The 576,716-nt window shown below is 42.8% G+C and overlaps 5 protein-coding genes across 17 annotated transcripts in view; 3 read left to right on the forward strand and 2 right to left on the reverse strand.

Annotated features, from left to right (window-relative positions):
* Positions 1 to 42,729: 42,729 nt before the first annotated feature.
* Positions 42,730 to 192,356, reverse strand: EOMES (eomesodermin). Of its 4 annotated transcripts, XM_053410578.1 has the most exons (7): positions 187,944 to 188,843; positions 160,769 to 160,831; positions 46,770 to 46,924; positions 45,950 to 46,071; positions 45,515 to 45,673; positions 45,003 to 45,064; positions 42,730 to 44,412 (listed from the first exon to the last, which is right to left on the reverse strand). In XM_053410578.1, exons 3-7 carry the CDS (start codon positions 46,918 to 46,920, stop codon positions 43,677 to 43,679), a joined length of 1,230 nt encoding a protein of 409 aa, XP_053266553.1. In that variant the 5' UTR covers positions 46,921 to 46,924; positions 160,769 to 160,831; positions 187,944 to 188,843; the 3' UTR covers positions 42,730 to 43,676. The 4 variants fall into 4 exon arrangements, with proteins under 4 accessions (XP_053266553.1, XP_053266552.1, XP_053266551.1 ...); XM_053410577.1 differs by lacking the exons at positions 160,769 to 160,831; positions 187,944 to 188,843 and adding an exon at positions 191,977 to 192,356; XM_053410576.1 differs by lacking the exon at positions 160,769 to 160,831.
* Positions 192,357 to 194,830: 2,474 nt separating this feature from the next.
* On the forward strand, positions 194,831 to 235,014 carry CMC1 (C-X9-C motif containing 1). Of its 2 annotated transcripts, XM_053409873.1 has the most exons (4): positions 194,831 to 195,017; positions 203,568 to 203,660; positions 232,416 to 232,506; positions 234,268 to 235,014. In XM_053409873.1, exons 1-4 carry the CDS (start codon positions 194,993 to 194,995, stop codon positions 234,380 to 234,382), a joined length of 324 nt encoding a protein of 107 aa, XP_053265848.1. In that variant the 5' UTR covers positions 194,831 to 194,992; the 3' UTR covers positions 234,383 to 235,014. The 2 variants fall into 2 exon arrangements, with proteins under 2 accessions (XP_053265848.1, XP_053265849.1); XM_053409874.1 differs by lacking the exons at positions 194,831 to 195,017; positions 203,568 to 203,660 and adding an exon at positions 216,540 to 216,653.
* A 3,541-nt stretch (positions 235,015 to 238,555) lies between these two features.
* AZI2 (5-azacytidine induced 2) lies at positions 238,556 to 259,846 on the reverse strand. Of its 2 annotated transcripts, none has more exons than XM_053409877.1 (8): positions 259,585 to 259,846; positions 256,256 to 256,485; positions 255,075 to 255,200; positions 253,624 to 253,723; positions 250,661 to 250,809; positions 247,663 to 247,727; positions 240,730 to 240,851; positions 238,556 to 239,221 (listed from the first exon to the last, which is right to left on the reverse strand). In XM_053409877.1, exons 1-8 carry the CDS (start codon positions 259,601 to 259,603, stop codon positions 238,860 to 238,862), a joined length of 1,173 nt encoding a protein of 390 aa, XP_053265852.1. In that variant the 5' UTR covers positions 259,604 to 259,846; the 3' UTR covers positions 238,556 to 238,859. The 2 variants fall into 2 exon arrangements, with proteins under 2 accessions (XP_053265852.1, XP_053265850.1); XM_053409875.1 differs by having other exon boundaries at positions 259,564 to 259,845.
* A 359-nt stretch (positions 259,847 to 260,205) lies between these two features.
* ZCWPW2 (zinc finger CW-type and PWWP domain containing 2) lies at positions 260,206 to 294,451 on the forward strand. 3 transcript variants are annotated; one of them, XM_053409870.1, is made up of 10 exons: positions 260,206 to 260,249; positions 261,303 to 261,439; positions 263,463 to 263,803; positions 265,006 to 265,165; positions 279,934 to 280,048; positions 281,521 to 281,579; positions 282,885 to 282,946; positions 284,076 to 284,143; positions 291,250 to 291,371; positions 293,973 to 294,451. In XM_053409870.1, the coding sequence occupies exons 3-10, from the start codon at positions 263,517 to 263,519 to the stop codon at positions 294,144 to 294,146; spliced, it is 1,047 nt and encodes a 348-aa protein (XP_053265845.1). In that variant the 5' UTR covers positions 260,206 to 260,249; positions 261,303 to 261,439; positions 263,463 to 263,516; the 3' UTR covers positions 294,147 to 294,451. The 3 variants fall into 3 exon arrangements, with proteins under 3 accessions (XP_053265845.1, XP_053265846.1, XP_053265847.1); XM_053409871.1 differs by lacking the exon at positions 261,303 to 261,439; XM_053409872.1 differs by lacking the exons at positions 260,206 to 260,249; positions 261,303 to 261,439 and adding an exon at positions 260,778 to 260,915.
* Positions 294,452 to 314,957: 20,506 nt separating this feature from the next.
* RBMS3 (RNA binding motif single stranded interacting protein 3) overlaps positions 314,958 to 576,716 on the forward strand; it is a 752,431-nt gene continuing 490,672 nt past the window's right edge. The window contains exons 1-5 of one of the 6 annotated variants that reach the window (XM_053409865.1): positions 315,838 to 315,940; positions 356,044 to 356,081; positions 365,163 to 365,443; positions 424,111 to 424,179; positions 513,128 to 513,301. In XM_053409865.1, coding sequence (XP_053265840.1) covers positions 513,176 to 513,301 — 126 coding nt within the window. In that variant the 5' untranslated portion in view covers positions 315,838 to 315,940; positions 356,044 to 356,081; positions 365,163 to 365,443; positions 424,111 to 424,179; positions 513,128 to 513,175. Of the gene's footprint in view, positions 315,941 to 356,043; positions 356,082 to 365,162; positions 365,444 to 424,110; positions 424,180 to 513,127; positions 513,302 to 576,716 lie in introns of all 6 variants that reach the window. The other 5 variants (XM_053409866.1, XM_053409861.1, XM_053409862.1 and 2 more) reach the window with 5 other exon arrangements.

The following is a 576,716-nucleotide window of genomic DNA, read 5'->3' on the forward strand; positions in this document are numbered from 1 at the left end:
GAAGCACTGCACTAGGCATAGGAGCCAACTCCTAGGGGCCAAAATATTTGAGGGGACTGCCCCCCCAAAGTTGGTGGGCATTGCCATTCAAATGGTGCAGGTGCACCCCATTATATGATTGATAATGGAGGACAGGGCTTACCTGACACCCCCCAAAAATATTTTATTCAAGTTGGCACCCCTGGCACTAGGAGCACAGTTACTACCAAACTTATTTTGAATAAAGCAATCTAATAGAAAACAAATCCATTTCACTGCTGTGTTTATGGAAATTTGGTCTGTTTGATTACTTGCTGTCCAAATCTCAAACTCTACAAAGTAGCAGAGCCATCTGCACACTTAATCTCTACACTTATCCTCGGCATTGACTTCAAAACAGAGTCAGAACATTCTGCCTTCTGAAAATTAGACCCATGGGCTCCATTTATCCTTATCAGGCACTTTTGAACTCAAGTATAATCAGGCTTTCCCCTCAAGTGGTTAGAAGCTTTAATTGTAGAAACACCGTGCCAAACTACATTGCGGCAAGGGGGGAAAGCCTTTGTTTTCACAAGAAACAAAGCAGTCCAAAGCTTTAAATTCCACTTTGGAATTTGGAGATGGCAGAAAACATTTTCTTCACCATCAGGTTCTTCAGCCTGACAACATAACAGAAATAACTCGCTGGCTAGGACAGAGTTGCATCGCTCGACTCAGCTATGCGTCCAAAGTCATTGTCCAACCCTCCAAACAGGCTTAGAAAGGCCTCAGCAGAGCTACTTCTTTTTACAATGAGCCATAGAAGGAGTCAACAGATTAATTAGGCTATGTGCACATTAATGTTTTAAAACGCAGCTTTTTCCTCAATTCAGACCGAAGCTGGTTGCAGGGGCAGGGATGCATCAAAACACAGTATTTCCTAATAAACGACAGAATAGTGATGGATTGCGACCATCATTATGTCTGCACATGATGGGAGAGTGCACCGGTTGCAGAGTCAACAGGAGCGTCTACACATTTCCCAGGTTTTTCTTAGCCCACCTCCAACCCATCACCAACCCCAGTCACCGGGTTAGGCCCTCTGTTACATCCCTTGAAGTTGATAGAAACTGTTCAATGTGATCCTGTTTAATTAATAAAGCAATTCCCAACTTAAAACACTGCACAGGCAACGACCGATTTTGCATGCATCTGATGGGACAAGTGATTGCAGGGCACCAAAGGGACCTGAAAAAGATCACTAAATAGGGCGGAATGAGGGGTGGAACGAGGGGCAGAGAGGGGTGGGGGTGGGGTGAAACGCCCAATCGCCTTCTAAATCCTTCTAAATCCAGCCTGCGGACGGACTGGGAATCAGTGTGTTTTTACATGAATAGAATGTGTCCTTTTATTTAAAATGCATCTCTGGGTTATTTGTGGGGCATAGGAATTCGTTCACATTTTTTTTCAAAATATAGTCCGGCCCCCCACAAGGTCTGAGGGACAGTGGACCAGCCCCCTGCTGAAAAAGTCTGCTGATCCCTGCTCTTTGCCAATTTAGACATTTCTATCCTGCTTCGTTTTCAGCTACATAACTTGTGGTTAACAACAGAAATATAAATATAAAACAGGGATAGGCCCATTCAGGCTGCAGCCTCTCCTGCTTGCCCCATTCAGGCAGACAGAATCATAGAGTTGGAAGGGACCACTCGGATAATCTAGTCTAACCCCCTGCAATGCAGGAATATTTTGCGCAACACTGGCTCGAACCCACAACCTTGCGATTAAGAGTCTTGTGCTCTACCAACCGAGCTGCAATCAGTTTTGAAGCCAGCCTCCCATCAGAGCCAGTCTAAGGCTCTTTTCCAGCCCAATGGAGGAGGCCATTTGCATGGTTTGGGGGGGTGCAGCAATGTGACCCCAGCCCTATGCAGTGTGACCACCATCAACCCCCCCCCCTGGATTGTTGGAAATGCTCCATTGCCTCCAACAATTGTTGTGTGAGGAGCAATCCACATAGAAACTGCAGTTGGGGAGGGAATGGTTAGCCGTCCTCAGTTGTAGTCTCCACTGATATCACATTGCCCCTCCAGCAATCAGGCTTTTAAGAAGCTAAAATGATTTCACCAACCCCCCGCCCCAAGTCTAGCCACCAGTAGGGGTAGTGAATTAAGCACGAGAGATTGAATGAATAGGTAGGGTGTACATGTGAGACAGAGAATGAATAAATGCATGCATTCATGTGTTAGGTGTGAGAAAAGGCGTGTGTGTTTTGTGTGGGTATGTATGAATGCATGCATTATTTGAGCATGAATGCATATCAGCAGAAAACACACGATAAAAGCAGCTTAAATATCCTCGAAAAGCTCAGGAGTTTAAAATGGCCTTAACTTGGTAACTCTAAACTATTACCTTAAACTAGGTTCTGAACATTTTGAGGATACTTTAAAGCAGTTTTAAAGTTGGTGGCAGGTCAGTGGCCTTGGGGAGAACATTCCACAGTTGCATTGCCAACAACGAGAAGGCTCTATTTTGGATCACAACCAACCTTGCTTCTCTTGAAGAGCTTCATGAACAAGCAAGCTCATATACGAGCAGGTAATTCAACATATACTCTGGTCCTAAGACTTCATAAGTCAAAAGCAGTATTTTGTGTTGTTCCAAGAAATCATTTTCTCCCTCCTGATAAGAATTACGTCTAATAATGGGTGTACTCAGGATTTTTTTTGGGGGGGGAAGGACTTGGTTGGGGAGGTAGGACTTTAGTTGGGGGGCAGAACTGATGTGATTGGTCATTTAAGTAAGTAATTCTATTGTTTTACTTAATGGGGTACAGGTACCCCCCCCCCCGGCTACACCCATGCTTCTAATTTTGGAGCCCCACCAGGAAGAAAACTGCTGGAGATTGTGAAAGGAAAGAGAGGAATTGGCGCTGCCTCCCATCCACTTTAGATCAACTCTTCAATCTTTGCTGCATAGTTCCAGATGTTTTGGACAACAACTTCAATCATCCCAGATGGAAGCTGTAGTCCAAAAATTTTTACACATCACTTGGGAAGACAGGTGAACTAATGTCAGTGTACTGGAACAAGCAAAGATCATCAGTGTCGAAGCGATGATTCTTCAACATCAACTTCGTTGATGCGGATGCCCGATGATTGTCTTCCAAAGCAACTACTCTATTCCTAACTTAAAAATGGAAAGCGTAATGCTGGTGGTCAACAAAAGAGGTTTAAAGACTGTCTCAAGGCAAATCTTAAAAAATGTAGTATAAACACCAACAACTGGTAAACACTGGCCTGCAAGCGCTCCAGTTGGAGAACAGCCTTTACCAAAGGTGTCATGGGCTTTGAAGATGCTCAAACTCAGGACGAAAGGGAGAAACGTGCTAAGAGGAAGGCACACTTGGCAAATCCACACCGTGATCAACTCCTGCCAGGAAACCTATGTCCCCACTGTGGAAGGAGGCGTGGATCCAGAATTGGCCTCCACAGTCACTTACGGAATCACTTGTAAAACCATGTTTATGGAAGATGATCTTACTTGGCTACAAGAAGACTTAGTCCCTGAGACTGATCATCAACACCACATTTGCAAACATGGTGACGAAACTGTTCCATCCCTGAAAGGCTGCTAATTAAAGCATGGGTTGAGCTGCAGAGATAAGGGCAAGCAAGCTCAGTTCAAAGTTGACTGTGATACAGTATACTAGATCAATCTACATTAGCAAAATAATGGTACTTAACCTTTTGTGCTAAATTAACCTTTCGTGCCAAATGCAAACTGAGCATTATCCACATAATAACTACTACTCCCTATGAGGCTCCTACTTTGTTATGTGGCAGCCTCCTGAATTCTCCCTTAGGCAACAGATTTAGACTTGTGTTTTGTTACCACTCAGGAAAGGTAGCAGTATTATGAAAGTTATAAATCGTGTTAATTAAAACATGATGTAGCTAATATAATACCCCACCTACTTTTTTTTTTAAAAAAATCAAACAATAAAAGGTGTTTCCACACTGACACTACTTCAATCACATACTAGCAAAATATGGGAACTGTAGTTTGTCAAAGAGCTACAATTCCCAGCACCCTTAACGATCTACAGCGTCTAGGACTCCTTGGGGGAAAGCCTGATCTCATGAGGTGTGAAATTCCATCTTCTGTGTCTCTTTGTTGCAGCCTGCCATCCCCAGCTCACCAAGGTCATCCCCCCCCCCCGCCAGCTTGCTGTCATTCAAAGTCGAAACCCTAAACCTGGCCCTTGCCTCTGCCCGTGATCACCCAGAAAAGGGGGGCGGGTTCTCCCTTGCCTGGCCATCTTGTCCTCTGATGGTTTCCTGCTAATGGCCCATCCAGCTAAATTTGCCCAGCTGGCTTAACTAAATCGAGGGGGCTTCCATGATTGGCAAACCATGCCTAATTTTAAATTTCACTACATCATAACACATTTTGGGGGGACGCAAGTGGCACTGTGGTGTAAACCACAGAGCCTTGGGCTTGCCATTCGGAAGGTCAGCGGTTCGAATCCCCGCAACAGGGTGAGCTCCCATTGCTCGGTTCCTGCTCCTGCCAACCTAGCAGTTCGAAAGCACAAAGTGCAAGTAGATAAATAGGTACCACTCCAGCAGGAAGGTAAATGGCACTTCTGTGCACTGCTCTCGTTCACCAGAAGCAGCTTAGTCATGCTGGCCACATGACCCGGAAGCTGTCTTGAGACAAACGTCGGCTCCCTCGGCCAGTAAAGCGAGATGAGCACCACAACCCCAGAGTTGTTCGCGACTGGACTTAACTGTCAGGAGTCCTTTACCTTTAAATAATAATAATAATAACACATTTTGGGGGATCTAGTCGCTGCCCCCGCCACAAAAAATACATAACACTACAGTGCTTGGAACTCCTTGGGGGAATTAAAGTGGTAAATTAAAAGTGTTTTAGATTTATGGTGTAGATGTGACTGACCACAGGTTCTCAAAATGAACTCACCACAGGTAAGGTAATTGTAAGCAGGGCCCCTGGAGAAGGTATGGATGGCAATTATAGAACTGCAGAGTTGGATGGGGTCCTGAGGGTCATCTAGTTCAACCCCCTGCAACGCAGAAATCTCTTTGTCTAACGTGGGGCTCAAACCCACGACCCTGAGATTAAGAGCCTCATGCTATAGTGACTGAGCTGTCCTGCAGGATCTAATGAAAGTAGGCAATCTTTCAAGTACCCTGGGCCCAAGACACTTAGACTTTTAAAGGCCATGACCTGCACTTTGAATCGATCCTAGAAACAAATTGGCAGCCAACGTAGCACCACCTTTCAGCAGTCGGGGATGATGGGAGTTGTAGTCCAATGACTGGATCACACAAGTCCACCTGAACCCCCGTCCTTTCTGGGCTCACAAAAAAAGCTCCACATTTCTCTTCACTTTTGTTGCTCCCTTTTATGTGCCTTCTGCGGTTGGTTTTGGGCAGGGGCAATGCATTAATAGAGAAGTTGTCCCTGGGAAAAACAGGCCTATCTCACCTCTGTATTCACAGGGGCAGAGCAATTAAAATTATCTGTCCTGTGGAAAGTGGCAGGGAGAGATCGCTACCGAAAATGTTGTCAAGGGAACCATGGGTACTCAGGCAGCCAAGGAAAACAAGTCATTTGATGATAACAAACCACAACGGCCCAAGTAAACCACAAGCTCTAGTATAGAGAAGCCTGAAAGCCTTCTGGCCTTTTCAAGGCAAAAGCACTCGGCCAGCGACGTAAAGGAGGACCATATGGAACTGGTTACATGGTTCAGTGGACTTTTCCCACGTGGGAAAGTCGATGCACCAGAGATCTGCTATTACCCTCACAACACTTGGGTGCCTGCAGCCTAGATACAGAGAGTAGACTTCACCTTCCTCTTGCTGTTTACAGGCCAGGCTGGAAGCGAGTGAGGCTGTGCACACCCTTAGAAGCACATTCTTCTCCTCAAAGAATGGCGGGCACTGTCGTTGTTTAATGGATGCTGGGTACTGCAACTCTGTAAGGGCTTAATTCTGTTGGGAGCCATCAGAGTGGCTGGGGAAACCCAGCCAGATGGGTGCGGTATAAATATATTATTATTATTATTATTATTATTATTATTATTATTATTATTAGTTAAAGGACCCGACAGTTACGTAAGTCCAGTCGCAAATGACTCTGGGGTTGTGGCACTCAGTTCGCTTTACTGGCCGAGGAAGCCGATGTTTGTCCGCAGACAGTTTTTCCGGGTCATCTGGCCAGCATGACTAAGCTGCTTCTGGTGAAACCAGAGCAGCGCACAGAAACGCCGTTAACCTTCTCGCCGGAGCGGTACCTATTTATTTACTTGCACTTTGATGTGCTTTCGAACTGCTAGGTTGGCAGGAGCAGGGACTGAGCAACGGGAGCTCACCCTGTCACAGGGATTCGAACCACCAACCTTCTGATCAGCAAGCCCAAGGCTCTGTGGTTTAACCCACAGCGCCACCCGCGTCTATTATTATTATTATTATTATTATTATTATTATTATTATTATGAACTACAACTCCCAGGATTCTTTGAGGGAAAGCCATTGTTTAAAGTGGTGTGATACTTCTTTAAATATATAGTACAGGTGGGATCCCAGAGATCTTCAAGTATTAATGGGGGTAACAGGGAATGTCTTGTACTGCAACCCTTTGCATGTTTGTCCAGAAGTATGTTGCACACAGTTCAATGGGTCTTACACCCAAGTAAGCATGTATAGGCTTGCAACCTCAATCAATGAATCATCATTAATTGCCTTACATAATTCCTGCATGTCTACTCAAAAGTAACTCTTATTTTATTGAACAAAGCTTACTCCCAATAAATCAGTACTGGATCAACGCATCAACAGAGCCATTAGCCAGTTACAAAGTACTCTTGGAGACTTCTCAAATACTAAGGAATACTAATCTTGCCGGGCTTTCCTTAGCTTGCTGTAACTTTAATGGGATCAAATGTTTCGACCTCTGTGATATCCTGCCTTACATTGGCTAATTGCTCTGATATAAAGATTGAGAAAGCAATTTAATGGCGCAGTCGAAAGGTAGTGACCTAAGAGCTTAAAAAAAAATTGCACACAGGGATTCAGAACAGCATGTCTCCGTTAGTAACTATACACTGCTGCCATAAACAACCACCTGGCTATTGCTTGATGTCCAAGGCAAAAATCTTTAAACTTCCTCCTTCTGGCATAATCCCACAGAGCCACAGCAGAGGCAGAATGAAGGCTGCAACTTGACACTGCTCAAGAACAGCCTGAAAAAAGCATGGTAGAAAAATCAATCCCTGCTACCATAAAAGCCACGAAGCAATCAACACACCGCTTTGCGATCACATGCAGGAGGGAAAGACATACCTAGTGATCTTGTTACATTCGTTTGTAGGACCAGCTTTTATTATTACCATTTTGCCACTGACGCATAAGGGCATATTTCCATGGAGAGTTCAGAACAGGCGCAGCTGGAGCAGCGCTTTATGAGCTAAACCAGACGCAGAAAACTCTAGCTTCTGTAACATCCGAAGTGACATCAATAGAGTAAAATCCTGGCTCAAAGACACACACCACTCCCATCAAATCCTCATCACCGTTAGCCTGTGCTCTTTAACTGAGACAGACAGGTCCCTTCATGGTAGTCACAACCCAACACCTTCTAAGACAGGGGTCAGCAAACTTTTTCAGCAGGGGGCCGGTCCACTGTCCCTCAGACCTTGTGGGGGGCTGGACTATATATTGGGGGGGAAGGAACGAATTCCTATGCCCTACAAACAACCCAGAGATGCATTTTAAATAAAAGCACACACATTCTACTCATGTAAAAACACCAGGCAGGCCCCACAAATAATCCAGAGATGCAATTTAAATAAAAGGACACATTCTACTCATGTAAAAACACACTGATTCCCAGACCGTCCGCGGGCCAGATTTAGAAGGCAATTGGGCCGGATCCGGCCCCCGGGCCTCAGTTTGCCTACCCATGTTCTAAGATTATATAATAAGAATAATAAGAATGATACTCAGCCATGTCCACAGAATGGAAGATGGCAGGATCCCCAAAGACGTACTCTAGGGGGAGCTGGTTTCAGGCGCCAGGTCCATTGGCAGACCAATTCTGAATTTCAAAGATGGCTGCAAACGAGGCATGAAGGCTGGCAAGATCAACCCTGCGGCGTAGGAATCCCTTGCAAAAGATCACAGTGCCTGGAGACAGATAGACAGGTCATGTATCTATAGCAGTGACCAGAGACCACTGGAAGGAGTGCAGAGAGAAGTAATGCCATAGTGCATCGGCAGCAGCACAACCAGATCCCTTCATCTGCCCAGGCTGCAAGAAAACATGTCTCTCCCATACTGTGCAGGTGTTATAACTCTCCAGCAGTTTTACTTCACCTCTAAAGGTGTGCTCCTCCACTGTCTCCCAAGCAGACGGATGCCTAACAATTGCAACAATCAATGCAGTTCTCCATGTGCTACCTTTCATCTACATCTATAATAATAATAATAATTCATTATTTATACCCCACCCATCTGGTTGGGTTTCCCCAGCCACTCTGACGGCTCCCAACATAATATTAAAACCACAATAAAACATCAGACATTAAGAACTTCCCGAAACAGGGTTGCCTTCAGATGTCTTCTAAAAGTCAGATAGTTGTTTATTTCCTTGACATCTGATGGGAGGGCATTCCACAGGGTGGGCGCCACTACTGAAAAGGCCCTCTGCCTGATTCCCTGTAACCTCACTTCTCGCAATGAGGGAACCGCCAGAAGGTCCTCGGAGCTGGACCTCAGTGTCTAAAGTGAACGATGAGGGTGGAGACGCTCCTTCAGGTATACTGGGCCGAGGCCGTTTAGGGCTTTAAAGGTCAGCACCAACACTTTGAATTGTGTTCGGAAACGTACTGGGAGCCAATGTAGGTCTTTTAGGACCGGTGTTATACGGTCTCGGCGGCTACTCCCAGTCACCAGTCTAGCTGCCGCATTCTGGATTAGTTGTAGTTTCCGGGTCACCTTCAAAGGTAGCCCCATGTACTTTTTTTAAAAAAAACATTGTTATTAAAGATTTTCTTGGTTTACAAAAGTAGGTGCATTGTCTCTTTTTTCAAGCTGTGTTTTCTACAGATCAATTTCTGCCCACATACTTGAGAAATGATTCGGAGCGCTCTGATATCTTCTACTGGAGTCGCCGAAGTGGTGGTTTTTCCATGAAGTTCTATTATTGCACGTAACAGAATTTGCAAACCATTCTCTTGAAACTGAAACACCTTGTGTTTTCTGCATTCCAAAATGCTCCGCTTTCGTGCCTGTGGTGGCTCAAAAGCTTCCCTTCCACGCTTTTAAGATGCTGGAGACAGGGGGACTCTGCTGCAGAAATAGTAACTGGCCTTTGACCCCCTGCAAAGCTAGACCATAATACAGCAGAGCCACAGTGTTATGGCAAAGTGTCTAGAAGCAGCAACACGGGAGAGAACAAGGCTGTATTTACCCAGTTTAGACAGCAGCGCTTAGCTTCCCGCACAGGAACACACACCTGCATGTTCTGACTGTTCTTGTGTGGTAAAGCACCACTGAAAGCCATTCAGATCTTTTCATGAGTTTCGCTGGGCTTTGAGTCAACTGGTGAGAGGCCATTTAAGGTCACTCAGGCCTAATATGAGAAGGGCAGGTGGGGGGGGGGGAGAAATGAGGCTGCCAGAATTTATCCCCCTTTTAAGTTGCTGCCTTGAAACAATTCCCTAGGTTTTGTTTCTGCTTTGTGTAAGGGTTCCTATGCATTAGCCTGAACTCCTTTCCCGGCTTTGATAAAGGAATGGGACGTCATTGCTCCTGAAACCTTGTATGCTCACTGTTCATTCTTGGGTCAACTCCAGGAGAATGCTTTGTGGGCAGCATGCCTGATGGCAGCTACATTCTCCATGAAGAGTCTCACTGGGTCACAGAGAGCCACGTCTCATCAGCAGCATTTGCATCACATCTCTGGGGTATGTGGACGAAGGAAGGAGGGGGAAACCTGCCTTGGCCATAAAACCATTCCGCAGTTGTTGTTTTTAGTATCCTTTTCAAAACCATGTGCAAAATATTGTGCAAAATATTGCCGGGAACCTCCGGACTGGCAGCTTTTCAAGACGCTTTCCCAATATAATAGGTGGCATTGTCTATTATCAGAGGCCCGATCCAAACCTGATTTAATTTCCCAATTAATTTCAGTGGATACGCTGTTAGTCTTGTGAGCGGATTAACTTCAATGGTTTCCATTGGAATCATAATTGCTCAAAGTGGCCAGAATCACATGCGCACTTGGGGGAAAGTAAGAACCAATTCGCATAGCTGCACTGTCATTTTGTCAGCACAGATCATTATTAATCAATTAATCAGGTAATCAATTACATTTTTATAGAGGAGATTCAGTATGGATCACAGCAGAGATGTGACTGTTTCGGCATGTACCCATTGGCTGTGTACACCACACACTATATTTTTAAAGCATATTTTTGAAGTGTGGGGAACTGTAGTTTACCCCTCACAGAGCTATAATTCCCAGCACCCTTAAACTACAGTTCCCAAGATTCTTTGGGGTGGAGAATGTGCTTTGAATATACGGCATGTACACCCATGTTTCAGATACATAGCTTGTTGACTGGACTGAGTTCATGTCCCTACTAAGCAATGAAGATCACTAAATGTTCAATGCAATAATACCATGAGAAAGATGCTTAGCATTAGGGCAGTTTGGGGCAGTGATACAGATGAGGAAATTCTTCTTTGTCAATGGGACAGCATCTGTATGGTGAAGCTCCTGCCATTTGTTTCTGTGTATATCTGTGTATACATCAAAAAACAATCCACAGATAGCATGATATCCCAGTGAGATCAGTGTGGGGAAACAGCTACAGAGGTGCTGGAGGTCCTCATGTGATTAAAGGTAAAGGTAAAGGGACCCCTGACCATTAGGTCCATTCATGGCCAACACTGGGGTTGTGGCGCTCATCTCGCTTTATTGGCCGAGTGAGCTGGCGTACAGCTTCCGAGTCATGTGGCCAGCATGACTAAGCCGCTTCTGGAGAACCAGAGCAGCACACGGAAACGCCATTTACCTTCCTGCCGGAGCAGTACCTATTTATCTACTTGCACTGGCGTGCTTTCGAACTGCTAGGTTGACAGGAGCAGGGACTGAGCAATGGGAGCTCACTCCGTCACGGGGATTTGAACCGCCAACCTTCCAATTGGCAAGTCCTAGGCTCAGTGGTTTAACCCACAGTGCCACCCCCGTCCCGCCTCATGTGATTACTTTGTGTTAAAACTGGAAGTTGCTGTGCATCACATTGAAAATTATCATTGGATATTAGCAGTGTAATTGCTAGAAGATGAAAGCACATCAAAAAGACTTTCTTGGGGCTGTAACTAAAATCTGTCACATACCAGCTCTGATCGTGTTCTTCAGCTGTTTAAATAAATCCCACTAGTTGCTCATTTCCATTCTGAAAGCTTCTGGTCTGTCAGTAAAGCCCCAATATGTCTGCTGAGTGTCATATGATACAATTCATCATGCTATGTCTGGAGGCCTCTGTGCAAGATGAAAACTGGTTTCTTTTGGAATTGGGTGCTTTCTTTTTTGACAGTAAAAATAAATGCATATAACCAATTCATGGCTGCAACAGGAATAGAAAGGTCAAGTTTGTTACAACAATTGCCACCAACAAGTCTTAGGTATACAATAAAGTCTGTATCACACTACGTACTGGTCTGCCAAGAGCATTTTAGGAATATAGTGGGTCTCAGGGTCAAGAAATATGGGATGTCTTTTAAACTGTAAGATGGCTTTAACTGTTCTATCTAAAGGGACTTTCAGAACACCAAAGGAACAATATAACAATATAACAACAATATGAAGATGACAATGTGTGTACGTGAAATATACTCGGAGTCGAGAGTGGATTTCATGCTCTTTATTCAGCTCATAGTGGTGAGGAGGAATGGAGGTTCACCCACAATGTCTGCCTTATATACATTACATACACAATGGGCCCCAAGTGATTGGTTAATTTCAGGATTCTCCTGTAGGCCAATCAGGTTGTGGATTCCCTTCCACCTGGAGCTGGACTGGGTGGGTCCTGTGGACCAATCAGACTGCTGCATTCTGGATCCTATTGTTCTAGGACCAATCAGACTGCTGCATTTTGGATCCTATTCAACTCAGTACATAACAGTACACGAACCCAAAAATGCATCTGCAGAAGGCACGAAATACACTTTATGGATGTGTGTACACAGGCCTGGGGTTAGGAATGGCATGGTTCATGACAGCTGAATCAGGAGTTTATCACATAACAAAAACAATCAAATAAGGATGTCACCAAATTTTGCACTTAGCGAATACAGTGGTACCTCGGGTTACATACGCTTCAGGTTACATACACTTCAGGTTACACACTCCGCTAACCCAGAAATAGTACCTCGGGTTAAGAACTTTGCTTCAGGATGAGAACAGAAATCGTGCTCCGGCGGCGCGGCGGCAGCAGCAGGAGACCCCATTAGCTAAAGTGGTGCTTCAGGTTAAGAACAGTTTCAGGTTAAGTATGAACCTCTGGAACAAATTAAGTACTTAACCTGAGTACCACTGTACTCAAAATCCCCACACTGATTTGCACAAACGGTTCTCAGTTTCAAACTGTGCCTCCTGTTTCTTTTTAATGCATCAACTCTCCTCAAAACAAGAGTGCCAACTTGAATAAAGTATTTGGGGGGGAGTCAAGCCCCGCCACGCATAATCAATCATATGAAGGGGTGCATGCACACCATTTGAATGGCAATGCCCATCAACTTTGGGGGGCCCCGGCACCCTCAAATATTTTATTGGGGGGTGCAGACCCTAGGAGTTGGCTCCTATGCCTCAAAATAAATACTCTTGTTTGGAACAGAAACCACAAGTGCAAGATTATAGTTCTATTACCTTTCAAAAAGACAGCTGGGAAAATACACATTTAAAAGGAGTTCCTTGTCATATATGCAAATTTGGTCAGGTTCTAGAAGGGGCCCAATCCACACATCCACCTTATAAGAGTTCTACTGTCCCTGGATTACCAAAACTGATCAAACAGAAGGAAGGGAATGCCCTCTTTCCTCCATAACACACCTTCTCTTTCGCCAGCCCTAGGTCAGTCACAATCTTGCCCACAGCAAATGGTAAACAGGCACTATCGCTAATCACACAAAGTAACTTTTTGCACCGTTCATTGATCAAACATAGGTTTGCCCTCAGCACACCAGCTGCTGTTGCTGCATTATTTTCTGAATTGCGGACCTTCTATCATATCATGAATGCAATAAAAGGTTTTGATGACTAAGGTGTATTTCTGGAATGCTTATCTATTGCTCTAACGCTCCAGATTTTCTCCTGTAATCGTTTAAGGTGTATGGAGGGAGGCTGGCTTACGAACAAAGATGAACCAAGGCAATATGTGGTTCCAAAAGAAAGGCCCAGCTTTTCTCCATATCATCGGCTTGAACTAGAGAATATAAATTTAACATCTGCAGTGTTCTGAACAGAGTTCTTGGGCTGCTCTGAATTCTGTGAGCTGGGCACCATTTAAAATTTCCCACAAGGCCTCGATGTAGCATCTCATAATAAACTACAGTGCCCAGAATTATCTGAGGGGGGAAACTGTGCTTGGAAACCAAGAAGAGATGAGAACCATCTTCAAATATCTCAAGGGCTGCCACATAGAAGATGGAGCAAGCCTGTTTGCTCTTGCTCTGGAGGGTAGGACTCAAACCAACGGCTTCAAGTTACAAGAAAGGAGATTCCAACTAAACATCAGGAAAAACTTTATGACAATAAGAGCTGTTCAACAGTGGAACGGTCTCCCTTGGAAGGTGATGGGCTCTCCTTCCTTGGAGGTTTTCTAAGCTGAGTTTTGATGGCCATCTATCATGGATGCTTTAGCTGAGATTCTGCATTGCAGGGGGCTGGACTAAATGATCCTTGGGGTCCCTTCCAACTTTACAATTTTCTATGTGCTTTAAAGGTTTAAAGCCCTTTATCCTCTGGATTGGCCAAGCATAATACAGTGGTACCTCGGGTTAAGAACTTAATTCGTTCTGGAGGTCTGTTCTTAACCTGAAACTGTTCTTAACCTGAAGCACCACTTTAACTAATGGGGCCTCCTGCTGCCACTGCACCGCTGCTGCACGATTTCTGTTCTCATCCTGAAGCAAAGTTCTTAACCTGAGGTAATATTTCTGGGTTAGTGGAATCTGTAATGCAAAGCGTTGCTAAAAGATCTCTTAAAAGTGAATGACCAAACCACCTAACGGCATTTGATTTTATACCCTGAAGGGGAAAGTATTTATTTATTTCCATCTCACCCCAACTGCAGCAGCATTCACTTTTCATGAACAAGCATGGAAAAGTAGGACAGGCTCCTGCTCAAACACCATTCATTCCATTCTATGAGAGCCCAGTTGCGCCCGAGGGCTTGATTTTATAAGCTATTGATATTCACAATAACTTCCTCCAGAGTGCAAATGTCACCCAGTAACCATCAGGGAAGAATCTAATGATCATATTGTAACCGATGCAGAATAAAGGTTCGTGACCTTTTGCACTATTCCCTATAGTGCAAATGCCACCATGCTTACTAGGATATTTATGTTTCACTTTAAGGGTACAAACAGGGAGAGAAAGAGAGAGATTTTACGTTTTTTAGAGTGACCTTTACAAAGGAAGATTGCACTGGAGTAATGGAAAACCCCAAAGGTCAAGAAGCATTCTTCTGCCCTAGTAAATATCATATAGTGATAATGCTTTTAAAAATGCTTTGGGGTAAATAATAATGATGATGCTCTAGTAATTTAGTGCTAATGTGTGTGTTTTTTTAATGTGTCATTTATTTAAAATATTTATTTCCTGCCTCTCATAATTTCTCAACTGTCCTAACTTTTCTGATATTAGGTTTTTTATTGTTTTGTGTATTTGAAAGTTTATATTATAGCTAGGTTTTTTAGGCCAAAATTCAAGAGTAATTGTTCAACTTTGTTCTTGAGGATTACAGACTTCACTTTAAAAAAATTCTGTAAACTATTCAGAAATAACAGACTGGCTGTAATATGCAGTGGTATAAGTAATACTGAATCAATTTAATGCTGTGTGTATATTACTGGCTTAAATGAAGCTATGTCATTCTTTTTCTGACTGTGGATTGAATCTAGTTTGCGGAGAAACACGTCAAAATTCAGGATTTCTTAAGAAACTATAGGATAGATACAGGAGAGGTGTGAGTTTCGGCTATTGCCATGTGTATACCACTTCCCAATCCAGAAAGACTGCTGTTCCTTCTTGGTAGAATGAGACAATCTAGCCTTTTCCTCTAAAGCACTTTTCATTTTTAACAGTATGATACACTGTACTGTACTCCGTGGGAAAGTGTTACAATGTAGGCTTAATAAACGAAGCCGTCGGAAAGTTGATGAAACCAACATGCCCTCTGCTGGAAATAATGGAGAAATTAAAAAGGAGAGGATTTAAAATGAATGGCTTTTGCTGATATATATATGTATTTTAAAAACAATTCCCTTCAAGGAAATCTGAAACAAAATATAAAAGGAATGAGGTAAGAAGAGCCTTGCTAGATCAGACCAAAGGCTCATTTAATCCTGCAACCGTTTTGCACAAGGCCTGCAGCTAATTCTCCACAGAATCTCAGATATGCGAGACACACTTTCTCCCTTCAGCATCATATAAATTGGGGAAGTAGCAGGAACCAGGAAAGCAGCATAAATGTAGAAGGAAATATTTAGAAAGGTAAGCGCTGCCCCTGTGTGGGAGATGCAGCAGGAACCAACAGGGAATTTTGTTCCGGGTGACATCCCACGGCTAGTTCAGCCATTGAGGGAAGGCAAAAGGAAATGTGCCCATCAAGCCAATGGCTAAATTAAAATAACAGCAATTTTATTTGATTTTTTTTGAAACTGTTTTTATTTGATTTTACAAATACAGCCGTACCTTGGATCCCTGGGACTCGGACGTTTTGGCTCCCGAGCGCCGCAAACCCAGAAGTGATTGTTCCGGTTTGCGAATGTTCTTTTGGAACCCGAATGTCCAACAGGGCTTCTGCAGCTTCTGATTGGCCGCAGGAGCTTCCTGCAGCCAATCAGAAGCCACGATTTGGTTTTCGAACGTTTTGGAAGTCAAACGGACTTCCAGAACGGATTCTGTTCAACTTCCAAGGTACAACTGTATAGAGTTATAACAATACCAAAATACATATCCATATATAGAGATTCCTCTGAATCTTGAGACTTCCCACCATCCCCCCCCCCCGGGTCCTATTGTCAACATTTTCAACTGCATATAATTTTGTAATCTGTATTTTTAATCTGTCCATATTGTCCATGGTGTTTGTTACATTACAAGTGTTGCTAAAATCCTGCTAATGTTTTCATTTGCTTACAACAGTCTCCTAAATAAGTTATAAAAAAATTCCCATTCTTGAAGTTTTTGTATTCTTGATTCCTGAGCTTTCCGGTCAATTTTGCCATTTTGGCATAATCCAACATTGCCATTCCTCTCTGGTAGGGACCTATTTTATTATTTGCACCCCGCCCATCTGACTGGGTTGCCCCATCCACTCTGGGCGGCTTCCGACAGATATAAGAACACAATAAAACTCCTCTATGCTACAGGAGTGGCAAGGATCCTAATTGCTAAAAACTGGAAAAAAGAAACTGTGCCAACAAAAAAGGAATGGCAAGATAAACTGTTAGAGTATATTGAACTGGCTAGATTAACAGAGACAACTAGAGATCACACTAGACAAGAGTTTCAAAAAGCATGGGGGAAATGCGGAGAATGCTTCACAAAACGGTGCCCTAAAATACATACCTGGACTTGTTTCGATTAATGTCTGCAGGAGACTTTGTGGATATTTAAGTTATAATTAGAAAAATCTTAATAATTATTCATAAAGGAAACAGTTTATACGAAGTAAATAAGGAGGCCAGATACAGGATAAAGGAAGTCTTTTATCTGGTTGTTTGTATTGTTGTATGTTATGCTCATTGTATGTTATGTTCATGTTTAATGAGGGGGGATTTATGTATTGGGGGGATTTGTATTATGTTGTAAATAAAATTCCAATAAAAATGGAAAAATGGGGGGGGGGGAGAACACAATAAAACATCAGGGCAGCATCATGTGCAGGGTCTAAACTCAGGGATTCGTCAAGACCTACTTTGCAGAAGCCATGCTGACTCTGTTTCAGGAAGACTTGTTTTACTATATTCTGAGTAATTGTATCAATGTTTTCCACCAGTTCCCCCAGGACAGACATTATAAGCTAGCTGGCCTGCAATTTCCACAACCCCTCCCATTCCTTTTTAAAAGTTAGTATTATACTGGCCACCTTCCAGTCCACTTTGTCAATTAACGCCTGGAGCTTTTGTCTCTTGTCACTAACGTTTGCCTCGGTTCCTCAGCTTCCCCTTTCTGAGAAAGTTAGTTCACGTACAGGGATCTGCCCTGCGTCTTCCACAGCAAAGGCAGATGGAAAGAATTCATTCCACTTCTCTGCCTAAAACCTCACTTATCAGATCAGCTTAGAGGGCAGCAAAGGCATTCGGATCAGGAGATAGTCCATGAATCCTTTGGGCTTACCTCTTTAGGCGCTCAACCCTGCACAGCCCCATTAAATATAGCAGGACTTACTTCTAAGTAAACATTCGTGGAATTATACTACATATCTTCAACCTCAGCTGTAGCCAACTAAAGCACATATATCGTATATTTTGCTCTCGTTTATCTCCAGTGAAACTGTAAGTTTCCTTGCGCTGTACTGATTAATACTCAGAAACACTGAGCTAAGTGGCTGTACACGCAACACTGGTGGAACAGAAACATGAGACTGAACAGCAGCTCAAAATGACAACCATTATGTATCATTGCATGCCACTCCAATCTCTGAGTGATGCAAGATTCCATGGGTTCCAGGAACTTACCCAGGGCCTTTGGGGAGCGAGGCACAGCAGGGATTGTGGTGTCTTTCTGATATATGGTTTATTTACACATATATACAACCTGAGTCTGTGATAGAGGGGCTCGCAGCATCAGCACTCCAAGAGGGTCTTGCTTCTCCCATAGCTGCAGCTTAGGATTCAAGCAGACACCAGCCATCGTACTCTGACCCTCTCTCCAGCTTGCTGCCTTTAACAGAGTGCAACCTTCCCCTGCTGGATCACATCACAGTCAGCCCTAAAAGTCTACTTCAAACTATGCTTTGTCTTCAAAGCTAACTCTAAGTACTGTAGGAAGGGCCCCACCCACCTGCCACCTGGCACAGAACCACTCTCCATAGCTTTCTTAATGGTCATTACCTTCCTTTTGTTTTCTTAATGGTTCATCTCCCAGGCGATTACCTCATCAGGAGACTGGCCTGGCTTAAATTTTAATCCTTGCTGGACCCAGGGGTTCAGGAGGCTTGATTAAATCTAACAGTTGGAAAACTGTGTATGAGGAAGACATTGATGTACTTGGACTGACCTGATGAAGGGTGACGAAACAGAGATTTTACCCGGATGTCTTGTTGTCAGAGTCCTCCTCATACACAGTTTTCAACTAGAAAATTTAACACAGAGAATTGACACTCTGGACTTCAGTACAATATAGTTGAACTTTTAGAAGTGGAGACATTGAATAGTAATATGTAGGATTGTATATATCACTTCAAGATTGACCAGAGACTGCACTGCAGAGACTCTCTCTCTAAGCTCATACCAATTGGAGTAATACTACATGTTATATTGTGATATTTTGTGAACAATGTATTTAAAATACTCTTATTTTCCATTTACAGAGTTGTGCTTTATAAGTTTTTTCTCTCTGCATTCCTTTGTTGTTTGATAAATTCTAACACCAACTGGACCCAGGAATTTAGGGTGTCTAGCACCAACAAACACATAACAGCATTCAAGATCCCATGCCTTCGAAGACATGGTACAGTGGTACCTCGGTTTACAAACTTAATCCGTTCTGGAAGTCCGTTCATTAACCAAAACTGTCTTAAACTGAGGCGCGCTTTCCTAATGAGGCCTCCTGCTGCCAGTGCCCTTCCACCATTCGAATTCTGTTCTTAGACTGAGACAAAGTTCTCAAACCAGGATACTATTTCCGGTTTTGCGGAGTTTGTAAACTGAATCGTTCAGGGCAGGTCGGAGATTGGAGGGAGGAAGCAGAGGCTTTTAATGTCCCCCCATCATTGGGAAGATGTTCAGGAGTTGAAGAAATGAATGAGAAGATTTTGAGCATGAGAAGAATTGTGAAGCGGGTTGATTGGCGGTGCCTTTTTCACCCTCTTCCCCATGTGGGGAAGATAATTTATTAGGCTGCCACTGCAACCTAGCAAATATTTTCAATTCAGTATTATTGACCTAGCAATATGTCCCGTCCCCCCCAACACACCCCATTTTCTTTCCTTCTGTCTTCCAACAAGGGCTACCTTTTGACAACAAACCTATTGCTGATGCAAAAAGATAATGATTCCAAATTAGACTCCAAAGGATATTGTTTATTTGAAAGGCAGAGTGTGTTGGATAAATAGTAAAGGACACAGAACAGATAAGGACAGGATGATACGTTACTTCCTCAAAGCACTGACTAGAGAGCCCCCGTAAAATAACTTCTGATTTAAGCTCAACCTGCAATGCTCAAAAGAACTTTCCTAGGATCCAATGTTCCTAGTTAAAGGACAATACGAGGCATACACTTCTAAAAACTGCTCCAAAGTGGGGATGGGAGAAGATGTCAGTTTCAGTTTTTCTCTTTTACAGTCTTCAGTTCAATTCTCCGGATTTTTTTAAGGCCTCATGAAAATTCATCATCATTTTTGGTATGAATTTATCCCAGGATACACATTTTTATATGCAATTTTGCCCAATGAACACATTTTTGCAAAGCAATTTCCCTTAATATAATGCATTTGTATGTTATTTTCACACACAAAATGCCTTTATATTCACATTTTACCCTAGCATATGCATTTTGGTTACATGCTAATTGGCTGCAGAATTTGGATATGTGCAAATTTCGAATAATGGCTGTGTTTTAGAAAATGCAGATTTGTTAAGTTCACCTTTAAGTGTGAACTGAAACAAATTTATCCCCCATCTTAGCTCCAAATAGCAATTGGGATCCTCAAAGGTTTTTGTCTCATGCACAAGTCATCTTGAAGAAACAACCAGTAAAAATAAATCTAGTCTGGAGAAAACTCTTTTTTAAAAAAATGGAAAGGATACAGTAGGAACAGAAAAGAATGGAATCTTGAGAGGGTTTGAGGGAAAGAGGTCAGGCGGTGGGGGGGGGGCTGTGCTATTTTAAGACTTCAGAGATGATGTGTGAAAGATGAAGCAATTGTATGTTTGCTGAAGGAACCTATCCAGAAACAGAAAATGTATTTCCCTGTAATCTGTGTGAGGTAATTTCTAAGTTTCGCAGACAATTGATTCCAAAACAAGCATTTTCACTGACCTTTCCTGCCCACTAGATGGCAGCAAAGCATTGCAACTAGCGAGGGAGGTAAAACTAATAATAATAACAAAAATATTTCGAAAATGCATTATGTAGAGTTTTCGTATACTGTACACATACAAATATACACATTTTCCCCTGCTCTCTCTTTTCTCTCTCTCCTCTTTCCCCCTTCATTTCTCATTCTTTCCCCCTCTTCTATGGTGTCCTCTATTTCTCTTTTTTTACACTATTCGTATGACAGTGGTACCTCATGTTACAGACGCTTCAGGTTACAGACTCCACTAACCCAGAAATAGTACCTTGGGTTAAGAACTTTGCTTCAGGATGAGAACAGAAATCGTGTGGCGGCAGCAGGAGGCCCCATTAGCTAAAGTGGTACCTCAGGTTAAGAACAGTTTCAGGTTAAGAACGGACCTCCAGAATGAATTAAGTTCTTAACCCGAGGTACCACTGTATTATTAGCTTTCTTTTTATACATCTCTTTTTACCAACTTTCCATTTTTGTACATGTCTTTTGAATTTGCTGATGCTAACATCATTTCTAATGGATCGGATAAGGTAATTATGTATGTAACCACATCTAATGAAATGCGTGGTTCTTCAGCTTTTCATTATATAAGCATTGCCACCCCCCCAAAAAAAATGATCAGGCAATGCTAAGATATCTGAGCCACATGATGAAAGCATTTATCCAAACTCTTAGGAGAAGATCCTTCCAGTTGTGTGACTAAGGCAGGAGCCTGGGCTTAGCATGTAAGTTGTGTCACACAGCTATAAAACAGGAGGTGGGTGATTTTTTTAAAGTGGTGGGCTGCAAAAGGGTGCTGAGGGTCCTTTCCTGTGGCTACCTGAGCAACAACACCAACCTTTTAAGCTTCTCTAAGCAGGAGGCCGAGCAGAGGAAACCGCCTGGAACTTCTTCCATCGCCCTAAGAAGTTCAGTGGAGCTGGGGCTCATGAGAGGATCTTCTCAACGGTGGCTCAAAGAATATAGAGTCAGAGGATTTAGGGGAGCACGGCTAGTTCACCTGCACTCAACGCTGCAATAGTGACAAATAGTGGAAGGTGAGAGGCGCAGGGCACCAAATTTTGGCATCACACAAGGCAGCACTGAAAATTTAAACCACAAGTCTGCCACTGGTAGAACTCCCTACCCACAGAGGTGCATCTAAGTATCATTCCTTTACAGCTTATGTCCATCTCTTGGGAAATTGAATAACTGATTTGGGTGCCCTCCCTATAATGCATTTTATAAACTGATTTTTTGAACTGTTTTATATGTGTAATACACCTTGTGATCTTCTGCTGAAGGACAGGTAAGAAATGCTACTAATAATATGAATACTACTAATACTATGGGATGCGGGTGGCGCTGTGGTCTAAACCACTGAGCCGCTTGGGCTTGCCGATCAGAAGGTCAGTGGTTTGAATCGCCGTGACAGGGTGAGCTCCCGTTGCTCTGCCCCAGCTCCTGTCAACCTAGCAGTTCGAAAGCATGCCAGTGCAAGTAGATAAATAGGTACCGCTGCGGCGGGAAGGTAAACGGCGTTTCTGTGCACTCTGGCTTCTGTCACAGTATTCTGTTGCACCAGAAGTGGTTTAGACATGCTGGCCACATGACCCGGAATGCTGTCTGTGGACAAACGCCGGTTCCTTCAGCCTGAAATTGAGATGAGCGCCGCAACCCCATAGTCGCCTTTGATTGGACTTAACCGTCCAGGGGTCTTTTACCTTTATCTTTACTATTAATACTACCAAGACTACTACTAATAACAATATGAACACTACTACTACTAACTAATAATACAAGTAACTCAAAAGAGTCAATGTTATCCCTAGTGTTCTTGACCCCCGGGCTTCAGTTTCATACAGTGAATCCCCAGTAAGCTCCTTAGGTACGCTGGGGTACTCTGAAGTTACACAATCCTATATTGTTTACCAAGAGTCCACTCATTTTCCAACTGTCAGTCCTTAAGTAGCCAAAGCAGCACGACCCACACACAAAAAAGGAAGATATCAGCAGACCAAGGTTTTCAGATGAACAATGAATTTCTGAGGAGGGAAACGAATCCCCCTAAACAGCCCGATGCTGACTGACTGTTGCAGGGCAGAATTTAAAATTATGGAGGGATGGAATGGAATATCCTGGAAAAGATCATGGCTGGCTGGCATCCTGAATAAGAGCACTCCAGACTGCACCATTTTGTTGCAGGTCACACTTATATGACCAAAACCGGAATCCTTCCAGTTTCTAAACATGCATTATTAGATAAGTCATAAAACAATTCAACTGATGGATGCCACCCTGTAGATTGGTCTATAGATTATGAATTTCTCCAGTTTAGGTAGCTTGCGCACATATTGAGCAGCAAGCCAGACCAGGACAAAACCATAAAAACAGTGCTTTTTTCTGGGTATGCAAAGGGTATGCAGAAGAAAAGCATTGCATAAAAGCACCATAAAAGCCCAACAACGTTAAACAACCAAAGGCTCCATAATCCTGAATCACAACAAGCCTTTCCCAATCTCCTGAAGTTTCCACGTGATCCCCAGAAAGCAAAACAACTCCAGCAAGTCCATTTTAACCCAGGCCCTCCTCACTAACCTCTGGAGCACTGACAGGAACATCTGTAAAGCCAAAGGGCATAAACACTAAAATGGTGTGATCCCCTGCGACATACAAAGGCAGTGTCTGATTTGCTTCCATCTTCCAAAGATGCACGCTTGTTGCCGGGTGGTACCTAAATCTAAGGTGTTAATGTACCTTCAGAAATCTCCGGAGTTGTTAACCCCAGGCAAAAGATCTGTATCTTTTAGGGCTGCCACTCTTAAATGTAACCTATAAAACCTCTTTTTTCTGCTAGAAGAAATGGACATTACCTCTTGGGCTGCAGTCAAGTCAAACAGCATGCTAAGGACATTGGACAAAAGAGGATTGGCTCCAGGGAAGTAGGGATTTATCAGAAAGAAACCTTTTCTTCCTCATTTCATTATATGTGGCTGGGCTAGCACTAAGGGTTAGGACCACTGGTATACTCAGAAGTAAACTCTACTGAGTTCCATGGGAGTTGCTCCCAGGTTAACTGCACATAGCAGGAGCACAGGAAACATTTTTCAACCACAGGGCCACATTGTGTTGTGCTGAAAGCTTCTCAGATCTCGATGCTAAGCACCACAGAGTGGAGATTGGAGATAATCCCCAAGATCATAGAGTTGGAAGGGACCCTGAGGATCATCTAGCCCAACCCCCCGCAATGCAGGAATATGCAGCTGTCCCATAGGGGGGTCGAACCTGCAACCTTGGCATTATCAGCACCATGCTGATACACACAAGGGTGGTGCTGTGGTCTAAAACACTGAGCCTCTTGGGCTTGCTGATCAGAAGACGGGCAGTTCAAATCCCCGCAATGGGGTAAGCTCCCATTGCTCTGTCCCAGCTCCTGCCAACCTAGCAGTTCGAAAGCACACCAGTGCAAGTAAATAAGTACGTACCGCTGTGGCGGGAAGGTAAACGGCATTTCCGTGTGCTCTGGTTTCCGTCACGGTGTCCCGTTGCACCAGAAGCGGTTTAGTTATGCTGCCCACATGACCCGGAAAGCTGTCTGTGGACAAACGCCGGCTCCCTCGGCCTGAAAGCGAGATGAGCATCACAACCCCATAATCGCCTTTAACCATATAGGGGTCCTTACCTCTAACCCAGGGGTCAGCAAACTAAGGTCTGCAGGCTGGATCAGGCCCAATTGCCTTCAGGATCTGGCCAGCGGACTGTCCATGGATTGGTGTGGGGATTCTGTTCATTCAGGCTGCACCATTCCATTCCCACACGCACACGCACACACACCGCGGTGGTGCCTCCTCCCTCCCTCCTCCTGACTTCTCCTCGCCCTGCCTAGAGGAGGAAGAGGGCTGGGCTGAGCTGGCTGAGCGCCATTTTAAGCAGCCCCTCTCCAGAGCCAGCCCTTCTTCCCTCTGCCACTCATCTTCCCTCTTCCGCTGCTGCCACCGCCGCCCTGGTGCTCCTGTGGGCCAGAGAGCAGAGCGGATGAGCTCGTTCTGCCTACCCACGAGAAGCAGCAGCAGCGGTGGTGATGGCAGCGGCGGCAGCCCCTGGGAAGGTAAGCGCAGCGGCTGAGGCTGGGGCTGGGGGGTAGGACTACATGCCCCCCTCACCTCTTCTTCCAGCTCCCCCCCCCTTGGTGCCACTTCTCTGGCCCGCCACAAGGTCTGAGGGACAGTGGACCAGGCCGCAGCTAATACATTTTGATGACCCCTGCTCTAACCAGCTGAGCTCAGATAGAAAAGATCTCTCTCGCTGTTCTTTAGAGAGGATCTCAAAAGGTGCCATTTGCCGGCTGTAGCGCCCTTAGCGGGCAACAGAGCAGAAGGCGGTAGTAACCTGGTGCAGATTTATTTAGGGCTTTGTATGTAAGCAGCAGAATCCCAAAAAAACGGCTTGGTGTCTGATTGGCAGCCAGTGCAGCACGCTCAGCGCTGGCAGGATATGTGCCCGATAAGGAGCACCAGCCCTCATCTGGGCTGTGGGGTTCTGCCCCAGCTGCAGCCTTGAGACCAGCAGCAAGGGAATTTCCATACAAGATTCCAGGCGGGGCTTCCCCCGCAGCCGTATGAAAGCAAAAATAGGCAGGTTAACCAGGTTGATCAGCCAGGTAAACAGGCACAATTCTAGGAAGACAAGCAGGCCAGGTGCCAAGAGGGATCAACAATAGATGAGGTGGAGGATTAAACCAGCAGCACCCGCTACCTGAAGAACTTGAACTTCAGGTGCATGCCTGGATTACCATGGATCAGGGCTTTCCTCAGCCAGAACTTGCCGGAATTCAGTTCCTGCACCTTTCAAGTCAGCGCCGTTGTCATTCAAGAGAATGAGGGAGGTGTTCGTGACGAGTTCCGGTACCTCTTTTTCTAGAAAAATAGCACTGATTCCTGGGTAAGCTTCTTTGTGGACCCTGGGAAATGCTCTTCAAAGCAAAGTCCAGCTTTGTTTAAGCAGCTTTAGCGCAAACAGATCTGCTCGCTGAGGCCTACCTGAGTCTGGCTGACCAAGGCTAGAGTGAGAAGGAAGTGAGCCCTGAGGAAAACCTAAAATGGCTCCCGATTCTGGTCTGCTAGGCCTAGTAGAAAACATGGAGTGGACTTTTAAGCATTATAGTGGACTGGGTTTGGTGGGCCGCTGCCTTCTTGATGGAGGTCCAAGGGACGATACCAGAAAGCCGAACATCACCTCACCTAGTTTCCCCCTTCTTATTGTCATTGTTTTCCTGCCATCGTCTCTTCAGAGGATTTCTCCTGCCCAGATTAGGATTTAATTGTATTCCTAGTGAGTCCCTTCTGGTTGTACTCATTCTTTCAGATGAATGTTTCATCAATATGATTAGGATCACATCTCCAGTCTAGTTTATTCAGGCAATCCGTTGTGACAGCTCAGAGCATAATACTCCCTCAAGGAACTATTTGATACCATGCCTATCATTTTATTCAAATCGTAGTTTGCATTCCACACTGGCAGTATAATGTTCTTCTCCCCGGATTATATTTCACGAAATCCAGCAAGCACTAAAATCCTTCCCAAAAGGGATGAGATTAATATTTATATTAGCCGACATCATCATATTATTAGCATACGGGGATATTCTGCCAGGCAAGGAGGGGAAGAAAAGGCTGTGCGTGGTCATCATCAACATAATCATAAATCTCTCTGAAGAATCAGGCGCAAAAGAAGAAAGGAAAAAAGGAATTGAAAACATGGCAATGTGCAAGGCTGCCTTGTGAAAAATGAACTTCTGCCCACAAAGATTTACCTCAGTAACCAATAACTACACAGAATGTGAATTTTATCAATGCTTCTTCTTCCAGTTACATGAAATCCTAAAACATCAAGTTGATTGTCCCTGTCCAGCTCCTTTCCCCCATTGTTACAGATGTTTAGTATTCTACAGTATCTCTGGAAACCAGTGGGTATTGTCCTATTCTGGGTAAAATCCAAAATGTTGGTCACCATCTTTAAAGACCTGAATGACTTGGACCCACAATAACTGAAGGGCTGTCTCCTCCATGTCGTCCTTTGCGAACCTGGTACCTTCCAGATGTTTCGGACTACAACTCCCACCAGCACCAGCCAGTAGCGCACTGCTTGTAGTCCAAAACATTTGGAGGACATGAGGTTGGTGAAGACTGCCCTATAGGAACGTGCCTATTCCCTTAGGCCAAGAATGGAGAACTTGTAGCCTGACAGACGTTGGACTTCAGCTCCCAACTGGCAAGGTCAATTGTCAGGGATTATGGAAATTATAGTTCAACAAACACCTGGAGAGCCAGAGGTTCTCCACGGGTTTAAGAAGTGATCCCTCTCTGGCCTTTTGTGTTTTGATCCACTACTAATTCGTTTCACTGTTTTTTATTATAGTCTTCGCTTGTATTTTTAAAATTGATTTTTGGTAATTAATGAACTTCTGCTGATGCAAACCACTTTGTGGATTTGCTTCTGGAATCAGAAAGCAAGATATAAATCCTCTGATAATCAGAGAGTTCTTAACTGCACATGGACAAATCCTTGTAGGCCCAACATATCTGAGGTATTGTCCTTCCTACTCTCTGCCATTGTGCTATCTACTAAAAATTCTCTCTGATCCATGGCCTGGCTCTCCCAGAGGAGGAAAACCAGTATCTAGGCTGCAACGCTTCAAACTGCAGGTGTGGGCTCACACAATTAAGTGATCTTTCACACCGAAATAAATACATCCTAGTGCGTAGAGAATTAGCATATCAGCCTGTAATCTGGTAATCTAATTTGTCCACCTGAAATCTAGGAGGAGTATTGTTCCCCACACAAAGATTTACCACAAGGATGGGAACCTGTGGCCATCTATAAGTTGTTTTGACTCCAACTCCAATCAACCCAAGTGTCAGGGAACTGCCATCTGAGACGCAGGAGGTGAAAGGGCTCACAGAGGGTGAGAGAGAACATTCAGCTGAGGAGGGGACCAGCAGGGGGAGAAGTGGAGTTCCAAGGGAAAGTGAGTCGGAGGGAGGGCTCAGAGACACTTCAAGCGAAAATAGTGGGGAGGTTTCAAGACCTCCTGTAGGGACACCCACTCCTCGCCGGAAACTGTCACGCCGAGAGTCCAGAAGACGCGTTTCCGTTAAGGAGCTTTTATGCTGGAAGAAGTTCCGTAAACGCCCACTGTCCGATTCAATGAGCGACTGATGGAGCCATGCTTAAGGAGCTCCGTCAGAGACAGAGGTTTGTGGACTTAGCCAAACTCTGAGGGACTAGGATTTTACGCACAAGCAGCTCACCATCCCATCACAGCAATCGGACAGTCCCTGAAAGCAGCTTGTGCAAAGAGGCATCATGAGCAACCCAGCCGGAGCCGGGGGAGCAGGAGGAGCTGGAGAGAGTCCAAGCCTGGAAGAAAGGTACAGGGTGTTGGAGCTCCAGCTAGCGCTGCAAACGGCGAGGCTAGAGGAAAGGAGGGCACAGGATGCAGATAAGACAAAAGGCGCCCCACTAGCAAGAAAGATGCCAGGATTGGTGCAGAAGTTTGGGGGGGACCCCAGGAACTATCAAGCCTTTAGGACAGAGATGCAGTATGCTCTCGAGCTGCAGTTTAACGACTTTCCCGACGAGGCATCGCGAGTGGCGTTTGTGATTGGCCATCTCGAAGGAGGGGCGAGAGACTGGGTTAGACCCCTGATGGCAGGGAATAGTGAAATGCTGAAGGACACAAGGAAGTTTTTTCGCGCCATGGATTTGATGTTTTCCAGCGAGATTGAACAGGGACTGGTGCGCAGACAATTGATGGCTTGCAAACAGGGGAGCCGATCGGTTCGTGAGTACTGGACTGAGTTTACCATGTTGATACATAAATTGGGATGGGACCTATCGGCGGAACCCATTCAAATGCTCTTTGAAGAAGGGCTTTCTTCGGCGGTGAAAGACGAACTTTCCCGGGCGCCCAGGGCGGAGTCTATGGACCAGCTGACCAAATCAGCGCTGACCATTGGAGCGCGCCAGGAGGCAAGAGCCTTGGAGAAGCGGGAGGGGAAAGGAGAGCGTTGGAGGGATTTCCGCATTCCAGAGATTCCAGAGCCAAGTTTCCCGCCAGGAGAGCCGATGGAAGTTGGAACAGCGCGCGCGCGCGCAGTTTCAAATCCCAGTGAAGGGAGGAAGAAGGAGGGAAAGAGCGCCAAGAAATGTTATCTCTGCCAGCAGCCAGGTCACTTTGCCAGAGTCTGCCCGCAAAGAAAGGAATGGCAAGGGATGGCGGGAGCTGTTGGGGGGAAGGAGGAGGGAGTCCAGGAGCCAGTAAAAGCCAACGCCTGGCTGCCACCGTCGGGGCACTGCAGCCAGGCCAAGGAGCAGTAAAAGTGCCCACTCCGGAACCTCCAAGACCAGCCCTAGTAATAGAGGTGTTGCTAGAGCTGGCAAACGGATACCCACTAAAAACAAAGGCGCTGTTGGACTCAGGCAGCTCCTGTAATTTTATGAGTAAGGAGTTTGCAGCTGGACACCAGATACAGACACTCCCTTTAAGCAACCCCCTGCAGGTGACCACGATCGATGGGAGGGAGCTGTTGGGAGGAGAAGTTAGTCTACAGACCGTCCCAATGGTTATGAGGGTGGCCAGGCACACCGAAAGGATAGCGTTCAATGTGGCCACCCTGGGAGGGGCTCCCGTCATTTTGGGAATGAGCTGGCTAGCGTTGCATGACCCGCTAGTGGGCTGGCATCAGAGAGTGGTCTCCTTTGGGTCAGCACATTGCCTGGAACATTGCAGAGAGGGAAAGGTGCCAGAAGGGGCAAAAGCCTTTCTAGCAGGGACGGAAGTGGCAGACAAAGGGAAGGTGCCCAAACAATACGCTGATCTGAGCAAGGTCTTCAGCGAAAGGGAAGCAGATAAACTACCACCGCATAGAGACTTTGACTGCCAAATTAACCTGGTCCCTGGGGCCCAGCTCCCCGTGGGCAAGCTGTACACCATGTCAGACAGGGAAATGCAGGAGTTAAGGGAGTTTATTGATAAAAACCTGAAGAGGGGCTTCATCAGAGAGTCCAGAGCGGTAGGGGGGAGCCCAGTGTTTTTTGTGGACAAAAAAAACACGGATAAACCCCGGCTTGTAGTGGATTACAGGCGGCTAAATGCCGTGTCAGAACCAGTGACTTTCCCCATGCCCAGGATTGATGACATTTTGACCAGGGTGAGGAAGGGAAAGATATTCACGAAATTGGACCTGAGAGGGGCATACAACCTGATACGAATAAAGAAAGGGGATGAATGGAAAACCACCATGTTCACCCCTTTGGGGGCTTTTGAATATCTCGTTATGCCATTCGGATTACAATCAGGCTCCGCCTGTTTTCAATCGCTCATGAACCATGTCCTGGGACCTTTGCTCTACAAGAATTGCGTGGCCTTCCTCGATGACGTGCTGATATATTCAGAGAATGAGGAGCAGCATGTAAAGGATGTCAGGGAAGTGCTGAGCCAGCTGCAAGCAAACCAGCTGTGGGTGAAATTGGAGAAGTGTCAGTTTCACACCAAGGAGGTGGAATTCCTGGGGTACCGCTTATCAGACAAGGGATTAGCCATGGATCCAGGCAAGGTCCAGGCGGTGCTGGAATGGAAGACACCGAAAACGAAAAAGGATGTGCAAAGGTTCTTAGGGTTTGGGAACTTTTACCGTAAATTCATCAAGAACTTTGCCCACTTAACGGCTCCCATCACGGACTGTCTAAGCAGCAAGAAGAAATTCGTTTGGACGGCGGAGGCGGAGCAAGCATTTGAGGAATTGAAAAGGGCATTCGCTTCGGAAGAACAGCTCCTGCATGTGGATTTACAAAAACCCATGAGAGTGGAAACTGATGCCTCAGACCGGGCGGTGGGGGCGGTGCTGCTTCAGCCAGGGAGCAATAAGTCGGAATGGAGACCTTGTGCCTTCTTTTCGCGTAAGCTGAACAAATCCGAGAGGAACTACACCGTATATGACCGAGAACTACTCGCCATTCACGAAGCGTTCCGGAGATGGAGACACTTACTAATTGGCGCACAGCATAAGGTGCAAGTGTGTACGGACCACAAGAATTTGGAGTATTGGAGAACGGCACGAGTGCTCAACCAACGACAAGTGAGATGGGCCCAGGAGTTCTCCAAATTCCATTTTGAAATCTGCTATGTGCCAGGTCCAGAAAACATCAGAGCGGACGCTCTCTCTCGCAAACCTGAATATTTGGAGGGGGAGGGAGCGCCTGAAGAGAGACATATTATCCCAGAGGACCACTGGGTGTGTGGGGCGGCCTGGGTGGGGCAAAGGGAACTGGTAGAGGGAACGGTAAATGATGAATACGCCCAGGATAAGCTCAGAGGTTTAAGGAGAGAGGGAGAAGACCCCGGAGGTTTTGAAGAAAGAAACGGGGCATTGTATTACAAAGGGGCTCTATATATACCCGAAGGGGAATTGAGGGGGAGAGTACTCAAACAGCTGCACGACAATCCCACAGCGGGGCATTTTGGGCAACACAAGACCATGTGGTTGGTGACCAGGGAGTTTTGGTGGCCCAAGGTGAGGGAGGATGTACGGGAGTATGTGAGAAGGTGTGACCAATGCCAGAGAGCCAAAGGAGAAAGGCGGGCACCAGCGGGGTTATTAGAACCGTTACCCACACCAGAACGACCGTGGGAGGCGGTATCGATAGATTTTATGACGGATCTGCCTAAATCCCAGGGGAAAACCGCCATACTAGTCGTAGTAGACCTGTTAACTAAGATGGGTCACTTTGTAGCTTGCTCACATGCAGTCACGGCGGAAGAGACAGCGAAATTGTTTGTAGAACATATTTTTAGGCTGCATGGCGCCCCCTTGAGGGTGGTCTCCGACAGAGGGAAACAGTTCACGTCCAGATTCTGGAGGAAACTTATGAGCTTGTTGCACGTAGAGGTCAACTTTTCGACTGCCAGGCACCCTGAGACCAATGGGCAGGCGGAGAGGGCAAACGGTATCCTCCAACAATACCTGAGGTGTTATGTCAATGACAGAGAGAACGATTGGGTCGAAAAGTTGGCGCTAGCGGAATTTGCTTACAATAATGCAGAGAATGTGTCCACCGGGATGAGTCCCTTTTTGGCTAATTATGGGTGCCACCCCAGGGCGTTTCCAGGGGGAGGAGGGGAGAGATGGAGTGTCCCGGCCGCTGAACATTTTGTAGAAGAAATGGAAGCGATCCATCGTCAACTCCAACTCAACTTAGAAAGGGCCAAAGAAGAATATAAGAGGCAGGCAGACAAGAGCAGAAGGGAAGGTGAAACCATTAGGGTGGGGAGTCAGGTCTGGCTATCAACCCAAGGGTTGCCGTTCAAGGGGGGTTGCAAGAAATTGAGACCCAAAAGATTGGGACCATTTGAGGTCATCCAACAGGTCAACCCAGTGGCTTTCAGACTCCGGTTACCGAACCACATGAAACTGCACCCAGTATTCCACAGGTCATTACTGTCACCATATAGGGGGGAAGGTGAAGGGGTATCCACACAGGGGCCAGCCATAGAAGAAAGGGAAAGCAGCAACCATGTGGCGGAAATCATCGACTCCAGGTGGAAGGGTAATCAGGTGGAGTATTTGGTCGCGTGGGAAGGGGAACCGGAGTCGGAAAACACCTGGGTGACGGCAGAGGAGGTCCGTGACGAGATCTTGGTCGAAACGTTCCACCAAAGGTTCCCCAGGAAACCTCAGCCAATAGCGAGGTTCCGGAGGGAGTACTTTGGCACCACCGACGATGAGGAGGAACTGGAAGGATTCAGGGAATCGGAGTTGGAAGGAGGAACAGACTCCGATGAGGAGGAGTACTTGGAAACCGGTAACAGCAAGAGGTGGAGGGAAGTGTTCGAAACTTCGGAAGATGAGGGAGGTTCATTCAGGGGTTTTGCTCCCTCGCCTCCCGCAGAGGAGGGGAGGGAAGGGGGTGAAGGGGGCCCTGGAGGGGAGGTGGATGTCAGGGAACTGCCATCTGAGACGCAGGAGGTGAAAGGGCTCACAGAGGGTGAGAGAGACCAGTCAGCTGAGGAGGGGACCAGCAGGGGGAGAAGTGGAGTTCCAAGGGAAAGTGAATCGGAGGGAGGGCTCAGAGACACTTCGAGCGAAAATAGTGGGGAGGTTTCAAGACCTCCTGTAGGGACACCCACTCCTCGCCGGAAACTGTCACGCCGAGAGTCCAGAAGACGCGTTTCCGTTAAGGAGCTTTTATGCTGGAAGAAGTTCCGTAAACGCCCACTGTCCGATTCAACGAGCGACTGATGGAGCCATGCTTAAGGAGCTCCGTCAGAGACAGAGGTTTGTGGACTTAGCCAAACTCTGAGGGACTAGGATTTTACGCACAAGCAGCTCACCATCCCATCACACCAAGTCAACTTAACCAATGGTCAGGGACGATAGGAATTGTAGTCCAGCAATATCTGGAAGGTCACGGGTTCCCCACTCTTGGTTGAACACCTCAGTAAAAGTTTGGCCTATATTGTCCTTGTTGCCTTCAAACCCCCTCCTCAATTAAATGCTGTCAGTCTTTGGCATAAACTATAGTTTCAGCTGACTTGTATTCTCTCTGTAATGTTTCTCCCCCAGGAAGGAAGTCACCATACCGCACCAGCTAGTAGAAGAGAGGACATGCTTAGTTCAGAAATTCTTACTGGTGAGTGGATTGTCACTGGGGGAGCGTAGGCTGGTCTTTCTCTTTCACCCTGACCTGCCTCGCAGGGTTGTTGTAGATATAAAACGGGGAGGGGGAAGAGAACTGTGTTCACCACTTTGAACTTCTTGGGAACAAGTGCAGGATAAAAACTAAATTTTGCAGAAAATGTCCTTCCATCCATATAAAGCTGGATTTAGAATTGCACCATAGTCTTTCACACATGCCCAAAATTAGCACAAGAGAGGCATGCTTACTCACATCTAGGTATTTTGAGAATTGCTTCATCTGAATGAGGTGCAAGATTAAACCTTGGGCATACAGAGAGAAAGCTGTATGGGTGTTAGCCTCATAGTCATTATACTGTGTTAGGGAGTGGGTGGCACTGTGGTCTAAACCACTGAGCCTCTTGGGCTTGCCAATCGGAAGGTTGGCGGTTTAAATCCCCACGACGGAGTGAACTCCTGTTGCTATGTCCCAACTCCTGGCAGGCTAGCAGTTTGAAAGCATACCAGTGCGAGTGGATAAATAGGTACCGCTGTGGCAGGAAGGTAAACAGTGTTCCTGTGCACTCTGGTTTCCGTCACAGTGTCCTGTTGTGCCAGAAGCGGTTTAGTCATGCTGGCCGCATGACCCAGAAAGCTGCCTGTGGACAAACACCGGCTCCCTTGGCCTGAAAGCGAGATGAGCACAGCAACCCCATAGTCTCCTTTGACTGGACTTAACCATCCAGGGGTCCTTTACCTTTTTTTTTTTTTACCATTATACTGTATTTTCTTGTGACTGCAAGCGATAGAAGAAAATACCGCAGCAAATAGCAATGTGTTAATGGTAACTACTGAGCAAAGGTCCTGCTTGTTTGATACACCCACTTTTACATTTCAGTTGTGTGTACATTATGCTACTAGTTTATTATTGTTTCTAAGCTATCGTGTGGCTATTTATTTATTTCATTTATATCCCACCTTTTCTTCCAAGGAGCTCAATGATAGCATACGTGGTTCTCCCTCCCTCTTCATTTAATCCCCATAAGAACTCTGCGAAGTGAGTTGGGCTGAGAGGCAGGGAATAGTCTAAGGTCACCCAGGTAACTTCATGGCCAAGTGGGGTTAAATCCAGGTCTCTTGGTCCTAGTCCGACACTCTAACCACAGCACTACACTGGCATATTTCCTCCAACATGTCATAAACTTCTGTGCTTTTAATTTGATGGATAAGGAACGGTGAAGTTGCTCAAACTTATGAAACCATCTGCCTTCACAGCCTTCTTACCTATCTGGGGGTGGGGAAACAATATTGTTAGGAGGGGTAAAGGTAAAGGACCCCTGACAGTTATGTCCAGTCGTGAACGACTCTGGTGTTGCGGCGCTCATCTCGCTTTATTGGCCAAGGGAGCCGGCGTACAGCTTCCGGGTCATGTGGCCAGCATGACTAAGCCGCTTCTGGCAAACCAGAGCAACGCATGGAAACACCGTTTACCTTCCCGCCAGAGCGGTACCTATTTATCTACTTGTACTTTGATATGCTTTCGAACTGCTAGGTTGGCAGGAGCAGGGACTGAGCAATAGGAGCTCACCTCGTCGCTGGGATTCGAACTGCCAACCTTCTGATCGACAAGCCCTAGGCTCTGTGGTTTAGACCACAGTGCCACCCGCATAAGCTTAGTTGGTGGGGTTGCATAAGGAAAACCTGGTGGGTCAGGTCAGCGGCTCATCCACTCTCCAGCATCCTGTTCTCATAGTGGCCAACCAGTTGCTTATGGGAAATCCGCAAGCAGGACCTGAGCTTAAGCACACTCTCCCCTCCTGCTGTTCCCAGCGACTGCCATTCAGAAGCACACGCCCTCCAGCAGTGGAGGTAAAACATAATACATCAGGGTTGACAGAAGCCATTGTAGCAGAAAGCTGTGCTTGCTGTGTATGCTCTTGGGCACTAGATGGCGTTGCATTTGTTTTCTTTGAGGTTCTTGGGAAGCTCCGATGCCCAGTTACCAGAGCTTTCATACTGTATCTAAAAAGAAAAACTCCAGAGCAGCATTTCTGCTTTCTTCCACACACAAAAAGGCAGAGGAAATAAGATCTGCTCCAATCCTGGCAATACCGTTTGGCCCTTGACCCATTTGAGGTGCTTTTTGTTTGTTCGTTTTTCAATAAAGCAATGCATAAAATGTATGAAATAAACAAATGACTGTGTTCTACCATTGCTTCCTACTACTAGGAAAAGGTCTCTGGACACAGAGCTCTTCCCAGACTCACCCTAAGCTCCTTGCAGTCATTAGAATCAGGGTGCTTAAAAATTGGTGCTTATCCTTGGACCGGAATTTCTCATGCATGCAAGTTTTTCTCAGTGCCTGCATGACATCATTTGTATGCATTGGAGCATGGGGAGGGCACACACTCCTCAGGGTTCTTTCTTTCTTGTACACTTTCTCCAGAGTTTCCCCAGAAGCCAATGGCTGACTCATCTCCTTTCACTCTGATTGACTCCAGTCGGCAGGAAGGATATGAAGACCTTGGCTAAAAGGCTCCTCCATCCCAATTGGAAGCCTCTAGGATCCTGGAGACAGAGACCCTGCTGCAGAAATAGTAGTGTATCTTTGACCCCCCCCCCCACAACCCTAGGCCGCTACACCTGTGTGAATGCAATGCCCAAACATCTCTAAGCATTGGCGATGTTGGCTGGGGCTGATGGGAGGGCAACAAGTTCACCTTAAAAGCTAACTAAGAGTTACTAGTGAGTGATTCTCTTCCATTGGGCTAGATTTGGACTTACATGTGGCTGAGTACACATGCATAGGATTGCACTGAGGCTGTAGTTCTGCGAAAGGAAATAATTCTGGGAGCAAGTCCCATTGAACACAACTGTACTCTCTTCCAAGGTGATGTGCACTGGGTGGTGCTATTTATTGTGGCATTTGTGGCCAGAGAGCTTATGCCAAAACCAGTCTGTTCCTCCTCCAAGTAATGGTAAAAAAGTAAAGGAGCCCTGGACAGCTAAGTCCAGTAAAAGGCAACTATAGGGTTGTGGCGCTCATAGGGCGCCACGTTCTGGAGGGCGCCAGGGAAGAGGCGGAGGCTGGGCGCAGCGCCTCCCAGCATCAGCTCGCCACCCTCACCCGCCTTGCTGAAGCAGCGCCATGTCCGGAGCCTCCGCCTCTTCCCCGCCAGAGGAGCCACTGACTGCCTCCTCCAGCCCCACAAAGCTTGCCATAAAAAAGTGGGCAACTCTGGGAAATGGGGGGGCGCCAGAGGGATCTTTGCACCACGGCGCCGGATATACTTAAGATGGCCCTGTTCGAACCACCAACCTTCTGATCAGCAAGCCAAAGAGAGAGGCTCAGTGGTTTAGACCACAGCGCCACCCGCATCAGTTGCTCCAAGTACTGTAAAATAACATGCTGTGTCAACTTAACGGGAGGAAGCCCCAATGAACATGACGGGATTTACCTTTGAGTGACTGTCCAGATGATTGATTTACAGCACACCTCTTTGTGGGCAGAAGTTCATTTTTCACAAGTATTAGTATTTAACCACATTTATATACCACTTATTTTTTGTTTATTGGTTTTATTTATATACCTGCAGGTCTCAGAGAGAAACCCCACAAACTTGGGGTCTCCACCTGTTGTTGGACTACCACTCCCATCATCCCTGACCACTGGTCCTGCTAAGCTAGGGATAATGATGGGAATTGTAGCCCAAAAACAGCTGGAGACCCAAGTTTAAGGAACGCAGCATCTCCAGGTCAGGTATGGACCCTTTGGCGGTCCCTCTGGTTCCGGTGGGGTGGGGCATTTTAAAGATTTGGGGGAGAACAAACCTTTTTGTCTGATCAAAGAAGCTGAAAACTTAAGGGGTAAAAAAACTAGCCAGCCACCTTTCAGAGAGAACAGAAGGATGAACCAGTCAGACAGACAAACCTGGAACTAGGCCGGCCAGAAGTCCCTGGTGCGCCGGCCCTGCTATTCCAGGCAAGCAGCCTTTACTGCTGCCGTGGATAAGGCTTATTGTGCGCGGTCTACTCGGGAGCAGGTGCTCAATGGCACTCCAGGGCGCGCCCGGTTCATAGCTGTCAAGTGTCCCTTATTTGAAGGGACAGTCCCTTATTCCAGCGCCATGTCCCGCTGCTGTCCCTTATTGATGGATGTCCCTTAAATGATGTCCCTTAAATTTCAAAGGAAGCAGCTCCTCTCCCTCCCTCCCTGCCGGCCACGGAGGAGGGAGGCTCCAACTGTGTTGCTTGGCTGACTGGGGGGTGGAGCTTGCATGCCTTGTGTGTGGCTAGTTAATGCAAGCTGAGGGGTTTTTTGAATGTTGGACGCCGTTTTGTTGCACGTGCTGCTGCAAACTTTGCAGTGCAAAGCCAGGCCAGGGAGCCATCTTAAGTTGACGCTGCATAGGCCTTGTGGTGCATGTGATTCAGATTCTATTCAGTTGAACCTCTGGTTACAAAGCTGGTTGGACAGTGTTCTGGAAGCTACCAGCATGAGTTTGACCAGACTGCAGGGGGACAGGAAGACTGGAGTGCCTGGAACAGGTGAGGCTGCAGGTCCCTTATTTTGGCTGCTGGTCCCTTATTTTCAAGGCTGCTGGTCCCTTATTTTCAAATCTGTAAATTGACAGCTATGGCCCGGTTTGCGAAGGAAGCTGAGAGGGAGGAAGCGGCGGTCAGCCTCGGGCAGCAGCATGGACGCCTCGGCCTGGGAGACCCACGATGCGCTCGTGACTTTTCGCACAAAGTCGCAGGAGTCCCAAAGGGCACGTTTCCCAGGGCCGGAAGTTCTCCTTTAAATGCGCTTGGGGAGAAAGAGATCGGAGGAGAAGGAAGGACGGGCGGAGCAATCGCCTCTGAAAGGAAGCCTCCCAAGGCTGATTCCACCAAGGGCCGAGGGGCCTGATAAGGGGGATGCCTCTTAGCCGCCTCCCCTGCGGAAATGGAAAGCGTAATGCCGGTGGTCAGCAAAACAGATTTAAAGACTCCCTCAAGGCAAATATATAAAAAAGTAGCATAAATACCAACAGCTGGGAAACACTGGCCTGCGAGCGCTCCAACTGGAGAACAGCCTTTACCAAAGGTGTCCTGGACTTTGAAGACACGAACTCAGGACGCAAGGGAGAAACGCGCTATGAGCAAGGGACGCTTGGCAAATTCCTCACCATGATCAACTCCTGCCCGGAAACCAATGTCCCCACTGTGGAAGGACGTGTGGATCCAGAATTGGCCTCCACAGTCACTTAAGGACCCACTGTTAAAACCGTGTTTATAGAAGACAATCTTACTCGGCTACGAGTGATCGCCCAAGAAGAAAAAGAATTTTATTATTTGTCTTCTGATGGGGTTGTTCCAGCCACTCTGGGCGGCTTCTAACCTATACAAAAACAAAAATAAAAGATTAAACTTTTAAAAGCTTCCCCAGGGCCCAGGGGGGTGAGGAGCCGAGATCCGCTGCTCCCTTCGCGAACTGACGCCTGGCCGGCCCCCTGTACAAGGCAGCGGATCCTGCGCGGAAAGGGGCGCAAGGAAGCGCACGTCCCTAGACGCGCTCCTCAGGGGGGAAATTCTGGGACTGGGCACCAGGCGGGGAGGGGACCGGGTCAGGGGCTTTCCCGCAAATGGGTTTAAGATGGGATTAAATGGTCCTCTTTGACGACACGATTAAAAAAAGCGCGTGATTTTCTCCATCCCTGGCAACTGGAAACCTGGACGGTTTGGAGAGGGAGGGTGTACCCGTGTCCTCGTCGCTTGTTTCCTGTTGGCACGTTTAAAGCGTACGGCTTCCCACCTCAAAGAATACAGGGAACTGTAGTTTACCCCCTCACCGAAATACAATTCCCAGCACGCTTAACGTACTACGTTTCCCAGCATTTTATTTTTATTTATTTTTTTGGCGGGGGACTCGTGCGCTTGGCTGGCCTCAGTTAACGCTTTAAATGTATGGTGCGTATACAGCCTGTAAAGAACGATTTCCGACGGGGACCCCGGAGACGTCCAGTTTCTGGACGCCCCAATGGCGGGGTCCCTCTCGCTTGAGAGAGACGCGCGCCTGAGAATCAACTCGCGCGCGCTCCGCGCTCTCCAAAATCCGGATGCGAAAGGACGATTAAAAATAATAATCACCAGAAAGGCTGTGTATGTGTGTGGGCGCATTTGCGTGCGAGTCAGGCCATACATAATCGCTCTTGCACCTTTTCTGTCTCAAGCGTTGCCTTTGATCGTTCAGATTAGAACCAGTAATTCAACGAAAAAGCCAAAGATTTCATTTGCACAGCGCCCAGCGGGCAACTAACAAAAGAAACAAAAACTAATTCGGGCTGCAATCCTAACCCGACAGACCTGGGAGGAGGAAGCCCCATTGAGTTCAATAGGACTTCCATCCGAGCAGTCACGGCTAGGACTGCGCTGTCAATAGGTTGAAAAAAACATCATCTGAAAACATCGGCTGATCACTTTCGTCCTCAGCCTTCCTGGAGAGTTTACGCGCAGACTTTAGCGAGGCTTGCTCTTAAGTAAAGAGGCGGGGAGGAGTGCGTTTGCGCGTACTTTGCGCATCCCCACAATACCGACCCCGCGGGTTTGCTGTGTGGCAGCCCCGGGTCGATCGTCGTCAAAGGACTGCCGTGCCTTAAGTCCATTGCTTTCAATGGGTCTATGCTAACGTCGACTATTTACCCACTGTTATTATATACTGCCTCATTTCATGGTCTCCACACACACAAAAGAAATACACAAAAATCTTTAGAGCGTAATTAAGGAGGAAAACACAATGCATTGGAGGTGGGTCTTCCCTTTGGCTGTAACCAATGAGCACGGCTTCCGCTACACCGTTCAGCTTAATGTACGCGCCCTCGGGGCAGGGAACAGTACTGCCGCCCGCCCGCCCCAGAAAACCCCCTTGCATGCACCAAGTTCGGTGGTGGTGCAATGTAAAAGTCAGTAAGGAGTGCAGCTCTGCAGTGGAGGTTGCAGCCTGGAAACGGCGGGAGACCAGGCCCGTCCGCCCCCCCACCCAGGCGTCTGTCGCTCGATCGGTGCGCCCCGCTGCCCAGGCGCAGCCTGCAAGGTCGCGCCGAGGCTCCTACAACTCGCTGCCCGCGTCACCTTCGCGGAAAGCCGCCGGGGCTCTCTTAACTTTCCTCCGCGGTTATTGTAAACAAATAAGGCGCGATCCTCCAGGCCCTGCGATCTCGGTTTAAATATAGGCTTGTTTGTCAGTGTCATCCTTGGCGGATTAATTAGATACATTTATTCGCAATTTGGTGTCTGGCACCCCCATTTTAGGAATGCCTTATCACAAGGTGTTAATTGGGGCCAGCCAGGCACTTATGTTTCCATTAAACAGTGTGAGGACTTTTCGCAAGTTGTTTTTCCCCCTTCTCTCTCCCCCCCTCTACCTTCTCTAACCCCACCCCCCTAACCACCACCTTTCTTCTTTTTTTGTTTGTTAACTGTGCAGTGCAAAAATATACAGGCTGCTGCGCGAAAACACTGCGGCGGAAAGGAAAGGAGGGAGTTACAGAACAACGGGAAACGAGGGAAAGGGACCTTGGGAAGAGGGAGAGAGAGGAGGGGCAGGCAGGGGGAAAAATGGTTTGGCAGAAGGGCAGAACCACGATCTTGGGAAATGATGGGGGCGCTGGGTAGCTTGGTGACCACCAGTTGGATCGTGGAAAATGGCAAGCCTTCGGCACGCACAGAACTCTTCATGCGGAGGGAGATGGGCAAAGGGCAAGGACTCTGTGGGCTCAAAAAGCTGCCTATAATCGGAGCAGCGCTGGTGCAGCGACCCGACGCAGCTTCTCGATGCCTTGGCAAGGAGTCCCAGTCCATAATGGTCACTTTCCCGTTTGCCGCCCATGAAAAAGGATAGGTTGCCAAGGTTTGTAACGCTCAAAGCGTAGCACAAGTAAAATCTCGCCCCACCAACGCCAGCTTTATAATGATTCCCAAGCCTACTTCTATCGAACGAGGCAGGCAAATAGGACTGGAGCTTTTACCAGATCTTTGCCTGCATATTCTGTTCCGGCGACCTTGCATGGTTCCGTTTGCAAGGGGAGGGGGAATCAGATGACCTAGCAATCGCAGTGCACATGATCTACGTTTGGAAGCTTTGCCTTACGCATTCCCGCCCCGCGCCCCATCCATAGTGACAAGACGACCAGCTAGTTCTCTGACCCAAGGATGTACATTTCACCGGGGCCGTCTAAAGTCCCCTTTTAAATCAATGCGCTCCGTAGCGAGAGCGCTGTGGATCAGGTCGCGCTTAGATTTGTTTCATTTTAAAGCCGGGCTCTTTCAAAAGTTTTTGTTATTTAAACGTCCCCGTTATTGGGAAAATTAAAAGAGGCCCCGCGCAGTTGCCCGCGGTAGATGCGAAGAGCACAGCCCAGTTTTTAAAACTGGGAGTAGCGCGTTTCCATCAGGTTTTCCAAGTGGGAAGAGGAGAGAGGATACATAACGCGCGAGGATGGGCTCCCGTTGCACCAGCCCCTCTCTAGGCAAGGTGGAGAGCTGCCGCTTTGATTTACATGGGAACAAAAGCTCAAGAAAAAGGGATAGGAAGGGCTCCCCTCCTCCCTCGATTGCTTCACTTTCCTAGCAGGGAAACTCCCCGGCAGAAGGGCTTGTTTTGGCACTGCTGAGCGCCAAGCCCCGGTTCGTGATCTCCTTCGCGCGGCTGGAAGAGAGGGAGCGCTCTCTGTATTTTCGGGGAAGAGAAGGTGCAGAAGGCTTCTTGTCCACCGGCTCCCGGACGGCCAAGGCAAAAATACGCCTCGCTTCCCAGTCCATGGCGCGTCGACCTGGAGCGCAAGTTCAAGTAAAACATTCATAATGAATTTAAAGCACGCGGAAAAAGAAAGGGCTCAGCCGACAGAAGACAAAATGCACACAGAGACGCGCTAGCCTGCATAGGACTAGATTGCTAATCTGACGCGCAACAGGAGTTTTAGACCCTGTTCTTCCTTGCTCTCATCCCAGTCTAGACGTCTTTCTTTTTGAGTGATGCTAGGGAGAGGCAACCAGCTTCAGCAAATATCCACCTGGCAGGACTGGCCAACAGACCCACCTGCACAATATCTGGGTAGGTAATGTTGAAGCTTGCCAAACTCCCCAGCCCTGGTGTCTGGAGCAGGAGAAAGTGGGCAGCTCTTTCCTTTTAGCCCTGCAGCTGTTAGGAAGAGGAGCTGGGCTCCTGGCTTGGCCCCCCCTGACTTTGAAAGAGCCCCTTCCCCATTATTGAAGGCCATCACGCATGTACCAAGCCACTGAAGATCTGGATTCCTGCGTTTTGCTTTGGGTCCTCAGATTTCCCACTTTGGGATGGAGCACAGGAGGCCTTTTAAGTAGCTTTAGACTTACACATTTTTACATTTAATTATTATTATTTTAAATTTGCTTCTAAGGTCCTGCTGCAAACTTATTACTAACAAGGGATAGAGGGCACACCGACTCTCAATTCTCCTTTGCAGAATTCAGCACCTATCATTGCAACACATTTATTAAAAATCATTATATACAGACAAAAGTCTCAGCTTCACCCCCCGCCCCCGCCATAAAACTAATGCTTTGTTTTAAAGTCTTTTGCCACCTCGGCATTGTCTCATAATATTTATAGATTGAGCAAGAGGAGTTACAACACTCAGTTCAGAACGGCTGAAAAATACATTCACCACCTACCAATAAATATATATTTTGATGTACTCTCAGCATCAGAATCCACTTTGAAGTTGTTTTAAATAAAGAACTCCCAACACGCACCGGCTTCAGACACTCAACTGCACTGCCATGACTAGAACTACACAGAATGTTTTGTCATAGTCCACAATATATCTAGACAACACAGAGCTGTACATTTAATACTGGGTTTTTGCTACCTGTGTAGGATTCCTTCACTGCCATAACTTTCTGCCAAGTCATTTAAAATCTCCCCAGAAAAAAGCAAGGCTTATTCATTGAGCCAAAAGTTTGGTTTTTGCATACATCATGAAGAAATACTCTATTGATAAAGCCTCCACTTTGAATATTTCCACTATTCAGCTACAACAATAGATCCAATAGGGTAGTAATTTGTTCAATAAGCACCTAACTCTTCCCTCAAACTGTTTGTTAGTGCACAGCACTTACGCACTGGCCTGATTGTACAACCTTTGCTTTATTACCCCCTCCTTTCCTGGCCCTTTCTGAAAGCCACACTTAAAATCAGAATGATGCTTAGAGATTCTCCCTCGCTGTCTCCTTAGCTGGGGGTGGGGAGCAGGAGGGGTGGGGGGTAAAGAGGCCAAGTCATTTTGGAGTGCTACCCAGTTTCTTCCCTTTTTTACCTGCAGAAGTCAGTCAAAAAGCTTTGGCACCTTCTATGGAATTGCACAAGAACATTTTTTTTCAAAAAGGTGGGAAGGTAAAGAGTTCCTTTGGCAACATTTGTGCAAAAGACCTCCGCAACACCACTGAAAGATTATAGCCAAGTCAAGTTCTAACACAGAGACTAGGGCTTAAGAACTGGTATAGAAAGCATAGTAGCCCATGCCTTTGGAAGTGTCTTTGCCATAGTCCTCGGCATTAATGTCCTCACACTTCATCGTGGGGGAGTTTTCGTTGCTGGACGTGCTTGGGGAGAGTCGCCGCCTTTTGCAAGCGCCTGTGTAGACTCCAGAATCGTTTGAATCTAGAGATTTTATGGATGGCGGCGTCTCTATCCAGGATGACCCCATTTCTTCTTTCACTTTCTCCTTAGAAAGCAGGTCTTCGGAGAAACCTGGGGGGCTTGTCCTGGAGGCCCAAGGTAAGCCAGCGGACATTTTCCTCTGGTAAGAGCCTCTGCTCCCCCATCCAGCCATGGAGGAGAACGTAGGGTCAGGGTAATAGCCCAAGGCATGGGATGTCTGCAGGGGGAGGGACTTGATCCCATAAGGAAGTAAGGTACTAGGAGAGTAGTCTGTTTCGTAAGAGTTCATGTCCAGTTTGTTGGCCCCAGACTGCTGGACTGGAGTGACAAACCATCTCTGTGGAGGATTGGCCACCTCTTCGTTCTGCTGAGGCGAGAGGAGCCCGTTTGTCTGAGGCACAGTTCTTTCCCCGTTATAAAATCTAGTCGGTGGCAGGTTGTTGACAAATTGTTCCTGGAAGAATGGTTGCACGCTGTACCGGGCTCCTGGGACAATCTGGTGGGATCTAGGAGAATCCGTGGGAGATGGAGTTAATCTGTCATTTTCTGAAGCTGTGTACATGCTACAAACACAAGAGAAAAACGCCTAAGATATTGTTCTTTACCATTTAGGATGTTGGCATTAGCATGCAAGGAGGGATGGCTCAGACCCAAGGAGATCATGCTGGACTGGCCATTTATTATATAGTCAATATTAAAGTCAACAAATATAAAAGTCCATTTTAATGTATACTTTCTGCAAATTCTCCCAGTTAAGTTCACTTTGAAACGCAATGTAAAAAGTCTAGTTAAGTGAGGAAAATTAAAAAAACACAAATGAATATTTATTTATTTATTTGCAGTGGTGTGTGTGCAAATTTAGACCTTATTCCAGAATAAAATTTTGTGCTACTTTTACTTTCTGCAAACCCAGCTGCCTCTGCTGCAATTTAGGTAAGTGAAGAGCTGAAATAGTTTGCAATCTAACATTCATTTTCACCTAGATGGGAGACTATTTCTGCTTAGAAGAAAGTTCCATCGCTCTCAAGTAAGACACTTTGAAGATTGTTGCTAGCTACCAATACAAAAGCTCTTAAATTAATATACTTTTAAAAATCTGCACTTTTATAGAATAGAATTATTTGTACCACATAGAGATGAGAATACTACTTACGAATCATAGTTGTCCCGAAAGCCTTTTGCAAAAGGATTATGGTCAATTTTAAGCTGTGTGATCTGAAAAGTAAAGACAAAATAGTGGTGTCTACTTAGATACCTCAAAATCTGTAAAAAGACGATGATAATTTCCTTTGTACATGCAAAAAGGAGAGGTACTTATTTAGAAAGCTTTTGTGTATTTCTTTAGGAAATCAAGTTAACAATTATATCTACAGCAGTGGTAAAACAGACAGATGTGGAGCTGCTTGAGTGGTATTCAACTATGTTTTACTCTGAGTATACCCACTGAAATGAACACAACTAAGCTAGGTGCATTAATTTCAATGGGTTTACTTGGAGTAAAACTCAGTTGAATACCACCCCTTGCTTCCAGTTAACAAAAGTATTTAAAGCTCCGTTTATCACTCTCTTTTTTGTGTTCCTATTTTACCTCTTAATTTATGAAGGGTAATCATAGCACACCCCAGATAAAAGCTATTTAGCATACCAAGCATATTTTATCCTTACATCAGTGTTCTGATATGCAGTCACAGCAATGAATTGCGTTTCAGGGAAGTTAAATGTCTGTGTCTTAGAGGAGTCATTCATGTCCTCAACACCATCTTCTGTCACTTCCACAATGTGGAGACGAGGCTGATATTTATGCAGAGATTGAAGTACTATCATCTGGAAAAGATGAACGCTGAGTTAGTGCACAATACTTTTTTTTAAATCCACCTGACATAGGGAAGGAGACTTTCAAATTTTGCAAGCCTTTAATATGGCACTAATTCCCATGTCCACATGCCAATTTATAACTTTTAAAAAGGGATGTACTGTCGAGATGACTCCAGCAAATTCAGAATTTACTGGAGACCTGTTTCAAAAACCTACTGAATCTTCCTTCAGGTTCCAGGAACCACAGATCAACTAAGCAAACCAAATTTAAGTGTGTTGTTTTACCTGAGTATTATTATTATTGGCCCCTTTGTTATTAGTTAGTTTTAGTTTTCCAAAAGAGATCTCTTGTCGCATCCAGTGGGCTCCAGTGTTGGGAGATTCAGGATGAACATAAACCTTGTTACCTGTAAGATGGAAAGAAGACGAGAGTCAGGGAAAGGTGCATTTCATCTCTCCTACGTGTACTTGTGTAAATTAGACATTTCCCCAAATCAGACATAACATCAAGATGAAATGCACTCTCTCTTGTGTGCCACGACAAAGGAAATACTTGCACACAAGAATGCACATCTAATAGGATGCTGGGTTGCAGCCATTGGCTTTCAGTGGCAGGGAGTCTGCAGGGTCCATAATAAAACCATGAGCATGAAAGGGAAAGAAGGAAAAATGCTGAGCCAGTGGCGTAGCGTGGGGGGTGCAGAGGGGCCGGTCGCACCAGGCGCAACATCTGGGGGTTAGGGTTAGGGGGCGCAAATCCACGGGTTAGGGGGCGCAAATTACTTGCCTTGCCCCGGGTGCTGACAACCCACGCTACGCCACTGTGCTGAGCCTTCCTTTAATTTCCTAGCAAGCTGGAGTAAAGGAGTCCTCCAAACCCCCTTTTTTAAAAAGCACAGTCGCTTTCTGGAGAGGATTCATCTCCTTTAGATTCAGAGAAGTCACATTTCAAAAGGCTGTATGACAAGGCAATTAATTTCCCTGCCTTCCTTGTCTATAAAGAGCTTTGCATCTGGATTCTGGATGAAGCAATGAAGGCATGGAAGGAAGCTGAAGGCATGAGAGAAAAAAAGTCTCCTTGCCTGCCCGTTCCCCAACCGCTTACCTTGCATGTTGTTATCGGCTTTGCCACACGTCACCCACTTTCCCCCTTGGAAGCGCCAGTGGTTGGGATCCGCCAAGATCACTTCCACGAAGACGTTGTAGTGGGCGGTGGGGTTGAGGCCGGTGATGTTGAAGCTCAGGAAGGGGAACATCCGCCTGGTATTGGAAAGAGAAAGGAAGGGGGGAAGGCGCGCATTTAGAAAAAGGGAATCGAGGCCGCCTGCATCCCTGAGCCAGGAGCCCCCGCCGATGCTCTTTGGCAGCGCGCTCCGGCCTCGGCTAGCGCCTGGACCGAGAGCGGGAGGCAGATGGCGGCTCCCCTCGCGGGGTTTATATTTAGAGAGAGCCGCCACGAGAGGCTTTGGCTCCAAGTCTCGCTCTCTTCTGCGAACATCCAGAGCGACGGCCTCGGAAGGAAAGATCGGAGAGGGCAGCCTTTCAAATGCAGCACCTCGAAGAAAGAGAGACACCACCAATCCCATCCCAAGTAGACCCGGATCCGAAGGCTGGAATAGTTCCAAACCCTCGCTTGCCCTAGGTTATAATTTATATATCACATGCACAGAATTCCCAGGCTCTTCGGACAGAAACTAATGGCACATTCTGTTTCCCACCCCGTCCCCAATTCTTTTATCTCAATCAACAATTATGATGGAAGGACTGATAGTGCCGGTTTAGGGAACACAAGAAACCATATATGTTTAAATTTGGGGGGGGGGGGGAGAGATAGAAAGAAACCCTACAAGTATGTCTTTCCTACTTAGAATCAAGCACAAGGATGATTTCGGTGGGGAAGGTTTCGATCGACCAGTCATATGTTATAATTGCACTCCAGAACCCCAAATCCCTCAAATCCTGAAATTTGGTTGGCCTCGCTAGTGCCATAAATCCAGGGCGTTGCCTTCCTCCTCCAGTTTAACGTCCCGATCGTAAACTAACGAAAAAGAACCTTATTACGATCGGATTTTATTTCCAAGCAAAAGCAAGTTCGGTTTTCTGATGTTTAAAAAGACCGGCACTACACAGCTCGATTTAAGAAATTTCTTCTTTAAAAAAATAAAAGTTTTTTTTATTTCTTTTAAATCAAATCCCGCCCCCCCCCATTAGCGTATACTTTTAAGTACGTGAACTGGAAAAAAAACGAGTTTCAGAGGGCAAACCTGCGCATGTTAGTTTCCTATTGAAGCCCCCCTGTGTCCAATGGCAATTACTCTCGGGTAAATGTGCACAGGGAAACCTTTGAGGCGGGGGAGAGAACAACTGTTGACAATCCGGGGAGAGCTGGGACACACCTGATGACAGGCACGCAAATACAGAGAGCAAATGCAAACCAATTCAGCTCCGGATCCCTTAAGACTAAATCAGTTTTCCCAGCTCTTTCTTAATTTGATGAGATCCCGCGCCGAAAGCTCCTCGAGCCGCTCTCCCCAACGGATTAACTCTGCGCCATTTCCTCGCAAATCCGATCTGCCCCAGGTCCCGCAGTCCCGTCCCCCCCCCCCGACTCCCCAGGAAAGAGACAAGCAGCGGCGTTACCTGCCCTGCTTGGTGATGATCATCTCGGTCTGGTGCCGGTGGAACTTGAGCCAGAGCGGCCGGTTGCACAGGAAGACTTGGGCTCGGAGCGCGCCCGCCCCGCCGGGCATCGCCAGCGCGCCCAGCCCGCCGCACGAGCCCGCCGCCGCCGCCGGGTAGGGGCTGTAGAGGCTGCCGGGCGGCGCCCCCTGGCCGTACTGGTAGGCGCCGGCCGCCGCCGCGAAGGGCGTCCTGCCTGCCGCGCTGGGAAAGCCCCCCGGCGGAGACAGGACCGAGCCGTACGGGTAGCGCGCGCCGCCCGACGCCGGGTACATGGAGCCTGGCTGCGCGCCGCCCGCCGCCCCGGCGTAAGGGAACAGGGCGCACGGGCCGCCCAGCTCGCCGCCGCCACCGCCGCCCTGCGGGCCGGGCGACTGCAGGTAGTAGCGCTCGGGGCTCAGGCCGTCCAGAGTGTAGCGCGCCGGCGCCGGAGCCGGAGGCAGAGGCTCTTCCTCCGCCGGGCAAGGCGAGCTTTTGCGCCCGCCGTCGGCCCCCGAGGTCGCTTTGGCGGGAACCTGGCCGGCGGCGGCGGCGAAGGGAGGCGTGTCGGCCGCCGCCTCGGCCTCGCCCAGCAGGCCGGCCGCCGGAGGCCCCGAGGCGCCGCCAAACTTCTTCGCGCCCTTGTCCAAGTCCAGGCGCGGCGGAGACCCCGAGCTGAGGTGGCGCGTCGAGCTGCCGCCGCCGCGGCCGCCCGCGCTCTCCAGCGGGTAGAAGGGGGCGCCGGGCAGGTTGGCCGGGCTGCCCAAGAGCTGCTCCCCCAGCTGCATCGCCTCAGAGGAGCCGCCCCGCTCGCCACCCGCCCCCAGAAGTCCCCTCACAACTCCGAGAGAGCGGCTCTGCCGGGAGGCGCAAAACTAGGCGCTTACTTCGCCTCAGCCGGCGACACAACAACGTCCTCGGTTCCCCTCAAAGGCACCGAACAAGGGCTTGGGCCGCCTTCTGTGGTAACCTCATTTACAAAAAGAAGAAGCCGCCCCCACCCACCTGACCTTCCCGCCTTTAAATGCCACACAATTGACTGCGATTGACCAAGCCGAGGAGCGTTTTTATAGGCGCGCGCGCGCGCGCTCCTCTCCCGCAGCCGGGGAGGGGCTTGGAGGCGGCTCCATTCGCCGGCGAACCTCTCCTTCCCTCGCCCACCTATTGGCTGGTCTCGGTGACACTAATTTAATTAGACAGCTACTAATTGGAACAAGTCACCTGCGACTCTTAAGTGCTTTTTAAAATAATTTTTAAAAGATCCCACACACCAGCCCCCTCAATTCTTTACATGGAACTTTACACGGACTTTATGAGGCGGGGTGTGGGCAGAAGCTGCTGGGTATTTAGAGTAGCCCCTACTTGACATTGGCTAACAAAAAACACTACGATTAAAGCTTCCCTTAAAATGTAAAAGCGAGGCCTGTTTTTTTTTGGCGACGTCCTTTGAAGGCCGCAAGTCAACTTTCTGAGGGGAGGAGATGAAAAGGGTGCCGACGCCTCAGAGCTCAGCGGGGCCGTCTGCGTCCTAAGCGGCCATTTCCCTCGTCGACGAGGGGGGCCTCGCCTTCCCGGGCTGGCCGGCCTCGGAAAACTCCCTCAGCAGCGGCGTTGGAAGGCTCCCCTCAGCCCTGTCAGCGCGGGAGGAGGGAAGAGGCGACGGGGCCCATTCCACACCTCCCCTCGAAAAGGCGACGGGCCCCATTAACGCGTCTCGGGCCGGAGTCCGGCCTCTTCCCTTCTCCCCGCGTCGAAGCCGTCGCGCCCGCCCCCCTTCCCCGCTTTATACGCCGCGGCAGTTGCGTCGGGATGTGTTTGTGCAAGACCTGCCGAGCACTTCACACCTTCGCCGGGATTTCCTTTAAACCAGGCGGGGGAGGGAAAGGACGAGTCGCGCTCTCGCTTCAGAACACCCTCGCCTCCTTCTTCCCCCTCGCTTTGAAAGGGGGAGGGAGAGAGAGGAAGAAAGAGAAGCCCGGGAGGGGGGGGGGAGAGGACAGGGGAAGGGGAAAGGCTTTGCCAAGGCAATTGGCTGCTGCTGAAAACAAACAGATCTGGCTTCCCTCGTCTGAAGGAAGCAGGGCGATACACAGATATTCCACAGCAGCCCGACGACTCCTTTCTAGGCCCGAGCGAATCGGACGGCTAACATAACTCGCTTCTTTCAAGTTCCTTCCCCGCGAAAGCGCTTTCCCTTAAGAAAATACGCGCAAGGATGGAATCTGGTCTGGATCTGGATCGTCTGCTGCTTCGGTTTCGTTCGTCCTGAACGAAGCAAGCAAGGAGGGAGGCGAAATGGCCCGTCCCACGAACAAGAAAAAAGCGAGGAAAGCTTTCCAGATTTCGCTGGCGATTCAGCTGAGCCTGATGCGTTTCAGAGCCCAAGCGGGGGAGAAGCAGGCTCAGGCGGGCAAGCGAGGCTCGCGCTTCTCTTGCGCAGTGCTCGTCTCAGCGAGGCTTGCGCAAGAGAAAGACCCGTGGAACCGGCTCCTGAGTTTCCGGGATCTGAGAGAGGACCCGGGATGGGGCGGTTTGGGGGAGATGTTTCCAGTGGTACACTGTCACCTAAAAAAGCAACACACAAAACAAACACCTCTCTTGCACAAAGGCATCTGGAGTGGCACAAACATTGCATTTGAGAAAGATGCGAAGGGACGGTGGCGGAGCAAGAAGTGGAGCTGCCGAGCTGGTCCGGCGGCCTATTCTTGAAACTGCTTCTAGCTGAGTCTCTTATTTCATTCCGTCGCGCAAAAGCTTGATATTTGCAAATGGAAACAGGGACAGGAACGAGGAGCTCCAGTACGGAGAGCAACAACAACAAAATCCCACTTCGAATTTGCAGTTTCTTTCTCTCTTCCCCAAGTCTTTATTTCTTGCAAACCAGGGCATATTAGGCGTCCGGGCGTCAGCGCTTTGCGGATATTAGGCCGATGCAAGTTGTTATAAAATATTTAATTTGCATAGGAAGAGATTAAACCTGTTGGTCTGAAGACCTACCGATATTCGTATAATATAGGTTTAATTCCCTAGGTTTCTGACAGAAGGGAATAAACGTTTTGTTTTAGTTCTTTCTTTTTTTAAAATCAGTTTTCAAAGAGACTTCAAAAGCTACCCTTTGCTCATCTTCAAACGTGGTTACATTTCTTTAATGCCTGAAATTTTAACATCGCAATTGCTAAACCTTGAAAAAAATACCTTAGCATTAATAAATAGTAAATAATAGCAAAAGAAGTTCCTTCCCCGTTCCGTTTTATAAAACATTGATTACAGACGGATCCTGACCATGCTTAGATAGAAACTCTTTCTACGGACTGCCGTGGAATTTACTCTCAAGTAAGCCCTTGAAGTTAGTTCCTCCTTTCACTGCGAAAGCAGCTTATCTGGTCTGCAGAGAATTCGTCTCTTTTCCTTTAAGCCACAACATTTGGCTTGTAACACACGATTGTTGGTTGTTCTTAAATATATGTGCACCGATTTCTTCGAAAAAGAAGCAAAAGGAGTACATACTCTGTCCTTCCAACCAACAAATAGCAGGACACAATGTTTTGGATTGGGGCGATCAACAAGGAACAGAAGTTTTGTCTTGCTGTTTACTCTGGCATTGACTTTAGTTGCCAAATCAGATACTTCTCCGACTGAAAGCGATGCCCTTTGGGAATATGTTGAAAAAAGCTCAAGACGAAGGTTGCATTCTTAAACAGTCTCATCTGGGTGTTAAAGGGGGACTTACTTTGGAGTAAACATGTATAAGACTGGGCAGCACAGGAAATAATTTCAGACGATATCATTGGATTTATCGCTCCCCTTCTTCCCAGCTTGTAGCTACTACAAACGTACATACACTACTCTTGTTAAAACTTCCAGTTATTTGGAGTTACATAGTTTAAAAAGTACACATTAAAATAAAAGGCAATGTTATTCTGGTTTCTTTCTTTCTTTCTTTCTTTCTTTCTTTCTTTCTTTCGGGACCCTAAATCCACAAACCTGCTCCTACAGTCTAGAGTCTCCACCCGGGATTTACAGCAAATTTGTTCAGAACTCAAAACTAATGGTCAGTGAAGCAATCATACATAGCTGTTAGAATGCGAAGGTCATTAGCGTCTGTTTGTAACCTACTCGCTCTTTGCAGCCCGATCTATAGGAGAACCGCCCCATATATTCCAACAGAAGCTACTTTCAACTACTGTATGAGGTTGCATTTAAAAGCTGCATTTTCCGGCACACTCCGTTGCAAGGACACTCTGTTGCGTTGTAGGCTGAACTGCTGGGATGAAATTTCCTTAGACCCAGTCGCAGCTGAAGCGGCTCTAGTCATAAATTTATAACCAAAGTCACAAGGAGGGAACAGAATGGTTTGCTTACAATGCTCAGTCAATCAGCACCTTGGAGAGAGGCAAGAGCAAGCCAAGTCAGGAAGGACTCGGCGTTTCTGGTTTCTACGCTCACCTTTTAAACTTATTTCGTACATCCTTTCGCTGTTTATGAAGCAGAGCGATTTGTCTAACTGCGTCATGTGTTCCTTTCCTTTTTGCTTGCATTTTGGTTAAACTCACCTTTCTTTGGTTAGCATCCTCCCCATGCTTGTTTGACAAAGGTACAACGGGGGTGGGGTATTTAACCTGACATTCATTTGAACTAGAAAGAGCCCTCCGTAATGCAACCTTGAGGGCCAAGTTCCTCCACGGATTTTTTTTTGTCCTGAGGGCTAGGAAAATCCTAACCCATTTTATGGAATTTAAATCGGGACAGGAAGCTGACTTACTCTTTTTTGGATGCTCTAAACTGACCCAGATTTAGGGTGTAATCCAGACCCATTATTAGCTACAGAGATCTGGCTGCTGGCTGGAGGCAGTCTGCAGACTTTTGCAGATCCAGACCTGTACACAATGGCTTTGCCTTTTTACTAAATTCTCACCGAATCCTGACACATCAGATACTATACACTGGGTAAGGTGAACTCTAGTCCATGAAAGCTGATGCAGTAATTAATCTATTAGTCTTTAAACTGCCTCAATGACTCTCTCTCTCTATGGGTATGTTATGTAGACCACCAAGCTGTTCTAGGAGGAAAACTAAGCAAGTAGTGTGAGGAATGCTACAAGATCAAATCACGACAAACCACCACCGTAAACAAAAATAGTGAACTTCCAAAATCTACAGTAGAGCGACATATTGATTAGGCCAACCAAAATGACACCAAGCAGTGTGCAAGCTTTTGAGTTCTCCACAACTCTTCTTCAGGCCAGAGGGAAAGCAAAGGAAGGTGGGTGGGGAGAAGAGAAAAATACATATATTGGCTGATGTTGAAGCCATGGAGTCTGCATCTGGTCACAGTGCACTTTCAAGATGAAGTGCTGTAGGCATGCCTAGTACATGAGGCTCTGTAGGTGCTCTGCAGGTTTCAGGTTGCACCTAAGGGTGTTGGAGAGAAGGAACATGCCATGGCTGACCTGTCCCATCTTTGGGAATATAATCTGAAATCATATATCTGCTGGGAAGTCTTAATTGCTATTTCAAACCCAGTAACTTGTGCAGACCACATTTAATTCAGTTCAGGTTTCCATAATAATGCTACCATCACACCCTGTCTATGAACTGTCTAAAGCAGTGGTTGCCAATTGGTGGTCCATGGATACCAGGAAGTCTGCATAACCCAACCGGGGGTCTGGGGCACCATTCACAGAACAAAAACTACCATAGAGGTTTCGTTCCCCCCCAAAAAAGTAGGGGGTCCATGACTTGGCTTTTGAAAGACAGGAGGTCCTCAGTACTTAGCTAATTGGGAACCACTGGTCCAAAGCACCTGCCTATCTAGTGTTAAGGAAATGGATTCTTATTATGTGCCATATAGTACTAATGTCTGAGACACAGCAGTAAAGGTGATGGCAGCTACAAGCATTCCACATCACCCAATGCCACAGTTCCTTTTAGTTAAACCTGAGTACAGTGGTACCTCCAGTTACGAACTTCATTCGTACCTCCGGTTATGAACTTAATTCGTTCCAGAGGTCCGTTCTTAAGCTGAAACTGTTCTTAACATGAGGCGTGCTTTTGCTAATGGTGCCTCCCGCTGCCGCTGCACGACTTCCACTCACATCGCAGGGCAAAGTTCGCAACTGGGAGCATCTACTTCTGGGTTAGCGGAGCTCATAACCCGAAGTGTTCACTAGGAGGACGATACATAACATGAGGTTCCACTGTATTACTAAGTTCAGAAGCCATTCCTGTCTTCCTCTTCACTTAACAAAAGGTTCTTAGCAAACAAATTCAAAAAGTGAAATGTTTTCCCAGACTCATCTCCACCCACCTTTGAGTTTCTGCCTGGGACACAGCTGTTAATGTCATGTCAGGACCCCTGGATGGTGACTCTTATGTTCATTCCTCCCTTAGGATTATTTTTTCAAGAGGCTCAGAGTGCAAAGCACCTTCTAATGGGACACACTCAAGGCTCTGAACAGGTCAATTATCTAATCCACACTTCCTAATTTTAAACATAATGTTTACTTGGACGCAAGTCTGAAGCCTAATAGGGCTCAGGATTGCAGATCTAATATCTTAATGGCACCCAAGGCACCAGCTCTTTTTCAGTAATTTGTTGTTGTTTTGTTTTTTGAAATCATTTTTATTTGATTTTACAAGTGTAGAGTTATTAAAATACCAAGTACATATCCATATATAGAGATTTCTCTGAATCTCCAGACTTCCCGCCCTCCCCTCCATGGATCCTATTGTTGACATTTTTAACTGCATATTATTTCATAATCTATATTTTATATCTCTCCATATTGTCTATAATATTTGTTACATTACAAGTGTTATTAGAATCCTGATAATGTTTTCATCTGCTTACAGTGGTCTCCTAAATAAATTATAAATTTTTCTCATTCTTTCTTGAAGTTTTTGTCTTCTTGGTTTCTGAGCTTTCAGGTCAGTTTTGCCATTTCGGCAGTCTATCAGCTTGGTTTGACATTCCTCTCTGGTAGGGACTTTGTCTTCTTTCCATCCCTGGGCTAGTAACATCCATACGGCTATTGTTACATACATAAAAAGTATTTTCTGCTCTTTTGGGATGTCGGTACCTACAATTCCTAATAAAAATGCTTCTGGTTGTGGTTTTTTTTTTACAAAAGTTATTTTGAACATTTAAAAAAAAAATCATTATATATCATTTCCCAGAATGCTTTTATTACCTTACACGACTACCACATATGGTAAAAGGTACCTTCTTCTTCTTTACATTTCAAGCACGTATTTGCACTTGTCTTATACAGTTTTGCTAACTTAAGGTAAAGGGACCCCTGCCCGTGAGGTCCAGTCGCGAATGACTCTGGGGTTGCGGTGCTCATCTCGCTTTATTGGCCAAGGAAGCTGGTGTACAGCTTACGTGTCACGTGGCCAGCATGACTAAGCTGCTTCTGGCGAACAAAAGCAGCACACGGAAATGCTGTTCACCTTCCTGCCAGAGTGGTACCTATTTATCTACTTGCACTTGATGTGCTTTCAAACTGCTAAGTTGGCAGGAGTAGGGACTGAGCAATGGGAGCTCACCTCATTGCAGGGATTTGAACCGCCAACCTTCTGATCGGCAAGCCCTAGGCTTTGTGGTTTAGACCACAGTGCCACCCGTGTCCCTTCCACCGGTGCATCATTTTCATCTGATTTTCTTTCAGCGTACAACATCAGTAATTTATAGTTTTGATGAAATGTAAATAATAGGAAAAGAAGATGCAATAAATAAAACCACTTTGTAAAATTTCAACAGAACTCTTTTCTCATATATGTATTTTCTCAAGCACTGAGGGTTTGAAGGAGAAGCTTGGAGGGGGGTATTTGAAGGTGTGCTGCCACCCCATCAGCGAACGGGTGGCAGGATTGCACCTTTCTCAAGATCTGCAAACCCTATTTTTCGAACCTCTGGGGAGGTTTGAAGGAGAAGCGTGGAGAGGATTGTTTAAAGGCCTGATCCCACTTACCCATCAGCTACAGGGGCAGATGGGCACTCGCTGCCAGCCCCAGTATCAAACCCCATGGAGGTTTGAAAGTTCCATGGCTCACTTTGAAGTCCTAACAGTCACAGCATCATAAGGAAGCGTACCTGACATCACTAGGACATCAGGTGATTGACAGGTGGGCAGCCATAAGCATCTGTTACCTTTGGCCTGCCCAGCCTGGGGGAAATAAAGATCTGGCTGTCCTGTCAGAAAAGATTCCACACCACTTTTGTAAGAGATAGTGAAGTTGAGTTTGGAGCAAGCTGTAATGACAGGGGTGGTGGCGGTGAGGTCTAATGGGGGGCAGGCTGGGTTGGTGAGCAATGCAAACAAGGGTGGCAGCCCCTAGAACTCCATATTTTTTCAATTTCTTCCATCATAGTAAACTCATTTCTTGTTTCATAAAACATCTGTGGTCTCAGTTTATTCTAAATACTCTCATGATTAGAAATTTGATAATCACGCCACCTAAGGAAGTTTTCAGAGAAACTCCAGGAAAATTTTGGAGGCTATTTGAGAATGGCCAGCTTGGCAAATAAGTAATTTCTTATCTGGTGGTGGCAAGTACCTCAAATAGGGAAAGTGAGGGCACAAGAGATGGGTATACTCTTGTACGCACAACAAGAGATGTTGTGGCCAAGTTGCTCTTCCCCAGAGGGACCAGGCTGGAATATGACTGTTACAGAGCTACATGACAATTCTACAATATCTGCAATTCTGCACCAACAAGGAAGAAATATTAATTCAGTTGTTCTTTAATTACAAGGAAAAGAATACATGGCAGCCACTAATAGCTTGATTATATTATTAATTATCACATAGTTCTGTCTCAAATGATGTGTCTTAAAGCAAAACTCTTTAAGAAGTTGAAAATTAAATGACCCTGATCCTGTAAAATATTTGATTAACACTCTTTATTTTATGCATTATGAATCATTGCACTGAAGCAAAAGGCAATTTAAAATGGACATATGCTTTTGCAGGATTGGTTCCATAGGGTTTAAAACGTCAACTAGGATGAAATATATTTCAAAGTTGCAATTGTCAATTAAATCTGTTTCGGATTTAAAATCAGAGACAATGACCCTATTCCCCATATATTCTCCTCTATAATTCTCCTCTAAATCTGGTTAGTTTTATTGTTTTTCTCTTTAATTTTTATTATTTACCTTCTCTATCTGTTTACATCACATATTTTAGAGCTATATGTTTTGATTTAGCTGTACTATTTTGTACAGTCTTCTAGAAATATTTACATTTTGTAAACTTCTGAACTGACTTTTCCCTAACTTTCTTTTTTCTTTTCTCCTCCTGTGATGAGGCTGCATTTTAATGTTTCAATGTTTTAATGTTGTATTTTAATCTTGTTTTTAAGTTGTACTCATTCAACTTGTTTTTATTATTGCTTGTTAGCCACCCTGAGCCCGGCCTTGGCTGGCGAGGGCGGGGTATAAATAAAATTTATTATTATTAACTAGACATGACAAAAGAAACTATAAATATAAGCACCATTAAGAAAGAAAATGTAATGGGTATTAGCCGTGCTAAAATAACAGCTAACCTTTTTCCTAGTGTGGCAACTCCTCCGCACCCCTGGAGGGTTCCTAGATTTTTAAATAGCTGAACAACAGACAGGTGAAATTAGACAGGTAAAATAACCCCCTCCTGCATGCGTGCGCATGCACACGCGCGCACACACACACACAGATGCAATGCAGCTTGCAAAGTCACAGAAGTCCACAAAAGTTCTCTCCTTCTCACACATAGATACAAACGATTAACATAGCTACTCCTTTGCACCATGGAAGGTACCAGATTTCACTATATGAAGTAGATATTTTTCATCTATATACCTGCCAATTAAGAACTGCGCTTCATGTGGCTGATAAAGCGGTTGATTCTAGTTCATGAAAACTTATGCCACAATAACTGTGTTAGTCCCTAACAGTGCTTTGTTGCTGGTTTTGCTTCAATAGACCAACAGAGAGACCTGCACCCTGCCTTGCTGGCCCTTTCCCATCTGGCCTGGGAGAGTGGAGTGCTGATTGACTCCAGCTACAAAAGCTGAGGCTGTTGAACAGATTCTTAGGCTGCAGTACAGTGGTGCCTCGCAAGACGAAAAGAATCCGTTCCGCGATGAATATTCAGGAATTTGCAACAACAGTGATGTAGCCAAAGATAAAGGAAAACCATCAATACCCGTATCATACACTGCCTGGCACAACTAGCCTGCTCAAGTAATCTGGACTTGTTTGGACTCATCCAATCCCTTGTCCTACAACCACTGCAGGCAAAAATTCACCTTTGTTGCTCATTTATGGCGCTTTGTATAATCAGGTTGATAAAAGGTTATTTCCCTCATTATCTAGGTAGGGAAGTGGGAGCAGGGGATGCTGCCATTGCACAGGCAGTGAAATGGCATGACCTTCATTTCCCCCTGAGGAGGCTTTTACATGCACAACCTTTAGACACCAAGTTATCAAGTGTGAATTTTGGCACTGTCCTGATCTTATGACCACATGACAGAGAGATCCACATATACACACTTTTTAGAAATCTCATTTTTAACCAAGGTTGGTGTTTGACTAGTGCTGGTGGTCATTTCCCCCCTCTATCTCATTGGGCCGCGATTCTCCTTCGTTACACTCTCTTCATTCAATGTCTCCAATGGTTCCTTAATTGGATCCATTTTACCTTGTATTTTTAGATCTCTGCACACCTGGACTCCTCCTCCTTTAGCTTCTCTTCTTCTCTCTTTATTGTCATTCTTGCATTGCTAGTCCTTCTTGTGTCTAACTCTCAAGTTTCGTATGTGTCTGTCATCTCTCTGTTCTGGAACTCACTGCTTCTTGAATTTCACACCTCTCCTTCCTTCCTTCCTTCCTTCCTTCCTTCCTTCCTTCCTTCCTTCCTTGTGTTGAAGCAGCATCAGAAAACCAGAGCCTTTAACCTCAGATCACTCCCTCTCGGCCTTCATTTCTATCCCTTTTGTTTCTTTTGAAATTGTCAGAGGAGCTCTGGAAGTTTTTTTATACCAAGTCTGATCAATGGTTCTTCTAGCTCAATAGTGTTTGCATGGATTGGTTCTCTAGGTGTTTGTCCTAGCTCTGGAAAATAGGAGACCTTCTGCAGGCAAAGCCAATGGCCTTCCCCTGAACAAACTGGGCAAGATTTGCTGTGGTGTAGTGGCTGTGTGCGTACATCTCAACTCATGTGCCATGAAAAGATTACCGCATGGGGATGGGAAACCCACAATCTATTTGTCCAGTCTGTTCCTGAGACAACAAATTCAAAGTAGAGCAGAAATACTGGTTTCTCATCATGTTCAAAGTTCTTCCCATACATGGGTGAAGTCCTTTTTACAACTACAGTCGTACCTCCGTTTTCGAACAGCTTAGTTCTCGAACATTTTGGCTCCTGAAGGCCACAAACCCAGAAGTGACTGTTCCGGTTTGAGAACTATTTTTGGAAGCCGAACATCCGATGGGGCTTCTGATTGGCTGCAGGAGCTTCCAGCAGCCAATCAGAAGCTGCATTTTGGTTTCCGAATGTTTTGGAAGTCTAACAGACTTCTGGAATGGATTCTGTTCAACTTCCAAGGTACGACTGTACTCTGTATTATTATCATCCCCATTTTAGGGATGGGTAATTGAGCAAGAGGGAATTGCCTGCTCCCAGCTTATGAATCCACAGCAGACGTAAAAGTTGAATTAGGACCTTCTTGGGTTATAGCCTAGCTTCTTAAGCAACTAAACTATATCACATTTTTGTTCACTTTCGCAGCTTTGAAGTCAGACTTGAACCGGTAGCAGAAAACACACACCATCTCCTTTGTTTGAAAGGAAATTCTATAGCAGGCTAGAATGGTTAAACTTTGAAGTCAGTTGTTTCATGTTGCCATATTAGTGTTCTGTGGAGAGTCAATTCATTTGTTAATTGGAGTAATCTGCAGCCATTTAGAGGCCACAACCGTTCATGCACATTTCAGAAACTCTAACAGTTTGAAGGAACAGAACAAATGACCTGGCTGAGACAAAATTCCCCTTCCCAATCAGAATTAACATTTTCAGACATTGCAAATTGAGGAAGCTGTACTAGTTAAATTCAAATTCTTTATAAATTGGTTCACTTTAAGGCAATGCCAATCTTTTGTGGTTGCTAATATTTTAGCCTAAGGGCAGGTAACTATAGTTCAGTCAAATTTTATCTAAGCATCTATAATCTGCTTTTCAACACAAAGGGAAGAACAATATTTAATCTCAAAAAAATCAAATGATAGAAGACATTTATAGAGTCTAGGCATACAATAAATTCAATGCATGGGAATATCAACTGGATCTGTCACTGTGTCTTAAACCTCACTTTGACATTAAGCTGGTGAAATATTGCAAATCATTTGCTCCCCATGCCAGGATAAGGTGCCTTCACTTACAGACTTTCAGAGTTTGTCCTCATCAAATAATAGCAACGACTCACTGACTAGTACAAAATAGTATAGACTGCTTTATGGGGCTTTCTTTGGCTCATAAGCCTTTCTGCACACTGGATGACAAAACATGCAAATCTTTAAGAGAAAGTTGAACAAAGTTACAGCACAGAAGCACTAGTGGGCACCATTATGATTTGTTCGTGTTCTTCTAAAATGTGCAGCTCTTTTAAGATTTTCTGTCTCCTAGCTCAGAGAAAACGAACTGTTCTTTTTCTGTTTGAATGGTCTCATGGGAAAGAGAATGACAGCACAGAGAAGGAAAGTACTTAGATCGAGCTGGCAGAGCCTAAAAATGGAAGAAAAGAGGAAAATAAATCCAGCCTGTATGCACTGTGTGTAGAATTTAATAGCTCTAAGAGATGTACATAGTGACGTACATTTTATGTGCAGTTGTATACTATGTTTGGTCCTACACGGCTGGATTAACCAGTAATCTAAACCAAGTATAATAAGGCATCAAAACTAAACTAATCCTTAATTTGCAGATCCACAGAACAACCCATGAATACAGATAACTGAGCGCAAATAGGGTGGGCAGTGTGAATGTGATCGTTGTGTGATCATTGTAAGGCTGTGTTGACTCAATAATACAAATTTCCTAGGTTTTGTAGGGAATGTCCACAGCTCTGTAATAGACCATGCACTTTTCCATGCAAAGGTTCCAGGTTCAATCCATGGAATTGGTGTAGAATTTGATACTTGGGGGTGGTTTTTTTGGAGGAAGGGTATCTGAAGACAGAAGTTTGGAAAGAGAAAAATCTGCAGTGGATATAGACTCCAGAAGCTCAATTCAGGGATGGATAATAATAATAATAATAATAATAATAATAATAATAATAATAATATATTATTTATACCCCACCCACCCATCTGGCTGGGTTTCCCCAGCCACTCTGGACGGCTTCCAACAAAATATTAAAAATACAATAAAACATCAGACATTAAAAACTTCCCTAAACAGCCTTCAGATGTCTTCTAAAAGTCAGATAGTTGTTTATTTCCTTGACATCTGAGGCTGTTTAGGAAAGTGTGCTGAGGAATACAGATATTTACTTGGAAGCAGTGAACAGGACCAAAAGAGGAGCAGCTGGGTCAGGTGGCTTGCACCCCTTTCTCTCACAGTATAGGCTTCAGTGTGTGATTAATGTAGGCTTGCAGGCCTACATTAATTATTATAATTAGGGTGCTTCTTTCTCTAAAGTTTCCAAATCAGTTTTGGTGCCCTTTAACGGTTTTCTTTCTTTGAATGCCATTAGGTGGACTGACTTAAGGGAATTTGTGTTTTTTTTTTAAAAAAAACAACCCACTTATTGTTGCTATGTTTGCTAATATTGAGCAGAGAGACTGGTATTTCAGGGGAAATCCCGTAAATCTTGGGGGGGACCCCTTCACTAAAGCCTAATCATTCTGAGACACAAATATAGAAAACCTGGGGGGAAATCCCCAGACAGATGATTTTTTGCTAGCTAGGGGGCAGCACTTGTATGTGTGGAGAGGTCACCAAAGCTTGCTATTTTTCCTTCCTGTGTTTCTTCCTGTCTGTGTGAGTGGGGAGGAAGACAGCTGTTAGAGGAAAGGGTTTCTGGGTCCAGGTCATACTGTCTTAGGACCTTACTTAAATCTGCTTTTCTGGTTTATGAGTGTACACCTGTGAAACAGGCACAGAGCAGAGTTGGGTTTGGTCTGTGCATCTGTAGTTGGTGTTTAAGAGTTAACCGTCCGCCTGGTTGGCTTTTCTGCATGTGGAATAAGGGGGCATCACCCCCTTTTGCCCCTTGCTTTAGGCAGCAAAATGCCTTGGGATGGCCCTGTTGCAGACAAGGAACTGCTCTGCCTTCAGGAAGGGGACACCCACTGTGGATGGAGTTAAAAGGCAAAGTGGAGAGTCAGGAAGGATCACATTTGTGTTGGAAGCAAAAGCCATCTAAATCATCAAGAGACCAGCTTGGATGGCCACCGAGAGATTTTGTCAAGGGTTTTAGACAACTAAAATCAATTCATCCACTTTATCTGTTTTGAACATACTGGAGAGGCAGCTAAAGATGTCACAAATGGTTAGAGTTGCCTGGAAACCTTCAAGGTGTCAATTGACTGTATTTTTAGGTACAGGAATGTTACATGGACATGCCAGTTTCACCAGTGATTTGGAAGGAAAAAAAGACTAAAAACAAAACAAATGGACTTGGCAATATGCAAGGGAATAAAAATATCATGAGAGTGAAGCTGAGTTGAAGCAGGGTAACTCAAAATCAATATTTTGCTTTTAAACTCTTAAGGGGAGGCCCAGGAGGGCTGCACTCATTTTGTCCTCCTTACTTATTATCCTCAGAGGATTGGCTGAAAAGTGTCAAGATGACTCCATACTTACAGCTAGGACATTCCTCGCTGACAAGCCACTTGTTAGACTATTTGGCTGCTGCTTCACCCCCCTAGCATGGGGTTTGTGCAGAGGATAAAATAAACAAAACAAAGCCCCAAACTTGGAACAGGTGGAATGTGCCCAATACAGTGGTATCTCTGGTTACGAACTTAATTCCTTCCGGAGGTCCGTTCTTAACCTGAAACTGTTCTTAACCTGAGGTACCACTTTAGCTAATGGGGCCTCCCACTGCCGCCACGCCGCTAGCACACGATTTCTGTTCTCATCCTGACGTAAAGTTCTTAACCTGAGGTACTACTTCCAGGTTAGCGGAGTGTGTAACCCGAAGTGTCTGTAACCCGAGTTGTTTGTAACCTGAGGTACCACTGTATGACATTTCAAGTATACTTCTCCCTTCCTTCCTGCCCATGCTTGCATCAAACAAATCTCTTAGTTATTGTGGCCACTCGGACTTAAGTTGGATGGTTGCCCATGGCCTATCCATGTACTATGAATGACTGTTTTTTGGCGCGTTTTACATGCTACGCAAACAGTTTCTTACACAAGGAGTATAATGTGGCAGAGGGACATTATGCAACAACATGGCCACCATTTCTGTAATTTTTTTAAAAAAAACCAAAGCAAATGACTGTGGTACTACCAGGAACATTCATCCACTGAATGTCTGGGCAAACAGGAATGTTTCCAAATTTCTACTGAAAGTTAATAATGAGAAAGAGAGGTTCACCTCACTGTGGGGGGGGCATTCCACAACAGGGGGACCACAACTAAAAAGACCCTGTCATGGGACAGTGCCAACCTTTTTGGCTTCACTGGCCAGATCTTTTTCAGGCCAAATTGCAGCCCGGCCAAATTTTAGTGTCGGACACATGATGCCAAATGACTGGCTTGTGGATGGTCCTGTCCACCTCTTGAAATCCCTAGTGCAGTGTTTAAAGGTAAAGGTAAAGGACCCCTGGACAGTTAAGTCCAGTCTAAGGTGACTAAGGGGTTGCAGCGCTCATCTTGTTTTCAGGCCTTGGGAGCCGGCCTTTGTCCACAGACAGCTTTCTGGGTCATGTGGCCAGCATGACTAAACTGCTTCTGGCGCAACAGAATACCATGACGGAAGCCAGAGCGCACGGAAATGCCATTTATCTTCCCGCCGCAGTGGTACCTATTTATCTACTAGCACTGGTATGCTTTCAAACTGCTAGGTTGGCAGGAGCTGGGACAGAGCAACGGGAGCTCACTCTGTCTTGGGGATTCGAACCGCCAACCTTCCGATCGGCAAGCTCAAGAGGCTCAGTGGTTTAGACCACAGCGCCACCTTCTAGTGTTTAAAGGAGGATGCTTCAAACAGTGATTTTGCACTTTAACCAGCCTTAGATGGAGGCATCAGAGTGGAATGTGGGGCCTGGCTTAAAGCCCCTGGAAAAAGTGTTCTCTGAAGCACTTCTATTGGTGGCGAGCAGTGGTGTGGGAGAAGAGAAAGACATATGCATTGGGGATAACAAGCCAGTGAGGTTGGCTAGGCTGAGAGGCTGTGATGGGCTCAAGGTCACCTCAATGGCTGAATAGGGATTTCAACCCTGGTCTCAAAGGTCTTAGTCCAACATTCTAACCACTACAATACACTCATACTTAAAGTGACCACCAACAATTTGAAAGGCATGTGCATTGACAGCTACAGAATAAAATCTTTTAATTTCCCAGGAGACAATGTGTGTTCCGGATGTTATCCTTCATGAGGTCTATTATTATTATTATTATTATTATTATTATTATTATTATTATTATTATTATTATTATACCATCCTATACTCGGGGGTCTCAGGGCAGTTCACAGAATAAAATCAAGATCTAAAACTACAAAATACCTTATAAAAATAAAAAGAACAACCCAATACCCCCCCAAAACCACGTTTTAAAAGGGCATCGTATCAACCAAAGGCCTGGTTAAAAAGGAACATTTTTGCCTGGCTCCTAAAGATGTATAATAAAGGTGCCAAGCGAACTTCCCTTGGGAGAGCATTCCACAGACAGGGGGCCACTGCAGAGAAGTCCCATTCTCATGTTGCCACCCTCCGAGCCTCTCGAGGAGGGGGCACATGAAGGAGGGCCTCAGAAGATGATCTCAGGATCCGGGTAGGTTCATATGAAAAGAGGTGGTCCTTGGGGTATTGCGGTCTTGAGCCATTTAACGCTTTATAGGTCAAAACCAGCATTATCATTATCATTATCATTTCACTGCTGGATCTGTATCTAAGTGTTTCTTTTTGTGGCTGTGATCCTACAAGCAGCAATGAGAAGACCATCACAGGAGATTTTTGATAGGCATGTGTGGCAGTTTGAACCAGTTTCAGACCTCTAGTTATAACTCAATCTATTCTTTATTCCACCCCAACGGTATTTGTTTCTGAGAGCAAAAAACAAACAAACAAAAAACACCTCCCCAAATACAATCTTCAATATTTTTAGTAGAATCAGAGAGGATCAAACAAGAAAAATACTACATCAGCCACCCATTCCCTTTCTTACTCATTTCCCCCTACCTAACATATATGGTATGTAAAGAAAAAAGCAATTCGCCACAGCACTGCAACTTTAAATTACTGCTTTAAGTCCCTGCAAAGAGTAATAATTTCACAAGTGGAATCATGTCAATTGAACAGCCATCAGCAAAGATTGGGTGTGCCAGGACCTGTCTATGAGTTTGTCAACCCCTAGTACCGGTAATTGAACCTCATTAACTTCAATTGATTGACTCATATATGGGATTTCAGAAATGTGTTAGTTCAGTTTTTAATCTCACATTGGAAACTGCTTTCCCCCCTCCTTGAATTTGTGTGTGTACTGGGTGGGTGAGTGTTATAGTCAGTAAAATAGATATATTTATCATCTTTACTGTTCACATCATGTGTCTGATAGCATAAATTTTTGTGTATGAAAGCTCACCCCAAGATAATTTAGTCTTTTAAGGTGTTGTTTTAACAGTACAGTAATAGAACAGGTGTTGCTCTAACAGTGCAGCAATAGACTGAACCATGCAAACCTTTAATAAGGTTAGATAAGTGAGAACGTACACATGATGGAGCTTCTATGTTCAGGGACGATAAGGGTGTTCACATGTTACATTCAATGAATGTACAATCTGTGAACATAAATGGTTGAGCAGCACAAATCAATGTATACTCTTTCACACAAACACACGGCTGTCTACCTGTGTAGAAACAGCTTGTGCCTGTATTAACTGCAGCTCGTGTACAACCTAATATGTCCCTGAAAACCAGTGGCTATGGAACAACAGAGAGGGAAGCCTGGGTCTTTCATACCCTACTTGTGGGCTTTGGGGAGGCATCTGGTTGGTGTCTGTGAGAAGGAAGATAGAATAGATTAGGGTTTCCCAAATTTGGGTCTCCAGCTGGTTTTGGAATACAGTTCCCATCATCCCTGACCACTGGTCTTCTGGTTAGATAGGGATGATGGGAGCTGTAGTCCAAAAACAGCTAGAGACCCAAGTTTGGAAAATCCTGGAATAGATGGACCTTTGATCTTACCTCGCAGGGCTCTTCATATGTTCTTGCTTATCTACTGTATATTTTGGAAAGTGATTTGTCTGTCTGTCCATCTGTTCTCTATGGTTTTGGCCGCGTCTTGAGATATGATTGCCAAACTTGGCATGAAGGTTTCTGAATCAAGATGCTGGACCGAAACATGACTTTGGTGTGACTTCACCCAATTTTTGGCACGAGGGGTCCAAACTACATTGATATGGACACCTCTGAAGATATTGTTGCCCCATCTGGTGGCACTTCACCCGTTTTTGTGTGAGAGTGCCAACCTGCATCAATTTGGATGCCTCTGAAGATCCTGTTGCCCAACTCAGGTTGAGAGTCTTAAGCTGCAGGAGGTGGTCTTGGGCTATGCTTGGACAACGGACACCATGTTGAATCCAGATGGTGGACCAAAATAACCCTAATGAAATATGAACTCCTCCCCCACACCAAAAAATAATAATATTAAAATGGATTTGAGGTCAGGCCAGGTGTTCCCTGGACCAGATCGAAGCCCTGGGTGGGTGTGAACATGTGCAGGCCTGAAACTCATAAATCACACTATTCATATACAAATCATTTTTTTTTTTTGTTTCTTTAAATTCACTGGTGGCATCAGGGCTTTCTACTAGTCCACTATACTATATATTTTGGAAAGATATTTGTCTGTCTGTTTGCTACATGTTAGGACATTTCTTAAGATACTGAAACCAAATTTTGTACAGTGGTACCTTGGGTTACATACGCTTGAGGTTACATACGTTTCAGGTTACAGACTCTGCTAACCCAGAAATAGTACCTTGGGTTAAGAACTTTGCTTCAGGATGAGAACAGAAATCGGCAGCAGCGGCACGGCCAGGATTTCAGCCATGTTTGGATGCATCTGGGTGCCATTTTGAATCAAGACTACAAAACTGCACAGATTTTTGTTTGTTTGTTTAGAATTCTTGAGCAATACTGGGCACAAGGTTACTATAAAAGATGAGATTATTTGTAGAGCTATTCATATTTTGTAAGAAAACTGGCTCCAGATCATATGTTTGCCTCTTTAACATAGAAGAGTGGCTACAGTGGCTGTTGTTCCCCCAAGCAAGTGCAAAACTATACTATAGCAGGATGTTTCATCTCATCTCTCAAAGAAATCTGTTCATTTGATGATAATTCAATAGTTTTCTCTTTCATTTTTGGTCTGACTGTGTGCATGAGGATCTCAGTGCAAGAAGATGGGCTGGGTTGAACTTCGAGACACCTTCTGTTTACAGGGGTGGCGCTGTGGTTAAACCACAGAGGCTAGGGCTTGCTGATCAGAAGGTCGGCGGTTCAAATCCCTGCAACGGGGTGAGCTCCCGTTGCTCGGTCCCTGCTCCTGCCAACCTAGCAGTTCAAAAGCACGGCAAAGTGCAAGTAGATAAATAGGTACCACTCTGGCGGGAAAGTGAACAGCGTTTCCGTGCGCTGTTCTGGTTCGCCAGAAGTGGCTTAGTCATGCTGGCCACATGACCTGGAAGCTGTATGCCGGCTCCCTCGGCCAGTAAAGCGAGATAAGCGCCGCAACCCTAGAGTCGTCTGCGACTGGACCTAATGGTCAGGGGTCCCTTTACCTTTATAAAGTCATAGAGCTGGGTTGCTGCCAGACTGCCTCTGTCTTGCGGGAATGATTCAAGTGCGTGCTGGAACTGAAGTGGATGGCTTCTGTTGGGCAATTGGCAGGGAAATGCACTAAAAGTATGGGATGAAAGAATGATTAGTAGTAGGAAGATATGTAAAACCCCCACAAGGAAATCAGGGTGAATGCAGGACATATGCTCCTTGTCATATAACTGTCCCATAAATGAATTTGAATGAATGCTCCATAAAGACTGGACATAGTCTGACCAGTGCAGTAGCTTTGTGCAAGTAAACCAGAATGAATGCTGTTTAAACAGGTCATCTGGAAATGCCCTCAGAAAGGCCCGAAGTCTACTCCTCATCTGTTTAACTGTGCTGTATGGGATATTGCTATGCAGACACTGTATCACGGCCTGCTCTAAAAATAAACTGTGGCTGGCAAACAGTTTTTTAATAGTTTGTGTGGAATGTCATCAGCTGAAAGATATCCAAAAACATTTGCTGTACTTAAAATTTTACAAAGGGTCACACAGGTGATTGCAAAAACATTTTCTTTCTAGATCTGTTTCCCTGACAAAGCTTTTAAGCCTACAGGTATTAAAAAACTCTAAAAAAGAATACAGTGCGTGTGTTTGTTTGTTTGTGTGTGTGTGTGTGTGTGTGTGTGTGTGTGTGTGTGTGTGTATATATATATATATATATATATATATATATATATATATATCACAGTTTATATAGTTAACCATATTCCTAATCTCCCACTATTCGTTTTCATGCTCTCCTATACTAGAATACTAGCTTTTACATCTATTCAATTTAGCATGTAAGGTAAAATTGTATAGAAAGTAAGTTTTTGCATAAGGGAATTAATCTAGAGATTCTTAAAAAACACAAGTAACCTGAAGAAGAAGAAGAAATGGTAGGCAAACAGTCTACGTGCAGTAAGTTGTGGTAGAATTGATATCTTCTCTGAAGGGTTTTATAAATAAAATAAATATAAAAAGACAAGTAACTTTCTCACCTAATTTGCTTGCAGAACTGATAATTAAGTGTTGCTGGCTGCATCACATTTGTGATACTTGATATTGTGTCTCTGCATATTTAGAGGCTAAAATCGTTTTGCTTTTTTGCTGAGTAAAACATCCATTTCATGGATGCTTTCCGCCCACGGATAACGTCTAGCTCCTGTCTTATAATTTACCCTCCAATGGAGAAACCTCCCATTTGGGTTAACATTCTCCCATGTCCCAAATTTAAAGGGAATTCTGACATCCTCATACAACACTTGGGAGTAAAATCAGAGGTCACTGATCTGCAGGTGCACATGTGCCAGCAGACACCTTTGCTGGAACCCACAGAGTCTCCCCTACTTGGATGAAATTAGGCTTAAAAGAAGCATTCCCTTGTAGGTTGTGGTGAGTGCTTTGTTGCAGTGTGTGTGTGTGTGTGTGTGTGTGTGTGTACGTATATACACACACACACACACACACACTGTTATGAGCACCGTGTGTGTGTGTGTGTACGTACATACACAAACACACACGGTGCTCATAACAGTCTTACCTGTTTGCAAATCTGTTGTGGGCCAAAAAGAAGATTGGCACTTCCCAAACTTAAGGCTACAAACTGTCTCTGTTAATAATAGAAATCATAATAAACGTAGGATGGTGGTCAAAAGGAAGTTTCCAACTATTTGTAGATTGTTTTGTGGGCAGCTGGTTCCAAGATGCAAGCTACAATAGATGAAAGATAATGACAGGAAGGGGATTCAGACCAATAAATCACTTTTTGAGGGGCCAACAAAAGCGTTAGGATGGCTTCTTTCTATTAAGACAAACTTTCGAAAGATTTCTATTTAGCCCACTGCGATTCAGTGCTTGGCAGTGTAGGATTGTTTCTCTCCACGCCCCCCGCCCCAGTTGTGTATATGTAAGGAGGTTCAGAGGGGAAACATCTATTTTGCGAAGACATTTTTTTCTCAGAATCTATGGCTCTGATTTGACTGAGCGACACAGAAGCATTAGAGGCCTCTAGTTCTCCTGCCGCACACTTTTGATGCCAACCCAACACTGAGAATTGTGCAGTGCACTCTGCCCTCCTTTTGAGCAGGTGCTTATTCTTTTCCATCAAAGAGCTTTCCAGCAACTATCTGGACGATAGCTGCTCAAATCCAGAGACGCAAGGCAGTTCTCTGAACATTCTGCAAAACGTTGTGCAACCGGATCTGCTTCCCTCCTTACTGCTGGTAAGTCCAACATCACCGCTTGTTCAGTAAACATCTCCTCTTCTCCGTTCCTAGAGTGCCCTCGGGTTTTCCTTCACACGCTTCTTCCTGAGTTCACCATTTCCGGTTTGTGACACATCTTTGCTCCAGTTCAGCTCCTTATCTTTCGCCTCATCTTTAGACATGGATTTCAGTCACTCTCTTCTTGAAATGCCTCATCAATGCCAACAGCATTCTAGAATTGAAACATGCTGGTTGTTGCACCGTCCATGATTAGTTAGTCCATTTTTAGTACCACTGATTGGTTGGTTGTATTTACACACCGTCATTTTCTCCAAGGGGCTCAAGGTGGAGTCTGAGTGGGCACTTGAACCCTGATCTCCAAACAACAGTCGGATCATTCCCAGAAATAAAATCTAGCTCAAAATGTCAGTGTGACCACATCCTCAAGTTACTGCCTACAAGGAACCCTTCAGCAAAGGTCAGAGGTAATGTTACATAATATCACATGAGCTAACAGCTATTCTTGCTTAATATTATTATCCCACATTACCTTATCTTGTTGTGAGTCAGCAAGAGTACAAAGGCATTATCATTGCACAATCTGGCATGATGTGCTAAAGAATGAAGTTCTGTCACAGCATCTTGGTTGAGCATAATTATATCTGGCCCTGATCACTTTTTTATTTTTGCCGATAAATGGCTTAGACATTTCCCATTTAGTACAGTATTGGCTGAATTGGTCATACTATTTTTTTCCTTTTTTAAAAAATGTGGGCAATTCATTTAACCCAACACCAATTATGTGTGCAAAAATAAATAAAAAGAATGCTCACATTGAACAACTTATTTTAGCAGGTCAGTAAATTTGGCCCATAAATAAAAACAGAGGCAACAGTGATTTGCACAACATTTTCAAAAAAAATTGGGTGAGAGAGAAACTTTGTGCTGCATGTGGTTTAATGTGACATCCTTTGTGATTTTGACATCATTGATATAAAAGCTATATGTTAAAGGGAAAGGGTTGAACAAATTTGACAGGTGATATTTGAGTACAATAAAACAATAACATTAAGTTCTGCTCTGCTGTGAGACCCTAAACCAGCTGCATGGCTACCTCACTTTGCCTAATGTTAGGGCCGGCCCTGCAACAATCAGCACTCTGGTTCCTCTAGGGTGAAGAGTATCTTCTAGGCTTCAGTACCAATTTAAGTGCTGTCAATCAGGCTTTTCTTATGCTCTTAATCCACAGTACCTCCAGGAAAATCTGGAAAGATGCACTATCTGAAACCATGGTGGCAGTCAGTGAAGGCAGTACGAAGCAAGATGGACTGTTGGCCTGACTCTGTATAAGGCAGCTTCCTATGCTATTTGTTCCTAAGCCCTCACATCCAAGTCAGTTACTCTGCCTGAATGCCCCATTGTGGGAGGGGGAGATGCCACTGGCCCTTCAGGAGGTGGCAGTGCATCCTACTTTCAAGACAATCTCTCTGGACCCAGAATTATTGTTCATGGGACAATATTCCCCTTTGGGACAAAGGGTTCAAGAGGGTGGTGGTGTGCTTAGAAGAAGTGGGTTATCTGGGCCCATTACGATCCGGCTTCAGGCCTGGATACAGCACTGAAAGTACTTCGGTCACCCTAGGTGGTAACTTTTGTCAGGAGAGAGACAGGAGGACTGCAACCTTTTCGGTTCTCCTTGGCCTCTCAGCAGCTTTTGATACTGCTTGTGGGATGTGGATCTGATGAACGGATTATTAAAAATGCGTGAGGTAAACGGTGGAAGTCTTTTTTAAAAAAAACACTTTATTTAAGGTAGATAAGGACAAGATGAAATTATTCAATTGAATATAAATGTAGATGGGAAACGGCTATGTATTGTGAGTACTTATCTACTTTAAAAATTTTTCACCTATGATCTTTTTCTTTTACTTCTTTATTTTTTCTTTTTTTTCTTTTTTCTGATATCTTATCTTTCATTTCACTCCTTTATTGTGAATAGCATTTTACAGAGGTATAAATAACTGTAAATATGAAAAGAGACAACATATTCTCTAATTTTTTCCCCCTTGGTTATATGTATTTTCTTTTTCTTTTGTATTTTCTTTTGTTGCAAATATGTATGTTTTCTAATTTGTACTTAATAAAAATATTAAGAAAAAAACCACACATAAGCAGTCAAGTACAACACTTCCTGTTAGCCCAGAGTGGACACACAGGGGGATGTTACTCCAGCCAGGAGGACTTCCTGTCACACCTGGTCTGGAGCATCCTCCCCCTGCATGTGACCAGGTAGATGGTCATGACCCTGTGAGACCTTGTAAAAGGGCCAGTCATGCAGCCATCTTCCTCTTTTGCTGCGTTCTTCTGATACTGATGTATTTTGCTGTCTGCTGGTTCTCAGCCAGCAGCCCATGGGCTCAAATCTCTATATGGGATGAACCCACTCTCTTTTCTGTAACTCCAAGCTAAAAGCCTGCCTTCAGGGAACCTACTGTGAACTGAATGTAAGTAAACTTCTTATCAGTACTTTTAAAGAAGACTGTTGTGTCTTTATTCAAGAGGGATACAAGGGGAATTTACCAGGATCAAGCCCAATCTGGACAAGTCAGATTGGATTGCTTAAGTAAAGAGATTCAAATGAATCTACCAACTAGCTTCCTGCTATATATTGGGGGATGTACTCTGTTACTGACTCACAAGCGTAAGTGAGGAGTCAGTGAGGAGTACTATCCACAACATTCCCACACTGCTGACCACTGTATCCTCTTGGAGCAGCTCTAGGCATTGGAAGTTGGGGTACCATGTTGACAGTTGTTCTCCTCCAACCTACAAGGCTGATTTCACAGAGTAAAGCTGGGGGGCAATTGCAGGTTGCTTTGGGAGCTAACCTGTGGGTTTTGCCAGGTGGCAATCTTGTTCCCCATGCCTTTTAACATATATATGAAGCAATTGAGAATGATTAACAGGGGATTTGGAGTGAAGTGTCATCAGTATGTTGACGGCACTTAGCTCTATTGGACTGTTCTCTCTGAATCAGAGGAATCATTCTAAGGTGCTATATTAGATCAGCGCTTGGAAGAGGTAACGTGCTGGATGCTGACCAATTAGCTGAAACTGAATCTAGACAAGATGGAGGTACTGTATGTTGCAGCTTTTCAAATCTGGTTCATAGGGAGAAGGCCAGTTCTGGGCAGGGGTGCATTCTGCTGGAAGGAACATGTGTATAGCTAGGAGGTACTCCTTGATCCATACAGCCTTGGAGGCTAGGTTCGTCAGCTACATCCCTTTTGGAATAGCGATAGCTTGGCAACAGTGATAAACTCTCTGATAATTTCCAGATTGAGCAATTCTACATGGGGCTGCCCTTGAAGATAGTTCAGGACCTGCAACTAGTGCAGAATGCAGAAGTAAGGCTTCTTGTGGGTGTCTCTGGCAAAACACAGATTACGTAGGTCTGGAAAGATCCGCACTGGATGCCAGTTCACTACTGATGTATTTTATATACATCACTTATATGTAAGTGTTAATACTTATTACTTGGGCTGCAAATATCTGAAGCAGTGCCTCCCCCCCACCTGTTGACCTGTCCAGGTGTTAAGCTCAACAGAAAGGCCCTACTCATACTGCCTCCACCTTCTTTGGCTGGAAGGGCAGCAAAGCACAAGAGGGCCTTCACTGTGGTGGCCCCAAGGTTGTGGAATAACCTGCTCTCTGAGGTGCACCATCATTGTATGCTTTTAGACAAGTGGTCAAGAGACACTTTTTTTACCCAGGCCTTTGGTTGATTGGATACCTTCAACCGCCTGCACTGTTGCTGTGCACCGCTGCTCTGTTATTTGGATATTGGCTGTTTCTGTGCCATTATTTTGTGATTTAAATGTACATTGTACTTATTTTAATTGTGATTTTCTTTTGGTAGCACATCCTGGACTTTTTGATGAAGGATACTTATATTTGCTATAAGTACAAAAAATATGTTAATAAACACAACACTTTTTTTAAAACTCAGAAAGTGCTGAATTCAAGCCTTTATTTAAAAGGAAGACTCTTTTGCTGCATTTCAAGGTGGGGTTGCACAGGAAATCCTCCTCTGCAGTTCAAGGTGGGGCTGCGAAGGATGACTTCCTGTGCAGCCCCGGAGTCCGTTTACAATGGCATAATGTCATAGGACATAAGGTGATTGACAGATGGGTGGCCTGGCTACCTTACAAAGTGGCCTGTGGTGGGTTAGAAGGTCAGCAAATAGCAGCAGTGTTTCGGTCACTTCCAGGAAGGCTGGGTCACTAAGGTACAAGTGGCTGCCAAGGCCTGTTTTGTTGACCTGTGAGCTTCCCATTTCCACCCAAGTGGTCATTAGAAGAACCTTGTAATGATAATAATTTGGTGCCTGAATTTGCTTGTTTTCCTCTCCCATCCCCAGCCCTTTTCCATTTTGTGTTCAATCTTTTTAGATTGTAAGCCCAAGGGCAATGACTGTGTTATTTTTTACTGATTTGTAAGCTGCTCGGGGAGCCTTTCTGGCTGAAGAGCAGGACATAAATGCTTTGAATTAGTAAATGAATTTAGGATTTTGGTTTTGCTATTCTTATGCTCTTAGTCTGCTGCTTTAGTATTCAAATTCAAAAGATACTAGGCTATTTACATCAAACTACTCCTGCTAACAAAAACTGAACGAGAAGTGCAGCAAACATTTTGTTGCAGTCAATTCTGCATAGCAAGTGTTCACATTATGTACAACCAAAGATTTTAATGGGAGATCAGTTAGCTCTCTCATAACGCTTGGAGTGAGCTGGCATGTATACTCTCACCTCTTTTTCTTCTTTACTATCTTGTAAAAAAAAAAAGAAAAAGTCCACGGAATACATGACATTTATCATAACAGGTTTGATCCATGCAGTTGACAATTAGAAATCGCCTACGGCTGGCATTGGGGCATGGTATTTGTTTGTGTTTTTAAGGTTCTGTGTTTCTGTAACCCTTTGTTTCCATTGGTGGAAGCCAAAGGTCAACACCTATACGTACTTCAAATATACTTAACTCAATATTGGTATCTCTGCAACAGATCAAGAAGGACTGTTGTTGCTATGCATCACCTATGTGAGAGTGTTAAAAGCTGGTGAAAGTAATATACTTTTGCTCAGTAGGCATGTTTGCAAATAACAGTTGTGCCTCATGCTATCACTGAGAAGCTGGTATTTGGGGTGTGGGACAGGGAATCTTAAGCCCACACCCAGAATATATGTGTACACATACAGAATTGATGCCACAATTTGCCATGAGCCAGATTCCACTCTCAGTTCCAGCAGTGTAATGCTCTAGGACTTCTATTAGTGTAACTGAAATGAAAAGCTCCTTCCTTATTTGCATGTGAAACATGTTATGGTAAAGTAAAGGTAAAGGGACCCCTGACCATTTGGTCCAGTCGTGGCCGACTCTGGGGTTGCGGCACTCATCTCGCTTTATTGGCCGAGGGAGCCGGCGTACAGCTTCTGGGTCATGTGGCCAGCATGACTAAGCCGCTTCTGGCGAACCAGAGCAGCGCACGGAAACGCCGTTTACCTTCCCGCCAGAGCGGTACCTATTTATCTACTTGTACTTTGATGTGCTTTCGAACTGCTAGGTGGGCAGGAGCTGGGACCAAGCAACGGGAGCTCATCCCGTCGCAGGGATCGAACCGCCAACCTTCTGATCGGCAGGTCCTAGGCTCTGTGGTTTAACCCACAGCTTAAAACTCCACAATACTTACTCCAAATATTGAAAAGGAACAGGTAAGTTTCTAGAACTCAGAACAATTTGTGATCCATCTGTCAAAGAATCAGCGAAGACTATAGGCTTGGGCACACACCAACAGTCCCTATTTGCCAGGAAGAATCTCTGTTTCTGGTAACCTATCCTTAGCAAATGATCGTCCCTATTTTGGTTTGCCAGGTGGGACAGAGTGCATGCTAAAGGTTTGTTGATGGTCTTTTGAGGTCCAGCCCCTTCTTGCCTTTCCCTGTACAGTCATAACTTGGTTCTCGAATGCCTTGGTACTCGTACGTTTTGGCTCCTGAACAGCGAAAACCCGGAAGTAAGTGTTCCGGTTTTTGAACGTTCTTTGGAAGCTGAATGTCCAACGCGGCTTCCAACTGAGTGCAGGAAGCTCCACTATACAGTGGTACCTTGGTGGTCGAACTTAATCCATTCCAAGAGTCCATTCGACTCCCGGAACCATTTGAAAACCAAGGTGCGGCTTCTAATTGGCTGCAGGAGCTTCCTGCACTCAATCGGAAGCTGTGGCAGCCATTTGACTTCCAAAGAATGTTCAAAAACTGGAACACTTACTTCTGGGTTTCCGGCGTTTGGGAGCCAAAACGTATGAGTACTAAGTTGTTCAAGAACCAAGGTACGACTGTAGTTAATATCTGTCCTTCTTACTTCAGGCATTTGTCTCCACCATACCTGCAGCTAAGGTGAACTAAGGTGCTGGTCATGCACAGTCTGCATTTCAATACATCGCAACTGCTGAGATAAAAGGCTGCAGGACAGTTGTGCATTGTGGTTGTCTTAGGCTGAAACCACTTATCTAGGATTATTTCCCACTGAATTCAGTACGACATCAACATTATTATTTGGCTTTCTTACCTGCCCTTCACCATAAGATCCCAGGGATGGTTGCATTAATATTATATCTAAGATAATACATAAGGGTGGGTCCTAGGTATATCTATAGCTATGGTGTTAAAGGCCAGGACAAACCAGTACAGTGGTACCTCGGGTTACATACGCTTCAGGTTACAGACTCCGCTAACCAGCAATAATACCTCGGGTTAAGAACTTTGCTTCAGGATGAGAACAGAAATCGTGTGGCAGCAGCGGGAGGCCCTATTAGCTAAAGTAAAGTGGTACTTCAGGTTAAGAACAGTTTCAGGTTAAGAACGGACCTCCGGAATGAATTAAGTACGTAACCAGAGGTACCACTGTACTGTATTATATTGAACTCCTGAAAGGAAGCTATATGTTTACAGTGAAAAGGTTCCCTGCTTCTGAAGTTATCCCTCCAACTTGCGAAGGGTGACATAGATGACAACAGGGAGCAGAGCAAGTGTCCTGCCCTCATTCTCCCTCATTTTGTGAGGGACTGAAAATACCTGAATAGGGTGAGCATGTAATAAAGGTGCCGAGAGGCCTTGCAAACTGATGCACCTTGGGCAGTGATGTACAAGAAAAAAAGTGTGAAAGAAGTATACCTTTATTTTCATTTCAAGGTCCTGGCTTGGCATGCTTCCTATGACTTGCTTATGTCTTCTTACAACTATTCATTGCACGCACACCCCACACCGTACTGTCCCCACTCCCCGAACTCTCTTCAAGAGAGAAATTCTTCAAAATAGCCACCATCTTGCATTTTTTAAAACATATTTTTTGTTAAAGATTTCTTGGTTTACAAAAGTAAGCGCAATGTCTCTTTTTTTCAAGTTACATTTTCTACATATCAGTTTCATTTGTTGAGACATTATAGTGTTACATTAGGAAGAAAAGGGGGAAAGAGGTGGAGTGGGGGATTGGTGAGTGTGGGTGGGCATACGAATCAGTATGGCTAACCTGATACAAAAACACCATCTTGCATTTTGAGCTATGTCTGGGATGGGGAAACTGTGTCCCTCCAAATGTTGTTGGACTCCAATTCCCAGCAGCTCCACCCAGCATGCCCAATGGTCAATGAGGATGGGAGCTATAGTCCAGCAACATCTGGAGGTCCAGAGGTACCTCATCGCCTGATCTGTTCATGCTCAACACAGCCTTACAATCTTTCTCTATTTGCATAATAGACTCTCAGCCCAGGACTATTGTTTTTATGGCCCAGGATTTAGAACTGGAGCAATTACTTACAGTGGTCGCCACTTCTTTTTTGATCGCTCCTGTTAACATATCTATGCCTGTAAAGCAGGCAAAATAAAATTGTCCTACTTAAAGTGAATATGGCAGGGCTAAATTCTCCAGACAGAGGAAGGGATAAACCACAAAGTGCCTTAGACAAAGGCTGAGTTCTAGCCAACTATGTGGAAGTGGTGGGAGACTTCTTGATGTGGATTCCAAAGAGTGCCTTCAGATGACTGTTTATTGTGGGATGGGCATTCCTCACACAAACACTTTTTTTGCAGTATAAACCAACCAACACAACCATCTTTAACATTAAAATGCCAGCCCCTATTCCCCCCTCCCAATTTAATCCATATTTACCCTTTCTGCAGAAAAATCCAAGAGGTTAAGAAGAATCATGTTGCCAAAGACCCATTAACTATATATGACCACCCTTTGTGATACTGTGTTGCCCCTGCCATTGGAAATACACTTACTGAGTAAGTGAAAGGAAAATTGGGAGCTGGCTTGTTCACACATAGGTAATTTTAATTCTGAACAAAATCATGTCAATTTTTAGCTGTGCAGAAAAACCTGCTTCTTTCCTTAATGTGGACCCTTGGAATGCCAGGCTTTGCTTCCGGGCCATCCATCCTATGGATTCCATTCTACCAGAATTGCTATGACCACAGGTTGCAATGGGTGCAACTTCACAGTCAGTAAAATCTCCCTCCGATGGCTGCAACCCTGCACTGCCTGGAGATATGGAATGTTGACTGAAGCATGGCTTCTATGCTTTATGTGTCAAGGGGAATATGTCACTCAATCACCCTTGAACCTCTGGTTTCCATTACTCCCCTGGAATAATGGCTTGACGACGAGTTCTTCTTGTATATATGCACCAAATGAAATAGTTACCGGTATTTTATTTACAACTTACACTTTCTCTAAGGATCCAGGGGGTCAGATCAACATTTTACAGTGCAATCCTATACATTTCTACTAAAAATAAGCCCAAGAGTCCGATGAAGCTAACTCTTCAGTTAAGCGGGCACTGGAGTGTAACTGTTAGTTGTCTTTATGACAACATTGTCACAATCATTTCTGAGATAAAATGAACTTGTCTAAGATAGCACACGACTAGACCCTAGCAAGCCATGATTAAAATCTCTCCCCCATCCCTGGCCCCAACAATCATTGAAATTATCCCCTCTGAATGATCATTGGCCATCAATCTTTTGTCTTTTCCACATAGTAATGCCATAGGTAGAGGATCTGGGTTGTAATTTCCAGAACAGCAACAACTCAGAACATGGGATGGGATGGGACAGGGCTCGGAAATGTGTGGCCCTCCAGATGTTCTTGGACTACAGCTGCCATCACCCTGGGCTGTCCATGGTGGGACTTGGAGGCTAGCAGCACCTGGCAGGCCACAGGGTCTCCATCCCTAAGAAAGGGGGATGCAGCTGCTAAAATTGTTTCCTCCTTCCACTCCTCTCTGTAATGTTTGTTGGATTACTGTTTGGTCCCCTATTGTGCTACAGGCTGGTGTTTATGTTAGGCCTCACCAAGATCATCTCTTTTTCTTTGATGGGATTCTAGAAAAACTTTGTATGGATCTCTCGCTCACTTCACACCTATTTAAGGAGTCTAGTATCTCTCCTGGGTAGGTCCTCAAATCTCAGTCACAACCACCTTTTTCAAATCTTGTTTGGATTGAAAAAATATAGGGAGGTTTTTGTTTTTCCATAGAGTGCAATTACTCTTGATTTGTGAGCTGCTTTAGAAAAAAATGTCTTAAAACCCACATATGAATAATTTGTTTTTTATTTTAGTGGGTTGGATCCAACCTAAATTTCAGACTTGGGTCACACTCACTTAAATGTAAAAGGTTAGTCAGTATTTCAGTGTGACATAATGTGTGGCCGACTTATATGACCTCCAGCTAACTGTATTGATTAAAAAAACAACCCCAGCTTTGTTGATCGGTTATCACAATTGATCCTATATACAAACCGACTGCATCAGTCTGTTCCTTACTGCAATCCACAGACATCAGCTTATAGTGCAACCCTAGCAATGTCTACTAAGAAGTAAGTTCCACTGAGTTTAATGGAACTTACTTGCAGGTAAGTGGGTATATGTTGCAGCTTTACTATCACATCCTTGCAAGTAGATTGAAAGCACAATACTTTATCACTACTTCAAACCATACCCAAACATTCCTGTCAGCATTAAGTAGACTGTAGGAGGATACTTTGAGATGTGAGCTACCCCTGGTGCTTGGAATTGTCGCTGACATTCTCCCCGCTCACCAAATGTCTCTAGATTTTATTCAGATAGAGTTAATTTGCCAATTGTGGATTAAGACTGTTTGAAGTGGCTGATGCCCTTATGAACATACTCAAGAATTTAGCAAGTGAGAAATACCAGCAAAGCAGACATGCACAGGTGACAAATTGCCAGTTTAGAACAAATGAGCAAATTCTAAGCATATGAATGCCAAAGGAAGCCCAAATCAAACTCTAATTGGTACCTTTTGCAGCCATTAATTTTTGTAAATGCAGCTGAGTGTCATTTGGACAGGATCTCAGCAGTTTTGCTGACTTAGGAAGGCAACAAAGCAAAACAGCCCCAAGAAATCAAGAGAGTCCTTTCTAAGCCAATACACATAGTTGTTTGCATTGCTGCTTAACATGTCACCAGTGGAATCTAACTGTGGAAAACGAGCTGTGCATCGGAATGATCACTACAAGATTCAAACAGTAAAAACATATTGAAAATGACAGCTTGTCCAAAATATTATTTCTCCCCTTTAAGATTCTTCTTTTTTTTCAGAGGTATGAAAATTCCTTTTAATAGCACCTGATCAGACTCCAGGTACACATAACCAGAGGCTACGTTCTCCCTGCCTCTCCTCCTCCCATTTCTTCTTTGCCATTATTCTTGGAGAGGTCACCCACTCAGAGAATGGCCAGCATTTTTCTTCCGGCATAGCTAACCACAGTGCTCTTAAAAGGCTGCCCAGAATCCAAAGCACATAAAAACTTTCTTTCCTCCCTCTTTCCCCATTTTAATTTCCTTCAGCAATTTAGCACCTCTTTGCAGCTCACACATATGGAACAACCAGGGAGATTTCTTAACACCCCTTTTGGCAAGTCACATGGAGAGAACCACCACCACATTATTTTTTTCTTCCATACTCAAGAGCCCCGGGGCAAGACAGAATAAAGAGCACCCAAACCAAAACCAAAGTACACTAATATATATATAAATTTATTTTAGCAACTGACAACCCCAGGGAAAAGGCAGGCAAAGAGCATGAAAACGTATGGTCCCTTTAAAATAAATAAAGGGGGGGAAACCCTGGTAGAAGCAGTGTCAATTCAAAACAATGTGTTTGCCTAACTTAGTTTCAGTCTGAATGTAGATACAAACTTATATATAAAGGCAAGCAATAAATAAGTGAATACAAAACTGGGGGGTTGAAGAACACACTAGCATAGTAAATAGAGAAAAAGGATAATGAAAGGGAACACAACAATTATTTGCAACTGACATATTAGGAGAAGGCACAACCTAATGTTTTCACAAATCAATAAAATTCTCTTTTTGTCATTATACAGGTTCTTACAAGAGGCACATAGTCCATAGTCTATAGTTTTCCAATCTTATTTAAGGGGTGTCAAATACTGGCTGACTTGGTTGAGACATTTATGTACAAAATACAGCTTTATCAAACACCTGAGAAACTATCTTTTAAGATTTGTCCTACTCAACTGCACTTTGCCTGTTAATTAAGAGAAACCACCCCATCTGCACCTCTTTGCTACTCTTCTCTGTGTATTTCTAATTTCCAGCTATAAGCATATGTGCTGCAGCAAACATTGTGGGAAGAGAGATATATATGGTAGTTTGGCCAGGGTGGCTTCCTGAATACCAGCTGAAATTGAACACACAGAGGCTCTTGACCAGCTTGCCAAGCTAAGTGTAGCACTCAGTTCTTCCTCCCAATGAAACCCCCTGTATCTAGTACTATTAAAATTGTGTATATCTCTGATGCCTCAGTTGCTCAAAGGCAGCCATGTCCCTACTAGCCTGGTGTCCTCAGCCCCATCAGGTGCTCCAACCTTCCAACAGTTTAACTTCACCTCCAAAGGTGTACTCCTCCACTGTCTTCAGTGACAGGCAGATGCCAACCAACCAATTGTATTTTGGGGAAAGCATTGTGTTGTTGAAGTTGTAACCAGCTACACTCCAGCCCTGCACAGAATCTGTCAATAACTACTGTATATTAAATTCAGTTTAGGCAAGATAAAAGCCCACTCTCTGCCCCCACCCACATCTACTCATCATCCAAATTCAAATTCGCTCTATTCTAGGATAGGGGAATGTGTGGTCCTTCAGATCTTGCTGCTTTGCATCTTCCTCCATTGTCTTTGCCTGGCTGAAATATGTCATGAAATATGAAAATGCTTCTGGTCCCATTATGGCATCTTTGTGTCAGCAGGGAAATGCAACATTTGGACTGAAAATAGTTTCCCATGCCTAATTGAGGCCTTATGTTCTTCAAGCAAAGCATGGGCCAGAGCTAAAGAGGGGTCAGCTGGAGGCAGAGGCTCATAAGACTTGCATTGCCTTCAACCCTTGTAAGAGCAAGTTGTTCGCTTGGATGTAATCTTACTGCCTTGCCCCACCATTCCAGATATGTTCCTTGTCAAGACGACAGGACAACCAGGCTGTTGGAAGTCATTGCAAATCCTAGATATTTCAAGCCCAGAAACCAAACCAAGTTAGAGCAATAATACCACCAAAGTTATCACCAGCACTAGCCTTGGCACTGACTTCATACATTTGTGAGTATGAGCAAATGCACTCAGTGAGAATTTGTGATTACAAAAGAAGCCGTTCCAGAATCACTTATAGACTTCTGGGCTGAGACACATCATGCTGTATGAAGGTGTACAGTTCACTCCTTCAGGTTTTTTTTCATTTGGCAAGTCTGTATGAATTCTTTAGTTTAAAGAAATGCCTACTTCCATGGAAAATATTGTAATTGTTTTGTTGTCTCCTGCTGGACCTTATTTTATATTTGATTTTGGTGCTTTGTGTTATATTCTTTTGTTTGTATGTAATAATTTCCCTTTCTTGTCATAATTTACAATTTTTAATAGAAACATTTTTAAAAAACCCCAAAGGTATACAGTTAGTGAATGAGGATAGATTATATCAGGGGTCAGCAAACTTTTTCAACAGGGGGCCGGTCCACTGTCCCTCAGAACTTGTGGAGGGCCAGACTATATTTGGGGGGGGGGGAATGAACAAATTCCTATGCCCCACAAATAACCCAGAGATGCATTTTAAATAAAAGGACACATTCTACTCATGTAAAAACACGCTGATTCCCGGACCGTCTGCGGGCCGGATTTAGAAGGTGATTGGGCTGGATCCAGCCCCCGGGCCTTATTTTGCCTACCCATGGATTATATGATCTAGTACAAAGATCAACATCATCAGGTATGAAGAGAACGGATATATAAAAATGGAAACTAGCTTTCCTTGTTGTTTTAACAGACTGCTGGTGTGTCAACTTCAATTTTCAGAACCTATGAAGTATGCAAGTGAAATCACTGGACACTCATAGGTCAGGTATCATGAGAGACTTTCACCAAACCCTACTTTGATTTCCTTTTAGCAGCTCATCCATCTCTAGATGTTTGATGTACATGTAGGGAAGCAGAGAATTAGGTGACAATTTGCGGTGCTCTAAAATCATGTGTAATTTTTTTTATAAAAAAAAAAGATTTAGTTCTACACACCTGCAATAAAATGCAACCAAATGGAATCTCTCTCACAATTAAATATGGCTTCCAGGTGTCTAGACATTTGATTTGCATGCCCAGTTCATTTGTGTGCATGCAGTAACTGTAAGCATGTGGATATGTCTCATTCTGTTTAAGTGAATGACACACACCAAATACTTACCGGTACATAAAAATGTAGCTCTGCCTGCCTGCAAAACTTGAAAGCCCTGAACTTCTAAAGGTTGATTCACATGCTTCTTAGAAATAGCACTTCTGCGACAGAACATGGACATATTAAATTCATTTTAGGCAAGATAAAAGCCCACTTTTCAAAATCTACTCATAATCCAAATTCAAATTGGCTCTATTCTAGGGATGGGAGCGTGTGGTCCCTCAGATCTTGCTAGACTACAATTCCCATCATCCCGGAACTGTTGACCATGTTGGTTGGGGCCGATGGGAGCTGGAGTCCAACAGCATCTAGAGGTCCACAGGTTCCCCATCTCTACCCCATGCCCTACCTTGCGCAACATGACAACACTCCGTCTGATCCAAATTCCATGCTCTTGCTCTAAAAGAAACATTTCCCTACCTTAGGAGCTCAGTTTTGAAGCTCAGTTCTCTTTCAAAAGCAGTTTGCCATGCATGCAACTTCTGTTCCAGGAAGAATGAGATGAAAACCTATTGGGTGGGTGGGGATATGTTCCACAGTTCTTTGGGTTCTAGCTCATACTTGACCCTCACAATCCAATATATAATCTATGGCAAATACATATTGTTCATTTAAAACGTTTTTACTAGGGACATGCCCTGAACAAAAGATTCAGTTTGGACTCTTGATTCAGCACCACCTTGGACTCTGGAGGTGGGGTGTCACATAGCAGAAGCAAGCACTTAATGCTTATATTGTTTTCACAGGACTGAAGTCAGAGGCTGAATAAAGAGTTTTTTGAACAGTATATCTGAAGGCAGGCTGAAAACAAAATACCTGCCATCACTCACAGTAATAGCAACTGCTTTACTATAGAGCCGGCCCTAATTTTAGGGAGAGGTGGAACTCTAAGGCAGCAGATTTGGGGTGTCATGAAAGAGCTATACTGGAAAGGCTGTGTATGGTTGCTTTGCCCCTTTCTTATTGGCTGTCTTTTGAACCACTGCAAGCCAAAACCATTTTTAAACAGCTAATGACAGATATAGATGTGAAAGAGCTGCATGAATCAGCAAATAGGCCATGTTCATCATGCTCAGTGGCCCTTACTTTGTGGGCTATACCTCTAACTATATCTTCTAACAATACCTAAGTACAAAAGAGCAGGTTTGTTGATATGTTTTTTATCATTGGGTGATGGATTGCTGAGGCAGTTTCCTGGTTGATCCTTAGAAACCCTTCTGAGTATCTTCCTTGAGGTGTTAATAAATCCATTACTGAACAGGTGGTAATAAATCTGAATACTGTGATATCTCATTGACCTGCCATGATTGTTAGCTCTTAAATTATCACCTTTGTTCTTCTGAGGTTGACATTGGATACTTTTTTTTTACAGTTTGTACTTTTTTCAGTGGTTGGTTGACCATAATAAATATTTGATTGATTGAGTGGAATGGATTTGTAATTTATTCTTAATATATTTTTTACTCCAAAGGAGATATGCTTGTGGGATTTTGTGCCTCGGGTATCAAAATACCTTGGCTAGCCATACCTTGGCTAACAATTACATTTTCAATTCTACACCAGGCAGCAAAATGTCTTGGGTTAGCTTTAAGAGGAGGTTCAAGCAAGTTCTCTTAACAATACCAGATTATCTGAATGTTTAAATGTTTAATTCCACCAACAGAGAAATCACTATCTGTTTTACCTAGGTAGGATAGGCCCAATCCTTTAAGTAAACAATATATCTTCAGATAGCTTAATGACATCTCACCAGCTTGGTTGAACAGGAGATGAGATCAGATAAAAACCAAACCTGATTAGGTCAGAATTCATGCAAAATAAATATTTGCTCTCCCTCCCTCACCCCAACACATCATTCCACATATATCAGCATTTCAGTACCTGTTATTATTTTATTGGCTATTGTTTGTGGATGGATTGTATAAGTCAAAAGGCAGTTGTCAGAAGAGCATTTTTAGAATAGGAAAATGAACATTTAATACTTATTGCTTATTTATTGTTACATCTTTAGCTGAGATGGGATAGATGACCCTTGGATCCCTTCCAACTCAATGGTTCTATGATCATCATACTGAGAAATGCTACTGTATTAAAAAGAATTTTCTCCTAGCTGAATTCCCTAACAGTAGCACTGTGTTCTTTGCTCACCAAAACAGCTGCATTTTTATACATGAGTCTTGCAGATCCTAAAAGTCGGAACACACTAGTGAACAATTATTAACACCTTGCGCTATACTTAGCATTGTGTGGGCTGAGTGCTGCATTGTTACATATTAAATAGGCTATCACAGTTTCATTTGCCCCTTTTCAGATTCTCCTATATTCCTTACACTCAAGTTCCACACCATCAACACCTGAAAAATCCAAATGCATTTATTCCCTTTTGTACCCATTCATTCCCCCTCAATAAATTCAATAAATACATTTAAAAAAGAGAACCATGTAACCATAGAATTGGAAGGTACCCCAAGGGCCATCTAGTTCAACCCTCTGCAATGTATAAATCACAGCTAAAGAATCCCTAACAGACGGCCATCCAACCTCTCTTTAGAAATTTCCAGTGAAGGAGAGTCCATCAGCTTCCAAGCTTATCAACAGAAAGTTTTTCTTAATGTTTAGTTGGACTTTTCCATCTTGTAAACTGAATCCATTGGTTCAGACCTTACCCTCTGGAGCAGCAGAATACAAGCTTGCTCCATCTTCCACGTGACAATCCTTTAGATACTTGAAGATGGCTATCATATCCAGGGTTGGCCCAATACATTTTGACACCTGAAGCAAAATGGCGTCCTCTCCTGCCAGGGAAGGAGGGGTGAGTGAAGATCTACATCAGGAACAAGGGGGATATTTTAATCAATCTTACTCGATGGTTGAGGTGGGAATCAAAAACCATTCCAGGGGAGGGAGAAGGAGCCCACTCTGAATTATGCCAGGCAGTTGCAGACCCCAGAGCGCAGACCCCACCATTTCCTGCCTAGGAATGAGAGGAGATCAGCAGCACCTCCTATTTGCCAAGAGGCCTTTGCAGAGGCAACATTGGGCAGGTGCTGCTGAGCTCTAGCCTCTAAGGAGTTCACCACAGCCATTGCTGCCACTGCAGCAGTGGCAGCAGTGGCAGGCAATGCAATTCTTGGAGACCAGATCTGCAGCCCCTGTGGATCTTGCCACCTGAGGCGGTCGTCTCACCTTGCCTCATGGGTGGGCCTGCCCTGAATATATTACCCCTCAGTCTTCCACCCAACTCTCTCAACCATTTCTCATAAGGTTCCAGACGCTTTATCATCTTGGTTGCCCTTTTCTGCACATGTACCAGTCACAGTACAGTGAGAGTGCCCTCTAGACTGTAGTTCTAATCTGAGACCACTCAGATTACCACAACATGCCAATATTAGGAAGTGTCTCATTCTGAGTAACTTGCCTCTTCCAATAGCCAAACAGACTCCTGAGCGTCATCTGCTTAGATTTGTGGATGCCTGCAAGGGGCAGCTTCCCACTGATGTACCCTGACTGCTTCCGCTTTCCAGATTGGTCACCAGATTCCCCCTGGGCAGGAAAGAGTAGATGGCAGCCTTCCTGAACCTGATGCCCATTAATTGTTTTGGGCTAGAACTCCTATCAGCTCCAACTGGCACAGCCAAAACATCTGGAGGTGACCAGGTACGTCCTGCCCCACATAATCGATCACATGACACGGTGCATGCACTCCGCTTGAATGGTAATGCCTATCAACTTTAGGGACCCCGGGCCCCTCAAATATTTTATGGGGGGAGGTGAGGGCCCCTTGATCACTAGGGGTTGGCTCCTATGACTGAAAGGCAACCTCTGATACTGGAAATGATATCGCCATCATGACGAGCTGACAGCCTGATCCCTCCATGAATGTATCTAAATCCACACTGACAGCCTTATCCTTCATGAGTATGTCTAAACCATTAAAAACAATTAAATACTTCCATGTCTAATCTCATTTTAAAGACAGTTAAGCAGGTGACCTTCACCATATCTTGTGGTGACAAATCCCAATTCACATCCTAAATCAACTTCTAATCTGTTTCATTGGAGTTTCAGTTTTGGAGGGAATGGGAGGGGAAATCCGCCTGCCCACTTTCCCACAATAATCTTGATTTGCCTCTGTCCCCCTTGTCCTCTTTCCTAATTAAACCTTAAACACTTTAGCATTTCCTCACACGGAAAGAGTTCCAACAGTACAGGCATGTGAGTTGGTCTTTTCTGCACCTTCCCAGTCAGAGATGTTGCTATCAGAACTGCATTCTTCTTCTTCTTCTTCTTCTTCTTCGTCTTCTTCTTCTTCTTCTTCTTCCTCTTCTTCAACTTCCCTCGGGTCAAAGACCCAGTTTGGCACCATCCCTGCACACACATTTGCATAAACACGTATACAGGCTGGGAGTTTCAATGGCGCCCCTCTGGAGGCTTTACATAGGACAAAAATATCACTCTAGTTGCTACTACTAACAAAAACAAAAATAATATGCTGCCCATCTGATTTGGTTGCCCTAGCCACTCTGGGCAGTTTCCAACAGAATATTAGAAACCCAATAAAACATCAAACATTAAAAACTTCCCTATACAGGGCTGCCTTCAGATGTCTTCTAAAAGTCAGATAGTTGTTTATTTATTGGACATCTGATGGGAGGGCAATGAAGTGCTTCAGACATGGCCAGGCTATAATGGCATTATGGTACTGGCAGATTTACTTTCCTAATTATTCCTTACATGGAATTTGTGTGTCATGACAGCTGCCTTAATATCTCCATTAAGTGATCCACCCATAATCACTTTTTTGGTTAGTCACCATCAGTTAGACGCCCCTACGTCTATGTGAAGCTGGGATTTTTGGGCCTAATGTGCATCAATTTACACTTAACATTTTACTGAACATCCCATTGTCAATTTTGTTCTCCAATCTCAGTTTGGTGTTGTTGTTGTTTAGTCGTTTGGTCGTGTCTGACTCTTTGTGGTCCCATGGACCAGAGCACGCCAGGCACTTCTGTCTTCCACTGCCTCCCGCAGTTTAGTCAAACTCATGCTGGTAGCTTCGAGAACACTATCCAACCATCTCGTCCTCTGTCATCCCCTTCTCCTTGTGCCCTCCATCTTTCCCAACATCAGGGTCTTTTCCAGGGAGTCTTCTCTTCTCATGAGGTGGCCAAAGTATTGGAGCCTCAGCTTCAGGATCTGTCCTTCCAGTGAGCACTCAGGGCTGATTTCCTTAAAAATGGATAGGTTTGATCTTCTTGCAGTCCATGGGACTCTCAAAAGTCTCCTCCAGCACCATAATTCAAAAGCATCAATTCTTCGGCGATCAGCCTTCTTTATGGTCCAGCTCTCACTTCCATACATCACTACTGGGAAAACCATAGCTTTAACTATACGGACCTTTGTTGGTACCTTTGGACATTTTCACAGCTTGCTCTGCAAACGTGGTCACCTCACTGCCTCACTTTGGGCTCCAGATCAATTTTAACATTGCAGCACTCATGGAATTAGATAGCTTTAGACTCTGGATTTAATGGACTTACACTGGCACTTCTTTAGATGACAATGTATAATCCTGCTGCACTTGGGGGTCATCTTGCACATTCTATTGAGTGGGGACCTGGGCATTTATCCCAAAGTCCAACCCTGATGGGCTAAATTCAAACATAAAATATAACCCTTGTAGATCTTGCTAAGTGGGTGTGAATTTAAGTTTCCACCCAGGCCCAGGACACTACCAGGTTTGGAGGCCCCTCTGAATAAAAATAAATGATGACACATGAAAGCAGAAAAAGGTGCCCCCAAAGAGCAAGTGGTTTGTATATATAGGGTTGTACCCAAAGCAGAGCTGAGTGATGTGTCCTGTCAGAGCAAGGATTTCCACTTGTGCAAGGGGAATCCCCACAGCTTGCCCAGGCACCCACTAAATCTGTACTGCAGGTTCCACCAACCCTCCACAGCAGATTAGGGGAGAACATGGGGTGCGCGAAGGGAGAGGAGGGAGGGGGGAGTCCCATTGCGCAAGTGGAAATCCTTGTGCTGATGGGATATGTTAGTCTGATACCACCCAGAATCAGCTGACATGAGAGAACACATTACTCATCATGTTACCTTGCACCATCAGAATTGATATATTTCTACAGTGGTACCTCAGGTTACATACGCTTCAGGTTACATACACTTCAGGTTACAGACTCCGCTAACCCAGAAATAGTACCTCGGGTTAAGAACTTTGCTTCAGAATGAGAACAGAAATAGTGCTTCAGCGGCGCAGCAGCAGCAGGAGGCCCCATTAGCTAAAGTGGTACCTCAGGTTAAGAACAGTTTCAGGTTAAGTATGGACCTCCGGAACGAATTAAGTACTTAACCTGAGGTACCACTGTATTAATGTTTATGAACATTTTAAACTCTTCAACATGACCAAATGCATTATCAGGTAATAACAACAAAAGTCTTCAAATCTGCAGCTGTAAGCTGAGAACGTGGGTCACATTTTTGATCAAAGAATAAAATTAGGCACTTGTCAATTTCCCCAAATTGACAAATGTCCAAATGTGAGGCCCCCTTTGCAACTGGCTCTCATGAGCCCCTCCCTTCTAATGAGCCCTGCTTGTGCCTTCAAAAAAAAAGGGAAGTTTATTTCCAAGCGGAAGCTCTCAAACGTTCATTTAGTTTCATTTTTGAATTTGATGTTTCTGCTATACAGACAGAAATTTGACACAAAAGCCATTGTGGTGGGAAATTGGGGTGGTGGGGGGAATGCCCTGCCGAAACGAGAGAGGCAGAGCAAGTGGGAGAATTTATGAGGGTGGTGAGGTGAGGCCTGCACCTGTTTGGTGTTTTTTCCTCTCTCACAAGTTCTCTCGCTGCGGTATTTTAAAGGTTAGAAGCAGGGAAAATGTTGACATCAAAGAACGCTGGTTGGGAAACTTGTTTTAGAAAACAGATGTTTAAAACCAAAGTCCACATAAACGAAATAAGCTAAGGAAAAACCCAGAAAGGCATATAGCGGACAAAACCACAAAGGGCAAGGATCTGAAGTTCTGAAGAGATTTTATATACACACATATAATGTATGTATGTATGTATGTATGTATGTATGTATGTATGTATGTATAATGCTTCCAGCTGTGTTTCTCTTCAGACCTATTTCTGGAAATAGATTTCAGTTATTGTAGTATTATAAGACGGTCAGGTGAATTAAGAAGGCAAAAGACTCCTGCATCTTTAATCATTTATTTACTTAATGTATTTAGTGTTCAACCCAGATGACCTGTTCAATAATCCTGATTTGCTTGCACCAAGCTTACGCGAAGGTTATATCTTTATTGACCATTCTTTGCAATTTATTTATTTTTATTTAAGGAATCTACATCCTGCTTTTCACCATGTCTAAAAGCAACTTGCTGGGAGCTGGGGGTAGGGGAGGAAATAAAGCATACAATATGCAAACACACAAAAATAGTTTAAAACATCATAAAATAGAAATATTCACAGCACAAAGGGCTATGTTTTAACTTAGCAGGTGCCCATTTCTAACGGTATTTCCATAGAATTAGGCCTATTACACTGAAGGATCAAACCTGTCCATTCTTAAGGAAATCAGCCCTGAATGCTCACTGGAAGGACAGATCCTGAAGCTGAGGCTCCAATACTTTGGCCACCTTATGAGAAGAGACGACTCCCTGGAAAAGACCCTGATTTTGGGAAAGATTGAGGGCACAAGGAGAAGGGGATGACAGAGGACGAGATGGTTGGACAGTGTTCTCGAAGCTGCGAACATGAGTTTGGCCGAACTGCGGGAGGCAGTGGAAGACAGGAGTGCCTGGCGTGCTCTGGTCCATGGGATCACAAAGAGTCGGACACAACAACAACAACAGGCCTATTACACTGAAGGAACAACTCCACGTAACATGAATTGTGTTCCTGGTCCATGAGGATACATTAATAGTGCTCCCCAGATTATCTCAGTGATCAGCTTGCTCCCCTGAAAACTTCCAACCTAAAGTGCTAGACCTGCGGTGCTTCTCCTTTCTCTTACATATTTGCAGAGCTCTTTAAAATAATAGTAATTTAATCATTGCAGGAAAACGCTGGTGTAAAATTAAGTTATGAAAACAGATTGAAAACAAGCTACTCATTAGAGGCATTAGAAAAACAGCACACATGTGACTGGATCGACACCCCCACACACATCGCCCCTCAAGCCCCAAGAAACTCAGGTGATAAAACATCGCTTGTCACCGCAAAAGAGGTCTACACCTCTTCATAATAATTGTTGTGGGTTTTGGGTGCTGAAATATAGACCTAGTATGACTGGAGCAGCCTCTATGAAGGCTGTAGTGTTAAAAACCAACAACCCACGTATACACCAACAACCTGTTTCACAGAGTCCACATACATTCAGTTTCACGATTTCAATTTAAAAACCAATCACAGCCATCATTTTAAGGTGTTAAAAAAAAAAGGTAAGAAGGGTCCCCATTGTTTTGTGCATTTAAACTTGGGGTCATGTATTTTTCTTCTTGAAGTAGATTTGAAGCTAACAGCCACTTCATATCTTTTCAAACATGTAGATGCAGCCATTGTTATTCCCAGCATGCCATAGTTCAACCTGAGTACCCAAAAGGGCCTTATTTGAATGCTTGTTTCTTCTTCCCAATTCTATGTTAAGACTGAACAGATGCAGACTTCATGGCTTTGACATCAGCCCAAAATTGTTTTCTCTCCTCTCCCATTGCTCTGTTTACCATCTAGCCTGATGAAGAGTTCTGGAATACTCAAAGGTTTGCACACTGTTTGGGGATATTTTGGTTGGTCTAATAAAGGGATTACTCTTATATTGGTTTTGGAATCTTTCTTAAAGGCCAACGCTGTTACCTTTACTTCTTATTTAACGTCATATGCATAAAATAAAAGAGAAAAAAGTTAACATTACTGCATGGCCACACACACACACACTGCATTTCAATTAAGAATGACATCGAAGTCATCATCGTACATTAAAGGGAAAACAAAAAGAGTTGGGCCTGGTGCTTGAAACTAGCCAAAGTAGAACTAGGTGAGGAACCACAGGAGAGGAGGTAAAGATGTGACTGGGCCAAAGTGAGTTTGCCAGCATCAGCACTTAGCTGACTGGGGCACCTGCAAAGTCCTGTGCCCAACACTTTGCAAGCGCTGACAATCATTGTTTATTGGGGCTTGTAAAATCCTGTGTATGGAGCTCTGCAAGCTCTGATGATTTGTTTATAGTCAGGGCTTGTGTAAATCCAGGCACAAAGCACCCAAGCCCCAGCAATCAGCTGATCATTGCAGCTTGCTCAGCCCAGTACAGAGAGCTATGGTTGTGCCAACAATCAGCTGATTGGTGCATGCATAACTTCATGCTGAAGACAAAAACTGGGCCTCCCCATACCTGGAAGAAGAAGAAGAAGAAGAAGAGGAAGAAGAAGAGGAAGAAGCAGCAGCAGCAGCACCCAGCATAACGTATAGTTTGGTCTTGAATGAAAAATAATGCACTCAAAGGCAAACCATATAATTAACATCACCTGTTGTTTGGCCCTTAGGCTTTTTGATAAACCCAAGAAGGCCTTTTGGGGTGGTCTCTATTGTTCCTCTACCAAATTTGCGTAAGGTAGTCTGCTGAAAGAAGTGTGTGCCTGTTTTTGCTCTCTCATTATGCAGCTTTGTGCTATATAAAAGATCAGCCGAGAGAGATGTCATTTCAGGTTTGTGCAGCAAATGTGCAATACCAGACCAGCTGTCTATATGATTTCTTCTCTGACAGAGGTGATAAGATGTTGCGGGCTCATGTTCGGAGGCGTCTCCTAACAAGCTGTGTATAGAAATCTCACCCCCTTAAATATCACAGAATGCACTTGGAGTGCATGGTTAATGGTGTGCTGAGATAATGATAAAGAAGAACCTCTGCTCAGAGCTTGCAGCTTTAGCAAAAAGTGGGGGGGGGGGGAGAAAGAAAAATGCCCTTCTTTCTACAAAGCATTATGACAATGAAAACAGCAAGCAGGCCATTCAGCCTCTCCTCCCTGCCCAACATCTTCAGGCCTAACAACTCCAAATATATTTCAGGAGGTAATTGGGCTAGGGTGGGGGGAAGGGCCCCTGTCCACTAAATGTGCACCTTTTCCAAATCGCTCACCTCGTGCCACGCCCAATACCCCCAATCCAAATAATGCAAATTAAAAATTATATACGGAACCCTTCTTTCTCTCTCTACTGCCCAGCAAATATTATCCATCATTGTAACTTTTGTTCATGGAGGGCATAGGTGTGTAATGTGGCTGGCTCAATCCGTACCTCAGACACCTGAGATGCACACCAACCCTGGCCTGTTGGTATGGTAAATATGTCTGTGTAGATCTGATCTGCCTTGGACCTGGATACAAGGAGAGTGGACACACATTGTGCAGAAAATTGTACCCATTCCAACAAAGAATGCTGGGGAATTATAAAAAGGCAGCAATTCTGCATCCCATCCTGCAGGGCAGCCTCAGGCCAACTCAGCATATGCAACCACTGAACATGCTTGGAACACAGGTAAGCCACAGCTCATTGGCAGAACATATGTTTTGGATAGGCAAAGGTAAAGGTAAAGAACCCCTGGACAGTTAAGTCCAATCAAAGGCAACAATGGGGTTGCAGCGTTCATCTCACTTTCAAGCCAAGGGAGCTGGCGTTTATCCACAGACAGCTTTCTGGTCATGTGTCCAACATAACTAAACCGCTTCTGGCACAACAGGACACCGTGACAGAAACTAGAATGCATGGAAACGCCGTTTACTTTCCCACCGCAGTGGTACCTATTTATCTACTTGCACTGGTGTGCTTTCGAACTGCTATGTTGGCAGGAGCTGGGACAGAGAAACGGGAGCACACCCCATTGTGGGGATTCAAATCACCAAACTTCTGATCAGCAAGCCCAAGAGGCTCAATGGTTCAGACCACAGTGCCACCCATGTCCCTCCCCATTTGCTTTGGATGCAAACGGTCCCAGATTCAGTTCCTGGCATCTCCAGCTGCACCAAGCTTAAGTAGGAGGTGATGAAAAATTAGTTCTCCATGCTTGAATCCAGGTAGACCTGCTCTCTGCCTTGCCAGCCTTTTCCCACCTGGCCTCAGAGGGTGGGGCCCTGACTGACTGCAGCTCTAAAAGAGGTCAGAGACCATTCTTGGCTGTCTCTTAGAGCAAACCCAGTACACTGAGCTTGAGCTTCCACAGCCGCTGCCCACCATGAACCACCACTGGCAGGATTGGCAACAACAGCAGCATATACTGTGGGACCTCGGGTTACATACGCTTCAGGTTACATACGCTTCAGGTTACAGACTCCGCTAACCCAGAAATAGTGCTTCAGGTTAAGAACTTTGCTTCAGGATAAGAACAGAAATCATGCTCTGGCAGCGCAGCAGCAGCAGCGGGAGGCCCCATTAGCTAAAGTGGTGCTTCAGGTTAAGAACAGTTTCAGGTTAAGAACGGACCTCCGGAACGAATTAAGTACTTAACCCGAGGTACCACTGTATGTTCTATGCTTATGATAATATTTTGTTCTTTTGCTAACTGTGATGTTTTAAATGTGCATTGTATGTTTGACTTCCTTTTAGTAATGTTTCATTTTGAAATGTAATGTTTTATTCTAGATTGTTTTATTTGTTTTATTTGACAGTTTAATGTGTTGTAAACCACTGAGATTTTTTAAAATATAAAGTGGTATAGAATTGAAATGAATCATCATCATCATGTCTCCAGGGAGTTGTTACTTCAGAGTATACAATGCTGAGCAAAATGGACAAATCCTCTGATCTGGAAGTATCAGAGGATGGACACAATTGTGTTGTCAGGGATGTGAGTCAACATCATGCTTCAAATGCAGACAAGTTAACAACAACATTCACATAGCCCTCATCCTAGAAACAGATAGCTTAAACTGCTCAATCTCAATTGCAAGGGCTTTCCTGATTGAGAAAGTTGATAGTCTTTGGTGTATATGCATTGTAGATGAGAATACGCAAAAGGACTGGCTTGCTTAGTGAGGAAGGCTTAAAGTCACATTAGCCTGAATTTCTTTAATTTACCCTGGTGGACCCCAATCTCACTTAGGGCAAAGGTTGCCTTCCTTTCTTAATTAACGGCCAATACAGCTTGCCCATTACAATATCATATTGCATATAGTTCAGAACATGCACATTTTCATGTAATGAGTTTATGGGTAAATGGTCTGACTGTATGATTCATGTACCACATGACTGTCTTATCAGTGTTATTCTTCTATGGCTCCAAATTCACAGCTGAACTGTAGACTCATTGATTCAGCATTTTCCACAGAAGAGAGTGGGAAGTATCCTGAAGATGGCTCACAGTGTTATAGTATTCTAAACACATGACAACTTTAAGAGTGACAGCAAACAAACAGCACGAATCACCGTAGCATAACTACAAGCTATCACATACTAGGTTAAGGTAGAAACTTTGAGTTGACTGCCAGTCACTTTTTAAAAAGTCTTTAGCTATAGCATCAGACATGAATTTTAACTAATGCACTCCTGAACTGATGGGAATTATTCTTATCAGAAACATGGCATTATCAAATCATAAAATTGTGGAGTTGGAAGAGACCTGAGGGTCATCTAGTCCAACCCCCTGCAATGCTCACAGCCATCCCTGGGTGGGCTTGAACCACCAACCTTCTGGTTAACAGCCAGATGTACTGCCCATTGCGCCACTGGGAACAAACGAAACAATTTTTATTTTTAATTTTTTAAGTAAAGCAGAAAGCGGTATAATCTGAATACAGCAAAGAATGATGTATGAAATGGATGCATCCCTGGACTTAGGCCTGTCTGTCACAAAGCTGGGAAGGGATAACAACAAAAGGCAATGCTCCCATAACCTTGAGTAATTTAGGTGAAGGAGGGATGGCAAAACCCATAGTTGGTTAATTTCTAACATCAAAAAGAGGAGAGGTATCAAGTCTATCTGCAAGCCACAGTGTCCAACCAGAAGGTCTGTCCTCCTCGTCCCAGATGGGCATAGCTACTCAAGGGAGAAAGGTACCCTTGCACATGCTCAAAGAAAGCTCAGTATTATTACTTCACATGTCTAGGGTTCAGCCCTAGTATTAAAAACGGCTTTTGAGGATAAGTCCAGGTGACCATTTTCTTTATTAGTCTATGGAAGACACTGCTCCAACTTTCCAATCAGAGCTTCAAATTGCCTTGTGCACATAAGCAGCTGCAATTTACTAACACCACCACTTTTCTAATTCCAAACCATCACCCTGTTCTACTTCATAAAGCACTTATGGCTTCTCAATATGATTCTTCAAAACTTTACTCTCTTTTCAACTCCTAATCTTTGTAAAAGAAATGCTTTAGGAGAAGGGTTATCTAGGTCAATATTTGTTTATTGGATTCTTTTATAGACCACCCTTTCATCCAGATAGGATCACAGGACAGTTCACAATACAATATAATAATTATTATTATTATTATTTATTAAATTTATATACTGCCCTATACCCGGAAGTCTCAGCGCGGTTCACAGAAAAGATTGACATAAAAAGATCAATATTAAAACAATGAAAAAATAAATAAACATTGATAAAACCAAGAGTTTGCAACTTTTCTTGTCAGTACAGTACAATAATTACTCAAGGTTAAATTGCAGGGGGGGAAAGGAATAAGGAAAATAAAAATGTATTAATTACGTTTTTAAAAACCATTTTCTTTTGCTGCTTAAATTTTTCCCACATCCCAAGTCACAGAATTCATGCTATTGGCATGGTATCCATTATACAAACCCATTTAATAGTTTATAAGAATCTTCGTCCATTGTGCAAAACCTGTGCATTGGCAAAAATACCACCACCAAACTCCTGGGAAACAATCACATCTGACCTAAAAAAAAAGGAACTGGGAAGACGCTCCCTTTCAGTGGCAGCTGGATAGAAAGGATTGGTGGTTTGTGTGCACAAGAGGCAACAATCTGTATGTTTGCTTACCGTTCTAATAATTTACACGGAAGTCATTTGAACTCAATGACATCCATATTGGTGCTTTGCGATTTGAAGTTTTGTTGCGTTGCCATCATGCAGCAGAAACTATCTGTGTGCTCTCTTTGATCCTCAGCTTACCTTTGCTTCTCACATTCTGTCTCTCTGTAAATCTGCTTATTAACACTTATTCTATATTGCCCTATCTTCAACACTGTCTCAGTCACACTTCTGCTGAAAGTCTTATTTGCACTTTTGTCTTCTCCAGACTTGATTATTGTAATTTTCTATCTCTACTACAACCCTTCTTAGGAGCTTGTTCTTGTAAAAACCCAGGGATGTGATCCTACAATAGCAAATGTTCACATCAATATCTCACCTTCAAGGCAAAGGATCACAAAGTGAGCTACAGAAAATGTACAGATAACACATTGGGGACCAAAAGCTATAAAGGAACATGACAGGTGACCAATCATTCTAAAGCAGTGGAGTTACTCCTGCAACAGCAGGGATGGGAGCTTGAGGATTCAAACATTTTGGGGGGTGGGGGGAGAGAATGCAGTGAATTGCTTTGCAAATAGGGTTGCCAACCTTTTCTCCTGGCAGGGCTCCCATGCCTTGAGAGTAAATATAACAAAATGGCTAAAACTAGGTGTGAGATTTCTGGTTCACAGTCATACCAATTAACTCACTGTGTGGCCTCAGGCACATCGCTATCTAAGGTCCCTTCCAACTCTGCAGTTCTATGATTCTATATACAGTGGTAACTTGGTTCTCGAACTTAATCCGTTCCGGGAGTCTGGTTGACTCCCAAAACCGTTTGAAAACCAAGGTGCAGCTTCCTACTGGCTGCAGGAGGTTCGGCTTCTGAAAAACATTCGCAAACCGGAACACTTACTTCCGGGTTTGCGGCGTTCGGGAGCCAATTTGTTCGGCAACTAAGCCATTCAGGAACCAAGGTTCCACTGTGTAATGTTTCAACAATCAAAATGTAGTCCACCAGTCATGTGCTGTGGCCAATCAGGTGTTTGATCACACTCTTGTTTTTGCAGTAACATACTTTAGAGAGGTGCCATTTATTTGAAGGGCTCTCTGCTCCAAGTCCACAGAAGGGACTTTATTTCGAAGGTGCCATTTATTTGAAGGGCTCTCTGCTCCAAGTCCACAGAAGGGTAAGAAACGGGCCTTGATGTTACTCATCAACAGCACCTGGAGAGCCAACTGAGCAACCAAATTAGCATATGCAAATTCACGTCCTATTTCCCCGCTTCTTGGGAGATCAATTTCCTCTTTTGTGGCACTGCATGTAACTCCTGGTCAAAAGGTGTACAGGCCTACAATGGGAAACTGAATCAAATCATTGTTCTTTATTTATCTTTAGAATACTTATATCCTACTATATAGCCCCCAAAGGCTCTCAAAGCATCTTACTAAAGTTTATCAAAATAGTACCATGCTTAAAATAGTATCAGCACAGGAGCAGCATAATCTTGCTCTCATCCTTGTCCATGCTTGATGGCAAGGTAGACAGCAGTTACTAAAAAAAGTCCTCTCAGGCAAGGGAATGTGGTTGAGCAGCTGGAGCTTGCTCAGCCCATAACAGAAGCAATATTTTCCTTGCTCCATTTGTGAATCTATACAGATACATCTATGCAGATATATGAATTTATTCAGCATCACCAGTGCTGTAATTAGTTTTAACTGATAATATTTAACTGAAGACTGACCTGCCTTGTTTTTGTTTCTTACTGGTTTTGTTGTTGTTGTTGTTTGCATTTTTGTGATTGCTGTTAGCTGTCTTGAGTACCATTTGGTGGCAAGGCAGGATGCCAATGTAACAAATTTAATACACTGTGAATTGCTGGAAATGGATTTATTTATTTTTTTGGTGCTGTGGAGGAAGGCAGGAATGTGTATTTTAAGTAGTTTGTTTGGATAGAGAGAAGTTATGGTTTCAATGCTTATACCATGCCGCTGAGAAGAGCATCCCATTCCATGTAATCATTATCTACACAATTGATAGCCTTGAGTGACAGTTCATATTATTCTCAGCAATTAAACACACAATCCAGTGGGCATTGTTAAGTGAATGACAGGATGCTGACACTGTCTGTGGTTGCATTTGCTGCAGATGGCCATCAAAAACCACCACCGGACACACTTGAGGGATCCTTCATCGATGGTGGTTCAGTGTTAAATCAGAATTAATTACCTCTGCAAGATCAGGCAGTTCTATACATCCCACAGGAAGCATTAATTAAGAACAGCACAAAGTAAGGTGCTTTCATGCTCATATTTTCAAATAGTTGTTGTCAACTCCCACAACCAAATGCAGCACTAATGTACTTCTACTGCCCTAACTAATTGTACCATTAACATACTTCTGCATCATTAATGCTCCCAAAACAATGGAGAATTACATTGTTTCTTTCAAATGCTTTTCCATTCTCAGTAGTAGTAGCTTGGGGACACAGGTGGAACTGTGGTTGAAACCACTGAGCCTCTTGGGTTTGCCGATCAGAAGGTCGGTGGTTCGAATCTCCGCAATGGAGTGAGCTCCCATTGCTCTGTCCCAGCTCCTGCCCACCTAGCAGTTTGAAAGCACACCAGTGCAAGTAGATAAATAGGTACCACTGCAGTGGGAAGGTACATGGAGTTTCCATGTGCTCTGGTTTCCGTCACGGTGTTCCGTTGCGCCAGAAGCAGTTTAGTCATGCTGGCCACATGACCCAGAAAGCTGTCTGTGGACAAATGCCACAAATGTGGCTTCCTCGGCGAGATGAGGGCTGCAACCCCATAGTCGCCTTTGACTGGACTTAACCATCCAAGGGTCCTTTACCTTAGTAGTGGCTATTATATCATCCTTTGCATTGAGCAACTGGACTGTATGAAAACAACAACAACAACAAATGCCACCTATTTCTATCCTGGGTGGTAGAAATAACTACTCTGAAATACTGACAACATGCCAGTATGGCAAGAGTTTGTCAACAAACCATGGCATAAAGAAATTGTGAGTTTGCAACATGGCTATGTTCTGCCCAGAAAGCTTAACCGTCCAGGGGCCCTTTACCTTTTACCTTTCTTAAATGCCAAGGAACAGGGATCAGAAAAAGTCACACAACATGCAAAGGCAGCAAAAAGTAAAGGTGACCCGAGATCCATATTAGGGCAATCTCTTCATTAGCCCTACCAATATATCACAAAAAAGTGTGAAAGCTTTTGAGTTCTTCAGAACTAAAGCAAAGTGAGATGAGAAGAGAAGAGGGGGGGAAAGTTTGCTGCAGGCAGCGGTTAAGTCATGAGTCTGCAACTTGTGTTTTTCGGCAGAAGGTGGAAGGTGGCAGCAGACATGCAAATGAGGCTCTCTCAGGTGCCATTCAGGATGCACCAAGGCCCACTGTTAAATGCATAACAAAGGCCAATTCCTCATAGCTGAAATTACAAAGAAGAACAACACAGCTGTTACCCAGATCAGTGGGAGAACTACATTTTGGGGGCCTGAAGGTTGAACTGTTATGGGGGGCCGTTTGCAACCAGCAATGAGGTTTGGGTTACCACTGTTATCTTCTTCAATGAGGTTTAACAACTTTGGGAGATCAGCAAAAAATTAATCAATTTGAGTCACACGACTCAAAATGCATCTACTAGACCCATTCTCATTTAAACAACCTTAAAATATCAAAAAACTTCCCTTCTTTTCTTTCCATGGTTCATTTTGCATAACCTAAGTCCCTGCATATTTTATATAAACTAAACCATTCACTATTCCATTCTTACATCCATCAAAACTTATTTACGCAGTTGAATTTACCTTAATGCTGCCAACGTTTTCAAGTGTACACAATTTCCCTCCGTATATTCAATAAACATTTTCCAATCTTCTTCAAACCTATGTTCTTCTTGTTCTCTTATTCTGTACATTAGATCCGCAAGTTGCACATATTCCATCAATTTAAGCTGCCATTCTTCTTTAGCTGGGACCTCGCTTGTTTTCCATTTTGGGGCTCACAAAACATGGGCCGCAGTAGAGTGGCATACATAAATAACCTTTTTTGACACCTGGGAATTTCCATCTGAATTATCCCCAACAAAAAGGACTCTGGTTTTTGTTTTGTTTTTTGGAAAAGTGCTTTTAAACTACAAGGATACAGCAGGATGAAATTGGTGGAACCATTTCGCCAAATACTTTCCAGGGTCAGTAGCAGCTCACCAACAATTTATTGAGCGGCAGGTATCACCATTGCAACAACAGAGCTGCTCCTTTCCTAATGTTCTTTTTGCTACCATTGCATCCCTACCAGCCTTCTCAGGTATTCAAATTTGTAGAAGGGGAGATGGGCCTTCGCCCTAAAAGATGACAGCCCCACACGGGGCTTTCTCTGTGGAAGACCCTCAACTGTGACTCTCCCTCCCCAAAAAGGGGTGTCTAGCATGTACATTGCACAGCTTTTGCTGAATGGTGAAGACGTACTTCTTTACCTTGGTCTTTTGACAGTTAATGTATTTTGTTTTGTGAGACTCATGTCTTCTGCTGAATTTATCCTGTTCTGTTCTATTTGGCTTTTTGGCTCTAACAGTTTTATATGTTTTTTATAATGGTATATTGGATTGTTGTAACCTACCCTGAGACCTTAAGGTGAAGGCAGGGAAACAAACTATATAACAAAATAAGTGATGGCAGCAAGCAACTGCTGGCAGCCTGGCAGGCATTTTGCAGCCACCAGGGGAAAGAGTGGAGAATATTTGGACCAATAGCTCTTTTTCAGCATGGGTGAAACATCTTAAGAAATTTTCTCAGACATACACTCTGATTTTAAAAAAAAGTTAGCAATCCTAAATGAGAAGCCATAAGATTGCACTGGAATACTGCCTACGGAACCAGCCCTGGAAAAGGAAACTATTAACGTTGAACATGCCAATGGAGCAGAAGAGGGCATGCAGGAATGCAGGGCTGTGTCGAAGAGACAAATGAGTAAACAACTTTCAACTTTAAATAAGCTCTCAAAAATCGAAAGGTTTCGACAGCCAGCCTGAGCCTGTGAGCCACAGGTAGGTGGAAGAAAGGAGAGGCTGAATCGGTTTTCACAGGGGTGGGCTCAAGTTGCCCTGGAAAGTGTGACTCAAACCTTCTTCTGTGGGCACAGTTCACTTTACTCCCAGGAAGTTCTCTGAAGTTGAAGCTGCAGCTTGGTTAAGTTGATGACTCAGAAGTGTGAAGATTCATATTTTAGCACTCGGCAATCAGAGCGGCAGCATTAAAACCTTTAAAAATGAACACTGATGAAGACGAAGAACTTTGCAAGTGCCCCTAGGCCACAATGTGCTTTTGGAAGCTAATTAAATGCCATTATTTTAATGTCTGAATGATGTTAAAAATAAAATAATAAAGGGGGCATGCTCCTTAAAGGCCACTGTTTTGGCTCTTTTTTAACCCTTTGGAGGTCAAATTATCTTACGGGCAAAGTCATCCTGTCCTGAGGTCAAGCCTGCTTCATCAGCATGCAGCAGAACCTCTGAAAGAAATATCTCCCATATCTGCAAGCTGACTGAGGGTTGCTACTAAATTTCAGTAATAACAGAATTTGCACTGAACTGTGATTTCACTTATTCATATTTTTTTTCTTCCCAAAATCTATGGGCGATTTCAGATCATTGATATTTTGGGTGGAATTCAATCACATACCGGCAAATTCGGGCTGCACAACTAAAGGCCTTTGGAGCCCTTGTGCAACAAATCCACTTCCCAAAAGTTTCAACGCCTTGCAATAACAAAAGTGATGGGGAGATGCACTTGACTCAACATCATCTAATTTCCCTGCAACAAAAATTAAGAATAAATGCTAATAGCTGCAGTTGTCTAATCTCTTTGCAAATAAAACAGGGTGAATGTTCAACAAAGAGGTCACATGGAAGTGACCTAAAACAGTTCGGTCAAACCTACTGCATGTAAAATGTTAAGTGTTGCCACAGTAAAAAACATGGTGTATTCTCAGACTCACCTTTTCTCTCTCAATATAAACATGTTAACCCTTTTTACACTGGACCACGTTGTGCAATTTCATCCAGCTCTGTAATAGTGTCCTTTCATAACACGAGCCATTTACAATTGTGAACATTGCATCCCTATTTGACTTCCCTTCCTTTCTGCAGTAGAAGAACACAAATGTCTTAACAACTCTCTCCATCAGCTGTCATGCAGCCGCTGCCATTGTAGCAGGCTACAGCAGAGGGAGGAAGAGAAGAGCTGAAAGACCAGCAGCTTTTGGCTCCTCCTCTCCAAGAACTGTTTCCATCCCAGTTGGTCATTAGAAGAATTGCAGATAAGAACTGATACCTGAGTTTGCTTATTTCCTCCTTCCACACAATCCATTTTCCTTTTATGTCATGCCTTCTATTTTATAAGCCTTAAAGCAGGCAATGTCTAGTTTCAGTGTGGTATAGTGGTTAAGAGCGGTAGTCTCGTAATCTGGTGAACCGGGTTCGCGTCTCCGCTCCTCCACATGCAGCTGCTGGGTGACCTTGGGCTAGTCACACTTCTCTGAAGTCTCTCAGCCCCACTCACCTCACAGAGTGTTTGTTGTGGGGGAGGAAGGGAAAGGAGAATGTTAGCCGCTTTGAGACTCCTTCGGGTAGTGATAAAGCGGGATATCAAATCCAAACTCCTCCTCCTCCTCCTCCTCCTCCTCCTCCTCCTCCTCTTCTTCTTCTTCTTCTTCTTCTTCTTCTTCTTCTTCTTCTCCTCCTCCTCCTCCTCCTCCTCCTCCTCCTCCTCCTCCTCCTTATTCTTCTTCTTTTTACAGAAGGCCAACACCAATACAGTTGTACCTTGGTTTCCAAACATTTTAGTTCTCAAACGTTTTGGCTTCCGAACGCCGCAAACCCGGAAGTGACTGTTCCTGTTTGCGAACTATTTTTGTAAATTGACCTTGGGCTAGTCACACTTCTCTGAAGTCTCTCAGCCCCACTCACCTCACAGAGTGTTTGTTGTGGGGGAGGAAGGGAAAGGAGAATGTTAGCCGCTTTGAGACTCCTTAGGGTAGTGATAAAGTGAGATATCAAATCCAAACTCTTCTTCTTCTTCTTCTCTTTAAGCAGTTCTGGGAGCCTTTTTGGGCTGAAGGGTGCGGCAAAATGTATTTAAATAAGCAAATGTTTCACAATAAAAAGACTAATAATAGTAACCAACTTTAACATGGATTTCTACTGAAGTTGGCGGGAAAGAATCTTTCGTCTACTATAGCGCACTGGGCATTTCTTTCCTATTATAGTTATTTTTCTTTCTCCTACACCAGAGGCATGTCAATATGGTTGGACTACAACTCCAATCATCCCTGACCACTGGGTATGCTGTCTGAGGCTGATGGGATTTAAGAGTCCAACCGTATCCACAAAGCACATCACAAGTTCTCCATCCCTGCCCTACAGAAAGGAAAGAACAATGAGAAGGATGGTGGAATCCACACTGACACAAGTGCAGATTAACTCGGAGGAGATAAAGCTTTGTGTGCTATAAATGCTGCTCAGGGACTGGTGTTTGCACTGAAAACGTACATCTGTAAACACTGCAAATTATGGGAACAAGGCCTACAAGTGGGAAGTAGTTAATTTATGTGCATTGCACGAGAGCTACCTTTGTGGGTGTATAACAGCATAGTTTATCCCGAGAGCACAGGCGCAAACGTTTCAAAATAAACTCCTACTTGTTAATGCCTCTTGGTACTTGCATAAACATGGGAGGAAGAGACAAAATAGCACCCTGACGGGGACTTTAGATGCACAAGATCATGTTCCAAAAGAGTTAGAATGTGCTGCGCACCTGAGAAAATGTTGGGCACAGCCTAGCACATGGAGGTGGAGGGTGCATGGGTGCGAATAGGCCCTCTTCAAAAATCCATGCATATTTTAATCAGAAAATACATATAGGTGGATGATCTGCTCTAAAGAAGACCTTTACCTAACAGAAGAAGAGTTTACCTAACAGCAAGTCGGAGACATTCTAGTACTGTACTTCTCAGATAGGTACAACTGAGCTCAAGTGCCAAGGCAAGTCAGGCAGTCCCTTTGGAAAGGTCTGTGTTTATCGAGGAAGTTCCCTTGCTTAGAAAGCTGAGGGAAGGCCCAGGCAGTAGACCTCATTATCAGCTACTTAACTTGCTAAATGCTGGAGAAGCTGCCAGGTCAAAATGTCGGGAAATGTGTGTAAACAAATCTCTCACCTAATCAAACAAGGGCAATTAGGATGGCTGAACTGCAAGAAGAACAAAGTTGCGTGGGACAAAGAAAAGGATACAGGTCTTTTAATTAGAAAAAAAATATGTGTGGTCAGTTACAGCTGCACTCCTTACTCAAAAGAAAGGCAAGTCTTACTGATGGGAAGTCTTACTGATGGGCTTAAGATTACGCTCTTTAGGGTCCTTGAAACTAGTGCTGTCTTAATGCTGCACATTACATGAAGCCTGAGGGTACTCAGCAATCATATCCTCCTTATCACATCTCAGTGTCAGCCCTGGTCTACATGTTAACAGTGGTGACTCCCTTCTCTCCCCCCCCCCCGAAGCCCACCCCCCAGTACATCAGAGTAAAAAGAGCTTTGTTTGTGTTAGGCTGCTGCTGCAGCGTGCCAACGTTCAGGGTCTAGGCTGGAGCAACTACAACATTTTCCTGACACAGGCAAGCCCGATTTATTTTACGGGTGATAATGAGATCCCTCCACTGAAACCTCATGTGCCACTTTGGAGGCACTCCACTAAAGAATAAAAGCTCTTGATTTGATTAGCAAAGCAGGATTGAAACTGGTTTGCAGTCTCTTGCATCCAAGTCCCAACCATCTACTGTCAGAAGTGATCGCCTCACTTATGCCCCATAGCCACTGCCAACAGTCTCAGAAATGCTACTTTTAATTAAAAACATTATTTCTAAATGTGCTTCACAGTTTGCGTTCTGGGTGAGAAGTGCTCCAAACGTCGTGAACTTTCAGACTGCTGCGCTGCCAATTGAAAGTGCCACGCTCTTTCCTTTTGTGACATAGAAAAAGGTAACATGTTGACTTAGCAGTTGGTTCAAGGAGGATTTTGCTTCTGCAACCAGCTGGACAGGGTATCTTATTTTATTTTTTTGGATAAGGGCTGGTAATGCCCTACTCTTAAAAGGACAGGAACTGGTTAAAGTGCAAGAGACAACAGTCTGCTTTGGTTAGAGAAATGCTTATGGAACTATCTCCCTTACAAGTACATGCATGGAGAAGCTATAAAAAAAACAGAAATGTCACACAATTTTGCATGAGATATCCCTCAAGCTAGTGGCTAGATCAGGGGTAGGCAACCTAAGGCCTGTGGGCCGGATCCAGCCCAATCGCCTTCTCAATCTGGCCTGCGGACGTTCCGGGAATCAGAGTGTTTTTACATGAGTAGAATGTGTGCTTTTATTTAAAATACATCTCTGGGTTATTTGTGGGGCATAGGAATTCGTTCATATTGTTTTTCAAAACATAATCCGGCCCACCACATGGTTTGAGGGATGGTGGACCAGCCCATGGATGAAAAGTTTGCTGACCCCTGGGCTAGATTCGGAGATCTGTCTTATAAAATCCACATGGATCTAAAATTGCATGACATGATACACCTGCTGGAATTCCACCTCCTACACAATTATTAAACATTCAGGAATCCTTTCCTCTTTTTCTATCCGGCTGCCTGGATAGAAAAGACTCACCAGTGTGGCACAATGGTACCTCTGAGGACTCCCCCTGGTGCCTACACAGTCTCTGAACTCCCCTCAACTCATTGCCCCATTTGTCACTCATTTCTGTGTGCTTTTCAAGGTTCAGATCAGCATGAGAACAGATGTTGGAGAGATGAAAATAAGAGTTAGGACCACTGACTTGAGGCACTTCCAGACTGTCACTATGTTTGAGTGGGATTCAATCACATACTGGCAAATACAGGTTACGCAATTGCATCTGATAGGGAGAGATCTGGTGTAACAAACCCACTTCCCCAAAATATCGGACTTCTTGTGATAAGGAAAGTGACAGGTGAGATAGCACTTGCTTTGAGGCAATGCTGTTTAGCCTTCCTGCAAACAAATCTGAATGAAGGCTCAATAAACACATCATCTGGAAGCAAAGCCAGGAAGCTATAGGCTCCAACCTCACCTTAAGTCACAAGCGAACTGCTTGCTGCTTACTTGGGGCTAATAATGAGAGCCAACCCCAGAACTGTGATAGCCAGTCCATACACCCCCCAAAAAAGTGTAGAAAAGAAAATTTCAGGAACTGCATGACAAGTTACACTTGTAAGAATTCACTCTTCTACACAACTATCAAAGATACAGGAGCCCTGTCCTCTCTTGCATTTTCCACCTACCTGTCAAACTTGTCCCACAAGTGCTAGTGGAGGAGATAATTAACTGGATCACCAGCCAAATACAACCACTTACCCCTGCATAAGAGGGCCCATTCTCTTATGCTAGGTTGCCTAGGAGCCTTATTTTGAAGTCCAGGTACACAGTGGCTGGGGGTAAAGGTAAAGGTACCCCTTGCCATTAGGTCCAGTCGTGACTGACTCTGGGGTTGCGGCGCTCATTTCGCTTTATTGGCTGAGGGAGCTGGAGTACAGCTTCCGGGTCATGTGGCCAGCATGACTAAGCCGCTTCTGGCGAACCAGAGCAGTGCACGGAAACGCCGTTTACCTTCCCGCCGGAGCGGTACCTATTTATCTACTTGCACTTTGACGTGCTTTCAAACTGCTAGGTTGGCAGGAGCAGGGACCGAGCAACAGGAGCTCATGCCGTCACAGGGATTCGAACCGCCGACCTTCTGATCAGCAAGCCCTAGGCTCTGTGGTTTAACCCACAGCGCCACGCGTGGCTGGGGGTAGTATTCAACAAAGTTTTACTAAGAGTAGACCTATTGAAATGAATGGACCTAACTTACATCATGTTCCTTAATTTCATTGGGTGTATGAGTAAAATTTAGCTGTATGCTTTTCCTGATCAATATGTCACAGTAAGCCAAAATGTGGCTTAGTGCAAATGCATGAGCATGCAGGCGCTGGAGAACAAGCTTGTTGCTGCAATGAATCGTAGAATCGTAGAATTGTAGAGTTGAAAGGTACCTTGAGGGTCATATAGTCCAACCCCTCCCCAATGCTAAACCCCCTGCAATATCAGCTAAAGCATCCATGACAGATGGCCATCCAACCTCTGCTTAAAAACCTCCAAGAAGGGGAGTCCACAACCTCCCAGGGCCTGAGACCATTCCACTGTTGAATTAAGCCATTAAGGTTGCTTATTCCTGGTTAAGCTCTCTCCAAACTAAACATGACCTACAACCAAGGTTTGTTCTTTTTTCTATATAACCTTCAGTTACCTTTATAAAGAAAGCTTTTGAAATTAAACCAATCTACAAACTGGGCTTTCCCTGAGGTTGGACACACAACAGCAAGAAAATGGAAGAAACTGTCAGATTGTAAAAGCATCTATGCAGATTTTTTAAAAAGAAAAAGAAAATGAAAAAATCATTTCTTTTAATTTCCTTTCCTTTTATTTTTCATGAAGATGTTCCCTAAAGCCTCAGCTCTTGCTCGTTCTTCATCTGCTGTTGTGTTTCTCATGTAGGCTCTGTGGACTACAAGGCCCCAGTTCTTTTGGAGACTGTCTGACATTAGCAAAAAAGAGAGAGAGGAGATACAAATGCATTACAAATAATGTTGCATTATTTCTCTCTTTGTCCTGTGCATGATAACTTTTTTGTTTTTGTGTTTTTTTAAAAACAGATGGTCAGAAGAAACGTTGTAACCTCTTGGGTATTCAAAACTCACCTGGTTTTGTGTTTAGATTTTGGGAGATTTGGAATAGCCACATTGCCAAAAAGCAGAGGCATTGCTAGGTACTCAAGAGATCTGGGCACTGGACCTGGAGGGAGACCATGAGGCCTTTACAGGCCTTCCTGAAACTTACTGCCATGAAGACTTTGCTCTCCCTTCCTCAACTCCTAAGGATGAGACAAAGCCTTTTCTTTCTTTGCCCCATCACCAGCCATGAAAGCTTTCTTCTCTCCTCTGCAAGCTTCACAGGGACCAAATGTCTTCCATAGGCTTTGTCCTCCCTATTCTTCACCCTCTCTGCTACTGAGACAGTCCTCTCCCTTCCCCCACAGAGGGAATCCTTATCCTTAATTTTTGCCCCACCAGCCACAAAGGCTTTTTTACTCCTAAGTCCTGCAGAGACCACAAGGCCTTTTACAAGCCTTCTATTCTATTCTATACTATTCTTTACTATCCCCTCCTACGGAGGTCTTCCTCTCCCTTCCGTAAGACACCAAGGTCTCCTCCTTGTGGGATTTCCAGTCAAAATCACAAGTGCATGATTGCATGATTGCTAGACAAGGAGGGGCTGACACTCATACAGTTCCTGAACCAATATAGAAGGGACTGTATTAGGTCTCCACCCCCATTGCTCAGCCTGGACACTGAGGTCCAGCTCTGAGGGCCTTCTGGAGGTTCCCTCACTGCAAGAAGTGAGATTACAGGGAACCAGGCAGAGGGCCTTCTCAGCAGTGGCACCCGCCCTGTGGAACGCCCTCCCCTCAGATGTCAGGGAAATAAACAACCATCTGACTTTTAGAAGACATTTGAAGGCAGTCCTGTTTAGATAAGTTTCTAATGTTTGATGTTTTATTATGTTTTTAATATTCTGTTGGGAAACCCAGCCAGATGGGCGGGGTATAAATAATAAATTATTATTATTACTGTTTTGGTGGGAATTTTTAACAAAGGAGATAAACTGATGTACTTCCTGACTGAGCTCAAGCTTCAGGACAGCCATGCTGACAGGCTCCTTGCTGGTGTCCTAAACGGAATGGGACCCATGAAATTGGGGATGGGGAATTGTGGCACTCTAATGTTGTTGGAATCCAACTTCCTTTTGCTCCAGCCAGCATGGCCAATGTTCAGGGAGGATGGGAGTTGTAGTTCAATGGCATCTGGAGGGCCACAAGTTCGAAATCCCTGGATTACATTATTCTCTTTTCCCCACCCACACTTGCTGGGAGGGTACATTCACCATGGGGCATTTTCAGCCATTCAATTAGATCGTGAAGACGAGCAGACATTCTGCCCACCACAGTCGCATAGTGTCCCCTTCCTCAGTTCAAGAAGGCTTTGCACTGGAGCTTCTCCCTCCAAGGGACCCATTGCTTCAGGGACGATTCAGCTCAGACTGAGAGTTTACACAGGAGCTGGAGGAGCCACTCCTCACTGGTTCTCAGCCAGGCACTGATCTGTTTTAAAGTTGTTGGTTTCTGGTTTGTGCTGTTGTGTTTTGACATCTACATTATCTTTTTATTTTTAATTGTACTTAAAAAAAATATTCAGTGGTACCTCGGGTTAAGTACTTAATTCGTTCCAGAGGTCCGTTCTTAACCTGAAACTGTTCTTAACCTGAAGCACCACTTTAGCTAATGGGGCCTCCTGCTGCCGCCGCGCTGCCAGAGGATGATTTCTGTTCTCATCCTGAAGCAAAGTTCTTAACCTGAAGCACTATTTCTGGGTTAGCAGAGTCTGTAACCTGAAGCGTATGTAACCTGAGGTACCACTGTATTGTTATGTTTTGCAAGCCACTTTGAAAATTAATGAAATGCAGCCAGGCTATAAGGGAGGCAATTCTTGGAGCAGTTTGCAAGCACATCATTTGTGCAGAAAATGCATATGCGGTAACTGTTCATTCTGCCCACTTTCTCTGGTCCATGAACTGAAGGACATGCAACTCACTCTCAGTTACTGATCCCTGTAACATGCTTGAGTTTCTGTTTCTTCACTTGAAATTGCCAAGCGATTTGCTGATCTGTTCAACAGAGTTGCTGGTTGCCTTCCAATCTGAGCTGCTGCAGAGGGGAGGCCAAAGCAGGTCTGACCCCGGCTAACAACGAACCCCAGGAGCACTCTGTGCCATAATAAATAATGCAGGGCAAATAGAGAGGAAAAAGGCATGAGATGTGGGAAATGTGATATCTCAGTTTGGAGGCCCAGGTGGACCAACTTGGCAGCCTCCGATGGAAACGGAATAAGTGTGAGAAATCACTCATCCTTAATAAAGACTAGTTTCATAGACCTTGCTGGTTGTGAGAAGCAGTCAGCTTCAACGAGTCACTGAAAATAAAAATAAAAAGTGCATTTTTTTCACTTCAGAGGATTCGACAGTTGATTAAATACCGAAAGAAGGAGCTTGGCAGTAAAAGGACTAGACGTCCGCTTCAGGGAATACAGGGCTGGCCTCTTGTGACTTGGGTTCATTTCTCAGCTTGGTGTCTCTAATGGATACTAGCCCACATCACTGCCTTGACTCTTTTTGAGTAAAGGGTTCAGCACACTGCAGCAGGGTTGATCATCCTTGGTCAGAAAGGAAGAAAGGGAGCGGAAGCCTTTGACAAGGTTGTGACAAAACTGTAGAACAGACTTCCTCAGCCTGGTTCCCTCCAGAAGTTTCAGACTACAACCCCCATCAGCCCCAGCCAGTGTTGTGGCCCAAAACCTCTGGAGGGAACCAGGATGGTGAATTCTACTGTGGAAACTCATAGAATCATAGAGTTGGAAGGTACCCCCAAGGTAGTCCAATCTCTTGCAATTCAGGAATCTCAACTTGATCATACATGGCAGGTGGTCATCCAACCTCTGCTTAAAAATCTCCAAAGAAGAAGAAGCCACCACCTCTTGTGGGAGTCTGTTCCACTGTTGAACAGTCAGAAGGTTCTTCTTCATGTTTAGCTGGAATCTCCCTTCTTGTAACTTGAATCCATTGGTTCAGGTCCTAACCGAAGAAAGCAAGCTGGTTCCATCCTCCATGTGACATCCCTTTAAATATTGGAATATGGATATCATATCTCCTCTCAGTTTCCTCTTCACAAGGCTCAACATACCCAATTGCCTCTACCATTCCTCATAAGGCTTGGCTTCCAGACCCTTGATCAAAGGCACAAGGCCTCAACATAAATGCAAGTGATACCATCTGTTTAAATACATTTGACTGTGGCCCTTTCTTTTTGAGCAGTTGAACAAAATACTGTCTAAGTGCTTTTACTTATATCTCCACACACAAGACAGGGACTAAAAAGAGAGAGAGCTAAAAATTGAGGGAGAATTCTGCCATGTTCTTATGGAATAAATGCTACCCACCCCAGCCCGGGCTATGGATCCGAAGGGTGCTTGGAAATTGACAGCTAGGTTTAGAATGAATGACACACTTTTCATAAAGAAAAGTACAGTACTCAAAGTCTTCCTGGAAATGATACCCGAGGTAGGGTGTGTGTTTTTTTAATTAAAAAAAAGTTGTGGGTAAATTCCCACCCCCAACTTTGATGAATTCCCCACCCATGAATGCAAACTTCCCCATCAGCAAAGTGCCCTATTGCATTCACTTAATCACTTTCTGCTGAGAGCTGTGTTCCAAGGGATAGAGAAATCTGTCAGTTCTTACCAAGTGGTTTATTCAGTATTCACAGAGAGAAAGACAGGAATGCGGTCTCTCTTAGATAATGGCGTTGCTCCAAGTAAAATGCCACCCCCTCAATCCCTCCTATCCTATGTCATCCCTGAGCCAGCTGATCAGTGCTTTCTGCCTCTGAGCTTTCTGTTCTACTACTCTCAATGCACACCTGGTCCTGGGAAGGGGGGGGGGTCAGGAATGCTTTCTAAAGACACCGAGTGTCAGTTGTCTCTCCACTGGTGGTGCTTCTTCCTGCTGCTCTCCCAATATTTCCCAGCTTCTCCCCTCTGCAGCCTCTGAACTATGACCCTCTGCAAACCACTGTTCTAAATCTATACTGTCCTCTTCTCGGGAAGGTTCAGGAAGAGGAGGGGTGGTCCCCACCATTCCTCCTCAGTCCAGTCCCTGACATCACCCTACTCCTTGAATTACTAGGTCCATTTCTGGTCTTCCTTGCTCTTCCTCTGATGAGCATTTGTTTTCTGGGTTCACAGTGTAGCAGCCCCCTCTCCTCCCCCCCCTTACACACACAAAATGTGGAAGAGGAACTGGTTCTCAGAGGGGTAGGCAACAGAGCAAGTTTTACAGAGCGTCACATTAGATTAGGTTCCCTACCGCAGGCCTTGAGAGTAGAACCAATAGCCAATGAACTGTTGAAAAGAACAGTGTATGTTCATACTTAGGCCAAACCCTATTTCAGTTGCACAATGGTCAGCACGACGTGTACCACAGTATTCGTGGGCTAACAATCATGACCCACACTAGAAGTTACTGGGTTTGACTATGTCAGAACTAGATTTGATATAATAAAGTAGTTCCACTGCAAAAAAAGAAGGTACATTTATGTTTACAGTGAAGGCTGTCCAAATGTTTGCCTTCCCAAGTTATGTATGTTATGTTTCAATTTGCTTAAAGCATTCCAAATGAAGGCGATTATACACTGTGGGAGGGAGAGGGAGGTGAGATGGATTTTTGAGTCTCTAAAATTTCCTTCAGTAAGGGAATATTTGCTGATGACCAACAGAATGTCATATGATATACTTGGACAGGGCCCCTGAGGTTGTCAGATACTCAAGTAACAGTGTTATGAAAGCAGACATCTTATAAATAATTATAAAAAAATCTGTTCCATTCCTTTGCACTGACCCCAGATGGGCCAGCAAGGCCCTCAAAGATGCTGCTTTTTATGTCCACTCAAATTTGTTAAGAAGATCAACACTTGACAAAGAAACTTGCAGCTTTCTAATCAAAAGATCTGTGTGTCTTCATGGTGGACATAAGTAATTGCTAGTTATTACTACCGAAAAGTAATTAATCCATTGCCCTGCTTCAGTTTTGACATCAGAGAGCAGATAAAAATGGCACGTTGTTATTGATCAAACTTTTGTTTTGTTCACTGCAAAAATAACATAAAATCAGATGTAGTAAGTTCTTACATGTTGAGGTATGGTCACCTGGTTGCTTTGAGAGATAAAGAGCACAGGGAAAGCAGTCATAAGAATGCAAGAGGAGCCCTTCTGGATTCAGCCAAGGATTCATCTAATCTGATATCCTGTTTACAGCAGCGGCCAACCAGAAGGCATAAAAAGCTGCAGCCTTTCACTGCCATTTGCCTCTTCGCCAGCAGGTGGTACTCTGGTGACTACCACCTCTGAATCTTAAACGGTTCCATTTAGCAGTCATGGCAAACAGTCATTGGTAGACTTCTCATGGAATGTCAGGAATTGCTGACCACAGTGCTATGTGGTGCATTGCATCACCACAGCATCTTGGGGAAGAAAATTCCAGACTGACTTTGACCAGGCTAGCGATTGGCTCATTCTAGACAGGAAGGGGTATACAAAGACTTCCTGTCTCTGCAACAACAGCCACATGGATGTTACTAGCCCAGAGATGGACAAATAAGACAAAGTCCCTACCAGAGAGGAATGGCAAACCAAGCTGTTGGACTATGCCGAAATGGCAAAATTGATCAGAAAGCTCAGGAACCAAGAAGATCAAAACTTCAACAAAGAATGATAAAAATTTATAGTTTACCTAGGAGACCACAGTAAGTAAATGAAAACATTAGCAGGATTCTAATAACATTTGTAATGTAGAGAATACTATGGACAATATGGAAAGATATAAAATAAGGATTATGAAATAATATGCAGTTGAAAGGGTGTACAATAGGACCCATGGACGGGAAGGTGGGAAGTCCAGAGATTTGGAGAAATCTCTAAATATGGATATGTAATTTGGACTGTTATAATTTTATATTTGTAAAATCAAATAAAAATTATTATTATTATTATTATTATTATTATTATTATTATTATTATTATTATATATAAAAAGGCTTCCTGTCTCAATAGCTAGAACAACAAGGTCTACCTAAACTCTGTTTCTGCTCTTATTCTTGGTGGATAGGTGAAGGTTTACATTTATCTTTCAGAGGAACCATCCCTTATTAGAATAAATCCTGCTACTGTATTTCGACATCTGCCAGGAGACTGCAGTACAGTGGTACCTTGGTTCTCAAACTTAATCTGTTCCGGAAGTCTGTTCCAAAACCAAAGTGTTCCAAAACCAAGGCGCACTTTCCCATAGAAAGTAATGCAAAACAGATTAATCCTTTCCAGACTTTTAAAAACAACCCCTAAAACAGCAATTTAACATGAATTTTACTATCTAATGAGACCATTGATCCATAAGATGAAAGCAATAATCAATGTACAGTACTGTACTATAAAATAAATAAGACAGTATTGTAGATGATAAAAATTAAAATTAATTTTTTTCTTACCTTCACAGATGATATACATTGTTTGGATGGGGGGACTTTTATCCATTTCTGCAGTCCCATAATCCAGAGTGGCTGGGGAGGCCCAGCCAGTAGGCGGGGTATAAATAATAAATTATTATTATTATTATTATTATTATTATTATTATTATTATTATTATTATTATCCAACAGTAGCTGAACTGGGTTCCACAGTGTCGCAAAAACAAATGAACCAAAAACCAAAATCAAAAATGCAAAATAAAGAGCAAAAACGAAAGCGCCAAAGTTAATCCATTCCGGAAGTCCATGTGACTTCCAAAATGTTCGAAAACCTAAGGCTGATTGGTGCAGGTGGCCCAGAAACAATAGCCAACAGCAGCATTGGACATTTGGCTTCTGAAAAGAGTTCGAAAACCAGAAAACTTACTTCCGGGTTTTCGGCGTTTGGGAACCAAGGCGTTTGAGAACCAAGGTACCACGGTAGTAAACTCTAGCTGGAATGAGCAGAGCTTAATGCAATCTTCAAGAGAAAGTTATTTTATGGGTGCTTCATAGTGCACATGCAAAATGCCCTACTTCTCAAGTTGTGTTTTCCTAATGGCATCTTCTCCTGAAGTAGGATCCCTCAACCAGAATGGTGAAGTGGAGACACCTTCCCATCACCAGCACCGCTGTAGCTTATGAGGGTGTGGCAAGGCAGCATTGAGATTAGGGCTGCACAGGTGTACTGATGGAGCCCGACTGATGTTTCTGTTGTTGGTGTGTCTATCCAGTCCCAAATTTGCCACTGCCTTGCCCCATCCCTATCCAGGTAAGTGTCAAGTGTCAGGGGGGTGGCTCCACCCCACTTCAAAGGCCACTACTGCCCTCTATTGGGTACAACATGGTTTCCATTCTACTCCAACCCCTGAATCCATTGCTAATCAATTTCATCAGGTGGCCCTGAGTACTTGTATTAGGAGAAAGTTCAGAAAGTTTCCAGCCTCTGTGTAACTTGAATAATTTCACATACCTCTATATTATATGTCTAGTTGTCTTTTTGGGGGTGGGGAGCGGAATTTCTCTCCCTGTCTCTAAAGTTACTATGCACCCAGATTCTGAGTTTTCAATATGGGAAACATTTTGCCTTGCCAACATAAAAGGCTTCCAAAGGTTTAGAAGTACTAGATTGTTTGGGAAATGATTATGGACTTCCCTACCTATTATTATATTTGTATACAGCCCTTCATATGAGGATCTCAAAGTGGTTCATGGCCTACTGAAGCCCAATTGCCCCCTCTCCCAATGATGTTTTTAGCCACCATCCAAATATCTTTTTATTCCAGCAGGCATTTATCTTTCTAGGTTGCTAATGTTTTTAGGCCATTATATAACTGTACTTTAAAGATCTGCTGACTCTTTTTTATTTAATTCTGGACAGCATCTTAAAAAGCAGAGACATCACCTTGCCAACAAAGGTCTGTATAGTTAAAGCTATGGTTTTCCCAGTAGTGATGTATGGAAGTGAGAGCTGGACCATAAAGAAGGCTGATCGCTGAAGAATTGATGCTTTTGAATTATGGTCCTGGAGGAGACTCTTGAGAGTCCCATGGACTGCAAGAAGATCAAACCTATCCATTCTTAAGGAAATCAGCCCTGAGTGCTCACTGGAAGGGCAGGTCCTGAAGCTGAGGCTCCAATACTTTGGCAACCTCATGAGAAGAGAAATCTCCCTGGAAAAGACCCTGATGCTGGGAAAGATGGAGGTCACAAGGAGAAGGGGACGACAGAGGACGAGATGGTTGGACAGTGTTCTCGAAGCTACCAGCATGAGTTTGACCAAACTGCGGGAGGCAGTGGAAGACAGGAGTGCCTGGCGTGCTCTGGTCCATGGGGTCACGAAGAGTTGGACATGACTAAAAGACTAAACAGCAACAACAAATTATTTCAGTGTTTTGTTGTATCATTTTGCACTTGATGGATTGCTTTACTGAAGGACCTAAGCTGCCTTGACAATGCGGGGTATAAATTGTCTAAAGAATATAGTAGTTGGTGCAATAAAAAGCCCAGGTCGACAAATCAGCACCAACTGCCTTAACCAGCTTTACTGAGGTTAGCTACAGACAGCCCACAAACCACAACTCACAATTAGTCCATGTTTAAGACTATATGCAACAGGAGTAGGAAGTGGTCTTTTCAGAGGCCTCTTGCTAACACAAACTGCAGCAAACATTTAGAAGCCCAGCAAAAATAGTCCTATGTCACACTCTTGTTGCATTCTGTAAAAAGAAGCTGGGCCCGCCATTCTGGGTCCTGGTGACACTATTATTAATAAATTGGCTTGTGGTGCCAATTCACACAATTCGTTTGTCTGTGTATGCATATGTGGGAAAAGTCTCCCATGTTTACAAGGCCCAATGAACAGATTGTCCTCAAACATTGTGGTATTAAATTTTGCTGCACTGGTGTGCTGAAATCAGGGTGTGGGGGAAGTATAGGAAGACTGCAAAGTGCATTATGAAGTCAGACTTACATAGATTGAAAGGTATGTCACAATAAGGCAGAAGTCCAAGGGGCTCAAGGGTCACAGAGCCTATCAAGTGACTAACTGAACCACATGTCAGAGCCAGAGGCAACTCCATGACCCCCATCACAGCCAGCTGCCACTGGACTTGTACATGGAGCCAGATGCTGTGTCTTGGAATTCTTCTTCCACAGGTTAGCATTTGGATCCCAGGACTGTCATCCTGAGAGGAGGAAGGCTGGTTGCAATGTGGAGTGATAAAAACCAAAAAGGCAGCACTGGGCTACATCTGGGACTTTCAAAACCACTGGGTTATAAATTAAACAAATATTGTCCAAATGCTTCGCATAGATTGGAAACAAAGGAAATGCAAAAGCACAGAGTGTTTTCTTTAGGAAAACCGAAAACAACAACATTGCTTCCAGTTACAGCAGCCAGTTGTCAACTATTGCCTACCTTCTTCCAATGAAAAGTTGGTTCAGCAAAGCAAACATAACCCTCCTATGTTCAGAATGGTTTACTTGTACTATCAAAGAGGAACTGATTATTTATATGGTATTATATTAATTTACATTTCCACCTACAATTTTAGGGACCATTTAATATTGTAGTATATATTAATAAAACATTACAATGAAAAAAGTTACTTAAACTTACTTTTAATGTAAAATTATTAGTATTAATTTTAAATTAATTAAAAAACTCAGGTCCGCTACGTGAGTACATTCCTTAATAAGCATATCTACATGGTACAGTATTTTCAGTGATTAATAAAATCAATATAAAGTTTAAAATAAATGCTATTATTTCCAGAAAATAAAACACAAATAATCAGTAATGACAAGTTACATAACATCAGAAATGCATATTACTATCTGCTTAGACAAGTAAGGCAACACACAACATATTTAAATATAACTGATAAATTGTCACAAGAAAGAAATTTATTTAAAAAATAGGTTTTAAGTAACAAGTCTCATCATTAATTACTTACACTGGCAATATCCCAGCTTGACTTATTATTTACTAGATTTTTTAAATGTGGGTTGTAAAACTGGTTCTTACATTAGAATTTTCTAGCAGAGAATATTCTCCGGAGAATATATTCTCACCTCACATCACTTTTCACTCCCAAGTAAATGTGTATAGGATTGCAGCCAGAGTCATTAAAAAAAACCCAGAAGAAATTTTTATAGGATGCATAGGACTTCTGTATTTTTCTACACGGGTACCTAAAGAGAAGGCTACAATGAATGCAATGGGACTATGAGCACTGCTGGCACCCCATCTTTTTCTGGATGAAGGGTCTTGCTGTTTGCCCAGAGTGTCATCTGACATGGAATGGGACAGCCCAGCAATAGCTGGGTCTGAACTCACTGGTGCCATTTTAGGCTATGTACATACTCTGGTTTACTCTGGACTTGTTATACGGCTTTGGGTAGTTCCATCTGTAAAATGGGAATAGTTGCAACACGCCTCACTCGGCTCTTGTGAATGCAATGAAGACCATGACAACACTTTTGCAGATTAAAAGATGCCAGGTAATTAAACTGGCCAACAGTTGTGAGATCCGTGACACATCTGCAAAACACTGAACATAACAATATCCTCTCACCAGAATATGACACTGGAAGCAATCCAACTATAGGTTAAGCCTTTTTATTCTTTACAGTGGCAGAATGTTAAGCACGTGCTTACATTTCCTACTCAACTCAATGACCCTTAAATGTGCTAAGCATGCTTATTTCTGGAAGTATTACAGCTCCAACTGAAGTCTCCCTTGCTTGCGAACTCTGAACGCATGCAGCTATTAGTGCTTTTATTTCATACAAAATCAGACATATTCACACTCATTTATTGCCCTACTGTGCCGGAAAACCCCCCTACTTACGTCTTTCACAACATTTAATCTGGAGAAGGTGGGAGGTTTCCTATAATTGCTGCCCCTAATTATATTACTGGTGTGCTACATCTTTAATGTGCCATAGCTGTAATATCAGAGGTGCCGGTAGGGTGTGGGTATGTGTGTGTGTGTTTTAAATCAAGGCAAGGAAAACAAAAACAGAAGAAAGGACAAGGAAAAGACAAGTGTTTTGTAGGGAAACTGAAATGCTTAAAAATCACGGACTGGTGTTAAATCCTGAACTTTAGTGAGCAGGAGATGAGCTGGGTTCATCTAACACCAACAAACATGATATAGCCAAGGGGTATTTCACCCTGGTTAAATACCAGATGAATTAAAGGCCGTTGCCAGCAGCTACACTGAATGTCACTGGGATGCAGCCTGATTGCTTGCTGAGTGCTATGAGTGAAGTATGTCGGCTCCTTCTTTGTTAAGGTCAGCCTAGATTTGGAATGGTTCATCTGCGGGGCTTTGCTGGAGGCACCGTTGAGAACACAGGTGTTGGGAAATGTCTCTTTTGTGCAGCACTGAATAGTGTCAGAGGACATTCGGCATCCGTCAATGTGTTGGCAGTTTACAAGATGGACTCACCAATCAGGGTGCAGAACAGAGTGGCATTTTTAGTAAGGTGAAAAGAAACTTTTAAAACGAAGAAGCCGCAGCTCATATCTTGCTTGACAGAGGCACGAGTGGCATCACAACCGGACAGATCTTGAATGAAGCCTAGTCCTTTCCCACAGCTCAGCAATACTGTGTGCATCTCTGGATTACTGATAAGATCACAGAGTATCAAGAGACATATCTAGTTTACCACACAGTGGATGTTTGTGCTTTGAACACAAATTGCAATGGTTGGCGGCTAAAGCAAATAAATATCTACTACCATCACATTCTGTCTATTAATCAAAGCATGTTGAATCCTTTTCAAGTTCACTTGTAGACTTTCATTTGAGCAAACTGCACAATTTGCTTATTGACTTGCCCCATTGTGCCTCATGGGCTCTTTGTCAAAACCAGCACAGGGCATTGATGATTAGAAGGTAACCTGGTAGACTTCCTGAATCAGTGGGTGTTCTCTAAGTCTTCCAAGAGGCCTTTGCACCATGAATGTTGTCCCAATGTTCCACATCCTGATATTTTAATCTGTTCTAAAGTTTGTATATTTTATGTTTTATATTTTGTAACCTGGTGTTGCTCCGGAATTCTAAGAAAACAAAATATCAGTGCAGTTTTGAAAGATTGAGTCTGCCATCTTGAGTCAATGTGGCATCCAATTATACCTAAGCATAGACAAAAATCTGCTCCTTGATCTGAGGAACCATCATGCAAAATTTGGTTATGATATCATAAGAAGTCTCCAGAAGCATAGTGAATAGACAACTTACCAAAATATGTAGTAGATGCATTGTTTAACTGAATAATAATGTCTGTTGATTAATTTAAAAATCAGAATAAATCAGTCTGGGGATTTACTGCTGGGCTAAGTGGTGATTCTTAGTATATATCAGATTAGACAAGGATCTGTAGTAGTAATGGTTTACTTGTACTATCAAAGAGGACCCGATTATTTATATGGTATTATATTAATTTACATTTCCACCTACAATTTTAGGGACCATTTAATATTGAAGTATATATTAATAAAACACTACAATGAAAAAAGTTACTTAAATAAACTTATTTTTAATATAAAATTATTAGTATTAATTTTAAATTAATTAAAAGAAAGGAACAGATGAATAATAGATTTATGCAATGCATTTATTCTCATACTTAGGTACTTTCAGCATTATTTTCAACATAGTATTAAATCTCTCCAGTACTACTTATATGACATTTTATATATACCTTTGAATTATCTATACCACTGTAAATTATCTGTATCATTGTATATGATATTGCTACTCCTACTCCTACTATATTTTTAAAGATAAGAAAAAAGTTACAGCCTCAAGCTCTTAAACTGGAAGGGTACAAGGTCAGTCTCCCTGGGCAAAAACAGAACAACACCTTAAGAACTTTTAGCACAAATTAAGTTATATTGTCTGCCTAAATCCACTGGGCTGGGGTAGGGATAGTTCTCAGAGGATGGATTAAAAGCAAGGTTCTAAGCATTCTTTCCCCATTCACTATTATAACCTTTGGACTTCAGTCTGGAAACCCTCTCTACTGAGCTCTGTCCAGGGTCCTGATACTTTGTCTGCCTTCCCAAATTCCTGATTTGCCTTATGCTCTGAACCACGGCTGCCTGAAAACCCAGTCTAAAACCCTGGGTAGCAGAAGCTTCTCCTGCTAGATCATGAAATGTTTAAAATAGCAGCCATATTTCAAGCCGATACCTGTTTTCATCTTTAGGGCCACTTTAGATAATGCTTGATTCATCCTGCACTATGCTGGGGTAAAGGGATTTCATGGAGAAGTATACTCTATAGACCACATTCCAAAAAGTGTTACCACAATCCTGGAAATCGGAGGAGTATATTCATGGATTTCTTTATTTCTCCTTGCACGCTGTATATCCAAGAATGATACAGAGTTTTCATAAAGGGGTCACAACTCCAAGTAGTCTGGTTCATTACCTTTGTGAATGAAGGGCAGTAGAGGACAATGGAAAGCCTTAAAAAAACCCACATCTATTGGCTACATAAATATGGTTTCTGGTGACTAAGTCCAGCCACTACAAGTGTGAACACTTTGTCCCAAACATTTTATGTTGATCCTTAGAAGAAGAAACAGAAAAGGACTGTGGATGAACCCTATTTTCTTTCTTTCTTTTTTTAAAAAACCCCCGAGATCCTTGACTTTGTAAGTGTGAAGGAAAGCTACCAACCTACCACTTCGCATAAATGTCACATTAAACCCTATTGCTGTCAGGCCTAATTGAAATTTACAGGCCCAATAGTCCTTGTATTAACTGAAGAACTGTCAGACTTCATTACTTCCAGTGGACTCTGACAATTTTGTCTTAACATTATAGCACGTCAGTCTGTTTTCCCTTGATAGCAGGAAAGTAACATAACATCTGCATTTCTCCACTCCAGCAGTGGAGTTATTGCAACTACTATGATAAGTAAGCTGTTGTCCAAAATAAGGAGGACTAATCATTCCAATGTGAGAAGTATTTAAATGGGGGGGGGGGGACGAGGCTCATGTAACAAAGATTTATCCTTGTGAAGCAGATAAAGGTATAGTGTTTCCTTAGGTCCTTTAACCCAGGGAACCTGTGGCCCTCCAGATACTGTTGATCTCCAGCTCCCATCAGCCCCAGCCAATACGGTCCTTGGTCTTGCAGTGGTTGAAAGACTGATCAAGGTGGCTCCCACAAACCATCTCTGGATCAGATATCAGATATCACTGGTAGAATTTATGCAACATGGTTTCTTCTGCTCCACCCTTCCTCTTTGTCACTAAATCAGTCAGTGAGCTCAGTTGTCCCTTGAAGCAGGAATGGAATAGTAATAAGTGCCCACAAGTGATATACTGAAATTGCACAAGCACTAAAATGTTTTGCCTTACTACTCAGCCCCCAAGTGTCCACTGGTAAAATGGTGGCTACCATCTTAGGAATAGGTAAAGTGCCAAACAGCTGGCATGGACAAGTTCAAAAGTAGTGCTGATTTCTATACCAAGATACTTTCTATTTTACAATATTGTGACTTACGTCACAATAAGATGGCAAAACAGTAGAATATTGAAAGCACTTTTAACAAAAAATAAAAATAAAAAGTAGAACTTCTATTTCAGTTGTCACTCAAGTTATTGTCTGGTGGATAAGCACAAACAGAGCTTAGTGAAGAAGACATCCTCAGGACTATTTCTTATGCTGTAGATTTTCTGACTCCAAACTGTAAGGTAGCTTAATGGTAGCATTCCATAATGGAAATCCACCATACAACTATTAGGTAAAGGTAAAAGGCAAAGGACCTCAGGACAATTAAGTCCAGCCAAAAGTTACTATGGGGTTGCGGCGCTCATCTCGCTTTCAGGCCAAGGGAGGCGGTGTTTGTCCACAGACAGCTTTCCGGGTCATGTGGCCAGCATGACTAAACCACTTCTGGCGCAACAGAACACTGTGATGGAAACCAGAGTGCATGGCAACGCCATTTATCTTCCCATTGCAGTGATACCTATTTGTCTACTTGCACTGGCATGCTTTCGAATTGCTAGGTTGGCAGGAGCTGGGACAGAACAACGGGAGCTCACCCCATTGCAGGGATTTGAACCGCTGACCTTCTGATTGGCAAGCCCAAGAGGCTCAGTGGTTTAGACCACAGCGCCACCCGCGTCCCTTGCCACATATTTCTCAGTAAAGATGGTTTCCCATATGATGTTTCTTTGTCATGGACCCAAGATCCATGCAGCATGGGGCCAGACTTACTTCAGGGAAAGTTCATTAGGCAGATTCTTGGCAAGATGGATCCCATTAAACAGTACAGCAGCAGGATCTTGTCTGATATAGTTAGTCAGTCAGTTACAGTGCGCAAAGTCACAGCAAGTTACATCAGGTAAGGTCACATCAGATAATGATCTCTTTCAGGGAACTGCAGCAAAGGGCATTCAGCTTAAGACAAACAGGATCAGAACCCCTAGATGAACTGGCTGGAGTTGAAAGGAATAGAAAAATGTTGCCACAGTACAGAGTCAAAGTCATCTGATGTCTTCTGAGAGCTTATAAGAACAGTCACAACCTTTTTCTACATCAAGTCCTGCCTCTGTGAATGAACCTGCTGTGTTCTTTAAGGAGATCTGGCATGGCCGTGTAGTGTAGTCTTTTGATTCCTGCAAGGAGAGACTGAGTAGCTAGAGATTCATGTTGAACAAGGAATGGTTTTAGAGAAATTATGCAGTCATGCATGAAAACAGACTGCCAGTGTGCACTTCTTCACATAAAAAGAAAAAGAAAAATGTGTGCAGGTATGCACAGGTATTATCTGCACCTGTACATAACCAGAAAGGAAGAAGTTTGCAATGGGTAGAAAGAGGGGCAGGGATGGTCAAGATAAAGCCTGGCTGCATCCCATAAGCCTTCACCCACTGATGTGCAGGAGATAAGTGTAAGATGCAAGCAGCCGGGGGAAGGGGCAGGGCTGAGAAAAGGTCCATATTGCCTGCTGCAATGTGGAAGGGGTGCTGCAATTCCGCATGTGGGGAAGATGTGTCTGGAGACCAATAGGAGGCTCCTGCCTAGAAACTCTCCAGGGCTGAAGTGAAATCAATGGGATCCATTTCCAGGCAAGTGCATGTTTAGACAGAGGTGCTGAGCTAGCACCTTTATGTATCACTTCAGCCATTTAGCTACCTTTGGAGTCTCTAGTACATTTATTCCTTTGTCACACTTCCACATTCTCAGTTTTCCACTCACCGAAGTGCCCTTTCTTGCTTCTTTCTCCACACAGATGTTCTCTGACACTTGTTTTGGATTTTACACCTGATACTGTTTGTAGTTTTCCTTCAGCAGTTAACCTGATGTGTGACCTCGGCTTTTCCAATCTCAACTTCCTATGAATTTATAATGTGTTCACAAATATACTACAATTTCCAAGTGATGGTAAAACTCCTTGTCATAACTATTTTACCCACAACTATTCTGCCAGCAGAGCAGCAGCATTAGTTCTGTATTTACAGAAGATTGGTGAAATCCTGACTTTAAGAGAAGCCAACCAGTGTTTCAAAACTGGGGTGCAGAAGGTTGGGCTTCTTATCTCTAATCTAACTTCATGAGACCAGATCTTCACACAGTTACAGAAGAGTGCTACTTACTATTCATAAACGTGTCTGTCAGACCACTTGGTCTCATTTCTGCACATGCTACGTTAAGTTTATAATTATAACAATACCTAAATGGTTTAGATTAGTAAGTTTAATAATATTACTCTCTTGTTACTTCTTCTCTCTTATACTGCAATCATATACATATGTGCGAGTAAGCTCAATGAAAACAGAGGTACTTACTTTCAAGTAAACATTCACAAACTTGCATACTAGAATAAATAATAATAATAATAATAATGTTATTATTTATACCCTCACCATGTGGCTGGGTTTCCCCAGCCACTCTGGGCGGCTTACAACACATAAAAAATTGTAAAACATTAGACATAAAAAAATTCCTGATACTGTTTATTTCCTTGACATCTGATGGGAGGGCGTTCCACAGGGAGGGCGCCACTACCGAGAAGGCCCTCTGCCTAGTTCCCTGTAACCTCACTTCTCGCAGTGAAGGAACCGCATGTGATATCCATCTAGTCAAACTGAGGGCCTCCTTTTCAAAGGGAAGAACAGCAATGGAAGAAAAATGATTTCATTTGAAGGACGATTTGATTGCCATTATGTATTATTTATTTCCCAGCTCTCCTGAGGACTTTTCAGTGTGGCTTACAAAAGTGCAACAATACCAAAAAACAACAACCATTAAATACAAAAAGCAGCAGCAATAAATTATATGGAAAAGCAGCATTTAGAAGCCATACTTATAAAAACAACAATGAAGAAACAAGTTTTTAAAAAATCTAACAGTAACCAACAGAGGTCATCATACATGGCAACCAAGACAAGTTTCTGTGCCAAAACCAGGCCCAGACCCTGATTGAAATGAATCTAGAAAATCAGTTTCCTCCCAGAGCGCTTGGATCTGGTCTGCGACAACCCACTCAATAAGGGGAAGGGGAGATTAGTCACTGGCCAGTAGTTACTGTACTTAGATTTTCTAAGAGCAGGGAGGATTTATTAAGGAGTGGCTTTACCACTGCCCCCTTCAAGCAGGCAGGGCCCACCCCCTCTAGCAGGGAGGCATTATTCACCTCTCTGGCCCAGCCTGCTGTCCCCTCCCTGATAGTTTTTTTTCAGCCAAATGGGCCAAGTGTCCAGAGTTCAAGTGGTCATCCTGACCAATTCAAGCACCTTGCCCACATACTTGAGCCTTACCAACTGAAACTCATCCAACACAACAGGACTAGACAGTGTTCTGGGCACCCATTGAGCTTCACCTGCTGTAACAGCAGAAGCCAAGATCCCAGTGGATGCATGCAATTTTATCTTCAAAATGCTTTGCAAACAAGTCACAAGTGAGCTGCGGTCAGTTCCACCATCTCCTTTGGGCTACAGAGTTGTGCCTTAATGCCAGCAATGGCCAAATCTGTCCATTTCAGTTTCTCTCAATTTCTAATTTTTCCAATTTTAATTCAATTCTCCATATTTCCATAGAGGTTTGCATTTATTTATTTATTTATTTATTTATTTATTTATTTATTTAAAAAGTAGTCCTCATGAAAATTCAGCAGTACTTTAGTGCAAATTACCCTAAGTAAACACACTTGGGATGCCATTTTGCCTCATATACATTTTTGCTGAGCAACGTACCTTACTGTAATGCATTATTATTATTTTTGCTAACATGTATATTTATATTCAAACTTTACCCTAGGATATACATCTCCATACACATAAACTTGACTGGAAAACGTGGTAATGGAGCATATTGGTTTTTTTTTAAAAAAGCATGTTGCCATGGTCTTTTTCAGCGATTGTAAGAAAAGTATTTTCTTTTTAAGTTTTTTTAATATGATTTTGTCTCTGTATGACCTTTCTGGTGAAACAGGTTTCACTTACAAAAGCTCATGTAAAAAAGGGCGGTATATAAATTAAATAAATAATAATGAGGAGGAGGAGGAGGAGGAATGTGGAAGTTTTATACAGTCTGAAACCAAATAGAGCCGGTAGCAACCTCACCAGAGCAGAGGGTGTTCTATAGATCACAAATTAAGATGGCCTATTTTGTTTCATAGAGATTGGGGGGCGGGTTAATCCACATTTCAAAGATGATCAGTCATACAAAGTCAATCTGTACAGTAGACACTGGCGAAGAAGTTGCCAGGAAGACAAAAACAGAAGATGAGCCTGTATCAGGGACTGGAGGAATGGGAAATGAGCCCTCGGTCTGATGGGCTCCTCTCGGAAGAGTGGGAAGTTTTGCCCTCCCTGTCTCCAGCAGTTTCAGGGGGGAGGGAGACAGGGATGAATGAAGAAATCCTGAGTTATGGGACAGTGGAGGATGAGGAGGGGGAAGTTAGAGAGCAGACGACGGAGAGTGAGGGAGACCCTCCTAGTCCAAAGAATCACAGGTCCCTCTGCATTCAAGAACAGAGAATGCGGAGGGGTGTGACTCCTGTGAATTCCCATAGGTTTCCAGGATGTTGTGGGAGACGGAAGAGGAGGGACTCAGAGTAGCCAACGTCTCCTATGGGTGGAGACATGGATCTTTCATCTTGCAACCAGATGACTGAATAAAAAGCCATAAAATATGAACTGTTTGTACTTCTTCACTCTGAGGCTACCAGGGAAGGAGAGGATACTCCACGCCTGACAGCCTGCTACATCCGGCCAATGGTCCTTCTAGTCACATCCTCTTCTCACGGTGGCTAGTCTGTGGGAAGCCTGCAACCAGGACAACAGCACAACAACTCTCTGCCCACCTGCTATCTCCATCAACTGGTATGCAGAGGCATTATGCTGAGCGGAAGTAGAACATAGTCATTGCGGCTAGTAGCCTTGCCCTCCATAGACTAAAGGTAACTGTAGACTGGTGAATCCTTATACAAAAGTTTCCATAACTGCTCTATGAGGCTTCATGGACAGATCATTTCCTTCCCCTGTTCCTGCTTCCCCCTTGTGTCTTAAAAATGCAAGCAAGAGAAACAAATCAAAGCCCAGCCCAGCCTTCAACATGCCTAAAACTATACACACACTTTCCCGAAGACGGCACCAGCCAGTTGCCTCTTTTGTTGACTCCTTCCCCATTCATTTTGGATGACAGCTTTCAGTAAACACCATACAATGCCACAGTGCGACATTAGCTTTAGCAACATGTTGATGGAGGGCCAGCAACATCTTTATGCCCAGGAGATATCCAACAGGAAATTGTTTAAACCTCACACATATCCTGAAAGGCCTTTTCATACCGAGTGCCCCAAGACTGCCCGGGCGTCACCACCTTTCTGCACCGAACCCTCTCCGGCACGGTTACAATACTTGAATGCCGAAGTGCAGGAGGCTCTGGGGTGACCGTTGAGTGCACTCGGATTTTACAGACTGTCATATGGCGAGATAGTGGTGGGTTTTGATGCTGTCACCTATTCAGTCAGCCCAGATGAACTAGAATCACCATTTCAGTTATATCATAGCTCGGGGCGAGAACATGTCACCCTCTTTATTTCCAGCTCAGAACAAGCTGCTTAGGCAGATGCTAACTGTGGTCCTCCCTGCCATGTTCTGTAGAGTGGCCTTTGTCTGGGTTAATTGAGCCCCCACTCCATTTAATAGGCTGTTGAAGCCTTATTGAAACAGAGCTAGTGCCGCAGGTTAAATACATTGCCGTGCTCTTGTTAATCCCCTCATTAACAGAGCTGTAAAGCTTGTTGAGAGCTGTGAGTTTGCATATATTAACAGAGAGTTCTTCACTCAAGAGCTATCAATAAAATAACAAAGCCAGTTTGCAAATAGTGAAACCAACAGTGACACAAAGCTAGATACCTTAAAAGAAATAAACAGCTTAATAACTGATAAATCTTATTTTTCATACGAGTGGGATTAAAGCAAAGGCACCTGACAGATTTGGCGTTTTTTTATTGGCTGAAGATACAGTATAGATTCTTAAATGGGTTGAGCTGGTTGAAACGAAAGAGAGAGAGCAAAGGAGAAATCTATTATTTCTCCATCACTGCATACTGGTCAATGAGCCATTTGGGTAGAGCCAGACTTACAAGAAGCCACCAAAAGCAAATGCATGTTCCAAATAAAACTTGAGAGAATCTGAAACGCAAGAATCCTCTGAGATTTGAAGAAGCAGCAAAAAAAAAGGACGTGCAGGCTTAAGGAAGGAGTTGAGTTGCAATAATTACAGCAGGCTGCCAATTCACCAGTAGGCGGAGCAGAAGGGGCTCCACAAACATGTGTCGGGGAGGGGGCAGCTTCTGGCAATCGTGGAGCAGGTGTGCAGAGAACTAATTTGCCAAACTTAAACAAAGAAACCCCATAAAGTTCCAATTCCCACGAGCTGCTTCTCTGTGATATGCTTCCCATGCTGACCTGGGAACATGTGTCTGAAGGAATCACATTGGTAGAAAGGGGAAGCTCTGATGTGGTTCATTTTCCACATGAGTATCACCTGGCTAGAAAGGAGAGAGAGAGTTTTGAAATGGGAAGGAACCACAGCGTCATCCTGGATCATGACACTACTTCATTTTCTTACTCCTAAGGAAAGCTGCTGCACAACTGAGCATGAAGAAGAGGAGGAGGAGGAGGAGGAGGAGGAGTTTGGACTTGAAATCCCGCCTTTCACTCCCCTTAAGGAGTCTCAAAGCTGCTCACAATCTCCTTTCCCTTCCTCCCCCACAACAAACACTCTGTGAGGTGAGCGAGGCTGAGAGACTTCAGAGAAGTGTGACTAGCCCAAGGTCACCCAGCAGCTGCAGGTGGAGGAGCTTGGAAGCAAACCCGGTTCACCAGATTACGAGTCCACCGCTCTTAACCACCACACCATCCCTGGCTCCCTATTCATGTGCATGAATTGGTTGATAAAACAAACAGGTGACCATCTGTGGAGCAGTTAAAACAAGATGGGAGCATTTAATTTGAATTTGGGTGGAAACGCCATAAAAAACCACTCACTGTATGATGCTAAGTACCATTGTAGAATCAGTGAGATCATTTATTTATTTAAATAATTTACATACCGCTTAATTGCAGCCGTATCTAAGTGGTGCATTAAGAAATGCAATACAGAAAAGGTAAAAATCACTTAAAAGTATAAAATCAGATATCAATTAAAACGCCTGCTAGAATATAACAATTCTACAGTAGGTGCCTGATGTTCAAGGGGGAGAGGGCCTGTCTGACTTTAACTGGAAGGGCATTCCATAAATTTGGGCCCACAATACTGAATATATGGCTTCTGGTGGATATGCGTCAGGGATCTGAGCCATGGGGGACCATTAATTGATCAGATAGTGAATATAAGGGGTTAGGCGGTCCTTGAGGTATCCTGGATCCAAGTTGTTAAGGCCCTTGTAAATTAATGCAATAACCTTGAACCTGGCCCCATAGTGTACGGGTAACTAGTGCAAGCTTTTGTGCACGGGAGTTTTGTGCTGGCAATAGGCCATCTGCATCAGTGTTTTACAGCAGCTAAAACTCCTCTGAGGCACAAGAGTAGCTCTACACAGAACACATTGCAATAATCGAGTCTTGAGATTAGAGGAATACAAACATTGTCCACTGTGGCTGTCAAGGCAGTTTTAGTTTAAAAGAACAGAGGAAATAATTATGCAATTACTATCCAAAATCATGACACTGTAGTAATATTTTGGTGAGTTCCTTTGATATTAGATAATATGAATTAGAGGTGCATGCTGTGATGCAAATTCATTTCTGTGTCTGATAGACTGCTATCTGTCCGATGGCATAACTCCACAATTAAATTTTTGTGGGCTTTTTAAAACCCAAACTGGCACTTACTGTGAGATATTATACATGTGACCTTTTGAAGGTATGCCCTGAGTTAAACCCATTGCCCGTTGATATGTCCCAGCCATGCTTGTAAAATTTATATTACTAAACAGTCAGGTGAAAATTCAGGAAGCCTTACAAATAAAGATTCAGGAAACTCAGAAGTTCTAAAAACACAGTACGACTTCAGCATAGAAAATAAGTGGCTGGTACACTGAGCCATCTAAAATACGGGCAATGCAATACTATATACTGTAGTCAGCAAATTGGATGCCACAGGGAAGTGTAGAAATGACAGAATTCAACAAAATACAGTCTACTGGAGAAAGGCTATGCCAACATCAAATTTCACATAGCATAGTTAAATCTTGGAACTTGCTCCCACAGTGATGGCCACCAGCTTTGAGCATGGCGTGTGTGTGTGTGTGTGTGTGTGTGCGCGCGCGCATGCACGCGTAAAAAAAGTAGCATACAAATAAAAGGAATGAATGTATGAACTTGGATGGCTATGAGGAAGAAGAAGAAGAAGAAGAAGAAGAAGAAGAGGAGGAGGAGGAGTAGTTTGGATTTGATATCCCGCCTTTCACTCCTTTTAAGGAGTCTCAAAGCGGCTAACATTCTCCTTTCCCTTCCTCCCCCACAACAAACACTCTGTGAGGTGAGTGGGGCTGAGAGACTTCAGAGAAGTGTGACTAGCCCAAGGTCACCCAGCAGCTCCATGTGGAGGAGCGGAGACGCGAACCCGGTTCCCCAGATTACGAGACTACCGCTCTTAACCACTACACCACACTGAGTAAGACAAATCCATGGAGGAGGATGTTATGAATGGCTGCTACTCATGTTGTTGGCTATGAACTACCTCCAGCATTGGGAGAAGTATGCCTCTGAAAACTAGTTGCTGGAAATCACTTGGTGTTGCACTTGGGTCTTGCTTATGGGCTTCCCATAGGCACCTAGTCGCCTACTGCGAGAAAAGGAAGGTGGTCTAATCTAGCAGGGCTCTTTTTATGTTTGTCTTTAAACTATCAACATGGTAGCTTATAAAATAGAAGCAGCAAGATGTGCCCGATTATTTCCAAGCGACTGAAACGGATTCTTCTATAAGCTCAACTTTTTGTTGACCTTCATCTGATTTGTATGAAATAAGCAGCCACACAGCAAACACATGACACAGGCCATAGAAATACAAGGTTACTATGTAAATGAACATACATTGCACCAAGGGTGCCAACCTGATTAAAATGGGGGGGAGCCCCACCCCACATAATTGAACACAAGATGCAGCACACACACAATTTGAATGAAAATGTCCATTGACTTTGGGGGGGGGGCAGACCCCTCAAATATTTATTGGGCGCCCCGAATAAAACGATTGGCTCCTGTGCATGTCACGTGAGAGATAATTTCTAGTCTTACTAGGTAACTGTGCTATTATTTTATCACCCTTTTACCCCCATCTCCTCATGCTATTTTCTGTTTATACCCATGACAAATTATTCCAGTGTTTTGCTAAATTTGGATCTTGTCTGCACCAATAATGTGTACTTGACACATTTAGCCAGTGCTGGACTTCTGGTGCTATGAACTAATAGTAATACTTGTTTTGGAACTGGCAGAGTACGCCTCAGCTTGAAATCCCCTCAGCCTAAACTTACATAACTCTGTTATAAAAACTGCAACTAGAAGAATTTGTCCTTGAGCTTGTTCTTCCCTTCTTCCCTCTCATTCTTTTTTCCTTGGGTGCCATGTATTTTTACATTGTGAGCCTGAGGGCAGAGACCATCTCTTCGAACTGATTTTTGTAAGGCTGCTCTGAGAGCCTTTTTCTTTTCTGCTTAAATATTTCTGTTTAGGCAAATCTATCCTGACATATAGAAGTTACATGTGTTTCAGCTCTTTTTGGCTGATGTTGATTTTAATAATCTTTTTAGTAATGTTTTTAGATAGCTTTCATTGATAATGTTTTATTTTTGTAAACCACTTAGAGGTGTTTTTTGTTTTGTTTACACTCAAGCAGTGTATAAATGTTAAACAAACAAACAAATAACTGGTGAGGTATAAATGTCGTAATTAAAAAAAATAACCAAATGCATAACCTTTTGTGGTACATTTTCATACATCACTGAGTTTTGCCTTTTCAAAGTCAATAGCCAGATCCAAAGGTGGGTGTCCATAATTTGAGGCAGTGGAATAATAAATTGGTACAAAACGTATCAGTATGAAGCGCAGGGTTCTTGTCAGCCAGCCTGCTAGTGTTGTTCTAAAGAACATCAACATCCAGGAAGAAGATGTAGAAACACAAGAGGAAATGGACTTTAGCTCAGTGGTGGAGCATCAAACTGCAAGCAGATTGTCCCAGGTTCAGTTCTTGGCATCACTACGTAGGGCTGGGAAAGACCTCTGTCTGAAAACTTAGAGCTACTTCCAGTTTGTGGAGACAATATTAAGCTGGATAGACAAATAGTCTGAGTTCATATAAGGCATCTTCCGTTGTTCTTAAGAGGAATCAAACAACAGATCCACTACCCCACATCGGATTCCCAATGTATGCTTCCTTCTCATACTGTAAATATGTTTAAAATGCAGTTTGCAATTTAAAAGCATAGTTTCCTAAATGGGATGAAACTTTCATTGAGTCAGGGCTTCAAACACATTATGCAGCCAGCATGATGTTTATTTCCTGGCCATCAGGTTTTAAAGATGCCAGGAAGATTCTTTTGGTTAAATATCGGAAAAGGACAGTTGTAAGAAGGACCATAAAAGCCTTAGGTTTTCATTTCCAGTTGCCAGATTTGATACGAAATCCATGTTGACCACACATGCAGGATGAGGTCACTACAGGTTATTTTCTTTGTCACTTGCCGCGAAAGCTATACAATGATCCATATTGATTGCAGGGCTCCCTCAAAAGAGAGAATAAAGTTGGAATTCTAGCCGACAAGCCCAAACTTCTCCCACTGAGTCGAGAGCGGCTGCCGACTTTGTGGCTTGATGGTTCTAATTGCCCACGGCCGGGTTCCGCTCCAAAAGCCCAAGGCCCCAACAGACCCTGTTGCATCAGTTTGATGCAAAACATGACAAGGCCTTGACTCCCCGTCTCTCCATTTCACTTGAGCAAATGTGTTAATAGAGCTAACGCCATCTTATTTTCTCACCTTGGTTCAATAGGAGGTGACCAGGCAGTGAATGTGAGGCTACATTGGAATGAGGAGGACTGGCAAAGTGAGGGTCATAGAGGAGGCAAGGTGCAGAAGTTCAGCAGCCTGCCTGCTGGGAGCACCGACACACTCCAGGTTGTTTTCCCTCCTCGCCACCCCCAGCCATGGATATCTTATAGTGTATTCTGCCTCAGTTTTGCAGACCCATTCCATCTTACCTCCTAGCTTTTCTACTTCCTTGCTTCGATAGCGTTTTCCTGGATATGTCGAGTAAGTATATATCGTTAATCATGCCAAATCAAAAGCTGGCAGTGGTGCCGCTTTTATTTATTTTTAATTTTATTTACTGTATAATTTTAATTACAGTTGTACCTTGGATCTCAAACGCCTTGGCTCCTGAACAAATCAGCTCCCAAACGATCGAAACCCAGAAGTGAGTGTTCTGGTTTTCCAACGAGTTTCGGAAGCTGAACATCCGGTGCGGCTTCCATGGCTTCCAATTGGCTGCAGGACACTCCTGCAGCCAATCAGAAGCCATGCCTTGGTTTTCGAATGGTTCCAGGAGTCGAACGGACTCCCGGAACACATTCTGTTTGAGAACCAAGGCATGACTGTATTACCATTTCCAAAATCACATTCACATTCAAATACACATTTCCACTGTTAATATCTTTTTTTATAATAAAAACATTCAACTGTTTCCCTTCTTCTCCTTCCCTAGTTCCAGTGGTGCAGCTTTTAGAACATGGACTTAATGGTCTTATGTAGGGCACCTTTAGATGGGCAGGTGTATTACTTCATTTGCGAGATGTGCCACTGACATTTCTCTTCCGCCCCCTGCCCCTCCCACTCCAACATTCTATACAACTGCTTCTACATTCCTCTTTTTTAAGCTAATAAGAATAATGTTTGCCAACCCTGATTTTTAAAAAGTATGTGCAGCTTTGCAAAGCATGTGCAGCTTTGCATTGTGAATTCACTGAAATAATAGCAGCTACAGGAATAACATGGAGTTTAAATCTTTTGCCTTGATACTTAAACATACTTTGGAAATAAAAACACTACTTTTACCCTAGAAAATGACAGTGCAAAAGTTGCCACCAATGTTGAAGTAAAAATAATCAAATGAGGATCTTGAACCGTGTGCTTGCTTAGTCACCTACCCCAGAGAATTCTTTTTTTAATAAGGAGAAAAATATGATAACGGCTGTCCTGCAGTTTTCAAAGGGTTGTGATCCCTCATTAGGAAAAGGATTGTGCAAATGTAAAATTATATTCCAACTTAAAAACTAAGATCTTGGTATCTAGGAATCAGATCAATGAGAATAGGCTGTAAAGATAACACACCCACAAGAAAAAAATTCAGAGATATAGGCCCAGATCTCAACAAGTAGAAGGGCTTCTCAAACCCCCCCCCCCCCCCATTTCCATATGCAGTGCATCAAGTTTCTGGATGAGTAGGGGGAATTTTCAGAAATGGCACAGTGCAAAGAATTGCTGGAGGGAAACTGAAAGAGTGCTATTTCAGGTTATCAGTAGGGATGTGGGTGGCGCTGTGGTCTAAACTGCTGAGCCTCTTGGGCTTGCTGATCAGAAGGTTGACAATTAGAATCCTCGCGACGGGGTGAGCTCCCGTTGCTCTGTCTCAGCTCCTGACAACCTAGCAGTTCGAAAGCACACCAGTGCAAGTAGATAAATAGGTACCGCTGTGGCGGGAAGGTAAAAGGCATTTCCATGCACTCTGGTTTCCATCATGGTGTTTTGTTTCGCCAGAAGTGGTTTAGTCATGCTGGCCACACGACCCAGAAAGCTGTCTGTGGACAAATGCCGGTTCCCTCGGCCTGAAAGCGAGATGGGGGTCGCAACTCCACAGTCGCCTTTGACTGGACTTAACTGTCCAGGGGTCCTTTACCTTTTTACCTATACCATGACCAAAGGCTGCACAGCTCTGAATATTAGTTGCGGGGAAACAACAATGGCAGAAGACTCTTGCACCCATGTCCTGCCTGTGGGTTTTCCCAATAGGTATCTGGTTAATTGTATACTAGACTCAATAGGTCTGATCTAGCAGGGTTTTACTTATGTTCAGCTTTGGTTGGAGGGCAGACCACAATGCAGAGGGAAGAGTTAACTTCCCTCTCTGTGTGCAAGAGCCCTGATACTGATTGCTCTCCCTTACTGCTGTTTTTTTTAAAAAATAAATAAATTATTGACTACAACACTTTTTACATCATATGTAATTTGGGGCCCTTTGACTCACAGCTACATGCAATGCATTCCTGAAAATATTTGACTTATTTGACCATTTAATTCAATGCTTCACATTTTCATTTGGACAATGTACTGTAAACTGTTCAACGTATATGAGGTCCCTTTTAGAAACCCTTGGCATACCATGTGCTGAATCCAGCTGTCCTTATTCAGTGTTAGGAAGTCAAAACTCTGCAAACTTCACTTTGGCTGTGTTTCAAGGGAAGTTGGGGGTGGGGGAAGAAACATGCTTATCTGAGTCACTTACAATCATCAAGTTTCCCAGAGATCCAGGTTAGAAAACTAAAATGCTTTTAACAGCTGTGTCGTATGCCCAGACTGCCAGTCTCTACATACCATGCCTGCCCTGTGGAGGGAAGCAGGGACTTCAACTTTTTGGCTCTGTCTTCCATTGTTTGCCTTTTGCTGTCACTTGGCGCCTGCCACAGCTGTTACTAAAGATGGCATCTAATGTTGACATCAGGCATAGGGGAGATAGAAAAGACTTCGACTGTATGTGCTCAGTCAGCGGGAGGGAAAAAGCACCGACACAAGCCACCTATGCCCTCTGTCCCAAACAATGGGCACTTTTTAGCAGTGGGCAATGGTGCACAGATGTTGAAAGGTGCTAAAATGAAATATTCCCCCTTTCCTTCTTGTTTTATTCTAGGTCCAGCTCTCCTGCTAAATGAAAAGGTTATGTAACGAAAACATTTCAGCTTTGCAAAGGGGAGCAGATAGTGGTTCTTTCTTGACCTCTTAAAGCATGTCATAAGAGATAACCCCTTTGCAAAGGCTTTTTTTCTTCTGGGGGAGGTAGTAGTGCTGGTGGGTTGTGTATTTTTCACTACAGATCAGGGGCTGAAAAGGACCAGGAGGGCTAAGAGGTCACAATGCAGAGCTTCCCATCCATTCTTCACGCATTCCAGTAGCTCTCAAACTTTCCACGTAGAATCATAGAATTGGAAAGGATCTCAAAGGAACCTGGTCGACCTCCCTGCCAATTCAACAAACATTCACCATTCCTGATAGGTAGGTATCTAGCCTCTGCTTAAAAACCTCTGCAAAAAAAGGACTGTCCGCCACTTTCAAAGGCAGCCTGTTCCACTGTCAAACAACTCAAACTGTCAGCAAGTTCTTCTCCAATTCTTGTAATTGGAACACGTTGGTGTGGGTTTTGAAAAAGGGGAAATAAATTTGGTCCACCAGCTACATGACAGCACTTCAAGTATGTGAAGATGACTTTCTTATAACCTCTTAATTGCTTCTTCTCCAACTAACCATTATCCGATTCTTTCAACCTTTCTTCATAGGACTTGAGTCTCCGGCCCATTGACTTTGTCAACATCCTCTGAACACGCTCCAGTTTATCCACATCCCTCTTAGATGGTAGTGCCCAGAACTAGATGATCAGGGTGAGGTCTGACCAAAGCAGAATACAATGGTACCATGATTTCTTGTGATGTGGACACTATACTTCTGTTCACATAAACTACAGTTGTATTATATACTTTTGGCTGTTGCATCTCACTGTTGACTCATTTTTTAGGTTATTGTCTGGTCTTCCTTCTGCCAAGATAATATTGGATCCCTTTTCTGTCTCTCACCAGCTAAACATTGTGATATACAGATATATCACAATGTTTGAAATAAGGATGGATCTATGTAGAGACCTTGGCTGACTTCACATTTTTTTCCTGCATCATAATGTTGGCATAGCGCACATGCACAAACCGTCATTCATGATATATTGCCAGGTCAAAAATTATGAAACCGGTATCATGACATGGACTTCAAAGTGGTTTGGGACAATTTATCGATATATCACCCAGCCACACATGACACTATATTGGTTTTTCTGTGCTCATGTCCACATTACATGGCACCATGCTGTCTTCAAGGATTTTATCATCTTCCATCACAGAACTTAGCTTGAAGTCCTCCTGATCAAGTTTGCAAGGCTCTTGCCAAACACATTCTCCCCAATCCTTGTGAGGAGCAACCTATCTCTCACCAGAAGTTCTTCATCACTGCAGAACAGATCATGATCCAATAATCCAAACCTTTCCTGATACGTCTTCTGCATAGTTAGTTGTTCACTTCCATTATTCGCCTCTCCATTCCTAGGTCACAGCCTTCAGTAGGAAAAAGTGATGAAAAAATTACCTGTGCCCCATGGCCCTTCAGCTTCTTTTGCAGAGCTTCATAGTCACTTCCAATACACTCAGAGCTGTGTCTGGGAGTGTCGTTTATTCCTGCAATGATTAGCAGGAAGGGATAATAGTCACTAGGCTTTATGAGCCTGGCCACATTTCCCATCATATCCTGGATACATGCATCAGGGAAATGACATGTCTTCTGTGAAAACATGTCAGAACAACACACCGCTGTCTCTACTTCTCTCAAGAGGTAGCCCCCAGCTACCACCACATGCCCCCTATTCAGGGCAAGCACAGGATTCTTTCTGTACACCAATAAATCCAAGTCCTCCTTCATACTCTGTGGAACCTGGGGTACTTATTCTCAGCTACATGCCTATCCTGTGGCCATAACCTATGACCACAATTTGAAAGCCACAGCTCTCTGTACTATCATATTTTATTTGTTTTTATTCATGCAATTTCTATACTGCTTAATACTTCAGTTAAGAATCAAAGCTACAGCATTATAAAAACCACAATCACCACAATTAAAATTCCACATTTTAAAACAGCACAAAACTATTGGGTAAGATCTTATTAGGCATTTGTATAGACTAAAACAATAGCATATTTTAGTATGAACAAAAATAACAATACATGGGGAACATCATAACTAGTGGCAAACTGAAATACAGCAGAAGCAGACAGATATCACCGAATCATATATGTGAGTATCCATTTTATAGGCAGTCATGGCTATCTCACTATCTCTCGAATTTAAGCTCATAACAAAAATTGGGCAAAACGACACGCTCTCTGCCCCATTCAATGTCATGAACAAACCATATTTTGTTTTTGTTTTCTAATATCACTGCTATTTTTCAAATATATTTGGAAAAACGTTACGCCAGTTGTCCTTTTAAGGAGTTCACACTTTGTTTCTTAGATAATTACTGAACTGATGCCAATTATTGCTTATGCTTCTTGGGGGTTTTGTATAGTATTTATTACCGAGACAAAATCCTGAAATGCCATATCTCAAATCGTGCATTCCCAGACACATTACCTGAAACCAAATCCCACAACGATCAGTGGGACTTACTTCCATGTAACATGCTGTAAGTTGAGAGTTTGCTTTCTCCAGCATCAGTTGAAAGAAAATGCAACAATTGTAATCCATGTCATTATCACCAAGGCTTTTCTAAACTGCTAGCGAGTACCTTTGTTCTGTCCCCTTTTTTGCATCTAATTAATGCTAATACATAATGTCCTACCAAGATTTTCAAAGCTGTGCCGTGAAATAATGCAGCGTTACTTTTGTAATTCAGGGTACAGAGCACATTGACGCAAAAGCTTAGTAAAACGGGCACATGGTCAAAAGGAGCAATTAGCACATTGTTATTATGCAATGATATTATAATCTGCCTCGTCCCCCAAAAGAAATTGCTTATTTCATTTTGCTTCGTGAGCATTCCGCCTCCCCTTTTAGCATGTACGGTGCTATACAGTTACAAGCCAGTCATGATACAGTCCCAAAAAGGATTCCCTACAATTATTGTTTACAAAGCAATTAGAATCTATTTGTTAGAGGAACTCCCATTTGCTGTTAGCTTCCCCGGCTGTCTCTAAAGTTCCCTGAAGCACAAGTTCTCTGTCAGATAATTTGGGCAATAATTCTGATGAAGCCCTAAAAAAGGAAGCAGACTGAACTGCTTTTCTAATTTGGGGGGATAAGATTAAACTGCTGATACTATTATGTCACAGGAATTTAGGCTGCAATCTTGTACACACTTACCTAGAAGCAAGTCCCATTGAATTCAAAAGGGCTTTATTTATTATATTGTATTTAAATTACTTTTTATGCCACTTTTCAGGGTTATAGAGCCTCCCAAAGGAGCTTACAATAAAAGATCACACCAAAACAATAAAGCATTATTAACTACACAATTAAAATCTGTACACAATTTAACTCATTGAATATGAAACAGATAAGCAGCAGATACTTTATAAAACCTCATTTCCGGCACAGGATCCAATTCAATATTCCACTACCAGCCATCCCAGTTCACCTTAACCAACAGCTATTGTCTGGTTTAACAAACACCAAACAATGTATGCATATCTCTGCATACATTGAGGCTGCTTTTGCTGTGGCTGGGCAGAGACCAATGGTGATAACTGGTCGTTCTCTGGTTTCAGCCTGGTGTTCAAATTGTAGCTGATGTACTCATTGGTTCTATCAGGTCTCAATCACCCTGCAGACTAATCAGACTATACAGTAGGGTGGCTTTTAGGGTTTTACTTGGGTTGCTTCACTCAGCTCCTCACTTGGAAACTACTGTCAGTATGGAATGCAGCAGGCCACATTCTATTACATCTATAGGAGAAGGGATGTGGGTGGCGCTGTGGTCTAAACCACTGAGCCCCTTGGGGTTGCTGATCGGCAGTTCGAATCCCCGCGACGGGGTGAGCTCCCATTGCTCTGTCCCAGCTCCTGCCAGCCTAGCAGTTTGGAAGCACACCAGTGCAAGTACAGTGGTACCTCGGGTTACATACGCTTCAGGTTACATACGCTTCAGGTAACAGACTCCGCTAACCCAGAAATAGTGCTTTAGGTTAAGAACTTTGCTTCAGGATGAGAACAGAAATCATGCTCTGGCGGCGTGGCAGCAGCAGGAGGCCCCATTAGCTAAAGTGGTGCTTCAGGTTAAGAACAGTTTCAGGTTAAGAACGGACCTCCAGAACGAATTAAGTACTTAACCTGAGGTACCACTGTGGATAAATAGGTACCACTATGGTGGGAAGGTAAACAGTGTTTCTGTGCGCTCTGGTTTCCTTCTGGTTTCCGTCCCGTTGCGCCTGAAGTGGTTTAGTCCTGCTGGCCACATGACCTGGAAAGCTGCCTGTGGACAAACGCCGGCTCCCAAGGCCTGAAAGCGAGATGAACGCTGCAAGTCCATAGCTGCCTTTGACTGGACGTAACCGTCTAGAGGTCCTATACCTTTACCTCACATCTATAGGCTGGTGGGATCATATAAGACCCTTGATTAGATAATCACACTGATAGCCTAACTGGATGCAATTCAAGGTATAATGTTAACTAATAAAGTTTTTGCTAGCCTGTGTGAATCATATCACTGGACTGAGAACACCATACATTACATGAACCTGCTCCTCTCCTAATATCGCCCAAGGAAGCCATGTTTCAGGTGGCATTTATTTGGGTTGTTTCACTAGCAGCACTTCGAGCAGGGCTGTCTGTGTGCTGTCTCTGTAGCTCAACAATTTGGAAATTAATTCCTGTATATGTATTTTATTTATAAGAGGATTTCTAAACTGCCAACTCATAAGGAACTATCACGGTGGTGCACGATAAAAGTATTAAAATATCATAAAATACAGAATGAATGGCCAACTCTCAATCAAATGAATTCTATGAAACGCTTTGGTGAAACAGAAATAAGTTCAGTACATGCTTAAATATTAATTTGGTAGGCACCTTTATGAGTGCAGTAGGAACAGTGTTGCGGTTGAATGAGACCCACCAGAAACTTCTAGGAAGGCTTTAAAAAAAAAGTATATTACAATATTGATGAGAATTTCAAATATCATATTTTATATGTAACAATAATTTGTATATATTCAGAAGAATATAAGAATCCTGCTGGATCAGATCCCAAGTTCTTTGTTCTTATATATCATCTCATTACTTTATTGTAGTGGTAAATGATTGTCAGTCTGCCTTCTGCCATTTCAAGGGCAGAAGTAAAAGTGATTTTTTAATATTAGCCACTCCTCTCAATGGATCTAATCAAACTTCTCACTCTTATGAAGACTGACAGGGCCAGAAAGTAGACTGCTGAACTGCAGCCTGCCAGGTTTCAGCTATTCCGACAGTAAGAGGGTGGATTTTTAAGGCTGGATTTTGTACTGATCTCAATTTGATATACTGTACAATGCTTGTTGAGCTGTGCTCTACATCAGTGTCTTGATCAAAACAGTCAAGTATACATTAAATTGGAAACACATTAAATTTATATTTGAGTTAATTTAAATAAGGAGCTTTTTAATATATTGGCAAACAACCAGGTATGTACACAAGCAGAGCATGCAGACTGCTCATGGATTTCCCTTCCTTGCCTACTGATTTGCCTATTTCATTTCCAGATTATTAAAACATTAAAGTTGGGTTGTGCCTTGGTTCAGGATTTTTGGCAAAACGTTTTTGCTCAGTTCAGCTGCACTCAGCACTGGACTTGCTCTCTATCTTTTAAGGTCTAAATAAATCAGTCCTGCATAAAGAGCTAGTAATGCACTTGTTAACTGTGGCTCATGTAGAGATAACATACTGCAAGAATAACAAAAAATGACTTGCTTTGTGAAGGCAGTATGGTAAGATTTGGCAAATGACATTAGCCAATTTTTTAAAACAAAAAAACCAAACTGGACAGAGACAAATTAAAACAGGATACATTTCTGAGCACATGGTTGTATTTCATCTTTTATGTTAACTCTGCTCATAGCAAGGTACAGGCTCCAATCTTTCATAAATCTTTTTGGAGAATGTCTTCTACTTAGAGCTTTATGCCTTGTTTTCATACCCTGATGATTGTGTCCCAGCATATGTAGGTAAGTATGGTATTCTAAAACGTGTAAAGCATTAAGACTCACAAGGTTCAATTTATTGTATAATTGCTTTGTATAATGTACAAAAAAATCATTTCATTTCAATAAAAATGTTTCTAAAAGGTTTGGTTTCTTTAAGCACATGGTGCTATATGTTCTACAGTCCAGCATGGGCATTGCACCAGCAGTCATGCTGATCCCTCTTAGTTGCACCTAGAGCGCAAGGGATCCTTAAAAATGAATAGCAGTGGGGGGTGGGTGTCACTCAGAAGGAAGAAAGAGCACTAACTGAGGAGGGGGAGTCTTTCAAGCAATTCTCTGACTGCTGGAAAACATTGCATTTTTTTTTGTTGTTGTTAAAGGAAGGAAGCCACTTAATCTTTTACACCAATAGCGAATTTTACATCTCTCATCACATTTGGACTTTTAAATAAATATATTTTTTAGCTGTTTCCAATATTACAAATCCGTAACCTAATACATAGGTGGAAATAATCATCACATCTCAGGCAAACATCTAGCTATAGCAAAAGTAGTCTCTGAAGGACAATATCAAAGACCTAATTAAAAGCATAAGAATGATACAAAAGACTATTGCCCAAATATAAGAGGCGAAGGAAAACTACTGTGCTGCCAGATGAAAATCGCACACAAACACACCAAAAGTAGAATAATTTACAAAGAGCTTCGCCTGAATAAATCCAGATCATCACTAACCCATACAGATAATTGCAATAGAGTTAAACCTCTAAATAGGCTTTCCCCAATGTGGTTTGCTGCAGATGTTGCTGGACTTCCCAGCCAGCATGGCCAATGGTCAGGGAAGATGGAGTCCAGCAATACCTGGAGAACTGCAGGTTAGCCACCCTGGTTTACAATTGTCCCTCCTTCAAGAAGGATCTTAACCAATGTAAATAAAGCTTTGCCTTTTTCTGAGTGCCTAGGGGTGATCTAATTTTAGGGCCCTTTAAAATATAAGGGTCTGAACCAACCTAAAGCTGGAGGTTCTAAATCTGCCGAGGGCTTGAAACACACACACACACACACACACACACACACACACACAACCTGCTTCCTTTTCTTTCTTTCTCCATCCCCCTCCTCCTCCCCAACTCCTCAGCTGTGGTGCAGCACCTGCCATTAGCTGTGGTGGCTCCTAATTTCATATTGTCTGACAGTAGCAGTTGGACCGAGGTAGAGCCAGCCAGACCGAGAGGCAGACTCCCTGCTTCCACAAAGCTGAATTTAATAAGATGAGAACAGTATGCCAAGATGGTGAGCTCCCTTCTTAGCACTTATCATGACACTAGTCACTCAGCAGGGCCCTTATTGCAGCAGTAATCTGGGTGAAGCTGGCAGAGCGTCCCGCTTACAAGTTCAATATAATAGAACAGCAGGGCACTGGGAGGGGGGCTGGCAGCGCAGCTTAACAAACTTAAAGCCTATTACGCCATGCTTGAGGAGGGAAAAGAAAATGGCTCGCAAAAATGTTATGCGCCAAGTGGAAAACCTGGAACTGCCAAGTGCGGCACCATGCAAAAGCCCTGTCCACTCTGGTGCATTTGGGAAGTGTGCAAGCAATTAGCAATACTGACTGAAACGCCTATAATGTGGACTGGAAATGCAAATTTCTCCCATTCTTTTCTTGGCTTTTGAATGTTAAGGCACACCTTAAAACAGCCGTTGAAAAAGCAGCTTGTTGCTCATCTGCAGCTAGGAATTGCCGAGCCCTCACAAATAAAAAGATGGGTTTATGGCGCTTTCCCATTCCTGCTCTGTCTGCATCATGCCCAACGTAGCAAGCAGGGGTCCCCTTTTGGCTTTGCTGTGAGTAGGAAAGCAACATATGTCCACAGACAGTGCTGCAAAAAACCCCAGTGCTGTTGTATTTTTGCTCTCCCATTCTTCCCTCCAATGGCAATGGCTAGGGCCAGCCTTACCATCAGGCACAGCGAGACAAGACGCCTGCTTCTTGGGAGAAAAGCATCTTAAAAAGCAGAGACATCACCTTGCCAACAAAGGTCCGTATAGTAAAAGCAATGGTTTTCCCAGTAGTGATGTATGGAAATGAGAGCTGGACCTTCAAGAAGGCTTATCACCGAAGAATTGATGCTTTTGAATTCTGGTGTTGGAGGAGACTCTTGAGAGTCCCATGGACTGCAAGAAGATCAAACCTGTCCATTCTTAAGGAAATCAGACCTGAGTGCTCACTGGAAGGACAGATCGTGAAGCTGAGGCTCCAATACTTTGGCCACCTCATGAGAAGAGAAGACTCCCTGGAAAAGACCCTGATGTTGGGAAAGATGGAGGGCACAAGGAGAAGGGGACGACAGAGGACGAGATGGTTGGACAGTGTTCTCGAAGCTACCAGCATGAGTTTGACCGAACTGCGGGAGGCAGTAGAAGACAGGAGTGCCTGGCGTGCTCTGGTCCATGGAGTCACGAAGAGTTGGACACGACTAAACAACTAAACAACAACAACAACAAAGCTGAAGTGGTGAAGCAGGGAGCAGGGATGAGCAGCAAAATGTTAAGAGTTCAAACTTGAGTGTGCTATAAAGCCAGCCTGCCTGCCCTGCCTCCTAAGTAAACCTTCTGCCCTCCAATGCCCTTCGGCTTCTTTTTGGTTTCTTCTGTGCCTTCCCCTCACCTGACATCACATATGACATCACTAATGGGTTTTAATAACCATATTTCATTCCGTTACAGACCCATGTATGTTGGTTCACAGACAAAAGGATCAGCTTACCAGTTGCATTTAAAAGCACAGAGCTAAACAGTTTAAATCCCATCTTAGGCAGTTTAATTGAAAGTATAGGAATTAGCTGTTAGGCTGATCTCCCCCTTCGTTACCACATCTTTCAAAGTAACAGGCTACAGATTGAAAAGTAAGTTTAAAATATACATTTTACTCACAGTCAAGCATTCGTCCTTAGCAGCAACAGCCTTAAATTAAATGAAGGTAAAATACTTGTGCTTACAGAAAAACAGTTTCAGGTCGGTGCCTGTTGCTAACTTTGAGACATGTCTGCCCCCACGGTTGGTTGAAGAGAGGGGGAGAAGGAACAGGAAGTACTCATTTTGCTTCTTCCTTCCCAGGAGAGGAGGGGAAATGACACCACACGGAGCCTTCTCTACCAATTACTTTTCTATGGTCTGCATGGTCTTAACCCCTCCACATGCTAAATAGAAAGAATATGCATTGTTAGATCTGACTGCATATTTCCCACAACCATATGTGGGGCAAGTGGGCATGAAAGTCTCATCAGAGCAGCGTCTCCAAAAAGAAAGGATAAAAGAAGAATCAGGTGTAGCGCAACCTCAATTTCACTGGCATGAAAAGTCTGGAAAGGGATAATACGGCCATTTCTTCGGATATGTTACCAGGAAGAAGAAAATAACAGGAGAAGGGTAGGCATTAATCTCAAGTGAAGATAAATGGAAATAATTCATTCTGTTCTGATTTAAAACTTTCTTCAGCAGATCTTACACTTTTGTCATGGAATATTCCCATCCCATTTTTTTCTATGGGTTTGTAGAGCAAGAGGAACAGAGAAGAAATGCCCAATGCATTTTACAAGGCAGTGCATTGTACAGGCAAACAGCCTACTATATGGAGACAGATGATCTGGTAACCTCCATGTGCAAGTGCTCCATTTGTAGACACTGGCCTAGATGCTATCCCTCCCCTTAAACTCATCACACTTTGTCACAGGTAGGATGGATGCTCTCAAGCTATTCATGGCAATCTTAGCTAGCCAAAGTAAGATGTTTTGGTCAATATTTCAGAAGGCAACAGAAGTGAAACAAGGAAGTTGGATATTTTAATTATATTAACTAAATATAAAGGACCAAAGGCTTTTAAAAAAGTAGTGGGAAATAAACTAATTAAACGCAGAATAAATTATCGCTGGATCAGACCAAAGGTCCATCTAGATCTTGCAGCTTAATTTCATGAAGGAGGGGAAATCTGGGGGCTGAGTGACATGAGAAGGAAAGGGGGGGGGGTAAAGCTATCAGTTCAGACCTTTGACAAGATTGATTTACCCTTTCCACAGCAGTGTACTGGACAAGGAGAAGGAGAGAGAAAGGGTGTGTCGGAAAGAAAGGAAGGAAGGAAGGAAAGAAGGATTGCAGAAAGGGAGAGGGGGGGGGTGGCCTGACCTATCAAGTAACCTCTTTGAGATTTCTTCCAAGGAAATACAGCCCTAATAGGGAATGTGTGTGTGTGTACCTTGGTCGTCGAACGGAATCCGTTCCAGAAGTCTGCTCGACTTCCAAAAACGTTTGAAAACCAAGGCACGGCTTCCAATTGGCTGCAGGAGCTTCCTGCACTCAGTTGGAAGTCGCGGAAGCCACGTCAGACATTCAGGTTCCAAAGAACGTTCGCAAACTGAAACACTCACTTCCGGGTTTGCAGTGTTTTGGAGCCAAAGCGTTCGAGTCGCAAGACGTTTGTCAACCAAGGTACGACTGTATGTGTATTCTCTATTAGACCAGCATTCTATTAGGAATGAAGACCAACTATGTGCTAATGAGAGCTTACAGCATGCATGATATGATGGCGGTAGTCTTCCTTACTCTCACGTATCTGGTAAATATTACTTTGAATATGGTGGTTCCATTCCTATCAGTTATAGCCAAAATTTTATATATGTACTATGTAGAGCATATGTCAATTCATTCAAACAATGGGAGTGGGGAATAAGCCTAATTTTTTCCATTCTACATTAACTGTATTTGAACTTGAAAACATACCTCTAACTGCTGACAAAGAAATGGAAAGTGTATGCTTTCATTATCAATCAGGCAGTAACTTGAAAGCCAAACACCAACAAACAAATTGGCAGCTGGCACCGCAATGTGAAGTGTTAGCCATATGGTGCTCACAAACTAAAATATTTATTTGATTTGTCTTCAAGTGCCTAAGATGGCAGCAAGTGTTTAAAGATGAGGGCATTTTAGGATTCATGCTTCTCTGAGTAGAGGCATGCGTCTCTTCCTCAGAAATCCATTTTGCACAACCTAGGGAATGAGCTCTCCTTTCTGATGTGTTATCTTCGCTGAAGACAAGATTCTCAGAAGGTTTGGAGTCATTTGCATGTCTTGCTGCAACATCAGCCAAATGGCATGCTCAGTTTGGTGTACACCATTTAAATTATCTGGCATAGAACTGTGCTCTCTTTTCTTCTTTTCTGCCATTGTTTACAGTCCTGCTACCAAAAGAAACAAGGTGATTCTAAAGGAATTTAATTTGTTGTTGAAGGATTCAATCAATCAATCAATCAATCTTTATTGCGGTCAAAGACCGGACAGCAAATTAACAACAGCAACATACGCTTCTTCAGCATCAAGAGGAGAACGTAACTAGAAATTCCCTATAAACTCATGTATATCAAAAAATACCACTCCTTCAACTAAAATCTGTGTTCCAAAGTTTAAAATCAGTGCTCATTCATCGGCCATCACTGTCACTGTTGTTGAAGGATATGAACTATATTAGTAAGGGTTCTAGCAGCTCTCTCATGGCCTTGCGTGAACCCCTTTCTTTTATGCACATAGGAGCATAGGAAGCTGCCTTATAAACTGAGTCATACCACTGGTCCACCTACCTTAGTGTTGTCTACAGCATCTCTCTGGGGTTGAAGACAGAGGCGACTCCCAGACCTACTAATTTTGAGCAATGAAGTTATTTGGCAGATCCAGTTTGTCTCCCATTTGTACCCCTGATGCACTGTGATGCTGCCACTGAATGGCTGCACAGAATGGGGTGGCAATTCTCCAGTCCAGAGCATTCCATTAAGAAAACCTGCTGCTCTGCTTTATGGCATCCAACGTCTAAAACCACTGGCTTCAAACCATTAATTAGCCAATCCAGTTTGAGAAACTGAAGATTTCATTTGTTTTACTGTAAGCACTAGTGGAATTATTATTATTATTATTATTATTATTGAGAGGTTGTAATAGAGCACAGGTTTGAATTAGAGTCCGTTTGAATTCCGAAACGTTCGAAAACTGAAAACTGAAAGTGGAAGCCTCAAAACGGAAAACTCAAAACGGAAGCCGCGTTTCCTGTTTGACTTCCAAGGTGCGTTCAAAAACAGAGGCACTTGCTTCCATGTTTTCGCCGTTTGAGTTCTGAAACGTTCGACTATGGAGGCGTTCGAAAACCACTGTAATACTAGGCTAGATGGACCAACGTTCCTAACTGGAGGTGGGCTGAGGGCTCCATTTTCAGTGCAACTCTACTGACACCACCAGAACAATTCTGGGAAACAGCTAGACACATTTGAGGAAACAGCTAGACTATCTCAATCATTCCTTACTGCCCAGTATTGGTCTGATTGTTCCACAAAGACTAACACCAAGTGCTCACCAACTCCTAAATGCCCTGGCTGTCAAGGACAGATTGCTGGCTAGTAGTTTTCCTTTCGTTATTTTCTGCAACATGTCTTTCCTCCTTTGTGTGCCAAAGTGGCCAACTTTCTTAATACTTCTGCACAATGTTCTTTAGTGACTGGCCCTTCAATAAGGGTACCGTAATTAAAAAACCAAACATGTGATGTCCTATCACATACGTAAAACAGAAATGCAGAACCTGTATTCTTCCACTTTCTATCATATATATAACAACATTCATGCACAACAAAAATGTCATAAGAAAAGTTCAAAGTTGTTTTCTACAATGTTACATGTAAAATTAGGTTAAGAATGTAATGCATAGAGGACCCAACATTTCACATCTAAATCTACTTAATTTTTCACTTGCATGCAAGACTGATGAATATTAAAAGTCTAGTGTTCACAGTGTGGAAAAAGAAAAAGGTCAAAATAGGCTTAGGTCAAAATTGAGACCTGAATATGACTTAGCTTTAGCACAGTTGAAAAACTGCTTTTATGAGAGAGAAAATACTGCATATTTTATACTGCATATTAATAGTTATGTAGAATTATGCCTGAGGGTTCTCCTGCTATGTGGAAGGGCTTTAATTCATTTCTAAAAGGGTTTCTGAAATTATATGCAAAATTCAATCTTTCTCACAGATTTTCTGCTGCTTCTGCTTCTAGTATGAACCGCAATTGGACACATAAACCCACAGAGGAAGTATGTGAACTAACATTGAAAGAAAGGGGAAGAATGAAGCATAACACACTTGCCATTTGTTAGACCCCACCCATACATCTTAGAACAGCCATCTCCAGCCTGGTTCTCTCCAAATATTCGGAACTTCATTCCCATCATCCCCATGCTGGCTGGGGCTGATAAAGGTTGGTCCAACAACATCAGGAGGGCATTAGGTTGGGAATACTGTTTTAGACTATTACTAGCTTTTGGCTGCTCTTCAAGCTAGAACCTAAACCAGACGCATTGGGCACAAATTGTAAGGAAATGTCATTACGTTTTGTGCTTTACTCTTACAAATAGAATATTAGGCGGCATGTTTGTGGCTGGGCTATGATTTCTTTCCCACGGCAAGTGGGAGTAATGCATGAATTAATGCTTTCACACACACACTTTCACACAAAGGTTGCACTATAGAGAAAACAAACCTATCCAGGAGGAGAGTTCTAGCCTAGGCTTCTACTTTACCTTTGCAGCTCGGTCCTATGTGTCAGGAGTCATGACACTATGGACGTCTACTCAGAAATAAGTTCTATTAAATTCAATTTCAGCCCCAATTTTCTAGGTACAGGGATTGTTTTGTGTATGGGTTTTTTGTATGGGTTCAGGCATGTAAATCCTCAACAGCAAACTGAAATTGTGGCCCTGTAGATGCTGTTGGAATCCACCTCTACCATCCCTGACTATTGACCATGCTGATATGAGATGATGGAAGTTATACTTACTAGAGGGTACCAATGTTGGCTATTGCTGGTGAAAGGTGACAAGATGCAAAGGAGAACAGGAGAGAGGAGGGAGTTTTGGCAAGTGAATCCAAAGTCCTATGAAAAGCTACACTGCCAGAAATTCTCTCTTCTGCACAAGTATTAAAGAAAAAGGAGGCCAACTTCCTTTGTGTCTGGTTTTTTCCTTTTACGCTTCTTTCTGCCCCTTCTGTTAACTCTCTTCCCATAAAAAAATATGCATTCTTCTTTAGGTTAAGAAACACATGAGCCATGTAGATCCCAATGTGTCAGTTGCAGAATAGTAATATAAAAGGCAACAGTGATATTTCACACATTGGCCAAAGGCTCAAATTAATGAAATACACAAGCCCTACCACCTGACTTCTCCCAAATTTAGCCAAATCCTGCCCCCAGAGCCTTCTGTGAACAGTAGCAAAAGGGAATGCAGGCCCCTTCTGGAACCCTCTGCAATATGAGCACTGCACCAGCATGAGTCAATCATCTTTTTAGCAACCAAGCATGAAACAAATCCAATGCAGCACAAGAAAATGATTGTGTCTGGGAACAAAATTGCAAATGTTTTCCCACAATTTTGGGGGGGTTTCATTTCATTAATTGCATAAATCATCACACCCTCTCTAGGTGTTTTGGCACTATGCAGGAGGTGCAAACCAAGGAAGGGCAGTGCTAACCACTTCCCCACAGATGTATGCAGAAGACATCTACTGCAGACAGCAAGGCTGCATGGTCAGCATTAATCACTTTCAATTAGAGGCAAACCACATCATTTATGATGCTTTAATTCAACTCAGTGTACTAACTGACATGAGCACACCTATTTTCAGGGTTATTTTAAAAGCTTCCAATTAATCTCTCGCAGACAATTGTTCATTTGGAGAGTGGGTTTAATGTGAGCTACCTGCTGCACAGGTATCTGAAGGATAATTGGTTTATATAACACTTGCACTGTCAAGTCTTCTTAAGACTGTGTAAGCCTCCCAGACTGTGAGCCAAAGGAAAGGAGAATTTGCTGCTGTTGCCATTCATTTTAACTGTCAACTCTGGAAACTTGGGGTATCACCAGTGGTTCAATAGAGTGCTGACAGTCTTGTCTCTAAAGGCCTTCAAAATGGTGAGTCTTGGCATCTGATAATGACCAAAACTTTGCTTTTTTATTCCCAAAGGGACTGATCATCTAGGTGAGACAAGAAGAATTGCCAGGTGTGTATGGATTTACAACAACAGAAACTGAGGTCACCTCTAGGTTGTGAGTATTTAGCGAGAGGAAATCAAGCACGTACCCGAAAATTAGATTAAAGTGCTCTGTTAACCTAGTGTGGCAAATCAACTTTTTTCTTTCAATGACTTTTTGTGGTGAAATGCACTGAGAAGTGTGGGATGAACAAATGGCTAACAGGTAAATATATAAACATTGCACAAGCAAATTGGGGTGAATGCTGATTGTCATATAACTTCCATGCAAAATATCCAGAATGAGGGCTCAATAAAGAGCGGACATCATATAACCTCTGCATATGCTTTGTACAAACAAATCAGGGTGAATGCTCAATGTACAGGCCACCTGAAGCAGCCCTGAGTGGGTTCAGCCAGCCAGCAAAGCTAACCAGGCCAGAAAGCCAGCTATAATGACCAGAAGTAGCATGGCAGCTAATCTTCATGCACAGCCAATGGTTCTGCAGCACAGTAGGGCAACCCACAGAAAGACGCATCAAGAAAAAAGGAGCCAGTCAGCCAAGTGCTCTATGGAAGATCACCAAGTGATCGAGGGTTGCCAGCATCTCTCTTTTGTTAGGAGAATCAAGCATCCCTCCTACCTGGGTAACCCCACTATATTCAAGGACATTACAGTGGTACCTCGGGTTACAGATGCTTCAGGTTACAGACACTTCAGGTTACAGACTCCGCTAACCCAGAAATAGTATCTCGGATTAAGAACTTTGCTTCAGGATGAGAACAGAAATCGTGCGGTGGCGGCACGAGGCCCCATTAGCTAAAGTGGTACCTCAGGTTAAGAACAGTTTCAGGTTAAGAATGGACCTCCAGAACACATTAAGTTCTTAACCCGAGGTACCACTGTACTCAAGTTTGCCACCTGGCGGTGCTGCCGAGAAAAACACCCTAACAACCTTACTAACCATGGACTCCTCCAGATTGGTTTTTTTACAGGTGTATTCTGCAACACGTCATGACACAATAATAGCACATTAGTAGGGAATTTATAATAGACTGTCCAGTGCAGCGCTTTATTAGTTCTTCTGTGGTGTCCCCCCAAATTACCACATTATTGCTATCCAGAGGGGGAATCTTGCACCATAGTGCAACAAAAGTGGGACAAAAAGCCCAGTAAGATTTGTGGTATAAAACATTATAGGATTTCAGCAGGAAGCAGTTTGGAAATGAAGCAGTATGTCCTTCCTGAAACTTTTGCAGGCACAAACTATTGAAAGCAGTGTTGTGAATAATAATAATAATAATAATAATAATAATAATAATAGTAATTCATTTATACCCCGCCCATCTGGCTGGGTTTCCCCAGCCACTCTGGGCGGCTTCCAACAAAATATTAAAATACAATAGTCCTTCAGATATTAAAAGCTTCCCTAAACAGTGCTGCCTTCAGATGTCTGCTAAAAGTCTGGTAGTTGTTTTTTCCTTTGACATCTGGTGGGAGGGTTTCCACAGGGCGGGCGCCACTACCAAAAAGGCCCTCTGCCTGGTTCCCTGTAACTTCGCTTCTTGCAGTGAGGGAACCGCCAGAAGGCCCTCGGAGCTGGACCTCAGTGTCTGGATTGGACAATGGTGGTGGAGACGCTCCTTCAGGTATACTGGGCCGAGGCTGTTTAGGGCTTTAAAGTTCAGCACCAACATTTTGAAATGAGCTCAGAAACGTAACCACCCCAATACCATCATGAACACAAATCATCATGAATGCACAATATGAGTCCCCCATATTTAAAATTCAGAACAGTCCTCAGTTTCAGATGAAATTCCAAAAACAAAAAAACAATTAAATTCATCAGGATCTGAAATTATAGTTGTTCAAGTGTTAAAATTTGTATTCAGGTGATTTTTATTTATGAAATCAGACTTGCTGCATTCGGTGTTATACACGGCAACTCTACCAAAAATAAATGGCTCTGTAAACAGATGCCCTTTTATTGCCTTTTACATTTCATATGATTTGAACCTTTTTAATGCAGCCTACTTTCATATTCTTAAATAATTTCTTCTCAGTCTAAAAAGCAGTGCTTTATTTCATGCAATTAGATATCTTCGTTGTTACGGATAAACACCTACGGCTTGATTCATAAAGGAAAGGCTTACATGCGTGCAGTAAAATGCTGTACACACACCACATTGTTGTGAGGAATAGACCCTTGGGCATTTCCCTCCAGATTCACAATGAAACTTGGTTATGGAAGGGAATTGCATATGTGAGTCAAATGGGCTTGAGGCAGCAGCTCAGCTTTATCCAGGAAACATGAAAAGGCTTCAGGGAAACATCATCCCTTGGTGATCATAAAAGCAGCACTTGCCTGCTTCCATGTGGAATATCCTTAGAACCTTGTTCACAAGCTCAGAAAGAATGGAGAGGCAAAGCTGAGTGGTTCTGGTACCCAAAGGGATTTCAAATACAGGGCTGCCAAACACAGGGGCCCAGATTCTTCAGCTAGATAAAAATGGGCATAAATCCAGGGGTTTACAATCACATCCCTCAGAGGCCAGTTTCAGCGGCCAGATTCAGCCTTTCAGAATAATCCACTCAAGTTACAACCCACAACTTATTGAAATCACTGGAAAATGGCCGAGCACATTAAGGCGCAGCTACGAAATTCCAAAGCATTGGATACTTTTCATATGAATAGTTTAATTTTACATACCGTATTTTTTGCACCATAACACTCACTTTTTTCTTCCTAAAACATAAGGGGAAATGTCTGTGCGTGTTATAGAGGGAATGCCTACGGGTGGCATGCCTACGGATTTTCCTCCTCTAAAAACTACGTGCGTGTTATGGTCGGGTGCGTGTTATAGAGCGAAAAATACGGTAGGTTCATGAAGCACCGGCTGATCAAATCACACTGTTTAACCAGTCACATTCATTAGTTACAGATGAAACAAACATGGATTTTCAGCCATCTTTAAACCAGGGAGTTGTCTTCTGTTCACACAAGACATTCCTCATTTTCTATTTTAGTGTTTATTATTTTAACTTAGATACTTAAAGTAAGGTGAAGCAGTGCATGTTCTTACTTTTTATGAAACTTATTTAGGTTCTGTAGGAGAAGCTTTTTATTCCACAAAATATTCTCTGTCTTTAAGCCTGCAGCTGTATTTTTTGCTTTCCACCCAGTTGGAGACAAGGGGAGGAAGGGGCTGCCCGCTAATTAGTTTTTAACACAGTTTCAGTATGCACTGTAAAAAAAAGGCCCACATTAGAAAAAGTCTTATAATCACCTTGCTTTAGATCTTTTTTTATTATGGTGATGATCACCTTGTTTTAGCTTTGTTATGATTATTTATATTTTATATTGATTTTGAACTGTGAAGATTTCTAAACGCATCAGAAACATGAACTCTTCTCAACAAACTTATAATGAGTCATCAGCCCTATATCAAAGGTGATGTGAACTGAAGGTAACAGGACCTCACCAGGAACCAGTGAGGTGAAGTGGGGACTCAAGCTCAACCATGCAGCACACTAGGTAAACATGGGGCAGAATTAAGAACTGCTAGATGTGTGTGAAACATCTGCATGTGATGAACTGTAGGTTCTCAGTGAAGTAACTTCAGGCGCTGAATTGACCTTGCCTACCCAGGATGGCCATTTTGTTCTGCTGGATAGGAAAAAGTATCAGGGAGCTTCCTGCACCAGTTGACACTTGCTCGAGCAATGAAGGCTTTCTGAGCTTTGGTATGCTCCTGTATTCTTTATTACACTTCAGTTTCTGATTTCTGGCTTGTTCTTAGATCCTTCCTCCTGGTTCATCTTCCAGTTCTGACCTACAGTACAGTCCTCATTGTGTCTATTCAGAAGTAAGTCCTACTAAATCAAATAGGGTTTACTTTCAGGTAAGCTGTGTTAGGACTGCAGCCTTATTCTTTGATGCTGATTATGGGTTTAACTCAAACTGCTGTCTATGACCCAGGCCAATACCCACTACTATTTCTTAATATATGCCACCTTGAACTCATTGAACAAACATAAATAGTTGTTTGCCTAAGCCTTCAGCTACCTAGTGAGTTTGCAGCTGAAACATTATTTAAGCCAAGACTCACAGATCACACTTAAGAGCCTCCACACTACAATAACACAAGTACTATAACTGCTTGGGATCCTACTGAACAAATCTTACCAGGTCACATTCGAAAGGGATACCTTTGTTTTGTACTTTTGAGAAAAATGAAACCAATCCAAAGATGTGGTTCTGCTTGCACAACCTCTTTCAGAAGTGGAAGCATGACCACTGTGATATAATTTATGTGTAATAGCACAATGTGGACTTTTTGAACAAGTTCCTGCACAAGTGTTTATGGTGGTGGTAGCCAATCTAGTGCCCTCCAGATACTTGGGACTACAATTCCCATTGGCCCAGCCAGAATGGCCAACGGTGAGGGATGATGCAAAGGAAGAGAGGGGCAAGCATGTGAGCCCAAGGCTTCTTTAGCCTTGTTCTAGGTCATGCTCATAATGCTAAACCATGGTTTAGTGTTGTATACAAATCAGCCTAATATAATGGGAAGTGCACACAATATTGCTTTTACTTTTTTATTGGCCATGCATCTTACATTGGCACTTTTAAAATATTCCGAACATCATTTTTTATCTCCATGTTTATGCTATTAGGTCATTCTTCTCCATTATGTCTGATTATGAAAGGTGTATTCCATATTTCAGAATTCATTATTATCTCCCTGCTATCTATCCATCTGCTTATTTTAGCAACCTCTTCCTCACTGTTGGGTTTGGTATAGACTTCCCATCCCTTTGCCTACTGCTTTAAACTCTCCCCCATAGTTCTGTCTATCCTCTCAGTAAGTACATTTGTGACCCTTCTGTTCACATGGAAACTTTCCCACCTGTACAGCCACCATCTGTTCGAAAATGCCCCAGCAATCTGAAGGGGATGGAGAAAATTCTCCTCTACTGAACAAGAAAAGCTGATTGAAATCTTCCTGGGCTCCAAATATTTCATAACTATTCTCAGAAAATAAAATATTTTGATTACTGCAAGCATTTTCTACAAATATTTATCAGAACATCTACCAACTTAGATTCCTTAATTGTTATATTTTCACAACCTGGGTATTTTTTACTTATGCTACATTATCTGCAGCTTGTTTTGCCTACTTTTTTCAGTTGCATGGATTCTTGTACTATGCCTGCATGAATGATAAGGAGTAGCTATGGTTTAGCCTACAAAGAAAAGACAACAAGGCAGATTTCACAACGCCACTGATTATCTTATGCCTGGAGTATGCAAATCAGCTGTTTACTCCATTATCATTTCAAGGGTTTTATTAGTCACTGTCAAGTCATATGCTTTCTGAATGCTACTGCAACCCTAACAGTCTACTTCAGGAGTAGGTGCTCCTCTAGGTGCTGTTGGACTCTAATTCCTATCAGCCCCAGCCAGCATGGCCAGTGGTCAGGGATGATTGGTACAGTACTGGAGTCTAGCAACACCTCGAGGATGTATGTTAGCTACTGGTCTACTTGCTCAGAGGAAAGCAGCGAATAACACTGCAATTCCTTTTCCTTTACCTCTATCTATATCAGGGGTCAGCAACCTTTTTCAGCCGTGGGCCAGTCCACCGTCCCTCAGACCATGTGGACAGACTATATTTTGAAAAAAATATGAACGAATTCCTATGCCCCACAAATAACCCAGAGATGCATTTTAAATAAAAGCACACAATCTACTCATGTAGAAACATCAGGCAGGCCCCACAAATAACACAGAGATGCATTTTAAATAAAAGGACACATTCTACTCATGTAAAAACAGGCTGATTCCCGGACTGTCCGCGGGCCAGATTGAGAAGGCGATTAGGCTGCATCCGGCCCCTGGGCCTTAGGTTGCCTACCCCTGATCTATATCCACCTAGAGGTAAGCAGAACTGAGTTCAATGTGCTTACGCCCAGGTAAATAAGTATAGGATTTCCTATTTTTAAAAAAACCTCCAAAAATGTATAACAAATCTGGCATGCACTGACCTCGATGGGTTCTAAAAACAGTTTCTGTTCACTCAACCCTTCCCAAACCAGGAATATCAGTCAGACGCATGACAGAATCACCACAGCTATTATTTTCATATAACTTTTGTAATACCGTATATTTTAAATATCTTAAATTTATATTGAATACATGTGGTCTTCAATTTGTACAAAGCTTAGGGTAAGTGTGATATAAAGCGGCAGAGAAATGTTTTTATTCAAATTGAAATAAAAAATAAAATTGTGCAGAAAAGTACTTGAAATTCATACAATTTGATGACTTCTCAGATCTCAGAACTGAAACTGATAAGCAAGAAGGAACTGCCCTACTGACAAAGCAGAGCGATGCCACCTTCTGCAGTTGCATAAAGGTAAAGGGTAAAGGGACCCCTGACCATTAGGTCCAGTCGTGGCTGACTCTGGGGTTGCGGCGCTCATCTCGCTTTATTGGCCGAGGGAGCCGGCATACACCTGTACATGTGGCCAGCATGACTAAGCCGCTTCTGGCGAACCAGAGCAGCGCACGAAAACGCCGTTTACCTTCCCGCCGGAGTGGTACCTATTTATCTACTTGCACTTTGACGTGCTTTCGAACTGCTAGGTTGGCAGGAGCTGGGACCGAGCAACGGGAGCTCACCCTGTCGTGGGGATTCGAACCACCGACCTTCTGATCGGCAAGTCCTAGGCTCTGTGGTTTAACCCACAGCGCCACCCACGTCCCTGCAGTTGCATGGACCTATACAAATGGGATAAAAGTCATTTCTGCACTATGAAATAAAGGTGTATTAAAGATATGAAGATAGTAAAGTACCATATATAACTGTCTATTGTTTAGTAGTTTCTGAATGCAGTGAAATAAATTATAATCTAATTCAGTTTCTCTAACAATAAAAGAAGGGTCTCAAGTGCTTCAAGTGACATGAAGAGCTAGCAGCAAAGAAAATTGAAACATCACATGTATAGAACTTACTTTCAGATGTGAATGGAGAAGGATGATGTATCTGTTTCCCCCCTTCTTCTTCTTCTTCATAACCTAAGGTAGGGGGGAATGGGAGTTGTTATTTTATACCACGAAGAAAAAGCTCAGCAATTCAAAACAAACAAGAATTGCTACACATATATCTATTAATTCTCCTTAAATACGTAATGTCAAAGAAAAAGGCTGTGAGGTTGTTGTTGTTTTTTCATTTTACTTTATAATATTTGAAACTGTGCATTGGAGATTGTAGAACATCAAACATCTGAAATGTGAGATCGGCAAAGGGATCTATGTGATTTTTGTAAGTGGTCCTTGCTATTGTGATGTGCGAGGTAAGAGAGCTGCAGCTTTGTTTATCTGGCCCCCGCACAATATTGTCAGGATGCATTTCCATTTTCCAAGTGACTGCTGCCACTGTGCCACAATCTGTGCTTATTTCTCAAGCAGCTAAACCCTTTGACACTGTGGTTTTTAATTAAAATTACATTAAAGTTAATCAGCCAGAAAGAGGTTTCTGTAGAAGGCAGGTTTGATTGCAACCTGCAAAGGGCATCGAGGCTGCCAACTCGCTAAAGATGTGGCGGCAGATGCCAAGCTGTTTGTGCAAGCCCAACCCTAGTTACTGAGATGCTGGAAGAGGTCACTTCTGTTTTCACCTTTATGAACAACTGTCACACAACGGGTTCTGCCTAAGAAATGTTGACCATGCCATGTGAACCGAAACAGAGGCCAAGAGACTAGTAGTCATCTTTCTTTGTTAAATGGGTTGTTTTTCCTTTGTTAATGGGCTGACTAGAAGAATAAAAACATTAAAACTAATGCTTAAGCAGAGGTGAAAAACCTGAAGCCTTCCAGATGCTATTGTACTATAGTTCCCATCATCCCTGACCATTGGCCATGATTTGGAGTGGAAGGAACGGGAGTCCATCTGGAGAGCCATGGCTTCCCTATCTCTGATCTGTGAAAAATATCTAGTGTGATTGAAGGGTTAGAGTGCTAGACTAGGTTCATGGAAATGTAGGTTCAAATCCTCACTCAGCCATAAAATACACTGGGGTCCCATCTATGCACTATATATTTAAAGCACTACCATACTACTTTAAACAGGATGACTTCCCCTAAAGAAGTGTAGTGTTACGAATGCTGTGAGTTCTTATCCCCCCCCACAAAACTTCAGTTCCCAGTGTAGCTTAACAATCAGTCCCTCTTCCCAAATAACTCTGGAAATTCTGTGACGGGAATAGGGGTCTCTTAACAACTCAGAGCATCCTTAGCAAACTACAGTTCACAGGATTATTTTGAGGAAAGCCATGACTGAGTAAAGTGCTTATGATACTACTTTAAATGTATAGTGCAGACTGGGCCTAAGAGACCTTGAAGTGGCTACTTTTTCTCCATCTAACCTCCCTCACTGGATAGATGTGAGTATAAAAGGGGAGATCATGTATGCTACTTCCTTGCAGAAGAGCAAGAGAGAAGATAAATGTGTAAATAAAGTACATTGTATAGTAGCAAGAGACTTGATATTATGCATCTGTTTATGCCACATTTTCTGTGTTTGTGTGTGTGCGCGTATGAGCACCATAAAGTATTCATGAAATTTCCAGTAGAGTAACATTAAATCATGCAAAGGTAACATCACTCCACAATAGCAGAGGCATTTTATTTGTAATTAAAGAGGTATGTGGCATGGGTTTGGCTGCCTCTTGAGTTATCATCATCAACTTTGGCGTGAGGACTCCCAATGTGCAGGTGGTGGACTTGGTCATCGTTTGGATACCAGCCACTATTTTGAATCAAGATGGTGGACTGAAACATCATTTTGGCATGACCCATTTTGGTGTGATGGGTCCAAGCTCAGAAATGACAGCATTCGCTTAAAAAACACAGCATTTTTGGGTCTCTAAAAATTCCCAAGCAGCTCTGGGTACTCCCCACTAGCATCAGATAAAAAAAGTCTTCAGTAACAAATCCTTATCAGATTATGGGCTTATTATTGATTTATTTTACTGTCTAGACTAGTCTAACTGGATTCCAATCAAGGTGTAATCACTGGTCCCTTTTTTTGAATACCAGTTCATGGAACTGGGCTCTCAGTGGTTTACTGACAATTCAGGGATGTTGGGAAATGCATGGTAAAAAAAGTTTAAATATTAACTTGGTGACTTCTGGTATTTTCTACCATGTTTTCGCACCAAATGTTGCTTTAAATTCTCCTCCCTACCCACCTGATGTGAAAGATCAGTGTTCTAAGCAGCTGTCCTGCTGCCCTTGAAAAATATTGTGGTTAGCCTTTCCAATGCCCCCTGAATTTGTGCATGAAACAAAGAAGCACTTGGATTGGCTTATCTATTGTACTTCCTACATCACGATTGATTAGGTAACATGTAAGTCTATGGTACCAGATGTGACTGTCAAAACACTTGGCCACTGTACTCAATGGGTTAACTGATGACATGCAATGTACTTAATCTGGCGAAAGCATTTCAAGGTTGGATAATACTTCCCCTCAGATTACCACTTGGTCAATTAGCAACCTTTAAGATAGAGCCGTGTCCGTGTATCCTTTTCTTATCCTGTCAGCTTTCCTTAGCCATTCACCAGTAAAATGGGCCTGCAACTAAAACCGTTTCCCCCCCCCTTCCCCCAGCTAGGGTAGCTGAAAGACCAGTTCCTTATCCCTCACAGAAACTTTCCTGTCGGCAATGAAACAGCAGTTATGTCACACCAGCTCAAAAGGCAAATGCGAAGGGACTGCTCAAGTATAAGATGCTGTCTGGTGAAAAAAAAGAGAGATGGGGGTAGCTCATTTGACAGAGCTGTTCACACTTTTCCTGCACAGCTGGGAGACATTAGCTTGATTTCCCAAGATTGGTGTGTATTCTAGCACGGTGAACTAAAAGCAAAAATAAAATTAGAAAAAACAGCACTTATATATACAGAGAGAGAGAGAGAGAGAGAGAGAGAGAGAGAGAGGCGGACAGAGAAAGAGAAGTGAGTATTTTGTGAGATATATTTACCTTATGAAGTTTTAAAAATCCTGTTTACAGTATAGTGGTACCTTGGGTTACAGATGCTTCAGGTTACAGACTCCGCTAACCCAGAAATAGTACCTCATGTTATGAACTTTGTTTTAGGATGAGAACAGGAACTGTGTGGCGGCGGCATGGCGGCGGGAGGCCCCATTAGCTAAAGTGGTACCTCAGGTTAAGAACAGTTTCAGGTTAAGAACGGACCTCCGGAATGAATTAAGTTCTTAACCCGAGGTACCACTGTATATTCCAGCAACCAACCACTTCTGCCTTTAGATTAAGGATTGCATTCAACTAACTTTGGCTCAAAGCAAAGCCAGAAGACCCAATGGAAATAATGGCCAGGACTAACATAGGTCCATTGTCTCCAATAAAGTTGGAATTTCATATCACAGTGAGCAGTGGATAAGCAAGTAACAGCGTTGAGGTGTGGCAGCATGACTCTGGATTGCAAGGACCAAGCTGGTTTTGATCAATGCATATGGCTAATTTCCTGTATACAGTATATATTTTTAGCAATGTTGTTAAGCTATTGAATTTTCAAAATTAGGCACACTCAGCGTCACTATTCCTGAACTGCGTATCATTTGAGAGCACTGATGAGGGAAATCACATGATTCAATATTTTGCCATATAAAAATATTCCTTACACGTAGAAAATGAAATGTCAAGGGAGAGTGATTCAATTTTGACCTTCTCCCTGACCATGTTTTTATAAAACACATTCAAAAAGTATTAAAGCTCTTTCAAGTTTTATTTGACGGATGCCCTCCTCCAAATCTGAAATACCGTATTTTTTGCTCTATAAGACTCACCATTTCCCTCCTAAAAAGTAAGGGGAAATGTGTGTGCGTCTTATGGAGTGAATGCAGGCTGCGCAGCTATCCCAGAAGCCAGAACAGCAAGATGGATTGCTGCTTTCACTGCGCAGCGATCCCTCTTGCTGTTCTGGCTTCTGAGATTCAGAATATTTTTTTTTCTTGTTTTCCTCCTCCAAAAACTTGTGGTCTGGTGCGTCTTATAGAGCGAAAAATACGAGTAACACATTTATGATGTGATGAAATTTTTGTACATATCAGGCCTAATCATCTTCTGCAAGGCAGAACAATCTGTCCATCAGTATGTAGCCCCATGAAAGAGGACAAGGAGACCTAGAGTGGAGTTTAAATGATGTTCACCAGTCTGTCCCTGCCTTTTCTCCAGCAGTGAATTTTTGACACAAGGAATCAGAGGATGGTAATATGAGCCATTAAAAACAATGGGAATATGGTCACACCCAAGTGGCACAGTTTCATAAAACCTTCTCCTATTATTTATATAATAAAAGATGAGTGAAAATAAGATTAACTGTAGTTTCCTTCTTTATGACATGATATATTTTCTAGCCTTACGAGCAAACACCTAAACACATTTTTGTTTAATCCAAACCTATGCAGGTAAAGAAATGAACAAATGAGGTCATCATGCATCAGCAGTTTCTGACATATTTTCAGTTCTTTCCTTGAAAATTCAACTGCTCATTAATTTCGCCATTCTGCAGTATTATATGATGATGACTCAATGTGTGATTATAGGTGCAAAATGCTCTACAAGGGCGTGGGGAGTCTTGTTGACTTGATATATTTAACCGTGATACTCATTTTAAGTCTAAATAGTCAAATAGTCTCCTAATTCAGGCTGTGTTCTGAGGGACTGCTATTTCTCTCTCTGCTTTTGAGTTTCCTTTTCTTTATGGTCATCTTTCAACAGTTCCTAGAAATATAGATATATAAGAGAAGTGAAGATTATCACCAGAATATATTAAAAGCATGGTAGATATGGCAATCAGTCTATCTGCTAGCCATGGTGACTCTGCTCTGCCTTCACGGTCACAGGCGGCAATGCTTCTGAATACCAGTTGCTGGAAACCACAGGAAGGGAGAGTGTTATTGTCTCTGGGTCCTCCTTGAGGGTTTCCTACAAGAATCTAGTTAGTCACTGTGACAACAGGATGCTGGTCTAGATGGGACACTAGCTGATCCAGCAAGTAATTACCAATCAGTGAGCTTGACCTCAAGACCAGGAAAGACCCTAGAGCACTTAGAAAATGCTGTTATATCTAAGACCCAGCATGGGCTTGTCAAAATAAGTCATGCTAGGGGAATCTCATTTGTTTTGTTTTCTTGATAGAGCCTGGTGGATCAAGGGAATGGTGCAGACGTAGTTTATCTTGATTTCAGGAAGGCTTGTGACAAAGTTCCCCATTACATTCTTGCAGAGAAGCTGGTAAAATGTGGGCTGGATGAGGTAACTGTTAGGGGCATTTGTAGCTGGTTGACTGACCAAACTCAAAGAGTGCTCACTAATGGTTCCTTGTCATCCTGGGAAAATGTGATAAGTGGGGTGCTGAAGGGTTCTGTCCTGGGCTGGTTGTTTTTCAATGACTTGGATGAAGGTATTGAGGGGATGCTCATCAAATTTGCTGATGACACCATGCTGCAGAAGACAGAATCAGGATTCAAGATGACCTTAACAGATTGGAGAACTGGGCATGGGTGTAGCCAAGTGGGGGGTGGGGAGACAGCTGCCCCCATCAAATAAAGCAATAGAAATACTTAACTAATTGATCTATCACATCGGTTCTGCCCCCTAACAAAGTCCTGCCCCCCCCAACAAAAATCCTGGCTACACCCATGGAACTGGGCCCCAACTAACAAAATGAATTTCAAATAGGGACAAATGTAATGTGTAGTGATAAAGCGGGATATGAAATCCAAACTCTTCTAAGGTTCTACATTTAGGCAGGTCCCACCTGTGAAATAATGCCCCCCCCAAACCACACTTTTGATTATGAGCAGAATGGATGGTATCACCATCACAGGGCAAAAGAAGCCCGGTCCCATATATTTCTGGTCTAAGGTCACGGCTTCTGGGTTAGGCAGCCTATCTTTCATGAAGGGTTAAGCCTATAAGCATTCCTTTTACAAATGATGTCTGAGGGGAGGTATCAGGAGGCCAAACATGCAAAAAAACTGTTATAACAATAATAAAAAGTATACAGAACCTGCCCATTAGTCTTATGGGTGTATTTCAAAAGACATACATATGTGAACAAAGACATATATAATACATCAACGATACATTCCTGCTTTTTCAGGGGTCAGCAAACTTTTTCAGCAGGGGGCTGGTCCACTGTCCCTCAGACCTTGTGGGGGCGAGACTATATTTTTTTCGGGGGGGGGGATGAATGAATGCCCCACAAATAACCCAGAGATGCATTTTAAATAAAAGGACACATTTTACTCATGTAAAAACACGCTGATTCCTGGACCGTCCGCGGGCTGGATTTAGAAGGCGATTGGGCCGGATCCGGCCCCCGGACCTTAGTTTGCCTACCCTACTTCATGCTGTTTGTTGGAAACTGGCATTTGTTATATTAAAAGTAAGTACAGAACAGAGCGCTCTTGCCACATTAATGACAATGGTGATCATAGCACAGGAAATAGACTTAAATTAAAGGACAATGAAAGTCTCTCTGTCTCTGAATCAATACAGACAGTAATCCAGGTCTATATCTTTCATATTAGCTGAGAGCTCTGCGTGTGATGACCCAGACCTGAACCCTGTTCTCTGCAATCCATACGTATCATTTACTCCACACACAAATTGCTTCATGGACTAGCACATAGAGGCGTGACTCATCTCATAATGCTCAATCACAGCAGGAGAAGAGATAGGAGAAGAGAACAGAGGGATTGGGGGACGGAGAGTGAGCGTGAGAGTGAGTGAGTGAGAGAGAGAGAGAGAGAGAGAGAGAGAGAGAGATATCCCTTGTGGCATAGCCACTTTGATGGCCAAGTAGAGACATCTTCACTTCTCCTTCACAGAACAGTAGACACATTGCAACTGACTATGCTTCAGGGTTGCAATTAAAATGGTTTGGTAGGACTGTTATCCTTGCACTGATCCCAGGAAACAAAAGCTACAAAAAGGTAGTAGGGTTGTTGTTGTTTTAAGGCCTTACAGGTAAAGTGCACTGGCTATCTTTTCCAGGATTAACTTGTTAAGGCGCCAGTGTAATGTCCTATTGATGTTCCCATTGATCCTAGCCAGCATGGCCAACGGACTGGGATGATGGGAATTGGAGCCAACAACATCTGGAAAACACCACACTGGCTACCCCTCTGTTAATGTATACAATATTTCTACTTCAGAAAGGCAGTCAAAGGTTGGTCATGTGTCTTACCTTTGGGACAGTCCTCTGTTTGAAGGATTATCAGCAAACTATCTGAAAGAGCCCTGTATTTTAAGTGCTGCACAGTAGAAGTCTTTTTAAAAAATAATAATAATTAAGAATTGTAAGAAGGGTGAGCAGGTGCCTGGAATAAACAGTTAGCAGGCAACATGCTCCAAGTATTGTACTGTATTATATGCAGTTTTTCAGCTTAATTGCTTCTTATGTCAACTGTATTTACGGTATTATTTTGTAAACTGCTTTGAGACTTGTATAAAGCCGTATGTGTGTGTGTGTTAAGCTAGCTAGCTAGCTAGACATAAAAGTCTTCCTCCCTATCATGAGATGCTGTGAGTTTCTATTTTAAAATTACATCTAAATTTGCATCTATTCACATAAATTGGTTTACGCAATTTAAATATGAAATTTTGTCCTCTTTTCATTTGGTGATGCATAATTTAAGGCCTTAGACAGAAGTCTTCAACATGAAAACCTATAGCTGTTTCCGAAATCATCTTTACGTTTTTTACTGTGACTTTCTTGAAAGTGCAAATGTTAGGATGCAAAAGAAATTCAAATGGTCAATTTTGATTATAGCTAGATGTGACAAAATAATTTTAAAAGAAGAAAAAAAGCTATGTTTTCCTTTGTTGAGGAACTCTAGTCTTATAACCACACACTCCATTACAAAATAGAAAGGCAATCAATATACAGAAAACTAGTTTCAAGCCCTTATTTACACACTACCTTAGTACACACCCACCCTGCACCTTAGTCAACTAATTAAGTAAATTATCAGGACTGAGTACAGTAGCCTTATTGTTTCATATTGCAATCACTAAATATGCAATTTTTGCATGTTAAGGTATCAAAATAAGGTTATAGATCAGTTTTATGTTTCTTTAAAAAGGGAAAAGCTAGAAAGGAGGGAAATAATTGATTTTATCTGTCCTCATACTTAACGTCCCCAAGGAATGGATTTGGTGATATCAATATAAATTCGCAGCACTTGGCTTCCCCTGTATTGACTCTTAATTTCATGTCTGAACATGGCTTTCCCCAAGTGATTGCTTGATTAAAGTGCTGTGGCTTATAATTATAATTTATAACTCATTTAACAGACAATATTAGTTAATCCCTAAGAATGTGATGGGAATCTATGAAGACCGCGTCCACAATGTACCATCCATCCAGCACTGCTGCATTTCTCAGGCAGCCTTGCTGAAATGAATCAGATGTTTATGATGTTTAGTGGATTATTCCCATGCTATACCATCACCACAGAGATATAGGAAGCTTCTTTATCTCGAGTCAGACCATTGATTCATCTAGCCCAGTAATGTCTATACTAGCAGGCAAGCAGCCCTTCAAGGTTTCGGATGGAAGTCTTTCCCAGCCCTGCCTGGAGATGTCACAAACTGAACCTGGGACTTTTTGCATTTTCTACCCTTGCGGACAGCCCCAGGCACTCTTAGGCCTTAACCAGACAGATAGGTTTCGGAGAGTTAGGCCTGCATTAAAAGTGTTTCAATACTTATCTATCATCATCACCATTATTGAATTTTATGAACACCACATACAAATCAGATATAGTGGTACCTTGGTTTATGAACTTAATTCGTTCCGGAAGTCCATTCTTAAACCAAAACCATTATTAAACTGAGGCGCACTTTCCCTAATGAGGCCTCCAACCACCAGTGCCCTTCCACCGTTCGGATTCGAGGTAAAGTTCTCAAACTCACACACTATTTCCTGTTTTGCAGAGTGTGTAAACCGAATCATTCTTAAACCGGACTGTTCTTAAACGAGGTACCATTGTACTCCCAATGGTCTACAGTAGCGGATCATTAACCTTTTTAAGACTGGTGTTTTCCAATTTTAATTTGTAGGGAAGATACACATTAGCTAACGGATGTTTGGGGAACATTGGCTTAAAGACACTAGTACGTAACAAAGATTGTCATTAACTTTAAGCCGGGTTATTGTTCTTTTTATTTATGTCCATTAATTTATTTCAAAAGTTCTGAAACATCACATTGTTTTAATTAGCTAATGAGAGACAACAAAATTTGTATTTCTGACAAGGAAGACACCTTAGGGGCACTGGAAAGAAACCACATTTGTTTTCTGAGAGTCTTGTGCAATTGACGTCACACTGTCATTTTAAGCTATCTCAGCCTCCTACTGCGAAGCAAGCAAACAGATTTGATTTTGGTCCATTTTAAAGTGCATTGTTTTATGACAAATTTCGAAGCCGAAGTGGTAAAATAATGTGTAATTTATATGAGACACTGTTTTTTTAATTAATGTTTTATTTTAAAAGGTAAAGGTAAAGGACCTCGACAGTTAAGTCCAGTTGTGAACAACTCTGGGGTTGTGGTGCTCATTTCGCTTTTCTGGCTGAGGGAACCGACGTTTGTCCACAGACGGTTTTTCCGAGTCATATGACCAGCATGACTAAGCCGCTTCTGGCGAAACCAGAAACGTGCAGTGCACGGAAACACAGTTTACCTTCCTGCTGGAGTGGTACCTATTTATCTACTTGCACTTTGATGTGCTTTTGAACTGCTAGGTGAGCAGGAACCGAGCAACGGGAGCTCACCCTGTCACAGGGATTGGAACCGCCTACCTTCTGATCGGCAAGCCCTAGGCTCAGTGGTTTAGACCACAGCGCCACCTGCGTCCCCACAGATTATTAAAGTTATTAGCAAATGCTCCCACATGATGGCATTGCATATGGAATTGTAATGATAAATAATGGTTAGATCTGAGTAGGTAAGCAAGTGTCAAAGGCAAACTTCCCTTCTTCCTTTGGTTTTGCCCCCGTTTTTCTTTCTCTCAGTTTACTCCTCCCCTTAGTGTTCTTTGTCCGGGACCTGCCATCTTTCATTCCATTGGCTTTCTATCTGTTACTTCCTCTGCCCTCTCCCTTCAGGCCTCTGCCACCTCGACTCCCCTTGGATTTTTTTTGTTTTAAGATCTGTGTTATCAAAGTGGTGCCTGATGACTCCCTAAGAACAGAAAGCCACAAATTAATGCTACTGTGCTCAACCCACTTCTCTGAGAAGTTTGAGGGTTCAGAACTTAGCCAGGTTTGCTTTTCTTTTGACGGAATCACTGGAGGCTTATTGTTTTGTAAGATTTGCCTTCATTCACAAATACTTTGGTTGAACATTAGGTGGAAAACACTTCAAAGCCCACTGCCCCTAAACCAGGTCTGTAGGGAGACAGCCGGCACCCCAAATTGCTGATATCTCATAGAGTCCAAAAGTCAGCTCTCTGTGACTTTATCGCGCTCTCTCAAATTGCTGTTTGTCTTCACACATGGCAACTAGATCACAGCAGGTGTGAGGTATCTCTCTTTCAGGCATTTCCCTAGGCACCTAAGCCCTGTGTGCATATTATAGCTCCTGTGTTGATGGACATGGGACAGGGAGTGGGACTTTACCCAGCAGTTCGGCCCTCTAACACCCACCCTGTCTGTAAGGAGGTGCCTTTGCTCATATAGTTATGCACACAAAGGTTTCCATGGGAACTGGAGCCCAGTTCCGGATCCCATGAAAGCCTTCATGCAAAGGCTCCTTCCCTACAAATATTTTTACACTATACATGCAGACATCAGGGGAGGTGGGCTTATTATTATTATTATTATTATTATTATTATTATTATTAATTGGATTTATATACGGCCCTATACCCAGGGGTCTCAGGGTGGTTCACAGAATAAAATCAAAATATTAAACCACAAAATATGGTACCTAATAAGAATAAAAACAACAACCCAATAGCCCCCCCCCACACACAAAAAAACACCACATTTTAAAAGGGCATAGGATGTTAATTGGATCAATCAAAGGCCTGGTTAAAAAGGAACGTTTTTGCCTGGTGCCTAAAGGTGTGTAATGAAGGCGCCAGGCAAACTTCCCTGAGGAGAGTGTTCCACAGACAGAGTCACTGCAGAGAAGGCCCGTTCTCATGTTGCCACGCTCTGGACCTCTCAAGGAGGGGGCACACAAAGGAGGGCCTCAGAAGATGATCTCAGGGTCTGGTTAGGTTCATATGGAAAGAGGCGGTCCTTGAGGTATTGTGGTCCTGAGCCGTTTAAGGCTTTATAGGTCAAAACCAGCACTTTGAATTGGGCCTGGAAACTAATTGGTAGCCAGTGCAGGCGGACCAGGATCTGTGTAATATGCTCGAACCGTCTTGCTCCGGTGAGCAACCTGGCCGCTGAATTCTGCACTAGCTGAAGTTTCTGAACAGTCTTCAGAGGCAGCCCTACGTATAACGCATTGCAGTAATCTAACCTTGAGGTTAACAGAGCATAGACAACAGCAGAGGTAGAGCACACCATCTCAGAGAGCGGGGCTACTCACTACCTCCATGCTCCTTGCCTCACTGTTCATCAGCACAGGAGCACTCTGGGCTCTGTTAACCCTCTCCTGTCCAAACAATATCAATCCCTGTCCTGAGAACGCTGAGGCATGCTGAATCAAACAGAAGTTTCATTTCTATCCTTGGCTCTCCTTGTACTACTTACCTGGCAGCCAAATTTGAGAAAAAGTACAAGGAACCATAGCTCACTAAAAGATTCACAATAGCAGGATTGAGAAAAGGCTTGCCTAAGAAATATCTACCACAACCCTGGAAGGAAGATCAGTATCGTTAATCTAGGGTCTTTTTTGTTGTTGTTAAAAGCAGCCATGGGGGTGGAATGGGATCATAGTGCTTGGGAAGGCTTAACCCCTTTTCCTGGACTATTTCCCACCCAATTAAAACTGCCTGCAAACTGCTGTTTGCCATGCAGGACACCTATATGCCATGCAGGGCACCTATATGTTTTGCCCCCTGGGAAAACAGATTTAAATTTGGAAAATTGTACAGGAATTTATAACAGCCCTTCCAGAACTGCAGTACCAATCCCAATTGCCCTCTGCCTTCCGTGGCTACTATTAACAAGGAAAAAAGAAAACCCAGAAAGATCCCATTCATGAATTTCTTATACTGTACCCTATCTAAAGGTAAAGGTAAAGGGACCCCTGACCATTAGGTCCAGTCGTGACCGACTCTGGGGTTGCGGCACTCATCTCGCTTTATTGGCCAAGGGAGCCGGTGTACAGCTTCCGGGTCATGTGGCCAGCATGACTATGCCGCTTCTGGTGAACCAGAGCAGCGCACGGAAACGTCGTTTACCTTCCCGCCGGAGCGGTACCTATTTATCTACTTGCACTTCGTGCTTTCAAACTGCTAGGTTGGCAGGAGCAGGGACCGAGTAACGGGAGCTCACCCCGTCGCGGGGATTTGAACCACCGACGTTCTGATCAGCAAGTCCTAGGCTCTGTGGTTTAACCCACAGAGCCACCTGCGTCCCTGTACCCTATCTACTTTGGTCTTAATATAACATCCTGCTTAAAGGCACCTGATGTGATGATATACCAAGTGAGTTTTTAATCAGGCACTTCCCAGCCCATACTTTTGCGCATTAAGTACTTTAAAAAAAATAAATGTTTATATTTATATCTTGCAGTAGTGCCATTCCTTTGAAATGCAGCCAGCAGTTTTGGGTGGGGGGATAATTTTATCAGGACTGTGGGTAAAAGGCAAATAATTAAACTTTATCCTTCCCCTTCCCATCCCCAAGGCTGCTCAAGATCTCCCTCATCTATGCCCCACCAAACAGAGCTATAAAGATGCATACAGGGAAAAATGAATATTGATTGCATTCACACAATTAACATAATGTCTAGTTTGGTTGTTAGTTGTTGACCAAGTAGATTATAGCATCTAGCCTGCCCAAGCCAGTCAAATAGTTTGCAAGGTACATGTGGTTTCACATACAAGGGGGGGGGGGCGGGGGACATGGTCAGGGCAGCTGGGTGCTTAGCATGCAGGTAGGTCACTACAACTAATTCTATCCATCCTTCAACCAAGCATCCTTCCTGCTCAATAGCAGCAGAGCTCACAATGGATGGCAGACATCAAAATAGCACAGAGCTATAAAAGATCCCCCCCTTCTTCCTCCTTTTATCTCGTTTCCCTTTCAGATTTGTTTTTCCCCTTTTCTTTCATGCCCTACAAGAGCAGCATTAAATGCTGAATCAGACAATGCGTGAGGACAAAGTCCTTCTTGGATAATTAGACTGAGCCTCAAATATCTGGCCTGTACACATCTTTGTATACCAAGTGGATCCGAGCCCCCAGTGATTCAGGGCCAAGGGTGGGAGCAGCAGCCTGTAAGAGGAGACTGTGTGTGACTCTTCTTGCTAAAACTGTACATCTCTAGTGCATATTTCATCCATGTTTCAAGGTCGCCAAAGAGATCAGAGGTCCAAACCACTTAGAACTTCTCCATGCATAGAGTGATAGGAGCCGGCCAGCTGTCATAATTATAAATTTAAGCAGACCTACTGATGGTGTCTGCCTCTATAATGGATTCAAAGACATGAATAAAACTCCTTAATTTTCAAGTATTTCTTTTTTTAAAATTAATATTTGAAAAGGGGAGAAAGTAGCTTGTTAAGAAATAAGATTTCTAAGGTTGCAGCTCTTGCATTGAGGGATACAGCTTGGTGGCCTCTCTTATTATAAATGTTCTAGTACCCATCTGATGCCCACTTATTTATGGATTTTAGACTAAAAGCTCTTTTTTTGCCAGTTTTCTTCACAAGCACTTATCTCAACATCCTCATTAGATGGTTTTTCTCTTTTCTTTTTTTCCAGGGCCTATCCATGCCCCCGGTACTTCTTTTTGTTCCATTCTGCAAAAGAAATGGCTTTAAATGATCACTCTCCACCAGTTCCAACTTTTCCCCCCTTTGTAATTAGCTTTATTTGAAGGCCAGGAAAGTAAAAGGACCAGAAGGATTTTTTCTCTCTTTTCTAAAACCCTCAGCGTTGAACAAAAGAGATGATGTTCTTTACTTCAGCCATATGCTGTATGAAGCATGTGCAGAGTGGGTCAGCGTGTCTCCGTTTTGAAAATTAGTTTTTAAAAAGTCTGGTCCTAATAAAGTCTGCATAAGATGTAAATGGCAATGTGAGAAACTTCCCTTGGATCAGAAATGAGAATTTGAACCACTATAAGTCATCATCCTCGCCACCATCTATGGAAAGCTACCTAAGTTAATGAATTCGAAGAGAAGGATATGCCTCAAAGAAGAGCAAAATACAGGAATAGATTACCAGTATCTTATAAACTATCTTCATTAAATCATTAAACGCTGTGCTTGTTTATCCTCCCTTTCTTGGAGATGGAAAAAACAAGTGCCTGGACTGACAAAAGGGGGACAAGTCACAGGGACGTGCTTCCTAAGCACTTTTCTAAGCAATAGTGCCTTATGAATGTGGTGGGTGGGAGCAAGCCACAAGTGGGAATCGGTTTCATAGAGGGTCTATATCAGGAGTGGCAGTGCTGACTATGGCTGATGGGATTTGCAATCCAACAAGATCTGGAGGGCCACAGGTCCCTATGGCCATGGAATACACATAAATGGAAAAATAAATAGAGGAATTGAGGGCCCTTATGAAGTTCAGCTCCTTTGGAACGGATGTCCATTTACTTACCCATGACATGTTCTTTGCTATCACTTGTGGGTATGCTAGCTTAATTCCCCTCTCCCTGATAACATTTGTGGAACTCCTCCTAATAAAGTGTCATCATGTACAATCTTTGTCCTCATAATATGTAAACGTACTCGTTGTACACAGTCTACAAGTCTTTTCTTCAAGTGGGCATAATATTCTACACCTTATTTTGTTGTTGTTGTTTACTCGTTTAGCTGTGTCTGACTGTTCGTGACCCCATGGACCAGAGAACACCAGGCACTCCTGTCTTCCACTGCCTCCTGCAGTTTGGTCAAACTCATGCTGGTAGCTTCGAGAACACTATCCAACCATCTCATCCTCTGTCGTCCCCTTCTCCTTGTGCCCTCCATCTTTCCCAACATCAGGGTCTTTTCCAGGGAGTCTTCTCTTCTCATGAGGTGGCCAAAGTATTGGAGCCTCAACTTCAGGACCTGCCCTTCCAGTGAGCACTCAGGGCTGGTTTCCTTCAGAATGGATAGGTTTGATCTTCTTGCAGTCCATGGGACTTTCAAGAGTTTCCTCCAGCACCATAATTCAAAAGCATCAATTATTCAGCGATCAGCCTTCTTTATGGTCCAGCTCTCACTTCCATACATTACTACTGGGAAAACCATAGCTTTAATAATACGGACCTTTGTTGGCAAGGTGATGTCTCTGCTTTTTAAGATGCTGTCTAGGTTTGTCATTGCTTTTCTCCCAAGAAGCAGGCATCTTTTAATTTCGTGTCTGCTGTCTACACCTTATAGAATACTTCTAATTTCTTATAGAACATTATCTCATTTCTTTGCTTAGTAGAGTTATAAGCCTGGTGGGTCAAGGGAATGCTGTGGACATAGCGTATCTTGATCTTTTGACAAAGTCCCCATGATATTCTTGCAGAGAATATCTTGGTAAAATGTGGGCTGGACAAGGTAACTGTTAGGTGGATTTGTAGTTGGTTGACTGACTGAAGCCAAAGAGTGCTCACTAATGTTTCCTTGTTATCCTGGAAAAAACATGACAAGTGGGGTGCTGCAGGGTTCTGTCCAGGGCTTGTTGTTTTTCAGTGTCTTTATAAATGGCTTGGATGAAGGTATTGAGGGGATGCTCATCAAATTTGGGAGGGGCAGCTAATGCAACAGAAGACAGAATCAGTATTCAATATGACCTTCACAAATTGGAGAAGTGGCCAAAAACTAACAAAATGGATTTCAAGAGGGACAAATGTCAGGTTCTTCACTTAGGCAGGAATAACTAGCTGCACAAATATAAGATGGGGTACACCTGGCTTACATGTGGAAATAATCTAGGGTCTTAGTAGACCACAGCTCAAAATGAGTTAACAGGGTGATGCAGCAGCAAAAAAAAGCTAATGCTATTCCAAGCTGCGTCAACAGAAATAGTGTCTAGATCAAGAGGGGTTGTACTGCTCTATTCTGCCTTGGTCAGATCACACCTGGATTACAATGTGTAGAGGAGGGTGGACAAGATGATAAAGAGTCTTGAAAGCAAGCCCCTTGAGGAATGGTTGAGGAAACTGGGTGTGTTTAGCTTCGGAAAGAGGAGACCGAGTGGAGATACGATAGCCATCTTCAAATATCTAAAGGGCTGTCACATGGAAGGTGGAGCAAATTTGTTTTTTCCTGCTCCAGAGGCTAGGACTAGAACCAATGGCTTCAAGTTATAAGAAAGGAGATTCCAACTAAACATCAGGAAAAACTTTATGATGGTAAGAGCTGTTGGACAGTGTAACATACTGCCTCAGAAGGTGGTGGACTCTCATTCCTTGAAGGTTTTTAAGCAGAGGGTGGATGGCCATCTGTTATGGATGCTTTAGTTGAGATTCTTGCATTTGGGGGGGGGTTGGACTAGGTGACCCTTGGGGTCCCTTCCAACTCTATGATTCTATTATTATTATTATGTGGGAAAATGTGAGAACCACGGCTGGAGAAGAAGAGAAGTCAGTGGAAAGGAAGGGCAGCAAATTTGGAACATGTGACTGACCTTCACCACTTCAGTTTGGACTGTGCAATTGCCAAGGACATCAACGAAGAGCAGCAATGCAAAGCTGGTTAGAGAGTCTTGCCTGTGATAGATGTCTTTCAGCATTGAAGCTTCCTTGCTGATAAGGCTTTTCAAGGCAGGGCCAATGAAGGCTGACTCTAAAGGGACACAACCAAAGGAGATCACCCCTTTAGGAAGCCACAAGGGGACAGAGGCACAATCCTCTGGATTATTTTGGAAGTTGATCGCAAGATACCTGAGTGAGACAGGAATCAGGGGTGGAGAACTCCTTGAGTTAGAGGCTAGGGGGCCTGGAAATATTAAAGTGGGGAGTTTACTGTCCTGTGTGGAGGGCCCAGCTAAACATCTACCTGGCACTTTAAAGCAGCATTTTATAGTGCCTTTTGTTCAGGTCAGTACTTCATCATAGCACTGGTGCATTATTTGGTGGCTATATCATAGCACCTGAACTAATTAAATATATTCTGCTCTTCATCATCAAATTTCAGAATGGTTTACGTATCTTAAAACAGCAATAAATTAAAGTAACAAATACAACAATCCAGAGTAGAAAAAAACATGTTATTAAAAGCTAGATACACTCAGTTTAAGAACGGCCCTGTTTATGAACAATTCGGTTTACAAACTCCGCAAAACCAGAAGTAGTGTCCCGGTTTGCGAACTTTACCTCAGTCTAAGAACGGAAGCTGAATGGTGGAAGGGCACCGGCGGCAGGAAGCCTCATTAGGGAAAGTGCACCTCGGTTTAAGAACCATTTCGGTTTAAGAACGGACTTCCGGAACGGATTAAGTTCGTAAACCAAGGTACCACTGTATTAAGATCAGTAATGCAAGTCTTTAACAGGCACTGAAACACAACTAAGGTTATCAAGAAAACCTTGGGGTACTCTTACAACCAGCATTGGATTTTCTATTTACATTATATGAATTATATTTATAAGAATATTTATAAACTGTCAACAGATAAAAACATGGCAGTGGACAAATGAATTAAAACATCAAAAAATTATAAAAAGCATAAAATGCAGAACAAATGCCCAGCACTCATTTTGATTTGAATGTTTAGTGGAGAGAATGTGGAGGGAATAATATGTTGGGTGATGCCAGAGGGGAGGCTGGCAGGGGCACCCCTATTGCAGCCACCATGACCAGGGGGGAAATACTGGAAGTGCTGGAGGTGTTGATCCTGGCTGCTCTAACAGTGCTATCTGGGCTGGTGCTACTGCTCTTTACTGCCAGTGTAATCCTTAATACGAGCTACTGCCTATATGCCATCCACTAGAAGTCATCAAGGCTGTGCCATGTCTGAGAAGGCACTATGCTTTATAAAATAAATATCAAGAACAATAAAAAAAACCCACAGCAGTCCCTTGCCATTTTATGACCTTAGCTTTCTTTAACTTTTATCGTATTTTTCGTCCTATAGGGCGCACCGGCCCATAGGACGCACCTCGTTTTTTGGGGGGGAAATGAATAAAAAAATTTATTTCCCCCCCAGCCGTGGCTGCCGCCCCAAGCCTTGCGCACACCCGCTGCTTCAAAAGGACCTCCCGCCGGGCGCGCAAGGCTTGCGGACACCCGCCCGAAGCACGGGGAGCCCTCCGAAGGGCTCCCCGTGCTTCAGGCTGCAGGCTGCTGCCCGCAAGCCTTGTGAGCCCGCGGGAACTCCCCCCAGGCTTGCAAGGCTTGCGGATAGCTTCCTGAAGCCTGGAGAGCAAGAGGGGTCAGTGCGCACCGATGCCTCTCGCTCTCCAGGCTTCAGCGAAAGCCTGCATTCGCCCCATAGGACGCACACACATTTCCCCTTCATTTTTGGGGGGGAAATAGTGCGTCCTATGGGGTGAAAAATACGGTACTTACGATGGAACGTACATCTAGCCAGGTTTTTATAGCACTGTTGTTGTCCACCCCTCAGAAACAGTGTTTTTGTTCCCAACTTGGGTCTTGCAGGAGCATCACAAATATAGATAGAGGGTGAGTCTTTTAAAAAAGGCCCCGTGGAACATGTGTACTATGTATCCACGGGGCCTCTTTTAAAGGACTCACCCTGTATATAAATTGCATTTGGGTAATGTATGAATGGAGTTAAAATGGCTTAGTGCACATAATCACACACAAAATACATAGCTTCAGCTTAAGGTGGGTGATTATAAAAACAGAAAGAAAGAAAGAAAGAAAGAAAGAAAGAAAGAAAGAAAGAAAGAGGAAGGAAGGAAGGAAGGAAGGAAGGAAGGAAGGAAGGAAGGAAGGAAAAGACTGAAAAGTTTTGGATTAAATCACAGCCACTATTCACTCTCACTTTATACACAGTGCAGACACCTAAAAGGTTTACCTCCAGCCTTTCTCGCAGTGCATAAAATATAATTTAAAATGCTGCCGGGGATCCTAAGGGCATTCCAGCACTGCTGGCAAGATATTTCCTCCTACCCTAGTAGAGAAATACATAACAATGTTCTTAAAAAATTAAAAATTTAAAGGAATCTGAATATATGCCCCACTGTCAATTCTCTGGGTTGGCATCATGTTATTCTCCAGTGCTCCATCAGCATGGATTCATTGTGAAATGTCTGCATAGCCTGTGGAAAAGCTGTTTGTGCATGCAAGGCACAGCATATAAATTAAGATTACACTTGCTTTGGGTTTGTTCTGGGAAAGATACGCTCTCAAAGAGCGCCTCTCAGCATGGATAGTGAGGGAAGGGCATAGCAAAATGTATGTATCTCTTGATGTATATTTTATCTCAAGCAACAGTGCGATTCAAAAGGACAGTAATGCCCTCCATAGTAGGCCCAGGTTGTACAGGTATGTGTAAATAAACCTTATATCATAAAGAACCTGGGTAAAGAACCTCACACTAGGAATCTCACACTACTGTGGAGACTGGGATGGCGTATAACAAAATCCTATGCTAAACCATGGTTTAGCTTTACAAAACCTGAATCTCTCATGCTCTCCCTCTCCTTCTCTTCTGACAAAGTCATGAGGCAGAGATTCAAAGCTTCAACTTCAGTTTTAGATCAACTGTAGTTAAATACTGTTCATACACCCTAGAGTGTGGTTAAACTGAATTATGGCTAGTTGAAAGAAGTCAGCTTCTTCTATGATTTGAAGTTGGCTTGTTTCCACTAACCATAGTTATGATAAACCACAGTTTCTTTAAGCCCAGACTACATGGCAAAGTGTGTTTAATCTAAAATGGAAGAAAAAGCTTTCTAATAACTCACAGCCATGTCAGAGAAGGGGAGAGCATGTAAGCCTGATATGCAAACCAGCCAAATGTGGTGCTAATCCACAGAATTTCCTTGTTCATGGGATTAAAAAGTAACATACAGAAGACTAGAAATCCTGTTTCTTAAATTTCTCTATGAACAGACATTCAGGGATTAAAGCATTGGACATTGTGAAGACATGTTCTTACTAACCAGCCCAACAGCTGACATAGAAGCACGGGTCACTCTTTTTTTTAGTTTGCATTACAAAATTACTTACTTACATAGGTATCAAATGGATCATCTTCTGCTTTCCCACATAGCATATCTGTCTGAGAGTATATCTAGCAAAACAGCTTCAGACTGCGTGGGGGAAAGCATGCATGCACACACACATTTTTTTGGAAGGCAAATTACGTCTAAGCAAAATACGGCGATCTCATTTTAGACATATCTACAAATGTCCCCAACACTTTTTGCTGATATAAGAACAGGGCTTGACAATCTAGTGTATTTATCCAAACTAAAATAGCCACTCGTCTGTGCTTTAGTGCCATTTTCTGTCACGCCAGCATGACAGCACTAAGTGTTTAGTTGGAATAAGTGGTTCCATGTCCTTTGATAATACAACATGGTTCCAGCATTCTGTTCACTACAATTTCAGCTCCATCAGGGGTGGCACAAGGCCCCTTAGTATTCCCAGAGATTTTCAAACTCATGGCACATGTGCTCTTTTATGCACTCAAGTCGTCTGGTCCATTTGGACTGGGATCATGAGGGAATACAATTAGCCAGCCACTTTCTTTACACCGGCTAGCCTGCCAGTCTGTTTTGAGCCTTAGTTATTTTGATTCCCCTCCCCTCTTTTTTGATATCTGAATTCTCTAAGACAGAAGATTTCAGCAATCTCATATTCCTCACTGCACCAGAACAGAGTAGCCAGATTTGTTATGCTACTGGTAGAACTATTCTCAACTCAAATAAAACATATTCCGATTACATAAGTGTCATAAAAGCACTCTCTATTCTGTTTGTAAATAAGACTCAAATATGAAATCCTGCCAGTAAAGAAGAAAGGCGTGGAGTGAATTTTGCTCTCAGTTCTACTAATTCAAACTCTCATGGAAACGTCTCAAAGGACAGAGCACTTCCCTCTACAGTGGGTAGAGAAAGCTGATCACATAGAACCTAAGTTTAGACAACACAACAACACACACCGAGGCGTTGACATGTAAGTGCTGTTGCTTTCAGTAGAACTTTCAAGGCTGAAGCTGTGCATAGGATTGCAGTTGTACGCCCTATAGTATGTTTTGCAAACGAATAACATTTCGATTTCTCTTTGGGTGACCTTGAAAAAGGGGTACATCTTCATATATGAGGCTGGTAAACTAACTTATTGTTGCTCTTACAGGAATCACTCATATATTAGGAAAACCTAAATACAATGGATTTAAAGAATGGGACTACTGTAGTGCTTTAGATTAGACAAGGGATGTTAAAATAACTCATCTAGGAAGATCACATGCACCATGCCGGTCTAATAGGATTTAACTTTGATTGGCATTACTTTAGATTCCAAGGTAACATTGTCATTTGAGTCAGGGTGGAGAAAGTTTCGGCTTCAAATCAGGAAAGCGAGTGGGGCCATCTGCTTGTCAATCACATGATGTCATTGTGATACCACATGACTGACAGGTGGGCAGGCCACCCACCTGTCAAAATCTCCTCTGTGATTTTGCAAAGTGCCCTTTGAACCAGCCTCTACCTGCCAGTGACTCACAATGTTTTCATCATTAAGAGAACAGAACAGTGCCAGAGAGGGATAGGCATTAATTCAGCTGACTATCCAGATTACAGGCGACGAGTATGACCTGAAGCCAGACCACAATTCTGGATTGTGTCCTAAAGCAGAAGAATTATTCTAAGGATACTTAATCCCTACAATTGTTAAAGGAAAAATGCTATGTAAGAAAAATATTCCCATTCAGTAGCTTCAAAATTCAAAACCTGCCCACTGTTCACCCCAGGCATTGAAATGCATTAAAAGTTCCTGATCTTGCTGAGTTTCTGTGGATAAATCAAAGCCATATCAACTAGCAATAATGCAGCAGGATTCAAGTACATGCTGAAGTGTTTGGCAGATGGAGAATTAATATAGCAAAATGAAATGACAGAAGCCACAAATCTGGATGAAACAGAGAAGACTGGCTGAAGAGGAGGCATTCTCAGAGGATGTGCAGAGTGCCTTAGCTTCAGTTTGTGCAATTTTTTGTTGTTTTTTTTTATGCTTTGTTGTAAACACCAACAAAAATAGAAAAAAACCATACAATACGACACTTGTTACACCAAATACAAAATAAACAAAAGAATAAAATCTGTTTTGACAGTAAATCTTCTTAAGGTACATCTAACTTCCCGTCTTCTCCATGCTTCTTTTAATATTTACAAATTTATTGCATAAATTTATCTCTTCATTTTATAGTTAAGTATTATTCTCTTATATCCTTGTTTCTTACTTAGTACAACTACAGAAGTTATTCGAAGGCTGCAACCAAGTTCATACTACCACAATTGATCTTAAGATATGATTTGAAAACCTCCCATTTTGCAATACTTGTTTTGACTTATCTTTCATTTTTTTCAGCTACTTGGGCTAGCTCTGCATATTTGGCTAGTTTTTGTAACCATTCTGACCTGGAAGGGATTTTATCACTTCTCCATTTAGTCGCTATTAAGATTCTCGCTGCGATTGTGGCGTATTAAAAAAACTTCTTTTACATTCTTAGGAATGTCTGATCCTGTAATTCCAAGTAGAAATGCTTCTGGTCTTTTTATAAATGAAACTCTAAACATTTTTTAAAGTTCTACAGTGGTGCCTCGCAAGACGAACGCCTCGCAAAACGAAAAACTCGCAAGACGAAAGAGTTTTCCGTTTTTGAGTCGTTCCGCAAGACGAATTTCCCTATGGGCTTGCTTCGCAAGAAGAAAGCCCATAGGGAAATCTCCGGGGACCTCTTTTAAATGCTGGCGGTGGGGAGCAAAGCCTTTCGCCCCCCTCCGGCCTTCAGAAGAGGTCCAGGAAGGCCGGCGGGGGCCGAAAGGCTTTGTTCCCCACTGCCAGCATTTTAAAAGCGGCCCGGGATAGCTTTCCCGCTATCCCGGACCGCTTTTAAAATGCTGGCCATCGGGAGCAAAGACTTTCGCCCACCGCCGGCCTTCACAAGAGGTCCTGGACCTCTTCTGAAGGCCGGCGGGGGGCAAAAGTCTTTGCTCCCCCCCGCCTGCCTTCCCGGGATAGCGGAGAAGCACAGCGCGTTTCTCCGCTATCCCGACGGCTTTTGAAGGCAGGCGGGGGGGGGAGCAAAGACTTTCGCTCCAGGCGATCTTAAAATGCTGGCGGGCGGCAGCGAAGGCTTCGCTGCTGCCCGCCAGCATTTTAAGATCGCCCCGGGACAGCGGAGAAGTCTCTGCTGTCCCGGGAAGGCAGGCGGGGGGGGGGGGAGCAAAGACTTTTGCCCCCCGCCGGCCTTCAGAAGAGGTCCAGGACCTCTTCTGAAGGCCGGCGGGGGGCAAAAGTCTTTGCTCCCCCCCCGCCTGCCTTCAAAAGCCGTCGGGATAGCGGAGAAACGCGCTGTGCTTCTCCGCTATCCCGGGAAGGCAGGCGGGGGGGAGCAAAGACTTTTCGCTGTCCTGGGGCTTTTAAAATGCTGGCAGTCGGGAGGAAAGCCCTCCTGTCCCCGGAGCTTGCGGGGTGGGAGGTGGGGAGAAGGGCTTTTCTTCCCACCGCCAGCCTTCAGAACAGCCTTCTGAAGGCTGGCGGTGGGAAGAAAAGCCCTTGTCCCCCCCCCCAGCCTTCAGAAGAGGTCGGGGGACAGACTGTCCCCGGACCTGGTCTGAAGGCGGTTTCCATAGGAACGCATTGATTGATTTTCAATGCATTCCTATGGGAAAGCGTGCTTCGCAAGACGAAAAACTCGCAAGAAGAAAAAACTTGCAGAACGAATTAATTTCGTCTTGCGAGGCACCACTGTATATAGATGTCATCCCAGAAGATCTTAATTTTTTTACATAGCCGCCACATGTGCAACATAGTACCAGTTTCTACTCCACATCTCCAACAAGTACTAGATACATTTTTGTACATTTTTGAAAGCTTCCATGGCATCAAATACCAACGGTATTGCATTTTTTGAAGGTTTTCCCTCAAAGTATAACACGCAGTAAATTTCCAATTTACTTTCCATAATTTTCCCCACTTTTCATTTCTATATTATACCTGAAATCCTGGGCCCATTTGATCATGGCAGTTTTCATCTCTTCCTCTTTGACTTCCCAGTCAAGGAGGAGTTAGTACACCTTTGAAAGAGTTTTCGTTTTTGAGTTGACCAAATCCGTTTTTAATCTAGATATTTCTGGTGCAAATCCCTTTTCCTTATCTGTTTTAAATGTTTCAAATAATTAATTTCATTATTTGGTTTCATTATTATCAATTTGTGCATTTCTTGGCTTCAAAGCAGATGTGTGTTTCTATGAGCACACCTGTTTTACCCAGAATTAAGTGCTATGAAATATGCTGTTCTATGGCAACAGTTTTTAAAGGGTTTGTTTTTTTTTTACAATAAAAGTTTTGTGGCAGTGATGATCTTTGTGAATTTTATTATAGTGGATTGGAATTACTTGACTTTAAAATGTATGGGTTAAAATCTAGACGTTGCTCCATAATCTGATGTTACATTTCAGACAATGATGAAACTCAGGCATCCACAAGCTTATGCCTCATCATGGGAATTGATTCATCACACTGTAATCAGTCTTTTGGTTCTTATCTGAATACAGATTAAGATGCTGGAAAAGATTTACATCTTTGTGCTGTAGACGGAATGCACAAGAAAAATAGATTTGACTAGTGATAGGGTTTAGCCTCAGTACCAATTACTCAGAAAGGTGACCTGTAAAAGATTATTTCTAAACTGGATTGATGCCATTTCCCTTTCTTTTTTAATAACGGAAAAGAAGACTAGAAATAGTGCAAACCTTTCCTTTCCCTTCCCATTATTTACCACAGCAATGTCAAGTCATGGCCTCTCCATAGCTGTCAACTTACAGATTTGAAAATAAGGGACCAGCAGCCTCGAAAATAAGGGATCAGCAGCCAAATTTTGGCTTAGCTTATACAGAAATCCGCCACTGATGAAACCATGCTGCTTCTGCTGCCACTGACTGTGTTTTGCAGGGGGTTGGACTAGATGATCCTAAGGGTCTACAACTCCGACCAAAGAAGAGGGGCAGACAAAACTGATGAACGACGTTGAGATGGCAAAGCTTACAGGCAGAAACCAGGAAGAGGACCTCTTTAATAAAGAATGAGGAAAGTTTATAATTTAGTTGAAAAGCTATTGTAAAGAGTTACATACATTGGTAGGATTGACAGAAAACTTGTAGTAAAAATTTGAACTATGGATGGACAAATGATTTATAAAAATAAAGTTATGAAAGGGATGCAGAGGGGGAAATCACTACATTAAGATGCTGCACTAGTTGGAGGGTATGCAAAGCAGCACGCCGGGGCTGCCGTCGTCCTGGCGTGAGGAGTTCCATCAGCCCTTCTCCGCCTGAGATAGACTCTCGCCCATGCCATCCGCGAGCCCGGCATGAGGTGGTTGTGGCACCGTGGCGGCCGCTGAAGCGTCGACCTTCTGCGTCCCTCCCCATCCCCTCCTCTTCCTCCTCCCTCAGGCCACCTCCTCAGCCGCTGCCTCCGGCTTCCCCTGGCAGCGCAGCGGAAGTCTCGCAAGAGAGGGGCTGCCTGCCCGCTCGCTGCCGCCCGTCTCCTCACGACGCGCCCCTAAGGGGGCTAATGGGAGAGATGGAGACACGGCAGCTCGTGCATGCGTTCTCTCTCGCGTCGGAGGACCCCGAGCTGCTGCTTCCCTCCCGAGCCGGGCAAGCATGAAACTCAAGAAATTTAGGGGACATCACCAAATTTAAGGGACACGGCGCTGGGATAAGGGAGTTTCCCGCCAAATAAGGGACGGTTGACAGCTGTGGGCCTCTCTTAATTTTGTTATAGACCCCCAAATAGCTAAAACGTTTTCCACAAGTATAGACCTCAGTATCCATATACCCTGAATGCAACCATCACTGTTTTATTGTTTGAATGCACTATAAACCACTCTGGCATCTTATTTTTTAATAAATGTTTATGACCTGATCAAAGAAAAGATTCACAAATATGGCCTTTTGCCTGTTATCGTGGTTTATGAAAAGGTTAAGCGAGGACAGTGTTTAGGTAACTAGAAAAGAATGTGATGCAAGAGACATACTGTGAGGTAAGATGTCATGGCAACAGAAAAAGAAACAAGAGAAGAATATGGCCCACAAATCATTTAAATCAGCCTGTGCTGTAATACTGATGTTAGCATCTGAGGCAATACTTTCCCTTCCAGAGTCTAGACCATGATAGACTACTATTAAAATAATGATCAGCATAAAATATAGCTTGGCAATCTTACACTTGTGAACTCACTTCCTTCACCCATGTTCTAACATTTTCTTCCTTCTTAATCTGTGATAACTGCAGTTTGTGCTGGTATCTGATAAACTATAGTCTGATGTGGCATCTCTAGTAGGCAAACCACAGTTGCCATAAAGCAGCCTTCCCTAACCCAGTGCCTTCCAGATTGTTTTTGACTACAACTCCCATCAGCTCCAGCTAGCCCAGTTGTGCTAACTGGGGCTGATGGAAGTTGTAGTCCAAGCCATCTAGAAAGCAGCCATTTGGGGAAAGTTGCCACAAACCATAGTTTGCCTCCAAACTGGAATTGGAAACCTAGTTCAGACAATGTTTTTCAATGTTGGTTTTCTGAAGAACTGAATTTTGCCTAACTTTGATGTCATGGGATACTACTGTTATCACAAAGAATGGATCAGGGAACTGGAGCATACAACAACATGAGGCAAGTCCCAGACACAGTCCTTTAGTCAAACTAAACCATGATCTCTTTCATTTCAGCATGGGTCACAATCAGGTATTATGAGGTAATTCACATGGTCTTTGTTCCAGTCAGCCAATCACTGGGCACAGAAGTGTCTGCTCATTTGAATAACTAGCCTTATATAAGAGTTTACCTCCAATGAAGGTTCAGGCATTTGCAGGCAGGCAGTTAGACAGGCAGACAAGCAGTCTTGCAGTCTCGGTGTATGAAACAAAATGGCTTCACGGAGACTAATGCGTAGGAGACCACGGCCACGACCACGACCACGGTACAGGGGGAAGGCCAGGAGAAGGCACACAGTCCGAAAGAGAACTATAAGGTCTGTGAAAAGATACAGAAGGCAGAAACCAAGAATTAGAACTGCTTCCAAGTTGCCAAGGAGGATCCGGTCTAACAAGTTCCGAATGACCAGAGATGCTTGGGGCATGTTGCACTCCTATGTAGATGGCATCTACAGGAAAGTGTCCGGGGAAGCTGAACGCCTAAGGAGAAAGGAACGACGCCCCTCCATAATTTCCTCAGATGTGCAAACTGCCTTGAGGCAAGTCATGCCAAGAAAATACACCAGGCGAATTGCCTTCAGCAAGACTCGTTAGAAAAAGTATCCTTTCCCTTCTCTATGGCTGGCTTATTAAGGCTAAGAACAGAAAAGAGAAAGGGAAAGTACGGACACCAGCCTGAGAGAAATTACAATCTTCTGCCTGCCTAAAAAAGATCGAACATGGCCTTCAAACTGCCAAGGAATCCTGTAACCTACCACAGTTTTTCTAAACCAGCCTCACTACCAACTATTGTTTGAAGATGAAGAAGAATCTGGGAGAGACCAGGCCCATCACTACAACAACTATGCCATCCTAATAAAATCAACCTTCCGTTTAGGTATTTTCTGTTATGCGTGGAAGCAACTATCAGACTATGAAATACCAAAGACTTTCCATCTTTGTGAATCTGAGTCAGCAGAGAGAGATCAACCATACTTAGAAATGAAAAGACTATGTGAGGTGTTTCCTGAAGGGTCATTTCCCTTGCAATAAAACAGGATTAGCAGGATTGTTCATTGCACGTCTCTTTTTTATAATGGGGTCTGAAACTCTGCGCGTGTCAGGGTTGGGCAGTAATTTAAGGAGAAAGAGTTTTATTGAATCGGGGAATCATGATGGAAGATGGGCCATTACTGAGGTTGACAGAGGAATCACTTGATAAGACCTGATTCTCACATTCTTTTTTTCTGACGATGTGAAAATAGCAAGGTTGTAACATGGTGGTTGTGTGAAACAGCTTTCAAAGTTACGTCTCATGGACTAAGGGTTCTTACGGATTTGACAAAAATTAAAGGGTTCTCCTAAGCGTCAACAGGCTGCATATGGTCTTCACAGTGCCATATGCTGAAAGTTCAGTTTTCTTATTGCAGTATGACGTTAAAAACGAGAAACTGCAACAACTGAAGATAGTAATTGGAATCTTTAGTTTACAAAAAGGTGGGCAACCAGTAGGTCAGATTCTCACTCCATAGGCCAACTTTGACAAGTTGGCACAATAGCCCACCTGACATTATTATGACATCAGATGATTGAGAGATGGCTTGTCCCACCCACCTGTCAAAGCCCATTGGCCAGAGCAAGTGTGGGGAACCTTTGGCCCAACAGTTGTTGCTGAACTACAATTCCCACCATCCCTGGTCATTGGTCATGCTTACTGGGGATGATGGGAGCTGTAATTCAACATCTGGAGGACCAAATATTCCCCTGGTACAGAGCTTCACAAGCACCTGACAACCAGCTGGTTCTCACATGCTTAGGAATATAATCAAGCAATTTCCATTGAAACCACTGCCCAAACAGAGCTTGGTGCTTCTGGAACAGGGCATACTTACCCTGTTCATTAACTTTAAGTTATGATTATTCCTTTTTCCCCCATCCTGATGTCACATATGATGTCATGTGAGCATGGTTTTTTTTAAAAAAAAAAAACTGCCTCACAGACCAGAAGGGGAGGAGCTGGTGAGTCAAATGTGGCTCACGAGCCAAAGATTCCCCATCCTTGGTTCAGAGCATATTATAAACTCGCAAACACTTGCCACCATACCGGTAAGAAAGCAACTCTCATTGCTTGGGTTACATTTTCTTGTTAAATAAAACATAGTATAAGAATTAAAGTTCAGCAGACAAGAAAGTGATATTTCCCCCCTAAAAATATTATAGCCTAAATCAAAGTTTAAAGGCTTTTTTTCAAATTAAGTTATTTACTTGCTTCCTGGCTAATGCAGCCTCTAAGCCTTAGAATCCCAAACAGGGTGTTAGATTCTCAGGACCTCCTGCCCACAAATGTATTTAAAAATTTACATGAACAGCCTGTTTTGATAATACACTTTTATTGTGTATGCTCCAAAATCATTCGTAGAGGAGACACTATTGGAATAAGCCCATAATCAGTAAATGCTGTAATTCTGAGTAAATGGTGCCCCATATTGAACCATTGAAGTTGGTCCTGGCTCCTTGTAATTAATTTCAGCTACAGGTTCCACCTTGCCGTAAAATATTTATCATGATACAATGCTAAAAACAGATAGTATGTGTACAGACACGTTTGCTAAACCTGAATAACCACAACATATTATATCCCACCCATCTGACTGGGTTACCCCAACCCCTCAGACCAGCTTCCAATAAATTATAAAGGGACAAAACAAAACATCAAACATTAAAAACTTCCTGAAACAGGGCTGCCTTCAGGTGTCTATGAAAAGCTGTATAATTGTTTAACTTTTGTCATCTGATGGAAGGGCATTCCACGGGGCAGGCGCCACTACTGAAAAGGCCCTCTGCCTGGTTCCTTGAAACTTTGCTTCTGCGAATTATAGGGACAGAGATGCCTAAATTGTATAGAAATTTATGTATGCTACTACAGCAGCAAGAATACAGCAGCAAGAATGCCCAGAAGTATAAAGAAGCAGAAGTTCCAGCAAAGGAAGAATGGATACAAAAACTTATGGAATATGCAGAAATGGTGAAACTTAAGAAATCAAGATAACAAACTTTTTATAAAAGAATGGAAATGGTTTATTAAATATTTACAGAAAAATTGCAAACAGATAAAAACATTGGCAGGATTATTGTAATAACCTGCAGTTTCATAAGAGTATATATTTAAAGTAGATTATTAAATGAGGAAATTAAATGAATTTGGATATGCAGAAGATATTAAAAAATAAATTTAAGGAGCCACAGAAAGAGGAGGAAAGAAGTCAAACTTTGAAATGTTAAATTGATTGTAAAACTAATGAAATGTATAAACTTGAAAAGTATAAATAAAAACTTAAAAAAGAAAAGAAACTTTGCTTCTCGCAATGAAGGAACTGCTGGAAGGTTCTCAGAGCTGAACCTCAGTGTCTGGACTGAACGGTGGGAATGGAGACACTCATTCAGGTGTCCATAAACAACTTAAGCCCAGCACCGGGGATGGGGAACCTGTGGCTGGAGCACTTACATAATCCCTGCGCATTGACAGGGTTGTTTGGGAGTTGTGGGTCTGACAGCATCTGAAGGCAGGCTCCCCATCCCTGTCCCACATTATTAAGCAACTGCACCCTCTCAATTGCTGATGCCTGTTTTCGCATCTCCATCCTTATTTTTCTGTCCCATGTCTCCAAAAATAAATCACCATTTTAATCTCCCACAATGCCCCTGGCACGTTCTCTCTGGGGTTGTGCTACACCCCTATGCAGTGCTTTTTTCTGGGGGTACGCATACCCCTATACATTTTGGGAATCTATGTTTGGCCTCATTGAGAGGCAGTACAGTGGTACCTCGGGTTACATACGCTTCAGGTTACATACGCTTCAGGTTACAGACTCCACTAACCCAGAAATAGTACCTCGGGTTAAGAACTTTGCTTCAGGATGAGAACAGAAATCGTGCTCCGGCAGAGCAGCGGCAGTGGGAGGCTCCATTAGCTAAAGTGGTGCTTCAGGTTAAGAACAGTTTCAGGTTAAGAACAGACCTCCAGAACTAATTAAGTACTTAACCCGAGGTACCACTGTATTTCAATATGAGTAGGAAAATGAGAGTACCCCTAAACATTTAATTTTTTAAGAAAAAAAGCACTGCCCCTATGGAAAGGACACATCAAAGAGGGCATGCTCTATACTTCAATAGGCACAGACTCACCTCAGCTCTGCTGCATATCAGGCTTTCTTCCACAAATGTTGCTTCATATTTTCCGTTTTCACCCCTGGCCCGAATTCTTCCCAGCCCCAAGTCCCTTTAGCAGACATCTTCTACAAAGTGTTGTGCGTCCTTCAGAGCATCCAAGTCTCCTTTTTCTCAGTCCAGGCCCCTCAGGAATAAGTCCCAAACACCGGGAACAGCCAGTTCCTCCCAGAGCTGCCTCAAGGAAGGCTTTCCCTCAAAGAGATCCTCTGACTCCATGTCCTTGGCAGGATTGAACCCACGGCTCCTCCTAGACAACCACGGGGAGCAGCAAAGTCTGTTGACACCCCACTCTAACCACATTCAATGAGGTTTGTGAAATAGCCTGAAGAACACCCCCACACGGAAACAAGGAGAACTTTTCTCAAATATTTGTAGAAACTCCTTATTTAGGCACCCATCCTTTCCACTGTGTCTCTTCTTTCAGCTTCCTGGGGCATTTTATATACCCTCTTTGTCTCCCTTCCCTTTAGCCTAAGGCACTGCAGCTGAGTTCCTTCCCAGCTACCAGGCAAGCCAGTGGAGAAGGCCCAACACTTCTTCCCTCACAGGGGGAGTCTCCAGGCAATGTCCACATGTGGTCTTCTCAGGAGTTATTGCCTGGTTGGTGCAAACAGGAGTCAAGTGGCCAGGTGTGCCAGCACAGGAACCAGTGAGCCCTCATAGCACATCACAGGGGCATTGTGGGGGATTTGCACAGCGAGTAGGCCCAGTTTTCCCATGCTGCTTAGAGCAGGCTGTCAAAGCCAGTTGCCTCCACATAAGCCCACATGGGTGAGCGGGGCTAGCAAAGAGTCGTTGGGAAAATAATGATAAAATGGTGATCAATATATCAGAAAAATGCTGTTACTTCTCCAAAGACTCTCAGCCTTTTAATGCCATTAAACAGTGCAGTTTTGCTGTGTATTTAAAGTCTCTTCACACGTCATTAGGACACAATGTGTTTCATAAAAACAGCCTGGGGACGACGACCCTTAAATACAGTTCAACAAACTGTCCAGAGTGGTTTGAATTTATTTTATTATTGTTATTATTTTGATAACTGAACCTTTGAACAGATTACAAGTTCTCCTTTATCTCAGAAGCAAAAGGTGTGGAGACTTCTGAAATAGATAATTAATCTCCATTGCTATCTATAGTTTCATAGTTAACACTGTCTTGCTTGAAGTGTAAAAACACATTCACACTTTAGAAAATGGATGATTAACTAATCAAATGACAATATGAATGGTAGACAAACAGAGAAATGACTGCAAGCAGGAGCTATTTATGATCAGCCACATTTTGTGCAATGGAAAATATATTCTTTGTCATTGCACTGCACTTTTCAGACATCTCAGGTGGCTCCTAAAACTTTTTTTTTTTGTACATGTGTGTGTGCACCTTTGTGCATGTGCTAGGAAATTCATTCTGGCCCAATGCAGATCTAATTTGGGAAAGATCTCTCTTCAGCCATCTTTTCACAATTTAACAAACGACAGTACTGTACTACAATTCTCACAGTGCAATCCTATGCAGTAGAGTTTGCTCCCTACTAAGTACTGTATATATATTTTTAAGGGACACGGGTGGCACTGTGGTCCAAACCCCTTGGACCGCTTGCCAATCACAAGGTCAGCAGTTTGAATATGAATGACAGGGTGTGCTCCCGTTGCTCTGTCCCAGTTTCTGCCAACCTAGCAGTTTGAAAGCACACCAGTGCAAGTAGATGGATAGGTACCACTGTGGTAGGAAGGTAAATAGCATTTCTGTGCGCTCTGGCATTTGTCACGATCCTCCGTGCACCAGAAGCGTTTTAGTCATGCTGGCCACATGACCCAGAAAGCTGTCTGTGGACAAACGCCTGCTACCTTGGCTTGAAAAGCAAAATGAGCGCCGCACCCCATATTCGCCTTTGACTGGACATAACCATCCTGGGGTCCTTTACCTTTTACCATATATTTTTAGGATTGCAGCCTTAACACTCTTTCACTCCTGTACCTTAATAGAGAAGTGAAAATGAAGGGACTCTTTACACAGGGGTCACAATGACCTACCTAGTTTTTGTGAACAATGCAGGGGTAAACCCGCCCTACCCCACCCCAATCCGAGAGCAAAACTACTGGATAAAAGAAATCTCATGGGGCCAAAGCCCCAGCACTGTGCTTTAAAACGTGAAGTCATAATACAAGAGTGGGGCATGTTCTTCTGAATAACTCCCTAAATAATTGAGGCTATCCTCAGATATTGTGAACACAACCAAATAGCTGTTAAGAATCTAAGGGAGCAGCAAAACCCAACCAGGCTGACCCCCAAACTATAATATTATATTCGAGTCTGTGAAAACTGTCACGTTATGAAAGCATGTCCATATTTAGTAATTGTTGAGCTGATAGGTTTGGTGATAATGCCTGCTTCAACGTTCACATTGGTCTATCTCCTTGATTATTAGTTGTTCTCCCTTCTATTAATGGATGTATTTATTAAAAGACTTGTGTGTGTATTAAAAGTATGGGCGTTTGTTTTTCCTTCTTTGCCTCACAAGAAACAATCCCAACAGCCACCTTCCCAACTGGTTTTAAGGGGCTCTCCAGGCGATAATCTTGTCACGGTGACGTCACTATCGCTTTATCCTTCGAAGCTCCTCCCATTAAGAAGCCGGTCTGGAAGAGGCCGGCATTCGCCCCGCCCCAATAGGTAGAACCACGCCTTTTCCTTCGCTAGCCTTCCACGCGCACGCGCCCTCCCACGCTGTTCGTTCGCCTCCTTCTCTTCCGCTTCCTCCCTCTCTTCGACGCGTGCGCCGTAGTGCTGTCAGGCCGACGGGTAGCGCGCTGGAGCTTCGAATTCCGTAGCTGGCGCATGCGCCGAGAGAGTGTGTGGCTTAAAAAAAACCCCAAGGTTGAGGGACTATGACCATGTTGCTGGTGCCGCCGCGACTTCTGTAGCTACTGAGGTGCTTCCCTCCCCGCCCCTAAAGCAGGGAAGCTGGTACATGGAGCCTGCCCCTGGTGCAGCAGGTAGGGGCGGTTGCTACCCCCTCCTCTTGACGTGCCCGGGACATGAGAGTGCAAGGGGGTTAGGCTGAGGAGCTGCCAGTCCAGACCCGTGAACTTGCTCCTCGGTTCACGTGTGAACCCTTGTTCACGGGTTTACCGCCGACTCAAGGGCTCCCAGCCCTCACGTGCTCTTAGTTCCCTTCGTTAATGAAATGGGTGTAGTTGTCTGACTTATAAGATGATTGTTGAGATTCCTGCACTGCAAGGGGGTTGGACTAGATGGCCCCCCCCCCGGGGATTCCTTCCAACTCTACAGTTATATGATGAATGCCTCAGAAGGTTGTTCCACTTTTAAATTTAGATGAATGAAGAACACTCAACATTACCTCTACAAAATAGCCTGGTAGTGGGGCGTGTCATTTCAGGGGGCAAAACTTAATTTTTGCAAACTTCTTCAGTGAAGGGTCTTAAAAATATGGTTTTTTTGAGGGGGGGGATTCAAATCTGCTATTATTATTTTTTTGTGACCAAACAGTATTTAGCTTGGTAAATCTACATTTGGTGAAGAAGCACATAAACGGCTTTTGGAAAACCAAAGAACTTTAGTTTTACCTTCTGAAAATGTAAGGTAATGTTTAATATTAATATATAATATAACTGCAATAATTTTTAATGATTTCTGTGCAGTTTTACACACATTTTACTTACCAAGCAAAAAAGCTAAATTATATTAATTTAACCAAAACATATTTTGAATTCCCAAGTCATGATACAACTTGTAAGCCCTCCTCATTTTTTGGAATTTGAAAGTTGAAAAATTCAACATGCTTTACTGGTAAGGGCCTTCTTGGTAGTGGTTGTGGATTACGCTCCCCAGAAAGTTTTTTCTGTCTCCTACCTTGTTCGCCTTCTGATGACGGACACAGAATTTTTGTTTTCCCAAGCTTTTTAGATACTATTTTAATACTGCTATCTATTTTATGGATTTTGGTCTCTCTCACACACCCTGGTATTTACCGTATTTTTTGCTCTATAAGACTCACTTTTTCCCTCCTAAAAAGTAAGGGGAAATGTGTGTGCGTCTTATGGAGCGAATGCAGGCTGCGCAGCTATCACAGAAGCCAGAACAGCAAGAGGGATTGCTGCTTTCACTGCGCAGCGATCCCTCTTGCTGTTCTGGCTTCTGAGATTCAGATTATTTTTTTTCTTGTTTTCATCCTCCAAAAACTAGGTGCGTCTTGTGGTCTGGTGCATCTTATAGAGCGAAAAATACGGTATATTTTAACTGACTTAATTTTTTTCAAAACCACCTTGGGAATGTAATTGTGGTGTAGCATTAAAATAAATATAATACATACTAAGGTACACTTAGTAGTATTATCTTTTGTGATGCAGATAGTGGGACTGAGGCTAGAGAAAGGGGCTTACCTAGGGAGTTCATGGCAAAGTTAATACTTCCTGATTGGTATAGCCCAGCTACGCTATACCAGTTCTCAAGTGTACTAGATTGTGTTGGTTCTAAAAGGGAACAGTGAACTATACTTCCGGACTAGCTTGATCCTCTTTGTTGTTGTTTTTCAAATTATTTCTTATAATTCATGGGCACATTTTATTTGCACTTTAGCAGTGGCCTTTGCTTACGATTCTTGCTTCTATGACACCACTACTGCTAGTTATAGTTTGTACAAAGATAGCATGTAGGCAAACACACCTGGGAACATAGGAAGTTGTATTTCAGTAGGGCCACTTTGTCTGTCTTTTGGCTGTAGCTTTTTTTGTTTGTGGCATTTATAAGTGATCCTGTAACAAGTTTTCAGGGTAGGGCTGTTTTTTGTATTGTTTCTTTACATTTTCTCAACCATTTGCAACTGGTGTAGATAATCTTTAACTTGCATAACACCATAATCTTACCCTTTCCTATAGTTGCATAACTTAATGGTTTTGCTATGTAAACCAATTGAGCCATTTGTTCCCATGTAAATAGATTCAGGAAGGCAATTTTAATCTTGACCATGGTGTTTGGATTTGGGTGGAAGGTAAACTCTCCTCATTCAGAGGTCTTGCCTACTGTACCTCACCCCAGCTTCTAGTTACTTTTTTTTTAAAAATGACACATTAATTACATTCACAGAAAAAAGTTACCTCTAGCTTTACTCTCAAATTGGCCTGTTAAAAATTGCGATGATTAGCCTAAATCTAAGGGACTGACAAACTAACTCCTGCTGGGTTTGTCTTCTATGGAAGTAATATATTCCAGGAGAAAGGCTGGCTGTAGCAGACCTCACAATTGGTCATCAGGTTTTTCTTCACTCTTGAATCTCCAAAATACAGTATTTTATTAGCAGCTCTTACATTCCTATACAGTATGCCTCACATTTGCCAACTTTTCTGTGTTATTTGACTCCCTTTGTATTTCAATTCTATCTCGGATTGTTTTTGCTGATATGAGGAATCATCTTGTTTCTAACTTAGAAAATCCAGATCAAAATGTATTGTACCCACTCTTGTCTAAAGGAGGATTTGATGGCTTCAAAACAATCAAGGCAGTTGACACCAAACTTAAATATGGTTAATACTACAGTATTTGAAACTGATTTCAAAACACTGGCTAATAGCAAACCCAGGCTAGCATTAACCGTAGCTAAGATTAGTGCCCAGGTTTTAACCATGTTTAACATGGGGTGGGGAAATGACTACAAGAGGGGCATCAATATAGTATGTAAGCCCAAGGCCTGCTTCTGGCTTCTTACACCAGCACCCTAGTTGAGAACCACCCTGAGATCTACAGGTATAAGTCAGTAAAGATAAAGGGACGCCTGACCGTTAGGTCCAGTCACGGACAACTCTGGGGTTGCGGCACTCATCTTTCTTTATTGGCCGAGGGAGCCGGCGTACAGCTTGCGGGTCATGTGGCCTGCATGACTAAGCCACTTCTGGCGAACCAGAGCAGCGCACAGAAACACCATTTCCCTTCCTGCCGGAGCAGTACCCATTTATTTACTTGCACTTTGACGTGCTTTCGAACTGCTAGGTTGGCAGGAGCAGGCACCGAGCAATGGGAGCTCACCCCGTCGCAGGGATTCAAACCGCCGACCTTCTGATCAGCAAGCCCTAGGCTCTGTGGTTTAACCCACAGCGCCACCCACGTCCCATAAGTCAGTATACCAATATAATAAATAATAATAAAAAAGCATAGACCAGGTTCAGCAGCACTGGCTGTACTCCTTTCTATTCTTCTCATCCAGAATCCAGCTACATGTTTTATGTTCATCGCTTAGCTCTCATGTTTATTTGTTTTGTTTTCCCCCTACTACAACAGTGTCATACTGGGGGGTGCAAACCTTCTCTCTCATGTTTTCACCTTTGCTAGAAAAACACTTTTTTATTTTTTGAGGAGTTCTACATGCCCGGTTCTGTCAAGGCACATTCTCACCTGTGGTTGGTGATGTGCTAATAAGTGTATGACTGATACATGGTTGCTGGAGATCTTCCTCCTGGGACCATTCTTTCCAGCAGCAATATGTGCTGAAAATGTTGTGCTTGGCTTTGGCAATGTTAAACTCCTTAAGTGAAAGCCATTGCCACTTTACCTTTGCTGTCATGTATATCTATCTCTGCTTGAGGTTACAATGAAAGTGGTGACGGTGGTGTACTTATCATACAGAGAGAAAGACGCTTTGCGTTTAAGAAAGTTGACGAACTTGTACTTTGCAAGCCAAAACACTCAAGTCTGAAATTCCCTGTAATTTGCTTGGTCTTATGACTTTCACTAATGCTGCAGTCCTTGGCATACATGCTTATGAAACAGGTCCTGGTAGGGAGCTCTCAGGGCTCAATGTGTCATTTCCTCTTCTCCTGCTGGAATTTGTTCTAGGAATCTCAGGAGGTGCTGTTTGCAACCAAGAGGACCTTTTCCCAGCTTTGCCTGGTGTGTCCCTGCATCCTTTCCTTGATCATCAGGGCCTCGTCTCCTTATCTCAAGAGTGGCTAATTTGTGGCCCTCCCAGCCTTGCTGGTTTCCAACTCGCATCATCCCTGGCCACTTGCATCATCCCTGGCAGGACCTGATAGGAGCTGGGAGTCCCAACAACACTTGGACTCTCTCACCCCTGCCTTAATCCATATCTAGATAGTGTCTTGATTTGGAAGGGGTAATATAATGTGCCCTTGGTTTGGCAGCCTTTGAAGAGTGTTTTGAAATGGCTTTCTATAGAAGGCTGCAGCAGGAATTGTAGCTTGTGCAAGGCTGGAAAACGAGGAGTGGGGACAGGGAGTGGAAGGGCACCTGCTAGCTAGAACATGGGTAGGCAAACTAAGGCCCGGGGGCCGGATCTGGCCCAATCGCCTTCTAAATCTGGCCTGCGGACGGTCTGGGAATCAGCGTGTTTTTACATGAGTAGAATGTGCCCTTTTATTTAAAATGCATCTCTGTGTTATTTGTGGGGCATAGGAATTTGTTCATTTCCCCCAAAAAATATAGTCCAGTTCCCCACAAGGTCTGAGGGACAGTGGACTGGCCCCCTGCTGAAAAAGTTTGCTGACCCCTGCGCAAAAGGGGAGCTTCATAGCCAGACACTGGAGAGACCTGTCAGGAGTAAGCATGGACCAATGGTATCAAATAGCATGGGGAACAGCCTTATTAGAAAAACTAACCAAATAAACTGAAATTGACACGGGGACAAATAGAAGAAGACAGCTTCACCCCAATTTGGTTCCCCTTTATCATATATACAGCCCAACAAGACGACAACAAGAATCCCCCGACAGCATACGAATCAATCTGTCTAACCTGATTCAAAAATACACACTCATACCCCGCTCACACACAAAAACAATTCTCACTACAGCCAACCAAAGACAACCAACCACACCCCACCTCTTTCACCACCAAGGAAATACAAGTGAATAGTAAGAGAACCCATACAAGTAACACTGACACAACCCTTCACACACGCTAAGTAGAATAATAGAACCATAACTATCCCACCCCACCCGCCGCTCCCTCCTTCACCTCTCTCCCCCCCTTTTTTTTCTTTCTTTCTTCTTCCTCTTCCTCCTAATCGTTTAAACCAAATCATAAACCAAGAGCTCATACCGTTGACCACTGATAATGAAACATATGTTGTGGATATTTTCCCACATTTATTGTGCTATTTTTGTGATATACAAATGACATGAAAAAACTTGGTATACTTATTTGTATAACATCATTCTTGTTTATAAAACCCAATTAAAACAGCAAAAAAATAAATAAAACGGGAAGGCTGGCATATCGAACAACAGTATTCCACACCGCAACATTTTGTTGCGGATGTAACTTGCATTTAATTGCTGTATTTACTGATTGAAGGTTCAACCACATAGAAAAATTGGCTTGATGTGGAAGGAGGGTAACTGTTCTAGATAAAGTTCCCTTTCCCCACACACCCCAGGCTCGCTGTATTGATTAGCATTAGAATTTGATGGGGAAAGCTATCTTTGCTTCTTAAGCTTTTACCCGCCTATGACAAATCTGGACATGCATTTCCAGTTCACCCTCCAATTGATCAGTTCGGAAAGAAGTCAGAGGTTAAGTTCAGTGTGCCACTCTAGGGCATATGATAGGATGCTGTGTAATTAAGGTGGTTAAACTTGGCCTTCTACATGCATGGCTCAGAGTGGATTTGTTTGGTGTGTGTATTGTTGTTTTTTTAAAAAAAAACTTGGCAAAAGGCAAGAAGAGAATGCATGGCTGTAAAATGTACTTTCTGTGCAACAATATTTTCTCTGAAGGTCCTATAATTCCCAGGGGGCTGTCTGATCTGCCATCTCTCAGCAGTTGAGCTGGTTATTCTAAGATGACTGTAGATAAAACAGGTCAGATGAAACTACTTGCAGAAACAACTCTCCCCCTTCTCTACTAATTATATTGTTTTGTATCTGAATTAGTCAACATATATAGTTGTGCTTTCCTTCTGTTCATGTTTTTACTTTTATGTTTCCCCAAAATGTTACAGAATTGGTTCAGAATCTGATCCCCAACCTACAAGAATATAAGCATTGTGACTTTTTTTCTTTTTAGCAAACATGCTTGTCAGTATTCTCATAATCCAGTACTGCTATATTGCAAGAACACATGAGCCCCAAAGCAAAATGTAAGATAACAGATTCAGCCAGTGAAAAAGGTGAAAATTGACTTCAAGGTGATGATAGAATAGTGAGAAGTTAAAGCTTTGAAATTTTTTCCCTGGTGTTGTCATCCTTACTCTCTCTCTTAATTTGAATTGATGCGAATCTAAGGTAGTACAATCTCAACATTTGAAACTTATGGAAAACACAAATGTATACAATTTTCTGGGCTATTTTTAGAAACGAACCTACATAAAAGCAGCTAAAGGAACTAGTAAAGGAACCAATCCTGCGTATGTTTCAGTTGCTGGGAAATTTCTCTGAATTCAGTGGGGCTTACTCCCAGGAAACACTGCATAGGATTGTACCAAGCTGCATAGTGGTTAATAAAATGAGAGTTTCACGGTTCTAATAAGCCACTCATATGTAGCAATCTCTGCCTCCCATTAACTTCTGGCCTGTTTTATCAGAATGCTGTTCGCAGGTTTTTCTTTGTCAAGGAGAAGAGCTAATGTCCCATAATATGCAACCCTTTCCCCCCCCCCCCCAGGTACAACTGCTAAACCCTTTCTTCTTCTTTAGTTAATTTTTTATTGAAAGTTTTCAACATAAAATACAATAAAAGTCAAACTAGATAAAGAAAAGAGGAAACAAAAAAGTATTAAAGGCCCTTCATCACAATTATATCATATCCTTTATCCATACACAGAAAGGTAGACCCTCCCAGCTCCCACCTGGGAGCCTGGTTCTTCCCCCAGCCTCCCACCCTGGGAGACCCTTTCTACCCTGCCTCTCAAACAGGGACCACCATCTTCCAACTGTTACCTTCCTGTGGAACAAGGCACGAGTGCTAAATTGATGTTTGGAATGATTAATGGACTGGGTGCTAATCTGAAGCTCAGTCCTGAAAAGACAGTATTGATGGGTAGTTCATATGTTTGGGAAGCTGGTGTTCAACCTGTTCTGAATGGGATTGTACTCCCTTTAAAGTAGGGGTGGCTAACCTGTGGCCCACCAGATGTTGCAGGACTGCACACCCACATCATTCCTGACCATTGGCCATGGTGGCTGGCACTGATGGGCACCGGAGTCCAACAACATCTGGAACACCGCTGATCTTAAGGATCAGGTCTGCAGTCTTAAATGCTGATTGCTCCAACTCTGCCATTGGAGACTTCATGGCATGCTGCACCTTTTACCAGGTTAAAGTACACCAGCTGCAACCCCACCGAGCTAGAGATAGCCTGGCCACTGTCGCCCATGGCTTGGTAACCTCCAAATTGGATTAGTACAGTGCGTTATATGTCTCACCAATCTGTCAATCAGTGTTGGTGCACAAACTGAAAATGCTTTAAAAACAATGCTTTGCATGTGTCATATTAGCTACAGCAGGGATGGGGAACCAGTGGTTCTCAATATGTTTGTGGACTACAATTCCCATTACCCCAGGCTAATGCATGCGATAGAATTAGGTTGATGGGAATTGGAGTCCCAACTGCAGCTGGAAGGGTCATAGATTCACCACCCCTGAACTAAAGTGATGGAAAGGTTATCATTCCTGGGTCTCATATTGTGAAGTTATCTGCTGTTCTTTATTTCTATAAAGATGAAAGTTATAATGCTGCTTTTTCTGTGTGATTGGTTCATATTCCTAAAACCTGATTATGAGTATATTGCTATGAGCCGGTGTGGTCAACTAGTTAGATTGGTGCAGGCATCCCCAAACTCGGCCCTCCAGATGTTTTGGGACTACAGCTCCCATCATCCCTGATCACTGGTCCTGTTAGCTAGGCATGATGGGAGTTGTAGTGCCAAAACATCTGGAGGGCCAAGTTTGCCTATGCCTGGATTAGTGGAATGGGGCTATGGCGAATGGAATTCAGATCCTGGTCATTGAACAGCCTTGGACATGTTAGCCCTTCAGAGGATAAGATGGGAATGGCCCTGGCATGTCAGATTCCTTAGGCATATTGTTTGCAAATACAGCAAATGAAGGTATTGGGTGGGAGTGAAATAAGTTGTTCTGTGCTTGGAATGAGATCCATTCACATGGCAGGACTTCCCCTTCTGCTCCCCCCACATACCACCGGATGCTGCCTAAATCACTTTGGGGTTTGCTCTCAGTCCTCCACAACAGAAGATTATGTGGGAAGACATGCAGGAGAAGGAGGGGGTGGGAATTCTATTGTACAAGCAGACTTTCTATGTTGAATTCCACCCATTGTCATCTTCAGTGTTACCTTGATATATTTTCCAGTGGAAACCCACCCAGATGGGTGGGGTATAAATAATAAACTATTATTAAATTATTATTAATTGTTGATAGTAGGACGTCATTATACATACATGTGTTTTGTTTCAGAACTCCGGATGTATTAACATCCCTTCTAAACAGCATTCTTGTTCTTTCAGTTCACCTGCGACTTGCCATCTAAACATAGAAATATTTTTGTTCTCTTGCAGAGGAGCCACAGCTCAGGCACGTAGAAAAGGATGTTTTGATTCCAAAAATGATGAGAGAGAAGGCCAGGGAACTATGTTCTGATAAAGTACAAGGTGAGAGTGAAATTCATCAAAATACGAAATCTAATCACTTATGTGACCTGAATTTTATCATTTTCCAAGCTGTCATAGGAGCAGTGAACATAGGTGTGTGATTTTTATCTCTCTTCTTTATTGCATACTCAGTAAAATGCATTGTAGAATGCTGGGCTGAAATAATTTGCTGAAAAGAGTTTGCTGCAACCTGGGCACCATACTGAAGAAAGGAAGTATTCCGTACTTTTCTTTGGGAGGGATAAAGACAGGATCATAACAATGACTGCAACACAAAATAGATTAAAAGAAATTAGGCATGCTGTTGGGCTGAACCTATTGGTAAATATCAATGACAAATATTCTCATTTAATTTGCTCTGAAGGGCCAGGATATTGTTCCCAGCTACCTTGATTACCAGAAATCTGTGGGCATGTGCACTTGCTTGCAAACTCCTAAACAGCTTAGGGTGTACCCTTGTTTCTTCACCCCCACTTCCTTTCCTTTTAGTGTCTGTATAACAACACAATGGCATATTTGCAGAGAAGTGACATTATAATTTTTGAAGTTGTCAGATGCTTCAGTCCACCTGGAATCACTAACCCAGTTCTATACTACAACTCTCATTGAGGCAAACACATAATGGTCAGGTACCTTAGAAGAAGCTGATTAGGGTTATCCAGTATTATGCCATCTGAAATTCAATTGGAGCGGTCTTGAGAATGCTGTTGTACGCTGCATTGCACCCGTGCATGTCAGACCATGAAAGATCCTCCTTCACAGGCATTGATAATCTTCAGATTGAAGGTGGAGGAGATTCCAGTGGCTGCCGGGAATGTATCTCCCTTTGCAGAAAGCAAGCTGGAAGCTCTTTAAGAGCAGGAACCTGCTTATATTTTGCCTCTTTGAATTCTGTAAGGAGCCATATACACAGACAGACCTGTATAAAATGATAATAACTGGCAGAGATCTAAAATAATAAAGTCTGTATTTTTCTTTGTTGCCTGTAGTTAACACTGAGCTTTATACAAGTTAAATTTGATTTATAATAGTGCATGGCTTTTGAGGGAACGAGAAAATGGCATAAGACTCTCACCTCTGCATTCAGCTAAACTGCCAACGTGCAGAGCAACTCCCCATATGTTTTGGAATTGCAGGGGAAAGAGGTGTGATGTTGTGAAAATTGCAAAATAACCTAAGTCCTGTGAACAGGAGAAAAATAGAGAGGCTGAAAGCATTCACTCAGGGGAAGTAGGTCATATAACTGGGGGTAGTTCCTGTACTTCCAGACGTTGTAGCTGTTACCTTGGGTATGCAGATCAGCATAAAGGACAATCAGTGATTTGAGACCTTAAAACTATTTCAAGTATTTCTCATTGAAACTTTTGACACTTAAAGAACTTGGGAACATGATTCACTGTGGTGTTAGCGTATGAAGAATAGAAATAGCTCTGTACTATAATGCTTTTAATATGAGATGTAGCCAAATAAATGGTGTGTGCATTGGATAATTCATTTGATTTGTCAGAAGAAAAGCCAGTAACACACTTTTGAGAGTTGCACCGTGTTTAACAGAAAGCAAAAGAACAATCATGCTTCTATTGAAATTACATATTCAAGACCCTGTTACAATTCATTGACTTTTTGGCTTAACATCTGTGGTGTGTTTTTTCAAGGTTACCCAGACAAAGTAAGATTGTATTCTGTTGTTTAATGTGCAATGAATATTGACAGGTTAAGTACCTAAGGATAACTGAAAATAGAATCTGTGAAAGAATAACTAAAAGTAATTGTATATTTTTGGCTATGAAAATCTTAAATGCTTTGCTTGGTGATATTTATGGTGCATATAAGATTTTTCCTAAATATTAAATTTTTATCCTGGTGTATGGATATCATGTTTAGCATACCATATTGAGTATAAAACCCAATTATACTAATCAGTAGGAGCTGAACCATTGACTTCGATAAGATAAAGATTTCCAGAGGGGCAGCCATGTTTATTTATTAAATAAATTTTTATATCCCGCTAGTCTCTTGCAGCAAAAAACAACAGTTTTGTGGTATCTTAAAGACTATGACATTTTCTGGTGGCATAAAATATTGGTAGGTGGTATCGAGAATGGTATTCTGGAGTTAGCCGCTGCCTTGTGGGGCATCTTTGGGAGAAGAAAAGGCTAAGGAGTAAGCCCTACAGCAATCCAGAGTGCAATCCCTAAAATGGTTGGATGGTATCTTGTATGCCTCCTTCCAGGAACTCCTGCAGCCAAGCTGGTGCCAACTCTGCTTTCCTCTGCTCTGCTTTCCTTTGGACCATGCCAGTGAGGCCGAGAGGGTGATATTGTCGCCTGGGCCACCCAGGACCTCCATAGACACTGCCCAGGCTTGTACCCTAAGGAGGTCACTTCACTGCAGCTAGCACAGTGGTTTGACTTCAACGCCTGGAGGTGTACTCCATTGTCTCCCAAGACAGATGGATGCCAATCTCTCTGGGTGTGAGGGTGGGTGTATACACACATACTTTCTCTAGTCATCAAGACTTCATCCTAAAATTATTATCCCAATACGCTGCTGACATCATGAAGGGAACTTATTAGGAAAATGTGTAGCTTTGAAGTAAACTACCTCCCTCTTCCCTGAAAAACCTGTTCCCTAACAGTTAGGTGACCCTTGGTAAATAATGTGTTGCTGAGGGGGAAGTTGGGCAGATGTTGACCCTCTTTGTGTGAGTAAAAGAGCAACTTAAAATACAAGCCATTGTATAGGTAAATGTAAAGGTACCCCTGACCGTTACGTCCAGTCGCGGACGACTCTGGGGTTGCGCACGCATCTTGCTCTATAGGCTGAGGGAGCCAGCATACAGCTTCCGGGTCGACTTCCGAGGTGCGTTCGAAAACAAGCATTCACTTCCAGATTTTCTTCGTTCGGGTTCCGAATCATTCAGCTTCTGAGATGCTCGAAAACCGAGGATCCACTGTACTGGTTGGTTTCATGTGACAATAACATGAATGTATGTATGAATGTATGCTGTCTCTAACACTGATTTTGCTGTTCATTGAAAAGTTACATTCTTATTCCCAACTGCATTGCAATCTGTTAAGAAAGCTATGGAATATTGAATATAGGTGTTCATATAATTGTGATACATTGTTAAATTCACAGTATTCCAAGTTTGCACTTCCACATATGTTACTTGATTGTGTTGCCTAGGTGTGACTAAAACACAAATAAGGAGAACTCCCTTTCTGTATATTTTTATTAATCTGATTACTCTGCTGCAAACAGTTTTTTTCATTTTCTCCCTTACATCAGAGATTAAGTGCTATTGAGTTACAAGCTCTATAATGTATTAAGCCAACTTTGTTTACAGGGTCTGTCTCAGATTTAGACTCTCGATTCAAGTATGTATAATTTGTACCTTAACTATTTTCTTTTTAAACTAGCATTTCAGTGCAAGAACATTCACATTCCACTTAGGGACAATCCTTGGTGCACTCTGCACTAGTGAGTATGCAAACATGGTCTCACCTTTTTCTGTGCTAGGCTCACTTTCACTAAAGCCTGAATATCCAGGTTACAACAATGATTTGTCACGTTTTTGATAAAGTGGGGAAATAGGCTTTTGTGTATCTCTGTACCTGATGACTCTTTGGAGACTTTCACATGTGCACAGTCTGCTGTGGCCTGCCTTCTGAAGGAGAGAGATCAGAAGCTCATAACGCCTGTCTTCAGTCCACTGGCTTCTGTTGCCATGCAGACTCTGTTGAAGGCACTGATGAAGACCTGTAAAGCCCAGCACTCCGTCCTCTCGCCTTGTGATTGACCATGATGATCTTTAAGCTCAGCCAGCAATATTATCTTAGATAGGGAACGGGTGGTGCTGTGGTCTAAACCACTGAGCCCCTTGGGCTTGCCGATTGGAAGGTTGGTGGTTCAAATCTGTGCCATGGGGTGATCTCCTGTTGCTCTGTCTCAGCTTCTGCCAACCTAGCAGTTCAAAAGCATACCAGTCAAAGTAGATAAATAGGTACTGCTGCGGGGGGAAGGTAAATGGCATTTCTGTGCGCTCTGACACTCGTCATGATCCTCCTTGTGCCAGTAGCGGTGTAGTCATGTTGGCCACATGATCCGGAAAGCTGTCTGTGGACAAACACGGCTCTCTTAGCCTGAAAAGCAAAATGAGTGCCACACCTCATAGTCGCCTTTGACTGGATTCAACCGTCCAGGAGTCATTTACCTTTTTTTACCTACATAGAACCATAGAGTTGGAAGGTACCACAAGGTTCATCTAGACTCCCAAGATAGGGCTCAAACCTTTGACCCTGAGGTTAAAAGTGCCATGCTTTACTGACTGGCTTATTAAAAAAAATATTGGGGAAGCTTTAGGTTGTACTGATCCATATTATTTGTAGGTATTCAGACCAGCCTTTGCTTAAATTAACTTGTAATATTTTCCATTTGATGGGGTAAATAAAATGAGAAGAGAGAGAGCAAATTAGGTGAGAAAACAAAAACAAAAAAAATCTTTTTTCCTTGGGGTTCCTGCTAACTAGAAATCTGGACAGTTAATCTAGGAAGACAGTTTTGAAATTGTGGTCACCTGATGTCTTCTGGAACAGTGTAAGAGAGCTCTGAATGCTGGGAATCATTTTACACACATGGTAAACAATGCTAATGTTGGACAGTCATTCCCTACGTTACCCAAAATATACATTATTTTCTACTTGGGTTTTGTCCTCAATAATTGGTTATTGACATGGGGGGAGGCGTTTAAAAGAAAATCATGATGGGATTCAAAAGGGGAGTTTATTTCTATTGTTATTAGGTCTTTGTTGATGAAATGGCCACATTTTAATAAAAGCAAGTGTATTCTGAATATTTAAAGTGTGCAGTTGTGATAGTCATAGACCTATGGATTGCAGAATAACCCCATACAGTTACAAATACTTGGCCAAGCCGAACAGCTATAATTAGGAAAGTATTCTGGCAAAGGCTGTTTCCAAATGCCACCATTCTTCCTCTCCCCAGGGACAGCATTGATACTTAGTAAAGTTGATTGGATGAAACACCACTTCGGGCTTTCCTAAAGTAGAGTAAGGCCAATGTCAACCATTGTTTTAGTAATACACACTTAATCAACAGTCCACTAGTAGCTGGGATCTTATCTGTCCCTCTAGGGGCCACCTGCACCAGAGCATGACCCTTGCACCTGACACATCAAGCTCCATAAAAGGAGAGCAATTCCAAATCCTTGGGCAGATGTTGGCACTGCCTGTTTAAATGCCCAAGGACACCTGGAAAAAAAAACACTTTATAAATGTCTTGTGTTCTCTCATCAGAAACACAGATAAGGAAATGTGTGAAATACTTAGTAGCATCATGCTGGGATAGGTTTATGCCCATCACTTCTACTCGCTATTAATTAAAAAAAAAAGGACCAGGTTCTGTTAACTGAATATCGTATGTGTCGGAGGCTAAGGCAGAGGAAATGTCTTGGCACAAGTACATGGGGATCTAAAGTGCCGTTAACACGGTTTGCTGTGAGGACTTGAGGTGCTAAAAGAGCCGGAGTAATATAGTTTAGAGTGTCAGGCTATGAACTGGGGAAGCTTGAGTTCAAATCCCCACTTAACCATGAGGGTCACTGGATAGTACTGGACCACTCAGCCTAGGCAACCTTGTATGGTCATTGTAGGGAAAGAATGGGAAGTGGAGAGCACCATGTAAAGGTAAAAGGTAAAGGGACCCCTGGACGGTTATGTCCAGTCAAAGGCGACTATGGGGTTGGAGTGCTCATCTTGCTTTCAGACTGAGGGAGCTGGGATTTGTCCACAGATAGCTTTCCGGGTCATATGGCCAGCATGACCACACCGCTACTGCTGCAATGGGACACCATGATGGAAACCAGAGCGCATGTAAACGCCGTTTACCTTCCTGCTGCAGCAGTATCTATTTATCTACTTGCACTGTTGTGCTTTTAAACTGCTAGGTTGGCAGGAGCTGGGACAGAGCAACGGGAGCTCACCCCTTTGCAGGGATTCGAACTGTCAGCCTTCTGATTGGCAAACCCAAGAGGCTTAGTGGTTTAGACCCTAGAGCACCATGTATGCCACCTTGAGCTCCTTAGAAGGATATAAATTTAATTAATAAATATTTTGAGAGCCTGAGATACTAGTGCATTAGCAAGCTTCTTTAAAAAACAACAACCCTATAAATTCACTTCCACATTTACTGTTACTTTGGTTTATCATTTATTCAATACAGTAATGCCACAGTTTACCTGCATTTAACTGTGCCCATTCAGCTTTATGTGGTTGGCAAAATAGTTTTAGAAAGGGGGCAGGTGTCCAGGGTAAAAATACATTGGCAATCCCATCTGCCATTGAACCCACTGTGCTTTGACTAGTATGTGATTTTGGCTTTAGATGCGATTCCCCCAAATGTAACCCCCATGTAAGTTGCCGGCTTACTGCATTGCAAAATGCTCGACTGATTTTTGAACCAAGCAATGTATTGTATGCTATTCCCTCTTAATTTTTGGAGTGTGCTTTAAATCAAATACTAGTGGTGTCACTATTATTCTTTTGTTTCATTCTATTTCTCTTTTTATAAAGTATGGGATTAAAGAGCGGAGATGAAAATGAAAGGCAGTATTTTCATGACTGGCATGAGCCGAAGTGAGACTCAGGCTTGTGCTATTCACACACTTCATGAGTATCAGTTTTCCTGAATCTCATTTTGTTGTGTTTTCTTGTCTAGGGATCTTGGTTTGTCACAGACTCTGGTCAGTTTCAAAGCTAACCAATTTCAAGCCATAGTTTATGAAGCTGGCTTGTTAAACTGACAGCATGTTTGGCTATACACTAAATATTTCACATGTAGCCGTTTGAACTCCCTACCAGTAGAGTAGCTTCATGCTACATATCTGCATTTATCATTACATCATGCAATTCAGGGATCATAGTGAAATAAACTCGTATAAACGCATCTCATCTTATGAGTAGACAATGGTATGTGCTAAAGCTTCAGTGTGCATTCTTCGATACAGTATTGTAATGTGTGAAGCATCCTAGAGAAACTGTGTGAAAACTATACTTCAGACAGAATTCCTTATGCTGTGGGTGATATCACCTTCTGCATTAAACAGTTATATGTCGCTACGGTTCATTTGGATATTTGCGTTCATTGATGGAGAAAACCTAGATACTCATAGGCCAGTATTAGGGATTCCAAGGAAAGTTGGTTGAAATGAAAGGTGTGGCTGAGCAGAGACTTTCCGTGTTTGGTTTTTCCATGTCATTTCAACCCAGCTGATCGCAAGAAATGGGTCAGGCAGCTAACATTAACACCGCAACTGCATGTATTTTTTTTCCCTTAAAGGGAATGGAACAGCTTTTGCGAGGACAAAGAGAAATGAAATCACTTTCAGGGAAAGAAAGAGGCCTCATTATAGCCACCAACAGCAGTTATTGACAGCTACACTTCCTATTAACAAGGAGCATTTAAGAGTTTGGCTGTTGGATCTTTGGACTTGATCTAATTTGCTAGCATTAATTAGTTTCTTTTGAGCACAGACACTTGGTGCTCACAGCTATAGATTTAGATGACTAATTAGGACAGAAAATTGAACAGAATGGGGTAAGGCATTAACCTTCAACCATTACCAGCTGGGGCTCTTTTAAAGACGACAAAGTCCAAATGCTTCCTATTCATATAAGGAGTATCCTAATGAATATCAATTTCAGCCAGGTTGCCTTATTCCTATCAGCACTGTCTTAAATTTTATATTACCTTCAATAAAGTTTTAATTGCATCTCTCTCATTATCCAGATTTTTAGTGTAATGTCCAAAGAAGGCAAGCATGATGGCAGATTAACTTGTATCTCCTCAATTATCTCTCATTTTGGTTCTTTAAACAATTGACATTGGTCTAGGGCTTTAACCAAGACTTGAATAATTTGGGGTCAATATGCCATTACTATCTTAATCATTATAATGTAGGTAGTTAAGCCATCAAGTTAAAACACCGCCATTAACTGAGAGGTGTTTAATCCTGACACATTCCCTGAATATATTTGCATTAATATCCGCAGCAAGAACTCTGATACAACCAACTCCTGAGGCTTAAACAGTAGCTTGCTAATTAAGTACATCTTTATCATTAGCTATTCTAATGATATGCGAGCAGTGTGGTGATGTGTTAACATGAGTATCTAGGTTCAGGAGCAGGAATATTCTTTGGGCCCATAAACAACATTCATCCTATGCATGCTTACTTGAAAGTAAGTCTTCATTGAGTCCCATGGGTAAATCATAAGATTGGTTTGTAAGAACTGACAGACTCACATCCATAGAAGAACAATTATGTGTCCTTTAAGAGAGAAGGTGTTGAAAATCTTCTCAATTTCCCCAGTGAGACTTCTCAAAGAGCTTCTGTGTTTTAGATGACACTGATGCTGGTAGATTCTTCCACACTGAAGAAGGCTGGGGGAATGTTCAAACCTTCTCTGTTTCTTATTCAGTAACATCTTTGGAAAATAGTTACTGACATGTAAGACTGCTTTCCTAGGATGACTTCTGGAATATAATCTAGGCCGGTGGTGGCCAAACTCGGCCCTCCAGCTGTTTTGGGACTACATTTCCCATCATCCCTGACCACCGGCCCTGTTAGCTAGGAATGATGGGTGTTGTAGTCCCATAATAGCTGGAGGACCAAGTTTAGCCACCACTGATCTAGGCTGTTCCTTGTGTCCTGTGTATTGCTGCCATTATGACCTTTCTAGGAGATAAATGGGTTTTAGTCCTGGTGAGAAGGAAAGCAGGGTTTCAGTCAAGATCAGAACTTCATAGATGCTCCATAGTGTTTCAGTGGATGGAGAAAAACTGGTGGCCAGGTTCAGAGTGCTTTTAAAAGGGATGAAAATCTTTGCCTTTCAGATAATGGTCATCATGCTGAGATGACCACCATCACTGTGTCATCTAGGTTTTAGAGTTCAGTGTCACTGCTTCGTCTCTGATTTTAAAATCCCCAGACCTGTGCCACAGCTTGTAACCTTTATTTTTGACCCAAGTATGTATTTTCCTCTGATTTCTCTTTACTTTCACTGATGTTGATTAATGCCTGTGGTTCTTGCACAAGACTTTACTGTTAAGGTGCTTGGGCTTTCAATTGATGCTTAGGATGAAAATTGAGTTTCATACATAGAATTATATTGCTAAATCCATTAAGAATGTGATGCAAAGAGAGATAGCTCAATTTTTTAAAAAACATTAAAATATAATAATAATAATATTTTTTTAATTTATACCCTGCCCTTCCTGGTTCAAAAAACCGGGCTCAGGGTGGCTAACAACAAATTTAAAACACTTAATTGTGATACAACAAAAAACAGCATAAAATACAGTATAAAAGTGTGAATAACAATAAATTCAAAGTTCTAAAATCAAAGTTCTAAAATCAATTTAGGGGGAAATCCACCCAATAAACATTAGATGATCACCAGGGCTAGCTGGCTAAATTAGTCCTATTTGGGCCGGCAAGGAGGCCAGGGGAGTATTAGCTGTGGGATCCCAGAGTGGGTAATCTTCATAAAAGGGGAGGGGGAGGGAAGGAAGGGGAATAAAAGATCGGGATAAATTCAAATTGAAAGCCAGGCAGAATAGCCCTGTCTTACAGGCCCTGCAGAAGGAGGTTAAATCCCGCAGGGCCCTGGTCTCATGGGACAGAGCATTCCACCAGGTCAGAGCCATCACTGAGAAGGCCCTGGCCCTGGTGGAGGATAATCTGACTTCCTTAGGGCCCGGGACCTCTAAGGGCTATACGTTGATTCAATAAATCAGCAGTGGCTCAGAAGAGCAGGGGGGGGGGTGCTGAGAAGCATAAGGATTGAAGGCACTTCTTTCAAAGGAAGGTGGATGAATGGGGGATATTGCTCCCGGAGCTCCTCCACATTCTCTCTACAATGTCTCATTTACATTGACTTCTTCCTGAGGCACCAAAATACTTCCAACAAATACTGACACAGAGATACTTTTCTGATGCTGCATTCAGGTTGCGCTCCTTCCTCCTTGGAGACCTCTCCCAAGCCATCTTTGGATGTTGAGAATCAAGTATAATTATGCAGGGGTGCGAGAAGGAGAAAAAACCACACAACTTCACGTCCTCCCCATTTGGTCACTGTCTCTAAGTTGGAGGGCGAACTCTTCTGAAGCAGAGAGCTGCTTCTACTCCTGCAGGCCTTCTGTGGTTGTGGAACCCTGGAAAATCTACAGGTTGTCCAAAGTTCATTCTACCCAGAGTACACCTATTGAAATAAATAGACATGACTAACTTGGGTCCATTCATTTCAGTGGGCATGCTCTAAGTAGAACTTGGTTGGCTACAACCCTAAGCATACTTCGGTTGCTTTGTTGCATGATTACTTCACACAGTTTCTGAATGCCTGAAGAATCACTCCAATCTACTCTCTCCCTGCCTCTTAAAGCATTTAAGGTGCGCAGTATCTGACAGTGCTTTATTGCAAAACTTTGCACAATACAGTACCTTTTTTTTAGTCCAGTGATGATATTTATTGGCTAGCATAGCTATATTTGAGGATCTTATTAAATTATATTTGTGTCTTCTTTCCAGACAGCATGCAATACTGTGTTAGCTTTTTGTAGCTTTTAGATGCCCTCACTATTATGTGTAATAGGTTGTCTTTGGCGGTGTGTACTTGGCAGTGTGTAAACGCAATAGCTTTTAACAAATTGCCTGTAGGTAGGGGTGTGAATTGTGATTATGTGTGCTTGTCACTACACTCCTTCATATAATCTGTATCCGCACATGCAGATCCCAGCTTGCATAGGATTCACTTTCATGACTTGTGCAGCATGCCACTGCAGTGTACAGTTGGTCTCTATACAGATGTCATAATCGCAATGTAGATGTTGTGGGTAGAGTTAGCGGCATGATCACAATTCTCCACTCCCCAGTGAACAGTTGCCCAGACAGTTGTCCAACACCCTTTCAGGCCCACCATGCTGGAAAAGAAAATTCAGTTGTGTGTAAATATGCTATGCTCCCTTTCCCCTTCACTCCATCTCTAGATATTTCTGTTTTGACTTCTGCTGCAGAGATGAACGAATCCTTGCATTCACTCTTGTGCTTAGTCACTAGTGGAGACGCAAATTCTCTTTTTTCCTTTTCTCTCTTCATCCCTTCGCCAAAGATTGGAGGGTTCTGAACCTGGGGCTTTACATATGTAGAGCGCATGCTCTTCCACTATAGCCATTCTTTGTTGCTTACACTCTTGCAAAATATTTAGAAGTTGTCTTAATAAACCATAAAATCTGATCAAAGAAAGCATTTGGAACATGGAGGCAGCATCTGCTGATTCCCCAGTCTCTCCCTTGTTCGTCCTCTCCCCGCCTCCCCAAATGTATCACTCGGTTACTTGTTTACACTAGTTAGTCTGTCATTGGTGGTGGTTTGAGGATTTTACTTGGTTTTGTTTCAGAGCAATTAATATTGCACTTCTAAGTGAGAATAGAAATATCTGCAAATACTGTGGCATATGTCACTTCGACACTCTAAAAATAATATAGCAGTGACATGTTGCTAGGATAGCTGCATATGAATGCGTATTGTTGATGAATGCTTGCAACAGTAATATGAAAATAAGAGAAAAGGGGGGCTTCTTTCTCCTGTTTTGGCAATGACATATGCTTTACAGTCAAGAAATCTGCTTTATAACTGCTACATATGCCTGACATTAAAGAAATCTGCAGAAGCTGCTTCAGTCGTCCCCCCCCCCCTCGTTTCATTCTACATTGTGGACTAATGCAGTTATCTGTGTGTTTGTACATAAATAAATTTCACCAGGAAGGTCCTACTATGTTTTCTGTACATATGTGTAAATATTTATATAGAGTATAAATTATTAACACTGCCCTAAGGTTACTTTCACACTAGAAATAGGTTGTTTTTCTACTGTTGAATCTGAGGCATCTTTTCGTGGAAATTATTTACTTTAGTGTTGGAAAACTGCTTCTGCTTTTGATCAAATGAGCTACCCATTTAAGTAATCCTCGTTTTGCATTCAAAGCTACCAGTCAATTGAATGGCTTTCCAACAAATGGTGTCAGTGGACCTAATAAAGGAACCATTATTTCTCTCCAGTTGTCAACAGTTTAAGCAGCCCTCCTAATCCCACCTACCTGGGCGTAAGCCACATTGAATTTTAATTCTTTGCGGACATTGGACTGTGCTATTAGACTATTTACCTTCAGAATTAAAAAGAATCACACTTTCTAAATTGCAAAATTCTAAGTTTTTAATCAACAGCACCTTAAGATTGGATGAATTTGTACCGGGGTTCCATCTAGTTCAACCCTCTGCAATGCAGCAATCTCAAGTAAAGCATCCATGACAGATCGACACCCAACCTCTGCTTAGAAACCTCCAAGGAAGGAGAGCCCACCAGTTTGCAAGGGAGTCTGTTCCACTGTCCCAACAGCTCTTACTGTCAGAAAGTTCTTCCTCAGAATCTGCTTTCTTGTAACTTGAAGCCATTGGTTTTAGTCCTAGCCTCTAGTGCATGTATAGGAAACCTCCGGCCCTCCAGATGTTTTTTGAGACTACAATTCCCATCATCCCTGACCACTGGTCCTGTTAGCTAGGGATGATGGGAATTGTAGTCTCAAAACATCTGGAGGGCCAGAGTTTGCCTATGCCTGCTCTAGTGTAAGAAAAACACTGGGGCCTCATTTGATCAGTAGAATTTTTGGTACCTGGTGGGCGGGGCTTGTGTGTTATGCCCCTCCCTTCAGTGTGTTCAGTTAAGAATGTCAGTTAAGAGGGACCAAGACTTGCCTCATGTTATTGCATTGAGTTTCATTTTGCTGTATTTAGTTTCTCTCATTACGTTATTTTGTTACAGTGTTATTAAAGCTTAGTTTACATGTACGTGAGCCACTTATTTTTCCTCAAAGAAAAAGAAACTGCTGAAGAATGGTGGACTATCCTAAAGTTGGGTGAGTGAGGGAATATTGCCAGTTTGCCAGGAGTATTGATTTTGTTAATCATCCTCCCATCTAGAGTAGGAGAAAACAAGCTTGCTCCATCTTCCATGTGGCAGCCCTTTAGATATTTGAAGGTGGCTATCCTATCTCCTCTCGGTCTCCTCTTTTCCAGGCTAAACCAAACTCCTTCGACTGTTCCTCATAAGGCTTGGTTTCCAGACCCTTGATCATCTTGGTCACTCTCCACTGAACATGTTCCAGCTTGTCAATGTCCTTAAATTGCGGCTCCCATAACTGGACATAGTATTTCAGGTGTGATTTGACAAAGGCAGAATAGAGTGGCACTGTTACTTCCCTGGATCTGGACACTACACTTTTCTTGATGCAGCCTAGCATAGCAGTAGTTTTTCTACATGTATTCGAATTCCTAATATTTCAAGTGGTGCTAATCAGCTTTTTGTCAAATGGAAAATACTTCTATTTAGCCAGCTTTTAGAACTGCATTTTTAGAACTAGATTTTGCTGAGCAACTGAAAAGGAAAAAATAGTCAGTAAATTGGCAGCACTTTTTGTCAGTCCATATGGCTTCCTGCCTAAATCAGCTGCTACTCACTGACAAAGTAGGTTTCTTTATTGAAACCTATGGAGTGTCATGTAACTAAGCCCTTTACTTCATTTAATCTTTGTATGGTATTCTAAGGTTTGTTCCTTAAAAAAACATTTCCATGCGTTTTTCAGTCTTAACATTATTACATTGGGCATTCCAGCACAGAATAAACGGAGTGTGTTTTGCAGTTAGTTGCACAGAAACTTCAGAGTCATTCCTTCATCACACTTTATTCGTCAGTTTATCCATCCCAATGATATCTGGAACGTCTACAATTGCTGCTGTTGACTCAGCTTTCTAATGGTGAACTAATATGGTCTTACCAGCAACAAAAAAATAGTTTGCAGTAGTAACTTAATAGCCTGAAAGGCAAATAGTACAAAAGAAAAATGTCCTTTTTTAAAGTCTTGCTCCAGTTATTTGAAAAATACCACTTGTATTTAGCTTGCTAAACATTTGCTTCATTGTGTCATTTCCAACACCTAAAAATGTATTTTTAAAAAATAAAAATGGGAAGAGTGTTGGTTTCTTAATTTGTACTGTACAAATTAGGTGACTTTGAGGGAAATAGTCTGATCAATATACAGATCTTCCACCATTTTCTGTATTGGAAGCTATTTCATAAATTCCATGCCAAAAAATAGTCACTCTGTCTCAGTCACTAGTTTTGACTACTTCTCTTTCATTCCAACTCTTTTTTCCTGTTTTAAAATTGTTCACCCCCTAGTGATTTTAGGCAGTTGACTTCTCAAGCCTATACATGTCTACTCAGAAGTAAGTTCTATTGAGTTCATTAGGACTTTCCCCTAAATAAATACATGTAGACTTGGAAATAAAGTATTGGTGAAATTAAAGACATGGGGGGGGGGCTTTTTAAAATAATTAAGGAACTGATTGTTTAGGCCTACTCTGAAACTTAGTTGCCCTCTAGAGGTTTTCATATAGCAGTACAGTGGAACATATATTGTTCATTTGTCTTTTTTTGAAAGAGAGAGAGAAAACCGTCAGTTTAAGGAGGTAAGATTTAAATAAAATGGACACACACTCATTTAGCTGTGTTAGGAGGTGTTCGTGGCATTTTATTTTGACAACCTGGAAATACTCTTGATTTTATCAATCTTCATGCTAGTTTGGAAGTGCTGAAGTATTTACAATGTGCTCTTCACCTGATGGGCTCATGTGCACTTCATGTACTGTACATCTCAGATAGGCATCATTTCCATTATCTTTTTAATGCCTGTTGGAGCTTTTCCTTTTTTTTAGCAAGTGGAAAGATACATCCCAGACTGTATCTTCATTGGCCTAGAGATGGTGTTTAATATATGAAATTGTGCGGCTGTTTTTATTGTGCAGTTGCTTTTGGATATTTTATGGGAAGGGATTAATAAATGCGTTTTTATGCTTATTTCCTCATCTTTTTAAGTGTGATGCTTCATGAGTGTAGAAAAACATGTGGTTGAAGATTTCTTTTTAATCCCAGTACTGGTTTTGACCCAGAAACGGTTAAGGACTGCCTCTCTCCATATGAAGCCACCCAGACCCTGAGATCATCATTCTACATGTGCCTCCTCCACGAGAGCTCTGCAGGTGGCAATACAAGATCGGGCCTTTTCTGAAGTGGCTCCCCATTTGTGGAGCGGTTTCCCCAGAGAGGCTTGCCTGGTGCATTTGTTACATATCTTTAGGCACCAAGCGAAAACGTTCCTCTTCAACTAGGCCTTTGGCATCCGATGCCCTTTTAAATGTGTTGTGGGTTATTGGTTTGTTTTTGTTCTTACTGTGTATTTTGTCTTTTTTATATTGTAGCTTTGTGTTGTGAACCGCCCTGAGGTCTGTGGATGAACGGCAGTATACAAATTTAAATAATAATAATAATAATAATAATAGGTGCAGAACTTCTTCTGTTTCAACTAAATGGTAGAAGAAGCTCTGTCTTCCACCTTTTCCATTGAAAAGAAAGCCTTTTCTCATGAAAAGTAGTAGGAGATGTTAGTGAAACATGGAGTTATATGCCTCAGAGTGGTGGCTGTAGCATGAGTTTGGAATACAAAAGCCTCTGTACAGATAAACTAGTTTAAAGGCATCGGTTAAATATAATCTGCTTTATCCCCATCTGGTGGTGAAAAGAGGTGTGTTCACCACCAAGAATCTCATAGGTTTTTTCCCCCTGCCTTGCATACGGACACTAAGCCTTTTGAAGACCAATTTAGGCTGCAGCTAGAAGCCTTAGTGCTACAAACTGTCTCCGTTTTGTATTCTATATCACACCTGCTGTTGCCCAACTGTAGGGCACTTGATCCTACAGGATATGGGAAAACTGAGACTGAGGCTATGTTGCCGTGTTGGAGTTTGACACAGGTTAACGTAGCATTAAGCACTGATGGGAGATAGCTGTAGGGGAACTTTGTGTGTGTTCTAGTTCTGCCTCTTCCAGACCCTGGTGCTATGATGCTTGATGTCAAGAATTCTTACTATGGAAACAGGAAACTAATCTACTGGTGCTCTTGAAAGGGACCAGCCTAATAGGCGAAAAAGGTATGTTTGTCACAAAATATAGACCTCTTTCTTGACAAAGCCTGCTTCATTTTTACAGGTGTTGGGACGTGAGGAAGGAAAAGTCTATAAAATGAGTGTTTTTGGAGAATGATATCCCCAGTGGGCTTGTTTAGCCTACTAAAAAGGAGGGCACGAGGGAAGAGGGCATGTTCACACATTCTCTAAAAACATTGGAGGGCTAAATGCATTGGAATGTGGCAACTTTGTTTATGTTAGTAATTTTGAAGAGGCCACTTGTAGTCAGTTCTTAGCTGACGCAAGGATTAAATGAGGGTATTTTTCCTCAGCACTTAGCCACAGGCACTAGACTAAACCAGCTCCCATAGGTCTAATATTGGGGTGCCAAAAAACAGTTGGTTTTAAGATACAGCTGGGGACATTTTCTGAGGGCTTTCAGTATCTTTCAAACTGTGTTGTGGTCCCTTTGGTTGTCAGAAATGTCTCCAACTTCCAGTGTGTGGGACAAAGGTGGCCACAAGACAAATACAGTCATACCTCGGAAGTCAAATGGAATCTGTTCCGGAAGTTCATTCAACTTCCAAAACATTTAGACACCAATGTGCGGGCTTCTGATTGGCTGCAGGAAGCTTCTGCAGCCAATTGGAAGCCGGTGAAGCCCGTTGGACGTTGGGTTCCAAAATAACGTTTGCAAACCGCAACAATCACTTCCAGGTTTGCAGCATTCGGGAGCCAAAACGTTCGACTCACAAGGCATTTGAAATCCAATGTATGACTGTAGTCCAAAAGAACATTTTTTGTTCACATACACATTATACAGGTATTATAAGAGGCACAGCAAGAAACTAGCAGGGAGGGGACAGCTTGGCTGGGTTGTTGTTGTTTAGTCATTTAGTCGTGTCCGACTCTTCGTGACCCCATGGACCAGAGCACGCCAGGCAGGTTAGGCAGGTGAATAATGTCTTCCTGTGAGAAGGCGTGATCCCTGCCTGCTTGAAGAGGAGGAAATGGTAAAACCACTCCTCAGAAAACCCTCCTGGGATTCAGAAAATTGTAAGTTAATTGCTAGCCAGTTGCCAAACTCCCCTTCTTGGGCAACATCCTTGAGTGGGTGGTTGCGGACCAGATCTTGGAGGAAACTGATTTTCCAGATCCATTTCAATCAGGATTTAGACCCAGTTATGCACAGAAACTGCTTTGGTCACCCTGTATGATGACCTCTATTGGGAGAGAAACAGGGAAAATGTGTCCTTAATTCTTCTCAACCTCTCATTTCTTCTCAACGGGCCTTTTCTGCAGTGGCTCCCAGCTTATACAGTGCTCTCCCAGGGAGGCTCGCCTGACACCTTCATTGCATAACTTTAGGTGCCAGGCAAAAACATTTCTCAGGCTAATTAAACCATCTATGGCCTTTTAAACTGGGGGGAGGGTAATTGTTTTTGTTTGTTATTATGGTATGTATTTTAGTGTTTTTATAATTCAGAATGCCCTGTGATCTTCAAATGAAGGGCGGTATAGAAATTTAATAAATATTGCTCATTATTTTGCTACGTCTTTCTCCAATCGGTCTCTGCTCCTGCTGCCTTTTGCTTGCTGTTGTGTGTTCTGAATCCACAGCGCAGTATCATGTTATACTCTTCTGTTTCTTCAATGAGGGTTGCGGTTGTAAATGATTATCTCAAGCATTCAGATTGATCTCTGTTATATTTTTAGTTTCAGAGTTGGTGTTGCTCATTAACCTGGATTAGATCTGCAGACGTGCCCCTTGGAGAAGGATACTTGGTGCTGTCAGATGCTTGACAGTGCCAGTCACCTGCACACAATTAATCTACGGGCCCTGGGTCTGTGATCTCCTATTTCAGTTGAAATTTCTCCTTGAGTCAATGTTGCTTTCCCTGCAATCTTTTCATAAACGTTTTGCTTGTCTCTCTGTCTGACACTTCTTTAGGGCCTACCCCAGAGGCACCCCAAACAATGCATATCTAACTGAATGGACTAGTCTCTATTTGAAGCAGGAAGGAGAAATGGACTCTTTTCCGCCTGCTGTTCACTTTTCTGAGATCAGTGCGCAAGCTTTGTGTGTAAATGAGGAAGGGGCTTGAAGCTAGTGAGAGATGACTAGCAAATGCAGTTCCGTTAGAAGATAAAATGGTGTGAAATGCCAGGAGTCCGCTCTTTCTGAAGCATTTTGCATTGAAAAGAGAGCAGGAAACCCGTAGCTGGGGGCCACCTTTTAATAGGAGCCCCTCCATCCCCTTAGTCCTCTAAGAAGTGTTGCATGGTGTAGGAGCTTACCTGAATTTCCCTGGTGCTAATGTCATATACCTGCATAAAGGGACTGCCCTGGCTTTATCAGGGCACTCCTGTGAAATGGACTGGAAAGGCTGTGTTTTTACCATTGCAGTTGAATCTAGCTAACTTTTCTGTCAACAAATTGGGATTAATTCTCAAATAAGCAGGTCTTCTGAAAATGCGCCACCCCCAAAGATCTGCAGAGAAAGGACACAGACTCACTTGGTCTTTGTTTTTGCAGCGTCAAAGGCTTGTTGCTTCCTGGGTATTGCTTTTGTTTTCATTATTACTTTTTCATTAATTTTACTACCGGCCTTTTGCCTTGCCAAGGCTGCTTTAAAAGTTCCAATTAACTCCTTTGCCCGGCACTCGTCTTTCTAGGCCGGGACTAAATTTAGTTCCCTTTCTGAGAAGGCAGATCGTCTCTGGTTTAGTGAACAACTTCTTGGCTCTCCTCCAGGTCATTCTAAAAACAGTTTTGGAAACTGGAAAGGTCATTCTTGGGGGACTTGGTGTGTTCTGGGTGTCCTGCGACTTTAGCTCAACATGAACTGTCTCTCCTTTCTGAAATTGCTATGAATTCCATGAGAAGCATTTCATGAGCGTAACAAGACGCATTTGGCCAAGGCTGCTGCTTCCATATGGGTCACTTTTAGAACTACCCAGTTATTATTATTCTGTTGTAACTAGAATTGGAATTGACTTTCTATACTATTGAGAGTACAGTGGTACCTCGGGTTAAATACGCTTCAGGTTACAGACACTTCAGGTTACAGACTCCGCTAACCCAGAAATAGTACCTCAGGTTAAGAACTTTGCTTCAGGATGAGAACAGAAATCGTGCTCCGGCAGCGGGGCAGCAGCAGGAGGCCCCATTAGCTAAAGTGGTGCTTCAGGTTAAGAACAGTTTCAGGTTAAGAACAGACTTCTGGAACAAATTAAGTACTTAACTCGAGGTACCACTGTATTGCATTCTGCTATATATGCATCCCACTGCATTCTGTCCACACCAGTGGGCATGACATAGCTGCTGTGTCTTGGGCTAGTTGAATCTTAGCACACACAAAGAATGGATAAACAAGATGATGGACTATGCTGAATTGACAAAAATGATCGTGAAGATCAGACACCAATATGATAAGAAATTTAATAAAAAGTGGGGCAAATTTATAGAGTACCTTAAAGATCACTGTAGATACTTTAAAATGTTAGCAGGATTGTTATAGCTCTTATAATGTAATAAGGTTAAATTTAAAAGTGGACCGAAAACAATTTGAAAAATGTAATTAGATGCAGTAGAAAGACTAGACAAATATTGGAAACTGGGGGCAGGGGGGAAGCCCGGGGACTCAAGTAATCCCAGATGTGTAAAAAATTGAAAATGATTTAAATGTAAACAACACTGTTAAAAAATGGGAAAATATCAAAAAAGAAAAAGAAACTTAGCACACATTCACTAAACGACCGCCCCATTTGTTTATTTTGAATCTGCCTTTAATTATTACTACAACGCTTTCATTAAAACAAAGAAGCCAGAAAAGATAGTGCTATAACAATATAATACTATAATAATTGATTCTGGTGCTGTAACACTATACTACCATAACACTTTGCTTGTCTTTTGTGGCAAAGCATCCGTGCAATAATTAAGAGATTGTTTTAAAAACCAAAACAAGGTCACAAAATGGGGTGTTCACTGCAAATATTATGTAATAATGAACATGTGCACTTCTGACAGTTCAAAAAGAAACTGAAGATTCGGGACCATCCCTTTTTCTAGTTCCCCTATTGTTCTCTTTGTGTTGTCGTAACTCTGCTTGTATGTGTTAGCTGAAGGTCACTGAGGATGGTGTGCTTGTGAGTTTTCCCCAACCCCCAACCTTGCTGCGCATGGCCTGTGGTGAGGAATGATGAGAACTGTAGTCCATAACCTCTGGAGAACATCATCCTGGGTACTCCTGCCCTAGAGTGACTAGTACTGTGCCATTTAATTTCAGCTGCTGCTCTAGTGCCGCAAGCTGGTACAGTGGTACTTTGGTTCTCAAACTAAATCTGTTCCGGAAGTCCGTTCCAAAACCAAGGCGCACTTTCCCATAGAAAGTAATGCAAAATGGATTAATCTGTTCCAGACCTTTAAAAACAACCCCTAAAACAGCAATTTAACATGAATTTTACTATCTTAACAAGATCATTGATCCGTAAAATGAAAGCAATAATGTACTGCAGTCACTCACTCACTCACTCACTCAATCAATCAATCAATCAGTAGCTGAACTGGGTTCCACACAGTCACAAAAACAAAACAAAAAAGGCGCAAAACAAAAATGCAAAATAACTAACAAAAACAGACAGACCTCAGCGTAACTCTCAAAACGGAAGTGTGGCACTCAAAATGGAAGCATAACAATCAAAACGGAGCATGTTCGGCTTCTGAAAAAAGTTCACAAACCGGAGCACCTACGTCCGGGTTTGCAGTGTTTGGGTTCCAAGTTGTTTGAGTACCAAGGCGTTTGAGAACCAAGGTACCACTGTATTTGCTGGAGTGGTAGCATATGTAGGATTGGTGTACAAGAGCCTATAGCTCAGAATACCCCAGTTTACCAGAAGGAAATAAAGTGGCTGCGTTGTGGAGTAAGGTTAGATTGCGGGGCTGGCAGAGAAAGAGACCTGTTCAATTTGAGCACAGTTTGATTTTTAGTAGGCTCTTGGTCTTTCTTTCGCCTGTCCTTCTAGAGTTTTCCACATGTGCCAATTTCTGAAATGGTTCTGTTAAGGAAGATGTGCTGGGTTTGTTGTAGGGACTTTGTTGGAGGTAGGGTAGAGGCTCATTATTTAATATGGGATTATAAACATAGTATGGCAGGCATGAACGCGAAGGCAAATGGATGTTCAGATCTGACAAATGAGGTAAATTTTTAGAGAATAAGAGTTTATGCTATGTCAATCTTCTGCTTGCCCTATAATTACTTCTTTCCATCTCGCCATATTCGGATTTAATCTTGTTTTTTTCTATATGTCCTTGCTCAAATTAGAATAATTCTTTAATCAGCTCTGTTATGCATGCCATAGTGGGCCAAGCTGGGAAAAGCCACTCCTGGCACACGGCGATGTGTATATTTTATTTGTTGCTATAATTTAAAAGTAAAATAAGAAATATTGATTTCTACTTGACTGGAGAGATGATTTAGTTTGAATATCAGTCTGATCTTAATCAGGTGAGAATTAATTGAGTTGGAGGTATTAGATATTCAGTGATGTTAACCGAACCGTGATCAATCTACAGAGAAGCCGCCTTTTGTACTGTGTCAGAAATATCAAATAGCTCACACACTACAATTCAGAACAGTCTTTTCATGTTTGCTGTACCTTCTACTTGCCTCATTAAATGCACCGGTAAATCCATTCTTTGCACAATGTGTAATCTTCAAAATAACAAGTTAATAAATCACAAAGTCAAAGACCTAACTTTGTTTTTATTTTATTTTTAAAAAATCAGCATGTTTATAGCTTCAGTCATTAAGTATGAGCCTTTAGATGTCTTACAAAATACATGATTTCAAATACCCAATACTCTGTAGCACCTAATCACTCCAGATTCTCTCTCTCCACCCCCAAATTGAATCGTACAGCAAAAAAGAATGATGTGAATCTTAGGGGATATGCTTTTTTCCTTTTCCTTTTTTTTCTTTTTGGTTCAAAAGGGGGGGGGCTAACTTTAGGCTTGTTCTGGTTCATGGTAGATTTTCTTATTTTAAGAGTGTGATAGCAATATCATAAGTGTTGAAGAAAATATAAATGGTGAGGTAACACCTCCATAGGACCAGCTCTTAAGTAGTAAAATTGTAAACCCTTTATATATAAACCACAGAGGCAGGTCCTAAAATCGCCAGTGTTACTTTGGCAGTGGTTTACTTGCTAAGTGTATAGGGGAGAATTACAATTAAATCATAAATCTGAGTGAGGCACTTTCTTATTACATTATGAACATTTTAAAATTTGATATACTGTGTTCCTCTAGTGTGAATAGCAGCAAAACCTTTATTAGCAAAGTAGCTGAAGATGGTACTAATCTCCATTTGTGTACTTCCATAGACTATTTGAACTTTCCCAAAATGAATGCATATCCTAGTTAGATCCAAGAAGACCGTTCTACAGTGTTTCAGTTTATAAGTTGTTTGATGTTCTTTTAAACTATACAGCCTCTCTCAGTAAAATAAATACATAAATAAATAAATAAATAAAAATTGCATAAGGGAATAGCAACACTGACCTACTTTACAAGGTTGGTGCAAGGATTGTCGGAGATGTTACATTTTGAATATTCTCAGAAGTGCTATATAAATGCTAGTTGGCATTAAGTAATTTGACATGAGATTAGCATCAGTTTTCTTGTTTCAAAAAAAGCTTAATGAAGTTAATACTTTGTTGTGAAGGTTCCTCACTTCCACAAAATTGACACACCAAAATAACCAACAGTGGGATACCTTTTTGCATATTAAATATTATAGGACTTATCAATTTTAAAAGGCATGCACAACACCACTTTTTGAGCTTTCCTGGCCTGTGAATCTTGCCTTCTTTAAATAAACAAAACACCATCCCCACTATAGTTGCGCACTGAACCTCCTTTTTGTAGAAACCTGAGTGCTATAAAGTGACTTTGTATGTGGGATGCTTGGCTGCAAAAATGCCTATTAATTTGATAGGTTTGGTCAAGCCACACACACCTGCTGAATTGGCTCAGTAGCTGTAAAACAGGGAACGCTACCCTTAGTGACTTACCTTTGCAGGGTGGATGGTTCTCTGTGAGGGCAAATAGTATAGCTCTATTAAAGCACATTAATTGCTATATATACACACAGTGTCATCTTCAAATATCTAAAGGGCTGTCACATGGAAGATGGAGCAAGCCTGATTTCCCCTTCTGTGGAGGCTAGGACATGAACCAATGGCTTCAAGCTACAAGAGATTCTGACTAAACATCAGGAAGAACTTTCTTACAGTAAGAACTACAGTCATACCTTGGGTTAAATGTGCTTCAGGTTGAGCGTTTTCAAGTTACGCTCCGCAGCGACCTGGAAGTAACAGAGCACATTACTTCCAGGTCTTGCCACATGCGCAGACGCTCAAAATGACGTCACGCGCATGCGTGGAAGCAGCAAAACGTGACACACACAGATGCACAGTCGCATCTTACGTTTTACTCCAGATGCGAACGGGGCTCCAGAACGGATCCTGTTCACATCCAGAGGTACCACTGTATTCAGTGGTGTAACAGACTTTCATGAGAGGTAATGGACTCTCCTTGGAGATTTTTAAGTAGAGATTGTCATGTATGATCTAGTTAAAATCCTGCCATGCAGGGGGCTGCAATAGATGTCCCTTAGGGCCCCTTCCAACTCTACAATTCTATGATTCTATAATTTACTTCAGTAAGTGACTGAGTAGTTGCCATGGAAGCTCAAAATGATTCAAACACTAGAATTAACCAGGTTACTTGGTGGGGCAGGTATATGTACATTCAAAACTAAAGATTCCTAGGTTCACATAAAATAAGTGTTACAGTATACAAAATTAATAAATAAGAATAAATAAATAAATGATGTTAATAGATAAAAATAACACATGAATGTAGCTTTTTTTCTTCTGTTTTGCTACTACAGTGGTACCTCGGGTTAAGTACTTAATTCGTTCCGGAGGTCTGTTCTTAACCTGAAACTGTTCTTAACCTGAAGCACCACTTTAGCTAATGGGGCCTCCAGCTGCTGCCGCACCGCCGGAGCACAATTTCTGTTCTCATCCTGAAGCAAAGTTCTTAACCCGAGGTACTATTTCTGGGTTAGCGGAGTCTGTAACCTGAAGTGTATGTAACCCAAGGTACCACTGTATGCTTCTAAACATAGCTCTACACCCATGAAGGCTGGAAAAGCAATTTGTTTTGTTTTTTAAAATGAGAAACAACATTTCTAAACCGATAAGCCACACAAACGTGCAGCCATACGGAAGCTGCATGTTTTCCACATCTGTTATATGGTAGCTTAAAAAACAAAAATAAAACCACAGGAAGCTAAGTTTCGTTATTTTGCTACAAACCTTGTGGGTTGTTGTTGTTTCTTTAAGAGTAGGCTCAAAAATACAAACGATGGTTTATGGATTATTGGATAGCCTCGTCCCTCCTTTTCTTGCAGTGCGAGACTAGACTTGAAAGGCCAACTGTTCCTCACTCAGCATGCAGTATATGTCAGCAGATTGCCGCCTGATTGTGAAAAGGGTAGTGCCCTCCAGTTATTATCTCAATTGGTAGCTTGTGGAAAATACTGTGAAAACATGGGGAACGCAATATTCATCTTTGGTCTGTCCTCCAAGTAGATGAGCCTTCTATTGACAACATGGGAAATAAGTAAAGCTGAACGGGGAATAGGGGGTTGATTTCCTGGAACTTAATTTTAATATTTGGGAGTTGTATACACCTGGTTTTCTGCTTGATTTATGAATCGATTTTATCCCCCTCACCCAAAGTGGATTTCAATTATAGCTGTTCTGAATTTTCTGCCCAGAGAAAAGAAGCTTCAAAATCGGTTAATAAAAGTGAGAGGTGCATCGCTTTTGGACTTGAATCTAGTTAACATTTGTGTAGCTAGTCTTTTGTAGCTCTCCCCCCCCCCCCGCCAGTATTTGCGGGATTTAAAAGGGTTTGGGATACAGAAGCCAGCAATTAAGCTGTGCGATACATTCGCATGGTAGGATTCTTATATTCCCCGTGCCTGCTCTCCCTCCCTATTTCTTTTCCTTTTTAGTTAGCATTAACAACATTAAAACCATATAGCTGGAAGCAGTTTTATCACTTTGTAATGATGCTTCCTGTGTGTGTGGCCGTGGCTGTGTGTAGCTCAGGCAGGGCTGCTCAGAAGCTGGGGTGTGCTCTCTGTAGCAGTTCAGGCTCCGTTCACTAGGACATCACACCTTTAACCAACTGAAGCTGGTGAGCTAACAAGTGAGAGGGACCTCCTGTTGTCTTCGGCTTTTATTTTATTTGGTGTGCATGTGGGTGTATTTTACTTCACAGCTTTCAGGGGGAATGATTGCAAAAGGAGAAGAAAAGCTGGCCACTGCCAGTGGGAAAGCAGAAATCCAATTGCTCTCTAGACCAAATGTTAAGCTTGAGAATCCCATCAACATTTTTTACAGCTTATTATATCCGCTGTGTTTATATGAAATGAGAGAAACAGTGTATATCTAGGATACACATTATATTTTAAGAGCCAGATGTGAAATGGAGGGCTTCAACGTTTTTAGGTTACTAGATTCCTTGGTCTTGCTTTTGGTTACCAGCACAGAACTCTGACATGTCTAAATGCAGAGCACACAGGATTGTCACTGAAGAAAATGCATTTTACTTTTGACAATGCAATCCCAAATCTGTTTACTCCAAAGTAAGACCTACTACATTGAATGGGGTTTACAACCAGCTAAAGCATATATAGCATATCAGCCTGAGTTTAGTAACTCATTCATTCATCAGTTGAATTTGCATATACATATAAACAACAGTACTGTAGAAAAAAGCATCCTTTATTTCTTTTTTCGGATGATCTGCATATGATCGTAGCAGGCACAATCTTATTATGTATGCCACTTAGAGATATTTTGATTAAGCAGTATATGACATCTTAGAGGCATTCCTTATTGTAGGATGCCCCCCGCCGAATGATGTTGCATTACATCTTGATATTAATCCTTTACCATTGGTCATGCTATCTGGGGCTAATGGAGGACTTCGGAGTTCAATGACATCTAAAGGTCCACAGGTTTCTGATGCCTGCCTTACTGTGTGTGAGAGAGAAATGTCCTATAACTCAGTGCTTGCCATTTTCAGTGTTTATGCAGACATGTTTTTTTTTTTAAAAATAGATATTTTTAACCCAATTAAGCAGGTTAACAGTTTTCATTGATCAGAAGTGCTCTTTATTTAAACTATCCCCTTAAACACCAGAGCTCTCATTTATATTCCGGATTCAACACTGATCAGAACTATTGCAAGCCCACTAGGAGACAGAATATTCCTTTTTCAGGAATTTCCTGGAGGATAAATAATAGCACTCTTGCCATCTGAGCACTTCTGGCTTCATAGAAGATGCCAGGAGTGCTTTTTTGCACGCCAGAAGTCCTGGGTGACAACCATACGAGAGCTGGTCACCTTCTGGATTTTGCATATGGCAAAATACATGTGTGTGTTTATCGCACGTCATGAGACACAATGGGCTTTCAGACACGGAAGTTGTATCTGCAAAAGAAAACAGGCTTGCGTGAAGTGGTCCATCGGAATCAGTGGTGCAAAATGCTAATCAGTGTCTCGCTGTGTTATCACACGGGCCCTGACTTGTTGAAAGCAGTATGAAAAGGAGAAGGGTTTCACCTCCTGAATTTGTTACAGAATAAATACCATTTCATAAATAGTTTAGTAGTATTGAAGATCACTCCCAAGTATGAGCAGTGTTAATTTGTTACACAGTGCGAAGCGGCGGGGGTGGGGGGAGCCTAATTACAACCTTGTTGCTAAACAAGTGAGAAAGACCTTACAAAAAGCTCAAGGCAGCAGGCCAGGAGTGGCTAAGCTTGAAGATCAGAGCGGTCACCAAGTGAGAAAATACTTCTCCGCGAAGGCTTGTTTTATTTTCGACTAATACAATCAGGCATTATCAGTGACTTGGACAGCTTCCCAATGCACATTTTAAATGGCTGGAATCATTTGATGCATTTGGAGAGTACCGATAAAACAGCCTAAACACACACACACACACACACACACCATCAGAACAGTGGAGCCCTTCTCTCCTCCCCTTGTGCTCCTGCACTTGTGGGCTTCCCATGGCCATCTGATTAGTCACTGGGAGACCAGGATGCTGGACCAGGTGGGCCATTGGTTTTATGCAGCCGGGCTCTTCTTACATCCATGTGTTTTCAGTGCACCAATGTAGTGACGGCCGAGTTTCTAGTCATTCGAAGCTGAGCAGCACCAGGGGTTGATCACCAGGCAGCCTTGAGACCTGCGGCTACTGCTGGAAGATGAAATCCCTCATGAGCACAGTTTGGCTGCTTCCCTACCTCAGCATGGAAAAGTGATATTATTTAGCGAGACTATGTGACGGGCAATATCTGGCTGAGCTTCCTGGGAAGGGTTAGAGGAACTTTGGAGTTTTCCCCATGTGCTCTAGTAAGGACATAAAGTTGTAAGGGGAGGGGAATAGATAAAGAGCGGAAACCTTGTTTGGCAAGCTTAGGGTGATGGCAGGGTATTACAATACTGTGCACAGGGTTTTAAAATGTCCACAGCTAGCCCCTTTCAAGCCCTCTTCCACTACTACCCTAGCAGAAGCTAACACAATCAAAAGGTCAGGCTGTGTGCATGTATAGCCTACACTGTGTTTATTATTCATCCAGACTAAGAAAGATTTTACAGCAAACCCATTTGACATAGAACAGCTGGTTTATTGAGGCAATATGGTCTGCTTTGTTTTGGTCCCAATATAAATGTTGCTTTTTGTTTTGTTTTCTTGAACTATTTTGGGACATGTAAGTTTAGTCCATTTTGTATGGAATATTACATCACATTGTAATAGGAGCAAGTTCGTTGTAACAGTTAAATTGATAAAACTCACGGTGCAAAGATGAAGAAGAGTAATTTACTAGCAAATGAAGGTGGGGTGGGTGTTGTTGCTTTAAACACGTCTACATGCTGTACTGTGGAACAGTCCTTGAGATTGTGCATTGGCAAAACTGCTTGTTTGAAAATTATCTAAATCTTCCTGCACATAAAAGGGTTGCCCATTGGGCAAATTGTTATGTAATATGTATAGTAGTGAAGGAGGAGATGGTATTCAATCTTTTTCTTGAATAGACTGGGGATAGGCATTATCATCAGATTCTCCCTTCATCCCTCACCATTGGACATACTGACAAGGGCTGGTGGAAGTTGGACTTCCAACATCTGAAGGGCCACAGGTTTATCGCCTCTGATGTAAAACTTTATTCCTAAATCAAGCCAATATCCCTGTAGTCCAATACTGTCTCTAATACTGTGGCCAGTCAATAGCGCAAAAACACTCTACAGTATTACCAGTATTGCATTCTGCTTTAGTGCACAAAGCAGTTTTCAAACAAGTGACATTCCACGTGTTTAGGGCGATAGTTGTGTGATAGACCTCTGTCATTTTTCAGAAAGTTAAGTACACTACTGTGCTGAATGTGTACTTTGCTGCAGTGAAGTTGTATTAGACTACTGATCAAGAGCAAGGGTCACAACCTATTTACACTTAACACGTTATTCAGTATAACCCCAGTTGTCCCAAATTTTGTTTCAGCCTTCACCAAATGTTGCCAGGATTCAGGCATTCTGATGGTGGTAAAATGCAGAGAAGAAAATGCAGCCCTGAAAGAATGCGTCACTGGCTAGTAAGTACAATGCATGGAGATAAGTCCACACCAAGCAATAAATTAAAGGAAGAGTAATCTAATACCTCTTGGTGTGTGTGTGTGTGTGTGTGTGTGTGTGTGTGTGTGTGTGTGTGTTTGAGTGAGCTAATTTAGAAGAGGACTAAAAATAAAGTGGTCTCTAGAAGCTGACAAGATAGATCATGTTAGTCTCAGTAGGTAGTATATGATACAAAATCTAGATGTACCGTATTTTTCGCTCTATAAGACGCCCCAGACCACAAGACGCACCTAGTTTTTGGAAGAGGAAAACAAGAAAAAAAATATTCTGAATCTCAGAAGCCAGAACAGCAGGAAGGATCGCTGCACAGTGAAAGCAGCAATCCCTCTTCCTGTTCTGGCTTCTGGGATAGCTGCGCAGCCTGCATTCACTCCATAAGACGCATACACATTTCCCCTTACTTTTTAGGAGGGAAAAAGTGAGTCTTATAGAGCAAAAAATACGGTATCTATACTAGCATTAACAGTGCTCTTTTTTGTAACAAGTGAGATGCAAGTACTCTTATATTAAGTGTCAGGTGTGCCAGCACAAAATGGCTGCCGTGGCAAGCAAAAAAAAAAAAATGTTACTCCATACTACTGAGTACTTAAAAAAAAATGCCCTGATTATAACTTGTATGGGCTGTTACCCTTCTGGTTCACTTACTTGATAAAGCATCTACCTAGGTTATACCATTGCATCTTCTGTCACATTAAAAAGCTTGAAGACCCAGTCCTATGATGAAAAGTTTAGGCTGGAGGAGAAATGATTAAGAGGTGATATGACAACCATTTTCAGATATTTGAAGGGATGCAACGTGGGATGCAAATGTACGTTGCTTCAGGGTGTAGGAACTGAACCAATGGATTCACATTACAAGAAAGGGTTTTTCAACTAAACATTTGGAGGAACTTCCTGGCAGTGTGAGAACTGCCACTTACAACAGTCAGAGAGACTTGCTTGGAAAGTGATGGAGCCTCCCGCTGTAAGTTTCTAGTCAGTTTTAAGAACAAAGCAGCTATTGTGAAATGCAGCCTTCTGCTCTGAGGTTGCCTGCTTTGTTAAGGGGACGCAGGGTTAAATCCAATGTTGTGTGAGCCTTAGTTCCTAACAGCACCTTCATCTCCCCCCCCCACCTACACATGCCTAACCCTCTGGGGAAGATTGAGGGTGTAATGGAGGGTTGCAAGGCGGAGAATCTGAAGTTCCATTTTGCAAGTGCACAGACCCTAGAATTAACAAGGCAGTACTATTTTTTCTCTCGTACTCCTCTTTTCGTATGAGTTTGGACCATATATTGCATTCTACACCCCTTCCCTATCATTTGTAGCAGGATGAAGAGAAGGTCCAACTGCTAAGTATTAGAAGGAAGGTGATTTACACTCTCTCTCTCTCTCTCTCACTCACTCTCTCACACCCACACACACACACACACACACCCTTGCAGGCATTTCAACAAGAACTATCAATTTGTGGTTGTGGGGTGTAGGTATCAATGCAGTCTCCTACACACATTTCACACATCTCTGCAACAGCAGGCTAATGAGTTGCCTTCTCTTAAAAATGAGCAAGAAGTAAACACCAGCTATGGTTGCACACTCACATAGAATACCTACCACAGAATCAGTATCGCTGTTGTTGCTTTCCCTGCACCATTTCCTACATGTATTTAAGTAGTTTAGTAACTAAAATCGAGTAGAGAAATTGTTAGACCTAATGAACGCATTTTGCTTGTCTTCTAGCTACAATGATCCAGCGTTTTATGAAGAATGCAAGGCTGAATATTTGAAGCAAAGGGAAGAGTTCAGAGAAACAGGAAATCGTCGAAAGCAGCAGAGGCTTCCTACAAGCATGTAGTCAAAGTCTTAAATGTTTTGGCTGACACTTTATATACCTTTGATATCATGGAATTGAATACCTTACAATCACTTTTCCCTAACCCAATCTTGCTGAAATAAATGGAGCTTGTATGCTTTCATATTGTAATACAGGAAGCCAGAAGGCGTGATCCTCTGCTTAAAACCTCAAATGAAAAGTCTTCCAAGGAAGGTAAACTATTCCAGTTCAGTTATACACTTTTATTCACAGTAGAAGAAATTTTCCAGACACCTTAAACTAAATGTATACTAATTTTTTTTCAGGATACCACATTTATTTTTCAAAAAGCTCTGATGTCATATGTAACATCAGGCATGAGGGCAGGTAGAAAGGGCTGCAGAAAGCAGAATAAGCTGATGGGTGGAGAGTTGACTCTTCAGTTCTGCTTGGGAACTGGCTCGTGTGCCCAAATTCTGCACACCAGCTGATGCTGAAGTATACTACAAGCCCTGCTCCAACTTACCAGGGATTCGCAGAAGCTGTACTGATTTGTGTATACGCCAAGCATGGCAATCTAATCCTCACTTCCTCTTGCAGTCTCTCCACCCTGGTTTTTATTCATAAGGCCATGAACTGTGTAGGAAAATAAAGTCAAAATACATTCAAATGTCCATTGAGGTTTTCCTCCATCTCTTCAGGGGAAGCCCCTTTAATTGAGATGAACTTACTAGCAGGGTAAAAAGGCACTGAGCATTTTGTTTTGGAGTGCAAATAAGAGAGCAAGAGGATCAGTGTAAAGGGGTGTGGAACAGCAGCTTCCACATGTTTGAATGCAACACCCATTGTTACCAAGGGTTGGCCAGACTGGCTGTGGCTAAGTGGAGTTTGGAGTTCATCATCTTCTGGACAGTCACAACCTTCCTATTTCTGATGTAAAGGGGGGGGGGGAATAAATTGTAGAAGTGCAGGACAGGAAAGAGTAAAAGTGCTGTTAATCAGTGGCATGATACTGTAAACCTGACTGTCTAGAAAGGAAGTATCGCTATACTAAATACACAAAATAAAAGGTTTGTTTTAACATTCCACTTATTTTTATTCACCATATCCTAACTTAGTGTATTTGTTTCAGTTCAATTCTGTAATGATAATTGGATATGCAGCAAAGCATATTGTTGACCAAATCAAATTTAAAACAAAACTTTCCTAAGTTTTTTTTAAAAAAAACATCCTGCAACTAACCCATTTGCAGAGGCATCTCTTTCAACACTTCTGGGAATTTCCAACTTTCACACCTACTTCCATATTGATCAGACTGGCTGGATTTGTGTACGAAGCAGCCTTTAGACTTTCTATGGTACCTCAAGGCAAAAAGCCAGAGCAGGAAGCCTTTGCTTTTTTAAAAAAGTAGAAAATGCTTAAAGGGGGCAGAGCCTTATTTGTCTAATTGAAGACCTTGCTAAAACAGCAATGCATGAATGCTTCACAAACTCACAAGTTCCAAAGTGATTTTAAACTCAAAAAGTTTTGCTTGGGAAGGGAGGGAGAACTGAGAGAAGCAACTGAATGGCAAATTCAGATTACAGCCATTCTTCCCCTGCTAAAAGCTACTGGTTTCCCTCCTTAAATTAGCCCCATCCTTTTTATTGCTGTATCCCACAGCAGTGGAGAAAGCCATAGGAAGTTGCCCTTATGCTAAGCCAGGACACTTGTCCATCCACCCACTGTTATCTATGTTGAACAGCAGCAGATAGCAAGGGAGGTGCCTTCCAGCTGTTAGTGGACTACAACTTCCATCAGCCTTAGCCAACATGGCGAACGGTCAAGAATGGATGGAATGTGCAGGCCAGAAACATTAAATGGCACTGCAATGGCTTTCTGTGCTCCAGGGTTTCTTACAGGATCCTTCTCAACTTTATCTTCATAGCCTGGAGATTGAGTGTGGCATTTTCTGCATGCAAACCATACACTTTAGACTATTGGACTTCTGCAGGTTAAGACTCATGTAGCACAAATAGGCTCAAGGGTTCCTTGGTATGGTAACGCCTAGACTAGAGTGTCAATGTATGGAATAGGAAGGTGAAAGAGAAAGAATAACCACTTCAATGAGTAGCTCACCTAAAGAAACTGAGCTGGTTAATGTTCCCACTACTTCATGACACCTCATAAAACATAAAAGTCTCCTCCCACTTAGGAATTCATTTACCTACACAATGTATTTATATGAATATTGCTATGCGCAGTAAGGGAGCAATAAGCAGCCAAGGAAGAATAAAAATCTACGAAGAGATTGCTGAGGTGCAGAATTATGCACCAGATATTAAAGTTTCATTCATGCATCTTGCAGTTGTGGACATTTCTGAGGTACAAAAGCTACGTAGCAGTCAAAAAAATGATGACTACTTGCATTAATTTATAGAAAGCCATTTTCAAAGAAAAATAATTTATTTAAAAATACGACCATTTCTCCAGTACATTGTTTAAAACGTTAACTGTGTCAGTGTGCTGGACAGTGATACTTATTCAAGTCCCTGTAACCCCAAGAAGCAGCCTTGAGAAACACATCAGAGCTCTGTAGCCACATGAGAAATGGCTTTTGCTGCTTTGTTATTACACAGGTAGTTGGTTCTATCAGCTAAAGTCTAGTGACTTGGATTTATTTTATGCATATTGGATTCTGTTCTATTACTCTTCAGGAGATTGTACTCCCTTGAGTCAGCTATGTTCATTGGTCAGAATAAATTCCAGCATCTGACACCATTTCCATTAATCACAGACAAGCCAGGTTATGTGAGCGAGATAAGAGTATCGGGTGAATGGTATGTACCTTATTTATGTATGCCATTCACTAACACAGTAGAAGTCATCCTTTCTCCCTCTTCCACAGATAAAACTCTCTCCAGTATGAGACAAAGAATAAATATTTAAACTGCAATGCAAGGAAGGGAAGACTTAGCCACGTTTCCCTTTACAGAAAACCACTGATATGCTTGCACTGCTCTGGCACACAGCACCCAGGCAAGTGATTTTTATTATTTAAGAACATGCATCTTAAAGGGGGTGAAGAACATTTTCTGTCTCCTTTGGGGTATCTGTCAGGGGCCACATGCCAAAAGCAGGCAGGGCCAGAGTCAATACTGGGTGTGGCTATACTTTTCCTCTCCCCTCAGCAGGGCGCCAGGAAGGGACATTACGCTACCAGATGATATGAGCATCAGCAGAGGGCTTTTGGAATTGGGCCAAGGCTTGCAGGTTGCTCACCCCTGATCTCTTAGGTCCAATGCAGATTTTACTTTTCCCCAGTCGTGTTTCAAGTCCAAGTTGGGAAGGAAGGAGAAGGGTGGCATAATGCATTAATTTGTAACCGTTGAAATGATCAGATGAGATTCTGGCACAGAATTAGTGTTGTCAGCCCTCACCAGCCCTTTCCAACACGAGAGAATCTTACTCCACTGCATGTCAAAAGGCCAATGAGGAAAAAGTATTGCTGGAAACCTGGACATTAACAGGCTCTGAAACCATCCACTATTCTCTGCTTGAAAACAAATCAATATTAATAGGTTTTGCCACAAAATCTTAATTTCAGCTAATCAGTATTACAGGGTAGGGACCAGGAGCTTAATAATTATTTGACTGCCAATAGTTAGAATACTGAGTGACTATGTACATAATGTTTCTGACACTTCAATGCACCTTATGAATATAGGACATAAATTTTATCATAGATTAAATGCATTTATCATATTACAGTTCTTCCTGCTTAAGGCGCCTGGAGGTTTCTACATCAAAGCAGTCAGTGAGCTTAGGAGTCATAAAGCAAAGTTTTTGGTAAGTGGCAGATAGGCACCTGAATGGTCACTGCATTTTGGCTAGGATCATACCAGAACACCACTATTTATGAAGGAAGTATTTGCCATTAAGTTTTTTTAAGATTTCTACTCCATTTCTACTACCTCAGATTCTTCACTGTAAGGCTAAAGATGACACACAGCTGAGACAGCAAATCTACTCATTTGGCTTACTGTTTTAGTCACAATCACTTCAATCATTTACCTGTTCTTCCCTGCGCACGGCACAGAGTAGGGAACAAAAACCAGACACTGTTTCAGAACTGGAGGTAAAACCTACATCACATTCCATTGTTTACCTGAGAGGCCTGAAGGAAGAGACAGTGTCAAAAAAGGAGAGGGGGAAGGACATTCTCGAAGCTTGTAGAAATGTCTGAAGATACTGTATTTTAAGCAACATTCACACAATTAGCTGCAATGTACAGCTTTTGTTTTACTCGGAGGCTTAATACTCTAGTAATTTGCAGGAGCACAATCCGAAGACTGACTCGTGTATTCTAAGCCTTACACCATACGCCATTTCTACTGATGTACATGGCCTGCTTTCAAAATTAGACAAGGGAAGAGTAAAATCCTGCTTGGATTACCACACTTTCACCCTCCTTCCCATTAGCTATTTTCCTCTTAGGTGTATGGGAGCCCAGTCAGAGCTAAATCAAGTTCCACAGTTCTTAGCTCTTGTGCAGGCAGTTTTGGTTACAGTGATCCAAACTGTTTTCTGGAAAGTTTAAGTGAGACGCTCTGTTTTTCGTTTCCCAAAACACTGTCTCACTAGGTTTTGGAGGGCTTGGGAAGACCCAAGAATTATCTTCCAGAGAGCTCTTTCCGTACGAATTAGGTTCCTGAAACGGAGAGTCGTGAACTGGGACAAGTCTCTCGTCAGTACACGAGGGGGAAGACACAACATTGCTGAAAGTGTGGTCACTCGGCGGAAGTAGCCTCTTTTTGTACACAGCTCCAGAAGCAGCTAAATAAAGATCTGTGGTGTCCCTTTCAAGGTCTTCAATACACTGAACAGGAGCATGTGGTGGCACTGTGGAAATAGCAGAAAATACCTAATTAACACAAGAGACACTCAAAACTAATACAATTGTTATACTTTATTTCACTAGACAAAAGCCAACTATTTATAATGCATTTCTTAACTTCTGTCCATTCATTTGGCTTTACTGCAACTCAGTTCTGCAAGAACCTCAATACCCCACTGTTTGAACTCCTTGAGAATTAAGTACATCACCTACATAGGGGAATAAATCCAATCTTCTCATTGAATAGGGACTTCTGGAGGTGACAGAGTAAAGGAGATGGCAGCTTCTTGCTGTGGTTTCTTGAGAGCTGCTTGTTCCTCTCCAGGCTAAGTCTCGTATGTCTTCCTGCTTAGTGAACACACTCACCAGTTCAGCTATAACAGTGTGTGAGCGTGCGAGGAAGAAATGCTAAAAAAGAGGGTGACAGGAGAAAAGCTTACCCTCTGCTTTAACAGCCCAGCCTTCTGCTGCTCTCCTTAGTAAATCAGCAAGGGGGGGGGAGCCTTAAAGCAGCAGAGCATGGGGTGTAGAGTCGGGGGTGGGTTTTGGTTCCATCCCTGTGGGTTAACAGTTCACACTCAACCCCTGCTTTATAGCTGAACCAGTGAGCCTGTGCCAATTAGCTGGTCCAAAGCTGCATGGAAATAGGCGACTGCTTACGTTCTTGAGCAGGGATGACGAAGCTGTGCTCTCCAGATGTTGGACTCCCAATTTCCACCCAAACAGGAAGGCCCATAGACCAGCGATGATGGGAGTTGTAGTCCAGCAAACAACCTAAGGGCATCTAGGGTGGAATTTAATGCTGTGCTCTTCCAAGTGGTCCACAAAGAACAATAACCCGTCCTCCCAGTGTGCACTATTCTAGGGGTTCTGTCCCCACAAAAAAATAATAATTTGGGGGAGGCACAGGGAAGAGAGAGGAAATCCCTGTGGAGCAAGTGGATGTCCTTGCACAGAGCTTCCCTGTGAATTTCATGTCTAAATTGTAGAAGTGCTTTCTGGGTCGAGGTTTAACTGCGAATAAAGCAGCCCTGAGGATTAATGAATTGTCCCAGTAAACAGCTAAGGAAAATGTAACATGCATTTTCTTTTGGGGCGAAGGGGTCCGCCTCACCTGCTTTGGTTTGTTTTAAGAGAACACTATTTGTACAGGAATGCATTTGAAAAATGAAATGTCTGTTGGTGCTTTTTCCAATATGAACTACTTGTGGTAAAAAAGGTCAAATACAACTAAACTTCACACCTCAGCCTCGTACAAATAAGCAACACTTGACTGAGGAAGAAAGCCACACGGGAAGAGAAAAACCACATTTTTTAAAAAAAAACCCATCAGCAACACCTTTATGTGTTAAGTTGACCATTATGAGATGGAAGTCAAGAGAGAAAACGGAGGTTTCTGAGCTTCAACTGATGAGGTTTTGAGAAGAAGCAATAGGCAGCTGTACTCCAAAATGATGCAGCTTAGGTAAGCGACTTGCATTTCCAAGACCTCATCCTGCAAACTCTGACTTGCCTTTCTTGGTTGCAGATGGGATCAGTTTCAGTTTTCTGAGCATTTCCACTTGCACTTCCGTCACCAGATGCAGATTAGACATCTCCCGCTTCAACTCCCAGTACGCTTGCTGAACGTTTTCACTGAAACATTTTAGAAGTTACAACATTTCAGCTTTGCTGTATGTCTCAGTTCCTGTATTACTATGATCTACAGAAAGGTCTCTAAACAAAAGTAGTTCTGGATGGGATGGAGTGGAGATCTCACAGCACTATTTCCATGTAAACAGTTGTAATCAAAATTATTCAACCTCCATTGCAAATCAGGTTTATTAACAAAATTTACAGACTTTCAGCTGTTTGCAATGAGCAAATCAAACAAAAGCAAGGGAAATTGCTCAGCACCTATAATTTCTGTATATAGCAAGTTTTAAAATCTAACAATCTAATGATTCAAATTCCTGAAATAGCCAGACTAGCTTCCTGGTGTGATAATGGCCCTCTAGCTATGGGTCGTTAAGGTAACAAAGGAAGTGGGGCTGTGCCAGATGACAAGTAAATGAGTCCTGCTCCCTCAACATGCTGGTAGTTAGGAAAGACAAAGGCCAGAGTTGAGGGTGTGTGTGTGATATGTGTGTATGTGTGTGTGTAAAAGCTAGGCGCTGAAGGAAGGAGGAGGTTGAAGTCTCTGAGAGGGAGATATGTCCGATTTCTGCTCACATCCAAGGGTGTGATGATGGGTGAAGCAAGACCCACTTGGGGTGTTAATGCTGTCAATTGTAGGCTCAGGTTGTAATATATGCGTAAAACATATATCATAAAGACGGGGGCGTGGGTGGCACTGCGGACTAAACCACTGAACCTCTTGGACTTGCCAATCAAAAAGTTGGCAGTTCAAATCTGCACAACGGGGTGAGCTCCTGTTGCTCTGTCCCAGCTTCTGCCAACCTAGCAGTTTGAAAGCATGCCAGTGCAAGTAGATAAATAGGTACCGCTGCGGCGGGAAGGTAAACAGCGTTTCTATGTGCTCTGGTTTCCGTCACAGTGTTCCATTGTGCCAGTAGCGGTTTAGTCATGCTGACCACATGACCCAGAAAGCTGTCTGTGGACAAATGCTGGCTCCCTCAGCCTGAAAAGCAAGACGTGCGCTGCAACCCCATAGTTGCCTTTGACTGGACTTAACTGTCCAGGGGTCCTTTACCTTAACTTATATCATAAAGACACCGTAGACTCCACAGTGCCTCATTCGAAAAGGAAACATGAACCCAGAGTAAGCACCTGGAACCCCTGGAATCTCATACAGCTTGGAGATTGGGTGAGTGTGCAACAATAAAATACTCAGGTTTGGGACCAGAAACTATATAGGTCAGCAGGAGAGAGTCCTAGAGAAGGTGAGAGGTGAAAAATGTCATTTCTCCTTGCCCACCTAAAAAAAAAAAGTCCAAACAACACACTGCTCCATTTCCAGTCTGGCTAAACAGAAGCACTCCTTTTGCAGGACAGGGATACATCCCAACAAGTAATTAACGGAATGATATTTAACCAAGTCATACTCAGAGTATGACTTAAATCCACTAATTTCAATGGATCCCCTCCAAGTATGACTAACATTGTACCACCTGCTAACTTTGAAGTGGTGTTTAGCATTACAAATCCCATGCAGAAAGAAAGCCTTATTCATAAATGGAAGAACACCTAGTTTCTGTGAAAAATGCAATTTGTAGCTTCTGGCAGAGTACTTACAAGCACAAGACGTTGCTCTTGTACAGACTATGACAGTCTGAACTCTAGATAAAACATTGCTCTGATTCAGACTGCCCAGCACACATCCCCCCCCCAAAAAAAAATCAGTCTCCACAGAACAACTCAGTTGCTTCTTATATTACAAAAAGGCAAGAACTCTGTTTCCCATGTGGATCAGGTCACATATTTCTGTCAACATCCACAGAGTATTTGCATAAATATCCAGTCAACACGTCACTGGGAACTGCATCTGGCAGATGCCCCCTCACAACACTCTTTGGGTAAAGAGTTCCCCCATAAATATAGGAAACTGCTTTCATCAGTCTTTAGGAAGATAACGGATCGGCCACACTCAATGTGGACAGAGTTCTCGAGAAGCAGCATTTCAGGTAATTACAAGTACCTCCTTCAACCCAGAAATGACAGAATAGAAGTCAAGAAGCATGTAATAATAGGCAAATACACAAGTTTACAGTCAAGTAAAGGCACAGCTCAAATCCGTGTCCAGGGCAGCTGTCTACCAGCTCCATCTGGTACGCAGGCTGAGACCCTATCTGCCTGCGGACTGTCTCGCCAGAGTGGTGCATGCTCTGGTTATCTCCCACTTGGATTACTGCAATGCACTCTACATGGGGCTACCTTTGAAGGTGACCCGGAAACTACAACTAATCCAGAACGCAGCAGCCAGACTGGTGACTGGGAGCGGCTGCCGAGACCATATAACACCGGTCTTGAAAGACCTACATTGGCTCCCAGTACATTTCTGAGCACAATTCAAAGTGTTGGTGCTGACTTTTAAAGCCCTAAACAGCCTCGGTCCAGTATATCTGAAGGAGCGTCTCCACCCCCATCATTCTGCCCGGTCGCTGAGGTCCAGCACCGAGGGCCTTCTGGCGGTTCCCTCACTGCGAGAAGCCAAGTTACAGGGAACCAGGCAGAGGGCCTTCTCAGTAGTGGCGCCCTCCCTGTGGAACGCCCTCCCACCAGATGTCAAAGAGAACAACTACCAGACTTTTAGAAGACATCTGAAGGCAGCCCTGTTTAGGGAAGCTTTTATTGTTTGATGTATCACAGTATTTTAATATTCTTTTGGAAGCCGCCTAGAGTGGCTGGGGAAGCCCAGCCAGATGGGCGGAGTATAAATAATAAATTATTATTATTATTATTATTATTATTATTATTATTATTATTATTATTTAGAGACCACACTTAGTTGCAATGTTTGATGACCAGTTTAAGCAAACAGTGCACCCAACTGCTAGCTTAACTTATCTGCTAACCTTATATTTCTTTGTCGAAGCAAGATTTTTTAAAAAGCAGGATGCTGTCACACAAGGGAAACATTCTGGAATATTCTTTTCTCTCACTGATGGACTGGAGTTCCAACTCTGTGTATCAGTATCCCTTAAAACTCTCAAGTACTGCACAGTTTTCAGTTAAGACACACTGACCAACAAGAACTATAACAAGTTAGGGCAGTTCTCTCCAAACTAGGAGCAGCATAATGAGTTCTGCTGCTGTGCTGTGTATGGGTGGATATATTATACCCCAGAATCCAAATCTCAACTGAAAAAGGAAGGTGCAGAATTTTGGCCTGAGACTTCGGGGGGCGGACCCAGCAGGAATCCTGACACCGCAAACAAGCTTAAAGATATACAAAACTTTCTAGAGAGGTAATAAGGAGAGGTCAGGTGTTATATCCTGTATACACCAATATTTCTTAGTTGCACCAACAAACAGAAGCTCGTAAGATGCAAGCTTTCATATGTTGCTTTTCTTTAAAGCTATTGCAGTGTCATTCAGTGTTCCTCAGTTGTGCTTTAGCTGAGATATATTAATGTGCAGTATGTTGTTGTTGTTGTTTTGCTTATGACTACCATCATTGTAATAAAAGAAATTATTAATAATTTGCCACCACAAATTATATGAATCTAGTCAAAATAATTCCCGTTGGCAATGAAGTCGCCCAGCCCTATCTGCAGGAGTGCTTAGCTGCAGATAAGCAACAATTCGTATTCAAAGAATCTCTTGTGTCACTGACAAGTGACAAATATTTCACAAGAATATTAGGTAAGTGAATATTGACATTCATATTAAAGCAAAGGGTACTTGCTGAAAGAAACATTTCAAAGAACTTCCTCTAGGTGTGAAAAGAGCTGTGGACTTGTTTTCACAGTCGATGTGAATTACATAAAATAGTTGGATTTTTAACATAAAAGTCTGTATGTGCTAATTTACATACCAGGCTGTTACCAGAGAGATGCTTTAAAAAAACACACACAACTTATTTTAATAGAGTGAAGGGCTAAAAGTGTCACTTAGCAAATTACCTATTTGAACATTGTTCTGGAGAAGCAAAAACATTAGCTGGCTAGCTCATTAAGACGAATAAAGGATATACCATATGGGTTATTAACATAGTGGAGGCCCAATGAACTGCCTTTCCTTCCATTTTTTCCAATGCAAGCCATGAAATAGCTATCATGCCCTCTTCTAACCAAGTCCTACTTCTCCCTCATGTGGAAAACAAGAAAAATGCATTTCTGAGGATTGAAAACATAAATAAGAATTTTACTCCTTTTCTCAATAGGAAGAAGTAGGGCTTGGTTAGAAGAGGCTTAACTACGTCAACGGCACTTTGAAGAGAGAGAAGGTCACAGATTGGGTTCTGTGCTCCCTATACTAATTGTCTCCAGGACAACTGCTCCTGTAGGTTATTTCTGTTCTGCAGCTGTACAGGTTTCTCTTGCAGTTTCCACCCAGACAATGTGATGGAGGGTTGCTAGGCAAGAAGCAATTGCTGAAAAACAAGACAGCCCTGTGCAACATTCCAAATAAGAGTTTCAAGTAATACGTTACCATATAAAGTCTTACAGAAAGAGCAATTTAGCAATATGGTAGAGACAATGTGATGGATTCCCTTAATTTCACAAGGCCTGCATTATTTCTTCTAATGTGCTTCAAGTTTGGTTTCATCCACATTCAATGTTGACTGCAAGCGCTAGAGAAAAGCCACTCTTTCTTATAAGTCACCTGAACTCTGACTTGAGATTTGTGAAGATGTTTCACATAAAGCTAGATCTGATGTTGCAAGAGGACCAAAGAAGAATCCAGCAAATGCCTAGGAAGGTTGCACCACAAAACCACTCCAGAACTCAAGAGGAGGTGGAGTTGCGGGCTTCACGCCCTCTCCACGTGCGCAGGGGCTGGCTCTCAGCCTCCGCGCGATTGAGGGGATCCCCAGCCACGTCATCCCCTGGCCAGCCAATTGGCTGGCCTAGGGGGGTCGTGGCTTGCGCGATATCACACTGGCCCGGCCGGGGATCTCCCTCTTTTGCCGCCTCAGCTCAACGGGTTTCCCACCCTCCCGCCTTTTAGGTTTTCCTTTTGACCTTGCTATGGACCTCGGTTGGTCGCCGTTAAGGGGCCTGGTAGGATTTTTTTCCACTTGGCAAATTGGCACCGGCCACTTGGGTTTTTCGCCTACCTCGTAGCAAATCGTCACAACTTCCTCGGCATTGGCGGTTAGGCATTGGTAGGGGTATTGTCATGTAGATGGGGGGGGAGGAAGCGCCATCACCTCCCCCGAATATCGAAGGGTAGTCCAGTAAAGGATTCCGGGGGGCAAGGCCCTGTCTGAAGCCTATGGAGGTGAGGGCATAAGGCAAGCCCCCGAGCGGTGACCCCGGGGGAGATCCTAGTTGATGTGCATCAGCAGGACTCCCCCTACTGGTGGTTAACCCTTCCCGGTCTTCAACAATCGGGCTGAAGCCGGATAGTCGGTTAGGACCAATTCCTGTAACCAATAAAGTTGTGACCATTTTTTGCCCATTAACCTAAATATTTGTGTCACGTGTCTTTATTTCCACTGGGGGGAAGCGGGAACTCGCCACGCAAAGGACTTCAAACTTGCAAGCACTTAGGGGTGGAACCTCAGGGAGGTGCCTTCAGCTGCAAATAGGATTTTTGGATCCTATTAATGTTATTCACTATATAACTGTGTACTGGTTAGATTCCCATGTAACAGATATGCTGCAACCGGTTTATCATTTGCCTTCAAAATCTGAGCCACTGAGTTTTATGCAATGTAGTGCTATAGTAAACATTCCATTAACACACCAATTTCTCCCCGCACAATGGGACATTTCCTTCCCACACATCACCTAAATTTGTTCTGGTGTTAACACTAAACCTTGCACCAGCACAAACTATTTTGTTGCATCCTGTCCATTGCTCATAACTGGATAGGTTTCCCACAATTAACAACTTATTTTATCAACACAGATTGCTTGTTTATTTTAAGATTTCTACTCCACATCTTTTGATCAATAAAAATCTCAGTATGCAACGAAAGAGAACATAGAAGCAGCAAATGAAGAATGAGAAAGCACAGCACTTAGTGTACTGTAAATATGGAATGTAATTCTTTTCACTCATCATCTACGCAGGGGTGCCCAAACTTTTTTTAAAGAGGGCCGGATTTGATAAAGTGAACATGAATGAGGGCCAACCAAAGTTGTTGACGATTTTTAGGATTGAAGTTGAGCTTTTTTGGGAATCTTACCCCAGGAAATAAACTGCCACAGGGGCTGGATTAAACCGAACGGCAGGCCGGATTAGGCCCCCGAATGGATTTTGGACATGCCTGATCTACAGGCTTATCAGAATGACACAAGCCTCCTTGGGGAGAGAATTTACAGCCTTGGTGCCACCACTGAAAAGGCCCCTGTTCCATATAATTGCCTACTGTACTTATGATGTCAAGAGAACACAGAGCAAGACCTCCATAGATTTCCTGAGTGAATGGGTAGATTCATATGAGAAAATACTACGCTAAGGTTATCTGGTCCTGGACTGCTCAGGGCTTTAAAAAAGGACAAAATCTGCACTTTGAATTCAGCCAAAATCAACTATAAGCCAATAAAGCCATCTCAAAATGCATGTTAACATGCCTCGGATAGTCCTGCCCTGCTTTTGCATACTGGGTGAACTGTCAGTTCTGAATACTCTTCAAAGGCACCTTCACAATGAACTAGTTTTAACATGCTCTACCTGGATGTCACTAAGGTATGCCTAACTGTGTTCATATCTTTCCCAATTTAGCATTTCTTCAAAGTAGTGCCTTCTTTGGATTTAAGTAATCTCACTTAGAACTAACACAGAGATGACTAACCTAACATAAAGATAAAACAAGTTCATGAGATCTACATACCTATGAATGCTTATCTGCTGTTGGATACACTCTCCATTTGTTAAAATTCCTTCCTGGGATACAACCTGGTGGGGAAAACAAAACATTTGGCTTTGAAAAAAGAATGGGAAAAATCTACCTTACTTGAAGTAAAAGGAAAAGAAAGGTTTAAAAGCAAAGTTGGAAAGTGGTGAGGTAGGCTTTCAATGACATTTTGAAACAACCAAGTGTTGATACTTCATTGCCTCTACCACAGTGATGCCAAATGGCTTGGGACTTATTAACATGGCAAAGTAGAGTATTGGAACCTTCAAAGTCCTGCTGTAACAAGCCTGAAAAGCACTTTTGAGGATAAAGCTGGTCCCCTCCATGACAACCTAGAAGCTATTGTGATAATAGAGTTCCAGTTAGCATGTTATTAGAGGCAAGAAAGCTTCCTTCAAAAAACTGAGGTCCGAACGAAGAGAACGAAAAGGAAAACATATTAGCAGCATATGTTAGAATTATGATAACAAGGCATATAGAATAACAAGCATTACTGAATCTGAGTTATCATGGCTTCTACAAGGGCATGTAATTTCTCAAGAACCTATTAGGGTTCTTTGAGAGGGTCAAGGAGCATACAAATAGCAGTGAGCTGGTTGACACAGTAAAGGTAAAGGTAACCTGCCCGTACGGGCCAGTCGTGTCTGACTCTAGGGTTGTGCGCCCATCTCACTTAAGAGGCCGGGGGCCAGTGCTGTCCGGAGACACTTCCGGGTCACGTGGCCAGCGTGACGAAGCTGCTCTGGCGAGCCAGCACCAGCGCAGCACGCAGAAACGCCGTTTACCTTCCCGCTAGAAAGCGGTACCTATTTATCTACTTGCACTTGGGGGTGCTTTCGAACTGCTAGGTGGGCAGGAGCTGGGACCGAAAGACGGGAGCTCACCCTGCCGCGGGGATTCGAACCGCCGACCATGAGATCGGCAAGTCCTAGGCACTGAGGTTTTATCCACAGCGCCACCCGCGTCCCTTGGTTGACACAGTATACTTGATTTTTAAAAAAATAATCAATGAAGTAGCTCAGCCAGGATTTCTAAGAGGAGAGGTCCTCTTGTGGATCACAAATTGGTTAAGTTGCAGAAAACAGGGTAGAAATAAATAGGCAGTTCTCCAAATGAAGAAATTAGAAAGTGGAGTCCCTCCAAGGACCAGTATTCGGACATGTCCTTTTTAAGTTGCTCATAAACAAGAGGGAGCAGTGAGATGGGCAGGTTTCCTGACGGTATTAAATTGTTCAGGGTTGTTAAAGCAAAAAGAATTTCAGAGGGACATCTACAAATTTAGAAAATGGATGGGGAAATGGAAAATACAATTCAGTGCAAGAAGTATAAAGTGATGCCAGTTGGGACAAGAAAATATTAATTCCACATAATATGCCCGGCAGGTCTGAACTGGTGGTGACTGACTAGGAATGAGGGTCTCAAAGCAGACAACGTGAGGAAGACATCAACCTAGTGGGTGGCAGGTGTAAAAAAAGGCAAATTCCATACTAGGGATCATTAGGAAATGAATTGAAAAGGAAATGTTATCAAAGAAATGTATGGAGAGCAGCTGCATTTGTAGTAGTACTGTGAACAGAATTTTTAAAAAGTACTTTTGAATGGGATAAGTAATGTATGTTGACTTCTCTTCCAATTTGTGATTGATATTCAATAGGTCTGGTGTGCAGGGGTGCGAGAAGAATTCTAGTCCTTAACCCTGTCAAGGTTAGTTACACCACCAGAGTCACATGTGAGTAGGGCTCATTTGATTACTATCATAAAAAAGGATCACTCACACAGGCTAATCACATTAGATAAACTACATGTGCAAAAATCCTTATTCAGAAGCTAGTGACAGCTGCAGTTATCCATTCTGAATTTTCTTCCAACCAGCGGTTTCATTCTAAAAAATCAGAACTTCCTAGCTGTCAATAGTGCTTGCACTTAGCTTCAACATAATCATAGTGATTATAGGGTGAACTTGCTTGAGTCATACTACACTTACAGATGGGAGTTTACTGAAGTAGAATAGCGTGACCGTGTGACAAGAACCCACACGTAATGAAATTACGTTTCAATCAGCTTCTACAAGGAAACAACTGGAAGAAAGGATTATTTATGAATAATCCCACCCAAATCAACAGAACCCACAAATAAGCGCCATAAATTACATGCTCAGTTCAGCAAATTTTAAGCAGTGGGATTGAAAAGGAGCCAGTTTTGATATCTGCAGGGCTAGCTAAGGGGAATTCAAGCCAATATCTTGTGCTTAGCTCCATCTAGTGGAGGTTCTTGAAATTTGCAATCCAGTTTCTGTTATGTGAGAGACATTTATGTTAAACCAAGTTGTCATGTTAAACCAAAATAATGGTAGATGTAATCAGCAGATTCGCAGATTAGCCATCAAACAAAACCGATGTGATAGACAGGGCCATGACATTCTATTTGCCATCCCTCTCAGGCTGTTGGCAATTCATCTTCTGCGGCTTTAAAACCAATTGAGACTGCAACTTGAGGTAGCACCTACTAATGTGTGTAGTTATCTAGGCATAAGGAGGCCAGAAAAATCAGCATCAAAACAGAGCTGAGTAGCATATTCATTGCATTCCCCTCATGCAGATAACTAAGTACTAAGGAGGGAAATACACTATAGTTGTATGAACACGTTTAGCAGATAACTGGCAAGAATTAAAAAAAACTGAACAAACCATTAGTTCTGCAAATGCAAATAACTCTGGGAAGGTGACAGAGGGCTTGCTCAATCACATGGCAAACCTCTTTTGAAAAGACCACCTTCAAAAGCAGTTTGGCATGGAAGTCAGAAGCTAAAAATCTCACCAAGTCTTTTAAAGCCTTTAGGTGTGCTTCACAACAACTGCCTCAGCCCTGGCCAATACCTTTATTACAATTAGTTTTCCACAACAGAAGGGCATCAACATTAAATTTTACATTTTCACACACCATCTCCGCAACAGAAGCCATAACGCACTAGTACCTTCTGAACAGATTTTTGTAGTTCTTTTCTAAGATCATTGCATTCTTCCCTCAGCTTCTCCAAATCCTGCTCCAAGCTGTGCACTTTTAGGGCATTATTCAGCTTTTCTATTTCCCAGCTAGATGGGGTAGAGTTCAGACTCTTCATCACTGCAAAGAAATATGGAAAAAAACCCACTTATCATTCAATCAGAACATAATCAGACATTAAGAATGGTGTGGTTGGATTCAAAGTTATGCTCCCACGAGCATAGCAAAGGCCCAAAGTTCAAACCTCGGATGTTTTTGAATTTAATTAGAGTGATCACATTATTAAGAAACATGTGACACTGGAAAAATCCACAGATGTTCATATGTACAAAGAACACAATGTATTACATTATGGGTCTTTTGTAATATGCTATAGGCTGCACATGTGGCTCATTTCAAAGTGCTGGTCTTGACCTCTGAAGGTATTCATTACTTAGGATAAGGATACCCAAATAATAAGTGTTGTTGTTGTTGTTGTTGTTGTTGTTGTTGTTGTTAATACTATATTATTATTATTATTAATACCCCGCCCATCTGGCTGGGTTTTCCCAGCCACTCTGGGCAGCTCCCAATAGAATATTAAAAACACAATAAATACATCAAACATTAAAAACTTCCCTAAACAGGGCTGCCTTCACATGTCTTCTAAATGTCAGATAGTTGTTTATTTCCTTGACATCTGATGGGAGGGCATTCCACAGGGTGGGCACCACTACCAAGAGGTCCCTCTGCCTGGTTCCCTGCAACCTCACTTCTCGCGGGGAGGGAACCGCCAGAAGGCCCTCGGAGCTGGACCTCAGTGTCCGGGCTGAACGATGGGGGTGGAGATGCTCTCAAAGAACATTTTATCTCTGTGTGTGCTACCATTCACCCAAGAGCCTTCTTTGGAAGCACCAAACCTTTGAGGCACAGATTACAGGGGAAAGGATATACACGGTGCTGGCACAACCATGAAATGCTCTTCCAGGTGGCCTCACCTGGCACATACCTCAGTGTCATTTTGGCGCAAAGCAAGCATTTTATTTTACCATGCTTTTTAATCCTGCAGACAAGCTCCTATACTGCTTGGTATTTGGTTATAATTTGGTATTTGGTTATGGCATTTTATGTTCTTGTACTAACAGCTTCTGTTTTGCTTTTACTGTAATGTTAATGTTTTGTAAGCCACCCTAGGAACTTACTGAAGGGCTGGGAGTAAAAATAAAGACTTTTTAAAACAACATATTTTTCTGAAAGGGCTTTGGAATGTGACTTTAAAAAAATAAACAATGTTTGTTTGTTATGTTTACTGACGGTTTGGCCAATGTTATTATTACACCTGTGCTGTGATGTTGCACACCAATTTACTATTTTTCCTATGCAAGCGGTGTTAGTTTTGACAAGGTGTAGTAAGATGTGGAGGGAAGATTTCAACGTGCAAGAAGCAGCAGTTAGATCAGTGCAAACGTATGGCAGAAGTACATTCTTGCATGGCAATGTTTCAGCTGCTACGGTGCCTATGGCACAAACACGTGATCTCCTTGCATAATCGGTCCACGTCAACAAGTTGTGTGCAGGGCTGATGTAAACATAAAAGGAAAAGGAAAAGCTTGCTTCCCATTGCCAGAGGTCAACTTAGGAGGTATTTCTGGGAATTCCCAGATATGCACATGCACTTCCTGTATGAGAATACACTGTCCATGCTAATTGGAGCATGCAAAGGGTGTTGCTATACTAATGTAACACCCGATGCTAATGCCAAAGGATTAATAAGGCTAACAACACAGACCCTGCTCCTTGGTAACCTGGCAGACCAAGATACATTGTGAAATGTGGCATTGTTGCAGCAGATTTTTTAAAAAAGGGAGACCTTAGGGCCTGTTACAGCAGAAAAGCTCTGTATGTTTGTGTGTGTGTACATATAATAGATATATAGAGAGAGTGTGTGTAAACTACAACTATATAATTTGAGAAGTTGTATGCCTTTTGTTTGTTCTTTATGCATTTGGATACTCCTCAAGCTACTGCAACCAAATTTTGTATGATGGTTCCTAGTATCAGTGTTTTCATCTATGTTTGGCTCCAACTGGCTGTCATTCTGAATCAAGATGGCAGACTGAACCTGCCAAAACTGCACTGATTTTAACAACTCATTATTTAAAACTATTATTTTGGGGTTTCTCAGAATTCCAAAAAAGCGCACACATGCACGCATGCCTACCCTTCCCAGCATTGTGAAGCAATGCATTACATGGCAAAGTTAACAGCCAAGATTATGAACCAGGCAGAGGGCCTTCTCAGTAGTGGCACCCGCCCTGTGGAACACCCTCCCATCAGATGTCAAGGAAATAAACAACTATATGACTTTTAGAAGACATTTGAAGGGAGCCCTGTTTAGGGAAGTTTTTAATGTTTGATGTTTTTAATATTCTGTTGGGAACCACACAGAGTGGCTGGGGAAACCCAGCCAGATGGGTGGGGTATAATTTGTATTATTATTATGAAGTTGCTCTTGTAATTATAAATGGGGGCTACAATGTCAAGGACTGCTTTCTATTTCTACTGTTTCACTGTCTATTTAGCGCTGGCTTTTGACATTAGCGCTGTTATAAGTAGAGATTTTACGTTTTACACTGTATTCAGCTTTGTATTTTTAGCTATGTCGTTCAAAATGTTGATTATAAATCTTTCAAAATAAAACGCATAAATGAAACTGACAGAGAAAAGGAGGCAGGGGCAGCAAATGCGGCCCCATCCTCTCCCTCACACAGCCATAATTGTCTGAGAATGAACACCATAATGTTTTGCTTCTGAACAGTGATCTGTAATAATATTCCTTTATGCAAATTGAACACGTTAGCATAAATGTATGCATACTGGCTACAGGCCTTCTTATACAGAGGTACAGCTTTGTAGTCAAGCACATAAATTTACACTCTGAGAGACAAGGGGCACCTTGTTGAGTTTCCACTTCAGTTCTGAGCTGCAGGAGCTCCACTTCTTTGGACTGCAACTGCTCATTCAAATGTTTCAGGGATTCGGTGTTCTCTTTCATCTAGTTTGGGGAAGGAACACATTGCCAGGATTTAGTCTGTCCAGCTTTCCAATCAATAATAAAATCCATTCATGCCTAACTCTTAGAACTAAATGCTTGCCAGCTCTACTTATTGAAGAATTGGCCAAGCTGTCAGATACTCGGTTTCTAAAGCACTGAAGTCAAGATCAGATATACCGTATTTTTCGCTCTATAAGATGCACCAGACCACAAGACACACGTAGTTTTTTGGAGGAGGAAAACAAGAAAAAAAAAATTCTGAATCTCAGAAGCCAGAACAGCAAGAGGGATCGCTGCGCAGTGAAAGCAGCAATCCCTCTTGCTGTTCTGGCTTCTGGGATAGCTGCGCAGCCTGCATTCGCTCCATAAGACGCACACACATTTCCCCTTACTTTTTAGGAGGGAAAAAGTGAGTCTTATAGAGAAAAAATACGGTAAATGCTGCAACCTTTCAGAGTACAAAAAATAGCACTTTTTCTTCAGGCACAATACCAGATCCTGTGGCTATGAGGTAAGGCTCTCCAACTGAGCTCAGTTAGTTAGCAGGCTTTCCAAATTAACTAGCCCTTTTCTTTGTTTGTTATTCTTTGCTTTTATCTGTCCTCTGCCTTCTCTGCACCACATGGGGTTTTTCCTCCAGTGGTCACTGGCTGCACACTGCATCTCTGGAAGGATTCTGTAATCTGAAACTTCTGCAGCATTTCCTTTACTAGTGAACGCAGGTGGTTGAGTGTTGACAGAGTTGGAGCCAAATGTGCCCACTCAAAGACGACTGAGACACAAGAATAGCTGGGTGACTTCTGAAGAATGCAGAAGTAAAAACAAACCCAAAAATTAAAACCAAAAGGTTGCCAAAGAAGAAAAGGAAAAAGGAAACTTTTAAAAAGGACCAAGCATGCTCAGTGGCCTCCAGTAACCAGAGATAATTGTCAATTGGAAAAGAAAATAGTACATCAGAGAGGGAGCGTAAGCAGGGAAGAATGATCTGGCCTGCTTGAGTCGCAAGGCGTTCGGGATCCAAGGTACGACTGTTATTTTGTAGGGTGCGTTTTATATTGTGATTTTAAGTTGCAAACCACCCCAAGATCTACAGGTATAGGGTGGCATACAAATCTAATAAACCACACCATCATCTTTAAAAACAACAATATTAACATCTGGAGGGCCACAAACTCCCTACCCAGCTTAGTATCACAAAACTGCAGAGCTAAAAGGGGCCCTGAGAGTTCTCCGGTCCAAACCCCTGCGATGCTGGTGTAACTGGCTAGAAACCTAACATCAAAGTCACAATTTCCTTTTATAAACCGCACTCACATAGTATCTTTCTTTTAACCTACTGCAAAGTACATACCATTTTATCCAGTTTACTTTTCAGATTATCCCGTTCGATACAAGCCTCTCGATAGGCTTGGTAGGCTTTGTTAACCTGCTCACGGCCGACGGAGCTTGCGCTTTCTTCCACATGGGAGCCAAGAACCTAGACGATTAGAGGAAAATGCCAAAATTACATTTTTCCTAGCTTTGTTACTCGAAGAGCATCAAATTTAAATACTTCAAGTGAAACAAATTAACTGGCAGCCAGGAAACATGGGTTTACCGTGGGCTCATTGTAGACAGCATCAGCTTTGCCTACAGAGCAGCTCAGGATCAATCCCCAGCATCTCCCAATATAGCTGGGGGAGAACCTGCTCTGAAATTCCAGACAGCTGCTGCCAGTCAAAGTAGAGAGAACTGGGCTACATAAACCAATGGTCTGACGCAGCAGAAGACAGCTTCTTGCATTATGGTGCATATTTTTTTTATTAAGAAGTCTCTTACCATTCCCTTTGTGTTCAATTATCCTAAAGGTAAAGGGACTCTTGACCATTAGGTCCAGTCATGACTGACTCTGGGGTTGCAGCGCTCATCTCGCTTTATTGGCCGAGGGAGCTGGCGTACAGCATCCAGGTCATGTGGCCGGCATGACTAAGCCGCTTCTGGTGAACCAGAGCAGCGCACGGAAACGCCCTTTACCTTTCTGCTGGAGTGGTACCTATTTATCTGCTTGCATATTGACGTGCTTTCAAACTGCTAGGTTGGCAGGAGCAGGGACCGAGCAACGGGAGCTCACCCCGTCGCGGGGATTCAAACTGCCGACCTTCTGATCGGCAAGTCCTAGGCTCTGTGGTTTAACCCACACCGCCACCCATGGTCTGACTCAGCAGAAGACAGCCTCTTGCATTATGGTGCATAATTTTTTTATTAAGAAGTCTCCTACCATCCCCTTTGTGTTCAATTATCCTACTCGCTGCTAAAGAACAACCACCAGGTACTAATTATAATCATACCAGAAAAGTAATGTTTTGCTACTGAAACGTTTGGCAATTACTATTTTCACATGTAAAGTGCACAGGGGAATCCCAGCCATGTCTACAGTGGGTTCCATAGGAATCACTCCCAGCTAAGTGTGCATAGCACTGCAGCCTTAAGATACCTTATCATTTCTGCCCTCCAAAAAAGCATGTTTCTGTGAATTGTTAAACAGTTACTTACCTTTTCTTCTAACACTCTTACTCTTTTCTTTAAGAGGGAGTTCTCCCTTTCTGTCTCTTTCAGTCGTTTTTTGATATCTTCATAAGCAGTGACAAGTGCAAAATGTGAAGCAACAGACTCTTCGCCTGAATACACGGGAGTAGGAATTTCTCCATCTTGCTTAAGATGAGTGTCTGCTTTTTCATGGTTCAAAATATAAATGTCATCTTCAGCTAGTTCATCCATGGCAGCTAAATAAAAAAGGCATGTTGTTAGGAAAGATCCCAAGTATATATCCCAAGCATTTAATATCTTTCAAATTGGAAGAAACACTGTAGAGCATTTGTTATAGTTTAGCCTTTACCAGAAAATATCACCTCAAGCTTACAATAGATTTCCCACTATAAAATTATGAAGTGGCTCTCAGATGACAGTAAAGTATTGATGATAAAAATAGCTATTTGATTTTGTTTTTTTATCTAGAACATATTGGAAGGGATCCTTCCACAAAGCTTCCATTAGTATGCTATAATACAGTGGGCAAGCGGGGGGGGGGCATTTGAAAGTGAGCCGTATAGCTTAGAATCCATACAGCATCAATACACACTTCAACTGAAATTTGATTCTAAACCAGCTAGTTGATTCCCCCTCTCCCTACAGATTTAGTGTTATTTTTCACTCTTGGCGAGTTACATCTAGCTTTGATTCAGTTTGAATGCATATTTTGAAATCCACTCATGGTGTTGAAATGCCTATTCCGAAGTTTAGAAGGGAAAGAAGGGTCCAGGGAATTTCCTTTTGCTGCAACTTCCTTTTGGTGAGATCAGAGCATAATTTAAACACATACATAAACCACAACCTCCTCCTTTCATGAAAAAATAAAATAAGGTAATGAGAAATGTTAGGTTACCTTTAAAACAGGAAGTTCAACAAGAAAGCATCAGTTTCCAACCTGTCTTAGTAAATAAAGTGTTCAAATCAGATGTTTACAGTGCTCTTAGACAAGAGATGCAAGAATGCTTGTATGGTGGAAAGGAAGGTAGCTCAGTTGGTTAGAGCGTGGTGCTGATAACACCAAGGTTGCAGCTTCGATCCCTGTATGGGACAGCTGTATATTTCTGCACTGCAGGGGACTGGATTCGATTATCCTCAGGGTCCCTTCCAACTCTACAGTTCTATGATCTCAGAATTTAAAGTTGAAAAGAATGACTGTTTGGAAATATTTGTCTGAGAAATGGGATTCTGCACAATACATGTAACAATATCTAATGTTATGAAGATTTTACAGTGCAGTTGTTGATGAGATCTCTGGATTATATCTCATTTCAAAAGTTCTAAAGTTATATCATGGTCTGGAGAAGCAAAGCTTGGGAACAAGAGTCTACAAAAAAAATAATCTTCTAATGAGAGTACTGTTTACATAAGAACCTCTTCAACTAAACATTCCCGGAGTAAGAGCCAAGTCTTAGAGAAAAAAATATATCCTCACCAAATCCCTTTGGCTTCTTGCGCCCATGTCAAAGTCTCAAGTCCTTTCCTATTTTACATAGATGTTGAGTTTTCTGAACAGTATATGGTGCATGGGCTAGCTCCAACTTTCTTCCCTTTTTTTGGCAAGGGAGGGGGAAGGGTGCCAACTTGACCTAGTAAAACTCCATATCTTTCTTAGGTGGGAGGTTGGAGAGGAAAAATGAACACACAGCTGAGAAACCATCCCAGAGTCTCCTGCAACTTCACAAGCAACCGTAAAGCAAGTCACTTGATTTAAGGATAGACACAAAGCAGTCGGGACTAGAAACAGAGGTCAGTAGTTTTGGAAAGAAACCTCAACAGTTGCTTTGACCCATTAAGGCAAGAGAGAGATGAAAGTGCTCTTTGGGCATGAACTGTGGGCAAAGACTTCTGTCCTTCCCCACTGATCTCCAATTCCAAGTGCCACAAAGCTGACAAGGAGAGGGGTATGAAGCTATAGATACAGGAAGAAACATTGTAGACTGTTTTACAGAATTGTTTTTTCCTATGTAACTATTTCAAGGCGAGGAAAGCAAGTGTTGTGTTGTGGGTCACATTAAAAGTTTAATTCAACATACTGAATAACTTAGTGAAACACTTTTATTAAGTTGATTAACATGTCCTTTAAAACGTGCTCTGTGTTGGGGGTTATTGTTTTGTTTTTGCTCCAGTTTTTATGTCTTTTTATAATGTGAATGGCCCAGAGATCTTTGGGTGAAGGGCAATATACACATCTATATTCACACACACATAGCAGGCGGTCAAGTGTGCATCATCACAAAATTTGTCCCAGCTTCCCAGTCTGTAGCAAAAACAAGCACATTTCTTCAGCCTTGTAGGGGCATTTGCAAGATGTCAGCTTCCCACCACGACAAGACCTAGGAAGGCTCCACATTCTTAAGGCCAACATAGGAGATGGAATGTTTGTCAGAGCTGCGACACTTCACACGACCAAGCATTTATTTAAGACATGCACGTTATTAAAACAATACCAAGGTGCTGCACCACAAACTTAGGTGCAGCAAAACCATTCAATAAAAACCGCATACTGCAATTACAGTAAGCAGGGATCGTTCCAGCTGGCATGGGGGAGGGAGAGAAGCTGGAATCAATCATTTGTCTTTAACAGCTGGATACTTCTATATGGTTTCCAATGTGGGGCACACGCCCCGCAGGAGGGCAATTTGATTTTTAAGGGGGGCAATTCAAGAATGAGTTATTAACAGTGGCTTCCTCCACGTGAATAGTTCACTTTTTGAATACTAACCATTATATGTCGCGGGGGGGGGGGGCAAATCGGAATTTTAGAGATGCTTAGATGAGGCATGGCCAAAAAAAAGTTGGGAACCACTGTTAAAAACCCATTAAACTCTCTACACACATCGGCAGCACTTTAGGGGAGGGAAAGGGCTAGGCGAGAGGTTCACCGACATGCTAGTTTCCTCCATTCGCTTGTTTTGTCCAGAGGGCCGCTTAGGCTGCCTGCCGTCCGAGAAACACACCGTGGAGCGCTTCCTTCCATTCGACATGGGGGGACTTTAGAGTAAATGTGAATTATATGAGCCACCCCCTCTCCCCCCCACCCACCCACCCGCCTGCCTACGGTTTGCAGCAGTTGCATCCAGACACGGGTTTGTCCTGCCCCGTCTCGTGAGAAACAGGCCACGATCGGGTGGTGGGCGATGCGAATTGCAGGGGAAAGGGACGCGGGTGCCCCCTTCCCCCCCCAGGTATACTAGGGGTGGCGGGGGGGAGCTGGGGGGGGACCAAGGCGAGCGGGCGCAGGAGGTGCGCCGTGAGGGGGAAAGAGGAATTACCTGCAGCCAGCGAAGGGTTACTTGCGGACAGCGAACTCATCGCGGGCCTTTCCCGGGGCTCCCTCTCTCAGCAGCGCGACGGGGCCCCCGCTCCCAAGCCCCCGAAGCTCTTCCTCCTCCGCCGCCGCCGCCTCTCGACGCTCATCGTTCTCCGCCCAGCCCGAGAGTAGAAGCAGCAACGGCAGCGGCCGCGGAAGAAGAAGCAGCGGCAGCAGCCAATAGCGGAAGCGCCCGAAGGAGCCCTTTTCCCTTTCCCTTTCTCTTCCCCGCCTCCCTCGACGCAGCGCCGGCTTCCGCCCTCTCTCGTCCGCCTCACGTGACCCTTCACAACGGCCGCCGCCGCCGCCGCCCCACCTCCGCTCTGGAAACCAAAGCCTCGCGACGGCCCGAGCAAAGAAGCGAGGCACGCCGGGATTTGTAGTCCCGCGTGGCTCCGTTCCCCCCTTTAACTTTTGCGCATGGGTTAAACGGACGGTGAAGGGCGCTGTTCCCAGCGTGCAGCGCGGGGCGCGCGGAGCATGGCGGGATTTGTAGTGCCGAGTTTCTGACAGGGCTTAGCCTCTGGGGAGGTTGTGTCGTGAGGGGAGGCTGTTTCTCGTTTCTTAATGCCACGGCCGCGTCCACCCTGACCTTGGAGTGCGTCTCACTGGAATGAGTGGGGCTTACTCGCGAGTAGGCATGCATAGGTCTGTAGTGCCAGGATGCTCCCAGACAAAGGGCTTGGGTGCTTGTTTTTTTCATTTTTAAAACACTTCTTTACAATGCTTTATACTCGAGAGGATTCCATAAGCCGTAAAATATTTGCAGCAAGACAACATTTATAATAATAATAGTAATAATAATAATAACAACAGGCAAAGCGCTTGGGAGACCATGGTGCGAGTCTCCCCTCAGCCATAAAGTTGGCTAGGTGACCTTGGGCCAGTCACCATTTCTCAGCCTAGCCTGCCTTCCAGGGCTGTTGTGAGGACTGAAATGGAGAGGAGGAGGAGGAGAACCTTGAGCCCTTGGGAGAAAAGGCAGCGTATAAATGTAATGAACACCAACACCCATAGCAGCCACAGGTCAATGCCCGGGAAAATGCTTGGGCAAACTAGTGTTTTATATATATTTATTTATTTGGTTTTTTAAATTAAAGATTTACTATCACATATCCATAAAACATAAAAACAAGATTCCAAAGTGTCTCCTGGACTTCCCTTTCTGGGTCCTATTGTAAATCATTTCCTCCTGCATCTTTTATAATACAATCCAAATCTTTTACCTCTCCGTTATGTCCAAAATTCACCATCGAACTACAAGTGTTATTCCAATCCTACTAACAATTTTAGCTGTTTACAATGGTTTTTAAGGTAAATTATAAATTTCCCCCCATTCCTTATTAATATTTTGGTCTTCTGATTGTTCTGGTAAAAAAAAGGGGGGGGCAAACTAGTGTGTTTTAAGCATGCGCTGGAAACTCTATGTAGTTGTTGGAGCCAGTGTGGTATAGTGGTTAAGAGCAGTGGACTCGTAATCTGGTGAACCAGGTTCAATTCCCTGCTCCTCCACATGCAGCTGCTGGGTGACCTTGGGCCAGTCACACTTCTCTGAAGTCTCTCAGCCTCACTCACCTCACAGAGTTTGTTGTGGGGGAGGAAGGGAAAGGGAGATTGTTAGCCGCTTTGAGACTCCTCAGGGTAGTGATAAAGCGGGATATCAAATCCAAACTCCTCTTCTTCAAACTTTACCTCGGCTAGGAGAGTATTTCACAAGGTAGCTGCCACCACAGAAAAGGCTCTCCTGGTTTCCACAGTTTGGGGCACAATCAGAAAAGTGTCGGCTGAAGATATTGGTGAACGGTGGCATGTCTATATAAAAGAAGGTGTTCTCTCAGGTAATCTGACCCAAGTTACCGCAAATGAATCATTCAGATGCCACAAGCAGGCCATTGGCATACTATTAAAAAATAATAATACTGGCTTTTATTTTGATGCTGAGGATACAGTACATGGAAGTTGTAAAAAAAAACCTTACATGCATGAGCAGCACAAGTAAATGCCCATCTGGAAGCACCCTAAATCACCCGAGTTCCCAGAATAAAAACCCATCTAGAAACACCTGGAATCACCTGGCTTGTTTTCAACCAGTCTTCGACAAGCTGATGCCTTCCATGTCTTTTGGAATCAGTCCCAGGCATCGTAAAAACTTCCATACATGTCGGCTTGGTCATGTGGGGAGCAAGGGGAGCCCAAGTCTTGCAGCTTATTCATGTTATGCTATACTTGTCATAGTGCAGCAAGAGGTCTTGGCTGGATCATCTCTGCAACCAAGTTCCACACAAGGAAGTCAATCAGGCAGGTGGTCGCTGCGGAAACCATTTCCTAAGCCCTAAGCTTGACATGTTTTCTGAGCATAAGGCTGGCAAGGCTCCTTGTGCTGCAGTTCCCAAGCACCTGGCAACCGGCTGGTTGGGACAACTTACCTGCCAGTTGCCAGATGTCATTATGAAATCAGATGACTGATAGGTGGGTTGACTGCCCACATGTCGAAGTTGACCCGCAGGGGTGGAGACAGATGACAATCTGGTCCACCAGGCCAAAAAGGTTCCTACCCCTGTGCTAAACCAAGGCTTAGTGTGGTATTTTAATATGACCAGTGAGTTGAAAAGTACGGCTTGAATTTGCAGCTTGCAGCATGACAACCTAAATACACTCCTAAGAGTGTATTTATTTTTTTTGCATAGAATGTTCATTCCCATCTTTTGTGGTATTGAAATGGTAGACAAAATATGAAAGCGATACACCTCTTGCCCACCAGTTTTTGAGTCTCCCAGTCTCTTCACTGAGCTGTGTGGGCCTTCATCTGCTTCATGACAAGCCATTTGTACTCATTTTGTCTCAGCTGGGACTTCATCTGCTTTACTACTATCTCTAGTCTCTAGCTTTCTCCTAACCAAGGATTCCACTTTATCTGGGTAGAACCTCATATTATGGCCCTGTTTCTACAATCCTTTCGGCCTACAATAGCCATGGTTTTTAGTGAGCAATGGTTTCTAGCCACACAGCCATCAGTATGTGATGAAGATCAATCACTGCTGATCACCGTTTGCTAGGGCGAGAGTGAGGACCCATGGTGGCTCTCCAGATATTTGAGTTCAATATCTGGAGTTCAACTCCCATGAGCCCCAAAGAGTGTGGCCAATGGTCAGGGACGATGGGAGTTGTAGTCCAAAACATCTGCCATAGGTTGGAGAAGGTTCGCCTGGAGTCTAGTGACACCTTAAAGGCAAACAATTTTATTATGGCATAAGCTGTAGAGCCCACTTCATCAAATGCATGGAACATGCTCCCAATTTACCATATGCATATAAAACATGATCGTAAAGGAAGGGGAAACATAAAGGTTGGGGTTAAATGGCAATATAATGCAAATACTAGACAACTGAGTTAGAGCTTATATGCAAAATGACTTTTCACAGAAACAGTAAGTAACTGGTTGTTATAACAACCAACAGCCTGTGGAGGGTTGCAGGCTTTTCATCCTTGTGCTAAGGGAAGGAAGGTGTCAGTGCAGTCATTTATTATTCACAGTCTTCATTTCTAGGAATGGTATAGTGATGAAGGGTTGTTGGCATTTAATTTTGGTATCTACTTTGTTCTCTTAAAGTTTACCCCTTCCTTACCCCTTTTGCATAATTTTTCTTCATAAATGTTTTGACTAGTAGATGTTCTAGTTTACCCTGGAAATAGGTCAATACGTGCTAATTTTCTGCAGTTTCCATCAAGCTGCAGTCAACTATCACTTGCTTTTGAGAGCTTAGCTAGGGCTTTACGATTAATGGAGTTTAATAGTAGCTATTTGTTTTTGGGGTTTTGGATTTGTGTTAATTTGATCCTGTTCTTTTCTTTATATTACAGAGGACACAAGTATTCATCAAGCTGTGACCTGTAAGAGTGAAGATCCTATATTATATGGATTCTATAACAGAGCATAATTTTTATTTAGATAAAGTATGGGTGCAGTGTGAGAACAGCAGCTGTTTAAAATGGAGACTCTTATCACATGATGATGCAACGCATATTGCTCCTAATGAACCATGGTATTGTTATATGAATCCTGATCCTTGGTTTAACAACTGTTCTGTTTCGGAAGAACATTTTCCAGGGGAGTCTCAGTTTCAAAAACATGGATTAAAATATGTGTATTCAAAGCTTCCTCTAGGAAGCTTAGTTTTGGTGAAAATGTACCGGTGGCCAAGGTAAGGTTTTAAAAAGTTAACATTTAATTGCAGGTAACACAGTTCCGCTATATATTTTGAATGCAGTAGTCTGAGAAGACATAAAAACAATTCTAGCCTTGAAGAATGGGGGATAAAACAATTTTCCATTCTACTCCAGTTATTCTGTTCTGATATTGTCTCAGGAGGCCTAGTTAAAAAGTATACCAAAACAGTATGTTTCAGAAAAAAATAGGAGACAGGGGGAAACATGTTTGTTTGTTTTTAAAAAAGATTGTTCGTGATAAGCACAAGCAAATGTTACCTCCAAACTTGTGACAAGAACAAGGAAAGCAAGTAGGGGAGCAATCCTAAGCTCCCCACAAGGCTGGCTAAAGAGTCATAGTGTTAAGTTGTGGATGAACATATCAGACAACACAGCGATTCTTTAAACAGCTCTTGTTTATTCACAGGCCAGAAGAGAACTGAACTGAAGGGTTCAGTCAGCCTGCTTATATAGAGCTCCAGTACAATGTAACTGTAACAATTTTCTAAAACTATCCAATCACTGAACGTCACTTTCGATCCCTTATTTGCATAACTATCTACAGTATCCCCCTGCTGGCCCAGGGTGAGAACTTCAGTACATAACACATAGGATGTGACAGAAATGCTGCTCCACCAGCAGAAAGGGCATTGCGCCAGCAGGTCAGCCCTGGAGGTTCCTCCCCAATGTTCCTGTGGAAAGTTCCATGGGTGTAAATGCACCACTAGCATTGTTCCCACCAGTGGTGGGCTCCAAAATGAGGTATTCCAACAGCTTATCAGCATGGGCTTGGACCTAGACGACTAAAGTATCCTCATTCTCTCAACATGCCCCCAAAGTGAGCCTTTAACTATGACAGTTGAGGAGCTGGCATGGTTATTTTAGGATTTCATTTTATTTTTTTACAACAGGATGAGAACATCCATGTACACACAGCTCCTGCCTGGCCATGCCAAACTAGCAGGCTGTGGATTTGTGAATGTTGTACTGCAGATCCCCATCCCCATCAGGTATATAGGCTTGCTCTGCAATGTGCCTTTATTTTGAGAGACAAGTTCTTAAAGATCCCTGTGCTGATTGGTGTGTGTGTGTGTAAAGTTGCCAGTTATTGATGTTTCTGACTAAAAAAATTGGGAGCATGTGTATTATATGCTTTTTCTTTCCCTGAACTGATTTTTTGAAAACATTTTATTTTAAGATGGCCTGCCATTCTTTGTCCTGATCCTGCTAATGGACAGTATGTAACATATGACTCGGATGGAGATGTTGAAAGTCATCATGTAGAATTCCTGGGAAAACCCCATTCTAGGAGCTGGGCTGCTATAAAATATATTAGCGTTTATCCTAGCTCATTTAAGGTAGGAGCTTTTAAAACTGTATTTTTTTCTTATCGATCATAACTTTAAAACCACATAATACATATCTGCTAGATATGAACTTCCCTCATAACTAAAAAACAAAAACAAAAAAATAAAACACCTCGTAGAAGCAGAATGTTGGGATTGAAAATTTAGATTTGTCAACAAATTCTTTAAGGTTATACAGAACACCCAGAAGCATTACCTCTGACTTATAGATTCCAATGTAAGGCAGCTTACACCTACCACATGAATGGTCAGCAAGGTAATTTTTGAAAGAACTGGTTTTTATTTATTTATTGCTTGCTTTATTCTAGGCATTTGTACCCCGACAGCTGATGAATTATTAGGCCAAAATTCCACCGATCATCTCTTTGGAGTAGCTGAAGAAATGAATTTGGTTTCTCCATTTCTCCAAAGGATGGTTGGTACTGTCAGAAATGACTTCACCCATTTGTTAAATAATACACAGATTCAAACTTGCAAGAATCACAGTTCTGGTTGGTGGCTGTAGATTTATTTTGAAAATTCCATACACTTCTGCATGGAAAAGGTCCTGCTATTATAAGCCTTAAAAAATCTATGTAAATGGCATATATTGAACTAATAATGTGAAGCCTGCCGGACCTGATGGGGTCTGTAAATGTACCAAATTCTAAATTGATCTAAAGAAAATTGCCACAGGTGCAGCAACTTTCACGAAAACTACAGATGCACTTTATTCAGGAGTGCTGAGGAAGGCAGTCTTTCACTGGTTTGATGAGGTTCTGAGCAGCGTTAAAAAGGTTATTAAGATTTTCATGCCCCATCATTGAGGGCTGTGGCAGCAACTGTGGGCAAAAAAAGGAAGATAGGATTGATTTTTGAAGTAGAATTTTTGCCAGGATTATAACAGTATACAGCGGTACATACGCTTCAGGTTACATACGCTTCAGGTTACAGACTCCGCTAACCCAGAAATAGTACCTTGGGTTAAGAACTTTGCTTCAGGATGAGAACAGAAATCTTGCTTCAATGGCGCAGCAGCAGCCGGAGGCCCCATTAGCTAAAGTGGTGCTTCAGGTTAAGAACAGTTTCAGGTTAAGAACGGACCTCTGGAACAAATTAAGTACTTAACCCGAGGTACCACTGTATACAGAAGCTACATACAGGGTGCTGGGTGCAATGCCTATTTATTTAGTTATGAAATATTATGGGGTGCAATGGTTTGGCAAGTGTTTGTCAACCTTTAGAAATCTGAGATGTATTCGGAAACCTGAGATGATTCCCTGTAACAAGATTGCTCTAGCATTGCAGTAAGGCTCTGATGCTTCATAAGGCAATACAGGGCTAAGACGTGGGGCATTTTTGCTGACCCTAGAACTTCATCCTCACCATCTGGATTTGGCCTAAAAGACCAAGGAAAAGTATGGGAGCATGGAGGGTAAGTTGTAAGTAAGCACAATTTGTGATGTTGCATTACATCATTATGGTGTGCATCCATTATGTGGTATATCAGCTTTAGCTTCCAGTTGCCTGGCTTTGTGGAGCCAACATGAGAGAGCCTTAAATCTGGTCCTAAACTGGATTTAAAAAATAATAGTAATAATGAAATAGTAACAGACAGAGAGTCACAGTAATGTGGTACTCTTGTAACCCCAGACAAACCTTTATTTCTAGCTCATACTGTGGCAAGGAGAATGAAGTTGAAGTGGAGGAGAGCAACCAGCCTTAGCTTGCAGTTTGTCTAGATAAATTCTAAAACTGGAGAATTACAGTTCATTCACTACATTTAATGCACAAGATTTAACTTTTGGAATTCAGAACATGCTTTGCTCATCTAGGCCAACAGCAGATAGATGTTCCAATTCTATAACTTTATTCCAACAGAGATTAGGCAATCCTCATCTGTTCTTGACTTTAAATTAGCTTAAAGACTCAGGTTTATTTCATTTTATGTAAGAAATTTATATACCACCCTTTGCCAAAAGGCCACAGGGTGGTTTACTGCATAGTATCATGTTAGCATGATTTAGAGACATAGAATAATGTCCACAAAATACAAAAAAATTAAGAGTTATATAACTGCTTCATAATACATAGTTGGCCACAGTGTTTAATTATTCACAATGTCAACACAGCAAAAATCCACAATTCAATCCCTCCCTGCAAAATACAAGAGTCTAATAACATATTATTATTTACACATATTGGGTTCGACTGTGGAATATAATGTAACCTAAGATATTGGATGCGGTTCTTCAGAGTGAGGTGTGTGACTTTTTGTTTCGGTATGCTGGTCTAAACGCTTTGGGGATGGAATTGGATACATTAACCTGTTTAAAAGAATGTTGCTGATGGGTTTTATGGACATGTACTGTATTTGTATATGGTTGTAAACCATTTTGAGAAACAGTCTCACCTAAAAAGCAGTCTAAATGTCTATAAAATAAAGCACGAATTAAACTGTCAACATACCTTTACTAACAGTTTTGAGCAAGTTAGCTGTCTACCAACAGATGGATTTTCCATACACATGCTAGCGTTTACAGATTTTGTTTTTACTAGTCACAAGGGCTATATGTTAGCTTCAGGATCAGAGGCTGTGTATACATTTTGTTTCCTCATTTGCACATTGTTGTACATGCTAGAACAGTTGGGTATGTTTCCACATCACCTGCTGTAAGTCCACATCTGTGGCTGGAGAGGGTTTTGAAGAATATACTTCAATATATTTTTGTAGTCCCAAGTCAATTTATGTGGTTAGTTGCATCACGGTTGGGAAGTTTTGATTGTAACCACTTTCCCATTCAATCTGATGAAAAAAGTGTACTGGTTTTAAGTTGATTTCACCACTCACTTGTGTTGAATGTGGTGTGATGTTCTTTTACCTCCTTAATATTCAGCTGTCAGCAATGGTTTTCAAACAGCAAGTGTCAAGATCCATTCGCTTTTTTATGTTATCAAAGTTAAGTGTTAGTTTTGGTACAACATAAAAATGCTGCTCAAATCTTTTGCTCCTTTTAGTGCGGGTAAAGTTTCTTCCTATTTATTGTATGAACTCTTCTGTAGCTAAATCTCCTGCCAATCATTTAGTAGTTTGATAAAACGCCCTTAAATCTCCTCTTATTTCTGCCATTTCCACTTCAAATGCCTGCCTATCAATAAATGCTCTTCTGTCCTCTGATTGATCTTTGAAACTCCATCATATTTTTTTCTTTATTCTTCCTTTCATTCTCTACTTGGCCTGTTTTCTTTTTATGTGACATTGCAAATCTACTCCTTTCTTCTTCCCTTACCAAATTCAAGGACAGTCACTGTTGACTAAAGAAATGACTGATGACTGTTCTCAGGCCTTTTCCATGTCATTATCTGAGAGACGGAAAAGCCTGAAAGCAGATATACACAGTCAGTCTTTATTTGGCTGTTGTCATACTGTCTCCACTCAAGGCCATAATCTTATAGCTCTATTTGCAGGAAGTACCGGTAAATGTGGCTTAGCTTCAGCTGCACCAGCTTACAGTCTTTGTTCAACCTTTCTTGGAACATGCACCAGGCTAATGATCTATTGGTTTCACAAATTTGTGTATTCATAAGCCATCCTTTAGGACAGGGATTCCCAACCTCTGGAAATGTAGGTTCACGTTAAGAATTATGTAGAAGAGGGAATTTCAGCAGATGCAAGTTGTACTGCCATAGCGCTGCAGGTGTTTGAAAAGCTTTGTCGCTTGAAACGCCCCAATTCTAAAATGCTTGCTATCACTGCTTTTAAAAGTTTCCTGGCTTTCTTTAGGCAGCTACTCCAAAAGCCATATATGAATACTGTTATGTATTGAAGTGCTCACCCTGGCCACCAGGGGTATTGTGTATATAGTTTTCACTCAGGTCCACGTCAGTTAATTTAGGTGGGAAATCCTGGGATGTTGTTACAATGTTGACAGCCAGCTGCCTATAAAAGCAGGCCAGCTGAGCTGTTCAGTTCAGTTCAGTCCCAGCTTATTATAAAGAACCACTTGGAGAAATCTCTGTGTAGTCTGCTTTGTCAACCCACTACTTAATTAATTAAATAATAATAATAATAATAATAATAATAATAATAATAATATTTTATTATTTATACCCCATCCATCTGGCTGGGCTTCCCCAGCCACTCTACACACAGTAATTTATATATCTATATCTATATCTATATCTATATCTATATCTCTATATCTCTCTCTCTCTCTCTCTCTCTCTCTCTCTCTATATATATATATAGAGGCACAACATTTGACCTCTGCTGTGTACCTCTCTCTGAATCCTATTTTCAGGACATTCTTCTTTGGGAGAGCTTTTTGATTATGTATTATAGGGAAATGGTTGTGATTCTCTGTCTCAACATGTAATAAACAGATGACTTGTAACTGCAAGCTAGGTATGGGGTGGGAGGAAGCTTCTACCGTTGAAGGAATACTCTGACTGAATGGGTAATCATAAACAATTATACTTTTGCTGCAGAATTCTGAAATACATTGCTCCAGAATTAAAAGCACAGGTAACAACTTATTATTTTATACTTTTTAGGCCAGGCTTCCTCAACCTCGGCCCTCCAGATGTTTTGAGACTACAATTCCCATCATCCCTGACCACTGGTCCTGCTAGCTAGGGATCTTGGGAGTTGTAGGCCAAAAACATCTGGAGGGCCGAGGTTGAGGAAGCCTGTTTTAGGCCATACAGTTATTGGAGCATCTGTATGGCTCCTCAAATGTATCCAAGCAATAGTGCTACATTTTGATGGCAAAAATGAGGGTGGTTACAGAGCCTAGTTGTAGGGTTCATAGATGATTCAAACAGCTTCTAAACACAGGATGGTGCTCTGTTGATCAAGAGGTGGCTCTACTTTATAAGCAGACAAGCCTGCTATTAAGATTAACTCAGATATAATTACCACAAATTGCACTTGAACCAAAGGCTTCTTGACATTGTGAATTCCTTTGTCGGTTTCTGAAATTAGCCTGTTCCTGATATTTTCCTTTATCCCCAAGTGATTTACTATCTTCACAGATATGAAAACACCACAAAATAATAATAAAGCACACTATAGTGAAAACAACAAGTAAACATTCATATCTTTTAATTACTGGCCATAATAATCGCATATGCATAAAGTAGATTAGTCTTAAAAATAAAGGTGGCAGAGATAAAATGTGAAACCTAGAAACATTACCAATTAATAATTTTCAGAGATATTTAGAAATTGTTTTCCTATGCAATCCATTAAGGAAAGCTTAGTTTAATAAAATTGTCTTAACTAGATCTAGTAAAAATATTAACTAAAGGCTTGACGTACCATGTTTTAAGTCCACTCCAGCTTCTGGTTCTGATAACATCTGAATACTTGTTTTCAGTGCCATAGCTGCTGCTTTTGGGTTTGCTGCTTTCGTTGGCACAGCTCCAGGAAAATGCAGGTATCTTTTTATTTTTGTCAGTGCTGGTAAGTCAGTTGTACTGCACTTACCCTATTCACTAGTGTGAGATCATAACACTTGAATGTGCATGTAAAATATCCATCTGGGAGATGCTGCCATTCGGGGGCCCATATAGCATTTTAGAGTTTATCTGTGCTTTAGTTTGAAGCATTTTAATTATAAGTTCCTGAGTTATTCCGAAGTTCCAAATAAAAGTTTGAATATTTAATATTATGATCTAGAAATTGCTTTTCAAAAATCAGTTGCTCTTTTCTCCTGATGGAACCTGCCCAAAAGATTCTCAGTGACAGCTGCCAAGTCAATTACTTTTGGTGAATTTCTGTCCTGTTTATAAATCCAGATAATTTGCACTTTGTAAAAGCAAGTTTAAATAACGTTGCCTTTGAAATTTCTGGGTTGGGATCTATGTATCAATTCTGGTTTGGAATCCATGTGCTATAGATGTATAGCTGTTTGGTGAATTTTCCACTGATTAAAAAGTACTTAAATCTGTTTCCAAGCAAATATGAGGCTCAGATAATAAACCCTTCCTGCCAGCAGCACTTTTCTGGTTGCAGTCTCAGAAAGCAGCCAAGGTAGAAGGGAGGGAGGCCACTGGTATATGCAGGGAGTACGTTTCTGAGACTGCACACCAAATAAACTAGTACTGATAGCAACTACAGCTAGGGACCGTTGCACTCCAGCAGTAGCTTCCATGGGCGTATCCCTTCAGAGCAGGATTAACCAAAGATCGTAATTCAAGCTGTGAAAAAAATTGTGGTGGGCTTCTGATGCTCATCTCCTGTTTGAAGTAAGCATTGCCAAGCCCCCAAAGTTAATTCCCAGGCTGAGCCTAGCAAACTTCAGTGGCATTGGTACCTCAAATTAAAAAAAGGTAAAGGACCCCTGACAATTAAGTCCACTTGCGAAAAACTCTGGGGTTGCGGCGCTCATCTCGCTTTACTGGCAGAGGGAGCCGACGTTTGTCTGCAGACAGTTTTTCTTGGTCGTGTGGCCAGTATGACTTAGCTGCTTCTGGCGAAACCAGAGCAGTGCATGGAAACGCCGTTTACCTCCCCGCCGGAGTGGTACTTATTTATCTACTTGCACTTTGACATGCTTTTGAACTGCTAGGTTGGCAGGAGCTGAGACCGAACAAGGGGAGCTCACCCCATCGCGGGGATTTGAACCACCAACCTTCCGATCGGCAAGCCCTAGGCTGTATGGTTTAGACCACAGCGCCACCCACGTCCCTGTAGCTCAAATTTACTTCAGTTAAATAGTAAATGATGCCTCATAATTGACGCTCCCTTGCACCATTAGCTCATTTAACATGGATTTCCCTTAAAATGCAATCTTTGAAAGCACTTCTTGAATAGTTAAGTCAATTTCTGGAAGTGTTTAGTCACGTAAGCAGATTGTATCTGCCTGTAAAAATAGCAGTACCCTGTTTAAGCTGAAAAGACATTTTTTTAGATATCTACTTCTAGATATTTGTTTCATCTTTTTGATATGTTATAAACACCCCCCTACACACACACACAGAGTGAGAAATAAGTTTTGTAGAGGAAAAATACCCCAATGTGAATAGAATAATCAATACAAAATAGGATAATTCTACTAAGTGGAATATTTGAAAAGCTTTTTATTTTTAAAAGGAAGTTTCATTCTGATTCCAAAATCATTTACAGCCTGAAATACAGTTCAGTTAAAACCTAAGAACTAGGATTTAAACATATACTGCATAATCAGCTTAGATGTGTATGTCATCTTAATTGGATAATGGATTAGAGTTTGAAATGGTTAAGCTGGAATACACAAATGAGGTATCTTGAAAGAGCTATAGTGAGGTTTTTTAAGCCCTGGGAATTGCTTTATTAGATTAGATCAAATGCCTATCTAGCTGCACATGCTGTTTAAAACAGTGAGTAAGTCAGATGTTTGGAAGCTTGCAAGCTGAGTAACCATGGAGATGGCTATCTCTAGTAATTTTCCCCAGTATCTGGTTATTAAAAGTATGATGCCTGAATATGGAGGCTCTATTATTATTATTATTATTATTATTATTATTATTATTATTTACTATCACAGCTAATCGACTTTCAGATCAATGACTTTCTGTACTAAGTTTCCATCTAATTTAGCAGCCATCACTGTTTCTTAGCTATGGTTTGCACAAGTTGATTCCTTTTGCTTATTTTAATTGAAACGAGTGAGCAATTTTATTGGATGGGCTGGGAAACTAAAATTTAGAAAGAGAATAATTTCTCCACCTATTTCAACATTTTATGAATCTATATCATGTCTCCCCTTAGTCATGCTTTCTGTCATCGTAAAACCACTGCTTTATTTCCCTAATCATTTTAGTTGCTACTTTCTGTACCTTCTCCAGTTATCCTTTTAGAAATTGAGTTACCAGAGGTGAACACAGTGTTCTGAAAGGCAGCGCAGCTTCTACTAACACATTTGGATAGGAAGACTATCTTTAGCTGTTTTTGTCCCAATGGATATCTGAGATCAGATGTAACTCCTCTTAGGGGAGAAAATATGGAAGAGAAACAATCTGAGGAAAGAACAATTTGAGGGAGAAAGTTCAGCATCCTCCTCGCCATGGGTGTAGCCAGCATTTTTGTTGGGGGGGACGGGGGACAGGCATTTTGTTAGAACTTGGGGAGGAGGCACAAGTTTCCTACCCTTAAGTTAGGTTCTTTCGTGCCTCAGATTCCTTGCAATCAAATTTTAAGATGATCTTTTAAAATATGTATTTCACCACAAGGTGGCGCACACGTATATTGAAAACGCACTAGCTTGAATCCTTTGTACTGTAAATAACTTTCTTGGAAATTCCTTATTTGTATGCTTGTATTGTCAAGAAAATACCTTAAATCAAGTAATACACATTTCATCACAATGTCATTTCTTTAAAAAGTGTGCATTACTGCATTATGTGTGCACATAATTGTTGTGCATACATTACTATTATCAAACTGAAGAGGTTGTGAATGACGTCTTCTCTTGTAATTAGCATGTATCTGCCTTGATAGACACACAAAAGGATGACTACCTTTGCTATCATAATTCTAGTTTTGTTTGGTTTTTTTAATTACAAGTATTCAAAGGGCAAACGGGTCTTTCATTAGGCATAGTTATTTGGAGCAATTAAGGGAATTAAAATAATTAGGATTTTGTGTTAGCTGTTCTGAGAAAAGGTGATTTTCCAGGAAGATTTTTAATTGAACCAACTATGGAGATCTAACAACACCATTTATTTTAATTTTTGCTCTTAACATTTGTGCTTGGGTTTTTTAAAAAAATAAATAAATCGAAAGCTTGCAAACAAACAGTGTAGTTCATTCCAGTGGCGTAGCGTGGGGGGTGCAGGGGGGGCCGGGCGCACCGGGCGCAACATCTGGGGGTTAGGGTTAGGGGGTGCAAATCCACGGGTTAGGGGGCGCAAATCCACAGGTTAGGGGGCGCAAATTACTTGCCTTGCCCCGGGTGCTGACAACCCACGCTACGCCACTGGTTCATTCAGTTTATTAAAATAATTACCCTTTTCTATCCTGTGTATGCTCCTATATAATATAAAGTTGCAGGTTCAGGGAGGACCATGCACACACACAACGAGGATGCAGAGCATTCCTTGCAAAGAGCAAGTCGTTACTTTTGTATAGTGCATATACTTAAAAAGTTAGCTTCGCCTATTTGAACAGCTTCATGGTTTGGACAGCTATACAGAATACGTAGGGTTGGATTCAGAGATAGGCATGCTTAAATTAGTCATGTATTCCAACTTAATCCCATTGATTTTAGTGGGTCTGTGCTAAAGTTGACTTAAGTTTAGATTCCATCCCATTGATTTCTCTGGGTCTGTTTAAAAAATACTAAACTGTATTTGACTCAGAGTTAATAATAATAATAATAATAATAATAATAATAATAATAATAATAATAATAGGAATTAAAAGGATGTTAATAGAAAGCCTTGGCTTGGGGTAAGAGCATTATTCATCAAGTATTACTCTGAAGCAACACCATTCATTTTAGTAAGACTTTTATATAATTTGAAGACAACGGATTGCACCAGAAACTGAAGTGGGTACAAAAATAAAAAAGCAATACTGGGAAAGCCTGCGTAATTGTTGTGGGTCACGCTAATTTTCCCAAACGCAGAGAGGTGAATGGGAAGCTGAACAGCTGCTCAACCTTGTTAGATGACACCAAGCTTGGAAATGTCTCCTAAAGCTACAATTCTAAATGAATTTACATGTAAATAATGTCTAATTCTATCCATTGGACCTTACTTCCAAGTAAACATGCATAGGACCAATTTGTAATCTTAAGTGATTCTACAGTATGGAAAAACTGGTTTCTTTCCAATGTGTTGTCATTTTGGCTGAGGTTGGCTTGAACTAACGTTATTCCCCTTTTTATTTGTTTGTTGCAGGGACATTTATTTCAGAAGTTTAGGAAAGCAAAAACAATTTAATAAAGTGTTTGTGTGCTGGGTACATATGTTGTCCTCTTTGTTGTGATCTGTGGTATTACTGGTCCTTTGATTATTTTTTAATGTAGTAGTCAAGGCTAAAGGTCAAATGAGGGCATGATTAATAACATTCCCACAGCTATTCCTTTTGAAGCCTTTACCAACCCAGAATAAAATAATAATAAAATCATGTCATAGATCCTATTTGTGCATGAGATCTTAACGAAACTTCTGGGTTCACAACATCATCTGTGAATGTGATTCCCAAGGCAGAATTGCTAACCAAGGTTGTGTGCCCATGTCAGGAGTCCAGTCCCTGGCTTGATAACACAGCGAGCGTAATTAAAAAGGATGATTTATTGTCAAACCAAACAGACAACTCTGGATGGCCCTAACACAGCCCCCACCATCATCAGTCATGATGACCCTTCTGAAGCCTGCTTCCGGTGAGACTAGAAGCAACTGAACTTTCGCTTCACACATCTTTTTTACTTCCTATCTTGGAGCCCTCCCATTCGTGGAGACCTCAGACTGAGTGCGTCAGCACCCTACTCTTCCCCATTCTCCGAGAGGCTGTCTCTTAATTCTTCCTTCCGGAGAGCTTTGACTGCATTTTAGCTGGCTCCCCGCCATTCCCTTATTGGTCGGTCGGCATTCCAAGGGGCGGTGGAGTTGGCACAAACCGATGCTCATCCTGCATGGCAGTTAACCCTCTCTGTTCCTTCCTGCTGTCTTCCGCTGGCAGCAACCCTTCCCTGGGAGGTGGCTCATTCATGACAACACATTACTGGTGTAAAATGCAACCAGGTTGTTATTTTTCTCAATTTGGATCGAAGCTGGGCTGGAGAAAAACACATCAGAACAGTAATTCATTAAAAAACGACACCACCAGATTGTGTCTAATGTTGTGGGCAAACCAATTCCCAAACTATCAGTCGGGAGTGTCATGGTCCGGTTTACGGGCGGTTGAAGTAACTGGTAGAGGACGTCGGGACCAGGGGCAAGACGGCGGGGTGGGAGCAGGAACGAGAGTCCAGAAGCCAGGAGTCAAGAAGTCAAGGATCCGAGGATCAGGAAGCAAGGAGTCAAGAAGCCAAGGGTCCGAGGGTCAGGAAGCAAGGAGTCAAGAAGCCAAGGGTCCGAGGGTCAGGAAGCAAGGAGTCAAGAAACCAAATGCAACAAGGCAGGAAGCACGTTGCTGTGGCAAAGAGCCAAAGGGAAATGCTGACCTTCTATCCCTTCCCGGCTCCTGCCACCAGGTGCTGTGAGTTACCAATCGGCCTCACCTGTGTGGCCGCGCCTTGCCTCTTGAGAACAAACTTAGGAAAGCCCCGGATCCTGCGAAGCCCTACTGGTCACAGGGCCTGGCTCCTGCACACACTCCTGACACGGAGTGCCTTGGGTGCAGAGTAAATGGGAGTGTGTACACAGCCTAAGTGTTGAAAAATGACATGCTTCAAAAGTATTTTGACTTTTAAAAACACGTTTCCATTTGTATTTTGACTTTTAAAAGTTGAAGCCAGTGGTTCCCAAAGGGGGCGGGTGCCACCCCCTGCAGGATGGTGGGATTACCTAGGAGGGCACTAAGAGGCATGGGGGCAGCAGCTGGAGGTGTAAATGACTATAACAGTTCGAAAAGCTGGTATCACTGGATCAAGTTTGTGAGGAAATTAAACTAGTTTTAATTAGGTTTTGAATAAGTGAGCAATTAATTTTTTACTGTGTTGATTTTTATTGTGTGATGTTCCTCAGTGAGTCGTGCAAACCACTATTTAGAATAATATTCTTTTTTTACAGGTTAGGGGGCACTGGGGAGTAGCTCATGGAACCAAGGGGGTTCCATGAGAACTTGAGAACTTGGTCTAGGCCCCATGAGAGCAGTGCTTGGAAGCTTGGAAGCTTTACTTGCAATGGTTGAGGTGGAAAACCTTTCGTTAATGTTTTTTGGTTTTGATTTAGAATGTCACTGTGCACACTAATTCTCCCAATACTGGCAGTTGTATAGACACCTTAGATCATCCTTGCATGGACCTAGAAGTTTGAGGGCTGTCAAAAGAGAAACAGGGAGCCCAGGACCATATGTCTACAAGGCAATGCAATCTTAAATGTTTCAATAACAAATGCTTTTAGCCAGGGCTTTCCCCCCCCCAGTCCGAACTCACCAGAACTCAGTTCCAGCACCACTTTCTCTAGAAAAAATAGCACAGCTTTTAGCCATTTTACTCTGCTTGGTAGCGCATTTGTATTTTAAAGGGGTACATGAGATCTGGATAAAGAGACAAGCCTATTGTGAAAGGGGTATACCCAAGACAGAAGAGTCAGCTTGTATAAGAGAAAGAAATGAAACCATTTTTTATAGGTAGGAAAATGAAATTATATATATTTTTTGAAAGGTTCAAAGTGACCTTGTGTATTAGGAGCTGATCCATAAACCCATGAGGGTACTATAGTTGAGTGCTTTATTATCTCAACTTTGAACTAGAACTCTAAAGTGTTTCTTAGGCTGCTTTTATGCATTAACTGCAAGATGTACATAAATAATTTGCTTGCTTCCTTTACTCCATTTCCCCGGATATAAAATGTGTTTCTTTTTAAAAATCCACCTTTGCTGGAATATGAGTGGTGTGGTTTGTTTCTTTGCTTTGTGGGGGTTTCAGAGAACATATTATGGGGCATCTGTATAAATATAGTAAATAAATAACTAAACAATTGATAGGGCAGATATTCCTGGTCAAAGGTAGTACAGTAAGCCTGCAACTTATGTTCACCTTACCTACGCGATCTCAATAAATAAAACACAGGAAAAATCAAAATATTTTATCTGCACTTTGGACTCAGATAACTAGTAACTGCAGGGGTGTTAGTTGAAGAAAATTATGTTGTATAGGTTTCATAATTCATAGTACCACATGGATATAGCATAGATCAGAACGGAGCAGAGCCAACAAGCTATTTTGCTGCTTGAGGAAAAGGTCAATATGGCACCCTCCCTGTTCCAAATGCAAAAGCCAGATCTTACTTGGTGAAAGGACCACATCCTCTCCCCTACCTGAGGGCAACAGAATAACTTAAGAGGTGCAAAGGGAATGGTAGAAGGATTCCCATCTCCGACATTAGCCACCCGAGGCAGCTGTCTCACTCTGTCTAATGGTAGGAGCAGCCTTGGAACTAAAGAAGAGCAGGGCCCAAGACAGTAGTCAAGAAAGCATTCAGAAACTGTTTCCTTCCCTTCTCTGAAGAGATAACATTGGTGAAAGCAGCCTTTTGTCTATAGAGGACTAGATTGAGATTCCACGCTCCCCTACACAAACTGTATCTTCCTGTAGGAAACTAATCCAACAAGCCGTGCTTCAAAAAATAGACTGTCTGTTGACAAGATGATGGTAAAAAGAAAGAAAATATTAATAACTTCTAATCAGTTCTCTTTATTATCAAGGAGAATGCAATTTACAATTTCTGCATAAGCAGGGATTAGATGTTGAGTTTAGTTACTGGTGCCTAGCAACAAGCTAAAGGCATTTCTGTTAGATTTGTTTTCTATAATATTAAGGTAACCCTCTAAACTTAAATCTCTTTAATCATATAGCCTATATTTTGGGATTGTATAAATTAAGAATAGGAGCCTTTCATCTTTGCCTCTAAAGACTTCTCCCCCCCCCAACTTTTATTTCAGTTCAGTAAATGCAAATGCTAACAAACAGCATTACCAAGTGGCAATATATTGTTTGATCAGCAAGTTCTGCATTGAAGTTCATTGTTTCAAAGGTTCTAGGTCATGCTCATAGTTTTGCTAACTATTGTGCCTTAAGCCTACAAGAGAGATTGCATAACAGTTGAAATGGTTATGACATAGTTTAGATACCAATAAATGGCTCTGTACATAGCAGAACTGGGCATGTTCAAGAGCATGTGAAAAATTGCGTGGCTTCTACAGTTCAGCTTCCACAGGCCTAGTTCTCTGTAAACTACAGAGTCCCCTTTGGTCTAAACTATGCTGTATTCCTTTTTTCATTGCTGCATAGGGCCTTCTTTCTCACCAGTGCTTCATCACACCGGAAGCCCTCAAAACAGCTTTATTTTTACTTCACTTTCACTTTATTTCCCTTTCCACTCAAAGCAAAATAATTCTCAAAGACCTAATTATAGTTAGTACAAAACTTAGTAAAACAGCATATTTTTACTGGTTTGGGCTAAAGTCATATCTACAGTACAACTATTTGAACTCAATAGGGCTTTCTTCCTAGTAGACTTGTATAGAATTTCACTGTTAATATGTTGTTTCAAATGCCCACGTTTAAATTATAAAGTTGTAAATGACATGGGATTTTTTAAAATGATTGATCGCATATGTAGTTGATACTGGATTTCACAGTGTAGTCAAGGCAGGTATCTGGATTTACATTCATTTATAAGCTCCCAAAAATGAAGAGTTCAAAACTCTACCAACAGGACCTAACTCAGGATGAGGCAAATACATTTTGATCTATGAGACAAAATCAAATAATCCTCTTCCTCATTTAAATGAGAGAAATAGACAACTTGTTGTCCTTTAATGTCACCCCAAAACTGCCAAATATGGGTCAGATGTGTGTGTCTCTACCTCGTGTAAGTTCTAAAAACTGATATGGATAGCTAATTTTTTTAAAAATGCATGTTTCCATTTGGGGGAGGGGTATTAAAATGGGTTCATAATCTCAGATTTATAAATATATAATTATATATATTTGCAACTGCAGGTGTATGTAACACATCCAAGACTAGCTGAGTCCATGCATATTTTTTTGCACGTATTTGTAATTTCAGAAACATAGTACTAGTACTTTGATAACTAATATAATGTGTGTGTTTTTCTGTAGGCAAATGTATACAAGATGGGGAAAGTCTGGTATGAAAGTGCATTAGAAGAAGCAAACAAATTGCTGGCCTTTTCTGCTCAGCAAAGGCTTGAAATGTGCTACCTCTCAAAAAAGGGTACAGTTATCTGGCTTTCTGTCTCTATATATTGACTTCATTGTTTGTTTGTATGCAAAGTGGATTCTTTCCCAAGTACAGTAATTGTAATATACTAGTAATTGTAGTATACAGTAATATAATGATTTCAAATTATTAAATGAAAACTAAGGCTTTATATGTATAAGTGCTTCATGCAGATTGCTTCTGACCCTCACTCCTTTATCTGTCTTCTACTCTTAGCGCTCATTCATGACATGCACCCGTTTGATATGTGGGGGTTGATTCTGCACAACCTGTGTCCCTTCAAGGAGTGGCTGGATTGCTGCCATGGTCCTCCTTGTAACACACAATGTATTTTCTGTAGATGTCTCATCCATGTTGACCGTGTCATAATCCTGAATGTGGACATCTCTAGAACATATCAGTTGTAGATAGTGAGGCTGGTGCTGCTTACTGGGAGGAGGGGTGAGGCAGCAGTGAGGTCAGCATGGTGCAAAGGCGCTGGAAGAGCCATTCTGGCAGTTCTGGCAGTGCACTTCCACGGCACTAACCTCTCCACCACCTCCCCGCTTCCCTTCTACTTTCCAGTAAGCAGCAGCAGCAGCATAAGCAAATGGAGGTCAGGTGAGCAACACAGCCCCCCAAAACCATCCACTGCTGGAAAACACGACCACCAGAGGTGATAAAGGTAAAGGGACCCCTGACAATTAGGTCCAGTCGTGACCGACTCTGGGGTTGCGGCGCTCATCTCGCTTTATTGGCTGAGGGAGCCTGCGTACAGCTTCCGGGTCATGTGGCCAGCATGACTAAGCCGCTTCTGGCGAACCAGAGCAGCGCACAGAAACGCCGTTTACCTTCCCGCCGGAGCGGTACCTATTTATCTACTTGCACTTTGACGTGCTTTCGAACTGCTAGGTTGGCAGGAGCAGGGACCGAGCAACGGGAGCTCACCCCGTCGCGGGGATTCGAACCGCAACCTTCTGATCAGCAAGTCCTGGCTCTGTGGTTTAACCCATAGCGCCACCAGAGGTGATAGCTCTGTGTAAAACAATTCCACAGGTGGGGGGGACACAGGTAAGCCCCGCCCCACATAATTGATCACAAGATGTGGCACATGCACACCATTTGAATGGCAATGCCCTTCAACTTGGGGGGGCAGCCCCTTCAAATCTTTTATTGGGGGGCAAAGAGACCTCTGCCCCTAGGAGTTGGCTCTTATGTCCACAGCAGATTAAACCATGTGTGTGTTTGGTGCAAATCTGGAAATCTTGTGCAGGTAGTTATAGCGGTACAGAAAGGTTCCATTCAATCCGTTATAATATAATTATATATTTAATAAAATAATTTTTTATACCAGTACTACGTCTTGTTATTACAACTTGATGTATTAGAGAACAGATTGGAATAACTATGAAAAGTAATTTTGTTTGCCAGTAAACTATTTTTTACTCAGTTATTGCTTTTGCTCATTTACCAATTTTTTTTTTCAGATGTAGTAAAGAATAAAGAAGCCGAAACCAAATCTAACATGATCACTTGCAGAAAAAATGTAAGATTTAATATGTATTCTTACATTCTTAATGGATTGGTGGAGGCTACTCGTTTGGAAACCAAAGTTACACTTTCAGCTTCAAGTTCTTGTTGTTGTTGTTGCTGCTGCTGTTGTGGTGCTGTTATCATTATCTCAGTGGCATTTCCTTGATAGTGGAATTCACTTCCTAGGGAAGTGCAGTTGCCTCCCACACTATTAATTTTTAGAAATCAGCTGAAGGCATGCGAGCTTTCCCAGGCTTTGGGGAGGTAAATCTTCCTTAAATCTAGCAGTATTATTGTGCTGTTGTGCTTTAATGTTGTTTTTAGTTTTGTAGCTTTTAGACGTTTAAATTATTCTGTGTAAATGGTTGTTTTTATTATGCTGTGCACCGCCCTGGAATCCTCCAGGCGAAGGTTAGTGTATAAACACAATAAATAATAATAATAATAACCTGTCTGACACAGTTGTTTCATTTTCACCGATCTCATACCTGATTTTTTTTTTTTTTTGCAACCTTGTTTGAGATACAGTATTGTCCTTAGCTTATTTAAAATCTGCTTGAATTTGAGGTTGGTCCCATTAGTTCATACATTTTCCTATTTTCTCTGTGTATTATGCTTAATCAAAATTTTAAGTGAACAATTTTGGGGGAGGGCATGAGAGTTTAAAGAGATAAATATAGAGAATAAAGAGATAAATATAGAGAGAATTTAAATATAGAATCTCACTTAGAAATGAAACAACATAACACCTCTGTCACCTTACCATGGTAACACTTTTTGACATTATACAAATTGGTAACCAACATACATTTTGGACAGGTGTTGACTGAAATATGTGATGGGAGTGAAGTGGACTGAAGTAGGGGGGGGGCAGTGATTTTATGAGTTTGTGAATTCTAATAAAATACTGGGCACAACTGTTTTTGACGTAGAGGAGAATCAGCTTCACTTTTACAGAAAGAGTAAAGAGCTGAACTAAACCTTCAACAAAGGTATGGTCAAACACCACCATGCGTTGGTGAATTCCCCCCAGCCAGCTGTTTCAACTAGTAAAACTCCCTATGTGAGTTGTGCTACCCAAATGGTAAGATTCTCAGTCCCCAGTCGTTGTCTGTGATGGCTTCTGGTGAAGATGGGGAAAATGACCAGGTTGACCATGGCTCACATTTTGAATCTTACTGAAACAACACAACTGGGGTGTGCGAGGGAAGTTTAGCACAAGCATACTGATCCCAGCAGCAAACATAACATCGTGTTAAATAAAAATATTAAATACAGAAAGCTTCAAAGTATGTTTATTTTTTGTTATGTTTCTTAGACAAGAACCTGGACAAAAACTTGTGGAGGGGAAAGTAGTTGCAGAATTGGAAGAAAGAAAAGGTACCGTAACCATTGTGTTAGTTTGACTTTATTTGGTTACTTTTTTAAACCATCCCTTCGGCAGCCTATTAACACTACGATTACTGTGCCAAGTTGTGTTGTTATAAAATGGTGGTTCCCAGTGTGATTTTTCTAGAAAAAGAGGAGCTGGAACTCACCATGAACTCCTCCTTCTCTTATAATGGCAATGGTGCCTACCTGAGAGGTACCAGAACTGAGTTCTGGTGAGTTCCGGCTGAGAAAAATGCCCTGGTGGCTCCCATGATGCTGAGGGAAACGATTTTTGCACTTGTTGCACTTGGCATTCATTCTGATTTCCTTGCACAGAGCTTATGTGGTGGTTAGACCATGTTCGGTCTCTACTGAGCAACCGTTCTGATTTGTTTGCAAGGCGGATATATGAATTTGAGCATACAGATTTTTTGTGCTAGGGTAACAAAATACTTCCCTATTTTTTCTGGGGTGGGGGGTTGTTTTCAGTAGAGAGAAAACTTTTTAAAAGCAGGAAACTTCAAAACAGATGAAGGAGCAAAAGAGTGTTTCTTCAACCTCACTTCTGAGGTTCTGAGTGAGCAGTTAAATTTCCTTCAGATTCCCACTCTCACCCCATTTAGGATCAAGCCCTACAATATTTAATATTCATGGTTATAGATTAAACATTCAACTTGTCTCTTACAAGCTTTTATTTTTGTTTAGTTAGAGCAGACGGTCACTTTCAAACATAATTTAGACTACTTATCTATCTGATTAGTGGATGCAAAATGACTAAAAATAGTGACTAAAATTTAGCCTGCAGTTATTGTTTAAAGATTTAGCTCAATACAACTATAGATAAAAATTGCCCCTTCTAACATTTCCTCTTATCAAGGGGACACCAAAGGGACATAATCCTATTAATAAATGATCAAGTGGTTTGTGATAAATTATGCCTACAAGTAGTAACCGAAAAGGTTTTAAAGATGAGGTGCTTTTCACAAATACCTAGCAATACTCTTCTCGTATAAAGGCAGGATTTGGAAGAGAATGCTTTCTGCATATAGAAGTATATGTGTCAAATATTATCTGATTCTTCTTGATTAGATATTCACAACAAATACATCAACTTTCTCTCTGTGTGTGTGTGTTTTAGGAAAATAACATTAAGAAGTTCATTTGAAATAGCGGGCTCAGAAGATGTATTGTCAGATGAAAATCTAGGTTTGTATAAATGTGTAGCAATATATTAAATCAGGACAGCCATATTTTCAAAGAATTTATTCATATCTAAGTAGGATACAGGACATGTACCTTTCACTGTGAAAACTAGTTCTTGTTTCTGAAATATAGTATTATGTCAGCCATATATGTGTGGTTATACGGAAAGAAACTGGGAAGTGTACATAGACAGTAACATTTCCACGTTGTTTGCAAATAATCAAAAATGGTTAAGTAAGTATTTTGCAAACAGAAATTAAAATGTACTTGAATATTCCATGGAATCACAGTAGCTCAGTGGGGAAGCAGAAGGAGAAGTGATTTTGTGAATTTGTGAATTTGTGCAAGCAGAGTGCTGCCTATGGATACTGCTGCCTATGGATACAATCCTAGGTTAGCAGATCTCACCTCTGCATCCTGGTTTTGGATTATATAGCTAAGTAGACAGAAGGGGAGTCCAATTGCTTTTTGTAAATCAGTACATGGTGGTAGCAGGTTATTATGGGAAGTATTAAGGGGCATCAGAACTTAGTGCAGGCCTAGGCAAAATCGGCCCTCCAGATGTTTTGGGGCTACAACGCCCATCATCCCTAGCTAACAGGACCAGTGGTCAGGGATAATGAGGAGTTGTAGTCCCAAAACATCTGAAGGGCCAAGTTTGCCTGTGCCTGCCTTAGTGGATCAGATAAGTGATTGACCTGAATCAGGGACCAGGGCCTTATAGGGGACCTCTCAAATAATACAAAACAGTTAAAGTAAATGTGTCGGGCTAAAGGGGCTTTGCAGTCAGATTTGATTCTAAAGCTGGCTTTCTACAAAGTTCAGAGAATGCTTTCTAATATTGTACTTCAAATTAGGAGGCATGAAATACCAATATCTAAGCATTCGTGGTTGTAGCTAAGGCGGGGCAGAGTGACAGCTGCCCTCCCCTAAACCAAGTAAATCAATAAAAATACTTAACTAACTGAGGTTCTGCCCCCCTAACATAAATCCTAGCTACTCCCATGTAAGCATCAATTACTAAATTTCATTTATTATCTTTGGTCCCTGTTGAACTGCCACATCTTCAGTTGGGTCAAGGAACAAAGTCATTGAAAGGGAACAGGGAAAGGAACAGCTGCTGTTGTATCACCCGAGACTTTTATTATAAAGCTGTGTTCAGTTGGGAAAAGGTAAGAGCAGTACACTTGGCAAGATGAGGTTGTTTGCCAGCCTGTAGACTGCTTATACAGGATTTCCCCCAATCCCAAGGTTTAACCATGATCATGTTTACATTTCCCTCCATTGTCAGCTCAATGCAAATTCTCTAATACGCCCTCTGAGTTGCTGCAAATCCAAGCCATTTCAATGCTGACAAGTCCAATTTTAACTTTATTGTGTAGTGGCTGCCTAATGTATCTAAGGTATATGAGATCCATACTGCAAGGCAGGCCCTTCGTAATGAGCTCCCAGGCTATTACATCTGTTACCAGCTATGGAAACATACAGATCAGAGCATGTATTTCTAGACATTATTTTAAAAATACAACCCATCTCTTTTAAAGTAAAACATGCACTGTTGCATATCTTCTGCCTATTCTTCTCTGCTCGGTATCAAAGACCAGATATTAGCTGTTCTCCTGATGGCAGAATTTTTAACAAAGATGCAGGGACAGAGATAAAAGAAAAGGGGGAGGAGAAATCATATGTACAAGGTGAAAGATAGTCAACAGCAGCATTGCTGTGATTGTGTGCAGATAATAGCAAACTGAACATGATTCAGCAATGTTGTATTTGTGGCACACGAATACTGTGCTATCGGGTTATATTATGAGCAGCCTGATAGCAAAAAATTAAAAAGAAGAGAAAGAGAGAAAGTGAAAGAAAAGCTGTCTATTCAGAACAGGTTTAAAATACTGATTTAATAATGCTATGCTCACTTTTTAGCTGACAGAATTTAGGTAGTATATTGACAATTGACAAATGGTTCAGAAGTGGAATTATGAAATATAGATAAAAGATACAGGTAACATAAACTATAGATACGTTAAACTCTTAGGAAAGCATCATAACTTTAATAAATGATTAACAATCCAACAAGCTGCCCAGGAATGAAGCTGAATTTCTTTTCTCAGATCCTTTCAGAAAATCCTATATCTGGAATCTGTCAGGGAAATTTTAGGCAGGGATACTATTTCTCAAGCAAAGGATATACTTCATGTTTTATAAGTGAGTTTTCTTCCAGTTCTACGTGCATAAAACATTGGGAAACATATTGCAAATTATTATAATCATGAACATTCTGAGATACATGCAACATTTTGAAAGTTGTCAATTTGTACATTCTGGATAGTGTAAAGGCACCTTTCAGTCTTGATTTCATTCTACCATGTGAGTCTTCTGTAATGCTCTAAATTGGCTTAGGTGCAAGTTCCTATATTATTGCAAACAAGCTGTATTTCCTAGTGGATTCACATAGCCATTTTACACAGTGATAATGATTATCATGTAATGGCTTGATAGTCTAAAACAGCCATGTATTGACTTCTAGATACCTTTTAAATATGTATAACGTGTAAACAATAGTGACTGAGGGGAGTAAAGCTTTGTAGGGCATGATGATTGAAATAACCCACGTATGCAAGGCATCCTATTACTGTGAGAAATTACATTATATTGATTGTTTAGGATAGTCTACATTCAAGAGAATTTTTAATTCTGCTAGCTAGCATGAGAGTTGTTGTGATTTTCCCCGTGTTTCCAAAATAAAAGTGTGTTGTTAGGTTCTTTTAATGGTGTACAAAATGTTTGCTTAGTATGCTGACAGCCATACTTGCAATAACTACAAGAGGCTCCTGTAAATTAAATGCTTCCTGCTGCCCCAGTTCTTCTAAATCACAGCAGTAGGGGTATTAGCTAACATTAAAGTAGACAGAAGTAGTATCTGCTGACTACATTTATTAAAGTTCTGTTTACAGCCTTAACTCCTCTCTACTTTCCCCATCAGTTCAAGGCTGAGCTTTTTAAAAGGAAAATTTGGAACTGCCCAGTGGTATGTGATTATAATTCGCAGGCAAAGCATGTCCCACTACAACACACCTGTGTGTTTTCCTTGTGTGCACACACATGCTTTCCTCCGTAATAATTGGGAGAAAATTATCCAAACTTGGATTTTGACAGCTCTAATGCAGAAGGATTGCTTTCATATTAGGAATACTCTGTGGAGAGAAGGATTGGATTATATGGACACTGCCTTTGGCAGGGAGAGGAAAAATTGGTATGCCTGATCAGCGTCTGGAGTCCTAGGGGAGACTGGACTACTTAATTTACTTTTCATATTGTTGACACTTTTTGCATCACTTAACATAAAATAGCGTCTACACGACTTGAATTTTTGAACTGCCCATTTCCCTCCCTCTAACTTCCCATTCTGGGTTTGGCTGCCCATTAAAAAAAAATCCTGGTTCTGATATTATGACTAGTAATAAAGGGCACCATCCAACTTCATTAAAAGGCATGCAGATTATGCTGTTGAGTTCTGTGGGTTTTGGAAAATCTGGCGTAGCAAAAAGCTTAAAGAATTCTGGCAACCATAAATGACATAGTTGTGGTTTTCTGTCCTGTGCCTGTATTATGCAGGAGGAGTCTAGATGGGAAAGCTATTAGGCAGTGGATATTGAGAGAAAGGGATGCGGGTGGCGCTGTGGGTTAAACCACAGAGCCTAGGGCTTGCCTATCAGAAGGTCAGCGGTTCAAATCCCCGCGATGGGGTGAACTCCTGTTGCTCGGCCCCTGCTACTGCCAACCTAGCAGTTTGAAAGCACGTCAAAGTGCAAGTAGATAAATAGGTACCTCCCCAGCAGGAAGGTAAACGGCGTTTCCGTGTGCTGCTCTGGTTTGCCAGAAGTGGCTTAGTCATGCTGGCCACATGACCCGGAAGCTGTACGCCAGCTCCCTCGGCCAATAAAGCGAGATGAGCGCCGCAACCCCAGAGTCGGTCACGACTGGACCTAATGGTCAGGGGTCCCTTTACCTTTTTATTGAGAGAAATGTACTATGGGGACAAGGGTTCCCCCCTCCCTTCAAGCCTGGATTTTAGAATTGACAGATGGGTTTCAAAGAAGACAATAATTCGTTTTTATAGTGAAAAGAATTGTGAAGCACTTCTTCAGTGCGATATCAAAATAGCATTGAGCTTCTGTGAATCTCCAGAAACAGAATTTTACATCTCCATTGAAAAGAACACATAACCTACCATTCTTAATTGCTAGGTAAACCTTGACACACTTGTAACTAGTGTGACTAATAGTGCATAGAGGTTAACACAATAAGTACCAGCTGAATAAGGCATAAAAAAATACATTTTCAGTGTAAAGCCTGCTATCAGTAGCTTCTGAGTGTCATGCACTAAATTGACTAGATATCTAACACATCTAAAGCTTTCCTAAGGTAACTTTAAAGGATGACACCAGTGAAAATTGGATTAGATTGTATCTAACCCTAACTGTAAGGTTTTATTTGATGCTTAATTAACTCTGGCTTCTAAGAACACAACTGAGACTTTATATTTCGAAAGTTACAAAGAATAATTTTCTATCCTCATATTGATTTATTTGGCTTGTTTACTTTTACTTCAAATATAGTTGTCTTCTGAAAATTTCAAAAGCTAATTGTATCATAATGAGAATATTGTTTACCCCAAACACACTGAACATGGTTATCTTTCACCTCACTTGAAACTAAAGTTTGGAAAGTAAAGAGATTCAAACTGTACACAAGAAAGATGGATTGGTGAGAGGGCAAGAAGTGAGTGTACCTGTGATAGAACCTTCTTTCTATCTTTTTAAAAGAAATGATGGTGGTGATGATTATGACAAATTAGACAATATTTTATCAGAAAAATAGATATACAAAGGCAGAATCAAACAAGACAAGATTAACAATTATAATTGTAATAAATAAAACACAGGGTTGTATTCAGACTAACAGCGCAATCCTGTGTATGGGCATGATCCAGCACAGCACACGGAGTATCCACTAGCACTTCTCTGTCCTCTCCACCCCATTCCAGCCCCCTGCCTAACTCCAAAAACTGTTCTGGTATTTTTGAGAACCCTCAGAACAGATTTATCTTTCTGGGGGAATGGAGGATGGAGGGAGAAACTGGAAGTGCCATTGCACTAACAGAGGCTACAGGTGAATGTACGTAATTGGATCTCATGACTAAGGCAGAGGGCCTTCTCGGTAGTGGCACCCGCCCTGTGGAACGCCCTCCCATCAAATGTCAAGGAAATAAACAACTATCTGACTTGTAGAAGACATCTGCAAGCAGCCCAGTTTAGGGAAGTTATTAGCGTTTGATGTTTTATCATGTTTTTAATATTCTCTTGGGAGCCACCCAGAGTGGCTGGGGAAACCAAGCCAGATGGGTGGGATATAAATAAATTATTATTATTACATTAATTTTAGTGGGTCTACTCTGCGTAAAGGTTAGTTGGATGCAACCCAATAGTTTTGGAAATGATTTCAGGGTTTTTTTGGGGGGGGGGAGTTTCCCCCCATAATCTTTATCTGTAACTTAAATACAATTAATTAATTTTACAAAAAATTTACATTCATAATTTATTTTTATTCATGCTTGGGATGTTATCTGTCCTCCAATACTTTGTGTACATTATTGTACCCATTTTAATCACGTATGCAATCATTTCACACTGTGTCAACAAAAGATTTTGTCTTTTTTGCCCAAGTTAGTGTAATTTATATTTGGATTAACTCTACCACAAATCAGATCATTCTGTTTGTTGCTATTTTAATATCAGACCAAAATTACATGCTGTGTGTCTGCCAAATATGATAAGAAGTTACTATTTTTGTTTACATTTCCAAATAAATAGGATTGTAATTACTAGTAATTTCTATATGCAATTTATTTTAACTGAAACAGTTGGAATAATGTTCATTAACTCTATTTTGGCACCAATGCACTCATTTAATCTAACTATTTGCTTCAGTTGGTTGAGTTGTAGGATCTGTCTTTCACATGGCCATCCTAACCATGTCTAGTCAAAAGTAAGCCCTGTTGAATTATGTGGGTCTTACTTCCCAGATAAGTGAGGTTAGAATTGCATCCTTAAATTGTTAAGTGATTAGCACAAATGGAGTTTCCACCAGAAGCCAGTCAGGTTGACCCCAGTGAGAGCACTTGATTTCATTTTGTTGCATAGGAGTACAGTGCTATCTTGGTTCTTAAGCTTAATCCGTTCCAGAAGTCTGTTCCAAAACCAAAGCGTTCCAAAACCAAGGCACGTTTTCCCATAGAAAGTAATGCAAAATGGATTAATCTGTTCCAGACCTTTAAAAACAACCCCTAAAACAGCAATTTAGCATGAATTTTACTATCTAACAAGACCATTGATCGATAAAATGAAAGCAATAATCAATGTGAAAGTTTCTCTTTTTTAAAGTGAAATTCCATTATTCCGAATAGGATTCCTCGCAAGAAAAGGGAAAAGTTGACAGCTATGATGTACTGTACTATAAAATAAATAAGACAGCATTGAAGATGATAAAAATTAAAATTGATTCTTTTTCCTTGCATGCACTGATGATAGTCATTATTTGAATGGGGGGGGGCTTTTATCCATTTCCGCAGTCGCACAATCAATCCACCAGTAGCTGAACTGGGTTCAACACAGTCACAAAAACAAGTTAACCGAAAAAGCCTCAAAAACAAAAATGCAAAATAAATAGCAAAAACAAAAGCACCAAACTCAATCTGTTCCAGAAGTCCGTTTGACTTCCGAAATGTTTGAAAACCAAGGTTCAGCTTCTTATTGGTGCAGGTGCCCTGAAAAAAATAGCTGACAGCTGCATCGGACGTTCGGCTTCCAAAAAGTGTTCCAAAACCGGAACACTTACTTCCAGGTTTTCGGCGTTTGAGAACCAAAGCGTTTGAGAACCAAGGTACCACTGTAATGTCATAGGAAACACTTTTCTTTTCGTATCTAGAATTAGGATGTTTGCCCGTTCCACTTAACGCTTGTAGTCCAAGCAGTCGACTGAGCAATAAATAGCATTGCATAAATGTACAATGTATATGTAAGCTAAAATATTGCCATTTTTATTAGGTGTTTCTGAGACAGAAATGATACTAAAAGAATTGGACCACATTCTCAAGCATGTTGCAGCCCCCTCCTACCCATCTTTGGCATCATTTGTGGATGGAGAGAACAATCATGGGAGAGAAGAGGTATAAATTATTCATAGTTTCTCTACTAATTACGAATGATTGGAAAAACCACTTTAGTAGAATCCTTATTTTTGGCGTAGAAACACAACCTGAAATATTTACTTATCTTTTAATGTACTTACAAAAAGCATCCACACCAGGCGCTAAAGGGTTATATATTAGGGAATTATAAGACTGTTTGAAAAATGCAATAGTTAAAAGTGTACACCCTGCAATAAGTAGAAGTACATGCATCTAACAAGACCATTTTTGAAATATTTATCACCGGGATCCCAGACCAGGGAAGCTGCAATCACTGATAACCTTGTTATTATTTGTATTGCATATATCTGCATACAAACAGGCAAAACAGCTACTACTATAATACTCCTCTGCCAAGCCAAGTTCCATATTTTTTAAAGGGGTAGAGGAACTTACGGCACTCTGAGAATTTTTAGTTCTTTGTTTTTTTTTATGGAAGGAGGAAGGAAGGGTAAAATATAAAATAAATTATCATTATTGTTGTTGTTGTTATTGTTATTATTGCTGCAATATAATTCCTGAACATTTTCCAGGCATGCTAGAGAACAAACCTGCAACATTGCAATTATTTAGATACTTATGTAGCATTTTAGCAACTTCAGCCTAGTGCACGCATTCAAAAGCTGCTCCATGCAAAGTGTTCTGACTGTTTCCAAGAACGCACAGAAAATGTAAATTATGTTGTAGGTCATAGAAGGACTTGTATTAGCAGTGGACCTTGGTATTATGCCACCCTGTGCTAGGCCAACATTTGATGCCCTCCTCCCAGCCCTCGTGGCACTGGCTTAAGCCCAACTTTGGGAATGAGACACAAGACTCTGGCAGGGTCCTAGAGCCCTCCTACCTCCATCCCAAAGCCCAGTAAGTGCTTGCCCAGCTTTGGGAAGGAGGCAAGATGATTCTAGGACCCTGTCAGAGCCTCGCACCTCCTTCTTGAAGCTGGGCAAGTGCTTGCACCAGGCTTTGAGAAAGTGCCCTCCTCATCTATGCCCTATAGCTGCCTCTGTATGTATCAAACATGATACAATGCCATTGAATTTTGTTCTGAAATTTGCACGACTTTCTTATCCAGAACCAGGAAAGTAGCAACCTTTTAGTATGAGTTTGCAGTTAAATTTTTACTTATTGTTTCTTAGTTACATTTGTGTACCACTTCCCAGCAAAGCCCACAGTTATCTTTCTTGCCATTAATCCATCCAATATGCTGAATCAGAAAATGAAATGAAGGGAGGGATTATAACCATTTCCCCCCGTTGACCTTCAATAACCCACATAAGGTTATCCAACAGTGTGAATGTATAACAATCCATCAATCAGTATTTGCAGCCTGTTCACATAACAGTTTTGTGAAATGTTTAAAAAATAGCATTCCACTTTCCTAAAGAGAGAGAGAGAGAGAGAGAGAGAGAGAGAGATTTAATGTCTGTTTGCATATGGTGTCATAGCTGTCAAGTGTCCCTTATTTGAAGGGACAGTCCCTTATTACAGTGCCATGTCCCACTGCTGTCCCTTATTGATGGATGTCCCTTAAATGTCCCTTAAATGATGTCCCTTTAAATTTCAAAGGAAGCAGCTCCTTTCCCTCCCTCCCTGCCAGCCAGGGAGGAGGGAGGCTCCAACTGTGTTGCTTGCCTGTGTTGCTCACCCAATAAGAAGTCTAAGAACGACTGGGGGGTGGAGCTTGCATGCCTTGTGTGTGGCTAGTTAATGCAAGCTGAGGGGGGTTTTGAATGCTGGACGCCATTTTGTTGCACGTGCTGCTGCAAACTTTGCAGTGCAAAGCCAGGCCGGGGAGCCATCTTAAGTTGAGGCTGCATAGGCCTTGTGGTGCATGTGATTCAGATTCTATTCAGCTGAACCTCTGGTTACAAAGTTGGTTGGTTGGACAGTGTTCTTGAAGCTACCCAGCATGAGTTTGACCAGACTGCAGGAGGACAGGAAGACTGGAGTGCCTGGAACAGGTGAGGCTGCAGGTCCCTTATTTTGGCTGTTGGTCCCTTATTTTCAAGGCTGCTGGTCCCTTATTTTCAAATCTGTAAATTGACAGCTATGTATGGTGTGTAAACATGAACTCACATTTTTAGGTACATAGGAAGCTGGTGTATATCATTAGACCATTTCTCAATCCAGCTCAGTGTGGCTGCCACTAATTGGCAGGAGTGTGTCCAACCCAGGACTGGAAGTTGAATCTGGGATTTTTTGAATGCAAACAATGTGCTCTGAGCTGTGGCCCTCACCCAATTTTCTTCCATACATTTTACAGTATGGAGATTTGAAGGTTAATTTACCTTAAAACATAAATTAGGAACCAATGACCTTGATCCAGCACTAGTTGATTACAACTTTAATGCAAGAAGAGCTTCTGAATAAGAAGAGTTGTAATTCCCATCTGCATTAGAAGAAGAAATAATAATAATAATAAAGCACTACTAGCTGATACTAGATAAACAACTGCATTCAGATTGGTGTTCCATGTGTATGTCTGCTTCTGCTGGTAGCTCTCCATTCCTGTATCAGGTGAAGATTATCTGTTGCAAAATTGTATTTAATTTTAGAATACGAATATTTTCCCCCTTTTAGGTAGCTAACTTCTGCCTGGAGTATACTGAAGAAAGGCCAATGGAAATCAACGCCCAAGAGGACTGTATTATAATTGATGGAAAAGCTTTCAAGGCTGGAGAGTGCATTGAGAGTATAACAGACAGGTTTAAGGAAATAGAGTCTTTAATGGCTGAATTCCAAGACAGCTTGTAGCGCTGATAAGAGAGAACCTATTATACTATTTACAGCTTTAGGGTGCATTCTTTTTCACATATAGAGGGAGATCCTTAACAGCAGTTCAACAATATAGTTACTGTGAAGTTTAACAATTTTTTTTGGCCTGCTCATTGATAAAATTGATATCAAACTTAGTCCGTGTTCAGATTAAAAAGTGGAATCCAATAGCACAGTCATGCACGTTTAGATGTCTTCCCCTGACAATTATTTTCTCTCTCTGGCTTTAAGCAAATTGTAGATTTCTATAAATCAGAATGAAATAAAGAGCTACTTTACTTGAATATAGAGAGATTCTAAGCATTGTATTTCTCAGGCTTTCCAAAAAATAAGAGTTGTTTGCAACTCATCAGGAAGTCATATAAAAATATCTTATAGGAATTTTTAGCTGGAAATTTCAGTTTTACATCCTCAGCCATATGGCTTTTCTAGAATGAACCACTGATGCCTCCTTTATTCCACATATATAATTACAATTGGGTTCTTCTCAGTGGGATTCATCTGTAGGCAACACAGCCTTGGAGGTTGAATATTTTGTTTAAAGATGTGTCCTTTCATAAATGGTAGTCATTTTGGATAGATGCTAAAAGATGCATAGTAATAACTGTGACAAATTGTCTGTGGTATTATAAGTAGGAACTATAGGTAAATTCACAGTATCTTTTTTATGTGTCGATCTGCAACTCCATGTATCACTTGACGCAGCTAAAAAGATTCAGAAATAGGTTAAGCCAAGATGAAGGGAATTGTGATGTAATGACATATAACAGTACCCACAGGATCAGTTCATTATGTGAGATATCAATTCGTGAAGACTAGACCACACAAAATACGGTCACATGAGCTACCTACATGTCAGTCAATGGGCCTCTCCAGACTGGTGTTTTACTGTGGTTGCATTCTGCAATATATTCTTGGCACAATAATTGTGCATTAATGGTGGATTTCTTCTGCTTTAGTTTATTCTGTGATGCTTCCCCAGTGCTACCACATTGTTGCTGTCTGGGGCTGGGGCTACCTTGCAACAGTATATAAAATGTTACAGGATTTCAACAGGAATTTATGTGAAATACACTAATTTGAAATAAAACTGTGCAACCATCTCCAAACTTTAGTAGGCACAAACAGTATTAAAAGCAGGATCATGTGTGACCATCCTGGTAGCATTATAAGCACAAATCATGAATGTGCAATAAAAAGGAGCCCTCTTTTGGATGAAGAAAAACAACAATATTTTAAAGCTCCTACCTTCCAACCCCACCAAAAAAATACCTGCCAGAGCCTATAAGTTGTGAATAGGTCTACATCTCATGAAAATAAGCAGTTAGTTTCCTGAGCTGCTTCAGACCTTTTAAAAAGATAAATAGTACAAATGGTCTTTACAGGATTAATGACTTGCCACAGATATTTATAGAAAATATAGCATAGAGGCGAGTCGGTGAGGAAGCAGTTGACCAAGCTGAGTGTATCATACCAAAGGAATTTGGTAGTATCGCGATGAGCCTAACAAAAGCAACCAGGAGCCAGGAATCTGCCAGAATGCAAAAGAAGAACTGGACCACTGTTAACATCAGGATCTGGGAGGCAAAATTTTGCAGGACCTGGACTGAGAAAGCCAGAGCTGGAAGATAGGTAAGCAAGACTGGGGAAGAATTTGAGTCAAATAACAGGCTGATAACAGAATTTGAGTCAAATAACAAATAACAGAATTTGAGTCAAATAACAGAATTTGAGTTAAATAACAGGAGTCTGGGAAGTGTGTGGGAGGGAATAAAGGACTAAGGAGACATTCAGTGATACATAATGAGCACAAAGACCTTCAGACGATACCTGTTGACCTGCATGTCCACAACCCCATCCCAACTGGGCATGAGTGAAAGCCAATGTGGTATGATCGTTTCCTTACAGAAGTGCAACAGAATCCAATGGAGAACCTAAGGGTACCAAGGCAGTAGCATAGTGGGGTATTTAGTCCAGAAAAGGATTTTGTTTCACTGAACTATATATTGAATTATGCAGTCATTTAACTGCACACCTATTCCTGGAACATTATAATCTGGATAATGTGAGTTGTTTCTATTAGGGGTACATAACATGTGCCATAGACGCTGATTAATTTGTGGACTAAAGGGAATGAGGAGCCAATCAAAGGGTGTAGGACTTTGGATCATTTGGTATTCATCCTCTTCACTCAGGTTTATTAAGATTTGAAACAGTGCTAAATGCTGAACATGTCTCCATATGCAGGATGCCTGGCTAAATTCAGGAGGTCTCCTATCTAAATGGTGATGTTAATTTTTTAGCTGTGTGAAATAGAAGAGGAGCCAATTTTCTGTCATAGGTTAATTTGGACCCTGCTAGGACTAAGGAATCATCATCTAATGGATCATGATGGAAACGTACATCTCTATGCCATTTTGTGGAAACTGGAGCTCTTTCTAACTCTAAATGACAGTTGTGTGAAACTGTGGCATCTTGAGGTGATTAGAACTTGATGATAAGGAAAAAGGGAAATCATACCTATTAACAGTGCTATTTTTCTAGAAAAAGAGGGGCTGGAATTCACCCTCTCTTAGAATGGCAATGGCGCCCACCTGAGAGGTGCCGGAACATAGTTCTGGTTAGTTCCAGATGGGGAAAAAAGCCCTTCCTATTAAACTGTTATAAAGAATACCCAACATCATCACAATGGATGTGGAATTATAAACATTGTTGAATTGTTTGAAAGAAAATGCTGGAATATTTCTAAGTGATTATGCCCTAAATACAGAAATACCAGAAAAGAAGGATCCCAGTTCCTTTCCCCAGTTACATCATGGATATTCGTAGGCTGCATCTTATGGGAGCATTGACCTAAAGGGTGGAAAATTATGTTCTAGTCCCTGATCAATTAACGGGTATACAGAGAGTAATTTTTCCTCTCTTTTTCCCAGTTGCTGCCTATCCAGCTCTTTTTCACTTGCTCTCCCCCAGCTCTATATGGTTAATTATGAGCTTTATTCTAAAATGCTATGTATCATAGTCAACTTAAAAATTTGGATATGCTGTGAAATTTAGAAAGTCTGTTTGCTAAACTATATGACCATATCTTCCATTAGAATAGGAATCAGCAAGCCCAAAATTCTCACTCAAATGGCTTTTATTACTTTGTCAATGCAATTATGCTGCTATTATGCAGTTTCTAATCCATATTATTTTCTAAGTACTAAATTGCTGTCTCAGATAATAATATGATTTGAATGAAGCATTGTAAATCAACAAACCCAACTGATTTGTTTCAATTACAGTCTGTGAATCAGTGATCTTTTATCATTGGTTGTCTTCACTTCCTGACCCATTGAGGTTGCTAATGTGCAAATCTGAACCCTAATTAGATCACTAAATTAACACAATATAAAGCAGGGAAGAACTAATCGAGTGGTGTTCCTCACTCAGGTTTGTTAGAATTGTGTGAAGGTGACCCTCCAGAGGTTGCTGAACTCACATCACTCCTACCATTGGCCGTCCTGTCTGGGACCGATGGCAACGGCAGTCTAGCAACATCTAGAGGGCCACAGGTTCTGAAAGCCTATGCTAAAGAATAGTTGCATATAGTCTCTAGAATGAGAAAACCAGCCAGAAGGCAGAATAGATCTATTTACTTGCACGACCACCATTCACGACTAAATAAGAAAACCCAGCTGTTACTGCAAAGAGTCATGGCTGCAACTGCTGACAGACATGGTTAGGATTGCACTGTTGAGGCCATGTGCTTCAGATATAACCAATGTTCTTTGACTAGATCAGACTCATGAAAACTATCCAGTCTTGCTTCCTAACTGTGCCTTGATCCTCCCTTAGCTAATTTCTCAAGCTGTTCCTGTTTCAAAACCTACCTTGTTCTTTGACAACCTATGGCTTTGTTCCATCCTTCTAATTTGGCACTTCGTTCCACGGGCACAAAGCGGTGACTTGATGTTTACCCTGCCCTGCTACTTCTATTTCTGATTCCCTTTTCCTTTATTTCTAACACTGACTTCTAAACGTCCTCTGCCTATTCAGAGCATTCTCTTCCCGCAACCATCAAGGCAGCACGCAGGTGCCTTCCCTGGTCCTAATGCTAAATGGAACATTTCATACCAGATTAGGCTATTTTCCCCAGCCAGGAATTGGAGAGAAGTTTGATTCATTTCGCATTTAAAGGTGAACCTACTTAACTCACATGTTGCAAAACCATACAAGAACTAGAACACAGTTGTCCTTCAAAATCTGCACTTCTCCTAATTTTGTAGTGCAATTCTCCAGTCCGCTGTGAACAAAAAGGCAGGTACTGGGGTAAAGCGCCCATAAAAAATGTACACATTAGTGAAAATGATCTAAAACAATGCATTATTTTGAGGGAAATTGCTTTGCAAAAATGTGTACCTTAGGCAAATTGCATACAAATGTTTCTATTAAAATGCTGATTAATTTTCACGAGAGCATTAAAAAATAAATAAATCACAAACTGTGTGGAACTATGGAGAACTGAACTTCAGATTGGAAAAACAAGAAACCAAAGCAGACACACATTCGACCCCAATACTGCTTATAGTTACTGGCAGCAGTTATTCAGGGTTTTGGACAAAGGTCTTTCACATCACCTGATCGTTTGAACTGGGGATACTTAAGGCTTGAAACTTAGGATGTCCTACTTGCAAAGGATGTGCTCTAATGATTGGTTAGAATGGAGATTGAAAGTGTGTTAAGAGGTAAATTGTTATACAGTGGTATCTTGGGTTACAGACGCTTCAGGTTACCCGTTTTCGGGTTGTGCACTGCGCCAAAACCGGAAGTACTGGAACGGGTTACTTCTGGGTTTTGGCACTTGCACAGAAGCACTAAATCACGCTTTGCGCATGCGCAGAAGTGCCAAATTGCGACCCATGCGTGAGCAGATGCGGCGCTGCGGGTTGCGAACACTGCGGGTTGCGAACGTGCCTCCTGCATGGATCACTGCAGGGGGCAATTTGCAGTTGTTTGGCACCGTTTTTGAGTGAATCGGGTTTTTGGCGAAAACCGTGACCTCATGGCTCATTTATCGGCTGGAGAACAGCATTGCAGAATTCAAAGATGTGTAAATTTCAAGAGATGGCTCAGTTTTAGTTCATATATGAAAAAGCAAATGAGGTTTGCCTTTAAATGCAAATTGAATCATGTTTCTCTCCCACCCATAGTAGCCCCATACCAATAATAATATTAATTTTTTTAATGTTCTTGTCTAGATCTTGGGAATTACCATTAATATCCTATGCATGTAGATAAGATAAAGAAAGGGGAGTTTTGAATTTTTTCTTTAACAGACACAGTAGCATCTGGAACTACTGCAGGACCAGGAGCCTTGCTTTCCTTTTTGCAGTTGGGAAATTTTGGAGCCAAATTCCTGAAAGACCTTTTTAAAAACAAAACAAATTCCTCCAGATATGTCTGAATCCATCTCCGAACTCAACACTTCAGACATTTTGCAACATCCCGATGAATACATCCACTTAGTTAAGCTAGAATGTGCCGCATTGGAAAAATAAAAGGAGCTGCCAACTTGATTTCATAGAACTTGTAAGATTGTGTGTGTGTGTGTAGTGCACGCTGGCCTTGTGTGAGAAATCAATAAGGTGCAGAGCCACTCAAAGCTGCCAGTAATCTCTGATACTTTGCTTTAACAGAACAGAGATTTCCCCCCCCACCATACCAATCCTCTAGCTAATGCAGGCCCCCGCAATTTACAATAATAGCCATTTCTCCTTCTCTCCTGCTCTCCAGGCAATTCTCTCATATTACGTGAATGAAGTCAAATGCACTAGATCATCATATTGTTCAATTGTTTTATTAGGCTTCAATTTTCACGTATTGCTTTTTTTCCTTTGAAAAAAAAAGAATGTGCCTCCAATACAAGTGAGTGAAAAATGGAGGTATATAGCTCTAAATTTGCTGCTTATAAGCAAATGTGGGAAATAGAAACCTATAATATGCAATTTTCACCAGGCTTTTTTCTAATGGGGTCATAGCACACACTGTGTGGGCTGCTATGTTGAGTCTTATATTCATTGACAGTTGAAGGCTTATGCTGCAATGTTGTCTATGAGCTGGCTCACTTGACATGGTAAGTCAGACATAGCTTACCAGGACCGTGTGAACATGCCAACTCCTAGAGAGGTTGTTGCAGTTACATTGCAATTCTCTGTTCTTAGTTTTCTGCTATATTGGTTTGGGCTAAGCCACAGTTTAGCTTAGCGTGCTATCTGAAATGGGATTCATGGGAACCCATCTCCTCACTAGGGATAGGGAACAAATTCAGTTAAGTTCCCATTTAAGGGCAAACCTACCAAATTCATGCCTTTGGAAACGAAATGCAAACTGAAGCAGACATCTTTTGAAATTTTCACTTACCTGAATTTTGCAGTGCAGTTCGCCGCTCAAGTAAGGTGTACGAAAATGCATGTACAAGGGTAAAGTGTGTAAAAATTGCACGTATTAGTGACGATAATGTGCAAAATGCATTATATTAGGGGAAATCACTTTGCAAAAATGTGTTTATTGTTAGAAATTTGCACTAAAATGCTGATGAATTTCCATGAGGATTTATTATTATTATTATTATTGCTAATTGTTACAGAAATGTGGAGTACTTCATTTCCGACTGGAAAACTGAGCACCTGAAATGTACAGAAGCACCAATCCCTAGTCTTCACTAGCCACAAGCTTCAGCCAAGGTTACCTTACCTGCATGTGTCCATCGACATTGGGTTATGTGTGTGTTGGCTTTTGTGTGTGTAGATTCCTTGCTAGTAAAAGAGTAATGAATGAACAAAACTCTGTCGGTGTGAACAATTTGCATCCTATAAAAGGAAAGGTGAGTTTGAGTATTAACCCTTACGGCTTTCAGGGAGCTGACAGTGCCATGCCCCATTTAACTGCACATTTCACTTGACCTGCATTTTTTTATTTCACTTCCAGTTTATGATCTTTATGTCCATTACTGTGTCTATTTACATTCTATCTGTCCTCAAAATGCCTGGTCTTTGGTTAGTTAGTCTGACTGTTTCCATATAACTTCTTAGGGAGTAGGGACCTGCTTCTCAGGCATTACAAAAATCCTTCAAAATTAAAACACTGTTTTCTGAGATAACTCATGGGGCTTTGAAAAGATCAGGGGAGCAATCCTTGTCACTCATTTCACCTGGCTGACATTTGGCACTGGCTCTCAAAGCTATTGATGAGTTTTCAGCACTGAACTGTTGCAATTATCTTAAATTAACTTCATTGAGCACAGTTTGCAGAACAACTGACACCACCACGAAAAGCTCACGCTTTTTTGCTTTTTGCAAAATCTACATGCACATTTTAATCTCCCCACCTGCACAGTAAGGGCTACAAACATTTTCCATTAAGAAATACAAAGCCCGCCAGCATCTTCCTTCCCAGGGCAAACAGCAACCCAGGGCAGAAAGTATTTTTGTTGGGACCATGTAGGGAAAGGGTGGTTACCATAAGTTAAGCCTCTCGCTGTATGCTGGCCTGATCACTCTCCCTATTGACTGTAATTTAAAAGGGAGAGAAAAAGGCAAGTTAAATTGCACTGATCTGAATACAGGTTGCCCTCAAATATAGGTTGCACTTACATTTCTTGTAAGCCAATTTTTTTGGGGGGGTTAGACATGCAGCCTATATTTGGGTCAATATAATGTACATTTGACACCCCATCTATTTTGTCCCCAGCATCATGGTGTACCTGCTGTGTGTCTCACTCTCTATTTTCTCATTTTATGCCAGTTTTATGTCTTTAAAAAAATCTATCTATCTATCTATCAATCATCTATCTATGTACTTATCTATCATTGCTCTCTATGGGTTATCATTTAATGATGTGATGTTACAAGACCAGGAGGAGAAATGGTGCCTTTTTTCTTATGTCTTGGGATAAAATCTAGAAGTGCCTGGGGAACACTGAGGATGCAATCTTAAACCAGCTTACTAGGGCAGAAGCCACATTGAACTGAATGGGGCTGATTTCTGACTGAACCTGCAAAGCTCCAGCAGCCTAGTTAAACTAGGTATTCCCTAACTAACTGTATGCATTACCTCTTTACCATGCACATACCATTTTGCCCAAGGAGAAATAACAATGAGATGTAATGGGGCAAATCTAAAAGGGGAAATAAATTGAACAAATGTTGGAAGAAACTGCCCTAAATGAGCAATACGTTTAATGAAAAATATGTGAAGAGCATGTTTATGTTCAGATAGGTAATAGAAGGCATATAAGATAAATCACTCGTTGTGGTTCAGTTTGGAGAATAATCTAGCCCCAGATTATGATAGCTTTAAATAAACATCTATATTCTAGATTGAAAAGTAGAGGTAGACTTTTAGAAGACACCTGAAGGCAACCTTAGGGGAGTTTTTAATGTATGATGTTTTATCGTGTTTTTAATATTCTGTTGGGAGCCACACAGAGTGGCTGGAGAAGAGATGCTGCTGCTGCTGCTGCTGCTGCTGATTTGCATTTGTTACTGATATGTTTGCCTCCTACTCATCCTCCAAGGAGCACTGTTTCACTCTCAAAAAATGGGAACTTTAAGATGAGGCATAGTGACTTTTTCCAGGGCAGACCAACAACTCCATGCCTGCACAGGGATTCAAACTGGTATTTTTCTCATCTAGTCCCGACACTTTGGCTACTGCATGCAGACACCCTTCCCCTCCCTCAAACACAGACTGCTATAAAATGCTCGCTCTTCAATCCAAGTATTTGCAGAAGAGGGAACAGTCAGAGATGAAAAGACCAGGATGCTTGTCAGATTCTCAAAGGCATCTGGCTTGCTACTGTAGGAGACAAATATCAGGACTGGACTGGGTGAATGGATGGAACTTTAGCTCTCCTGGCAGCAGAGGTTGGGACGCAATGACCCTCCCGATCTTGTTGGACTCCAATGCCCATTAGTCCCAGCCAACATGCCCAATGGGGAAATATAATGGGAGTTGTAGTCCAATAGTACCTGGAAGGCCACAGGCTCCCCATGTTGCCCAATAGATTTATGTGTGGACTTTCAGTGTGCAAACTGTATCCATTGTTCCTTGTGTTTATATTGACTGCTGTCCCATAGGATAGATCCCTGTGGGCCTTGCTTTACAGATGACACACTGAGGCTTCAGAGAAGGAGACTGTGCACAACAGCAGACGTTGAACTCATCTGCTCTTGGTCCTTATTGCTTTTCTTCACCTTTTTTTTCCTGCACAGAGAAGAGCTTCTAATGCTGTCTTAGGTAGTGTATGGTTCTGTATTGATTAAACTGCTCTTGGCAGAGGCATCTGATGTGGGCAATATGTAGAGCAGATGGTAGACTTGCTCAGGGAATGGGTTGCGACTAGTGTATAATCTACTACAGGAAAGCATTTCTGACACTTCCTGCTGAAAATCAAACGGGTGCCATGTTGGCTTTTTGAAGAGAGCTCAGACAGCTGAAGCTCTTTGTACTGGGAGTCGCCATGAGACATCCCGTAATCAGCAAATCATCCCTTAGGCTATCTATCCCTTAGAGCAGGTTCAGATATCATTTGTGAGTACATCATTTGATGCTGGATCACAAAGGGTCCTGGCGTGATGCATGATTACCAGAATCCCTGTCCTTGCTTACTCTCCACACATCCAGCCAATCTGTAATTTGGGAGCAAGGGGTCACGCTTCAGATCCTTTCCCTACACATCCACTGGCTATTGTTTACCAAACTAGATTAGGCTACCACTCCATCCCATAAGCCCCACTGAAGTGGACACCCTCCCTCCCATCTATTCTAAACAAGGGAGGAGTGCAAAGAGCTTCTGTCTGTGAGTGAGCACAGCAGTGGCTGATTTGAGTGCCTTAAAAAACCCCACACACCTGTTGATTGGGTGGTTGGTGGGAGAGCATGTGGGCACCATTTTGTGTCCTGCATATTCTGCTGGTTTAGATGTGACAGTCTTTTTGTGTTACGCCATGCCCCACGGCAGCCATTTTGTGACTGGCTTCATGGCACTTTCTTCAAAATTCAAAACATGCCCACTGGCCGAGAAAAGGTTGCCGATGGCTGTCCTTGTGGATTATGTTCCATGTTTGTTAATGGAAGAGAGGTGTTATTCCTATTCCTCCAGTGTAAGCAACGAAAAAGATTAGAATACCCAAGACAGTATGCCATATTTTTACTTTTATTAAACATAACTCAGAAGTGAAGGGAGGAAAGTTTTTCAAAACTACTCACCACATATACACCAACTTCATAGTTACTTCAGCATTCTATGAAGTGCTGTTTTTTAAAAGTTACTTCAGCATAAAAATAGTCATTTAATTAGAATATATTTGGTACAAATTAATGCAGGCATCTGAAAAGGAAGGTGCCAAATGTGATTCAACTATTCCTTCAAAAAAGCCCAAGCCTTCAAAAATGCTTGAAGCGTCTTCAGAACATCAGGGCAGTTGAGTATTTTTCAATTGAGTTGCATGAATACCTCTCCATTTTCCTATCCCTGTTTAACTGATAAATCAACTTGCTTATAATTAAGCAGGATTTCTAAAGGTACACTATCCGAAATCCATTTTAATATTGTAAAGAACTCATAGCCTATGTGCATTGTCATTTGGAATAATGAATACGTTGCTATGGTAAACTCTTGCCTTTTGCAAGACATGAGCTTTTGTTCCAGTATTTAATATATAGGATAAAAAAACCGCTTTATACAGGAATCTAAATGCAAAACTGCTGAATACAAAGAGAAGGGAAAGTTCCTACCTACACCTTAAGGCCATTAACAACAGTACAACATGCTCCGATGATAATTGAAAGGAACTAAAACTCTGCTAAAGATAACTCTCACAGATGCTCACCACATGCAGAATGTACTCAAATATATGCTTCCTCTGTCTCAGCAATTTGTTTTTAGTTTCAACATCTCTCTGTATCAGATGTGGATGGTTTCATTGAGATTGGGGAGCCCTTTATAAAATTTTCAAATGAATGAACTGATGAATGGCAGCCACCAGATTCACAAACTTGCCTTTGGTAAGACCTAGTAGACTGAAAATCTGTTCCATGAGTAAGGGTAATTTTGTTGTATCTGTAGCAACTTTCCTTTTGTGTATCCTGTATTCTGAAAAATCAACACAACTTGTTATATTTAAAAAAATAAACCTCAGTATCAGATGTGGGGAAACTTTGGCCCTCCAGATGTTACTGAGCTTCAACATCCACCATCCCAGGCTATTGCCATGCTTTTATGCCACCTAAGTGATAGTTTAATATCTGTAAGTACTGAAGTTACCCTAATGTTTCAGTTCTACAAATGAAATACCTTCTAAATACTGTAATTTGTATTCAGACTCATTAAGATCTTCCTATGTTCTAGCCTGTGGATTATTTTCAACTGCTGTTTTGAATTATTGGTTTTATTGCAACATGATGCAACATTTGATGGTTGCTTTTATGTAAGCTACCTTTTCTGAAGGCTTTGCCCTAAAAGGCAGCGTAGAAATCATTGCATTCTCCAAGGGGGCTAAGAGTTGGCTCAAAAGGCGGGGGGGGGGGGATAAACTTGTGGGTTTCATCCCTTCATTGCCCCACAATGACCAGCACTGATTTAACTGTCTTGCCTTATACAGTGGTACCTCGGGTTAAGAACTTAATTTGTTCTGGAGGTCCGTTCTTAACCTGAAACTGTTCTTAACCTGAGGTACCACTTTAGCTAATGGGGCCTCCCACTGCTGCTGCGCCACCACCATGCGATTTCTGTTCTCATCCTGAAGCAAAGTTCTTAACCCGAGGTACTATTTCTGGGTTAGCGGAGTCTGTAACCTGAAGCTTCTGTAACCCGAGGTACCACTGTATATGGATAGGGCTGGCCTTGAGTTATTCTGCTAAACACAATACAAATGCTAAAAACCTTAGATCACACCCCTTTAAAAAAATGAGCAGAGGCTTCACAGATGTACTATTCAAAAAACAAAACAAAACAAATTTGAACATGAATGAAATCCGCTGGTGTCATTCACATCAAAAGAAATCTGAAGTCTTTGCCACCTGTGAGAATTGCGTAAAGGAGTGTGGTGGTCTTTCCCCCTGTCCCTGGTAGAGTTGGGTTGTTCTGCAGGATATTTCTGTCAGGTTAGCAGTCTGGAAATGTAGACAAAGGCATTCCTCAAAGGCAAATCTCAGAAGGCCTGTATGTAAAAGCTCAAGCATGACAGTATCCTCTGGGCTGCTGGATGTTTTGCGGGCTTGCTCGAAAGCCCCTCAGAGGAGCCGAGATCGATGGATGGGGAAACGACTCGATGTACATCTGTGTCATCTGCTTTGAAATGTATAGTACAGAGGGAATTATCGATAAGGCCGACTTGTGCTTGAGGAAGCAGCCCTGCACATCCCAGACTGCAAGAGCTGGGAGTGCCAGCTGACAGATATGGCGGTGTTGACGGAGGCCCCAAGGAGTTTGAATCAACACGAGGAAGTCTTTGATTTAAACTGTTTGAGGGTGGTAAAAGGTCAAAGCGATTCAAATGCCCATTGTGGCTTCTACACCCTGCGACACAATGCAAACTCTGAAGAAGGTTTCATAGTCTATGTTTAGACAGCCCCATCGAATACAACCAACATAACAGAAGAATGCCTGCCGGTTGTACAGTTTGGTTTTATTTTAATCTGGTTTTGAATTTGCTACGCTGTTTTTTCACGGTGTTAATGGAGAAGCGCCTGGGTTTAACGTAAGGTTACCAGATGTCCCCGTTTCCCGGGGACAGTCCCTGGATTTACAAATCCGTCCCCATACAAAATCAGTTGAAGTTCAAAAGTGTCCCCGGATACATTGAAAAAAATCTGGTAAGCTTAGTTTAATGCTTGCCTCCCCCCTCCTGCCCCCAGAAGGCCCACATGTGATAAAAGGGCAGTACAGAAATCAAAATGAACGAACAAATATAACCAGAAAGGCAGAGCATTTCGTTTGTAGCCAGATGAAGGGCTGCTTTGTAGATGGTATTTCTCTCGTGCGGATACAAAATGCTTCCCTCTATCAGCCATGTAGAGTCAGCAGCTCTCAGAAGCTGCCCTTGCTGCCAACGATGCACCAGAGACTTGGTTTTACTGTCTATCAAAACTGTCAATCTTGGCATAGAGACTCAGGCACCAACTGAGAGGCTGAAAAGTGCCTCTGCGTCATTTGAGACCCCTTCCCAGACTGGCCAGTCTTTTGATACCTCTCTCTCTTCTGCCACATACAGTGGTACCTCGGGTTACATACGCTTCAGGTTACAGACTCCGCTAACCCAGAAATAGTACCTTGGGTTAAGAACTTTGCTTCAGGATGAGAACTGAAATCGTGCTCCAGCGGCGCAGCAGCAGCGGGAGGCCCCATTAGCTAAAGTGGTGCTTCAGGTTAAGAACAGTTTCAAGTTAAGAACAGACCTCCGGAACGAATTAAGTACTTAATCTGAGGTACCACTGTACCTGGCAAGATGTGAGGAAGGCCTTCCGTTCTAAAGACCAAGGAAAGGTTGTGTGTACTTTACCGTGCAATTCCCCCACCCCTCCACCAATAAAATAAAATCCCAAGTTTTAAAATTATTCAAACTGAGTAATTTTAAGTAAGGTTTAATCCCCCTCCCACGTTCTCACTGTTATGCACCATAACATTTGGGATTGTTAATTACAGAGAGTTTGTGTAGCACTGAAGTCCGAATGCAACCTTTTATTTTATTTTTTATTTTTTAACAAAGATTGTAAGCCTGCGGGTACGGAGTATCTGGTCTTGGTTTTATGTAAATTGCTCTGGGAGTCTTTTTGGCTGAAGAGTGGGGTACAAATGCTATAAATAAATAAAACAAATAAACCCAGAAATCTATTTTAGTAATCTCTCTGGAGCCTGAGATTCAGCAGACATTTACAAAATAGCATTTAGTTGCATAGTTGAAGCCATTACAAAACATTGCCCACATAGATTCAGGCATATCCTCAAAGCACTGAGAACTAGAAATTTGCTTTTAAAAACCCAGCCAGTTTTTCAAATGTTGAATTCTGCTAGCAGTACCACAATTCTGAATTTTTATTTTGGCATTCCTGTGTAATTGCACAGTCCATCACAGCCTCACAGGTAAGGGCCCAATCTGTGTGATGTTCCTTAACCCTCTTCCTTTTGGAAGGGATTTGGCTTTTGCACAAAGCTAGGGATGGGCAAATCCAGGGCTCCCCCCCCCCCAGCTGGAACTCACATGGGGGCGGGTCTACACTTGTGATTTATAACGGCAACAATGTCTTATTAAAATGTGACACCAGAGGGCGCTGCAGAGCAGCGAGCCACCAGCAAAGGGAAAATGTATGTAAACGGTTATAGAACGTTATATCTAATATCGTCCTAATGACATTTAAAATGGCGCCATTGCCATTCTAAGATAACAAGGTGAGTTCTGGCACCTCTTTTCCTAGAAAAATAGCAATGGGCAAATCTCCCAATTCCATTTTTGCCGAATTTCTCATTTTCCCACTCTTAAGTTCAGTTCACGTCAGTTTGCAAAAAAAAAAAAAATTCTCATGAAAATTCATAAGCATTTTAGAGCAAATTTCTCCTAATAATATACATTGTATGGAATTTTCCCCTAGCGTACACCAGCTAGATTCTGCCAGATTTCCAGATGTGGATTTTGCATCGATCAAACAAAAGCATGAAAATTAACAGGTAAGGAAATGTCAGGAATAAATTGCTATCTGAATGCAGCAGCAGACTTACAAAGATCTCTCTTGAAATGGAATGCCTACATGCTCTTTCACCCACACATGTTGTTCCAATAAAAGGCAGCTGTTGTCTCATTCTCTTGGACCAAGACAGGGAGAAGTCTTCCAAGCTGATTCTCTTAGGTCATGGACTTGCACAGTTCTGTTCAGCTGACGCCGGACTATTGAGCTGAATTGGCTTGTGCTCCCATTTTTCCACTTCTCCGTTCATGTGACAAGCCAGTCGTTGTTGTCCACAACAGTTTTCTCTTTGGAAATGGCACAGCCAAGGGTTCCATCCAACTGCCTGCCATGTTTGAGCTGCAAAGGCAGCCAATGTTTTACAAGCTGATAAAAGACTATGAGTCTCACATTTCGGCTCTACGCCCACTTCTGAAAGGTTGGATTGCAAAGTGTGATGGAATATTTATGTAAAGTATAGGAAAAGAAAAAAAAAAAGAAAACAGGCTCTAAGCTGTAGTGCTGAAAAATAGCTCCTTCAAATTTATCACCACAAATTCTGAGGAGAGATCATGGAACACTAAATGTTTTCTTCTTGACATTTCACATTGTGCGTTAAGAACCAGTGCGGTATGACTGGGCTAAGACATAGGAAACTCTGGCTAACACCCTCAGTGACCCATGCAGTTCACTGGGCAGCAATGCGCGAATTGCTAGGTTCCTGGGAGTTGGAGTCCAACAGCATGAGCAGGGGTTGAAGTTAGCCATGCCTGCTATAAGTCAAGGTCTTTGCTAAAGAAATGTACAGTAAGCATTAGACCAGCGGTCAGCAAACTTTTTCAGCAGGGGGCCGGTTCACTGTCCCTCAGACCTTGTGGGGAGGCTGGGCTATATTTTGGAAAAAAGAAGAACGAATTCCTATGCCCCACAAGTAACCCAGAGATTCATTTTAAATAAAAGCCCACACTCTACTCATGTAAAAACACCAGGCAGGCCCCACAAATAACCCAGAGATGCATTTTAAATAAAAAGAGTAAAGGTAAAGGGACCCCTGACTGTTAAGTCCAGTCGTGAACGACTCTGGGGTTGCGGCACTCATCTCGCTTTACTGGCCGAGGGATCCGGCGTTCGTCCAAGGACAGTTTTTCTGGGTCATGTGGCCAGCATGACTAAGCCGCTTCTGGCGAACCAGAGCAGCGCACGGAAACGCTGTTTACCTTCCATAAAAGGACACATTCTACTCATGTAAAAACACGCTGATTCCTGGACTGTCCGCGAGCCGGATTGAGAAGGTCAACTTGGCTGGATCTGGCCCCCGGCCCTTAGTTTGCCTACCCATTAGACAATGCAGACCAGAAGTCTTTTCCAAGTTAGCATTAGATATCATTATCCTCTGAAACATAAACATATGGGGGGGGGCTAGAATCTGACTATGTGTGGGGACCACCCAGATTTTTCAGAAGATCCTTGTTGACATTTGGGGTTAAATGTTTCAGGATCAACTGAGGACTCCTCCTTCCTTGTGGGTACACGCTTGCCTTGGCACTCTGCCAAACCCCGACTCCAGTAAGTTCAGGCACATACGGTAAGATCTTTATATTTATTTTAGCCCTTTTCCTGGTTTTCGTTTTAGCCTCAGGGGCTGGAGAATTTGGGTCTGATTTTATTTTCTAACAACAAGAAGACACCAATTCTTCATTGTCCCCCCCATTACAGAGAGACTTGGGTGTAATTTATCATTTTATTAACTTTGTAAACAAGTGGCTAGCAACTATGGCAAAAGTTGCTGTGTAAATCAATAAAGCAACAAAGAAGACAACACTTTTAATTAGCTTTAAAATGGTATTAGTTGCACAATCTGTCACCCAGCTAATGTTTGGGAGGCTGCACATATTAGCGCAATTTAGGTCCAGGGTGGCAGAACCGGGTGCACCCAAGAACGAATATTTACAGTAAGACATTAAACAACTCCTGTGATGCAAGTCTATGGAAGAAACTGTGAACAGACCAAAAGCTGTTAAGCGGCTGGCAAATTCATGTTCTACATAGAATTGCAGAGCTGAAAGGGACCCTAAGGAGCATTTAGTCTTGTGGTCTCATTGTGAACCACCCTGAGACCTCTGGGTATAGGGCAGTGCATAAGCTGAATGAAATAATAATAATAATAATAATAATAATAATAATAATAATAATAGTCCAACCTCCTCCAATGCAGAAATATGCACCCGGCCCCTATGGGGATCAAACCTGCAACTTTGACATTATCATGCTTGTATGAAAAAAAAGAGGATTCTCTGGATAGTTGTATCAACAACCTAACAACAATGATTTAAATGGGGATATAGAAAAAAAATATTCTTGTTGTTCAGGGCATGACAGCAGTGTCAGAAATGATCTTTAAAAAGATCACCTAAAAAAAAAGGTTTAAACATTATGTATGTGTTGAATCGGGACGCGGGTGGTGCTGTGGGTTAAACCACAGAGCCTAGGACTTGCCGATCAGAAGGTTGGCGGTTTGAATCCCCGCGACAGGGTGAGCTCCCGTTGCTCGGTCCCTGCTCCTGCCAACCTAGCAGTTCAAAAGCACGTCAGAGTGCACGTAGATAAATAGGTACTGCTCCAGCGGGAAGGTAAACAGCGTTTCCGTGCACTGCTCTGGTTCGCCAGAAGTGGCTTAGTCATGCTGGCCACATGACCCGGAAGCTTTACGCCGGCTCCCTCGGCCAGTAAAGCGAGAGGAGCGCCGCAAACCCAGAGTCGGTCACGACTGGACCTAATGGTCAGGGGTCCCTTTACCTTTATGTGTTGAATCAGCCTTGTAAATATTAATAAACCCACAAAAGTTACTAGCCAGAAAAACATTACTGACCTGCTACAGGCTTACACAAAAGGTATAGCTCTAGCTCTATCACTTCTGCAACAGCCCCCTGTATTGGTATTCTGGGTCCAGAGGAGGGACAGAGTGCTCTACCTCTCCAATGCCTGCCTACATGTGACTCATTGTAGTTGGTATCTAATGTTTAAGTACAAAGCCGATGGAACATACACACACTTAGGAAGACCTTCAATATTTTGCTGAAGCAGAACGAGGAAGCCTTGAAGTACAGGCATTTTAACTACCTGACAATGATTTACAGATGGTATCTAAGTCCTAGTAGACTTGCAAAGATGTCTAAGACTGAATCAGATAAGTGTCGGAGATGCAGTGAGACTGGGGGTACAGTCTATCATATGTGGTGGACCTGTAAAAGGATAAAAGAGTATTGGGAAATAATCCATAATGAATTGAAAAAAATGTTTAAAAGTACTTTTCCAAAAAAAACAACAACACCAAACAAACCCCGAGTCCTTTTTGTTGGGGATAATTCAGATGGAAATTCCCAAGTGTCAAAAAAGGTTATTTATGTATGCCACTACTGCAGCTCGCGTTTTGTTAGCCCAAAAATGGAAATCAAGTGAAGTCCCAACTAAAGAAGAATGGCAACTTAAACTGATAGAATCTGCGCAGCTTGCGGACCTAACATATAGAATAAGAAAACATGAAGAACCTATGTTTAAAGAAGATTGGAAAATGTTTACTGAATATATGGAGGGTAACTGTGTTTATTTGAAAACGTAGACAGCATTAAGATAAATTCAACAGTGTAAATAAGTTTTGATGGCTTCAATAATGGAATACTGAATGGTATAGTTTCTGTAAAATATGTGGGGATTTATGATATGTAAAATTAACCATGGAAAGAGAAGAAGGGAAGTCACTTGATATTTTTTAAGTTGTTTAGATGAATATTCTAAAATGTAAAACAGAAAATTTAATAAAAATTATAGGGGAAAAAGTAGAAGTACAGGCATTTTGATGGGCTCTTAGAAGGTGAATGGTTTCTCTTTTAAATGCAGCTTGCCTTTTTGAGGGGGGTGGGTGGGTTATGATGGATCTTTGGTAGAGGAGGGGGGCACTGCTAATGTTTCATCCCTGGCTGTCTTCCTTTCTATTTCAGTTGCGAGATCTGCCAGTGTAGATGCAAGCTAACAAACCATTTTAGCCATTCTGGTTCTAGAGGCAAAGTTCCATAGGGCTCCATGTCACGCTACACAAAGAGCATTTTCTCAAAATATCCTTGGGTCAGGGCATCAGCTGATGCAAGCAGGGTTGAGTGCGAGTTTCCATGAACCGGGAAAATATTCTACAGCTACATTTTCTCCTTAGAACCATGCATACTGTGGATTTTTTAAAAAAATGTATGCTAAAATTTGTCGGCATATGTTTCCAGGTAACATCCAAAGCAGCAATGGCAGCTCTTTAAGGCAATGTTAGCTTATATTTGGAAATTTATATTTAGAAATGCAGCCGAGTCCTGATTTAAGAATGATCAGATCAAAGCTTGGCTTTCATTCAAGAGAACACTTTTACACTATTTATTGGCTTGTTGGGAACATCATACACACGGGTACTTTTCAAGTTGCTGAAAAACCCAGAGGCCAAATCTCCATTGGAGCACCCTGCTCAGTTCCTATCCAAGCATCCTGCGTCAATGTCATCCCTCCTCAACTGGACTGTAAAATTTGTCTGAGGTGATGTGCTGTCAGAGTTAATGTGTTGTCGAATTGCAGAGTTGGAAGGGACCTTGAGCGTCATCAAGTCCAACCCCTGCAATGCAAAAATATGCAGCTGTCCCATATGGGGATTGAACCTGCAAGCTTGGCATTATCAGCACCAATGAAGCTATCCACGCTGTGGTATCGGTGATGGTTTGTTCCAGACGCAAATGCCCATCCAAATTAAAAACAATTACTGTTCTCCCTCCCCACTTGTTTCTAATATAGGTAAAAAGGTAAAGGTAAAGGAGCCCTGGATGGTTAAGTCCAGTCAAAGGGGACTATTTGGTGCGGCACTCATTTCGTTTTTCAGGCTGAGGGAGCTGGCATTTGTCCACCGACAGCTTTCTGGGTGATGTGGCCAGCATGACTAAACCACTTCTGGAGCAACGGGACACTGTGACGGAAGCCAGAGCGCAGGGAAACGCTGTTTACCTTCCTGCCGCAGCGGTGCCTATTTATCTGCTTGCGCCAGTGTGCTTTCGAACTGCTGGGCTGGCAGGAGCTAGGACAGCAGCAGGAGCTCACTCCATCACAGGGATTCGAACCGCTGACCTTCTGATCAGCAAGCCCAAGAGGCTCAGCAGTTTAGACCACAGTGTCACCTGCATCCCATTTTACCTTTTCGGGTGGCGCTGTGGGTTAAACACAGAGCCTAGGACTTGCCGATCAGAAGGTCGGCCGTTCGAATCCCTGCGACGGGGTGAGCTCCCGTTGCTCAGTTGCAGCTCCTGCCAACCTAGCAATTCGAAAGCATGTCAAAGTGCAAGTAGATAAATAGGTACCGCTCCGGCGGGAAGGTAAACGGCGTTTCCGTGTGCTGCTCTGGTTCGCCAGAAGCGGCTTAGTCATGCTGGCCACATGACCCAGAAGCTGTACGCCAGCTCCCTTGGCCAATAAAGCGAGATGAGCGCCGCAACCCCAAAGTCAGACACAACCGGACCTAATGGTCAGGGGTCCCTTTACCTTTACCATACAAGCTTCTTTCACTGGGTTTTTTTTTGGGGGGGTGTACACTTGTAAAATTGAAGGTTTTAAAGTGTAGGTATGAGACCACCTTGGAGCAACTCTCGGGGGACAGAGTCCCAGGAGGAGGAGAGGCCCTCTGCACATGCCCAGAGGCGCCCATCTTGATGACTCCACATTTTCACAGCTGGCATTCCAAAGAAGCCCCTGAGCTTGGGCTCGCCCTTCCTTTCAGAAACAGCAACTATTAATCTGAAGAATCAATCAGCAGAGTTCATCAAGCCGCGCGTGCGCGGGGAGGGGGGCGTCTCTCTCTCACCCGCGCGCGCGCTCCCCCCTCCTCCTCCACGCCCGCCCTTTACTCCAGTTCCTCATGCGCTGCGCTGGCCGTCTGGAGAGGGAGCTCCAGTTGCGCATATGTGTATAGATACACGGAGAAAGGAGCGCGCGCGCGGGCACAGCGCGGAGATTAGCATCAAGGAGACACAGGCTTGGAAGAGGTGGGGGGGAGGGAGCGGGGGGCGCGCTGTCTCCTTCATAAACCAGCCTCTTTCCCACCACTCGGGACTGAAACCAGCGGCTTCCTTTACGCGCGCCTGCCTGGGGTCCTTGTGGCGACAGGGCGGGGCGCGCGCGGTGCGTTTGCGCGCGAGAGAGGCGTTTTAACTTTTCCTCGACATTCTCCTCAGGATACCCCCGAGTTCCCGTTTTCCCAAAGCCCCTCGGCGGCTTCTCTCCTTCCCTCACGCCGCCTCGAACTTCTCCATTCAGAGGCTCCCCTAACCGCCTCTCCAAAAAGAGAAAGAGAAACAGCGTCGGAGAAGGAAGGGGTAAATTCAGTAAGAGAGCCCCATGCAAAAGGCTTGCCCGGGCCTGGAAGCCCCGGCTGGCGGTAGTAGCACCATCACCAAGTCTCTAATCTTCGCCGAGGGAGGAGGAGGAGGAGGACGGTGGGAGTTGGGTCTGGCAGGGGACCGCGCGCGCTTCGCGGGCGTTTTCGCTGCTAAGGGGCGGCTGGAGGCCACCGTACCCGCCGCCGGCAAGACAGCGAGGCGCACACGTTGGCTGCAAAAGTCTGGAGGATCTCAAGTGTGTGTTTGTGCATGAGATCGCAGGCGCCGGATCTGTGCAGGAGAGGAACCATGTGAGTGCCCCTCGGCTTCCTATTCTCCAAGGCAAATAAATGCAAGCGCAATAATCCGGGAAGGGGAATCAAATCCTAAGAGAGAGAGATTGGAGAGGAAGAGAGACGCCGGGGTGGCGGAAAGTCTCTTTCTCCTTGGCTGCTTTTGTTTGCAAATCCGGCGGCTTGGAAGATGGAGATGGATGTTCGGGGAGTTTCTCCGTGCCCGGAGCCCATCCCCCACGCCGCGCAGGGGTCTGGAGGCTGTCAGCAGCAGCAGCAGCAGGATGGGCAGGCAGGGGAAAGCGCCGGTGACAGCGCGCAGCAGCAGCAGCAGCAGCAGCCGGAGAAGAGGCATAGCGGCGAGAAGGAAGACAAAAAGGTAGGTTCCCCCACCAACTCTGCGTCCTTCCCCCTTTGCCGAGGCGGAAATCGCCGAGCGCGCACAGGAGGGGTGGGGTGGGGGTGGGGAAAGCCGCCTTTAAGAAACAGGGAGGGTCGAGCGGGTGGGGGAGAGCAATATGGATATAGGAAGCAAATGATCGTGGATGGGGGAGGAAGGGGAGTTAAAAAAAAAAGGAGCCCTCCATCTCTCCGTGCAGAAATGGTGCCTTGGATTTTGAGCCTAAATGTATGCGTTGTTATGCATTTTTAAAAAACTTATGTTTTAGAAGTGCTCTTGTCATTCCCCACCCGGTTTGATTCTTTTCCTTTCTTTCCTTCCAAATCGAAAACAATGAGTTATTCGGCGCAGACAAGGGCGGTCCTAATGTGGTTTAAGGGCAAGGCAAGATTAAGAAGTCTGAAAGAGCCACTTGTTAAGGGTGGGACCCTTCTCTGTAAAGGATTGTGGTTCTTTTTCAGCAGCGTTGTTCTGGGTCCAGTGTCGAGGGCGCGGTGAGGGGTGGGGCGCTTTACGAACTGCAACGACAACGGAGGAAAAACTGCTGGCTCAAAAGTTTGCTTTAACAGCATATCCCTTGCTGAAGTGTCTCCTCTGGCATATAGGGAACACGGGCCTAGAATGTGCTGAATAGATATGAAAGGGAGAGGAGGAAAGCCTGCACGGTTTTGGGTTTTTTTGCTGCTACATCCTTGCTGTGTCATTGTAGATGGGCTGCTTCATCCTGTACCAAGAGCAAGAATGCTTTGGCAAACTGAAAGAAATGGGTCAGCCTTGCCTTCCTTGGTGGTGCTGATAGATCTTCTGCTCTGCGAATTCTCTGAAGCAGGCTTCCAAAGAGAGGGGAGCATGTCCCTGCTAAAGATAATGCTAGCGAAACACATTGATCAGTCCTCCTGTCTGTAGGCATGCCTGCCTTGCCAATAATGTTTCCCAGCATGGGTTTCATAAATGGAAGGACTGGTGTGCTTGCAGCAGAGATGCTCACAATGGCCTAAGCTTGCCTACAATGGTGAATGTGGACTATTGATCGAGTGAAAACATTTGCATGCTGCAAAAGTTGACTAACGTTCCATTGGAGTTCTATCTGCCTATCCACTGTGGACGACTGCGGCGTTAGTAGTAGGTTGTTTCCTTCTTAAATATGAATGGCTGCGCTATCCTGGGAACTGGTATGTTTTCATGGTGTAGTTTTCACATTCATGGGAGAGTTCTGATGGTTGTATTAAAAGATGTATAAGAAAAGAGCCACTCAACCAACCAATGGAGAAACAAATAGCAGCCACAAAAACTTATACATGGGTCAAAGGAAAGAGAATCCAGTTACTTCAATAAAGTAGTGTTTATGAAGCAAGAGATCCTCTATTGCTTAATAAATTCCAGTTGCACCTGGAATTAGATCTTTTCTGATCTGTGTCAATTGAGTGCCTCCACCTTGCTGTGCTATATAATTAAACATTATGCGCCAACTATATAGGACATTAATTTTTATTGTCAACAGAAAAGGATACTCATTCTACTGAATTCTCTCTCACACACACACTAGAGGCTGTTGGTTGACAACACTACATTTAATTCTTGTGCCTCTATTTGTATTGGTTACTTTCTAACATTGCTGCTGCTGCTATTATTATTATTACTACTAATATTAGGATCTCTTTCCTCCCCACGCTCAAAAAACCTGGAATGCCAATTTTGCATTCTTGCTTTTAAGCTTCCTAAGGTGTCCTGTGTTCTAGTAAGTGCTAGTAAATTTTTGACTGTTCAGGCCTACAGAACCATTCCAGCTTGTGCATATTCCTCAAATATTAGCTTGCACGCATTAATTAAATATACAGCGAGAGCTACTACTGAAATGTATGGCGGCTGTGCCAAACAACGCCTTCAGCATTTCAAAAGCATGCCATCAGCAGAAATCAGTGATCAGTACTTACTTCTAGATGTACTGTGCACTCTGCCTAATGTTTTACTAGCAGCCGGTAGCAGGAAGTCAAATAATGTGTGCCTGCAGGTTAAAAGACGACACTGATGATGCTTGGCGAGATTCATAGCTAATTAAAACATACGTAATTGAGCCTTCCGCTGAGATGGGTTTTCTGTTGTGTTTGTGAGCAAATTCTTGACACAGTTAACAGTACAGCTTTCCCTCTGGTGTTGCCTTTCAAATAACATGATGACAGCATTCCTCTTGGTGCCCAGTATCAAAGCTGAACTTACCTTATTTATTGCCTAAAGAACTCTGTTTCTGGGACTGGGGGTGAGGAGAAGGGAACTACTAATCAATTATGGGTTTACAGTGCTTTCACCAGTGCTGAACTGTTCCAGGTCTTCTTTAAGAATACCACTGATTGTCAGCAACTAAATCACTTCTGTTTTATTTATTTCAAAATATTTAACGGACCATTTTCCAAATTGATACACCATGCACATGTATGGGCATACACACACAGTCTCTCTTCACTGTATTGAAACGCTGCATACTTAGTTGTTCTATAGCACTCTTAGTGTGAAATCTGTGCGATGCTCACTTCAGTCGTGCTCAAAGCTATCTTGTGAAGTGAGTCAGTAAGGCTGCAATATTACAGATACTTTCCTAGAGTAGACCCCTGTGAAAACAGTGGGGTTTACTTAGGAGTACATTTGTAGGAATGTGCTGCAATACTGCCTTTGCATAAGACAAGGCTAACTTCTGCTTAAGCCAGGCTTTAAATCCAGGTCTAAGGAGCAAGGTAACATTCTGCAAAATCATGTTTTTGAATTCTTATCCTCATGTAAAAAGCAAAGCAAAGCTTGAGTGCAGAAAACCAGTATATTGGAGAGAGACAAAACTATGTCTCCCTGGAGAGCTGGCTTTCTACAGGAAAGTATTCCATATTTTCCCTCTTTGCAGGGAGTGAATGTTGGTTTTCCAAGCTGGGTGGTTGTGGTGGTAGTTTCAAAGGTGGCAGCTGGGACAGTATTTCTGCAGTTTCTGGCAAGGTTTCCAGACAGTCTATAGTGGTACAACCTGCCATGAATTGTTGATATTTAAGGAGGCATATTCAAAACATCTGTGAACCCTATTGATTTGTAGAATGATATCTCAGTTGGTAGAGCATGAGACTCTTAATCTCAGTATCGTGAATTTGAGACCCACGTTGGGCCAAAAAAATCCTGCATTGCAGGGGGTTATAATAGATGACCCTTGTGGTCCCTTTCCAACTCAGCCATTCTGTGCTTCTCAACTCAAGGCTTGAAAGCTGAAGAACATGCTCCAGTCTTAGAGCTGGCCTAACAACAGATATGAATCTATTTATACCTAAAGAATTTATATACAGTGGAACCTTGGTTCTCAAATGGCTTAGTTGATGAACAAATCGGCCCCCGAACGCCAAAACCCCGGAAGTACGTGTTCCGGTTTTTAAACATTTTTCAGAAGCTGAATGTCTGACGCAGCTTCCGCTTGAGTGCAGGAAGCTCCTGCAACCAATCGGAAGCCGCACCTTGGTTTTCGAATGGTTTCGGGAGTCAAATGGACTTCTGGAACGGATTAAGTTTGAGAACCAAGGTTCCACTGTACTTCTTTTCAGGAAGACCTCAAAAAGTGGCTCATCAATGATTAAAGGGGTCTTCAAACTATTAAACAGAAGAAAACAACACTTTTTCATTACAAGGCATTTCATCAAAAGTCTGTAGTTTTCAAAAACGTCCCCAGATTTAAAAAAATATTCTGAATTGTACGTACTTTACAGGTTAGCATAAACATTAGAAGCATCACTCTTGCCTTGCAGATCATACAGAATAAAGTCTGGCAGCGGGAAGAGAAAACGACAGGGAGGGACTAGAAGGGGACCAGGCCTTGTACCCCAACAGAGATGATGGGCAGGGGAGAGGAGGAACTCTCTCTTATGGGAAACATCAAGTGAGCAGTTTAATGGGTAGGAAGAGAAAGGCGCTGAAGCAGAAACGTACAAACCCAAGTTTTGAGTGGAGAGAAGGTGGGGAGCTGTTTCAGAGGCAGCAGGATGGCCATGGGGGAAGAGGTTCGGGGAGAGGGGACCTATTCACTTGGCAGTGGCAAAGAGTAATTCAGGGAGGTGGTTTCTTTGGCAGTGCAGAAGACAGTAGACAGCTTGCTAGGGATTAAACAGAGTTGTCAGAAAGAAAGTAGAGACAGTTAAAACAGAAAAGGGCTCACCCAGAGGTAGTCATAGCAATAGCCTCCTGGCAGCAGCGTCAGCTGGGAGGGTGAGTTGGATGAGGGGGCTGCAGGGGCTGCATGGCACACCAGCGGAGTCAATCTGGCGTTCCCCCCCTTGTGTGCTACTGGAAGGTCCTCTGGTAGCAAGGCACCAGGGCTCCACTACCAGAGTCGCTAGTTTGACCCTCCCAGAGTCTTACAGGGGTATCTAAATAGTTGTCCATTGGTTAGACCAGGCATCCCCAACCTTTGGCCCTCCAGATGTTTTGGACTACAATTCCCATCATCCCTGACCACTGGTCCTGTTAGCTAGGGATCATGGGAGTTGTAGGCCAAAACATCTGGAGGGCCGCAGGTTGGGGATGCCTGGGTTAGAGGATACCAAGACTTCATACCAACATTGTTCTCTGATCTGTCCATGCTTGTTCTTCCTATTCCTTACTGTTACTGTGCAGTTACTGTACTGTGTTGAGATGAAACACAACCAAAACTAGGCTGGTGTTCAGGTTGTACTGAAATATGTTCACTATGAGTATGGAGTCCGGCATGGAACTGAGCTGAAGCTTGTGTCAAATAGTGAGCTAAACAAAATTAAGAAAATTGCTAATCCATAATACTTGAGGAAGGGTATTTCCTATTTTGAATAGAGCATGCCTTCCTTGACCCGTAAGCTCTGGTTACTCTAGATCACCAAGACAATTTGCAGTGGACACTGTCATGTGTCTTCTTTTGGAAGCCTATTAAGACATGGGAAAGTTAGATCTCCAGTAGGAAATCATTACCTCTGTGTTTCAAGTTAATTCCTGTGAGAAGGACATCTTTTGTTTCTATATTCTTTATTTCCATGCACTGTCTTTCCGTTACCTTTTCAAAATTGCTTTTTTGCTCAGTCTAATGAAGTTGGTTCGTCAGCTTCTCCCAAATGCAGAGAAGCGATGTTAACAAAAGAGGGTTCTAGCAGAATCCGTTTCTGAATTATTTTAAATTGAGCTCATGCTGCAGACTAGCAGAGAGAGCCTTTGGTTAGACTTCATAATGGCTTTGTCAAGTCTCATGCAATGTTGGGGGATTCTGCAAAGGGACTAATAAATACACTATTTTTTAAAATTACTTGGTCGCTGAAAAGAATTGCGGAAGCATACTGAGCGTGAACAGCTGTTTGAATTTTTTTCAGCCAAATGATCAATAAGTGGATGAAGCTTGAAAAGCCACTCACACCGATGATGATTCCTGGGGCAAGTGCAGAAAATGCTATTGTAATGGGGTGGGGGTGGGGGAGTGGGGAATCTCATTAAAATAGGTACTATTTTGAGTAGAGGCGATTACAGAGTGGAGTGAGGTGTGTCAGTGAGTGTTTGTATGCATGTGCAGAGATTGATTATATAAACATTTGCACAGTTAGAAATAATGAACAAGAAAGAGACCACATGGAGAATGCCCTAGAACACACATTTAATGTAACTACAGCTTTGTCTATTAACACGTGAGCTTTTATATTCATGCCCTGGAGCTAAGGGTGTATGGATTGGCTTATACCCGGTCTTGCAGTTTTTTCATTCTTAACTCTTGTATTCTCTTGTTTATGCGTCAGTCTGTAGATTAACTTTTAAATGACCCAGGAATGTGTATTATTTTACCCCAATCTACGTGTTACCCTAAAATGTGCATTTTGTCTGATGCATCTTATCCTAGAATATAGACTTTTGTATCCATTTTATTGTAAAATAGGCATTTGAGTGTGCATATTAACTACTGGCAACCCAGCCATATGGGTGGGGTATAAATAATAAAAATTATTATTAAAATTTATTAACAAATGTACATTTTATCTGCTTTTTTTTGCACGTTTTTAACTTGATAACTCTATTGCAAAATTTGGTGGTGTGAAAACTAAAGGATAGATGGACTTTGATTAGTCCAGGAAGTGCCAATGAGGTCCTTAAAAATGTCGACCAAATAATTCATTGAGCATTCTGCACCTGAAGCAAGTATGATATTTTCAGTATACCGGTAATTCAGTCGGGGCTGGCAGATGTCCATTGTTTTAAAGGGCGCATCTTACCACAATAGAAAACCACGTCTGTCTCCCCTGAATTCAGCTGCATTGAACTAATAGAACAAATGCCAGCTTTTCAACCTCTACTTGAGTGTCTGCATATACTTGCTTCTTAGAAACTTGGAGGTGTTGTGGTATCTCCTGCTGCAGCCCAACCCATTTTCGCCCTTTTCCCACTCAGCCAGATACCCTACAAAAAAAGCAGGAATAAATCTCTGCTGCAATACACATTTTGCAAAATGTCTACTACATTTTGATGTGTCTGCCATGGATAATGTCCAAGGTGAATAACACAGTCCCCTCCATAACACGAAACTTACATTTGAAATGACATTTGCCATTTTTAATGTGTGGATTTACAAGAAAAAAATTGCCTAGTTTCCATTCAGAGTGAAATTAACTAGACTAGAAGCTGCTCTTGATCTTTGCTAGTCCATTTCACTTCACATTTTGATTTTATCAGGCTACGGAAAATAACTGTGCCTTCATAGACGCTTGCCCTTGCAAAGGTTTTCATCCCCCCTCCCCAATTTTCTTCTTACTGTTGTCAAGGTGCTGATCAAGGCTAGAGCAATAGGAGCAGGAACAAGTAAGTTGCACTCCCAGGAATTTTGCCACGGGGAAAAAATGTATCTCTGTACAGGCATCCAAGTATTACCTTCTGAAAACCTTGCAGGTTCTGATTTCATATCTCTGCTTAGCCAGCTGTGTGATGCACTAGTGATGGCTGGTGGGTTGGGGTATATTGCAGTACCAGCCACTGCCACTGAGTGGCAACCAAGAGGTTGCACAACCTCAGTCCCAAGTGTTGCATGGCATGGCAGTGGACTACTGGGGAAGGAATTGGCTTGTAGAAGGATTACCTGTCGCCACTGGTGCCCCCCACTGTCTGACGTGTATCGGGGACATCCTGGGAAGAGGGCTTTCTTATTTGTGGCATCGTGTCTTTGGAAAACTCTCCCCAGAGAAACTCACTTGGTGCCTTCACCTTTTCAACAACCTCTTTCTGATTTCCTTTTGAACTCCCACAACTTGATTGTTTAGGCCAGGGGTCAGCAAACTTCTTCAGCAGTGGGCTGGTTCAACTGCAGCTCAGACCTTGTGGGGGGCCGGACTATTTTTTGAAGGGGAAAAAATGAATGAATTCCTATGCCCCACAAATAACCCAGAGATGCATTTTCAATAAAAGGACACATTCTGCTCATGTAAAAACACGCTGATTCCCTGACCATCCGCGGGCCAGATTTAGAAGGTGATTGGGCCGGATCCGGCCCCCTGGTCATAGTTTGCCTACCCATGGTTTAGGCCTCAATTATACCTTCTGTTTTTACAATGCTTTTGTTGTTGCTGCTGCTTTATGATTTTATTAGAATTTTTTTTAATTCATTATTGTTAGCTGCTCTTGCTACCTGTTATTGAAGGGTGGAATCGTGATTTGTGAAATAAATTCAACCATCTGCAATCCTGTGCACAGTGGGACTTAACTTCTGTGCAAAGTTGCATAGGGTCACCTGATCATTTGTGGCATTCCTGCCTGTTACTGCTAAACTATACATGGTGATTTTATATATAGCGACTAATGCCACGGGTAGTTTGCTTCTGAATAACAACACACACCAGAGATTTGTGGACAGAGTTTTCATGCCAGAGAGCCTTTGACTAATTACATTCCAGTCCAAACAACATGCTTCAGTTCCTTCTTGAACATTCCCTAATACATATGAGCATATTCCTAATATAATTTCTGATAAAAGTAGTGCAGTTCGTCTTCCAAAGTAAAGAACTAGAATGCAGGAGCTGTCCACCAGCTTGGAACAGATGGACACCAATTCGTGTTTAATGCTTTTGAAAATGTTGCTCTGTAGTTCTGAAGAGATTTCAGGTCTTTTGTGCTTGCATTGAACAACTTAGGATCTGTTTCACACCTGAGGTTTAAATCAGCAATGTTTTAAATGGGCTATTCGTTGGAATTTATATTCAGTTTTTCTTCTAAATTTCCTCCTGTATATACAGCATTTATTTGTGACGCTAAATTAATGAAAGTGTCTTAAATGTGCTTCATAGATTGCAGTCCTACGCACATTTATCTGAGAATACCACTGAAGTCAGGAGGGTTTACTTCTGAGTAGACATTCTTATTTTTATTATTATTTATTGAATTTATATACCACCCTATACCTGGGGGGGGGGTCCTCAGGGTGGTTCACAGAATAAAATCAAGATATAAAACCACAAAATACATAATAAAAATAAAAACAACAACCCAATAGCCCAATGCATAAGATTGTGCTGTTAGTGTATCACATATGAGAATGTACTTAGGTTGCAGTTCTCAGCATATTTACATGAGAGCAAGTCTCTTTGTATCCAGTGGGACCTAATTCTGAGTAATGTTTGGGATGGTGTTGCTAGGTTCCAGATTGCTTCTGTGTTGCTGGGATATTTATCATCCCATGGAAATGCAATAGCCAGTAATCGGTGTAAAGCGTAAAGGGACCCCTGACTGTTAGGTCCAGTCGCAGACAACTCTGGGGTTGTGGCTTTCATCTCGCTTTACTGGCCAAGGGAGCTGGCGTTTGTCTGCAGATAGCTTCTGGGTCATGTGGCCAGCATGACTAATCCGCTTCTGGCAAAACCAGAGCAGCGCACGGAAACGCCATTTACCTTCCCACCAGAGTGGTACCTATTTATCTACTTGCACTTTGACGTGCTTTCGAACTGCTAGGTTGGCAGGAGCAGGGACCGAGCCACGGGAGCTCACCCCGCCGTGGGGATTCGAACCGCCAACCTTCTGATCGGCAAGCCCTGTGGTTTAGACCACATCGCCAACTGCGTCCCTCAGTAACGGGTGTAGGTATTTGCAAAAGAAAACAAATAATCTACAACTCAGATCTTCCTATACTCTGGCTGCAGGAGCACTGCTTCTATGATATTTTTGTGTGTGTCTTTAATACCTGTGTGGCATGCAGCATCCTCTGCTTTGAATTTTTTATAATTGTGGGATTCTCAAACTTCTGCAGAGTGTGTCTGGCCAGATAATAAATAAACTTTCCCCTCCCAACAACTTGAAACCAAGACAAAGGCATGATGCCAAGCGGATCTCTGTCTGGGAGAGAGAAGTATGTTTATTACTGTGCTTTAACTTCTCCCAAAGAGTGAGTTGCTCAATAGGGTGTCATCATTCAATACAAAGGAAGTGAAGATACATAGTTGATAAGGATATTGAGGGAAATCCGGTCCATTGTCTGCTGCTACTCACTCAAGAGATACACAAAAGCTTCTTAATATGTGTGTGCGTGCAAGGGGGAAGCTCATGCTTCTCTGCATGTAATCCTTGCAATTGTTTTCTCATGCAGAAAACCTCCAAACCTGCCTGTGAAAATATAGCAAAGCCATTTTCCTGCTGAGCATTTGTCTGTTCTGGGTTCATCTGGGGTCGTCGTCTTCTTTGACGATCACTCACAGGCGAGTAAGATTGTCTTCCATAAACACGGTTTTAACAATGAGTCCGTAAGTGACTGTGGAGGCCAATTCTGGATCCACACATCCTTCCACAGTGGGGACATTGGTTTCTGGGTGGGAGTTGATCATGGTAAGGGTTTGCCAAGCGTGCCTTCCTCTTAGCACGTTTCTCCCTTTCGTCTTGAGTTCATTCGTCTTCAAAACCCGTGACACTTTAGGTAAAGGCTGTTCTCCAACTGGAGTGCTCGCAGGCAAGTGTTTCCCAATTGTTGGTGTTTATAGTGCATTTTTTTAGATTTGCCTTGAGACAGTCTTGAAACCTCTTTTGTTGACCACTAGCATTACGCTTTCCATTTTTAAGTTCGGAATAGAGTACTGTATTTTTCGTCCCATAGGACGCACCTAGTTTTTTGGGGGGGAAATAAAGGAAAAAAATTTTTCCTTTATTTCCCCCCCCCAAAAGCAGGTCGGGGAAACCGAACCAGGTCGAGGAACAGCGGGATGGCAGCGCTGTGCCTCCCTGCTGTCCCCCGAGCTTGTGGGGCTGGCCGATGTCTGTCCGGCGCACGGGGCGCTCTGCTTCAGGGTGCCCCGCCCGCCGGGCGGCAGGCTGCTACCCACGCTGCGGATGTGTTCCCGAAGCTCTGAGCGCTCTGCTTTCAGGGCGCCCGACGCTCAGGGAAGCAGGCTGCTATCTGCAGCCTAGACATCCCTGCAGGACCTCCTGCAGGGCTGCCTAGGCTGCGGATGTCTTCCTGAAGCCTGGAGAGCGAGAGGGGTCGGTGCGCACCGACCCCTCTCGCTCTCCAAGCTTCAGCGAAAGCCTGCATTTGCCCCATAGGACGCACCCAGATTTCCCCTTCATTTTTGGAGGGGAAAAAGTGCGTCCTATAGGGCGAAAAATACGATAGCTGCTTTGGAAGACGATCATCAGGCATCTGCACAACATGACCAGTCCAACGAAGTTGATGTTGAAGAATCATCGCTTCGACGCTGGTGATCTTTGCTTCTTTCAGTACACTGGTATTAGTTCACTTGTCTTCCCAAATGATGTGTAAAATTTTTCAGAGACACCGTTGATGGAATCTTTCGAGGAGTTGGAGCTGGCGTTTATAAGTGGTCCATGTTTCGCAAGCATACAGTAAGGTTGGTAGTACAGTAGCTTGGTAAACAAACATTTTGGTTTCCTGGATCATTAGTATGGGGAAGGGTCATAGTGTGTTTCCCAGATACTTCCAGGTTCAATCCCTACCCCAGCATCCCCAGTTGGAGAAATCCTGTAGTGAGGGAAGGGGAAGACCTGTGCCTGAAGCCCTGGAAAGCTGCTGCCAGTCAGAATGCGCAGTACTAGGTTACATGGGCAACTAGTCTGACCTGGAATAAGGCAGATTCCCATGTTTCTAATTTACAGTGGCCAAATGAGTCTATAACTTATATCAAGGCACAGGAGTATAAGGTCCAGAGGGAGTGATGACTAGAGTTATTAGTGAGCATTTTAGCGCTGCCTTGCTTAGGAGCGAAACATTGTGCCCCACTGTAGCTCATTACTTTCATGTCTACCTCTGCAATCTTTCTTTATCTAGTGCAAAAAAAAAAAAAGGGTACGATTTTCATCCACATAGAGGTTGATCCTCTATTCAGCGCTGCCAGTAGCAAGACTCTTTGTGTGGCCCAAGATCAGAGTGAGTGGAAATAAAACCCATTAACGCCTGCAGGATGCACAGCTGAGCAAGGGCAAGGAAGCTGCAGTCCGGGGTTGTCGCTATCTGTCACCGACTGCAGCGTGTTGCCTTCCATGGGAATTCAAGAACAAAAGTCTGCTTAGGGAACGGGAGTTGAGAAATCATGGCTAAATACTGCTACTAATGTGTAAGGAATATACAACGGTAGATCTAACTGCACGAAATAGAATATATGGCCATATTTCCTTCCTTCAGCTAGAGAATCCCAGGGACAAAGGGAAGTATTTAACGTGGTGAACCTGATATCGCGTGGTAAGGAAAGCCTTTGCAGAGTGAGTGCTATGCATTAATAGTATGGGGCCTATATATGTAGGATAGGTTCCCTTCTTCTAACAGAAGCATCTTCTTCTCATGAAAGAATTCCTTTCTACGATGGAAGAGGAAGACTTTTCCCATCTGGTCAGGGATGGGGAACCTGTGGTCCTCAGGATATTGTTCGGCTCCAGCTCCCATCAGACCCAGCCAGCAAAACCAGTGCTCAGGGATTATGGGAGTTCGGTATGAATGAATGAATGCGTGAATGATGGGAGTTGTGTTTGATTTATAGCAGGAGAGCACCGGGTGGTTCTTCATCCCTACTTTACAATCAGCCCATAGCCTTGTGCTTTCACAAAATCTCATACAGTGGTACCTCAGGTTACATATGCTTCAGGTTACACACTCCGCTAACCCAGAAATAGTGCTTCAGGTTAAGAACTTCGCTTCAAGATGAGAACAGAAATCGTGCTCTGGTGGCGCAGCGGCAGCAGGAGGCCCCATTAGCTAAAGTGGTGCTTCAGGTTAAGAACAGTTTTAGGTTAAGAACGGACCTCCGGAACGAATTAAGTACTTAACCTGAGGTACCACTGTATGTTTAGATTGAGAATCAAAGGTTTGGATTCCTGGGTATTCTGGCAGTTTTACACCTTTGTCTCTTGTGATGTGACACACACACACACACACAAACAAACAAACAAACAAACATATATATATAATCTCTCTATATTTATCTTTTATTCATGCTGCTTTGTGTACAAATGGTGATGAATGGTAAACAGAGCAAAACGGAAATATTAAGTCAATTGTTGTTGTGTGTATATCTGTCTGAAGTCATTAGGCAAACTTGTTAGTTCAACAGCAAACATCTTTCCTTGATTTTATTGTTTTACCTTTTTGATAAACTGCTTTGAGGTAGAATCAAATGGTTTTTAAATTTTATGAAATAAATAAAATAGATAAATTGGATATATTTTATGATAAATAATTTTAAATAGATAGATACCTCTGGGTTCAGGAAGGGCTGATGTAGGGGTCAGTGGTCACCTCTGCTTTCATGGAAGAAGGTAGCACATCATGATTGTCTGTCTGTCTCTGTGTGTTTGTGTGTGTGTGCACGCACACACAAACGCACATAGTTTTTCTTTTCATATATGCACACAAACACACATAGCTTTTTCTTTTCATATATGCACACATGTATGCACAATAAAAAATACAAACTACAGTAAAAAGGAGATTCAACTTTTGGAGCTTTTGTTAGTTCATGAACGGAAATTTGTAGACCATCCAGCTTGAAGCTCTCTAGATGTTTTGGGCTACAACTCCCATCGTCTCTGACTATTGACCATGCTGACTGGGGCTGATGGGATGTGTAGTCCAAAACATCTGATTGGCACTGTGGCGTTTGTATAGAGCCCTCAGTCGTTTCACGGACTATTGACCTGTACGTCACTGCTTTATTCTTCCGCTGCCACCAACCAGGTTTCTTCTGGTGAAATACTGAGTCTCAGTCAGGTTGTAAGTCAACAACGAAGATTAAAGTTTACTGAAGAACAAACAAGTTTTAAATATGTTCAGAACGGTTTCTCAAATGCGCGCCCTTAACTTGATGTGGCGCTATCTCACACTGTCACACTCTTCTCTCTCAGTTCTATCCCTGTCTCTCACTCTGCCACAACCACTATGTTCGACTTTTACTGCCTCTGTCTCACTCCTCTATCTCTCCATGGTTAACCCCCTGGGCTGAGCCTCAAAACCAGGTAGGCTCCGCCTCTGAGCTTTCTCATTGGTCAATCTACATTAACCATTTCCATCCCCCTGTACAAACATAATCACAAGGAATGGGCAAATGCCACAGGCACTACTTTGTGGGAAGACTTCCGAATTGTGGCCCTGGCTGTGCTATCACGTTGCCTCCTCTAGAGAAGCCCACAGTGAAAAATGGCCTGCTGCAGGCTTTTTTTAAAGCCTAAGCTACTTCTCTTGAGATGGGCTTCTAGAGATTTGTATGTTTTTCTTTAGACAGGCTTTGGAACTTTATAACTTCTTAATTTAGGCTTGCAGATTTGGAGTGGGTTGTTTGATGCAAGCCGCCTTGAGCTATTTAAATGGAAGAGACAGGTTATAAATTTAATGAACTAAACAACAACGACAACAAAACCCCTATTGGCAATAATTGCTCCAGGGTCATCGTTACCACCCACATTTCTGTAACTGGAGGAGTCAAGCTCTGTGATAAGGACTAAACAAGGTCCACCCTACCAGGTGTGTGTTGAGATGGTCTTTTTCTGACAAAGTGCTTCTGCGCCGACCAGCTCTGGGCTAGTTTTCTTTGCACACCTCTTTGTAACGTAAGAAGTTGCCTCCAGACAACCTGCTTATTTGAGCATTCATCCTCATTTGCCTGCACAAAGCTTGTGCAAAGTTGCGCCCGCTCTGTATTGAGCATTCGTCCTGATTTGTTTTGCAGGGACGTTATATGACAATGGACATTCATCCTGGTTAGCATTCCCAGTGTATATACATTTTCCTATTTATCATTTGTCCACCCTGCACTTCTTGGTGTATAACCACAGGAAATCCTTAAAAACAATAAAATGTTGCGCTAGGGTGATAGAGTGCCTTCATCCACTTTAATTGCACGAGCCTGAATTTCCACTGTGCGTTGGGATCCCTCCCGCAAAATATTGACAATCAGCTTATTTGTCCTCTTAGCTTAGCTTGTCTGTTCTGACTGGTTGCATTCTTCCGGCGTCTCAGGCAGACCTGTTTTCTGCTACCTTTCCTTTTCATTGGCCGTGATGTGGAGTGAACCCGGGACCTTCCGCATGTCAGCCATGTGCTCTGATATGCAGCCACAGCCCCACTGTTAAGTTGTGGGTGAACATATCAGACGACACAGCGATTCTTCAAACAGCTCTTGTTTATTCACAGGCCAGAACAGAACTGAACTGAAGGGTTCAGCCAGCCTGCTTATATAGAGCTCCAGAACAACGTAATTGTAACAACTTTCTGTAACTATCCAATCACTGAACGTCACTTTCGACCCCTTATTTGGATATGTGGACCTGAACTATCTACAGTATCCACCTGCTGGCCCAGGGTGAGAACTTCAGTACATAACACCCACCTTTTCGTTGAAGCTGGGAGTGATGGCAAATCCAGATGCTCAATGCAGAATGGAGTTGGTGGGAGCAATGGCAGGGAACAATTCCCCAAGAGTCATTTTTCGCACTCTTAGCTGCTTGTCTTCCATTTTTAGCATTTTGATCTTATTTAAGTGTACAATAATGAGGTGTATTTCGGCATTCTCTTTCTCTGTATTGCATCAAAGCTTTTTCTAAATTATTTTTTGAATCGCATCTTTGGACGTACTTGTGGGATGGAAGTGGAGTTGCAGCAAAATGTCTCCAACCAGTTACAGGAGTCGTCATTAGCACACACAGCATATTGGCCTAACAAAAGGAATAAGGTGTTTGAAGTGCCTTGGAGAATAAGGAGCCATGTTCTGAAGTTGAAACTGTCACTAGAAATAGCGCATTTTTGAGTGATATGTCTTAAAAAGCTTTTCCATTAGAATAAGCTCTTTCATGTTCCGAGCACTTTCTCCTTTTGCATAGGAGGGTCACATAAAATGTCAGATGTCGATATTGATGTACTGCACCGAGTTTAACATGTTTAAAATTAATGTGCATTCAACGCTGTGCCCTAATGTCATGTGCGGGAATGTCTGTGGTATATCAAACAGGCTGCGGGAAATGAAAACCCCTCTTTTATCGGCATTTGGTAAGGAATCTGAACAGGAGGCCGGTTTCCTTTGACCACAACAATATTACAGTTTAAATACATACATACATACATTTCAGTCAAATGTTTTCATTCATTCTGGGCCTAAGGAATCTTTTCCTCCAGTACCTCTTTTGGATGAGTGTCTACCTATTTTTTAGAAATTGTTGCAACATATCCATTTCTGCATTTCAGGGTACGTTTACCTGGGAATAAGCAGAACACAGGGGGACTTACTTCTGAGCAAACCCATACACAGGATTGTGCTGTTAATGCACACCCAAGCTATCTATAATTTCAGTACGGCTACATAGGTGGCAACCCAGGCTTTGTAAAAAGCAAAAACTCCCAAGCACAGGTGAAGCTCTGCTCTAATTTGTATACAGGGATTTCTCCTAAATTTGAATTTATGGGGTGCATTCAGAGCTCATCTTATATTCAATAATCAGTCTGCCATAATATATAGCGGGACTATCTAACTTAGTATTTCAGCCTGAAAACCTTGGCAACAGCATCGTTATTTTTATGCAAATTGAGAAATTCGGGAGATTATAAAGTGAGTAATTTCTATTCCGTAGGCACTGACAGTGCAATGTTTTTCTTTGACACTCCATCTGAACATGCAGCACTGAATTAGTCAAAAGGCAGCAATGGCTTTTCTGGATGAAACTAGAGACTTTCACAGGGCCGGCTGAAGACGTTTTGCTGCCTGCACACAGGGCAAAATGGTGCTTCCTCCCCTTTCTGTGTACAGAAGCAGACTGGACTGTCACTCTAATCTTTACTTGTTCACCTAGTGTCCTCCACCGCCCCTGAGGCTGCACATGGCAACAGAGAGGGGTGCCTGGGGGCTGCTGCTGCCCCTCAACATCTGCTGTCTGGGGTAGTTGTGTTTGTCTGCCTAATGGTGGAGTTGGCTAGACAATTCTGGCCAAATTGGTTCTATCCACTGCATATTGTTCACTTTGGTTGTTGAAAAACCAGTGAGAGCCATTGAAAACCAAGCCTTCCCATATCTGCATATTTCCACCCCCTTCAACCTGCATAAATTGTGGGTTTTTGTTTTTGCACCATGCTGGAGTATGACAAAACATGGCACCTATAAAATCTACATAGACAGTGTTGTAGGGTTTGTGTGACCTTGAACCTCTTCACACAGCACGCTCCAGTTGGTTGTCCAAGATTTCAGAAGTCAGGAAGCACCTATTGCTCTTTTCCTTCATGCTTCCATGTTTGCTGAGAAAGCAGTTCAGGAGGCCCTCCATATGCCTCTTACAGGAAGCCCTCTAAGTTGGTTCCCATTTCCTTTTCCAATCCCTACACTCTACTGAGTGGGCTCTTGCTCGTGACTCTGCCTTTCTTTTCAAGTGGGTTTCAGTCTTTGCTCCTGGCTGAGGAAATGTTTCGGGCGCTGCTGCCTGTAGCACCAGACTCCTCCCCCCCCCCTGCCAAACTACCAGAAAAGCATGACGGCCACCAAGGCTGGTCCAAGACATTTTGTTGTCTGAGGCAGAGCTGCAAATGGCTCTCCCATGCTTTGCAAGTCAAGGTTCATGAGACCCAAGGCTGATCAAACGGTATTGCCACCTGAGGCATAAAATTCTGCAAGCATGTTACCCTCACCCTCCCTGGCAGGGAAAGTAAACAATTGATTGCCTTTTCATGACTCCTCACATCAGCCACTCAAGGCAGTTGCCTCACTTTGCTTAATGGTAGAGCCGCCCTGCCACCCACGGTTTCCGCAGCCAGTCAGCTGTTCCCTCTAGCGGCTCACCTGTCGGCTCCCCATCTCCATTGTCCCCTTCCCCACATTCCTGTATCCCATGGCATTGGTACAGTGGGCTTATCACTTAGTTGCACTGCCCTCCTACCAACCCTGGCCACAATACAGGAATGCGATCAGGAAGCCTGGGTTTACTCAGACAGGAAATATTTCCTGTGGTTCTGTTTCCTGTTCTTTATTTGATGAGCATGTTCATTTCTTTTATATATCTATGATACAGTACAGTGCGATGTCCCAAAATGAACAAAAAGTGGCAGGTGCATAAAATGTGCAGCTGAGCAACTAAAAATGAACAAAGTGCTGCCAGTGTGTGTGTGTTTGTGTGTGTATTATAAAGAGCTTGACACATGGTACATTTTTCTCTATAGTTTGTGTCCCTTTAATACAATGTCTTTACCAAGGAGAATTGTTTTATATATTTAATTGCTTTATGTATACTGTATACTGTTTCATATTTCAACAGAAATCCGTAAGCAACTTACAAATGCAATGTTTACATTACACTTTTGCTTTGACAAGCGTTTCCAGCTGGAGGAAAACGTCTTAGGTGTTGTAGGTGCTCATTCTGCATAATTTTTATTTTGCATTTGTATCAAAACTATTTTTAGCTTTTTCCTGATATATTTGTAAATTTCCTTGAGACACATGTGGAAGCTGAATCATAATTTAGAAGCTAATAACATTATACCTACAAAAAAAGAGAAGCAGTAGAATAAATGCAATGCAAATTCCACGTTCAAAATCAAAGAATGGTATTGCTAATAGTAATATCTCACATTTTAAGTAGCTGTTATTAAATGCCTCTGAACAATGTTCCTCAGTAGAACAACTCAGAACCACAAAACAAACGACACCAAAATACATCTAATGCAACACAAATGCAGTACAGTGGTACCTCAGGTTAAGTACTTAATTCCTTCCGGGTTGGCGCCATTGTTTAATGGCGGATTCCCTCCGAGCTCCGGAGGGAATCGGCTCCGTAGCGTTTGGGTCTGGCCGCTGCGGCGAAGCGGAGACCCTTAAAATCACAGGCGCGGATGCCTGTGAACATAGAGACTCGGCGGGCACCATTTGCGCCCCCCCAATCCGTGACGGAACCTTTTTAAAGGCTCCGGAACGGAGGCAGGGTGAGGCGTGGTGCTGAGAGTACTCCCTCGCCTACGGAGTGAAGCCGCAAGCCATTGACAGAGAGCGCCAACTTCTTCCAAGATCGACTGGACTCTAAAATACAAACCCGTGAGTAATACGGAGATTGGGACTTTAAAAAATTTAATTTTGGATTTGGAATGAGCGGGAAGGGGCTAAAAAGGAAGTCATCCCCCCCTCTTTGTAAACAAGTTAAAGCAAAGGACTGGGCAGCTAAGGTCGAGAGAATCTGCTTCTTGTTTTTTAATGAAAAGATCTTGATTTCACGGTTTTGACACTATAAGAAGACTTACTGGAGGATAAAAAGAATTTGGGGACTGAAATTTCACCCCCCCCCGAGACCCGGGAACGTCCTATGAGAAAGCCTGCTGTATGGAAGATTTTGACAGCTGTCAAGTGAGCTGTTAGTCAGCTAGTTGTCAGCTGGAAAAGAGAACATTGTTTCTGCTGTTTCTGCTGGTTTATTTGGTACAACTTTGTTGAAAACAAGGAGGGCTGATACAAAATAACTGGACTTTTGGTTTTGAGCTGAAAGGAACATTAAGGAACTAAAATCCCCCTAGAGGGGTAATAGGGACACTACATTTACAAAAATGACTGGAGTATGTAAATTCCAAGCAGAATTGGACAGAGCATTCGTTCTCTTGGGAAACTTGAAAGATGAATACAATGTTTTGTCTACAAAGGTATCACTACTACACTGGACAGTAAACAACAGTTTTGAGCCTGATAAGGACTTGGAACAGGAAGCCTATTCAACCGAACAAATGAATGAAACTGAAAGTGTAGAAACGATGGAGCAATGTGTTGTTTTTGAAGAAAATGAAGGAGGAGCAGGAGATTTGCAGGAGTTAAAGGAGAGTTACAATATGAGGCCTGACATGATGATAAAAAGGGACAATAAAAATTGGATGTGGAAAGCCTGGTCTGAATGGGAGTCTGGAAAATGGAGAGATCTCCTCTGGAGGAGATCTGAAGACCTGAGGATTACAAATTGGTTGAAGGTGAAAGCTGGAGCTTTGGGGACATTTGGATCTGTAAGAAATTCGAAACAAGAGTTGGAGCACCCCATAGGCTTTGCTTTTAAGTATGGAGGACTGGCTGGAAGTAACATGGATTCTGTTGGGCCGGAGCCCCTCCGAGACTTGGGGCTTAACATCAAGGACCATCAAAGAGACCGGCAGAAAGGAACTGAGAGAGATATAAGGGCCTCAGACGTGAGATCTCCAGGCTAAATAAATAACATAAAGACTGATGGATATTGGTTGGGGACTGGAACCGGGAAAAGGGTGGGTGGAGGTTGGGAATCCAAAGGGTACATAAGGATAAGGATAATTTGCTTTTTATATTTAGTTAATGGTAAGGAAATTGGGTAAATCGTGGAAGGGAAATGTTGGTCGACTTTAGGAAAAAGGTTTAAGAACAATTAATGAGGTATAAGTATTGATGTGTGTTTTTAATAAGGTAAAATTGGTGTTTTCTCTTTAAATTAATTGAAAATAAAACTGTTAAAAATAAATTGAGGAAATGGAAAAAAGAAGGAAAAGAAAATCAATAGTATGTTAGAACAAATATATAAGTTAAGGTAAAGAAATAAGTTAAGGACTTGCTGAACTGACAATCTAAATTGGAATACAAGAAGGGGAGGTGTGAGGAGGTCTGAGAAATAAGGTTAAGAATAATAAGTATCAGAAACTTCATGTGTTTTTTCTAGTTTCTATTGTTGTTTAGATCTCAGGTTAAGTACTTAATTCGTTCCGGAGGTCCATATTTAACCTGAAACTGTTCTTAACCTGAAGCACCACTTTAGCTAATGGGGCCTCCTGCTTCCGCCGCGCCACTGGAGCACGATTTCTGTTCTCATCCTGAAGCAAAGGTCTTAACCTGAAGCACTATTTCTGGGTTAGCAGAGTCTGTAAACTGAAGCGTATGTAACCTGAGGTACCACTGTATGTTATGAAAATCTCATTAACGTTGCAATCCCCTGCTATATAATAATACAGTCACCAAAATACACATACATATTTACACTACACCAAGCAGTAAGAGTGCAACTTATATGATACATTATCTGACACTGTCATTATCTGACAATATTTTAAGTTTAACACAAGCCATAACATGACAGCATCGTTGTGCTACGCAGTGTATGATTGGCTAGTAGGAGTTTGCAACAATATACAGTGCAATGACGTGATGCCTGGGGTAAAGTAGACCAGGGACAGCCAACATAGTGCCCTCCAGATGTAGCTGGACTACAAATCTTATCATCCCTGAGCATTGCACATGCAGGCTGGGGCTGATAGGTTTTGGAGTCCAAGAACATAACAATGATTGCTGTACATTGGCAGTCATGGAGCCAGACATTGCAAGGGAGTTAAGAAGCTAATGGGTTGTAGCTGTGCTGTGTCTCTCATGACATCTCATTCCCCCCTAAGGCTTGGAGAATGCTGCATTCAGTGTGAACAATTGTTTTGGAGGCAATAGTAAAGCTGTGCGCAAAAGCAGTGTCAGTTTTGTCACCTGAAAAGGCCTCCACTCCCTACAAAACTAGCAAGCGTTCCTCTCTAATACGACCTCCTCTCGTAAATTGTGTCCTCCCTTAAAGAGGGCACATGTTGTGGTGAGACCTGGAAACCGAACCCCTGTGTTGTGGGTGGGTAAGATTGATCAGCCACAACACCCGATTGGTAGGTCCCTCGATGCTGGGTTCAGTCTGGTTAATGGGGTGCAGTCCAAACGGATTGAGGGACCTATATATACCCATGCATGTGACCCAGAGCTTCCTCTTTCGGCACGTGCATTCGGAACAGCAACATGTCCACTGTGCAGCCGAGAGAGAGCGATTTACCTTTGTCCTGGTGATATCTTTCCGTTTTCCCTTCTTTCCCAAATCCAATTTATTTCCTTTCCCCTCCTTTGTTAATTTTGCTCCTTCCCCTTCCTTCCCCTTCCTTCCCCTTTCCTCCCCTTTAGAGGGGCTTTTGCCCCGCGGGGCCTTCAGCCCCTGAGTACTTTTGCTTTGAGTCAAGCGTGAATTTATTTAGGGGGGAGGTTTCTGGGTCTGAACACGCAACAGCCTAACCAGCTCAGCCTTCAGTGGCTGAGATACCAGGCCCATTGAATCACAGGCAGCGCTGCCTGTGATTAGGGGCTGTCACAATAAATTTAGCCCTCATCTGTTAGAGCAAAAACCAGGTTAAAGGTCATTTAATGCTTTTATTTGCTCTAATTGAAAATTATAGTCAATAAGAATAATTTAGAAACCCTGCCTGACTCAGTGACTCTATTTAAAATGGTGGTTGCTTCCGCCAACCAAGGAACGGTAATTGCAATAAGCTTTATGCCATGTGATCATAATAGGGATCAAGACATTAATGAAGTGCACCATTCTCCATTTGCAGTTGCCAGTAAAACCGGGTGGGTGGGTGTGTTGAAAAGTCAGTTGCTGCAAGCACAACTGATTACAGCTTTGACTAGCTCCTTCCTTTCATTGTTTTATTGCAGGAGATGAGAGTCCCTGGCTAGTTTACTTTAACAAAGCATCGCTAATAATTGCATCAGACTTCTCTGTGAAAATAACAACCAAAGCAACTTGCAATGAAGTACCCCCCCCCCAAATAAATTATATAGGGTTGCAGACTGAATGAAGTTAATGGACACGACAGAGGGGTTATCCACACTTCCTCTCGTCCCATTGCATTCCCCTCTTTATTACTCTTTCGGAGCAAATGGCAATTTCTGTTTTCTTGAACTTGACATTTGCTTCGATTTAGCTCTAAAGAGTGGGTTTTCCCTGCAAAAGTAACAGGGCAGTGGAAAGCTGCACAGCTCTGTGTTTTCTAGGCAGGGGACAAGTGGAAGCATGGGTGAGCATTTCAGTGGGGCTTCTTTGAGTAGCACTTGCATTGGATACAACCCAAAGTTAAAACACACACACACACACACACACACACACGATTCAAATTACATATTCATTCAAACAACCTCATAAACAACAATAATTAAAACCAGTAAAAAGCAGCACAATAAACTCTGTAAAACAGCAGACTAAGGTTACCAGGTGTCCCTGTTTCCTGAGGACAGTCCCCGGATTTACCAATCAGTCCCCTGACAAAATCCATCTATTTAGTAGGAAGTTGAAAAGTGTCCCCGGATTCATTGAAAAAAAATCTGGTAACCTTGCAGTAGATCATTCTGTAAAAGCCACCTTGGCTTGATCTAGACATATCAAAAACGCGTTTCAGGAAAATGCGTTCTAAACTTCATAAAGGGAAATCACGTTGGAGAAAGACGGGGCTCCACAGTGCCATCTGTTATAACGCATGTAAAGCAGTTTTTCTTTACCGATGTAGCTGAGTCCCTTGTGTGGAGTGGGATGCTCTTACCTTCTGGTGGGGGCAAGAGGGAACCTGGTGAATCCAACCTCGTTTTGGTTGCCCTTTTTCTGAACATTTTCCAGCTCTACGATCCCCTTTCTGAGGTGAGGCAACCGGAACAGTTTTCCTAAATTCCCAATACTTAACTCATGTCATAATCTTTAGGAATGGTTACATTCCATTTTTAGCCGATCATTCTGGTCCAGGAAATGCCTAAAAAGAACATTTGCCCTCACATAATTTTTAATTTTTTAAAATGAGTCCTTGTCGTGCTTAGTTGCAGATGCAGCAATATATCATATATCCTACACCCCATGCTGGGTTCTCCCAGTTATCGAATCGAGAGCTATTGTAGATAATTGCCCAGTCGTCGTCCCCCCCCCGCCTTGCTTTCTGTCCTTGTGGAGGTTTAGATTCTTTCTGAGGATTTAATAGAATCGAAACTCTTGCAGTCTTAATGACAGGTATTTCTAAGTGCCGGAGCATATGCACATATGATTCTCTGTTGGAAACATATTAATTAGCAGATGTAGCCATTTTTTAATTAGAAGTTATATTGTTAGAAATATTGCAGATTATTCTTTCCCTGCCAAAACACCACTATGCATCAGTTTCAAGGCCCAAGGCAAAAATACAGAACAGTAATTCAAGGAAGATTTAATAACAAAGTGAGGAAGGGCAAGAAATATTATTGCATCGGATTTTATATTTGAGGAGGGGGAGAGCTATGACTTTGGTGAGAGATTTATAGCACAATCCTGTACATGTCTACTCTTAAGTAAGGAAGGGGGATTTTTAATTCAGTTCTTAATTAAAAGCAAACCCACCTTATTTGCACTTTCCGAATCAATAGAACTGAAACAGCCTTTGAAATTCCCACTTCTCCAAATTTTGCAAGCAGCCTTCCAGCCAATAATGTGTGCAAAAGTGTCAATAAAATGCATATATTAGTGAAAAGAACCATACAAAATGCACTGTATTGGAGAACTGGCATTGCAATAATGTGTATATTAGGCAAAATTGCATATTAACCCATGTGAATTAGGAATTAGAACCAAAATGCTTAACATTTTTCACGGGGATTTTAAAATAACTGATGTGGAAATGTATATATTTTATTTCGGTCAATGCCCGGTAGAGAAGATAAGAAGAAAACACAGCACATAAAACACAGTAAAATACGTTAAGTATACCATTAAATGTAGAACTAAAAACAATCTAAAAGATTGCTCTAAGATTAGATGGGTTAGATTAGATTAGAAGATTAGATAAATCAGCATCAGAGTCATGGCTTGGGACCATGTTATCTGAAGGATTGCCTCTTGTTGCATGTCCTTGTGGGTGCCCAGAGATCATCAGTGGAAGCCTTATCGGAGTGCCTCCGTAAGGTTTGATATTGCATACCTTGTACCTACAAAAAAACAGGGCCTTATCAGCAGTGGCCCCTTGTTTAATAGCATATCCTACCCAGAGAGGCTTGCCTGTTGTCTGCTTCAATGTCTTTTTGGTGCTAGACGTTTTATCCTCAGCGACTTTTAAAATCTGATACTTTTAATCATTGTGCTGTGATTTAATACGGCTCTCTTACTTTCCCTAGAGTTTAAAATTTTGTATTATTTACTGCTTGGTATGACTTTCTTTTTTCTTTTTTAATTGATACAGCAAGAAAAGAAAAAAGAGAAAACACAAATACCAAATTTATTTCAAGTTTTCCCTCCTCTCTGTTTTATAATAAATTGTCTTAGTGCTGCTATCTTTATTGCGCCTGAGTAGCATTCCTAGCCTAACACTAAGGTCTGTTCACACTAGATCATCAAGTGCCATTCAGTACATTTTCAGTGTATTTGAGTGGTATTAATAGCAATGTAATGGCACAGTGCCAGCCTCCACTAGCTTAAATTTGGTCTCTGTTGGACTCAGTTCTTCCCCTTTAATAGCAGAGCAGCCTCAGGACTGGTCTAAAATATGCTGGCTTCTGTCTTCATCATTTAAAAGTCCTTGAATCTGCGTTTCATAAATTCCGCTAGCAGTGATGACAGCTGCATTACCGGATTAGGATTGGTTGCTTTATTTATTTATTAGCAGTCTTTTTTATACTGCCCAACAACTGACATTGACTGATGTTACATTAAGTATAAAATGGGAAAGCCTTAAAGATTGGAACGAGCAAAAATTTGGACTACAATAGAACAAACACAATGTAAATTAAAACAAAACAAAAAAAGATTCTGTGTGAAATAACTCTCTTTCCTGTGTTTCAGTTTTTTGGTGTTGTTGTCTACGACTTTGCTACAATTTCAACATCTCACTATGAGACTGCCCAAATTGTATGTTTTATATCTTATACCCCCCCTTGTGCAGGGTATGTTTGCAGGCCTTGTAAGATTAGGCTGTGGGTCAGAAGCAGCCCAGGGGGTCCAGATCACACACTTATGAACCGCATATAAGGAAAAAAAAGGCATGTTTCTTGGAGACTACACCTACTGACTGGAGAATCTGCATATTGCCTAGAGAATGCACAAAATGTGCACCCCCCCCAAAGCCTGTTGGAGATTACAGTGGTACCTCTGGTTAAGTACTTACCATATTTTTGCTCTATAAGACTCACTTTTTCCCTCCTAAAAAGTAAGGGGAAATGTGTGTGCGTCTTATGGAGCGAATGCAGGCTGCGCAGCTATCCCAGAAGCCAGAACAGCAAGAGGGATTGCTGCTTTCACTGCGCAGCGATCCCTCTTGCTGTTCTGGCTTCTGAGATTCAGAATATTTTTTTTCTTGTTTTCCTCCTCCAAAAACTAGGTGCATCTTGTGGGCTGGTGTGTCTTATAGAGCGAAAAATACGGTAATTCGTTCCAGAGGTCCGTTCTTAACCTGAAGCACCACTTTAGCTAATGGGGCCTCCTGCTGCTGCTGCGCCGCCAGAGCAAAATTTCTGTTCTCATCCTGAAGCAAAGTTCTTAACCCGAGGTACTATTTCTGGGTTAGTGGAGTCTAACCTGAAGCATATGTAACCTGAAGCGTATGTAACCTGAAGCGTATGTAATCTGAGGTACCACTGTATGTAGGATTTACAAAACACAGCCAAGACTTGCACATTCCCCAAGACCTATGGGGGATTATGCATAATGACCAGATTCCACCTAAATGTGAACATTCTCCAAGGTCTGCTGAAGATAATGCATGTCGCCTGTGAAATGTGCACAGTTCTCTCTTCATGGATGAATTGTGTGCACATTCTCCATGAGTTCTGGCTCATTGTTACGCATATTAACCACTCAGCTTAGCTCATTCCCCTTAACATATACACGCCTATCAAGTCAGGTGCTAAGATATATGTGTTCCCTGAGTATTTAGAACACCCTCCTAAACTTCTAAAAGGGGCTCCTAATTTGTTGGGAGTACAGGGCAGCATTTCTGCAGTTCATTTAGTTCAGCAGGAGAAGGAAGAGGTGGTGAGTGTGCGCTGCCTTTCCACAGTTCAAACCATGCTCAGTGCAGCTTAGAACATGAAAATAAATGCATAACAAAAGTAGTCATAAACAATAACTACAACGTTTAAAAAATGCACAACCAAACTGAACCATTTCCACATAAATTGCAAGAAGATCTAAAATAAAGTTGCAAAACAGCAACGGCAACCCTCTTCCCCAGCCTTTTTGTAGTTGGAGTCAATCCTCCTAGGCGAGGTTGAAAAAAACTTGAAAAGCAGGCAGCAGATCTTCCAGGATTCACAGCCCATGGATGGAACAGACTTATGAATAAGTGCGTGTGAAGCTATATCATGGACTGGAAATATACTGATCTTCCCAGTCCTAACGGGGACTAAGGAGCTGGGATAAAGACTTCATGGAAAACATGGGCTTTGAGAAAGGATTTGCAGGAAACGAGAGGTGGCAACACATTTCCTGGGTGACACTTCTAGGCATAATGAGCAGCAAGGAAGAAAGAGATGGCTTGCATAAACCTCATACGCATAGGCTTGGTTTGCAACAGGGCCAGCCCTACCATTAGGCAAAGTGAAACAGCTGCTTGCTGGGTTGTGAGGTTCAGGGAACAGTGATAGCCCCTCCAGCCTTTCCCATGAGCCACCAGGCCATTTACCTCTGCCTGATCTATCCCTGTCCCTCTTTAGTTGAAGTTACCATCAGATGCAAGTCCAGTTGGCCTCTGCACATGTAATAGGGTTGTCTGGAAGCAAACTGTCTTGGGCCAAATGGTCTTAGTTCTTGATTCGGTTTCAAATTGTTCCGGGCTGCTTTTATGCGCCACACAGCACCAGCATCAGACGTCTGCGTTCAGCTCTATTTATTTGTCTTTGTCTATTGATTGCCTGTCATTGTTTCCTGTATTCCATTTGTTTTTCCTTGAGTTTAAAAGACCAGAACATTGAGTGGTTGATAAATAGATTTGAAAAGTTGCCTTCGTTCCATGGCGGCTCCTCTCAGGAATCTCCCGTTATCCTCTGGTGAAATGTTACCAGGTACTTTGTTACATTAATGGTCCTCAGTGATACGTTACAGGTATTGTTTTGTCTCGAACACAAGCAATGCTCTTAGAGGGAATTGTTCACCCTTGTCTCAGAAGCACATCCATTGCCACAGAAGTGGATACTTGACTAGAGAGCAGTTCTCATGATCAATAGATCATGTCAGCTTCCCTTCTCAGGAGCAAACCTTCCTGATTTTTAATTGTACACGCACACACACACGTAGTAGCGAGTTCCATCAAATGTTTTGTAATGTGAGAAGGGGTGTATATATCGAGCTTCTCATAGAAATTCAGAAGGAGTGTGTGTGTGTGTGTGTGTGTGTTTATATCACTTATTCATCCCTGGCTAATCCCTTCCTGATTTTTATCTCCTGGAAAGCGATTTATGTATCCAGCAGAGAAAATCATGCACAAGCTACCTAAATCTGATGTGCAATTGACCATGTGCATCTAGGACTTTGCCAGGAGTAAGAACCTTTCGGGAAGGGGGGGGGATGTATCGCTGAATCACTGCTTTTGCTGTAAAGCCAGTTGAGTTTGAATGAATAGCAGGCTAACTGGTGCAATTTCCCCCCTGAAGATTATCTAATCTTTCCCGAAGATTATCTTCAAACAGGTGTTTTACTACTTTCGGTCAAAGCCTTTTGTCAGCGTTTGATTGGCAGAATGGCTGTTGAGATTCAGTGGCAATAAGGTTATACATGCTCGAGGGGGGATGTTCACATAGAGAGGTGGTATCGTTTAAACTGACTATGGTTGCTGGTGGTGTAATAGTTCAGAACTCAGTCAAGTGCAAAAATGAGCATTCAACGTTAGGGGTGATTAGTTATATGCTTCTAAGTTCTCTCAGAAGGGTGGTATCATTGAGCCATTGCCAAGGCCCTCAATATAGCAAGAACCCCAGTGCCAGATTCCCAAAATTTTACAATACAATACAATAATACAATTATTGTATTGTATTACTTTGCACTGTAAGAAGTGCTGGGCTGATGCCCACTGGTGCTACATAGTTATATACGTAAAGGTAAAGCGACCCCTGACCGTTAAGTCCAGTCGCAAACAACTCTGGGGTTGCAGCGCTCATCTTGCTTTACTGGCCGAGGGAACTGACGTTTGTCTGCAGACAGTTTTTCCGGGTCATGTGGCCAACATGACTAAGCCGCTTCTGGCAAAACCAGAGCAGCGCACGGAAACACCGTTTACCTTCCCACCTGCCTATTTATCTACTTGCACTTTGACATGCTTTTGAACTGCTAGGTTGTCAGGAGCAGGGGCCGAGCAACGGGAGCTCACCCCGTCGCGGGGATTTGAACCGCCAACCTTCTGATCGGCAAGCCCAAGAAGCTCAGTGGTTTATACTACAGCGCCACCTGCATCCCTTAGTTATATATGTAGTGTGGTTATAAAATCTGCCTGTTTGCTGGGAACTTCATTAAAGGTACTGTTCTGTCATTGGAGATGAGATGAGCGGTTCTGGGAGAAAGTGCCTTCTCAGTTGTCCTGTCCCAATTGCTGAACATGCTTCGGAAAAAAATAGCTATACCATGCACCAGTAATGTGTCTGTTTTACAGTTTTTCTCCATGCCTTTTCTGTTTACTGGCTGCTCAGTTTCTTGCTTGGTTTTCCTACTGGCTTTATTATTGCACTGTAGCACAGTGTTTTGGGTTATTGTTAAGGTTTGAGCTTTTTATGGCATCGTATGCATTAAATACCTTTCTGTCTAAATGCAAGCCAACTTGGCAATTAATTGGGAAAATGGACTATAGTTATCTAAGCTGCGCTGAAAGTATAAACTGGGCCCAAAAAACCCTGTAATCAGTGAGATATAAATGTGCATCCCTTATTTTTGTGGTTTGTCAAAGCCCAGATTTAGTGTGTTATTAACTTAAGTTGTACATATAGTGTTAGACGTTCTGAAATTAATGGCCCTAACATATTCATGCTCATTCATTTCAGTGAGACTTCTCTAAGCAAGGCCTGGCAATTTATAGCCTCCTTACATTGACTAGCTTTTAGTAGCCAGAAAGGTGCTGATAATTATATAATTTAAATCAGTGATATATAATTTATGACTTCAGGTTATAATTCTAAACCAAAAGCAGAACAAACAAAAGTTAGAGTAGGACTTTGCATTAATATCATTTTTGAAATGTTGAAAAGCTACCAGGGGCCACAATCCAGCCCTAGTCACGTGCAAGTCATTTCTCTCTCTCTCTGTCACACATTCCCAGAGAAATTGAACCGAGTGATTCTGAGCAACATTTCGTTGCCCTGGATGCAATATGGATCAGCTGCAGGCATGCAAACCTGTTTTTGCATGCAGATCTCACTTGCCGGATCAGGTGAGTGCATAATTCGGTTTGATGGATGAGTTCCCCGCTTGTTGTTGTTTTGCCAACGTTCTGAATACGAATATCTAAAACGCTCTTCGGAGGGAGTGTCTGGGAGTGTTTGTGTTTGAGGGAATGCAAAAGAGAAAGTGGGAGGGTGTTGAACCTCATTATGAGATGTCAAATGTAGGGGCGGGGGCAGGAATTCAGTTTCATTTGCATTTTTATGCGAACCTACTTCATTCACTCTTCCCCAAACAGTATACAAGCCAAATCATGACTAGCCTTCAAAATGTGCACTTCTCCAAATTTTGCAGTGCAGTTGTCCAGCCAAAGAAATACAGTGGTACCTCGGGTTACATACGCTTCAGGTTACATACACTTCAGGTTACAGACTCCGCTAACCCAGAAATAGTGCTTCAGGTTAAGAACTTTGCTTCAGGATGAGAACAGAAATTGTGCTCTGGTGGCGCGGCGGCGGCAGGAGGCCCCATTAGCGAAAGTGGTGCTTCAGGTTAAGAACAGTTTTAGCTTAAGAACAGACCTCCGGAACGAATTAAGTACTTAACTCGAGGTACCACTGTACTGCATTTGTGTTGCATTAGATGTATTTTGGTGTCATTTGTTTTGTGGTTCTGAGTTGTTCTACTGAGGAACATTGTTCAGAGGCATTTAATAACAGCTACCTAACTTTGGGGGAAATGTGCATTTTGAAATGGATGGATGCATTGATGAAAATGCCATTAATAATTAAAAAAGAACAACGGGGGAGCGTGCTGGCGGAAATGTGTATATTAGGCTAAAATGACATCCTGTGTATATGAGAAGAGATGTGCAGGAAAGTGCTGATGATTTTTACAAGGATTTGGTGCCGGGTGGGGGATTGCAAACTGATTTGGAAATATGGACTGAATTAAAGACTGGGAAACAGAGAAATTAAGGGAATTCAAAAGGGACAGACTTGGCCATTCCAAGTTAAATGAGGAAAAGAAAGACCATTGCATAGCAAAAGGTTTGCAATGGAGAACCTCGTTTCCTGCCCCTTGTTATCGGGCATGGTCCCGCCTCTTTATTTCAGCCAGTCAGAATGTAGATATTTGCATAGTGAGGGCTATGCAGTTATTTCTCATTAAGCCAACTAGGTTTCTTGCTCCCGCCAGAAACCCGGTCGAAAGCCCTGTGGGTGGGAGCTGTGGAACTTTATGAATAAACAACCTATCCGCCTTTCCAGCATCTCGTTCAGCACCGGGGGATTATTATGACTAAGGTAGAGCTCTTAAAATGCAACTACCCAGGCTTTAAAAACCCTTATGAGTGTGCAATGGAGAATAATCCTTATTGAGCTGTGGGGAGGGGGTTTGAAAAGGCACGGGAGACAGAGGATCAAAGAGGTTAGCAGGAAGAGAGCACGTTTCAGCAATAATGAGGTTGCTCTCTGTCAACTCAATATATTAAATGTACCCTACTTTGACAACCCTCTTGGCCTCTGCTGGTTGGCTTATTTAGCCCTAGGTGTCTGCAAGGCTTGCCGCTGTATCCAGCCGGAATGAGGGCCTAAATTCTAATTGGAAGCACGGAGAGCAGGAAGAAGCTTGCGGGCTCATATAAGGCACAAGTGCTCTTAAGTTATTATCCTAACCAATGCATTGATCCATTCCACTGCCTATGCTGTTGGGATTATTATAGTGTGTTTCCTTGCTCAGTGCCAGGAAAAGGAGCCAAAGTTCTCTGATTAAAAGCATACATCTATGCTGACCTGAAATAACTTGTGCTTTTCAGAACCGGTGGAATCCAAGACAAATGTCCGTTTCCCTTAATAATTCCTTGCATTGTGGTTTTCAGCAGAGAAATCTTATCAAATTTGGATGCCTTCTTGTGCTTTTAATTAAAATGTACTTAAAAAAAATTGTTAAAGATTTTCTTGGGTTACAAAAGTACACAAACTGTCTCTGTTTTCAAATCATGAAAGCTCCTTTCTACAAGTCAGTTCTACTCAGTACTTTTTTTTCTGGGGGTATTCAAGGGAACGCAGTACTGGAACCTTTTGTTTTGTTTTCCTAGAAGAAAAGCACTGGTTCTACTCGGCATGAGTGAACACAGGCTGCAATTTTAGGGGTAAATGTTCGTATATGTATTCCTTTGCTGGCTTTAACTTTTAAAAATCTACGCAGTTTGCATAAAAGGGCATGAGATCATGAGATATTTATGAAAAATAGCAATAAAATAGACTTTGTCATATAATCATCAAAATATAGTTAATAGGTTTTTTTTTAAAAAAAAAACACCAGACACTGCTGCCGCATTAACTATTTTAGGATTGGACGCAATGGTTGTACCTCTGCAGAGTTAAGGCCTGGCATTATGCATTAACCCAAGAGCATCATTACACCCACACAGTCCTGCAATGCCAGGAAAAGCCACTATAAGGAGAAGAAGAGTTTGGATTTGATATCCCGCTTTATCACTACCCGAAGGAGTTTCACATCGGCTAACAATCTCCTTTCCCTTCCTCCCCCACAACAAACACTCTGTGAGGTGAGTGGGGCTGAGAGACTTCAGAGAAGTGTGACTGGCCCAAGGTCACCCAGTAGCTGCATGTGGAGGAGCGGGGAAGCGAACCCGGTTCACCAGATTACGAGTCTACTGCTCTTAACCACTACACCACACTGGCTCTAAGGAGGGCAACTGTTGTGGCTGGGGTGGCCTAGCATGTGTTTTTCTTTTCTTTCCGCCCGTGCGCCAGAAAGGCCGATCTCCACCTGCCCAATTTTGCTCTTTTTTAAGCTTTACATCAGGGGTGGGGAACCATTTTCACCCTGGGAGCCCCTGCCGAGCAAGGGGAGCTGCATGCCAGCCGTAGGCAGGAGCAGAGCAACAAATACGAATTAACCTTTGTACAGTGGGGTAGTTTCTACACACATTCATGCGCCTCTCTGTATTCTCCATTCCAGACAAACAAGAAGCATTATCATAGTTCAACGTTGCATTACAGCTAGGCAGAAACATTCAGTGAGGGTGCAGAGCAGCACCAATGAAAGTGCAGAGTTATCAGCAGAAGTCCCAGGGTGGTTTAACAGGGAACCTTGGGAATTGTAGGTCTGTATGGGGAATAGGTGCCTCCTAATAACTCTCAACACCCCTAACACACTACAGCTCCCATGGGGGGGGGCAGGGGGGAGCCATGACTGTTCTAAGTGGTATCATAGCACTTTAAAGGTAATTTAAAGGCAGTTTGAAAGCCCACCAGTGCAAGTAGATAAATAGGTACCGCTGCGGCAGGAAGGTAAACAGCGTTTCCATGTACTGCTCTGGTTTCCGCCACGGTATTCCGTTGTGCCAGAAGTGGTTAAATCCTGCTGGCCACATGACCTGGAAAGCTGTCTGTGGACAAACGCCAACTCCCTCGGCCTGAAAGCAAGATGAGCACTGCAACCCCATAGTCGCCTTTGACTGGACTTAACCGTCCAGGGGTCCTTTACCTTTTTTACCTTTTACCTTTGTCTGCCTCCTATGATCTTCTCCCGGAGTGTGCACATCTCCAAGGTAGTGCGAATGCATTGACATCCTTCCAGGCTACATATGGCAAAGGTGAGAGGCACTACAGGTGTGGCAGTCACTCCAAACACATCTTAACATCTTCTGCAATGTACAGTGGTGCTGCATGGCGAATGACGAAAGTGGTTGCCGTCAGACTGTAGAAGTGAGAGGAGGAGGTATTATCCAATTTATTCTGCTGCCCATCAGAGGAGCAAGGTCTGCCAAGTCAGCTGCAGCACCTTTGTACAAGTATGAGAATACCTACCTGGTTCCAGGTGGCTATAGATGCTCATTTACAACTCACCACTTTGTTCCAGTGTTACCCACTGGGTCTCTGTTCTTTAACAACGACTTCATTCCCCTTTCTTTGTATATCTGCTCCGCCCTCTCTCTTTTTATTGATGCAAACCATTCTTTGGTGACGATATATGGCTGAATGGTGGGATAAAAATATGGGGAGGTATAATGGGATTGTTATATGCATTTTCATAAACCAAAAGTTTAAAATATGAAGAATATACAGTCATACCTCATGTTACGTTTGCATCATGTTACGTTTTTTCAGGTTGCATCCCGCGGTGACCCGGAAGTACCAGAAAGGGTTACTTCCGTGTTTCGCCGCTCGTGCATGCGCAGAAGCGCCAAATTGCGCTTCGCGCACGTGCACAAATATGGCACTTCAGGTTGCGAACGGGCCTCCGGAACGGATCTTGTTCGCAACCAGAGGTACCACTGTGTGTGTGTGTGTGCGCGCGCGCGTGCGCACACACACACACATATAAGGAAATAACTAGAAAAATAAAGCAATCCCTGAGGATAACAAGGCTTCTTCTTCTTTTAATGCATGACATGGGCTTATTTATCATGGCTCCTTTAAAATATATAGATATAGATAGATATTAAAAAACAAAACAAAACACACAGCTTAGCAAGGTTTTACGGCACTTCAGGCCTTTTGAAGCTTCCTGATAACAAAAAGCTATAACTGCAGCAAAACTCAAGATTGAGGTTAAAGTTTTGCTTTATTAAATACAGTGGTGCCTTGCAAGACGAATGCCTCGCAAAACGAAAAACTCGCAAGACGAAAGAGTTTTCCGTTTTTGAGTCGTTCCGCAAGACGAATTTCCCTATGGGCTTGCTTCGCCTTCTGAAGGCTGGCGGCGGGAAGAAAAGCCCTTGTCCCCCCCCCCCCAGCCTTCAGAAGAGGTCGGGGGACAGACTGTCCCCGGACCTGGTCTGAAGGCGGTTTCCATAGGAACGCATTGATTGATTTTCAATGCATTCCTATGGGAAACCGTGCTTTGCAAGACGAAAAACTCGCAAGAAGAAAAAACTTGCGGAACGAATTAATTTCGTCTTGCGAGGCACCACTGTATATGACTTTGGTTGCCACACAGAATAAGAACTCTCTTAAATGGTTCATATCTCACCATTTAAAACCTACACTAGTTGATAATAAAGAAAGCTGAAAGTAAACAAAGTGTGAAGGAGATGCACAAAAGCACAACTGAGTAGTAACAGTAATAATTATTAATTCTCAATGACTTCCAGCCTTTCTGTACAATTCTTTTTTAAAACAACAACAACCACCTGTTATTGGTAATTTGCTCACAAGTGTAAACTACAGTAATCTGCTTTGAAATGGAAGCAGGACTTGGTGGCAGCTGAAAATTAAGGTCAATATAATGTGTCTCTCTGCATAGCAAATACAAACGTAGATGTTCATTTTGTCATAGTCTTAAAAGATGTAGGGGACATAACTTGTGAAGTACTTTATAACATTTATATCTGCCTCAGAGGGCAATTATGTGGAAAGACTTTCGAAGTGATGAAGTTCTAAGCCAGGTTTTGTCTACAGCTCCCATCATCGCTAGCTTGCAGGATCAGTGGCCAGCATGATGGGAATTGTAGTCCAAAAACAGTTGGAGACCCATTTGGGAAGCCATGTTCTAAGACATGGATGGGGAACCTGTGGCCCTCCAGATATTGCTGCATTACAACTCCCATCACCTCTAACCATTGACCATGCTGACCTAGAGCTAATGGGAATTAGAATCTAGTGCCATCTGGAGAGTCACATATGTTCTAAGCTGTCATCAGTTGCCTTAAAAAGGTATGTATGCTGCTTGTGCAGCATGCTTAACAATCTGTAGATATGGGAGTTTTGTCAGATGCATCATGTGTTCTTTCATATTCTGCTGGAAGCCACCCAGAGTGGCTGGGGCAACCCAGTCAGATGGGCAGAGTACAAGTAATAATTTGTTGTTGTTGTTGTTGTTGTTGTTACCAGTGAGTTCCTTAATGTGTGGTTGTAGGGTAGAGTCCCTCCCCATATACTGTATTTTTCCATGTATAAGACTAAGTTCTTTTCCTAAAAAATGATGTCAAAAATTAGAGGGCATCTTATACATGAGGCCATCTCTTCCCATTTTCTTAAATCTGAGTCCCCCAAAATAGGGGGCGTCTTATACATGGGGGCATCTTATAGACGGAAAAATACGGTATTTAGGCTAGTTTGGGCCATGCAGAAGCAAGTGTTGAATAGGAGAAGAAAGGCAAAGAAGTACTTTGTGGTGCATATTGTTAAGGCAGAGACTAAAGGCTCCTTTTCAGAAGTGACAGGTTTAACAGATGGGATGGTTCTTGAAATTGTGGGATAGGAAGATGTGGTGATATTGGGAACAGCACGAAACAGATGCCCTAGAAAAGGCCAAGAGAGAGGGTCAGATGCAATTCCTTTAGGAAAGTCGTTCAGAAGAATGCATTAAATTTAATGAGTGCATAATGGAGTGCTACAACAATTCTGTACGTGTTGTTACTAAAAGCTGGGAGATCTGATAGTGTGAAAATCCTCAGGAAGGTGCAAGAAGAGACAGAGGCCACTATGAATACTGCATTAGAAGGGAAGGTGGGGGTGAGAATGGGCGTATGATGTGACATGCTGCCAAGAGAAAAATGTGCAGGTAGATTCAAGAAGGTACAGGTTAGCTCATAAGTATCAGGAAGTTGACATTCTCCCCCTGGATTCATCCCACTTTGCTCTGGTCATGTTAGAACAGCAAGAATACAAGAAGGTCAAGGTTGTGTTGGTCAATCTAGCTCAGTGTCATCTATGTTGACAGGTGAAACTTCTCCAGAGTTTCCGACAGTGATCTCTCGTAGCCTTACCTGGAGATGCCAGGAATTGAATCTGGCCATTGCCTCTTGGATACAAACCTTATGCTCTACACACCTTCTTTTTCTTTCCCAGCCATGTGTCTACTCAATCCATTCCCCTAGCTGCTCTTTTTCCAGACAGGTGGAAACGGAGATCCATGTATCTTTCACATTTGGGGGAGAAAAGGAACCAGGGGTAGGGGAATTTGAGGCACAAAATGGCTGTTGGGGAAGAAAGAGATAAACCAGGGGTAGCCAACACGGTGCTCTCTACAAGGACTACAAGTCCCATCAGCCCTTAGGATGGGCAAGGTTGAAGGATGATGGGATTTGTAATTCACAATATCTGGAAGGGGCCATGTTGGCTGTCCTTGGTTTAAACCAGCCCTTTCTCTGCCCTCTACCCTGCCACTTAACCTGACACTACCTTTTCATAAGACTTAACAACAACAACAAAACTACATTGAATTGTAGAACAACAACAAAAAGATGAAAGAAGCTGGATGGGAATTGGAGGAACCATAATTATAGCCCCACCTGTAGAAAGTCTCCTGAATTGTAGATGCATAGGCATTGGAAGGAAATACACGGCTGGTCATAAATGTCAATTTTCCATCGACCTTGACCATCAGTGCATTTCTTCTTCAGAAGGAAATTTTAGCTGAAGCTGCAATCCTACTTGATTAAAGCAAGATAGAGAGAGAAGATGAACAGGGAGGAGTCAATAAATGCGAGCAAAGGGCAGTGTCCAGAAATCAGTATTTTAGATCCGAACCGGGTTATTGTTTCTTAAAATTTGACTTGATGCAAGGTACATGTTCTGATTAATAAAGTACATCAGAGGTCTTTTGGGGAGAAAAAAAAAATTAAATGATCCCCGCAGTGCTATAAAAGCTAAATCAGAAAGAACTACACTGCATAGCAGAATTCTGTAAGATAAATCAATAACTCTACATGCTCTAGCAGTGCTTTGTAAGCTGAAGCCGGAGTGCCCTTCCAGTAATCCACTGAGGATGGCTTCAAACATTATGCATTTCCTACAGGAAGTGTGAAATTCCTACGTAGCATGTTCCATTTCAGTTATAGGTTGGGGGAATTTATTTCTGCAAGGCAGAGAAAGAGGTTTTCAGAACAGGCTATAGCTTTGTCCTTTGAAATACTGATGACAATAATAATGGGTTTTGAAATTAAATGGCAGAAAAAAGCAGTGGTTTTCTGGGTTTTCTCGTAATTAAAAGGGGCTAAGTCGGCATTGTTCTTTTTAAGCTAAGGGACTTGTGCCTTTCTTGGCATGTGCCGCCACGCAAGCTGATTTCCTTGTTTATAACTACAGCTATTCAGTGCATAGAACCTGTGAGCTTGCCAGGCATGTACGTGCTACAGAGGAACAATTACAAAGCTCTGAAATGTGGGGAGCCCCTGGTCTACTCTTAATGGTATTCCTGCTTGATAGGCTTCCTCTTAATCTATTGTCATGGTATCTGCTGAGCAGGGTTGCAACGTTTAGTTGATTAGCTGGTTAGATTAATTAACTGAAAAACATTTGATCCACTAAAAAGGTGCCCCTGGTTAAGTTGGCAGCACATTATTTTAAATAAATAATACTTATTTTAAATACATGTACTTATTAAAAAATGCAAATCACAGGCACTGTCTTAGAAGAGGCTCGCCCACTTTTAATGGAGCTGTAGATACCAGGTCAGTAGCTTTCTTTGCCTGAGTGTTGTGCTGGATCCTTTGCCTTGCTGACAGGAAGGAGCCAGCAGTAAATCACACTGCAAGTTGGAGTTAACTCTTCATTAGCAAGAACACGATCTGCACAGACTTGGAGGAGTGTCAGGCCTAATGAGCACAGAAGCTCATCCCTAGGTCTTGCCCCAGTGGCTCAGTTGCTGAGACTGAAAGTCCCCACCTCCCTACACCATCCCCTCCTCTCCAGGGTTTTCCCCCAAGCAATTGGAGACTGCGCCTACGTGAAGCCAACCTCTCCTCCACCCTTTTGATGCCTCTTCTGGTTCTGGGAGGCAGAGGAGAAGGGGAGCTTATTGCAGGAGGAAGGCAAGATACCTGTGACTCTTCACCAGCCTAGAGCTGGGCGTTAACTGGTTTTCAATATCATGATATATCACCAGCTAAACATCATGGTATATCGATATATCACGATACGTGAATTAAGGAAGGAACGACGCAGAGACGATCAGGACAATGGTGATATGGTTTAGCTGTTGATATGGTGAGGTTTAGTTGCTGATAACATTTCAGTGTTTAGCTGGTGAGTTATCACAATGTTTAGTTGGTGAGTTATCACGATGTTGAAAACCAGATATCGCCTAGCCCAGGCATAGGCAAACTCCGGCCCTCCAGATGTTTGGGACTACAATTCCCATCATCCCTAGCTAACAGGACCAGTGGTCAGGGATGGTGGGAATTGTAGTCGCAAACATCTGGCGGGCTGGAGTTTGCCTATGCCTGGCCTAGCCCTTACACACATTGTGATTTGCGATATATTGCCAGCTCAAATATTATGAAACAATTAACACGATGTGAACATCAAACCGGTGTTAGACGATATATTTATATATTGCCCAGCCCTACACCAGTCTGACTCATCTATGCCTCTTGGCCTCCCTCCTCTCCCTGCTTCAGCTTCTGCCTATAATTCTGGTCTTCTTTCTGCCACAGATTCTCCCAGCTCACTAAGCCCTGTTACCTTTTTAGCTCCCAACTCTTTTCCCTCTGACCACTCATTGTTGTCCCACCGCCACTCTCTGGGCCCTGAGCCTTCTTTCCTTAGTGGTTCCCCAGCTGGTTCCTCCCACCATTCTTCTGCATCCAACAAGTCCATGACATTTCCTTAGTTTGAGATACCTGTTGGCTTAACCTGGGTTCCTTTGTAACCATAAGAACTGGAACGCATGGGCAGAGACTGGAGAAATCTCAGAGTCAAGAGATTCCTGTGACCAGTGGGTGCAACTTTATGTCCCTTCCAGTCCCTCCCTCCATCTGGTTAGCAAGAGCAATGCAAATTGGATCAATTTGCACCAGTTATTCAGTATTGCATATAGTTTGAGGTAGTGTGTGTGTGTGTGTGTGTGTGAGAGAGAGAGAGAAAAGTCAAGAGTTTCCTGCTCTTACTCTGTTCTTGCTGAAGAAAGGCAATGAAGTTTTTGCCTTGGCTGCTGTGACCTTGACAACAGGGATTGATGGGAATGGGTGTTGCTTTGTAACATGCACCTCTTAAAAGGCTATATTCTGCAACCTTTGTACTTTAGGAGCGTTTGAAAGATCTGCAGTTAAGCTTTTAAAAAACCCTGTCAGAAAATACTTGACCAAGACATGTTCATTATTTCATTAACCAGTGATTGAGGATGCTCTCTCCCTTCTGTCAACCAGAGTTGCCGCATTGCACTATAAACCTGAGACAAAATATTATTACAGGCCACATAATGCACATTATCCTTTTTTGTTTTACCTTGTACTTTTCCTGTATAACTTGAAGCACCAGCATTTACTGTTGAACCCTGAACGATTTCACTTCTTAAAGCCAAGCTGTAATTTGCTCTCAAGTTCCTTTTTCCAAATCTTCATAATTACACATTTTTAAACAAAATTCCTCTTAACTCAAGAATTACAAGCACAAAAGGATCCCAGGAAACAATCAGATAAGTATTCATTTATTTAACTCAACATATAGAATTATGTTGCCAATAGTTTTTTTTAAAAAAAGTTAAACTCTTAATTAGCTAAAGAAGGTTTTAAAACTTTTTTTCTCTTTTTTCAGAGATTCACACTGAAATCCTCAGGAGTTCATTGACTATGGTAAGAAATGACCACCATTCAATACATGTTTCTGTGCTAGAGTTCTCTTTTGCCCCTCCATATACTGTACCTCCCAACTAATGAGTTGACTGTAAACACATTAAAATCATCTGCTTCGGCTATTGGACATGAATGAGAAATGGGTTAAACCTGGGAAATTTTGCTTGCATTTCCATAAGTCATTTCAGTTTTCAATTGGCACTTCTTCATCAAGCATAATCATGCAGCTTTTGTGTTTTGGGTGTGTGCGTCTAGGACTAGCAATCTGAATATGAATTAGTAGGTCAATGCATTGCCGTGCTGCTAGAAAAAAAAATATTTGGAGAAATATACACACCCCGCTCTCATCGTGGGGCGTTGTGTTTGCTGAGCTGTTGGAAATCCAGAAAGCTTTTTATAGACTCAAAAGTCCTCATTTGAAGGCTTAGGATTTCTTTGTTTTGTTCTGCAATCTACTTAGTATAGCTGAACATGTATTACAGGGAATCAGGAGAGCAGCACCAGAATCACACCAGTTTCATTTACTCCCCCCATTCAAATCTGCTTGTAGCACAACTGAAAAACCCAAAGCTCTCAAAAATTGATTGTTTAGGCCGGGGGTCAGCAACCTAAGGCCCATGGGCCAGAAGCGGCCCGTGGAGGTCGTTTGACCGTCCCCCGAGCCTCCCCTGAACCGAGTTTCCAGCTTGTGCGCTGTGCTAAACCGGTGCAGCGCAGTGCGGGGACTTGCTTCTGCGGTGCAGAAAATTGCGTCTATTCATGCGCAGACGCTGAAAATCACATCTGCACAGATGCAGACGCCGAAAATTGCATCTGTGCATGTGCAGACGCCAAAAATAGCAGTCAGGCACGATCCAACCCAGGGAGGGATCTCCGCGGGACCGATCCGGCCCAGGCAAGATAAACCTTGCTGACCCCTGGTTTAGGCCATATCAGTGTGTGAAAATCAGACCACTCTCCAGTATTTCTTAGGAAACCACCCCCCCCCCGGCCACTTAGGATTGCTAGCTAATACAACAATTGCAACAAAACCAGCAACTGGCTTCAGGGCTCTTTGTCCCTTAGCTTCCTTTGCCCCCGGGGGCTAGGGTGTGGGCCCACTCCATTCCAGCATACCCTTGGAGATATGTGTGCGGAATCTGCAAAAAGTTTATTTGCAAGCTGGCTTGAATTCATGGCAGGCTGCAAAGGAAGATCCCTTTGCTGATCTCAGCAGAAGCTGCAGTCAGCACTGCTCTTCGCTACGGATCAGCTGCATCCAAGAGATCCAGTCAGGAAATCCTGTGTTGGAACCAGTCCCAGTGGAGCTTGTGTTTGGTGCCAAATTTAAAAGATGCCAAATGCGAGCCCAACATTTTCTAGGGACAACCAGGAACACAATTTAAGGCTCTTCCTCCTCCTCCTTTTGCAGATGTGTCTTCACCTGCCACATACCTGACATTACATATTATTTCATTACACCTGGATACGATTTGGGGGAAATGGCCTCATGGACCAAAGATTGGTCTCACTGCTGCCTTTAAAGCTTTCTAAAACTGTAATGAGCAAAAATAACAACCGTGTCTTTTTATTCATTTAAAAAATGGCTCTTGAATTTTAGCAGTCACTATACAGTACGTTTAAAGCATTCTTGTACTACTTCAACAGTCCTGGAGAATCCTGGGAACTGTACAGTCATACCTCGGGTTGAATGCGCTTTAGGTTGAGTGTGTTCCAGTTGCGCTCCGCGGCAACCCAGAAGTAACGGAGTGTGTTACTTCTGGGTTTCACCGCATGCGCAGATGCTCAAAATGACATCATGCGCAGAAGCGGCAAAAAGCGATGCACGCGCGTGCAGACGTGCCATCGCTAGTTACGTTTGCTTCTGGATGCGAACGGGGCTCCGGAACGGATCCCGTTCGTATCCAGAGGTACCACTGTAGTTTGTTAACAGTACGGACAATTGTAGGTCCGTGAGGTCAGTTTTGTGGACATGCAAGTGTCATACTCCCTGAAGGACACAACAGAATCCAACTTTGCAGAGGAGACTTGATGAGACACTTTCTCCTTTGTTGGAGGAGATCTGAATCTCGTCTCATCATCCAGGTTCCCATGAGGCTTAATTATTCCTGTGAGGCTTAATTCCTATACCAAGTTTTACATGCATCTATCCTTGCACTCAGGTGTCTCCAGGCCTGTGCAGTTGCTAGACTAACAACCACATGCATCTAGCCTCATCTTGCTTTTCTTGCTGCCTCTGTGGAGTTCCCCTGAAAACTCCATCATTTGCTGCTGCTGCTGCTGCTGCTGTTGCAGTCTGTCCTGACTTCTCCTTCCTCCATCCTGCCCCTTGCCTCCTTTGCATTCAGGGGCTGAGCCAACATCTTTAGGCTGCTCTGGCAGCCAAGTTTCATCCTCTTGTCTCCAGCTGTGTCAGATCTAGTGGAGTGTGGGAGTTGAGGCTATCCCTTCGCTACTTCTCCCCAACTGAGAAATGCTGATGAAGGGTGTTCCTTTGTTAATATTAATATGCAGATGCCACTAAGTTAGCCCCACGTCTGAAAAAATATCATGCCATTTTCCTGATGAGTTAACAGCCCTTTTGGACAAAGCAGATGAACGTGCTGGAAGAAATTAGGTCGGTGTTAGGAAACATGTGGCTCTGTAGATACAATAGGGGTCCATCTTCCATCAGTCCCAGGAAGAACAGTCAAGGGTGGTTAGGTGGTTGTAGTCCGGATTCACCTGGAAGTCAACAGATTCCCCACCTCTGAATCAGAAAATGCCTGGTCTGCATCTCCACTGTCTAGACCAGGGGTAGTCAACCTGGCCCCTACCGCCCACTAGTGAGCGTTTCAGGATTCCGGGTGGGTGGTAGGGGGTTCTATGGCATATGTTACTGCAGCACTGGTGGGAGGTAAGGAAATTTTACCATCAAGAAAGATGCATTAGTGGGAGGTAGGTATAAAAAGGTTGACTACCCCTGGTCTAGACCATAAAATGAATCTTTGTCTTCAAGCTATTTATATTGTTGAAAATACAGATTTCAGACCACAAGCCTATTCCCGCTTACTTGATCGTAAGGCCTATTGACCACAGTGGCACTTCTGAGTAGACATGTCTAAGTCTGCAATACTAGTTACTCAAATTACTGTTTAAATCATTCAAACACATTCTATTTTTAAAAGCCAGACAAAACCTTTATCAGCAGGTATCTTACATGACTGCATAATAGACCTACTTAAATATGAAACCTTTAATAAAGCACCTTGGTATATAAAAGTGTACAGGTATGAGCAAATGTCATTGTTTTCTTCCTACTTAACTCCTATGGAATGGATGCTATATTATTTAGGAATAAAACTCCCCCATGAATTCTTCCTTCGGGAGATTTCCTGCCTTCCTGTCTCTGCTCAGTAGGATAACTTGGACTTCAATTCATGTTTTCCCTCCAGTTCCTGTGCAACACAATTCTTCTAATTATTGTGATTACTGCATCTGTTCAACAGCTTTTGTGCCCCTTTCTAAAGAGATTTATCACAGAGGCACACCTGCTGCCTTTACATTGAACTTGATGTTCTGGTGTTAATTTCAGCCAGGAATTTAATTGTATTATTCTGCGAAGACCAACCAACCTGGTTGTAAAGGAGAGGCACATCCATGCATGTGTGTGTGCACACAGGTTTTGACCAACCAAGAATTGAAACATGGGTGCAACCATTAGTATCTCACCTATCCATCCTTTTGTGAACCTTAGGTATGGGGAACCTTTGGCTTTCCAGATGTTGCTGAACTGCAACTCCCAACATCCCTTGCCATTTGCCATGCTTGCTGAGGCTGATGGGAGTTGCAGTTCAGCAGCCTTTGGCGAGCCAAAGGTTCCACACACCTACTTGGCCTTATTCAAGACAGAGTCTCTCTCTGCCCATGCCATATATGAGGTCCATAGACTGGAATATTGGTCATCTGCAAAGTTGGATGGGTGGCAGGTGACTTCCACAGAACAGTAGCTTATTTAAAGCAAATGTGGCCTTCACATTTAACATTTAATGCTGGCTTTTTCCCTGACAAAGGCTCTGTGCACAACAGTCAGAAATGCAGCAAGTGCAGACTTGCTTAGCATGGGATTTGTGCCGGGGAAAGCTTCACATGGGAGTTCCTTTGCAAGTTTCCCTTTGAAAGGAAAAGATAGCAATCCTCCACAATGTCAGTAGAGCATCATCTCCAAAGGGGCTTCCAAAGTTAACGACTCAGCTCCCCACAGTGGCGTTTTCTCATTCATACAATACATTCAGCTGGATTTTTCTTTAAAGCTATGAGCCTGGAACACTAAAACAACTTCCACTAATTAGTTTTGAACTGTGCTTGGGAGTCGCTATCTTTTTCCTACCACTGTACAGAATTTGAGATAGCATAGTAGGTCTCTTTCAGCCATGGCTGTATTTGAGAACTAGCCCTGAAATATCTACCTGGTGGCTATGTGTATTCAGAAGCTGTGTGTTCATTGCTAGAGATCTGACCACTGTGTTTTAAATCAGCAGCCTCTGGGGTCCTTTGGTGTGGTAGGTCCTAGGTCTCTCCCCTTCTCTGTTCTTTCCCTTTAGAAAGTTTGATTCTCTATGAGCTAAAGCACTGTGAAACTACTGACACTGAGAGCCCTGGGGAACCAGCTTTCCTAGAGCGATAGTTCCTAATTTTGCAGTCTTCTGTTTGAAGGGCCTATGTTTGAAGGGCCTATGAGGGACTGTCTGGACTATGCCCAGCTTAAAGATGAAGAACCATTAGAAGGGGACAGCACAAGGGTATTGGGAGTTCCCCATCAACAACACCTGGACAGCAGATGGAGCAAGCCCTTACATTAGGCAAAGTGGGGCAACCACCTCAGGCAGAAAATATTGGACAGCAGCAATGGCAGCTCCCTGGCTCTTCTTTCTAAGCATTCCCTGGGCATCTCTTGTCAGTTGGAGGACAGCGCTGTACTTGCCATATGTCCTACCCACCCCCCAAACTATCCAGTGTTGAACTAAAACTAAACTGCCAGTCCTTGCTTGTGGGATGAAGAGGGAGCATCAGTTTGTTCTTCGCCTCAGGCAGCAAAATATCTTGGGCCAGCCCCGTGAGCAGGAACATGGGTCACCCGGTCACAACCTTTCCCACCACGTATGGTGAGGTGCATTGTACTGTCATTTAGGTTTAAGTAATTCTTTCCAAACCGCTGCTATGCGAATTAATCAGGATATGCACATTATATGCAAATCAGCACCTTCCCCCTTTAAAAAAATTCCTCCAATGGGGGCAGTGCTTAGGTGACCACGCTACCAAGAAGCTCTTTGGATCCCAGGCCAGAGATCCCCTCTGCTCCTACTTCCATATTGGGCTTCTTTCATCTGAAACGCCCCCAAGCCCATTTGTAATTAATGACTGGGACCAAAATAGTTGCTTTAGGCATGCCTAAAGCTTGTGCAAACCCAGTGGGACTTTTGCCATTCCCCACCCACCTTGAATCGCACAGCCCCTGTGTCATTCTACATGCTGCTTTTGACATTTCTCCAAGTTTCTGGTCAACTTCAGCCGTCTCAGAATGGTGGTTGGAGCAAAGGCATTCATGAAATCTGAGTCCAGAGCCCCTTTGGGTGCATGGAATGATCCATCATCACCATCATCTAGCAACCCAGATTTTGCCTTTCTGCAAATTGAACCAAAAGCGCAACTCCTTTCCACCTTCTTGTGTTCACTAGTTGTTATTTGAGAGACTGGTGCACAATTAGACCAGGATCAGTGTCTGCTATTATTATTATTTAATAGGGTCTCCTTGAAATTTTCTTTAGCTGAACAAGAAACTGCTACTGTTTACATCCATCCTTTCATTCCCCACTCAAAAAAAAGTAAAAAAGTGGGGGAGGCACTGAGGTTACTATTGAAGTTAACACAGCCTTTGCATAGATCAGGCATAGGCAAACTCCGGCCCTCCAGATGTTTGGGACTACAATTTCCATCATCCCTGACCACTGGTCCTGTTAGCTAGGGATGATGGGAATTGTTGTCCCAAACATCTGGAGGGCCAGAGTTTGCCTGTGCCTGGCATAGATTATATTAGGGGAGCAGAGAAAAGGATGGGGTAATCGCAGGAGTGGAGCAAGGGGTGATCAGCTGATGGTCACCTTAATGAGGTTAAGATTGATCAGGGAGGTCATACCTGCCTTTAATGATCCCTCTTATGCCTTGCACAAGCTTTTCATTCCCCCCCAAAAAAAATTTTGTTAGTTTTTTAGATAAACAAGCAAACAAACAAACAAACACAAATCATAACTGAAATTGATCCAATATTAATATCATAGTGAAATGACTTCCTCAAATTCCCTTGACTGAATTTCATTATGTATCATTGTAACGGTTTTCCAAAACAATATCTCATAAAATTTACTTAATCCTCTTAACATCTTTATCTCTTTTCATCTTAACTTTAAACATATTGTTTTATAATTTCACATATTCAGATCCTTAGCCTAACTATGATTTAGCAAGTATTTCTATTTAATTTATCTTACCATATTTAGATAAATAGTCTTTGAATTTCTTCCACTCTTCCTGATGCGTCTCCTCCTTCTGGTCGCGGATTCTCCCGGTCAGGTCGGCTAGCTCCGAAAAGTCCATCATCTTCATCTGCCATTCCTCCACTGTTGGTATTGTGTTTTCCAGTTCTTGGCTAATAAAATTCGAGCTGCAGTTGTGGCATACAAAAACAATCTAACATCTTTTTTGGGCAATTCCAGACCTATTTTTCCAAGAAGAAAGGCCTCTGGTTTCTTAACAAATGTGTATTTCAGCATTTTTTTCAGCTCATTATAAATCTTCTCCCAGAAATCTTTCACCTTGGGACAGGTCCACCACATATGGTAAAAGGTACCCTCCTTTTCTTTACATTTCCAGCATAGATTATCACTATTATAAATCTTTGCTAACTTAAGTACCATCTATACATCATTTTCATTATATTTTCCTTTAACATTGTACATGCAGTAAACTTGACCCCTTTCCTCCACAACCTTTCCCAATCTTCAAACATTATGTTATGTCCCACATCTCTTGCCCAATCTATCATCACAGATTTAACTTGTTCATCCTTTGTATGCCACTCCAACAACAAATTGCACAAGCTTTTCAAAGCCTCTTCAGATCTAGCTTCAGAGAAGACACTTCTCCAATGGAGACCAAATCACTGCCAAGTGGAGCAGCCTAGCTCCTCAATCTGCCTGTTAGAGACAATGCTTCTGCTAAATGTGTGGCAGAGGGCATTTGCCATCCTTGCAATGTTTACAATATCGGACTCCTGTTTGCGATTCACAGCGCCTCATCGCATCCTTTTGGCCAACAGCTCTGCTTGGTTCTTTACCATTCATTTGTCACTTGGGTGTTGATTCTTCCCCAAGTGAAATAATATTACTTTTATTATCTAAAAGCATTTTTAAACCACTTAATATTTTAAAATCTCCAAGCGGTGTACAAAAATAAAACATGGAACAACGAACAATATTATATATAAAAAAATGCAACATAAAAAGCCAGTTAAACAGTATTGTAAAAATAAAAATAGGAATTTGGTAATAACGGGGTCCAAGCTTATGAGCAAAAATATATGTCTTTAGAAGATGCCTGAAGCAAATGATGCGATGTTTCACATATGGTCGAAGGAAGGGTATTGTACAGTACAGAGTCAGGAGCAGAAGATGCCTGTTTTCGGGTGTGGTACCATGAATCAAACTTCCCCAGATGATATGATATACAGGTCTATAAAAGGGCAGGTGGTCTTTCAGATAATTTGTAATTGATCGACAGTTCCCCCATCACAGGTGTAATCTGTACTATACTCTATGTATCTAGGGTGCAAAAGAGGACAGGGCTCCTGCCCCCTAATAGTTGTGCGGTTCTACACAACTATTAAAAGTGTAGCATCCCTGTCGTCTGTTCCCTCCGACCATCCTATGTAGTTTCCTTTTGTAGAATTTCATTTCTCACTTACTGTCCTAAATTACCCATGTTGGCAGAATCATTCTGAAATTCTAACCCTGCCCTTTGGAGTCAGACAAATGCACTTTGGACATAAACTTGTGGAAACTTCCCACTGAAGTATTTCTCCCCCAATATGAAACCGGCTTTTAAATCAGTTTATGAGTCTTTCTGATTGCAAGTTGCCTTTTGCAGTTCTGTTAAAGCTCCCAAATAATTCGATTTGGTACATATCAGCTTGCTCATTGCTTTGTAGCTGCTGTGGAAAAATGTATCTTGGTAAGGTAACTGTTTTCTGCTAGCAAACAGTGGCATTCCTCAATTTATCCTTAGATCCCCTTTCTCCCCTCCCAAAAGAAAATTGTGTTATTTCCAACAAAGCCATTGCTTGAGTGGAACAACTTCCACTCGCACTTCCCTTCCCTTCCCCTCTCCTCCCTCATATGCTCCCCTGTCCAGATCTGTAATAATAATAATAATAATAATAATTTATTTATACCCCGCCCATCTGGCTGGGCCTCCCCAGCCACTCTGGGCGGCTTCCCAAAAAATATTAAAATACTGTAATACATCAAACATTAAAAGCTTCCCTAAATAGGGCTGCCTTCAGATGTCTTCTAAAACTCTGGTAGTTGTTGTTCTCTTTGACATCGGGTGGGAGGGCATTCCACAGGGAGGGCGCCACTACCGAGAAGGCCCTCTGCCTGGTTCCCTGTAACTTGGCCTCTCGCAGTGAGGGAACCGCCAGAAGGCCCTCAGTGCTGGACCTCAGTGTCCGGGTAGAACGATGGGGGTGGAGACGCTCCTTCAGATATACTGGGCCAAGGATCTGAAGGATCCCTAGTCCTGAGAAACAGATTTAGGGCTGCAGGGAGCATGAGGTGGGAGGAGACACTCACACCACGACTTCGTTGGGTACAACCCACTGAAATTGCATACTTCTCCAGATTTCTGGCTTTACATGCTTTTACCCCACCAAGATCCTTTCTTGGGTTCACATTTAGCCAGTTCTTCTGCTGTAAATTCATTCTGATTAACAGAGAGATGGATATGTTCACTTTACTAACATTTCCATTCTCTTTTCTTCTCTTTCAGGAATATTGTTGAAGGATCCCTAACTGGAAATATCTCCCAGAAGAATTTCAAAACCTGTGACCAGGCGTGCAGGGATATATTGCCAACGTGTTTCAAGTGTTAAAATCAGGAAACCAAAAGTGGACAATATCCTCTGAAACTTTTTATTCTCTTCTAGCGTACAATTTGTTTCATCTAACGCTATGTTAAATTTTTTACAATATTGTCAAATGAAAAATCACATTACAAAGCCAGTGTTCCTCTTTCATCTGAGACAACTGCATCAAGTTAAATAACCCAAAGTAATAATAACATTTTGATCTTTGTTCTAAACCGACTGTATATAGTAGTGTGTGTGTGTGTATAAATTTATAGAGATCAAGAATAAAATACAGGCCTATGTTCAGACCTGCTGCATATTTTTAAAGGGTTTGTTTTTAGTTGTAAAGTGCATTTACACTTCTCCAGTAGAGCTAAAAAGACTGGGATCTGAAATGGTTCATAGCGGCCTGAACATTTCAGCTTGCTTCATCAAATGCCGGATACAGATATAGCATTACCTGAGATGTGAGTTGCAAGATATGTAGATCCAGATAACAAAATCCCCCCCCCTTTTTTTAAAGGAAAAGCAAACACACAAGAATAACAGAGTGACTCTGAAATATTCTGTCACTCTAATTCCAGTACTTTAGGTCGCAACCCTGCTCTCTGATACCAGGGAATAAGTCCCATTGAATTCATTGAGGTAGACATATATAAGATGATATGGGACGCCTAACTCTCCAGCACGCTGCAGGGCTTCGGCTCAATCCTGATTGGTTCTGCCAGCCTCTGGTGGTGCAGCAGAGGCCTTTTCCATCCCCATCTGCACAACCTTCCACCCCATCAGGCATTTGCAGCAGGGCTGTTGACGTGGTGGAAGTCACCGACTCCCTCCAAGCCCAGGGGTTTGGATCGCGCTCCTAACCTATTACCATACCAGTTGTTGTGAGGCCGGGCTGTAAATGGCACCTTGAACTCCGTTGAAGGGAAAGCTGGGATATACCGTATTTTTTACTCTATAGGATGCACTTTTCCCCCTCCAAAAATTAAGGGGGAATGTGTGTGCGTCCTATGGAGTGAATGCAGGCTCCTTGGCTTCAGGGATAGCAACACGAAGCCTCCAAGGCGCAGAGGGAGCGCTCCCTCCGCATTGCTTTCTCTGAAGCCTGGAGAGCGAGAGGGGTTGGTGCGCACCGACCCTTCTCGCTCTCCAGGCTTCAGGGATAGCCGCCTGAAGCCTTCGGAGCGCAGCGCGAGTTTCCGCTGCGCTCCGGAGGCTTCAGGTTCCTTTCGCTGAAGCCAGGAGAGCAAGACTCTCCTGGCTTCAGCAGAGAGGGAGAGGTGTGCAGCGCCCCTTCAGCCAAGTGGGAGGAGAAATGGAAGGGGTTCCATTTCTCCTGCCGCTTCGCTGAAGGGGCGCTGAGCAGAGAGGGGGAGATTTTTTTTTTCTTGTTCTCCCCCTCTAAAACAAGGTGCGCCCTATGGTCCGGTGCATCCTATAGAGCGGAAAATACGGTACCTATGTAATGGTAAGGTAAGTGGCTGTAGGATGGCAACCTCTCAGAGCTGTCTCACCATAGTGAGGAAGAGAGAATTTGTGGTGGAGGAACCACCAGATCTTAGATCACCTGGGCGGAAGATGGAGAGAGGCTGAATCCTCCCAGATAATTTTGGTGCTGTTGCCTCCTCCCCCTCCAATTTATCTTTCCGTTGGCTTTCATGGTTTTCTTTCTGGGCGCATGCCAAGGAAATGGTGAGGCACTGGATCCTTTAGCATCCAATCACCATAGCAATACACTCTCTCTTTTTTTGTCCTTGTGCCTCTAGAGTTCTGAAAGTGGATGGACATGGCTGCATAGGTTTCCACAATAAGGAAGCTTCCACAAGTACACCTCCTCTCCTCCGCAGGTAGAAGGGGAAATCTGCTGGGATGTCCTTCTCAGGGACCATAGGACTGGTCCCCTAATAGGCTTAATTTAAATCCTTTTGAGGCAGTCGTTTGGGGATATACCCGATAATCTCACACTTGAACAGCAAAACACCATTTGACTGACTGTAAGATTAATTAAATGTGCAAGTGTATATATAGCCTTCCCCTCAAAAAGAAAAGTCTTACACAGCTTCCAAAAAGTAAGAAAGATAGCCTAATATACATAATGAAAACTGGATCGCAGCAGTATAAACACAAACCTGGATAAAACCCAACTAAAACCCTTGAGAATAGAACCAGAAGTTATTAAAAAATGGTGTTGTGTGCTGCATTAATTATCTTTAGAGAACAGCCATTGAAAATAATGGACATGACCGGCATGGGTCTAACATGACTAACATGTTAATTTCAATGGGTCTGTTCTGGGTAAAACTTTGTTGGCAACCAGTTGGCAACTGGGTAATACTTTGTTGGTATTCTGGGGTTAAAATCTTCTGGTTTTGCCTGATGCCAGAAGGACATCTGTATCAGCGCTAGGAAAACTGGGCAGGACGTTCCACAAATTGGATGGGCCACCTCCATCACTTGTCCCCCAGTCATCCCTAACCCTGCTGCATCTCAGGATGCAAGAGATGCTAAAAAAGGGGTCTCACTAAGGACCACTTCTCCATTCCCTCATCTAAAGAGATGACAGCTGCAGCTGTTGCATACCCAGCCTTTGCAGAGTTTAGGGAAATCAGTTCATCTCCAGTAATTGCTCATTTTCCACACCCCCACCCCTCCTTGCTTTCATATGCACAAAATCCTGTCATTTCAAAGTCACACATCTCTCTCTCTCTCTCTCATCATATTGCTGGGGAAATTAGTCACTTGTATAACTGTCTGGCATATTTCATCAGCTTTCTCATCTTGTGCCACTCTGTTCCATCTTGTGGGGTGTTTGGGTGCTCTGGTTTCGTGTGTGTGTGTGTGTGTGTGTGCTTCAGTTAATTTAATTTCAATTAATTTAATTTAATTTCAGTTAATTTATTTGTCTACATGCAAATCAAAGTGACCGAGAGACCTATAGTGCAGAAATGGTAATGCCAGAAAACCTAGACATAAGGCATATCGTGTCGCATCAGTGATGGTTTTTCAGTAGAGCTACTTCCTATTTTCAGCCTCAAGCACCTGCTTGGAGAGTTGATCTCTATAAAGCGTGGGAAGGGAGATAAACCCTGTTGAATGATTGCCCCCACCGCTGGATCAGACCAAAGGTCGATCTACTACAACATCCTGTCCTCGCCTTAGCTAGCCAAAGGCCTTTGGGAAGCCCAGGCAGGGTTTTCTCAGCGATATTATTGTCCTGCTTGGATTCCCCAACAACTGGTATTCAGAGGCCTACTGCCTCTGGTTCTGGAATAGTACAGTGGTACCTCGGGTTAAGTACTTCATTCATTCTGGAGGTCCGTACTTAACCTGAAACTTTTCTTAACCTGAAGCACCACTTTAGCTAATGGGGCCTCCCGCTGCCGCCGCGCCACCGGAACACGATTTCTGTTCTCATCCTGAAGCAAAGTTCTTAACCTGAAGCACTATTTCTGGGTTAGTGGAGTGTGTAACCTGAAGCGTATGTAACCCGAGGTACCACTGTATATAGCAATCTGTACTAGTAACTGTTGGTAGCCTTATCTTCCATTAATTTGCCTAACCCATTTTAAAGCATTCTAATTTTGTGACCACTATCGCTTCATCTTGCGGTGGAATATGCCATAGCCTGTTTAGGGCTTTAGAGGTCAGCACCAACACTTTGAATTGTGCTTTGGAAACATACACAGTCTTATGATAGTTGCAGTGAAGTTAAAAGTTGCATCTGCAACAAACCCAGGGTCTTCTCTGGTTATTCCAGGTGTGATTACAGTCCTGCTTCTCCTCCCCCCCTCCTTTGGCCTCCCCTTAGCCTAGCAACTGATATGATTAATGGGGTGTGCTGGGTTAATGCCTTCTGTTTTGGTACTTAAATTACCCAAGCCATTTTGAGCAAAGCTTTTAGTCAGGATGTGAGATTGGAGGATATTTCGAAGCAAGCGATTGGCTGCAACCCCTCACTTCTATCAATTTTGCCATAAATCAGTTGTGAATTATGCTCCCCCCCCCCCATGATAATTTTTCACGAGATTGGAACGCCGGTGATGAACATTTCTGTTTCGGAGGGAGAAAAAGTGTAATTTCCCCCTAAACCAGACCTTGTTGGAAAGAATATCATGATTTATGAAAGGGGGTAGAGGCAAAAACGCATTATACTTTTACCTGCCCACCTTGTGTACCTGTCAGTCCGCTCTCTCATTCTCCCTCTTGCAATACTCAAATAAAGCTGTTTCCATGAGGATACTTGGTATTACTTTCGTTGTAAGGGGCTGCTTACGATCAATCATTTTCTGATGCCTGACACCCAAGAAAGTAGTAAGGTAACATGAAATATTGTACTTGCTGTGTTGGTCATTTAGCAGTATCGTCCGACCTGGTTAGGTAACATGCTGAACATTTGTCTATATGATTATGACATTTTTTTCTTTTTAAAATATTGAGAGAGATCAGTTTTGGTTGTGTATAATAATAATAATAATAATAATAATAATAATAGACACCCTGAAAACCCCAAATAATACCTGGCGTATTGGAGCAGACTTTGCCAGACTAGTGTCCTCTGGAGGGCAACAGGCTGATGAAGGCTGTAGTAGAGTTTCATCAGCAGTGGGGTCTACATTAATAGTAGGAACATAAGAAGCTGTCATACTACTTGCCAATTAAGATTAGTATTGCCTACTATAGCAGGCAGCAGACATCCAGGGTCTTAGGCCTTTCCTATCACTTCCTAAAGCTGGGTTGGAAACTTTAGTTGGCGCAGAGATTTGGTGGCCAGGTTGCTCAACACCGGGGCAAGATGATTTGAGCATGTTACACCGATCCTAGCCCAATTAGCTTCCAGGCCCAATTCAAAGTGCCGGCTTTGACACTATAAAGCTTGAAATGGCTCTCAGGACTGCAATACCTCAAGGACCGCCTCTCCCCATAAAACCGGCCTGGACTCTGCAATCATCTTTTGAGGCCCTTCTTCATGTGCCACCTCCGTGAGAGGTCCAGAGAGTGGCAACATGAGAAAGGGCCTTTTCTGCAGTTGGCTCCCCCGTCTGTGGAATGCTCTCCCCAGGGAAGTTTGCCTGGCGCCTTCATTTTTCATATTTAGGCGTCAGGCGAAAACATTCCTCTTCAATAACATTAATATCCTACAGCCTTTTAAATGTGTTTCTAGGAGGGCGGTTATTGTTCTGTTTTGTTTTTAACTATTTTGTGCTTTTACCCTGTATTATGTTGTGAAAGGGACGTGGGTGGCACTGTGGTCTAAACCACTGAGCCTCTTGGGCTTGCCGATCAGAAGGTTGGCGGTTTGAATCCCCGCAACGGGGTGAGCTCCCGTTGCTCTGTCCCTGCTCCTGCCAACCTAGCAGTATGAGAGCATGCCAGTGCAAGTAGATAAATAGGTACTGCTGTGGCGGGAAGGTAAATGGTGTTTCCGTGCACTCTGGTTTCTGTCACGAAGTCCCGTTGTGTCAGAAGTGGTTTAGTCATGCTGAACACATGACCTGGAAAGCTGTCTGTGGACAAACGCAGCTCCCTAGGCCTGAAAGCAAGATGAGCGCTGCAACCCCATAATTGCCTTTGACTGGACTTAACCGTGCAGGGGTCCTTTACCTTTTTACCTTTTTATGTTGCGAACTGCCCTTAGATCTTTGGATAAAGGGTGGTATATTTAATTTAATAATGAACAACTGGTGATGCCCAGAGTTGAACATGTGACCTTCAGTTGTATTCAGTTTGTAGGCAAATATTGTTTCTTATTTTGGAAAAAAAAATCCTCCCTGTTACCCTTCCAGACCCACTTTCAGATTAAAAGCTTGCCAATGTGTTCAAAGGGGATGCCCTTCCCTCTGTCATACGTGAAGGTCACAACCGCCAGTTGCTTCAGGTACTTTGCAAATACTTCAATTTTTTGCCCAAGTTTTCCCTGAATCGGACCCTGATTTATGTTTATGAATCCCCCCTGAATCTTTGTTTTATTTGCCTTTGTATGCTTTTCTGTTTTTATATTGTTTTGGCCTGGGCTTTTTCCCAGCCAGAACTCACCAGAACTCAGTTCTGGCACCTCTCAGGTGAGCACCATTGCCATTATAAGGGAACAAGGGAGGTGTTCATGCTGAGTTCATCCCTCACCTGTTTTTCTAGAAAATTAGCACTGGTTTTAGCAACTTTAGTGTGATTTCTTGTTTCATATTAACAGATCTTGTTTTTATACGTACACCGCTGAGAGGTTTAAAAAATATTGAGCAGCTTACGAATGCGTTGAAATAAAGAAAGGTAGTCATTGGTGGGCATCACAAAATTTACTGCATGGAATAATTGTATTTCAGCCGGCACTTTTCACTTGTAACACCTCATCTGACAGCATAATATCACAGAAAGTAAGAAGCTTCATTGTACTGAATAAGACCATGAATAATAGGAGGATAGGAAACTGCCTCATAAAGTCATACCTTGGAAATCGAACGGAATCCGTTCCAGAAGTCCATTTGACTTCCAAAATGTTTGGAAACCAAGGCATGGCTTCTGATTGGCTGCAGGAAGATCCTGCAGCCAATCAGAAGCCATGGAACCCACGTTGGACGTTCGGGTTCCAAAGAAGGTTTGCAGACCGGAACACTCACTTCCTGGTTTACGGCGTTTGGGACCCAAAACGTTCGACTTGCAAGGTGTTTGACTTCCGAGGTACGACTGTACTGAGTCTGACCATTGGTCCATCTAGTTCAATATTCCTTAACACTGACTGACAGCAGTTCTCTAGTCACGCAAGGCCTGTTCAGCCCTTCCTTGAGATACCGGGAAGTGAAATGGGACATTCTTCAAGCAGAGCTCTACTATTGAATTATGCCATAAGTCACAAAACGCTGCACACACTGTCTGCACCCAGCATTCAAAAGCGTCTCCTAGGCCTAGTTTTGTGTGCAATTTTAATGCATGATATTTAGGAGACTCAGCAAATGCATTTGAAATAATTACCAAATTACAGCAAAAATCATTACCACGAATTCAACTGTACTTTTAAACTAAGATTTTTTTTAACTTAAAAAAAAAAAAACTTTCTCAATGACGTTTCCATTTCCTTAATCTCCTAAAGCAATTTCCCTCCATTATAGCAAAAGAGTAGTATGCAATTTTCAGTAATTATTACCTGGGGTGACACCTTTCAACACTGAAGGAAATAAACAGGTGGAGTTAATTAGCTCCAAAATAATTTACATCTTCATTATATTCCTTGTAAAAGGCTATGCAAACTTTTAGTAGCAGGAGAGGGAACATTTCAATGCCATCTTTGGTCTCAGAACTGTTTTGTAATATTTAATGGAACTTTCAAGGTTTAGGAATGATTCCAGCTTGATGGTCTCCTTTGCAAGTCATAAACATATATTTATCGTACGATACTGTGCATGTCTACTCAGAAGCAAGCTCCAGATATTGCAATGCAGTTTAAGTCTCCCCAAAACATGAAGAAAAATAGGAATTTTCTGTGTGTTGCGGGGGGAGGGGGAGTATTCAGACAGCATATTTTAGGGAGAAAAAAATGTGTCAAAAAGCATTGAAATTTTACTATGTTTTTATATGCTATGTAAGCCGCCCAGAGTGGCTGTGGAAACCTAGCCAGATGGGTGGGGTATAAATAATAAAATTATTGTCGTCGTTGAAATGCATTGAAAAATGCACATTTAATGGGAAAAGTGCATACAAAATGTTTGTTTGTTAATTGCATTTACCTAATTGAGGTAACTTAGCCCGTAAAGCAGTGACTGGTCCAAGGTCACTCATTGAGCTTTGCGGATGAGTGGGGATTCGAACCCTGCTCTTCCAGGTCATAGTCTGACTCTCTAACCATTACACTACATTGGCTCTCATGAGAGGGAACCTTGCCGCCTTAGGGTTTTCAGATGCAGAGCAAGCTTCTAAATGACTGCTTGCACTTCAAAACCCTCTTCAGACCTTTGTGCTAATCTGAAGAGCAGACAGTGTGCCCAGGAATGCAGAACTTGTGTGCACGGCCCATCTCATTTTCAGGCACACAACATTGTTGTTGACAACATATTTGCACCGGCAGCCCCGTGTTAGGCATGGTGTATGTTTCTGCAAGGAGCGTAAAAGAAGCAGGAGGGCTGCATAAATTTTCTGGTGTGTTGCTTTCTTTTGCCAAACATTATAGCAGCGTAGCTACCAATTTTTCTGCATTCTAGCTTCCCCCCACCCCCAATTAAGAAGGGGTAGTAATTTATGAGCACAAGTCAAAGTGTCACGGCCTCAGCCCAGTATACCTGAAGAAGCGTCTCCACCCCCATCATTCAGCCTCGGACACTGAGGTCCAGCTCCAAGGGCCTTCTGGCGGTTCCCTCCCTGCGAGAAGTGAAGCTACAGGGAAATAGGCAGAGGACCTTCTTGGTGGTGGCGCCTGCCCTGTGGAACGCCCTTCTATCAGATGTCAAAGAAATAAACAACTATCTGACTTTATTTTTTTTTTTTTTTTTTTTAAAAAAACCAGAAGCGTTTTTACTTGGTATTATAAGTCAGGACATTAATAGGCAAGATGTTAAATTGTTTTTATATGCAACAACTGCGGCAATAGTACTGTTAGCCCAGAAATGGAAACAAGAAGAAATTCCGACGAAAGAAGAATGGCAGACGAAATTAATGGACTATGGTTTCCAGACCCTTGATTCTCTTGGCTGCCCTCCTCTGCACACGTTCCAGCTCGTCAGCATCCTAAATTGTGGTGCCGAGAACTGGACACAGGACTCCAGGTGTGGTCTGACCAAGGCAGAATAAGAGTGAGACCATTACTTCCCTTGATCTGAACACTAGACTTCTGTCGATCCAGCCTAAAGTAGCATTAGCTGTTTTTGCTGCTGCATCACAACGTTGACTTACGTTAAGCTTGTGGTCAGAGATTCTTCCATTGCGATTCCTGCATTGCAGCAGGTTGGGCTAACCAACTCTTCAATTCTTCCCAACTCTACAATTCTATCATTCTATATCTGGCTGATGCAGGCTGTTGTTGTTGTTGTTTAGTATTTAGTCGTGTCCGACTCTTCGTGACCCCCTGGACCAGAGCACTCCAGGCACTTCTCTCTTCCTCTGCCCCCCACAGTTTGGTCAAACTCATGCTGGTAGCTTTGAGAACACTGTCCAACCATCTAGTCCTCTGTCGTCCCCTTCTCCTTGTGCCCTCCATCTTTCCCAACATCAGGGTCTTTTCCAGGGAATCTTCTCTTTTTTTTTTTTTTTTATTTTTTTTTTATAATATTTTTTTATTACGTTTCTTTCCAAATTTTATACATTACAAACAAAGAGTTTACAAGAAACCATTTTTTTTTTTTTTAACAAAAATCCCAAATTGGACTTCCCCACCCCTTCCGATTCTGCGTTCTTTATATTAACAATGTCAGCAATTTGTTACCTTATGTCATACCTTATTGTAACTTTTACATGTTATGTATCTATATTCAATGTATTATGTCAGAATTTTTATACCTTTAAAATAAACGTAACATGTTCAATTTCATATTATCTCCTTTTCTCTTTTATCACTTAGTTTACTATTTACTTAATCATGATTGCTAAAGCGTATCATTTTCAAATCATGCACCGTCTTAAGATTCATACAGTTTGTAATACTTTTGCAAGTAGTCTTTAAACTTTTTCCAGTCCACCTCAATTGAACAACTATCTGACTTTAGAAGACATCTGAAGGTAGCTCTATTTAGGGAAGTTTTTAATGTTTGATGTTTTATCATGTTTTTAATATTCTGTAGAGAGCCACGCAGAGTGGCTGGGAAAACCCAACTAGATGGGTGGGATATAAATAAATTATTATTATTATTAACCATGTCACACCATTTGGTCTGTCTAGCTCTCAGGATTTTGGACACTGATTGGCAGTGACTCCTTGGGGTACCAGACAGTAGTCTTTTCCCACCTGGTAGTGCTGAGACCTGAGACCTTTTGTGTACAAAGTTTATAATTTGCTACTGAGCTGCACTCCTTCCTCTCCCTCCCTTTGTTCCGCGAGAGAGGGTCTGCATTTTTAATGGCTACATGAATAGCAGAAATTAAATAGATGCAGCGTTCCCCATCATGGCATCATCACGCCGGGGAAAGCTTGCCTACTGTGGTGGAAACAAAGATGGCCAGGTGTGTCGTTAAGAAAGCAGAACCAATGGGTGTAAGAAAGATGTATTAACCAGCTGTTCCATATTTTCTAGTACGTTATATTTCTTCATTCCAAATATGTGCAACCCGCTTCTCTCAGTTTGCAAAACATTGTCTTTATGGAGATCCACAGAGTAAATTCTATACCTACTCACCCAAGTAATCTCCATTGAACCTAATGGGGTCTACTTATGAGTGGACATGCATACGGTTGTGCTGCAAGGCTGCTGTGCTAAGCACAGTTATCTGGAGGATAATGCGGGTGCTGCTGTGGTCTACAGGTGAAACTCGAAAAATTAGAATATCAAGGAAAAGTTCCTTTATTTCCGTAATCCAACTTGAAAGGTGAAACTAATATATGTGATAGATAGACTCGTGACATGCAAAGCGAGATATGTCAAACCTTGATTTGTTATCATTGCGATGATCACGGCGTACAGTTGATGAAAACCCCAAATTAACCATCTCAGAAAATTAGAATATTCAAGGGAATCAGCAAAACAAGGATTCCAAATCGAGCAAGATTGGACCTCTGAGAAGTAGAAGCAGATCTCACTTTGCATGTCATAAGTCGATCTCATATATTAGTTTCACCTTTGAAGTTGAATTACTGAAATAAAGCAACTTTTCTACGATATTCTGATTTTTCGAGTTTCACCTGTAAACCACTGAGCCTCCTGGGCTTGCCGATTGGAAGGTCAGCGGTTCGAATCCACAAGATGGAGTGAGCTCCTGTTGCTCTGTCCCAGCTTCTGCCAATGTAGCAGTTTGAAAGCACACAAGTGCGAGTAGTTAAATAGGTACCGCTGCAGCGGGAAGGTAAACGGTGTTTCCGTGTGCTCTGGTTTCCGTCACGGTGTTCTGTTGTGCCAGAAGTGGTTTAGCCCTGCTGGCCACATGACCTAGAAAGCTGTCTGTCGACAAACACCAGCTCCCTCGGTCTGAAAGCGAGATGAGTGCTTTGACAGGACTTAACTTTACCTTTTACCTTTTTTTTATCTGGTGGAAAATCTAGCTGAACGCAATGGGATTTCTATATGAGAAGACATATCTATAGGATGGCACTGTTAGAATAACAGCAGTGCCCCTCCTTTGGGGCTACAAGCACATGCAGCTGTACATTTGTATGCATCAAATAATCCAGTAGAACCTCAAATCATTAGTATAACGGGAAAAACACTTGTATTATTGAGGAATATCAGCCCGCTAAATGTGGTACAAAATAGAACACACTTAAAATATGTTAAATAAAAAAACAACCTAACATCTCAAAGAAGAGGAAAAATTTTAAAACAAGAGCAGCAGTAAAACACAATAAAATAAGTAATAGAGCAGATAAAGTCAAAATGATCTTGACGTGGCAGCTAAAGGAGAAACAAGCAAAGCACCAAATGGACCTCTCTAGGGTTGATGTTCCATAATGTGGTGCCAATGTTGAAAAGGTGCTCTCCCTGCCATCGTCCACCATAGGTAGGGTTTCTGAAGGAGGTTATAATGCCCAAGGCCAGAAAAAGAAGCCAGCCTGAAACTCTGAAGTGTCATTGCCATGCAATGTAGATAGCACCAAGCCAGAGCTGTCCCAATGGTTTGATTTTGTATAAAAACAGTATGCAGAGTGCCGATCCTCCCAGTGTCCCTATTTTCCAGGGACTTCCCAGATTTGGAGAAACTGTCCTAGTTTCTGATTGGATCCTGGAATGTCCCAGTTTTCATTGGAGAAATGCCGGAGGGCATGGAGTTTTCTGGGATGCGGGTGGCGCTGTGTGATATACCACAGAGCCTAGGACTTGCTGATCAGAAGGTCGGCGGTTCGAATCCCCGCAACGGGGTGAGCTCCCTTTGGTCGGTCCCAGCTCCTGCCAACCTAGCAGTTCGAAAGCACGTCAAAGTCCAAGTAGATAAATAGGTACCGCTCTGGCAGGAAGGTAAACGGCGTTTCCGTGCGCTGCTCTGGTTTACCAGAAGCGGCTTAGTCATGCTGGCTACATGACCCGGAAACTGTACACCAGCTCCCTCGGCCAATAAAGCGAGATGAGTGCCGCAACCCCAGAGTCGGCCACGACTGGACCTAATGGTCAGGGGTCCCTTTACCTTTATGGAGTTATCTGACCCCCACGCCATCTAAAGGCAATCCTGTATAGGGAAATGTTGTTGCTGCTGCTGCTGCTGCTGTTGTTTCAATTTATATACCACCCTATACCCAGAGATCTCGGGGTGTTTTTTTAAATCTTTAATGGATTATTATTTTATATATCCATGTTGAAAGGTGCCCAGAGTGGCTGCGTCAACCCAGTAAGATGTGTGGGGTATAAATAGTAAAATTATCATTATGGAATGGGACAGCCCTATTTTCATCAGAGAAATGTTGGAGGGTATGAGAGTGGGGGGAGGGGAGTTCAATATCCAAAGTGTTTTGGATCTCCCAGGTCCTTCATTGGGGAGCTTCAAAAGCAGAAGTTCAGTCTTTTGTCTACTCCCCAGTAAAAGGTGTTAAAAAGTGGAGATGTACAGCGGTTTACAGTGCTACCTCGGGTTACAGACGCTTCAGGTTACAGACTCCGCTAACCCAGAAATAGTATCTCGGGTTAAGAACTTTGCTTCAGGATGAGAACAGAAATTGCGCGGCGGCAGCAGGAGGCCCCATTAGCTAAAGTGGTACCTCAGGTTAAGAACAGTTTCAGGTTAAGAATGGACCTCCAGAACGAATTAAGTACTTAACCTGATGTACCACTGTACTTTTCAAACTCCCTGATGATGCACCTGGGAGACTCAGAATACTTTGAACATTAAACTTTTCCTCCTACCTCTTTGCTCCCTTCTCGCAACCTCCCCCCTCCCCCCGCTCTCCCTTTTGCTGCATTGACTTCATATGAGGCCAATTCTTGTGGGAGCAGGCATTTGTCCTCCTTCAGGGAAGTCCTCCTCACACAAATTAAGAGATCAACATTCTGACAGGACTCATCCTCCTTCAGTTTACTCCTGAATAAATTAATTTAACAGTTGTCATAAAACACTTTTCGTTTATATTTCCCTAGTTAACTTTGAAGCTGTCTTCTTCCGTCTCTTGCACAATAGCCGCTTTTCAGTCGTATCTGCTGAGGTCAAGTGGCACGTACTCCTTTTGTTTCAGCTATGTGTGCCCACCACCCAAAAAAATGCACATACTGATTGGTTGGCTCTGTTGCAATGAATGGGGTGGCTTTGCTGGGAAAAGATGAGTGCATTTCAGTGTTGCTGTGCCTGTTTTTTTTTAAAAAAGGCCATAGAGCTGAGCCGTTCTAAGCATCAGGATGACAGAATGTGTCCTGTCTCTAAGGAGATAGCACACCTGCCATCTAGAATTGAAGTAATACCAATATCTCTTGTATCCTTCAGATTCTTTTTATAAAAGCACAGTGTCATTTTAGCAGGAAAAGCTGTAGGTGTAGGCCTTGAGCTTCATGCTATATCTTCCTTAATTAATTTCTTACATCTAGCTGGTAAGATGTGTCCTGCATCTTAATTTTAATGCTTCCCTCCCTTTTGGATGCAGTTTTGTGTTATTGATACTAGAATAAAATGTCAAGTGATTATGAGTGTAAATAAAATAATAATAGAGAGGGTGCTAATTTCAGGTCACTGTACAAGCAAAGTATACAAACAACCACTCTCAGCCTACAAGTAAAATAGCTGCTACCAACATATTGTGTGTTTTTTTCTGGTAAAGAAAGAACCAGACAGATTTCCCCCATTTCTCATGCTGCTTTTACGTGTCACAAAGAGGGTGACCAGATGCAAAAGAAGACTGTGGAGCTTTAATAGCATGAAATAGCATGAAAAACTACACCTCAAATTCTCTCTTCTAAGTGCTCCTGCCAACCTAGCAGTTCGAAAGCACATCAAAGTGCAAGTAGATAAATAGGTACCACTCCAGGGGGAAGGTAAACGGCGTTTCCGTGCGCTGCTCTGGTTCACCAAGAAGCGGCTTAGTCCTGCTGGCCACATGACCTGGAAGCTGTACGCCGGCTCCCTCGGCCAATAAAGCGAGATGAGCGCCGCAACCCCAGAGTTGGCCATGACTGGACCTAATGGTCAGGGGTCCCTTTACCTTTACAACTATTAAGGGTGCAGGAGTTCCCTGCCTGTGAGCCACAAAGCAATGCCAATATTTCCTTCTAGAAAAGTCTAGCAAGTACACCTGAAACTGAAAGACCTGCTTATATCGATGGATCTTGCTTGACAAAACGGGCTGCTGACTACATCCACCACGCTTCATGTTGTAAAAAATAAATAATGACATCCCTCATGTTGTTCCTTGGCTGTGGGGAATGTGGACTTCTGTGTGGGTCTCACTTTTTGCAAAGCTTGCAGTGACATCATGAGAATGAGCAACGGCAGTAAATTATTCCCATTTATGAAAGCATTCTTCTGGGCAGAGGGCTATTATGACACCCTCAAAGATTGGGTGGGGAGACTTCAAGGTTAAGTGCCTATTTCCCATAATTCCCTTTTGTGGCTTTGTAAGGAATTGGTTTCTAGCTCTCGGTTTTGCATAATTGTACAGCAACTGGCATGCAACTTAGCTTGCACCTTATTTTTTATTATTATTTTGTCTGCTGCCAAATGCCTTTGGCTGAATTTTGTAAAGCTGCTGAACATGCACATCTTCCTATTGCTTTGCTGTGTTCTTTAGAAATATCAGTGAACTGGGCTTCTTTAAAGTTCACAATGACCTGGGAAGTATGAGCAGCTGTCTGCTGTTTATTACTTATACCAGATTGTATCTAGCTCAAAACATCAGTTTGGTTGAACAACAACACAATCTCTGTCTTTTTTTCAGGGATTACTTTTCAGCTAATATGGTTTTTGGTGAACAACGTTTAGATAAGATAATATCTTAGGGTGTGTACAGATGTCCATAATTTGAGCAGGGCACCCAGGGTATAACTTAAGCAAATCATTTCGCTCATATGTACAATCTTCTGTCCACGACTGCACTCAGGGAAAGTCAGTCTGATGCGTTTACAGTAAATGTTAGCTGTGTGCAGTGGTGATTGGCAGGAGACCAGTAACTCTGCAAACCAGTTTTACTCCCTCCCCCCGAAAAGGATGGGACCCTCCCATTAACCCCTGCCATTATAACCAGTGGTCAGTGTTGATGGGAGTTGTAGTTCATCAGGCAGCTGGAGAGGGTGCAGGTTCCCTGGCCCCAAAAGAGCTAAATCACTGGCTTATGATTGGCAGTGAGACCATATAAGGATGCTAAGCTGTGAGGAGAATTTATCAAGGAGCATCTGGAGCTGACTAGAGAATTGCCTGTAAGCCTGACTCAAAGGAAAGCAGCTGGATTCTAGAGTAGCTGGTTGTGAGATTGACGGGGGAAGAGGGACTAAGAGTAATTGGCATGTAAATTAAATAGGGCTAGGAACTACACTCTACCAGTCTTATATAAAACCTCTGTCACTCTCATTTAAATACAGTCAAACCTTGGCTCCCGAACACCTCCATTTTGGAACGTGTCAGCTCCTGAACGCCGGAAACCCAGAAGTAACTGTTCAGTTTTTAAATGATTTTTGGATGCTGAATGGCTTCCGGGGTATTTCTTCTTTTTCTTTTTCTCCATTGCCGAATGCCCTTTGATCCTCGGTTGTCGAACGTTTCGGAAGTCGAACAGTCTTCCGGAATGGATTACGTTCGACAGCCGAGGTTTGACTGTAAATATTAACCGTATTAGTGCAAACATGAGTCTTACAGAAACAGAAACAAATTGCAAGTACCTCATTTACATTTCATTTACCTCATTTACATTTCTGTCTCATAATAAATAATATGTTGTTAACTTTTATTTAATTGTGAAAGTGTGTCAGGCTGGTTTTGTATCATACCTAAAATACCACAGCTATATTTAAAAGCATCGATATGTTTAAAAGCATCAATAAGCAGTATAGTATACTGTACTTTTCCACCTATAAGACGCCCCCATGTATAAGACGCCCCCTATTTTTGGGGACTCAAATTTAATAAAATGAGGGGAGATGGCACAGAGTTGTTGAGATTATTTTGAGGGGGTTGCCGAAAATCACTCACCCATCATGCATTGCGAAATTCGCTTCCAGTCTGTCCCATCATTGGCAGAAGCTGCCAATTGCCTGCCCAACTGCCAGAGCATCAACCAATCAACATCACCCATTAATGCAGCAACCAATAACATGCACAATAGCCACTGACAGCCGTGGCAGCAACCAATCAAACGTCCACCCTATGCACTATCCATGTATAAGATGGCCCCCACTTTTTAGCATGATTTTTAAAGAAAAAAAACAGTCTTATACACGGAAAAGTACAGTATTTGGTGGCAGTGGGTTGAAGGGGAATCGACTGGTTCTCCACATGTAAAGGAAAGGTAAACTTTCAAAGGGGAATGAATGTCTCTACCTCTGACACTTGTGTGGCTGGAATGTCACCAAGCGTGCAAAGACATTGAGTGACAACATTGCTCCGCCCACTTTTGCCTCTACCCTGACCCACTACTCGCATATATCCCTGAGAAGGTTCCCCACAAAGGCATGGGCTGAAAAAGGCTCCCCTCCTGCAGGGCTACTCGATGGAAAGAGACGTTATCCTAACATGACAGATTTGCCTTGCATTGCAAACTGCTGGGCGTGAATTGCTTTCTAAATAAATAAATAAATTCTGCGAAATTTTGACGGCACACTGAATGGTGCTGCTAGATTATAGTGCTTTAACCGGTCTAGTTCAATTGATGCAAATTATGTTGTTAGTTAGCTTCATTTATGTCAATTACGCAGACAAGTAATGTGTTTGCAAATCCAGCCTGGAAAGTCTTTCCACTGGCAAGATGTTTGTGCCAACTCTGGCTGCGAGGTACAAAACATTCTACCCAGAAATTCTCTCGCTGGCGTTATGATTTCTTTAGAGGTCTTCTCGGAGTGGACAATTCGATTATTAATTATGAATTATGTTATCCATTAACTCTCTGAGCAGATTTAGGAATCTTTGTGGAAACAGAGAAATGCTGTTATGTTAAAAGGCAGTTGGTACAATGGGGCAGTAATCTTTATTATTGTAGTTTAAATACTGAAAAATATTTATTTTAACATTTTCGTAATTTTATGCTGCCAGTTCTTCCACTGAACACAAAGCCACTTGTTCAGACATGACTGTCTCTCAGTTTGAGGATTGTAAAAGCTGTCTTTACCGACTTGCATCGCTTTAATCCTTTATTCGCTGTTTGTACTTATAGTCTGCCCACGGTGAGTTACAAAAATATTGCAGAGAAAACAAGCACAAATTGTAATAAATTTATAAAGTAAAACTATAACCAATAACAGAGTTAATTTGTGATTCTGAAAATCTACAGGAATGATTGCCTGCAACAGAACTTATACTCCAGAAATAAATAGGAATTAAAAACCACAGACTTAATTTCAATCTCTTTATTTGCATAAAAGATGAATTTAGAGGTAGGAGTGTTTATACTCCAGGAGAATTTGGGGTTTTAGACTCCTTTCTCTCATCCTGATCTACATGATAAGCAGAATGAAATAAATTCCCTGTGCAAAGAAATCTAACCAGTCATGGAGCAGACTATGGTAGAATCCTTTCCCCTGAAATGCTCACTTGCCATGAGCAGGGCTTTAAAAAAAATACATATGTGGAAATCATTCAAACACAGACTGAAATAGTCCAGCAAGAAACATGCCATGTGTTTCTGCTGATTGTGTGGCTCTCCTTTCTTTCAGCCCAGGTGAAGCAATTGTGCAAACAACGGCATGTTCGTTATCCGTTAAATGATCTGAAACAGTATCTATTGAACCACTGAATCACAGTGTGCATATAAATATATACAACTAATATCACGTGCATATAAATTCCTAGCTCATTGGGGGGCGGGACTTACAAAAATGCATCATAGTACAGAGAACTATTGTGTAAAAATGTGTAAATTAAGAGAAGTTCACAATGAAGTCCTAATTAATTTTCATGATGACTTTAAAAACAACAAGAAAATTGTAAACAGGAAATGTGGGAGACTGGACTTTATATGGGGGGAGAACCCACGAAACTTAGAGAAATTGACATATTCACCTATCCTTATACATAGGGAAGAATTCCCGTCCTAGGACAGCTATGCAGAGATAACTTCTGAATTTTGCTTGTGTAAATTCTGGATCAAGTCTCTGAGTTCAGTGGAATCGCAGCAGCATACATCAGTGGTATCTGGCAAACTACCCAGCTGTATCTTTCCATCACAATATTTGCTTATCTCATCTATAGATAGGTGTGGACATGTAGTTGCTTTCTAAAACTATTCTGCAAAACTTGTGTGCTTCCACTGAGTGATGGTGACTCCACGCCCATTACCCTTTGGAGAACAAATTATAGTGTCTCATAAGGAAAGCCAGAGATTTTGGGTAGCCAAAACTGAGGAGTATCTCTAACTGAGAAACAAGAGGGGGGCCCCCATCCCCACTCTGATGGACAAACATTTTCAAGCACTTCCCTGTGTTTCCTACATCCAGGTAGCTTACTATTTTTGTAGCTTATTATTACATTAGATTCCAATAATAATATACTGTATTTTTCCGTGTATAAGACTAGGATTTTTTTTAAACCAAAAGATTAGGTTTTAAATTGGGGGTTGTCTTATACACGGGTAGTTCTGAGGGGTGTTTTCTTAATTTGGAGTCCCCCGAAATATTCATGGGGGCGTCTTATACACGGGAAAATACGGTACGTCCAAGGAATACACAGAAGGGATGGGTAGCAATACCTTTATAGTTTTCTTACACATTTGGTTAATAATAAGCCTGGTTAAAGAGTAATAGGCTCACATTCAGTTTAAAATAATTGCTGATGGACTGTAATCCACTTAATTGGCATCCTGATCAATGCTACGCTTGCTAAATAGACAGTGAATCATTTTCTGTAATGCATCTCAATTGCGATGTAGATCATACAGTGTGTTAAAGCAGTTTGAATGTTGAAGTGCCCTAAGTTGCCTGTCATAAGGTTTGAATAAGAACTAATAGGCGAGAACTGGAGGGCTCAATACCTTTTATCCCTGCAGCCTTCTTGTTAGTTTTTTTGTTCGGAAATTGTTGTTGGCATTTGCCTGACTCGAGAGACAGTGGAGCGCACGTCCAAGAGGGAAGTCAAACTGCTGCATTAACAGCACCGAATTCACCTCCCTGGGGTGCAAGCCTGGGCTGTGTGTATGTAGGTCCTGGGATGCCCAGATGATAGACCCCCCTCTCGGCCTCACGGATGTGATCCGAAGGAAAGCAGAGCAATACGATGGGCACCAGCCTGGCTGCAGGAGTTGCCGGAAGGAAGAGGAGGAGGAGGAGGAGGAGGAGGAGGAGGAGAAGGAGGAGGAGGAGGAGGAGAAGAAGAAGAAGAAGAAGAAGAAGAAGAAGAAGAAGAAGAAGAAGAAGAAGAGGAGTTTGGACTTGATATCCTGCCTTTCATTCCCCTTAAGGAGTCTCAAAGCGACTCACAATCTCCTTTCCCTTCCTCCCCCACAACAAACACTCTGTGAGGTGAGTGAGGCTGAGAGACTTCAAAGAAGTATGACTAGCCCAAGATCACCCAGTAGCTGCATGTGGAGGAGCGGGGAAGCGAACCCAGTTCACCAGATTACGAGTGCACTGCTCTTAACCACTACACCACGCTGGCATACATGGCATACCAGGTGCCATCCAACCATCTCAGGGACTCTGCTTTGGATTTATGTAGGGTTTACTCCTTAGCCAAAGATTTCCCGCAAGGCAGCAGCGATTTAGGATCAGAGTATTCCTTCTAGATGGGCTACCTTCCCAGGTTGATGAGCCCCATCTGCCCCTCACTTCCCTCTTCAGCACAGGCAGATGCTGCTGCCCTGACCATTATTGGATACTCTCACCTGGTTTATCTGGCCAATCGCAGCTGTTCCTGGGATGTGGCCACTGTCGCATACTGGCAGCTTCTAGGAGCCACAAGTGAGAGCTGAGTGCAAGGTGGGGACCAAAGGTTGATAAACTACCCTGGGAGGAACATGACGTGTCCCACACCAGAGATTCTGCCCCACCCCTAACACCCCATATTAGGAGATGATGATTGCACAAACGTATGTGTATGGAGTGGTCAAGTAGAGCTCGTTGGGCTTGGACCAGGGAAGTGTTGGGTTCAAATCCTAGCTCTGTGTGTTTGTGAAATGAACTTTTTAAAAACACCACTAGCCAAAGGCTGCACCATAACGCCTGGTTCATGAGGCAAAATGTTATTGGGATCAACTGTAGTCCCTTCTGGTCAGTATGCCACTAGAAGACAACTGCAGGTGAGTATAACAGCATTGTCTCTTGAGATCAAGAGGGATTTTCTACTTCTAGGACAACCAATCTTCCTTTTCAGAAGTTTTGTTTCTGTGCTGCCTTCCTTCCTTGGCAACCCTCAAGGTGGTGTTCACTGGATTCCCAGGTCACTTCCTATCCAGGCACTGACTAGATCCAGACCAGCTTAACTTCGGCAAGATTGCTGCATCAGATCGTTTCAGATTACAGTGGTACCTCGGGTCAAGTACTTAATTCGTTCTGGAGGTCCGTACTTAACCTGAAACTGTTCTTAACCTGAAGCACCAGTTTAGCTAATGGGGCCTCCTGCTGCCGCCGCGCCTGGGAGCACGATTTCTGTTCTCATCCTGAAGCAAAGTTCTTAACCTGAGGTAATATTTCTGGGTTAGTGGAGTCTGTAACCTGAAGCATATGTAACCTGAAGCGTATGTAACCCGAGGTACCACGGTACACCCAGGACTTGCAGTTGCCAGGAGGTAGTCACTTTGAGAAAGGTTTCCTCACACGTTCAAGAGTTCTGAGATACCACCACGCTCACACATTTACAGTGTTGTAGAACCAGCTTCCCCATGGAAAACAAATTCCATCATACTTATTTCTCACCTTTGATTGATTTTTGAAGGCCAATTGAGCCAGCCAGCACTTCCCTCTTTTTGTATTCTATGATAATTTGTTTCTCTCGCCTCCTAAAGCGAGTCGGGTCATTCCCTTCTTCCATAACAGCAGAAACAACTGCTGGCAATATAATAGTGAGCAAATAAAAAGAGCTGGCACACAAAGTGGGATTTCCTGGAGAGAGAGGAATTTGGTTCCCATGTGTAATTGCTACAATTTCCCCCTTCTCGTGGATGCAACAACGCAGTGACATTCGCGAAATTGGAAATAGTGATGAATGGGGAAACTCTGTGTCTTTCCATTACTTAGCATGCCTGTAAAATGGGACTCTTTTATTATATGTATCAAACTCCCCAGATGGCTGCGTAGACATCTACATTCAATTGTATCACGGCTTTGCGATAGATGTGCGGTCCTATTATTGTCTTTAAATATGTAATTGTCAACCCCCCTTCCCCCAGGATGAGCTTCATAGCCATGTAATGATGTGCAGTTGCTGAATCTGTTTTTCTAGAATTTTATTTTACAAGTAACCTTCCTTCGTCTGACAACTCACTGCCGACGTTGTCGAGATAATGAAGTCCCTCCTTCCTCCCCATCTCAAATATTGCTAGTGACAGTGATAAGAATCATTTTGTAACTTTAAAAATAACCACAATTCCCTCGACATATCTGAACAGAAGTGAGGAATCAGTTGGAAGTGTAAAAGAACATGAGTTATGAGAGCTTAGGAGCAGGAGGATATGTACGGGAAGGGAGGAATTAGGAGAGATGGATGGGTTTCCTCATTCTCATTTCCTTAGGAGCTGTCTCCTCCAAATTGAAATCTGCACTTTAACTTTGAGAATCCGTTGAACACAATTGAAGGTTCTGTGTGGATGCTGTTGAAGAGGAAATGGCCTGATACACACTTCTACATCTGGCAGGGACACACACACCTCCAGACTTAACGTTCTTCTTGTTAACATTTTGGGTACTGCTGTGCTGATATTTCCCCCATGTTCTCTCGAGTTGGAGAACGTGGATGGCATTTTCATGGGGGCTTGCAGGTTGTGTGTGTGTGTGTGTATATGTGTGTGTGTGTGTGTGTGTGTGTGTGAAGGTGTTGTCTCTTGCACTTACATTAAAAAGCTCAATGAGATGGCTTAGTTGTGCATTTTCTAGCTTTTGCACTTTTCCTTTATAGCAGTTTCTCGTTAACTTTCCAGCTTTAATAATAATATTCATTCATTCATTCATTCATTCATTCCCTGCCCATCTGGCTGGGTTTCCCCAGCCACTCTGGGCGGCTTCCAACAGAATATTAAAATACAATAGTCTATTAAACATTAAAAGCTTCCCTAAACAGGGCTGCCTTCAGATGTCTTCTAAAAGTCTGGTAGTTGTTTTTCTCTTTGACATCTGGTGGGAGGGCATTCCACAGGGCGGGTGCCACCAACAAGAAGGCCCTTTACCTGGTTCCCTGTAACTTGGCTTCTGGCAGTGAGGGAACCGTCAGAAGGCCCTCGGCACTGGACCTCAGTGTCCGGGCTGAACGATGGGGGTGGAGACGCTCCTTCAGGTATATTGGACCGAGACCGAGCTTCTTGAAATGCTGGTTTGGAGGGTGTTATCTCAGGAGACATCTTAAAAAGAGCTTTCCAAGGCGGTGGGCCAGCCGGCCAGGAGGCAGCCTGCTGAAGAGCTCTGGAGGATGGATTTGTTGTTGTTTTAAAAAGGAGAACTGTGGAAGTTGACTTTTAGCAAGATCCTCAGCTGCTCTCCTTACCCTTCATGGGAGGATTCCTCTTGCAATGATACAAGCAAGTGTGGGGAATCTTTTAGCTCAAGGAGCTCATTGTGTCATGGGCAACCTTCAGCAAGTCTTCATGTCATTGGTGGGTGGGGCAACAGATGTGACGCGTACCTTTATACGGTAGGTTATTTTCCAACTGTGCAAAAGCCATTGTCTGCAGAAGCACACCTCTCTCCATCCAGGCAAACCAGAGCCGTGTGTGTGTGTCTGGTGGAGTGTGTATAATGGGTTTTAGTGTGGGGTAGGATATGTGGGGGCAATTGGAGTGTGAGATAGGAAGTGGGGAGATTCTCCACATGAGTGAGAAATCTAGGGTTTTTGGGTGTATGGATATGGTGGGGGGAGGGTATTTAATGTGATGTTGGGGCTCTTCATCTGTGGGTTCAGTATGGGGCAGGATATGTGAGGTTTCAGTGTTGAGCTGTGTGTGTTTCATATGATATGGCTGTAGAAAAACCGGAGGCAGGGAGGATCAAAGTGTCAATTGTCAGCACGTTTAATCTTACCATACCTGTGGCATTTTATATTGAATTGGCTTTAACTGTGGCACATTCATAGACCTCAGCGGATTGATGATATATATCAGTAGGGAGCAGTGGTAAGAGCACTTGACTAGAACCTGGAAGATTAGTGTTCAAATCTCCAAACTCAGTCACAAAGCCCACTGGGTGACTTTGGGCTAGTCACTGTCTCTCAGCGCACCGTGTTGTGAGGATCAATGGATGCTGTGGATACACAACCTCACTGATTGCCACCAGGCACTGTGGTCACCTGCAAGCGATCCCCACACAGTGGGGTTGATGTTGCCAGCCTTCGTGCCTCGTTCACAGACATCTTTGTAACACAGAGTTGGTTTGCCAACGGGCCTGGTGCCTGAAGCCAGTTCCCCATAGAGCACATCCTTGTGGATCCTGTTAGCCAAGACCACATAACACCAGTCCTGAAAGACCTACATTGGCTCCCAGTACGTTTCCGAGCACAATTCAAACTATTGGTGTTGACCTTTAAAGCCCTAAACGGCCTTGGCCCAGTATTCTTGAAGGAGCGTCTCCACCCCCATCTTTCAGCCTGGACACTGAGGTCCAGTTCCAAGGGCCTTCTGGCGGTTCCCTTCCTGTGAGAATTGAGGTTACAGGGAACCAGCCAGAGGGCCTTCTCAGTAGTGGCACCCATCCTGTGGAACGCCCTCCTATCAGATGTTGAGGAAATAAACTAAACTTTTAGAAAACATCTGAAGGCAGCCCTGTTTAGGGAAGTTTTTAATGTATGATCTTTTATCGCTTATTATTATTATTATTATTATTATTATTATTATTATTATTATTCTGCTGGGAGCCACTCAGAGTGGCTAGGGAAACTCAGCCAGATGGGCGGGGTATAAATAATAAATCATTATTGTTATTATTAGCCTTTTAAAGTAGGTGATGTGGATCGAGTTGCTTCATATTAATATGAAATAATAATAACAACCCAATACGTGAACAGGACCTCTTTCCACATAGAGTACTGGTGTGCACCGTGCATGGGTGGAATATATAAGGTATACCAATAATTCAGAAAATTCAGCTAAAAGACACAGAGAATAACACCACAGTGGTTGAAACGAGAAGAAACAGGCACATCGGGGGGTGTTGTTGTTGCTGTTTGTGTCTGATTGCTTTGGGCAAAGAACGAGGATTCTAAGCAAATACAAATAACTGGGAATTTGCTAACAAATAGGTAATTTTGGTCTCACTTGAAATTGGTTTCCTTTCATAATGTACATTGCTCAACATTTTAATTGATTTTGCTATGAATGTGTCCAGATGAGTTAATACATTGCACACACTTTGTGTGTACACTACATAAATTTTGAAGTTCCACAATGCAGAGATTAGAAAGAGCAGATAATGAGCCAGTGACTGAGAAATTCATAAACTTAATAAAATTAATGTCCCCCCTATCCTTATTAATCTATAATCATAACACAACAGATAAATCAGCAAGAGCTCTGCAACAATAAGGGATGAAAAACACCTTACCCAGTTCCCTTTCTCCTTCCTCTGGCTCAGTTCAACTATCATGCCAAGTCACAATGTGTGAACTTTAACAGGGTCTTGGTGCAGCATCCAAATTGACAATCCATGGTTTCCCCCTCCCCAACGGGAGGCAGTATGCCTCTGAATCACAATGGCAATCACAAATTAACACTCCGGTCTTGCTTATGTGCTTCCCTTTGGATGGCCACTGTGAGAGCCAGTGTGGTGTAGTGGTTAAGAGCGGTGGACTCGTAATCTGGGGAACCGGGTTTGATTCCCCACTCCTCCACATGCAGCTGCTGGGTGACCTTGGGCCAGTCACACTTCTTTGAAGTCTCTCAGCCCCACTCACCTCACAGAGTGTTTGTTGTGGGAGAGGAAGGGAAAGGAGAATGTTAGCCGCTTTGAGACTCCTTAAAGGGAGTGAAAGGCGGGATATCAAATCCAAACTCCTCTTCTTCTTCTTCTGAGAGCAAGATGTGTTGAATGCTGGACTAGGGTCTTTGGCCTGATCCTGGTCCTCTTAGGTTCTTATGCAAAGTCATGGCAGTTAAAAGTCTTTGCCTCTTTCTTTTTGCTTGTTTATCAGAAATTTTAAAATAAACGAAGTAGATGTTTTTGAATAGGCAGAGGGTCTTCTCGGTAGTGGCACCTGCCCTGCAGAACGCCCTCCCACCAGATGTCAAGGAAATAAACAACTATTTGACCTTTAGAAGACAGCTGAAGGCAGCCCTGTTTAGGGAAGTTTTCAGTGTTTGACGTTTTATCGTGTTTTTACTATTCTGTTGGGAGCCACCCAGAGTGGCTGGGGAAACCCAGCCAGATGGGTGGGTTATAAGTAATAAATATATTATTATTATTATACATTTGACGACCATTTCGCATGGGGCTTCCATTCCCATCTTCTGCATGCATTGGCAGAGTACATATAAGCGCACCCTTTCCATTGCATTTTGGTTGACATTTTCAGTCACTTCCAGGTTCAGCACTATGCATGCATGCGCAGTCATGCGTCTTTTGGGCGTGCATTAGTTGGTCGTTTCCTGTAGCTATTTGGGTTTGGGGTTTTATGTTCACACTTTGACTTGATGATTTGGGTTTAGATCTAGGGATTGCTGTATATTTATTTTATTTTATTTATTTGTTTTATTGTTACTGTTTAGATTTTTTCTGTTCATTGACTGAAAAGAATGTGTGTGTGTGTGTGTGTGTGTGTTTTAAAATAAATTCCCTGGGAGGAAATTCTAGGCAGCAAGTCAAGGAAAGGAAAATTATTGTAATAAGAAAGTAAGAGCCCTTGGGGCAGCAGAGGGTGGCAGAATTGACTTGGTGTAATGCTTGTTATTTGCATCCGATTTTACCTCTTGAGAAGGGATCTGTCAATTTCAGTTCTCTGAGTTTCTCACGCTTCCAAAATTAATTTCAGTTCTGTAGTGTGGAGCTTAATAAACCAAGACTTGCAGAGCTCTTAAAAGATCTTCTTTGGCAACTATTGCTTACACAATACTGAAGCTACTGTACATTGTGAAGTATGTTATTGTGTGCTGGGCGTGGGCGGGGGGAGACACATCATAAGCAACAGATGCTATGCTTCTAAACTATCTGAACTCTCAGATGTTCTTTCGTCTTTTGATCTGCATTGTGCCACATCTGCTGTCAGCTTGCTCACGAAGCGGGGAAATTACCATTGATTCAAGCGAGCTTTATTTTACTTCTGTCCCAGTACTTATTGCCTTTGCCTATTGCACTTTCACGAATTCTAATCTAAATCCCCTACAAAACTAATAGCCCTAGGAAAGGAGAATGTAATGGCAGACTTTGTACCGCATTACAAAGCCATCTGCTGCCGGGCCAGGAGTAGGAAATCATGAATAATAATTTCAGGTGATTCAGGACACAGCCATGAAACTTGGCCACTTGCTTGGCTGGTATCAATAATCTTGACAGGTATCACAGCCCGCCATCTTCCTTTATAGCTTGGAAGTATTGGTGTCACCCTCCGAAGAATTGATGCTTTTGAATTATGGTGCTGGAGGAGACTCTTGAGAGTCCCATGGACTGCAAGAAGATCAAACCTATCCATTATTAAGGAAATCAGCCCTGAGTGGAAGGACAGATCCTGAAGCTGAGACTCCAATACTTTGGCCACCTCATGAGAAGAGAAGACTCCCTGGAAAAGACCCTGATGTTGGGAAAGATGGAGGGCACAAGGAGAAGGGGACGACAGAGAACGAGATGGTTGGACAGCGTTCTCGAAGCTACCAGCATGAGTTTGACCAAACCGCGGGAGGCAGTGGAAGACAGGAGTGCCTGGCGTGCTCTGGTCCATGGGGTCATGAAGAGTCAGACATGACTAAACAACAACAACATTGTGTCACCATCACTATATTGTTAATGTTAGTTGTCACAGTTGTCACATTTCCATGCTGCTCAGAATATCCTACATTGTTGTCATCCCGCACACTACTTTATCCCCAGAAACTGTGAGGTCGGTTAGGCTGAGAGATGGTGACTGGCCAAGGTCAGACGGTGAGCTTTATAGTGAACAGAGATGTCAAGTCACCACCTTCTGGTCTCAAGCAAAACACATCTTATCTGATACATTGCAGTGGTTCATCGTATTGTAAATTGAGTACAATTAAACAGAGCAGAAGAGAAACTTGGTTGGGTGAGATCCCAACCAAGTTAGTCCCTTTCTAGTGCCACTGAAATTAGTGAGGCTTGGATAAGTTGCGACTAACTTGCCCCATAGGTTTCACTGGGAGTAAATCATGACTTAATTTTGGTCTAGATCCACATTTTCCCCTTGAACACAAATGCAAAGAATGGGAACCGTGAACAGGCATTCTATAACAACAACAACAACAAATTATTACTCTGGGCGGCTTCCAACAAAGACCAGGCCAGATGGGAAAAGCCCTGCAAGGCACGCTTGAGGACTCACAGCCAAGATAGTCTCAGGTGTCTTCAGCAGCCTTGTAGCTGGAGTCAGTCAGGGCTCCGCCCTCCCAGGCCAGGTGTTGCAAGGCCAGCAAGGCAGGGAGCAGGTCTGTGAATGGCAGGGAGGAGGGATCAAGGCTCCCGAACACAGAGCAAGGAAGATGAATTGAAACTGGACCATAAGGTCATATTTTAGAATTATATGAAGGTGATGGCAGCACAACCTAGGAAAAAACTGTTTTGCCGATAAAGGTAAGCCATGTTTCATTATACCACCACGTACAATTGTAACTGCAGCTGTAAATACAGCCGGCATAGTGTGGTGACCATGAGACGCATCGCACTTAAATGGGGGAATCTCCGCCTACTTCATTATTAATGTTTTCAGGGGCAGAAATGAGGCACGGGTGTGTTACAGATAGAGGTGCAATTGCATGAATGGCTTAGGTGATTAACAGGAGCCCAGTCCATAGTAACCTTTTGGTTATTGTAATCTGCATGCCCTATCCGAGCCCTTTGCTGATTACCACAATGTAATTTCATTTGCTTTTATTAATTACAGCTTTCTTCTTTCACTGTCAGATTAATCTGGAAATATTTCCATTGTGCGAGCTCTTTAACCTCCCTCCCTCATATCCATAGCAGATAATCAGTGCAATTTGATTAAAATGAGATTCTGGCTTTTTGATTCATGCTTCCTTTCAAAGACACTGGAGGAGGGAGAAAAATCCAGTCCTGTTCTGAACTGCCTAAAATACTAATTAGGGTATCATGCCAAAGAGAGCCTCTTGGTATGACTAGCATTAGCATACTTGCTCCCCTCTTGTATTTGTTCTCAACATTCATGTTAAGCAATGTATTGTGTGCATTTGCCCGATGTGCTGTTTCTCAAAGCAAAATTTGAGGAAGAGATTGAGAGAGAGGAGGGAGAGAGCGCTCATCTAATTAGTGGAAACTCTTGTTGCTAAGAAATCCCATACGTTGTAATACAAAGGCGTTTGCCTTAGTGGGATGTGAAGGATCCAAACTAAACAATTCCAGTGAATAAACAGCCAGCATTTTTATATAGTTTGAGGCTTTCAAAAGCAATTGGCCAAGTAATTCATGACAATGAGATCATATAGTGATGGATTAAGAGCTGGTTAGAGGAATTTGAGTGTAGTGACAGACAAGCACTGCATGGCTTTTAGTTCTGCCCAAGGACTTTTCATCTTTTTTATTATTATTACTATTATTATTATTATTATTATGCTTAAAAACAGAAGAACAAATTTGCAAATGGCAATTATTTTAGTTCAACATGGCTACTCTCTGGGAAGCTGCAGCAGGAAAATAGCAAGAGGAAACGAGCAGTTAAAAACCAAGGTGAAAATTGGGAGTTGATAAAATGCAAGGTAATAAAACAGTGAATTCAAACAACTCAGGGTCCCTCACCCCCCAAAAAGGTTTTCTTTGATAGAGAGAGATATTAAGTTTTATTTTCTATGCAAGAATGGCTACGGCACAAGAAACCTGGAAATTTTGTTGAGGTACTATAGCTAAGTGGTAGACAACATTCTTCTTTGCAGAAGGTCCCACATTCAATCTCTAACATCTCAGGTAGCAAGTGATATGAATGACCTCTGCAGGAGACCCTAGTGAGTGGTTTCCAGCCAGAATCGATAATTCTGGGCCACCTGAATAAATAGTCCAACCTGGTCTAAAGTGACTTTTTTCAGCTTCTTTATGGTACTAAAGGACCATAAGAAGCTGCTTCATCCTGAGTCAGATCCTTGGTCCATCTAGCTCAGTGTTTCCCAACTTTGGGTCTCCAGCTGTTTTTGGACTACAACTCTCATAATCCCTAGCTAGCAAGACCAGCGGCAAGGGATGATGGGAACTGTAGCCCGAAAACAGCTGGAGACCCAAAGTTGGGAGACACTGATCTAGCTGAATATTGGCAACACTGGCTGAAGTTGTTCGCCAGGATTTCAGATTTTTTTTTTCCTACCAGACCTACCTGGACATGCAGGGGACTGAACCATGGGCCTTCTGCACACAGAGGAGGTGCTCTGCCACTGAGCTTGTTGTTGTTGTTGTTTAGTCGTTTAGTCGTGTCAGACTCTTCGTGACCAGAGCATGCCAGGCACTCCTGTCTTCCACTGCCTCCCGCAGTTTGGTCAAACTGATGCTGGTAGCTTCGATAACACTATCCAACCATCTCATCCTCTGTCGTCCCCTTCTCCTTGTGCCCTCCATCTTTCCCAACATCTGGGTCTTTTCCAGGGAGTCTTCTCTTCTCATGAGGTAGCCAAAGTACTGGAGCCTCAGCTTCAGGATCTGTCCTTCCAGTGAGCACTCAGGGCTGATTTCCTTAATAATGGATAGGTTTGATCTTCTTGCAGTCTCCTCAAGAGGCTCCTCCAGCACCATAATTCAAAAGCATCAATTCTTTGGCGATCAGCCTTCTTTATGGTCCAGTTTTCACTTCCATACATCACTACTGGGAAAACCATAGCTTTAACTATACGGACCTTTGTTGGCAAGGTGATGTCTCTGCTGTTTAAGATGCTGTCTAGGTTTGTCATCGCCTTTCTCCCAAGAAGCAGGCGTCTTTTAATTTCGTGACTGCTGTCACCATCTGCAGTGATCATGGAGCCCAAGAAAGTAAAATCTCTCACTGCCTCCATTTCTTCCCCTTCTATTTGCCAAGAGGTGATGGGACCAGTGGCCATGGTCTTCGTTTTTTTGATGTTGAGCTTCAGACCATATTTGCGCTCTCCTCTTTCACCCTCATTAAAAGGTTCTTTAATTCCTCCTCACTTTCTGCCATCAATGTTGTGTCATCTGCATATGTGAGGTTGTTGATATTTCTTCCGGCAATCTTAATTCCGGCTAGGGATTCATCTAGCCCCAATTTATGAAACAATACCTGCCCAGACAACTGTTCCCACTTTTGACACCAGCAGAATCCTTGTCAAACCTGCCTGCAGCAGTGTGATATGTGCAGAGCCAAGAAGCAAAATAAGCCAGATGTGAGCCTCCTGTAAATTAAGCATTTCTGTTTCCCGCTTGAGACCACTGGGTGGGAGGTCAAAAGCGGTGGCTTTTCATATGCCAGATCCAGCAGCAATGTAACTCACACCTCTGTTTTGGATGAGTTACAAGTGGAGAAGAGGAGCTCAAGCTGCGACGCTTTGGCCAGGATCCAGATTTCAGACGTGGCCTACTGGATCTGGACGGTCTAAAAATATGAAGTTAATCAGACCTCTTTGCCTGTTTCTTTTAAACAGGTAACTTGCAAATCAAAGGCATGATATATAGCCCTGTGGTTTTCAACATGAATGTGTGCAAAATGAGGGATAGCCTACGTTGACATCTAACAAGATGTGTACATAAAACGAAGGCGATGCAATGAGAGGCTGGCTGGCCAAACACAGTGAAACTGCACATGGCCAGATCACAGACAACTCTTGACTCACAAGACTGCTGCCATTTGGATGGGATACAAATGACGTAAACTCTGTGGAATAAGACTTTGGTTTGACGGGAACAGGAAAATTGATGATAGTACTTGGGAAAAGCTATAAGAGCATAGTAAATATAAGATGGTTCTCTGTGTTGAGATGTTCCCCTCTTAAATACCATCCAGCTGCATCTCTTAATATAGTACCTAGCTTCCAGAGTGAACTAGATTTATGAGAGCCAGTGTGGTGTAGTGGTTAAGAGCGGTAGTCTCGTAATCTGGGGAACCGGGTTCGTGTCTCCGCTCCTCCACATGCAGCTGCTGGGTGACCTTGGGCCAGTCACACTTCTTTGAAGTCTCTCAGCCCCACTCACCTCACAGAGTGTTTGTTGTGGGGGAGGAAGGGAAAGGAGAATGTTAGCCGCTTTGAGACTCCTGAAGGGGAGTGAAAGGCGGGATATCAAATCCAAACTCTTCTTCTTCTTCTTCTTCTTCATCTAACACTTGTCAGCCATCTTTATCTCTTAAGCCAGTATTTTATCTGTGCTTTTATTCCACCTGACAACATTGCTAGCGTGCCTTCTGAAGTTCTGATTTGCACACCAGACGGAAGGATATATGGCGTTGTGCTAACTGAATGATACATATGTAACACGACAAGGTTCATCATCGTCGTTAATAATCACACTGTGATATCAAACTGTATAACGCCCTTCTTTGAGTGAGCTTAGTTGGCAACTTGCATAGTTGTGGGCTATCACACATGATCCTCATGGCAACCCTGTTAGCTAAGAAATGGTGAATGGTCCAAGGTCACCCAGTGAGTGAACTTTATGGCTGAGCAAGGATTTGAATTTGTTGTTGTTGTTGTTATCATCTCCCGAGGCCCTTCTTTGGGTGCCTCCACCAAATCAGGTGAGGCAGATGGCCGTTATGGAGAGAGCCTTTTCAGTAGTGGCACCCCAATTGAAGAATACCTAGCAGAACCAGGGTACCTAGCACACTGCCTCCCATGCAATAGGATACATTTATCTTTGCATTCCTCAGAGACTCTGACATCTTGAAACCTTGAGCAAACAGGCCTTTTCAACTGTAAACACCCTTCTAAAAGAGATTCTAGAATCTCCTTTCGGTTGGATATTTTAAATGTCTGTTAAAAAAACCTTATTTTCTTTTTTTACTCAGGAATTTTCCAATTTCTGGAAAGGTTATCTTGTTCAGCTGCAGACTGTGTTGTTTTCAAGGGATACATTTTATAATGTCTTTGTTGTTTTCTGACTTGTTTTGGTAACAATTTGTGATACTTGTAAACCACTAAGAGATTTTTTTATTGGGAAAAATGCTAAGCAGTACAGTATATAAATTATCTAAACAAAGAAATAGTAAAATCTTATTCTCCAAGGAGTTTTTCAGCAAAAAACACACACATGCTGGTGCTTTTTAGATGCTTGCACTGCTGTCCTCTGCTATTGGCTTTCTCTGATTTTATTCTGTGGTGGTTCAAATTAGTTTCAGAATTTATGTTATATTTCATTGTTATGCAATTTATGGTGCTTTTTTTACCACATTGGTGCAATACACACACACTTATAGTCTTAACTTGTAATAATTGATCAGGAAAGTGATCTTAGGGTTCTGGTGGATAGTTCCGTTAAAATGTTGATCCAGTGTGCTGAAGCTGTTAAAAAGGTGAACTTTGTATAAGGGATCATTACGAAAAGGATTGAAAATAAAACTCCAAATATTGTAATGCCGTCATGCGAATCTATCGTGTTTTCACATCTGGAATACTGCTTGTGTTTTTGGTCATCTCACCTCGAAAACAATGTCACAGACTGATGGAAAAGGTTCAGACAAGGACAGCCAAAATGGTCCTGGGGCTGGAAAAGCTCCCCTATGAAAAAAAAGGGTTACAAGCTTTGCAACTTTTTAGTTTAGGGAAAAAACGGTGAGTAAGCAGGGGCATGAGAGCAGTGTATATAATTATGCATGGTATTAAGAAAGTGGATAGGAGAGGGTTTTCCCCTCCCTCACGTAATACTAGAAGTCACCCAATGGGGCTGGATATTGAAAGATTCAGGACAGTCAAAAGGATAGCATATAATAATAATAATAATAATAATAATAATAATAATTATTATTATTATTACTTATTTGTATCCCGCCCTCCCCAGTCAAAGTCGGGCTCAGAGCGGCTAACAACAAGTAAAAATAGCAAAGTGTACATAAAATCACACAGTCAATTAATTAAAATACATTCTAAAATCAATTCAGAATCAGATTAATGGCAACCAGTGGGTTAGAATTCTATGAGGATTACAGAAGGAGAGAGGGGGTCAGACTGTGCCTTGGCCAAAGGCCTGGCAGAACATGGCTAAACAATGGCATTCACTACCCGAAGATGTAGTAATGGACATCAACTTGGATGGCTTTAAAAGTGCTTTAGACATGTCCAGCTTGTGGACTTCACTTAACATATCTGGTTGGTCACTGTGAGAATTGGGTGCTGGACTAGATGGGCCTTTGGTCTGGTCCAGAAGGACTTGTGCTATGCTCTTAAGTTCTTTGATGCCACTAAAGGCTGAGATAGGGGAGATCCATAGCCGCCTCAGTCCCCTAATGCTCTCTCCTATTCAGGGATGCAACTATGTTGTCCCTCGAGTGGGCATAGTGAAAAAGGATGAGGAAGAAGCACAGGAACTACACCCCGCCCTCACTTCTACCTTGCTTGGGTGAGCTCATCAGGACACTGAAAAAGTGATGTGATGTGTCGTGATTCAGTTCTACCACCCCTTTGAACTGTGGCAAAAGATATGCATACAATTAACACATCTGTTTGTTGTTGTTTTAGTAGTTGGTATTTAAACTGCAGCTGTGAGGTAGTGGTAGGCATTCAGGTAGAGTGGTCAACCCTTTCTCTCAATGGCATGAGCTCAACAACAAAAAATTGCCCCCAGTGATAATCAATACTATGAGGGGCTGTTTGTTGTTGTTACAGTGTCATGGGGAAAGGATATAATGTTGGTTAAAGGAAAAAATAAAATAAGATAGGTGTAAAAGGGAAGAATTTCTGGATGCCATATCCATGTTTGGGGCACGTACTCTTTGGTGAGAGAACCCCAGCAGAGATTTAAAATCACAAAATATGCAGCAAAATAGAGCACATAAATATAGGCTGTTAGACTTTTAAAATATGCCCTTGTGAGTTCCAGAACTTCCCTCTTTCGCCAGCATAGAAGATCAAACATTTGTTAAGTTAAAATGTGGTTTACTTACAAACTCTTCAAAGGTCTGGTTCATGTGCTTTTCCTTACAGCATTCAGCTAAAGTCGTACAGACAGCAAAATGTTACATTGGTAAATGTTCCTAAATTATTGGTATAGGAAGCATGGCTTGTGAGAGCCATGTGCTCCAGCTTTGTCTCTTCATGTGCTGAGCTTCTCAGGTAGACTGAATACAACATATGCTTGATTACCCTTTCCACCTAAGGTAAGCCAAAGTGACCTCACTAAGTTGGCAGGACAGCTTACTCTATGGTATTAACCCCTTTATGCATTCATTAGACTTCAGCATGTTGGCTGGTTATCCCTCATAATACCCTGATGGTCCTGACCATGCCCCGCTCAAGTTTAAAATCAACAAACATATTAAATATAATATTGCATTTAACAGGTTATTGTGTCGCGATGTAACAAAACCAAGTGTGCCTGTTGTGTGTGTGAAGGGGGACTGTAGCCAGTATGTGATACAGGAGCAGTGGAAATCAGGGTGTAAAAATAATATGCTTGAAAGCAATAGAACTTGATACAGAGCAGTCAAACGATTGAGCTGCAGTAACCTTGAAAGAGCAGGAGAAAACTGCAAATGCAACAATGCCCAGGGAATTACAGGCATTGAGAATTCAGGAAGACTCTGGGCTTTGCACTTAGGTCTTAAGGTATGGCTGAATGTTTAACCTTGTCTCTGGGGCCTCTCTGGGCCTGCAGCCAAGGCTGGACTGGACGATACTCTCTGGATGGGATCTCCTGCCAGAATTTCCCCAACACACTTTACAGATTCTCTGACGTGACAAAAAAGCATTGCACAGTGCTGTGTTTTCACTCCAGCTGGAAACTTGAACTTCAGCATGGGAACCTGGCTGCTGTGCACGGAATCAGATCGTTATTCCATCTAGTACTGAGTATTGTCTGAACTGAGGGTGGGAAACCTTCTCCCTCCTCAAGGGCGTAATGTGTTTGGGTCTGCATGCCAATGGCGTCTATGGCCAGAGTCAAAATTTGATGTGGCCTCTCTCTCATGTGTGTGCATAAACATGATCTCACTGCAGTTTGCATTGGGGCTGAAGCCCCATTCACTCCAGCGAGAAGTGCCCTCCCTCCATGCAAATAGCAGGGACTGAGAGACCAATCCAGATGGGAGCCCTGCAATGTGTGTGGTTTTATATTATGGTTGGCATCCATCTGTCTTGAGAGACAATGGAGTGGGGGGGTGAAGTCAAACTGCTGTGTTAGCAGCACTGAAGTGACCTTCCTTGGGCGCAAGCCTGGGCAGTGTCTTGGGCAGCCCAGACAACAAGACTCCCCTTGGCCTCACTGGTTTGGTCCAAAGGAAAGCAGAGCAAGACGTTTGGCACGAGCTTGGCTGCAGGAGTTGCCGGAAGGAGGTGTACAAGGCACCATCCAACTGTCCTAGGGACTCCACTCCAGATTTGTATAGGGTTTACTGTTTTACCTTTTCTTCTCCTGAAGATGTCCTGCAAGGCAGCAGAGTGTCAGGAGTGCGTGCAGGAGCCAGGCCCTGTGACCGGTAGGGCTTCGCAGGACTGGGGCCTTCCTAAGTTTGTTCTGGAGAGGCAAGGCACGGCCGCACAGGGGAGGCCGCTTGGTAACTCACAGCACCTGGTGGCAAGAGCCGGGAAGGGATAGAAGGTCAGCATTTCGCTTCAGCTCTTTGACACAGCAACTCGTTTCCCACCTTGCTGCGTTTGGCTTCTTGCTTCCTGATCCTCGGACCTCGGCTTCTTGACTCCTTGCTTCTCAACCCTCGGACCCTTGACTTTGTGACTCCCTGCTTCCTGACTCTCAGACCCTTGACTTTGTGACTCCCTGCTTCCTGACCCTCGGACCCCTGGCTTCTGGACTCTAGTTCCTGCTCCCACCCTGCCATCTTGCCCCTGGTCCTGATGTCCTCAGCCGGGACTTCGACTGCCCGCAGACCGGACCGTGACACAGAGGTTTTCCTTCGCCTAGATGGGCTACCTTCCCATGTTGATGAGCCCCATCTGCCCCTCACTCCCGTCTGCAGCTTTTCTGCTCAGTCCTCCGGAGCCTACCTTTGGTTGTTATGTATCTATCTATCTAGCTATAGATTTCTGTGGAGACAAACACACACACATACACACACATGCATGCCCCTGCTATAGTCTCCTTACTTGCAATTTGGACTCATTCCAAAAACCTAGGGCCCTTGGCCAGTGTCGAACCTGGCTGACCGCTAGCACTGGGCCTGAATGTTCCTGTGAGAGGGAAAACAACAGGAGGATGGAAAAGCTCCTTTGCCTGAGGTCCAGTTCCTATGTTACCTGAACAGTGGGGTGGGGGAGGGGCACTGGGATGCTGCTGCTTCCATCATGAAGGAAGCCATCATGTCGATGGGCCACCAGTTGACGTGGTACCTTCCTGAGCCAGCATGTCTTCTAGTTATGGTCTGCAGGCAAACTTGGCAGAATCCCTTTAAAATACAGGCTTTCGTTTGCAAGAAAAAAAATATTAGGAGGAAATAGTTCATTAAAAGGGGGAGGCAAATTAGAGTTCAAGCACTTTAGGTCAGTTTGATTGGGAGTTATGCGGCACCCAAACAAAAGTGCTTGTAGAGATGAATTGAGAACTTTAAATGCTATCTTTAAATCAGAGTATTCTGGGCAATCAAAGGTTTCCTTATCACTCCCCAAAATGACCTGCTTAGAGAAAATTGAAGTGCTCTGATGGTTCGGATAGCTCTACAATTCATACCCCCAGAGTAGTGATCACCTTTACATTTAAGCACTTAATTTAAGAGCTTCAGTAATTTTAAATTGCTGTGTGCCACTCAGAGTGACAGACGGTGACTTGAGTGCTTCAGTAGTTTCAAAACACTTCAGCGCACACTTGAAATGTATTTTTCTACAGAGATTTATGGAAAACTGGTTCAGATTTTGTGATTAACACTGAAAAGTGAGAAATTGAACCATAACACACTTGTCAAAATACAAGGGAGCTCATCTAGGGGGCTGCCTCAGTTCCTTCGGATCGGAGAGCAATTTTCATGTTATGACTAGGGTTGCCAAGTATTTCCCCAGCAAGGCTCCTGTGCCGTCAGCAGTTCCAGCACAAGCAAAACCCCAGCATGTGACGCTTTTCTCCCTAAGGGGTTTGCATACCAGAAAAAACCGTCTGCTGTTATAGCAATTATTATAAGGTTTGGCTTTTAAAAGGCGAGTTCTTCTTCCTTTCGAAACAAGATACCTGAATAGCATGTTACAGAAATTACTATTTGAATGTCTGGGGTGTTCTCATTTTCTTTAAATCTGTATCTGGTACCTCCTTGGTCTTGGAAACGAGAAGGAGGGGTGATAAGGAGTTTCTCCTCCTCATCTTCCCCTCGCAGCCTCCCACGAGTCTCCAAATCTGCTTCAGAAGATTGTAGGGCCCTCTGGAGTAGACTGGAGGGAGAGGAAAAACTGGAAGTCCCATTGCTCAAACAGATTATCATTCTGCAAGCAGGTGGGAATCATTGTGGAAATTACTTGCTCTGTTTTAATTTTGTGCAAGTGAAAATCGGAATAGGGATGGTCTGATGTTGTTCAGGTTCCAGGAGGATGCACCCAAAACAAAACTGTTTGCACCTCATTTGCCTTATGCTGACAGTTCTCCCAATTACAATGAGATTAACTGTACTCATTATTTTCTAAATTAGCATATAAGTTCGCATATTCAAATCTGCGTCCTCGTTTTTACGTCTTTTGGCCCAATGCAAAGGTAGCCACCCTATAGTCTACTGTAGCAAAGGCTGTGGCTGATGCAACAGATGTCAAAGAGATAAACAACTACCTGACATCTAGAAAACATCTGAAGGGAAGTTTTTAATGTGTGACATTTTAATGTATTTTTAATCTTTGTTGGAAGCCGCCCAGAGTGGCTGGGGAGGCCCAGCCAGATGGGCGGGGTACAAATAATAAATTATTATTATTGTGCTCATGACCCTTTTTTGTTTTAGAGAGGGGGGGCATCCTATGACAGCAGCAAGACAAGCTACTTAAGGCTGTCATACATCCGGATTTTCCCAGACATTACCGGGATTTCAAAGGCAGAATTGATGTCCAGGTGGGATTTCTGAAATATGGTGCTTTGTCCTGGATCTTAGGCAAGTCAGTTGAAATATTGTGAGGGTTCCGCCCCCCCCCCTTTTCATCTTTTATGTAAAAAAAATAGTTCAACAACTTTGGGGTCTTCCTAAAGAAAGGTCAGCAGTTTTTGTGGTGTCCTGGGTTTTACTTTTTGAAATATATGGCAGTCCTCCTCCTTCATTCTCCCACACAAGCCCAGAGGGAGAGAGTGCTAATGATGGTAAAATTCACCACTGCACTGCTTGGCAGGATGCACCCCAAAGTAGAAATTCCCTCTCATAATATTCTGTCAGTGCTAATAGTCCACAACTTGGGGCTAATCTGGTACTTATTTTTTAATTACATTTATATACCACATTTATCTTCCAGGGATCTGAAGGTGGTGTATATGGTTCTTCTCTTCCCCATTTTATCCTCACAACGACCCTGTTAAGGCTAAGAGATGGCGACTGTCCCAAGGCTGAGTGGGGATTTGAACCCTGGTCTCCCAGGTCATAGTCCAGCACTCTAACCATTATGCCACACTGTCTTGACCTTCCATGGTGCACAGATTTCTGTACAGGTAGAAGAGACTTTGCTAGTAGAGAGGTTACTTGTATGGAGCCTTCCCCAGCTTGGTGCCCTCCTGGTTTCTGGGACTACCATTCCCATCATTCCGTTTTTAAAAAAAATATAAATATTTTATTGGTTCTTACAAAAACAAATTCAAAATGATAAAGAGAAAAAACTTTTCCCACATCCATATATGAGATTCTCTGAATCTCGCAACTTCCCGCCGTCCCCTGCAAGAGTCCTTAAAACACTTTTTCTAAAACTACATATCATCACATTCTCCACAGTTTTCATCTCTCTGAATTACCCATATTTTTTATTTCTTTACAAGTTATTTTTAAAGTCCAGCCAACATTTTTATTTGTTTACAATGGTCTCCTAAGTAAATCATAAATTTCCTCCTTTCTTTTAAAAAGTCATGATCTTCTTGATTCCTGAGTCTCCCAGTCAGTTTTAACAAATGTTCTTTAAAACATTTTTTTTCAGTTCATTGTATATCAATTCCCAAAAAGACTTTGTTATCTTTCAGGACCACCACATATGATAAAAGGTACCCTCCTTTTCTTTACACTTCCAACAAATATTCAGCTTGTTCTATACATTTTGGATAACTTAGTAGGAGTCAGATACTACCAGTACATCATTTTCATATAATTTTCTTTCATGCTGTGAATTTCAAATCTGTTCTCCATTGCCTCTCCCAATCTGCCATTTGTATGTTATGTCCTAAGTCCTTTGCCCAGTTTTCCATTCCCATCATTCCTGACCATTACGCCATGTTGGCTGGGGTTGATAGGAGTTGCTGTCCAAAACATCTGGAAGGCATCAGGTTGGGGGAACGCTATTTTGCAGAGATCAGATTTTGCTCCGCAAGATGATGTGCCCTTCAAGCCTTCAGTGTTAATGCAAAAGATAACCTAGTAGTTATCTGCGGATCTGATTTCACGGTGACTGTAAGAAGCTACTGTGTTGTGGGAAAACTGGAAAGCGCTCATCCAACCTCTGTTGTCAGACACTGGCAAAGGGTGATGTTTTAAGGACATGCTTAGTTTTTTCAAGCATGACAAGACACATGGCCCAAATCTTTCTGCTTGCTTACTTCTTGAGATAAAAACAAATTGAATGTTTTGTGTTCAGAACTAAGTTGAATCCTGTACTCTGCTGTGGTTCAGTTACTTCTACAGTATCCTAGGGAATTGATGGAGAGCAGAGGTCATTTCCTACATGTTCATCCTTTTTTTAAAGGTAGGATTCATTTCCAAGGAGCTGCGTTGATACCTCCTTTTTAGTTGAACTGACCTGCTCCAAACTTTACTATCGCTGTGTGTTTTCATCATGCTTTTCTGGGCTGAGACTCCAGTTCTTGAAGGAATGCTAGCAACATTTTGTTATCAAACTTGCTGAAAATTGCAAAGAAGTCAACATAATAAAAGCACAAACATTTAACTCCCTAGCTGGTGGTCAATCTAATTTATTATCCTGCCAATGATTTTAAAAAAGGAGGGAGGGATTTGAAAGTTAGATAGTTACAGGCCTGGAGTGGGCACTTAGAGAATAATCTGCCATAAATGAGAAAGTTCTTCTTCCCAAATCCTGGCAGCTAATATAACTCTGTATCCACAGATATATTTTGCTTGTAATATATTAGCCTTTTCTAATACAATTTTGACAAGGAGATTCCCATCACTACCACCGTGGTGCAGTGGTAGAGTGCCGGACTAGGATTGAGGAGACCTGGGTTCGAATCCCAATGCAGCCATGAAGCTCATGGGATCATAAACACTCAGCCTAACCAATCTCACGTGGTTGTTGCAAGGACAGTAGAGAGGGAAGACCACTTGTGATGTAGTGGATAAAGTGTCAAACTTAAACTGAGCAGACCGGACGCACACCCATTCATGAAACTTGATGGCTGACCACAGGCTGGGAAATGGTGCTTGGCTCAACTTACTTGATATAATGTTGTTGTAAGGACAAATATGAGCAGCGTTCAAAACTCCCATTGTTCTAGGCAACTAGGAATTTCATTAGCACAAGCAGTTTCTGAGCTCTGGGCACCTAAGATTTTGGATTAAAACTGCAGAGTGGAAGGAAAGGGGGACCTTTTTCTGCACCCTCACTTCCAGCTACTCTCTGAATACTGGAGAAGAGACCCTCTTAAGAATATTAGGGGGTGGGCAGGGGAAGGACTAGACCATGTGAAAAATGAACATAATGTTTTAGCTGCAGTTCATTCATTTACAGCTTTGTATTCTTGTTACTAAAAAAGGTGCTCCTAGACATTATGTTGTTGCGCCCATAACCTGGGTTTAAGGTGCCATTTAGCTCCCAGCTTTCATATCTCAATTTCTAACACTGAAAATGAGGGGTGAGGCACATACTGTACATGCTCTCTTGAGATCTTTGGAGGAAGGGTGATAGAAAAACGTAATAAATAGACAAGTGAGACCACAGTAGCGTTGTTTTATTGTTACATGGTGCGCTGGGAAAACTTTTGGGGAGAAGGATGGGGTGAACACATTCTTTGTCGGATGACAAACAAATAGCCAAATTAGTTTACTTGCAAGGACTACTAAATGGGGAAGTATTTGTTCAGATTATAATGCAGTACTTTTTCTAATCATTTAAACTACTGCCCCTTTCATCTACAGTGGTGCCCCGTAAGACGAATGCCTCGCTAAACGAAAAACCCACAAGACGAAAGGGTTTTCCGATTTTTAGCGGCTTCGCAAGACGAATTTCCCTATGGGCTTGCTTCGCAAGACGAAAGCCCATAGGGAAATCTCCGGGGACAGCGGGGAAGCACAGCGCGCCTTCTCCTCTGTTCCCAGACCTATCCTGAAGACTTGCGGTGGGAGGAGGGCTTTCCTCCCCACCGCCAACATTCAGAAGGCTGTTCTGAAGGCTGGCGGTGGGGAGAAAAGTCCTTCTCCCCCCGCCAGCCTTCAGAAGAGGTCCGGGGACAGACTATCCCCAGACCTGGTCTGAAGGCGGTCTCCATAGGAACGCATTAATTGATTTTCAATGCATTCCTATGGGAAACCGTGCTTCGCAAGACCAAAAACTCGCAAGAAGAAAAAACTTGCGGAACGAATTAATTTCGTCTTGTGAGGCACCACTGTATTTTTGCTTGGTTAATGTCAACAGTGAGCTACAGGTAGGTAGGTAGTTTTCATAAAATGGCACATCTACCTGCTTGTATTATTTCAATGATGTGACCGCTTTTGCACACTGCACACAATCACGAAATGACCGGCATTACCACACTCCCCCTAAATATCCCCGTTGGAGGGGGGGGGAGGAGAAATTAAAAGCATATGCACACTGCAGAACACCATCAAGTTTAATCTGCAGTCCCCCCCCCCCCATAATCTTGTCATTTTGGAAAATCCATAACACAATCATGTTAACGTCGTGGGAGCAGTTTCACAATTTAAGAGCGTGTGAGACCCTAAGAGTAACAATGTGGACACCCCTCTGTTTCTCTGCAGGGATAAATTACCATACTCAGGGATGCTGACTGGAAAAAAGCTAAGATGTCAGTGTTCATCTTTGTTTTAGACTGCAAACTGAATACCTGAAGGAGATAAAAGGGCTATATTTTAATTGTTAGGAAATCAAACCAACTGCAGCAAATTTTTGGGAGCTTGTTCCCGAGAAACATAAATAAAGCATTGTCTTGATAGGTATATGATAGCAGTAATGGGCTTCACTGGCAAATTACCAATATTTTGGAAGCTCATCATATATTTGCACGACTTAAAGATGGTTGTCTTATACTGTACTTGAAACTGGATCATATAGTGAAGAAAATGACTAGCCCATTCTTAACTATGCTTTGCAATCTCTAACACCTTCCTTTACAAACCAAATCTTTACCACCCAAGAGTAATGGCTAACTGAGCACAATCTGATCTATATTGTTCACAGAGTTTTTTAACCTTGATTTAGTTTCTGTATGACTACTTAATATATACTGTTCGCTGCCCCTAAAACAAAAATTCAGAATAGGTGACCTGTTTAAAAGCCCAAGGTTAATGCCAGTGGAGGATTATAAATTCATGAAGGCAGGGAAAGACTTCAACAAAATCACTATGTCTTTAATTCTAAGCATATGCTTGTAGCAGCTCTTCTCAGCACAGCATAAATACACTCCATTGCCATACCATAAGACATGGATGGGGACCCTCTTGCCAGTGGCATAGCGTGGATTGCCAGTGCCCGGGGCTGCCAGGTGGGAGGGAGGGAAACAGACAGAGTAGGTATGCTCATTCAACTGTGTAATGGTGTCGAGTCATCCAGGAGATTGTAGCCACAGAGATAAGAAAAGAAGACTTGTTCCATTGTCTGGAGAGGTCACTTCCTGGTTTACATGAAGAAGCTGTTTTCAACAGAGCCCAGTGACGGAAGTGTGCAGCTTTATTGAAGCAGCACGGGGTGCTGAATTTTTTTGCTCCTAATAATTTTGTTCCTGGGGCAACCACCCCTGTGCCCCCTCCACTGCTATGCCTCTAGATGATGCCAAACTACAACTTCCATCATGCTGGCTGAGGCTGATGGGAATTGAAGTCCAACCACATCCAGAGGACCACAGGCTCCCCCATCTTGCCATAAGATGTGGCTGCAAAACATCTACTTAAATTCTCTTGCTGGTTCAAGCATGAGTGATAACAAGTAAACTCCCCTATGATGAAGTTAGGTTAAGGCAGAGCGTTTCAACACAATCTCAAGAGGTGAAGTTGCCGATAAGAGCAACTGCTTAGCATCAGTCTCCTACCAAGTTTACTTTGGTAAGTGCTGTCTGGAGGGCAAGGGACGCAGGTGGCGCTGTGGGTTAAACCACAGAGTCTAGGACTTGCCAGTCAGAAGGTCAGTGGTTCGAATCCCCGTGACGGGGTGAGCTCCCGTTGCTTGGTCCCTGCTCCTGCCAACCTAGCAGTTCGAAAGCACATCAAAGTGCAAGTAGATAAATAGGTACCGCTCCGGCGGGAAGGTAAACGGCGTTTCCGTGCGCTGCTCTGGTTTGCCAGAAGCAGCTTAGTCATGTTGGCCACATGACCCGGAAGCTGTACGCCGGCTCCCTTGGCCAATAAAGCGAGATGAGCGCCGCCACCCCAGAGTCGGTCACGACTAGACCTAATGGTCAGGGGTCCCTTTACCTTTACCTATCTGGAGGGCAGGGCCAGCATCTTTGGGCATTTGCCGGGATCCCAGCAGATAGCTTGCTGGCACAGACTGCTTTTATTTTCTGCTACTGCCCCTGTGATAGCATTGCTCTGGGCCATGGTGGAACACTAAAATGGTAGGTAGCTCCCAGCCACCACAACCAAGTCAGTTTAATGGGGCTCTCTTGACGTCGAAGAGGACCCGTCATGCCTAGAGGCTTGTGATGAAACAACTAAGTAGGTTTACAAAATTCCACAGTATAATGTATACTGGATTAGTTCAATCTAAGAATAGATTGGGATGAATATTTTATGTTGTTTATGTCTGGCTTTTCTTTTTAACGTACTGATATAACTTTACTGTTAAAAATAGATTTTAGAGGCAATACGATAACAAGTATAGGGGCAGCCACCTTGCTGCCCTCCATATGTTTTTGGACTACAGCTACAATCAGGCCCAATGGTTGGGGATGATGGGAGTTCTAGTCCAGCGACATCTGGAAGCCACCTCTGGTGTCGTGGATAGTGTTGGCTTGGGAGACCTGGGTTCAAATCCCTGCTCTACAATGATGCCAAATGGGTGACTCATTGTTATGCATTTCATTTATATCTCGCTATTCTTGCAGGTATCACCCATGGTTCTCCATTCCCTTTTATCCTCTCAACAGTCTATTAAGAGTAGGTAGGGATGGGTGGATCAGTTTATTTCCAACGTCTGTGCATTCATTATGTGTACCACCCCATTTCTGCATGAATCTCTCTCTCTCAATCAATCAATCAATCAATCTTAATAATAGTTTTATTATTTATACCCCGTCCATCTGTCTGGGTTTCCCCAGCAACTCTAGGCAGCTCCCAACAGAACACTAAAAACAGAATAAAACTTCAAACATTAAAATCTTCCCTAAACAGGGCTGCCTTCTGTTTGTATTTAAATATGTATTTTAAACACAAACCTAAAATGCATTCTAATCATAAAATATTATTTCACTGCATATTTTATCTCAGTGTACACATTTCTAAATATATCTAATTTTAAAATATACCTTTTTTAAAAAAGAAAAGCAATTTTGTACTCTTTTCTCTTTTTTTGAGCTGCACATTTTATTACAAAATTTGGAGAAGTAAAAAAACCAAAGGATAGTTAACATTCCAATCTGCACAGTGGTTGGGGATGGGCATAGATGAGGTACAAGCAATCCTTGAGGGTTATTGTCAGGTGATGGTGTGGTTGCTCAAGAGCAAACAGGCAAGACTCCAACTTGTCCTTTCCAGGCTTTATTATCTGTACAAACTATCTTACAGTGCAGAGCGTCACAAGTCCATGTCTGCTCAGTCGCTAGCAGAATCTGGGAGTGGGCGGTCCTTATACCTTCCCCAGCACAACAGTTGTGTGACCCCCATCCTTCTCCTCTTTCTGCGCGCAAACCTACTGCACTTGGCCGCTGGCAAAGGGGGACTTGCCTCCCCTCCCCTTTGCTCAGGCTCGGTGTTGAGGCTCTCCCTAGCATCTTCTGATCCCTGCGCCCCTTCCCCACTGGAGGCGGGGCTTCCCTCCTCGCCAGAGGAAGAACTGCTTTGCAAGATCTTCGGAGGCTCCCTGTAACACAACTGCCCTTCCACCTCTCGCCTCTGAGCTGATGGCAGTTCCCTGACAGTTATGTTCCAGACCCCTGCACACATTGGTGGAGAGCATGTGAGCCCGTTCTGCCCTGCCCCTTTTTGTGGTGTTTTTAAGACGTTTGGGGGCAACTTCCGGGTTCGACGCCATGCACGTGTGTGCAATTGCATGTCATTCGGACACGCCTAAATACGTCGTTGCCTGTGATTCTGTATTAGAACTAATAGAAACTGATTTCCTAAATCTTCTCTAGAGGTATGTTAGGCTGAGAGAGAGGGGCTTGCCCAAGTTCATCCTGTTAGTTCCATGGCTGAACGAGGATTTTATCCTGGACCATCCAGCCCTCTAACCACTGCTACACCAGATTTGATATTGAGCCAGTCCCTATATCTGAGATTAACCTACCTCATGGGGTTTGGTTGTAAGAGTTTTTGCAAGCTGCCTCAAGGAACATGGGAGGGTGGTTTAGAAATATTTCAAGTAAAACAATGTATATAAGCTGGCCTGTGCACTTGAGCTCAAAAGGCAAACCAGATGGTGTGTGTATGTGCTACACAGAGGTAAATGGCTCAACTGAGCCAAAAAACCAACATTTTCTATCTTCCTGTCACTGGTTTTCTTTCATACTCGGTGTCCCTAGTCTATTTCCATTTGAGTGGCATTTTATCAGAGATAATCTAAAAGCATGGTTGCGAATGACATGCCTTCCTTTTGATTAATTGTTTCATTCATATATTATTATTTTTTGTACCGTTTGAGGCAGCCTAGATAGGGAGATAGCCCTGGGATGCTCACTATTGTGAATCTTAATCGGTAGGGAATTGACAAAAGTGACAGAGCTGAAAGAGATTTGTACTTATCAGCTGAGACTCCCACTCCAAAAAAACAATAATTTCTAAGCAGTGTCTGCAAAAACTTGTGCCTTATCACAGAGAAGTCACTGTAGTTAATTTTGGACCACAGAACCGATTAAGGCAGAAAATAAAACATTTAAAATATGTTTATTTCTCATTTGAACTTTTTTTTTTTAATGGAAGTCTCAATTTAACAGATATATGCTTTCCTTCAAAGTAAATTTATCTTTGATCTATTTCCACCCCACTATTCCTAAACATCACAATTTTGATAAGTGCGGGGAAATCCCAGTATTGTGTTTGGCTATTTAATCTTGGATTAGCTTCTCAGAGCTTTGTTTGTCTTTTTCTATGTAGGATAAACTTTACTTTGTAGTAGTTTTGTCTCATACCTGGTGCCAGGGAATAGCAGGAAATAGGAAAGAGTGACCAAAACAAAGGACACTGAAATGCTGTGGGCAAAATATGGAAGGAAGGAGAAACGCAATATGGCATGTCCAAAATGGCTGGAGGCTTCTCACTCGTTTTACAGCTTCTAACATATCAGACTCATATAACAACATGTGGAAAATCATGGGGGAAAGACATCACTAAACATCACTAAAATATAATGTGCCAGTAACTGACATTAGGAAATTCGAGACTGGGGATAGGTTTGGTTCATGTAAGAATGCTATATTTTTATACAACTTGTATGAAAAGACTGGGCCTCCTTCTTCCTCCCATGTAAAACATGCTCGCTAACTGCAAGGGTGCTGATAGGGGGCTGCAGAAGGTAAATACCTGTCTTGCCCAGAATCTTCTGGACCATGGGTAGGCAAACTAAGACCCAGGGGCTGGATCCGGCCCAATTGCCTTCTAAATCCAGCCCGCGGACGGTCTGGGAATCAGCATGTTTTTACATGAGTAGAATGTGTCCTTTTATTTAAAATGCATCTCTAGGTTATTTGTGGGGCCTGCCTGGTGTTTTTACATGAGTAGAATGTGTCCTTTTATTTAAAATGCATCTCTGGTTTTTTTTTGTGGGGCATAGGAATTCGTTCATTTCCCCCCCTTCAAAATATAGTCCGGTCCCACACAAGGTCTGAGGGACAGTGGACCGGCCCCCTGCTGAAAAAGTTTGCTGACCCCTGCAGTCTGGACACTCGCCAGCAGGGGGAAAACAATTTTGAATACGTCTATTATTTTCTGTTTTTTCTTTTTCTTTTTTTGAAAAAAAAACATTTCCTTCCCATTTGGAACAATAGGCAATGGACTATACCACTTCCAGTGTGGTATAGTGGTTAAGAGCGGTATTCTCCTAATCTGGTGAACCGAGTTCTCGTCTCCGCTCCTCCACATGCAGCTGCTGGGTGACCTTGGGCTAGTCACACTTCTCTGAAGTCTCTCAGCCTCACTGGACTATACTGGACCGAGGGCTTTAAAGGTCAGCACCAACACTTTGAATTGTGCTCAGAAACGTACTGGGAGCCAGTGTAGACTGTAGACCTGAGTATAGCAGGGGTTGGGGGACCTGTGTTTCCCTGCCCCCGCCCCCAGCATTGCTGGACTGCAACTCCCTTCCTCTCTGACCATTGGCTATACTGGCTGGGACGGATGAGAGATGGAGTCCATCAAAATCTGGAGGGCTATGCACTTACAGAAAACAACAACCCACAATTGACTAAAAATTCCTTTAGTTTTCTTTTTCAGATGAAGACATGGTGTGTATTCACAAAAGAAAATTGCAGTGCTTATTCCACCCTGATCACTAAAAAAAGGTCCAGACCATTCAAACATGTCCCTACTGTCCAATCTATTCTGTTTTAATTAAAATTTCTTTTCTATCATCTGAAGTTGAAATGAGAAGTTATAGTCAGCTTGTTAAGATATTTTTGTCATTGAAATATGTGAATTATATACTAGACGTTGCAGCATCAGATTTACTTCATAGAGAAGCCTGTATTTAGATTGACTTCTACCCCTGGTTCTGTTGCGATAAATAGATGTTGGCAATGCATGATAGATGTAAAGTGAATAATAATTTAATTGTCATTTTAGGGTTTTTTTTTAGAAACAGCTGTAAAATCCCAGAATGACAATTTTGCTTCAAATAAATGAGGCTGATCATAGTTGTTACAAATTCAAATGTGATAAGAGCCAATTACTGAAAATTCACGTGATTGTTCAGAGCACTTAGATATATGACAGTTTAAGTAAACACTAGAGACTGAAACAACTCCATTAATTGCAACTCTGCATTTCAGCACATGGTTAGCTGTCCCACTAATATTCACGTAGAGTATTTAGAAGGGAAGGAACTTAACCAGGCATCCTTTAATACAGGTATGAGGAATCTGTGTCACTTCAGCTATGGGGACTACAACTCTCATTGACCCCAGCCAGCATGGAATTATGGGAATTGTAATCAAAGAACAACTGGGGGTCAACACAGTTCCTACTCCTGACTTTAATGCATCACTTATGCTTAATAATGCTTAACGTTTGATTTCTACACACACACAAACACAATTTCTAAACACACACATAGCTATATCCTGCTTTCTCACAGTTCAGGACCCATGGCAGCTCACCACATAAATTAAAAAGAGATACAGTTTAAAAAACAACAACACTGATTGCTTTTTAATAAACATTTTTAAAAAGCAATTAAATAAGTCATCATACTAAATAAGCAGCAATGAATCAGTCACTTTCTCTGTTGTCTTTTTGGCAGCTACTCTTTCAACAAGCCTTTTAAAGTTGAGGTTTGTATTCTAATTGTTTTCAGTATGTTTTCATTTTATTTTTTTGGCTTCTTGTTTACACCCTGGACCCCTTTGGGAGGACAGTTTGGATAACAAGCAAGCAAGCAAGCAAGCAAGCAAACAAAATGGTGTTCAAAGCACTTCACATTCATTATTGTCCTGCCATTCTTACAACAATCCCACAATAAAAGCCTTATTGCAGATGAGGCCTGAGGTTCAGAGACAGTGGCTTGTCTAAGACCACCTAGGGAGCTAATGGCAGGGACAAGATTTGAACGAAGAAATTTGTGCTTCTTAGCCAGTAGAGATGTCAGAGAATTCCACCCCCCCCAAAAAAAAACACAGAAAGGGGAGCAGAAATTGTTGTTGTTTGCTTATTTGTCCATGTCTAGAACAGAAATCAATAAATGCCTTATTTCCCAATTTGCATGGGTTTCCTTTGCATTGAAATGAATGGTGTGCAATGACATAACAATTATGTAATGATGTGTTTAACTACATTTTGCCATTAGATTGAGCGAAAAAGAATTGGATAACTGTGGAAGAAAAAAAAATGTTGAATCAAGGCCCTCTTTCAGACTGCCCTTTCAATCATTAAAAACACAGAATATTAATAATGAACATACAAAATCACTATGCCTGGGCCACTCTAATGGTATGGAAAAGAAGGGCAATCTAGGCTTTCCCCAATGTCTTCACTACTAATTCCCTTACAAGCATACCCCATGACTGCCATGGCTCTGAAATCTCTTGATAGCTCAGTGGGCTGAGAGGGGTTACTTGTGGGCTCAAATATTTTTTTTTCGTGACAGGGAATCCAGTCCCCATTGAACGATTGAGTACAAATGTAGGTGTGATGGACACCTGAGCTAGAGCAGAGTCGGGTGATGCAGCGTCTCAGAATGCTGGAGCCCCTCTATGATTGGCTACTATTCTGCCAGAGTGCTGGAGCTGCTCTCTGATTGGCTATCAAGACTTTTAGCTGGAGGCGGGGTGGAGCCTGAACTTTGGGAGGGAAAATAAAAGGAGCAGTTTCTGAGAGAGAGTTCAGATAGTTGAAGGGAGTGAGTTGGTTCTGGTCTGTGCGCAACATCCACTCTGAGGAAAATACCTGCAGCTAGAGAAAGGAGTCTCTGAGCTTAGACTGGAAGACAGTGTTCAGTGTCATGGGAGAGTATTAACTGGGAGGCTGAGTTTGAGCGGGAGAAGTAGAAGTTGTGAGGTTACAGTCTACTTAGGTCTCATTTCAGTCAGGAGCGGAGAGATATTTCAGAAAAAGAAGGCTTTCAAACTAGTTAAGAGGGGTGTGGGGACCCCCTGGTCTGTTATACTGCTAGAAGTACCTCAGGAGTGTGATTATTGAAAGGTTGGGTAACTGATGGAAAGTAACCACCTTGGTTAGGAACCAAAGTATTAAGCTGTGCATTGAGCTTGTTTAAGAACAAAAGCATCAAGCTGTATAAAACCTATACAACAACTAAGCTAAGGAACTGAAGCAAAAAGTCCAGATGAGCTAAGCGTTTACCATCTAGTCTAGAAACCTGTAACATCTAACTGAAATGTAAGCAACTGAAGCTTGTTTAGAAGCCTGTAACATCTACAATATTCAGTATAATTATAAATAACTGTTTCCTGAAAGAATTTTTTTTTCTCCTGACACAGCCTTTGTTTTATCAACTTTGTGCTGTAAAACAAACCTTTCTTATTTGTTCAAATTCTACCCGAGTCTCCCAAGTATCTAAATTTACCCTCACACAAAAGCCAAAAGGTAATCCATGGTGGTTATTAAAGAGGATATGCAGAAAAACCACATGCAAAATAAAATACAGGACAGAATGGAAATTGATGCTGTCTTACATCCTTATTAACCAGCATCCTAAGCCATTTCTGCTGTATACCAGCTTCCCTACTTCTTGTGTATAAATATAGATTACTACACACACATTACTGAATGCATGTATTTCCCACTTCAGCGGAATTAACTGTTGTACAGTACAGTGGAATATAGACTATTTAGTAAAGTTTTCCCCAAATAATTGCTCTAAAGGACATTTAGACCCTCTTAGCACCTTTTTTCCCAACTTTTGGCTGAAGAGGGCAGCCTTTCATCATATTTTTGGAACTACCATAATCTGAAATGGTTACTGTGCATTGTGAATATTTTTTGCACTTCACACTTTGTGCAGACTGGTGCGTTTTGCTGTTATTGTTGGAAAAACAGCAACAGATTACTCGTTACAAAAATACTGTTTGATAGGAATTTTATCCCTGAATCTAAAACGCAGTGGTCATATGAAATAAACACATTTTTGTCTGCATATACACAGGGCAGGAACATGCTCTCGATTGCTACCGATCTTCCTCACTTTAATTCTTTTTTTAAACCCTAAACTGCTCTGCAGTGTCCTTTCGGAAAGATTAGTCCAGTGCAGTGTCGCTACTGTCTATAGAGTTTTATGCTATGAGCCACCTAGGGATTCTTCCTTGAAACTTTTAAAAGCACAAATCTGCGTCTTACGATACTTCTAGGACAAGACAAATGGCTACTCCACATTTGCAATTAGCATGATAGATTTAAGGGGCTCTTAGAAGAATTTACTGCTGAGATGCATTTCTGTCGTATTGCAGGGAGGGGTGCTTGAAGAAGTAAGAATGATAGATTTTCGCTGTTATTGCTGCTGCAGTCCCTACATTGCATCACTTCTCCTGCAGTGACAGACAAATTTGAATGCCTGTCTAACCTTTCCCCATGTCATGATTTAGATTCTTTGACGGGCTTTGGAGAGAATAAGAATGAGCTATAGAAGGAGTGAACGTTTCAGCAAAGGAATCCAGGACTTAGTCCACCAAGGAGCTTCCATTCCTTTGAATGACTTCTGAATGTGAGGAAAGGGTCAGCAGATTGTGCCCAAAAAATATTTGGCAGTGAAACAAAGCTTCCATTTCCAATGTATTTAATGTCTCAGTTTATACCTTGCTATTCCACAGGTTCCTTGGGTTGTTTATATAGCGTTAAAATTGCAAGAAAAGAACAGAATGTGAGAAGTCTGTTGAATATTAAGTTGCAGCTACTAAGTGCACCTTGCCTTTTTGCATTAGGGTAGGGGTGGAGGTGGGTGGTCTGGTCTGTAAATTAGAAAATTACCAGTTGCTGGAAACCACAGGGACAAGGGTGCTGTTGTGTTCAAATCCTCCTTGCAGGCTTCTCATGGGCATCTGGTCAGCAACTCTGAGAACATGATGTTGGACTAGATGGGCCATTGACCTGATGTTAAAATTATTTTGCAGGTTGTTGTTCAGATTAATTGAATGCCATGAAACAGAGTGAATTGTATTATGTATAATTTTTAGGCTGCCCAATGAAACTGGATAGTGTAGCTGTCTTGAAAAAATATCAGTTGGAATCCTAGAATCGTAAAATTGTAGATTTGGAATCCTAGAATCGTAAAATTGTAGATTTGGAATCCTAGAATCATAAAATTGTAGATTTGGAGGGTCATCTACCCCCGCAATGCAGAAATCTCAACTAAAGCATCCATGTCAAATGGCCATCCAACCTCTGATTAAAAATCAGTACTGAAGGAGAGTCCACAACCTCCTGAGGGAGTCCACTCCACTGTGGAACAGCTCATACTGTCAGAAAGTTCTTCTTGATGTTTAGTTGGAATCTCCTTTCCTGTAACTTGAATCTGTTGGTTCTGGTCTTACGCTCCAGAGTAGGACTATCACTGTTTTGCCATCTTATTTTATATGAGATTCTATTTATTTTTGTAGCTTGTAAGGCAGGTGGGAAAAGTAGTGGCCATATTAGCAAGTGTACTGGCCATGTGGCTCTGAGGAACAATCAGCAAAAATAGGTGGCGTTGAAATTGATGGGAGTTAGTCACTGGCAATCCTATCCATGTCTACTCTGAAGTAAGTCCTGCTGAATTACTTCTGAGGAAACATGCATATTATTTCTTAACTGTGAACTTACCCCATGGATGCTTCTTCGTTTACCTGTTTAACGAGAACCCATTAGAATTGTTGTAATGTGATCATTGCGGAGGCTCATGTAGCCAGTTGTGACAGTGTGGCAGTGTAGAAGATTGTCTTCTCAAGCCTAAAATACATTTCATCATTGACCTTTAGCCACTCAGACGTGATCTAGAATTAATTTCATTGAAATACAGGAAGTTGCCTTATACCAAATCAGCCCTCATATCAAATCATTTGCCAATCTAGTAGAAATGGATGAATTCGTCAATTCCCGCCCCCAACCTAATGTGCAGTTCACCCCATATCCACACCGCATATACACCCCCCAAAAAAAAATCTTCATGGAAACGTGTATGCATTTTAAAGCACATTTCCACCAATTCTTTCACACAATTTTACCTAGGTTTTGGAAGTACTGTTAACTACCCCTAGTATAATGTCGTTTTGGGACTTTATATTCACTAATATATGTGTTTTTGTGAACATTTTTGGGTAGGAAAATTGCATCAGAAAATTTGAAGAAGCATGAATGTCAAAGGATACTTCAGTTTCAGTTTGCTTATTGGTTTGGGAAGTGCAAATGAGATAGGACTAATATCTCCTCCATCTTAAATGTCTAGTTCAGTATCGTCTTTGTTGACTGAGAGGGACTCTCCAGACTTCTAGCCAGGGACTGAACCTGAGGCATTGTAATCGGATAAACAGATGCTCTACCACCTGGGCTTTCCCCACTGATAGCAATAGCTTTGTTTTATTTTATGAAATGAAAGACCCACAAATATGACCATCCACTATAACCTCCTGTCTCATTTTCTATTTTGCTTTGAATAAAAATGTTGTACTAAATAATCTTGCTTTCAAATAAAATGTAATACCTTAAAAAGGAAAGGAAAGAACAGAAGTCTGAAAATGCTAATCAATAAATCTTGACAGGAATTCAACCTGTCTAAGGATTTTTTTTTTCCTTTTTCCTCTCTCCCCCCCCCCCTTTATCCCATCAGTAATAAATGATTTGAACATCTCAATGGTTATTTGCTGGTAAAAAAATTCAACAGATATATAACATATCTGTAGATATTCATTGCCAATGAGATGCTATACTCCCATAAATCCATTCATTATACTCAGACCATCAAAGCTCATCCCCGCAGTTCCATAGAGACTCTGAACTGATGAATTTTGATGGAATAAGTATAATGAATGGATATTTTAAAAAATGACTGGCATATCCGTATCTGTTCCGGCCTTTTCTTGTTGCACTGATTCCTGTAAAACGAAAGTTATCTTTGATATTGCTGCCCACAATTGTACCTTTTCCTTTTAACCCCTGCTCAGTACTTTATATACAACAGATAAGTCTGAAATAGATGTATACCAATGTATGCATGCTAAGCATCTTCATACATCGGTCAAATGCACAGTAGTAGTTTTGGCACCTGCAACTGCTGAACATGCCATGATGGTGCAATGTGAACAGTGGTTTAAATTACACAGTGTTTGGCCTCATGTCTTGAGGAGCACATCCACCATGTTCTGAAATAAGGGGGCTGGGTACACTGGGTTACCATAGCAACCCCAGAGAGGTTGAGTGTATGACTTGTTGAGTCATCCACTCTCCCATTGGTTCAGGAATGTAGAGATGGGTATAATAGTCTCTAGGGCATTGCTTTCATTAGGTCTTGTTGCATGTCCTGATGCAGTCCTGTTTGTTGTCAGGATCTGACTCTGAATCTGTGAGAGTTAGGGGAAGAGACTGTGAGTTGTTGTTTACACAGCAGAGTTAGCTAAAGCCCTGATAGTGTTAGTAGTTCTCTCTGTACATATGTATCTGTACTTTGAAGACCGGAATAAAGGTCTATAGTAAAAGGTAATGGTAATGGACCCCTGCACGGTTATGTCCAGTCAAAGGCAACTATGGGGTTAAGGCGCTCATCTCCGCTTTCAGGGCAAGGGAGCCAGCGTTTGTCCACAGACAGCTTTCCAGGTCATGTGGCCAGCAGGACTAAACCACTTCTGGTGCAATAGGATACTGTGAGGGAAACCAGAGCGCACGGAAATGCCGTTTACCTTCCCACCACAGCAGTAGTTATCTACTTGCACTGGTGTGCTTTGAACTGCTAGGTTGGCAGAAGCTGGGACAGAGCAATAGGAGTTCACCTTGTCATGTGGATTTGAACCATCGACCTTCCAATCAGCAAAGCCAAGAGGCTCTGTGGTTTAGACCACAGCGCCACCCATGTTCCCTTGGTCTATAATATATAGCAGCGATTAGCTTTGTCTTGAGTCTGGAGGCAATAAACACCTTTTTATGTTTAACTGTGCGGGAGGGAAGTTTTTCCGTTAACCAGGGACTCTGGAAGAAGCCGTTTGCTGGGAGCAGGAATTCTCTGAGGACTCTGCTGGGGTTCTGCATACTCTGATGATACTTCACACTGGTTGAGGTGTGGTGAACCACCAACTGACTTCCACAAGTCACCTTCAGGTGGCAAGGGGTGCGGCTAACCAGCATAGCCTTTCAATGCATAGGAGAAGCAACTCAACCACATCCTATTTTGCTTGTTAGCGTGAGTTTCTTGAGGTTTAATTTTTCAGTGTTCTACTCCTTCCCTGGAGTCTCTTGGGACTAAATCCATTCTATTATGATATTGTTCTTGATTGTTTGTTTGTTTCAAATATTATTTGGGAACCAAAAGGAAGAACGCCACACAGCCCTTAAACAAAACCACAGATTAAGAGAAAAGGAAACTCATTGATCACAGTTCTTAGTATAGAACAGAGTAAAATAAATTCACTAACTGTTGAGAAATTTTGGGTGTTATCTCTTTACCAGGAAGTGAGCCCCGCTGAAGTCAATGGGACTTACTTCTCAGTAGACCTTGTATCAGATCGCACCATAAGTTAGGTAACCAAATCATAGTCAGAAAAAAATATGAAGTTATTATTGATTGCATTTACCTGGAATCTACATTTTCTCAAAATACTCAACAAGATTGTGCTTTGATGCTACCAATGTTCTCTAAATAGTGGAAAAAATCAAAATATGAAGTGTTACTAGAAGATTTTTTCCAAAATGTGTTCTGTTGGGAGTAGGTTACTTGAATTCTCTATCCTGTGTTCCTCCTATTCTGGAAGTTACATTTTTTTCTACACACCGCAGTATTTTCTTAAAACAATCTCTGAAGGAATCTACTTTTTTCCCAACCATCCAGCTCACTGTTTAAACATTCTTTTGTATTCTGATGGTTTCATTAGTAAGGAGCTGTCTGGAGCTTTTTAAATTTTTATCTTTTTAATTAAAGTAATTTGGATTAAAGGGAGGCAGTTGCCATATTAATAATTCCGTAATACAGCAGTATTTTACACTAATAGTGGCTTCAAGGCCTTTAGTGCTTATAAAAGACAGTATATAATGGAGCCTTGGTATAAAATGGAATGAAGCGTATGAGTGCCTTTTTAAATTTCAGGAAAAATAGCAACAAGAAAACAGGTTATTACAAGTGGATTAATGTGTCTTCTTTCTGAACTACATTGCTGCTTTTTGCAGTGTCAACTGGAGAGCTCTATTCCCCTCACAGAACGACAATTCCCAGAGTTCCCTGGGAAGAAGGATTGATTGTTAAACCACTCTGGAAATTGTAGCTCTGTTGAGGGAACAGGAGTTCCCTAACAACTTTTAGCATCGGGAAGCCGTGACTGTTTGAAGTGGTATCATATCATAGTGCTTTAAATGGATGGTGCAAATATGGCCCCAATAAAAGGGGCCTCAGAGCAAGGGTTTTTCTCACCCTACTCCTTCAGTCAATATGTAATGAGATTTAAGAAGCATCTCTGTATCTGGGCTACACTTTGGTTTTATTCCTGAATGGCTGTGGAGTAGCCAGTTCATCTGGAAATAAGGTAACCTTGTAAACAAGTTCTATACCTGCTTCCTGGTTATGGATGGGGAAGAAACTCAATTCAGTTCACATTTAAAGGCAAACCTACCTTACTCACATGTTTCGTAACAGTATGTGAACCAAAACAGTATGTGAACCAAAACACACAGTCCTTTGAAATTCTCCAGATTTTGCAGTGCAGTTCGTTAGCTAAGTGATGTGTCTACAAATGCACATATTAGGGTAAAGTGTGCATGCAAACATTGGCATTAAATTAGATGAATAACTTTACAGAAATGTCTATACGGTATTTGTATAAATACTGGTAAATTTTCATGAGGAGTTTTTAAATTAATCAAAAAATTGCAAACTCGTGTGAAAATGTGGAGAACCAAATTTAAGATTGGGGAAAAGCAGAAACGGAGGACTGAAACTGACCGATTCAGCCATCCCTATTTCATGTTGGTAGAATTTTCTATTCCTTTAGTAACATTGCTCCCACTTATTGAGTCTTTCGTTCCCTCTTCCAGCATACCAGGCACCTCTCGGTGTACATTGAAAGCAGGCCATAGTGTCATCTTCCAAATATCCATGGCTTAATTTTACTCTTGGTGTATTAAAACTGTCACTTGTGTTTTGATCATCTATAAAAAGGTACAGAGCATGTAGATTCAGTGAAGTGGTCTATTCCTGTCCTATCAGTTTCCCCCCACACCGACAGACCTATCTTCAGAATGCACTTCAAGCAAGGGAATACAGTGGTACCTCGGGTTAAGTACTTAATCCGTTCCAGAGGTCCGTTCTTAACCTGAAACTGTTCTTAACCTGAAGCACCACTTTAGCTAATGGGGCCTCCCGATGCCGCTGCGCTGCCGGAGCACGATTTCTGTTCTCATCTTGAAGCAAAGTTCTTAACCCAAGGTACTATTTCTGGGTTAGCAGAGTCTATAACCTGAAGCGTCTGTAACCTGAAGCATTTGTAACCCGAGGTACCACTGTATCAGTCTTTTTGCTGTGCTAAGGGCACAGAGATCTATGGAAATCTATGAAAGCTTAATTATATCAAGCATCAGCACGGACACTGAGATCCAGCTCCGAGGGCCTTCTGGTGGTTCCCTCACTGCGAGAAGTGAAGTGGCAGAGGGGCTTCTCAGGAGAGGTTTCCACCCTGTGGAATGCCCTGCCATCAAATATCCAAGAGTTAAACAATTATATGACTTTTCATAGACATGCTGTATTGGGAAGTTTTTAATGTCTGATTTTCCATTATGTCTTTTTATATTCTGTTGGAAGCCGTCCAGAGTTGCTGGGGCAACCTAGTCAGATGAGCAGGGTATAAGAAAGTATTGTTGTTGTAGTAATAAAAATTACATTTTTCCTTTTTTTTCAAGAAGTCCACAGCCAACAAGACTTCAGGTGCTCCCTCGTATAGCAGATGGTCAAGTTCACAGCCACATCAGGTAATATTCCATTATACTGCTTTTTAATCATGCTTTATGTCGAAGAAAAAAAATCTGTCTGTTTAATGTTATTCATGGTTGAGGCCTTTTTGTGTATGCTCTTCATCTGGCCATCACGATGAATAAAATTCAAGTGGTGTTTGTGGGCCACAAAACATGAGGTACTTTGAATGGCTGGTTGTGGCTGCAAGCTGTTTGCGTGCCATCACACAAATTCCTCCATGCCATCACAAACACCCGTACTAATTTGGACTGTGAAAAGACTAGTTTGGACTAGTTTCCACTGCTGTCTCCCCTGAAAACTGGATCACCATGCTGGAAAAAAGCTAATTGCCTCAACTCAGCTGAAGTTAGTCATGGCTATGTAACACTGAATCAATGGAAAATGTTCATTTCAGGTTATTTACATTCCATTCATTTCAAGCTCTGGTGTTAACCTGGAACAAAGTCATTGTGATTACTGTCTGCCATAGAAAGCCGAAGCACTGTATAAAGCCATTCTGCATCACGCCGCCTCTGCGGAGTCAGGGTATACGTTTTATTACAAAATATTGGGGGGACTTTTTAAGATATCTTTTATCTTTTAATTAGCAACCTGGTGCATTCAAGGCAGAATCTATTGGAATCTATAGAACACAATTTTATAAAAGGACTCTACTTTGCTTTCCACTTGGAATTAGTTTTATATGCTGAAATTGTCAGTAGATTCCTACTGATCTGCTTAAGGCAAAGACGTAATTGAATATTGTTCTTTCCTTGTACACGTGCAGCACGCTCTCGCCTGTTGATAGCAAATACACTCAAAAATTAAAAGATGCACCTTTAACATGCCCAATTGAATCCACTTTAGAGTGCATTGTTAATTCTTGGTTGCTTTTCCTGGGAGAAAAAGATAAGCGTATATTCAAGATTATTGTTTTGGAGCTTTAAAATCCTGTTAGCAGTTGAACAGGGTTGAAAGATTAACTAGCAGGAATGTTGTTTGAAAGTAAATCTGAAGTCATTCTGCATCTATTGGAAAAGCTTTGTCCTATTATATTAAAACATGCCTGTGGTACTGCTTCTCCACCTCCAGTATTATACCACATGCATTATAATCTTTCTCCTCCGTTTTGTCCTTTGTTTTATAATCTCCTTTCCCTTTTTATCTCTTTATTGTAAAACTTTATCATTAGTGTTTTGGTTCTAATAAGCCTATAGACTTGCCTGGTGGATATTAAAATGCCAGTACCACCAGTGGAGAGAAAAAAGAAAGTGTTACAGCTATGTAAAGAAATCCCAAGGCACAATTTTCTTTTTATGCTAGGGCTCAGCAAAACATTTATATTAGATCATAGATTGTATTCCATGTGGTCCTCTAAGGGTCTTTGTTGTTTACTTACACATTTAGAAAATAGTTTTCCAAGAACAAACAAGATTATGGCGCCAATTCATATTGTCTGCATTTTCTTTGCCTCACGCTGGGAACTCAATGAAGCCTCTTCCATATACATCTTAAAAAGAATCCATAGAAAATTGAATTGAACTACACAAGTGTGACCTTTGGTGCATCTAAGGAATGTTAAAAGTTAAATTGACTTCCTCTGACTTTATACTAACCTTTCTTTCATGTTTTCTAAATTCATGTTGGAGTAAAAGTGGGGATTGAGGTTGACTTAGGCCTCTATGGGCCAAGAGAAACTGGCTATTTATTTTCTGTGGTTCACATGAATTGCAGTACAGTTGTCAACACATACATAATTAGTCCCACTGAGTAAACAAACAAAAAAATCTCAAGCCAACAGAGGCTAGACTGGGGGTGATTCCCCCTCCTCAATGATTTGTGTGGATCATAATATAGCTGGAAGAGTCCAGTGTTAATTTCACCCAAGTTCTAGATCAGATGTATACCTACCCCAAACCCCATGTAAGGTGTTTTCTGTGCAGAGTTGATGGGTGTTGATGAGCCTGACAGAAGTCCTTAGCTTCATCACCCATTTTCCTGTGTAAATGGATTTTTCAGAAACACTGACATACAAACAATCAAATAAGATAGTTCTGAAGGATTCAGACTTCAGTCTTAAGTAAGTTTACTCAAGAGTAAGCCCATTAAAGCACAGCTGAAACTTCTAACTAAATATACAAAGGGTTTATTTTTATCTTGCAAGTAGTAGTAGTAGTAATAATAATAGTTTCATTTGCTCACCATCTTATTTTTAAAATTTCTCATGGCAGCTTACAATAAAAGAGACACCATTCAAATAAAAACATTTCATAAAACATTGAATGCTCAGTATGTAACATAGGTAATGTTGGTCACTTTCATTTGAAGACAGTATCCGACAAATGGGTCAGTATGATTCACAAAGTGAGGATTTCTCCATCTCATGCTGAAAATGTGTACTGCCTCTGTTCCAGGCATTCAGAGGATTTGTTGAACAGAGCAACTCTACAGTTCAGGCCAGACCTAAAGTCTCTATTAGCATGCTATCAATCCACTTTCACCTGTGCTATTATCCTTTCAACTGCTACCTTGGGTTTGCTATCAGATTCCTGTGAGTAAGACTATCGGTGTGGATTGCCCCAGGCAATACCCGGCTAGCATCTTAAGAGTTGATAAAAGAGTGTTGATAGCTTGTGATGTTCCAGTGATGTGTCTCTGTGGGAGCTAAGAAGGCTAGATGGTCAGAAGAGATGATTCAGCCAGATTCTCCCTCTAGCTGGGGTGGGGTGAGCAAGGTGTCTGCATAGGAAGAGACAAAACAGAGAGAGTGCAGTTTGAACAAGGCTGAGAAAGAGAAAGGCATAGAGAGCTGAGTTTGGTCTCTGTGAGAATCTTATTTATTTATTCTTGTGTATTTAATACATTTCTAAGCTGCCTTTTAAGAATAAAATTATCCCCAGGGTGGTTTCACAGGGTGCTGCCTCCCAGAGTAGCTGGCATATCTCCCTTATTGGAATGTCAAAGTTTGTCTTCAACCTACACACAACCTGCATAAACTTAAATAAATTAGAGCTGAGCTGAATTGCTCAGAATAAATTTTCTGATATATCTTTGAATTTCTTTCTTTCTTTCTTTCTTTCTTTCTTTCTTTCTTTCTTCTGAACTGTTTGAGAATTTCAGTCCTCCCTTGAGAACATTTGGTTCAATTTCACAACCCATGTGTTTTGTGCACAACTGAGGATCCACTCACAAGTAGGGGGTAGGAACTCCTAGGTTTGCAGAAGTACACACCAATATTTAGGGAGGGGGGATATTGAGGGGAACCCTCTCAAATCAGCCTAGTGAGGACTAAGTTGCCTAGGGGCAATTGATTGCTGACTGTTGAAGGCACACGTGTGTTGGGAGGAGAATGGGAACCGGGGGGGGGGCAGAGGGGGGAATGGCATGGGGTATCCTATAAATGAGCAGGTTTCTAGCCAGACAGCCATGAGCAAGAGCACTCCACCTGCAATGTTTCATTGCAGGCTATACTTCTAGAGCGTAATGTCCACATGCTTCATAGTGGTCATATGCAGCTATTGTAGATACGGATTGCTTCCCAAACAAGCAAGCACAATACTGGAACTATTGAACTGAATCAACTTCTGTATATAGTATATTTTGGGCCCATTGGAATTATAGAATTGGAAGGGACCACAAGGGTCATCTAGTCCAACCCCCTGCAATGCAGGAATCTTTTGCCCAATGTGGGGCTCGAACCCACGACCCTGAGGTTAGGAGTCTCATGCTGTACCAACTGAGCTTTGTCCCAGATTGAATGGTTCTGTAGCACCATGTGTTCCTGAAGTTAAACCTGTATGCAGTTGATGAGCCCTTGGATTGCAGAGCTTGTGTGTGTGTGTGTGTGTGTGTGTGTGTGTGTGTGTGTGTGTGTGTTATAGGTGGTTAGGAGCATGATTACTCACCAATTGTGTTTTTCTTCCTTCCGGGCAATTTACTCGCTAGTCATGTACATTGTCATTAATGATCCCACATTTACTTTCCTGACGTTCCGCAGTAGTATGAAAACTGTTGATCAATACTACAAATATGTTATTAGTGTTCATTGATTAAAAACACACACACACAAAAACCCAGAATATAAATTGCTCTGACTTTACAGCGCAATTCTATACAACGTGTTTACTCAGAAGTAAGTCCCAGTACGTCCTGTAGTGCTTACTCCTACGTAGGGTTGCTTAGATTTATGGCCTTCTGTTCCCAAATGTTGAATATCAGTGGATGAATAAATCATGTGACAAGTGAAGTGGGCTGAGGTAACAAAGCAGATTTATCTTCAGAAAGAGGCAGCAAACAATTTTAATAGCTGTGTAGAGATACAAAAGAGGAAGGGATAATGCAGCTATTGGGCTTTCATTTGAACTCCACTTCCTTGGTGCTGCTGGTGAAAAGAAGCAGAGGACTGTGGTGAGACTGAGGATCCTGCGGGTAATGAAGATGGTATGATAAAAGACTCAGCTAGTCCGCCATCATGTGGCTAGATCCCTATGGTGAATCCCCAAGCCAGACCTGAGTGCAATAGTGCTTCCCCATCTTGTGATTCCCAGCAGCTAGCTTTGAGAGGCACATACCACCTCCAGCACTTCAGATAATTTGTAGAAGTGCATTTGCGCAACTAACTTTTCTCCAGGACTGTGCTCAGGGGAAGCCAGTTTACAGCAGATGTGTTTTTATAGCAGAAACTGGCTGTGCTGGCTGTGAACCAGTGCAATGCCACTAACCAACACTCCTTCCTTCCTTCCTTCCTTCCTTCCTTCCTTCCTTCCTTCCTTCCTTTTATTTAAAGGAGGGGATAAATATACTTTTAACTCAGGTATGGGAAACTTGCGGCCTTCTATGTGTTGTTTCATACCCTTCAACATTTCTCCAATGAAAATAGGGACCTCCTATTCCATTCTACTACCACTACTAATAATTATATTATCTATATCTCACCCATCTGTCTAGGTTGCCCCAGCCACTCTGCGCGGCTTCCAACAATATTAAAAGATTAAAAAACCCTATAAAAAGGTAAAGGGACCCCTGACCGTTAGGTCCAGTTGTGGACAACTCTGGGGTAGTGGCACTCATCTTGCTTTACTGGCCGAGGGAGCCGGCGTACAGCTTCCGGGTCATGTGGCCAGCATGACTAAGCTGCTTCTGGCAAAGCAGAGCAGCACCAGGAAATGCCGTTTTACTTCCCGCCCGAGTGGTACCTATTTATCTACTTGCACATCGTGCTTTCAAACTGCTAGGTTGGCAGGAGCAGGGACCAAGCAATGGGCGCTCAGCCCGTTGCGGGGATTTAAACCGCTGACCTTCTGATCGGCAAGCCCTAGGCTCTGTGGTTTAATCCACAGCGCCACCTACGTCTCAAAAAACCAAAACCCTATACAGGGCTGCTTTCAGGTTGTATCTGCTTATCTGCTTGGGTCTGTAGTCGCTTGACTCCAGCTCACATCTGCCAAGCCATCATAACCCAATGGCCAGGGATGATGGGAGGCAGTTGCAGCAGCATATGGAGGGTTAAAGCTTACCTACCACTGGTTTAGAGGATAGTCTTAGTTATCTGCTGAATGGATTAAGCACATTGCACCTGAGGAAGAGGCAAAAGATTTGACTTGGGCCTAGTACATAATTTGCCCAGCACTGTTGAATCCTCCTCTCTTTATTATTGCATTGCTCATCACACTTTGCCCCTTTTACTGCTAGATATACTACTCGAGGAGCTGAATGGTAATATATACCATGACCCCGTTTTCACATAACCCTTTATGAGAACAGGTGACCACGCAAATCCCTGGAGAAGAGATCGCAGCCACTGCTTCTCCCCTGGCCCTTCTGCCTCCATCCTGCATCATGGTTTTGATTAGCATGTCCTCCTAACCTGGGCTTGTGGTTTGTCTGGAAAAGTACAAACCATAAGCGGTAACTAAGATTTATTCTTGATTTGCAGCTTGCTTTTTCCAGAGGAGACAAACCATGACAAACCAGGTTCAGATGACACACTAAGCCAAACCATGGTAGTGCAGCAGCGGGAGAATGAAGGAAGAGCACTGTGGCCATCGTCTCCTAGCCTGGAAACTACATGATTTGCGCATTCATGCTAAGCCATAGTTCGGGCAAGGGGATGCCTACCTTACTTGAAGCATTTTGCAATGCATTTAAATACGCCAAGGGCATTTCAACACACTGCATTTGAGTAAACATGAGGAAGACATTACCAGAAACAGCTTGCAACCTGAAGTCCTACAGGGACAAATCCAAAAACTAGACAGATTAGCGGTTGATACAGTCTCAGTGGAAATTAATGTGGCTCTGTTTACTGTAACAGGGGAAAAAAATCATAGAAGGGTAAAACGGGGGAGACCCTTCATTCTGTTATTAGACGTGAGAAGGACACTCATTCATCCATTCAACCTTGTGTTTTACTTCACTGAAACACAGTTGTAATGGGGAAAGATTTGTTGCTATGCATACTCCATCCTAGTTGACAGAGAGAAATTCCAAGTTGAATTGCACAAATACGACGCATTTGATTCATTTGTATCCTCCTTTCAGGAACAATTACTTTCTCCCATTCTTTCCTGCCTACTGCAGCTGTGATGCATTATCTAAACCGAATTACATCTGCTCATTTAAGTCTGTAAAGAAGATGAATGAAAATAGATTGCATGCTATAGACAAAGGGCAGATATTCTGAATGTTAGAGATGCTCAGCTCATTCATACTGCCAATGGCTGCTTAATAGAACAAAATGCAGTAGTACATAAAGATGCTTTTTTTACCAGTCATGACATATTTCATATCTGATCAAATAGTGACTTCAAAGATGCCTTATAATTTGTTGCATTGATCTTTCCAAGCAATCAGATTACATGAGAGCGAGGGAAACGAGTGGGGCTGGTGTCTATTGGGCACTCCATTTACAATTTAATGTGAACAGTAAAGCTAGAAGCCACTTACCAGCTCTTCTTATACCGATGAAAGCACATTCCCACCAAAATAGCTGGAGACTTGTGAATCCACTAACCAACCTTGCTTCTTACTTCCCGTCCCCCAAAAAAGAGGGGGGGTGGATATACATTTTACTCAGGCACAGAAAGCCTGTGGCCTTCCAGATGTTATGAGACTCCAACTTGCAGCATCGCAAGGCAGCGGACTTAAGTCCAGTCAAAGGCAACTATGGGCTGCGGCGCTCATCTCGCTTTTCAGGCCAAGGGAGCCGGTGTTTGTCCACAGACAGCTTTCTGGGTCATGTGGCCAGCATGACTAAACCGCTACTGGCACACAGAGGATTGTGACGAGTGCCAGAGCTCACAGAAACCCCATTTACCTTCCCGCCGCAGTGGTATCTATTTATCTACTTGCACAGGCGTGCTTTCAAACTGCTAGGTTGGCAGAAGCTGGGACAAAGCAACAGGAGCTCACCCCGTAGTGTGGATTTGAACTGCTGACCTTCCGATCAGCAAGCCCAAGAGGCTCAGTGGCTTAGACCACAGCACTACTCACATTGCCAGTTGTCAAGGGTGGTGGGAGTCCAACAACAGCTGGAGGACCAAAAGTTCTCCACCACGACTTAAGTGACCTCACATACTGTAGGAGGACTAGTAGAGACCTCTGCTTAGCACCCCAGAAACTCACTGCTAGTGAAAGTTCATAAGACCAGGCTGGATGCATCAGTGGTCTGATTCAATATATAACAATGTCATATATTTACTTGGGGTTGTCTTCAACCCACCTTTACTCAAAGTAGACCCATAGACATGAGTGGACTTAAGATAGTCATGGTCATTCTTTTCAATGGGTCTAATCTGAGTAAATGCTAGTTGAAGACAACCCTTAGTTCAAATGATTCCAGTTGTTCTCATTATTCTTCCATATTTTTGTTAAATACAGTGGTACCTCAGTTTTTGAACGTAATCCGTTCCGGAAGACTGTTCAACTTCTGAAACGTTTGAAAACCGAGGCACAAAAGGCGGTCTGCAAATTTAATCGAGAAAACTGAGAAACACTCAGTGGAAGACGTTCAACTTCTGAGGCACGTTAAAAAACAGAAGCATTTACTTCTGGTGTTTTGGCGTTCGAAAACCAAAACATTTGACTTCTGAGACGTTCGAAAACCGAGGTACCACTGTATAACAATGATGTGCATACAAATATAAACTAGCCCAAACAAAACATAGGCACAAATGAGGTGTAAACTGAAGTAAACTAGGAATTCTGCCCTCGATTACGAGGAAGACTTTTTTTTTAGCAGGTTCCAGACCTTTAGCAGGAGATAGACTTTTAGGAATACAGTGGCACCTCTGGTTACGTACTTAATTTGTTCTGGAGGTCTGTTCTTAACCTGAAACCGTTCTTAACCTGAGGTACCACTTTAGCTAATGGGGCCTCCCACTGCCGCCATGCCGCCACCACGCGATTTCTGTTCTCATCCTGAGGTAAAGTTCTTAACCCAAGGTACTACTTCCGGGTTAGAGGAGTCTGTAACCCGAAGTGTTTGTAACCTGAGGTGCTTGTAACCCAAGGTACCACTGTAGTGTTGTTCTGTTACGCTCTGTTACATAACGTGACTTGCATTAAATGCTCACAGGCTTCTGGTGAGCAAACTGGCCATTGAGAGCTTGACAGTGCTTTAAAAAAAACCCCCACGCACAGCCACTTCATAATGTTTGTGACAGAATCCGATAATGGGGAGGGAGACTGAAAGTGAAGGCTGATATTTTGCCTTTAATTCTCCCTAGTTTGCTTAGGTATTGGAAGTATTGGAGCTCATACGGCAGAGGAAAGGTCACTTAGTTATGTGAAAGCAGTGAAAGAGTCTGTCGCCCTGGCATAATGGGACATGTTAAGGAAAGTGTGTCATTCTTAATGTCACATCTCCTGGCTATTATCATTTGTGTTGGAGCCTGAGCTTAGTTTACTCTGAAGGTAGATTCTTGTCAACCTCGGCTTTCAGAGTCAGCATGTGCTCTTGGCTCAGTCTTTTCCCCCCTTTCACTTGTTTGCTTGTTTTTGAAATACAGTGGTACCTCAGGTTAAGAACTTAATTTGTTCTGGAGGTCCAGTCTTAACCTGAAACTGTTCTTAACCTGAAGCACCACTTCAGCTAATGGGGCCTCCCGCTGCCTCCACGCCGCCGCTGCGCAATTTCTGTTTTCATCCTGAAGTAAAGTTCTTAACCCGAGGTACTATTTCTGGGTTAGCGGAATCTGTAACCTGAAGTGTCTGTAACCCGAGGTACCACTGTACACATACTGCCCTTCAGTGCAGTGCAGTGCAGTGCAGTGCATGGATGATGATGATGATAATAATAATAATAATAATAATAATAATAATAATAATAATAATTTTCTTATTTGTACCCCATCCATCTGGCTGGGTTGCCCCATCCACTCTGGGCAGCTTCCAGCACATATAAAAACGTAGTATAACAGCAGTTGAAATAAATAATAAAATAAAAAAAATTGTCCAGTAGTACCTTAGAGACCAACTAAGTTTGTTCTGGGTATGCACATGGAAGCTTATACCCAGAACAAACTTACTTGGTCTCTAAGGTGCTACTTCCTGTTCCGGTGGAAAGGTAAACGGCATTTCCGTGTGCTGCTCTGGTTCGCCAGAAGCAGCTTAGTCATGCTGGCCACATGACCCGGAAGCTGTACACTGGCTCCCTCGGCCAATTAAGCGAGATGAGCGCCACAACCCCAGAGTCGATCGCGACTGGACCTAATGGTCAGGGGTCCCTTTACCTTTACCTTTACCTTTACCTTAAGGTGCTACTGGAAATTTTTTTAAAAATTTTATTTATTTCGACTGCGTCAGACCAACACGGCTACCTACCCGAATCTAGTATAACAGCAAACATTAAAAACTTCTGAAAAGCAACAAAATAGGGTTACACCTTTAAAAGAAGGGAACAAAGGAGAAAATAGATTTCATAAATTTTGCATGTGCTTATCTGTATGTGTAGATGCGAACTTAGAAAGAATTACTGTAATTTAAGTTGGAATACAGTAGTGGGGAAGATTGTCACCAGGTGTCCTATACACCTGTCCAGGTGTTCACTGTTGACAGGCAGCATCAAAGCCCCACCCCCTTGCTGTCCACCCATTCAAATGCTTTCCTTAAAAAGCCAAAGCTCATGTGGGACTTGACTCTGAAAGGATATCATCCAAATACATAGAACAATAGAGTTGGAAGGGACGCTGGAGACCATCTTGTCCAACCCCCTGCAATGAAGGAATATGCAGCTGCCATATACAGGGATTGAACCTGTAACCTTGACATTATCAGCACCGTGCTCTATCCAACTGAGCTATCCATGCTTATATATCTGATATAAGTTTGGCTGAATCTGCTACCCTCTGCTAGTGGTAGTCAATATGGGGGCTTGAGGATAATGGCTATTAATGGGATGCTTTTTAGTGCCTTTTGACAGAGCTAGCATGCTGCCTTAACATCATAATGAACTGTGGTGAGTTGTTTATTTTACATACCACACACAGCATGTGTATACACTGACATTTTGACTTATTGCTATGAACTGAGCCCTTGTACATGATTTGATAGTTTAGGCTCTAATTGAGCTGGTGGCATGATGCTGCTGACAAAATGAGTTTTTAATGTTTTTCAAATCTGTTTAGTCATAATTATGCACCTCGGTGGCTTGCTTACTAATAGATATGTATGAGATTCCCCCCCTCCCCCGCTTCTAAACCCAAGAATAGCATGAGAGGATCTGTATTTGGGCAAAGCTAATGCACTTTCATCGGTGAAAGTCGATGAAATCAACTTGTAACATAAAATATGCATTATTAATACAGGAAGGCAATGGATTTTTATTGCCTCTTTAGTCACCTTAATCCATGTGTGAATATAAGTTGATAGTTTGCAGCAGTAATTCACATACCCTGATGCTGAAATTTGCTTTTTAGTTCCCTTTGTCCCCCTCCCCTTACGTATAAATCAAGCGGAGTTTGGCAGGAAGGTGAAAAACAGTCCAGAGTTGCAAACAATTATATTACCGTTACTGTCATTATTGCGATACTATAAGCAAAATAAGTAAATAGCTGCACTGCAGATCACATGCTAAATTCATAATCTTGTCAAATGCACAACCATGAGAGCTTGACTGCACAAACTGGTACTCAGAGAGGGTGGCGTGGTGGGTAAGGGGGCAAACCTTCATTTCTAATTTTGTTAGGATTATTTCATGCCATGTATACCTTAAACTAAGCCTTATCCTTTGAATATGTAGCTGCTGTTTCTCCTGAGGTTACTGAAAGCCATTCATGGAAAACAGAAATTGCCATGCTAGGTTTTTCCATAAGTAAATAAGGTTTCCTGTAACATTTTTCCCGCCCCCTCTTCCCCTGCCCCAGCTTGCTGTTTCCTGTGGAGAATGTTTAAGCCTTTTGTGAAAATGTCTTTTGTGAGCTATTCGCAAACAGCTGAAGTTTTGCAAGCCCCTGATGGATCTTGTTAGGGATTAGAGGCATAACCCACAAGCAAGGATGTGAAGAAAACAGCAATACATCTGTCAGCAAAACAGTTGATGAAATCTGCGCTCGGTGTGTTTTGGCTGGAATGAAAGGAACTGTGTTCCCCCCCTGCTACCCCATCTTTCCTCCTCCTCCCCAGACCCGACTGTAGCCTCTGGTAAAAGGTCTAGTCGTGTTGGTTGTCAGTAGGTTCTTTAGCACCGGGTTCCTCCCTAATAGAATAAATGGCAGAGACATCAGTGTGTTTGGTAATAACATGTGGAGAAGCTGGCAGGTCAGATGCGGGACGAAGCGGCATTTCCGATGCCTTCTTTGAATTAAGGTTGTTTTCCTAGTACATAGCCTTGTAGGAAATAGACCTCCTGAATGGAATAATATTTCATGGCGTGGAAACGGAGGGCTGCTTAGAACTGAAGCAAAATGAAACGGGCTTATTTTGTTCTGTTCCGCAGCCAGAATTGCCAGTGGCTGCAAAGGGGATGAGAAAGCACGGCATGAGCTGGATAATCAAAATAGATGATAGCTAGGACACAGAATGCACAGAATGCTCTCCTTTGCATGGGGCTGCCATTGAAGATGGTTTAGAAGCTCCAACTAGTGCAGAATGCAAGTGTCAGGATGGTGAGTGGGCCAGCCCAATGGGACCATGCGTCGCTCATCCTGAAAATGCTGTACTGGCTGCCCAATTCAAGGTGTTAGCACTAGCGAACGAAGTCCTAAATGGCTTGGGAACTGTGTAGCTAAAACATGGGTAGGCAAACTAAGGCCAGGGGCCCGGACGCGGCCCAATCGCCTTCTAAATCCGGCCCACGGATGGTCCGGGAATCAGCGTGTTTTCACATGAGTAGAATGTGTCCTTCTATTTAAAATGCATCTCTGGGTTATTTGTAGGACCTGCGTGGTGTTTTTACATGAGTAGAATGTGTGCTTTTATTTAAAATGCATCTCTGGGTTATTTGTGGGGCATAGGAATTCGTTCATCCCCCCCAAAAAAAAATATAGTCTGGCCCCTCACAAGGTCTGAGGGACGGTGGACCGGCCCCCTGCTGAAAAGGTTTGCTGACCCCTTACCTAAAAGATCACCTCCTTCAGTAGCAAGCATTTCAGACCTTAATATTAGCAGCGGAGGCCTGTTGTTGGTGCCACCACTGTGTGCTGCTGCTGATCCATGACAGGGCCTTCTTGGTAGTGGTTACATACTTGTAGAACGTCCTCCCTGATGAGATGCATCTGTCCTCCCCCACGATTAGCAGAATTTTAAAACGTTCCTATTCACCAAGACATTTGGCGGCTGAAAGCTATTTTTCCTGGCAACCTTGGGATTAGTTTTGAGGACACCTGATTGTTTTTAAACGCTTTAAAAATGCTGTATTGTTTATTGTTTTGCTGTTCTCTGACCTGGCCTCCTTTGGGAGGAAAGGCAGGTTACAAATTTAGCTACTTACTGCTGTTTCTACTACTGATCACTGTAATTTCAAACATTGTGAAGTCAAATAGCAGTAAATTGAACAAACCACATAGCATCAGAAAGCTGGAAGGGAACAAAGCCATGGCTACTTAAAGTGATACAATAGTGCTTCAGATGTGTGGTGCAGATTGACAGGTAGGGAACCTGTGGCCCTCCAGATGTTGTTGGATTCCAGCTCCCATCAGGCTCAGCTTGCGTGGTCAGTGGTAAGGCCTGGTGGGAGTTGTAGTCCAACAACACTTGGTGGGCCATCGGTTTCCTACCCCAGATCTAGATGACAGTGTTCTGGAGGTCTGTTCTTAACCTGAAACTGTTCTTAACCTCAGGTACCACTTTAGCTTATGGGGCCTCCTGCTGCTGCCGCACTGCCACCACGCAATTTCTGTTCTCATCCTGAAGCAAAGTTCTTAACCCAACTTACTATTTCTGGGTTAGCGGAGTCTGTAACCTGAAGCATCTGTAACCTGAAGCGCCTGTAACCTGAAGCGTCTGTAACCCAAGGTACCACTGCACACATCCAGATCCCCAAAATGGCACAGAGATTATGAGTAAAATCTACTCATGCAGAGAGATATAACTTATGATATCTTCACAAATCCTGCAGTTTGGCCCAGGGTGTCAGAATACAGAGATGTTTCTTCTTAACAAAAGTGCAGAAAAGGAGAAAACATAATAACCCAACATTTAGCTTGACACTTAATAGAGCAACAAGAGACGTAGAAATATTAGAGAAGGAAGACCAAGATCAGAAGAATAAAAGTACAGCTGAAGGTCATTGTCACAAAAGTGATAACAATTGATAACATTAAAAAAAAAAAATTGCTCCAAGAAGAAGAGAATTAGAAGGAGAATCCAAGAAAGCCGCTTGAGGAACTCCAGTTAAAAAAATAAATGTGAGGAGGGATGGAGAATCACTGTGAATAGATACAGGAAAAAAAGATATAAGAATAAAACCAAAAATGTACCCAGAGAACGTAATGATGAGAGTATAGCTGGATCAATGGTTTCAAAAGCTGGAGTTAAATCAAATTTTAAAAAAGCAAAGAGCGTGTGATTTAGCAAGTAAGAGATCATGGAAGATGTGAGTAAAAGCAGATTCAGTTGAGTGACAAGTACAAAAGCCAGATTGGAAAGGACCTAACTAAGTTGTCAGACAGAAAATTGAGAAATTGAATAAGAACAAGATCTTCAGTAAATTTTAAAAATGAAACGGGGTTTCATTTAGGTGCCTACAGCACCTGTTTGTTTCCTTAGGCACATGATAAATGGGGAATTGTGTGGGAAATGATGTGTGTAATAGGGATGATTTTATATGGTTATACGAGAGACCTCTGCACTTCCATCAGTGCTTAATTTCTAAAATAAGAAGTGCTAAGAGGGACTCGTGCTGACCTTATAGTTGGGGAGAGTCAAACACCCAGTGGAACTGCTGAGTCTTACATTGACTCCTGGCTTTGCTAGGTAAAAGCACTGAATATTAACCTGGAAACCAAGGCTGGTAACAGTTGGAATATTAGTACAGTCGTACCTCGGAAGTCGAATGCCTTGCAACTCGAATGTTTCGACTCCCAAATGCCCCAAACCTGGGAAGTGAGTGTTCCGGTTTGCAAACGTTCTTTGGAACCCGAACGTCCGACACGGGTTCCGTGGTTCTGATTGGCTGCAGGAGCTTCCGGAACAGATTCCATTCGACTTCCGAGGTACAACTGTAAATGTAAAGCCATGGAGGTTGTTCTGTTTCGCCTGGAAATATTCCTGTTGATTGAGTTGCCACATAGATTGATGAAGGCAGAAGTCTTTCCACTTGCTTGGCCAATTGATGGAGTCAATCTAAGGTCTGTCTATCTGTGTTGCTGAAAAGAAAAGCTTCTTTGGGACTAATGCTATCTATCCTGGCAGCTACACCCTTGTAGTTTTACAGACTTTGTTTTAAAAAATGCCAAAGGGCATTAGTTTTCTCACTTGTATTTTTCTTTCAAAGGCTACCTTGAACATCCAAACACTCAGAGTATATAAGCATTTAAACCTCTCAAGCACACTTAGTCTGCCTTTTAAACAAATTTATGGCCCACTTTCTCCCTTAGCTGAATGCACAGTAAGCATCCTGTAACATGCTGTTTAGCCCTCAATAAATTGGACATTGTTTTATTAATTTTCAATATTTTATTGTTATCCTCATTTTCACCATTTATTGTCATCCAATAGCTTAGCATGGCTTCCTCTGTCAGCACTTTATAGCCCTAGCATACCATCGTGTACATAAATTTTGTATGACTGGCTGCAGCACATCCTAAGCTCTGTGCTAATCAGTAGATTACAGGCCTAATTCTGTTGCTGTTTGGATCTAAAATGGATTATTGGTGCAAGGAAAATGGCTTTATCCTTCCCACGCCACCTCCAAGAAGGCAGTATTAGGAACCACAAAAAAAATATGTTTTCATTCTGCTTAAAAAAATTTGAAGTCACTGAGACTTCTTCTGACAGGAAATGTATCTGAAATAAGTTGTGATTTCTGGCTTTGAAATATGAGGACAAATTGGCCTGTTTTGACAGTCTTAATGTACATTACAAAATGTTGTCAATAATGTCTAGACAGGTGACTTCATTTATAGGTGTCTATTTACTTAAATAGTACATCTGAATATTTTTAAAGAATGTAAGAAACATGAAACAAATTACCTGTGTTGTCCTGGTTCTCCAGCACCTGACACGTTATGAGACCTTAAAAATACCATTTGCCTTTTCCTTCATAAGGGCTAACCAAGGGCTATGAAACTGATGTTGCCAGATACAGTGGTACCCTGCAAGACGAACGCCTCGGAAGACGAAAAACTCGCTAGACGAAGGAGTTTTTCGTTTTCTTAGCCGCTTCGCAAGACGCATTTCCCTATGGGCTTGCTTCGCAAAACGAAGCTTGCCCCGCAATCTCCGGGGACAGAGGGGAAGGCGCGCGCATCTTCCCCGCTGTCCCCGGACCTCTTTTGAAGCAAGGGGCGGCAACAGGGAGAAGCGATCTTCTCCCCTCCGCCCCTTGATTCAAAAGAGGGGACAGAGGGGAAGGCGCGTGCGCCTTCCCCTCTGTCTCCGGAGATTGTGGGGCAGGCAACGGGGAGAAGCAATCTTCTCCCCGCCACCCCTTGCTTTAAACAGGTCCGGCGACAGAGGGGAAGGCGCACACGCCTTCCTCTCTGTCCCCAGAGATTGCGGGGCAGGCAACGGGGAGAAGCAATCTTCTCCCCGCTGCCCCTTGCTTTAAAACAGGTCCGGGGACAGAGGGGAAGGCGCGCGGCGCTTCCCCTCTGTCCCCGGACGGTCTCCATAGGAACGCATCGATTGATTTTCAATGCATTCCTATGGGAAACCGTGCTTCGCAAGACGAAAAACTTGCAAGAAGAAAAAACTTGCGGAACGAATTAATTTTGTCTTGCGAGGCACCACTGTACACTATTGTGTTGTTTTTTGTTTTGCACTAAGCGGAGACGTGTGTGTATCATTTAAATGTATTTGCATCCATTCGAACCCTGTGGTGCAACGGGTCAGTGCATCTGCCTGTTAACCGGAAGGCTGGTGGTTCAAGGATTCTTGTGCACTGCAGGGGGTCAGACTAGATGACCCTTGGGACTCAATTCTAGAATTCTATGATTTAGGGTATTTGCGGATAAAAGCTCAGCTAGAGTCTCAAAATGGGGCTGCTTGATTTTATGTCTTGTGTGGTTTGCTGATTGTGGCAGGATGGAATTATTGATGTATGAATGTAAATAAAATGCCTATAGGAGCAGCAGATATGATGCCCTCCAGATGTTGTTGGACCAGAGGGCTACAGGTTAGCGACCCCTGCTTTAGAACACTAACCTTATTGAGTGTCCAGCTTTTTTATTTTGACACATTATTGTGTTGACCTTGTTTATCCGTCTGCGTTAGAACTATTCTCTTGATAACTTATTTTCTGTTTAGCTGCAGGTCATTCGGGGGGGGGGAATCCCAGAATGCAATTAAGTAAATAAAATGGACATCTAATCTGTTGCCCAGGTATGCATTTTTTAAAAAGGTAATAGGACTATGGACACATTTTGTTAAACTCTCAATCCCAGTCAAGTACGACTGCAGGATTGTAGTAGTGGTGAAATCAATTGCTTCCTCTTTCATATCTAGTTACATTTACTAGGGAAAGGCCTACAAACCATTTTGTTTAATTTCATCTTGGGTGTTTTCTCCAAAGGTTATCTCTGTTAATCGCCAGCCTTCGTCAGGTAATCAGCGTTATAGGATGAAAACTCTGAGAAGGGGAGATCAGTTAAACCAAAAGGGAGGCAAATGTTTGTAGTAAATATTTTATTGTGAGCACTGTCGCAGCATTAATGAACAGTCATTTTTACAACTTTGTTAGTTTTCTCTTTATCTTCTCCAGTTGAGTCTATAAACTCAACGTTCCTTATGTAAATGCAGAGCTAAACGTGCTGGCAGCGAAGTCACTGCGGAGGGGTGATTTGTCCGTGTAATTTACTGAAAGTGTGTAAACAAGGATGAATGGAATGGATTGACGGCACTTCTGGGGAACAAGGAGAGAGCAATGTCAAAAATATACACCAGATGAAGCTGTGAAAACTTAATATAGCATCATGCAACAAGGTCTATTTCAGAGCATTGGGTGAAGCCAATTACTGTAGTCTAGTCAGAAGTGTACAATAAATTCAGCTGCCTGTCAGCTGAACTTCCTTGCCTAGGACAGCGAACAGACACAGAATCTTCAAGTTGTTAGGAAATAAGATTTCTTTAAATTTTTTTTATAACATTATTAGGCCAGAGATTAATGTTGCACTTTGTTGTGTTGCTTTATTGCTGTCTGGGCATCTCACACTGTGTCATTTTGTGCCAGGTGCTGTTGCACATGGGATTCTAAGTGCTCCCCTTCAAAAGCAGCTGCACTGCACTGCTGCCCTTACTTACCATTGCATCCAAGCGGTCCATCCAAAGAGCTGATGCGGGAAGGGAGTAGCTATGCATCCCTAATTATTTCAAGTGGGCCCATTTCAAGCAAACCACAGTTAACAGTCATCCCAGTTTGTCAGTTCGGACAAGATGAGATGCTGAAGCTAAGCACAGATGAAAGCAAAATTTTCCCAAACTGCCCCTAGTGGCTGTGCCAGAAGACAAGACAGAAGGAGGAAGCGTCTGAGCCCAAGGCTCACCTCGGTTCATTAAAGTCATACTAAACTATACTTTTGTACGATTTCGACATGCAGTCATTGGGTTGCTGCAGTTGACTAAAATTGCAGTTGACTGAAGCTACTCCACTCAGTGCACCTCAGAGAGGCTCTGCTCAAAAGCCAGCCGCCCAACTGCTTCCTAGGTGTCAAGGACTGGCAAGATGAGGAACAGTGGTGGAAATCACCCACCCAAGAGAAGAAGAAAAAGAGTTTGGATTTGATATCCCGCTTTATCACTACCCCGAGGAGTCTCCAAGCGGCTAACATTCTCCTTTCCCTTCCTCCCCCACAACAAACACTCTGTGAGGTGAGTGGGGCTGAGAGACTTCAGAGAAGTGTGACTAGCCCAAGGTCACCCAGCAGCTGCATGTGGAGGAGCAAGGATAGATAAAACTTTATTCGCATTAGCCAATGGCCATAGCAACAGTAAAACATTACAGTATACGCAGAAAAGGAAATTTGAAATAAGAGCACAATTTAAAGCCCTGAATCAGCCGTCAGTTAGTGGCCCTTATTCTGCCACGATGTCCTTTCTTCTATCGAATGAGCAGATAACAGCAAAGGTTGCTAGGTTCATAGCAGGGGCAATCAGAATAAGGGAGGAGCGGGGACGCGAACCCTGTTCACCAGATTATGAGTCCACCGCTCTTAACCACTACACCACACTGGCTCTCCAGGGAAGGCACAGAAGAAGACAACTTAGATCCTGGATCTTGGTGGTGGGATACTGGGCACACCTCAGAGGAGAGGTCAACCTGGGAGGTCCTAGAAGCAGGAAGTTTGAGGGATCATGGCAAGGGAGAAGAAGGCAGGTGACTCAGCACAGGGCAGTGTGGTGAGCTTTCCACTTTGGATGCAGGCTCTGACAGAGGAGAGCCAGACCCTGAATGTCTCCCACAGCTCCACCATGGCAGGTTTTCTGCTGATGCCTCTCCAGCCCCAGAACGTGAAGGATGATAGATGTTGCCAGGCACCATGCCAGATAGGCGCAGAGAGAGGCTCCTGGGGCTGTACAGGGGAGGAGCCCTGACGGAGAAGGCTAGAGAGCGAAGGAGGGACTGTATGCCAGTTCAAGAAACTAACTGCATGTTAGCCTCGTGTCTTCCTCTCTGACCTGTGAATGACTTGATCTTCCTGTCGGCCCTGTGACACCAGGCCTTCGGTGCTAGTTGTAAGATGGTGCCCTGTGCCTTTGGATCTGAAAGACCAGAATCCTTGGCCTAGGGCACTTAAGTGACAAAAAACACACGGAGACGCCTTTGTTTGCAATACATCACCTACAGGTTGATCTTAAAATAATATATTTTAAAACATAATATAGGGTGAGTGGCTTTGATGTCCCTGCATATCCCCCCCTCCCCAACGAACGCAGCGGTGCAGTGCATAACTTTAACAGGCACAGAGCTATTCTTGGCCGCTGTTTCCTATGGAGATTAAGCAGAACATCTACTTAGTCAGCAAAGCTGCCATGTTGCTGTAAAAAGGAAATCTTGATCCTTGTATCTGCTTGGTTGGAGGAATAATGTTCTTCGGCAGTCTGACTGAGAGATCCTGTTATTACTGTTACTCTAAAGCAGCAGAGCATGCTTGACACTTATACCAGTGTTTAATTTTGAAAAAGAAAGACTCCAGAGTTCAAGCTTGCCTGCTTGAAAAGTTACATCTTCTGGTCTCTTAGCCCTGAACTTAAGGTGTGCAGCAGCAGCACTAGGTCTACGAAGGGATGAGGGAACAGCACTCCTCAAAGACTCAGAACCACTAGGGCTGAGCTCTGTCACTGAAACAGGCCCCAAGGTTGAGCTTCAAGCTTCTAGGGTTAAATCTAGACTTTTTATTAATCATCGCACGATTCATGTTATTGAGGGCTTCTATTTCTCTCTCTCCCGTATTCAGCTCAAGCCATGGAAGAAATCATGCTCACATTTGGTAAATGTTATGGGGGAAATGCCAGAACGTGAGTGGAACCTGCAAATAAAATGTTGCAGCTCGGAGTGGTTTTGTTGATGATGCCAGCCAGCCATTCCCTTTCCCAGAACACTCCATTCAACTCCCAACAGTCAACCAGCATTCCAGGGCCATTGAGCATGCTAAGTCATCAATGGGCTGTTTAGGGATTCAACTCCTGTTAGGTGTTTTGTTATTAACTATTTTTCTCTCGCACACATATGTTGGGGTTACACCATACCCACTGACATCTCTCTCTATCTTGTGCATGGATGGTGCTATTTTGGTGCCATTTTGGAACCACAATTAGAGAATGAGTTTGTGGTTTGTATAGAGTACATGAGCCCTTGGGGCGTGCTTGGCCCAGCACTCTGGACAACTGGTATTATGCTGTGAAAAAAAGAGAAGAGAAAGGGGAAAGGCTTTGGGTCACTGCTATTTACTAGCTTGTTAACCTAAGAAGAACTCTGCTGAAAAGTCTAGCTAGGGCATCTTGTTTCCCATAGTGGTCTATTGGATGTTTGGAGGTAAGGTAAAAGGTAAAGGACCCCTGCATGGTTAAGTTCAGTAGAATTTGACTATGGGGTGCGGCACTCATCTCTGCTTTCAGACCGAGGGAGCCAGCATTTGTCTGCAGACAGATTTTCCAGGTCATGTGGCCAGCATGACTGAACCACTTCTGGCACACGCAACACATTCCGTTTCCCACTATAGCAGTACCTATTTATCTACTCATGCTGGTATGCTTTTGAACTGGACATGGCAACAGTTGTTCCTTCCAGCTTTTGTAACCTGGAGGCTCCTTGTAATTTAGCTTTGTAGAATATACCGGCCCACACACCCTCAACCACCCATGCTTCTCCAAGTCTTGATGTTTTTGAACTCAACTTTTTACAGCCAAAATGATGCTATCACTTCTGCATACCAAAAATTCCAAAATAAGTCTGTCTAGAAACAACTGCATCCCTGTGATCTGATGAACAGAATGTTGGATCAAACTAAAACTCTATTCTTCTGAGGCAGAAAATGCTATATCACCTACCCAACAAGATCCCAAAGGACTAGCAAAGTCTTTTCTAAATCAAGTATTTAGAAAGGCAATAGGGGATTAACAGTGTCAGAAATATAAAGGTTCTTGGAGTTCAGATGTATCACGGCTGTTAATTCTACCACCACCTTTGACCTGGAAGAAGAAAAATGAAAGGGCCATTGATAAATGATATAATTGCACCTGAATTATGCATTAAGGCTTACAAGAGTGCAGTATCGGCCACCTCTCACTACATTGGTGTTTTTGCTTTTGTTTTGAAGACACATGCATAAAGATGCAAATGGGAGAATGGAAATCATTCTAATTAAGTACTTGAATTGAGGAGTATATTACAAAAGCTACTGGAATAGAAGAGAGTATGAATGAAATAAATAATAAAACAACCCCATTTATTCCTTTCCCCTTCCTTTCCTTTAATATTTGATGCTCATCTTATGAACTCTTTAATTTATATGAAATATCAAATTTATCATAAACAAAAAAAAACTTAACAGTTATAACAGTAGGATCTCCTCTGGAGATTCTAGGACATTTTCATAAGGGAAAAGAAATGACAAGGTTGTCTTCTGTTTTACAGCAGTCTTCTTGGGGAAATATTCTTATAAGATCTGCCACGCAAAGTGTCGTGTTATGCAGCTGAGCCAATCTCTAAAATTCTGACACTGTTGTTGCAAAGTTAGCCATAGTAGGATTATCTCATGGGATAATTGTTGCAAATAGTCATAACACAACATTGCCAGATAAATATAACATGCTCAGTCCAAATTCATAGTAATATAATTCCAGAATACTTACTTACGATGAGCTTGTGCAAATAAAATGGAAGAAGACCTACTGTTTTATCAGTATTTTGTCAGTATTTCGAGGTGAGACATAGCGCTGTGAAATAACTGACAATCATTCTAGATTAGGGATGGCCAGCTGCCAACCTGTGGCTCAGATCAGGTCCCAGAGGCAATTTTATCTTTCAATAAAGGTGTGATCAAATGTTTGCCCACAGTTTCATAAAGGAAAGGGAAGCGTTTTCAAGTTCTAACACAGAGAGTTTTTCCACAGTTTAATATTACACCTCCTTCTGATTTCGCATGTATCAGGGATGTAATATTCATGTTTTTATGCATGTTTGCTCATCAACTGTGAAGGGATATCTATATTACAGTGGAACCTTGGTTCCCGAACGCCTCTGTTGTTGTACGTTTCGGTTCTCAAACACCAAAAACCTGGAAGTAAATGCTTCCGTTTCCAAACATTTTTCAGAACTCGAACGTGCAACGCGGCTTCCGCTGGGTGCAATAAGTTCTTGCATCCAATGGGAAGCTGCACCTCAGTTTTTGAATGTTTTGGAAGCCAAATGGGCTTCCAGAACGGATTTCATTTGAGAACCGAGGTACCACTGTACTAGATGTACCTGAACTAAGAAGATGCATATGTCACCTGGTCACAGTCTTCATCACCAGAATGAGGTGCATTGTATTTCTGCCTAAATTGTACCAATCATTTTAAATTAGCACCTATGTTTATAAATTAGCAGCTACAAATTTTATGCACATGGGTCCTCTGAAGACTTTCCCCTTACTTTGGCCTTCGTTGGTTCTTAATGCCTATTGAGAGTTACAATTTATTTGGATTACTGATTGCATTATGATTTCAGTTTTTTTGCCTTTTATGCTGTTGTATGCCACCTGGAAATGCTTGTTTACGTATTTAAATAAATAAGATCTTATTACTGGAGATTACTTCTAATTAGAACCGCATACGTCCAGTGGAGCTTATTCCAAGGTTGAGTTTGCATAGGATTAAAGGTAAAGGGACCCCTGACCATTAGGTCTAGTCGTGACCGACTCTGGGGTTGCGGCGCTCATCTCGCTTTATTGGCCGAGGGAACCAGCGTACAGCTTCCAGATCATGTGGCCAGCATGACTAAGCCGCTTCTGGCGAACCAGAGCAGCGCACGGAAACACCGTTTACCTTCCCGACGGAGCGGTACCTATTTATCTACTTGCACTTTGACGTGCTTTCAAACTGCTAGGTTGGCAGGAGCAGGGACCGAGCAACGGGAGCTCACCCCGTCGTGGGGATTTGAACCGCCGACCTTCTGATTGGCAAGTCCTAGGCTCTGTGGTTTAACCCACAGCGCCACCCGCTTCCCTTTGCATAGGATTACAGCCTAAGAAATCCTGAGAAGTTCTATTCTGAAACCAGTAACGGTTTAATAGGGAACCATTGCGATTTGGTGTGTTATTTACAGCTACTACATTTACTGGGGCTAACCAATAGCAAAATTAAGGGGACGGTGCTCAGACTGCCCCACCGCCTCCATCTCCTCTGATCAAAAGCAGGCAGCTCAGTCCCTGGCAAAGCAAGCTGGATTTCTAGTTTATACCTAATCTGATAAAGCAACTTCCTACTTCAGTTTCACCGAGAGGAAGCATGATTGATATACTTCACACACAAAAATGCTACCATTACTGCATTGTTTCTTTATTTTTTTTCTCTCCCCCCACCCTCACCCCACTTTCTCTTCTTGAAGCATTCCTGACTCCATTCATTCCCAGTTCTTGTTGTGTGTGTGGTTTTTTTGTTTTGCAGATGTTTGTTAAGCTTGGGCAATACCGCAGTGAATCAAATGAGTGGGAAATGCTATAATGCCCAATTATACAACTCGCTGAATGTCTGTAAGATGAACAATGGAAAGTACTAGGCCTTCTCTACCCATTTAACTTCATTTAAACTGTTCTTGGCATCCATGTTGCATTAATGCGATAACTTTTGTGTAGCAATTAACAGACTGTGGCAATTTGGAAATGTTCAGGCAGCTCATCGGGAAAAAGGGCTGTGGAGTGATAGTTCAGAGTCTGTGTTAATGTACTGGCTGCTTGGGATTTAAAGACACATACTCTACTTTCTTTAAGAATTAAGAGAAACAAAAAAAAAAAAATAGCAAGAATATAAGGAAGAGCAGAGGAGGGAGGGGATGGCTTCATCTGCCTTGTGCCATTCAGACCATAGTTTTTGGTTTGCAAATAACATTGGCAAGAATATAATTCCCCCCTCCTGAACTCTGGTAATTAGGAGTTAATTTAATTTATAGCCAAGTGGCTAATTGGCCAGTTTATGATGCCTGGGAACTGGCTGTTTCTTTCATTTGCCTATTAGATTTCTGGTGTGTGTGTGTATTTAAAAAAAGATACATTTCTGGAAAGAGCTGGGCAAGACATGGACAAAGAGCTGGCCTCTTGACACGGGAAGTCTCTCGAATCCTTTTGCATCCACAACCCTTTCTGTCATCCCTTGGCACAGTTTGCCTTCCTCGTTACCTTGTGTTTGATGGGAACGTCTGTGAAAGATGGATCTGTTGCATTAAAGTCTGGGATGGGAACTGGCAGAAAGTGCTGCTCAGTCAGTGAGGAGGCAAAATAATTCTGTGGCAGAATCCGGAGAGAGAGTTTAAAGTAAGTCTTTGTGTTTGCTTCAGCATTTGGTCCTGGCCAGGTGTTGTTGTTTTGAGCCAGGTGTGGCCACGTTTAAATGCAGCCACACTCCACCAGAAAGCCTTCACCTTGATCATGTCAATGCCTCTCCCCTTAAACAGGCACCCCCAAACTCAGCCCTCCAGATGTTTTGGGACTACAACTCCCATCATCCCTAGCTAACAGGACCAGTGGTCAGGGATGATGGGGATTGTAGTCCCAAAACATCTGGAGGGCCGAGTTTGGGGACGCCTGCCTTAAAAAAAAATATTGCCAGATTTTCTCCATCAAGGGAGGGAAGCCTGTGTCCCTCCAGATGTTATCCAACATCTCTGCCTCAATTCTGCATCCTTTCTGGAAATGAGCAGGTGCCCAGATTTGCACAAGTGTCTTCTAAATTCATCTACGCTTTGAAAAAACACGCACAACACTTTAAAATAATAATAATTTGAATTCGTTTTCTAACAGTTTCTTACCAGGATTACATTTGCCTTGTCACTGCTACAATACCCTGAGTTGATGAAATCAGGTGCCCCTCTGTTCATTAATATTTGTGGTTGTGGTTATATATTGATCCCAATCCACACCAATTGAATTCAACCCTCTGTCTTGTTACATGGTCACTGTATGTGGACAGAACCACTTGAGTCCAGATTGTGAATATAATCAACACAATAAACTCCCAGTGCACATCTGTGTCATTTCCTCTGTTGATTGCGGAAATTGCCCATCTGTTTATGCCCTCCCTATGCTGTCTTCCAAGCCACAGATCAGCTCGTATTTGGTTGTTTGATATGAAGGGAATAATAATTTAGGTATGGTTGTCAATGATTCTGCAAGTTTATGTGTATATTTTTCAAAAGAACTCAATTCTTTCACTATGCATTTTTCAAAATCAGGTGTTCTTTTTAAAGCATTTCATTGTAAAATTATCATTATCATCATTATCACTTTTACTATTCTGGTTCTAAAGTACTTTCTGTCTTGGCACTGTTCTTCTAGTATGTTATGTATTATGTCAAGAATAGCTGCACATCAGAACCCTTTTATATCCTATTAGATTCAAACCATAGCAATGGCTTGTTCTCTCCAGTGATTACAGCTAAGTCTGCAGTTGTTGAGAAATACTCCATAATGTTATGCTTTCTTTTTCCTTCTTTGCTTTTGCTTTTGCTTTTTCCTACTTAGACAAATCGTACCATATTGCATCTGTCATGTTTTGTGGTAGTTGAACTTGATGTGTCATCCATCCTCTTAGCCATTCCTTTTTTCCTCTTGGCTTTCTTTTCCCTTTCCATTTTTAAAACTTTTCCAATATTTTTTGTTTCATAAAAGAATAATAAAATTGTAGAGTTGGAAGGGACCCGAGGGTCATCTAGTCCAACCCCCTGCAACGCAGGAATCTCAGTCCCCCATCCAATTCAAAACCATACCAGACCCTGCTTAGCTTTGCAAATGTGCCAGCGGTTTTATTGCTGCACCTCTTATAAAGGTTTGCTAATCCAGCAGCCCTGAAGTTTGTGCCTGATCATTTCTGCATATGGAACTGTTGCTCTACAGGGGCAGTGCTGCAGGAGAAAATCACAAAGTGTCATTTGTGTGGAAGCATACTGAGACATGGTACCTGTGGGTGGCTGCACAACAACAGCGCCTGTACTTTGTTTCACCCAGGAGTGTTGGCGTGCAGCCTTGCTGCTGAATTTGTATGCCACGCTTGGTTGTGACTGCTCAAGAATAATGGCCGTGTACAGTAACTTGCCCGCGTACTGGCATGTGGGTAGATTCGCCTGAGTGGCTTCTCAAATCAAATCTAATGTAAGTGTGGGGAAGTAGCTCTTTTATGCACATATACAGTGTATGAGATGTTTAATCATTCATGGCTGAAAATTAGCCGCACGCCATTATTCACTAAGTTACATTAACGGCAGCCCATGTTTTATTGTACTCCCGCAGCAGAACGAAATATTGGAACAAAAGGCATGTTCAGGGATAATGTAGTCTGCTGGATAAATATGTATTTCAAAGGGGGCACACCATTAGCAAATAGTAAAAAACCAAATTCAGAAATCAAATGAACCTATTTGCTGAGTTGAAATCCCTCCCCTCCTTTCCAAATAATGCAATATGGCAGGACTAATGGCCAGATTGTATCTGGTGTGAAAGTATTTGCCTAGGGGGAATTGCTCCATACACAGCCCCATTGCCAAGCACAAACACTTTTATTCTTCTTCAGTTAATGTTCTTCATCATACGCTTTTGAAATGTCAAACTATGCGTCTGGTAACATTTGGGGACAGGTCCTGAACTTTTGGATTCTTTATCCCTTTCTGTTTTCTCTCCTTTTATTACCATACTCTGACATTTTTAGACTTTGCGGCAATGAGGACTAGAAACCTAATAATAATAATAATAATAATAATAATAATAATAATAATAATAATAATTATTTATATCCCACCCTCCCCAGTCGAAGCTGGGCTCAGGGCGGCTAACAACAATAAAATAATGCAACATTCTAAAAACATTTCATTATAAAAATTAATTAAAATCAAATTGCTGGCAACCATTAAGCAAAAATTCTGTGCAGATTGCCAAAGGAGGGAGTCAGGCTGCGCCCTGACCAAAGGCCTGGTGGAACAGCTCTGTCTTGCAGGCTCTGCGGAAAGATGTCAAGTCCCGCAGGGCCCTAGTCTCTTGTGACAGAGTGTTCTACCAGATTGGAGCCGCAGCCAAGAAAGCCCTGGCTCTAGTTGAGGCCAGCCTAACCTCTCTGTGGCCTGGGACCTTCAGGATGTTTTTATTTGAAGACCGTAAGTTCATCTATGGGACATACCAGGAGAGGCGGTCCCGTAGGTACGAGGGTCCTAAGCTGGGACTTGCACATGGGATGAAAAGGGGGCTAGGAGCCACATGCAGGCTGGAGACAGTTACTTGTAAGAAGAAAGGTCTTTATAAGTTACGAGACTGAAATAGATCTTGTTATAACTGGCATTTCACTTGCGGCTCATCAGGATCATGAAATATTGTGCATTTTTTCTTTATGGTCCTTACGTCCTTTTCCAGGGCATTAGGAAACCATGGAAAGGATGTTGACATTTTGGAGCAGTGACTAATCACATTTTCCTTGAGGTGAATCCTTTAATGGATTTTAGTTGCTTTCAGAGACTAACGGTAATATTGATAACTAGATAAATATATGTTAGGGTCTGGTAGGAATTTTTACCCAGATTATATTACTAGACAGTGCTTTCGTCGCTTCTGTTTCTTTTCTTTTTGCCTCCCACTTTAGAGAATGTGGTTTGGCCTCGTTTCATGAGTCATCTAGAGGTGTGAAGCATCTTTCTGCAGTACATGTTCTCTCTGTTTATGATGTATTGTAGTCTGGGTTACAAAGGCTGATGACTGAGGGTCTGACAGCCTTACCTTATGTGCCTGAGGGAAGAGTAGAAGTTTTATTGAAGATGACTAACCGGGGGTGGGGTGGGGGACGGTGGCAGCAGCAAGCAGGGTCTCCAGAAATGCATTTTCAGCTCAGAACACTTGGAGACCACCAAAACACCTCTGGGTCTAAGATCGTTGTTGTGCAGATACAGAAACATCCACAATTTTTGAAATTCACTTACTACATAGATGCATAGAGGATACCCGTTTCCATTGACACACTTTCCTGTAAAAGGCATCTCAACTGTCTGCATGATTAGGGCCACTCAGACTGAAAGCGATTTCATACCTTACAGTCCCTTCATTGAGCAACACCAGATGCTGTGTAATGTTTGTAGTTGTCCTTACGTTTTAGAGAGAGAAAGAGAGAGATTGCCTAGACATTCAACACTTTCATGTTATGTGAATTAGAATTATACAGTGGTACCTCAGGTTACATATGCTTCAGGTTACATACGCTTCAGGTTACAGACTCCGCTAACCCAGAAATAGTTCTTCAGGTTAAGAACTTTGCTTCAGGATGAGAACAGAAATCGTGCTCCGGCGGCGCGGCGGCAGCAGGAGGCCCCATTAGCTAAAGTGGTGCTTCAGGTTAAGAACAATTTCAAGTTAAGAACGGACCTCCGGAATGAATTAAGTACTTAATGTGGTTTTCTGTTCAAACTGCTTACTCCACAACTAATTGAAGGTTGCGGCACATAATACCAGCACTATTCGGAAGCTACTTCCAGTTTCTTCTCATGATGGCTGCCTTAAAATGGCAAGCCATTCATGTGCATCTACTGTAGATTGAACAATTTTCTCCATGTCATCACATCATCTGAGAGAGAGAGAGAAGCTAGCAGTGGAATGAGGGTGGGAATTAAACCAATCTGTGATGAGCTGATTATTTTGTAGAAAAGTAATTATGGAGAGGTGGTAGTGTTACCCTGTTACGGTAAAAATAATAAGATGTGTTGCAGAACCTTAAGTCTAACAAATTTATTGCGGTATTGACCTCTTCTTGCATGTCGTGGGTTTTGGGTTTACAATTTTTATGTTCCATTGGCATGTGTGTTTTATATCTGACAACTGAGAACATACTCAAGTGAGAACTAGATGACGAAAGTTTATGTCACACTCAGCTTTATGGTGCCTCAGACTAGTAAGGACAGAAGAGTCCTGTTGGATGAGACCAAAGGCCTATCAAATCCTCCAGCATGCTTTTTTCACAGAAGCCAACTAGGTGCCTCTGCAACCCGATTAGGTGGGCTCTCAAATTTCAGCAGTGCCCTGTGCGATGCTAAAATTCAGTTACCCCCCCCAATCTCATGTGCTCCGTTCTACAGCATTGTTGTGGGACCCCCTGCAGTGTGGCACCCACTGTGGCCATATTGGTCATGCTACCCTAAACCTGCCTCTGGCCTCTGTGAAGCCCACAGGCAGGACACAAAGGCAGAAGCACTCTCCTTTTTTGTTTTGCCAGTGAGCTAGTCTGTAGTCTGTTATCCACTTACCTAGGAGCAAGCCTCATCAAAATCAGTAGAACTTACTTCTGAATACAGTGGTACCTCGGGTTAAGTACTTAATTCGTTCCGGAGGTCTGTTCTTAACCTGAAACTCTTCTTAACCTGAAGCACCACTTTAGCTAATGGGGCCTCCTGCTGCCACCATGATGCTGGAGCATGATTTCTGTTCTCAACCTGAAGCAAAGTTCTTAACCTGAAGCACTATCTCTGGGTTAGCGGAGTCTGTAACCTGAAGCGTATGTAACCTGAAGCGTATGTTACCTGAGGTACCGCTGTACATATGTGTAGGTTTGTGGTTACCGGTTTATTGTCTATAGCAGAAATGGAGTCTCTGTGGCCCTCCAGATATTGCAGCATTACATCACCCTGGACCATTGGCCGTATAGACTCAGGCTTATGAAAGCTGGAGTCTAGCAACCTCTGGAAGGCTATTGAATCCCCAACCCCTGCTTATAGACTTTCATTGTCAATTTTATTGGCTTGTTTTTAACTGTAGATAACTTTACTTGGCTTTCCCCTTTATTTATGCGTTCAATTTATATCCTGCCCTTCCTCTTAGAGGAGCCCAGCATTTGTGGAATTATGTCCAGAAAGAGGGCAAGCTTCCACCAGACCTTTCAGATTAAAGAGGAATGCTGGACATTGAAAATGGTGAATGCATTTTTTAGCAGATCAGATGTAGCAATCAGAGAAGGCATTTCCTTTCATTCCCTTCCTTCTAAGGAATCGTGTCATTGCCTTTTTCCTCTTAGTGCCTGCTACCCTCTCACTTCCCCTCGGTGACCAAATACATATTAGTTACGGGCAGGTTCTTGAAATTAGATAGACACTGGCAAGCAATTGTTTATTGCTCTCAGGTTTTTCATTCTTTGTGATACCCTACTGGGAGCTTGAAAACACATTTTTATTTCCTTATGATTTTGCCCTTTTCTACTTGAGAAAACATTGATTCTCATTCCCCTCTAGAATGGAACACAAGTCAACATAAATGCCCTTTCTTTCCTGGCCTGCCCCATCCACATTGTTAATGTCAGCCTAGGGTTGGTTAACCTAGGTGCTCTTTCTAGCAGTGTTAAAGCTGAGATCCTGCTCTATAAGTGGTGGTCGCAGCACAGACAACTGCACTTGCAGCAGATAGATTCAGGGCCACTGCTGGCACAAACAGAGGTGTCCACATCACAATAAGTAGAGTGGGAACTAAGGAAAAGAAGAATCCTGAAGAAGAACACAGGGAAATGTCTTATATTGAGTCAGATCATTGGTCAATCCAGCTCAATATAGTCCACACTTACTGCCAGGGGATCACTACAATTTCAGACAAGGATCTTTCCCAGCCCTACCTAGGGATGCTGAGGATTGAACCATCTGCATGCAAAGAAGATATGCTACCACTGAAATTGAATCCTTCCTCTTCTGTTTACCCATTGCCAGGAGATCAGTGTTAGGGGTTCTGAGTCAACACCTTCACATTTCTGATTGTTTCTTGAAGAGAGAGAAGGTGGTACCTGACGCCCCCCCCCACCAGCCCACACATTCCATTCCGAAGAAGAAGAAGAAGAAGAAGAAGAAGAAGTAGTTATCATTTATACCCAACCCATCTGGCTGGGTCTCCCCAGCCACTCTGGGTGGCTCCCAACAGAACATTAAAAAACGATAAAACATCAAACATTAAAAACTTCCCTAAACAGAGCTGCCTTCAGATGTCTTCTAAAAGTCAGATAGTTGTTTATTTCCTTGACATCTGATGGGAGGGCGTTCCACAGGGCAGGTGCCACTACTGAGAAGGCCCTCTGCCTGGTTCCCTGTAACCTCACTTCTTGTAGTGAGGGAACCACCAGAAGGCCCTCAGAGCTGGACCTCAGTGTCTGGGCTGAACATTGGGGGTGGAGGCGCTCCTTCAGGTATAATGATACAGACTTTGGGTGGCTTCTTCAGGAAGCCTATGGGAGGCTGTAGAAACTGCCCTGCACACCTGGAGCAATACACAGCTGTTGCTTTGTTTCAGGACTTGTTGCACGTTTTTGTGGCATCCTTGAGCGCAGAGTGTCTGGCCTCTCGTTGTGGCTCCCTTCCTCTCCCCTTCTCATTGTGGCTTCCTCCTTCTCTCCATCGTAGCTCCTTTCCCCATCCTAACTGCACACCATGGTTTCTTTCCTCCCTGCCACTGCCTGTGTTGGATATTTGTTGGAGGGAACAGAGCAGAAGAGGGATGCTGCCCTGTGGACCTATCCTATCATGAAATGGGAGCATGCTTCCACAATGTTGCCTTGGCAGTGATTTCCCATCATCCTGTGGGAGAGGTGCCTGGAGGAGGCAGTGGAGAGTGGCTCTTGCACTCTGTTTCTCCTGCTTCCAACCACTTCTTCCAGTGGGAGATGGGCGCAGCTTCTTGAGTTGAGGGTGGGCCCTCTGACAGGCTCTGGGTGCCTAGCCCTTGATACCATCCCTTTCCCCTTCCCTTCAGCTCAACAGGAGTGGCAAGCCTGTTTCTCCTGTCAGCTTGCTCTTGCTAAACTGAGTTGATTGAGCCCAGTACATCCCCACTGGATGTAGTGAAGTTACACTGATATACGCTATCTGACGATCTGGTCTTGGTTGTTTCATTCTGAATTCTGAATGACTAACCCAGTGCCAGTGATTCAGAGGGTAATACACGATATGTGAAATTGCAGTAATTTTTAGGGAAGGTGAGAGATTGGTTACATTACCACCAAATAAATGAAGTGTTTAAACTAGACAGAAAAATAGGCTTCCAGGTGGAAAAATCAAAATTAGAGACTGAACTGTTAGATTCCAGTACTAAGAATTTGTCAAAAATGTATGATCTGCTGCTGAAATGGAATACACAAGATGAAATGGTAAAATCAAGTATGATTAAATGGGCTCAGGACATTGGTCATAACATCATGTTTGCTGATTGGGAAAAGTTGTGGACCACCGGGTTGAAGTTTACGGCGTGTAACGCCTTAAGAGAAAATATAATGAAAATGATTTATAGGTGGTACATAACCCCAGTCAAGCTTGCAAAGATCTACCATTTGCCTGATAACAAATGTTGGAAATGTAAAGAAAAGGAAGGTACCTTCTTTCACCTCTGGTGGACGTGCCCGAAGATTAAGGCATTCTGGGAAATGATTTATAATGAACTGAAAAAGGTATTTAAATATACTTTCCCCAAGAAACCAGAGGCCTTTCTCTTGGGTATTGTCGGCCAGGGGGTGTTAAAGACAGATACAATTTTTTTTATGTATGCTACAACAGCAGCTAGAATACTTATTGCAAAGTACTGGAAGACACAGGATCTACCCACACTGGAAGAATGGCAGATGAAGGTGATGGACTATATGAGCTTGGCAGAGATGACGAGCAGAATCCGAGACCAGGGAAGAGAAGCGGCGGAAGAAGAATGGAAAAAGTTCAAGGATTATCTAAAGAAATATTATAGAATTGGTGACAGTTAGAATGATGTTGGATTAAAACAAATGGTTACTATCAGTAATGGTTACGACAAAGAGAATAAGGGTGATTAACATAAATTTATAATAAAATAAGGTAAGATTTCGCTGAATAACTGTAAGAACTTGGAATACAGAAACGGGAAGTAAGAGGAGGTCGAGGAAGTAAGGTTTAGAAATTGGGTTATGAAATGGTACTTGTTTTATGTTTCATTATTGTCGAATGTTTGTTCATGTATGTTTTGTTTCTGTTATATAAAAAATTGTTCAATAAAAATATTATAAAAAAAAAAAAGAAATTGCAGTAATTTTTTTGTCACAGTAGGTCAGAGCCTGCCCCTTAACTCACCAAGTGCTCCAGTTATCTCAACGTTTCCTGCTATGTTCCGTCTTTATTGTGTTTTTGTAAATGCAACTTTCTAATGCGCTGAGAACAATCTGTTTCTGGTTCATTTGCTGTTAAGTGAAATGAAGATTTCTGCAAGTTGGACATGGATACCGCCCCCTCCCCTCTTTTAACAAAAAAGTTTGTGTTTACCAAGGTGATGAAAAGCATCCCACAAAGATTGTGCCCTGCTGTTAGGCATGTTGGTATGAGAGGAGTGTAGGTTTTTTCATCTCTCATCTCTGCCTTCCTTTTAAACAATGAATAATGGACTTTGTATTTTAAAATGGCATTTCAGTGACTGTGCTAGATTGAGCTATATTTCTTTGGCGCGAATATATTCGCGTGGTGATAAACTACTTATGGAGTTTGCCTTGGGGGTCTGTTTAATATAATGTACTTTGATGCAGAAGAGCTGGTGAAATTTGTCAGCTCCTTTCCAGTGCAGTTATACCCAACCTTCTTGTAATATTTTCATTTATTCATACAAAGCTTTAAATATTCTCCAAATAAATGAAGCATATATGATCCCCGAGAGGCTCATCAGTTTAAATCTGCAGAAGTTGGTGGTTAGAGAACAATATTAGTCCTCTCTCTGGGGGGCCTTTCTGGTGTTACCTGCATAGCAGGGGAGCCATTATCGTAAGTGTCCTTTTCCACTCCTAAAAACAAGGTCGATGGGAGGAGTATGGTAGTGCTCCTTCCCCAGGGCTGCCTCAAGAATTTTTGCTGCCTGACACAAAGAACAAGATGGCGCCCCTTCCCTTCCCTGCCATTTGTTGTACCAATGGAAACTGGATTAGTAGCTGAATATTACTTCAGTTAAGGTAAAGGTAAAGGGACCCCGATCATTAGGTCGACTCGTGACTGACCCTGGGGTTGCGGCGCTCATCTCACTTTATTGGCCGAGGGAGCCGGCGTACAGCTTCCAGGTCATCTGGCTGACTCTGGGGTTGTGGCGCTCATCTCGCTTTCTTGGCTGAGGGAGCCGGCGTATAGCTTCCGGGTCATGTGGCCAGCATGACTAAGCCGCTTCTGGCGAACCAGAGCAGCACACAGAAACGTCGTTTACCTTCCCTCCAGAGCGGTACCTATTTATCTACTTGCACTTTGACGTGCTTTCGAACTGCTAGGTTGGCAGGAGCAGGGACCGAGCAACGGGAGCTCACCCCGTCACGGGGATTCAAACCCCCGAACTTCTGATCGGCAAGTCCTAGGCTCTGTGGTTTAACCCACAGCGCCACCCGCGTCCCTTCTATTACTTCAGTACTGGTGACCAATTAGCAGTATCAAGCAGGGCTGGCCCACAACATTTTGACACCTGAGGTAGACCCCAAAATAGCACACACCCCAGCCAGGGAAGATGGAGTAAGAGGAGAACTATATCAGTGACAAGGGGAAGGGAGAGACAGACATTGGAATCTGCTGACTTGGTGGATTCTGCTGCCTGAAGCAGTTGCCTCACCTTGCCTCATGCATAGGCCGGCCCTGAATAAAGATCTGCATTGGGATCTGCTGCACCAGTGTATCCTGCTGCCTGAACTCCAGTGTTGATGAGCTCTTTGTTTTTTAACAGGAATTGCCAAAAGAAGAAAAGTAAGCATTCTGTGCCTCCTGTTTTTTGTGTTTCTGGGAAATGCCTTGTCTTTGTTTTATTTTCTTATTATTTGCTGCATTTCGGTTTAATTTTGATACATGACTGTGTAGCACTTAGCTAAATGGAAGCAGTAGCAGTGACTACAGGCCTTATTTCTAAATATCTGAAAGGGCTTTCAGAGAGTTACTGACCCTTGAACATCAAATGAAGGTGTTCTTTTTAATTGAATTGATTTTGACTGGAGTTTTTAAACTTTTTTTTATTTATTTTAAATTTCAATTGGAAGTTTAGAAGGATGCCAGCTACAGAGGAGGTAACATCCAATTTGAATGATCTGGTTATTTCTTACAGGTATTATTTACATAATATAATAAGATAAGCTAATTAAATGTCAGACCATTTGTAAGACAAAACTCAAATGAATCGAATAGGTCAAAAGAAGCAGCAATTAGTTATGCATGTATAATTCAGTTACATTCATATTTAGAAAAAGGAGATGTCACGTCAGGTCAACATTTTATTCTAATTACTTTTTCATACTAATTTGTCATACAAAATTGCTGAGAGCAAACCAAATATTTCTTATTAGAAGTTTATATTAACTTTAAAAAGTTTGGATTTGTGGTTATTGCAGCTACAGGAAACTTGTATTTCAGAATATTGGATATGTCGCTATGATGTGGGACATTGTAGAATAAGGTTCTATCTGCCTGCAAGTCTGTCTCTTTGCTGCCCTGAACTGTTACGCCTGTGTAGAAGTGAAATTTACTCAATTTACTCAGTAGTCTACTCTAGATATGAAGGACCTGAAACCAGTTGCTTGAGAGAGAACCTCTCAAATGCCAAAGTGTCATGATGGACCACACCTTTTGAACAGATGTTACCAGCTTCAGTTCCCAGGTTGGGTGGGAAAAGATGCCGGTTTGAAACCCTGAGACCATTGCCTGCATAGCCAGTGTGATGACCTCCAGATATTGGTGGCTTTCAACTTCCACTAGCCCCAACCAACACAACCAATGCCTTGCAGGACTAACAGGAGTTGTAGTTCAACAACACTTGGAAGACACTATCCCTGGTGTAGCCTGGGCTAGATGAACCAATGCTTTTGTGTGTGTACGTCAGTGGAAGCTGTCATGGACTGGTTGGACGCAGAAGAATGGTGGGAGGAACCAGCTGGGGAACCACCATGGAAAGAAGGCTCACAGCCTGAGGAGTGGTGGTGGGACAACAACGAGTGGAAGAGGAAGAAGACTGGGCAGAGGAGGTGTCGGAAGCTGAAGATGTAATAGGGCTTAGTGAGCTGGGAGAGTCTGTGGCAGAGAGATCTCCAGAATCGGAGGCAGAAGCTGAATCAGGAAAGGAGGGAGGCTGAGGCAGAGATGGGTAAAGGCTTGTGAAGATGACTCAGGCTTGTCTTCGCCTCCTGCTGCAACAAGCTACCCCCCCCCTTGTATCCCAGAACCAGAAGAGGCATAACAAATGGTGGAGGGGAGGTTGGCTGCATGCAGGTATGGTCTCAGATTGCTTGGAAAAAGCACTGGGGAGGAAGGGAATTAGATGGCTGTGAGGAGGCCGGGCCTTTCAGTCTCGGCAACTGATTTTCATGGAGTAAGACCACCGGAAATGAGCTTCTCTGCTTAATTGTATTCACTACGCCCCCCTGCACTGCAAGTGTCATTCAGTGCATGTTGCAGAGAGAGAGAGAGAAACCAGTTTGCCAGTGTAAATTTAAAAAGATAATAAATACTATCAGCGTGTACATTTTCACATTTTCCTACTCTTGGCACCATACATATACCATGTTGCTTCTGCTCTGTTCTGGATGTACGGCAAGAATACGTTTAGTAAGCTGCTTTGAGAGGCTCCTTGGGTCTAAAGTGGCATACAAGTTCTCTCCAGATAAATAAATACTAGTGAATAAAAGTTATTTTCTCTTCTACAGTGGTCTAGATTTCTTTGGAAATCTTTTGCTTGGATATGTCCAGATGTACCCAAAGTTTGGGTATACCTCTAACATATTTTATGTGTGTTTGAGAGAGAAAGAGAGCGCACAATTTATCAATGGTGGAAGAAGTTGACCTTGTTTTCTGACTCTTCCTTGTGGGTAAGGTACAAAGCAAGGTTAAATAACTAGGGGCATAAGCAAAATCTAATGAACCCCTCTCCAGTAATTAAATTGACTTTTACAATAGATCAGTTTAATTAAATAAACCATTGTGCTGGGTGGGCATGCTTCCCTGGGTCTCCTCCTTCACTCTGCCACCACTTCCTGAACCTTTTCAACATACAGCAATTATGCAAGGATAAAGGAAGATTCTTGCCCTAAATGATGAAGTAAGGCAGGTGCTTCCCCTCCCCATTGTATGTACCAAAAGAGTGAGTGAGTAAGAGAGAGAGAGTGAGCAAGTGTTCGTTTAAGATTGCTAGCCAAGACACTCATCTGCTTTCTGTTTCAGGACCCATATCCACCTGATCCAGCCCTTTTACAGCAGATCAGGCAACCTAGTCTACTTGCTAATTCAATCGCGTTTCTAAAACTAGACCGTACCTCCAATGATCTTTTGGGAGCAGGTGGCACTGTGGTCTAAACCACTGAGCCTCTTGGGCTTGCCGATCAGAAGGTTGGCGGTTTGAATCCCTGCGACGGAGTGAGCTCCCATTGTTCTGTCCCAGTTCCTGCCAGCCTAGCAGTTCAAAAGCATACTAGTGCGAGTAGAAAAATAGGTACCGCTGCGGCGGGAAGGTAAACGGCGTTTCTGTGCGCTCTGGCACTCATCACGGTGTCCCGTCGCGCCAGAAGCGGTTTAGTCATGCTGGCCACATAACCTGGAAAGCTGTCTGCAGACAAACACCAGCTCCCTCGGCTTGAAGCGATATGAGTGCTGCACCCAATAGTTGCCTTTGACTGGACTTAACTGTCCAGGGGTCCTTTACCTTACCTTTCCCAATGGTCTTTATATTCCCAGTCTTCTCCAAAAACCAGTTCACTTTAATGTAGAAATAGAAGGCAATATGGGGATCAAATTATTAATCTACTTAATAGTGTTACACCCAGTAGTGTTGAAGCTATGGCTTTCCCAGTAGTGATGTATGGAAGTGAGAGCTGGCCCATAAAGAAGGCTGATCGCCGAAGAATTGATGCTTTAGAATTATGGTGCTGGAGGAGACTATTGAGAGTCCCATGGACTGCAAGAAGATCAAACCTATCCATTCTTAAGGAAATCAGCCCTGAGTGCTCCCTGGAAGGACAGATCCTGAAGCTGAGGCTCCAATACTTTGGCCATCTCATGAGAAGAGAAGAGTCCCTGGAAAAGACCCTGATGTTGGGAAAGATGGAGGGCACAAGGAGAAGGGGACGACAGAGGACGAGGTGGTTGGACAGTGTTCTCGAAGCTACTAGCATGAGTTTGACCAAACTGCGGGAGGCAGTGGAAGACAGGAGTGCCTGGCGTGCTCTGGTCCGTGGGGTCACGAAAAGTCAGACACGACCAAACGACTAAACAACAAAACAACAACCCATCCCACCCATCTTTGCCGAGCGATGCGAGAGTCCAGGGATATCAGGCACAATTACTAGGACCCGTGTTCCCTTTTGGGACAATGAGGTACAGCAGAGGCTGTGGTGTCTTTATGCTATAGGTTTACTTACACATGTATACGGCCTGAACCTAGATGAAGGGATTGCAGAGCGTTCACACCTCCTCTGTAAGTGCCACATTGAATTCAAAGACCAGCAAAAGGCCATGCTCTGTGTCTCTCTTGTTCCAGCTTGACACAGCCAGCCCACATCATATTCTGGCATCCTGCTTCCCTGCTTGCCAAACTGCTTGCAGAATGGACACTTTTCTCCCCTGTTCGCTTGCATCACCCACCCTGAAATCCTAACCCCTTTGTCTCCAGAAACACACAACAGTAGTGAAAGGCTGTGCCCCTTTATACTCACATTGCCTCTTCATGCAAATAATAACTGAATAGGGCTAAAACGACAGAGTAATCCTAAAATGGATATTTGTTGAGAGTATTCTATGACTTTCTGGATTTATTTTGTTTCAGACAGTAGCACCAATGGCTGCTGAAGGAAGTAGGGGTGATATGGCCACCTATTTTAAAACCAGAAAGATGGGGAGTAAATGAAGATTTGTAGAAGTTGCTTCTAATCAACCAAGAACATTTGCTATTTTTTTAGGAAATGCTGACCTTGGCTGTCTTATCATCCTGGTACCCAGAATCCTGTTTCATGTTCCTCCATTTCCACTGTGCATCAGTATTATTGTATATGATGGCTTGAAAGCAGACGTACAATTATTATTAAGGATCAGCCATAGTTTTGAGGAGGGGAGAATATTAAACTCTGTAATTCAAGAAGGAAGAAGCAATACTATTGAGATAGCAAGGGATCATAATGGAAATGCAATACTTTGGCAGGTGGGTTTTCCTACTCTGGTGCTGGACAGCCACCTGTCAGGGATGTTGTACAGTGGTGCCCCACAAGACGGAAAACTCGCAAGACGAAAGGGTTTTCCGTTTTTGAGTTGCTTCGCAAGACGATTTCCCCTATGGGCTTGCTTCGCAAGAAGGAAACATCTTGCAAGTTTGTTTCCTTTTTCTTAAAACCGTTAATACAGTTGCGACTTGACTTCGAGGAGCAACTCATAGCACGCGGTGTGCGTCTCCGTAGGGGCAAGAACGCGTGAAGGCGGGTTCTGAGGAAGAGGGAGCTTTGTTTCGGCGAAAAATAGCAAGGCGCGCACACTTCCCTCCCCACAACTCCCAGTTAGGGAGGCCAGGCTCCGGGGCTCTTCGGACGGGGCTCCTTCCTTCTCCCCCCCCCCAGCGCCCCGGCGGTGACAAGAGCGCCTGCCCGGGCCCTCCGGCGCTCGCCCTGCGAGGGGCGCCCCCTACCTGCATCTCCGCGCTTTCCAACCCCGCGACGTCGACAGCTGCGGCAAGTTTGCCTCTCGGTGTGTGTGCGCACGAGTGTGTGTTCTCCTCGCCCCGCTCGAGTTAGTCCCGGCGCAGCGCAGGCAGCAGGTGAGTCTCCCTTTGGCAGCGCGGAAGGCGCCGGGCCAGGCAAGGTCAGCTTGGGAGCCACCGGGGACGCGCCCCCGCGCTCCTCTCCAACGGGCTGGATGCGCCCCTCTCCGCTCGCGCGCTTTTGGCTGGCTGGCCGGCTGCAGCAGCAACAGGGGCAATAGGCATCCACCGTCGCTGACGCTCCCTCCCTCCCTCCTGCCCGTGGCGGGCGGCTGGCTGGCTGGGGCTGGATGTGCCCCTCTCCGCTCACGCGCTTCTGGCTGGCTGGCCGGCTGCAGCAGCAACAGGGGCAATAGGCATCCACTGTCACTGACGCTCCCTCCCTCCCTCCTGCCCGTGGCGGGCGGCTGGCTGGGGCTGGATGCGCCCCTCTCCGCTCGCTCGCTTCTGGCTGGCTGGCCGGCTGCAGCAGCAACAGGGGCAATAGGCATCCACCGTCGCTGACGCTCCCTCCCTCCCTCCTGCCCGCGGCGGGCAGACAACTTTTAGGCCGGTAGGAGTTTTGACTACCGACACCGTGCTTCGCAAGACAAAAAAAATCGCAAGACAAAAAAATTCACGGAACGAATTAATTTCGTCTTGCGAGGCACCACTGTAGTTGCAAGATCATAGGGTCAGAATAGATGACCCCCCATTGTTCCTTACAACTCTTAAAATTTGCTGACAATAAGTTGCCTCCATGCCAGTAATCCTTTGTGGGGTAACTGCTGCTATGGAGGAAGGGGAGTAGCAAAATTTATGGCATGAATCTGCCTCTAGGTTCATGAAACTGATGTGGATGTCTTTGCCTTTACCTAAGTTTGCTACCATTTTTGCAAATGGTAGGAACTCCTGTGTTGCCTTAAAGAAAATTCTTTTGAAAGCTATTCATGACCTTTCGTATGAAAGATGCTGTATTCTGAAGTAAGTGGCAGCTCTGTTCAAAGTTGGCTGAGTGTGCGTTCATTAGCATGCATGAAAATTCTGCAAATTAAGTTAAATAAAACTGGTAATTGCACTATTTGACTGCGTGATTCTGAAGCTGTGTGCTTTCATCAGTGGCCGTCAGGGAAACAGAGTACAAATTTACTCGGCAGATTTGAGATGCAAAGTTCGGCTTGTTCTCCACAGTTAAGCATGCATTTGGAGCACAAAGTCATTCTTGTGTTTCCGCAATTGCTAATGGAGATCCTGGCGTGAATTAATGTGTGTGTGTGAGTGTGTATGAGAGAGTGTGTGTGTGGCTCAATGCACCTTTTAGGTACACTGATGAACAGTAAAATATAGACCTTATTACCAGAACAACCGGCAAGCTGTACAAATTGGAGCTGTTAACAAAATTTAGCAGGAAAAGAAATTGCACAGCTGCAAGAGGTCTGGTAGACATCTTATACCTAGAGTATTGCAGCCAGATGTCTGTCCAGCCTTTTCTCTCTCTTCAAAAACTGAAAGGCAGGGGACACCTTTATTCAATTGCTGAATCTAGGACATTTCTCTCAGAGTTTCCTAATGTTTAACTCTCTCCATTCTAGTGGCTTTAAAAACCCTTTGCCCCCCGAAGAATGAATTCCCTGTATTAACCACCACAAGCTGCAATCTTATGCTCACTTACCGCAGCATGGCCACTTACAGGTCACCACAAAAGAGGAAACAAGGACGGTGCAATTTGCATAAAATGCATGCATGCTAATTTAAATGTATAGATGCAAATTTAGAAATCACTTCTATAATTTAAATGGAAACACAGTACAGTGGTACCTTGGGTTAAGTACTTAATTCATTCCGGAGGTCCGTTCTTAACCTGAAACTGTTCTTAACCTGAAGCACCACTTTAGCTAATGGGGTCTCCTGCTGCCACCGCGCTGCCAGAGCCCAATTTCTGTTCTCATCCTGAAGCAAAGTTCTTAACCTGAAGCACTATTTCTGGGTTAGCGGAGTCTGTAACCTGAAGCGTATGTAACCTGAAGCGTATATAACCCGAGGTACTACTGTACGTCTCACGGATGCTGGAAGTTGAAGTCCAAAACATTTGAAGGTCACACAGGTTCGCCAACCTCAGGCTATTTAGTTCAGAAACTATTCATAGACTCATAGACTTGTAGAGGTGAAAAGAACTATTAGGGTCATCCAGCCTAACACTCTGCAATGCTGGAATCTCAGCTAGATCATACATGACAGATGACCATCCAACCTCTACTTAAAAACCTCTAGTGAAGGAGAGTCCACCATCTTCCGAGGGAGCCTGTTCGTTCCACTGTTGGACAGCTCCTACTGTTGGGTTCACACAATGAAGGCCACATTAGATTTGGCTCTAAAATCATAAGTGTTGGCCTTCTCTGCATCTTCTCTGTCTTCTGGGCCTAAACCGCTGAGCCTCTTGGGCTTGCTGATCAGAAGGTCGGTGGTTTGAATCCCCGCAACGGGCTGAGTTCCCATTGCTCTGTCCCAGCTCCTGCCAAACTAGCAGTTTAAAAGCATGCCAGTGCAAGGAGATAAATAGGTACCACTGTGGTGGGAAGGTAAACAGTGTTTTCGTACGCTCCGGCACTTGTCACAGTGTTCTGCTGTGCCAGAAGCGGTTTAGTCATGCTGGCCACATAACCTGGAAAGCTGTCTGCAGACAAACACCAGCTCCCTCGGCTTGAAGCGAGATGAGCATCACACCCAATAGTCGACTTTTGACTGGACTTGACCGTCGAGGGGTCCTTTACCTTTACTTCTTCTTCTTCTTCTTTACCAACACATGCAATATGCTTGGGATAGTGCTGATTCTTTTTTGCCTCTGTACCTGTTCTCCGCATTCAATATTTTATAATAATCTCTGACATTTTAAAATAAGCTTACGTGCACATGGCAGTTACAAGATTCCACGGAACACTTGGGTCAAAGTACTGCTTACTCACTTCAGGAGAACTTAAGAGGGTGATCTCAATTCCCCCTTGTTCTCCCCTTAGTGCCAACCAAGCTTTTGCTGTGCACACCCACTTCTCATCTAACATTCCTCTACATCTATACTGCCTCCACATAATAGCAGCGCCATATGATAGGCAGATCCCTGATGAACTGAGGCAGTTTGATGGGGAAGGAAGGGGAGAGTTTTTCGCTACAGAGGGAAAGCGGTGATAGTGCCCGCATAGTTAGAGGAATGCCTTTTCTCCCCCCCCCCTTTTTTTTACATTACATTTGTATCATAAGTCTTGTAAGCATACAAACAGGACTTAGTGTCATGCAGGTCATTATTCCTCATTGGGTTTTGTGTCAGTTTAGTTCTACATTGTAGGATTTGGAATGAGAAATGCTTACTTAAGCATATGCAATGCGTTTTATGGGAAGGAAGAGAGTGGATTAGTTTTTGTGACCAGAATGAAAGATTCCACATAAAACGTTTGGAATGGATGCAGCTTTCGCCTCAGTTTAATGCTCGTAGAGCCAGTACCAGAGAACTAAGCTGTGTAATAATTACTTGCGGGAAGCATGGACTTGCAGAGGGCATCCGGCAGACAACATGGAAAACACACATTTTACACAGACAAGGTGCTGGGTTCAACCCCTGACATCTCAATTTAGAAAGATTCAAGGAACAAGTGATCATATTTGCTTTGATATTGTATTCCCATGCTGCTTTTCATTCAAATGAATCTCAAAGCGACTTACAACCAATGTTTGAGACCATGGAGATGACCCTACCAGTCAGTGTAAAAACAGAACAAAACAGAGGGCTAGATGAGTGATTAGTCTGACTTCAAGCAAGACAGCTTCTTACATTCTGAATGGCCACTTGGTTGCTTAAATAGAGATTTCAGACCTCTGTTAAGTATTGTTTTTGGGGGAGGCATTAGCAAGCAGGCGTTAATGTGAACCCCACATATGACGCATGCAGTAGGAGGATGATCTAATGTGCACACGTCCTGCAAAGGAGGCCATGCGGACCATGTCTTCCTATGCTTGTACATGCAGTAACGTGTACACAAAGGAAGCATCACAACTTGTGGTCCATAGGGCAATCTCATGTTAATTCCTACAAGATTAGGCACTGCATAACAAGTGAAGCAACTCTTCGTTCTGGGGTCTCTTGGATTTTTGCACTCTAATGGGTTCAGCTCCAGATTTGAGCGAGGATGGGCAAAGTCTACTCCAGTGGGTCCCCCTTCTACATAGCTGGGCCTCTCCAGACAGTGCCATACAGCTGGGTCTGAGAGTCATCAGAGCATTGTGGAAAATTAAATATGCTTTACCAGGTGTCAGGGACGTGGCTGAATCAAAGTTTGCTGACCCCTGTAGTGTAGATGAAGGAATGCCAGTACAAATGGAGACAGAGTCTGACTCTGGAGACGAGGAATTACAGCCACAGCCAGAGCAGGATTGACCTAGTTTGGGGCCCCTTCACCAAGAGTTCTCAGACTCAGAAAGCTGACAGGCAGAGGGAGGGGAGGAGATAGATGATATTGAGGGGGTTGCTATGCAACCAGGAGGCAGTCATTGTTTAGAGGAATCTTCGTTTGATAGTGGGGGGGGGGTTCACCCATCTTCTCCTTGAACCAGAAGAGCTGAAAGAGTTAAAATGCAATGGAAGTGTAAGAGAGGAAGGACTGGACTTTGGCACCCTTCCTGCTGTGACGGGCAGAGACTCAGAGTGACCAACTCGTAGCTAATGGCGGCAGGCCCAGAGCTGCTCTCTGGATGTAAATTGTAAATAAACGTACATAAAAATGCCAGAGACTCATTAATTCTTATCAGAGCTTGCTTGCCTGCCTGAGATCACTACGCCAGGTGTTGGTAGTAGACCCTGTTGGGGTCTTGGTAGTAAATTACAGTAGCAGACAGAATGGTGGAGTGGCAGCGCTCACTTGAAGGTTGCATCACTGCTGTTTACTGGGAGGCAGAGAAGGGGTAAGGCAGCAGTTATGTGTTGCAGGGTAAAGACATCAGCAGGAGTGCAAATTTGACTGTGCTGGTGCATTTTCACCATACTGAACTCTCCACCACTTTGCCCCTCCCTCCCTATCTCCTGGTAATCAACAGAACCAACTGGAAATCCACCAGCTGCTTCAGGATGCTGTGCTGGGTTTGGATGTGGAAGATCTGGGTTCAGGACCCTGCTTACCTGTTTAGCTGGTGTATAATTTCAAAAGGATTATGAGGATGATAAATAAGATAAAAAACAACCCTGAAAGTTCTTGATGCTGAAGAAGAGGTGGTAATGACACCAACCAAGAAGATGGTTATCACATTTATACTAAGACATAGGAACCTGAGACTGCAACATACTTATTTAGAGTAGAGGCAAGCCCAGTGGGTTATACTTAAGGGTAAAACATGCATACAACTTTTGCTGTGAATATTTGTATTAGGAGAAAAGGAAGAGGAAATTAATTTGCAGCTGTTTTCTGCCCAATATGTTTCCCTAAGAAACAAGGAAAACCTATCTCATCTTGAGGGACTTGAATGATCTTTTAGAAATTTCCCCCACCCTAAACGCGTCAACCCCAGTTATTGATGTGCATAAGGAATTCTCTAAGTCCATGCTCACTCTTTTGCTTTTCTCTCAAGCCTGGTAATAGGTCAGGCTTTCTCTGAATTTACTGCTGCTAAAGAACTTCATTCCACCTGCTGATTTTTCTTTTCCTTCTGAAATGACAGGCAATCTGGGTGCTTCCTGTTTGGGGCTACTTAGTGCTGGATCTGTGCTTAAGAGGCAAATCCACATGGATCAGCAGGACAGAATCTCAGGCGCTACTCCCAGTGGAAATACAGTTTTCAAGTGAGCTCAGGCAGCTTTCGAAGCAATTCCACTGCTGTGGAAACAGTAAAGTGTCCATTATTTCGCAGACCCCATCTGTTAACAGCACATTAAAATAGAAAAGGCATAAAGGAGGAGATTCTACTTTTCGCTAGAGGATAAGCTATTGAGTTGGCTTTGTGGCATGCTTCACAAATCTATAGCAGTGGTGAGGAGGGCGAAGGGAAGCATATATATAACAGCTCTAGGATTGTCAACTTTTTTTCTGGCAGATTTCTGTAACGTGAACAGCTGCTCCTCAAGCAACAACTGCTACTAAAAGTAACAGGTAATATTCTTCACAGTACAGAGAAAAGGCAGAGGGGTATGGAAGTTCATCTGCCAGATTTATGTCCAGCAGCCAGTAGGAACATAGATGCTCTGCCAGAAAAAAAAAGCTGGCAACCCTAGAACATAAGATGCAGGACAGGGCCTTGTCAGTGGCTGCTCCAAGACTTTGTAACTCCCTTCAAAGAGAAATTAGATGGGGTCCCTCCTTGTTATCCTTCTGCCACCTGGTGAATACTTTCTTTTTCCAACAGGCTTTTGGGAACTAACTGTTTTAAGCAAAGGGTAGGTGCTGTTATGTTTTTATTGTAATGGTCTTTATGTTTTAATGAAATATTTAATAGAATATATACAGAGGGAATATCAATTATATAATGTTTAATTGTTTTTTAATGATAGCGTCCCCCCCCCCGTGTTTTTAGTTGTTTCTGTTTTAGCTGTAACCCACCTTGAGTCCCTACCAGAAAATAAGGAAGGATACACACCCACCCACACACCCACACCCACACCCACACACCCCATTCAGCTTCATTGTAGTAAATCAGGTTCCCTAAAAGAGGTAAAGCTGCTTGCATTCTTTATGATGAGATTTATCTCCCTCAAAATTATTGGTGCTTATAATGTTTTGTGGGACGCAGGTGGCGCTGTGGGTAAAACCTCAGCGCCTAGGACTTGCCAATCGCATGGTCGGCGGTTCGAATCCCCGCGGCGGGGTGTGCTCCCGTCGTTCGGTCCCAGCGCCTGCCAACCTAGCAGTTCGAAAGCACCCCCGGGTGCAAGTAGATAAATAGGTACTGCTTACCAGCGGGAAGGTAAACGGCGTTCCGTGTGCTGCACTGGCTTGCCAGTTGCAGCTTGTCATGCTGGCCACGTGACCCAGAAGTGTCTTCGGACAGCGCTGGCTCCTGGCCTATAGAGTGAGATGAGCGCACAACCCTAGAGTCTGGCAAGACTGGCCTGAACGGGCAGGGGTACCTTTACCTTTACCTTTATAATGTTTTGCATCAGTCACTTTCAGGACATTGTTAGGTATTATGCCCATTTTCCATGACTTGAGAATAGATATCTCTCTCTCTCTCTCTCTCTCTCTCTCTCTCTCTCTCTCTCTCTCAACTAAAAAGAGTGTCCGTGTGAATATTGTGGTTATCTAATAAACGCTCAGGCCTTTTCTTTTACTGGATTTGCACTCCAGCCCTATGCAGGGATCAGTTCATTGAAATAAATGGTCTTATGCCTAGCTATACAATAAGACTGGGCTGTTGATGGTGTAGCTAAGAATGTATGGGAGTCCCTTGGGGAAATTTGTACATCTCTTGAAAATTTTTCTTTTTCATTTTCCTCATGTTTCGCCTAGGGAGAACCCCTTCCCACATTTATTTTTGAATCCCACTTCAAGTGAAATTAACCTGAGATATTTTGCAATTCTTTTGTCTCCCCATGGAATTCCCCAAGTTGCATTGCATGGCTTTGGAAAAATTGTGACGGCAACTACATGTGTACCTATTATGTTAGGATCAAGGCTTGAAATGACAAGTTGTGACAGCTATGTCTACCTGGGGGAGACATAGCTATTTGTGGGCTGTGTCTCCCCAACTGGATCAGGCAGATTTCTCTAAGCCAGGGCTGCCCCAAGACATTTGGTTAGGTAAAAGGTAAAGGACCCCTGGCAGTTAAGTCCAGTCGCAGACGACTCTGGGGTTGCGACGCGCTTTACCGGTCAAGGGAGCCAGTGTTTGTCCGCAGACAGCTTTTCCTGGTCATGTGGCCAGCATGACTAAGCTGCTTCTGGTGCAACGGAACACCCAAACCAGAGCTGTTTACCTTCCTGCCAGAGTGGTACCTATTTATCTACTTGCACTTTTTGGGGCATGCTTTTGAACTGCTAGGTTGGCAGGAGCTGGGACAGAGCAACAGGAGCTCACCCCGTCACAGGGATTCAAACCACTGACCTTCCGATCGGCAAGCCCAAGAGGCTCAGTGGTTTAGACCACAGCACCACCTGCGTCCCATTTGGTTACTCTGAGGGTAAATCTATATCATGAACAAGCAGGGAAGAAAGATTGGCATGGGATCTTTTACCCTGGTGAATCCCGTCACCTAAGGCAGCCACCTTACCTTGCTTCATGGATGGGACGGCCCTGAATATAGATGTACGTTGGGATCTGCTTCCCTGGTAAATCCTGCTGCCTGAGGTTGACCTGGTTGTATGGTTGACCTGGTGTTTTGCTGCAGTTGCTGTTCAGCCTGCAAATCTCTGTTTTGAGGGACAGCCTCAACAATACAGAGGTGATGCTGCTTCAGTGGTGGCCTGGAGAGCACCATGAAGTGCTCAGGCTGGAGACTGTATAAGACTGGATTTTACATGTTGCTTCAGCAGCAGCCATTCTCAAACATTCTTCATTAGGAGCTGCAACTCAGTCTGCTGCTGGCTTGAAAGTGTGTAAACGTGGGGTGCGAGGCTGTAGAAGGAAGGGGAGATTGGGGGGGAGAAACCCCCATCTCTTTCTTCTGTGAGCACTACCGCTGGATCTCATTACCTCCCATGAACTTAACTAATCTTTCCATTCAGAGATAGAACACTCCACATACAACCTGTTTTAATTTCTGACAATCTAAATGGCAGATTTCAGTAAGATTAAAAATACAGTGGTACCTCGGATTACATAGGCTTCAGGTTACATACGCTTCAGGTTACAGACTCCGCTAACCCAGAAATAGTGCTTCAGGTTAAGAACTTTGCTTCAGGATGAGAACAGAAATCGGGCTCCGGTGGCGCGGCAGCAGCAGGAGGCCCCATTAGCTAAAGTGGTGCTTCAGGTTAAGAACAGTTTCAGGTTAAGTATGGACCTCCGGAACGAATTAAGTACTTAACCCGAGGTACCACTGTACAAACAACAAAGCAGCGACAAATCTAAAACAGTACCAACAAGAAAATAGCAGCATGATGCAGAAGAGAAAACCCCAGTCAGTTGGACAGGCTTCATCAATCTGGTGCTCTCCAGATGTTTTGGACTATATCTCCCTCCATCCCCAACCAGCACAACCAGTTGTCAGGGGTGATGGTTATCGTAATCCTACAACATCTGGGGAAACCTGCTTTAAAAACAAAACTGTCTACAGTGGCCATCAGTTGTATTGTCATGCTGGCCTGTATCTGAGCTAAAATTGCTTCAGTCCAAAACTGACACATAATACTCCTGACTGATATTACGCTTCAGGAAATATCCATGTGATGTGAGGCAAAGAGGCTCTGCCCCAGGCAGTCTGCCCTGTTTTTGCTTTTCTTTCACCTGCTGTGGCTTTTATGTGAATCCTGTTTTGTGGCTTCAACTGCAATTGCTGAGCAGTCAATAGCTCCCCAGTTGATCAGTATTCTTTTCCCTATCTGGGAGCCTGAGATAATGCAAAAGGTTAACAAGGCATTCAGTCTGCAGAGATTTTGCTTCAGTGTGTGTGGGATTATGACACTATCTGCTCTTTTACTAAAACTTAAGTGCAATTGAAACATACACAACAGAGACTATGGATGGGGAGAAATGCTGTTTGGTTTACCTGTTAATGTGAACCTAAGTCATTTGCATTTCCTAACCAATAGGCAAGTCAATTCACAGTCCTCTGAATTTTGTGCTGCAGTTTTCCCACCAAAAAAATGTACAGAAAATGCATATATTTGGGGAAACTGTGCATAAAAAATGCATATATTCATGAAAGCAAGATGGGAATGAATTATATTAGGGAAATTGTCACCTGCAAAATTGTAAATACTAAATATTGTAAAGAGAAAAAAAGATGTTGAAAGTAGCAGTCTTATGATTCAGAACATGGTTTCCCAAACGTGGGTCTCCAGTTGTTTTTTTGGACTACAACTCCCATCATTCCTAGCTGCCAGTGGTCAAGGATGATGGGAATTGTAGTCCAAAACCAGGTAGAGACCCAAGCTTGAGAAACCCTGGTTTAGAAATCACAAACTGAGATCACTCAGATTGAACACTGTCTCTGCTTACCAGAGAAACTGAAACTGACAGATTTGACCATTCATAGCAGAGAGGTCTATATTCAAATGGAGGCATCCAAAATATTTGGGTTAATGGAGGACCCCATCATAAATGAAGGACATTTCCCCCACTTCCATGACCTTCCTAGCCACCTTCAGAACCGCTGACAAGATTGAGGGGATCCTGGGCATGGTCCCTAGGGTGGGGTGTGTCTCATGGCCACAGTGTTGGGAGACAGGCACTTACCGTATTTTTTGCGCCATAACACTCACTTTTTTCCTCCTAGAAAGAAAGGGGAAATGTCTGTGTGTGTTATGGAAGAAATGCCTACGAGTGTCATGCCTACGGATTTTCCTCCTCTAAAAACTACGTGCGTGTTATGGTCGGGTGCGTGTTATAGAGCGAAAAATACGGTAAATCTTCCTCTCATGCAGTTCCCCCATCTGAATCCACTTGCATTCTTGCTGGGATGAAAAAGACAGGCCCCATATTATGCTTGCCTCCCCCCGCCCCCCGCAAAGCTATTAGTAGTTTCATTGGCAAACTGCATTTTGCTTAGGAAAATGGCATGGTGGGAGGAATGCTAAAACGCATAGCCAGTTGTCTTTCCCACCCCACCCCTGAGCTGCTCTTGAACTTTAGAAAAGAAATCAGAAATTTGATTAGATGACTGAGACATGGAGTAAATGAAATTTTGCCTGGCGACCATTCTTCATGTTCTGTCAAATGACAGTCTCGATTTTGAAATTGTTACTGTTTTGTTTTGTTTTCTAAGCAGTTGTAAAATGGTTGTGGATTTATAAAACACAAACCGGACTAAAATTACAGGAAAACAGAGCTAGAATACAAATAGGTCTGTGTGTGGGGAAAGAGGAATTCCAGAGCAGAAATCCCTTGAGACTTCTGTAGGGTCTCTTGAAGTTGCTTAAAGATCCATTTTAGGGAATTCATTCATTCAGTGGCTTAATTGGGGGTGTTGCCAGTAGGGATATATTGATGATGCATGATGGGAACACTGGGTGGGAGGCATCACTAATACCGAAAAGAATTGGGAAATTATGCAGAATTAATCAGATGACTTCATGAAATGGAGTAACAGAAATTTGATGAAATTCAGTCGTGCAAAAGCATATGATCATAATGCTGGGACGTAATGAGAAATCTTTGGTTGTACATGAAGATTTTCCAGCAGAAAATAGCAGAGGAGGGGAGAAGATCTGGGGATGCTGGTCAGTGTAATGATAATATTCCCTTAATAATGAGAGCTTCAGATTTTAATAGGCACGTCAGGTGGCATTTGGGCTTAGTTCGGGTTACAAAGAACAGGGAGACATGTAGAGACCACCCTGAAGTTTAAAATGTTTCACCTTTAAATAAAATCTGTGGTTTGGATCCTGAATAGGTTAGCCATGCTTTAGCGCCATTGTGATCAATGGCACTTAAGTTAGTGATTAACTTTCTCTGGGTTCATTGTTTATGAAGTAGTAGTCTTCACAAATTAATGATAAACGAATAGTCAAGGTCTCTGAAAGCCATCAATGATGTGTAGCTTCAGAAAGGAACTTGTACTTTGAGTAATGGTAGGCTTAAACCCAGAGTAGAGAACCTTTTCCTCCAGATGTTGTTGAACTACAACTCTCATCAGCCCTAGCAGACATGCCAGAGGCCGGGGATGAAGGGACTTGTAGTTCGGCAACACCTGGAGGTGTTCTCCACCCCTCCTCAAATGATTAAGGCTGCAATCCTGTGCACACTTATTTGTGAGTGAGCACCCATTCAGTGAACACCATGTTGTAGAATGGTGGGGTCCAAATTTAACAAATAAATACATAATTGAACTTTTTTTTTAATCAAACCCATAGAATTTCTGAGTAAACACGCACAAGGGTTGTGTCTGCAGTTTATAAAAACATGACTTTTCCGGTGCTGTGTGTTATAAACTAAACCTGTTGCTGGCCACAAAATGCAACACAAGGTTACCATGTTTACAGTCCAACCAAATTTATTCCTTTGTTTACATGGTTGGCTGTTTCTGGGCCTGGCTCGCCTTTTTTGTCTTAATTAATACAGATGTGCTCCTGAAGATCCCCATCTGGTTTTGTCCATTAAATGTGCAAGCACAGATGTTTAAATCAAATATTGATAAATACAGCTTGGAATACAAAGGCTTCTCTTGTAAGCAAAACTTGTGTAGGTGCATTGCTTGTGATTCGTCACTCAGTTTTCTGCTTTCCCATCTGCTTGCATCAGGTCTTAGAGAAGGAGAGGATGTGGGTTGCCTAAATTGACTATGGAATTAGGCTTGGAACTTGTTTTCACTTTCCAGTCTCAAAACTATACTGATATCAACATGTTTCCTATGGCATCTCCCAGTCTCTTTCCCAATTGCAGCCGTTCAGCATAGATACACTATTTTAATCTGTTTTATAGTTTGATCCCCACCAAGGGCTTGTTTAAATTATAGCCAGAAAATTTATTTGAGACACATCTTTGTGGTATTGAGCCCAGAAAGTTTTTTTTGAAGCCCATATCTGAGTTTCTCATTAGTTAATGCTTTTACTTAGGCTTCTTATTTCATTTATTCGTTTATTTATTAGATTTATATGCTAACCTTCACCCAAAGAACTTGGGATGGTTTACAACAACTTTGCAATCTGGCTGAAGATGAGTGCCTTTAGGTACATTGCAACCATCTCCCATGTGTACAGATTTAGGAGATAAAACATCTGAATCAGAGGTCATAGCTTTATTCAAACCAGAGTCAAAAGAACGTAAGAAGAGCCTGTTGCCATTGGCCCACCTAGAGCAGCATATTGCCCTCACTGTGGCCAACCAGATATCAGTGGGAAGCTCACAAGCAGGAACTGAATGCAATAATACCCTTTCCTCCTGCCATTTCTAGCAACCCCGTATTCGGAAGCCTACTGTCTCCAGCAAAGGAGGTAGAAATGTGTGTCAGAGTTAGTAGCTACAGGTAGCCTTATCCTCCATTTATTTGTCTAATCCTCTTTTAAAACCATCTCAGTTGGCGGCCGTCAATGCCTCCTGCGGGAGCACTTTCCATAATTTAACTACGCATTGTATGAAGAAGTACAGTGGTACCTTGGGTTACATACGCTTCAGGTTACATATGCTTCAGGTTACAGACTCCGCTAACCCAGAAATTGTACCTCGGGTTAAGAACTTTGCTTCAGGATGAGAACAGAAATTGCGCGGTGGCAGCGGGAGGCCCCATTAGCTAAAGTGGTATCTCAGGTTAAGAACAGTTTCAGGTTAAGAACGGACCTCCAGAACAAATTAAGTTCTTAACCCAAGGTACCACTGTACTTGTCTAGACAACTATAGATATTTGCAGCCTCGTCTTGTTCTTGAAGCAAACTGAGTCCTAGAGGACCAAGGTTCCCGTTTAACTGGGACATAATTTTGTCCTTTTCCAATGCCCAGGCTGTGTGTGCTGTTCATTTTGTAGCCAAAATGGTGCCAGCTTTGCAGAACGGGGGGGGGGGGGGAGGAGGAGGAGGGTTGTTATCAGGAGGCTTGCACAATTGCAAAAGCAAAACAAAACCCACAACCCAATCAGGAAGGAGTCTACTCTGTAGCCATGGGATGCTGGCATTATTGCTAAGAGAGAAAAGTGGAAAATAGAAAGGCGGGAAATAGAATGGCGTGGCTGCAATCTTGAGCAACGGCTCCACACACTAGATCATATACCGGTATATAAGTTATGTTTTCTCTTTGAATGTGATTGATATATTTTAAATCCCAATAATCTATGCACCTAGCTCCGCTGTGCAAAACACAGTGAATTGGTAACTGTCTTCAGAGTTCACAATAGACAGAATTGAACATGCTGTCGGATTTTGAGCAGAATAAATTATATCCAACAACAGCGTTCAAGTAGATGTGGCCGCAAATAGTTTATTTTGAGGGGGGCCCGGAAACACACCACGAACATGTTACTGCTGTAATCCTGTATTTGCAGTCATGTATACCTTCCTGAAACCTTTATCTCACAGGCTCAGAAAGAAGGGATTGTTTGTTTTATCTGGAGCTGTTTTGTTTTGTTTGCTGAAGTCGAAGAAGCTGAAGAACTGCTAGGGGCCAGAAGATGAAATTTGATGGGCTTAGCTTTGATTTGGGAGGGATTCCCATGAAAATCAGTTAGGAGCTATGATCCACTGGAAAATGCACAAACTTTTCTCTCCTAAGGCTTGCCAGATAACCAGCTAGCCATAATTTGTGTACAAGGGAGGGTTGTGGGTTTGAGCTTACTCATTTATCCCTTCTTTATTCATAATAAAAACAAATGGTTTATAGTGCAACCCTATGCATATCAAATATATAGAACTGCAGTGTAGGGTTGCCATACGTCTTGAATTTCCCAGACATGGCTGGTATTCGGCCCTTGTTAGCAATATCCGGGCAGAAATCGCTTAAATGTCTGGGAAAATCCAGACACATAGCAGCCCGTGGAAGTGTAGATTTTGGCAAATTTAATTAAAAATAGCTCAGAAACTCAACAACTTTGCGGAAAAAACCTTCGGGTTTTCAGCTTTTGAAATACGGCAACTCTAGTACAGCGGTACCTCCGGTTGCAGACGGGATCCGTTCCGGAGGTCCGGTTGGATCCCGAGGTTTCCACAATCTGAGGACCACTTCTGCACATGTGTGTGCGGTGAAACCCAGTAAAATACTTCTGGGTTTGCTTTGCACGCATCCCGAAGTTTACGTAACCTCAAATTCAATTGAGCTGTCATCTGTACATGCACAAGGGGCTTTCTCAAAGGCACACACCTCAGTTTAATTGTGACTTGTGTTTTCCAAACAGATGGAAGAAGGTTTGAGGGGAAATGTATCAAACAGCAGTAGAATTTCTTAAGAAGCTACAGGCTAGAGATGGATTGTGGCTAATGTCACTTCAAACACCAGTGGTGGGAGTGCACTGGAACTGGAGTAAATGATAAGAGTATGTGACTGAAGATCCAACTTCCACTTTATCTACCACCCTGTTTGCAAACAAATCAATATTGCTGGTTACCACCCTTGGTCCCCTGCACTCCATATTGTGAACAAGATTCTTCAGGAATACAAGTAATTAGGAATATGCAGCACCAGACACTGTGCCTGACAAATGGTGGAGTCCCTAGATTTTGCTTCTGGTATATGAAGCACTAAAGAGTCGAAGACCTGATTTTGTGAAAGATCACATTTCCCCATATGATCCTGCTGGAGTTCTTAGGTCATCCAATGAAGCTCTCTTGTGGGAGCCATATGCTCCGGAAGTTAATTCAGCACAGCTTTTAGTGTGTTGGCACCCATGCACTGGAATGCACTCTCTTGTTGGTACAATACCAACAACTTGTTCTTTAAGGTGATGCCTCCTTAAGAATTTTTTATTCCTTAAAATATATTGGGGTAGCACTGGCAGAGATTGTTCAATGTTGGTTTTAGAGATGGATATACTGTGTTGTTATTGTTTTAACTTTGCATCTTGCTTTTATTATATTTTTATGATGCAATTTTTTGACTGGTGAGTGCTTTATAAATTCTTTAAATAAATAATCAATAATTTAAGGCAACAATCCTAAATATATTTAGCAAGGACTTCGAGTAGGAATTATTGTCCGTAATGGGCTTTCATCTGTGTAAACATGCATAGGATTCATCTCTTAAAATCCTTTCTTACCTCACCAGAAAAAAGTAGTTTAAATGGCATGTAAGCATTCCATTGTGAACTTAAAATCTTCTCTAAGAAAATGTGTTTGCTTTCCTACAGATCAATATGTACAGTATACATGGCAGATGCTATTATCTCAGTGTTTTACAGAAAAGTGACTGATTAAGGGTTCAATCCTGTATTTGCCATTTGAGAAGGCATAGGATTTGGCAGAAACCTTGCTATGCTGGCAGAATAGCAGGTCCCCCAATGCCATTATAGAAAAACCCAGATAGTCAGTGGAATACACTTGCAATGGAGCGAAAATACACTGCGGAAACAGACGAAACAGGACAGAGTCCCCCAGTGTCATGATATTATAGGATTGCTCTGCCGAATACTTTAATCTAGACAAATTCCTTTGTTTAGTGTAAATTCATACCAGTAAAGCGCAAAATCGATTGAAGATCAAATGTTTTATGCTGTAAATTGTGCTTTCTCTAAATTAACGCTAGAAATAATACCAATACTTTGAATTCTGTCTTTTTTTCAAAAACAAAATTGCAAGAAAATACAATGGCAACAGAATATGTGAAATATATGCATGCGCTTTATAAAAAGTAACACTATTAAATATCAGGCTTTAAAATGCTTGCTGTATGTGCTCTGTGGGATTATGGTGCCTTCATATAAATGCTGTGAGCATCAAGAGACTTAATTCCAGCTTTAAATTAAGCAGTTTGGGGAAGCATGTTCTGGTATTAAATGGCAAATCCTATGAATTGCTCTTAGGACACTTTCCTGGTGAATAAAAGAAGATATATATGTTGGATTTCACAAGTCTTGAAAAGTATATATATACCAGAGTCTTTTTGTATGGATTGGTGAAGCTTAACAGTAGATAGTCACTAATTTTGTTTGTTTGTGTGCATGTGCATGCACACATACACACAAATTAGTAGGAAAATTGCTTTATTCTTGTAAGTTTTTCTGTCTTTCTTCTTTGTTTCTTTTAGGGGAGCCCTCCATGGTAGTGTTATTGCTGTGAACAAATCCCAATAGTTTATGCTGTTTAATTTATTTATTTATTGTTGTTGTTGTTGTTGTAGTTAATCTTATGCAGACAATTGTGGCCCTGTAAAATATGGCCTTCCTTTCTGTTTGATTAGGCATTCACAGTGCAGCCCTCTATGTGTCTACTCAAAAGTAGGGACGCGGATGGTGCTCTGGTCTAAACCACTGAGCCGCTTGGGCTTGCCAGTCAGAAGGTCAGCCATTCGAATCCCCATGACGGGGTGAGCTCTTGTTGCTCTGTCCTAGCTCCTGCCAACCTAGCAGTTTGAAAGCACACCAGTGCAAGTAGATAAATAGGTGGCGGGAAGGTAAACGGCATTTCTGTGTGCTCTGGCCTCCGGCATCACTGTGTTCCGTTGCGCCAGTGGCAGTTTATTCATGCTGGCCACATGATTCGAAAAGCTGTCTGTGGACAAACGCTGGCTCCCTTGGCCTGAAATAGAGATGATCACCGCAACCCCATAGTCACCTTTGACTGGACTTAACCACCCAGGGGTCCTTTACCTTTATCTTTTTTTTAACCTACTCATTGATAGCAAGGCTTGTTTCCCACCAAATGGGTATAGGATGCCATCCTAAGATAAAACTATTATTAGATTATTCCACTGGAATATTAAAACTACTGTTCCTATGTAAGAAGCTAACAATTCCTGCATGTTCAGAGCATGCTTGCCACAGGAAGCCTTGCCAAATGTGCACAATCTGACCCCATGAACTGAATGCTCAGGCTTCCAGCTTGCACTCATTTAGCGCTGCAGACATTTTCTGAATGACGATAAGGTTGTAGCCCGAAACAGCTGAGGGCACCTGGTTGGCAAAGGCTGGGCTAGAGTCTATATAATTTCATGAGAACATGGGAATAATTAAATCACAAGACACTCATTCTGCATATAATACCCAATGAGTTGCTAGGATTGGGGGCTTTTTTTGGGTGGGGTGTAGTGAAAAAAAGAATAAAACTTTCCACATTGCATATTAGAAAATGGCTCCGGAAACTATGTTATTTCAGTTTCTACTAGAATGCAATTTGGCTGGAGCACATTTGTATTAATCAGTCTGCTCTAGGAAATAAACACCTACATTTATTGTGTCATTTTAACTTCACTCCTAACAGCATTTGCACAGGAAAATAGATATTATGCAACCTGATACTCGTTAACTGGGTGTTCACGAGCTGTGATGGATTACTTTTAATGGTTGGTATTTACCTACTTCATTAAACGTTCCTTGATAGACTGCTATATAGGGACATGGAGAGAAAAGAGCTTTTAATATTTTTCATTCAGATTAGCGCAATGCAGTTTGTGCGCGTGTGTTTTAAAATAAAGCTATCTAAACTTCAGCGTTTTCCTAAAGCCCTGGACTCCTTACCCTTACATGCTTTTGTCACTATCTGACTGGCCAGGTGCCATTTTCATGCCAGTATCCATGGCAACATCTTTAAGGATAAAATAACAGAAATGTGAGGAAGCCGCTTGCCCACAGAAAAATAAAAAAGCTGCCACAGTCTTGGTGCCAGAGCCCTGACTAGACAGAATCCCAGAGCACTTTGCATTCCAGAAGAGTTAGGCAGGTTTACTACAGCTGGTTTCACTTAAAGGGGCAGTGTCGCCCTCCGCTCCAGCAGAGCAGGGGAATGTTTTGTAACTGATTTTCTCATATTTCGAAGGTTATCTATTAATATCTCCATACGAATTAGCCTCTCCCTCCCCAACTACCTTATTGGCTTCTTTGCATAATATCATTCTGTTGGTTAAATAGGTTTCTTATAGGCTCCTCAGTTTTAACATGAAACACTACTTCCAATAAGCTAGGGAATTTTCCAGGGGAGCTGTTTACTGGCAGATAATATCTTACCAAAACATTTTCTGTGCTGGCTGGCCTGGCTGGGTGTTTTACAGCATTACCCTGTATGTGTTTTACTCAGTCTCATGACTGCTATGCTGCATTGAGCTTTCTCCCAGGTAAAGGTGCTCACAGGATTACAGTCTCAGTTGGAACTTGAGACCCAAGAAAAGGAAAATATTTGCACTATTCCTAGCAATGCATGGTGAATTATAAACTGTAATGCTTACTTTAAGTTTGTAAATCACTTTGCATCTTGCTCATCAAAAGTACTGTAAAGTTTTGATCTGCACAGCATACGTGTTTCTCTGCATGTAAGTCATACTATGTGCATTGGGGCGAATTTTCAGATAAGTGAGTATGCAATTGAATTTGCAGTATAAGAGCGTACCCCTCTCCCAACATTTCTCCAATGAAAATAAGGACATCCTATTTAGTAGTAGTAGTAGTAGTAGTAATAATAATAATGATAATAATAATAATAATAATATTTTTCTTTAACTCTGCCCATCTAGGTTGCCCCAGCCACTTGGGGTGACTTCCAACCTATATAAAAACACAATAAAACATTTAACTTTCCCTATACAGGGCTGCCTTCAGATGTCTTCTAAAGGTTGTTTAGTTTAGTTTAGTTACTTATCTCCTTGACTCAGGGGTCCATACCCTCCACAACTTCTCCAGTGAAAATAGGGATGCCCTAAGGAGAAGTGAGACGTTCCAGAATCAGATCAGAAACGGAGACGGCTTCTGTAAATCCGGGACTGTCCCTGGAAAACAAGTACACTTGAAGGGTCTAGAAGAGTACTGAGCTCTGAATCTATGTTACCAGGTAAAAATTAGCCACACGAAAAAGCAAGATGTTTCCCACATCGTGGTCCTGACACGACAAGGAACAGATAGCTGTACAGCTATAGGAATGGAAGGGCTTTGCCGGTTGCAATGGGTGATGATTCTGTCGATTTTGGTTTGGCTAAGTTCACATTAAAATGCAAGCTGAACAAAATCCCTTTCCAAGCCATGGAATGAGCAGTGTGATCTAAAATAGGTTCAGTATGGGTGGCAATTGAAAAACAAAACAAAACAAAACAGACAATGCATATTACTTAAGTAGATGGTGAGATTTGAAGCAAAGTCAAGAAAAGATGATATAGTACGAGTTTTTAATATCATCACACTTAAGGGCTTTGCGAAGTAGCCCGCTAAGCCAAAACTGGTGAAGTAAATGGAACACTGACTTGGCATTGTAGCTTATTCCCATGTAGTGACTTTGTCTGTCTGTGTGTTCAGGGGAAAGAGACATACTGCAGTGGTTCTCAGACTTTTTTCTCTGGGGCACACTTTCAGAATAAAAAAATTCTTGCACCACACCAACGTTGCTGTTTTTTAAATAAGAACTACATTGAAAAACAAAAAAGAAACAACTTCTACAAGTGCTAAATTTTTAACAAAGAACACAACTTTATCTTCTTCTTTGGCGATCGCTTGTAGCCGAGTAAGATTGCATTCTGTAAACACGGTTTTAACATTGAGTCCATAAGTGACTGTGGAGGCCAATTCTGGATCCACACATCCTTCCACAATGGGGACATAGGTTTTTGGGCAGGAGTTGATCACGGTGTGGATTTGCAAAGCGTACCTTCCTCTTAGCGCGTTTCTCCCTTTCGTCCTGAGTTCAAGCATCTTCAAAGCCCACAACACCTTTGGTAAAGGCTGTTCTCCAACTGGAGCGCTCGCAGACCAGTGTTTCCCAGTTGTCAGTGTTTATACTACATTTCTTTAGATTTGCCTTGAGAGAGTCTTTAAACCTCTTTTGTTCACCACCGGCTTTACACATTCCATTTTTAAGTTTGGAATAGAGTTGTTGCTTAGAACAACTTTATAATATGACATTGGGACAACTTTATAATATGACATTGGGGCTTCTAGAAAGTATAAAACAATGCATCTAATAAGAAGATGAACCATTCCCAAAATATAATATTGGTTGTCCTTGAATCTTCCTGCCACACCAGTGTGGTGTTTCAGGCCCTTTGAGAAACACTGGGCTGCGGTAACAACCTGTTGCTTTTTTTACATGGATGGATGTATTTAAAGGGAGAGATGGTTCTAGATACCTTTTTTGAAAGGTGACCCAAACAAATCTTCAGGGGTTGGTTCCAGGTTTGGGGGGCTCTGGGCAAAATGTCTTCTGGTGGGCTCTCCTTCTTCCTTGGAAGCAGTGACAGGCACCTGGATTCAGCAGCCATCATTTTAAATTTCCCATAATGACACGAGTGTGGTGGCACTCTGAAGCATTGTGGGAAATCAAAATGGCAGCATCTGGATCCAGACACTTACTCCAAGTAGTGCAGAGGGCAGGCTTGAGTGGCTGCTGGGGTAGTGGACCCCTGACAGTTTGGCTTTCTCTCCTCCACAGCTTACCCTTTCTCATGTCCTCTGTTATGTACTGAAGTTCTCACCCTGGGCCAGCAGGGGGATACTGTAGATAGTTATGCAAATAAGGGATTGAAAGTGACTTTCAGTGATTGGATAGCTTTAGAAAATTGTTACAGTTACATTGTACTGGAGCTCTATATAAGCAGGCTGACCGAACCCTTCAGTTCAGTTCTGTTCTGGCCTATGAATAAACAAGAGCTGTTTGAAGAATCGCTGTGTCGTCTGATATGTTCACCCACAACTTAACATCCTCATCAAACTTTGAGCTTTGTTCTAGACTTGTTATTTATTTATTTATTTATTTATTTATTTATTTGCTTGCTTGAAACGTTTCTACCCTTCCTTTCCTCAAAAAGACATCCAGGCTAGCCAATTGTATTAGCACCCAGCAGTAACTGTGCCAAGTGTCTGGATGGCTTCACAGCTGCATTGGCCTCAGTTGCCACTTCTCCTTATTTCCAAGGCTGCATTCTCCCTGAAAAGTGGGCTTTCCACTGTGACATTTTGGGGAACACAGAATGTCACAAAGAGACCATTTTTGTTTTTTTAACTCTGCGAACAAGCGTTTTCCTGACACTGGCAAACATCATTAAGGTCACAATCCTATGTGCACTTGCTGAGGCTGCTTTGATCACAGGGCAGCTGGGTTTGTGCCTTGGTTTGTTCTTCGTGACACATGCTGTGTTTTTAAAACTTCCTTAAAGCCAATTTAAAAAGATTTAATGTTTTTTGGTCTGAGATTCCTCTGAAAGTTTTGTTCTGCTTTGCTTTTAATTTCTAAAGGGGCCTCTATTTACAACCATCTTGAATAGGGTGAGAAAATTGCTATGGCACCAAATTTCTGGCAGATCAGTGTTGCCTTTGCCATAATAATTGGACTCATTTTCACCAACATGTGTAAAAACCATTCTGATTGCTCCCCTGTAAATGCACTTGTCCCAATAAATAACTTTATTCTTTGATAAGAATAAAGACCCCTGCTAAGATAAATGCTAGTAATTGTGTGTTAATCTTGGTGCTATTTTTTTGGACACCACCCTCCCCTTTAAAAGAATCCCTCTCCCTCTTTCTAGATAATTGTCTCATGTCTGCCTGTATCAAAGAACAAGGATCATTTCTTAAGTCGCAGATGCTTGTAGCATAAAGAACTGTTTGGTCATTCTAAGCCGGCAGCATGTCTTGTATAAACCGCTACATCCGGCATTGGACAAAAGCACGTAAAAGCATGTAGAAATAGGTTATCATAATTGCACTCTTCACAGAGTGCCCTTCAGAGCAGCTATTAGTGAAATGAGGAGAAGAGGCAGTGAAGTGCTCCTTCACATTCTCCTTCATGGGGGAAGAATTCTTTCGGAAAATACAGGAAAGCTGTACCCTTGAATATGCCCCCCTAAACGGGGGTACTCCCTCTCATGTGAATTTATGGGACCTTTCCAATAACAACTTCCCTCTCTTTAGAATTCACTGCTGCTGAATAATCAGGTGTCTGTCAAAGCCAAATATGTTTTTGGTGGCTGTGTGTGCACAGACGTCCCCTTTCTCCCAAATCTAATTCATTGGTGACTTTGGCACGGGCAGCTTCATTCCTGTATTGTCCGCACACATGGTTATGTAAAGACTGAATAACACTCCCAAGTTCCTCCTTTTTGTTGCATTTCAGGCTGGAAAAATGCAATGGTTATTGTACCCTCCCCTGCAGAATGGGTAGGGGCAGTTGACATTCTTTGTTAAATGGAATTCCTAGGGCTACCTAGAACCTGTTAAAGGGAAATCCTAGGGCTACCTAGAACCCCACCCCCAAATTCACTCATAATTATTACCAGCTAAGGCAACTTTTTAAAAAAAATTGGCCCTGCTCCAATTGCTTCCAACTTTTGTACATAAATACAAATCCTGCTCTCCTGCAGTCACAGACTTGTGCAAAAGTGCAGTTTCTGAAGAATTTCTGCACCTGAGGAATTACCATGTAGGATCTGAAGCTCTAATATGAATAACAATCCAGGTTACTCATAGGGTAACCAGAATGGGTCCTGGAGATTCGCACTATGTGTACTTTCAAAATAAATGGATGATATTAGAGATGAATCAGAACCCACTCAACCATTATTTCCTGTTTTTTTATTATCTCTTCCCTAGCTAGTACTATCCAGCCTTCTGTGTAATCCATGTAGAACAATATACCCTTTCTTAATTGCGAGAGAGAGGGGGAGAGAGCGTGCACGCTAATGTTAAGAGGTGGAAGTAACAGAGCAATTTTTGTTTTTCAGAAGGGAACCATTCCTATTTAATTAGTTGACCAGATTTGTAAGTTCTTTAAAGAGTTTTCTTTCTGTAGGGGTTAGAGACAGACAAGAAGGGAGACCTAGTCCTTCTGTGTACTTAAGACAAAGGTATGTCTCTGTTATAGGGAATGATGCAACGGATAAGTTCTTATAAACCCAAACCAGTGTTAGAAACTGAGATATGAAAGCTGGGAGCTAAATGGCACCTTAAACCTGGGTTACAGACACAGCAACATAATGTCCAGGAGCACCTTTTTTATAACAAGAATACAAAGCTGAAAATGAATGAACTGTAGCTAAAATAGTCAACCTTTTTATAATACCTACTGCCCACTAATGCATCTTTCTTGATGGTAAAATTTCCTTACCGCCTACCAGTGCTCGATGGAAGGAGGATTCAGCTTGTGCCGTAGAACCCCCCCACCGCCCACCTAGAATCCTGAAACACCCACTAGTGGGCGTTAGTGACCAGGTTGACAACCCCTGGTCTGGTCCTTCTCCTGCCCACCCCTCTAATATTCTTCTCCAGTCTTCAGAGAGTAGCTGGAAGTGGGAAGGCAGAAAAAGGTCCTCCTTTCCTTCCACTCTGCAGTTTAAATCTGAAATCTTGGGCTCAGTACTGCACCCAGAACTCAGAAACTGCTCGTGCTAATGAAATTCCTAGTCACAAAATGTGCCTGGGACAGTGGGAGTTTCGAACATTGGCTCAAAGAAGCTACAGGGAAGACAGGGGTTACTAGAGCTGGAACTTGCAGGATTTGGTAGAGCAAGTGCAGTTGTTGTTTTTATTGTTATTTTGGTCCATCAATGCAACACCTATAGGTAGTTTCTGCAATCCCAAAATGAAGAATATAATTTGGAAAGACCCTAGTCAGGCTCGGTCCACAACATTTTGCTGCTTGAGGCAAAGGACAAGATGGCGGCCACCCCCAATTCCATATACAGAAACTGACTGCTCTAGCAGTTGAATTTTACTTCAGTGCTGGTGACAGTTTAGCATCCTACAACAAGCCTGAGACAGCAGGCCAGATTAGGGGGCCTAGGAGAAGCCATGTGACAACAGAGTGGAATGGCTAGAAGCTCAGGAGGGACAGCTATGGGATCCTGCTGCCCCAGAGCACTTGCCACCTAAGGCGGTTGCCTCACTCTGCCCAATGGTAGAGCCAGCCCTGACCATCCTATTGCAGTTGCTTTGCCTGCATAACTTCACAGAATGTCATTTTCACATGATTGCTGGAGTGCATTGGTAAAGGAAGCCGGGATTTGGCTGTACACACCAAACACAATGGCCATTAAAACATTAAACACTATCATAAAATACGACCTAATGCGCAATAATTCAAATGCATTGTTATAATATAGAAGGGTGCTGCTAGCTTAGTACTATCAAGCTGGCCAATCCTTAGCTGTCAAATCAATATAGTCAAGGTTCATTCCAATTGGGTTTAAGCATTCTCTGCCTATGCCATAACAGACAATGTTAATCTGCAGTAGGACTGGAATGTAGGTCAATACCCACCCATCATTCTTCAGCCTTCTTCCCTGAAAGTGATAACTGATTGTGTGGCATGAGTGAGGTCACAGTATAGGACTTATGCATTACACTAAGAATCTTTTTGCTTCCTGGGAGGATGAAATATGGATGGGTGATTTGGGGCCACATAGATGAGAGCAGAATAGCTTTGCCCTTTTTGCCAAGCATAGATACTATGGTAGCAGCAGTGGTACAAGACTTAGTCACAATTGCTGTCATATATGCATAAGTCTGGGTGCACAGAGGTTGTATTTTGAGAGAGTAGATAGCAGCAGTTCTTTTATGCAAATCTGCCTATTTGCATGTTGTCATAATCAAAAGTCCAAAGTGCTGTATTCTTAAAACATGTCTTTGCATTTTGGGGGGATATTAGCATAAATTATCACAGTGTGTTGTTACAATCTTTGCATGCTACGGAGTCCATTAGTTGTGACTAATTATCATTTAAGACTATTTTTCTGTCATTAAGGGGAGGGAGGGAAGCCCTTTTTCCATCTGGCCTCATTGTTGTGATTTGTCTTGTGCTAAGGTAAGGCACAGCGAGTGGGGAAATATTTCACTTCATATACGCATGCAGGAGTAAAATTAAATGTAAAATATGTTATTGTAGCATAAAAACCCATCCAGTGGCAAGAAGGGGAGAAGTTATCACTGGTCAAGGCTAGCCCTATCATTTTCTGTAGACAACAAGAATGCCATATGTAAGATTTAAGGAAATGCACTTCAAAAGGCTATTTTAGATCAGGGATAAGGAATTTGTCCCCCGGCCTCCAAGAAGTTGTTACGTTGTAAGAGCCAGTGTGGTATAGTGGTTAAGAGCGGTGGACTTGTAATCTGGTGAACCGGGTTCGCTTCCCCGCTCCTCCACATGCAGCTGCTGGGTGACCTTGGGCCAGTCACACTTCTCTGAAGTCTCTCAGCCTCACTCACGTTACAGAGTGTTTGTTGTGGGGGAGGAAGGGAAAGGAGATTGTGAGCCGCTTTGAGACTCCTTTGGGTAGTGATAAAGCGGGATATCAAATCCAACTCTTCTTCTTCTTGTACCTGGAGTGCTATAATCCAAATGTTTGCAGTTTGTTGCTTCATAAAAGTAGGTTTCAATACAATTATTTTTAAAAACCAAACCAAACCAAAATAATAGAAACTTGACATTGTGCCATATTCTGTTGCCTGTTCCCTCCATTAATTAATGACTCAGCAGTTTCTGGTTTGACAAAAATGTACTCAGAAGCCCCTTCACATATTAGACTCTTAGTGCTGCCCTGATGTTTTGGGGCTCCCCAGCTCTTTCCTTGAGCAACCACACATTTTGAGCATGCGTGTCTACAGCAGAGAAGCCCATGTGCATAGAGCACCAATAATGCTTGTGCATAGGATGCGGCCCTGCTGCAGAAACCCCCACTCAACATGCAGTGGGTGGCGCTGTAGTCTAAACCACTGAGCCTCTTCGGCTTGCTAATCAGAAGGTCGGCGGTTGAAATCCCCTCAACGGGGTGAGCTCCCGTTGCTCTGTCCCTACAGTTCGAAAGCATGCCAGTGCAAGTAGATAAATAGGTACTGCTGCGGCAGGAAGGTAAATGGCATTTCCATGTGCTCTGGTTTCTGTCACGGTGTTCTGTTAAACAAGAAGCGGTTTAGTCATGCTGGCCACATGACCCGGAAAGCTGTCTGTGGACAAATGCCAGCTCCCTCGGCCTGAAAGAGAGATGAGCACTGCACCCCATAGTCCCCTTTGACTGGACTTAACCGTCCAGGGGTCCTTTACCTTTTTTTACCTGGAACATGCGGCTACTGGAGGCAAAGCATGGCCATGAGGCAGCAGGGGCAGGACCTGAGGCATGGCCCCATGACCTCATCAACGCAGAGCCTTCTTCACACATATAATTCACAAAGGGATGGGGCAAAAATGGAAACCAAACTCTTCCAAGATTTTTGGCCATTCAATATACCACTTTTGCTGAGAGGGGAGCTGCCATTCATTCTCAATATTTCAGAATAATTAATACTAGGTTTATGCAAAGTCTAGTTGGAATAGTCTTGACTCCAGTTTTTACCCTTGGCAGGGATGCTTTATGACTGGCAGCAAGGGTAAAAAAAAGATTTTATCAGGAAATGGTTTGGTGCAATTTCAGTTTGACTTTCATTTTGCGACTGTTAGCATCACACCAGGCCTGTGCTTTTCTCAGCACTTCCTGCATTTATGTTATCTGAATAATGATGTTCTTGACGACAGTCTTCAGTTGCTTCCTTGCATACAGATTTTTGTACACTTTGGAAATAACAGCCAGAGTAACCGGGTCCTGGGAAGTTTCCTCGGAGTTTACATTTGACTTTAATACTAAGGTCTTGGTGGACAGCCGCGCATCAAGGCTATCTTATCAATATACTGTAAATAAACACCAAGCGATCAAGAGACTCAAGCATGATCAACACAAACTGTTTATTCTATATAGAACTAGGTATTGATTATATCATCCTTTTAAACCTGCAGACATCTGACGCCTTAATCGGCTGCACCCAGGTTGTACATCCTTTTAATATATATTTTTAGTGCCATCTTCATTTGTAGTGCAGACACATTTAAAAAAAGAAAGAATCCCAAACAAAACAAGGAGATGCTTCAGCTGAAATGCTAGGAAGGCTTTGCAATTTGTTTTAGGGCCAAGGGTCAGTTACTCCTTTGATGTTTTCCCTTTCCTTTCCTTCATGCACGGGCCATTAAATTCCCTGAAAGGATGCTTTATATTGTGCAGATAAATGAAACAGCAGTGTTAACAAAGTCTCATCATTTAGTGTTGGAAACAGGTACAGAAACCATAATGTGGAAATAAATACAACAACCAGGTTATATGTTGAATGGGGCCATTTTTAGACGGAAACACAGTATACAACTGCTAAGTGTATCTTGATCTATATTTTGCATTGGGTTTTTGTTTAACAAAACCATAAACACTGAACTCAACTACAGGAACAGTATTGCAGCAACAGTAGTAATATCTGTGGTTGATAGAAGGTTGCTGCTTGTCAGCGGATCATTTCTAGAATCAGTAGAACAGGTTGAAAAGTTTTAAAATTCCCATAACCATTGCAACTGCCTGAATGCCAAGGCTGTAAAGGCTGTGAGAAGAGGACTCTTGTCTCAAATCTGAACCAGAGGAAAGTTTTGTTCAGTTCTCATGCAGATTCTAGATAAACGCATGGCTGCGCCAAACCATCCGAAACCCCAGAAACAGACGTTTAATCAGACTTATAAGTGTGGCCCAGAAGGCTGATCGCTGAAGAATTGATGCTTTTGAATTGTGGTGCTGGAGGAGACTCTTGAAAGTCCCATGGACTGCAAGAAGATCAAACTGATCCATTCTGAAGGAAATCAGCCCTGAGTGCTCACTGGAAGGACAGATCCTGAAGCTGAGGCTCCAGTACTTTGGCCACCTCATGAGAAGAGAAGACTCCCTGGAAAAGACCCTGATGTTGGGAAAGATGGAGGGCACAAGGAGAAGGGGACGACAGAGGACGAGATGGTTGGACAGTGTTCTCGAAGCTACCAGCATGAGTTTGACGGAACTGCAGGAGGCAGTGGAAGACAGGAGTGCCTGGCGTGCTCTGGTCCATTGGGTCACGAAGAGTCGGGCACGACTAAACGACTAAACAACAACAACCAATACGTGTGGCCCATCAACTCCCATCAGCCCCAACTAGCCAAGGATGATGGAAGTTGTAGCTCAGCAACTTCTGGAGAGCCACAGGATACCCACCCTTCTGTTAGAGCCGTGTGTGCATGCGCAAACACACACAGAGAACTACATATATTCTCAAACCTTTATTGGCATTTATACAAAATTGTGGTAGGGTTCAGTACAATAAAATTACTCATCAAAACCTGCATCTAACACTTAATGTCGTATAACATGGCACACAGAGCTAGTTTCCTCGGTTCATTAGGGGAAAGCTATGATGTAGCTAATCCAATTTTCTTTACTAATGTTGACCTGCCCAATGGTGCCACTGCTACTTATATATTGTCCACTACACTGACATTAATTTTTTTTTTAATTGAATTTTCAGTTTTACATCACAAAGTAAACATTTTAAATACTGTTAAATATCCAGTGACTTCCCTCCTCCTTCCCTGGTTCATTTTGCTTATCTATCATTCCTGCATATTTTGCTATAACTATTTTAATCAGTTCTCCACTTTTACATCACTCAGACATTAATTACACTGTTGATTTTATCTTAATACTGCCAGTGCTTTCAGCTGTGTACAATTATTCTCCATATACAGTGGTACCTCGGGTTAAGTACTTAATTCGTTCCGGAGGTCCGTACTTAACCTGAAACTGTTCTTAACCTGAAGACCACTTTAGTTAATGGGGCCTCCTGCTGCTGCCACGCCACCGGAGCCCGATTTCTGTTCTCATCCTGAAGCAAAGTTCTTAACCTGAAGCACTATTTCTGGGTTAGGGGAGTCTGTAACCTGAAGCGTATGTAACCTGAGGTACCACTGTACTCCATAAATATTTTCCACTCTTTTTTAAAATTGTGTGCTTCTTACTCTCTTATTCTCTGTGTTAAACCTGCAAGTTCTGCATATTCTATCATCTCAAGTTGCCAATCCTCTTTGCTTGGGACTTCCCTTACTTTCCATTTTTGGGCTAACAAAACTCGATCCACTGTTGCATACATTAATATATATTTTTTTCTGACACCTAGGAACTTCTGTCTGAATTATTCCCAACAAAAAGGACTCTGGTCTTTTTGGGAATGTTGTTTAAACATTTTTTTCAGCTCATTATAGATCATTTCCCAATATTCTTTTACCTTTTTACATGTTCCACTACATTGACAATTTTCTGACTAGCACTAGCAGTTACTAGGAAGGACAATGTATCTACACTTGGATAGATGTTTCCTTAGCATTACCTCTTTAGGCAGGTGCATTGATGATATACCAAGTGAGCAGATATAACTATAATTTAGTCTGTTTATTTATTTATTTAAAAAACTTGCATCCTGGCATCTCCTTCCTTTGTTACTTTCAGGCACTGGGGTCAAAGCCCTATTAATGCATTTTCTGTTGCCTCATTTAAAACATTTAATCTTGGTGTATGTTATCCTTAAAACATTTCTTTACAATGTGGTAATACGCTGAGAAGGGATGCGGGTGGCGCTGTGGGTAAAACCTCAGCGCCTAGGACTTGCCGATCGCATGGTCAGCGGTTCGAATCCCCGCGGCGGGGTGCGCTCCCGTCGTTCGGTCCCAGCGCCTGCCAACCTAGCAGTTCGAAAGCACCCCCGGGTGCAAGTAGATAAATAGGGACCGCTTACCAGCAGGAAGGTAAACGGCGTTCCGTGTGCTGCGCTGGCTCGCCAGATGCAGCTTGTCACGCTGGCCACGTGACCCAGAAGTGTCTTCGGACAGCGCTGGCTCCCGGCCTATAGAGTGAGATGAGCGCATAACCCTAGAGTCTGTCAAGACTGGCCCGTATGGGCAGGGGTACCTTTACCTTTACCTTTTAATACGCTGAGAAGGACAGTTAGAAAGTGTTGAAACAAGAGAAACTTAATAAGTATTCTCCTTTTCTTTTATATTACTCACAAGCATTACTTTTCTTTTTCATTTTTCTACTGAATTTTCTTAGTGAATTGTTTGCCTTAATGGAAGAGTCTCCTCCTCAAGGTAGTTCTTTAAGAGCAATTAATAGTAAATTGTGTATTTATCAGCAACTCTTAAGTATGCAGAATTAAAGAGCTGACAGAGTAAACCAAACTATTGTTAATCCTACATTTTCAATATATGAAAAAATATAGTTATATGGACATTATAGAGCAAGATCTTCCCTCAAATAACAAAAATATAACAAGTAATTAAACTTCAGTTTTGGTTCAAAATTGCTATTGTCTTATATTCATAGAACCTGTCTGGTAGAAATGCAATTATTGCTAAGCAAATACTCACAATTTGAGCAATAGTTCGGTGTCCACATAATCTGATAGAGCACGATCACATTTCTAACATTTTTAAGAATGAACCGAGTTGCAAAGTTTGGCCACGGTCTGAGTGTTGATGAATCATTAGGCAATTTCCCAAAGTGCCTACTTGTGCCTTTCAATTGTTGCCATCTTCTCTTTGAATAGATACTAGCTGACATTCTGGCTGCCTTTATTGTAAATCCAGTTGCAAAGAACAACCAGTGAGCAACATGCCACTTTGATACTTATCCTTGTGGAAAGCAGTAGCTTTAGATTTTTGTAAAATGTAGACGTTCCAGACATATTGACTTACAGCTGCCTAGCCATGAAAGCTCAAGCTGGGCAAGGTTAACACTACCAATTGTGTTTTCCTCTCTGGAGTTTCAGCTGGATGACTCTCCATCCTCTCTCTGTTCATGCCTTGTGAAGCTGGTGTGCCAATTCAGCTTGATCTTTTTTCAAGCTAAGCTCTTCTTCGAAATGTACAAAGTGTACAGGAAGCACAGTCTTTGGATAGGGCGGTTGTGTTGATGTGCTGACACGTCGCCTCAACATTTGACGACCTGATTGATGAGTGTCAAGCTTTGCTAACAAGCATTAAGGAGACATGGTGTGCATTATGCAATTTGATAACTTAAAACAAGATGCGGACAAGATGCATACGTGTTGCAAAATCACATATGCTGTCTTGGTTTTGGTGGGGGAATACTGTCAATTTAATGCTTTGCACAAAATATTTTAAGACATGTAAAATAGAAGTCATTGCCTTGTGCTTTACTGTCTGTGTACAATAGCTTCTCCTTGGTTGGTTCTTGACAATGGCACCCCCTCTGCTTTTGGCCTTTGGTGGTGTTCCTCTGATACAACCAAATATTGTGGTTAAGCTCAGGGCCGGATTTAGGTTTGATGAGGCCCTAAGCTACTGGAGGTACTGGGGCCCTTAAATATGTCCAGCTGTCCTTTGTCAACAACAAATTGTCGCTATTTCTTTGTGTGGAATATATGCTATATGGTACTTTATGGACCTAATAGGCATCTAAAGCCATTTGCACATGTTCCCTTACTATTACTAGACTAACAACAGAACCACCACCACCAGTTAGACCAGGGGTCAGCAAACTTTTTCAGCAGGGGGCCGGTCCACTGTCCCTCAGACCTTTTGGGGGGACAGACTAAAAAAACTTTGGGGGGAAAATGAACGAATTCCTATGCCCCACAAATAACCCAGAGACGCATTTTAAATAAAAGGACACATTCTACTTATGTAAAAACACGCTGATTCCTGGACTGTCCTTGGGCCGGATCTGGCCCCCAGGCCTTAGTTTGCCTACCCATGAGTTAGATGATTGGAATATAAATAATGTTTAGCTTATAACAGGCAATATTTCCTCTAGTCCACTGCCTATGTGCTCTATATATTGGCATTGTAGCTTGTCATCAAGTTATTACTAGAAAGGTTTCCCATTAATATGCAAGATAATCATGGGAGCGAAAATGAATTATTTAAATATCAAATAGAAGCTATCACACCTTAATTGCAAATAAGTGCCACTTAAATAGAAAAGGTGCTCCATTCGGTTCAATATCTTACTTTTATCCTGGTCTAATTCAAATTGAGTTCTTTAAGATGTATATGTCTAACAACCCTCTAATGAACGCTAGACACAAGATGGAAGTTCATTACCAATTTATATTTCTCTGACTATCTTGTTTATCACATCTGTTGATTTGTCTTTTTACAATATTATCTTTGTATTGAGTTTGTATGCATTAGTTTGCTTATGTATGTGGAAAGGTTTGTTGTACTGGTATGTCTGACCTGTTTTGAAATATCAATAGCTTTAAGTGTGATTCCCACTATTTTAGGGAAATTATACAGAACTGAGGTATTCGTTCTTTCTCCACTTTTCTACTTGTTTCCTCAAGATTTGGGGGTGTTAGCTGTTTCCCCCACCCCACCCCACAAACACTTAATGGGTGCTTGAGAGCTGCAAGCAAACATATAGACACACCTTTGTGCCTAAGAAGAAGACCTATAGGGCGGTTGTTTTATTGGATAAAATGGCATTTATAATATTGGCAGCAAATTTTCAAGTTACACAGAACTCTTCATCCATTTGAATGTCCATGAGGGGATATCAGCATTCACTCAGCAATTTATGCAAATGCCATTGGGCTTGTTAGCTTTGCATCACTTATCACCTCTTTATGGCAAGCAAAAGGGCTTCTAACCAATAGAATGAAAGATTTTGTACAATAGGAAATGAGATCTGATCCTCTTGCTAGTTAAATTAAAAAATAATGGTGAGTAGCAGAAATGCTTGACAAGGAAGGGTGCATGAGATTTAAGCCCTTGGCTAATTATAGGTAATTGACTTATACTTCACTCTGATAGTTTCCAAATTGCAAAACCAATCAACCACACTTAATTGTCCCCGTCCATGGCCAGGCAACAGCCAAAAGCATGTTGATACTCATGCTAATCAAATAAGGCAGCAGGAACTGAGCAATAGGAGCGTTGAGAAAGATGCATGAGGACACCTCTGATTCACATACAATCCTAAATAAAATGCAGCAAAACCTGTGATTACTGTCTCTTCAGCTTTTGTAATTTCAGCAGCACTTTGCCTAACAGGTCTATTCTGCAGTGACGTGGATGCACAGCAGACTTCAGTATTGTAGTTTGTTTTTCTTGGGATGGACTGATTTGCCAATATGAAGAATTGCTGAGGAGGTTCAAGCACGGACTTGGGGAGTTGTGACCCGCCAGATGTTGTTAGACTCCAACTGCCTTCATCCCTGACCAATGATCATGCAGCCAGGGCTCATGGGAGCTGGAGTCCAGCAACATCTGGATGACTATGAAGTCCCCATCCCTGTAATATCATGTTATTTGGGGGGTGGGGGTGGGGAGAAACTAGAAGTTAGAAGCTAGAGAAAGAGAGCAGGGAGGCAACATATCAAAAAGATACTGAATTGTCACGGAATATATTTTTTCCATTCCCAATTCTGCCTCTGCCTTTTTTTCCTTTTAATTGCCTTCACTAGAGGCAAACTCAGACCTTATAAATAGCTCTCATGATTGCCACGCAAGTACCTGTTGATTCCACCAGGACTGATGGTGTATGATTTGAGTTCTTGTCACTGATTTCCTTAGTCTGTGTTTGTTTCAGAAGGCAATACAACACAGAATAAACGGAGCTAGATACATTTGCTCTTCCTACTGCTGATTTCCACAAAGTCAAGTGTGAGGCAGTGGATGGGGCTGGGAAGGTTATTGTTGTTTAGTTGTTGTCATTACCATAAATTTCAACAATGCTTTTACTGAAATTCTGTGCATGTTTTTCTTGGAAATAAATTTTTGTGTTCTGTATCAAGCATGGACTTCTGAATAACTGAGGGTAGTCCTATATGGTATGCAATGCAGCTGTCTAATCTATGGATGGATAATTTTCATTTTCTGCACATTTTTTAAGCAAACCGACCTCGTTTGCACCTCCTGGAATAATGCACAGATTGGAAAGTAATTATCTTTCAGACCATGCAGTTCTCAGCTCAACAGAGCAAAATGCATTAAAATGTGGTATATTTAAGGACATAATACATGCAGAAATACATACATTGAGATAACATATGTATTGAATAACATTTTCATACAGATTAAAGCACAGAGGGGATGTGATTCTATGATTCTGTGAATGAACGCATGTGAAATTGACATGGAATGGAATCTAACCTTGGGTTATGAAGGCATAATTAATGTAATTCAGTAGTTCTGCTGTATTGAGAAAAAATTATTTGTAATGCCAAGATTTAGCACACTATTTCTGTGCATGAAACTGGATAAACCGGAATGAGAATCTAATGCTGCTTCATCCAATTTTTTTATTGTCTTTTAATGAATACCTTGCATAATTTTTCTCCTCTCCAGGATACCGAAGACTTAAAACGTCCACAGTCAGTATAGCCAATTGTTTTGAATACTTTTAATGTTGAAAACAAATTCAAGAAGAGCTTAGCACTGTTTTATCTCTTCCATCTCTCTAATCCCTTTATAAACAAGCAAGATTAGTAAAGATGTGGAAGAATTTGTATAATTTGTATAAACAGCAATTTTGTAGCCTGGGAAGAAGAGGTGCTCTGCTCATCACTGATATTTCATAAGAGAGGAATATTGTAATGATAGCTTGATCAGTCCTTCCAGCAGACATTGCCCTCTAATGCCAAAAGACTGGCAATACAGTGGTCAAGAAAATTAACAGCTATTGCATCAGACCAAGTATCAGCCTGTACAATTGTAATAGTGTTGTACAATATTCTGAATTAAATTGAAACTGTGTTCAAATCTTATACCATAATACATGAACTGTTTCTCTCTACCTTTCCAAAGAGCTGATTCGTGTTCTACCTCTTGTCTTTCTAGTGCACCCTAAAAATATATCCCATGCTAGTCTCCCCAAGACCTCTGAGATCCATTAACTCAGGGGTGGCTAAGCTTTTTCAGCCTGAACGCCAAATTCATAGTTGACCACCCCTCTGACAAGCACATGCCTGGCGTAGCCAAAGTGAAGATGGGCAGCACATGTTGCCTCCCCCCGGGACACACACACACCCTCACCACACACATAGCATTTAACACTCATATAGATCTGACACACACTTAACACAGAGAATGGCAGATACACATACACACACTCAGCAGGAGAGGCTGGCAGGCAGATACATACATTCAGGCAAACAGGTAGACAAACACACAGTTCAAGGAACTTGCCTGAAGGCAGCTGCAGCAGACGTTGCTTAAACAATAACAACAACCACATGGATGCCAAAGAACAGGAGCTTTCTTTGCCCTCTTCTGGCTTGCATGATTCCCTCAGCCTGATGCAGCTGACTTGTGTCAGCAGGGGCTTCCTTCAGTGCTATTTACCTTTTCAAAACCTCACCTGGAAAGCACAAGAGGAGTGGGGAATGGGGATCTCTGTATGTATAAGTGAAAGAGAAAAGTCAGACACCTAAACTTTAGCATAACACTTTCCCCTGCTTATCAGATTGATCTGATAAACAGGGGAGGGCGGTGATCATGTCCCCACTGTTAGGTTCGTCTGGTGGAGAGGACAAAATTTCGCACACAACAATGTGATGCTGGAGTTCAATATCATTCCCTACCTGTTTATTCGCTGGACTGATTTCATTAGCAGCAGCAACAGGGGCAGAATTCATCCCCCTCATTGTATCGATCTTGATGGAGAGGTTGAAATCTCTCCATTCACCCAATGTGCCACCTTCCACAAGCAAAATAAATAAGTGTCTTTAAGGATAATAATGATAAACCCCAATATAGCTACCACAATGTTGGGGAGTGGGGTAGCAGAAATTGCATGGGGAAGAGGTATGGCCCATGGGCTATGGCTTAACCACTACAGCAGTACTTCTGCAGACCTACTAAAGTGGTTCCTCGGGTTACGAACTTAATTCGTTCCGGAGGTCCATTCTTAACCCGAAACCCTTCTTAACCTGAGGCGCGCTTTCGCTAATGGGGCCTCCCACTGCTGCCATGCCACCGGCATGCAATTTCCGTTCTCATCCTGGGGCAAAGCTCTCAACCTGAGGTACTACTGCCGGGTTAGCGGAGTTTGTAACCCAAAGTGTTTGTAACCCCAGGTACTGGGTTAAGTACTTAATTTGTTCCAGAGGTCCGTTCTTAACCTGAAACTGTTCTTAACCTGAAGCACCGCTTTAGCTAATAGGGCCTCCTGCTGCTGCCGCACCGCCGGAGCATGATTTCTGTTCTCATCCTGAAGCAAAGTTCTTAACCCAAGGTAATATTTCTGGGTTAGCGGAGTCTGTAACCTGAAGCGTATGTAACCTGAAGCATATGTAACCCGAGGTACCACTGTACAGTCAACTGTGCATAAAGATAGACAAGATTGGTACCCATTTGAAAACTTGCATGCATCATTCCCCTAAACAGGTATTGCAACGGTGTGGAACTTTTGACTCTCCAGATGTTGCTGGAGATGTTGTAACCAAACCTCGGCCCTCCAGATGTTTGGGACTACAATTCCCATCATCCCTAGCTAACAGGACCAGTGGTCAGGGATGATGGGAATTGTGGTCCCAAACATCTGGAGGGCCGAGGTTTGCCTATGCCTACTGGAGACTATAACTCGCATCCTACTACAGCTAATGATCAGGGAGGATGCGCATTGTTGTTAGAGGAGCAAAGGTTCTTCACCACTGACCTGCTGCCTGAGAGGCGTATCATTTGAGATACAAAAGATAAGACACATCTATCCTGATCCAGGAAGACTTGCTTGCTATACAAAGCCTAGTGCTGTCCTGCCTCAGCAGTGGTGTAGTGGAAGAGGATTCCAAGGGATCATCTGTTGAAATACCAGGGTAAGCGGAGGACTGTCTTTGCTCTGGCCACTGGCTGAAGTCATAATGAGGCTCTCAATTTCCTTTGTAAAAGATTAGCCTAGAACGCAAAGGGTTCCCAACATTTTTTTTTTTTAAGCCAAAGGGAACAATTGTAGGTATATGGAACTGTCATGGGCACCACAAAATGCCCATTTCACAGAAGGAAAGCTGAGGGTACCATGCTGCCCATGGTGCTACATTAAAGACCCCAGGCACAGAAGAAGTCAGAGAATGTGAAATATAATAATCCAGCAGAGGTTTAATGCTTCTTTTTTCTTTTCTTTTGATGGCGTTTTTACTTCATGCTAGCAGTTTAAATGGAAACACTTTATTGCAAGATGATTTGCATTTTTAATTAAAAACTAAAGACTGCATTTCAGCTGCCTAAAGATTCCCCCTTAAAGCTCAATGTATTTTACAAGTTGGATTTTTGCAGTCAGAAAGAAGCACAACTGAGTTCAATGGAGCTTACACCCTGCTAAATATGCATGCTGATCCTAATACATTTGGAGTATTATGATGTATATATAGTGTTGTTCTTTGGTATGTGTCACACACAAACACCCCATGGCTTTTAATTCTCCTTGGGGTGTTTCTATGGAGGCAGTCATTATGAGTTCCTGCACTTCAGAATTTACTACTGCCTCAGAAGTTATTACAAGCGGCCGATAGACAGCAGGAGTCACCTATTAAATAGGCAAGAGAACAATGTTGACCCAAGATATTTTGCTGCCTGCTTATGTATGCAACAGGGAAGACAGTGGGCTAGTTCAGACACAGGCTTTCTTCCTCCTCTCCCTCCTCCCTTGACACAAACTGATCCCTTGGTTATAGGTTCTTGGCAAACCATAGTTTCTCATTTTGTCTGTACTGGGCAGGCTGTTATTTGTGTAATAGGACTGGAAGCAGGATGAGGGAGTACACTGCTACAAGGCTTCTTCACATACCACCAAACCATTCTTTGGCATTCCATCTGAACCAACCCAGTATGCAGGAAAGTCTGTGAGCATTTTGCTAGAACCTAGTAATTGTACATTTCTTGCATGCATTTGATACATTTTAATATAATTATTTAACTGCTCTATTCTGAACCTAAAAATGGGAAGCGTAATGCTGGTGGTCAACAAAAGAAATTTAAAGACTCTCTCAAGGCAAATCTAAAAAAATGTAGTATAAACACCGACAACTGGGAAACAATGGCCTGTGAGTCCTCCAATTGGAGAACAGCCTTTACCAAAAGTGTCATGGGCTTTGAAGATGCTCAAACTCAGGACGAAAGGGAGAAATGTGCTAAGAGGAAGGCATGCTTGGCAAACCCTCACCATGATCAACTCCCACCTGGAAACCTATTTCCCCACTGTGGAAGGAGGCGTGGATCCAGAATTGGCCTCCACAGTCACTTATGGACTCACTGTTAAAACTGTGTTTATGGAAGACAATCTTACTCGGCTACGAGTGATCGCTAAAGAAGAGAAGAAGAATATAATTATTATATACAGCCATGGCAGAAGTTATTCTACCTGGTTATTCAATCTGTTTATTCAGTCTGACACCTCAACAGCAGTTCCTTGTTTGTGTAGATCTGCAGCAACAGGAGTGCAAAGACCATGCGCTGGTGTGGGACCGCTGATATGAATGATAATTGTTTACATGAGGGATGACTCCAGTGCCTATAGCATGAGAGCCACACATATACAGTGGTACCTCGGGTTAAGTACTTAATTCGTTCCAGAGGTCCATTCTTAACCTGAAACTGTTCTTAACCTGAAGCACCACTTTAGCTAATGGGGCCTCCTGCTGCCGCCATGTCGCTACTGCACGATTTCTGTTCTCATTCTGAAGCAAAGTTCTTAACCTGAGGGACTATTTCTGGGTTAGCAGAGTCTGTAACCTGAAGCGTATGTAACCTGAAGCATATGTAACCCGAGGTACCACTGTATACCAGTATCTTCATTTGCAGCCCAGTTTACTCTGATAAATTGTTCTATGGAATTCAACATCTCAAACTGTCAAGTGACATTAACACAGGGGACCTTGTAAATAATTTTTCCAAGCATATGTTGGGAAGGCAAGAGTTTCATATGTCGCTGTACATTCGTTATACCACTCAAAGAAACTGTAAAAGGCATAAGAGGAGGAAATGTAACAAGACGAGAGATAGTCCCGAGACTTTAAGCATAGGAAGGTTTCAAAGATTCCCCCACCCCTTGCTGACACAAATCTAGTTGAATTTGTGGGTGTTTGTGGTTAAAATGTTGTTAGCAAAAATATTGTGAGAGGGCAAAGTAATTCTCAAGGATTTAAAGTCATAAAATACAGGAGTAATTTGAAAATTATGATACTGTGCTCCACTGTAGCTTTTCCAATCTTTGGGGAAAGCTACAAATATAAATGGCAGCTATGTTTTCCCCCTACCTTATGCCAGATTTTTTAAATTTGCGTGTTGACAGTGGCTGCCAGCAGAAGCACAAAGAAAGTGCAAAGTAATTTTTGAGTGTCCATCTAAATCCAAGGTTCCTTATTTAAAACCAGAAATACTCTAAAAACAACAAAGAGTTGAGAAAGATGTGGGAAATGACATTGCAGATTCAGATAAACAAAGAGGACTGGTCAAAGCTGAGGAGCTCTGAACCTTTTAGTCAATCTCAGCACAATCTAGGGAATTGCCTTTCAAGCTTTTGCATGGCTGGTATCTAATGCCCAGAAGAGTGGCATTTATGAAGCCTGGTACATTTCCTTTATGCTGGTGGGGCGTGCCAGCGGTTTGGCACCTACCACCACATGTGGCGCAGCTGCATGAAGACCCAAAAGTTCTGGGGGGGTCAAAACAAAATGTCACAGAATCTTCAACACTTGACCTTACTAAGCTTGTTTGATGGGCCTGATAAGGGCCTGAAAGACCAGGATTTTATTTCCTATCTTTTATTAGCAGCCTGATCCACCATAGCCAAAATCTGGAAGAATTTTACATTTCCTAATTTGGATTACTGGTAGCGAAAAGGTGTGGAGGGTGGATTTATTTGAAAAGCTCCCCTGTAAGATGAGAGTATTTAAAGGTCAAAGGGAGTGAGATCCATTTCTGGGGACATAGTAATCCTTTATTGAACATCTGAATATGCAAAGTAGTCATAGACTGGATCCAAGACAATGTTTGGCTCTTTCAGGCCTGAATCCCTTTTCTTTACTTCATTCTGTCTGTTCCTGCCATAACCAAGTATCATGAATACACTTTGGATATGCTGATGATATTACGCTCTCTGTGAAAGGGGTGGAGAGTGGATCAGTGGATGCTGGGGGGGAAATGGGACTGATGTTTTTGAGATCTGACTACAGTATGGTTTTAATCTCTGTGTTGATGTGTTTGTTCTGAAACACACTAAAAAATTATATTTAAAAAAACACACCAAAAAATTTTGTGCGGCACCTTAAACACTAATGCATGCATTAAGGCACAAGCTTATGGTGATCACAGTCTGTTTCACCAAATGCATAAACTGTTGTTCTGAGTTACAGTATAACACTCAGGATGACACTTGATGCATTAGGATAGTGCTTCATGTGCCTGTTAAAGTGAACTGTGGTCCACAAAAGCTTATAATAAGTTCGCAAATCATTGAAGTGCCACAGGATTCTTTACTGTTTCTGATGCAACAGACCAACATGGCTATTCCTCTGGAAATCGTTACTAAAAATGTGATGGCCTAGTGCAGAAATACATTTAGAGACAGTCTGGCGAGAGAGAGCAAGAGAGAAAGAAACTTGTTATTATTCTTTGTTTCATCACTGTTTTTCTCATTTCTATTTAATCTTACCCTGTTTTTCCTAAGAGCTCCCTCAATTTTTGCTTGTCAAACCTAGTCTTTTACTTTTTTTAATAATTACTAGTCACGTGAGTTTCAAGTATTTCTGGTTAAAAGTCTATGTGTGTCTGTGTATGATTGTGTGTAGGCTTCAGATGGTACTGTGGGTTGATTGGGAAGGTCATGAGGAAGCCCGGATTTTAATAGTAGTATAATAAACATACATTATAGATGGCTGTTGCTATATTTGACAGGGCTCCCTATCATTAGCCAATCCACCCCAGGCAGCAGGTTTTGGGTACCATGAAATGGCAATAAATTGTGAATGATTTAGTTTGTTATTTTATTTTTACCATCATGGAAAGGCATCTTGATTATCTGCCTCAGGCCCCAAAATGTCATGGTTTATTTGTCTGATTCTAGGTACTTAAAAAATTGGCATGCCTCTGTGATTCTAGGTACTTCAAAAACACAAGGAAGCAAAAAAGTAAAAGGAAGTATGGAACTTTATTGTGCAGAGTTATGAAGGAATCATATGCATAATTCCCTTGATAAAGACACTATTGAAATGTGTTGGGAACACCAATCTTAGCAGATGTCCTTTCTTTTTAATGTGTACTTCAAACAAGCCTAACAATCCCATTTCTTCCCCCCTTTTCTCTCTCTCTTTTAAAAATCTTTGTAAGCTTCATAAATCTGCATTAAAGATGGACAGATTTTTTTCTGACACAGAGGACAACATCCAATGTCATGTTTTTCAGCCTTGGGCTTTAGGAAGCCCTCCGGGGCTTCTCTAGAGCTGGGAATGATACTATACCTGCTCTATTTTGCTGTGGAATCATGGGACTTGTTGGCATCTGTCTGTCTCACGAGACAATAGAGCAGCACACCTTTGAGGGTGAAGTCAAATGCTGGAAGGGGAAATGGGGGGCAGATGGGGCTCTGGGAAGGTAGCCTATCTAGGAGAAGGAAAACTCTGATCCTTAACCTTCTCCGCCTTGTGGCTATACTCGTTCATGAAAACGGCTTTGGGAGCAAAACCTAAGGAACAATCCTTACCCACTGCCTTGTGGGACATTTTGGGAGAAGAAAAGTCTGAGGAGTACACCCTGCATAAAGCTGGAATGGAGACCCTGAGATGGTCGGATGACACCTTGTATGCCTCCTTCCAGCAACTCCGGCAGCCAAGCTGGTGTCAAACGTATTGCTCCGCTTTCCTTTGGATCACATCAGTGAGACTGAGAGGGAGCCTTGTCTGGGCAGCCAGGACCTCCTTCCACATTGCCCAGGCTTGCGCCCCAGAGAGGTCACTCTTACAGCCCATGATTCCTGTACAGTATTGGTGGCTAATCTGCGGCCATCCAGTTGTTATTGGACTCCAGCTCCCATCAGCTCTAGCCACCACGGTCAGTGATCAGGCATGATGGAAGACGCAGTCCAGCAACATCTTGAGGGTCACAGGGTAGCCATTCCTGCTCTACAGCAAAAGGGCCAGGGAAATTCTGTTTCCTCCACCTCACCATATGAGATCCAGTGTGGTGTAGTGGTTAAGAGCGGTTGACTCATAATCTGGTGAACTGGGTTCGCGTCCCCGCTCCTCCACATGCAGCTGCTGGGTGACCTTGGGCTAGTCACACTTCTTTGAAGTTTCTCAGCCTCACTCACCTCACAGAGTGTTTGTTGTGGGGGAGGAAGGGAAAGGAGAATGTTAGCCGCTTTGAGACTCCTTCGGGTAGTGATAAGGTGGGATATCAAATCCAAACTCCTCCTCCTCCTCCTCCTCTTCTTCTTCATCATCATCATTTTCTCCTCCTCCTTCTCCTCCTCCTCCTCCTCCTTCTTCCTAGGAGTTATCCTTGTGGGGAAAAGTAAAGATAGAGGAGAGGGATGCAAGATGGTTTTGCATTTATCCATTGTTATAGCTCCTACTGCCTATTTTAAAAAAATTGTAAACAGACCTGGAATCTTTTTGATGGAGGGTGCTATAGAAATCTAATCCCTAAAAAACTTAATACGTATAAACCTGAATTGCATTTTTGCTCTCACCCAGTTTGTGATGACAGTCTTAGGATGCAATTTTTAACCTACTTATCTGTAAATTAGCTGTGCTGAATTCAGTGAGACTTTGGTAGACATGCATAGGATCGTGCTGTTCGGGTATCTCCTGTGGAAGTTAGCCATACAGCATATTGTGCTAGTTACCTGCCTGTGTGTGTGCTGTAACCTCTCAGGATAAAAGAAGCTTCGAGTGAATACTACGGAAACGGCACTCAAGTGAGCATTCAAGGAAATATTTTTAGCTAGCTTATCTCAACCATTAAGACTGTCTGTTATATTGGATTCCCTAATTGCTTGTGTCACAGTTGTTTCGCCAAAGGCTTGGTAGTGCTGTCTGTAATTGAAAACTTTATTTCCAAATTCCCTTCACAGGATATACCTGGCAAAAGCTCAAAATATTTCGCTCTGCAATCTTTCTGCTTATCAGCGCTGAATAACAGGGATAACCCCCCTGTCCTTTTCAAATGTGTCACCCTGTGGTTCGACCCTTTTCTCCCCATGCGAGGGTTGGGGGAACCTTGAGGTTCAAACAGCATTAGCAGCGAAGGGACTTTTTTGAACCCCTGATAATTTTAAGATGCAGTTTAGGGGAAAGAGAGGATGGGTAGGAATAGATGCATACTTAGCTTGGACATGTGCATCATGGAACCACAGTTTTGGGGCAGATTCACACCAGACATTTAAAGTGGTATGATACTGCATTAAACAGTAATTCCTTCTCCCATAGAATCCTAGGAGCTGTCGTTTGTAAAGAGTTATTATTATTATTGTTATTAATAATAATAATAAATTTTATTTGTACCCTGCCCTACCCAGCCGAAGCCAGACTCAGAGCGGCTAACATCATACAAATAACACAGTATACATAAAAACAGGCATCAATTAATTAAAATACATCTTAAAATTAATTCAGGCAAATTAAAATTGGGACAAATGGCAGTCATCAGGTTAAGATTGAGAGCAGTTAATACTGAGCCAGGACCAACTGTTTTCACTGATCATATAAAGACCTGTGAACAGGCTGGGAGACCTCCTTCATGCTTGTTCTTATACAAAAGAAAATAGGTCAGACTGCCCCCTGGCCAAAGGCCTGGCGGAACAGCTTTGTCTTGCAGGCCCTGCGGAAAGATGTCAAATCCCGCAGGGCCTTAGTCTCTTGTGGGAGAGCGTTCCACCAGGCCGGGGCCATGGCCGAAAAGGCCCTGGCTCTGGTCGAGGCCAGTCTAATTTCCCTGGGGCCCAGGATCTTCAGAGTGTTGTTGTTTGCAGACCGTAAGGTCCTCCGTGGGGCATACCAGAGGAGGTGGTCCCGTAGGTACGAGGGTCCTAGGCCATATAGGGCTTTGAAGGTTAAAACCAGCACCTTAAACCTTATTATCCATTATCATTCTTATCTATTAAAGGCAAGCTCGTGTGTGACAAGATGAACTAACTGGCTTCATAGATCTAATTATTATTATTATTATTATTATTATTATTATTATTATTTTGCTCAACTTTTAATAGTTAGCAGATGTTTATCTCTACTCATCAGTGAGCTCAACATGCAATTCGGAGTAAAGGATTTTCTCCCCTTCTCCCCTTTCCCAACTTGTTGTTCAAGGAAACATACATTATTATTGGGGGGTTGGTCATATTTTATCATTCCAGTCGTTTGTGGATTAGGCCTGCAATCTCTACTGGGGCATGTTTCAAGTTGGGGCATCTTGCATCTCAGCCAGAGGCACCTACAACAATGTCATCCGTTCCTGCAGTGGGTTTTTTGTCACATCCAGGACTCCTCTGGGGAGTCAAAAGAGAATATGCTGGTGGTTGAAGAGAAATGTGCCTAATAAGAATCTCCAGGCACAATTCTTGTGGTTTCTTCTTCTTCCTTTTTACAGAACTACAGACGAAGTAGCCAAAGGCAGAATGCTTTTAATAATAATAATCCAGGGATTGGAGAGACTCAAATTTATGTCATTTCCCCCAGACCGCTCATACTTCTGAGAAGTTCATTTTAAAGGCTTAGCAGCTAAGACAGCATGGACTCAACTTTGGAAGTCATTTGCACACTTCTTCTGAAGTCTGATGGAATAGTGGAACTTGGAAGAGAGTTTTGACCTATCTCATTAATATGTCAACTGTAAAAAGGGAGTGAATCGACTTGAAAATTTTCTGGGATAAAAAAATAATTATAGACTGTAGTCAATTAAGGGTTTCAGTACCTTCTGCAAGGAAATACTAAGGGGGGAGAAAAAGAGAAATGATTAATTTATTCCATGTGTCCTTTCCAAATCTTTTAATGATCAGTGGTGCTTCTGTGTCATTTTGAACTATCTGACTGCAGATATAGTGCATATGGGATTCAAAATATATAACCTCCTGCCCAAATTATGCATATTATTTAGGTGCAAACGTGCAAGGAAATGATGGACAGGTGATGACCTAAAGGCTGCATGAAATGCCTGGACCAGTCAGTTTTCTGACAGTTTAAGTGTCTGTCAGCTTTGAAGCTGAATGCTGTTCTCTAAATATATGGGGAGGGGGGCTTTTTAAGTATCGAAGGAACAGTCCTTCAATGAATTAAGAGTGCAGTATGCCATGATTCAATAAAAACAACCACTGGTTGCTGGGTCTTCAATGGCACAGAGAACCAACAGGATTTTCTCCATGATAAACAAGTCACATAGTCCATTTGCTGTGAGCAAGGACCTGCCATTAGATGAGTAATGAATGTTGCTATTCAAATCAGACCTTAGGAAACTAGATCAGCTCATAGCTTGGTTGGATATAATCAATGGGCTTTAGTTGTCATAGCTATCCACCTCCTATTTTGGACTCATCACAACCCTCTGTGTATAGCAAGTTTACTCAGAAGCATCACCTAATTGTGATGAATGGGGATTAATCCCATGTAGTCTAAACCACTGAGCCTAGGGCTTGCTGATCAGAAGGTCAGCGGTTTGAATCCCCGCGATGGGGTGAACTCCTGTTGTTTGGTCCCAGCTCCTGCCAACCTAGCAGTTCAAAAGCACGTCAAAGTGCAAGTAGATAAATAGGTACTGCTCCGGCGGGAAGGTAAACGGTATTTCCGTGTGCTGCTCTGGTTCGCCAGAAGTGGCTTAGTCATGCTGGCCACATGACCCGGAAGCTGTCTGCGGACAAACGCCAGCTCCCTCGGCCAGTAAAGCGAGATGAGCACCACAACCCCAGAGTCGTTCACGACAGGACTTAACGGTCAGGGGTCCCTTTACCTTTACTTTTAAGTATGCCTAGGATCACAGCCTTAGTTGCACTGGTTGTCCATGCTTGTGCCCTGTTTAAAAGCTTCACAACATTGCTTGATGATTACTGTTTGCAAGTTGAGAAACATAGCATCTGATAAGGCAGGTGATGTTACATGAACTGGGTAAACTCTTGCAAGGAGCTGGTATGTAAGAGTAAAACTTTATATGTGTAGCTACGGTCTCCTAGGACATTACACACACACACAAACCAACAAACCCCTCAACCCTCCAGGAACTGGGAACCTCACAACCTACATATTGGTGAATTACCAAAGACTTCACGCAACTTTGACTGCCTTCTTCATAGGATCATGCCACATTGTACTCTGCAATCGGCAGGTTCTATGAAGCTTTGGAATTGGCCAGGTTTAATATAAATATGAAGAGTCTGCACTTCTGGCCTTGCCTGGTCAACAGCTGCTTTCTGGCCTTGCCTGGTCAACAGTTCCTACTTCCAGCGACTGATTTCAGGGACCTTGGGTTAGAAAACATCCACTCCAGGTTTAGGATTTGGGTATGGGCCTTTTCCAGCTTTCTCTGGTACAACTGCTATAGCCATGCCTGGCTAAGAACAGGCTGGCCACAGTAGGACTACTGTTCACTGGGAACCTTGAGACTGGAATACTGCAATGTGCAATGTGCTCTATGCCCTGGTCTTGATACTCCAGTTATTGTAGAATGCAGTGGCTAGACACCTGATGGGGAAAGACACCTAAGAGCATGTGACACTTACGCTAAAACATTAGAACTGGCTGCCCATATGCTACCATGCCAGGTTCAAGGTTACTGTGTAGATATACAAACCCCAAGGACCACTAGAGCCCTTATGTCCTAGCTTGATCACCAAGATCAACCCTGGAGTGTTTTATCTTCAACTAGAAGTTGGTCTTTTCGTGTCAGCAGGCAACATCACTGCTAATTTTCAGACATCGTCTTCATATGCTGAAAGGCTCTTGAGTTGTTTAAACTTTTTCAGCATGGGGTAGTCATATTTATTTTGTCTCATGTTTATGGTAGTTTACATTTTATTGTACTTCCATATTTTGTTGTGCACTGCCTTGACATTTTATGTTAGGGGGCAGTCTATAAATTTTTCTCTAAAATAAATAAATAAACTAGAATGGCTATCTGGTCTCTTCTGATCCCAGCCCCACCCAGAACCCAGTGCTCCGTTCATTGGGAAAGATGAATTTTTTTTCTGATGAATTTATGAGATAGGCAAAAGAAAATAGAATTTATATTGCATTCCTTTGGGGAATTAAAGTGAAACCTTTCCTTTGATATGCCAAGATTCATAGCCCTATAAAAAGCTTGTTTGAAGAGTGGAGGGAAGATCTTCTTCAAGTATGAGGGCAGTGTTTCTCTCCAAAAACCTCTTCAGAATGAACAAAGTAACCCCTTGTCATATATTGTGACTAATGAGAGTTTAGGGTAGCTTTTAATGTTCATTTGTATGCTTTGCGTTTGGAGAGTTGTAAGTTAAATCTGCAGAAATCGCACCACAGGAATCCCTTGACATGAACCAAAAGGGAGCAGCCCTCTGCTTCAGATACCATAAAGTGTTGCTGAGGGTAGCGTGGGGAATATCTGCTCTTTGGTGGGATCTCTCCTCATCAGCTGGAAATAAGCATGCATCAGAAGGCATGACAGAAGTTGATGTGCATTGTGTTTGCTAGCTGTGCCACCCTTGCATTTTACAATTTATAAAGCACAATTAGAGCCAACAGAAGGTATGCTTTCATTCAGGGTGGCTTGAATGTCAGAAAGAACAGGGTGCAAGTGCAAGGAATTTAGAAGGACCCTGTTTCCAACTTTACAGTTAAAGGCCTGAGGGGTCCCAGCTAGATTTAAGGCAAATAACCCTAAGAAGGGGGAGGAGGAGCCTTGAAATTATTATCAACAATTAGCACCTGCACAGCAGACTGAGCAGGCACCCAAATCACCTGGCCAAAGTCTTATCCACTATGGTGAGATGCATTGTATTTCCACTTCTTCTTTTTTTAACCTTTTACCTATTTCCACCTAAAGTATAGTATTGATTCTTAAATTTTCATCCCGATTAATAAATCAGCACATGCCAGTATTATGCAAATTGGTTTCCTTACCTTTTCTTCGTTGTTTGGTGATGCATAAGCGGCCCCCTTAGAGGGATTGTACAGATTTGCTCTGCACAGTATCTCCGTATTTTCAGAAGCTGATTTGATAAGAGTTTGCAAAATGATTGTGAATGTCAGCACTTGCGGCATTTTGCCCGTCTGCTGCAGGTCGCCATCTCTGTGCCCCCTCTGGGGTTGGGTCACCGGTAAACTTCACTTGCAAGCGATTACAAGTCCACTTCTCTCTTGTCTTCTGGAGAGTCACTGTTCCCCAGTACAGCATTCTTGGACTCTTAGCTTCATTGACTTTCCAGTATTCTTTCATTTTCTGCAGGGGGGAAAAATGTCTATGTGCTTTCCAAATGCAACATTGTGTGTGTTTATGGGGAGTCCAATTATTTGCATTTTACATTTGCTTTTTTCTTTCTCTCTCGATAGCCTAATTCCACAGTGAGAACGTACCAAAACAGTAAATACCGAGTGACCATGAGTCCTGGCTTTAGTTCCCAGTGGAGCAGCAGCCAACCTCTTTGGAACACATACACTTTCCCAAGGACAAGCTTGCACTACCAATCCCACGCTAGCTACACCTACTGTGCTGGACACACTGCGGTGAGTAACTATAGCAACCTGCATCCTGTTGGTTGGTGAAACATAGTAGGACTTGCCATCACATGCTGACAAATGATTGGGCTTCACCAGTGTTTCCTCTATGCCAGTGTAATTGGACGTGGCTTGTCCTTATGTGGGTCAACTGTTGTCATTCTATGACCATATACTGCCTTCCTCACCATGGGTCTTGTTGCATCTGTGTTCTGTGAAGATGAGGCACTGGCTATGATTTAGTAGTTGTATTAGTTGTAATGAAGGTGTATTAACTGTTTTCTATTCTCGTCTTTAACTTTTGAGACTTAGCATAGCTAAATGGCTATTTGTTGAGCCCAAAAGTCTGTAGAGTGTTCGTTAATTGTAATGGTTCTTCAGTAGAACCTATTATCTTCTGTCATCATCTTTGGTCAATTTGCTCAGCACACTCGATAGAGAACATAATTGCCACCTCTGTGCTAAGCTGCTGAACATATTTGTACCTAAACAAGTAGTGAACAGTTGGGAAAGAGCTGAGAACATAATGCTCACCTCATCTTCTTAGTTTGATATCTGTGAAAGGACAATTATGGCTGTCATTATGAAAACAGTTTGGGGACCACTTTCCAAAACTTTAGTGCAGTGCTAAAGAAAAGGCTACGTGTTTTGGCTTCAGGAGGAATCTAAGAGTGAGAACAGATGTTATGCAAGCCCCAGGAATGCTGTCAGAAACATTGTGATGTATATCCTCCACCCCTCCTCCTAATTTTTGGGAATGCTCACCAGATTTTTGTTGTGGCTTACCCCATTCCACATCATTGGCCAACACTGGCCAAGAACATCTCCATGGAAGTGTTTTCTGCAGCACATTCATGGCAAATGCAACATATCACCCTTAGTGCTGATTCACATATGCATATATATATCATTTGACTTAGGCTAGAATTGTAGGGATGGAAGAGGCCCATAGGGTCATCTTGTTCCACCCCCTGCAATTCAGGAATCTTGCCTACAGCTGTCCCTGGGTGAGCTTGAACTTGGTATGTGATGACTCACAGATGAGTTCGTAAGTTGTGTTCTTTGGGTAGTGTCCAGTGTGACATGGGAGCAGAAGACTCAATGGATATTTTTTATTCCCCTCATCCCCCCTACAGTCAGGTGTAAATCCCCACCCCAAAATAAGCCTTAGGAAGAGCACCTATTATATTGTGTGGGCTGTGTCACCTGCGGTTGCAGTAGGAGAGGGAAAATCACTCCGAAATGGAGAGAGGAATTTTTCACTAGATTCCTTTCCTCATTTCAGGTATTCCCCCGTCCCAGAGCAGCCCCAGGTGACACAGTTCACAATGGCCCCCCTGAAGTGGGGCGGGATATTGATTACATAATCTTGCCTTCTACCCACACTGTGTTTGAAAAGTATTGTGCTTGACGTGATGTCAGCTTTATGGAAGCTCCATCTGTGGTTGTGAGGGCTGCTTTGTATACGTCAGTTGCCAACTTGATGAACTTGTGTATGAGAACACTTTCTGAAGAGGTCAATGAGATAGGTCCATGGGTTTTTCTTTTGCAACTCTGCCCATGATCGTGGCTTGTTCTCATTGTAGTCTGCAAATCAAAATGCATCAATAATTGTATGGTGCCCTGTAACTCACAGTGTAAGTGGCTCTCTTAGCATCGGTTGCATTTCACCAATAATGCCAATGCATGCTCTCTCTTGTATATTACGTTGGGGTGTCTTTGAACAATTTGAGATTGTGTGAACTGCTTCCAGTCTACAACACTCCTTGGTGAAGTTTGGACTCAACGACAGCTATCCTAAAGTTGGGGGTGATGATTAAGATGATCCACCCTCAGATATTTATGGATACTGATGGAATCCTGAATACTCTGGGGACTTTCTAATAGACAAAGCAGGTGATCCAGCCTAGGCTTTTGTCTTAACTGTGGAACAGTGAGATACAAAGGTTGGTTTTCCATGCCCCTGAGGTTCGATTGGCCTTCACTACTGACTGAACCTTTGGTGTGTTAGCCTTTGCCCTGTGGAACTCCCTACCAGCATGGCTTCAGCAGGAACCACGCCTCCCTTCTTCCAGAAATCATCTTAAAACTTTTGTTGTCGTTGTTTATGCACTCCTTTACAACACAGATTTTTCCTTTAAACCAACCAGTGTCTACCTAGTTTTACTGGTGTTTTAAAGCCTCTCCTCTTGCAAAGAGGGGAGGGGTTGTGGGCAGGACGCGATGTCTGCCTCATGCAGGGGGCATTATGCCCCTGCCTCCCACTCACCTGGCTGGCGCACCATGCCCACAGGTAAGCGCCCAACGTGGCAGCTTGGAGGGGGCGTGGTTTGCAGACTTAGTGCTGCACCAGCCATGCGGCCTCATTTTTCGCCTTCCCGTCGCGAGTCATTAACTGTTTTAATTACAGTTTATGGATATTTGTAGACTGTGTGTGTATGTGTGTGTGTGTGTGTGTGTGTGTGAGAGAGAGAGAGAGAGAGAGAGAGAGAGAGAGAGAGAGAGAGAGAGAGGTGGAAGTTATACATACTAAAATAAACATGGTGGTGTGAGCTACAACTGCCATCATCTTCACACATTTGTCATGCTGGCTGAGGCTGTGGGACACTGGAATCCAACTTCTGGAGGGCACAACCTTGGCTTGTGATCTTCTTCATGAAATGGTTTGTTGGAAAGTTCATTACGAAGTTTACCTAGCGTGTGTTGCATTAGGAAATTAATTCTAATTCTGAATCGCTGTGCAAATCTGAAAGCACATTTAAGTGCAGTGCTTTGGAATGCAGCTAACTTTTGCACTGGAAGGGGTTACTTCTGCACTCCTTTTAATTTTAGTTATTGCTGAAGAGCGCCTCCAGAATTCTCCCACATCTCTTACAAAATGTTAGAGAAGAGAACAGTGGAAGTGCTCTTGACAAATAGTGTAAATGAACGAAGTTAAAATGGCCTGCAAGAAGATGGGCATGGCTTAAGTTTAAGCAATTGCCCATTCCCCCAGCGATGCACAGTTAGGTCCTAAATCAATGGGAATGTCTGCATTCTCCCTTGGCTGCCTAACAAGAAATGGCTGCAATTCTGCACCCTGTGGCTTAGGACAGCAGAGTGTAGTGTAACTCTCACTATCCTGCCAATTGGCTCTGTGCACAGGGTTTTTTTTTAGGCTTTTGCTTCCGTGGACATGACACATCACAAATTCAAAGACAATTCTGGATATTCCTTACTTTGGATGATAGAGGGTTTCCCCCCCTCTCTCTTACACACACACACAGAGAGAGAGAGAGAGAGAGAGAGAGAGAGAGAGAGAGAGAGAGAGAGGTGTTTGAGAAGCTTCCTGGAGTCATGAATGAAAAAGCACGGCTTCAAGATTTGCAAAGTACCGTATTTTTCGCTCTATAAGACGCACTTCCCCCCTCCTAAAAAGTAAGGGGAAATGTGTGTGCGTCTTATGGAGCGAATGCAGGCGGGAGGCTCTGCTCAGCGCTCCCTTAAAAGAACCGCATGGAGCGGGTGTGTGGCTCTTGGGGTTTTTTCCCCAGCCAGGAAAGGCTGCGCACGGCTAAACAAGAAGCCAGGACAGCCAGCGGGATTCCTGCGCAGCGATCCCACTTGCTGTCCTGGCTTCTGGGATTCAGAATATTTTTTTTCTTGTTTTCCTCTTCCAAAAACTAGGTGCGTCTTGTAGAGCGAAAAATACGGTAAATCAATATAGACCAGGGGTCGGCAATGTTTTTGGGGCATGGGCTGGTTTGCGATCCTGCAGCTGCCACGGTGGGCCGGAGTGCAGGCGTGTGCTTGTGTGTGTGCGCATGCATGCATGAACGCCATTTCCAGCACTCCTTCCAGCGTGGAGGAGGCGTGTGCAGCTTCCCATTGGCTGGAGGAGCTTCCTGCAGCCAATGGGAAGCCGCCCAGCGTCGTGGAAGGTGGTCCCTGCTCTGCTCCGTGCACAGGAGCCAACCGAGTGGCCGGTGGGGTCCATGGGCCGGTTAAACAACCCTCATGGGCCGCTTCCGGCCCATGGGCCTTAGATTGCCTATGCCTGATATAGAGAGTTGCAGGAGAACACCTGGGGCAACATCAGGGCAACCTTCCACTTTCCAATGCTAACTGCTGACATTTTTATTTTTTTAAAAAATGTTTATCTGTGAAAACCATCTTAGAGTAACAAAGTCACAAACACCAGCTTATTAGGACGCTTTGCGGAAAGAATAAATAGAGAGCCTACACATCTATTGTGTTGGGTTCCTTTAGGGGAAAAGATGTCAGGATCAAACAAATGCATCTCTCAATTAGCTTACCCTACCTAAACCTTCCACACTTCTTTGCATCTGAAGCAAACCATCCCAGTGGCTTCTTAGATTGCTTTTGCTGCTGCCTCTTTAGGCCAGCTTTTTCAAAGCAGCAATCTCATGCAGTTAATTCAAATCAAATCAGCTTATCAGCTTGGTTCATTGTAAGTCTTTCATAACCGCTCGTGTGTGACAGCCCATTAAAACTTGGCCAGAGTCTTTAAAACATCACTGGGGGAAAAAAACCTGCAAATATATTTTACATTCAAGCTTTTGAGCTGCCTGGGCATATTTGTTTTGTACTATTAACCTTTGAAATTGAGCTTCTTTCCAGGGGTTGTATGGACAAGGCAGTGGGTAATATATCGGTTTAGCCGAGGTAATTTACCCAATTTTACTTTATATGGGATTAGCTTTATTACGGAGTGGGGAGGCAGGGGGGAACACCATCAGAAAAATCTGTTACCTACATGGGCAGGGATACATAGTTTGTCCAGCAATTCTTCTAATGGGCACTTCACAATTCATGTGAATGTTTACATCTTTGTATTCAGTTTAGGGGGGAAAAGGTACACTTGGCTAGCCAACACACTGTCCTCTGGATGTTGTGGACTACAAGTCCCATCGTCCCTAACCATTTGTGATGCTGGCTGTGGATGATGGGACTTATAGCAACTGGAAGGCCACAGAATAAAAAACCCAAAACCTTCCAGTAGCACCTTAGAGACCAACTGAGTTTGTTATTGGTATGAGCTTTCATGTGCAGGCACACTTCTTCAGAGACCAACACGAAAGCTCATACCAATAACAAACTCAGTTAGTCTCTAAGGTGCTACTGGAAGGAATTTTTTTATTTTGTTTCGACTATGGCAGACCAACACAGCTACTTACCTGTAACTGGAAGGCCACAGGTTATGCATCCTTGGTGTGCAGAAATCATGAGATGGACTGCAAGTCCCATGATTCTGCAGCAAGATGTAAGAGGCACAGCATCATTTCCAGCCATAGAGAAGCCCAGCATGTCTGAAACGTGACTTGAGTGCTATTTCAACCAGGAACCTGCTGGAGAAGTTGTATACTCATCAGAGTCAGGCCTACCATTAGGCAAAGTGATGCATCTGCCTCAGGTGGCAAATACAGGGGTGTGGGGTGTGAAGGAAGAGCTATGAGGACAGTGCTCTAGTCTAGGTCAGCCTTTACTAGGAGAATAGGAGAAGTTGATCTCTCAGCGACTTCTGACACCTTCTGGAATGACTCAGCGGGTTGGAAGTTGGAATTTACTGTATTACAGTGATTATTTTCCTACCTGAAGAGTTGCTGCCAGAAAGTAGCACTGGGGACTGTCACTTAGTCCCATGTCTTTGGGGCTGTGGGGTCCCACAGCGGTATAGTCTGCCTCCAGTGTTATTCCATATCTATATGAAACTGTTTGGAGAGGTCAGCTAGGGATTTGAGGCATCTCTCTATTCCATCTGAACCAGGAGAGGTTACGAAGGTATTGGACCAGTTCCGGGAAACAGTGGAAGACTGGCTAGGTACCAATAAACTGAAGTTGAATTGCAATCAGATGGAGGTTCTGTGAATGGGTGGTCGGTCATATTCAGGAATTAGGTAGTGCAACTTGGTCTAATAGGGGTTGCACTCTGAAGGAACATATTCATAGTACATCTAGGTCCCAGTCTGTCACTGGAGTCACAAGTAGCCTCTGTGGCTAGGAGTGTTCATCCCCAGCTCCAGCCATTTCTGGACCAGGATAGCTTAGCTGCAGTCGTCCATGTTCTAGTGACATCCCACCTGGACTACTGTAATGTGTTCTATGGGGATTGTCCTTGCAGACGGTCAGGAAACTGCCATTAGTGTAGTGGAGAATACGGCTTGTCAAGTTGGTTTGTGGAGCAGTTCAATGGGGGACCACTGCTAGTGATCTACCAGGCCCAATCCAAGGTGTTAGTACTAGTGTATAAAGCTCTGATAGTGTTTAAAGGGTAAAGGGACCCCTGACCTTTAGGTCCAGTCGTGGCCGACTCTGGGGTTGTGGCACTCATCTTGCTTTATTGGCTGAGGGAGCCGGCGTACAGCTTCCGGGTCATGTGGCCAGCATGACTAAGCCGCTTCTGGCGAACCAGAGCAGCGCACGGAAACGCCGTTTACCTTCCTGCCGGAGCGGTACCTATTTGTCTACTTGCACTTTGATGTGCTTTCGAACTGCTAGGTTGGCAGGAGCTGGGACTGAGCAACAGGAGCTCACCCCATTGCATGGATTCGAACCGCCGACATTCTGATTGGCAAGTCCTAGGCTCTGTGGTTTAACCCACAGGGCTACCTGCGTCCCTTGTGATAGTGTTTAGGCAGCCTCTAAAAAATAGGGGGGGGGGGTGAGGGGGTGCAATGGACAGTTTTCTTCATTTTTAGTCTTATGACCAGCTATGATAATGATATATTGATCTGAAATAGCTTTATGCTCCTATTATGCCAGTGATCATGTTGCTTTCATTTTATATGGTTTCCAATTGTTTTGAATCTTACGAGGTGCCATGGGAAGCTACTGTATTCTGAATGGCTGTGAATAATTTTGAAAGTAAATAAATAAAAAGAACAGCACAATCTGCTTTTCCAAGCATAAGTATGTATTGCTCGGCAAACATAATAATCTAAGGACGAGAGGAATATACTTTTTCTTTCTGAGTTTGATAGCTGCCTTAGAAAAGCAGTCAAACGAGAATTGCATCTGTAGATATTGTACCCATAGAGTGCTTCAGCACAAGACTGCTATGAATAATCTGCCCATACAACAAGCCTATACAGTACTATATAACACAGAGACTTTAAAAATATTTTCTGAACGCCAAAGATCACGCCTCAAAACCTCCTAAAGAAACTATTAGTTGGGGTGGGGGGATTCAGTGTAGGCCCAGTTTTTATTTGGAAAATATTTCTTATTTGAAGATGGAAAAATAACCCTAATTTAAAAACTTTGAGGGCAGGGGCAGGGAAGAACTTCCTCACCCAGCCTTTATACCCTGTGAGTTACACATAAAATAAACAAGATGTGTTTTACGTTAGGGAATAAATTTAAAAAGCTTGGACTGAGTAGCTTTCTCTTCTTTTCTAAAAAGATTATATATATATATATATATATATATATATATATATATATACACACACACACACACACACACACACACACACACACACACATATGAAGATGAAATCCATAAACAATTTGTAATTTTGACCGGTAAAGTGGTAAGGAAGTTGGCGTAAATTTGCCTCCCCACCCCCCACTAATCCATTTCATGAATGGGTAAAGCACTTGCCTTGTGTACTTACCTTGTTTTCATTCCACTCATGTGTTCAAACTGTTTCAGGCGCAGTGACATTCAGTGCACCATCAGCAGCGACCCATGCTTGCAGGCTGACTCACTTTGGTTACAGGCCCATTGTGCTCTGGGTTTATGACCACTTAAAACAAGGAAGCGTCGGCGATGCGAATAAGGCAGTTGCCATTGATGGCATTGTCAGAGAGCATCCTTAAACCCTGAAGGTGGTGTAGGATTCCTAGCTTAGCTTATACAGTGCCATGTATACAGAAAAAGGACCCTGCTGTCCAAAACATTGACAAGTCTTGTACAGTAATCCATTTACTCACCTATTTCAAAGAAAACAATTACAGTCATACCTTGTTTTGCGGCCGGGATCCATTCCAGAGCCCCGGCCGCCAGCCGAAAAGGACGCAGGGCAAAGTACCACCTTTGTGCACATGTGCGGAGCAGTTTGCACTTCTGCGCATGCGCAAGCGGCAAACCCAGAAGGAACCCGTTCTGGTACTTCCGGGTTTGCTGCGGACGTTCGCCGGAATGGATACTAGACAAGGTGGACGTTGGTGGAGGTTTTACTGTACTCAAGTTGGTGCAGAATATCCTTAAGAGATCGGGCCTTCTTCTTTGAACTCAAGAAAGAATTGGAATGGTTTTCTGGAAGGGATGGACTGCTGATCCTTGACCCAGTCTTTAATGTTTGAGGAGCACCTTATACTTAATATATTTTACTATCAAATGATTTTTGCAGACCCAAGTGCCTTTTGGGGGGCACGGGGGAGGGATCAAAGTCAGAAATAGTATAATTTCTCCCTTTTTCATCAGCTGCAGTAACAGGCTCACAGAGTAAGTTGTTTTTCTACCTGACTACGAACATTGCTTTTTCTTTAAATCTCTTCCCATACAGCCACTACTTAGTGTCTTTCGTCTCGCCAAGTGGGACAGGTGTAATTATTCACCTCTGAGCTGTGGGAAGGAGAATATAATTCAATGCAGTGCTCCATCAGCCAGTGCAATTCATTGCTTCACATAGCGTTTACTTTATGTGGGTCAGTTAAAATGTTGAAAGGGTGCATTGTGTGAGCCTCCCCACTGTAAACAGACGTAGCAGATCATCCTTAAAATTTAAGCATACAAGGTGACACGGTATGGTGGATCAGGGCTTTTCATTCAGGCCTAAAACGACTGCAGTTGCTTGAAGTAATCATAGAATCATAGAATTGGAAAGAGCTCTGAGGATCATCTAGTCCAACCCCCTGAAATGCAGAAATATGCAGCAGCCCCATATGTACCAGCATTGAACCTGCAACCTTGGTGTTATCAGTGCCATGTTGTAGCCGCCTGAGGTGAAATGGTGTTGTAGAATATGGGTCTTTCTCCCCTAAATAATTTGGCTGGACAGGGTCAAGTGCCATTATGCAGTATAGTTGATGACTCTCACAACAATAACAGAACAGGTATTCCATTTCTCCCTTTGCCCCAAAATAAGTATGGACAACTTTTGTTGTTTCTGTTGGCTGGCCTACGATGGAGAGGCTCAAAGCATTACACTCCAAAAGGTTATTGCTTCTCGCAAGGCCACAGTTTTGGATTCCAGCAGAAGTCAGCCACGGACTTCCGTCCCTCTGCTCAGCATCACTGCAAAAACCCAATCTCTAAGCTCTGCTTGAAACTCTGCCTTGTCGTCGTCTTCTTCTTCTTCTTCTTCTTCTTCTTCTTCTTCTTCTTCTTCTTTGATCCTTTATTGTTGCGCAACAGGTTTTTTTATTTTCTTTTTTCATTCATTACATACACCTCATATTCATAACCTTTACTAAGCATTCCTGCCTCCCTCCCCTCCTGATTTGTTTCTCCTTTCACCTACTTTGCTACATCCTAAAAGGAAAAAAAATACTAATAACATATTTATACAATAACATCAAACCTAAAAACATAAAAATAACAATGAATACACCATATTATTTCTCTATCTTCAACACATTTTCTAACACTAATAATATGGATGTTTATTTAAATCCTGCCATCAAGTCTATAGTCTTTCTTTGTTTCTGCAAGTATAATATAAATGGTTCCCATTCTTTTTCAAAGTCACTGTTGTCTTTTTCTCTTAGTCTGTCTGTCCGTCATTTTTGCCAGTTCTGCATAGTTCATCAGCTTTTCCTGCCATTGTTCTTTAGTTGGTATTTCTCCAGTCTTCCAGTTTTGTGCAATCAACATTCTCGCTGCTGTAGTGGCATACATAAATAAAGTCCTCTTTTCTTTCGGTATATCCAGGCCTAGTAGAAAGGCTTCTGGTTTTTTTTACAAAAGTCATTTTCAACATTTTCTTCAATTCATCATATATCATTTCCCAATAAGCTTTTACCTTTTTACAATCCCACGACACATGGTAAAACGTACCTTCCGCTTCACATCTACAACACTATTTCTTTTCATTTTTATACATTTTTGCCAATTTAACCAGTGATTTATACCACCTGTACATAATTTTCATATAGTTCTCTCTCAATAATATGCAATCTGTAAATTTCAAATTTACTTTCCATAATTTTATCCAATCCTCAAATTGTATGTTATGGCCTATGTCTTGCGCCCATTTAATCACTACCGATTTTACTTCCTGCCTTGTTGTCTTCTAACTAACTCTGAGTTGAAGGAGAGACCACTTTCTCTGGCGAGATTCCTAATGACTTATCACTTTCCTTTTGTTCTCGCCCCATGCAGTCTCCTGAACACAGGAAGCTGAGTCCAGCCATTAAGTGTATGATTTTCAGTTTAACTCTCTAAGCATTGATTAAATTCTAACACTTACTAAATCCAGGAATTTAGGGAAACCTGGCACCCACAAGGGCTGGTACTCCCAACACACACAAATTTACTGTGTCAGAGGCAAGTAATGCCAGAGCCAACAATGGCCCCCCCTTTTCTATCTTTCTCACCCTTGTTCCTTCTCTCTCTCTCTCTCTCTCTCTCTCTCTCTCTCTCTCTCTTTTCTACCATCTCCCTCTCTTTGCCATCACCATGAAATTAGACTGTATGCCATATGAAATTGAGGTTGAAGCCATATGCAGCCCTAAGGCTACAAGTTGCCCACCTCTGAGGCTTAGGAGAATTATTACTTTAGTGGCACACAATGAATGTGAGATTACCCCCTGAAACTATTAGACAACTAGTTTATATTGAGTCAGACCATTGCTTCAGTATTGTTTACACTGACTAGTAAAAGTTTCAGACTGAGGTCTCTCCCAGTCCTATATGGTGATGCCAGGGATTACAGCAGAGACTGTAGCCACTGAGCGACACCCTTCAAATTCCATTGTAAAAACTCATTCATGAATTGGTTCTTTGCTACACACATGTATAAGCTATGCTGGTTATTTCCAACTTTTTGTATTACTTCCCCATACGGTTGGCCAATAAGGAACCAGTACTTCTGAACCTGTGCATACAGCAGAATCAGAATGGGACATGATGTAAACAGAACATATATGCAAATGTCTGCTTGCTGTTAGAAATGCATTTTGCTGAAGAAGGGGGGGGGGGACACAATTAGCTACAGCAAAGTGGAAAAGGCTTGAGGTTGGGGAATAGCCAGCTGTGTTCCTGCATCATGGCTTCGTATAGTCAGGACATTACTTCCCACCTCCCACCATATGGCAGTGCAGTCGAAAGAATCATGTTACGTTAACAATAGACAGGAAGCATGTTAAAGCTTCTGTAAGACATTTCTCCTATCTGAAGCCAAAACTTTGTGACACACAGACACACACACACACACACACACACACACCTCGAAACCTGTTGGATGTCGTGGCATCAGCATAAAACTCAGGAAACAATTGTTTCCCCAAATCTCAAAGACATGTCTCTTTGCTAGTTTTTGAGCACCATGATAGCCAAATACAAGGTACTCTGTCCAACAAAAACTCCCTTTCAAAAGCTTCCATTTAAGAGCGCAAATCCTTTACTTATCAACTTTGATGCAAGTCCCACTGATGTCAATAGGACCCACTCACAGGTTTAAACAGGACACTTTGGACTGGGAAAGTTTGTGGGTGGATTTTCTGATTTCCAAAAAAATTGGGAGTGGGGTGGGGAGCTAATTGGGTTCCATGGGGCTTTCAGGACATGATAACTGCGAAAATCTGTGCAACATCAGAAAATTTGTCACCTTTGGTTCCTACTCTCTCTCTGAGTAGGCATATGTAAAGCATGACTTTTAAAATAAATCCTCTCTCATCCTTTGGAAAACAGTCAATTTTTCATGAATCCAGAAATTATTCTTATAAAAAACTGAAGCCTCTTGGTTCTTTGTTATCGTTTTAAACTGACCGGTCACATACTGGAATTTACAATGGACTGGAATCAACCAACTTGGTGCACTGGGTTCTCACCAGTATATACCTGGGGTTTTCTTCCCTCTTTGACCCTTTCCCACTTGCATTTCCCCCCACAATTGCTTTGGAGGGTCGGGCGGGGAGAGGGGTGGTTGTTCTGTCTGGGAAGTCGAAATGCTTGCACAGATCAGAAGACTGCAACTTTAAATCCCTTTTAATGGTTCAAATATTCTGCTTTTTAAACAAAAGAGAGACTGATTCATATATTTATGTATTTATATTTACACTATTTATAACCCCTGTTTTTCCAACCAGCATGGGAAGCTCTAGGTAGCTAAGAAAAGTATAAAACTAGTTATTCAAATGACAAAAGGTAAATGTAGCCAATGCTGTTTATGTATTCTTGAGTGCTGCTCCAAAACAAAATGCCTTCAACATTTTCCTAAAAACAAGATAAAATCAGACTTGGAGAAGCTTCCTTAGGGAAGGTTTTCATAATTGTGGAGCCGCAGCTGGAAGCTCCATACACTTGGAACTAATTTGAAAAGTAGATGGGGCTCAGTGCAAATAGAAATTTTGTGTAGGATATAAAAATGGAAACAGGTTTTTAAAAAAATAATTATAATAATACAATTGTTAAAAAAACAAGGAATTGGCTGAATGTGGATTTCAATGGTTATGCTTTAGTCCCATTGACATCTATTAAGTTGATCAGGACGAGAATTCAGTCCCATTGATTGTGGCGAAAGCATGGCCAGCTCACAGAACGTTTCTATATTTCTACTCTTATTTTTTATTCTTCAGTTTGGTTGTGTATTTTTTAATGTATTATTTATTGTTTACGTCTGCTTTTGTTATGCTGTAGTTATGTATTGTTTTTATGATGCAAGCCGCATTGAGCATGGTTTGAACTGTGGAAAGATGGCGTGCAAATAAAATTATGTACGTATAATAATTTAATAATAATTTATTATTTATACCCCATCCATCTGGTTGGGTTCCCCCAGCCGCTCTGGGCGGCTCCCAACAGAATATTAAAAACATGATAAAACACAAACATTAAAAACTTCCCTAAACAGGGCTGCCTATACAGGGTTTTATATACATATGTATATAAGTAAGTCCCATTGAATTCATTTAGCTTTACTCTCTCGGGGGAGTTTGCATTCTTGGGCAAATTCTGGATACAGCCCTATGCAATAAAAATGAGACAGTGAGAAAGAATGGAGGTGGTTAGATGGATGGAACTTTCTGATTTGATGTTTTCTTTAACTTTCTGGTATAATTGGATCCAGCATGCCCTTTTTACATGTGTACATGCAATTAAGCACTTAAGCTTCTTTTCCAGTATATTGTCATGCTGATTACCAGGTGCATGCCCAGACTTTGCATGTTTGTCCCAAAGAGCCACTTTATTCCGTTATATGGATTACATTCCATATGAGTTTTAAACACCTTTAGTTGCTGGAATTTTGGTGGCAGCTGTTTTATGTGCTCGTGTTTCGCTGCGCTTTGCATATGATTCTGTCCTGTGTATGTCACTGGATTCTGGTAGTTGGATTTAGATTCTGTATTTGTGTGCTTGTTCTTTGACTATGTTTTGTTGCATCTCAATAAATATGTAGGACAGAGCTTTCTAAACTTTTCATGTTGGTGACACACTTTTTTAGACATGCATCGTTTTGCAACACAGTAATTCAGTTTTGGGACGCAGGTGGCGCTGTGGGTTAAACCACAGAGCCTAGGACTTGCCGATCAGAAGGTCGGCGGTTCGAATCCCCACGACGGGGTGAGCTCCTGTTGCTTGGTCCCAGCTCCTGCCAACTTAGCAGTTCGAAAGCATGTCAAAGTGCAAGTAGATAAATAGGTACCGCTCCGGCGGGAAGGTAAACGGTGTTTCCGTGTGCTGCTCTGGTTTGCCAGAAGCGGCTTAGTCATGCTGGCCACATGACCCGGAAGCTGTACGCCGGCTCCCTCAGCCAATAAAGCAAGATGAGTGCCACAACCCCAGAGTTGGCCACGACTGGACCTAATGGTCAGGGGTCCCTTGACCTTTACCTTTAATTCAGTTTTACTAGCAAACCAGAAGTAAACTAACCTCTTTCCAGCCCCGGGAGGAGCGTAGGAAGCAATTGCATGAAACACCTACACACGGCAGCATACACACTAATGTGTCGCGACACACAATTTGGAAAGCGCTGATGTAGGACAACAATGATATCTAGATGGCAGTCCAACATTTCTTTCTTACATAAGTATTTCATTAGTCAATGAGCACTGGGGTACAAGATTCCCACCCCCATACTTTATATTGATATTACATTTATATCCCACTTTTCCACAAAGAAGCTCAAGGTGGTGTACATGGCTTTCTCATGCCTTACAACAAGTCTGCGAGGTAGGCTAGGCTGAGAGGAAGTGACTGCCCCAAGGTCACGGAGTTATCTTCATGCTGGAATTTGAACCCTGGTCTCCCAGGTCGTAGCCCGACACTCTATAACTGCTACTCCATATACTGGTTCTTGTTAAAAGCTCTGCCATTTCTGTTGCTGCAAATGAATATTGCCATACTGTACAATTCGTTTTCATTATTCGCCACCCGCATCTACTGAGTAGAATGAGAAACGTGTTTAGAGTGTAAGTTAGAAGCATCTATGAAAAGGAGGTCATAATATGTTTTGAATGCATGGGAAGGGTGGAAGCCAGGATAAAATAATACAGTTTGAGAAAAGGTTTGCTCCGTTGAAGAAAGGAAGGTGCAGCCAACACAAAATCATTTACCACATCCTGGCTCCAGGCTGTATGGCAAGACGGGAGAGGTGTCAGAGAAAAACACGCAAGTCTTGACAAGGAAAGGGGCATGTTGTCTCAGTTTTATTGGTATGAAAACAACATGCATTAATGCTGCCAATCTTGCAATGTATTTTTATCTTTTTGTCCCTACATCCAAAGATGGAGCATGATCTAGCCTCCCTCCAAGGGATGGTTCACAGGACAATTGTTTTTCAGAAACATTATAAGATTGCCTATTTGAAACCTCTGCTGCAAGCCAGTTAAAGAGGTCAATGCTGTTCCATCACTTAAGTCACAATGCTGTCAAATAGGAAGAATCGCATGTTGGGCATGGATTCATAGCCTATGTTAAGTATACATGGACAAGGAATTCTGGAGTCAAATTCCATTTCTGATTATCTTAGGTCAAGAATAGATCACTGTCCTTCTCTCTGGAAATGTGATCTACTGTTTACTAGAGATAACCTTATTATTTGTGCACAGCAGTGGTAGGTTGCCTTTCTATCCTGCTTCTAGACGATATCCTGTTCGAAGAGCTCCCTGGTCCAAGTCCAGTTTAAATATGTGAGAGCAGGCATCCAGCCATCTGGTCACAGCATTCCCCATTATGGTGAGATAGATTGCATTTCTGTTTAATATTTCTAAATTTCCATATACAGTTGTACCTCGGAAGTCAAACGCCTTGCGACTCAAACGTTTTGGCTCCTGAACGTGGCAAACCCAAAAGTGAGTGTTCTGGTTTGCGAATGTTCTTTGGAACCTGAGCGTCCAACGTGGCTTCCACAGCTTCCGATTGGCTGCAGGACTTCCTGCAGCCAATCGGAAGCCGTGCCTTGGTTTCCGAACGTTTTGGAAGTCGAACAGATTTCTGGAACAGATTCCGTTCGACTTCCAAGGTACGACTGTACACTTACAAATTCTGTGCAAATCTATGTCCTCTATTTTTTGCAACTGATGAAACCTGCTGATTTGAGAAAACATGAACAGCCTTTGTAAAAACCGAGAGTCCTTGCCTCTGCTTTCTTTCAATCCATGCTTAGTGAGTACACACACTGTACACTGACATTAGTGGCCAAAGAGAGGAGGAGCATTTACATTTACTCACCAAGCAACAACTGGGTTGAATTTTTCCTAGACCATGAAAGTCTAGGAACCAGGGCGAAGGAACAGTGACTTCACAAACCAATTACTGGACCGTGTCTATTGAAGACCTAGAACCATCATAGCCAAACTCCTAAATTGCATAAATCAGAAGTTGTCTTTTTGAACAAAGTGCACGACACGGAGCACCTGAGAGGAAGGAGTTTAGGTGGGTGGAAAGGAAGCAGGGCGTGTTCTGTGTATAATTATAGAACTAGTCCTGAACTTGTCGGTGTGTTGTTTTTTGGCATTCTTGGCAGTCTTCGAAGGAAGTTCCTATCCTTGTTTACTTCCTCCCATTTCAAAACTGGTCCTACGTCAGTGATAGGGAGAAAAGCAGTATGGCAAGATTATGATCAGCTAAGAGAGGGTGGGGACACACTAACACCAGAGACTGCATTCATGGCAAGCAGCCCACTGTGAATCTGATCTGTGGCTAGTTTCATGAAGTGTAAGTGTGCCTGCAAAATAGAAATGATGCACAGAGGGATGTGCATTCTTTGCACTCCTTGGGATCTTTAGCTTAGAGTTAGCCATCAATCAAAAGAAGTGGCGCTGTGTGGGGAGGGAGAGCCTGCAGTCCTTGCATACTAACAGCTTAGTCTTATAGATGTCTGCAAAGGGGTGCTGCTGCTGCTTCTTCTTTCAAGAGTGCACAAGCTTGTTGAACATCTTGCTCCCAGTGTCATTGCCTGCCATCCTTGTGGTGGACCGTTTCTTGAGCTGGCTTCTTGCTCAGTGCTTTTTCTCTTCCCCTTTCTTTTGTGGTTTCTGCACGAAAGGGTGAGGTCTGTGACAATAATCAGCGATATGAGTTCCAAGACATAGCATAATGTGCTGTGAGATGGATGTTTGGGCTTGGCACTTGGTACCCACAGTTTAGATGTAATGCTCATGTTTTGTCTAATATACACAGTAAGCTAAGGGCCAAAATAAACATGACACAGGGATGAGTGCAATGTAACTCTATGGCAGAGAGACAGCTGAAGTAGGTGGGTGTTTAATGTTTAAAGCCCTAAGCAATTTGGGATGAGGTTACGTAAGGAATCATCTCACTTGCTCCATGTATCCCTGTAACTGTGTTCCTTAGATGGGGCACTGCTAAAGGTATAATAGGCACCAGGGGCATGCTTAGTTTGTACTAGAAACCCGGCTTTTAGGTTCTAGGAATCAGTTACCGATTCAAATTAGAGAGGTGTCTAACCTCGTGACATTTGTTGTTGGTACCCGTCTGTCTTAAGAGATAATGGAGTGCACCTTTTGGGGTGAAGTCAAACTGCTGGAGAATCACAGCGCCTGCTGTGGCTGCAGAGACCAGTCACTGCTGCCTCCTGTGTTGCTTTTACTGTGTTAGCAGCACTAAAATGACCTCCCTGGGGTGCAAGCCTGGGCGGTGTGTATGGAGGCCCTGGGCTGCCCAGATGACAAGACCCCCACTTGGCCTTGCTGGTGAAATCCAGAGGAAAGAGCAATGCGTTTGGCACTAGCTTGGCTGCAGGAGTTTTCAGAAGGAGGTGTACAAGGTGCCATCCAGCCATATTAGGGTCCAGATTTGTCCAGAGTTTTCCTTCTCCTAGATGGGCTACCTTCCCAGGTTGACAAGCCCCATCTGCCCCTCATTTCCCTTTACAGCACTTGCAGAAACCACCTTCTTGACTATAAATACCTAAATACAGACTGTCATTTACCCTCGCTAGATTCAATGTGCTGCCATCTGCCTCATTGCAGGGCAGATTTGAGGGTAAACCATACGCGGAACGAGTCTGCCCCTGCGGCTTGATGAAGGTAGAAACTGTCTCTCATGCCTTGTTACACTGCCGTTTCTACGGGGATATACGCTCGGTATTTATTACCCCTGCTATGCAAAAATCTCCAAATCAATCCGAACTTCAATGTCTAAAACCCCTGGTGGAGGACAAGGATCCTGAGATCATGTTAAGGGTAGCCAAATTCTGTGCAATTGCCTTAAACTTAGGGAACAAGCTGTGCTATCATAATGATTTTAAGGTTTTAAATGATGATTTTAGGTTATATGTTAGTGCCTAAGTTTTAATTTATATATTTTTTAACTGTTGCTATATCTGTATTGTCCCTGTTATACTTAATTGCAAATTCAAATGTATCCCTATCGTGTTTTATGACTTCCTTGATATTGTATGTGGGCTGGAACTGGTCTGTGACCGAAATAATAAAATTCATTCACCTTCTTGACGGCTGGACCCACTATTGGTCTCGTCTGCTCAATCTGCCTATATTGTTGCAGGGGAATCCCTAACTCACCATGGATTTGAGACCCATCAGCTACCTGCACCTGGTTCAACTGCCCACTCAAAGCTGTTTCACAGGGGATGGCTGCTTTCACATGCTGACGACCTCTTGGAGCTAGGGCTGGGCGATGTTAGGTTTTCAACATTGCGATGTATCGCCAGCGGTTTGGCGAGAAACCACAATGTTGAAACAAGGTGCACTAGCCCCAGCTGGCGAAGTGCTGAGAGATACTGTCTCAGCTCTCACGACGGGAGCTGAGGTGCTTTCAGCCCAGTATCTGTCAGGCTGGGGGCAATGCAGCTGGCCTCAGCCTGCTGCTCAGCTGTGGGGCAGAAAGGCTCCTGCCCCCAACTGAGCAAGCCCCGATGTTGCAGGGAGCAGGAGCGGGATTGAGGCTGCTCAGCACGAAGCCCCCACTTCCCAGCTGAAAGATCCCTGCCCTTGCTCCTGCTATCACGCATATTCTGCTGAGTGAAACCACCATTGTGGTCTGCCCCTCATATATCGCCCAGGCCTAGAAGCCACAGGTGATTGCTGAGGGCAGGGTGGGGACCAAAGGTAGACAAACTACACCAAAAGGAGTATGTTGTATTCCCCACCAGAGGTACTACCAGAGCTGTAGCTAGGTGATCTTGTGCCCCTGGCAGAACTGTCCAGATTGCACCCCCTAAAGGTAAAGGGACCCCTGACCATTAGGTCCAGTTGTGGCCGATTCTGGGGTTGCGGCGCTCATCTCGCTTTATTGGCCGAGGGAGCCGGCGTACAGCTTCCAGGTCATGTGGCCAGCATGACTAAGTCGCTTCTGGCGAACCAGAGCAGCACACAGAAACGCCGTTCACCTTCCCACCGGAGCGATACCTATTTATCTACTTGCACTTTGACGTGCTTTCGAACTGCTAGGTTGGCAGGAGCAGGGACCGAGCAACGGGAGCTCACCCCGTCACGGGGATTCGAACCACCGACCTTCTGATCGGCAAGTCCTAGGCTTTGTGGTTTAACCCACAGCGCCACCCGCGTCCCTCCTATTGCACCCCCTAGCTACTGACAAATTAGCTCTTCTTTCCACCTCTCCTCCAACCCTCCCCTTCCACCCATTCGATTCACCCTCTATTTAAAACCATTTCTTATGAAGCAATAACTGATATTTATATTTATGGACATATTTTTGGTCAATTTTGCGCTGCCGCCCCATTGACTGCACCCCTGGCTCAGGCCCACCTCACCACCCCCTAGCTACAGTCCTGGGTACTGCCCCTCCCCTAACACTCCAAACACCACACTCTTGACATTCAAATGGTTGTTAAAGATCTTTTTTGTTTAAGGAGGCTTCCCCTGCAGTTTGAGCCAGTCAGCTTATTAATTGTAGAAATGGTTGTTTTGCTCTCAGAGTTTCTACCTTTTGTCTTGTTGTATAGGACCCTAGGGGACGCGGGTGGCGCTGTGGGTAAAACCTCAGCGCCTAGGACTTGCCGATTGCATGGTCGGCGGTTCGAATCCCCGCAGCGGGGTGCGCTCCCGTCGTTCGGTCCCAGCGCCTGCCAACCTAGCAGTTCGAAAGCACCCCCGGGTGCAAGTAGATAAATAGGGACCGCTTACCAGCGGGAAGGTAAACGGCATTCCGTGTGCTGCGCTGGCTCGCCAGATGCAGCTTGTCACGCTGGCCACGTGACCCGGAAGTGTCTTCGGACAGCGCTGGCTCCCGGCCTATAGAGTGAGATGAGCGCACAACCCTAGAGTCTGGCAAGACTGGCCCGTACGGGCAGGGGTACCTTTACCTTTTATAGGACCCCAGTAGCTTCTTGTTGTGAACTGGTTTATAAGTCAGTGAAATAAAAAAAAGAATGCTTTCCCCCCTGCTTCAGCTCTCCTTGAGGACGCAAAGGCATGCTTGTCCTGAAACCCAACACCAGGAAATAGGATTCTTCAGAATGCATTGACCTTGCCTTTTCTACCCAAACCTATTCAGTTCTTTTCTAAATTGTTGTGACCATCCAGTCATGAGTTGTACTGGTTTTATTCTATGCTCTCTCCTCATTTTTCAATAAACATAGGTTCTTTTGTATTGTTCGTACTTTTCCCAAGCACAGTCGAGTCCAGTCTATGGGAGTTTAAGAAAATAATCTTTTAATGTGAAAGCACTGTATGCCATCAAGGAAGGGTAAATGTAATTTTGATTCTCTCCACCCTTCACAAAATGGCAAATGAAAAACTTAGTGAACAGAGATAAGTCTGTTTCTCAGCTTAGCCGTGTTTGAATAGCTTAATTAGACTTTGGATTTAAGGTGTTTTATGGGAAGAAAATTGTTTTTCAATAGTTCAGTTGCAAAAAGCAGACGGGGGGGGAAAAGTCCAGGGCACTTTCCCATGTTCTTTAACTTGATTAAATGTAGCAAGGGGGCCCTTTTTCACAGAATAAATTACCTTTGTCCTGCACGGATGTTGATATAAACTTTAAACGCTAAATGCTGTGCTTTGCTGTTTCATTCCAAGGGTTCCTCTCACAGGAAATCTGGTTTTGCGTAAAGGATAGATTTATAGTTTCTCAAGAGAGACGGGTGGGGTGGGGGGAATAACATCACCCCAAGGTTTATGTATTCAACAGTAATAATAACAACAACAACAACACGATAAGCCTCATCAGAGCACATGCACGTCATCACTTAGAGTCTAAACATTCCAAACATACCTTCATTACCGCTGTGATGACAATATCTGCCCATGAATATCCTGGAGGGGAGATTTAACGGTGCCGTGAATTGATTGTACATTATTATCTTGAACTAGCTTCTGAAAAACAATAAACCCTTCAATGGGACTTGGTGTTTATCGATTCTCCTGATCAGGATTTGATTGGACTAACGAGTAACATTTAGCTTTGTGTGTGTGTGTAATTTGTGTGTTTGTGTTGAGATTAAAGGTGATGTTACATACATCCTTAGCAGCACAATTATATGCATACCTACTCAAAAAATAAACCCAATTCAGTTCAGCAGGGCTCACTCTCAGGAAACCTGGAATATGGTTGGAGTCTTAATCTCCCTCTTTTCTTTTTAAAAATCGAACATAAAATATATGTGCTTCTTGAGGAAATGTCCTTCAATCATATACACATTTACTTGGAAGTAGGTCCTATTGAGTTTTAAGCCATAACTGAATCCTCTGAAGACTATTGACATATGTCATAAACATTGATAACTTTCTGTTTACTTTCCTGGATGTCCTTGGATTTATATTATGCTCGTAGAAGCACAGCACCAAAAATGGTAATCACCTGTACTTGGATAATTATTTAGGTAAAAGGTAAAGGTAAAGGACTCCTGGACGGTTAAAAGGTAAAGGGACCCCTGACCATTAGGTACACTTGCGGACGGCTCTGGGGTTGTGGAGCTCATCTCGCTTTACTGGCCGAGGGAGCCAGCGTACAGCTTCCGGGTCATGTGGCCAGCATGACTAAGCCACTTCTGGCAAACCAGAGTAGCACACAGAAATGGTTAAGTCCTGTCAAAGGTGACTATGGGGTGTCGCACTCATCTTGTTTCAGGCCGAGGGAGCCGGCATTTGTCCATGCAGACAGCTTTCCGGGTCATGCGGCCAGCATGACTAAACCGCTTCCAGTGCAATGGAACACCATGATGGAAGCCAGAATGCATGGAAATAGCGTTTACCTTCCCACTGCAGTGGTACCTATTTGTCTAATTGCACTGGCAGAAGGTGGGACAGAGCAACGGCAGCTCACTCTGTCGTGCGGATTCGAACCACCATCCTTCCGATCGGCAATTGCCTAACAAAGGGATGTACCCATCACTTTAGCAGTCCTCTTCCCCAGATCTAGAATTGGAAGCGACCTTGGAGGTCACCTAGTACAGTGGTACCTCTACTTATGAACACCTCTGGTTACGTATCCTTCAGGATACGCAAACCTGGAAGTATTTTCCTGGGTTTCGCCGCACGCACATGTGCAGAACAGGCACCTCCAGTTGCGAAAACCTTGGGATCCTACCGGAGCTCCGGAACGGATCCCATCCACAACCGGAGGTACCACTGTACATTTAAAAATAGTACCTTTGGTGCACTCCAACATAAAAGCATACACAGATGGGCCAGCAGAGTTTTGGTTTCTTGTTTTCATTTTTCCAATCTTAAATGTCTGCCGTAGTATGTGAACTTTGTGTAAAAAGGTTGTGTAAAAAATGGGGCCATGAAAGAGAAAGATAATTACGAAACATATGGGTATGCTTTTCAGACCCTACTACAATAGGGAGGCTGTGCAATAATCAGCACCAACGTTTGTTTGTTTGTTTGTTTGTTTGTTAAGTCAACATGGTAGAATAAGTAATGAGGTCAATTTCAGATCCAGTTTCTCCTTTGGATAGGGATTGGTTGGTAAATCACTCAAGTCTCTGAATGTTCATTGTATATTTTATAAACATGTTTTAAAGAACTGAAACAGAAATTCATTAGTATGGACTCTGGGATTTTAAAACCCACCCCACACCCCACATTTATCTTCTCTCCTGAAAAAGTGAATTTTCTGCCCACTGGATGGTTTACAGGCGGGGGCTGTTGAATATTGCTTATTCAGTCTATAGACTTGGTGGGCTGAAGCATTAAAAGTTTATTAGCTCTGCCTTAGGTAGTGTTATATTAGATCCCATGTAATTCCTGCAAGTTTATAGGAAAACATGTTAGGCCTTCATGAATGAATGTGAGATTCTGAACAGTAGAAAGCTGTGTGGGTATTATTGTGATGTTGTGCACCATAGTGTTAAGCTCTCTGGGACCTGGTTATTTTTATTAGCGAGAACATTATTTATCCTACAGCATCTTTGATATTTGACATAAAAACAAAAAAACACTCATGCAGAGGTGGGAGTTGCAATAAGATGCCCTATAACTGTGTTAATAGGAGAATTATGTCACACTGAATACATGAGAAATATAACCAGCGCGCCCAAGAAAATGTGCTGCGTACTATCATTTCACACACTACAGGGTGCCGGTTTCTTGAGTGGATAGCAAGTCTCAGCATTCAGGAAAGGCATTTTCTGCTTTTAAAGTGGGTGAGGGTTTTTTTTTAGGCGGGGTGGATAACAAAGCATAAATGGGTTTTTCAGATTTATTTACCACCCTATCAAGACAACTGCTGAATTGGGTTCAGTCAGGATTCCACTAGGATTTTCTGAACCAACTCGCTGCAGACTTCAATCTTGTTGTACATCACAAATTCAGCAAGGATGAATCTCTCTGTTCTACGTGAAGATCCCACAATATGGAAAGAAATAGGATAACTACTTGGACGCAACCCAGTGGAACAGAACTCAGGATTTATCCTTCAGTGAACCTGCCTGTCTTCCTTTTGGCAAGGGTCAGGGCAGACAAATATTGGCAGCAGTACAGCTTTAGCTGTATATTGCAGGAGTTAGATATGTTCAATGGCAACATTTGAGCTTTGGTCCTGGGGTGGAATATTTTTTTAGTGGGGAGAGTTGAGCAAGGCGTACCTAGTTATTGGAGGACAACCAACCTAGTTGTTATTATCTTGGAGTCTAATAATAATAATAATAATAATAATAATAATAATAATAATAATAATTTATTTATACCCCGCCCATCTGGCTGGCTTTCCCCAGCCACTCTGGGTGGCTTCCAACAAAACACTAAAATACAATAACCTATTAAACCTTAAAAGCTTCCCTAAACAAAACGGAGGATTTGCAGAAGAGCTGAGGGAACTCCAAAAAAGATGTATTTGTGAAAAATAATGTGTTATGTGTTTTTATATTTTTGTATTGTAAAATGAATAAAAAATAATTCCAAAAAAAAAGCTTCCCTAAACAGGGCTGCCTTCTGATGTCAACTAAAAGTTTGGTAGTTATTTTTCTCTTTGACATCTGGTGGGAGGGCGTTCCACAGGGCGGGTACCACTACCGAGAAGGCCCTTTGCCTGGTTCCCTGTAACTTGGCTTCTTGTAGCGAGGGAACCGCCAAAAGACCCTGCGCTGGACCTCAGTGTCCAGGCAGAATGATGGAGGTGGAGACACTCCTTCAGGTGTACTGATACTCCATAATCCTGGAGTGTTGGAATAATAGAAAACAGCAGAAATATTTAGAAAACTAATTTTCAGTTTATGGTTTGAAATTAATTTTAATCAAATATCACACTCTGGGCTCCAGAATGGGTTTTGATGAGGTTGCTCTCAAACTCGTATATAGTTGGTTTTTTTCTTCTGGAAAGCAAGTGAAAGTAACTCCTTTCTGACTTCAGTGTGCTACATACATGCACACACACATATAGCAGAAGCTCACCAATATGTTCTCAGACAACCAGAATTAGGCAGCTAGACCACTGATGGAGGCAGATGGTCAACAGTACCTGACAACTCTGCTAAAACATGTGCACAGGATCCGCATAGGCCAGGTTCAAAGTTTTAATTTGACCCAGGCCACATCAGGTGTTGGGCAAGTAAAAATACTGCTGAAAGCACAGTTTGCAGGTACCACCTAGCAGCTGGTTGGAGGTGCCTACAAAGCCTTTGCTGACGTGATTTGATTCCAGACTGCATGGGCAAAGGAAGCAGAGTTTGCAAGAGGTGACAATCAGATGACTGGCAGTGTTTTCAAAGCCTTGTGCCTTTGCCTGTACAGTTTACTAGGTTGATGGGCTGGAGATTCCTCACTGCTGATCTAGGGCCTTTCTCAGCAGTATATTGGAGACGGTAATTTCCATTGCCTAAAATTGCCAAAGGGGACGCAGGTGGCGCTGTGGGTTAAACCACAGAGCCTAGGACTTGCCGATCAGAATGTCAGCGGTTCGAATCCCTGTGACAGGGTGAGCTCCCGTTGCTTGGTCCCTGCTCCTGCCAACCTAGCAGTTCGAAAGCATGTCAAAGTGCAAGTAGACGGCTCCGGCGGGAAGGTAAACGGCGTTTCCGTGTGCTGCTCTGGTTCGCCAGAAGTGGCTTAGTCATGCTGGCAACATGACCCGGAAGCTGTAAAGCGAGATGAGCGCCGCAACTCCAGAGTCGGTCACGACTGGACCTAATGGTCAGGGGTCCCTTTACCTTTACCTTTAAAATTGCCAAACTGCTAGAATGAGAAGAGCAGGAGGGCAAGTGGACTGTGGTGGCATGGAAAAAACAACAACCCCATTCTGCATGGAGGTTTGTTTGTTTGTTTGTTTGTTTGTTTGCTCCATAGACACAGCCACACCCTGAAGCTCTTTAAAGTAGACTCAGGTGGGGGTAGCTGTTTCACCTGCACCATAGTACCTCTGTCCTTAATGCATCATTTGCAAGCCTCCAGTTCAGGAAAAACAAGTTCATCAGGGACTCTGAAAAGTAGATGCTTGTTTGGAAGCTAAGTTCCCTTTTTACTACCAAAGCTTTGCAAGACAGGGACCTAAGTATGACTTGTGGCGATATATATATATATATATATATATATATATATATATATATATATATAATTTCAAGGGATTTTTTTATTATTTCCCTTGATACCTCTAAAATATACAGGCAATAAATAAAGTTGCAGCGGAGCAATAAGGAGCTTGAGTATTGTATGATCGTAAAGTAAAATTTTAGAGGGAGGGAAAGAAAAAAAAAGGAAGCATTACTCATTTAAACAAGCTGTCTGATAATACTACTTTGCTGTACCACTTTCAGAATGCACAAGTAGTAGTCAACATATCTGCGAAGGCCCGCTGTACTGTTCTTTTTTTGCATTGACCATTAAAAAGGAGGTGTACTTTTGTAGATTTAAAATGCCTGCATCTCTGGGATTTGATGAGGAGAAATGATTTGGGTGTTCCACTCTTGTTTGATTATAATCATGTTAGGGGAAGAGCGGGGTCATGTTTGCTAGGTGTGTCCCCACTTCATATTCTCACTGCACCATACTTACATAGGAGGAAGGTTTGAAATGGGAACCTGCCCTAATCCTATCCCATAAGGGCCCTGAGTTATGTGGGCAACCTATGAAAGGAGAACAAGATTAAGGCCTTCATCCCTAATCATGGAGGACAGGGATGTGCAGGGGACATGGTCAGTGGTCCCAGCCCCATTCTCACCAGAGTGCTCCAAATTGCTACTCTTACCATGCTTTGTGCCTACTGAAAAGAACAACAGCACATACATATTTCAAGCAATCATTTGAAATAATACATACTATATCACATACCGCCTGTACAGGTTGGTTGGTTGGTTGGTTGGTTGGTTGGTTGATTATTTAATTTGCAGAATGGCTTGTGGGATGCCATTCTTCTAGGGCCCAGTGTTGTGGTACCCTCTATATTTTACCATGGCTGAAGAAGCTTTTGAGGTCATAGGAGGCCACAGAATCCATAGCTGTTCCCAGAAGTTTACAAAGAAAATTTCTGTTCTCATCCTGAAGCAAAGTTCTTAACCTGAAGCACTATTTCTGGGTTAGTGGAGTCTGTAACCTGAAGTGTATGTAACCTGAGGTACCACTGTACTACTTTACTTGTTGGGTGTGAAAAATTAAAAGATTGCTGAGACATTGAAGGGATGATGGCCTATATCACCATTATACATGTGGATGCTCCCTAAAAAATGGATAATAAAACATCAAATTGTCACTCCCCACTCCCCCCACAGCCCACTCTGAGTTGTACGTATGAATAAGCCCAACGATGAAAATAGGAATCTAACACACAGGCCTTTTGATTTATAGTTGGATGTAATGCATATCTCTCATGTCAATGGCATTTCGAGGGACATCTTATTTTCAGCGAAGTCTTGGCTGCTCTCCAAATGTTAACTTAAGAAGTATGGGTAGATGCAGCTTTGCAAACTAATTTGGGATTGGAAAGTCATGTTGTTGTTGTTTTAAAAAAAGAAAATATGTGACATTCATCACCATGAAGGACAGTTGAGAGCCAACCCCTCCCCCCCAAAAAAACCCTCAGAAACTCCTTCCCTCTTTCCCTTATAATTCTCCCCAGTGAAAACAGATATCTAACTTTTGTTTTCTTGCATTAAGCCTCCCCCACCACCACCACAACTACTTTCTGGTTGTAGGAGTATGTACTTTATAGTCTGGGGTTGGGGGGGACAGACCTGTGGCCCTTCAAATGTTGCTGTACTACATTTGAACAGGCAGCCCTGCTCAGGGAAGTTTTTAATGTGTGACATTTTAATGTATTTTTAATCTTTGTTGGAAGCCGTCCAGAGTGACTGGGGAAACCCAGCCAGATGGGCAGGGTACAAATAATAAATTATTATTATTATTATCTCTCCAACCACATCTGGGGAGCTACAGGTTCCCTATCCCCAGACCAAACTTGGGTCTGCAACTGTTTTCGGACTACAGTTCCCATCATCCCTGACCACTGGTCTTGCTAGATAGGGATGATGGGGAGTTTTAGTCCCAAAACAGCTGGAGACACACGTTTGGAAAACACTGCCATAGACCAATGAATGTATACAGGGCTCACATAGGAAGATCTTTATAACAAGACAGACTATTTGTTTATTTAGCCCAGTATTGTATACTGTGACTGGCAACAGCTCTACAGGATTTCAGGCAGGGGTCTTTCTTGACTGTTTTAACTAGAATAACAGGAATGAGCTGGAGATCTTTTGCATGTAAAGGATGTGCTTTACCACTGAGCTGTGTGCCTTCTCTTGTGGTCACTGGTTCTCATCGGTAGCTCACTTCCAGCACAATCAAGGGCAGCTGCTGCAAGATTATTTTTTAAAAAAAAAAATGGGTTCTCTCCTTACTATATTGAGGTAGAATGTAACAAAAAATATAATTTCACATATTTTTTACCTTGCAAAGTAGTTTCAGGAAAACACTGTTGCACAACCAAAGCTGTGAGTTACCCCTTCTTCCTGTGGTGCGTGGTGAAATTTTCCATAGGGGAACAGAGGCACTAGATTGTAAGGGCAGAAACTTGCCAGGCTTTGGGAAGGAGGCTCCAGACTTTAATACTTTAATAGTCTACTTTACTGGGAACATTTATGGGACTAGTCTAGTCCCCCATGTCCACTGACCACACACCACTGCCACCTTCTTTTTTTGGCCAGCTTTATTATTCTCCCCCAAACAGTTGTGTGATTCAGTTCAAGATTAGGTAAAGGTAAAGGGACCCCTGACCATTAGGTCCAGTCGCGGACGACTCTGGGGTTGCGGTGCTCATCTCGCTTTATTGGCCAAGGGAGCCGGAGTACAGCTTCCGGGTCATGTGGCCAGCATGACTAAGCCACTTCTGGCAAACCAGAGCCCTGCATGGAAATGCCGTTTACCTTCCCGCCACAGTGGTACCTATTTATCTACTTGCACTCTGACGTGCAAGTAGACGTGCAAGTTCGAACTGCTAGGTTGGCAGGAGCTGGGACCAAGCAACGGGAGCTCACTCCATCGCGGGGATTCGAACCACTGACCTTCTGATCGGCAAGCCCTAGGCTCTGTGGTTTAACCCACAGCGCCACCCGGGTTCAAGATTAGGTCACAGTAAACCAGAGATGGGGAACTTATGCTCTTCAAATGTTGTTGGATTACATTATCCCTGACCGCTAGCCGCGCTGGCTGGTTCTGATGAGAGTTGGAGCCCAACAACATAATTGCAGCAAACTTAGCATAAAGGACACATTAAAACATAGGTCTCAACTGCGGTACTTCTAGATGACACAATTGAAGTCAACTGGGGCTATTGTAGAGTTAAGTGATGGCAAGACAACTTTATACAGCAACACAGTTTTGCTTCAGTGCAGGAACAGTGGTATAGTATGACCAGGTCAAGCAAAATATGTTAGCAATATGTTTTCAGAAACTTTTCAAAATTGAATCTCCAATCTAAACAATTTAGGCTGTCCGGTAGATAGTGGCTCTCAGAATATTAGAGGTGACATAAGGGCAAAAGCTCGCCTGCAAAACCTCTGCTCTCCATTAATCTTCAAAGTATTCATAAAAACATAAGAAAGCAAATCTCATCAGACAACTTCTTCGGACTTTGTTCATTTACTGAAAAATGACTCAGCTGAAAGTCAAAAGCAACAGCACAGTCTAAAGAGAACTAATAAAGTTTATTATGTAAACAGACACATAGCCAAAGAGAAGAGCTGAATTTTGAGTAGCACCAAATGAAAAATTAAAACAATTCAGGGTAAGTAATTTGGGGCAGTGTGGTGGCTCTCTTTGGGATTCAAAGCACCAAGTTAGACCTTTATGAAATATATTAGACTCAGCATCAGTGTTGTCTGTGATGTACTATTTTCTACTGCGCAACTGAAGGAGCATCAAGGGCAGAATCTCTTAGGACAGAGGTTTTCAACCTTTTCGAGTTCACAGCTTCCTTGACCAACTAAATTCTTTCTGCAGCACCCCTGTGGGGCTCAGTAGCTCAGTTATGTCACCCCTTGCCTGCAGAGCCAACAGCCTCTCACCCTTTTCCGAATACTCTCCCTTGTGGAGTGTTTCCTCAGCCTCTTCTCTTTGGGAATCCGGGCAGCCACTGGTGCCGCCCCTGGTCTCTGAACTGCCCACCCCCACCCCAAAGAGAGGTGCCTCCTCAGACTGCCCCACTGGAGCCTGAGAAGCACCCCCTGGCCAGCCCCAGAGGCACCATTCACCAGGGGAGCTTGTAGCCAGGGCTGCTGCAACAAACAGCTGTGCAAGCCTTTGGGAGGCGCTGACGCGAGAGGGCATCAGAGGAAGGGAGGGAAGGAAAGAGGGACAGAGGCCAGTGTTGCCCACGGCACCCCTGACCATCATGCAAGGCACCCCAGGGTGCCAGGGCACACTGGTTGAAAACCACTGTCTTAAGAGATTCTCCTGTGTACAGACCAATGAAATGGGTCTAAGTGTGTATGGGCTTGCGCAGGCTTCCTCAACCTCGGCCCTCCAGATGTTTTGAGACTACAATTGCCATCATTCCTGACCACTGGTCCTGCTAGCTAGGGATCATGGGAGTTGTAGGCCAAAAATATCTAGAGGACTGAGGTTGAGGAAGCCTGGGCTTGTATATAAGTGTTCCAGAAAGATGTATTTTGGGAACTGTAAGGAAGACCAATTTCACAGTTGTCACTGGCTGACAGCCTTCCTCAACCTTGTGCCCTCCAGAGATTTTAGATGGGGGTGGGATGGGGATTTCAGCCCAAGGACTACATCCCCTAGAGGGCAAAATTCCAGGGGCCACTAGCCAGGGGGGATGGGGGTCAGAGGCAAAAAAATAATAATGTATAGAACAAGGGGTGGTGACTCTTACCCACAATAGGCTTGTGACAGGAGTGAGCACGCAGTAAATCACACCATTCAATTTGGAATTAACTCTTTATTAGCAAGAACATGATCTTCACAGACTTGGCGGAGTGGCAGGCTGGCATCCCTAATGAGCGCAGCAGCTCATCCCCAGTAGGTCTTGCCTCATGCTGAGACTGGAAGTCCCCGTTTCCTCACAGCCATCTAAGTTCCCTTCTCTCCAGGGCTTTTCCCAAGCAATCGGAAGCTGCGCCTGCGTGAAGGCAACCTCTCTTCCACTCTTTTCATGCCTCTTCTGGTTCTGGGAGACAAGCGGGGAGGGGAGCTTGTCGCAGCAGGAGGGGGATACAACCGTGCCTCTTTGTCAGTCTGACTCCTCTCTGCCTCTTGGCCTCTTTCCTCCCACCTTCCTGCTTCCTCTTCTTCCTCTGATGCTGGACTTCTGTCTGCCACAGTCTCTCCCACCTCAGAATGTATGGTAGCATTTTGAACTTTCCCCCTCCCAAACATTTGAATAACACTGATCAAGAAGATAAACATATTGAGAATTCCTGCCAAAAGAGTCTTCCTAACACACCTTTTGCAAACCTGATATTTGTCTATGACTTATTCCTTCCTGTCACTGCTAGTACAGTGGTACCTCAGGCTAAGAACTTAATTCTTCCGGAGGTTCGTTCTTAACCTGAAACCGTTCTTAACCTGAAGTACCACTTTAGCTAATGGGCCTCCTGCTGCTGCTGCACTGCCACTGCATGATTTCTGTTCTCATCCGGAAGCAAAGTTCTTAACCCGAGGTAATATTTCTGGGTTAGCGGAGTCTGTAACCTGAAGCGTATGTAACCCGAGGTACCACTGTACTCATTTTCATCCAGATGGATTGATTCATCCCTATGTTTGCATGTTGCTTCACTATACACTGCCTCAATAGTCCGCCCATATCAAGATTTGGCATTTATTTATCTATATTCTAAGCGGTTTACAACTATAAAACTATAAAACGAATTATAAAATTCATGTATTTTAAAAACACACAGTAACAATTCTCCTAGGGCATTAAAACCTCCTTAGTTAACCTATACCATGAATCAAGCCCATCAAGAAGCATGGCAATTAAAAGAGTGAAAAAAGCAATAAGATCAGAACTTCACTTCAGAGTAATGCTCAATGACACGATGAAGTCACTGAGGACGAGTGAAGTCAACTGAGAGTAAGGACAAGGCTTCCTGGATGAATCGGATGTGGCTATGCACAACATCACTGAGAGTAATTAACTAAAATTTAGGAATGAAACACTTTTGACGCTTTCAAATCCATCCCCATTCTTATTGTCAAAAGCATGGGTGCTTTTTAACATTGCCAGAAATATTTGTAGAAACTGCCTTTCTTTTATCTAATCCCCAGTATTTATAGAAGCTGAAAGGTGGTGATAGATTTAAAAACAATGTTTTGAAGAAGACATTGAACAATAGCATCAACACCACAACTGTGTGATAAAGCTGGAGTGGCTTCAAGCCTCTTCATTGTATTACTTGCAAAGCAATCATGAATGGATTGTTCTTCCATTCCATGCATATTGTGAATTCACGTCAACTTTTCTCATTTTCTTTCTCTTTTTCATTGCTCTACAGATTCCCCTCCCCCACAGCTTGAATGGTAATTAGTTTATTGTTTATCCAATGTCATCAGGTCCATATTTGTGTGTGTGTGTGTGTGTGTGTGTGTGTGTGTGTGTGTAAAATCCCAAATGGAATAGAAAAGATAGTGAAATTATTATTTCTATATAAATCATATTTAGAAACATCATTTGCATTTGAAGCACATGAAACATGGTGCCAGTCCAAATGCTCAGTTAGCTGAAATTGCATTGTTAGGTCAATAATAAAAATGCATTTCTCATCATGGATTTTGCCACAGATTTTATTGTCTGCTCCTATGGGCTGTTACAGATTGGTCACCCAACACGTTTTCTGGTTTGACCATTTTATGTGACTTAAACCTAATGAATGAGATCCAAGGAGCAAAAGTTCCATTCACCGAAGGAGTCTTCTCACTCACATATGACTCCCTACGCTTTTAATGGATGTTCCTTCCATTTGTGGAACAGAGACTTTGGGTCCATCCTGTTGCCCCATAATCTGTGAATGCTCTCAGTAATTAATGGGTGAAACGGCTAATAAGCCAGCCTTCCCTATTCACACCCTTGTGGCTCGCTCAGACAATTGGATCTGACTGGCATTGCAATGAGTAAGGAAGGCTTTGTGTAAACCGGAGAGTTCCTGTGAATAAGAAGAGAGTCAGGGTTTTAGTCTTACACACTTCTTGCGTCTTACCAGATGCCCCTAGTAATTGTACCAGGCAAAGGTATGGTATATTAGCAGTCCCACATGCTTGTCAAATTCTGCCCTTTTGGGGTAGATATTTGGGTAATTTTTCATTGGCCTGTGAGAGCCAAAAGTTAACTTTTATGTGGCCGTTTCCCAGGCTGCCTTTTCATGTTCTCAGAGAGATGCTTCTTTTGGGAAAAGGGATGCTTGCAAAGTTACGTAAAGCCAAAAAGTTCCAATTATCTTGTCAGAGAATGTAATACATTATGAAATGTTAGGCAACGAATAGAGTCTGGCAACAGACTTGAGGAGGATCAATAGCAATTTGGCCGCATCTTTAAATATTCCATTATTGTGCGTTACACTCTTAGCGTGGAACACGTGTTTTTTTAAAAAAAACCAAGCCCAAAGAAAATGCATAAGTGTAAATTTCAAAGTGAACCGCTTCTGATTCCAGAGGATTAAATTTTGGAGACGCAAAAGCTTAATTTTTTCCCCCAAAATGTGCTGGAGATTTCAAGTCATGTTCCATACTTTAATATCCATTGCTTGTGTGCCGTGCTGGACATTCTCAATATAAGTTGTGCTGAACAGATGAGAGATGACCAAGTAAGAAAGCAAGTGTTGTATAGACAGGGCACTCGTCTTGCTGTTTTTCTTTTCAAATTGAACATGATGCTTGAGTTTGTTATAATGTCACTGATGGCATAGAAATGTATTCCCCCTGTGTATGCCAGTTTAACTTCAAGGTGAGCCTCACACACGCCATAAGATAACCTAGTGCATTTTGAATAAAAGCAGTGGAAAAAAATAAGCAAAACAAATACTGTTATATGAATATAAAACTATAACAGGTGTATGCCAGGGCTATGATTTAGTGCGCCTGGGTACAGGGATCTGAAATACCAACAGTACAAAAAAGCATTGTAGTGGTATGCAAAAAGGGAAAATGCAGCATACAATTCCCCCCCTCTGAAAAACAAGTATGTACTTCTATAGCAATGAAAAGCAATAAAAGGAGTGGCGAGGGGAAGGAATCCTTAGAGCTTTTGATTCAAAAGCGAACTCACTTGATTCAGTCAGGGTGGATTCCTTTATGAGGTGGTCTGAAGGCTTCAGCACTGCCTCTGTCATCGTTAAATTTAAAAAAAAGCTACAAAACTCCAGTCTGCAGAAGTCTTCCAGCCACCCACAGCCTGGAGCAGCTGATAAACACCAGTGGGAACATCTTGCCGTTGCACGATTTTGAGAAGAGTTGATGACCAGGTTTCCCTGGAAGCAATGGGATCATAGCTGTCAACCGTCCCTTATTCGGCGGGAAAGTCCCTTATCCCAGCGCTGTGTCCCGCTGATGTCCCTTATTGATGATGTCCCTTAAATTTCCCGGTTTCAAAGGAAGCAGCTCCTCTCCCTGCCAGCCAGGGAGGAGGGAGGCTCCAACTGTGTTGCTTGGCTGCATTGCTCACCCAATAAGGAGTCTAAGAACGACTGGGGGGTGGAGCTTGCATGCCTTGTGCCAATCAAATCGGCCGCGTTGCCTGGGGACTCGCCTTTGCTCAGCGCTTCCCAGCGGAGAGGTGACGGTGGTTTCCCTTGCTGCATCCCCTTTGCCGGGTTGCTGCGCTGTGGGAACCACTGCTTGAGGCTTCCTTTGGCTGCTGGCTTGGCTTTCTGCCTTTAGCAGAAGTTGAACATACCTGTGCTTGGAAAATCCCTTATTTTGGCTGCTGATCCCTTATTTTCGAGGCTGCTGGCTCCTTATTTTCAAATCTGTAAGTTGACAGGTATGAATGGGATTCGAGTACATTCTGTGACTCTCAGAGGCCTTGTAAGGGGAGTGGGAAGCGCAACTGCCCCCCATGTCATTCCCAGTTTCTCCAATTGCATGCACAGAAGATAACTGTTTGATAAATTATTTCATTTTCAAAGAAAGAGTGGGCCTAACTCAATGATAAGAGCACATACTTTGCATGTACATAGTCCCACATTCAATCAATGGCATCTCCAATTTAAAAGATCAGGCAACAGATGAGGAAGGAATTCCGAAATGCAGTCATGTTGGGATTCCTTATGAAATGTCTGTTGAGAAGTGAGAAAAGAGCCTTCTCTTTCAGCATGTGGGCTTGCTTTGGCTACATGAGCTATTTGACTCTTCAGCATCTTTCTGCAATGTACCTGTTGCCTGGTTGTGGCACACAGTTACCTGGATACTGAATGGTTCTCCTTAGATCTGATTCCCTTCCAACCTGAAGGGTTTTTCCAACTCAGCTATACACAGCATAGGCCCACCGAAATTAATGGATCCAATTTAGTCATCTCCATTCTGAGCATGGTTAACATTGGAAACAATCCAAAATTAGGATTATAGATGATTGCTTCCTTTTTTTCAGTACTTGCAAGCAGAAGTCACTTCAGGTGTTTAAAGACAGCATGCTATTTCATAGCGGGAGTCTATTTTCAATTTTATTTTCGAAGCAGAATATCAGATTTCCATCACAGAGGAAGTCATTAGTCCTGTAGTGGTTACCTTTCTTAGGCAAACTGGCATGGTGACCATGCAATTGCTTATCCTGGAATAATCTTTAAATGGCAGAAATCAAGGTAGCCACAGGTGCTTAGGAAATTCGGCTTGGTGACTGACACTTGAATTCCTGTAGAGATCAGACATTTCTCCACATATATCTGGCTTTTAGAAAATGTCACTGTCTGCTAAAATTTCTAAAACATTTAAGATTCCCAATCTGAGTTAGGGGTTGGGTGTTTTCCCTTTCTGAAACATGAACTCTGGTAATATAAGTGTACTTTCCCGCATCCACTTGACAATTGTAAACGAGGAAATATATCTAGTTTGTTTTCTGACAAGGGAAAATAATGGTGCTTACCTTCCTTTTGCCTCATATTTTCTCTCACTCATTTGCCAGATCCCTGAATTTTTACCCAATTACTCTCTACTCTGGAATTATCTTAATCACCATGAGTAGATAGAAGGGGCTGCATCTGATCCACATCAGTTTTGCTGAAGTTGTTTAGAAAATTAAGTATGTTTTGCAGTAGGTTGGCCTTAGGTCTTTTATGACATCACTTTGGCACAGAAGTTGGTACTCCCCAATTCTAGAGAGTTACATTTCTGGAGAAAATGCTAGGAACATGCTGTGAGCCTAAACGTTTGATAAAATGCAGCATGCTAAAAAGTGCATTTAGCACATCTGTCTGAAAGGCTGCTTCTATTTACTAGTATTTGCATTGCTAATGTTGAACTCTCACTACATCCTTTTTTCTGGAGTCTTCCCATTTGCTATCAGATTAAGTGCAATAATAATAACCCCTTACCCCACCTTTTTATTGTTACAAATTATTACTGCTACTAATAGCAATCTTCTTAAAGCTATTTTTGCTTCTTGCTCTGTCCAAAGCTGTCTTCGATTTTTAACATTTCTCTGATAGCCAGTTCAAATGTTTTCATTACTCATGAGTTTTCCAGAGGCAAGAGCCACTTGCTCTTCAGAATCCTTGTTAGCAATGTAACATAATGTTATTTATTTTTAAATTACTTTTTTTAAAAAAAATCTTTCACCCCAGTCAAAATGCATAATGGAAATACAATATGGCACAATGGCCAGGATCCAAACAGCACCCTCGTGCAAACGTCTCCTAATACACAGCTTTTGTGTGCAGTTTTCACTAATATACATATTTTTTACCAGCAGTTTTCCCTAATGTAAGCCAACCTAGCAGTTCGAAAGCACGTCAAAGTGCAAGTAGATAAATAGGTACCGCTCCGGTTGAAAGGTAAACGGCATTTCCGTGCGCTGCTCTGGTTCGCCAGAAGCGGCTTAGTCATGCTGGCTACATGACCCAGAAGCTGTACACTGGCTCCCTCGGCCAATAAAGCGAGATGAGCGCCGCAACCCCAGAGTCGGCCACGACTGCACCTAATCGTCAGGGGTCCCTTTACCTTTACTAATGGGTTTTTGGACACAATTTGGACACAATAAATGAACTGGAGGCCCCTCGACTGTCCTCGGGTCCAGTATTGGACCACTTTGACCGGATATCTCCAGCCGATGTGGACAGACTCCTCCAAGCTGGAAAGCCCACCACCTGTCCTCTTGACCCGTGCCCGTCATGGCTGATTAGAGCGTGTCCAGATGAGGTGCGGGCCCCCCTGGGGGATATCATCAATTTGTCCCTTGGCACCGGGATATTCCCAGGGGAACTGAAGGAGGCAGTGGTGCGTCCGCTCTTAAAGAAAACATCATTAGATCCCTTAGATCTGTCCAATTACCGCCCGGTTTCGAATCTCCCATTCCTGGGTAAGGTGATTGAGAGAGCGGTTGCTGAACAGCTTGGTAGGTTTCTGGATGAAACATCGGCTCTCGATCCATTCCAGTCCGGCTTCCGCGCTGGTCATGGGACCGAGACGGCTCTGGTCGCCCTAACAGATGATCTCCGCAGGCAGCTGGATCGAGGCGGGTCAGGGCTGCTGATTCTTCTAGACCTGTCAGCAGCCTTCGACATGGTCGATCACGAACTCCTAGACCACCGCCTTGCCGACGTGGGGATCCAGGGCACAGTCCTCCAATGGCTGCGCTCGTTTCTCTCTGGTCGAGGACAGAGGGTGGCGCTTGGGGGGGAATTGTCATCGCGCCACTCCTTGGTGTGTGGAGTGCCTCAGGGTGCGATTCTCTCCCCGATGCTTTTTAACATCTTTATGCGCCCCCTCGCCCAGCTTGTTCGGAGTTTTGGGCTGGGTTGCCATCAGTATGCCGATGACACCCAACTCTATCTGTTGATGGATGGCCATCCTGACTCGGCCCCAGACACACTGACCAGATGCCTGGAGGCTGTGGCTGGATGGTTACGTGGGAGCCGGTTGAAGTTAAATCCTTCGAAGACAGAGGTCCTCTGGCTGGGACGGGACGATATGGGATTGAGGGGGCAATTCCCATCTCTTGCGGGGGTGCAGTTAGTGCCAGCACCGTCCGTTAAGAGTTTGGGTGTAATCTTCGATACCTCCCTCTCTATGGAGGCGCAGATTACAGCTATAACAAAGGCGGCATTTTTTCATCTCCGCCAAGCTAAGCAGTTGGCCCCTTATCTCTCTCGCCCTGACCTAGCCACTGTGATCCATGCGACGGTCACCTCCAGACTGGATTATTGTAACTCGCTCTACGTGGGGCTGCCCTTGAGACTGACCCAGAAACTCCAGCGGGTGCAGAATGCCGCGGCGAGACTCCTTATGGGGTCTTCGCTGCGAGACCACATTCATCCGGTGCTATATCAGCTGCACTGGCTCCTGGTGGAGTACAGGATCAGGTTTAAGGTGCTGGTTTTAACCTTTAAAGCCCTATACGGCCTAGGACCCTCGTACCTACGGGACCGCCTCTCCTGGTATGCCCCACAAAGAAACCTACGGTCTGCAAATAAAAACATCCTGAAGGTCCCAGGCCTCAGAGAGGTTAGGCTGGCCTCAACTAGAGCCAGGGCCTTCTCGGCTGCGGCTCCAATCTGGTGGAACGCTCTGTCAGAAGAGACTAGGGCCCTGTGGGACTTGACATCTTTCCGCAGGGCCTGCAAGACAGAGTTGTTCCACCAGGCCTTTGGTCAGGGCGCAGCCTGACTCCCTCCTCTGGCAACCTGCACAGAGTTTTGCTTAATGGTTGCCATTAACTTGATTTTAATTAATTTTTATAATGAAATATTTTTAGAATGTTGGTTTATTTGATTGTTTGATTATTTGATTGTTGTTAGCCGCCCTGAGCCCGGCTTCGGCTGGGGAGGGCGGGATATAAATAAAATTTATTATTATTATTATTATTTGTATCATATTTGGACTGCTATATGCACTTGTACACACTGATTGGTTGGAGAATTGCATTGCAAAATTCAGAAAGATGCAGATTTTGAAGGATAGCTGTGTTTTGGTTCCCATAATGATGTGAGAAGTGTGCATCGGGCAGTTTCTCATTGGGTAGTTTCTCATAAAAAGCAAGCAGAATCAAATCTCTCCCTCGCCCCTACTCACAACAGCCCCTTAAGTCAATTTTGTAGGCAGAGGCTTCTCAGGGGATCATACTCATGCATTTCCTTCCCTTTCCCTGCTCAAGGCAGTATGGCTGGCAGTTCCAAGCTGGAAGTCCTCGCACAACCCCTCCAGCAGATCTGTGAATATCTGTGTTAAACCTCTTAAATTTAAACCCCTCTTACAGCAGCGCAGCTTGAAGCTGAGAGCAGGCTGGGCATAGGTACATGCCAGTAATGTGTACATTGGCATTGCTATGTCTCAGTTTACAAAAGTTTTTCAATAAGTTGCTCAGTGCTGCTGTTCTGTTGGTTTCCTAATTGGTTGGTTTTGAGGTTGTCATTTTATGATTTTAATGATAGCATATTTTGTTTTTAATTGCAACCTGCCCTTGGACCATTTGGTGAAAAAAGAAAGAAAAGCTAAAGGACCCCTGGACGGTTAAGTCCAGTAAAAGGTGACTATGGGGTTGTGGCGATCATCTCGCTTTCAGGCCGTGGGAGCCGGCATTTGTCCATAGACAGCTTTCTGGGTCATGTGGCCAGCATGACTAAACTGCTTCTGGCACAACGGAACACCGTGACGGAAACCAGAGTGCATGGAAACGCCTTTTACCTTCCTGCTGCAGTGGTACCTATATATCTACTTGCACTGGTGTGCTTTCTAACTGCTAGGTTGGCAGAACCTGGGAAAGAGCAATGGGAGCTCACCCCATTGCGGGGATTCGAACCGCTGATCTTCTGATCGGCAAGCCCAGGAGACTCAGTGGTTTAGACCACTGCACCACCCATGTCCATTTTACCATTTGGTGAATGGCAGGCTAAAAGATAACAACAACTACTACTACAATACTAATTCTACTTTTTATGCCCAAGATGACTTTTTGTCCAGTTTCTTTAAAAGTGGCTCTTTTTCCCCTTGGTAATTCACTTTTGGAACTAAGGAGTTTTTCAAAAAGAGTTTGTAATATGATACAGGGACCTGCTCATTACAGCAAGAAAATCAGAACCAATCAGTCTCACTGGGCTTAATCAGCCTTCCACCAACATGGTTTTTCTCACCTAGCATTGGACTCCAACTTATGACAACTCCAGCTAGCATGGCCACTGGTCAGTGATGATAATCGGAGTTGTAACATCTTGTATGGCAACAGGTTGGGCAAGGCAACCTTTTTATCTATCATCTATCTATCTATCTATCTATCTATCTATCTATCTATCATCTATCATCTATCTATCTATCATCATCTATCTATATCTGTCTATATCTATATCATCTCTCTCTCTCTCTCTCTCTCTCTGTCTGTCTGTCTGTCTGTCTATCATCCATATCCCATCTATCATCTATCTGTCTATCTAATCTATCTATCATCTATCTGTCTATCTATCTATCATCTATCTATCTATCTATCTATCTATCTATCTATCTATCTATCTATATCTATCATCTATCTATCTCTATCATCTATCTATCATCTATCTATCTCTATCATCATCTATCATCTAACTATCATCTTTAGCTTCCATCCTGCTGTTCTTTCATGATGGAAGTCAGGGAGCATATATCAAGTTCTCAGGCAGTCTCCCATCCAGCCATTGACCATTGCGCACCAACCCCTCTCACTCTCCAGGCTTCAGGAAGCTCTCTGCAAGCCGTGGGAGCCTGGCGCGAAGTCACACAGCTCTCCCACGGCTTGCGGAGAGCTGCCTGCATCCGGAAGCCTGGGGTGCACTGAGCTCAGCGCGCCCCAGGCTTCAAGCTTCACGCAGCTCTCCGCAAGCCGTGGGAGAGCTGCGCGACTTCGGGCAGATACCCACAAGCCTGGGGAGACCGGCACGACTTCCTGCCAGGCTCCCTAGGCTTGCGGATAGCAGCCTGTTCTGGGGGCTGGGATCGGGGAAAGCTCGGGCTTCCCCCGCCTCAGCCCTGCGCCTGGGGGGGGGGAAATAAATTTTTTTTTCTTTATTTCCCCCCCAAAAAACTAGGTGCGCCCTATGGGCCAGTGCGCCCTACGGGGTGAAAAATATGGTAATTGCTCTCCCGTGATTGTCTACATAGCTCAGCGAATAGCCAGATGTTCAAGGAAAAAATTGTTTGATTTGTTAATTGTTCTGTATGATTTGTGCTGCGCTTGTGATGTTCTATCACATTTGTTATTATGTAATGTTTGTAAGCCGCTTTGGGATTCATTTGAACGAAAAGTGGCGCAGGAATGTCATAAAATCAAAATCCAGTCGAAACATTCAGAAGCATTGTTGGTGGGAGCGTCTGGAGCTGGGTGGGAGAGAACCGCAGGAGCGATACTTTACAAAATAGTGAATGAAATATTTATACGTTCTGCTGGAGCTGAGCTTATGTTCTAGAGGGAGAAGCCCTGTTGGGATGGGTCTTCCCCTTTGTTCTGAATCTATTTTTCCAATTGCTCTGACACAGCTGTTGGTTTCACAATCGCTCTGACATTGATGAGATTAGAAAGGAGAGGCCTGCCTGCTCAGCATGTCCAATGACAAACATAAAGTTTGTATGTATTCTAAGCATGTAGCGCAAGAGTGAGCGAGTCCTTTGCACTCCGCTTCAGCATGCACAAATTGGTTCTTTCAAAATTTAGTAGTACAAGGCTGGCACGGCAGGCATGCTCTGAAAAGAGCAAGTTTAATGTCCTGTAGGACACACATTTATGGATGTATCAGACGAGGGTTACCTATCCAAGGGCTAAAGCAGTTTAAATTAGGACGTGTGCACATTGATTCCAGACAAGGTGCAAATCCGGTTTATGAGACACAGAGAAAATGAAATTCCGTGAATGAATGTCAGAGTGTTTACCTTTCTTGGCAAAAAAAAATGGGATTGGGCATCTTGAAGACTAATCCACACAGCCCAGTTCCACCAATGCACAAGAAATTTAAGTTGCTTTGAGTTACATAGGCTTTCATTAAACTCACCTGGTTTCAGCCTAGGTAACTTCTTGGTCTGGTGCGTGCAATGTATTTCCTTCTGTAGCTCTGTGATTTGTGCTTATATTCTATTGTGATGGCCATTGGCTATAAACAATAAAAATCTATTGATTGATTTATATTGGGATCCAGTCTAGATAACTGAGGATCAGGTTATAATTTCCATAAGATAAGAGTGCCTCAGTTCTTTCCATCTTTGATAGACTCTTAATTTTAGAAGGCTCCATCCAATAGTAAATTACCTTGTAAAAGCCATACAGTGGTACCTCAGGTTAAGTACTTAATTCGTTCCGGAGGTCCGTTCTTAACCTGAAACTATTCTTAACCTGAGGCACCACTTTAGCTAATGGGGCCTCCCGCTGCCGCCGCATGATTTCTGTTCTCATCCTGAAGCAAAGTTCTTAACCCAAGGTACTATTTCTGGGTTAGTGGAGTCTGTAACCTGAAGCGTCTGTAACCTGAAGCGTATGTAACCCGAGGTACCACTGTACATAGGAAATTGCCACATGTACCGTTTGTCCATCAGTCTCTGTATTTGAATTGGAGATACCAGGGATTTCCAGTTGAACTTTGAGTCTGATTATTTCCTCATCCCTTCCAATCCATTTTCCTTTCATGTCATATCTTTATAGGCATAGGCTGTCTTATTTAAAAAAAAAAGATTTGTAAGCTGATCTGGGAGCCATTTTTAGCTGACAGGCAAGCTAACCAATCATTTAAGCCAGTGCTTTTCAACTAGTGTGCTGTGGCACCCTGGGGTGCCTTGAATGATGGTCAGGGGTGCTGCTGGCAACACTGGCCTCTGTCCCTCTTTCCTTCCTTCCCTCCCTCCTCTGACGCCCTCTGGCATCTCTGCCTCCCAAAGGTTTGCACAGCTGTTTATTGCAGCAGCCCTGGTTATAAGCTCCGCAGGCGAATGGTGCCTCTGGAAGGCACTTGTCTTTGGGGTAAAGGCGGAGAGCTCAGAGACCAGGGGCAGCAGCAGCGCTGCCCAGAGGACTCGCAAGGAGAGGAGGCTGATGGAACACTCCACAAGGGAGGGTGTTTGGAATAGGGTGAGAGGCTGCCAGCTCTGCAGGCAAGGGGTGACATAACTGGGCTCCTGAGCCCCACAGGGGTGCCTCAGAAAGAATGTAGTTGGTCAAGGGAGCCCTGGACTCAAAAAGGTTGAAAACCTCTGATTTAAACAAACATGCAGAGCCTGTGCTCTTCCACAGAGTTATGGGCAGTACCCAACTGAAATAAATTGGGTCTACATAAGAGCTTGGCTCCCATAGCTACAGTAGTGAGCGATTGCAGATTGATTTTGGGGTGGAAGGAATACAGGCCTTATCAGTCCATAGGTCCATCTGCTTGGACTTGTAGTGACTTTCCAGGGTTTCTGGCAGCAGCTTTTCCCCACACTGAACAGTTTAGGGGCTTGCAAGCTTATGGTTGTTTATCACTATGCCCAGCTGCCCTGTTGTAAGAAGAAGCTCCTCACAGGTGCTAACTCTGACGCCAAGGCTGATTCCCTTAATGACAGCGGTGAACGGAAGAGACCTTAAAAGCTAATTGACTCCCGCGCTATATCATTACCAAGCGTATCAATGCAGTACAAATTTCCCGCCACATATAAGCAGGTCTTTGACAATCCCAAATCACAACCAGCTCCCTCATGAGGGAAAGTGGTGGCACTTTTCCAGAAAACCCAAATTTAGACTAATTCTAACAACATTAGATATATCCAGCAGCCTTAGCTATGACTCAGGTTGCATATTTGTGGAGCATGTGCAGAGTTCCAGCTGAAACAGCTTCCCGGCAACACAGCTTGAAGGGGCAATAGTTTGACCTGATAGAATCGTTTCCTGTGTTTTGGCCTGAGCCCGTTTCCCCTCAGCAGATTCCAAGCATGTTTTCAGGGGGCAAAATACATTTGGAACTTGGGGATGTGGAAACACAGTGGCATAGAGTAGAGAAATACATTCCCTGCTGCAAGATGCCCCTTCACAAATGACCCCTCCACCTCTTTCAAAGGACCAAGGTCAGTTACATATGTTTCCTAATATTTGGTTAGGGCCTAGGAGAATGAAACCAGTGAAAGAATAAAATGTGTCATATAAGTAATAACGTTGAAATACGATTTTTGACATCCTGATTGCATGCCTCGGTTGCATCTTCCTTATCTGTAAAATGGGAACAGGTCTTTCTACTTCTTCCCGGCTTCGGAGATGCTTAGAGCATTGCATATTTGTGATGGGGGGGGAATAGATGTTGCTAGCATAAAACGGACACAATTAAAAGAATAATAAAATTATTTTAATTTGGCTGTTTTGTTTCTTGAGCAGAAATCATTATTTCCCCCTCTTCTTTATTGATTGCCCATTAATGCAGCTAAACAAAGGAAGGCCCATTCATCTCAAGCTCACTGACAATTAGCACTGTTCTAAGAGATCCTGCTACATGGCAAATAAATGGAGATTCCTACCTCCGCCCCATGTATATTTGTTTGATGTTATGCTTGGAGGGCTAGAATGTTAGAGCTCATACACTGTATTTTATGTGATATCCCTTCCAGTTTAATTGAATATTAAAGAGAAAGAGCCGGAAGCCTTCTGGGCAGCCGAGTTGGCAGCAGCGTGCATCATATCCTATTCTTCTAAGACAGTTAATGAATACCTCTCCTCCTTCTTTTCCTTTACCAGAAGAAACCATGAAATATGCTTTGCTACTCTAAGTGTGAACTCAGATAGTTGCTGATTTCCATGCAAAATATTTAAAGCAAACATTAGCATGCTAACAAGTAAGTTAAACTAAAGGAAGAAGGAAGTTCTGGGCCATTTAAAAGGATAATGAAAAAAATTGGGCCAAGATGGTTAATTTTATAGTGGACTTATACATGTTTAAGCAGCTGTGAAATATGTAGTGTATTGTGAAATGGCAATATTCTATTCCATTGCGGCAATGAGTGCAGGTTACCCTCTGGTACTTGTTTAGAGGACTTCAAACTTCTTTTGAATGACAAGGAGTATCTGCCATGCAATGCAACTGTAAGAGCACAAAGGCCATCCTTGTGGAATGGAGAAAAAACTGCATTGGAGATGTACTCCTCCCTTATTACCTGTGTATTCACTTCTTAATCAGAATCCCTTCAGCTTTGAGTGGATCTTGTTGTAAGTCCATTTATGCTGATGGTGCTTCCTGGAGTGATTTATGCGGAATATATTCTGGAAAATTAATTTCTTCAACTGCCCAGAAATAGTTTTGAATGTATGCTCCTTTGTATACATATGTTTAGAGTTATTTCTTCGCATGACCCCCATCAATTAATCAGTTGCATTTATCGCCTGCCTTTCTCCCAAGCAGTTCGAGGTGGAATACATTGTTTATCCTCACGTAAGAGAGAGAGTATGGCCCAAGGTCACCCAGTGAACTTCATGGTTGAGTGGAGATTGGGACCTGGGTCTCCTCCGTATTTTAACCACCGCACCACATGGACCCTTTGCCTTTTTTTATTCATTGTATTTCTACACAGTCTTTCTGCCAAGGCACCCATGGTGGCTTCCAATGTTCAGTTATCAAAACAAAAGAAGGATATAAAATGTAAGGTTGTCCTGGGAGCCAAGGGGAGAGTCTGACTGGAGCAGGCCTTGCTGTTGCCTGTGCAAACTTTTTCAGCAGGGGGCCAGTCCACTGTCCCTCAGACCTTGTGGGGGGCCAGACTATTTTTTTTTTGGGGGGGAGAACGAATTCCTATGCCCCACAAATAACCCAGAGATGCATTTTAAATAGAAGGACACATTCTACTTGTGTAAAAACACGCTGATTCCTGGACCGTCTGCGGGTCATATTGAGAAGGTGATTGGGCTGGATCTTAGTTTGCCTACCCATTGGTTAGAGAATATATTTGGTGGGGATGGATAGTATGACTGACATAGACCCCCATTTTCTCTCTCTCTCTCTCTCTCTCTCTCTCTCTCTCTCTCTCTCTCTTTCTCTCTCTCTCTCTCTCTCTCTCATCCTCCTCCTCCTGCTTAAAAATATATACTTGCATCTTGCAAGTGATTAAATTAACATTGGGTAATATTCAAGTAAGGGACATGGGTGGCGCTGTGGTCGAAACTACTGAGCCTAGGGCTTGCCTGTTGCTCTGTCCCAGCTCCTCTCAACCTAGCAGTTTGAAAGCACGCCAAAGTGCAAGTAGATAAATAGGTACTGTTCCGGCGGGAAGGTAAACAGTGTTTCCGTTCACTGCTCTGGTTTGCCAGAAGTGGCTTAGTCATGCTGGCCACATGACCCAGAAAAACCGTCTGCGGACAAACGTCGTCTCCCTTGGCCAGTAAACCAAGCTGAGCGCCGCAACCCAGAGTCGTCTGCGACTGGACTTAACTGTCAGGGGTCCTTTACCTTTTAATATTCAAGTAAGTTATGCTCAGAGTAGAACTGAGACAAGAGACCTAAATTGCTTAAGTTTCAGTTTGCATACTGGTATTGCTCTTGGCATTGTATCAGTATTGGTATTAGGGGAAATTAGAAATCCGTTCACACTGAGTTTCTCAGTCCCGTCCCCCCCCATTCCTAGTGGAGCTGTCTCTGACACTGCAGGGAATGAAGAACCCCCTGATATCCCAGAGTTCTAGGTGTGCATCTGCACAATTCCTGAAACTATTAAATCGAGGCCCATGTTAACGGTCTTGCTGGTCTAGAGATGCAAATCGCATTACAAGTAACTTACCGTTTATTGTTGAGCTATCACTGTATCCAGTGCCTCGAGAAAACGTTCTGTGTTGCACTGCTTTCTCTTGGAAGGCATCAGACGTTCATGGCATTATGAGTTTTGCTCATGGTTTTATATTGTAATATGATATAATTATATCCTCTCCACTGTGGCTCCCCTAACGCAGCTTTCTTGCCAGAATTAGTAACTTGTTGGTGCTGTCAGGTCTGTTATTTCTCCACAGGACTTATTGCTTCTGAGGCAACTTCATGCCCTGACGTTCGATTAGTATTGCTCCCCTAAGGCAAGAAAGTCGCTGATTTTTCTCCCCGTCTTATTCCTGCCTTTCTCACTGCCCTCCCCTCAAATTTATTTCTAATACTGTTCTTGTTGCTAACCGCCGGTGATGCTAATTCACTGAGAGAATTAATGCACCAAGTTTTGCAGTTGAACCATGTTCAGTGGCTGCTAAGAGAACTCGGCGCACTTCAAACACAATTCTGAGATTATAGCTAAATGTAGCACTTAACATCTTGAATGAACACACAAAGCACAAAATAACTGTATTGCAATGGCTGTATCTTGCAATAAGCTTTTGTTGTTGTGGCATTGAGCCAAATGCCTCCAATCCCGCTCCCCCATACATAAGACTGTGAAGTTGGGGGTGCCATTTCCGTGAGGGATGGGGGTGGTCACAAAAGGACAAAATGAATTTACCCAACTCTTGGCAGAAGCAGCAGGCCTAGAGCAAGTTCAGGAAGCATTGCCCTGAGTCTGTTCGGCTTAATAGTGATTCTATGTGTTGCACAGTTCCTTCCCTCATTTGATACCTCTGTGGGGTGGGGGGAAATGATCATTCACTGCCAAGGTTTTGGTAAGTTCATTGTTGGATATACACCACCCTCAGAAAACACTTAAGTGATACACACACCCTATCTCATGGTCTGCAAGTGGAAGATGGGGATTTGGGGACATGGAAACAGTTTCTAGCTTTTTTGTTGGGAACACCTCTATTTAATTGAAATTAGTGCAGAAACTGAGAAGCCAGTTCTTCATTTGGTCAATTTCAGAGCACATACTTTGCACTCAAAAGATTTGGGGTCTAGTCCTTCGCATCTACAGCCAAAACCACCTTCAGTACCAGGACTGGGAATGATCTTTGTCTGAGATCTTTCTGAAAGGCGCTGCCTGTCAAAGTTGAGAGTTCCAGGCTAGAAGGGCCAGTGGTTGGATTTTGTGTAAAGCAGCTGCATTTGTTTGGTCTACTCCAGGCATAGGCAAACTCAGCCCTCCAGATGTTTTGGGACTACAACTCCCATCATCTCTAGCTAACAGGACCAGTGGTCAGGGATGATGGGAATTGTTAGTCTCAAAACATCTGGAGGGCTGAGTTTACCTATGCCTGGTCTACTCCATTGGCTACCATCTACTCACCCCAGCAGTGCAGCTGCTGCTTTGAAAATGTGGGTCTTTCTAGCAGAACAAAGCATACAAAAACATACCGTAGTAGCTTTTTATCATTTGCTTGTACCATATTGCGAATGCCCTAGGAGTGCAGAATATGGCCACCCATAGTTATGGGATCAGATTGCAGATGAAATGATGAAAATGGAAACAGGTTGCTCATACCTTTGGGTTCTGAACAGATTCACACACTCACACACATACGTTCTTGTGTTTGTATTGCTTTACCCATGCTGTAATTTATATGTCACGGGCAGTGCCTTATTTAAAGTTGTGACCTTAACTCTGCAGAAGACTGTGATAACCTGATGTACAAAGTCACTCTTGACAGTGGGTCTCTTTCCCCCCACCCTCTCTCTGGCAGCAATCAGCTAGTAGACTGCATTAAGCCTGCCTCAAGCTGTGACTTCTTTATTGCAAATAGAATTTCTTTTTACCAAATGTCAAGAGATCAACATGCATATAAACATGCAGACTGCATAGCAAAGGTTGCTGCACAGCACAAATTAGGATTCCGGTCAGGCTGACTATTGCAGAGGCTTAGGGACCTGTGGCAGCTTTTTTTGGTGACCCTAGTAGCTAGAGTGACAAGGCATACGGACAAGCCTACACGCTACCTAGAAATGTTGTGTTGTCTGGGGAACAATGGCAAGCTCAGATGTTTCGTTGCTTTCCATTTAAGGCAAACTTTAATACTGTGGCTCTTTTAAGTCATGAATAGATAGTTCTTGAATACTGCGCATATGTTTTGTATTGGGAAAATGGCATTTCAGTTGACACGTTACCTTTGAAAATAGCTCCCTGTGAACATGAAGGATTCTCATTTACAAACGCTGCCAGTTTAAAAAACCCCCAATAATAATGTGTTATTATTCTTTCCCCCCAAAAGAAACCAGCGTTGCTGTATTGGAGCAAAACATCCTAGTTTTGTACTTGGGTGTTTTGTTTTTGCCACATAGGTTTTTGGGAGGGCAAGGGGGTGTTAACAGGGAGCTCCAACTAGATACATGAGGTACACGCTTGCAGATGGCAGCACAAACTCTTAGTTTGTGGCACAAAACTATTGTGAAACTTTGGCTGAAGTTTTAAGGGGTTATGACAAAGTTTGGGTTGGGGTGTTAAACAGGACTGCTGCCTGGATATGTCTGGTACACACTTCTAAGCCAGTGTGGTATAGTGGTTCGAGTGTTGGACTAGGACCTGAGAGACCAGAGTTCACATCCCCACTTAGCCATGAAGTCACAGAGTGACCTTGGGCCAGTCCCTTCCTCTCAACCTAACCAACCTCAGAGAGTTGTTGTGGGGATTAATTGAGGGGAGGGAGAACCGTGTAAAACAGCTTGAGCTCCTCAGAGAAAAGGCGGCATATAAACGCAACCAAAAAATAATAAAATAAATCTTGATGTTTGTGGCACAAAACTAGCACTTTGGCTTCATGGTTTGTGCTTAACACTTCTAGGCTTATATAGGGTCAACATCATTAATGGTCTCCAATTCCATATTGGAAGATTTTACTTAGAAGTTCTCTACAGAAAGGTCATGAGCTGGAGCCAAACTAAGATTGGAATCCTATACTCTTACCTGGGTGTAAGCCCCTTCTTGCTGCCCAATGGGACTTCTGAGTAGGCAAAGTGTAGCCCTTGAGGGCAAAGAAGGGTGGGTTGGTTGGTTGGTTGGTTGGTTGTAAGTCACTTTGGGTTGCCTTAGGGCCAGAAAAAGCGAGTAACAAATATAACAACAACAGGGGGAAGTGTTGACTTGCATTGAGAGTATTACTCAGAAAATCTTGAGAAAAGAGAAAAGAATGGTTAAGGCATTTAATTATACATTAAGAGATACTTGATTTGATTCCCTCCTTGCTTTATGAGCTTGGTGACAAGGTTGTCTAGTTCCATTGGCCAGAAAACTTTTCATCAAGCCTCTGGAGTTCTCCAAAGATTGAACAGGATAGAAAATAAGGACCCACAAGTGCATTGTCCATGTTATACAGCAGGGGTGGGCAACTTTTACTATAAATAAATAAATAAATCGTTGAAGGTTGCATGGGACAGTGGACAGTAAGCTGGGAAGCTGCATACATGGGCAGGTCCAATGGTGGGCAAACACCATTCCACTCTTATCTCTCCACATGGGGATGGAAGGTGGAGTTAGCAGGGTGTACTGGAGACTGAGGTTCACCAGGCCTCAGTTTACCTCTAGCCTTCATTGCAGTGAGTTGCTCACCAGGAGCTGTCTGTAGCGCTGCAAGTGCTTGCCTTTCTATAGTGACTTTTGGGTAACTCAAGAAGGATAAAATTGTAGAGTGATCCTGATGGACCCCTTACTTTGCAGATGGGCCCCTTGCTTTGTACAATAATGGACCATGAGGGATTCTAGAAAAAGGACTGCAAGAGGCCCACCCATTTTTTTGTTCGGGGATGGGAATACTGTGGCCCTCCAGATGTTTTTGTATGCCAACTCAACTCAGCCCCAGCCGGCATGGCCAATGGTAAGAGACTATGGAAGTTGTAGTACAAAACATCTAGGGGTAACCATGATGGAGAAGTTTGTGTTAGCACATTTGCAGCCCCAGCACATGAGCAATATTCTTCCTGTCTGCTATGAAATAAATATTTAAGTTTTACAGCACACCTTTTCAGTCAACCTGCAGCAGTTATTTACTGAGTAGCTTGGGGCTTGTAATGAATACCTGTACAGGCCCTGAGCATCAATGACCTCCTTCCTAATGATCCTTAAGCTGAAAATTGAATTGAATTAAAAATCACCCCAAGTTCCACTGCAAAAAGGAAATAAATTCACATTCATTTCACCTGGAAGTCATAGGAACTACTTTCAAGTGTAATGCAGAAATATTTGAATTAATGAATATGAAGTAGTTTGTTCGAAGCACTGGAAGACTAGATAAAGTCAGAAAGTGGGCAGGTTGATACAAAGGAAGTTTGTCCTCTGGTATTGTAGTCCTAAGCCGCTCAGAGCCTTTAAAACTCTTTTGTTGTTAACAAATTACATTGGAATGACAGGACAGCAAGTGTGCAACATCTTCCAGCAATGCACAAAGGGTCAGAGAGGGTCTTCTACCAAGTGGTATACAATCTCTACCCCAAGTTTTGGTTGATGGGGAGGAAAATACCACTGCCTTTGAATCCTACCCCTCTCTGGAATTTTGCCCTCCAAACGTCCTGTTCTGAATTTCAGTATAACTACAATAAAACAAAGTGCTACTTTTAAATATGTTGCACTTCAGAGCACATATGCATCAAAGACTCCCTACTTCACATGGAGACTTAAGTCGTTACCAGATTTTATTACTAGGAAACTACTGCATCTGATGCTGTTGATTTGTAGAAATCTTGATACTGTTGCATCTTGCTGCTGAGATTTTAGTCAGTTTAATTGGGGAGGAGGTGGAGAGAGAGGATACAGATTGTTGAATGAACTACAAGATTCCAAAGATTGCATTGGTACATCTGAGTTTGAAAGTATTTGAATTGAATACGTTGACAAGACGAGAAATAAAATCAGTATTCTTCTTGTAACCCATTTTAAACAAGCTGTCAGACATCATTGCGGACTCTTTAGAAAACAGCTCTTAAATAAAGAAAAATAAAAGCATAAAGATGATGTCAAAATATAAGCTCAATATCATACTTATCTGAGTATTGTGTCTTTTAACTCTTATATTTCTTTAGTAGATGGCAGATTGCTTTCAGATGCTGAAGATGAGCATTTTTGCATTAGCTTTCCTTTAGACAGCTTTGATGTTATTTTGATGTTGGATAATGCTTCTAGAATATTACACTCCTGCTTTAAATGAGGGTTGGATTCATAGTGATTTCTTCTTAGCTTAGGTGCATGAAAACTGCTTACGGGCAGGATTCACCTAACCAGTTGAAGCTTCCCATTGGTCTGCACTTTGAGCCAAAACAGATCTAGCATGAGTTCTGCAGATAATGCAGAAGTCTTCCACAACTGAGTTCAGAAAGGGCAGAGCTCATCATGGAAAGGGTGGGTGGGGGGATAAGCAAAGATAATTCCCTTTTACAGTGGTACCTCAGGTTAAGTACTTAATTCATTCTGGAGGTCCGTACTTAACCTGAAACTGTTCTTAACCTGAAGCACCACTTTAGCTAATGGGGCCTCCCACTGCTGCCGCGCTGCTGGAGCACGATTTCTGTTCTCATCCTGAAGCAAAGTTCTTAACCTGAAGCACTATTTCTGGGTTAGCGGAGTCTGTAACCTGAAGCGTCTGTAACCTGAGGCGTATGTAATGTGAGGTACCACTGTACTTGGATACACTATGAATACACAGAGTGGCTGGGGCAACCCAGTCAGATGGGCGGGGTAAAAATAATAAAATAATAATTATTATTACTTCCTGTGCTCCCCAGTGTGTCATGAGAAGCTGCCATCTTGAAACATCTATAGTTAATGTGTTTGATCTGAGATTAAGTTAATCTGATCTGAGACTAAGGCTGCCAATTTTTCATTTTTAAAGATACTGGCCTCCTAGGTGGAGCCAGAAATTAAAGGTCAGGTCTTGGAGAAATGTGGATTTTATCCCATCCATTTTGAAAAAGTGGTGTGTTGAGTGCTGTCTTTCAGCCTACTTACGCCCCTTTGTTTTGCTTTTCATCGAATAATAGAATTGTAGAGTTGGAAGGGACCATGAGGATCATCTAGTCCAACCCTCTGCAATGCCCAACGTGGGTTTTTTCTCCAACGTGGGGCTTGAACCCATGACCTTGAGATTAAGAATCCCATACTCTACTGATTGAGCTACTTGATTTGTACTTTACAGCTCGGCAGAACAGCATGGAGTAAACAGAAGTGATAAATGCCTTTATGTATATTCACTTGCACCCTCTCCATGCCTGCATCCCGTGTGGGGAGGTCCTGGACTCACTTCTTCCATGTTTCTACCTCATTGGCTCTGCTCCTTGAAGTCAACTTGCCCCTTGGCCATGCACCAGTTGAATGTTGAATTAATTGGTGCTGGCAATTGCATGATGAGGTTTCCCTGTGCAGGTGGTATTAAGATTCAGGTTTTACTTTCAGGTGCATTGGAATTCTACTCACTTGCGGGCTTTTGCTTCCTAGGCTGCTCACAAGTGGGTTCATTCTTGAGCTGATCGTAGCCATCCAAAGCGGGGAAAGAAAGTTCTTAAGTTAGCCAGCTGTTGCTTACTGGGACTGAACAGCTTGCCTTTTCTTTGCTGAAGCATTGACACTTAGCGCTCGCTCTGCAGGCAAACTTCTATTTGAGCTCACAATTTGATTCTGTTATTCAGATGCACAGGGCAGAAAATGAAGGGATTTCTATTTAAGCAGTGTGCTCCTGAGTCACAGATGATCTTTTTGATGTCTATATTTTGCAGATGGAATTTTTTTTATTTTTACATTTTCTAGCACCAGCAGCCTTTGAGCAGCTCCCGTTAGCTGAATTTGCTTTCATAACTGTTTATCTGCATTCCACCCCAAAATTTATTTCCCTCTTCAGTCGCTCACATTTTCTTCAAATCGCATTCACATTTTTATTCCATTTGTCAACTCACCAAGGGCCCCATTCCATGAAGTGACTTCAGTGGAAATTAAGAACGCCTAGCATCTTGGGGAATCAAATCTTTCTTTTTGTTTGTTTGGTCATACTGTATAAAGAATTTCACTCCCACGTACTATAGACAAGACAGTAAACTCCTGGTAGGTAGAAGCAAATGGTTTTTCATCTTGAAATCTTTTCCCTTAACCCAGTTACTAAGATTAGTTGTGATTGCTGATTACAACCTTGCGTTGATATTTATATAACTCGGGTATACAGCTATGATATAACAACATGACCAAAAAATTCCATTGCAAGGGAGTTGGGACCAGCTGACTCTCGTGCTCCCTTCCAACTCTATGATTCTGTACCATTAGGAGAGCCCTGTTGGCTCAGACCATTCTAGTCCAGGATCCTATTTCTCATAGTGGGCAACCAGAGATGCCTATGGGAAGCCTACAAGGAGCTCATCACGGCAACACCACTCTCCCACTTTTTCTCCCCAGTAACTGCTACTCAGAGTCATGTGTCACCTCTGATCCTGGAGGGAGTATATAACCAGCATGATTCAGAGCCATTAAGAAGCCTTGTTTTGCATGGAATAGCTTTTCAAAAGCCGCCCAAGTTGGTCCCTATCACCACATCTTTTGACAGCAAATTCCATACCACCATGTGAAAATGTGGGTGGTGCCACAGAGCCTAGGGCTTGCCGATCAGAAGGTCAGCGGTTCGAATCCCCGTGACAGGGTGAGCTCCCGTTGCTCGGTCCCTGCTCCTGCCAACCTAGTAGTTTGAAAGCATGAAGTGCAAGTAGATAAACAGATACCACTCCGGCGGGAAGGTAAACGGTGTTTCCGTGCGCTGCTCTGGTTCGCCAGAAGTGGCTTAGTCATGCTGGCCACATGACCCGGAAGCTGTACGCCGGCTCCCTCGGCCAATAAAGCGAGATGAGCACCACAACCCCAGAGTCGTCCGCGACTGGACCTAGTGGTCAGTGGTGCCTTTACCTCTATGTGAAAATGTACAGCCTCTTGTCCATCCTGACTCTTAGCATTCAGTTCAAATAGGTGACCCTGGGCCCTGTTATTATGAGAGGAGGAAAGAAATGTCTCCCTGTCCACTTTCTCTATACCATGATTAATTTTATACATCTCTGTCATGTCCTCCCCTTCTTGCCCCTGCCCCTAACTAAAAATGTAACATTTTCTCATAAGGCCAGTTTTGGAGTTAACATACATAAACTTTGTTTTTTACTTTTTCTGAACTTCTACAGAGGCTTGCTTGCTTGTCTATTTATTGTGATCAGAGGCAGCTGCGTAGCCTTCAGTGATAAGCTGATGTTAGCTGTTTAACTTGTATTCCACCTTTCCTGCAAGGAGCTTAAGGTCACAAACATGGTTTCCCCACTCCTCCCCGTTTTATCAGTGCGACAACCCTGTGAGGCTAAGAGACAGTGACTGGCCCAAGGTCACCCAATGAGCTTCATGGCTGAGTGAGGATTTGAACCCTGATCTCCCAGGGAATACACCCAGCCCGTGGCTTTGAATTTCCAACTACTTGATGATTTATCGTTGGTTTCAAGTCTAGACACCCAACTAGATACAGCAATCTGTTCTGTAATCAGAATTTCCCTTTGTTTATCAATGCCAATTACAGCTATTACACTGATGTTTTTGCTGATGTGTTTCTCTGAGGGCTATTGAGCTTAAGGGGAACTGTCTTTCCCAAGATCCACCGAGATATTGGGCCCGCTGGCAGGCTGCTGTGCAACACACTCAATTGGCAGAGAAAGACTGGACAAACCACCTTCTGTCTCCTTGAGATTGAAGCATTGCTGCATCTGCCAGCTAGATGGGTATGTGTAGTTTATAGAAGGAGGAGGTTCTGGATGTTATTTTGGGCCCGTGAGGTTACAGATTTGTCTAATAATAATAATAATAATAATAATAATAATAATAATAATAATTATTATTTATTATTTGTACTCCGCCCATCCGGCTGGGTTTCCCCTGCCACTCTGTGCAGCTTCCAACAAAGATTAAAATACATTAAAATGTCACACATTAAAAACTTCCCTAAACAGGGCTGCCTTCAGATGTTTTCTAAATGTCAGGTAGATGTTTATCTCTTTGACATCTGGTGGGAGGGTGTTCCACAGGGTGGGTGCCACTACTGAGAAGGCCCTCTGCCTGGTTCCCTGTAGCCTTGCTTCTCGCAGTGAGGGAACCGCCAGAAGGCCCTCGGAGCTGGACCTCAGTGTCTGGGCAGAATGATGGGGGTGGAGACGCTCCTTCAGGTATCCTGGGCCGAGGCCGTTTAGGACTGTAAAGATCAGCATCAACACTTTGAATTGTGCTCAGGCACGTACTGGGAGCCAATGTAGGTCTTTCAGGACCAGTGTTATACGGTCCCAGAGGCCGCTCCCAGTCACCAGTCTAGCTGCCGCATTCTGGATTAGTTGTAGTTTTTGGGTCACCTTCAAAGGTAGCCCCACGTAGAACACATTGCAGTAGTCCAAGCGGGAGATAACTAGAGCATGCACCACTCTGGTGAGAAAGTCCGCGGGCAGGTAGGGTCTCAGCCTGCGTATCAGATGGAGCTGGTAGACAGCTGCCCTGGATACAGAATTGACCAGTGCCTCCATGGACAGCTGTGAGTCCAAAATGACTCCCAGGCTGCGCACCTGGTCCTTCAGGGGCACAGTTACCCCATTCAGGACCAGGCAGTCCTCCACGCCAGCCCGCCCCCTGTCCTCCAAGAACAGTACTTCGGTCTTGTCAGAATTCAACCTCAATCCATTAGCCGCCATCTATCCTCCAACCACCTCCAGGGCACTCAGACAGGACCTTAACTGCCTTCACTGGTTCCGATTTAAGAGAGGTAGAGCTGGGTATCATCTGCCTATTGATGGACACCCAGCCCAAACCCCCTGATGATCTCTACCAGCAGCTTCATGTAGATGTTAAAAAGCATGGGGGAGAGGATGGAACCCTGAGGCACCCCACAAGTGAGGGCCCAGGGGTCTGAACACTCATCCCCCAACACCACTTTTTGGACACGGCCCAGGAGGAAGGAGCGGAACCACTGTATAACAGTGCCCCCAGCTCCCAGCTCCTCTAGACAGTCCAGAAGGATGTTATGGTCGATTGTATCAAAGGCTGCTGAGAGATCCAGCAGAACTAGGAAACAGCTCTCACCTTTGTCCCTAGCCGGCCGGAGATCATCAACCAGTGTGACCAAGGCAGTTTCAGTCCCATGATGAGGCCTGAATCCTGACTGGAAGGGATCCAAATGGTCCGCATCCTCCAGTAGTGCAACCACCTACTCAATCACCTTGCCCGGTAGTAAGCCAAGCGTTTTCCTCATTTAGGGGGAAATTTTTTGAAGTATTTTGACTCAACATGATGTGTTCTGTGGCAGTGGGTTAACCCATCACTCATTTTCTTGCACTGTAGCTTTTACTGTTTGTTGAAGAGGGGCAATTTCCAAGGAGCCGAGCTCTGTTGAGGAGTGGCACTCTCATTTGGTACAGTTTTATTCCACTGCTAGTGTGGTAAAAGTGTTGGGGTTATTGAATTGGAAACTCTGGCAGCAGGACCCAGCCTCTCTGTATAACCATAGCAGCTGGCAAGAGGACATAGCTGCTGGTCTGATCTCTGTTGAACTTCAGCAACACTGCTGTTCATGGCTATAGAGTGCTACCGTGGCTGACAGCTCAACAAAGATCAGGTGATACATACAAAAGGTGAATGGGGATTCATCTGGTCCCATAAAACTGCAGACTCTGGCTGGCTCCTCCACCTGATCAGCTCTCAGGCTCCTTGTTTGCTTTGTGGTTCAGCTCCTCATTTGCCACCAGATCATCAGCCATGACAAAAGAAAGTAGAGGTTTAGTGTTGAAGAGTCTATATTGTGAAATTAACAAGGAGTTGGGGTGAATGCCAGCAAAAAGAGCATCTGAAATGGATCCCCATGGGCCAGCTCCATACAGTTAAGCTATTACAATGCCCATATTCCATATGTATTCATTTCCCCTTAACCTGACTGAATTTATGTAGGAAACAAGATTCTTTCTAAAGTATTATACAGGTGCTTCCCCTGGGGGTTAAACGTCTCTATGGAGTCAATGGCTTGGGGCATATTGCGCCACATTACTTTTTACTGCCTACATAGCAAAACTGAAAGCAGCAGCAAGTTCCTTCACATGTCATGAAAATATCATGAGAGCAGACTTTAACTGGATTATCACTGTTTTCAGATGCAGGTTATAAAGTAGAAGCCTCTGAAGTCATAGTAACTGAGCGCAGAATATGGTTAAAAGCTTGGGAAAGGCTGCTGCATACTGAGACGAGTCATCATTATCCACCGCTGAAAGATTGTAGGATAATGTTGTAACGGGAGACAAGAGGGTTCTTTGGGTTCAGAACCAAAGAAAACATAAAGTTTGTGTTCTGGCTACAAATGGAGCATTGCTTTGTGATTTGATTGATTGGGAATTTAGTACAACACATAATAGTCAAACTCCAGCCAAAGGGGGGGGGGAGAGAATGGCAATCTAATCAAAGCAGCGCATGTAAAGGAAGTGTGGAAGTGGAGCAGGTGCTTTAGGGCAACAAAAATTCCCAAAAAGTTATCCTGGTATAGAGAACTTAGAGGCAGATATAACGATGACATTCCATACAGCTAAGTTCAAGGTCCATTCTTGCCCAAAGCTCTTATTTGTTGCATTATTGGTATTTATGATGCAAGGTCAACTTCAGGGTTTTCTCTAGTGCAGGATATGCCCTTGAATAATGTAGTGGGCCTAAAATAAGGCATGCTACCCACACAGTCATGAAATTAAAAGACGCCTGCTTCTTGGGAGAAAAGCGATGACAAACCTAGACAGCATCTTAAAAAGCAGAGACATCACCTTTCCGACAAAGGTCCATATAGTTAAAGCTATGGTTTTCCCAGCAATGATGTATGGAAGTGAGAGCTGGACCATAAAGAAGGCTGATCGCCGAAGAATTGATGCTTTTGAATTATGGTGCTGGAGGAGACTCTTGAGAGTCCCATAGACTGCAAGAAGATCAAACCAATCCATTCTTAAGAAAAGCCCTGAGTGCTCATTGGAAGGACAGATCCTGAAGCTGAGGCTCCAATACTTTAGCCACCTCGTGAGAAGAGAAGACTCCCTGGAAAAGACCCTGATGTTGGGAAAGATGGAGGGCACAAGGAGAAGGAGACGACAGAGGACGAGATTGTTAGATAGTGTTCTCGAAGCTACCAACATGAGTTTGACCAAACTGTGGGAGGCAGTGGAAGATTTTCTCAGGGTCTTGTGAAAGAACAATGTTAAACAACAATTGATGGCTTCCTTCTACCGGTCCACAAATAGAAAGTGTCCTCTCATGTTGTATCACAGTGTGGTACGTTGGCTTGACAGTCACGGGCAGAAAGTCTTTACAGAGGGTGGTGAATACAGCACATGATATCATGGGCTGTCCCCTGAGCCCGCTAGATGACATCGCAAGGGATCGTTGCCTCAGGAGAGCGAGAAAAATTCTCAGGAACGATTCACACCCCGGCCAGCACCTCTTTAATCTTCTACCCTCGGGTAGGAGATCTAGAAGTATAATCAGTCGTATCAACAGGCTAAGAAACAGTTTCTATCTGTGGGCTATTAGGCTGCTGAATGGAAAATAATATAGTGCAACTGACTTTCAGGGTTGGTGTGTTGTGCGACAAGCACACAGAGTGCAATGAGATTGAGTGTTTGTGTGGGAGGGAGGGAGGCTCAGTTAATTTCATTGTACACAGGTTGTACATTGACAATAAAGGTATTATTATTATTATTATTATTATTATTATTATTATTATTATTATTATTTTAATGCCTCCTTCTGCTAAATCTAAAAGTTGTTGGGCTACAACTCCCTCTATCTGTGACCATTGGCCAGGCTGGCAGGGGCTGATTGGAGTTGGAGTCTAAAAACATGGAAGTCTACAGGTTCCCTGTCCCTTTGTTAGATGAAAGATCTATTCTACCCAAACTCAGATGGATTCCCAGCTACCAAGAGCACATCTGAAATATACTCAGAGTCGCAAAGTGATTTCATGCTCTTTATTCAGCTCATAGTGGTGAGGAGGAATGAATGAATGTCCCCTCAAAGTATCTGCTTTATATACATTATTTACACAATGGGCTGCACATGATTGGCTAATTCCGGAATTCTACTGTAAGCCAATCAGGTTGTGGATTCACTTCTATCTGGAGCATGATTGGGTGGTTCCTGCCAACCAATCATACTGCTGCATTGTTCTAGGACCAATCAGACTGCTGCATTCTGAATCCTATTGTTCTAGGACCAATCAGACTGCTGCCTTTTGGATCCTATTGTTCTAGGACCAATCAGACTGCTGCAGTTTGGATCCTATTCAACTCAGTACATAACAACATCCATTCATGAAGCATCAGGAGATCATCCTGGGGCTATTAGCCAGCCATCTGCTGTACAAATAACTTTCTCCAAGGCACCATAACACAAATGACTTGAAACCTGCTGCCTTGAATAGTTCTCTGCTTGCTTTAGTATACTTTGATCCTAAGTCTTAGACTAAATACATTTTGGTTTCTTTTTTATTAGCCTTAAGTTTCCAAAACTTTATGGCACACTTGTGTCACATTTTCCAACATTTTCTCACAGCTGTAAGTTTTGGAAACACAGAGAGTACTCCTTAACGTTTTGCAGCGACGAACGCTGTTCATCCAATGAGGCTTTAACTAGTTAAACAGTGTCCTAAAGATTACTTTTCAAAGTACATAATGGTGAAGCAGTCACCTGACAACAAACTCACCAAACATGACAGGCTGTAATTTTAAGAGGGAGACGAAGTGATACTAAAGCTCTCAGTCAAACCTGAAAAGATGAGCTAAACAAGTTGGACCTGTAACAAAATGTTGCTGTGTGGAGTATCCCCCCCCCCAATAGTCTGTACTTCTGGAAGCCTTGTGATTTCCCCCAAGCCCACGGATACTTAGCTATTGTGTGTAGATGGTGCCATTTTGGTTACATAAGGTATGGTGATTGGGAGAAGCATTCACTATTACTATAGAGGATTTAGATATTTGTGAACCAGTGTACAGTATTCCAGTGCTTGTTGTTGTTGTTTAGTCGTTTAGTCGTTTCCGACTCTTCGTGACCCCATGGACCAGAGCACGCCAGGCACTTCTGTCTTCCACTGCCTCCCGCAGTTTGGTCAGACTCATGTTTGTAGCTTCGAAGACACTATCCAACCATCTCGTCCTCTGTCGTCCCCTTCTCCTTGTGCCCTCCATCTTTCCCAACATCAGGGTCTTTTCCAGGGAGTCTTCTCTTCTCATGAGGTGGCCAGAGTATTGGAGCCTCAGCTTCACGATCTGTCCTTCCAGTGAGCACTCAGGGCTGATTTCCTTCAGAATGGATAGGTTTGATCTTCTTGCAGTCCATGGGACTCTCAAGAGTCTCCTCCAGCACCATAATTCAAAAGCATCAATTCTTCGACGATCAGCCTTCTTTATGGTCCAGCTCTCACTTCCATACATCACTACTGGGAAAGCCATAGCTTTTACTATACGGACCTTTGTTGGCAAGGTGATGTCTCTACTTTTTAAGATGCTGTCTAGGTTGGTCATTGCTTTCCTCCCAAGAAGCAGGCGTCTCTTAATTTCGTGGCTGCTGTCACCATCTGCAGTGATCATGGAGCCCAAGAAAGTAAAATCTCTCACTGCCTCCATTTCTTCTCCTTCTATTTGCCAGGAGGTGATGGGACCAGTGGCCATGATCTTGGTTTTTTTGATGTTGAGCTTCAGACCATATTTTGCGCTCTCCTCTTTTACCCTCAATAAAAGGTTCTTCAATTCCTCCTCACTTTCTGCCATCAAGGTTGTGTCATCTGCATATCTGAGGTTGTTGATATTTCTTCCAGCAATCTTAATTCCGGCTAGGGATTCATCCAGCCCAGCCTTTCGCATGATGAATTCTGCATATAAGTTAAATAACCAGGGAGACAAAATGCAGCCTTGTCGTAATCCTTTCCCAATTTTGAACCAATCAGTTGTTCCATATCCAGTTCTAACTGTAGCTTCTTGTCCCACATAGAGATTTCTCAGGAGACAGATGAGGTGATCAGGCACTCCAATTTCTTTAAGAACTTGCCATAGTTTGCTGTGGTCGACACAGTCAAAGGCTTTTGCATAGTCAATGAAGCAGAAGTAGATGTCTTTCTGGAACTCTCTGGCTTTCTCCATAATCCAGCGCATGTTTGCAATTTGGTCTCTGGTTCCTCTGCCTCTTCTAAATCCAGCTTGCACTTCTGGGAGTTCTCGGTCCACATACTGCTTGAGCCTTCCTTGTAGAATTTTAAGCATAACCTTGCTAGCGTGTGAAATGAGTGCAATTGTGCGGTAGTTGGATCATTCTTTAGCACTGCCCTTCTTTGGGATTGGGATGTAGACTGATCTTCTCCAATCCTCTGGCCACTGCTGAGTTTTCCAAATTTGCTGGCATATTGAGTGTAGCACCTTAACAGCATCATCTTTTAAAATTTTAAATAGTTCAGCTGGAATACCATCACTTCCACTGGCCTTGTTATTTGCAGTGCTTTCTAAGGCCCATTTGACTTCACTCTCCAGGATGTCTGGCTCAAGGTCAGCAACCACACTACCTGGGGTGTGCAAGGCATCCTATTCCAGTGCAGGGGTCAGCAAACTTTTTCAGCAGGGGCTGGTCCACTGTCCCTCACCTCAGACCTTGTGGGGGGGGGGCGGACTATATTTTGAAAAAGAAAAGAAAAGAAAGAATTCCTATGCCCCACAAATAACCCACAGATGCATTTTAAATAAAAACACACATTCTACTCATGTAAAAAACACCAGGCAGGTCCCACAGATAACCGAGAGATGCATTTTAAATAAAAGAACACATTCTACTCATGTAAAAACATGCTGATTCCTGGACCGTCCGCAGGCCGTATTTAGAAGGTGATTGGGCCGGATCCAGCCCCCAGGCCTTAGTTTGCCTACCCATGTTCTAGTGCCATCATTTTTATTTTATTTTTTTTATAAAATATTTATTAAAGTTTTAAACACACACATAGGATTACACAATAAGGTTTACAAAAATCATAAGTTTACAAAATAGAAAAGTTAACAAACTAGAAAAAAAGAGAAAAGGAGAAAAGAAAAAAAACACACATAGGAAAAATATATATAGAAAAGAAAAATCATAATAGCTAAATATAAAAAGACAGAAAAAGTTTAAAATTAACTCCATCTTTCAATAATCCTTAATCTCATTTCCTTAATTCTTTGACCTCCTCACACCTCCCCTTTTGTATTCCCGTTTAAAAGAAATCCTTTCAGCAAATCCTTACCCTCTGTCAATTTTCATACCTCAATATCATCACCTATTATAAATATGCATTTTGACCATTATCAATCCATACTTTCATATTCTTAAAAAAACTTTTTACCAATACTACTTATTTTCCATCCGACATCATTTTAACATTCCTTAATTTTACAGTATTTCTGTAGGTAGACTTTAATTTCTTCCAATCTTCTTCCACCAACTCTTCTCCCTGGTCACAGATTCTGCCAGTCATTTCTGCCAATTCCATATAGTCCATCACCTTCATCTGCCATTCTTCCAGGGTGGGTAGATCTTTTGTCTTCCAATACTTTGCAATGAGTATTCTTGCTGCTGTTGTTGCATACATAAAAAAAGTTCTGTCCTTCTTTGGCACCAGTTGGCCGACAATGCCCAGGAGGAAGGCCTCTGGTTTCTTCAGAAAGGTATATTTAAATACCTTTTTCAATTCATTATATATCATTTCCCAGAAGGCCTTAATCTTTGGGCACGTCCACCAAAGGTGAAAGAATGTACCTTCAGTTTCTTTGCATTTCCAACATTTATTATCGGGCAAATGATAGATTTTTGCAAGCTTGACTGGTGTCATGTACCACCTGTATACCATTTTCATAACATTCTCTCTTAAGGCATTGCATGCCGTAAATTTCATACCTGTGGTCCATAACTGTTC

This window comes from Podarcis raffonei, chromosome 12 (genome assembly GCF_027172205.1).
Source record: "Podarcis raffonei isolate rPodRaf1 chromosome 12, rPodRaf1.pri, whole genome shotgun sequence".
NCBI lineage: Eukaryota > Metazoa > Chordata > Lepidosauria > Squamata > Lacertidae > Podarcis > Podarcis raffonei.

What these genes read in the sequence shown, in the direction of transcription:
- CMC1 (XM_053409873.1), top strand. Translation starts at nt 194,993, where the DNA reads ATGGAGCCTGCCCCTGGTGCAGCAG. An exon ending in GCCTGCCCCTGGTGCAGCAG is followed by an intron (nt 195,018 to 203,567) that starts GTAGGGGCGGTT and finishes GTTCTCTTGCAG; the next exon opens with AGGAGCCACAGCTCAGGCAC. An exon ending in ATGTTCTGATAAAGTACAAG is followed by an intron (nt 203,661 to 232,415) that starts GTGAGAGTGAAA and finishes ATTTTGTTTCAG; the next exon opens with CCTTCACCAAATGTTGCCAG.
- AZI2 (XM_053409875.1), bottom strand. Translation starts at nt 259,603, where the DNA reads ATGAGTTCGCTGTCCGCAAGTAACCCTTCGCTGGCTGCAG. An exon ending in AAAGTAAACTGGATAAAATG is followed by an intron (nt 253,724 to 255,074) that starts GTATGTACTTTG and finishes TCCCCAAACTAG; the next exon opens with ATGAAAGAGAACACCGAATC. An exon ending in TACAAAAATCTGTTCAGAAG is followed by an intron (nt 247,728 to 250,660) that starts GTACTAGTGCGT and finishes TTTCCCCACCAG; the next exon opens with GTTGTATCCCAGGAAGGAAT.
- ZCWPW2 (XM_053409870.1), top strand. Translation starts at nt 263,517, where the DNA reads ATGGATTCTATAACAGAGCATAATTTTTATTTAGATAAAGTATGGGTG. An exon ending in TTTATCCTAGCTCATTTAAG is followed by an intron (nt 265,166 to 279,933) that starts GTAGGAGCTTTT and finishes GTTTTTCTGTAG; the next exon opens with GCAAATGTATACAAGATGGG. An exon ending in ATTGTCAGATGAAAATCTAG is followed by an intron (nt 284,144 to 291,249) that starts GTTTGTATAAAT and finishes CATTTTTATTAG; the next exon opens with GTGTTTCTGAGACAGAAATG.
- EOMES (XM_053410575.1), bottom strand. Translation starts at nt 49,110, where the DNA reads ATGCAGCTGGGGGAGCAGCTCTTGGGCAGCCCGGCCAACCTGCCCGGC. An exon ending in ATCATCACCAAGCAGGGCAG is followed by an intron (nt 46,925 to 48,304) that starts GTAACGCCGCTG and finishes TTCCAATACCAG; the next exon opens with GCGGATGTTCCCCTTCCTGA. An exon ending in CTGCATATCAGAACACTGAT is followed by an intron (nt 45,065 to 45,514) that starts GTAAGGATAAAA and finishes TTTACTTTTCAG; the next exon opens with ATCACACAGCTTAAAATTGA.